The following is a 514,229-nucleotide window of genomic DNA, read 5'->3' on the forward strand; positions in this document are numbered from 1 at the left end:
GCACGATGGTCTGCGTTAGAAGAGTTGAATGTTGGGCCAGTTGGTATTTTTGACACGAGGACCACCTTGAAGTGACGGCACCACAGGAAGGAAGGCGAACACAGGCGTTCGCCTTCCTTCCTGTGGTGCCGTCCCGGTGCGCGTTACTTCAAGGTGGGTCTGCAGGCTGTGGAGACCGCGTACATATGCCGCATGCGTCGCCATTGCAGAGGACGTCCAAGGCTTTCACATTGATATTGCAGCTATGAGTTACAAGCCGGCAACGTCAAAATTGGCGTCTGATGTCTTCTCTAGGACGTGGGTAAACTTGCGCAATAAAGAAAAGTGAGTATAGAGCAAATTGCTGACCGATGCAACCCTTCGTAACAAAAAAAAATTACCGACGATTACGTTACTTCCTAATGCGAAATTTGAGCGCAGCAAATAAGCTGTTTCACCTTTTCGATAGATTGAGGCAAAGAAATCGAGCAACACATGTATGCGCTATCACAGAACTTTTTTTTTCACACGTATTCCTTTAACAAAGACTCCACTAACAGTTCTTGACAGTCATGAAGGAAGCTTTGTGGTCGGAGAAATAGACTGATATATGTTCGACTTGGTACACCAATGCTTGATTCTCAAAGACGAGATCTATACAAGTGTCTCGCGAGGTTGTCACAGCCGTGGGACGCGTTACGAGCGAGAGGAACGGGATGTTCTCCCGCATAAGTGTTAGGAAATTGCTGTTTGTCTTTATGTCAACATTAAAGTCCCCCACTACTAACATCGGTGTGGATCGATGGACGGTTAATGCGAGTTGCAGGAAGTGCACGACGTCTTTCGTGAGTGCGGTAGCGGACTCACGAAAGCGGTATCAGTCGGTCGCTGCTAGCGCTGGGGGGATGAAAGGGGGGCGGAGCTGGTTACGAGGCCGACGATAACGCCGACGACGACGCGAAACCCAGGAACGGACGCCAAAGAGCCATTTGTGTAGCCAGCCCTCCTCCACAGTCTCTCCTCCTCCCTTCCATCATCCTCCCTCGCCCGGAGAGCCGACAGCGCGCATGCGCGGCGGCGGAGCAGCAGATTCGTCGGCGAGCTGGTTACGAGGCCGACGCCGACAACGCCGACGACGACGACGACGCGAAACCCAGGAACGGACGCCAAAGAGCTGCGCTCTAAAATGCCCGACAGGTATCTTAAACTTCGTGCGAAGGCCGAAGAAAATAAACCGCACAAGTGAATCGGCCATCGTATACACCGTGTCCCGATTTGGGAGCAAGGTTCTCCAGTTCAGGTCACACGTCATCAACAAGGTGCCGCTTGCCGCACAGCCGTCTCTGCTGTTTCATCTCGTCCGTCACTAGGCCACGCGTAGTGGCCAGCGGAAGCCAGCTTTCTGAGTACGGTACTGATATATTAAAGCGATTGGCATTCTTACGAATTTCTTATTATTTCAGATGCTGTCAATCCTGTACAGGATTACAGCGCTGTCTTTGTGCTCTGGAGAAGTGGTTAGATGTTAATCATTTTATACTCAATGCCAGCAAATGTGCTACTCTCGTTTTTCCGGTACATGACACAGTGCGCATCTCATTGTCTTACCACCTTCAAGACATACCACAGGTAAAATCTGTTAAATATATACCTCGGAATTATTTATAACGCCTCACTCAACTGGCGCCCACACATAGATCATGTGACTGGAAAAGGTACCCGTGCAATTGGCATACTGCGTAGGCTGAGCAGTTGTGGAATAGCAATGAGAAGAGATACACTCCTAATGATATATCGTATGTACGTTCGCACGGCATTAGAATTTGGTTGCATGCTCCTCTCTGGACCTTCCAGCCTACATGTCCCGTCCTCTAATCCTCTTAGAATGAGAAGCATTACGTCTGTGCTTAGGTCTTCCTAACTTAGTTGCAAATTCTATTGTTTATCTAGAATCTCGTGTTCGTCCTCTTTCGTGCAGGTTACGGCTTTTGACAGTGCAGACGCTCTTAAGGATTTATGAATCACCGCTGCGACCATCCCCAAATAATCTTTATTTCACATTTTTTTCGGTATCAACTGGCCGCGACTACATACTCCGCAAATTACATTCGTGCAAAAATTAGTTTACTCTTTGGGCGTGCGCATATGCGACGTACTTCCTATTCCAGACAGAGCTGTTGCAACGGATATTCAATTCGACGACATTTTCCTTAATAATGGAAAATTACTTCCACGTCGCATTCTAGGCGGTATGTTACAAAATGATCTGAAGAACCTTAAAACAAACATTGTAATTGCGACAGATGCTTCACAATGTCAAGAAAAGTCAGGTGTATGAATATTTTCCCCGATTCTTGACTGGACATTTTCTCTTCGGCTGCCAGACTTCATACCGATCTTTTTAGCCGAATTCATGGCAGTGGTGCTGGCATTAGGCAGCACCACTGCCTAATGCCAGGACCATCAATTACGTCAGCCGTGATAGTCACTGAGTCGTTATCGTTGTGCTCATCCCTTACTGCTTCTCGTGATTATCGCGTGATGAGGACGTTTCCATCGTTGGTACCTGGCTACTTGAGAAGCGTGCGTTTGATTTCGGCGCCTGGCCATAAAGGACTAATTATAAATGAAATTTCAGACTCTCTTCTAGCCAAGGCATCTATAAGTGGCTCGATTCTCCCATATTTCCCTTTGACTGCTCATGTTACTTCTGCTGGATTTCTCAAGTGTCATTATGCAGGCAGTATCAGGCACTGCAATTACCAACTCTGTGGATTACCGACATCTCCTATACATTTGGCATAGAGAATTTTGCCAAACACGGAAAACTGAAGTGTCCATCACGAGGCTGCGCTGCCGTATGCCTGCGTTGAACTTCCATCTCGACAGGTCTGGTCTGGTCCCCTCACCATTATCCTCATTCTGTGGCGAAACAGAGACAATAGACCATTCCTTGTTTTCTTGCAGGCGTTTTTCTGTTATAAGAAAAAGACTACTCGAAATCCCGCTTCGCAAAATTGGCCTAAATTTATCAGTGCCTGTGATCCTTTCTTTTGGAGCCTGTATTATTGGGTTCAGTCACATAAATATTTGTTTGGCAATCCAAAATTACCTCATTGAAACAAAGGTAAGCTAATGTCGAGCTGTAGCGTGAGACACTCTTCACCAGAGGAGGCAGAGATGGCGGCGATTGCCCTGGCAATCACAAACCCATCAACCAGAATAATTATCACCGATTCTAAAACAGCAATCAAAGCCTAGGACACTGGTAAGGTATCCAAAGAAGCCGGCAAAATTCTGCAGGCAGGCAAGGAGAACGTACCCAACGACCTAATTAGAATAATAAGGGCGCCCGCCCATAGTGGACTCACAGGGAACGAGATCGCCAACTAGGTCACCCGAGGACTCACACACCGGTCCCCAGCGCAGGCAGACTACTTCATGTCCAAAATGCGAGCCTTAGCCATATACAGAGAAATTCTAGAACACTATAGAATGGGTAGGAGAACCTTCACCCCCCCCCCCCCCATAGGTCTCTCACAAAGAAGGAAGAAGTATTCTGACCAAAACTGCAGACGGGTACCTTCCCAAACCCGTGTATCCTACACAAATGGCATCCTGAGGTGCACTCTCCCAAAGGCAAAAGCTGTGAAGGCATAGCGACCCTAAATCACATGCTCTGGGCTTGCCCAGCGCTAAACGGTCTACGTGGGAGCAAAGACTCATGGGAATCCTCCCTCCGCAGCCAGGAAGAACGAGCCCAAAAATAAGTCATTGGTCAAGCCCAGGCCGCCGCCGGAAGCCAACTAATTCCGGCCGACGTCAAGGGGGAGCTGCGTCTCACCCCGATCACCCATACTCTCTGACGGGTGCAAATAACGTGCTTTCTCTCTCTCTCTCTAATTGAAACCAATCGATTACCATGTTAGACTGATCGTTCTCCCTCCCCACCATAGCTTTCTTTTATTTCTTATCTATTATTATATTTTTATAACTTCTTTCTCTTCTTTATACCAGTTTTTCTGCTGATTACTTGTTTTCTCCACACTCAAAACGTTTACTTTTTAAGCTCCAATGTTCAAGTTGTTAACTCCCTTATTTGTTTTTTATACACCTAATTGAACCACCCGATTCATGGCCAGTCCCCCACTGTGGGTGCGTGCCACAGCCACTCAGGACAACGACAACAGTTTTTGTTGTGGTTGCCTCAGGTGGCGGCTCGAAGTGCTTGGACTCGGGCGGCACCTCCGGCTTGCCGGACGGCCCAGAGCTGGTCTGCCAACTCTGAACTTTCGAGAGCCGCCTCCCAGCGGCGGCGACGCCAATGGAGAAGGTCTTCGGCGGCTCCGGCAGCCGGGGTGGCGTCGGGAAGAAGCGAGCTCGAGGCTTCCCGTACTCTGGCAACGGACGCGATTATGGACGCGTCGGCGAACGGAGGCACTTTCAGCACCCTTGTTGCCGGCACATTCCCAGAGCATGTGTTGCAGCGTTGCTCTCAGTCCACAAGCTTTACACGCATCAGTTGGGCATAATACCCGGGTAGCTTTGATGTAAGACGGCGGGGCTAGGGTAGGTGTGTGTCTGGAGCAAGTGTAAAGTTACCGCCTCGTTATTGTTTAATTTATCGTGTGGTGGCGGGAATATGTTGTGGTAAATCATTTTTCCGAGACCTAAAAAAAGACCATTTTCTTGCGGCAACGAAAGAAAGAGCTAAGTAAATGCGTGCAGCCTTTAGTGGCGAAGTGCATAAGTGGCCTATGAAGCATAGCATCCATAATTGACTGCTCGTATTTCCTGTGGGCTGTCTGTCCGTATCCTGGCACCTATAAGCACTTTTCTCTCGTGTTGACTTTGCCCATTGACACAGCCGCAACAGATGTCGAGCATCCGCTACAGACGCCAGTGCAGACCACTTAACAGGGTATTCAGGTTCTCGGCCTCAGGCCCAGGTTGTGGAACTGGTAAGGGCCGCTCCAACTCGGTGTCTCCGATGGGAGATTCTCTCCACGGGAGATAAATACGGGGAAGCTGGGTACAGACGTTTAGGCTAGTTGGCTTGACTGGGACTATAGCGGTTAAGTGACGCCGAAGAGTGACCTTCCGTGCCCGCGTCACTTAAGAGCTATAGTTCCAACACGAGGAAGGGGGCAGACATACGAGGAGATTAGAGCACGTGATCACTCTCAAAGGAGAAGATTTTCGGGCTAAGGAGATTGAGCGGTGCCCGGAGGCAAGAAGGTGGGCTGTGAGCTCAATAAGGAGAGTGGCTAATCTCGGCAATTGGGGCTGAGCTCCACCACTGAAGCTGGCGCAGCCGTCGGCGTGACGCGGTGTGAGGGATCACGTGGCCGCGTCGGCTGCTTCGGAAGCGCCGAAGCAAGTCCCACCTGCGCTGCGGTTTTGATCAAGGTGGGGAGGTATGCCTGCTTTGGGTGTCTGCTTGACAACACTTGAAACACTATAACAGGTAGCGGCATGACGACGGGACGCCTTCAAAGGCTTTAGCGGCCTTTGAAGGCGTCCAACATGGTAGGCTATACTGCTCGGTGCCGCAGTGCCGGACGCACGCAACGGAGCCCGGTGCCAGCCTTCACAAGTACCAGCGGGACAAGAAGCTGCTTAAAGCTTAAATCGCGAAATTTAGAACCGGCACGCAGCCGTCGGCTACCACTCGGGTGTGCAGCAAGTACTTTTGCGAGGAAGATTTCTGCTACGGCGTCGGGGCTGCGATGTTCAGCGAGTAGCAGAAAGAGCGCACTGAGACGCTCGCCCGCAGGCGTGGCCCTGTTGTCATGAGGCTGTGATCTATGAACTTGTTGATGCTAGATACTGGCAAGTTCATTAGAATGGAATGGGAACGCCAAGAAGTACATTAAATAAAAGGCATGGCATATGTTCATGTTTGTGTTAGCACCAAACAATGAATGTATACTGGATTAAGAAAAGGCAGCAGGAAATAACTCGCTGAAAGACCGATAAACATGCAGCGCGATGCCACTTCAGAAATAATTACATTGAAACGTCCAAGAATTCAGAGGAAACGAAAGAAAAAAAGACTTAATCATCGCGACGGCACATCACAAGTCCCCGTAGGCGTCTAAGTCTCTAGCTATAGCAAAATTATTTTTGAACAGCTTTGATAGCGTCCACGCAACAATGGTTGCTTGTTTACTGTCAAATGCTCATATGCTGCGGCCTAAAGCTCACGGAACGGTGCGAAAACGCGCTCGCAGGAAAGCGAAACATTGTGCGCGGACGTGCATGCAGACGCGCAGTCGGTCGCTGCGAACCCGTGCGATCGCTGCATTGAGGCTTCATTCTGTTATGCTCCATTTCGTTACACAGACAGCCCACTACAAGAACAAATTTCACCACACTTTGCTCTCAGCGATTGCCTACCTTTCCCGCAAGAAACCGGCTCTGGGAACTCCTTCGCGGCGACTGCGCAGTGTGCATTCACTGTACGTATTCGGTGAAAAGAGAGCGTCTGTAAATCAGTCTGTGCTTACTGTTTGCCCAAGATTAGTATTTTGACGTTAAAGAATTTCTGTCGTTACGAGAGTACTTACAGAAATGTTCAGCAGGGCTCCCACGTGGAATTTTTATTGAGCGCCGACAGTCAAACCGATGAGGAGCGCGTCGCTTTTATCCCTCACATTACGCAAGGGAGGTGCTTCCGACATATGGCGACTCCGTAAGACCTCGCCGCCAATAGTATTACAGTGGCTGTGACCGTTACGCTGCACTCAGCGGACTTTGATGGTGAAATGCGATCACACACGTGAAATCTGTGCATCTCATCACATATAAGCATTGCTTTTATTTACACATTTCAACCGGTTGCACCAACTTCGGCCCAAGCATACAGCGTCCCCTACTCGCTGTCGTGGAGCATTGACGGAGCGAAGCATTATTCGTCTATGTCCAGCATTTTAAGGGTGGCTGCCTGTTTCCCCTTAATTCACAGTGCACCGACTTCGGGATCGGCTACCGCCATGCCGGCGTCGTGGTGCCGTCACCGTCTTTGTCGTCGTCTAGGCGTTTTCACCAGGCCGCCGCCGCCGTCGTCGCCGCCATCATGCCGTCGTTGTCTCTGCATACACAAGCCCACATCACACACTGTTCGCCTTTAGCTGGAACCGCATGGCGCGATTTTTGGTGAGGAGGCGCTCGGGTGTGTCGTTTCGTCGAATGCGCCCACGGAAATCGCGTAGCCGCGTGGTACTGTTCGGAGTAAGAAAGAAAGCGCCGCGTCGCACTGCCGCGCCCGCGTCAACCAACGAGAGCGCAGCGCAAGTGTTACGTCACGCTATACGCCACGCTTTAGTTACCTCAACACCACCAGATGGTGCTGCCGTCCGGGCATCTCTAAAACCGCTTGATGTTTGAAAGTAGCGACACTCTCCTCCTCACGGCGCTTTCCTCCTCGATTCCCCTCGCCCGCCGGCTGCGCACGGCACGCTATTCCTCCTGGGCTCCCGAAGATGGGCCGCAGGATTCTATGGAGGCGTGTTATTTTGGGCCAGTTGCGCGCCCCAGTGGGGTTGAAAATTTTGAGAAACGCTAATAGCAGCATCGATAATGCTAGAGGCAACATTTATGACGAGGTTGCTTTTTTCCTAAAGCCGTATGAATGGGGTATACTGATGTAAAAGGAGCTTTTGAGGCGAGTTCTATACTCCAGACAATTTTTCTGCCGCATGATGAGATGCTTTACTTCGTGCGTCTGATGTAGTATTGCTTGTGACACATCCCTTTGTGTGTGGCTTATTAAGTAAAAGCCTTAGACCTCTGTATCAAGGTCCCGTTGTGGGCTACAGAAAATATCACGTGACCGAAGGAAGGCGGGAAGTGAACCAAAGCATGTGCAGCCGCGCATAAGAGATGATTAATGATTAGGAAAGTAATGATTGATTAGGATTGGATTAAGATGAATTCAGGTGTATTAAGGAGGGTTAAAGGAGTACTGACACAAAAAAAAAATCCATGTGGTTTTTTCTGCTTTAATAAGTAGTTAATGACCCAGTAATCACGGCACGAGACCTCATTTACTTCAGAGCGCGACAGGTAATTATCTGCAGTCTTTTTTGTAGCGACCAGTCCAAGTTTCGGTTTCAGAGAGCAACGAAACGGTCCACCGGGAGTGTAAACAAAGTGGTCACGTGTTCGCAAAAAGCCATGACGTATGCTCTGCCGCGCAGCCAGCGTGCGGCGCGCCGGCACGCGAACTTCGTGTTGCTAGTCGTCTGCTACGCCTGCACGTGGTTTGCCATGTCCTCGCCATCATCGTCGTCGTCCTCGTTTTCGTCGTCCAGCGGCGACGATTTCCTGCATGTGGGAGTCGCCGCCGTATTAGACGTGGCCAATCACTTTCAATTTGACCCACTGGAGAGCAGCGACTCGGATATTGCGGCCGGCGACGGCGAGCACGTGAGACACACGGTACGATTCGGCGTCCGATCCGACGTGCGGCGCCACATGCTCCGGCATGCGGCATACGATGATTCGGGACACACGGTGCGTGCATCCGAAAGATTGAGCGGCGCGTAAGCTCCGCCCAGATCCAGCCCTCCAGCTTGACTTCAAAGCCATGTCGAGAAACGCAATACAAACAACTCTCCACAACACTGCGTCGCTTTACGCGAACACTGCCAATAACGTTATGCCCCTGCGGGTGACAGAACACTTCACGACGGCGCGTCGTCCACTGACGACTCCGCTAACAGCCAGCGATAGGGCCGGTAGGCCTAGCTAGGCAGACGCCGCGGCCGACGGCGCTTACGATCCAACCCGAGCTCGTCGAAGAGCGCTTATGTTTGCCAAAACAATTAACACTGTACACTTAGGTCGCCCGTAATTAAATACAATTGGTTTGCTCGACGCAGTCGTTGCGAAGGGCAAACGTGCAAGCAAAGCGAGCAGCCTCACTCAGACGGTCGGTGTGTGCTGTCTGCCCGCGAAATGCCCTCGCGTCGCGTCTCCTGATCTCGCCAGTAGCTTAGTCCTAGTGTACTAGGCGTTGCTTTGAATAACAGGCACATGTCGAGATAATTTTACTGAACTGGTAACTATTTCGTGTCGGAAACAAACTGCAGCAGGCAAGGAAAAAAAAAAACACTGCGAGAAACCGGCCAGCCAGCGCCGCCTCCGTGGAGGGAACGTCACATGCCAGCCGCGCTGTCATTGGCTGCGGCCAGACGACGGTGCGGTTGTCGGACGCGTCGGACGATGAAAATCTGCCCGGTTTCTCGCACGCCGGACGTCCGATCCGGCGCTTCGGCACGGCAAAACACCTCGATTCCGGCTGCCGTTCCGGCGCGTCGGACGCCGGATCGGACACCAAATCGGACCGTGTGTCTCCCGCTGTAAAGCCGCATGGCAGCCAACGAAAATTCGTGACGTAGCCACATGACGTAGCGTTTTCTTGGCTATTTACAGACCCGGGTGATGTCAATGTCGCGAGGTGCTCTGTTTTACGGTTGGCTGCGCGCACGTACTTTAAAATTGATTTTAAATATGTTCTAAGCGATATTCGCCGCTGATATTTTACACACGATGTGTGTGTAACCCACTAAATCGATGTCACAAGTTATCTCGACTTCAAATTTTTGTGTCAGTACTCCTTTAAGGGGGATTAAAGTTAATGAAAGTGTATTAAGGTGCATAAAGGAGGACAAGGTTGGATTAAGTTCGATGAAGGTGGGTTAGGGTGGATGAAGATGCGTTGAGGTGCATTAAGGACGGTTATAGTGGATTAGGGTGGATTAAAGTGCATGAAGAAGGATGAGAATGCATTAAGAAGGATTAAGGTGCATGAAGGAGGATTATGGTGGGCTAAAGTGAATTGAAGTGAGTGAAGGAGGATAAGGGTGGATTAAGGAGGATTAGGGTGGACTAAGGTAGATGAATGTGGATTAAGGTGAATTAAGGAAGATTATAGCGGATTAGGGTGGATTAATGTGGGTGAGGAAGCAGTAGGGTTGGTTAAGGAGGATTAAAGTGCATTAAGGAGGGTTAAAGTAGATTAAGGTCGATGAAGTTGGATTAGGGTGCATTAAGGAGGACTCTCGTGGATTATGGCGGATTAAAGTGAATCTTGTGGATTATGGTGGATTAAAGTGAATGAAGGAGGTTTAAGGACGATGAATGTGGATTCGGTGGATTACCGTGCATTAGGAGGATTATGGTAGACTAATCGGCCTTAATACTCAATGAACCCTTATTCACCTTAGTCCACCCTAATCCACCTTAGTGCTCCTTCATCCACCTTAATACTCCCAATCCTCCTTAATACAACCTAATCAATCTACATCGCCCCTAATGCACCTTACCTACCACATAGTTCTTAATCCTCCTTTATCAACCGCGATCTATTATAATCCGCCTTAATCCTCTATCATCCACCTTAATCCTGCGTAATACACCCTAATCCACCTCTATCAAACCTAATCCAGCTCTATGGTACCTAATCTGCCTTAATCAGTGTTAATCCTCCTTTAGCAACCCTAATTCATCTTATTCCACATTAATCGGCCTTAATGTCACTTTATCCACCTTAATCCCCCTAATCCTAGTTTATGCACCCTAATCGGTCCTAATACCCTTTCATCAACCCTTCACCTTAGTCCACCATAATCCGCCTTAATCCACCTCCACCCTCCTTAATCTTTATTCATGCATCTTAATCCTTCTTAAGGCACTCAATACACCTTAATCTTCTTTAATACACGCTAATCATTAATCCTCCCTAATCCATTTTTTGTCAATCACTAATGATTCATTAACTAACTTGGGTAATCATTCTCTTAAGCAGGCGTGGACATGATTTGGGTCACCTCCGGCCTTCCTTGGGTCACGTGATACTTCCAGTTTACAACGCAACCTTGAAACAGAGATCTAAAGGCTTTCGCCTTAAAACTTAAAAAAAAACTCAATGTTGACTAGCTAACGCTCATCACCTGCAATAACACGGGTATACTTGCCACTAATTTTTTCAGGGCGCAAAGCAGAATCTATAAGGCTGCACTCCCGACTGAATAACAAGTTAGCGACGTGCGAGGGGAATATTAAGCATACTGAGGACAACCGCAACAAAAACGCTGGTGAGCGTTTATGAGCGTGGTGAGCGGAAGAATGAAAAAAAAATGCAGCATTACGGGATGCTTAGTTACGAGCTATAAAGACGCCTCAGCTCGCAAACAACGCTGTTCTTTGTCGGAACAAAGTTCTTTCGGCCAATGTCATGCAGCCACTGCTTCCTGCGCAAGCCGTCACGCTTTCCTTGTGGTATCATAAAACGGCATAACCATCTTCAGGCTTCTTGCTGCAGTTATATGCGCAACAGTCCGGCATAGCGCTTGCACATAGAGCAGGAAACACGGCGTACAACGTTCGCTACGCCGAGCTAAAGCGCCGAGCCAGCCGTGCTCAGGAGGAAAATGGCGCGAACGAAAAAGAAAAACACAAGCAAAACTCAAGATCCGCGCGTTTCCAAGGGCAACGGCAGGGAGACCAATCGTCGTGCAGAAAAACGGGGGCAAAACTGGTTACCGCGGGGGGAACGCACAAGGGGCGAGGAGGAGGCGAGGAGGTCGCGCGGCGGCGGCGGAGTTCAAAGAGTGTCGCTACTTTCAAATCATCAAGGGACTTTAGGCATCTCGTGGGCGAGCTCCACCACTGCAGAAGCTGGCGCTGCCATCGGCGCGACGTGCTATGAGGGATCACGTGGCCCCGTCGGCTGCTTCGGAGGCGCAGAAGCAAGCTGAAAACTAAAGTTTAATGTCTTACCTGCGCTGCGGCTCTGATTAATAAGGTGGTCAGGTATTCCTGCTTCAGTTGTCTGCTTGACAACACTTGAAACACTATAATAGGTAGCGGCATGACGACGAGACGCCTTCGAGGGGGACGCCAAGCTTTAGAAGAACTTCAGTTTGGCCTTGTTGGTGTTTACTACATATCATATTGACCGCAAATAAAGACGGGGACAGCGGAAGAGAACACGTAAACAAAACGAGCGGTAACTTTCAATTGGTTTATTCACGGCAGCCCGTGAGCATATATAGGCAAATAGAACATGCGCAGAACGCAGCAAACAAGATCACTCATCAACCTAGCGGGGCAACCAATCATAAAAAAAAACTATTTCCGATTGAAACAACCTGATGGAAGTGTCACTAACACGATCTTGGCCTTTCTTTTTTATGTGAAAACTCCATCAGTTCGCGTGCAGTCTGGTCCTGGCTTCTCCCTAGAATATTTATCTCCTTACAAAGAGGTGCACAGTGACAGGCATTGCAGTGCGCAGGCAAATGCGCCAATTCATCTTTCGCTAACTTTTTTCGTGTTCCCTGGCTCGATCATTCAGGCACCGTCCTGTCTGCCCTATATAGGACTTGCCACACGCCAGGGGGATTTGGTACACGACTCCTACATTGCATTTTGCATATGGCTTGGTATGGTTATTGCCACAGCCTTGCCTTCCTTCTTCTTTTGGCCTAGTTGGTGTTTACTGCATATCTTAATGACCGCAAATAAAGACGGCGACAGCGGAAGAGAACACATACACAACACGAGCGGTAACTTTCGACTGGTAAATAGAACATGCGCAGAACGCAGCAAACAATAACGCAGAACCATACCAAGCCGTATGCAAAATGCAATGTAGGAGTCGTGTACGAAATCCCCCTGGCGTATGGCAAATCCTACATAGGGCAGACAGGACGGTGCCTGAATGATCGAGCCAGGTTACACGAACAAAAGTTAACGAAAGATGAATCGGCACACTTGCCTGCGCACTGCAATGCCTGTCGCTGTAGACCTCTTTTTAAGGAGATAAAGATTCTGGAGGGAAGCCATGACCAGACTACACGCGAACTGATGGAGGCTTATCACATAAAAAAGAAAGGCCAAGACTGTGTTAGTGACACTTCCATCAGGTTCTTTCAATCGGAAATATGGTTTTTTTTTATAATTGCTTGCCCCGCTAGGCTGATGAGTGATGGTGTTTGCTGCATTCTGCGCATGTTCTGTTTGTCTATATATGCCCACGGGCTGCCGTGAATAAACCAGTTGAAGGTTACCGCTCGTGTTGTTTATGTGCTCTCTTCCGCTGTCCTCGTCTTTATTTGTGGTCAATATGATATGCCAAGCTTTAAGCACCTACCCTGAGGCCACCACGAAAGCAGGAACGCATGGGTCAATGCCCCTGGTCAAGTTCGAATGACGCGGACAAGGTCGAAGGGAAGCAGGGAGAGGTAGGAGAGAGTGAAATGGTGATTATCGCCGGCGACTCAAACCTGGGTAGGTGCTCAGAAGTAATTGTGGAGAGGGTGAAAGACGATAAAAGAGCGACGGCAGGGACATTTCCGGGGCGGACGCCGAGTTCTCTCGTGGAGTGAGCAAAAGCAAAGCTCACGGAAAATGCCCACGTGCGCAACCTTGTCGTAGTAGCAGGTGGGCTAAATGACGTCTTAAACAGGAAAGGGACAATACTAGCCCAGCGCTTGGCGAAGGATGTGGACGACTTGCGCGAGCTGTCCCCTCAGGTGCAGATCGTGGTCTGCACGGTGCCGGAGGTGCCTGTACGTGACAGTCACGTACAAAGACCCGTAGTGGCTGCTGATAAGGTGATAGGGAAAAAGAGCCGAGAGAAAGGCTTCGAAGTTGTTGAAGTAAACAGGGAAGTGAGAAGGTGTGGTGGTTTTCAACGAGCCGGGATACACTTCAATTACAGGCTTGCACGAGAAGTGGGCTGGCGACTTAGGGGTTGCGCTGTTGCTTTTTTAGGGGGCCCACGGGTGCTCAGGGGGCCAGACTAGGTAGTAATGAAAAAGGTTCTAAGGCAACCTCAGTATAGCATCGCCGTCAATAACAGAAAAAGGATAAAAGCAAGAAAGAGAGCTCGTCATGCAACACGCTACGTAAACATGCAGGGCGGCAGAAGGGAAAGTGGCTAGAGATTGTAGAGCAGTTAAATAGAGAACAAAACAAATAGGGGTGTATGCGGTTACAGAAATACACGTTAGAGACTCGGAAGAGCCACCAGTGATTGAGAATTATGTTTGGGAAGGGTACAACAGAACTAAGTCAGAAAGAAAGGGAGGGGGAGTCGGAAGGCCCATCCTTCAGGGAGCTAAATGGAAGAGAGTAAATTCAAAATGTCAGGAGCATCTTTGGTTATCAGGTACAATGAGTGCGAAAAAAAAAAAACTTGGCTGGGCGTTACGTATTTGTGGACCGCAAATAATTGGACAGAGAAGAATCAAGAGTTAGTGAAATGCATAAGTGCTGATGTTAAGGGTTTCGGGAATGATACTGAAATTATCCTAATAGGTGACATGAATGCCTACATACAGGATTTAGATGGCTACACCGACAACGGGAAGTCAATGCTAGATCTTTGCGAGCAACATGACCTCGTTGAAGTGAATACAGGGCCTAAGTGCGAAGGACAGATCACGTGGGAAGTTGGAAACCGGCAATCGATCATTGATTACTGCCTGATGACAGAATGAATTCATGATAAGTTGAGAGAAATGGTCATTGACGAGGAAGCGTATAGCAGCATAGGGAGTGACTATAAACACATCATTTTGAAAATGGGATATGTAGTTGGGAAATAGAGCAAGGAGTGGATGGCTACACCGACAACGGGAAGTCAATACTAGATCTTTGCGAGCAACATGACCTCGTTGAAGTGAATACAGGGCCTAAGTGTGAAGGCGAGATGACATGGGAAGTGTGAAACCAGCAATCAACCATTGCTTACTGTCTGAAGACAGAAGGAAATTACGATAAGTTGAGAGAAATGGTCATTGACGAGGAAGGGTATAGCAGCATAGGGAGGGACTATAAACACATCATTTTGAAAATGGGATATGTAGTTGGGAAATAGAGCAAGGAGTGCAAAATGGCCAGTCCAAACTTGAACGCTGAACAAATAATAAATATAGTCACTAGAGTCGAGGAAGAACTTGGCAAATCACCAAATAAATAGTGCGAATATACGAGCTTCTAAGTGTAATAACAACAGAAATACGGAAGAGAAACAACATGTTCGTTGGAAAGGAAAAAAAGAAACCGAAAAGCTGGTGGAGCAAGGAGATACGAGAAGCGATCGCCGAACAACAGAAAGCATCCCGAGAGCACAGGCAGGCAAAGAAGGTTCAGTTGCCGCAGGATGAAGTAGCCAGTAAATGGGAAATATACCGGGAGAAAAAGTTTAGTTCGAATACTGGTGCAAGCACACATAAAAGGTGAAAGTGAACGTTGGTTGTCAGAAATACGTGAGAAAAAGAAGACTGCACCTAGAATATTTCGGAACCACATAAAATTATGAGACAGCAAGTCTGCAACAATATAACAACATATCCTAGGCGAAGATGGAAACAAACTGAAAGGGGACGCGGTATTAAATGACGTCCGAAAAATAACAGCCGAATCTTTCCAAGGCAATGACGAGGTTGCATTCGAACAAAAAAAAAACATGAAAGAGAACCAGATGGAAAAGGAGCTGGTGCTGACAAATTTCAACTGGAAGAAAGCCGAAGAGAAAATTCCTAAGCGCACAGCCACTGGGCTAGACGGGGTTCCCGTTAGGCTGATTAATGAACTAGGACCAAGAAGTAAGGAAGCTCTGGTGAAAGCGGTGGAAAAAAATGGCTGTGGCTTAGCTAAGGTTAAACCCAGGATGCGAAGCATACTAGCCTTTATTTTAGTTGTTGAACCACTGTTTAGCCTGGTGAACTGCTGTTGCTTGGCTATATTTGGTTCGGCTAGACGAAGAAACAACTCATGCGTTACTCTGCTTCGCCTTCAAGAGTGGAACGCGACAGCGTTCCTGTCGACCCGCCAAGGGGTGTAAGACAATGGGCTACGGCGCAGCGACTACGCGCCCCGCATTGGACGCGGTGAGCGTCGAGCAACGCAGCGTTCGGCGCGGCAACGAAATGTGCGCCTGAGCAAGCGACGCACGCCTGAACCTTAGAAACAGCTCGTTTCTAAGGCAACACCGCATTCACTAGAGGCGCTTTTGTACCGCTTTGAAGCATCGTACTCGTGGCTCAGTGGTAGCGTCTCCGTCTCACACTCCGGAGACCCTGGTTCGATTCCCACCCAGCCCATCCTGCAAGAGTTGAGCACGGCTTGCAGCTGTTGTGACGTTAGTGCCCTAGCGGGAGGAGCGGGAGTTAGGCCGCAGTACCATCTGTGCGACCGCAGGCGAGCGCACGAGCTGAGACCCGCTATGTAGCTACGCGGCCGCAAGCGAGCGCACGAGTTGAGCCTCCGCTTTTGCAGCTGTTAAATATATGGTAGCTACGCGGCCGCGCGCGGCGCAGCAAGGAAGAGCGTGGTTGTGCGGCTAGTATGCTTGGCATAAAACTTTGAAAGATAGACGAATACACCAGACAGTTGGCGACCAAGTAGAATGAATTTAATTTATAAAGGCAAAGGGGACAAAGATAGATCGCACTCGTATAGACCGCTGACCTTTACATCGTTAATATGTAGGCTAGCAATGCAGGCAATCAAATTAAAGCTGCAAGCATGGGCAGATATTAATGGCATTTTGGGAGAACTTCAGAATGGCTTCAGAATAGGTACGAGGATGGATGATAACTTATTTGTTCCTACTTAGTGTATTGAAATATCGAGAGTAGAAAGCAGACCGTTATATGTGGCCTTTTTAGACATTACAGGAGCCTATGACAACGCAGACCGCAACATTTGGTGGGATATTCTGGAAGGGGAAGGCTTAGGTGATGATTGTCTACAGCTTTTGAGAGAGAGCAGAGTTACCTAAAATTCGGTTTGCGTTGAATGGGAAGGGATGAGGAGCGAGGAGAAATTGGATACCCACAAGGGACTGAGGCAGGGGTGCCCTTTATCCCCGCTGCTGTTTATGATGTACTTGGTAGAGATGGAGAGGGCGCCAGAAGGAAGTAATATCGGGTTTAATGTCTCATACAAACATGCGCTTACAGTAGTAGAGAAGCAACTCCCAAGTTTATTTGATGCGGACGACATCGTGTTGCTAGCTAACCAGCTAAGTGATTTGCAACGTCTGGCTAATATCTGTGGACAGCAAGGCAAGAATTTAGGTTTGACATATTACCCGTCACGGAGAATATTGGTCTATAACCCCTTCAAGAACCAACTACAGTTTGCAAATTACGAAAAATAAATTACCCAGACTGCTTAATACATTACATGACGCTGGCATTGACATCATTAACATAACACGGTCAGAACTGTCGTTACTTATCAGAACCTTCTCCTAAATAATGAATCAAGCGTAATTTCTTTTTCACCTGTATTCACATGTGTGCCTTGTTAATGTTTGTAATGACATAATTTTGCTCGTCCTTTTCTTTCACTTAATTATTGCAATAATAATCGACCATCGTATCTTTTCACCTTTAATTATGCATCGTCAAGTGTACGCGATTTTCACTGTTATTTACGTATTGCCAAGTGTATGTAATGTGGTGGTGCGTACTATCTGCATTGCTTTTATTTGTCCTTATCCCATTTCTTTGTTCCTTGTTTGTTTGTTCCGTCATAGAAAATTCTCTTGATTGATGATTGTAATTATTATCTATATGTAATGTTCTTCGCGTACGGTTGATTGCGCTACTCACTGCCACCATGTAACACGGGGGCTAAGGGCACCTCAGGCTGCCTCATTGCAGCTTTTATCTTAACCCCCGTCATTGTATTTTAGCAATGGAAACAAATAAAGAAAGAAAGAAAGTGTTAGGAAATCAGGTGTTATGGTATTCAATGAAAACAGTGAACAGACAGTGGCGATACAGGGCAAGGGAGAAACCTCTGGTAAGAGAATATAAATACATTAGTATACGGATGAACGAAGGCAATAGATATATGGAAACACTGGAAAAAACCATAACAGTAAAGGGGAAGAGAAATTCAGCCATAATGAAGCACTGAGCACTAAGGGGATACAATAGGTACAAGGTGCTCCGGGGTATGTGGAAAGGTGTGATGGTTCCAGGACTTACTTTTGGAAATGCGGTTGTTTGCGTTAAATCAGGGGTACAATTAGGACTCGACGGCAAGCAAAGCTCAGTGGGTCGCCTCGCTTTGGGCGCTCACGGGAAGAGTATACAAATGAAGCTGTACGAGGTGATTTGGGCTGGACTAGTTTTGAAGTGAGGGAAGCTCGCAGTAAAATTGAGTATGAAGAACGGCTGAGGAATATGGAGGAAAGTAAATGGGCTGGGAGAGTGTTCAGGTATCTGTACAGGCAAAACATTGATTCACAGTGGAGGAAAAGAACTAGGAAGCTTACCAGCAAGTATGCGGCCTGTGGGGTGGGCAACACAGCAACAAAGAAGGTCAAGCGGAAAGTCAGAGAGGTTGAGATAATCTCATTGGTGGCGGCAATGGAAAGGAAACCTGCCACGAGTAGCTACTTGAGAGGTAAAAACGAAATTAGGAAAGAAACATTTAGGATAACTCAAAGGAATGCGCATTACTTTTCGAAGCGAGATCGGGATGCCTTAGAACACGCACCTACAAAGTGAGATATAAGACGGAAGAAGAAGCATGTGCTTGCTGCGCTAAAGCTAGGGAAGCGATAGAGCACGTGTTATTAGAATGTGTAGACATCTAGATGCCGAGCGGTCGATTTAGGCCCCACTGGCCTTCTTGAAATCCTTGGGTTCAGCGGGAGCAGGGGAAAAGTAAACATGTCCTCAATAGGGATTAGTAAGAGGCGATTGGAAGATTGGTGTAAGTATGGAAACAACAAGAAAACTGAAAAGTACAAAAGCAAAGTTCGCAATAGGGGATCTGAAAATTTGGTTGTGGGAGTTCATCACGTTTCTTTCTTTTTTTTTTTTCAATGTAGGTGGGGCATTAGGCAGCATAACAAGCAAGAGCTTGGTGGCGCAACCGACCGCCCCGTTGCAAAGGGGACGCTCGCCACGTCCGTCCATCCATTGGCGCAAGAGCCGGAGCGCCCGCCGTGCTACCCGCTGCCGCGCGGGCGTTCGACGGGCGCCGTGCGGTTCCACGCGGACACGATGCGCCACTGGGTTGCGGAGAACGCGGCTACATGAGCAGCTACCCGCGAGATGGCGCCAAAAAGATTTAAATTCTGGGTTTTTACACGCCAAAAGTACGCTATTCTTACGATGGCACGCCGTGGTGGGGCTACTCCGGATCAATTTTGGCCACTTGCAGTTACTGAACCCAATGCACGGGCGTTCTTGCATTTCGCCACAGGCAAATGTGGCCGCCGGGAACGGGATTTCAACCCGCGACCTCGCGCTTAGCAGCGCAGCGTCAAAAGCGACCACGTCACCAGCACGGGTGAAAAATAGCTTCGCATGTCGTTGATTACCGCAGTGCGCAAGTGTGTAAATTTTTGGCATTCGACATATATTGTAAAGCACCCATTTGCGTGTGTTCATTGCGTTTATTTTTCCCTAGTTTACGCGGCGATACGTTCATGAAGCCCTGAAAAAAAGGAGGGCAAACAAAACTGGACAGCTTAAAGCAGAAAGCACAAGTGCCGGCACTCGTCCCGCGGCAGCAAGGCGCCCCGCTGTCACGGCCCGGGTGCGAGAGCTCGCCCACTGACTGCCGTGGAGCGTGTTCGAGGGCGCGGCTTTCTGGTGCGGACGTACGGTGAGTCGCGCGATACGTCCTCCATTTCTCTTTCTTTATCAGCCGAAAGAAATAAACGGGAAAAAAAGTACCTGCCTTAATACGTGCCAGTTCTAGCTTTCCTTTTTCACCATTTGAGGGTAGTGATTCAAAAATAGCTAATTGCAATTATTTAATAAGTTCAATGGCATGAACAACAAATTACCGTCTGCTCTACCCGACTGCGAACAATGTGCACATCGTTATTTTCCCGTATGGAACAGCCCGTCCCTTCTTTAAAAAAAAAAAAAACGCGATGCATGATAGCTGGGGCACCCTGTATACACGACGTTTCCTAAAATATAAACCTCGTTTAGTCGAAACTAAACCGCACGTGTCGTCTGTTTGCTTGTCCTTCCATCGATCCGTGGGGTTTGGATGTAAAGAATTCCAAATATCTCTTGGTACGCCTAATTTTGAAACGGGAAAGAAAACAGAGTGGCGGCTTTTAGTTCTCCTTTTAAGTACATTGGAAAACCAACACATTTCATTATTATTTTTTTTTGCGGTGTAGTAAGAACGTGTTTATGGCGATGACCTCGTGGTCTGCTAGCGGATGGGGCAACAATATCACCGCACTCGACCATTCACAACAGGGAATCTAGGCCGGCCTCCCACACGGAAAAGACGAGTGTGTGATACGCGGTTCCGGTCAGCCACGTCTGTAAGCCATCTTCGTCTTGCAGGCTGACTATGGCTTGAGCGGCATGACAACGTCTATTATTGGTTTTAGCTGTACAAGTCCACGGCAACTGAGACGTGCCACGGCCTCGTCATTTCTATGGCAGAAGGCGCAGCTGTTGGTCGATTTGCTGACTTCACCAGTACTGCTGTTTCCCTTCCAACTTTCCCGTGTCGTGAGGTGCTAGGGGGACACCCAAACAAAACCTGCGTAGCATCACCTCATCTTCCCTGGTCTGTCCTCGAGGGATGGCCACAGAGCAAGGAGGAATTAAGGCACGTGTCTGTAGACGGAAGTGATCTTTTGCGGGGCTAGGTGTTTGCGGACAGTATATGTACAGGGGCGATGTGGTAGGTTCCGTTTGACTTGTAGGCTGTCTGAGAGTAAGTCTGCGGCATTGTTTCCGGGGATGGCGCTGTGGCCCGGAAACCACTCTATGCTAATTTTTCACTGGCGTTGTCAGCTGAGCTGGTGGACCTCCTGGGCTATACGCAGCGTGGGATGTACGAGCTTTAATTCCGCTATAGTGATTCCGTTGAGCCTGTTTTAAGCACAACTGCTCCTCTGTTGTTTACTATTGCAAGTGAGATCGCTTTTATCAAAGCCGCGGTATGTCCCGTTGTTCTTCCCTGCTGTCGACGTCAGCGTTTCCTGCTGGAAACATTTTCTTAGTTGCAACGCGAATTACCCAGCAAGAACTGAAAGCGAGAGTCGAGCAAGCCAGCGCGGTCACGCACCGTCACCGCAGCAGCCTGCCGGGCTCCGGCTGGCGCGATTCGAGGCGCCCCCAGCGGCTCGGTGGCCAGACCCGGTGCGACGCCCTGGCCACCAGCAGGCCCAGGGCCACGGGGCCGAACCGGTTGCTGTCCAGCGAGTGGGCGTGGTTGTCCCCCTCGAGCCAGCAGTGGCCCCTCGGGACGGTCACCAGCCGCTCGTGGTAGCCCATCGTGCGAACCGTGTCGCCTTCCACGGCCACCACACGCTTGATGAGCCGCTGTGTCGGGTCACGTGGGGACCTGCCAGAACAGACGACCTTCGCTTTACTCCACGTTGCGGTCATTAACTGCAACACTTTCAAAGCAGTACTGCCGACATAATATTTTCAACGTACCATTTTTACCCTTAAATGAAACCCCTCGGCCTCGAAACCCCGAAAAAAAAAATGTACCGCCTATCCTCAGAGCGCCATAAATATTTAATTGCAATAACTTTTATACGAGCCAGTTTCGATTTCATTTCGCAGGCGACGTATGTATAACGCCGTCATGTGGTGCTGAACGAGGGATGTGGTCGTAGTGGCGGACGGACGTGTTTTTCCAGGCCTCGGTAGCGGCGACGAAAACGTAAGTGCTTTGAGCTTGCGTCTGTTATTGATTTGCCGTTCTTTTAGCCGTTAAATAATAATTATCTAGCTTTCTCTTTTATTTTTCATGTGCACGGGTGTGTTTCATGTATATTTGGTTTTGCAGAATAGTCGGAACGTACTTTCGCGCCACGTACTTCAGCACGTGTAACCGTGTGGGACGTTAAACGTTTATAGCCTTTAAATAGTACTTTGGAAGTGGCAAGATTGATAGCTATTAGTGGTTTTACTATTGAGCGTTGGTATCGGGAATATATTGCCGTGGTAGGACGGTGAGAGTGTGGCCGCGTGGTTGTACACGTACGAACACGTGTCTGTGCGGCATTTATTGCTCCTAAAACATTGGTGATATATACTTTGCGGTATTTTAAGGATTTAGATTCTGTGCGTATCGGCTTTTGCTAGAAAGCACGTGCTCTGGAAGCTTCGGCGTTTGCATTAGAAAAAACTAAGTGCAACACATGCCAAGAAAGACGGCAAAGCGTGCAGTGCCCGGGGGGTATCTCAAGGCAGACGAGGTGACGGACGAGAATGGAGAGGAAACCGAGTCAATCGGCAGTCACTGTGATGTCGACGCTAGGCTAAAGAAAATGGAGCATTTCCAGCATGAGCCTTTGAAACAGGTCGAAGAGCTCAAAAATGAGCTAAATATACAGCATGATGCACGAAAGGTGGTGGAAAAAAAGGCTTCAAGCAGCCGACGATAAGCTGAACAGGGCCGCCATCGTAACAATGGAACGCAGTCTCCCGACGTGACAGGACAGGGATTGCCAGCAACGCACGTGGAATGCGTACAACGTGGGGTGGGAGCAGCTGGAAAAAGCTGCACCTACCTTGAGGACGCCACAAAGGAAAAGCAGGAACGCAGGGGCCAATGCGCCTTCTCAAGTCCGAATAAGGAGGAAAAGGAGAACAAAGGGAAGCAGGGAGAGGCCTCAGCAGTAGGAGAGCATGAAGGGGTGATTACTCAAATGATATTGCGCAACAAAAAACGACACGGATTACCAAGTTGCGCGGAATGCTGCTCTCATTAAGGGGTGATTATCGCCGGCGACTCAAACCTGTCTTGGTACCCAGAAGCACTTGTGGAGAAGGTGAAAGGCGATAAAAGAGTGGCGGTAGGGACATTACCTGCACGGATACTGGGTTCTGTCAAGGAGCGATCAAAAGCAAAGCTCGCTGAAAATGCCCATGGACGCTACCTTGTCGTAGTCGCATAAATCAGCGACAACAAACTCCAAGGCATCCCTGCCGGCAAAGGGAACTCAACGTGCCATTATCGGCCGCATTGTTTGCACAACAGCGCACTCGGGCCGTCTCAGCCAACAGTCATCGAGTGCTTCGAAGTGCCCCGGAGAATTAACAATGATTCGCGATCCACGAAACGCTAAACTGACGCGGACTCAACGTAACCGGCGAAAGCCCCGGCCCCCTTCAAAACGTTTCCAGCGGCGTGCGGCAGAGGGCAGCACATGAAATTGAAAAAGGAGGAATCGCGAGAAGCAGCGCGTGTGTGACGCTTGCGTGCGATTCACAGCAGCCGCCACACAAAGACCTCTGCTCATGCAGCGCTTTGTTTCCATAGTGACAACGCGCGTTACTCTGGCGCCACATCGTAGCCATCGTCACAGCCTACCTTGCGCGGCACTAGGCTTTTCTTCGCACGCTGTCGTTCCACCAACGACGAGAGCGGCCCTATGTCGCGGGCACGTCAGCGGCGACAACACCCAATGTCACGTCGAGCCTTACTCTTTCGTAGTCGCTCACCATCGCCACTCGCAGTGATCCCCGTCACACACGCTCGTACCGCGGACGAGCGGCGCTATCCCCACCTTACGGCACCATATTGGTGGCGAGGAGTTACGGAGTCGCCATCTAGCGGAAGCGCCTCGCTGGCGTAGTATGAGGGATCATAGGTTTTGCTGTCAGCGCTCACTGAAAACACCACGCGCGAGCTCTCCCGGACATTTCTGTAAGTACTTTCGAAACGAGAGAAGTTTTTTACTGTCTAAATAATAATCTTGGGCAAACTGAAAGCACACAATCGTTTACAGACGCTATCTCTTTACCGAATACGTACAGTGAACGCCACTGCGCGCGGTCGCCGCGATGGAGTCTCCCGAACCGGCTTCTTGCGTGAAAGGTAGGAAAACGCTGAGAGCAAGCTATGTGAAATATGTTCTTATAGTGTTTGTATAACTAAAGGGAGCGTAATAGAATGAAGCCTCAATGCAGCGATCGCACATTCCCAGCGACCGGCGCGTCTGGATGCTTGTCCGCGCACTGTTTCGCTTTCTCCGCGCACGCGTTTTCGCACCGTGCCATGAGCTTTAGGCCGCAGGATATGAACATTTGACAGTATACAAGCAACCATTGTTGCGTGGGTGTTATCAGAGCTGTTCAAAAATAACTTCATTGTAGAGACTTCGACGCCTACGGGGACTGTGATGTGCCGTCGCGACGATTCAATCTTATTTTTTCTTCTAAATTCTTCGACCTTTCAATATTATTTCTCGAGTTGCGTCGCACTGTATGTTTATCGGTGTTCTCTGCGTGCAGTTTCCCGCTGCTCCTTTTTTGTAATCCAGTGCATGCATTAATTCATAACACAAACATGACCATATGCCATGCTTTTTTAAAATGTGTTTCTTACCGCTGCCTTTCCACTCCACTCAACTTGCCAGTATCCATAGCATCGACAAATTCATAGACCAAACCGTCATGACATTAGTCCGGCAGCGGACTCGGGCGAGCGTCTCAGTGCGCATTTTCAGAGTACCGCAGACCGGGCGCCGTAGCAGAAATCTTCCTCGCGTCTGTGCTTGCTGCATACCCGAGTTGTAGCCGATGTTTGCCGTTTTTATGTTTCACGAGCCAAACTTCACGCAGCTTGTCCTGCGGCTACGTGTGAATAAGGCTGACTGCGGGCTCCGTTGCGTACATCCGGCATTGTGGCACCGAGCAGCAGTCCACCATGTTGCGCGCCTTCAAAGGCAGCCACTACCTATTATAGTGCTTTTAAGCGTTGTAAAGGAGACACTCCAAGCGGGAAGATTTCGCCACTAAATGAGGACCGCAGCGTACGAGGGAATTGAAACTCTCGTTTTCAGCTCGCTTCGGCGCTCCCGAAGCAGCCGACGCGGCCGCTATGTCCACGTGATCCCTCCTAGCACGTCACGCCGACGGTGGCGCCAGCTTTTCCAGTGGTGGAGCTCGAGGCCATATTGGCCTCTGCCCCTCCTCGGAAGCGCAGATGAGATCGCCCATGCGGATGCCCAGGCTGCCGGTAACTCAGCGAATGCGCAGGCCATCTCCCCTTCGCTTCTCCGCCTGATGGTTCCACTGCACCCTTCTCCTGCGCCGCCACCTTCCTTTCATCTCCCGCTGCGCTTGTTCGCTCATAGAGAGAGAGAGGTTCTTGTTGGGGAAGGAAATAATTGGGGTAAAGTGCAGTGCAGTAACTGTCTCTCAGATGAGGACACCTCAACCGCACTGCACAAGAGGGATAGGGAATCGAAAGAAGGGTGAGATAGACGCGGCAGCGGCTGCCCAGACAGCGCGCGTGGGCAGGTTGTTTACATTCGCTTATAAGGCGCGGCGACGCTCCTAGTCGTGGCGAAGCAGAGCTTCCTGTGCGGCGATAGCCGCGTCGCACATCTGGCGGACGTTGCTGTCGATGGCTGGGTACTGGTCCAGCACGGCACGGAGTGCAGCCGCGAGAGCGGCTATGAGCGCGTCCCTGGGGTCGCTGCTCGGTGCGGTTTGTGGGCCGCGTGACGACTCAGGAGCGGCCGTCTGGGTGTTGCGGCCACGCAGGGCGTCACTGTAGGATCGGCCCTGCGGGGTGCGAGCAGGCGTTGAAGGAGAGGCTAAATGCGACTCGTGCGATGTGGTGCCGGCCAGCTCAAGCGCTTTCTTCCTCGAAAGGGGCCGCTCGGACGAAGACAACAACACGGCCGCCCTCCTTTCGCGTTGCCACTCTGGACAGCTCGGCTCTGTCGAAGGGTGTCGGCCGCCGCAATTTACGCAGCGTGCCTTCTCCGCGGGGCAGTCTCCTGTAGGATGCGACTCACCGCAGCGGAGGCAGCGGGCGTCGCGGAAACAGGTGGCGCCGGCGTGTCCGAAAACGCCGCAGCGGTCACACTGTAGCGGTCGAGGAAGGCGGGCACGAACAGCGCGCAGTTGCTTGAAAAGCCGCACGCTTGGAGGCACGACACTCCCGACGAAAGTGACGGTGACGCTGGCGCCACCCCTCGAGCATGACAGCACCGCGACGGGCGCCTCTAGGTTTTCGCGCACTGTGTGGGCGTCGAAAGAAGGGTCGACCCCATGGATGACACCCACACAGGAGTTGTTGTGTAGAGCCTTGGGGCGCACCGTCACGCCGCCGAGGTCGCACACTTCGAGGAGGGGCGCCAAGTCGGCACCGCGCATCACGTCGGCAGCCACCACATTCCGGTGGAAGTTGACGCGAACGCGTCTCACGCCTGGCACAGAGGAGAGCTGGGCAGCGATACCGTCCCGTGAGAGTGCGAGGAAAGTCGCTTTGCGCCCGGTGGGACGGTAGAGGACCGTGACATCGGTATCGCGGGCGACGCCGTCGTCAACGGGTGGGGTGTGCGGCTCGAAGTCGACGAGCCGTCGACGACGGCGTCTCCTTCTTGCGGCTTGTTTTGGCTGCACCGCTGCCGGCTGGCAGGCTTGGGTATCCTCGGCGGCCGCGAGCAGCAGCGGAGAGTTTCGCTGTATGAGCTCCCCTGTTCCCTCAGCAGCTGGAGCAGGGGTGGGCGGCCGGCTCTCGTTGGGCCGTCAGCTTGGTCGTCGTCCTCGACGGTGGCAGGCGCCGAGCGCGAGCCCTCCCCCGCCGCGGTGGGCTCGATGTTGGTGAGTGGGGGCGACGACAGTGATGGGGAATCGGGCCGGACAGGACTTGCCTCGGGCGAGGTCGTCGCGTCCGTACCGGAGGACGAAGTGTCGGCCCCAATCATGCTTGCGGTTGGCAAGAAGAAGCTGCCGGCACTCTCGTCGGTGTCGCCGATCGACGCGCAGCTGGCACCGTCGTCGGTGGAGGCAGCCGAAGTGGGGGCCTCTGCGGTGGTGTCCGTTGAAGCGGACGGTGCGGCGTCGTGGCCGCTGGAAGTCGTCTTCGGCACATCAAATGGAAATGCGCGGAAGGGAGTGTCCGACAGGGGCGTAGCCAGGGGGGGGGGGCTTATGGGGCTTCAGCCCCCCCCCCGAAATTTTTTCGTGTTGTCCATGCACCGCCGACCAATGCGACCCCCGGCGCCGGAAATCACTCTGGATTTTGTCTAGAATGTCTTTTTGACGCTCGAAAAGACATTTAACCGCGAAGATTGCAAACTCGGGCTGGATTTCGTGGCAAGGCCCATAAGCGGGAGTCACATAACGCCAAGCAGTCCCATCCGAGCACAAAGTTTCAAGGGCGCTTTGATGGTGAGCGGGCTCGCCGCGGCATCTCACTGAGGCCACGGAATCTATGGAGCGCATGGATATCAATTGCAAAACTTTATAGGTATAAATCTCATAAGCTCTTGATGTGAAAGGTGCATTGACATTTCCAAAGTTGTGCTTTAGATTTTCAATTGCGGAACTTTGTGGGTTTAATGCTGTTATAAATATTTGACGCCAGAGGTCCATTGACTTTTCTAAAGACTTACATCGGAACATACAACGAGACAAGCCAAATCAACACACCAGCAGACGAGTTGACAAAGAAGGCAGCGAGGTCCAATGAGACGAAACGTTGGGGTGGTTCATTTGTGCCGTCATGTCATATAAAAAAACATCAACATTTTTTTTAACCTACGCCAGAACATCCACGTCAAGACTCTAAAGCCAGCCAAAGTAACTACCTTCTTATTTATTTTTTCTACTTTGACTTTTATTCGCGAGGCCACATTGAGCCTCTTCATTTTTTTTTTGTTCTCGCTATCCTACCCGCGAGCTGCCAGAGACAGCAAGAGCGCATACGTTTTTCTCGTATGGCCCCGACCACCGTGCGGTGCACTTCGGTGCGTGTTCGGTTTGCTCTGGCCGAGTGCATTTTCACCTGACATAGTTTTGGACGCTTTCTGGCTAGCAGACGAGAAAAAAAAAACAATGGTCGCTCGCCGCCATCAGTGTGGGGACTCGAAGGATTGCACCGCATTCCTTGAGCGGAACCTTTCCGGAAAGTCTTGTTTCGCCGCTGTAGGATACTGAGCATTATGCGTATGGTTCTCAGTGGACCAAGCGTCTCATGTTTTCTTCGGTATTCCTTCCGTAGCCCCATTAAGTGCCCGAAGTAGGCATTCGATTCTGGCCAACATACTTTCCTATGCGTTTTTTTTTTTTCATTTCGCTGCCTCCGCCTCATACAAAAAAATACATTGTTGCGGCGCAGCGAATTGTCGCATGGTGAAAGTTCGATTTTGATACTTCTTTTGCGGAAAGTAATGGGCGACGGGACGCTTCAGTTGCCGGATACGTTTATTATATTATTGCGAAAGCAATTACATGGACACTCCAGGCGCATTCCTGCCGTCGCCGTCGCCCTCACGTTTCGTATAAAGTCCAAGGGTGATAACATCGTGACCACGCGCTGCATGCTGTATGTGCGAGTGAAAGCGTAGGAGGGGAGGTAGAATGGGTGAGCCGACGATGGTGGCTCAGACTTGTGTGCGCAAAGGAGAAAAGCGGGGAGCAAGCGCGTCGCCTTCCGTCGCGCGCAATGCATCGGGGGGAGTGGATGGAATGGGGGCGGAATCTAGGATTCTGTGAATCTATGATTGTGCAACATGTTTATTTGCCTTGTTTGACGCAATATATACAGTTACTTCTTCTTACATACATAGACTCATTGGAGACTTAAATGTATACTTAAATATATTGTTGCGAGGTTTCGTGTATACATGCAGTGAACTTTGTTTCCAGTGACACTTTTTTGTCCTTTATCAAGCCGTATTTTCGCATTTCTAATGTACCAGGGCGAGTCAAATGAAAGTGAGCCTACCCTAACCACGCAATAATGGTTCGGCTCATTACCTGCGAGGCATGCGCGTAGGAGAATGGCATGTCCCATTTACAAAAGTGACACGCAGGTGTGAAAAATGTTCTTTAATGCTCTCATACACTGGGCTGAATGTGGTTGCGTCACATTATGGACACTTCAAAAGTTGAACAGCTCGGTGTCGCGAAGTTTTTGACAGATGAAGCTGTTTCCAAAACAGAAATTAATCACCATATGGCTGCCGTGTACGTTGAACACTGCATTTCACTGACCACTGTGAAGCGTTGGAGCAAACGGTTCAAAGGACGTTGCAAAGACATTCTAAGACCGGGCCAAAACCATCGTGCAATCGTCCCCCCCACAATTCCAAAGGTTCATGAGCTGCTGAAACAAGAACGGAGGATAAGCATCGATGAACTGGCAGACCGTCTGAACATCAGTCACGGTTCGGTTCACGCCATAATTCATGAGCTTCTTGGTTATTGGCTCTTTGGTGCGCAATGGATCCCCAAGATTTGGATCCATCGCGAGAAGACGGAGAAGTTTCGCGCTGCCTTGACTCATCTGATCGGGTATCACAATGAGGATGACGACTTCTTGTTTGCAACTGTGATCGGGGACGAACCTTGGTGCCACTACTACGAGCCTGAAACATGACGGCAAAGCTTACAGTGGAAACATTCGAATTTACCCCGCCCAAAGAACGTAAAGGCCATCATTTCCGCTGGAAAGGTGTTGTTGACTTTTTTTTTCGATCGAGAGGGTCCATTACTGATAGAATTCGCTAAATCTTGAGAGGCTATCAATTGTTTCCGATATTGTGAAACGCCAGAACGGCAACGTGTCGCAATCAAGAACGAACAACGTGGAAAATTGACGAATGGGGTCATCTTGTTCCACGACAATGCCTGTCCCCACGTCGCTTATGTAGTTAATAGAAAACTGGCAAAGTTCAAGTGGGAAACGCTGCAACATCCGCCATACAGCTCAGACCTGTCACCTTGCAACTTCTACATTTTGGGGCAACCGAAAGAAACAGCTCAACGGAACCAGATACAGACTTTTTGAAGCAGCAACCCAAGGAGTTTTATAAGACGGGAATCACGCTACTCGTTAGTCAATAGGACAAATGTCTAAATTTTCACGAAGACTACTTTTAAATAAGGTACCCCGTTGTTGGCTCATTCATTTGACTTGCCCTCATATATCTTGCAGAACTCCTGCTTTTTATGCGTGCTCTCTGTCGCGACTATAATTTCGGTGCAATTACTCACGATACACGACAAGGGACAGCTACTCCTGCGTAATACATTAGAACAAACGACAGCGTCATTGAGATTTTTCACTGGCCGTTGCATATATACAAAAATGTAAGAACGGTTCTTGAATGACAAAGTTTCATTAACATATTTGTCCTCAACTTGTTCAGTTCATTGCCTTTTAATTTTTCATATCAGTGGCATGCACTGCTTTCCTGGTTTCGAACTGATATAGTTCTAAAGTTCGTGTGATGTTTTATTTACTTAATAAATAGACAAAAAACATGGAAGCATTGACGTCAGTTATGTTGGGCACAATTTTTGGCACATACGAGCATAATATTTTATGAAAAAATACATATTTTACTTGTATTTACAGTCTGTGTAGCTTTCGAGAATTCGTTTGCAGCATCTTTGGCAATGACAATGCAGTTATTATTCATGTATTTGATCCCTCGATAAATTGTTTAAGAGGAAGCTTTAGCTCGGGCCCAATCCGACGCGGCCTATTCAAATACTTGTAAAACGTAGAAACGCTTTTCTGAGATAATCCTGCTAATCGCTTTTATTGAAATTGGTTGCATTTGAGAGAGAAAGCTATATCTTAGTGTCTGTTGGAAACAGAACTTCGATTTAGGGCCTGAATTTTGTTTAAAACATTTTGAAAAATTGGAAAGTTCGAAAAAATAGAAGCACGACGTTTACAAATTATTAGCTATACATGAAGAACATATATTTTGGTTCTGCAAACGGCATTTATTATAACAGTCAAGGCGGACAAGTTTGCTGTGTCAATTTGTATCTTACGTGAATTGGTTACGTTGTGTACAACGGTTCTGCAAAAGACGTATTTCCACAATACTAAATTTTTTTGAGATTCATCTGTAACATATCTATTTTGTCCACTGTAGATGTACTATTAGATGCAATTCACAGAATCGTGATATAATTTTTTATTGTTGAGTCACTGAGTTTTAAACTTGATAGTTCCGTTTTCTGAAAATGTTCAATTTTGGCCAATATTTAATAAATAATTGACCAGCTAAATGAAAAATTCGAAACCAGTAGTCACTAGATTTTAAGTTTTTCTTTCAAATGCAACAAACCTCATCAAATTTGGTGCAGTGGTTGCCGAGAAAAACGAATTCTTCTTTTATATGTGTTTAGATAGGAGCGCCCGAGCTAAAGCTTCCTCTTAAGGAGGAGGCGGAGCTGCAACGTGCAGCTATACATATATATATATATATATATATATATATATATATATATATATATATATATATATATATATTGGGCCAGTGGCGTAGCCCCCCCCCGAACAAAATTTCTGGCTACGCCACTGGTGTCCGAGGATGATGGGGCGCGCGCGGTCGGCGTCGCACTCTCTTGCGAAGGCGGGCATGACGGCGTGGAGTCCGTCGAATCAGCCGAGAGCGCACGCAGCGTACGTGCCTTCAGCCCGCGCTTCCATCGTAACGCGGGAGGCGATCCGCCGGTGCGTGGTTGTTGTCCACGCGGTGCTCCGAGTCGTTGAAGCCAGGAGCTGACTTCTTCGGCCTCTTCCGATGCTGCTGCTTCGGAGCGTCACCCATGAGATGGGGCCTCCGAGTAGCAGCGTGCCTCAGGGAATCGAGCCAGCTGCCGTGCGAGCCCTGAAAAGGGCTGCGCTCGTAAGCGCGGTCGAAGGCGGAGACGTACGCGCGCAAGAAGTGGCGGGCGAGCCGTAGTCGTCGCAGCGAGGGACGATGCGACCGCTCGCTTCGAGTGTCCGGGAACGTCTCGCTCATAGCGTCCTCGATCACCCGCACCGGTGCGCACCAGGGCGCCTAGGTGCGCACTTTCATCCTCGATCAACCGCACCGGTGCGCACCGACCATCCTCGATCACCGGAAGCGCACCCTGTTGGAGCGCTTTTCCATTGCCCCGTCTCGCACCGAGAAAATCGGCGATGCGCCGGGGTGCAATCCCAGCAAGCACTGCGGGACGCGCGCGCGCACTGCCGACTGCAGAACCGTGGATGCGCTGGCCCGATAGCTGCGGTTGCAACGGAGTTGACGGAGTTAGCCAGTGGAGATGTCGGCAATAAGAAAGGAGGCGCTGCTAATTGCCGCAATCGATGAGCTTTCTTCAAGCTCGTCTGACAGCGAAGATGGCATGCTTATCGACCTCGTCCAAAAACGATGTGGTGAAGAGCGGCCGAAAGTGGACAGGTTCGTTGAAAGGGTCGTCAGGTACGGGTCGTCAGGATTAATTATAAGATCCATTGGTGTTTGCTTGCGACCAGGTATGTCGGAGCACACAGTTTGACAAGGTTCGAGCGCTTGCCTCAGATACTCAGCACCTGCAAACAACAAAATGTGTGCGCGCGCGTGTTCGCGCACGTCTTGCGCGCCAGGGACAAAGTAGCGCTGCATGCAAGCACCCTGCAATGGGTGCAGTTTTGTCCTCGATGTTGACCCTCCGCAGTGCGCCACCACGGCGGTGCAAGGCGCACCATTCCGGTTTCGGGGCAACCCCGGGGCAAGGTGATCGAGGACGCTATCAGTTACACCATCGGACAACGCCGACGCTCGCCGCAAGAACGGGCGCGCCGCGCTCTGAAAATATTGGTAAGCGAGTGTTCACTTATTCTGCTAACGTTTGACTGCCCTGTCCGCTAGTAGCACTATCTTGTCCGTATGCATCAGCCCAGGAACCCTCTGTAGTGCTTCTGTGCGTGCTCGGCCTGCCCAGGCGGTGTGTACCATTACCCCCTGATGCGTGCACCCGCTTGTCGCTTCCCTACTGGCATCCTGCGCTACCGATGGCGGAGCTGCGAACGGCGATCCAGTGACGTCAGAGGGAGGACTCGTCTTCGTCGCCTGCTACGCTCAGGCAGGAACAGCTTCATTTTCATGCCTTTACTCGCACTCTGACTGCGTACTCGCGTATGGCGGCGCTCTCCAATTACTATCTGTATTCTTTCTCAGTGTTAGTTTTATTATTGGAAGCATTATGAGGACGACAAATCTTAAATATTAAATGTATCTTCCATATAACCGCGCGATGTGATCACCCAGTGGCTCTGGCGTTGTGTTGCTTAGCACGAGGCCGCCGATTCGACCTCTTCCGCGGCGGCCGCATTTCGATGGGTGGAAACATGCACGCTCGTGTGCACTTATATTTAGTTGCACGGTTAAAGGGACACTAAAGCGAAACAATAAGTAAGTTTAGACTAATGAAGCATTGTTTGAGAACCCTGCAGGCAGTCATGTAAAAAAAGTTTGATTATTAGATGAGAAAATGAAGGTCCAACCATCAGTATTTGAATTTCGCGCCGAAACCCCATCGCCGGTACGTCAGCATGACGTCAGGGATTCAAACGTATGTTTTCGCATTTGGGCCGCGTTGGCTGAATAAAGGTTCCCGAAACATGCCATGGTTAATATTTGGTTCCTTTAGAAGACAATGTAGTCAATCTGTACCGCTATATTTAATTAGCAGGCCCTAGAAGCTGTCATCAAAATGGTCACAGCCCGCAGGTGCGGGACTTCAGTAGGCATCGCCACCCGTATTTCTTTATTGCGCTTTTTCTGTGCTTACGAAACGTCTTATTGTTGTAAGAGTTGTGGTTTTGGTGTTTTACAACGGTAATTTACTGATGCAGAAGAAATTATGTTTCACTTTAGTGTCCCTTTAAGAACCCCAGGTGGTCAAAATTAATCTACTACATGGCTGATAAATCATAGGGTGGTTCTGGTACGTAAAAGCTTATATATATATATATATATATATTGGTTTTTATGATCCCATCTCTCGCGGGCAGCGACAACATCTCGGGAATAAGTAATAAAACTTCGCACCGAGCGAGCAGATGAGTCTAGTCAGCTTTAGAAATAAAGCACGATCGCAGGGCTCATACGCAAAATTTGACAAAGCGACATTGTAGTTGAATGCGAATTTCACAGTGCGCTCATATATCCAGCCACATGGTGTTGCAAATATTAAACGTTTTCTCACAGCAAAAGTATCACTATTTTACTGAGAAGCGGTTTACCTTGGAGACTAGTGGAGCGCCACGCGCTATCGTTCGCAATGGTCAAGCATGTTTTGCAGGAGTTTCTCAATTCCTCTACTCCCGAGCGCTCCGCAAGGTATGTCATACTAAGCTACTTATGAAACTTGAGACTATATTCAGAAGTACACACGGAAATCAATTGCTTGGCTGGATAAGAGACTACCTGCATCTGCGGTCCAAGTTGGTTTCACTTGATCAAGAGCACTCATCTTCAGTCGGTATTTCCTCCGGCGTCCCACAGGGCTCCGTATTAGGAGCACTTTTATTCATTGTTTACATTATTGATGTCGTGAATTTTCTTACTAACACTGCTGTTAAGCTCCGTTTGTATGCAGACGACTGTGTCTTGTACTCTAAACATTACCAGTGTCAATCACAAGGAGATGCTGAATAATGCGTTCTATACTTTGTGTAACTGGAGTAAGACATGACAAATGGAAATTAACTTCAATAAACGGTATCTGACCTCTTCGAACAAAAACCCCTGAATTTCGCCTACAGTAATGGCGGGAAGATTTTGACTTACGTCAGCGAGTGCAAGTACCTTGGTGTAACTTTTTCTTCCCTCTTAAAATGGCACAGGCACGTCGATTTCCAGAACACTAAAGCGACTTCGACATTTAAAAGGAACACTAAAAACAGCAACCAAGGAATGAGAACTAGCACCTCGTAAATCCCTCAAGCCCAGTCGAGAATACCCACCTATTGTCTCGTCACCTCGCATCCAACGTTTTAAAGCGTGAGGCTGTGCAGAACAAAAAGCAGTTAGATTTATTTCCAACTGATATTGTCACGTGGTAGTGACGGCGAAGAAAGCAAAACGGCGAATGGCGAAACTAGCGTTTTATTGGGCGAACTTGTGCCCACAAGAGCAAGTCACACTCAAAGGAGGGCAATATGGGCGTATTGCGCTGGAGTTTGGGGTATAGCAGCGGCGCCTGGTGGCGGCGCGTGAAACGTTATCTGGGTAGTACCAGCTTGGGTAGCATTGAGCCCAGGCTGTGGCGAAGCACGTTTCTAGCCCGAGTTTTTGCGTCGATTCGCACTTTTTTCTGTCCTGTTGCGAGTGAGAAAAGGCTTGTCACTTCTCACAGACCACGCCGACAGCGCTGCGAACTAGCCGCAGCCTATAGTTTAAAGAAAACGGACTCTCCGTGGGATGTAATGCTGGATGCAGAAGGAATCGGCGACGCCGATCCGGAGAAACCTAGCTCAGCCTCGAAAAAGCGTCACCGCAGTGGCGTAGCTAGGTCGTCTAGCACCCGGGGCCCATAGGTATTCTGTCACCCCCCTCGCCCCCCGGGTGTAGCCGGCGGAAAGACGGGTGTGTTCAGATGTATATGACACCCCCCCCCCCCCCTTACTGGTCCCTGTCAGGATTGGGGGCTCAATCCCGTCGCTCGTGATCCGTTGTCAAGATTGGAGTGCGGCATGAATTAAAAGGTAGCTGGCCCATGCCGTCGTCCAACTTATCCACGCTGAGGACGTTGATGAAGGGAAGGACTGCTTCTCATCGAGAACGAGGAATATGGGTTTATTTAAAATATTTATATCAGTCTAACATGACTGTTTGAGAAAGAGTGCCAGTCCAACATGACTGCTCAAGAGAACGAGTGTTCGTTTCGTCAACGCAAACTAGCCGCCTCCCGCAGGACGGCCTAAGCACACAAAGGCACACACATTCGAATGTCCGGAGCCGACGTCAGAGGGGCCCCGTAGCACTCGGAGCCGTTCCGGGTAGCGCGTTGGGGCGTTTGCGAACTATAGTTGGCCCGCCGAGCTCATTCCGTCACAAAGTCGATTTAGTCACGCTGTGGCTAGAAGTTGGCGGCGAAGCTCCCGATATGTTGCCCTCATAGTCGTAAGCGGGTGGCAATCTTGCACGGCAGCTGGCCATTCTTAACAGCGCCGGAAGGTTGCCTTCATTGTAGTAAGTGGGTGGCAATCCTGCACGGCAGCTGGCCATTCTTAACAGCGCCTCCATGGCCCGAAAAATCTCGACTGTCTAGCGCTGACAACCGCTGGGCAGGAAGAGAATGGCTGGTGGTCAGGGGGTGATTGATGCCTTGGCTCGCAGCGACCACTTGTGCATTGATGTCACCGCCCCAAAACATCCAACAAAGACAGGCAACTGCAAAATGAACCCCACAACACGGCTCTGCGACGAAATGACGTACATTGGCTCTTACTTTAGACTCGCTAGGCTTCAAAAAAAAAACATAAGTGCAGAAACAAAAAAAACGCTGCATTTCGCTATGCCAAGTTCTGAAGCGATTTCGTGCTGACAAATTTAGCAATCATGGGGGGAATCCTGCTAAATGAGAGATCTTCCTGGCTTAAAAAAAATTAACACTAGTAACCCTAAAATTTAGGCGGGACCCCCAAACGCAGAATTCAAATTAGCCTGCTTAAACCATCCGCACTGCTATGCAACTTTCCCTTATATCTATCTAACGGAGAAGTTGTACTCTTGGAGAGTGATGCTCCATCGGAGCAAGCGGCCATTTTTGTGTGACATTTCATTGAGCCACGTCAGAGGACAGTGAGTGGTCTCGAAGATGAATTTCGCTCTGTACAAGTAACACGACAACTTCTGGGCGGCCCAAACTAAACAAGCGCATTCCTCCTCTGAAGCGTTGTAGGCTTCCTCCCTTACATTTAGTTTACAGCTGGCATAGAGGATAGGATGCTCCTCGTTATCGTCGCCGACCTGACTAAGTACCACGCCCATACCTCTGCCGCTTGCGTCGCATTGAACTATGAATTCCTTTGTGCAGTCTGGCGCGCGAAGCACAGGACGAGAAACCAATAGCGTTTTCAAACTTTGGAAAGCGTTCTCTTTGTCCTTATCCCAGTGTACGTTACTCGGTGCTCCCTTTCGGAGGGCATCCGTTATTGGACTTGCCATTTGCGAGTAATTCGGAATGTACCGTTGATAGTACCCCACAAGTCCCCAAAATGAACGAAGGTCTGTTTTCGTGCGCGGCTGAGAAAATTCTCCAATCGTAGCTATTTTCAGCTCGGCCGGCCGTCTCACGCCCTGACCGACAACATGGCCCAGATAAGTAACCTGCGGACAACCAAACCTACACTTTTCCGCTTTCATCGTTAAGCCGGCTTCCCTCAACTGTGAGAATACCTGTTTGAGGTGCGATACGTGTTGTTCCCAGCTGTCCGAAAAAATTCCCAAGACTGGCGTCGCATACAAACCAATTCATACCCGCACCTAAACCTCTTACACAAGCAGCACCCGACATATTACAACGACACCTGCCCGTGGTGCGGCGCGACGCCCACGCTGGCCCACATAACGTGGGAATGTACGGCTCGGCCAAGCAACGTCAATTCACCTTTTCTAAGCGTCACAGACTTCGTACGGCAGTGGGAGGCACTACTCGCAAGCGAGGATCAGGGGAGCCAGTTGGCCCTCCTGGACCAAGCTCAGCGAGTCGCAAGAGCCAGTGGAGCCCTGGACTGAGGGCCCCACCCAGACCTGCCATAACTCCGATTAACTGAGTAATAAAGTTTTTTCTCTCTCTTTTTTTCTCTCCGAAAAAATTGCTACATCATCAAGATATGGCAAGGCGAACTCCTGCAGGTCTTTTAGGACAATATCCATTAACTTAGAGAAGCTAAACGGCGCGTTCTTCAGCCCGAAGCTGAGTGCGAGAGGGCGAAAAGTGCCCACAGGCGAGATGAATGCGGCATAGCGGTTGGCACTTTCTGAAAGGGGGACTTGCCAGTACCCCCGCACGAGATCTATAGTTGAAATGTATTTAGCAGCGCTAACTCTTTCAATTCGTTCCTCAATGTTGGGTATCGAGTACAGCTGATCCCTAGTGATGGCATTTAACTTCCTGTAGTCAACACACGGACGAGGGTCCTTGTTTCTCAGGTATTTGCGGTGACGTGTAGTCACTCTCAGCGGACTCAAATAACTCCCAACTCTAGCATGCGCTGTATCTCTGCCTCCATAATCTCTCTAGTCTTGGAGACACCCTGTAAGGCTTTGATCTTACTGGTTCGGTTGATGTCAGCTCAACTTCATGCGTTATTAGTTCGGTTCTACCCGGCCGATCGCTGAATCTGTCGAGATATTCCCCTGACACCTCTTTTAGCTCATCTAGCTGCTCGGGTCTTCGAGCGTTCGAGCTTACCGAGTGTTCTACTACTTCTTCTAGGCCGATTTCAGAGTTGGAGGTCACCCTATACTCCTTAAACTTGGTACTAGTGCCATCTGTTCTTTGATGGTATAGTTAACGACTCCGCTCCGCTCTATATACGGCTTCCTCAAATTGCAGTGATATATCCTCACCTCCTTCCTGCGACCGGGCATTTTCAGAGCATAGTTAGTATATGAAAGATTGTGCAACACTTTAACGGGCCCGTCCCAGTGAACTTCAAGCTTGTTCTTTCTTGAAGGTTTGAGGATCATTACCTGGTCTCCGGCGTTAAACGTACGAAGCCTCGCATTCTTGTCGTAATAGAATTTGGCGTTCTTTTGAGCTACTCCCATGTTCTTTCCGACTAGTTCTTGGGTTGCGCTTAACCGTTCCAGCAATTTTAGCACGTATTCAACCACTGTTGGACTCTCCCCTCTTTCCTCCCACATCTCTCTTAACATTCTTAGTGGAGAACGGAGTGTCCTCCCATACACTAGTTCTGCTGGCGAGAACACTGTCGCTTCATGTGGAACCGTTCGCAAAGCGAACAAAGTTGCCGGCAGACAGTTCTCCCAGTCCTCTTAGTGCTCGTAACAGAGCGCACGCAAAACTCGCTTATGCACCGAATGCCACCTCTCTACACTGTTTGACTGAGGGTGATATATCAAACTATGTATTAACTTTACTCCGCACTTCTGCAAAAATGTGGAAGTCAGTGCGCTCGTGAATACTGACCCTTGATCTGCCTGAATTTCGGCTGGAAACCCAACTCGTGCAAACACTGTCAAAAGCGCGTCTACTACTTCGGTGGAGCTGAGCTCTTTCAAAGGGATTGCTTCTGGAAACTTGGTAGCCGGACACAGCATGGTAAACAAGTACCTGTAGCCCGATTTTGTTTTTGGAAGAGGCCCTACCGTGTCTATTACAAGTCGTCTGAAAGGCTCTGTTATTAAGGGAACTACCTTCAGTGGAGCTTTCCATATCTCTCCTGGTTTACCAGAACGCTGGCAGGCGTCGCATGATCTTACAAAGTTTTCTACGTCTTTGAAACAGCCAGGCCAGTAGTATTCCATAAGCAATCTTTCCTTTGATTTGTTTATGCCTAGGTGGCCGGACCACCCATTTCCATGACAGAGACTCAAAAGGGCCTCCCTGTACTTAGTAGGTACGACTAACTGATCTAAAATCCTACCCTTTCGATCTCTGTAGTTCCGATACAACAATCCTCCTCTCTCATGTATCGTCACGTTACGCCTAGCAATGCCTTCTTTAGCTGTATCATGTAATTTAGCTAAGCTCTCATCATTCTTTTGCTCGGCTGCCAGTGACTCTCTATCCACACGTAAGAGCTGATCAAAGTTCTTTGAGGCCGGTGATAATAACGACCCTGCCTCGCTTGTGAGTGCGTCAGCTTGCTCTTCCTGCAGGCTAGAACTTTGACACTCTAGTGCTACGCTCTATTGAGCTGGTCAGCTGGCAGGCTCTCCTCAACTGTTCTTTTGTCGCTCGGGCCTTGCTCGGATTCGGGTATTGAAGTTATCCCCTTTTCTGCTTCCGCTGGAGGAGCTTGTGCATTTTCAGCCGAAAGCGCCGCGATCTCACGAGCTTGGCCTCGGGTCAATGCTTGTACTATGCCCTCTCCCAGTTTGAGCCCTTTGTCACGCAGTAACTGATTCGAACGATTCGAAAAGATATAATGATACTGCAGTGACAAAAATTTGGAAACTGCAGCCTCAGTTTCTAGCTCCCCGAATGGTCCATTGATTTTGACTTTGGCCATGGACAGACAGACGCTGTGTTCTTCTACAACCTTTTCATCTACCAAGTCATCTAGCGTAACGTAAGATGGATGGACAATGTCCATCGTGGCGGCACTGTCTCTTAGCACTCGGCATGGTTTTCCATTAACTTGCAGGTCGTGAAGATATGGACTTAAAAGTTCCATATTCTCATCTTTTTCCTCTACGTAGGAGAAAACTACGCTAGGCTTCCCGCAGTTTACAGCTATATGTCCCAGTTTGTGGCATTTGTAACAGCGAATTGGTCTAAAAGATTCGAATTTTCTTTTCTGTTCTTTTTGTGCGGTTTCTCCGTTAAGTTTGTCCTCGCTCTTTTCCGCGGGCTTTTCCGCCATGTCTACAGGCTCCGATCGTCCAGTATGCGCACCCCTTTTGAACGGAAATGGTTTCCGCGGTCCATTTCGACCGTCCAAGTTTCCGTCCTCGGCGTTCAACTTTCTACGGGTTGCGTACTCTTCGGCCCATTCGGCCGCCCTTTCCACAGTGTTTACATTCCCTCTGTCTTGCACCCACAGTTTCACAGCTTGGGGGATGGTTTTGTAAAACTGCTCTAGACACATGCATTCAATGATCATGTCTCTGCTGTCGTACGCTTCCGCGCCTTTAAGCCACTCGACTAGGTTGGCCTTTAAGCTATATGCAAACTCCGGATATCCCTCGCTATCTTTCTTGCCTGTGCTCCTAAACCTTTGCCGAAAAGCTTCGGCTGAAAGGCGGTCTTTCTTCAGGAGACTAGCCTTAACTTTTGCTTGCGTAATCATATGCATCCTATCTGGCGATTACTTCCGCCGCCTCAAGGCGCGCTCACACTAGCGGGAAAGCGCGCGACGCAGAACGTTTCCCGCACGCCGCTTCCCGCACAAACCGGTTTTTCTCCCGCAGACAGGCTGCTCTGCCGTCCCGCAGAGCGATGGGTCCTGTACCTATTTTTGCCGTGCCGCTGACGAGAACAGCCAATGGGGGCCGACCGTGAACCGTGACGTCGGTCCCAGTTCAGTGACCCCGTCGGCGGAGGCTGTGCGCGTGCTGCGGGACACTCGGCGGTTGCTCGGCGCGCTGTCCTGTGTGTTCCTGCCTTCTGTCATCGTCTTTTTGCGCTACCCCTTCAAGATGAACATGCGACTTGAGGATTTTGAGCGGTTCCTGGAGTGTATTCGGTCATATCCTTTTCTTTATGACAAGATGCATTGCGACTATAAGACACGGATGCCAAGATGAACCGATGAGAGTTAATAGAACTGGAGTTCGGCCTGACTGGTAGGTTTATTTCGTTGTGGAGGGTCTAGTATACGGTGTCGACCCCGGTGTCGGTCAGCATGAGGAAAATTTTTTCTGCAGCTTCCGAAGCATCATCAAAATTTAGAAATGCCAGGGATCGCTGGCACAGACGAGCACAGACTTTACGAATGCATCATAAGAAACAACACTTACTCGCGGAAGTAAGCCTCGTCTTCCGCCCGCAGCCGTGGCGCCTGCCCTTCTTGCTCTCGACGGCGAAACATGGGTCGCACCCAAAATCGGCGCTTCCGTGCATTCCGTGCACGACGACGGCGCAGAAGCAGCGAACAAGCAAGTATGAGTACGTTTACCGTAGCCAACAGCTCATCGTTCGAACCAGCCATCCTCGTGACAAAAAGGGCGACGCGAGGAGACCTGGCAGACGGTCAAGACGACCACGTGGGAAATCTGGTGTCACATGACTATCCCCTTCCCCTCTCTGCTCGTTAGGGTCCTCCCTCAACGCCTCCTCTCTCTACATTCCAAGAACCGCAGCGAGAAAACGCGCGCAGTGTGATCGTCATTAGAGAGTTTTAGCTTGAGCGTTTTTACGGCCAGCGGGGCGGAGCGGGCGAGCGGATACACCAGCGGAGAGGCGCGCGAGAAAATAGTGGGCCTCTTCGATTTTCACAGTTCTGGCAGCCCGCTGGTAGCCAGACGGCAGCCAGCTAGTTCCGGTTCTGACAGGAAGTCACGTGGGCTGGGATCCCAAGACAACCCGAACCTGCCCGAAGTTTGCAAAATCGAACGCCGGTACAGCTGGCCAAATGTAAACATGCTACCAGCATGGCAGCGCCCGTCGAGGCCGACGCGCACTCGGCGTAGTCGGCTCATTTATGCGTTGCCACCTTGAAAATGTATAGTTGCATTCAGGAATACGATCGCATTCGCGCGACTCGTCGCAGGACGCGTACTGGGACAACCTCGCCTTGCGCAGCGCAACAGATGGCCTCCGACGCGGCAGATGACAAGACGCGAAATCGTGATTGTATACTCGAAAGCGATAGCTGGAAGATCCCTGTTCGCAGCGATCACGTCGCCCACCGGCGACATTGATGAGTTGGCGCTGTATCATCACAAGACATGAGAAAGCAGGTTATCGGGTACGTCTCATACGCATAAAATTTCGCGCCGACCTGCTTGGGCTTCGGTTTCAGAAAGTTTGTTGTGGTTGATGGTGCTTCTCATTTAAGGAGCTGGACGCGGCTGGCGCGTGAAAATGCACGGCGCCTGTGACCAGCGAAACGTTTTACACGAAAAACAACATTGGTCGCAATCATTAGAGCAATAAGCCAATGTACGTGTGTCTAAATGTACCGAGTGCAATCAGTGTATTCTTAGATCAACGGCCTGCAGTTCGAACACATATCGGTTTCGAGCTGCCACCTAAGCATACGACGGAGAGACGGAAGCATACGACGGAGAGACGGAGCGAACACGGGCTAACTGCAAAGCCTTCGCTAACTGCAGAGAAAGGAGAGATATACATACACGAAATATGTGAAAAGGAACGCCACCAGAGAAAGACGAAACTAAGATGTACCGCAATGTGTGAATGAGCGTCTACAACTTGCGTGGAACACGATGCAGATAACATGCACGCATGAAGCGCGGCGCGCTGTTCACCGCCGCGAAGAAGCAATCAGGGGACACACACACACAAAAGCTTCAAACGGTTCACCACGGCTCGCATCACACCGCTTCGCGATGCGGAACGGAGCGTTAGCATCTAAAAAGATAACGCTAGAAGTAAGGAAATCCGGAGATGACCGTATACAGTTGGCTGAGCGAGATAAATTTAAGTCCCCAAGCGCCCGCGTTGAAATCCGTGAAGTCCCCGTAAAGATGGCGGCGAGCGCCCATCGCCTCTTTTAGTCGTCTGCTAGCCAGAGAACTTCCAGAGAGCAGCCAGACCAAAATCGTCCTGGCAGGTTCTGGCAGCCCGCGGGTAGCCAGAACCGTCCAGCGCGAGCAAAACGAACGCCCGGCGGAAGTGCGTAGCGCGGTGGGCGGAGCAACCCGAGAAAAACGAAGACGCTCTGGCTGGCTCTGGCAGCCCGCGGGTAGCCAGAAGTGGAAAATCGAAGAAGCCGAGTTTTAGCCGGGCGGATCACCCGTCTTTTCGAGCGGAGTAGAGTCACTTAGAGTTACTGTATATGCTACCGCAGGTAGCAGAGTTGCGCGTCTGTTTTATCCCGCCGCTAGCGCCCCTATTGGCAGAGCGTCATCACGTGGTAGTCAAGCAACCGTGCATTGCGGAGAAGCAGATGCCCGGGCCAATTTTTGTATTTCCCGACGCCGCCGCTGCAGCGAACTGGATTGACACAAGTCAAATTCAAAGCGAATCCGGCCGATCTTGGCGTTCGCTGTTCGCGTGCGCGCTAGCTGCGGAGCAACAACACAACGTGCGCAGCGCATCTCACAGTTGGTTCATCGCAGTGTCCGCGCAGTCCCATCGGAATGATATAATGACCGGGTGCTCTGCTCCCGTCTGCACGAATCGCTCTGAAAGCGGAAAAGCTTTTTATTCGATCCCATTCAAACTCATGCACCACACTGCTTTCACAGAACTGTCATAAAAAAGTCAGCTCACATTTTCAGGATAATGCACAGCTTTGGTTGCTGTTTCTGAACATAAAAGAGGTTACACAACTAAGTAAAGATATTTCATCTACTACTGCTTATGTGAAGCAGGATGCAAGAGGAATTAATGTCGTTATTTACCATACGGTAAGGGCCTTTACTGTGTTTTGCAATATTACCCATATTGTAGCTATGTCAATCCTGTGAGAGAAAAACTTTCACTACACTCCCACAGAAGGTTACTTTTCGAATCCCTGCAGTGAAAAGGCACATAATGAAATGGCACTTGAAGGTGTGGCTGATATCCAGTGCCTGCTAGTAGGTGGGTACGTTTCTACAGCAAATTTGATGGGGTACCAGAGTCGAAATACTAATGGTTGGTCATTGATTCACCAGTAATATTTAAGACTACCTACACGTTGAGAGCTTTGGCACATAAGCAGGTATGCCAATTGCAAAACCCAGTATCCAGTGCAGCGCCGGATTATGGGCCCAGTGCCGCGCGCTGAATGCTGGGCAGGTGCGGCGTACTGGGAGGCACTGGGTACTGGTGCGAAAAACAGCTCTAGCACGTTAAATACGCGGTGCCTGGACACCGTATATATATTTTTGAGAACAGAAATAAACAGAGCATTTTGGCGCAATAAAAAAAAACGAAAAAAGAAAGCAAGCTCCGACGAGGATTCGAACGCCGGACCTGCAAATTCCAAGCCCGATACTTTACCACTACGCCACGCCAAAAGCAGAACGTCGGCGCTTGATTTTCTACGTCAAGGACTAAGACGCAGTTTTAGTTTCACAGAGATAAGTCTCGCTCAGCCAAGGTAGATGCGCTATCGCCCAGCAACTAAAGCTCACGCCTGTACCACAAGGAAAATTTTGCTGTTCATATTCAGTAGCTTGCTCGGAAGTGCCACAACACCGATTTTCACTTGCGATTGGCATTTTAAAGTCCTAAATGAACCGCCGACCCGGGACGCTGTATGGGCTGTTACTACCGATTTGGATAGCCGTTTGTTGTTTTTCACGCGAAGGATCTGCAACGTTTTCTTAGTTCAGTGATGCCTTTCAGTCGACACGTCTGTCTATTCATATATCTTCGTCAGAGAAGCGCAGGCTAGGACTGTGATCCTTCGGCGACAGCACATATGTGTTCATGACGCGTCACATCGGCGCTCATCGCTACTTGTGCTGTTTGTGCGCTCATGCTACTTGTGTTTATTTAAGGACACTGATGCGAAAGCTGAAATATTGTGATTTATTCTTCTTAGACTTCTTGATTCCTGAGCCTAAACGCGCCGAGAGCGTGCAGACGGACTCGGCGGATACGCTTGGCATAAGCTTCGGTGGGGACCGATCTCGGCGCCTTTTCTTGACGATCTTATTCAGTCAGCTGTTTCGATGCACTTTGTTTGCGATTAGGCGGAAAATCAGTCCACAAGCGATGCAAAAGCGTCCACGGTCGATCGACGATACGGTAGGCATGTCGCCTGCAAAAACAGAGTGCGGCTTCGCCGCATAGATATGGTTGCTTGCCAGGCAAGATGGCGGACCTACGCGCAACTCTGCTACCTGTGGTAGCATATACAGTAACTCTAGAGTCACTTGCTCTGCTGCTCCACCTATTGGTCACAATTCGAGTTAGAGTGAAAAGAATATCAATTAAACCTGCTAATAATGCGCTGAAACTGTTTAATAAAGGTAGGTTATGTGTTTTTAGTTCGTTATTTGGTTAAACTTCTAAACGGGCCTGAGCAGCGGTCGCCGTCGACAACGCAGCAGCGCCGGCGCCACTGTACCGGCGCTTGTGTTGACGGCTGCCATCTTGAATACCCATACACGCCCGCGCGCTTTTACGCACGCTCGCGCGCTGCCTATCGCTCCGCTGGAGAGGGCTTCCCAGCGGGCGTAAGCTGCGCTCCGTAAAAACGCTGGCCGGCCCAGCGACGTGCGCATGCGCAGTGGCGTCTGCGCTCGTCCGCTCCGCTCCGCTGGCCGTAAAAACGCGCAAGCTAAAACTCTCTATTAGCTGCGACGCAGCGGCGTCGTTTACGCTGTGCCGCTGCGGGAAGTCTCCCGCTAGTGTGAGCGCGCCTTCACACGGCAACGTAGACAGCAACCGCTGTGGCCATGTACTCGGGCCGAAGTTCATCTTTTCGCAAGTCCTTCCAAAATTGCTTAGAAACAAGCCTATGTCGGTCCCGACCTCAAATGGCTTTAATAGCCTGTCCATATGCGGTATAATTCTGCCTCACTTGATCGTCCCAGAGCGCCTTCACTTCCTTGAGACAACTCCAAACGTTTGCTTTCAAGTTCAAGTTGCATTTTTCTTAACTCGCGATCTTTATCGCGTTCCTCTCTCTCTCTCTTTCCCGTTCTTCTCTGTCCCGTTTCTCTCTTTTTTTCAGAAGTTCAAACCCCATTCCAATTTCTTCCTCTCTGGCCTTTTCGGAAATTAGTTCCAATAATTCCGATTTTAGCATTTCCTTGCGCACATCTAGGCCAAGTTCCTCGCCAACAATCAACAATTCGTCTCTCAGCAGTGTCCTTAACTCCATGATTGCTGCTTTACTGCCTTGATCCTGCTCTCTAAATCTAGCTAGGAAAACATAACCTAGCTAACACTCAACAATCTAGCTTCCCTACTGTTCTAAACAGAACAACCACAAAATGAAGCCTAGAGAGTCAAAGCAAGAACCAAGCACTCACCGCAGTCACAGCACCACGTCGCAAAGTCCATCTCACCGCTGTCAGCCAGTTGTCAGGATTGGGGGCTCAATCCCGTCGCTCGTGATCCGTTGTCAAGATTGGAGTGCGGCATGAATTAGAAGGTAGCTGGCCCATGCCGTCGTCCAACTTATCCACGCTGAGGACGTTGATGAAGGGAAGGACTGCTTCTCATCGAGAACGAGGAATATGGGTTTATTTACAATATTTATATCAGTCTAACATGACTGTTTGAGAAAGAGTGTCAGTCCAACATGACTGCTCAAGAGAACGAATGTTCGTTTCGTCAACGCAAACTAGCCGCCTCCCGCAGGACGGCCTAAGCACACAAAGGCACACACATTCGAATGTCCGGAGCCGACGTCAGAGGGGCCCCGTAGCACTCGGAGCCGTTCCGGGTAGCGCGTTGGGGAGTTTGCGAACAATAGTTGGCCCGCCGAGCTCATTCCGTCACAAAGTCGATTTAGTCACGCTGTGGCTAGAAGTTGGCGGCGAAGCTCCCGATATGTTGCCCTCATAGTCGTAAGCGGGTGGCAATCTTGCACGGCAGCTGGACATTCTTAACAGCACCGGGAGGTTGCCTCCATTGTAGTAAGTGGGTGGCAATCCTGCACGGCAGCTGGCCATTCTTAACACCCCTTGCACCCGGGGCCCACGTCTCCTCGCCCCCCTGTTGCTACGCCACTGCGTCACCGTCGTTACTTCTGCGTCGTGGGCTGCCATGAACAAGAAGGCCTTAATCCCAACATCAGATTCTACCGTTTTCTTTAAGTCCTCCCGAAGCAGAGCGTCGGGTGCGCTTGATAGCTGCAGTTCGTCGCGCTGGGTAAGCGAAACTTCGCGCCATGCTGCGTGCTTCGCCTGTGATTCAACTGCGATGGGCTTCGCTCTAACTCATCGCCTTTTTGCCGTGCAGGTAGTCAACCTTGCCCTGGCCTGTTTTTCGTCTACCTACGCCCTAACCGGACCCGAAGTACCAAGAATTCACCGTTCACTCCTCTCGGACTTACCCCCTCTCCTGTCTGATCCGTCACCAGCAGAACGATTGCCCGCGCCCTTGCACAGCAGTCCTGTAGTGTGTTCTTCAGAGCATCCAGTCTGCGCACCGGACGGGCCTCTTGGATCACAAGCCAGCAGATCGCCAACAGCATCAAGCGAAGAGTATAAAAGGCGCGGCGCGCTCTCAAGTTCAACAAATGGCCACAGAGGGCGAAAAATCAATCGAGGCGTGTTTCAGCGTAAGCGCGCAAGTGGAGATACTGTAATTTGGTCGAATACTTTAATTTGTGCTTTTTCTGCTAGGGGCGCTGAGCATGCTGAATTTTTTACTTTACACAAACCATTGACATAAACAATCGAGGTGTCTAAGGATGTTTTGTTACCTCAGGCAAATAAGCAGTTGATTTTTTTAAAATTTGGTTGTTGAAGCTGCTTTTTAGTCATAGCGTCATGGTTTTTGTACTTGATTAACCACCGACAGCCTATTGGCATCGATGTGTTTCCTGGCCGTTGGCGTTCGAATACTACGGCGGTAAAACATTTTCGAAAGCATGCTTTCGTCTGCGAGTCATTACATAGACTTGCTGTAAAGAGGTCTACTCTTGGCAAAAAATAGTGCCTCATTTTGTTTAGGCGTTGATTATCATAATGAGTGCGGCGGAGGTTGAGGGAGTACGCTTGAAGGTACGTTTTTATGCCGTTGATCTCCATAACACCATAAATACGCAAAGCGATGTCACAGAACACCCGATCATTGTGTGTTCTCCGTCATCGCTTGTTTGCTGTACGCCTACTAATTCTTCATTTCTTCAAGTGTTGAATCCTCCTTTTGTCCTTGTTCTCTTGTGCTTCACTTACAGTATGTCGTTCCGTCAGCTGTAATGCACATTTGCAAAACCAATACGTTTGATAAGACGCAGTGGTTGTCATAATTTCACTACACATGTATTAAGCTGGCACATGTATGGTTCAGATACAGATGCCTGTATGCGGACTTGCACGACGTTGATGCGGAGATTAGGATAATTATGACAGAAGCAGCTGACGGCCGTAAGCTGTTGCGTTCTTTCCGCCAAACTACCCGGCCTGGTAGTGCTGTAAAGATGCTGTATAAAAGTGACACGCGGTGACAGGGAAGTTATTATACTTAGCAGCTGACCGTACATTTTGTAGCTTAGGTCTTCTTTCTTGTGCGTTTGTGCTACCCTTATTAATGAGCCATTTCTTGCCTATGTTCTTGACTATGTAACCGCGTTTGTGGGATGCGTAGACGTGTGCTTTTTGTTGTACTTGTAAAATGCAAATAAAATATTTTCAGGCTTACTCAATCTTTGGTGTCGTGTGCGTTTATTCCAGTCGAGGCCATCGTGCCACCTGGAAACCGCATTTTGTCAGTAGCCCTACACGAAATGCAACAGCTGGAGCGCGGCGGCACAACTTGGCGTAACGGCGGCGTAATAAACGAAAAACCGCTCGGGATGCCCTTAAAAGTCAGTTCAGAGTGTGCCTTAACTCGATATGACTCAGCGCTACCTGTATTCTGCGCCTCGATCGTGCTCTCGCCAGTTTGGTTGCTGTGTGGCAAACGTAGCGCCTACATAATATAGGCGCTACGTTTGCTACACAGCAACTAAACTGGCGGGAGCACGATCGAGGCGCAGCAGCCAGAAACCCAGTAAAGCCACAGAATACCTGGTAAAGCCTGTGCAAAACCCCGTTTCCGGATGGATGGATGGATGTTATGAGCGTCCCCTTTGGAACGGGGCGGTGGCTTGCGCCACCAAGCTCTTGCTACTATGCTGCCTAATATCCCACCTAGGTTAACCCATGAGAAAAAAAAAACACACTATGAACTACCACGTCCAAATTTTCTGATACCCTATTGCGAACTGTGCTTTTGTACGTCTCCGTCCTTTGTCGTTTCCCTACTTTTCTTCCACCAATCCTCCAATCGCCTCTTACTGATGTCTATTGCGGACCTGTTTGCTTTACCACTGCTCCCGCTGAACCCAAGGGCTTCAAGGAGGCCAGTGGTGCCTAAATCGACCGCTGGATAGATGTCTTCACATTCTAATGAAATATGCTCAGTCGTTTCCCTAGCTTTACCGCAGCAAGCACATGCTTCTTCTTCCTTCTTATATCTCGCTTTATACGTGCGTGTTCTAAGGCATCCCGATCTCGCTTCGAAAAGTAATGAGCTTCCCTTTGAGTTATCATAAATGGTTTCTTTCCTAATTTCGTTTTTCCCCTTAAGTAGTTACTCATGGCAGGTTTCTTTTCCATTGCCGCCACCCATGAGATTAATTCAGCCTCTCTGACTTTCCGCTTGACCTTCTTTGTTGCTGTGTTGCCCACCCCACAGGCCGCATACTTGCTGGTAAGCTTCCTAGTTCTTTTCCTCCACTGTGAATCAATGTTTTGCCTGTACAGATACCTGAACACTCTCCCAGCCCATTTACTTTCCTCCATATTCCTCAGCCGTTCTTCATACTCAATTTTACTGCGAGCTTCCCTCACTTCAAAACTAGTCCAGCCCATATCCCCTTGCACAGCTTCATTTGTAGTCTTCCCGTGAGCGCCCAATGCGAGGCGACCCACTGACCTTTGGTTCCCGTCGAGTCCTGATTGTACCCCTGATTTAAAGCAAACAACCGCATTTGCAAAAGTAAGTCCTGGAACCATTACCCCTTTCCACATACCTCGGAGGACCTCGTACCTATTGTATCCCCATAGCGCTCTGTGCTTCATTATGGCTGCATTTCTCTTCCCCTTGACTGTTATGGTTTTTTCCTGCGTTTCCATATATCCGTTGCCTTCGTTTATCCATATACCAAGGTATTTATATTCTGTTACCCGAGGTATTTCTTGGCCCTGTATCTCCACTGTCTGTTCACTGTTTTCATTGAATACAATAACACCTGATTTTCTAACACTAAATTTCAAACCTAAATTGTTGCCTTCCTGTCCACAGATATTAGCCAGACGTTGCAAATCACTTTGCTTGTTTGCGAGCAACACAATGTCGTCCGCATAAAATAAACCTGGGAGTTGCTGCTCTATTACTGTACCTGCCTGTATGTATGAGAGATTAAACCCGATATTACTTCCTTCTAGCGCCCTCTCCATCCTCACCATGTACATCATAAACAGCAGCGGGGATAAAGGGCACCCCTGCCTCAGTCCCTTGTTGATATGAACTTTCTCCGCGCTCCTCATCCCTTCCCATTCAACGCAAACAGTATTTTCTAGGTAAATCTCTCTCAAAAGCTGTATACAATCGTTACCTAAGCCTTCCCCTTCCAGAATATCCCACAAAATGCTGCGGTCTACGTTGTCGTATGCTCCTGTAATGTCCAAAAAGGCCACATACAACGGTCTGCTTTCTGCTTTTGATAATACACTGAGTAAGAACAAACAAGTTATCATCCAAACGCCTACCTATTCTAAAGCCATTCTGAAGCTCTCCCAAAATGTCATTATTTTCTGCCCATGCTTGAAGCTTTAATTTGATTGCCTGCATTGCTAGCCTGTATATTACCGATGTAATGGTCAACGGTCTATACGAGTGAATTCTGTCTTTCTCCCCCTTACCTTTATAAATTAAATTCATTCTACTTTGTCGCCAACTGTCTGGTATTCGTCTATCTTTTAAAGTTTTTTCAACTGCTTTCACGAGAGCTTCCTTACTTTTTGGTCCCAGTTCATTTATCAGCCTAACGGGAACCTCGTCTAGCCCTGTGGCTGTGCGCTTAGGAATTTTCTCTTCCGCTTTCTTCCAGTTTAAATTTGTAAGCACTAGCTCCTTTCCCCCTTGGGTCTCTTTCATGCTCTTTTTTTCTTCAAATACAACCTCGTCCTTGCCTTGGAAAGATTCGGCTGTTACTTTTTGGATGTAATTTATTGCTGCTTCTCCTTCCAGTCTGTTTTCATCTTCGTCTAGGATATGTTGTTGTATTGTTGTTGATTTCCTGCCTAATAATTTTATGTGATTCCAAAATATTCTAGGTGCGGCCTTCTTTTTCTCACGTATTTCTGACAACCAACTTTCACTTTCACCTTTTAATTTTGCTTGCACCAGTATTTGAACCATAGACTTTTTCTCCCGGTATATTTCCCATTTACCGGTTACTTCATCCTGTGGCAACTGCGCCTTCTTTGCCTGCCTGTGCTCTCGAGATGCTTTCTGTCTTTCGGCGATCGCTTCTCGTATCTCCTTGTTCCACCAGCTTTTCGGTTTCTTTTTTCCTTTCCAATGAACGTGTTGTTTCTCTTTCCGTATTTCTGTCGTTACTACACTTAGAAGCTCACCATATTCCCACCCCTTACTTGGCGACTTGCCAATTTCTTCCTCCACTCTAGTGACTATATTTGCTATTTGTTCAGCGTTCAAATTTGGGCTGGCCATTTTGCTTTCGTTGCTCTCTTTCCCAACTACATATCCCATTTTCAAAATGATGCGTTTATGGTCACTGCCTATGCTGCTAAACCCTTCCTCATCGATGACCATTTCTCTCAACTTATCATGAATTCCTTCTGTCATCAGACAGTAATCAATGGTCGATTGCCGGTTTCCCACTTCCCACGTGATCTGTCCTTCACACTTAGGCCCTGTATTCACGATCACGAGGTTATGTTGCTCGCAAAGGTCTAGCATTGACTTCCCGTTATTGTCGGTATAGCCATCTAAATCCTGTATGTGGGCATTCATGTCACCTAATAGGACTATCTCAGCACCATTCCCGAAACCCCTAATATCAGCGCTTATGCATTCCACTAACTCTTTATTCTTCTCTGTGCAATTTATTCCGGTCCACAAATACGTAACTCCAAGCCAAGTTTCTTTCCCACTCATTGTACCTGATAACCAAAGATGCTCTTGACATTGTGAATTTACTCTTTTCCATTTGGCTCCCTGATGGATGAGCATTCCGACTCCCCCTCCCTTTCTTTCCGACTTAGTTCTGTTGCACCCTTCCCATACATAATTCTCAATAACTGGCGGCTCTTCTGAGTCTCTAAGGTGCGTTTCTGTAACCGCATACACCCCTATTTGTTCTCTATGTAACTGCTCCTCAATCTCTGCCCACTTTTCCTTTCTTCTGCCGCCCTGCATGTTTATGTAGCCTATTGCATGGCGAGCTCTTGTTCTTGCTTTCCTCCTTTTTCTCTTATCGACGGCGATGCTCTTCTGCTGTTCCCCTAGGGGACCTTCTTTATTACTACCTACTCTGACCTCCCGAGCGCCCGCGGGCCCCCTAAAAAAGCAACAGCGCGACCCCCAAGTCGCCAGCCCACTTCTCGTGCTAGCCTGTAATTGAAGTGGATCCCATCTCGTTTAAAACCACCACAACTTCTCACTTCCCTGTTTACTTCGACAACCTCGAAGCCTTTCTCTCGGCTCATTTTCCATATTGCCTCATTGGCAGCCATTACGGCTCTTTGTACGTGACTGTCACGCACAGGCACCTCCGGCACCGTGCACACCACGATCTGCACCTGAGGGGATAGCTCGCGCAAGTCGTCCACCCCCTTCGCCAAGCGCTGGGCTAGTCCTGGCCCTTTCCTGTTCGGGACGTCATTTAGCCCACCTGCTACTACGACAAGGTTGCGCACGTGGGCATTTTCCGTGAGCTTTTCTTTTGCTCGCTCCATGACAGAACCCAGTGTCTGCCCTGGAAATGTCCCTACCGCCACTCTTTTGTCGCCTTTCACCCTCTCCACAATTGCTTTTGAGCACCCAGCCATGTTTGAGTCGCCAGCGATAATCACCCTTTCACTCTCTCCTACCTCTCCCTGCTTCCCGGCTTCCTGTGGCTGCAGCGTCGCCTCCCGCGGGGCGTGTTGCGCTGCTTCGCTATAACTACGCCGATTCACCGGCGGCGAGCTGACTACCGCTTGCCCTGCCACCCTGCCCCCGACTTCGCATGTAGGGTCTACCTTACTTTCTGTGCTTTTGCCCCCGGCTTGGTGTCCCGACCCATCATTCTCCGCTGCGCGCGTCTCAAGCGCATCGAGACGCCTATGCAGTTCTGCTCTCCTTTCCTTCTCTTCTCCAAGCTCGGCCACGGTTCTTACTAATTGCGCGGCCTGCACCGCTTCCACCTTGACCAACTCGGCGACTTTCGCCTGCAAAGCTAACCGCCTCTCCCGCTCCTCCTTCAGGTCTGCTTTCAGCTCCTCGACCTTGGCTGTCCAATTTCCCTCCAGTTTTTGGACTGCTTCCCTGACCTTTTCGCACAGCCTGCACGCAAAGCTAGACTCTTCCGCGTCTGCTAAGCTCTGGAAACTGGTCTCGTCGAGGGAGCACCAGCGCAGGCACTCGTCGCACTGCACTTGCTCCGCATCCCCCGCGGCCTTCCCTTTGTTTGGTTTCATCGCTAGGCCTACTTCCTCAGGCTCAACGAGCACGTCCGCCAAATCACTTCGAAGAGCTAGCTGAGATAGTTACATAGGCCTATCAAACAGGTCCCGCCTAGCACCCAGGCCCAACGAGGGAAACCGCCAGACCCAGACAAAGCCGGCACGTTTACCACGCTTACCACGAATTCAAAATTTGCGCCCCCGCTCCATGCAAAACAAAACTCTTCAAAAACATCAGCCAACAAGAAGAAAAAAAGACCACCTAGCCACGAACGAAGTCGCTGAAGCCTCGACACAGGAGCGTCCGCACGCCCAATTACTATTTAAATACAAAAAAACAGCTAATAAAAACAGAAGCAAGCTCAAAGCATGCACAAAAACTTATGATTTCGTCGTCGCCACGGAGCCCCGAAAAGCACGTCCATCCGCCACAAAATCCAAGCTCCCACTGTTGTACAGCGCCACCTGTGGTCACATACTTTAGTTCACGACGCCACCGCTACGCTTATTTCCGTAGCACTGTGGAAGGTACAGTTTCCCTTCTCTAAGTTTGTATAGGTGTTCTGTGCTGCTCTTCAGTGGGCTCGGCAACGCAACTGCGATGGGCTTCGCTCTAACTCATCGCCTTTTTGCCGTGCAGGTAACGAATTGCTCTTCTTTATACGCCCCCCGTACTCGCTACCCTGCGCTCTTAGCGTTGCCGAGCCCACGCTTGTTTATCCATTGCATATGACTGTGCCGAGGTTGTTCTATCGCTGTTAGTTCTGTCGGGTGATGTCGAACTGAACCCAGGGCCTACTCTTCGTTCCGCAGCCAGTCAAACAATTGGTAATGAAGCGGTCGGCGAAATAATGACCGCGCTTGAAGAACTGAAGTCAGGACAGTCATCGTTACTTAATGAAATAAAACATATCCACACCAAGTTATCACAAAATGACAAAGCGTTTGAAGAAATTCGGAACCGCCTCCTAAAAATTGAGCAGGATTGTTTATCCGTTCCCGCACTGAAAGAAAAGTTAGATGGCGTTGAAGCTGTCGCAAACGAAAACGCACATAAGCTTTCCCAATTTTCGTCTAAAATGGATGCCTACGAAGATAATGCCCGCAGATCAAACCTTTATTTTATGGCATAACCGACAACCCGGATGAAACTTGGAACAAAGCCGAGGGTTTGGTGATTGAACTCTGCAAAACGAAGCTCAACGTTGATTTGCAGCCAGTTGACATTGAGCGCGCTCACAGGATTGGGTCTTTTGACGTAAACAAAACAAAACCTATAATTGCCAAGTTCGCGCACTTCAAAGTTAAAGAGCGCATTCTAGCAAACTCGGTAAACTGAAAGATACCGATTTCAGTGTATCGCCAGACTACTCACCAAACACGCGGCTCGCACGCAAAAACCTTGTTGCATTTGCAAGACCTCAAGGCAAACATTATAAGCTTCGTCACAACAGGTTAATAATGGACAGCTCCATCTATGTATATGATCATTCTACGGACAAAGTAATCCAACGACCATCATAGCTAAAAAATGATCCTGGTGAACAACAAAAAAAATGCCTTCTTTCGATTTTATATACCAACATTAGAAGCCTTCTGCCTAAACTCGACTCTGTTTCTAACCTTATTTCCACCACAGATAGCAACGTTCTTATTCTAACTGAAACTTGGCTAAACACAACCATTGATAACACCGAAATTCAGATTGCCTTAACCGACTTCGATATATTCCGTTGCGATCGTGATGTGAAGCAACGATCGTGATCGTGATCGTGATGTGATGTGAAGGAGTGTTAATAGCCACTAACCGCAACCTTCATTGTTTCAAAATTGATATCTCCTCTCCATTGGAAATACTGTTTCTGTGCACTAAAAATTCACACCCACCCTTAATATTCGGATCTTGCTACCGTCCTCCTGATGCCAATTCAAGCTTTATTGCATGCTTCCATGAGGCACTTTGCACTCTGGCACATTCTTTTCCTAACGCGCCAATCATTCTGTTCGGCGATTTCAACTTTCCAGCAATAGTATGGTCTGACATAGCACAAACATTATCGAAGCGAAATGCAGAAAGTGAATTTCTCGACACGTGTCTTACGTTTGGCTTATCTCAGCTCATCTTCAATCCAACAAGGCATATAAATCAATCGTCCAGTTTGCTCGACCTCTTGTTTACCACGCATCCTGACAACTTTTCTGAGATAACATTCTTGCCCGGGCTTAGTGATCATGCTGTAATTCACGCTACTTATGAATTTCGTATAACATATCCCCCCAAAATAAGAAAGATCATAACACTCTACGACAGAGGGGATTATGTCGCGTTCAATGAAAAGTTAACTCGATCAGTTCAGTTACTCATTTCTTGAAACGTTCACTTGTCGTTCCGTTGAAGATAACTGGTTCATGTTTAAATCCACAATGCAAGAACTAACGAAAGCCCATATTCCTACCATCACTGTAACTGAACGGCCCTCATCCCCTTGGTTTAATAACACATTAAAACGCCTGAACAATAGAAAGAAAAGGCTTTATCGTATCGCCAAGCAATCTAACATGTCGCGCGCATGGGAAAAGTACCGCTGCATTGACAAAATGTTTCAGTCACAAGCTAACAAAACTAAGCGATCATTCTTTTCAACCTCACTTCCTGATATGCTACGTAATAACCCTCGTCAATTCTGGAAGGTTGTCAATCCATGCCCAAAGAAATCGATAAATATACTTGACCAAAATGGCGTCCCTATACCTTATACCGAACTTGCAACAACACTTAATTCAACATTCTGTACAGTTTTTACAAAAGAAGCTGAAGGCAATCTTCCTTATTTCCCTAATCCTCAATATCCTCCCATGCCTGCCATCACGTTTGAACCTCATGGCATTTTCAGACTAATAGAATCTTTGAAGCTAACTTCATCGGCTGGCATTGACGGAATTAACGCGAAAGTGCTTAAGAATACAAAATATGTCACTAGTGTCATCTTATCACACATTTTTCAACAGTCACTCTCGTCTGGAGTGGTGCCGCAGGACTGGCAGACAGGTAAGATCATTCCAGTCCCCAAAAAAGCTTCTTCAACGTCATGTCTTGACTACCGGCCTATTTCCATTACCAGCGTTTGTTCCAAACTGATGGAGCATGTAATCTTTTCCCACATCATGAGATTTCTAATTTCTAACAACTTTTTTCATCCTAGTCAGCACGGATTTCTTAAGAATTTATCTTGCGATACTCAACTTGCGCTCTTTATAAATGATATCAGTTCCCAATTAGACCTTAATGTACCCGTAGACTCATTGTTTTTAGACTTCGAGAAAGCTTTTGATAAGGTACCCCACAACCGTCTTTTCTTGAAACTTTCAGCCCTGAATCTCAATCCCTTAATTTATAATTGGTTGCGCAGCTTTCTGACCGGCCGACAACAGTTCGTTTTTGCAAATAACTTTTCATCCCCTCTGTCTCCTGTACTTTCTGGGGTTCCTCAAGGTTCTGTTCTTGGCCCCCTCCTCTTTTTAATCTACATTAATGACCTTCCTAATGACATATCTTCTAACATACGCCTATTTGCGGACGACTGTGTTATTTACCGACCCATTAACAATAGCTCAGATATCCTTGCCCTGCAGCGTGACCTACAAACGGTTGAAAAATGGTGTAAGACATGGTTAATGTCATTAAATCTAAATAAAACCTCATTAATCTCTTTCAATCGTCGGCACTCTTATGTAGCACCCTCATATCTCTTAGGTAATTCAATAATATCATCTGTGACCTGTTATAAATACTTGGGGCTTATCTTAACTCAAGATCTTTCATGGTCGTCTCACATTGCTAAAATAACTAACGAGGCTAACCGCACCTTAGGCTTCCTCCGGCGACATCTGAAATTTGCCCCTCCTCCAGTAAAAACTCTTGCCTACAAATCTGTGGTAAGGCCCAAACTTGAATACGCATGCTCAATTTGGGACCCTCATCATGCTAATCTTTCTAACATGCTTGAATCTGTCCAAAACCGCGCAGCCCGATTCATTTTCCATGACTATTCTTCATATACAAGTGTCACAGCACTAAAATCTAATGCGAATCTTCCTAGACTACAAGCGAGACGTCAAGTGTCCAGGCTCATTCTATATCACAAGTTTTATCATGCTCCGATTGGTAACAGCGTCATATCGCCAGCTCACCGCCATTCATCCCGGACTAATCATTCAAAGTCAGTGTACCCCCCACATGCGCGCACATCATCCCATCTTCATTCGTTTTTTCCACGTACAGCGAGAGACTGGAATGATCTGCCTGAAGAAGCAGCGGACCACTCCAGTGTGACTGCATTCAGGACTGCCATCGAACGCATTTTCCTTTGAAGCAGCCCACCCCTCATGTAAAACCCCTCTCCAGGGGCATTTGAGGAATAAATAAATAAATAAAAAAAACTTGCGATTCGCTGATGATGTTGCCTTGCTTAGTAACTCCGGCGACACACTGCAATGCATGCTCAGTGACCTGGAGAGGCAAAGCCGAAGGGTGGGTCTAAAAATTAATCTGCAGAAAACTGAAGTAATGTTTAACAGTCTCGGAAGAGAACAGCAGTTTACGATAAGTAGTGAGGCACTGGAAGTGAAAGTGAAAGTTTATTTTCTTTTCAACGAAAACAGGGCGCCAAGACAAAAGGCAAGAGCCTGACAAGGTCCCGGTCACCCGTAAAACAGCTGGCATTGTGCATAAGCACTTCACAACAAAATACACAATGAATTTCTCAAGCATTGTAAAAGCATGAAGCAGTAAGTTAACACGCACAAAGAATAAATTGAATACACAACTTATCGTATTAGTGGTGTAAAGACACATCTTTTTTTTACAAACAAAAATATCAGTCCTAAAACAAAGAAACAATATCACAAGTAGCAAAAAAATACAACTAAGTAGAACAAAAGGCAGTAAAATAAATACAGATAAATACAAAGTATGTCGACTAAATAAATGTATAATTCCGTTTGTTCTATTAGGTATTTTTTAATTGTAGATGTAAAGCGTTTTTGTGGAAGGTAATACTCAGTTTCAAAGGGAAAGTTATTTATTACCGTGGGAATCTGGTAGCTTAGTGTTTGCTTGCCATAATTGGTGCATGTGATAGGAACAAGCTTAAGTTTCGTCCGAAATACATAACGGCTGTTGGAATTATCTGGGCATGAAAAGAACAATCTATGATGATGGATGTACTTAAGTAGACAGAAGTTGTATACTTCTTTTACTTTAAGGATGCCATATTTCTGAAATAGCGGTAACGTAGGTAAATCTGAAGGTCTGCCATGAAACCCTTCAATGGCACGTATAGCGCGTTTCTGAATTGAAATTAGTTTCAGGTAATTGCTGGACGTCGTAGTTCCCCATACAAGGATACAGTAAGATAACCTTGAGTACAGAAGTGCGTAATACATGGATATCTTTAACCAGGGGGGCAACAAATGAGATATCTTATACAAACACCCGACTGTTTTACTTAAATCAGACATTAATTTGGTGATATGAAAATTCCAAGAAAGATTTTCATTGAACCAAACACCAAGAAATTTCTGGTTTGAAACACGTTTTAATTCAGTATGTTTGTAGCAAATTTTCAGAGTGATACTTTCTACTGTGTTAATAGGCTGAAAAATTATGTAGTTAGTCTTTGATAAATTGAGGCTTAGCCGATTCGTCAATAACCAGTTATGTAACTTTCTTAAATATGAATTTGCCGTAGCCTCCATTTGGGACAAGGAGTGGGATGAAAAAAATATATTCGTATCGTCAGCGCACATGACCAGATTAGGCGATTTGGATATGTTAGCGATATCATTTATGTATACTAAAAACAATAACGGTCCTAATATAGATCCTTGAGGAACACCATGCTGAATTGCCAATTTCTCTGAGGGTATGCCATTAACTTGAGCAGGGTGTTGTGATGAACGCAATCGAATGCCTTTCGGAAATCTAAGAAAAGACCAAGAGTGAACTGTTTCATTTCGATATTCTTGATAATTTTTTTCTTTTACTGTTAAAAGCGCCTGCTCTGTTGATTTGTTTTTCAGAAATCCATACTGCGAGGAAGTAATAACACTGAACTTATGGAAAAAATTCTCAAGACGAGTATCAACGACACCTTCAAAAACTTTTGATAAGACGGGTAGAACAGAAATGGGTCTATAATTCGATATGTCATTCTTTCCCCCACTTGGTAAGGAAATACATCTACTTAGGACAGGTAGTGACTGCGGATCCGGATCATGAGACTGAAATAATCGGAAGAATAAGAATGGGCTGGGGTGCGTTTGGCAGGCATTCTCAGATTACGAACAGCAGGTTGCCATTATCCCTCAAGAGAAAAGTGTACAATAGCTGTGTCTTACCAGTACTCACCTACGGGGCAGAAACCTGGAGGCTTACGAAAAGGGTTCTACTTAAATTGAGGACGACGCAACGAGCCATGGAAAGAATGACAGGTGTAACGTTAAGGGATAAGAAAAAAGCAGATTGGGTGAGGGAACAAACGCGAGTTAATGATATCTTCGTTGAAATCAAGAAATGGACATGGGGAGGACACGTAATGAGGAGGGAAGATAACCGATGGTCATTAAGAGTTACAGAATGGATTCCAAGGGAAGGGAAGCGTAGCAGAGGGCGGCAGAAAGTTATATGGGCGGATGAGATTAAGAAGTTTGCAGGGACAACATGGCCACAATTAGTACATGACCGGGGTAGTTGGAGAAGTATGGGAGAGGTCTTTGCCCTGCAGTGGGCGTAACCAGGCTGATGATGATGAGCGTAACAAAAATATGTTCAAAAGAACACAGAGAAGCCTGTGAACATTTCGCATTTATACGTCCCCCCTCCCCTTCTTTTGCTTGTGTTTAGCGCTCTAGCAAAGCTCAACTTATAAATTTTCTTGTTTTCATTGTAAACAGGCATGACCTGCTTACGGAGCAAAAAATAACGGAAACGGTGATGTAAGAAAATGTAGTCGCCTGTTTTTGTTACGCGATAACGCTAACTATCATCGCTGGACGAATCTAGCCCAGGAAATGCGCACGCTGGCCACGGTCAGAGCAAGGAAACAAAGGGTTAACCTGAGCTGACTAACAAGCAGGGGCGAGCTGTGTCACGGTGGAAGTAATCCATTTTTATTTTAAAAACTTATGCGAATGTCAGTACTGCAGCACGAGACAATGCAATTTTGTTCTGCTCACTGGGTAAACTATTTCTGGCACTACTCTCTAATTGCTGCCGTTATGTTATATGCGTTCCGCGTGTATTACCGATGCACGATCCTAGTGGGAAAGTGCGATGAGGCCACTGCAGTGGAGGAGTCTGCTGTGAGTGTTCAGATAAGGACAGTGGCAGATGGGGTCCAAAATATTATTCATTTTTACTATATTTGTATTAGGCCGAAGAATCCTTATACATAACGAAATTGAGACAACTTTTCTAATACCTGTACCACACGGGCACATGTGGAAGGCCTTCCAGTCAACGGCCTTTGAAACGCCACAACTCTATAGACTCAAAGGAGTTGTCGCGCTGCTACACGGCACTTTTGAAAGGCCGTTGAGTGGTTCAGGCGTTTCTCGCAAAATTGTGTGGCGCTGCGGATCTCAAAAGAGAAATGCAGGAAAGCCAAAAAGAGTATGCAAAATTAAATGACGCGCAAATAGCGGCTGACATAGAGGAAGCAATAAAGAAACATCCCATGGAAAGGTGGGATTATAATCAGTTAGAACTACTCATTAGTACAAAAATAAGAGGTAAAAGGAGTAAACCGCTGAAGAGGAAAGGGGAAGCCACGAAGTTGGTGGAATAAGGAAATTAGAGAGGCCATCGAACAACGACGGTGGGCATCTCGGGAACACAGAGAAGCAAAGAGGGCGCAGTTATCTGAAGAGGAAATAGGCCAAAAATGGGAATATTATCGACAAAAGAAACAACAAGTGCAGGTCCTCGTCCAGGCTAAAATAAAGCAGTCCTCTGATCGCTGGCTGGCTGAAGTTCGCGATGCAACTAAAGGGGGGTCAAGAAACTTCTGGAACCATATAAGCTGGCTGGGTAATGCTAATCACAGAAAAGAGGAACAGATTCACGATGCCGAAGGAAATTGTTTAGAGGGAGATGACGCTGTGAACTACATTGGTTCAGTTAAAGCAGTCATTTAGGAAAGACGATAGGGTAATCGCCCCAAGTGAGGGAGCAACACAGAATAGCATAATAGAAAACAGCTTAGAATTGACCAATCTTAACTGGAAAAAGGCGGAAGCAAATGTTCCAAAATGCACGCCCGCGGGGATAGACGAAATTCCAATCAAGTTAATTAATGAACTTGGCCCAAGAAGCAAGGAAACGCTGATAAAAGCATTGGAGGCAGTCATAACGAATAAGCAAATTCCGCACAGCTGGAAACAGAGTAAAATGAATTTGGTTTATAAAGGGAAAAGTGATAAGAAAAACATAAAATCTTTCCGACCAATTACGATAACATCAGTTATATATAGGCTGGCGATGCAGGCGGTGAAATTAAAGATGCAGTCATGGGTAGAAAGTAATAGAATACTTGGAGAACTTCAGAACGGGTTCAGAAGTGGTAGGCGCTTAGATGATAGCCTGTTCGTGCTTACCCAGTGCATAGAAATAGCTAAGGCGGAAAATAGACCTCTGCATTTAGCCTTCCTGGACATAAGTGGTGCATACGACAATGTGAACAGGGAACTCCTGTGTAACATATTAAAAGCTGAAGGTATCGGTAATGAGGTAATCGATTTTCTACAGGAACTATATCGAGAAAATAATGTTGAAATAACATGGGAAGGAATCAAGAGTACGACAACTGTCGAGGTTCACAAAGGATTAAGGCAAGTTTGTCCTCTATCACCGCTGCTGTTCATGCTTTATATGATAAGCATGGAAAGAAGGTTACAAAGAAGCAATCTAGGGTATAATCTGTCGTACAGATTACGCGAAAAGGTTGTTGGGCAACGACTACCGGGTTTAATGTATGCGGACGATATTGTACTGTTAGCAGATAGCCAGGAAGATTTGCAAACTCTGGTTAATTACTGTGGGGACGAAGGAGACAGTTTAGGTTTCAGTTTTAGTGCAGCTAAGTCCGGTGGGATGTTTTTCAACGATACAACTGATCAGGAGCTTACAATACAAGGCCACGAAATACCCCGAGTGGCCGAATACAAGTATCTCGGGGTATGGATAAACAAAGGGCAGATGTACACGGAAAAGCACGAACAGTCTCTAATAGCAAAAGGGCGAAGAGATGCCGGGATAATGAAACATAAGGCACTGTGGGGTTACAACAGGTATGAGGTACTGAGAGGCATTTGGAAGGGAGTAATGGTGCCGGGGCTTACTTTTGGGAATGCGGTCCTGTGTTTAAGGGCAGAGGTTCAGTCGAGACTAGAAGTAAATCGGAGAGCTGTGGGAAGGTTAGCACTAGGTGCCCACGGGAAAACCACAAACGAAGCAGTACAGGGAGATATGGGCTGGGCATCATTCGAAGCACGGGAAGCTCACAGTAAAATCCTATACGAAAAACGTCTGAGGAAATTGGATGATAACAGGTGGGCAGCTAAGGTGTTTAAATACCTATACAGAAAGAGTGTTTACTCACAATGGCGGAAAAGAACTAGGAAGCTAACCAGTAAGTATGTCAGGCACGAGGACGAAAAAGGACAGAGCATTAAACGACAGGTTAAAAATGCGGAAGGTAAAAATTGGATAAATTCAATGGAAAAGAAGCATAGTGTGGAACTATATCGATACTGGAAACAGCAGATCAGGAAGGAAGCGTTTTATGATAACTCAAGAGGCAGTGCCCTACTTTTTGAAGCTAGATCAGGATGTCCTAGAACGCGGAGCTATAAAAAGAAATTTAACGAAGAAGAAGACACATGTACTGTGTGTGTTAAATATGTAGAAACAATGGAACACCTCATACTAAAATGTGATGGTATCAATCCCGATGTCGATGCGGCCACAGTCACCCTTCCTGAGGCCCTAGGGTTCAGAGATAATGATAGTCATGTAAATAAATGTGCGGTGGAAATTAGCAAAAAGGCGATTGGAGGATTGGTGGCTCAAAAGCAGAGAGGTGACATAAGGTTAAAAGGGTAGGAAGACGTATTTAAAGAAAATCGAGAAATTCAATAACACACAACACAGAAAAAATAAAAGGCAAAATAAAAATCTGAGCATGGTGGCAACTGCCATCGCCCCGTTTCAAAGGGGACGCTCCTACCTTCCATCCATCCATCCATCCATCCTTCGCTTTCATGTCACGAAAAGTTAAACAACATTAAAACTATTTAAAGGCACTAGAATTTCTTTTATTTGTTTATACATTTAAAAAAATTTTATACATTGCAATACATATATGTTTAATGTTTAAGTTGTTGAGTAGCGAAACTGCGGCAACGTTTGCGCCGCTCGATGCGGCTGACGTTTGGGTGTGTGTTCGCACACGTCAAGTGGCAAAAACACTTTATTGAATAATGAATAACACTCATATATTGTATTTTTAGAGCATTTGGTTTGATTTGTTCTTTCTAACCGTGAGTACGAGCACACTGTGAACGAGAGGGCATGTTCGCGCTGTTTCCGCTTCCTTTGCTCAAAGGCCATCGAGATTTCGATAGAGTTGTAGTACAGTGTACTAGAATACTTCTAGTACACTGTAGTTGTAGGGTGCTCCGTTGACTCGATAGACTATTGAATCGGCGGCCTTTGAAACCGCCCGTGTAGCAGCTCGAACTTGTCAACTGACTATCGGTTGGAAGGCCTTCCAAACGCCCGTGTGAAACGGGTATAACATACGTATCTTTTGGCCAAATCTTAACTGAAACAAGGTGCATAAATCTCGTTATCGAGTTGCAAGACGTTGCAACATTAAAAAGCGTGCGATATGGACAGTAGTTTTCCACGCAGTAAACGTGTTACTGTAAATCTATACAAGCTGTTTCAGGGCATATACAGTACCTGTACGCCGGCCTTCGGTTACGGCTTATGCCACCAAAGGTTTGGTTGCATAACGCCAGCCTAACCAATTGGCCCAACCAACAGCGCCGCCGACTGCGACGGTGCCGCCACAAATCTATGCGGATGTCGTCAGAGATCTTGGAGGCCTAGCATCCGTTTTGTAAAGCCCATGACGACGGCAGATCTACCGGCGAGATTGTCCAGAGCACCACACAGGTAGCTACGTCAATTTTTCGAGTCAGACAAGCATCTTGTTGAGAAACTGTGGAAGCCAGAGATCTACGCGCAGAGAAATGCTCTGGGCCGTTGGCGCCACATGCAGCACTCACTTGATGGCGACTACTTCACCACGCTGCACCTCACAGCTTCGCGACGCCCACCGGTTGAGGAGCACGTAGTCGGAGAATGCCTCGGGCTCCGGGTTCAGCTCCGGCTGCATAGAAACGCCTTCGACCTTGGCGACGTACGCGACGCAGTCAAGAAACGCCACGGCCACGGGAAGGCCGAACGCGGCGCGGCGGAATACCAGAAAGAACCGCTGACCCCACATCGCTGCCTCTCGGAGATCTAGCTGGGGGCACGAGGAGCTGTTCGGCTCAGCATCACCGCTGTGCTCTTCGCGGAACGAACGCCTGCTGCAACCCGGTTTTGCTGCATCAGCCGGCGCTGCATCAGCTGGGAGCTGCCATTTTGCTCATGGATGGATGGATGGATGGCGGCTATACCCTTTGTAACGGGCGGCGGCTGGCGCCACCTAGCCTTTTGCTCCCCCCTCCTATTTTATTATTATTCTTTTTTTTCTATCTTTATATCCTCTTTTTTTTCCCAACCTAGTTTTTACTCCCCCCCCCCCCAAGATAACTATCTAAAACAGTAGAGGAAACATTTTGTCCCCGATTTATGTTATTATCTATCCCTTGACTTCCTCCACCAATCCTCTAGCCTCCCCTTCGTTACTGCCACTCTTTTCTCGTCTATTTGCCCTCGTTCCCCGGGAAAACCTAATGCCCCTTCCATATCTGCCTCTGTTCCCTCTGCCAGGGTCGGGCGAAGGGCTGTGCATCTCAGCACTATATGTTCAGTGGTCTCCATTTCGGCTCCGCAAGCTGCGCACCGAAGGTCCACGTCTTCAAATTTATCCCTGTATGTTTTCGTCCTCAAAACCCCCGTCCTAGCCTCGAATAATAGTGAGCTGCCCCGCGAGTTATCAAATAAGAGCTCTCTCTTAATCTCCTGTTTTTGTGACCTATACATTGATAGCGATGGCTTTCCGAGCATTCTTTCTTCCCACATTTTTCTTTCCGTCTCCTTCACCTCCCTTCCCACACTAGAACCACTTTGGATCCCCTCCCTCGGCTGTAGGTATCTATTCCTCAGCTTCCTCGTTCGGAGTGTCCACTTTGTGTTCAAACTTTTCATGTACAGATATTTGTACACTTTTCCTGCCCACCTTTTTTCCTCCAGTGCTGAGAGTCTCTGTTCAAATTTTATTTTACTTATTGCCTCTCTACCTTCAAATGACGTCCATCCCATGTCCCCCTGCACTCCCTCATTAGGGGTGTTCCCGTGTGCTCCTAAGGCCAACCTGCCTACACTTCTCTGTCTCGTTTCCATGCATGCCTGAACTTCCGATTTCATGCACAGTACTGAATTTCCGAATGTGAGTCCAGGTACCATAACCCCTTTCCATACGCCCCTAACCACCTCGTACCTATTATAGTTCCAAAGTGCCTTGTGTTTCATTACAGCCGAGTTCCTTTTCACTTTTTCAATCAAAGTTTTTTCCTGTTCTTCCAAGTACTTCTTGCCCTCGTTTAGCCATATGCCCAAATACTTGTATTTTTGAACATGATAAATCTTAGTGCTTTGTATTTCCAACGGCGCTGCTGCGGTTGACGCCGATCGAGCTTGTGCGTCTCCGAAAACGAAACAGCCGCGTATAACCGCAGCTACCCCACAGACCGCTACCCCGTCTCATGTTGGTGCGCTCCGTGCAGCGCAGTCAACGCTTAAATCAGAGGGAAATCGTGTCAGACAATGCGGGGAATGAACACGTAGCCTATGGACATGGCCGCCTGGTAACCTGCCGTTGAACCCGGTCAAACTTCCGCGCCATCTTAATCGTACGGGCTATCATGAACACTCTTAAAAAATTTTGCACCTTTGGGACTTATACCTTGTCCCGCAACAGTAATAGTTATCTGTCTTGCGCTTCCTTTTGTGAGAAATCTGCGCTCGCTACTTTTCTGTCGAGAATGCTGCGTCACACTGATAAGGCGCATGCCGTTCGTGACTGTGACGTACCGGGCTCGCAGCGTTAAAGAAGGGAAACGCGGGCAAGACTGATGACGATTATCGTTGTGGGACAAGATGAGCCCTAAAGGGTGTAAATTTTTCTAACACTCTTAAAACGGTTGCACCCTTTTGTTGCACCTATTGTGGGAATAGAGTGCAGCACTTTTAAGAGTGAAGGACTTATTTTTCTACAGCGAAGCTGCAATGGGGAGTTCTGCAACGGCTTTCGTGTGGCGTTCTGCAACGGCTTTCGCGTAGTCGATATGGGATGTAAATGAAACTCTTAAAGTGTTGCTTGAAAATGTAATGTTCAGCTATTTCTTTTTAAATAAAGGTTACCTTGCGTACACGACAGCAACTTGAGGCGCATTTTTTTTTAACAAGTAATCCATTGCTCTTTCTCACGTTGTGCTATACGGGCTCCACACTGTACGTCAGCCAAGAGTTCGTGCAGGCAGTTGCAGCTCCAACAGGGCAACTGTTGTGCCGCACTAGTCTACGTGCGAGTTGCTTTTTTTTTTTCGAACAACCAGTCATTATATACACATTTCATAGCATCACCACAAAATTATGTTAAGTGCCTGGGTCACATCATCAATGTATATAACCGTTGTGTACATTGTATATATACTTATCATTTGATATATTATCACGATTAGTTTATGTGCAACAGTGCATTTCCGTTTGTCTACATTGTTATATGTGAGGCCATGTGGACACGGACATTTCTTTGAAGACGTGCCGTGCATAGAATGCTTCGTACTATGCACTTGTTATTGTCCTGGTGGAATTGTGCCGTCACTGTTACTCAATGTTTGTATTTTCCTTTGTTGAAATAAAACTTTTTCCAAACATCAGCCACAACTGCACTCAAACACAGCAGCAATTGCTGCTTCAAGCGAGGTCGTAAGCCAGCAGTGTTAGGATCGGCCTGCAGCTATTTCAGCCCGCTGCAGGTGCGTCGATCAATCCGGGGTGGCGGCGCCCTTCGGAGAACGAGCGAGGACGACGACGCTAACCGGCCATGCGCCGCGTTTGGAGGATCGGTGACGACAGCAGGGCTCGCCACGTTTGGCGCCCCGTGCATTGTTGGTTAATTTGCCGGGTCGTCATGGTGTCTCTGCGGCACGGGGAGCCACCTTGGCAAAAAGATGCTTTGCGGTACGGGGGCCCCAGGATTCGTCACAGTCTGCCGACACACGAGGCGACCACGGAGAAAGGCAGCTCTGGAATGTAGAAGCGCCGAATGAGTTCGGCGGGCCAACTATTGTTACCCAACTCCCCAACGCGGTCCTGATCTGCTACGGGCGGGGGAGTTGCCGCGGGAACGTCGTCGTAGGCTCCTTCTCACGCGCCGACCAAGACGCAAGACAATGTGCTACCCGGGCGGCTCCGAGTTCTACGAAGCCCCTCTGACGTCGGCTCCGGACCATTGCACCTGTGTGTGTGTGTAACCCGTCCCGGGGTGAGGCGGCCTGTTTACAATGACTGGACGAACGTTTCCGTCCCCTTGGAATCAAGGGGGGACCAAGTGCTTATAAGCAGCGATTGTCGGCTGCTAGAGGGTGCTCGTCGTCGTGCGAGCTCTGTGCTCGAAATGTACTCATGAGCTGTGTGCTCGTTTGCTGTATGCTTCGTCTTGCGGGCTCCATTTAGGAGTCACGCTAGACTGTGTAAATGTATCTCATGTTCAACTGTAAACACTGTAAATAAATCCTGCTCGCCTAGTTCCTCCCAAGTCCCTCTCTACGACCTTCCACTCCTTCAAATGGTGGTAGCGGCGAGATCGTCCGACAACTACAGCAGATGATAGCACTTCCAGAGGGGAATGGTACCTCGCTTGTACAACTGACATCAACACTTGCTATACTTTCCCTACATATCATTTGTATAAATCTTGTGCTGCAAGCATAATTAGTATGACCCACCAACTAGACCAAACTTTAATTGCTACAGAATGGTTTACACACATATTTTAAGAAGACGTGCTCGTCTGTGTGTGAATTCAGATGAAGCCGATTGTTTAGAGATTTAATGCTTTGTGTATTGGAACTTGCTCTGCATAAGGCAATCAGTAAAGTGCCTGAAATATGCCTGTCATAACTATTATTCTACACAACCTGTTAACACTAATTGGTTACAGCAATGACATTTCTCTGGAACCTCAACCTTGTTTTAGATGTGTATGTATGAAAAATATCTACTTCATTCGGTGGCCTCCAAAATACATTCGCAGAGGCCACCAACCCTAAAGTTTATGTGGTCCACAAAGCCCCTAAAATTGTACAAGCTGCATGACAGTGCAGTGGTCAGTGTGCCCGGCTTCCAACTGCCCACTGCTGTAGATGCACAAGTTCAGAGACTACACTCGGGTTGAGACATGGTGGATGAGGAGGCCTGATGTACAAGGACAATGGCATAACAGAAATAATGGGCCGACACTCCAAACCCAGTTCAGGCCCGTAGTACAACAGAGAACAGGAGATGCACTGAAATGCATCGAAGGAAATATAGTCAAGCGATTAAAGAACAGTTAAGATGGGCTCCACGAGAGGCAGTGAAGTGAGACTGGTGCTCAATAGAAATTTTTCCCAAAGAACTTCAACTGGAAAATGTCGGAAGAGGAAGCACCAAACGGCAAACAGGAATGGATGGAATGCTGACGAAGCTGGTCAATAAAATGGGGCGAAAAATCCAATTATTCTTGAAATCAAGGGGCAAAAATCATGCAGGACAAGAAAATCTCGGATGGCTAGAAATGTAGAATTAGTTTAATTTACCAAGGAAAGGGAGATATATACAACATCCATTCCTGCAGACTGATAGCAATGCCCGCAGTAGCATACAGGTTAACAATGCACACTGTAAAGCGTAAGCTTCAAACACTGACAGAACAGAATGAGGTACTGAGAGAATGACAGGACAGGTATATAATACAGATATAGAATGGACTGCATGGAGAAGGCTAGATGCAATCTTAGTAGGCAATATTCTCTCATATAAACAAGATGATCTAGTACAGAAGGAACATCTCACAATTTGTTGTACACAAATGACATTCTGTTTGCTGATAGTTGAAAGATATTCGCCTTGTGGTAGATATCTACGGAGAGGAATAAATACAGAGTTTGAGGTTCCGTCACAATAAACCAGGCTTCACAATGTTCAATGAATGATGCAACTGATGAGCTGGTCAAAATAAAGGGAAACAAAAGGCACAGGGTTGAAGAATGCAATCACTTAGGAGTAAGGATTGAAGAGGGAAAGAATGGTAGAATAAATCATGCACAAGTACTCCAAATGAAAGGAAAGAGAAATGCAGCCACGAAAAAAAAGTGTTAAGGAGCCACCACAAATTCATATTTGTGGTGGCTCCTCAGGACTTTTTTTTTAGTACGAGGCATGTGGAAAGGAGTCGTGGTTCCCAGAATTACAAATGGAAACCTGGTGTTGTGCTTAAAACACAAAGTTCAATCTGGACAAGAGATTAATCAAAGGGCTTTAGGTGCACACAAGAAAAAAAAAAGGAATGTCGCACAAACAGCTGGGCATATCCTTTAAAATATGGGAAGCGTGGAGAAAGATCTGCCTAAAAAGGAAACAGAAAAATGTAGAAAAATTAATGGACTCTCTTAAATTTTAAGCACCTATATTTAGAAATCACCAAACCCTGCCTGGAAGCTTACCACTGTAATTGAATAGTCTACAATTATTGCACTCTACTGGTGCTACAACGAGGCAGAAACTTGGAGGATACCTGAAAAATGTTAGGTGTAACATTGAGACTGGAAGAGAGCGGAGTGGATCAGTGAGCAAATGGGCATAGACGATATTCTAGTTGACATTCAAGACAAAAAATGGAGCTTGGCAGGCCATGCAATGCATAGGGTAGATAGCCGGTGCACCATTGGAGCTGCAGACTGGATGCCATGGGAAGTGCAGTTGAGGAAAGCAGAAAACTAGGTGGGGTGACGAAATTAAGAAATTTGGAGGTGCAAGTTGGAATCAGCTAGCGCTAGACAGGTAATTGGTCACAGGGAGAGGCCTTCGTCCTGCAGTAGACATAGAAATAGGCTGATGATGATCCCCAAACTGTTGGTATTCTGGAAGTTGATTCCAATTAGATATGCCTTGAAATCTCACCAGCTACAATTTGTAAATTGCACTATGCGCAGTAAATTAATTGGGAATTAGTGAATTTTTATTTAGTCAAATATGTCTCGATTTCTCATGCAAGGAACGTCTGCTTTCGTTGAATAACCCAGATCAAGAACTACAATTATGTGCAGCAGCCAATTAAAAGTGCAATTCAAAGAGCAGAGCCCTGCGGCTCAAAGCCAGCACAGGACGTGATGGTTCAATGGCACAAGGGCCAGGTTTGGACAACGAGCATCAAGACGTCCGAGAGCATGGTGTTAAAGCAGAAAATGTGCGAAAGATTATTATATGCACAAGGACTGTAGAGCATGCTCTGTTAGTGTATTGCAGCATCCATCAAGCAGTAAATGATGCAGTTCGCCTATCCAAGACCACTGGCTTCAAAAATTCTTATTAGAGGATGAAAGAATGAATCTGGCAGTGAATATTACTACAAGATGGCTGGTGTACTTGTGGCGTAGAAGCAAGGGACACTGTGAAAAGACATCACCAGTCAGGGAAATACATTTCACTAAGATTGCATGGCCTGTTCACAGGAGCCACCAACTCTAAAACAATGCCACCTCAAGAATTCAAAAGTGATGCCTGTAAAATTCACCCAAGTACTTGTAAATTCATCCATTGCCCTTTCTGTAGGCATTTTGGTTTTCTTACCATGCTTTTTTGAAACACTAGACACAGAACAGGACACCGTCAGGAGTGAGAACTAACAACTTTATAAATAGAACAGAATAACCCACCCCCAAATATCATGCATGCGCATTGGTTTCCTTTCCGGTGCCATACATTCAGTCGATTGCAGCATGTGCATGTGTGCGTGTGTGTTGTTAAGGAATGGGTTTTGCCTCATACCTATTTATATTATAAATTGATCTAATGCTAACATGTCCGAAATAAAACGATTAGTTTGCACTCCTACCCATGTCCTGCTCAGCATTCTGTGTTCCAAAACAGTGTGGGTTAGGAAAGCAAGTAATATGTACAAACGTATAGCCTTAGTTACAGCACTTCCATATGCCTTTCCCAGCAATAAACAAGGATTTTCCAAAACTTCCGAATTATGCATTATTTTTTTTTAATTATTAGGTTTTATGTGCCAACATCACGTTCTGATTACGACGCACGCCATAGTGGAGGGGCTCCGGAAATTTGGACCCCCTGGGGTCCAAATGGGCGACTTCAATGTAAAAAAAGCGTGGCAAAATCAGGCTGAGGAACAACCAATTGGCAACTACTGCGTTGATTCTAGGAACGCTAGAGTCAACGCTGATAGAATTCACGGAAAGGAATAAGCTGTGAATAATGAACAGCTTCTTCAGAAAGCATACCGACAAAAAGTGGACCTGAAGAAGCCCTAATGATGAAACAAGGAATGAAATTGATTTCATACTTTCTGCTGATCTCAGTATAGTGTAGGATGTAGAAGTGTTAGGTAGGGTAAAGTGCAGTGATCATAGGTTAGTGAGGTGTAGGATTCACCTCAATTTGAACAGAGAAAGAGTAAAATTGGTCAAGGAGAAACAGGTCAACCTAGAAGCAGTATGGGTAAAAGCGGACCAATTCAGGCAGATACTTGCAAACAAATATGCAGCCTTAGAACAGCGAGACGAAGATGACATAGAGGTAATGAATGAAACTAACTAGGGGTGCGATTGGAGATGGTTGTTCGCTGCGTTCGTTCGGTTAAAGGTGCGCATGAGTGGCCTACTCCAGGCCGACGTCGCCAGCCGCAGGGTGGGGCGACGTTTTTGGCGACGTCAAAATGACGACACGTTCCTGTCAATCATCCTTCCACCGAGCATTCCCTCTGCTAGGCGCCGAACCCGACGGGAGCTGGGAAGTTTGGAGCGATTATACGGCTTCGCATGGCGCTTCTGGTGGGTTGGATTGGATCCAACCGGCGGCTGCAGCATGGCACGTTTGGATCCAATCTATAGTTTAATTCGAGAAAATGGCGCTTCCGTTGGGAACTTAGGTTGTTGCCCTGGCGTTTCTAGAGGGAGTAGGAGAGCGGGTGGCGGTGCGAAACGCATTTGAAGAAATGGCAGAAAGTGAATTCCGGCGTCGTTCTCGTTTCTCGAAACGAATAATTGGTTGGTTGTACAGCAAAATCAATCCCATCATCGGTGCCAGCGAGCCACTGGAATGTTGTCGCTGCCTCTTGAAAAGTGCGTCACTCTTCCCGTCGTTTCATTTTCTTCTCGCTGTGCACGACACCACCTAGGGACGACGCAAAGAAACTAATAGTTATAAATTGCAGTAGTCACACATACTACTATTTGAAAACGTGGTTGGGCTTGAGAAGAAAAAATACATTTTTTTTAGATAAAGATTTCATTCATTTGGAAGACGAGAAACATTTCGTTTTGTAGTATACTGTCTGCAAGCAGACGACAAACAACGGAAGTAAACTTTCGGGGAGGTCACCACTTCCTGTTTGGCTGCTCTCTCCGCCCCGTTGACACAAATTTTGCATACTGCCACACTGTGATGTTGCAGCAACCGAACACAACGCATATCGAACAAAATATCTCCGATCGCGCCCCAGGCTGGCTTCAGAAGCAGCAATTGAAGTGGGAGGCAAAGCACCGAGGCAACCAGTAGGTAAGCTCTCCCTAGTAACAAAGTACTTAATAAAGAAATGACAAAGAATGAAAGTGTCCCACTCGAGAGATAAGATAGAATTCACAGAATGTTCAAAACTAATTAACAAGGTGAAAATAAGTGATATTTAAAACTATAACATGAGAAAGACTGAGGAAGCAGTAAAGAATGGACGCAGCATGAAATTAATAAGAAAGCTTGTCATAGTACAAACCAAAATGCATGCACCGAAAGATAAGCAGGGTAATATCATCAGCAATTTTGAAGATATAGTAAAAGCAGCAGAAGAATTCTATACTGACCTGTACAACACCCAGCAACCAGGGTATCTCCACTGTACGTAGTAATCAACAGGCTACAGTAGCTCCTTTTATAGCTTGTGAAAAAGTTAGAAGGGCCTTGCAAGGCATGGAACGAGGAAAAGGGGCAGGAGAAGATGTAATAACAGCCAATTTAATCAAAGATGGAGGAGACATCATGCTTGAAAGGCTTGCGGCACTTTATAAGAAGTGTCTCACGACTTCAAGCGTCTCGGAGAACTCAAAGAATGCAAACATTATACTAATCCACAAAAAGGGAGACGTTAAAGAATTGAAAAATTATAGGCCCATTAGCTTACTCCCAGTATTATATAAAATATTTACCAAAATAATCTCTAACAGAATAAGGGCTACACTGGACTAGTCAACCAAGGGAACAGGCTCGCTTCAGGAAAGGTTACTCTACAATGGATCGCATCCATGTCATTAATCAGGTTATCGAGAAATCCGTAGAGTATAATGAGCCTCTCTATATGGCTTTCATAGACTACGAAAAAGCATTTTATTCAGAAGAGATACCAGCACTCAAAGGCATTATGTAATCAAGGAGTGCAGAACACTTGCGTAAATACTTTTCAAAATATCTACAGAGGTTCCACAGCTAACTTACTTCTACACAAGAAAAGCAGGAAGATACCAATAAAGAAAGGGGTCAGACAGGGAGACAATCTCTCCAATGCTATGCATTGCACGCTTGGTAGAAGTAGTCAAGCTATTAAACTGGAAACAATTAAGAGTAAAGATCGATGTTGAATATCTCGGCAACCTTCGGTTTGCCAATGAGATTGTTCTATTCAGCAACAATGCAGACAAGTTACAACAAATAATTGAGGACCTTAACAGAGGGATTGTAAGAGTGGGGTTGAAAATTAATATGCAGAACACAAAGATAATGATGAATAGCCAGGCAACGTAACAAGAGTTCAAAATCGCCAGTCAGTCTATAGAGTCTGTGAAGGAGTACATTTACCTAGGTCAATTGATCACAGGGAACCCTGATCATGAGAAGGAAATTTATAGAATAAAAATGGTTTTAATCGCATACAGCAGACATTGACAGCTCCTGACTGGAAGCTTACCATTATTACTGAAAAGAAAGATGTACAATCAATGCATTCAACTGGTGCTAACATATGGGGCAGAAACTCGGAGACTGACAAAGAAGCTTAAAAACACGTTAAGGACCGTGCAAAGAGCGATGGAACAAAGAATGTTAGGTGTAACGTTAAGAGACAGAAGAGAGCAGTGTGGATCAGAGAGCAAACGGGGATAGCGAATATTCTAATTGACAATAAGAGACAAAAATGGAGCTGGGCAGGTCATGTAATCTGCAGGTTAGACAACCGTTGGACTATTAGGGTTACAGAATGGCTACCAAGAGAAGGGAAGCACAGTCAAGGTTGGCAGAAGACTAGGTTGGGCGATGAAATTAAATTCACAGGCGCTAGTTGGAATCGGTCGGTGCAGGACAGGGGTAATTGGAGATCGCAGGGAGAGGCCTTCGTCCTGCAGTGGACATAAAATAGGCTGATGATCATGATGAAATCTAAGCACACAGGTGTTTTCACATTTCGCCCCTTAATAAATGTGGCCGCCGTGGCCGGGATTTGATCCCGCGGCTTTGTGCTTAGCAGCCCAACATCATAGCCACTAAGTAACCACGGCATGCAATTATGCGTAATGTCCTTTGGCTCTCAATAGACATGGCAAGCAGAGAGATCCAGGAAGAAGTATTTAAAAGCAGCCATGGGGAGCTGGACCCCATGCGGCATTTGAAACTTCAGTTGCAGTTATGCTTTAGTTCAATAAAAAGGTGGCAAAAGGAAAAGATTAAGGAGTTTTACTTGTCAAAACCAAGATACGATTATGAGGCACGCTGTTGTGGGGAACTCCATGTTAATTTTGACTACTTGGAGTTCTTTATTGTGTACTGAAGTCTACAAGTAGATGAACGTTTTGGTATTTCACCCCCAACAAAATGTGGCCAGCACGACCTGGAGTTGAACCTGCGACCTTGCACTTAGCAGTGCAATGTCGTAGCCACTAAGCCAGTGCGACGGGTACAGTGCTGCAGGAATATTCGAATTATTAAGCAGGTCCAAAATATCAGTCGGCAGCCATAAACAAATATTGTCTTTGGCTTGCCTTGGTCACGAGCCACCTTAACTTCAGCAAGACTTGCCCACCGAGACTGAAACTGATAATTTTACATTTAAAAATTATTATTCACTTGTTTCTAATTACTCCAAATATCGAGAATACTGAAATTCAAACCAAACGAAATATCAATTAGCATAATACTCTACCGACCATTGGAAAATATTTATTATTCTTACAATTCTGGCAAATAAGTGAAAGGGACTCCATGTCATCTTAATATTCTACTTTCTTTAGAAAGTGGAAATGATCGGTATTCCGATGTGATATTCAAAGCTTTTTTTCCCGAATATTCGTATTCAATTAAAAATTTTGGCATTCCAACACCTCTATTTTTGAGCCAACAGAATAAATGGATATAATCCTGTCCAAAATTTTGTGCCACTAGTAGTGCAGGTAGCAAGCGGCTCTGTTGAACTCTACCCTTGTCACCTGCAATACAAGGTCTTGTTGACCTAAACACGACACACACACAAAATGTTACAGCCAGTGGGCAAGGCAAACCCTTGTGCTCAGGTCACCAAGAAAAGGAGAGGGATCCCAGCCTGCACATACATTTAACTTTCACACAGGTGCTGAAAATCCTGCTTTATAGCACAGACACACGGCCAAGTTTGTCAATGTAATTCAGAGTTCCCATGCAATTTCATTTGTTCTCCATCGTATGAAACAAGCACATCTTCAGTCGGGTCACTTCATAACTTGGCCACCCAAACAGCACTACCGTGTAGCCACGACAGACACGGCAAGCACCTTGGACAAGTCATAGGGCCTACGTGCACTGCTGTTCCTCAGTCTCTGCTGTTATGTTCCACTGAAGATGTGGACTTGATGAGGGGTGAGGGCACAACAGCTAGAGTGCAAAACCAAGGGGAACAGGTGGACACAATATGGGGGAAAAATGCTCTTGCAACACAGTCATTACAGACTTGCACTTCACACACCACATATTTGAACTTATCACGCACATATTGCTTAACAATTTGCAACATGCTCATTTTGTATGCGGTACAACTTGAGTTGCCACGGTTAAGTTTTGCCGCTGCCTTCCGACAATATTAGGTGACAAAGCTAGACTTTCAACTGCCAACAAACACAGAGAACCAGACAAAAGACATGATAACTCTGTGCACTAGCCCAATGCTTTACTTCGTCCCTTAAGCAGTGCTTTTACTTAGACACCAGGCAAAGCCAACAATCACAAACTTCATTGCTGATAAAAATGACAGGACTAGCATCAGTCAACTGTGCTTGCCTTTGGCCTCCACCACATGCACTGTGGGGCTAAATTCTAGCACAAGTTCTATGCCCATTGCTTGCAGCAATTCTTCAACTTATGCATAAGCTCTCAACAACATGCTCTTCAAGAATCTGCTAACTGCTTCTGTAGCTTCTCATGACAGACACATGCATGAATACGAAAGCGCGGATACACAGAATGGCAATGGGGTATCACATCCAGGTACTGCTACAGGATGGCTGAGATTTTTTTTTTAAATGCGAGTATGTGAACACACATGAAACACACATAAAAAAAAGAAAAAAAAAGCTCCCACTGCTCAATCACAGAAGCCTGCCATGAAAACATCAACATTGTGCTGGATGGCTTGTCAAAGGCACACAGCAAGTGTAGGAATCAATGGTAATATCCTTCCAGTTCTAATCACATTTCCGCAAGGCATGCACAAGGTACAAACTCGAACGCACTTTAGTTCTGGCTAACTGCACTGTTTGTGACAGAAAAGCTATGGCATGTCGAAGCTGCGAGGTGCAAGTCCGATGACATGAAGTGTTTGTACATCGCTGTCAAGAGTTCCTGGCAGCCAGAAAAGCCTCAAGGAACTGGCTGCGCGAATCTCTCACTTGGAACCGTGCTTCAAACTGCTGTCCTCCTTCAAAGCTGATCCTCACACCAAAACCACACTTTCTGAACTCGTCTACGGAGGCCACGGAAGCTGGCCAATGCTCGGGAAGCTGTACGTCCACCACAGGCAGAGCGACATTCCACGTTTGCTCCACTCGAAACGGCTGCACTACGCCGAACGTGTCCTCGACCACTACCACTATCTCTTTGCGCACCACAAGCACATAATGTATCATTCCTGCATCAGCATCATTCGAGAGCATGCGTCCACAATACCGAACATCGGCAGCAGACATTGCACCTGCAGCCACACACTCCACGTGCGCTGGCGCAAACTTGTCTCGGCACTCCAGGCCAAACGAGGCAGCAAACTTGCGCATCAGATAATCTGCCTCCTCGGCGGTAGCAGGCAGCAGGAGCGTACCACTAGCCCTAGACTGTAACTCTGTCCTCAGCTCGATGTAGCTCCGGTGCGGGCCCCTAAGAAGACGCTCGATCCGTGAGGGTGCAATGGTTGTGCACTGTCCAAACTGTGGCACCACTGCTCCACTGCTGCCTTGCACTTGCTCCAGCTCGAGCAGATTCAAGCCGGTGCAGTTGGCCACGATGCAGACCACAGTCGTAGCCACAGTTGGTGCCTCAACCCGTGTGCACCAGGCAACCCATTCTGGAGCAAGGCCCTTGGCCTGAGCCTGTAACTGGTCCTGGAAGCTTGGCTGCTGAAGACCAGTCCGTAGAAGCCAGTCGGGAAGGGCGAGTTCACCAATGGGCTTCTCGCAGTCTGAGCCACTCGGCGCTGCTGGCAATGACTGTGCTGGCTGTACAGGGTTCGGCTGCATGAAAAAATCATCTGGCATCACTGGTATTTTTTAAAGGTACAAGCATAATGAGAGTTACTTCAGGCACTTTGCATTACATTTAGGTTCATGACAAAATAACATGTTTGTTTGTTTTCATGCTTCAAACCGCAATGAGCCCAACCACTACGCACCACCACGATTGCTGTGCCTACGGATCTAGCCCCTGTGCACATGCATGCGGTGGGCACCACAGTGGCAATTGGGGATACCAACTGTCGCAAATTTAGCGGGACAGTTGCGACTTTTCAGCAAATGTTCTATGTCCAAACTTGACTCAGTGAAGATGGCCAAATTGTCATCATTGACATTGTCAGCGTTATGTAATGTAACAGTATTGCGGCCACAATCAGGAGAGGTAGCTAGCCAAAACTTTCTAGGGTTAGTGCGTAAAAGTGAGGACAGATCGGAGGAAAAATACTTTTTTCGCTTCAGATATTGCAAGACAATAAGATTTTAAACAATCTTTATATTTAGACCATGACGAGAAACATGATAGCCATTTAGCAGAAGCGTATAACCTTTTTTTTAATTTTTGAGTGATCTAAGCAATCTAGTAAACCATGGGTTATGTTTGTCATTAGATATAGTGGCTAGTGGCACTTATTTATCTAATAGAAGTGACATAATATTTCTAAATGAATTCCAACTTACTTCAACAGACCTGTTTGTAAATTATGGAAGAAATGCTTTCTGAAAGAAAACCTCAAATTCATTGTTCACTTGTTTGTAATTTGCCTTGTTATACAGTAATCTGTGATAACATTATATTCAACACCAGCAAATTAACAGTACACCTCTACCCATATTGGTAGCCATTTTAGATAGGCAACTACCGCAGCTTTCTAGTAAAGTACATGGAAGGTCTAAAAATGTTGTTGCATGTGTAATGAGATTTATTTACAGGTGGCAATTAGTCTAGCAGCAGCCTAGCAGCAGCGAACAGCCTGAACTCTCTTGCAATCACAGCACAAGTCGTTGTCTTCGAGCTAAGCATGTCTGCTTCATTACAGTGGCCGCGGGTGTGAAATGGAGCCACGCTGGTGACTCGGGGAACAGACAAGATGAAGGGGTTGCAATATGGCTTTAGCCGTCTAACATGCACTGTCTCACGACCCCGACAATGAAGTTCCAGCGATGGTGTGATGGGCTGGCATTGGTGATATGGAACAGACTGTAGTACTGAACAACTAGTTTAGAAGAAAGGCCAGGGGTGTGAGGCGGTATCCGTAGCCAAACAAGGGAACCAGCGGGGAAAGTGGGCACAGCCTGATGACTATCATGTCTTCTGCATTCCCTGATCCTCACTGGTCAGTGAACGAGCCAGCTGGCACCAATCTTCAGTATATCGTGCAACTTCTTAAATTGTAGTGCACTCAGAGGCGTCAGGTCTGCAAGGCAAGACAGTATCCAGTGGACACGAAGGCTCACATCCGTACAAGAGAAAAAAAGGTGAAAAACCGGTGATCGCTTGCTTTGCGGTATTATACGCAAACGTATCGAACGGGAGTATGCTGTCCCGATTGGTGCGGTCGGGCGAGACCTACATCCTCAACATGCCTCCGAGTGTTCGGTTGAACCACTCCGTGAGACTGCTCGTTTGCGGGTGACATGTGGTCGATTTCCGGTGTATGATCTTGCACTCGTGATGGAGGGATTGTACTTCTGACAAGAAGACACATCCCCTATTGTTGAGTAGTTGTCGAGGAGCACCGTGGCAAAGGACGATGTTACAAAGAATGAACATTGCAACGTTGCGTGCAGTCACAGCAGGAAGGGTCACGGTCTCGGCCTAGCGAGTCAGGTGGTCAACACCAACAGTAATCCAGCAGCTTCCACATCCGCTGTAAGGGAGCAGACAACAGAGGTTGATGCCGACACAGCCAAACGGTCGAGTAGGACACGGTAGCAGCTGTATGGGCCAGGAGGACACTGTGGAGGGGTCTTTGTTGGCAGGCAGTGCAGGGTCAAACGTACTGCTGGACTAGCCAGAACATTCCATGCCAGTAGTAACATTAACGCAGCCTTGTGAACGTTTTTAGGCGCTTTGAGGGTCGGCTTAGAAGTATGGAAGTATGTGCAGATATTGGAGCACATGTGACGAGGGATAGCCAGATGCCATTTCCAACCGTCAGGCATATAATTGTGGCAGTACAGGGTGTTGTCTCGCATGGCCAGGTAGGCTGCTTAATGGCATAGCATCCAAGTTGAAGGAACGACTGATGGAATGGAAAGGTAGTTGAGCAGCAGGGCAAGTGATGGGTCCTCGCACTACTCGGAGGGCATATCAATGGCAGTCAGTAGTGGAGGGTCTGAGGTTGTAGAGAGGACAAAAAGAGAAGTCACGTAAGGTGTCATCAGAAAGCAGAAAAGCGCATCAGAGCTGGAATGCTTTCGACCAGTGGTATAAGACACTAATGTTATAATCCTGCAGGCGAAGTGCCCAGTAGCTGAGGCGGCCCACCAGGTCTTTCAAGGAGAAGAGCCAACAAAGAGCATGGCCAGTATTTTGTAGCGATGCCTTTTCCGATTCTATGCTTTTTCAGGCATTTTGCGCTTGGCCAGTGGTCAGAGCGACGGTCTGCCCACATTATCAACGGGATCAGGCGGCCATGTGTGGCGGATGATAAGAATAGCATAGCATAAGGCATAAGGCATCGCTACAAAATAGCGGCCCATGATGGTCAGTGATGATGTTGAAAGGACAACCGTAGAAGTAAGGATGAAACTTGCCCAATGCCCAAATACTAAGCATTCTTTCTCTGTAACCGTGTAATTCAAGCCAACTGTCTTAAGAGTACGGCTCGAATCAGCCACAAAGTATTCTACATACTCTTCATTCATGGCTTTCCATTGGGCCAAGACCACACCAAGGCTGACATCACTGGTGTTGGTGTGGACCTCTGTCGGAGCAGTTGGATCGTAATGCCGAACAATGTGCAGTGAAATCAGTAACCCACGTAACTTTTCAAAGGCTTCATCGCATGCTGATGACTATGCGGAAATGCCTTTGCTAACAGCAACAGCAGCTTCGTCAAGGGTGCAATGATTAAGTCGAAGTTCCAGACGATGTGTTGAAAATAAGAGCACAGGCCTACAAGACTTCACAGTGCCTTCGAAACTTGGCGACTGTGCAAAGCTTGTTGGTATTGGGAAGGATGCCATCTTTCAAGACAATGTAACCCAAGACAGTTAATTTTCTTGCAGCGAAATGGCACTTCTTAAGATTGAGCTGCAGGCCAGCTGAAGTGAGACAGGTTAGGATGTCATGCAGATGGACGACATGTGTCTGAAAATCCTTTGAGAAAAGCACTATGTCATCCAGGCAACATAAACAAGTCTTCCACTTTTGTCCGCGAACGACGGTAGCGCTTGAAGGCAGCGGGCGTATTGCAGAGCCTGAATGGCATAATGTTAAACTCGTACAGACCATTGGGAGTGATGAAAGCCATCTTTGGGTGGTCAGCTTCAGCCATGGGGACCTGCCAATAGCCAGAGCAGAGATGTAAAGACGAGAAATGTTCGACACCTTGCAGACAATCAAGAGTGTTGTCAATTCGAGGCAGTGGGTAAACGTCTTTTTGCATAATCCTGTTCAAGCGATAATTGATACAAAATCGGGTGGAGCCATTTTTCTTTGTGCACTAGAGTGATAGGTGACGACCAAGGGCTTTGAGAAGGCTGAATGATGCCACACTGCAGCATGTTGTCCAGTGATAACTTGGTACTATTCTGCGGAAACAGGACATGCACACTGTCACAAGAATTGCAATGTGGGCTTGTTGGTAATGCATCTTCAAGGGGTGTACTGTAACGCAATTAAAAGATGGGACAAAAGAAGACACACAGGGACACACACAGCGCCTTCTTTTGTCCTGTCTTTTAACCGCGCTACTGTACACCCCTTGAAGATGTCACAAGGAAGCAAGGGAACTGGTGTCGATGGTACGAGGGACACTTGTGTGCCCCAAGGATAGCTGGTTGCAGTCGAACGAAGAAACAAACAAACTTGTTAAGGAGAGTAAGAAGTTGGGTGTGATGAGACGGCGAAAGGTCTGCGGCGATGGCGCAGTCAAAAACTGCTGAAGGTGGTGTTCATCAGATGGAAGTTATGGCGTCCAGTAGTAAATGGCTGGCACCACCGTGAACGTCAAGGTCTTCAATACACGTGGCAGCTTGCACAAATCTTAAGGTCTCACCACTGGATACCAGTGCATATTACATGTGGGTATCAAAACAGATTCAGACCTAACAATGAGGACAGCAAACAGGAGAAATAAGTCCTTGCGGTGAGCAGGCATGTCAGGTGGTGTACACGCCACAGCCGAGTCTGGCACAGCAGCACACAACAGGGTCAAAGCACCGATGTTCCCCGAGGTAGATCAGTATGAGCATCAACGAAGATCTTGCAAACACTGCGGTCGGCGCCGAACGATGGCGAGTCACGTAGCAGCGAAAGGGCCACTTGCATGTGAGAGCAATTGATGATGGCGCTATGACGTGACAGGAAGTCCCACCCAACGATGAGATCATGAGAGCAGGATGGCAACGCAAGAAATTTTATGCTCTACAAAACATCTTGGATGACTAGATGGGCAGTGCATACAGCTGTAGGATGAATGCGTTGTGCATCAGCAGTGCAGAGTGCCATGCCAGATAGAGAGGTTGTGACTATTTTCAGCTTGCGACAAAAATTTTCACGGATGACGGAAACGGCGGCCCCTCTATTCACAAGTTCCTGTGCGGATGCTCCCTTGACATAACGTCAAGATATTCTGCGGTGAAAATTATTAGGTCTTGGAAAGTTCAATGAGCTTGCAGTTCTTGCCTCCAGAACTGCACTAATCAGTTTCCCTCGGCAATAGGCCACCAACGACGCATAGGTGACAGCGACCATCGACATGGAGAAGGCGGCGACTGTCTGAACGGCGGTCAAAATCAAAGGGTCTCAGTGGTGAGTCAGTGGCATCTTGGCAAAGAATCTTGGTGGCATGCTGCGGCACCTAGCAAAACTAGTCGAAGGCACCTCCGTTAGCAGACATGTTACGAGGACAGAAGTGCGCAACATGACCAGCAATTCCAAAGGCAATGCAAATAGGCCTGTTGCCTGCCGTCCACCACGTATCGGCTTGACAAAGAAGCTGGGGTGACTGCCGAGGAACAGGAGCAAGGGGAACCCGGTGCATTTGTGGTGGGATGGAATATGACGGTGGGTGTGGCCTTGCTGTTGCGGCACCATAGTTGAATGGCCAAGGTGCAACCCGGAATGGGTAGTTGGCACAGGACAGCGATGCCGTCACAGAATTTACTGGGCGAACGGGGGAAGTGCGCAAGATATCTGGGTACGGATGGCTTGTTGCACTGCTGGAGTTGGTGTTGGGGCAGGCTCCTGGCTATGAGGGAGCGGCGATACCTGGCAGGCCACTTCCTCTTGAATGAAATCCTTCAGCTGAAGTAGGAGAGCAGAAGGATTGGCATGGCCATCGGCAAATGCAATGGCCGAGACGGAGTCAGACTGTGGGATGTTTTGGCAGGTGATGTTACATTGGCAGCGCAATTCGTCAAAACTCTGAACATAGATTGAAGAGAATGACACTGGTTGGTTGGACACTTGACAAGCTGTATTTGAAATGCATCGTCCTCAATACCCTTCAGAATATGTCTGATCTTCTCATCTTTCATCATTGTTGGATTAACATGGCTGCAGAGATCCAATACATCTTCAGTATAGCTGGGAAAAGTCTCGCCCAGCTGTTGCGCTGGCTGGCACAGACGCTGTTCGGAGTGTAGCTTGCAGACAGTGGGTCAGCTGAACACTTCAGTGAAATGCATCTTGAATGCAGACCAACTCGAGTTGTCAGATTCACGATTTTTAAGCCACAGGTTTGCGAAGTCAGCAAGCTAACATATGACGTTATTCAGTTTTTCCTGGTCACCCCACTTACTGTGAGCGCTTACACGTTCATAGGAGGACAGCCAGTCCTCAACATCATGTTCCCCGGTCCCACTTAAGATGGCCAAGTTGTGCTAATGGAGGACACCGGCGCAAATGACAGGGGCAGCCATGGTGCTCACTCATGGTGCACCTGCATCACTTATGGTGCTGGTGGGCAACATATGAGTGCGGAGCTCCAGGGTGACTTCAGGGATTCTAGCAGCCTTCACCAAATGTAAACGTTGTAATTAGTCCAGCAGTAGCCAACAGCCCGAGCTCTCTCGCAATCACAGTATGGGTCGTCGTCAAGCTGCTAGCGAAAACACGAGGCGTGTCTGCTTCATTATGTGTGTACAGACTGGCAGCTCCTGGTACTGACAGTGTTGGTTGTCGGCATGATCGAGTGCAGAGAAGCTGATTGCGCATCTGTCAGCAATGCATTGTGGCATGGCTGGGCCCACAATGAACTGCCAGTCATGATCACAACTGGGCCTTCATCGTGCTTCAAATGCTTCCTATTGACCGAAGACAGGAAATTCCCTTAAAACTTGCATGACAAATTTCGAACAAATTTTCAAAAGTGCAGAATTTTTTTTAGACCTGCATATCTCGTGCTTATGTTTTCTAAAAAGTATGATACCGGGAATGCCCATTGCATTTTTACTGGTCTTGTAAAAAAAAAAAAAATAGTGGCAGTTATTCGGTATGTTTTTAGCAATTACAAAAACTGTGCATGTACACACGTGCAAAATTGTGGAAAGTTCACGAGTTAACTCGTCATCAGCAACACAGCAAGCTCGTTGTGAATGACCTCAAATTCATCTCAAATTGAGTGAGTCAACAATTCGAAGACGAAAGAAGCACCGTGATTGGATCTTTAAGCAGCACCTGCTTGTAAAGCATTTTATTAGCTCAAGCGTGGCTGTTACCCAGCAATCAAGGTGGACATGGCATACTTTGCCCGTACATGTCTCAACCAATCATTGTTATCTATGCATGCCGAAGTCATCCAGCTCAAAGCAAGAAAGCTTGTGGGGTTCTCCTCCGTGCTCTTGGGACAAAGGAACGACAACACAGTAGTGCAAACAATCACAACGGCATTTATTGCACCTTTCATAGATCAATGCCTGCTAGCCGAGTTGCTATCCACAAAACATGCCGATGGGTGCGCGACAAATCTAGAAGTCCGACTCACCGCGACCGCATAGCGAGCGAATATGTTCGCCCCATGCTGGATCCCAACGCCTGGTCGTTCGCACGTACTGTCACGCAAACGGTGGCGCATTCCAAGGCGGCCACGCGAGATGGTCTCGCAGAAGCATGGGTCGGCGCACGCGCGGCACGGCACGTCCGTCCCGCTTGCTGTCTCGAACCCCCAAGAGAGCAAGCGCGTTCCTTTCGGCGCCCAAGTAACCTCGCCTGTTGGCGGCGTTAGCAGCACAACACCCGCGCCATCTCTCGCACTGGGCTTCAACCACTCCGACCGCCGCGGGCGCCAGGCCACGCTGCAGGCAAAGCCGCCCCGCAGGAGACGAGCTATGCAGGAAAACTAGATCTCAGGGGAGGCGTGAGAGTCACGCATCCCAACAAGCTTGCACATGACGCCATTCACTCGTCAGTGCAGAAGTTTATGCATCATGCTACATTCTCACTTTACCATAGCCCATTAGTTTGTCAAAAGCTCCCAGTAGTGTATGAGCAAAACTACAGCAAAATGGTTAATTTGAATTTCATGGGGACGCTCACCAAATTCTGATTAAACGTAATTGGAACTAACAAAAGTGATAAACAGAAAGCTATATTTCATAATGAAAGGTGCAGACGCACCTAACCATCACCTTTTACTTATGAAAGAAATATGTGATAATTTTCTTTTCTTTCTCTGAAAGCAATCACTGTAAGCTTACCTTCAAAAGCCCGAGTGAGTTTGAAAACATCTTCCTCATCCTCTTCAAAACTGAAGAACAACAACATGTGACTCACTCCTTGCATTACCTACAATGACAAAGGCTGCGCCGGTGCTTCCTCTGCCTCATTTGCATCACTGTCATGTTCCACCGTGTGGTCATGGCCAATTACTTGGCCAATGATGTCATCTGCGACAGCATCGCATACTGCAGCGCAGCTGTCGACATTTGTATAGTCTGCGAAGTCCAAGTTACCCAATGCTTCACGTACCTGAAGAGGAACATGACTGTGCTCATCGGACTCAGTTTGTGGGAGGTAAGAATCGGTTATTGTTTCTGCTTGTTTACTTTGTTTCAGGCATGGACAAGCATAGGCAGCGCAGTAAGGAAAGTCACAGCATAAACCTTCTCATTGTCCAGTGCACATAATCATAATCTCCTAACATCTCATCTTCATAACAAACATAATCATCTTCTCCTAAAGGCCCGCACATATTACATTACATTTATAAATAAACTTGCTCACCTGCTGTGTCATCTGTTGCTGCTGGCTCATGCGGTTGAACAGTCGTAGCCAGTCAGTGCCCCCAAGGGTCCGCATTGTGGCCACCTGCTGTCGGAATTCGTCTGCTGCTGCGTCTGGCCGTTTGTCCACGAGTGGCCCACTCAGCTCGGGGGCACCACCTTCTACTTGCGCCAACGCCATGCCACATGTGAGAAAGGCGCTCTTCTAATTGTCACACATATCAGCCCCATAACAGTTCAAGTTCCCACTGGAGGAACTTGTGATGTCCTTCATTTCATTCCTCCTCCTCGTCCTTAAAACAACTACTAGCGCTACTATTTCCCGACAGTGTGCAAAGAACACTGTGGCCCGTAGAACCAGCATTCAATGCAGAATTATTGCACTTTTGCAACCTTGAAATGCTGTGAACTGCTTTAAAAACAACTGCTTATACTTCTTGCATTCCTGCTGTTGCCTGCTAGCCATCAGGGTAGCCAATGAATGCTAAGCTTTGTGCATAATTTAAAATTAAATTCTGGGGTTTCATGTGCCAAAACCATGATATGCTTATGAGACATGGCATAGTGGGGGACTCCGGATAACTTTTGACAACCTGGGGTTCTTTATTGTGCACCCAATACACATTACACAGGTGTTATTGCATTTTGCCCCCATTGAAATGTGGCTGCCACAGTCAGGATTTGGTCCCATGCCCTTGGGCTTAGCAGTGCAAGGCCAGAGCCACTACTCTGCCACGGTGGATCGCTCTGTGGATGAAGAATTCAAGGAATTCAAAGCGTAATTACATAGAACGGACTATGCCGGAACAGGATGCCACTGGCATGCAGTCTACATGTGGAGGCAGATCAATCTGTTGTTTTATGCATGGGGAGGCTAGAAAATTGAGAAAAGGTGCCAATCTAATGTTTCCAACAGCCAGGCCTCCTCAACATATTTGGTGACTGGTGTTCCATCCGACACAACTGCTTAGTCTACACAAGAACAGTATGTAAGGTGGTGTTTAGCTACATCATTATTGTATGTTGTCACATGTACATTGTTTTACAATTTCTCATTGACAAAATTTCACTGGATTAGTATACCTGTTATCAAGTTATTGCTTAGTGCAAACTTATGTCACTGTATCTGAATTTTGTTGCTTATACCATGGTGAAGAAGTCCTGTCTAGTCAGATAGTGACACGAATAGCGTCATTCTCAGATATACACACATAACAGCAAATACTGATGAATGAATGGTGATAGATGTGTAAATACAGCAGGTAGACTTGACCTGCGCGTTCAGATTCGATGACCAATGATTGAACTTGCTGCTTTCATTCTCCTTTGAGTATTGCTTGCCTTCTTGGGCACAAGTCTGGCCAATAAAGAGAACTTCTTTACTCAAGGTCTTGGCAATGTTTTGCTTTTTTACCTTTATTGCAACATGATAAAGAAAATTGGCTACTGAAAGAAATTATTCACAGTAGACTGCACACTTATATTGACTCAACAGCATCAGACAATTGCTAAATTTGGAGGAAAAGGTGAGGCCTGCTAAAATCCTGCGACCCTCACCAGGCTGACTGAGAGAAGTGATGTGTTTGGGGCACCAGGTTCAAATCTAGACTGGCGGCTGAAAAGCCCAAGTGTGTATTGAACTCTGTGCTGCTGTTAAGGATGTTGACTTTGCATTTTGCAAAGCAATTCTTGAGCACTATTTGCCATGACCAGATCTCCTCGCTCCCCTTGCAACTAGGAAAGAGCACACGGCGTCATCTACTAGAGTGAGTGTGATGGTGGGAAGGACTTCCCTGAAGGGCCAAGGAAACCCGAATAATGCAAGCACAGCCAGTGGAGTGCACACACAGCAAAGTAAACCTGTGAGCAAAAGTATACAGACCACAGAATTGCTGAAACAGGGCGTCTACCAAGCTCAGTTTTCCAGGTTTTCCCTGAGCACTTTTGCTAAATTTCCTGAATGAGTCAGAACTTTGTTTTATGTTAAGACAGGCTGACACCATATTGCCCGATGCTGCCACTCTCTAGGAAGCATGCTAAAACAGAAAAATGAGTTAATCCAGTGTGAATAGTAAGGAGTAATATCTATTTTATTTAAAAAGAAAACAGAAGGAAGATGTTAGTAAAATGCACAGCAAAAAAAAATGGTAAAACCCATTCCAAATTGAGTCGAACATTTTCAAATACGAATGAAAAGGAGATGCATACGTAAGTAAATATTCTTCAATATGAGCTATTTCTATTAACTGATAGCAAGCTCATCGGTATGAGGCCTGAACTTTGTCACAACTAAGATTCTCTCTCAGCAGCCAGCAAGTCAATCTCAACTGTCCTGACATACTCTCAGCCCGTACATGACATCTCAGTGTTGGGTTTCACTGCTTTAAAGAGTTTATTTTGGTTTGGATGAGGGACACCTGTATCTCGGCATCAGCCAACACTTCGTTTTTTGAGCTCAAGCTCCTTCAAAAAGGCGGCGGCACGCTTCCTTTCCTGTAAATTCCTCAGTGCGTCGGTCCTTTCTGTTCTCATCCTCCTTCTGCCATGCTTTCACCAAATGGATCATTTGAAGCATCCTCTTGGTCAGTTGTACAGTCAACGTCCGATTTTTTGGACTCTCTAGGGGCCGCAAAAACATTCGAAAAATCGGGCAGTCCAAAAACAATGAACGCATGACTAACTGCCCTTAAGGGCTAAAATTGTCACAGGCACGTCCGAAAAAGCTTTTAAGGCCTTCCAGTACACTTATTAGGCATATCAGTGCTCGTACTGTGACAGGAGATGGGGGAGCACGCGTGTATAATTAAGGAATACATACTGTGCCCCGTGACAATTGCCCCTTCCCACGCTTGTTAAGCTTCACCGCCTAACACTGCTGTACTGAAGCGAAGCTAACTTTCGAAGACGCAACGCGCTGTCCTCCGCGAGCTTCGAAGCCAATGGCGAAGATTACAAACGTGGTGTTGGTGCCATTGCTGACAGCGGCGAATTCTTTCAATAAAAAAAACACGGCACCGCACGGCAAGAAGCTTAACAGCAAACGTAGAAGCAGCTAGGCCTAACGTTGCCGTGGTGGTGGCTACGGCTGCCGGTGGATCTGCGTGATGGATCTGCGTGAGGAGACCTATAGTGCCAGTTCGAGGCGGCGAGATAATCAAAATGGCGGCGATGGCGGCTTTGATTAATGCCATTTCAGACCTGCAGTCAGGGCAATATACATTGACGATATGGAGTACGTGGTGTTGCCGCAAAGCCGTGCAAATTATCGGGCCTGTCCGAAAAAGCGTCTGGAAAATCGGTCGTTAACTACTCTGCCAATACATCTTGCCGACGACATGGCGTCAATGACGATTCATTGCGATTCCTCTTTTACTGGAGCCAGCATTAACACGACTTTCGTTCCCTTTCAATAAAGTTACAGCAAATTTTCCCTGAGTTTTTCCAGACTGTTCAAATTCCCTGAGAATTCCCGGTTGGTAGACGCCCTGCGAAAGTATTTTTTTAAGTGAACAGCTTTCTTTGCTCCTGTTGCCCGTTTTCGTAGTTGGTCAGTGGTCGATGGCCAATGGTTGGTATACGGACTCGGCAAAGAAAATATTTGTTTCTTCGTTTGCTTGCTTGCTTGTTCATTTGGGCTAGTCATTTATGTGCTGACCTAGCAACGCATCGAAAACGACAGTGAGGCACGTTAAAAATATGGAAGCAGCATGTGCACCGTTTCCTACAGGATGACACCTTGCTGCACGTGCGCTCGTGACATAGCGAATAAATAAAGATGAAAACAATGGATCTAGGAACACCGTAGAAGAGCACGCAGTGAATTTGCAAATAACGTGTGGCTAAAGCAGCCTACAAATGGAGCAGAGACCACGTCAGCAGGAGAGATGGACCTGAGAGGCGGAGCAAAGATGCATTGGCTTGGGTCGGACGCCAACGTTCGGGAGGCCAACCGCTGTCAGAGGGACTGGGTCGAGTGCGAACGAATATTTTTTCAGTGGGCTTGGTGGCACTGCCCGGAGCACTATGACCTACTTTGTGCTGTTCTTCGTACAGATCCAACTGGGCTTATGCTGATAAAGCACTGGTTCCTTTTCTATCTCGACAAAGGCGACGGCGTCGATCATGCAACAATCCATTCCTGCTGCACTGGGCACATCGCCAACATTGATACCACGTGCTCACGTCATGTTAATTCCGTACCAGCTGAGTCACACCTGGATCGTTCTTTTGGCTCACCAGCGACCCCTGGAACATTGGTGGACCAGCTCAAAAGAAAGCCCAGCAGTCATCCGCGACTCAGTGGGCTTGGTGGCACCGCCCGAAGCACTACGACTTACTTCGTACGGGTTGGTAACAAATAGCGTTCTTGTGCCAGCGTTCAAAGCAGTGATGTCTGTCTAGTAGTGCTGCCAAGCCCACAGTGCGTACTGCTTTGTACTTTGGAATCAATTCACATTATTCTCAGGCTATTGCCGCTGAGTGGTGACCTATAGCAATATCCTGGCCCCGATAAATTAGATGAAATATTGCACACTGTAACTGAAATTCGAACTTCACACCTGGCCTTAGAATCTGGTTTGCCAAATGTGCAGCAGAGTCTTTCACAAATTGAAACGACCCTCTCGTCACTCGAGCAATGTCACGAGACAGTTGACAAGTGTGGAGCAACTGTGCACGCCATGCACGGCGAAGTTGCCGAAATGACTAGAAAAATGGATGATTTGGAAAATAGAAGCTGACGCAATAACCTTGTCATATATGGCGTGAAAGAGCCCAATAAAGAAAAATTCTGCAGCACTCGAATCACTCATAACAAAAGATATATTGCATGATATTCTAGGCGTACATTTGGTGCACTGTGGAACCTGTGCACCAAATTGGCTTTAGTAAGACAGGTTGAGATCGACCAATCATACCACGCTTGAACGACTTCGCAGAAAAAAATGACAGTTCTTCCCAATTGTTTCAAACTGAAAGGAAAGAAAATTTCAATTTCTGAAGATTTTTCTGCAGACATTCCTGAAAAATGTGGGAAGCTATGGAAAGCCTCAGCAGGTAGTCGGGATAACAGCAATAAAGTCGCACTGCTTTTTGGCGAAGTAAGGACTAATGAGGACCTGCATGTCTGGGATAGCGATTAGAACAATATGGCCGACCCTATTACAACACTCAAAGCTCAATGCTAGCACTTCCAATGAACGACCAATACAAATACTGCACCACTGACAATAAACTTGAAAAATTTGAAGAACTGCTGCTGTTGTGCAGCCCAGATGTAATCATTATTACAGAGACAGAACTCTGATATCCATGATTCTGAGGTGGTTCCTCCGTCCTATGCATTTTTACGCACAGATCGGGACGATCGTGGTTGAGGAATTGCCATTGCTTTTAAGCAGCATTTGTCTTTTCACAGAGAAACTGGCACTGCTGATCATGAGAGCGCATGGTGTACATTAAAGGTCAATGATGTTACTTTATAAATCGACGGTATCTACAGATGTCCATGTGCTCCAGGCAGCTACCTTGTAGAACTGTACAACTTCCTGCATAAGTGCGTCAACCAAAGAACCAAGTTAATTCTAGCTGGAGACTTTAACCTGGGAGGAATCTATTGGGATAACTTGTTAATTGGCAATAAAGAAGTCAAAAGTTGTGACCTTTTTGATATCATGCAGAGTTTCTCGCTAGCTCAACTCGTGCACCAGCCAACATGCGTTCAAGGGCAAGCGTGCTCAGTGCTACTCCTAGTCTTCGCATCTTTAACCCCCGAGGTTGGCATAGAACAGGGTATAGCCAACCATAAAATGATTTTATCGACGGTTGACGATCTTGTCATGGGTGCAGGGCACCGTAGTACAGACACCAGAATTACGGTTAAGGATTACAAAAGAGCAAATAATGAAAGTGTTGATTTTTTAGAAATTATGCAAGATGATTTTAACGAGAACACATCAAATGCCAACAACCTATGGTTGAAATTAAAAGGTGGGATTTCACATTGTGAAAATAATTTTATTCCTACCAAGCAGAAAAGGCTATGGGTTGCAAGAACTATCACATCTGAAAAGAAGGCTACAAAGGTTGGGCAAGAAAAAACATAATTCCACTATGATTAACCAGCTTTCGCGAGACCTAAAAGAAAGTTTAAGAAGCCCGAGAGATAACCTCTTTTCTAACACCTTAACTGAGTTCATGACAAATCAGTCTCAGAAATTTTGGCAGTATCTATCAAAGCCGGTAAGTGTTCCAGGCAAATTGGAAATTGATAGAGTAGGGGTTGAGCATGCGCACACTATAGCCAACTCACTCAATACATATTGTCATTCGGTCTTCTCCCGTGCTCATGTCACTAATATTCCCTTGCCAGAGTATGAATCACCCATGCCCGATATCTTGATAACAGAGCCCAGCATACTTAACTTGCTGCTACAAAAAAAAAAAATGTTAGAAAATCTTCTGGCCCTGATAATTTATCAAGCACTTTCCTCAAGCAATACACAGGTCAGCACCTCCCTGCAAGAAATTTTCAGTGCATCCCTTAAAATGGCCGCGCTTCCCACGGAGTGGCTGTGCCAAGGGTCGTGCCAATTCGCGAAGGTGGAAACAAGCAGCTTCTAGACACATACAGGCCAATATCCCTTACCAGCACATGTTGCAAACTAATGGAACATAGAATAAATAAGGCTATGGTGACTTATCTGGAAGAAAATAACCTATTATACTTCAGACAGCACAGCTTCAGGCAAGGGCTTTAAACTGTTACTCAACTTTTAGAAATTATACATGACTTCGCTACCATAATCGATCCAAGAGTGCAAGCTGACACAATTTTTATCAATTTCTCAAAGGCTTTTGACTGTGTTCTACATATTTTACTAATCTTCAAACTCAAATCAATTGGTATTAACTCCGAGATTATTTCATGGATTTAAGCATATCCCTCGAATCGGGCCCAGCTTGCATAAATAATGCTGAATCAGACCTTCTTGATGTTCTTTCTAATGTGCCACAGGGATCAGTTCTGGGGCCAGCTCTGTTTCTGGTGTATATTAACAACAGATATACATGTGTAGAACCAGGGATTAAGATAAGGCTTTTTGTGGACGACTGCATAATTTACACAACTGTTAAAACGGTCTAACAGACAACATTTCAATGTATTACGTAACATGTCCTTAAATTTCCCATATAAATTAACGAATACATGAATACTTCTGTGGAACAAGTTGATTCAGTCAAGTATTTTCGTGTCACGATAACAAGACCATTGAAATGGGATAGCATATCAATAACATTTGCGCACACGTGTTCAGACAACTCGGCTCTTTATGTAGAAAACTAGCTACAGCCCCCACCCTGGTGAAATGAATTGCTTATAAGATTCAGCTTAGGCCCATGTTAGAGTATGGCAGCATAGTAGAGAACCCGCATCAAAAATATTTAAACTTGGCATTAGAAAAAATTTAAAACAAGGTACTCCGATTCATATACACAAAATATTCAAGGTAGGACAGAGCAGCTGCGCTTTGCACCCAAGCAGGCATACGAACACTCATTGTCCGGAGGAAGTTGGCATGCTTCAAGTTTCTTTACCTTTACCATGACCTCATGAACTTAACAAAATCCCTCTACTTGGTGCCCTCCAGACAACACTCAAGTAGAACTAACCATGCGAAATGTACCAGACAGTTTTTTTCGCATTGTAACACACTAAAATACCCTTTTTTTCTTCAACAGTAGAGCTTTGCAATTCCCTTCCAAGTGACAGTTTGTTCCCAATCTGTGCACTCATTCATGTTGGCACTTGCATAGCACTTTTTTTTTTGCAGTGGATGTTGCGGCAGTCTGAACAGCGTCTAATTCTCCTGCAATCTGTTCCCAGGCTGACTTCTGCATGCTTTTGTGGCTACCTTCACGTGCGCCCATATCGACTGCACAGCACCACCTAGTGTGGGGCACGTCACAACCAGCTGCGTCTGCATAGTCTAGCTCCTGGGACAAACTATAAAGAACCGCTGCAAGGCACCAGTCTTCATTTAGCAGTGGCAGTTGCGGCGGTCTGAACAGTGTCTAATTCTCCTGCAATCAGTTCCCAGGTTGGTTATACAATCTTTGTACACGACTACAACATTTTATTCCAGCCACAACTGGTGCCCAGTTATACTTTCTTGCTGCCCAGTTCTAATGGCTTGTGCTAAAGGATGCCGTCAAACGCAGAACTAGAGAAAAGATTGATATGCTTGAATCATTGTTCAATGCAAAGATGGAGACCTTGGTAAGTGACCTAGCATCGAAAATCAAGGATCCACTGTCCAGCAAGGGCTTGATCCAGCATATTACCCTCAGGGTGAGTGTCGAGCACCTGAGTGACAACTTCAATGAATTGACGACGAAACAGGGCAAGCTGCTTGCAGCGAACAAAGCCCTGACAGCATGCAATAATGAGCTTGAAAAAAAAAAATTGCGCATTTCTAACAGTCTTCTCGAACTAAATATGTAGAGATTAAGGGTGTCCCGTCCACCTATGAAGAGGACTGTGCTGCTATTCTCAAGTTAATGGGCGACGTGATTGAATGTCCTGTTTCGCCCTCTGACCTAGACACCGTGCATCGCGTGGCTACAAAGTCTGGCGAAAAAAAAAAAACATATTGCCCGCTTCTGCTGCCGTGACAAGAAAAACGAATTCCTGCACAAAGCACGAAAGGCCAGCCCACAAACCTACCAAATTGGTTTCTCAGGCTCCGTTCCACCCCAACTTCCAGTCTTTGTATATGACCACTTAACTCCCAACAACATTAGGCTTTTAGCGAAGGCACTCGCCCTAAGGAAAGATAACTGGCAGTTTCTGTGGACAGATAATTGCCTCATTAAAGCTAGTAAGAAGAGCGACAGCAAAGTATTCTGCATTTCATATGAGGCTGACCTGCGCATTTTCATCTAACCATCTTTTATTCATCTTTTCCGTGCGCCTGCGCACGTTAATCTGTCAGGTCTTTGATGTCCCCGGAAAGATCTAAGTATCAACTTTCGAGTAATAATCGTTCACTGATCTATTTTAACACTCAAAGCCTTAGGAGGTATCATGATGACATCAGTAACTTTACCACCATTCTTGATCACTCTCTCGTTTATTTGTATTGCTGAGACCTGGCTTTCTAACAATGATTTTAACTTATACAGTTTTCCATCTTACAATTCAGAATACTGTCATCATTTATCTGATAGTCATGGAGGTGCTGCCATTTTCATTGATCCGGACGCCACTTACACCCGCAGGCATGACCTTTCAATAGATGTTAGTTCCTGTGAGGCTATTCGAATCAGGGCTGAGCAACTTTCTTTGCACATAATCGTAAAAATCTTATTCTTGGTTCCAGCTATCGTTCCCCATCGTCTTCTGTCACCGGATATAACGAACTAATGGAAATAACGAAGAAATCGTGATTCTCGTTGAAATCCCCATAGATGCCCATGTATTGAGAACTTCATTTTAACGAAGCTAAAATTTCCTCACAATGGGTATAATGAATCCTTTTTTAAAGCGCAGCTCTTTGGGGCCCCTTCCCGCATTTCGCAGCACCGTTGTGCCTCGCCATAACCAGCTCCGTAGCCGGGGCCAGCGCACTGCTCTAGCTGCGCGCGCTCCTGGTGCCAACTCTCACACACGTCTCAAGCTTTGCTTTCTTCGCTCCTCCTCCAATGCCACCCCTGTGCGGTGGCAATCAGAGCGCCGGCTCAGTGGCGGCTGATCTCAATGTGCTGCTGCCCAAGCTGAAACACATAGCTGTCGCCGTTTGCCACTGCGTACAGTATAGCCCTTCCCCCCCTCTCCTCTGTGGCAGCGACCGCGCGATGTTCTCCGGTTGCTGAAGCGCCAGTTTGGCATCAGCGGATCACGGTGTGAGCTTCCCCAACCAAAACGCAGAGCCTCCTTCAGCTGACTCGCTAGCAGCATCAGCGGCGTCAGTCAGTCGCTGCCATCTCTTCGCCGCGCAACGTTCCCATGCGCCTACACGCTGTTTCCCGCAACCTCTTGATAAGCGAGGCAGCTGCGTTGAGCTACGCTCCGTTTCTGACGGCTGGTGCGAAACGTTCCCCCACAGATGGATTGTCCGAGGCTCACAGACGGTTTATATTATTATATAATCCGTGTGCCTATATACATAGTTTATTCTCAGCCAGTTCTTTCGGAGCCATGAGCGAGGCAACCAGTGGAAGTCCATCTGCTGCTGCTGCTAAACGAGCAACCTGAGCAGAGGCCAAGTGCCGTCGCCGCCAGAATCTAGAGGTCCGTTACGCCAAACCAGGGATTGGTGCAGCAAGTCTAGCATATATCCATCTATTTCTCTGACCATAAAGCTACCTTCACGACAATCAAGAACTGGGAGTGGAGTGTTTCTTGAAGAGGTGAAGAATAAAAATTTGTAACTGTACATACATGACTTGCTCGAATTATCTGCCTCAGTACATAGAAAAGGGGAAACAGCTGAAGAGCTGTGCTAAAATTTCTCATTAGGAAGTAACGTAATTGTTGGTAATTTTTTTCCCCAATGAGCATTTACCGACTATTTTGGTACCCATCAGGTCGATGTCTTATAGCACACGACGCTCACGTCCCTTGTGCGCATCTCCCGGCCTTCCCCTTTCCTATGAAACTGGTGGACCCACGCACTCTTTCGCTGCGTGCGTCGGACGGCGCCGACTGCGCTTTTTTGTTGCTTGTCGTTGCCTCCGTGCACAACAATATCGGTGTTTATATTGGTTCGTTTGTGCGTGTTCCCGCCTACAGAGAGGAGATGGACGATGGCAAGCAGAAGCGCAAAGCGGCATCAATTGAGCAGAAGGTGGCTATGCTGGAAGCCATCGAGTCCGGCGTGAAGAAGGAAAAAGTTGCCGAAGATGTCGGCGTAGTGTTGGGCACGCTGTTGACGATTTTGTGCAGCAAAGAAGCTGTCACCAGTGCTGCCGCACGTGGTGCAAAAGGCGACGGAAAGAAGCTGCGAGCCTTTGCTTTCGAAGCTGCAGAGAAGGCTGTCTTCCAGTGGTTTTTGGACACAAGAGCAAGCGGTACTGCTGTGAGTGAGGCACTGCTGCAGCGCAAAGCGAGGGACTTTGCGGGTGCGACGATTTTGTGACGAGTGTTGGCTGGCTGCAGCATTTCAAGGAGCAACACAACATCATCGGCAGGGCTGTCAGCGGGGAAGCGTAGTCTGTCAACCACGAAGCTGCAGTGGCGTGGGTGGAAACAAACGGACAGCTGCTAGAAAAATGCAGTGTCAAGGATTTGTTCAACGCAGATGAGACAGCCCTGTTCTACCAGATGCTGCCGCAAAAAACCCTGGCCCTCAAAGGTGAACACAGCCAGGGCGGTAAGTTGAGCAAGGACCGCGTAACTATGTTGCTCTATGCCAACATGGATGGGTCGGAAAAGGTGCCAGCCCTTGTGGTTGGCAAAAGTGCATCACCACAATGCTTCAAAGGCAAATGAAAGCTCCAAGTGAGTTATGTGTCCAACCGTAAGGCTTGGATGACGAGAGTAATTTTTGCAAAATGGCTGCAGGAGTGGGACGAGTGGCTGGGCAAGCTGAACCAGAAGATATGCCTCGTACTGGACAACTGCACGGCCCACCACCCTGCCGCTGTGCTCAAAAACATCGAGCTATGCTTCTTGCCACCAAACTGCACTGCAGTTGTGCAACCCCTCGGCCAAGGAGTTGTCATGAACTTTAAGTTGGGCTACTGCAAGCGTGTGATTGACTGGATTTTGCTCAATATGAGCATGAAGCGAGAGTCCACGATCAGCTTGCACATGGCGATAGAGATGCTACAGGCTGCTTTGATGGCTGTACCGGCAAGCACAATCACCAATTACTTCTGGCATGCCTCATTGGGCGTCAGTAGTGGCGGTTACAACAAAGATCTCGGTGCTACCACCACGGGCCACAGGCGACCAAGCCCCAGCGCCGTAAAATGCTCTCTTTGATGCCGGCGTTGTGCCCGACTGCGACACCTTCTGCACCTATGTCAGCGCCGATGCTGATGCGGTGACGACGGAAGAGCTAACGGAGCGGAAATTGTGCGCGCAGTGATGGGGGTGCCTAATGACGACAGTGACGAATGTGTCGACGACAGCCCAGAGTCTAATATTGGCAAACCCGATGTGCTGACGCCCGCCCAAGTGCTGAATGCAGCAGACCTGCTGCGCCGCTCTTTTGGCGCTCACGATGACGGCGAGGACGCACTCGAAATAGTGGCTGCAGCTGAAAAAGTCATCATTCGCTTGAAGAAGACTCGGCAAAAATCGATCAAGGACTTTCTTTCTGCAAAGTGAGCCGCCAGCTGGTGTGCTGTTGATCGATCATTGATGAGCCGTTTGGTGCAAATAAAGTAGCAGTTCCTTGCTGTCTTTTTTTTTGCTTGTTTTCTTCCGCGCTATGGCCATTTTCTTTTTCGCATGGCAGGCTGCTGTGAGGTTTGATGGTGAGTACATCCTCTCTAGCTTGCTAATTGTGGATCGAAATGGGTAGTGGCTATAATGAACTAATGGCTATAACAAAGTACTTACGACCTCCCCTTCAACTTCATTGTAACGAGGTTTTACTGTACATAACTCCATAAATTGCATTCCACACTTTGGCTAAATGTCTGCTCTGTCCTTTGATGTTCCATATTCTAGTGAATATTCAGTTTAATGAATGTTCAGTTAAGTGAACTATTTCCTTAGTTCACTCAAGCGAGAGCTGTACTTTACAGCCATCAGCACACATCATATACACTGTGCCCGTCTGTTTAAAATGGACAAATCTCGTGATGGGCCCTATAACAGCATGCTCACAGTGAACTCATCATAATGTCTTTCACCTTTACTAGATGATGCACAAGACACTGCTCAGCTAGAAGCAACACTGAGCTCTTTCTCTCATCTTCCATGCACAGCATCAGACAGAAGCAATTTAATCCTGTCACTGAGTGACTAGTATTGTACAATGTTGACTGCTTCTTTGTATGCTTTATTGTTCTGAAACTTGTAAACCGGTAATACCCACCTGCATGATCCAGCATTGAGTAAGTCAATACTCACTGAAGACATGAGAGATGCTCAAGTAGAAGGTGTGGGATTAACACGGACTACCCTCTAGACGAGTACTGACGTTTTCAACGTGGCATTTCTTTCTTTGTTAAAAAACACACAAGCTCATTAAAGGGAAGCTGAAAGGTTTTCCAGAAAAAATGAGTGAAGAGCAGTACGCCGTGGTTTTCAACCCTCTGAATTCGAATATTGCATCGAAATTGAGTGAAAGAAAGCGCAAACATATTTTATTTCGACGAAAAGTGCAGCAGCAGACACGCCCAGCTCGCACGCCTCATTTCCGCCTGTGATTGGTCGGGCGCCTCGTGACGTCAACAATGGTGTTCAACCAGACCGACTGTTGCCGCTACACACGAAGCACGGTACAAGGTAGTTTGGTGGTGTTTTGCCGAGACGGTCATGGAAAATTTCCAGAGCTTGCACTTCTCTGAGGAGTCCGGCGTTAAGTCCAAACTCTACGAGAGCGATTTTGCATGCAACGGTGACGGGCGATGGCTTCGAGCGACAAAACGGGCCGTCGCTTGAACAAATCGCTCGGTATTGTCGCTCGTCGCCCGCAAATGCTATGAGCGATTAGCCAATTGTGTGAAGCCGAGACTGGATGTACATAACTCAAATACTGCTGTTTGTCGCACGGAGCGAGCAAACTATTGAATTTTACACGTGCAAGAATAAGAACCTAGCGCAAGACCTTCAGAAATAGTTTATGCTCCTTATTCAGTAAAATACATCAACTTAAATTGATAAAGCATGCGTCACGCTAGTTTCGATGCGTATATTGCTGCCCCCATACCGGGAAGTCATCGCTCAAAGCTGTCGCTCGCAAGGAGTTCGGCTTGCAGACGACGAGTGAACGCGACAGCCATCGCCTCGCTTGTAGCGCTGCCCCTGTCGCGTGCAAGATCACTTGTAAGGAGTTTATACTTGTACATACTACACGTACGTACATACTTGTACATACTACATGTACGAGGCGATTGCGAAGAGCCGGCCTCTACAAAAAGCAAAAAATGCTGGTGCAAGCACTGCTTTCCACGCGAACGAAGGCGAAGTGTTAGCATTTCCTTGCGTTGGAAATGTTCTTTGGTGAGTATGTTTTTTGCTAAGCTGCATTCAGCATTCCAGTGAGTACGTTTCCGGGCAAACAACTGTAGTGTTATGTTCCTGCATGCCTCCTCGTGGAACGTAAGCGGTGATGCGATCTTCAGCATTTGTGTGCTGCCCCAAAGCTGTCGGCAATCTACACAGACGGTTTAAACGCGGGAAAAGTTTACCGCCTGTTGTAGCACGTGTAGTATAGAACCTTCATCAGCGCGCCATCCACATGCTACTCAAACCGGCGAATTCCTTCGGCTACGTGAGATGGTCGGTTTCTTATGTGTGCGAGAGAAGGGGGAGTGCAGCGTCTTGGCGTGAGTAGGCTTTCCAACACATGCAAACCTTACGCTTGCACTGCGTTATGGTAGCTGCACGCAGGCTGTTTCACAACACACATGCGAATAGAAAATTCGCAGCGATTGGTGATGAAACCTGCGTCAAGGGTGGGCGATAAACATGCACCTTCCATTCAGCGTGCTAACAATTTTTTTTAGGAGAACCCAAAGCACGCATTATTGATAAACTCCGGTAGTAATCGTCACGGAAGTGGTTAGAGCACAACACTTGTTCTTGAGCGCTTGAAGTTGTTTCGCTTCACAGCAGCCTCCCACTTAGCTGAAAGCTTCTTGTCTTGCAGGAACTAATGGAACATCGGAACATTGTCGCGGCCGCTGGTGTTCGTGCAAGCGTAGGCTGGACAGAACGCCGGCATGATCGGCCTACAAGTTCAATTGATGCTGCGCACGTCAACTACCAGTACACACAAATAAAGGAATGTAGGGTCGAGCGAAGCAGATTAGGATGGCACGCACGCAGAAATAAGCCCGGTCAGGCACGGTCGCGAAGACTGCGAAGGAGCGGAACACCAGTGTCGACGTCACCACGCTGCCGTTTCCGGTCTCCGCTCGCATCGTCAGCGTCAGCAGCAGCACGTGGCGCTCGACGGGGGGCGGAGCTACAGCACAATTTTAACCGCCGATTGTGTCGCTCCTAAGTGAAAAATCCCCCCCAAAATTTTACCTTCATGGTTTATAAGGTTCTCACATCCGTATATGAGCGTCTTATTGAATTCGACAGACTCTTCAGCTTCCCTTTAAGCTAAAGGAAAAACAATGGCAAACGTTGGAGCTTGCTTTAGATATTTTACTATCACAGCACTTGTTTTTTTTAGACAGTTTCGGTACACAGGAGAAAGCTCATTCCCTTCCTGTGATCACTGCCACATGCGAGTGCAGCCAGAATTAATGCACAAAGCACTGCAAGTTTATTTATGAGCAATATCATGTTGTCAGGCCTTACTGCTACATGATGTCGGCAGATTTTTCTATGTGTCGTGACATTAGAATGTCAGTGACCACAGTTCGGAATTTCAAGAACATTAGAATCAAATTAAAAATAAGACTGCAATGGTGCAAAATGTGTGCACATATTTTATCACTGTTCCCACGTATCGTATCGACAGGCCAGGATGTCAACGAGCCGTCAAAATGTGCAGGAGACGCTTTGTTGGCACACTTGCGTTTCTTTCACACAGACCAGATGCCAATTTCTTTCTCTCGCTGATATTGTGTGTATTTGTATAATAAATATTTAATGTACTGAGGGTATTTTTCTGGCCTATGCGTCTCTAACTTCGTTACAATGAGGTTCGACCCTGTTTTCTTGTATGGGAGCAGTTCTGACTCCGTAAATGTTCTCGCAAGTTACGAACTTGTCTTTAGGTCCGTTTGAACACAATGTAGTCCATCTTTACCAATGAAAAGTTAACTAGGCATGAGAAGCTGCGCTCAAAATTCATGGCATCATGGAGACCTAGTGTGACACCTCCAGGTGGTGCCACCGCTTGCCTTTGTTTTTGCAAAGTTGTTGGCTAATAAAGCCTCCTCTCATAGTATTTTTATGATACTGTGATGTGTCTAGTTCACTTCAATTCCTTTATCGACAACTGTCTGTTTTCACCAACTGTTCACAATTCCTTTACAAACATACTTTGCATTAGGGAGTTTTATCTTGTCCGGCGTTCCAACAAATGCAGGCAGACTGGGCATATCACCAGATGGGCGGGAGGCATTAAACGTGAGCTGCTTGACAGGTGCCCCTGTCACCTCATGAGGCAGAGCTGAACCAGGCAAACACAGAGCTGACACTGCATCAACCAAGTGTATTCTATTTTGCTGCTGATGTAAACTTTTGGCAGCGGGAAATCGTGACCAAATTGCACCTCTGCAAAAAACTTATACCAGAAACGAAAAAAGAACAGACTTGGTTACTGCAAGACTAGCTCTGTGTTTGTCTGGCTGAGCTCTGCACTACCAGGTGCCTGCACCACTCCGGCCGGTCACGTTTGCTCCTGTGCCCCTCCAGTAAAACAAAAAGTCTGCCTGCACTAACTGCAGTACTGGGCAATCTGAAACTCTATCTTATCTTTCCTACCTCCCATGTAAAACCTCCCGACAAAGGGGCATTTCAGATGTCGAAGTACAGTAATTTACAAACACAGCTCAATCTATATTTGTTTTTGGTCTGTCTCGAATAATCAGAACTGAGAGCTTAGTACACAAGCATTATGCATGGCGCCCCCATGAGGAGAATGCAGCTGGCTGTGTCCGGGAATCGAGCCCATGACCATGCACTGAGCCGCTGTAGGCGCGTAGCAAGAAGGAGGGACCAGTACCTGAGGCACAGGGCTGCAGGTTGGTGCTGGGGTAACCCTTGACGTCGGACCAGGGGGTTCGGAAAGCAGGGAGAGAAGCAGTACAAGCACTACAGTCACACTTAATGCCAACAGCAAGAGCACGAGCGAATACAGGAGGCGCTCATTAAGGCGGACCTGGTTAAATATGAGGAACAATGCGTGAGCTTGGTGGTCCAATAGAGCCAATACAGCATTATCCACCTAGCACGAACCTCGAGTTCAGTTCCTACAACAACCGCTAATGCCTGTTGGCTCGATTAGAGGTCCAGCTAGCAGACTTGGGAGGAAGCATCTCTGGCAGCTATGATATAAGCAAACGGCATTCCTGTGGGCATAAACAGCTATGCCAGCTGGAATGCTGGCTTTTGTGACAGTGCACAGGTATGTACAGTGCCACCAAGCAGGAAATACTCAATAGCTCAAGAGTGCATAAAATGTGCTTTTTGCCAAAGCATCATAAAATGTTACTTTTTTACTTATGTCTTCAGGTTTTAATGATTCACTTGTTCATTTGAATTGTGAATATTTGGGTGTACCAGCAGACATTGACTTTTGTGGAATACTTCGAGTAGGACAAACAATTTCTGTGGTCCCTTGAAGTTTGTCTTTACAGGAGTCTACTGTATTTTGCACACAAGTTCTTCAGAAAAACTGCACATTAGGGTAGCCTGCCTTGTAGCAGGCTTTGCTCAAATTATTTCACGCGCATTGGACATACTTGTTAATCACCAGAAATAGTAACTACAAACAAGTGATATTTCAGCTCGCACACAAACTCATCAGAAAATTAACAGATGCACCATGCAACTGGTTTTACTAGAATGTGTGCCTGAATTGCAAAGGAACTATTACCCCCATTTACTAGCATAATAGATGCACTCAGATAATAAATGCCATCCCCGCTTTACGAATAAAAAAAAATTTAGGAGAGACACTTAAGGCTGCTTATGTGTGCGAATGAGGAAGCGTTATACTGTTGTAGATCGTGGAACGTCATGAGCATGCTCATTTTGTACATGCATGACGTGGTGCCACCTCCTCCCCATTGGCTGCGCCGTCACACGCCCAATTACGCACGCACTAGTCAAATCGACAAAGAAAACATGGGGCCATCAAGGAAAGAAGCACTTGCATGAAGGAATACTGTTTTTTTTTGCAAGTGACGCTAAGTAGCACTAAGAAATATTGGAAAGTGTTCTCCAAGAGTGGCGGTATATAAAATCTCGGAAGGCCATTCTGCGCACAGCAGTTTTACATGGTGCTTGAAAGAGCTGCAGTGGCGGAGCTGCCGTGGCATTGGGGAAGCGTGCTTGCCTCACATCCCGGACGGCCAGTTTCGATTCCCACCCAGACCAAAATGTGCCCATTTTTCTTCCCAAAGCCATTAATTTACTTGCATTAATTTTACAGGAACCTCCCTGCAAAATCTGACGTCAATCCGAGTATTTTTTGCAATATGTTTTTACTGTTTGTGCCATTGGCCATTATTGGTGCCATCTTTTGGTCACGCCAGCTACAACGGATTTCCCCTCAATGCCCCATATACTGCTTTTGCATCAAAGGTACGTCTCTCTTTTTCTAGCATGACTATTGCACCCTGAACTTGCTGCCATGAGGGTTGTTGGCTCGGTCCAGCTGAACATCGGGTGCCATCTTTCAAGCACCATGTAAAACTGCTGTGCGCAGTATGGCCTTCTGAGATTTTATATACCGCCACTCTCGGAGAACACTTTCCAATATTTCATAGAGCTACTTAGCGTCACTTGCAAAAAAAAAAAACAGTATTCCTTCATGCAAGCGCTTCTTTCCTTGACGGCCCCATGTTTTCTTTGTCGATTTGACTGGCCCGTTCATGATGTTTGCACATGTGTAAGGTAATTGAATTGCCAGTGTTTATTGCGTGCTGCAAATGGGGTGATATGCAAGCTATAATGTCTGCTTCAAGCTTAAAGCTGTCAAATATGCTTTGGGGAATGGCTACTGTGCATCGAGAAGGCACTTCAGCACCTATGAAGTACACATCCACGACTGCAGACAGCAATACGAAAAGTTTTTTTATGTGCAGGCGTCCAACCAGACATGCGCTATGCATGCTCCAACATTTACTGTAATGGAATATGGCATGTGACGACTCAGGACACAGGACGTGCATCTCAACGAGCGAGTGGAATGTAATACTGGTGTCACATGGCCATTTCCGATCGCGATCAGAGCTTGATGCGGATCGAAATTCGCGACCACTACTGGCTCCTTCCTGCAGGTTGCACAAGGGAGCCAATCGCGACTGAAAAAATTGCATCCCGATTAGGCTCAATGAAACTGCACCGTGCAACGCCTGCATTAGCTCTAGCCTAACCCAGTGTTCTGGCTTGGACGCTCGGAAGGTTTCATATCCTCGTCGAGAAGTACAAGAGAAACAACTTTGCACAATGCTGCATTACTTTATGTGAACACTGTCAACAAAATCACATCAGCCCGAGCCACAAGCACTTCACAGTGGCGCATTGTCCACACACTGCTCCGATAGGCCTAGCTCGGCAGACACCGTTGCCAACAATGCCTGCGATACAGCCCAAGCTCATCCAAGGGCGCTTATTTTTGCCAACACAATGATAAATTGTACGCTTATGTCACACATAATTAAATACTATTGGTCTACTCAATATTGCGACTGGAAGAGAAAACGTGCAAGCCTAGCAAGCAACCTTGCTGAGTAGAGTCGATGTGTGCTAATGCATTGCGGCTCCCAATCTCACCAATGGCTAAACGCAGCTTTACACAACAGGTGAACTTTCAGGGTAATTTTATTAAATTAGTAACTACTTCGTGCCAGAAACAATTTGTAGCAGATCGTTACGACGGGTTAAACAAGGAAAATCTGTCCAGCTCATCACACTCCAGGCGTCCAATTCGACACTACGGCATGACGAAATGCCTCGAATCTAGCTGCCATTCTGGCGCGACAGAAGCCATATCAAACACCAAAACGCACCGTGTGTCTCCTACTTTAGAGGCAGCAGCAGAAAAAGAATCGATAAAAATTTTACCCTGCATAGTGAATGCACCTCCCAACTTTGCATAAATTTTTCAAGAAAGAAAGTGCCTCCATAATGCGAGTAAATATGTTAATAGGTGGAACAGTCCAACTTAACTTTCCAATACCTAGCAAATGAAGCAAAACTTATTTGCAAAGTTGGAGCTCCCCCCTATCGTTCCATCGACATCCAAACATGCATGACCACATTGCAGACCTTGAAAGCAGTTGGACTGTGTGATTTGCATGAATTGCACTGAACGTTACCGCTTTAGTATGCAATGTGAAAATGAATGGCGAATATGACACTATCAAGCTTAGCGAGTGGCATAACGCATTGAGCATCACTGCCAGGGGAGCCACCTAGACATAAAAAAGTGTGGTATGGTTGAACGTACTTTGTGCACAGTAGTGTACACAAAGTAGCTTATGCGTCCTACTAGGGGTCTACGAACAATAAATAGTAGATTGCATCAAGAAAGAAATACCCAACATCGAATAAAGCATTGACTGCCACACATACTCACGTAATGCACACATCGCATAACAAATGCACCCCCAACTTAGCTCTTGAAAATTTGTATTTTTGTTTTCCCTTGCATAGCAATCACACCCCCAACTTTGCTACTGTGCATTCAAATGATTGAACGGCCGTGCTGTAGTTTTCCATAGAGGCTAGAATCTTTCCCCTTCGCACATGTGTTTGAAGCAAGCAAACTCAAACTCAATGCCGGTTGCTCTGTTGGAAATAATGATGCCACGTGAGAAACGCCGGGATCACATAAATGAAATTCTGCAGCTAACTCACGCAGGCAGCACATCCGCACAAGCGGCAAACGTGCCGTGGTGGCACAAGAGCAGGGGAAGCGTGTTTGAAAAGCCGAGGGAAAATACACACTGGCGGTGAGCGTGCGATGAAAACAGGCTGCACACTAGCACGGTCCTCACTTGGGACCCGACAGAAAGAGGTAACGCTCAGCCTGTCCTTACAGCAACCTCGCCGCCAGTGCCAAGGCAAAGACACCTTGCAGACTCTAGCCAGAAGAAAGAAACGCAAATGGCTCTCTGCAACAGTTATCAATTGATGAAGCACCAATAGTGACGGCACACAGGAAGGAATACAGACAGGACAAGGCGCCTTGTCCGATTACTTTATGCAGTTTACAGATTTTGCACTGACATCATAGGAAAGAGCGCATAATGCATGGCCAGACGTGATGCAAGGGAGAGTCCAAACGTAGAAGAGGCGGCTGGCGCTTGGTCGACATAGTCGGGCACAGTGCCAAATGTGTCAAACAAATACAGTGCCTGCCTGTATTTGTTTTCGGTGTGCACAATGGGCCCCACATCGAGCTGTACACCTCCTGCGGGACAGAGGGTTTATCTGCTCACAGAATGGAAACTCTGATCAGACACCTATAACCTCTGACATGCCGATAAACAGGATGGTTGAGGAAAGAGAACGCACACAGCGTGGTTGTCAAAACAGGTGCCAAAAAGGAGCAGTTCAACATAATGCTTGCGTTAACGGCAGACGGCCAGAAGTGGCTTCAAGGATGAGCTGTTGTGGATGCAAGATGCGAATGAAGCAGCCAGCAACTTGGATGACAGGTCTGGTGGTTTCAATGCAGAGTGAAGTGCAATAAAAGGTTGTCACGGTTTGCACATAGTTTATGTGTATTTTTACAACAAGGATAAGTTATCTAATGCATTTTCAAATCATTACCAGGTTGCTTATCAATTTTGGCTGTTTAGAAAAAATTTCCATAAAATTTACCTCGCATAACAAATGTACCCCCAACTTTGCTTCGGTTCTTTTGCGGAAAAAAGTGCGTTCCTTACACGAGTATGTACAGCATAAGAAAATTTAAAGAGGTCACACACCACACTTTTGAGCTACAATTATGCGTTGCATATGTTCAACACTTCGAATACCACGGCAAGCTGGTAAAATTTGAGTGTATTTGGAGCAATAGAAAATTTACATTTGAATTTTTTTTATATATCACATTTGAAGTGTAAGCAGTGTCGCAACACTGACAGAGTGATAAAATAAAGAGCATTTCATGTTGTTAATAAGTGGTGTCCAAATTACACGTGTCCAAGGGTCCAATATTAAATTTCTGCAAAAGATACTTAGGCCTATTGACCACCCCTACCCTCAGTTATAAACTGAGGTCAGTTGGACAAGCGTGCCATGCTGTGCCACTAAACCACCACACACCAGTGCTCGACATAAGCCACTTAATGCTGCCTGTGAAAACACTCGACCAGCCTATCTGCTTAAGGATGGTAGGCTGTAGTATACTTGAGAAATCGTGAAAGAATGCAGATTAAAACGTCGGTCTATAACTACCGCCTCTGCAACTACAAATTGGGACACCCAGGTTCTGCAAAAGGCTTTGGAGATCGTTTCAGCCGCATATCAATGATCGACGTTGCCCCGGGCCATCTAGTGAATTGGTTTACCTTTGATTGAATGGCCACAATAAAAATGACAAAGACTAGTGGGCTTGTTTACACATTACATCTTTTTGAATTCAACAAAGGCTTCCTCAACCTCCAGAGACCCAAATACAGCTATGGGATGTAATTGCTCTCCAAGCTGCTTTTTCTTGTCTACTGGTATGTTACAAATGTGAAAAACATTTCTCACAGCGAAAGTTGTATATGACTAACCTTCCATAGTTTTTTTGTCATCCGGCAACAGTAACGAAGTTGGCGATTTCTAACAAACCCATATGGGTGCAGTGCGGCGGCACAGATGTCAAAATGCAGAACAAATTAGAACGCTCGCCCATGAACAATAGTGTGACATCAACGTTATTGCAGTGCATAAGCAGGAGAGGTATCAGAACTATAAAAACAGCTGCGTTATCGATGGGGTGGACACACATAATTCATACACCCGAAGTACAACATGCGTATGAGGAGTGCCAGAGAGAACAGCAATGAGAATGTAAACGGCGCCAGCGCGAAACGACCACCGACGAAGAACGCTCCCACAATGCTGAACGAAATTCCACTCTGTGAAGATGGAATGGCAGCGAAAGCACTTTGCTTTTTGTTTGAGACCTTTGATTGTCGTCAGCGTTCACTGCTATTCCATCTACACAGAGTAGAATGATTGTAATATCTTTAATTTAAATACCACGGTTAGATGGCAAAAGCTGCACCTCCATGTGCATGCAAGAGGTAACCATTTCCTCATGTTTGCTACAGTAAAGAGTGCATTTCACTGTTTTAATGGAGACATGAAGACGGAACTACATTGTATTACATTGGATACACTGCTGCTGCATCCTGAATTTTCTTGCAATCTCAAACAATTCGAAACACACTTTAGGGTTGCGCTCCACAGTCTACAACAACACAGAGCTCTAGATCAATTTAACATGAAATTTCTCAAAAGCAGATGACAAGAATATGAGTAAACGACTTCTGTACAGCTAAACATGAACCATAGAATTCATATACAGAATGAATATTTTGTGTAATTTCTACCAAATAATTTGAAAACGAAGTTGAATGCAATGTGCAATAAATTACAAAAGGGGCCTTGGGAGTTAAAGGAGACACTAAAGAGAAAATCTAAATCAGTTTAGACTGATAGAGTATTCTTTCAAGAGCCGTATTTGTTAATTTTATGGTAAGAAGTTGACTGCTAAGATAGAAAATGAAGGTTAAAGTTTTATTCGTTGAACCTCATGCCATATCCACAGCACGTCAGTGTGAAGTAATGGATTTCAAAATATTTTCTTCTGCAGCTCCGTAAAACTCCCCGAAACTTGCCAAGTTCAGTCTTAGGCACTTTTGCAGCACTCTGAAGTCTATATATTAGAAGTTACACTAAGCCCGAGCAGAGGCCATCAGAACCTATGACATGACGGTAAGCTGCTGCAAGAACCTGCAGGTGGCGTCGCCATCTGTACTTAATTTTCTAGCGTTTTCTGGCTTACGTAGCTATATGGCAAGAGTGGCATTTCTGGTACTGTAGCAGCGTAATTCATTATACTTCTCTTTAGTGTCTCTTCAAAGCACAGTACAACAATGCAACTAACACATCACATAAATGAACGCAGCCTGGCCCTTCAATAGGGCTCCACAGCGAGTGCCGCACCCACTAGAAGCCGCACGTGGGCTAGCAGGCAGGTCATGACAGGCATTCAGCTTGTGTCCCGTCACTTTCTTTGTCAGCTGCTTGTCTTCATGGTGCTACCGGTCATGGACGGTTACTAAAATCTGCATTTTCTGCATCAGAAGAGCTGCAACTTTGGCAGCTCCTGTGTTGGAAATAAAGGTTTCTATTGCTGCTGACAGAACCTTTACAAACATTTATCATGATTATATTTCTTTAACTATGCCGAATAGTTCAACCAGAAGTGCCAGCAAACGAATTGAAATTTACCACATTCCATTAAACCACGATATCATAAATTTCAATATAACGAAGTTCTCGGTATAATTAGTTATTTAACTTTTTATAACTTCTTGTGCATACAACACCATGTATTAGAACCTCAATATAACACAGTTTGTTATTACACAAGATTTCAATATAATGCAACTACACTGCTGCCGCAAACAAACAGAGAGACAATAAATGAAAACTTCCACGGATGCAGATGGTCAAATAGTTGAATTACAAGTGATTGCCTTGCGAAATCGTGCGCTCCATGAACAAGAGTGACAGCAAAGTGGAGCAGCATCGCGTTTCCTATAAAGTCCGAGTGCCCTAAGATCACATCTCATCCTCCCCCCAACACTGTATGCTTTGGGTGCGAGTGAAAATGCAAGGATCAGCTGAGACGAAGGGTGGCTCGATGAGCACAGTCTTCCTGTAAGAGCAAAGAGAAAGAGCAAAGGGTGTGTACTCGCAGTAATGCGATTAAGAACTCGTGTGGGTGGGAAGGCTGCTCTTTTTCCAGTTCGGCAATGGCTGCACACGGCTGTCAGTGTGGCAGAGTGCATAGGTAGTGCACGCACCCTGTTCTAGAGACTATCTGCCTTGTGTGCAAAGAAGTGGGCATACCGAGATGGCGAGGCATTATGCGCACCGTCTTCCCTTGCGTTTAGTAGTGGAGGTTGCATAATCTCGAGTTTCAGAGACGCATTAAAGCGAGAGGCAGCTGAAGCATTCGCTCCCCGCTGCCAGCACTTTTCATGATAACATCGTCCCGCTGCAGGCAACACTATGAACCACGGGGAAGGAATAGATGCAAAAGCATGGCTCACTTCACTTTGTACTGTCGATGTGAAGGTACCGTTGACACAGCATGAAACCATATCTTTCAGCGCCAACTCCCAAATTCAACATAATTTTTTTCGCATTGAAATTTGCCTTTTTCAACTGCCTGATAATTTGGGAAGTTTTTTCCGCCCTGTTGTGTAAGAAAACTCTACAGGCAACTGTGCTTATTTGCATCAAACTTCTAATTTCAATATGAAACAGAGTGCTGATATTACAGACTGCATAATATTGTTACGTGAAGCTGAAGCCGAATACTATTTACAATTTATCTATAGGTAAGCTCACGGAGGCCAAAATGGCGATGCTATATCAAACCGGCAAACACGTCGTCTTCATCCTCCGCAGTGCAGCCACACTGTGGCACCCGTTCCGTAACATATCCCCCGGCTATAGAAGCACCGTCCCGGTGCTTAATCTACACATCCGCGGGGAAAGTTGTGTGGTAGGGTTTTAGTCCTGCCACGTGAACGATGTCACTTGCAGCTGATGATGTCGCTGAGAGATCGGCGGGGATGATTTCATACGTGACATCAGTCACTTGGCGTACCACAAGGTAAGGGCCTGTGTAGCACGACAGCAGCTTTTCGGAAAGGCCCACACGGCGAACGGGTGACCAGAGAACCCGGAGAAAAGCGCACGTCATGATGGTGGCAATCATAGAGGCATCTCTAATACTCCTGTGAGGCCTCGAGACGGGAGCGGGCGAGCTGGTGCACGTGGTCGGCATGTGCGATCGCGTCGCGAGCGTATTCAGTGGCATAACGTGTGGCCGAGGGCAGCAAAGTGTCCAAGGGCAACACGGGGTCTCGGCCATATAGGAGATAGAACGGTGAATAGCCGGCAGTGTCGTGACGCGATGAATTATACGTGAACGTCACATATGGTAAGTGAAGATCCGAGTTGTAGTGGTCGGTCGCAACGTACTTGGAAAGCATGTCGGTGACGGTCCGATTGAGGCGCTCCGTGAGGCCGTTGGTCTGGGGGAAGTAGGACGTGCTGAACTTGTGCTTTGTCGAGCAGGAGCGGAGTATGTCCTCGACGACTGCCGACAGAAAGCTGCGGCCACGGTCAGTGAGTAATTGGCGCGGAGCACCGTGCACTAAAATGATGTCATAGAGCAGAAAGTCAGCAACATCAGTAGCACAACTTGTCGGTAGGGCTCTGGTGATTGCGTACCGCTTAGCATAATCGGTAGCGACGGCGACCCATTTATTTCCGGAGCCCGAGAGAGGAAATGGTCCAAGAAGGTCTAGACCAATACGGGAAAAAGGGTTCGGGTGGGATGTCGGTCGGCTGGAGACATCCAGCTGGAAGTGTGGAGGGCTTCTTCCGGCACTGACAGGGCTCACAAGCGGCAACGTAGCGCCGCACGGAGCGGGACCCGGCCAAAAGAATCGATGGTATACACGGTCGTATGTGCGCGAGACGCCCAAGTGTCCAGCCAAGGGAGCCTCGTGAATTTGTTGGAGGACAGTCGAACGCAGGTGTGATGGAATGACGAGCAGAAGGTCAAGGCCGTGTGGATCGAGATTACGGCGGAATAATGTCCCCTCCTTAAGGAGAAACATCCGGAGAGAGGCGTCGCCAGGAGTTGACTCCAGACGGTCGATGAGGGCGTGTAATGAAGGATCGCGCCATTGCTCGTTGCCGATTTGAAGCAACTGGGACACAGAGAAAATGCAAGCGATGGCATCCGCATCAGCCAGTTTGTCGACAGGGTAGCAGGACAAACAATCGGCATGCTGGTGCAAGCATCCCGTCTTATATACCACGGAGAAGGTATATTCTTGCAGGCGTAACGCCCAGCGAGCGAGTCGTCCTGCGGGGTCCTTGAGCGAGGATAGCCAGCAGAGAGCGTGGTGATTAGTGATGACACAGAAGGGGTGTCCGTACAAGTATGGACGAAATTTCGCAACAGCCCACACAAGAGCGAGGCACTCGCACTCTGTGATTGAATAATTGCGCTCGGCGGGTGATAGAAGTCGGCTGGCGTAGGATATAACGCGATCATGTCCACGCTGGCGCTGTGCTAACACTGCTCCTATGCCGTGACCACTGGCATCAGTTCGAACTTCCGTTGAGGCAGACGGGTCAAAGTGGGTCAAAATTGGAGGCGTGGTAAGGAGAGTAGTCAGCTGCGAGAAAGATGTGGCATGGTCAGGACCCCAAGAAAAAGGGGCGTCTTTCTTCAAGAGGTTGGCAAGGGGACATGCGATGGTCGCAAAACCCTTCACAAAGCGTTGGAAATAAGAGCACAGCCCTACGAAACTACGAACATCCTTGGTAGACTTCGGAACAGGAAAATTCGTAACGGCGCGAATTTTGTCCGGATCGGGTCGCACGCCTCTGGCGTCTATGAGGTGTCCAAGGACGGCGATTTGGCGGCGAGCGAAATGACATTTTGACGAGTTCAACTGGAGACTGGCTTGGCGGAACACATCAAGAATCGCTGAAAGACGGTCTAGATGTGTGTCGAATGTGGGCGAATAAACTATGACGTCGTCCAGATAGCACAAACAGGTGGACCACTTAAAACCCTGAAGCAAAGAGTCCATCATTCGTTTGAAGGTGGCGGGCGCGTTACAGAGACCGAAAGGCATCACCATGAACTGATAAAGGCTGTCAGGGGTAACAAATGCAGTCTTCTCTCGGTCCATGTCATCGACGGATATCTGCCAGTAGCCGGACCGTAAGTCGATAGAAGAAAAATAGGTGGCACCGTACAGGCAGTCTACAGCGTCATCAATACGTGGCAAAGGGTACACATCCTTTTTTGCGATTTTGTTCAGGTGGCGATAATCTACACAAAAGCGGCACAAAAGTTCCATCCTTCTTTTTGACAAGTACGACGGGAGATGCACAGGGACTACCGGAAAGCTTGATAAGGTCCTTTGCAAGCATCTTTGTGACTTCCTGTTGGATAACAGCTCGTTCCGACGCAGAAACACGATATGGATGTCGGTGAATAGGGTTCGCATCGCCAGTATTTATGCGATGGGTCACAACGGACGTTTGACCTAACGGTCTATTGTCAAAGTAAAAAATGTTGCGATAGCCTTCAAGAACGCGGCAAAGAGCTTCAGCTTGAGCAGGTGTAAGGTCAGAGTAGACCATCTTCTTACTGTCGACGTCATTACTGTGCGATGACGTCATGGTATGGGCTGAGCAGTAACGATCTTCCACTGTGAATGGCTCGACCTCATCATCCTGCAAAGCGTGAATTATAGCCAAGGAGATCCCCTGAGGCAGAACTTACGTGGTTAGCGCGAAATTGACAATTGGAAGGCAGGTGTGGTTGCCAGTAATTTTCAGCACAGTGTGCGGCACGGCAACACTATGTGTAAGCATAACGGCCGGAATTGGTGCGGCCACGTAATTGCCGTCAGGTACAGCTGGTGAGGACAACAAGTCTACGTGTGTCATAGAGTGAGGTGGTAGGCGAATAAAATCTATGCAGCTCAGATGGCTTGGAGGCGGGTCCACAGGGTCGGCAAGGAGAGGCAAGTCAAGGCGAAGTGAGCCGGCGGAACAGTCAATGAGGGCAGAATGATGGGCAAGAAAATCCAGACCGAGAATGAGTTCGTGAGGGCAATGTTCGATGACAGTGAAGAGAACGACGGTGTGTCTCTCAGCAATGGTGAGTCGGGCAGAACACATGCCAACAATAGCCACAGTCCCTCCGTCGGCGACTTGGCACAACTTGGTTCGGGGCAGGCGTCAGAACTTTCTTGAGCCGACGGCGAAGAGCAGCACTCATAATGGACACATGCGCCCCGGTGACAATCAACGCGCACACAGGAACATTGTCGACGAGAACGTCCAAAAGATTCTTGTGCGTGGGTAAGGTGCAGCGAGGATATTGTGCCAATGTCGTCAATGCAGCTTCACCTCCAGAAGCTGCAGTGTCCAGTTTTCCGGTCGGGGGTGCGGCGAGTAGGTCAGAGAAGGAGCACGGTGTGACGGGGGCGAGCGAGATTGGCGGCGGGAGGGAGAAGGCGAACGGGAGTAGCGGGGTCGTGTCAAAGGTGTCGCAGGCTCAGATGATGGAGCGGGCATAGAAGGGGCGAAGGAAAAGGACGCGCTAGAGGGGCGAGGGTGGTAATCAGGAGAATAGCGCATCGGAGAAGTCCAGCGGCTGCGGCAGTGGCTAGCGACATGTCCAATGCGTCGGCAGTTAAAACAAATCGGCTTGTCGTCCACGGTTCGCCATTCGGAGGGGTTGCGCTGTCCATAAGAGGAGTAAGAAGAGCGCGGTGGGGACGTGCGTGGAGATAAAGGTTCCGAGCGTACGGGACGAATGGATTACACGCCAACGTTGGACAACTCTTGACGGACGACGGCCTGGATCAAGGAGATTGTCACCGGAGAATGTTCAGGTAACAGGAATGAAGGGGCCACCGGTTGTGCCGCTTCGATCTCACGACGAATGATACGGGTCAAGTTGTCACATCGCGACACCTGGTGGAAGAGGTCGTCACAGGATGACATAGCAGCTGTGTTGGGAAGTCGCGCGATGTGCTGGGATACCCGGCGGCTTTTAGCATGCTCAAGACGGCGGCACTCCTTGAGGATGGTATCGATGCTGGTGATGTTCGTAAACACCAGTAAATTGAAGGCGTCGTCAGCAATGCCTTTGAGGATGTGATTAACCTTATCGTCCTCGGTCATGGTCGGGTCAGCCTTGGCACAAAGGGCCAACACGTCGAGAATGTACGACACGTAGGACTCGGTCGACGTCTGTACACGTGTGGCAAGGGCTTTCTTGGCGTTGACTTGTCGACCAAACGGATTACCAAAAAGGTGGCGTAGCTTGTCTTTGAAGAGATCCCAGCTCGAGATCTCCTCTTCGTGAGTCTGGAACCATGCCAATGGAGCTCCGCCGAGGTAGAAAAGTATGTTGGCAAGCATCACAGTCGGATCCCACCTGTGACTGCTGCTGACACGTTTGTATAAGCGGAGCCAGTCGTCAACATCACGACTGCCGACTCCGTTGAAAACACCAGGATCCCGAGGTGGGGAAACGGCGACGTAGGTCGGGGCTGCAGGCGGAGACGCTTGCAGAGATGAAGTGCCGCCAGCAGGAGCCGAAGTTGCATTGTCGCCGTTGCGACCGCTGCGAAGCTCCATGATGGGTACGGGGAACGTCTACCTCCACCAAATTTATGTTACGTGAAGCTGAAGCCGAATACTATTTACAATTTATCTACAGGTAAGCTCACGGAGGCCAAAATGGCAACGCTATATCAAACCGGCACACACGTCGTCTTTGCCTTCCTCAGTGCAGCCTCACCGTGGCGGCTGTTCCGTAGCAATATTGAGGTTTAACTGTTGTTTCAACAACAGTACACAACATGTAATGCATTTTATCAGAGCAATATTATGAAATTCAGTACCCTTACAAATAAAATTGCAAACAACTTTGAACTCTCTAAAATGGTTTTATCTTACAAGAACTGTCTACTTTTTTCCTCTTTGTGCAGTCCTCTAATAGTTCCAGATAAAATATGTGACAGTTTGATGCCATTGTAAACATTAATTTGCGAATAGTTTGCAAATAATTGTCGAGCCTGTCATGCCACCTACGGACCAACGCTGTCGTGGTCGTGAAACCATCCACATACAACGCCTGAAGCCGTATTACGACCCCATGATTCTGTGTTCACCGTGAGTTGCCAGGATGGCTCTTTTTCCTATGGGGGGCGGTTGTAGTGAAGCGGACTGCCCAGTGCTGCAGACACATCGCCAGTCGTCCGGGAGGCGCGAGCTTGAGATTGCCTGAGCTGCTCTGGTTAGGACACGCTGCCTGCTGCTCTCTTGGACCGTATTCATATTAGAGTTGCAATTCCTTTACATCTGATTTAGTCTGCATATGTGAAGTTAATGCGTCCTGATTACTGTGTTGAAGGTAATAGGCAGGAATGAGTTTCCATTAGTTATGGCTATTGGCTCAACTTTTTTGTGCGATCTCTTGTGCCATCTTCCCATTCGACTGGTTCCTACCACCTACTGACTCAGTATCCAGCAACACGGAACCCTCTCGAGGTTGGAGCCTAGCCAAATGTTCAGCTGCTCCTAGAGCAACTGGAGGAGCCACGTGATCGGAATTCTCTCTGATCTCAGTTGCGTTCCATGCTCGAAGCTGACAGCAACTCAATCAGCTGAATGTAAAGCGCACTGCTACAGCACCTTACAGTACTTAAAACTGACCAGTTGAGTGCACCGCATTAGCCACGCACGAAGGAACCCCATCAAAAACAGCCCTCCACAGCTACTTGATGACTTACCGTGGCCGCTGTATTGGTGGGGGGTCGCCTATCCTTGGCTACTTGCAAGGCACGCAACACGTTGACAGTGTCCAGTTCCTTCTGCGTTGCTTTCTGCCCGTCAAGTACAACCTGCATTAAGGAGTGCTTTCAAGTTGGAATGTGCTCAGGCCTGTTTGGAAGAAACTTTCCAGTTTGCGCTGGCAAAAACAACTATCGGAAGAATGCTTTCAGAGAACAGTTGGCACTATTACATTCAATGCGAGCTGCAATGCCCTAGCTGTGGCCACAGCCATGCTCTTGAGGAAAAAAGTGAAGAGGGCTTTTCACCTTCTTGCACGCAATGCGCATACCCTAGTGATTTCCATCTGCTTTGTTTGCGGAACAATAATACGCTGGTCCACCAAGCAGCATAGTTGTCCTTCGCCTTTAGCGCAGAGTGGCGAGTCACGGCACACCGCTGCCCTAGTTTCCTAAGTATTCCTCTTTTTCTTTTTCGTGATAGAGTGATAGCTGCTCGGCGGACAAATGTATTATTGTTCTGCGAACAAAGTAGATAGTAGAATGTCGATACGAACCTTTCGGGATGGCGCACATATTTGTGTCACCCCCCCCCCCCCAAATAAAAAAACAGGCAAATTAAGGGGGAACACGGTTATGAAATGACCAAGTTACTAAAAATTTCCTTAAGATTTTCTTTTATCTCATGGCGAAACATTTGGAAGAAATCTATTGCACAATTCGAGAAAATTTGACTTTCTAGTGTGTTGTCTTTGAAATTGGGGGATTGAACCACTGATCACGTGAGCGTGGCTTTCCATTGATGCAGTGTCACCATCGTGGTATCACCATCTTGGTATCACCACCTTGGTATCACCACCTTGGTATCACCACTTTGGTGTCACCACCTTGGTGTCACCACCTTGGTGTCACCACCTTGGTGTCACCATCTTGGTGTCACCGTAAACATGAGATTAGACATTCAGACAGCCACCGTGCTGCATTTCTCCATGCAGAAATAAATAACAAAAGCGAGCGTGAAAAGAAAAAACTAGCATTGCAACTCCTTGCGGCAGTCATATGGCACACAGGGAACGCTCCTGCTGGCTAACGTGAATTTGAATCACTGGCGTGCTTGCTTCACACACATTTTGGCAGAAGCAAGGTGTGCACTTCGCATGTTCCAAGGCCAACATTTCAAGATCTGCCTCACAATCTCGAGTTTCTTTTCGTTGCTGCGCCCTAGATGCTGAAAAATGGTGATAAGGACATGATTTGCGCAAGGAAATCTCTCTTCTTTCCGGAGATGAAGCTACTTCATATATTGTGATCTGACTGGTGAAAGGTAGAAAAGTTTTGAGTTGTCATCGGATGCGGAAGACAATAGTGTGACATGGAATACAGAGATAATGCTACACATGGCAGCGGATGTCGCCAATCTTGCTTGCGTGCCAAGACTGCATTGCATGTCATCGCTGGCTGCTAATAAAGTATGATAATGAAGAATGGGTGCCAAGAGAAGGAAAGCACAGTCAAGAATGGCAGATGACTAGTTGGGGTGATGAAATTAAGAAATTCGCAGGTGCTAGCTGGCATTGGTTGGCACAGGACAGAAGTAATTGGAGATCGTGGAGAGAGGCCTTCGTCCCGCAGTAGACATAAAATAGGCTGATGATGGTGAATAAAGTTGCAAGGTGTTTGAAAACGGTCGACAAGTTGCATAATGCTGCACAAAGAACAATTTTTTTTTCTTTTTAAATTTTGGTTGAGGGGGGCAGAGGTAGGCCCGCCGATGAAGTCAAGGCTAAGTGGCATAAGTCACCCTGGCGATAGGAACTTGACTGATCTGCTGGCCTGACAACAGCCAGTGCCTGGTGCTACCGGCGCACTGGGTATTGCGCTGCTCATTGGGTATTGCTGCGGCTCAATTGTCCGCATGATCCGCCCTGGTGTGAAAAGTGGTTTACACCTTTAGAAATTTAGCCTATTGTAAGCTAATAGACTTGGGCCGGGACTTTGGAAAATTCACATCATTCTGGAATTCCAGTTTCCAGTTGGAATTCTAGTTCCAGTTTCCCAGATTATAATAAAAAGAACGAAGCAAGGTTTCAACTGCTTTAGGAGATGGGTGAGCAAGCATTGAGTAATGTACTCTATCCGGACAAAGTGCTCTTTTTCATCAGTGACGAGTACTGTAGTGATTTCCGGGAGTGTTAAGGGGGCATTATGCGATCTCTCTGAATTTCCTGTGGTTGGAAGCTTTAGTTTTTCTGCTGATTGCTTATATTTTTAATATGTAGCAGAATAATTCAGTGAGCTTGAAATGTCATGGAAATGCTGTCCTAATACGTCTGCTTGTTCTTCTAGATTTGCTTGCGTGCCTGGGGGTGAAAGTATGGGGATAGTGTAAGAACCGTAGTCGCCTCTAAACTTACAAAGCTGGTTCCACATTCTTTTGGATGTTATCAAGCTATTTATTGACAATACATTGTTTTTCCAAGACTGTTTTTCGGCTTGTCTGCACATGTACCTAGATTTCGCTTCTGCTTTATTGAAAGAGAGTAGATTATCTTGTGTTGGATATTGCTGAAAGATACCCCAAGCTTCGCTTTGTAGTTTTTTTTAGCTTTTTGTACATTCATTCGTCCACCAGGGTTTTAATTTTTTTTCCCTAAGAAGATGGAGGATTGCAGGATCGTCTGTTCTGCTGCAGCAAGTAAAGAGGCAGTAATATCTTCATTCATTATCTATCGTTAGATCAGCGGATATGTCACCCAGACTGGCCTTTTCGCTGAATAGAGGCCCGTCTGCTACATGCAGTTTCCAACAAGGTGATCTCGGCAGTGTTTTCTGGAAAGGGGATTTTCTTAAATAATACCTGGCACATGGTCACTACCAGAGGGATTGTTAACAACACCATTTAAGATCGATGAGGAAGGATGGAGAGCACAGCACCAGATCTAGACAGCTCATAGATCGTGTGCTTGGGGAGCAGTAGGTTGCCGCACCGGTGTTTAAAAGGCATATGTCATTTGTTAGGATAAAATCTTCAAGTGTTTGTCCCCTGGTGTCAGTTTTGCTATCCCATAACGTGTTAGGTGCTTTATGATCACCCGCTATTAAAAAAGGTTCAGCTAGCTGGTTTAAAATTAACTCCAGATCTCTTACAGTAAAATGCAAATGTGGAGGAATGTACATTGAACGAATGGTGATGGTTTTGTATGCTAAAACAGTGACAGCAATGGCTTCTATGCGACTATTAATGGCAACTTCTCTAGGTGCAATACCGCTCTGCAGAACAATGGCTACACCACCTGAAAGCCGGTTCGCCGAGTACGGTTGCACCGTAAACAGTGAAGCCTTTCAGAATATTTTTGTGTTTTTCGCCTAGGTTTGTTTCCTGTAAGCACAAGGTCACAAGAGAGAGTTTACTGAACATGTCTTTGATGTCACCTAAGTTGCACAAGAGACCTCTACAATTCCAGTGGATAAAAGCCATATTGAAACTGAAACGTAAAAAATCACATTAAAAGTGAATGAGAATAAAAAAGATGTTAGGTGACACAGATCTAAAGAATGCTACCATAAAGGAGCCATAACCTTTAGGTTACCGCCTTTTTATTTGACATAATTATCGGGACTTTGTCCCTCTTTCCATGCTCGAGAGAACGCTTGTCCTTCGGCGTTGACGACACTGGGGTTTTTGGGTCGACCTCCATCGCTCTCTCCGAGGTGCTGGAGGACCGAGAATCAGGCGCCGAGACGCATGTTTTGGGCCTAGGGGTTCGTTTGATTTTAGGGCCCTGTGGAAGTGGTGTCTGCAGGCCCTTTGAAGAGGATGGAGCAGCACTGGCTACTTCCACCATGGGGGCGGGAGGGGTCGCTGCGGCACCACTGCGCGTGGGCTCTGAGGACTCCCAAGGCCTCTGTAACGCTGCCCCCACCTGCTTCACATCGGCGTAACTTCTTCGCGAAAGGTACGATAGTCGCTTTCTGGATTCAAAGAACAAGGTTTTTTTTTTTTTTCACAGTTAGTGCAATTACCTTTTTCCAGCATGGGCAAGACCGCGAGTAAGTTGGATGGTCTCCTTTACAACTAATGCAATGTGGGGAAGAAGTGCAGTTGTCAGATTGATGATCATTGGAGCTGCATCCAGCACAGGTTGTTTGGCCTCGGCATGCACGTGAAGCATATCCGAACCTTTGGCACTTGAAACACCGTCTGAGGTTCGGGATATATGGTCTAACCTTTACTTTTATGAACCCTGCACCCAGCAAGGTAGGCATTACACTTGTTCGAAAGGTAAGTATGACATGATTTGTCGGGATTTCTTGGTCATTTCTGCGGATGACAATTCTTTGTACTTTGGTCACGTTTTGTTCCTGGAAACCCTCAAGCAGTTCCTCACTGCTTAGGCCAAGAAAGTCTTCTTATAGCACACCCCTGCTTGTATTTAGTGTTCTGTGTGGTGAAATCGTCACTGTCGCATCGCCAATGCTGGTAAGTTCCGAGAGCTTTTGCGCTTGATCTTTGTCATTTAGTTCTAGGAAGGGGTCCCCACTAGACATTTCTGAGGCTTTATATGTCGATTTGATTTTGTCTTTCAGAAACTTGGCCACTAGAAATGGAGAGAGCTTTCTTACTAGTATGTTGTTTTCACTGTGCACTACATAGCACTCGGGAAATGGAGCACTGCTCCGAAAGGAGAACTGGAATGGCGCTTCGGTGCGGCACCTTTTCAGACGCTGATCATAGACAACAGAAGTTTGCGCTGCCATAAGAAAATGTGTATCTTCGGCAACAGTGCCGACCACCCACCAGGGAGCCTAACTAGGGGATGGAGCAGAGCTTGTGTACAAGTCTGCACAAGACAAAAGTCGTACGCTGTCACTATAACTAAATATGGTGTACCCTAAGGTAGGATAGACACACAGGGTTAACCTTTGCTGCCAAGGAGAAAGGAAGTAAATGGAAGAGAGATGAAAGGAAAGGCCAAAAAGTGAGAGAGAAAGACGAAGATTTGAGGAGAGACAGACAGGAAAAAACGACTGCCAATTTCCCCCGGTTGGGCGAGTCCAGGGGTGCTGTCTATGTGAAGCAGAGACCAAAAAAGTGTGTTGCCTCCGCCGAGGGGTCTTAAAGGTCCAAACACCCAGCATCCCCTTTTCCCCAGACACAGCTAAGCTGCACATGGCTACACGCGGGAGGGTCCAAGCCTCATGCGCTCGGGTACGTGATGTACCCAACCGTATGCACCAAACACCTGCTGACGCAGATGCCCCTTGCAGGGCTGTGCTCGTCGGTGTTTATTTGGCATGGTGATTAGTGTTTTCCATCGAGCCTGGCGGGCCAACAAAGATTATGCCAAGAAGGCGTCCCATGCTCGTCACATCTCTTACCCCCAGTTTGTTTGTTCAACACAAACAAAATACGTCCAGGCTCAATGTATATGGGAGGTCCCCAGTAATAACAGGTGCACGCCTGGTCGACGGCGCCAGTGCCTCAACCACTTCATCTCCCTTTGAAAAATGGCTGGGGCTGAGGCCACGTCAAATGGCAAGCCCCACAGTTGTTAATATCATGACATAGTTCCGGGAGGCATCCTCAAGCATCACCTGCTGGTAAGAGTCTCCGAGGTCGAGCTTCGTGAACTTCTGTCTTCGGGACAATGCTGACCATGAATTTTCAATCCAGGGCAACGGGTACTTCTCGACGGGAGTGATCAGGTTGCTGGTAACCTTGAAATCCCCACAGATCCTGACACTGTCATCTGGCTTGAGGACTCGAACAATCAAAGTGGCCCACTGAGACGTTTTGATAGGCACCAGGATGCTTTCTCACTGTAAACATTGTGGCTCTCGCGTGACCCCGTCCTTCAGGGCTAACGGCAGTGGACGAGGTTTGAAAAAAACGAGGCCGGGCTCCCTCAGATACATAGATGCCGACAGTCGTACCGGCAAATATGCCAACCCTTGGCTGGAACAGGGACTTGAACTCTGTCAGGAGGCTTGGGATGCTTTTCACCACATACAGGTCGTCTTCCTGGTACTCTGGCAGACGAACGCCTAGTGCGTGAGTCCAGTTCCGGCCTAGCAGTGTCGGCGAAGACCCCTTGGACCTGAGAGATGCGTCTGGAGTTGCTGCGCAGCATGACACCTGAAGCCTTGACAGACACGCCAGGAAACGTACGCTTGGTACACTTCAACAGTTTCCCACCCACGACTGACGTGCTGGCCCCTGTGTCCAGCTCGATGGACATGGGGTGCCCGCAGACTTCGACAGTCAGCATGCATGGCGGCACAGACGACGGAACAAGGCCTGTTAGCCACATGTCGAAGATCGGCAGGCTCGGAGGGACCCGAGCCTGCTGCTGCATGTCCCCACCACGTACCCTTGTGTTGTGACGCGAAGCGCCAACTGATAAGACAAGACGATGCATTGACGGGGAACCACGGAACTGCCTTTATTCTGATGGCAATCGCTTATATACACTTGATATAATTGACAGCGCCCCCTATACACAACACATTCCCCCTCATTAACAAAAAAAAGAAAGGAAATAAAATCAATCCACTTTCGCGCACTCACTTCACATCACATGAAACGAACGACGTTCTTACTGTCAGGTAAGCTCGTAGTCTTGATATCGTGCTGGCACTCTTCTTGTTCGTTCCGGCCTGGTGCGAGATGGTGCTGTGGTTGTGGCCAATTGCGATCGAGAATTGTCTTGCTGATCGGGAACCTCTAGAATAGACTCCGTTACTGTGGGCTGTGCACCGTCAGAATGGCTGGCGCTTCCCTTGATGTCTTCTGATGGCACCATTTCAGATTGATTCTCGACGGCAGTAGGGGCATTTTGCTCCGCCATCTTCCCTATGTGAAGATCCAGGTCGCAGGAAAACCCCGAGGCCGCACTGCGTTGCGCTGTAACCGCGTCAGCTAGTGCCTGTCCTGTCCCAACTTTACCAATTACTGTTAGTTTTGATGCGTTCCATTTCGTACTGTTTGCCAGCAAAAACGAATTCGTGCCCACTCGTCTCTTCACCTGTATCGGCAAAGAAAACTTGTGTTTCGTCTTTGGTCCGCCTTGCTTTATATTTACGAAATCTCCTGGCTCAATGGTAGACGCTCTGGCACCTCGTTTTTCATCGGTGTACTTTTTTGTTCGTTGTTGCTGCTCCTTAACGCGCTGTTTCAACTTTTCCATGGCGGCACGCGGCTCCTCGAAAAATTCCCTTTCTGGGAGGCCAACAACATCCAATCTTGTTCTGGGTCTTCTTCCATGCAGTAGGTAAGCCGGTGACGCTCCTGTAATTGCATGTGGGGTGGCCCTGTAAACACCCAGGTAGTCCCAGATTGCCTCCTTCAGTGGTCTTCGTTCCAATGCCGCAACTTGAATATATTCCTTGAGAACGCGGTTGAACCTCTCAATCTGACCATTGCATTGCGGGTAATACAATGTTGCAACACAATGCTGGATTCCCCGATCTCGTAAAAACTGCTCAAAACATGTCGACATAAACTGACGCCCATTGTCAGTCACAATGCTTTTCGGGTACCCTTCTCTCGCAAAAAGTTCCAAAAGCACTTTCACTACTGCCTGTGCAGTGATTGTGGACACAAATGCCACCTCGGGCCACTTGCTGTGGTAATCAATAATAGTGATTGCAAACCTGCACTCAGGAGGGGCTCGCTCCATTGGCCCAACGATGTCGATTCCCAGCTTTTCCCACGGCTTCTCGGGCCACTTTACTGGCTCCAATGGGGCCATTACGGTTTTTACCGATTTATCTGATGCTTTGCAGATAGCACAATTGCTAACCAGCGATTCCACATCCCTGTCCATTCCGGACCACCAGTACTGTTCCCTTAACCGTTGTTTGGTCCTTACAATGCCTGGATGTGATTCATGTGCCATCATGACCAGCCTGGAAGTGAGTGTCGATGGGGGAACGACCCGTTCCGCGCGAAACAGTAGCCCGTCTATCACCGACAGCTCTTCTTTTATACGAAAAAAAGACCTTAAATTTCCAGCTAAACAGCCTTTTTCCGGCCATCTGGACGTAACATGCTGCGCCACCTCATTTAATAATGAATCATCAGCTGTTTCTGCTTGCAACTCGCTCTTAGTGATCATGCTGGAAACCACAGCAACTACTTCCTCCACCGGTTCGTCCTCTGCAGAGGTCAAAGGTAACCTAGAAAGTGCATCCGCAACGACATTGGTGTTCCCCTTTGTGTACTGCACAGTGAAGTTGTATCTCAAAAGTCTAGCACACCAGCGTTCAATACGCAGTGGGCGTCTTCCAATCCCATTTGTGGACAGCAGTGTCACCAAAGCCTGATGATCAGTTCGTAAGACAAACCTGCGGCCCCACAGATAAACGTGCCAATGTTCGCAAGCCCATAAACATGCCAGCGCCTCTCGTTCCCCGGTAGAGTACTTGCGTTCTGTAGGAGTTAGTGTCCTCGAAGCGAATGCCACTGTACATACTTCTCCGTCGACTACCTGCTGGAGCACAGCTCCCAGTCCATATGCCGAGGCGTCAGTGGTCACTTGTACAGGCAAAGACTCATTGAACATAGCCACCACCCCGCATGATGACAGCATCTCCTTGATCCTGCAAAAGCTCTCCTCGGTGCTCTGATCCCACACGAACTTCTGTCCTTTATGAAGAAGTTGTCGCAGCGGCTCCACCACCTCTGCATAATTGGGAAGAAAATGTGAGTAATAGCCTACGAGCCCAAGGAAAGAGCGCAGCGAGACTATATCGGCAGGCGTTTGTGCTTTAATCACAGCATCCACCTTTCACTGGAGTGGGGCAAGACTACTTGCACTCACACGATTACCCAAAAAGGAGAGTTCCTTGACAGCGAACAAGCATTTCTGATTTAGCTGCAGCCCCGCCTCAGCGATCCGATGCAATACCTCGCGAAGGTTATGGTTGTGCTCGTTCTTAGTCTTTCCAAAGACTATGATGTCGTCGATATAAAACAACACGCCCTTGCAGTCTTTCAAGATTTCTTGCATCATTCGCTGCAACGCGGCTGGTGCCGATGCGAGGCCAAAACACACTCTGCGGAACCTAAATAAGCCTTCGTGCGTAATAAACGTCGTTAATTCGCGACTATCTTCGGCTAATTCCACTTGATGGTAGGCTGCAGCAAGATCCAGTTTCGAGAACCATGCTGCTCCGCTCAGCGCATGCAACAGTTCCTCAGTGTGCGGCAAAGGGAATCCATCAATGAGTACCGCTTTGTTCGGCTCGCGTAAATCGACGCATAGACGAATAGTTCGATCCTTCTTCTGCACAACCACTATAGGAGACACCCATTCAGCAGCACTGACCTTTTCTATAATGCCTGCATCCAATAATCTTGCCAGTTCAGCCGCTACCTTCTCTCGCAGCGTCAGGGGCAAACGTCGAACCTTCGCTGCTACTGGTTTTACATCTGTACGCCGCTTCACAGAATGTACGAAGTTTTTCGTTAATCCCAACTTATCAGCGAAAAGAAAGGAAAACTCACATAATTCAGGAGGAAGCGACTTGGGGCTGACCGTGATTTGCAAACACTCCAGTGTAGAACCGATGATGTGCAATTGCAGCTGGTGGACCCCATCCAGTCCTAGTAATGCCATGCCTTGGGGAACAAGGTAAAATCAAAGGCAAGCCGAGTTGTTCCCGCGTACAACTCTGGCTGTGAACCATCCCAAGACCGGAACTTTCTTCTGTGAAAAATCCCGCAGCGTCGCTGAAGCTGCAGTCAAAGGAAAGCTGTTGGCGAACTTGGCTCGATAAACATGGTCTGGCAAAATAGACACCGACGACCCATTATCTACCAGCAACTGAAGTGGCTCGTTCTCAATAACGACGTCAACGACCAAAGTCCTTCGTTCCACTTGTCTGACCGCCAGTACAGTGAGCACGTCCTCCTCACTAGCGCCGTCGTTTCTGACCGTCGGCACGTCCCGCTCTGCCGACCTGCCACATACCGCTCGAAAATGTCCCATTCTGTGGCACTGGGAACAACGTTTCCCCCGTGCTTTGCATTCCTGTGAATTAGCTAAGTGCCTTGTAGAGCCGCACCGGTAACACTTGCGCACCGGCGTCATTGCCACGTCGCTGTCTGGACTTTTGCCTTGAGATACATGCTGCACTATGTCCGTTTGTGACGACCCTTGGTCATAGATCGCAGCCCCCTCCGCTGCCTGCTCGTACGTCTGTAGCATTTCCACTGCCTCTGCGAGCGTAAGTTGTGACCCCTTCACGAGCAATTTCTGTCGCAGCTCAGTGCTCCGTACTCCGTCAACAACCCTGTCTCGTAGAGCCGCTTCCAAGAATTGCCCGAAGTCGCACGTCTTTGCTAACTGTCGGAGAGCACTGACGTACTCTCGTATCGGCTCGTTCGGCAGTTGCCGACGTAACGTGAATCGACGTCGCTCGACCAGTACGTTGACGGTGCTTGAGAACTGCCGCTCCAATAGGCTCAACTCCTCCGTGTAACTATCCCCTTCACTTGCCTCCGTCCTGTCTTTTCCTGCTGGTTTGCTTGTCTCCGGCCCGGCTTTTGTCGTGTCTGACGTTCGTGCCGGCTCTGGGCCCAATGTGCGAAAAACACGGCGTCCCTCGACCCCAAGACATTGCAGCAGAATGGCCTTTTTCCGTAGTGGCGGTTGCGCGTCCATCCCCGTCGCTTCAAGAAAATTTGTGAAATCATCGCGCCACTGCTCCCATGGAATTGTTGCATCTCCAGGAGTCTCCAGGAAAGGCGGTAATGGCGGTAGTCTGTACGCTGCCAGTTCGTAGGTGACGCCCCTTGGAACAGCACGGAGCCAGGTAAGGGAAAACAGTTCGTCGCTAGCTCGCTAGCTTCGCCGACTGCGCCAGATTGTTGCGACGCGAAGCGCCAACTGATAAGACAAGACGATGCATTGACGGGGAACCACGGAACTGCCTTTATTCTGATGGCAATCGCTTATATACACTTGATATAATTGACAGCGCCCCCTATACACAACACCTTGCAATGGCTACCCTGGTTGCAGGCCGTTGTTCGTCGTCCTGCCTCGACATACCCGTGCCAGGTGCCCAGTTTTCCCGCACATGAAGCATTGTGCTTGGGAGAAATGGCACTGTGAGGGGGAGTGGGAACCACCACAGCAACCGCAGGTACCACCCTTTGTCGCCAACTTGTTGACTACCACTTCAGCCGATGGCAAGCCAGCTGCACATGCAATCTTGTTTATGCCGGAGACAAAATGGTCCCAGAGCAGTGAGTATAGCTGGTCCACAATAATGCAGCCCCTGGCTAAGCCTCGTAGCACAGCAACGAACCGCCCAAGGGTTTCCAATTCCCAGTGGCTCCAGTTGTTAAAGCCAAACCGCTCCATTAGTGTAGACGGTTGCAGGCTGAAATGCGAGTGCAGTGTAATGAGCAGCTCACTCGGCATCTTAACATGCGGTGTGACCGGCTTGAGGAGGTCGAGCAGGAGACTGAATATGCGGGCCCCACAGCTGGCCAGGAAACTGTCCCGCTGTTTCACCTCAGGTATGTTGTTTGCTTGGAAGAACACGTGAACTTGCTCCTCGTAGACTGGCAGCCAGACCCAGCTCCCTCAAACGGCTCAAGCGTCCCGTATAGCGGCACGGCGGCAGGAACAGGGGTGGTGTTTCACCAGTCACGGTGGCGTGGGTCAATCCGCGAGTTGTACTCATCGCCAATGTCACGATCCACCTGGGTTCGTGGACGAGTGCGGGGTCAAGGCACCTTCCGTCAGAGAGATGCTCCGGAGCATGGTGGTGGTGAATGACGACTGACTCAGAGCAGCTGTGCTCGTCAGTGTTTATTTGGCGGGGTGATCAATGTTTTCCCGAGCCTGGCAGGCCAACAAAGATTATGCCGAGGGGGTGTCACACACACATCATAATGTGCACACCGTCACGTTCCACAACCACCATATGACTGTTAGAATGACACCAGAAGCACTTGGTTTAGGAAAGTCATGCCTTCACAGTATGCTGGCAGAAGATTTGGAAGTGAAAAAGGTTTGCACTAAGATGGTACCATGACTGCCGGAGCAAAAGCTGAACATTGGTTTCAGTAGAGAATTTGAGACGAAAGTGATGAATTCTTGCAAAGGGTCGGTACCGACATTGAAGCTTTGGTTGACTAATACAGTAAGAACTCACAATAATGATGTTAAAGGTGGAGCCAAAATTACTTTGCATAGTTGTTGCTGGTGACTTAATGCTGGGTGAGGCAAATGAGTTCTGCCCTCAAGATGGAGCAAGTTTTGGGACAGGAACTATTGTCAACCACCGAACAGCAGCACAAAGCTACAAAAGAAACCCACAGGTTTATGAGAAAGCTTCGCAGAAGGTTGGCACAGAGAGAAGGACAATGTTGGCACAGATAACAGGAACTGTCAGTCGTCTAAGATATATCCTTTCAAAGCCTATACAACTACTGCTATATAATTCCCTCTTCTACTCCCACTTAAATTATTGTTACTTAGTATGCAGCACAGCAACACTTGCCAGCACTTAGAAAAAAGAATTATTTGCTTATACGCTAATTAGTATGGCAGTCTTCCACCTCTAATAGTAGTGCCACTCTTCCAAAAATATGAGATGCTATGCTTGGACAGGATATGCTATATAAAAATTTTTCTAGAAATTAAAAAAAAAAAGAACGCTGGCACACAAGGCAATGAACAACAACCTCTCCAGATACTTCCTGCGACACAGCACACAATACACATCAAAAACAAAGACCAATTACGAGAAGCATACGTTTGTCTATCAGTCCACAAAAATAATGGGCAGATCCAGTGAGTCTGTGTCGTTAAATATTACCTTAAGGACTTTTAAAAAGAAGTAAGAGATTAGTTCGATGGAAACGATATACACTTTAACATTGAATAAATGAGCTTCTTAAAAGAACCCTTAAAAGAAACCCTCTTAAAAAAAAATTATATATATCCTCAATTATGTATGGCCACACATGTGCAGGTCATAAATACCAGGTTCTCTAGCCGAGTGCCATCCGTGCGGTATAACCGAGCTCAAATTGGTCCACCTTGACTGATCAAATAGGGCACCACTGCAGGTTAAATGTGGCATACAACTCCTGCGGGACCCGCCATGGTTACTCAGTGGCTATGGTGTTAGGCTGCTGAGCACAAGGTCGCGGGATCGAATCCCGGCCACCGCGGCCGCATTTCGATGGGGGCGAAATGCGAAAACACCCGTGTACTTAAAATGAGGTGCACGTTAAAGAACCCCAGGTGGTCGAAATTTTTGGAGTCCTCCACTACGGCGTGCCTCATAATCAGAAAGTGGTTTTGTCACGTAAAACCCGATAATTTAATTTTTAATTTAACTCCTGCAGGGACGTTAGAGTATCCGTCTCCCGTGCAAGAGGACCGTGATTCAAATCCCGGTGCTGCGCAATTCTCCACCGGAAAATTAAAAAAAAACGTGTGTTGAGAAAATTGCACAAACAGGCCTGGAGTGCGGCCTGATCCCGGTGACCAGAACCGGTAACGCACTTTCTCACCAGAGCAGGACTGGCCACCCTGGTGCAGTACTTGGCCACAACCTCCTATATGAATACAACAATCAAACCCCGGCCCTCAGTCCCCAGCAGCCGCGAAGCAACTGACCACGGCGGCGGTCAGATCTGTGACGCTGCAGAGAGTGCTAAGAATACCTGGCTCCGGACAGGCCACCATTGGAATCTGAACCTGGCAACGTTTAACGTTATAACGCTATCTAGTGAGGCGAGTCTAGCAGTGTTATTGGAGGAATTAGAGGGTAGTAAATGGGATATAATAGGGCTCAGTGAGGTTAGGAGGACGAAAGAAGCATATATACAGTGCTAAAAAGCGGGCATGTACTGTGTTACCGGGGCTTAGCGGAGAGACAAGAACTAGGAGTCGGATTCCTGATTAATAAGGAAATAGCTGGTAACATACAGGAATTCTATAGCATTAACGAGAGGGTGGCAGGTCTTGTTGTGAAACTTAATAAGAGGTACAAATTGAAGGTGGTACAAGTCTATGCCCCTACATGCAGTCATGATGACCAGGAAGTCGAAAGCTTTTATGAAAACGTGGAATCGACGATGGGTAAAGTCAAAACAAAATACACTATACTGATGGGCGACTTCAATGCCAGGGTAGGCAAGAAGCAGGCTGGAGACAAGTCAGTGGGGAAATATGGCATAGGCTCTAGGAATAGCAGAGGAGAGTTATTAGTAGAGTTTCCAGAACAGAATAATATGCGGATAATGAATACCTTTTTCCGCAAGCGGGTTAGTCGAAAGTGGACGTGGAGGAGCCCGAATGGTGAGACTAGAAATGAAATCGACTTCATACTCTGTGCGAACCCTGGCATCATACAAGATGTAGACGTGCTCGGCAAGGTACGCTGCAGTGACCATAGGATGGCAAGAATTCGAATTAGCCTAGACTTGAGGAGGGAACGGAAGAAACTGGTACACAAGAAGCCAATCAATGAGTTAGCGGTAAGAGGGAAACTAGACGAATTCCAGATCAAGCTACAGAACAGGTATTCGGCTTTAACTCGGGAAGAAGACCTTAGTGTTGAAGCAATGAACGACAATCTCATGGGCATCATCAAGGAGTGCGCAATAGAAGTCGGTGCTAACGCCGTTAGACAGGAAACCAGTAAGCTATCGCAGGAGACGAAAGATCTGATCAAGAAACGCCAATGTATGAAAGCCTCTAACCCTACAGCTAGAATAGAATTGGCAGAATTTTCTAAGTTAATCAACAAGCGTAAGACAGCGGACATCAGGAACTATAATATGGATAGAATTGAACAGGCTCTCGGGAACGGAGGAAGCCTAAAAACAGTGACGAAGAAACTAGGAATAGGCAAGAATCAGATGTGTGCGTTAAGAGACAAAGCCGACAATATCGTTACTAATATGGATGAGATAGTTCAAGTGGCTGAGGACTTCTATAGAGATTTATACAGTACCAGCGGCACCCACGACTATAGTGGAAGAGAGAACAGCCTAGAGGAATTCGAAATCCCACAGGTAACACCAGAAGAAGTAAAGAAAGCCTTAGGAGCTATGCAAAGGGGGAAGGCAGCTGGGGAGGATCAGGTAACAGCAGATTTGTTGAAGGATGGTGGCCAGATTGTTCTAGAGAAACTGGCCACCCTGTATACGCAATGCCTCATAACCTCGAGCGTACCGGAATCTTGGAAGAACGCTAACATAATCCTAATCCATAAGAAAGGCGACGCCAAAGACTTGAAAACTTAGACCGATCAGCTTACTGTCCGTTGCCTACAAAGTATTTACTAAGGTCATCGCAAATAGAATCAGGAACACCTTAGACTTCTGTCAACCAAAGGACCAGGCAGGATTCCGTAAAGGCTATTCAACAACAGATCATATTCACACTATCAATCAAGTGATAGAGAAATGTGCGGAATATAACCAACCCCTATATAGCTTTCATTGATTATGAGAAAGCGTTTGATTTTGTCGAAACCTCAGCAGTCAGGGAGGCATGACGGAACCAGGGTGTAGATGAGCCGTATGTAAAAATACTGAAAGATATCTATAGCGGCTCCACAGCCACCGTAGTCCTCCATAAAGAAATTGTAATGAAGAAGAAGAGCACAAGGACAAGGCCAGCCAGATCGTCTGTTCCATGCCTGCAGTCGAACCAGTGAGCCAGCCGGATCACCAGTGCTTAGCGCGAGCGTGAGCCGTTCGGGCAACCAGCTGTTCCTGCTCTGCGTGACCTTCCTTCTCGATTACGAACAGACGCTACCAACTGAACTGTTCAAACACTCCATTGCAATTAGTGGAGGTGCAGGGTATTCAAGGACATCTACACCCTGGAACTCCGGTCTCGGACTCTGCCTCCCATCATGCCTGCCTCTCCCCAGCCGACGTCGCCGCCACCCTCCGTGGCCTGCTCTGGCGCTGTACCGCAACGCCACCCAGCAGTTTTCAGCGGTGCAGATGAGCAGGACGTCAATGACTGGTTGTCTACTTACGAACGGGTGAGCTTGCACAATCGATGGGACGATACCGCCAAGTTAAATGCCGTCATCTTCTACCTTGCAGGAGTGGCTCACCTGTGGTTTAAAAATCACGAAGCCGACTTTCAGTCCTGGTCCGCGTTCAAGACCAGTTTCGCTGCAGTTTTCAGTCGCCCTGCCGTCCACAAGTTGCGCGCCGAACAGCGGTTACGAGAGCGAGCGCAACAACCTGGTGAAACATTCACCTGTTACATCGAAGAGGTTCTCGACCTGTGCAAACGTGTGGATGCTTCTATGTCCGAAATGAGAAATTGAAGCACATTTTGAAGGGCATCACCGATGACATTTTTCAAATGTTGATCGCCAAGAGTCCGCGCACCGTAGCAGAGCTCATAAACTTGTGCCAAAGCTACGACGAGTAGAGAAGGCAGCACGATTTGACCAGGCGCCCCTCCGTGGCTGACGAGGCCCTCTCTTCTATGACTGTCCTCCCTGATCGCTCCCCCCTGCTCACCCAAATCCAAGCTTTCGTGCGGGAGGAAATTGCACGTCAGCTCTTTCTAATGCCCTTTGCTGAGCTACCTCAACAGCAGCCGCTGCCGTCACAGCCTCCTACACAGCTCGCCCCTACGCTCCGGCGGGTTATTGAAGAGCAAGTTGCTGAGGCCCTACCTATGCAGCATCAGCAGTACCCTGTCGCCGCGCCACTTACGCATCCATCGCCGCGCAGCCTCAAGTTGCTGAGGCTCTACCAATTGCAGCATCAGCTGTACCCTGACGCCGCGCCACCTACTTACGCATCCGTCGCCGCGCAGCCTCCTCGTCAACCACTCGTTGCGCTACATTGACGGCCGCTACCACCCGTTCATCATCCCGTTCATCAACCTGCTCCTGCGTTTGCTAATCCTTGGCGCACACAAGACAACAGGCCCATATGTTATGTCTGCGGTATTCCCGGCCATGTGGCACGACTCTGCCGCCGCCGCATGCTGCACTCTGATGGGTTGGTGCAGTCGCCTCCCTACGCCGACGTGCAACCTTTTCGTGACACTTATCTTAGTCGGCAGTTGAACAGGCCACCAGCCGAGCGCCCGGTCCTTACATGTCGTTCACCTTCCCCGCGTCGCCGCTCGTTATCCTCCATGCGTCGGCGCAGTTCAGGAGGCAAGAACTGCGTCGCCATCGATCTCTACAAGTCCTCCATTGTCGCCTTCGAACGTTCTCGACCTTACTGTGGACGACGTCCCCACTGTTGCGCTAATTGATACTGGAGCAGCCATGTCTGTCCTAAACGAACGCCTCTCTCACGCCTTACGAAAAGTTACGACGCCACTTTCTGGGTTTTCTCTTCGCACAGCAAGCGCCCAGCCAGTGCAGCCTTCAGCAGCATGCACAGCTAGAGTTGTTATTCAGGGCGTTCTCTATATTGTGGAGTTTGTGGTTCTTCAGTCCTGCTCTCACGACGTGATACTTGGGTGACACTTTCTTTCGCAAAATAACGCCGTCATCAATTGTGCACGTGCTGAAGTCAAATTCTCCCCTCTGTGTAACGTACCTCTCGTCGGTGCCACATCTCTTCCCGCTAAACTAGTCCTTCGGGAAGACATCGCCATATTGCTGTACTCGTCTGCCGTTGTTCCCGTCTTCTGTGGCGCAGTCTCTGAAGGCACTGTCCTCTTCACTCCTTCGGAACTCTTCATAACCCGCAAAGATGTTCCCCTCCCTTTCGCCACGCTTGACATTTCAGCCGGTCTCAGCGCCATCGCTCTCTGCAATCCGCTTCCTACAGCCCTGACGGCTCTTTGCGGTGAAGCACTTGGCCATGTTCAGCCTCTTGATGACATGTTTATAACCGATGTGCCAGATGCTTCGTATACAGAGCTCACCGACTTCTGTGCACTTTCCCCTTCTGCTCCGCCATCACCTGACTTATTCACACCTTTCATTGCCGATGACCTCACTTCCGAGCAGCGCTCCCAGCTTCTTCACCTGCTTGCCCAGTTCCATTCTTCTTTTGATGTCGCTCAGCCTACTCTGGGTCGCACGTCAACTGTCAGCCACCACATCGACACTGGCTCCAACGCGCCATTGCGGCAGCACCCGTACCGCATATCCGCCAAGGAACGTCAGGTGATCAGTGAGCATGTGGACGACATGCTTCAGCGTGGCGTCATTCGACCTTCCAATAGCCCGTGGACATCACCGGTGGTTCTCGTTACGAAAAAAGATGGTGCTATTCGGTTCTGCGTCGATTATTGCCGTCTTAATAAGATAACGCGAAAAGACGTCTACCCTCTACCACGCATTGACGACGCTCTGGACAGCTTGCAAGGCGCTCAATTCTCTTCATTGGATTTACGCTCGGGCTACTGGCAGGTCCCAATGTCAGCAGTTGATCGCCCTAAAACTGCATTCGTTACGCCGGATGGTTTATACGAATTTAATGTGATGCCATTTGGCTTATGCAATGCGCCTGCTACCTTTGAACGAATGATGGACAATATCTTGCGCGGCCTAAAATGGAGCACGTGTTTGTGCTATCTCGACGACATCGTTGTGTTCGCCCCTGATTTCAGCACGCATCTTCTTCGCCTTAGGCAAGTGTTGACGTGCTTGACCAACGCAGGCCTGCAACTGAACCTGAAAAAGTGCCAGTAAGCCGTGCGCAAGCTCATGATTCTAGGTCACCTCGTATCACACGACGGCATTTGCCCCGACCCATCAAAACTTCGCGCTGTGACAGAGTTTCCGAAACCTAAGACACTCAAAGAACTCCGCACCTTCATCGGCCTCTGTTCTTACTTCAGACGCTTTGTTTGCAATTTTGCCTCAATTATATCACCTTTGACAACTCTTAAGTGGCGCCGACGACCTAGCCTCCTGGTCTCCTGCTTGCGACACCACGTTCGTGACCTCACGCAATCTCCTGACATCTCAGCCTATACTGCGACACTACGACCCCACCGCCCCAACTGAAGTGCATACCGATGCCAGTGGTATTGGCCTTGGCGCTGTCCTTGCGCAGCGCAAGCCTGGCTTCTCCGAGTACGTTGTTGCTTACGCCAGTCGTGCGCTGACCAAAGTGGAACGCAATTACAGCATCACAGAAAAATAATGCTTGGCCATCGTTTGGGCACTCTGGAAGTTTCGCCCTTATTTATATGGCAGGCCTTTCCATGTCGTTACTGACCATCACACCCTTTGTTGGTTATCCTCTTTAAAAGACCTGTCTGGACGCGTTGCCCACTGGGCTATGCGCATTCAAGAATACGATATACACGTCATCTACCGCTCAGGTCGCAAGCACACTGACGCCGACGCTATGTCCCGCTCTCCGCTGCCAGCCGGCACGGCCTCCCTCTCCACCATTGAGGCGGCATCCTCGGTCGACATCGCCACCTGCGCATCAGAACAGCGCAAAGATCCTTGGGTGGCCTCTCTTCTGGATCTCCTTTCTGGCTCGCCTGCATCTCCAATCTCCCGCTCCCTGCGTCGCCAGGCTGCCCACTTTGCTGTCCGGAATAACCTCTTGTATCGACGCAACTACCAGCCCGATGGTCGCAAGTGGCTCTTGGTTATCCCCGAGACTATGCGTTCCGACATGTGCGCGTCTTTCCATACTGGCCCACAATGTGCACAAGCAGGTATTTTGAAGACGTATGACCGCCTGCGGCAACGTTACTACGGGCGAGGAATGTTTACTTTTGTCGAAAAGTTTGTCCACTCGTGCCTGCAATGCCAACGCCGCAAATCTCCGCCTCATCCAGCCCACGGTTCATTACAGCTGTTTCCGTGCCCTGCTCGTGCCTTCGACCGTGTGGGAATTGACCTGTACAGGCCGCTACCGCTAACACCCGTTGGCAAACGATGATTTATTGTCGCAGTTGATCACCTGACACGCTATGCTGAAACCGCTGCTCTACCTGCAGCGACCGCCAGTGACGTTGCATCCTTTCTGCTCCATCGTTTTATTCTTCGTCATTGCCAACCTCGGGAGCTGCTGAGTGATAGAGGCCGTGTGTTTTGTCGCAAGTGGTTGAAGCACTGCTTGCTCGATGCCGCATAGTTCACCGGACCACCATGGCGTACCATCCTCAAACTAACGGGCTAACGGAGCGTTTCAATTGCACCCTAGGTGATATGCTCGCCATGTACGTTTCATCGGAGCATACAAACTGGGACATCATCCTCCCATTTGTCACGTACACATATAATACGGCTACACAAAGTACTACAGGATTTTCTCCATACTTTCTTCTCTACTGTCGCGATCCTTCCCATACTATTGATACGGTTTTGCCTTATACACCAGACACGTCAGAGTGTGCTTCCATTTCCGCCGTCACCCGATACGCCGAGGAATGCCGTCAATTAGCCCGAAAGTTCACCTCCGCCGATCAACAACGACAAAAAGCCAATCGTGATGGTGACGCTACGAATCCGAACTTCGCTCCCGGCATACTTGTGTTGTTGTCCGTGCCTGCTACCATGCCTGGACTTTCGACAAAACTTCTCTCGCAGTATGATGGACCATACCGCATCGTCGAACGCACCTCTCCGGTCAACTGTGTCATAGAGCCGCTTACACTGACATCCGACAAGCGCCGCCGTGGACGGGATCTTGTTCACGTTCGCCGCCTGAAACAATTCTATGACCCGTTCGTCTCCACGTCGTAAGTCGCCAGGATGGCTCTGCTTTTGCACCGGGGGTAATTGTAATGAAGAAGAAGAGCACAAGGACAAGGCCAGCCAGATCGTCTGTTCCATGCCTGCAGTCGAACCAGTGGGCCAGCCGGATCGCCAGTGCTTAGCGCGAGCGTGAGCCGTTCGGGCAACCAGCTGTTCCTGCTCTGCGTGACCTTCCTTCTCGATTACGAACAGACGCTACCAACTGAACTGTTCAAACACTCCATTACAATAGCAACAAAATCCCAATAAAGAAAGGCGTCAGGCAGGGGGATACGATATCTCCAATGCTATTCACAGCGTGTTTACAGGAGGTATTCAGAGACCTGGAGTGGGAAGAATTGGGGATGAGAGTTAATGGAGAATACCTTAGTAACTTGCAATTCGCTGATGATATTACCTTGCTTAGTAACTCAGGGGATCAATTGCAATGCATGCTCACTGACCTGGAGAGGCAAAGCAGAAGTGTGGGTCTAAAAATTAATCTGCAGAAAACTAAAGTAATGTTTAACAGTCTCGGCAGAGAACAGCAATGCACAATAGGTAGCGAGGCACTGGAAGTGGTAAAGGAATACATCTACTTAGGACAGGTAGTGACAGCGGATCCGGATCATGAGACGGAAATAATCAGAAGAATAACAATGGGCTGGTGTGCGTTTGGCAGGCATTCTCAGATCATGAACAGCAGGTTGCCATTATCCCTCAAGAGGAAAGTGTATAATAGCTGTGTCTTACCAGTACTCACCTACAGGGCAGAAACCTGGAGGCTTACGAAAGGGCTCTACTCAAATTGAGGACGATGCAACGAGCTATGGAAAGAAGAATGATAGGTGTAACGTTAAGGGATAAGAAAAGAGCAGATTGGGTGAGGGAACAAATGTGAGTTAATGACATTTTAGTTGAAATCAAGAAAAAGAAATGGGCATGGGCAGGACATGTAATGAGGAGGGAAGATAACCGATGGTCATTAAGGGTTACGGACTGGATCCCAAGGGAAGTAAGCGTAGCAGGGGGCGGCAGTAAGTTAGGCGGGCGGATGAGATTAAGAAGTTTGCAGGGACGGCATGGCCACAATTAGTACATGTCCGGGGTTGTTGAAGAAGTATGGGAGAGGCCTTTGCCCTGCAGTGGGCGTAACCAGGCTGATCAATAATAATAATAATAACAGAGCAAAACAAAGTCTGCACTCCCTCTTACTTTACTGGTTTATCGCTGTCTGCACTATGGCTGTAAAATTTCTCCGAGGCCTCATCGAGCTGCAGGAGCAAGAAGTCACTGAAAGTGCAATTAACCACCTGCAACAACATGCTTACAGGGCAGCACAACCAATATGCTGCTGTGCCTGTACACAACAAGTGCCACGAGCACAAGCAATGCTCTCCGCGGTGACGGTGCGTTGGCGATGCTCTGTGTAGACAGTGTGCACGGACTCTGTGCACAATGTACAGTTCATCCGATTGTGCGTGCAGTTGGGCGAGCCAATGCGATCGCTGAGAAAAGCAGGACTGTAATGGGAGAGCGGGTAATAGCAGTAGACTGCGTGCCATGCCGTACGGACACAAGAAGTATTGTCCACTCTCGTCGATTTGCAACAAACACAACCTTGGGCTGAACCTGTGGTAGAACTGGTCAGAACAGTTCCACCAAAAATTCGATTTCGGGTTCGGTTGCAAAATGCCGGAAAAAATATTGGCTCGGTTCGGTCCCAGTTCAGCTGAAAATAGCAATTCAGATCTGGTTTTCCGTTCAGTTCCTGCTTGATTTGACGCCTTTTACTTGTCACAAGTAGAACTATTTTATCCCCGCCATCTATTCATTACACAATCTTGTGGAGACATTATATAATGTAGTAACTATTCCTGATGCACCGCCTTGTTGGTGCTTCTTTTAATGCAATTGGCATTCCTTGGGAAGTTCTCCCAGTTTGTCTTTTGCGCCACTGGGTATGTGCCACTCCTGCACTATAAACCCTTTGAAATTTATCGGGTGCTACAGGCAGAAACAAACATATATATTCAGACAATCTTGTCTGAATGCATAGTCGCATGTGCACCACGAGCGGACTTTGAAGTGGTGGTGCTAGATGGCGCAGCGTGTCTAGAAGGAAGCACGTTAGAGGCGTCTCGCTGCGATGCACTCCTCATACGTGACCAACTTAGGTGGGGTATCATAAGAAGCCAACAAACACTGACACCAAGGACAACATAGGGGAAATTACTTGTGCTTAATAAATGAAATAAAGAAACGATAAATTAATGGAAATTAAAGTGGATGAAAAAACAACTTGCCGCAGGTGGGAACCGAACCCACAACCAACAATTTCCATTAATTTATCGTTTCTTCATTTCATTTATTAAGCACAAGTAATTTCCCCTATGTTGTCCTTGGTGTCAGTGTTTGTTGGCTTCTTATGATATGACTAATAAAAATCGAGCCCCTCGGTTAACCCCCTTTCTTCTCGTTCAACTTACGTGGGGGCAATACGGTGCGTTGCTACACTGCTTCAACGCTGTAATATAAATGTCGACGGTCACCCAGAGGTGGCTGCAGCTAGATTTTCTTTTTTGCAATTGCAACCACCCAACTCGGCCGACCGCACGTCTTGCCAATCTATTTGGTGACGAGATGTGGCACAAGCACTCACCTCATTTGCGCGACTCCCAAAGAGGAGTAGCGCATGGGCTCGATAGTCGATCAGCTGGTTCACAGGGTTAGCACGCAGATCGAGGCTCTCCAGGCACGGCAGCGCCCCCACGTGACCCACCTCGGAGACGAGTGCGATGGCATTGTGCGACACGTCCAGCTCCACCAAGGAGTACAGCCGCGACAGCCCTGCCATGCAGCAGAGACGACAGCCACAACATTTTCAAGGGCCATGTCACACATTGCGCTGCAGCAGAGCTTTTATTTGAGCAAAGTAGTAGGACACAATGGTATAGTACAGTTGAAGATCCATATGACAAAGTTGGCAAAATCAGTAATTTGCTTCGTTATATCCAAAGTTCATTATATTAAAATTCTATGTTTAATGCGAACAAATACGGTCGCCAACAGATTTTTATTGCACAGAAGGGGCCGCAAAATGTTCGGAATTATCGGACAAGAGGGAGAAGCAAACGGGAAAGAGAAAAAATTTCTGGAATTTGAGAGTTGGCGACAAAAGATTTGGTGTCATGCCACATTGAGATATCTTCATGTCCGCAGTACGAAGCGACACCATCCCAGCTTTCACATTGCCCCCGCTGCCGATATTGTTACCTGCAGTGAGACAACGCTATCATGAAAAGCGTCGGGGGAGCGAATGCTTAGCCTGTCTTTTGCTTCACCGCATCTCAAACTTTAGATTACACAACCTCCAGTACTGAACGTGTGGGAAGACAGCACACATGATGCCACATCATCTTGGCACACCCAATTGGTTAGCCGAGAAGGATGGTGGTTTGACGAGCGCTGTCTTCCTGCATGAGCAAGGGGGGGGGGGGGGTTGCAGGTTGACGTTCGTCTCCGTTTTCTAGCACGGCCGAGCCCTTAGATTGGCTTTAAAATGGGGTGCGTTGGCTGTGTGCTCAGCCGTGCTACAAAAATACCCGCAACAGCCTGCCCCCCACCTCATCCTTTCCACTTGCTTGCGTGAGAAGGCAGCACTCTTCAAACCACCGTGCTTCTTGGCTCACCCTCGCATGCTTTCGTTCGCACCCAAAGCATACAGGGCACTATAGGATATTATCGCACTAGGACTTTATAGGAAACACGATGCTTATCTTATTTAGCAAAGGTGTTCTTATACACAGAATGAATGTATGTCACCACAGAGCCACTATCGTTGAAAACAAGAATACAATGAGAGATATCAAGATATACCGTTTGAGACGCCAAATGACCCCGACTCGTGTTTTTATGCGAAGCATATTACGAGGGCTCAACCCAGCTCCTCAGGCGCGGCGGTGACCATGAAATCACGTGACACCGTGACGTCACGACAGAGGAGAAGTGGCTTTGGCTCAACTCTTGCAAGACGGGCTGGGTGGGAATCGAACCAGGGTCTCCGGAGTGTGGGACAGAGACGCTACCACTGAGCCACGAGTACAACGCTTCAAAGCGGTACAAAAGCGCCTCTAGTGAATGCGGTGTTGCCTTAGAAACGCGCTGTTTCTAAGGCGTGCGTCTCTTGCTCAGGCGCACATTTCGTTGCCGCGCCGAACGCTGCTTTGCTCGACGCTCACCGCGTCCAATGCGGGGCGCGTAGTCGCTGCCCTGTAGCCCATTGTCTTACACCCCTTGGCGGGTCGACGGGAACGCTGTCGCGTTCCACTCTTGAAGGCGAAGAAGTAATGCATGAGTTGTTTCTTCGTCTAGCCGAACCAAATATAGCCAAGCAACAGCAGTTCACCAGGCTAAACAGTGGTTCAACAACTAAAATAAAGGCTAGTATGCTTCGCATCCTGGGCTTAACCTTACCTAAGCCACAGCCATTTTTTTTTCTTTGTTTCTTTTTTTGATAACACTAAATAGACCAAATTTCGATTTTAATACGTCTGAGTGCTTGTTTACACATTTTTCTTTGCATTTTGTTGTCATAAATCTAAAGGTGGCTACGTATTTGTCATAATTCTAATTCACTTTTAGGCCTTAACCTTTACATTACCGTAAGCCTACTTGTATTGGTAGTCACGTTTGTCAGGTAACTGTACGGCACCTTGTTGTAAATCGTGACACGGAAGGTTCAACTTTGTTCACTTTGCATTGTTCGACATTGCTGCACGTACAGACTGGTGGCTCGTGGCACTGATAGTGTTGCTCTTCTAGAGCCATGTTTAATGGTCATGGTAAGAAAAAGAGTTAAACCATGCAGTGCATGTCCTTGTGCTGTTTATTTCCTTAAGGGACACAGACCTAGTCAAGCCGATTTTGTGGCTTTTTGTCTGTGCCTGTAACCTGTATGATGTATAGATACGAAATAAAGTTAAAAGAAAAAAAATCAGCAGATACGACCAACTTCCTTTCGTTTTATTGCCTTAAAACATTTTATTTTTGCAGCACTGTAATCAGCTCAAACACGGCTCTGCTAGGCAACACTGGTAGAAAAGAGGAATGCATGCCAATATTCACTCCTTATTTCTATTTTCTGGCTGATCTCTCTCACCACCATTGCAACTCTGGACATTTTTCAATGCAATGGAAATAAAAGCTCAAAAATTTTGATTACGACAAGAACTGTTCGCATGCTCCAAGTGTTACAAGAAGTATCCCGTATGTAGAGTGTTACACACTGGTCACACGCCCCTTCCGAGACCTCAGCTCCCTCCATTGCGGAGGCCCTCCTCCTCTATGAACTAGGAGCAGACAAAGTATCAAGTTGCGTCTGGCCTGCCTGCTCCTCTTCTGCTCGTCGACCGTCCCGTCTTTAAACCCACTACTCTCTGCACCTCCATATAACCACACCCTTTCCTGTGCACCTCATGTTTAATAAACCCAGTTGACCACCATTAACAAAAGTCCAGTGTTCTATGGTCCACTATACAAGACATAACGAAACACCATGTGCCATTACACCTCAGTGTAACGAACTTCTCGACACAATGAAGTATAACTTTTATAACTTCTTGCCTATAGAACACCATATGGTGTATTTGGAACCTCAATATAACGAAGTGTGTTCATACTGCATTGCAGCCCACTTATAATATCAAGAAGAATGAAAAATCACATCGTTATAACCGATCATTGCTATATCTGGACTGCCCTAAAAAAATTTTTATGAAATGCTGCTGAACATACCTTTGTAGCTTCGAAACCAAATTTTCCACCTAAGATAAAGAAATTGATGTTGTAGAAAGAAGGCTGTGAAAAATGAAACGTTTATTTATACCTCTAAACAGCGTGTCAAGCGTTAGGCACACTGAAATAGTCAGAAATCTGCACTTGCTTTCATGGAAGTTTCAGATTCACAACAGCAGTGTGCATCGCATCCAACAATGGCGCGAACACTGGCGGCTATAATTTAGCACACATGAAATCAATGAGCGACTCTATCGACAACAGTATGCTTTGCATGCAGACTGGAATTGGTGTGACAGACGGGTCACTGTCACTCTCGTCACCTCCGTCGCACAACGCTGCCGTCTGTTGCGACAATGATCGCTCCATCGGATAGTGCTATCTGCACTCAAAAACTCCTCCATTGAAGCACCACCTATTTTATCGTCAGTAGCGACGTGCTCCCAGAGTTCAGCAATGTCAGCGGCTGCCACTGTGTTGGTTTCACACATGGGGGTTTCGGCCGGGCACACAAATCCCGCCGGTTCCGTTTATCGGCATGGTCACTGGTTCTAGTGTCCATGAACATAGCGTTCGCTGTTTTCAGAATCGTTATCATTGACTGCGCGAGCTAGTACTTTTGAGTCTTGCAAAATTTGCAGCTTCACCTCAAGCGACACAGCTCTGCACTTTCTCGAGGCACTTACCGCTGCTTTCACGGTGCATTTCCACACTCGCTGAGGGAGAGAGAAATATCGTAGAAAGAGAGCGCAGGTGCAATTCACCTCTAGGTTTTTTTTTTTTCCTTTTCTCTGGACGCTTGCTGGCGACAAAGACGCGAAGACTGGTGCCATCTTGCGGCATGCTGTGCCAACTTGTGATGCTCTCCATGGCTTTTGTAATCGGCGCGCTATGCAGTAATGGTGGCAGATACGAACTCACATAGGCAAACTTTTCGCCCCATCTCAGCTAAGGGTAACTTAGCAAAGCAAATTTCTCTATTATTCTGCATGGAAAACGCTGCCTAAAAGGCAGAATTTCGACTGTTATATCCAATATGTGGTGAATATCATTATGTATGGACTTTTTTCTCACAGCCCTAATGCATAAGTTGATGCTCTGAACTCAACTCATCGTTAGAACCGATATATCGCTATATGTGGTATCGTTATAAGTGGGCTGCACTGTACATGACTTCAATATTACGAAACTGCACTGCCGCCGCAATGGAATACTGAGACAATAAATCTAAACTTCCACAGATGCAGATTGTCAAATGGTTGAATTACATGTGGCTGCTTGCGAATGCGTCTCTCAAATTGTGTGCCCAGCGACCAAGAGGGACTGCCAAAGCCGAGCCCCTGTAATTCCAAGTACGATAACATCCTATCATGCCCCGCGTGCTATATGTTTTAGGTGATAGTGAAGGGACGTGAGGATGAGATGAGAAAGTATGCTGGCTGGTTGAGCACAGTGTTCTTGTGCTAGCAAGAGGATAGCGGGGAGGGGAAAGAGCTTGCACAGATTTGTGAAAGGGGGGGGGGGGGGTCAAGTTGGCACATGCCTCCTCTTGTAGTGCGGCAGTGGCTGTGTATGGCCTTTAGCATGGCTGAGCACATATGCAGCTCACAGACCCTGTTTTAGAAGTAATCTGCCACGTGAGCCGTGAATGGGCAAACTGAGATGGCGTGGCATAGCGCGCGGCATTCCCACACGTTTAGTGCTGGAGGTTGCGTAATCTTGAGTTTCAGAGAGGTGTTGAAGTGAAAGATAAACGAGGCATTCGCTCCCCACTGCTGGCGCTTTTCACGATAGCGTTGTCCCACTGCAGGTGGTAAGGCTGGTACAGGTTCGTGGCCCTCAAATGTAGGAGTCCGTCACAGTGACAGGTCCAGGGACAGCGGCATTGTGGTCCGCAAGACTGGCGGCACAATGGGATTAGGCATAGCAAGAAGACTCGACGGTGTTGGGGAAAGGACAGCAAAGCCCTCCGGCATAGCCGGCTTGCCAAAAGGTGCCCAGCCAGCCGATTGCCCAAGAAGGGGTGTTTGCCACACTGAGCCTTGGGCAACACATAACGAATACTAGGCCACAAGGGTCTGTCACCACTTCGATGTGTGCTCTCGCACTGTAGCTGCATTTCTCCGTTCACCTGCTTGGTAGGGAATGAAGTCCAGCTACCAGCTGGTGGGAGAAAAGCTGCCTAGGCGCGTTTCCACAGGTTCTATCGGTGGCGTGGCTTGGGGCCAGCCGTGTCACAGTTTGCCTGTGGTTCGTTGACAGCCTACCCCTTTCCCCAGTCGTTGCTTCTGGCAACGAAAGGTTGAAGGTCCGAGACGTGAGCTGGACCCCTGACCGGTCTCCCTTGGTAGTCAGCCAGCTTGTATACCAGAGGGGACATTTTGGTCTCCACTCAGAATGGGCCCGACCATTTGGCCGACAGGGAGGCAGAGATGCCTTTGGCAGCGTCACTCAAGACATGGTTGCGTGTGAGAACAAGGTTGCCGAAAGCATAGTGCCCGTCCCTATGTGACCGGTCGTATTGGGCCTTCTGTCCAGCTCGTACTTTTGCCAGGTTGGAACGGGCCAGGTCAAGGGCTGTGTCCATCCGCGAGCACAGTTCTGCCACGTAGCCGGAAAAGCTGGCTTTCGTGGTGCACGCCCTGCTGCTGGTCCGCAGAACGTTATCCATGTGGTTTGGCAGCTATCTCCCAAAGCTGAGGAAAGCGGGCGTGTACTCAGTCGAACGATTCACCGTGGATCACAAGAAGCCTATCTCTTTAAGACAGACATCCCACTCCTTGTGTTGCTGGGCAAAGGCCGCGAGCAAGGGCTTGAGGTTCCGGTTAATCTGCTCTGTCGGTTTGGCCTGTGGGGGATACATGGTTATCTTGCGGTGCCTAATGCCAAAGGCAGTGCACGCATCCACGAACACCTTGGCCGTGAAGTAGGACGCGTTGTCTGATATCAGCTCCACTGGAAACCCGAAGCGGTTAAAGACCTCGGCCCGCAGGAGGCTTCCCCTGCATTGGCACACGTGGCATGTGTGGGCATAGTGAAGAGCGTCACACTTCGTGCCTGGCCAGGTAGCAGAGCGGCACAACTTTTGGAAAGTCTTAAGGCCACTCGCATGTCTGGCCAACCGCGAGTGATGGAAATAGCTCAAGGTGGCTTTCCTTGGAATGTGGGGTATCACCACCTTAAAAGACTCCTGGGGAGCCTCCTCAGATGGGATATAGCGCAAGAGAACTCCATTGGCATCAAGCAGATACGTATCCAACCTGCCCGCAACAGTACCAGCTGCATCGCACTCGGTGCCAACAGCAATACCAGCTGTCCGTGTGTGCCCAACGGCTTTGCCACCGCTCCTCTTTTGGGAACTCGGCTCTTTAATCGTTGACAAAATGGATCGCTATGCGGTGCCTTAAGTAATTCTTGCCTGCTGAAGAGGATACCCCAGGAAGTGATGGGGTCAACCAGGTCAATGTCCTTTACTGAGGCTGGCAATCTGGGGGTCGCTTTGCCATTGGGGGTTGCGCCATTCAAGCCACTGGAGACACAGGTTCCGGTCTCTACTTGTTCCGAATGCTCATGGGAGTGCGGACGAAAGGGTCAGACGCCGAAATGGGGGCGCGCGACAGGGCGTCAGCCACAACGTTCGATAGCGTACATTCGATAGGTAGCTTTGTTGTACGCTACCTTTCCGGTAGCGTACAACAAAGTTGTACCGCTGCAGTGCAACGCCCAGCGCACGAGGCGGCCTGAGGGCTCACGCAAGCGCTTAAGCCAGGTGAGTGCCATGTGGTCCATCTCCATCACAAATGGCACTTTGTCGACGTAGCAGTCGAACTTCCGGAGAGCAAAAACTATAGTGAGACACTAACTTTCGGTCACGCTGTAGTTGCGATCGGGGGCGGTAAGTGACCGGCTGGCAAAGGAGACTGGTCGGAGATCGCCGTCGTGCTCTTGAAGCAGCACAGCCCCAAGGGCCAGGTCGCGCCAGCTTGGTCAACGAACTCCCGGTTAAGGTCGGGCAGTTTCAGTTCGGCTGTGATGATGATGTGTAGTGTTTTATGGCGCAAGGGCCAGGTTTGGCCAAAGAGCGCCATGACAAATGGTAGTGTTAACGATGTATTATGGAAGATGTGACATGGCTGTAAAGTGGCCTAAAAATAGTCGCTGTAAAGTGCGTAAAATCTACGTGCTATAAAATTATGGCGATGATTAATGACGAAGACTGCGAAGATTAAATTCCATCGTAAAAGAATGATGCATTGTTTAAAATATGCGAGACGTTAAATTGCTTACAGCACTACAGCCTCGCCAGAGCCCTTGAACCACAAGGGCCTAGAGGCATGTGCTTATTCAAAATAATTATCGCAGCGACATCCTCAGAAGAGAGGAAGCGCTACGAACGTGTGGGGCTAATAACATGCAACACAACATCTTTCAAAAAACCTAAGACGGCGTTGGTGTCAAAGAGTGGTTCTGGACCAAGTAACATAACAGGATGAAGGGGAATGTGGTGCCTGTATGCTAAGAGAAAATGTTTTTTTCTTTCGGGTTCGGCTTCCCGACACTCCAGTAGGACGTGGAGGACGGTCAGCCTCTCCCCGCATCTACCACAGGTTGGAGGCTCGTTTCCCGTGAGTAAAAAGTTATGTGTGCCAAAAGTGTGTCCTATTCTTAGGCGGCAGAATAGCACATCTGTCCGGCGGCATTTTGTTACAAGAGGCCAGAAACCTAATTGTGGCTTTATTACATGCAGTTTATTATTGATTTCTTCGTCCCACATGCGTTGCCAGTGGCTTCGTAGTTTCCTTCTTAAGAAAGGCTTCAGGTCTGTGACAGGGACCGAAGCAGTAGGATTAACTGCATGCAAGGAGATTGATGTGGCCATCTGGTCGGCTAGAACGTTTCCCTCGATGCCCCTATGTCCAGGCACCCAGCATATGATCACATGTTGGTTAGATACATATGCTTTGCACAGTGCGGAGTAGAGCTCATTAAATACTGGATTTTTGTGATTACAGAAACACATCAAGGCCTTCACAACACTGAGGGAGTCCGTATATATAATTGATTTCTGGAGTTGTGATTTATTTATATGCTTTACGGCCGACAGCAGTCCGTAGGCCTCAGCCGTAAAGATACTAGTTTCCGGGTGCAGTACGTCGGATTCCGAGAAGGATGGACCGACGGCTGCATAGGATACCCCGTCGCGTGACTTTGATGCGTCTGTGTAGAACTCCGTGCAGGAGTATTTGTGCTGGAGTTCCCGGAAATCCATCTTGATTTCAATCTCTGGAGCATGCTTTGTGACTTCCACGAACGATATATCACATTGTATGAGCTGCCACTCCCAAGGAGGTAGCAGCTTGGCCGGATGCATTAGGCGAAGCTCGAGGAGTGGAACGTGCATTTCTTCGCTAAGCTCCCTCACACGCAGCGAGAAAGGCTGTCTTACGGACGGACGATTGTGAAAGAGTGTAGCACATGTCATGTCATTAATGGTATTATAACAGGGATGTTGGGGGTTTGAGTGGAGTTTCAGAAAATATGTATGGCTGATGTATGTTCTCTGCAGATGAAGTGACCACTCATTTGATTCTACATATAAACTTTGTATGGGACTCGTTCTGAAAGCGCCAGTGACCAGTCGGATTCCTAGATGGTGGACTGGGTCTAGCATCCTTAGTGCGCTTGGGGCGGCAGAGTGGTAAATCACGGCGCCATAGTCTAGTCGTGATCGAATGAAGCTTTTATAGAGATTCATTAAGCACTTCCTGTCACTACCCCACGTAGTCTGGGATAGAAGTTTGATTATGTTCATTGTTTTTAGACACTTTTCTTTGAGATGTTTAATGTGGGGGACGAAGGTGAGTCTGTAGTCAAGTATGACACCTAGAAATTTGTGTTCTTTGTTTACAGGTATCTGTTGTCCACGCAGTTCTATGCAAGGATCTGGGATAAGTCCTCTCTTTCTTGTAAAAAGAACACAAGAGCTTTTGTTAGGATTGATCTTAAACCCATTCTTGTCTGCCCACATTGACACTTTGTTCAGGCCATGCTGTACCTGTCTCTCGCAGACTGCGAGGTTACAAGATTTGAAAGCTATTTGAATGTCGTCCACGTAGACAGAGTAAAAGATGGCAGGTGGTAGTGAAGCACGAAGCGTATTCATCTTCACGATAAATAGCGTGCAGCTGAGCACGCCTCCTTGGGGTACACCCGTTTCTTGCGTAAAAGGACGTGAGAGTGCATTGCTGACTTTTACCCGGAAGGTACGATTTGACAGATAGCTTTTTATTATATTAAACATATTACCGTGGATGCCCATTTCTGACAAGTCTCTTAAGATTCCGTAACGCCACGTCGTATCGTACGCCTTCTCCATATTGAGGAATATGGATAAGAAGAATTGTTTGTGTACAAATGCGTCCCGGATATTTGCTTCTACACGTACAAGGTGGTCAGTTGTGGAGCGTCCTTCTCGGAAGCTGCACTGATAAGGATCAAGAATTTTGCTCTGTTCAAGGAAAAAGATGAGTCGCCGATTTATCATTTTTTCGAACACCTTACAAAGGCAACTTGTGAGGGCTATCGGGCGGTAGCTTGCCACTGAGGAAGGGTCTTTGCCTTGTTTCAAAACAGGGACTACAATGGCTTCCTTCCACGCGGTTGGAAGGTACCCTGCATCCCAGATGGTGTTGAAAAGTGTGAGTAGTGTAAGTTGGGTGTCTTTATGTAAGTTTTTGATCATTTCATACATGATTCTGTCAGATCCCGGGGCAGAGCTCTTGCATGCGCTCAAGGCAGCTCTCAACTCGGCAATGCTAAAAGGACAATTGTATGGTTCATTCTGTTGACATTTTCTCATGAGTGGCTTACATTCTTCTATTTGTTTATATTTCAGAAAGGATTGTGAGTAATGGTTGGCACTTGACACGCTCTCAAAGTGCTCCCCAAGTGAGTCCGCCTGATCTTGTAGGGTATCGCCTTCTGTGTTTACCAAAGGGAGTGCATGTGCTTGTCGCCCTCTTATCCTATTGACCCTGTTCCAGGCTTTCGCCTCATCTCTGAACGAGTTAATACTTGATAGAAACTTCTGCCAACTTTCTCGTCTGGCCTGTCGGCTGGTTCGCCTGCCTTCGGATTTTACTTTTTTAAAGTTGACTACCGTATATACTCGTGTAAGGGCCGCACTTTTTCTTCGAAAATTTTGCTAGGTGCGGCCCTTACACGAATCAGGCCGATTTAGTACAGGCAGTACAGGCCAAAGGTCTGTACTGTTTATGCAACAGTAGCAGAGTGCAAGAGTCACAAATGACATGCCAGAAATGTTTTTATTCGGATTCCATTTCGCTGTCCTCGTTCTCGGAGGAGCTCGCCTCGGCGTCCGCGTCTTCCCAGAGACGGTCATCTTCGGTGCCGTTCATGGAGTTCGAAATTCCCGTTACCTTGAAGCTTTTAGCAACTACTTCTACTGACATGGCACGCCACGCATTCAAAATCCATTCACACACCTGTTGGAGCGACGCCCGCTTCAGCCGTCCTGTAGGGGTCTTCTCGTGGACGCCTCCAGCCATCCATTCAGAGTAACATCGGCGAAATTCCACTTTGAATGGTCTGTTGACGCATACGTCGAGCGGCTGCAGCACACTCGTCAGGCCACCGGGAATGACGGCCAAGTCCGTACGAGTTGCGGCAACTCGGTTCTTGACGCGGTCGGTCAAGTGGCCCCTAAAGCTGTCCAAAACAAGGAGGGCTTTCCGTTGTAACAGCCCTCCAGGTCTGTTTGCCCAGACGGTCTTAATCCAGTCAACGACCAGTTCCTCGGACATCCAGCCCTTCTCTTGCGCACGTACGACGATTCCCTGAGGGAACTTCTCTTTTGGGAGAGTCTTCCTTTTAAATACGACGTACGGCGGAAGCCTCCTGCCGTCTGCCGTGATGCACAACATCACAGTGCACCTTTGGCGTTCTGCACCAGTCGTGCGCACAGACACACTTTTCGCACCTTTTAAATCCACTGTGGTGCTTTCCGGTGCATCGAACCACACAGGTGTCTGGTCCGCATTCCCAATTTGGGACAGGTCGTATTCATGCTCCCTCCTGAGAGCATTCACGAAGCGATGAAACTTAATGACGTGGTCTTCGTACTCGCGCGGCAGTTTTTGGCAAATCGTCGTTCGGCGCCGAATAGAAAGCTGGTTACGGTTCATAAACCGCGTAGCCCAGCCCCGACTTGCCTTGAATTGTGCCGGGGGTATTTCCATGTGGCGAGCGATGCTGAGGGCTTTGACGCGTATCATGTCAGTCGATACGGCGTAGCCGTCCCTTCGTGTGTCGACGACGTAGTTGACGAGCTCGCTTTCGAGTTGCGGGTACTTGCACTTTTTCCCGCGAAACGCCTTTCGGCTCCTGTTAGTAGCGGCGAGGGCATCTTTCTGATTCATCCAGTAACGCACGCGCTTCTCATCGACGTCGTACTTTCGTCCAGCTTCCCGCTTCCCGTGCTCCTCGGCATAGTCAATCACTTGCAGCTTAAATGCTGCAGTGAATGATCTCAGATGCCGGCCCATCGTCCGTCACGTGCGCTGGCTTCTGCAGGGTTCACTACAACCAACAAAGTGACACCGACGACACCGATCTGAAGTCGCGCTGCCAACGTATCGACACGATGCTAGGAACGATGCCAACAAAGAGGCCGCACAAGGCAAATATGGCGGCGCGCTGTCAACAGCGTGGTCGGCGCGTCGGCGGAAGTAGAATAAAAGCGGAAAAGCGTGCAGCGCCATCTGGCTGTAAATGAACTAACTACACTTTTCTGGCGGGACATTTTGAACTTTTGTTTTTTTTTTTTCGAAATATCCGCTTTCAAAGTTGGGGTGCGGCCCTTACACGAGGGCGGCCCTTACACGAGTATATACGGTAGGTTTTCTGCAGTGGGAGAAGCGCGTAGCAACCCCCATGCCCTGTTCTGTTTTTTACGAGCGATCCTACAATCGTCGTTCCACCATGGGACACGCCGTTTGCAGGCCAAGCCTTTTACTTCTGATATGCATTTATATGCGACATCTATTATGAATGCTGTAAAAAACTTGACTGCAGCGTCAATTTCTAATGAAGACAGGTCAGCCCATGAGATACTAGTTAGAGATCGAAATTTCTCCCAATCAGTTGTCTCAATCTTCCACCTAGGAGCGTATGGTGGATATTCGTTTTCTTTATATGATCTTAGCAGTATAGGGAAGTGGTCGCTATCGTAAGGGTTGTCGGTAACTTCCCATTCAAGTTCAGGCAGTACAGACGGGGAGACTATACTGAGATCTATTGACGAAAAGGATCGGTTTGCAAGAGAGTAATATGTGGGCTCTTTTTTATTGAGAAGGCACGCTCCAGAAGAGAAAAGGAACTGTTCAACAAGGCGACCTCGCGCATCTATACGAGAGTCGCCCCACAGGGAGCTGTGCGCATTGAAATCGCTAAGAACAGCATAAGGTTCTGGCAATTCATCGATCAAGGAGTGAAATTCATGTTTGTTCAGTTGGTAATGCGGGGGTATGTAAAGGGAGCAAATGGTGATGAGTTTGTTTAGTAGGACAACTCGAACCGCCACTGCTTCAAGGGGCGTTTGTAGCTGTAAAGGTTGACATGCAATACTTCTATGAGCAAGAATCGCAACACCACCCGATGATGTGACGGCATCATCGCGATCTTTGCAAAACGTAAGATACATACGGAGAAAGTTTGTGTGTTTACATTTTAAGTGAGTTTCCTGTAAACACAGCACTTTTGGATTATGTTTGTGGATGAGTTCTTGCAAATCATCAAGGTTTCTAAGGAGACCTCTGATGTTCCATTGGATGATTTGTGTATCCATGTTTAAGGTGAATTGGTGCTGTGTTTACGGAGACGGAGTGGATGCCTTATATTACAGAGCCCTTTCGAGGCTCTGTAATAGGTGTTTTGTTCTTTCTGAAGCGTTCGAGCGATTCTCGACGCTCCTTAGGCGTTTGGTGCGCCTTGGGGTCAGGTGTAGTGTCCATTGCCTCGTGTGAGGCGCCGGACAAGCGCTCTTGCGAGCGAGAGGTTTTCAGAGGGAGTCCCGCCTTGGAGGGCAAGACCCCTGCGCCCACCAGCCCGGAGGTCGATGGGGTTCCCTGAGGGATTTGGCTGCGCTGGACGTTGCCAGCGCTGGAAGGGGCCTCGGAGGTTGGGGCAGCCTCGGCTGCACCCACCTTTGGTGTGGATGGTCCCTTCTCCTCGGTTGACGGAGCAGCGCTAGCTGCAACCGCCGCGGGGGCAGATGGCGTAACTGCCGACTCACTGCCTGTGGGTCTGACAGCCGCCGGAGGCCGTTGCGACACTGCCCCCTTACGCGCCACATCGGCAAAGCTGCTCTTAGACAGGTATGACACCCGCCTACGTGCCTCCTTGAAAGATATATTTTCTTTGACTTTGATTGTCACAATCTCTTTTTCTCTTTTCCAGGACGGGCAGGCGCGCGAGTATGCGGCGTGCTCGCCATCACAGTTGACACAATGTGGAGTCTTCTGGCATGTTTCGGAGGAATGTTCAGTGTCACTACACTTGGCACATGTCAGCCGGCCTCGACAGTTCTGTGAACTGTGGCCGAACCTTTGGAACTTAAAGCATCTGAGAGGATTTGGCACGTATGGCCTAACACGAAGTTTGATATAACCGGCCTCGATGGACTCGGGGAGGACACTTGAACCGAACGTGAGTATCAGGTGTTTCGTGTTGATCTCTTTACCGTCTCGCCTGATCTTAATTCGCTTAACATTTATTACATTCTGTTCACTGAAGCCCTCCAAGAGTTCAGCTTCAGTGAGCTCTAGCATGTCATCGTCCGAGACAACGCTGCGGGTGGTGTTCATGGTACGGTGCGGAGTTACTGTTATTTGGGTTTCGCCAAATGAGACGAGTTTCGGCAGTTTCTCGTACTGCTTCTTATCGTGGAGCTCCAAGAGAAGATCACCACTTGTCATTCTCGACGCCTTATATCCTGTTCCAAAAACTTCAGTTAAAGACTTCGAAACAAGGAACGGTGAGATGTTACGCACTAGTTTGTCTGGGTTTTCTGAGTGGATCACATGATATCTAGGAAAGTTCTGGACTTGTCGTCCGAAAAACTGAAAGATCTTCGGTGCGCCCTCGTTTGTGAGGGCGATCAGGGAGTTTAGGAAAAACGTTTTCCATGAGTACAGTAGGGTTTTCGGCCGCGATGCCGACCACCCACCATGGAGCCCAACAGGGGGACGTGACAGGAGTTCCTGCTAGAGAAACCCTGCCAACGCCAGCCGTACATCGCTGCTATAACCAAATACAGCATAACCAAGGCTGGCTAGCTACACAAGGTTAACCCTTGCCGCCAGGAAACTAGGAAGTGAGGAGAAGTAATGAGAAGACAGGAAAGATGAAAAAGACGAGAGAGAAAGACGAAGATTGGAGAGGAGGACAGGAAAAGGCGACTGCCGATTTCCCCCGGGTGGGTCAGTCCGGGGGTGCCGTCTACGTGAAGCCGAGGCCAAAGGGGTGTGTTGCCGTCGCCGAGGGGCCGTAAAGGTCCAAACACCCGGCATTGGCTCAACCCCCAGGATCCCCTTTTCCCCAGACACGGCTAAGCCGCGCACGGCTACACGCGGGAGGGTCCAACCCTCGTGTGCTCGGGTCCGTGGTGTCGCAACACACCAAACGCCTGCTTGCGCAGATGCCCCTGCGGGGCAGTTTGGCTGTGTCCACTAGAGCTCGGGATAGTGCATGAAAGGCACCCTCCTGCTCAGGACTCCAGCTCCATCGTGCCGACTTTTTCAACAGTGCAGTCAATGGAGCTTGGAGAGAGGGACAATATTCGGGATGGACTGTCTGTAGTAGTTCACCATTACCAAAAAGCTCCTAAGGCCCTGAATGTTTGCTGGCATTGGGTATTCGAGCATAGCTTGCACCTCCTCATCGCATGGCAGAACATGACCGCTGTCAATGGTAGAGCTGATAGGGAAACGCGAGTCTCAGCTATTTGGACTTTCTTCAGGTTTAGAGTCAACCTGGCGGCACGCAATCTTTCGAGGACATTCTCCAGGTGGCGGAGGTGCTCCTTGAACATTCGAGAGAAGATGACAACGTCATTAAGGTAAGCCAGCGCATAGCACCCCTTAGCATCCCCCAGAATGCAGTCAATCAATCTCTGGAACGCAGCTGCAGCTCCAGAGCAGCCAAATGGCATACGGTTAAATTGGTAAAGGCCTGCAGTGAAATTAGAGGTGAATACACTTTTCTCCGCATCAGTCGGCTCCATCTGAACCTGCAGGTAGCCACGGCTAGCATCCAGGGTGGTGAAGTAGCACACATCGCCTAGATTAGCCACAATAGAGTCCACATTAGGAATAGGATAAGCACCCTTCCTTGTGACCTCGTTCAGCTGGCAGTACACACAGAGTCAATAAGAGCCGTCTCTTTTCGGGACAATTACCACCCTGAACCCCAGGGACTGTTTGAGCGTTGGACAATACTGGTCTCAATAAGCTCATCCAATGCCTGGTCAATTGCCTTCCTCTTGGCCACATTAACGGGGCGAGAATTGCATTTCCATGGCTGTATGTCGCCTGTGTCAATCCGATGTCGCACAATAGAGGTGCAACCTGGTCATTCAGTCAACACTGCGCTGAAATGAGTCAGCAGCAATGACAGGGGTGCCTCCTCTTGCGCCGACAAGCTGTCAGAAAAAGGCAGCAGCGAGCAGTCGGAGCTGCTGCTTAACAGGGTCGTCGCCGGGATAGCCAGCACAGTGACCGTCGTAGCAGCATAATGCTCGTGAGAAAGCAGTTCGCACTAACCGTTTTTTGGCATGCCGGCCAATGGGCCAGTATTGGCAGCGGAGTGAGGGACACGAGCTAAGGGGGCAGTGCTAGACCTCCTCTCCTGCTCTTGTGTCGCTTCCGGCATCTGAGGGGCTGCCGTGGCCAGCGGGAGTGTAGCAAAGAGTTGCAGGGGGTCAGAAGGGCCTGCCCTGCAGCCTATATTTGCGACGTCAATCACGATACCCATGCGTGCGAGGACGTCTCGTCTAAGAATCACGGGCACGGAAAGACCCCGGAGATGCACAAAGTCCTGATGGCACTCGCGATTCTCCCAGTGCACAACCAATTGCACAGAGCAGCGCGAGGTAACCGTGCCGCCCGCAAGGTGAAAGCCGGTGTCGCAGGCTCTAATGCGGACAGTATGCCCACGCAAATGAGCTATAACCTCCTCGCCGAACAGTGAGACCAAAGCCCCGCTATCCAGCAGCGCCACAAACTGTCGACAAGCGCTCGTAAGGGCGATAAAAGGCGCCGGCGTGGGGAAAGAGTCAATTCCAGTGCGACACGCCATTGGAGCCAGAGGTTGCGTTTCACTACCCTGCACTCTTGCTGTTGCTGCCGACGAGGGGGAACTCACTGGCGGCTCACGCTGTTTCCCGACGGGCGAAGAGGCTCTTGCCTCGGGCGGCGCGCTTTGCATTTTCAGGCAATATGACCACGTTCATGACAACGGTAGCAGACAACTCCTCGTTCCGACCAAGGGGGCCTGGGACCGTCTCGAGCGCTAGGTAGCTTCCGTTCGCTAGCCAAAGGGGCACTGCGATCAGATTTCCCCTCGTGCACAAGGACACAGGTTTCACATTCTTATTGGCCGTGCAGGGCAGAATAGCATGCCCAGGCGTGCAAGTAGGAATCAAGAGCACCGTCAGAAAAGCCATGCACCTCTCTGTGTTTTCTCGTGGCCGAGGCCACTTCGTATTTCGGGGAGTTACGGGACGACGTGTCACCACCAGCCCACGCACACCAAGGTTCAGGAGAGGCAGACGGCGGTGGCGACAGGCGGTAGGCTCTTGCTGCCTGTATGTCACCCTGAATCCGCTTCGAATCAGAGGCTAACTCGTTTATGTCACGATAACGGGCACTCTGAAGGTAAGCGGCAAAGGTTGGGTGGGCTTGACGAATGGCCCGCTCCACCTTCTCGGCGTCAGATGCCAAAGGATCAGCAAGAAAATAAAACTCCTGCCTAGCCGTGACCAATGTTACTAGACTAGCTTCAGTTGTAAAACTCTCCGCCCGTGCGCTTACAGCCGCTGTCGCCACTTCTGTGACAGCCGCCAGATGGCAGCGCCGTTCTATCGAGCTCTACTGCAGACGCCTCGCCGCAGCCTTGAGCTCGTGCAGACGGGCAGTTAGCGCGTGTTTCACGTTCACTGGCTTTCTCCCTTGTCCAAATTAGTGACACCATGAGAAAGCGGTATCCACCTATAGCAATAAGATTTATTGGGCCAGTTGGTTTATACTGAAAGGGTAAACTGCATGAAAGGAAGAAATGCACACAGCGAAGCACAGAAGCTGCGTTTCTAAATGTTGTGTGTTTTTTCCTGTCGTCTTAACGTTTTGCTTACGTTTAGGCTTACGAGCCTGAAGATCTGGCCAAATTGCGTGATTGTAGGACGATTTTCATCCCCACCGAAGCTTCTCACCATGCCAAAGAAGCGCTACAAAAAGAAAGATGAGGTCAGTCTTTGAACACGCAAGCCAAAAAAAAAAATAATAATAAAAAATCGTCGGCTCTTCCACTCCGTGAAGATGGTTCATCAGCGAAGCTGAAACGTGCGGCCCATGTGTTTATCCCTGGGTTAATCCCGAGGGTTCATTAAAGTATTTCTCAATTATGAGGTTACACACAATCGGCTGCGATGGAGAGAACGACGTCACTGACGGTATGCCCGCAGTCCGCAGTTGTCGCTTGCGTTCGATGTCTTGAGTTTGCTCGTTCTTCAAAATTAAATCTGTCCGTTACATAAGACAATGAGTGGCTCATACTCCATTAAGCAATGGCTCATACCCTCGTAAACGCGGCCTCCCCACTACGACGACAGAAGAGAAGTGAAATTCTATGATGAAATGACGAACGGCAACGCAGCCAGCTGTGGAAGACGACGACGACGAACGCGGGAGCAGTGGCACGAGCGCGTGCAGTGGATTTTGCAGAGAGTTCCCGGTCGGCACGAGGAATCGCTCTGTTCCATGTTGAGCAAAGTGTCGCATTGCTGGGAGCACAGAAAAAGTGGCGGGCCGAACTGTCGACATCGTTCCGATAGCCGCCTATGCAGCTAGGTACGCAGCACGTCGGCATTGTCTGCCGATATTCTTGACAAACTCGGCGAAGGCTGCAGTTTCGCGGATGACATGCTTGCTGAAATTCGCCATCAACAACGAACCACAGAATACACTAACGCTGCACCGCGTGCTTAGTCCCACCCGCGTAGCCGGCTAGTGAGGAAGTGAAGGAGGGCGCGACTGCAGCGCCACGAAGGCGCGGGCGGGTGGCGGTTACGCGCAATGGCGCCGAGTTTGAAAACTGAAGCTAGTCTAATAACGTTGGCCCTGACATAATCGAGCAGAGATTGTCGGGGTGTTGGGTGCAAAGCTCTAGCTCACGACGCATGCAGCGTTCATAGTCAGGAGGGAGGAATTTGCTGTGGAAAAGTGTCCTAAACTCCTCCATAAAACGAGCTTGGTGGCCGACAAGTCAGTAGTACCGTGCCGCGTGTTCTGTTAGCTAGACGGGCAATACAGTGCCTAGCATCACGCTGTCGTCTAGCCACATCGCCTGTTGATAGCGGTGCAGCGCCTCGAGGTACTCTGTAGCACTCATGCGGTTTGAATAACCGCCGTACTCCTGGAGAGGTACCCGTAGGCCACTTGGCATGCCTGGCTGAGAAGACTAGAGGTCTCCCTTCAGAGCACTAGGCTGCGAGAGCGCCGCTTCCATCAGAATTTGGAGAAGCTGTGCGGCTGCGGTGTGCAGCGGTGCTGTGTGGGCCAGGCGCGGCGGTCTGAGAATGGCCAACCTGCGTCTGATCTCCCAAATGCACGGCCTACCCTGAGGGGCTGGGTTGCCACTCCGACAGATGCATGAAGCCTCACACAACCGGCAAACAGATCCACAGTGGAGCGGGGATGCTCACGCACGTCGAAAATGTTGCCTAGCTGCGCATCAGGCAAGTGGTAGTCGGTAACCGCAGCGACATTGTCGGCTAAGCGGGGTGGCTCGCGTTCGACATTGCCTACCAGCTGCGCTCGGGACAAGGAGAGGCCAGCAAGTGGGTTTGCACCGACAGCGAGGCAGGGAGGCTTCGCTGTGGCATACCGGGCATCAAACTGCACTCGGTGCAAAGATGGTCCAGCGAGCAAGCTAGCGCCTACGGCAGAACGGGGAGTCTGCTCTGCAGCAAATTCATCCAAGAAAGGCGCACAGAACAAAGAGACGCCCGCGAGCAAGTTTACGCCAGCACCTAAGCAGGGTGGCTCCGATACAGCGCATAGGGTACTCAGCTTGCTTCGGGACGAAAAGGGGCCAGTGAATGGGAACAGCACGTCGGAGGGGCCAGTAGGCAGCTGCCTCGTGTGCATCTCAAACAGTAGAGAAAAGCCCAAAACAGGCATGGCTAGGACTAGGGTACACATTCGAGTGGTTGACATCACCGAAGGGCTGGCCAAAGAATGGATCACTCCCGGTGGCCGAAAGCAGAGGGTCGCCGAGGCGAACGTACCTCATGCTTTCGGTGTCGTCCGTGTCGAAGGACATTAAAGTCTGTAGCCATAGAATCAAGCAGGAACAAGGGCCGTGAAGGGGCCTGCTCTGATGCCATGCCGAAACCGAGTTGGGCGCCAGTTATGTAGAGATGGGTTTGCACAAGGCTCACTCTATAAGCGACAGTCAGGAAAGGGCCCGACACTCCTCCACTCTGCAACGCACAAAGGTGCTACGGCAGGGTTCATCGACTCTCGGACATGGCACAGAGAAGGCTCCAAAGTCGGATTGCCAACAAACGCGGGTTTATTCACCCAAGATACAGCACAGTGCAACAGTCACAGCGCTTACCGGAAAAGGCTCACCGCAAGACTGATCAAGTATGCGTGCCCGCTGCGCTAAGGCTAACTGGTAAGCAGTCCACCAAGTGAAAGAAAGAGGAGTCGCGAGAAAAAAATCCCATGTAGCGAACTTGTTGCGGGCCTGTGAGCATCTGCTGCGGCGATGAAGCACTCAGCGGAAGAGAGCTCGGGTAAAGAGGACACCCGGGGACCACCACGCGAGTGGTCAATCAGGGCACGTCCCGGTGACACATGCTCACGGGGTGATTCGAGCTGGTGAGAGAAAAGCACGTTTGTGCGGGAAATTAGTTCCGGCGCAATAGCCGCATCCAACATGTTGCCGTTGCGGCGGTGGTTCCTGGAGATCGAGCTAAGCACAATGCGCGAGCTGGGGGATGAGGCGCAGGAAGACACCTCAATCCCCACAACTGTCAATAGCTCTCATTGAAGAGCTCAAATTTTTGCGCATGGCTTGAGATATCACTTATAAAAATGTTTAACTGTGAATGTTTATCTGTTGACGTGGCTGTGACTTAGCTCCGGCGCAATAGCCGCATCCACCATGTTGCCGTTACGGCGGTGGTTCATGGAGATCGAGCTAAGCACAATGCGCGAGCTGGGGGATGAGGCGCAGGAAGACACTTCAATCCCCACAACTGTCCACAGCTCTCATTGAAGAGCTCAAATTTTTGCGCATGGCTTGAGATATCACTTATAAAAATGTTTAACTGTGAATGTTTATCTGTTGACGTGGCTGTGACTTATGTTGGGTGAGCTTATCAGTACAACCTGGTTTTCGATAATAAATGTTGTTGGAAGTTAGCGCTGTGTGTGTCCCTGTGTGTCTTCTTTTGTCTTGTCTTTTAATCGCGCTACCATACACCTATTCACAATGCGTTACCAACAAGTCCACATTTAAACACTCGCAGACGGCCAGGCCTCAGCAAGGAACTCCTCTGCAACTACTTTGGACTATACAAAGCACAAAGCACTAAGGTGTGTAAGCGACATGAACTATGAAGGAATCCCAGATGGAGACGTGCCATCACCCAAGCACCTATACCACACACAGAGATTGTACATGTTGTCCGCATAAAGCCGTATTTTACATGGTGATGCAGTCGCGTCCCCCAATGAATTGTGAAAAGTGCTTTTTTTTTCTTTTGTTTCCAACCAGAAGACGAATTTTTTTGTCTCGTGTGCATGACCATATAGCGTTTTTTTTTCTTACCTAATTTGTGTACCTTCCGTGTATGTCTTGTGTTTTAGCATCAAGTCGATGCTTCATAGGGAGGAGGAATAATGCCATCTGGTGTTTTGAGCCCGCAAACGGTCTGCATAGTGTACCCAGCAAAAATGGCGAAGAAGAAGACAACATAGAAAAAAAGATCCCGCACCAGCTGGAGAACCATTCCTTCATGTCTGGCATTCGCGTCTGGCTGCTGTCTGGCTGAAGCCAAGGCAAGACCAAGCAACGGTGCTTGGTCTTGGCGTGTAAGGCGTGTAACTAAGGCGTGTAACTTCGAAGCTTCTGTGCACAAGCTGAAGGCAGAATTAAAGAAGAGTGTTTTTAAAACAAAGGTTAATGAGGCCTTGCTTAACTGAATGATAAAATGGCCTTCTTTCCTCAGGGCTTGTAGCAACAACACACATCACTACGAAGCGAAAGACCTAAAAAATTATGCAGATCCCATGCACTGTGGGAATTTATGCAAGCTAAGCTTTCCGTGCTGGATGCTTTGATAGACGATAATTAGCGGAGATGTTGACGGCAAAAGCTTAATTTCTTCAACGTTTAGGCTAACACGAGAGTGGTGAGTTGATGTTAAACGTTACCTTGCGTGCACCACTGCTGTTTGTCTGCGTAGTACACAGAAAACACAGGGAGAGGTGTTTGCTTGAGGCATTGTTGCGCGCCATGTTTTATAACCTCTGAGAGGGTTGAGCATTGTCATTGCCTCACGTGGCACATCGCATTGTGGCAGAAGTATTACACTTGAATTGGATCACGGGGCTGTATGTGCCAAAACCACACTCGGATTATGAGGCACGCCGCAGTGGCGGACTCCAGATCAATTTTGGCACCGTGATGTTCTTTAATGTGTCCCAAATCGAAGTCCACGTGTGTTTTCTATTTTGCCCCTGTCAAAATGCAGCTGCCGGGATTGGGATCATATCCATGACCTCTAGCAATACCATAGCAGCAAAGCTAATGCGGCAGGCACAGAAGTGTTGATTTGACGGTCGACCGCTTCCGTGGGGCCTCCTGGACCCTGCGGTGCACTAATCCGGCTCTGCTTCTGCAGGCCCTACGTAAGTTGTCCGCTTGACATACTTGCATGGCGTTCATTTTTCAGAAATAGCAGCAACGTACTGTACCGCACCTTGAACTTAAGCTTATCCTGTTTCCCCTAAACTGCTGTCGTACAGTAGTTGGGTTTCCTTGCCTTCTCATTTCACCTCACCACCCCTCGTGTATGGGAACTGCCTTCTCCCTTTCCTTCTCTTCTCTGTACAGTTCTATTTGCGTCCCCTCTGGCCTCACACGTTGGTAGAAAGGGAAGCGGTGTAGCTTCTGCAATGCTTCTGAGTGGAGTCACGGATAATTACAGCTGTCAAGCGGCTAATGTGGCGACAGCCAGGGAGCTCCAGAGGGCATTGTACACATTCGACGCGGTGGGTTGAAAACAAGCTTCTCCTGTTGCCTTTCCTTTCTGACTTGTGCTTGTCATCTATATACACGCTCTGAACCACCCCCCGACGCCATGTGCGTGACAGCAGCAGCCACAGCAGCAGCAGTGAGAAAGTTGAAGGAAGAGGCAAAGAAAGCTTTGCTTTAAAACCTAATGGACATGTTAACAGGCTCTTCACATGTCAAGAAAAGAGGTTGGAGATGCACATTGGAGGAAAATTGAGCTAACTGCAGATGTGGGAGAAGCCAAGCACTTATTGTCACACTTTTATTTTGCACAAAAACACTTTTCACACATTCTTTTGCACTTTAGCTCAAGTTACGCAGTACCAACTAGCCAACCAGTCTGTTCTTTTGGCTAGTTGTGACATTCGATAGACTTTTTTGTACCGGCAAGCACGTACGAAAGGCCTCTAGACTGATGCCAGGCCTTATAACAACAGTGCAACAGACATAAGTTTCACAGGAATCATAAATTCTGCTGAAAAACGGCACATGATGACTGGGTTAGTTGGTGACTGCAGATCACCAACTAGGCCAGTTGCATACTTTGCTACACAGTGACAGTGAGATTCATAAAAAGAATAGTTCTGACCAGCCAAAGAGTCGATCTGGTTTCCCGCCAGGATGAGTTGTCGCACATTTCCTAGGCGGGTGTGCAGCGGAGGCAACTGCCGCAGGCTGTTCTCAGCCATGTTGAGTGTCGACAGGTGTGACAGGCACTCCAGGTTCTCCACCTTCGACAGCTCGTTGCCCAGCAGCTCGAGATGCTCCACTGATGTCAGCAGACGCTGCAGTCAAGCATGCACACTGAGCAAGGCGTCACTGTCGACCAACACTAAAACATCACGGACGTTTGGTGGTTTCACAGTCGGCTACTATACTTAAATTTGCAGAGTGTGTTTACCTAACCCAATGGTATTCCACTGAATGTTTGACGAGTTTTACTGTTCTGCAGCAGAGGGTACATCAACCAGATAAGGCAGCACCTTAATGATAATGAAAAAACATACCAACTTGCCTTACTGAATAAATTACTCATGCAAACTGAAATTAGTTCAATCTTCAATCATATGTTGTAGCAAGGACACATGTCCAAAGCCACGTCGCCATGGCTTTGGTGTCCAAAGCCACGGTGATTAGACCGTGACTGTGCTAGTATGCATTCAATACCTCTACTGGCGAAAGAAGTTGCTTTCCTCAAACAATCTGCACATGGAAGCATTTGCCTTTTTTGCAATACGAATTTTAAATTATACTCTGTGTGCTGTGTGTAATTTTTCAAGTAATGTGGTCTGTCTATCACTGCTAAAACCTTTCCGAACATTTCTATCAGCACAGCAGGTAGAAACTAGCCAACCAGCCCAGCCTAAGAACAGGATAACTTTTCTGCTGTGGCAAACCAGCACCAATGCCAAGCATCTCAAGACTAGGAGCTGTGCAGTGGCCTTCACTTCAGCACATACCATAGCAATTCACAAGCAAAATTAAGTTTCTTGAGATGTACAAGCAAATGAAAGTAAAAACTGAAACATAAAACTAAACCCACAAAGCAGCAGCTGCAGCAATAGGAGCACACACTGAACAACCTTCTTTGCATTTGCAGGCAAGTGGCATCTCCAGCTCGTCATGATCAGCATCCAATTATCAGCTTCCAGATAGTACTGCTGAACGTGTGTTTAATTGTACTGCCAAGCGTGTGTAATTTCGCTGGGCCTTCCAGGTCTGATCAAGCAACAATGTCTGCAAATGCAGAACTTGCAAAAAAAATCAAGGAAATTGAATTCAAGCTTGCTTGGAAACGTGCTTGGATGCTTGGAAACACCCTTTGGAAATTGCTGCTGAAAGCCAGCAATTAGGCATAAATGTCACTGAAACGAAGAACTAACAGCTTGGAAACTAGTGTGGAATTCCTGAACAAACTTGTCAAAAAGCTGAGGCCAAAAACAAAGGTCTACAATCTAATAACCACACTCTCACAAACAAAATTATCCAACTCAAACAATACTTGAGACTGAACAACATCAAGGTTAAGGGCACTCCTTGCACACAAGTTGAGGACTGAGTGTCAGTTTTCCAAACTATTGGTAACAAAGCTGCTTGCCCAGTAATGGTCACCAACCTCATCATAGTTCATTGGGTTCCTAACAAAACAGAACATAAAAAAATCATCGTCGGCTTCTGCTTGAGAACAAAGAAAGCTTAGTTTGTGGTGAAAGCATGAAAAACAAGACATTGCCTGGATATTATCCGCCTTGCAAACAATAAAAGAGAACCCTGTTTTTGTGAAGAAGCATTCAGCACTTGAAAATAAGGCTCCTTTACAAACCTTTGGGCCTGAAGAAAATGAAAGACTGGAGATTCCCGTGAACAGACAAATCAAGGCGCGGAAAACAACCAAAAGGCGCATTTTTTGCATCGTAACTGAATCCGACCTTTAAGTGGTAAGTATAATACAACCATGCACCATACCTGTCACCTAGGCAACCAGTTAACCACCTAACCAGTTAATTGATCTTTCACATCATCAACAATCTCTTGTATTCAAATGCGTGCACACTGCGTAAACACTTCAAAAAATTTTTCTAATCTCCTTTCTACATTCACCTTCCCATTTTCAGTCACTGGAGTATTTGAAAATTGGTTAAGTGACCCCGATAAACCATTTTCTGCTTTTCTAATTTTGTTGCTAAATACTGCAATCATCCGTTGAGCAACCATGGCAGCACAGCACTATATATCTATGCTGACATTACATGCAAAAGAAGGCGTGATTTTGTGCTTAATGCAATTATGAAGATGTTTGGATTAAACAAAAAATGACTTCCTTAACATAGACAACAAAAACCTAATAATTGGTTGCATATATCTTTCAATTTCTTCATGAGCAATGGATTTCTGTGCTGCTCTCCATAATGTTATGGGAATCCTAGCAAATCAATATGAAATACTTGTAGGTGACATCAACATTAACCTCGCTGACAGTACGCTTTCTAGTGCTTTACATTATTCCGATTCTTTTAAAAGCTTTGGTTATGAATGTTTAATTAGGATACCGGCACGATGTGTTAACCACTCCGTAGGTACATTAATTGACCATGCTCTATCAAATTTGGAATATACACCAGATGCAGGTGTTCTAATGAATGATAAAACAGTTTAGTATCCTATATTGTTAAATTTTCACTACACTCACGGCTCCAAAAATCGCATACTCGAAATTTATACTAGACAAACAATTTTTTGAAGCAGTGTCAAATCTTGGCTGCACCCACCCCGCCCCCCTTCTCTTGTCTACAAAGGATCTACAAAGGGCATTTTCACTCTTCGTCTCAACACCTAAATCCTGTTTTGATTGCCATCCCCATGAAGTTTATTGCAAAAAGAAATTCGCATCACCTCAGAATCCATGGATAATGGATAAGCTCTTAGCTTTAATGTGAAAAAAGGATATTTTTTACATAAAGACCAAATGATAACCATTTAACAAGAATTTGGCCATTCGGTACGAAAAGTTTTCCAACCAGCTTTCTGCCACACTGAAAAAAAAAACTAAAATATGGCATGGAAGGAAAATTTGGAATGCGCAGAGGTGGGACTGCCCAAAGTCATTTTGGAACAATTTTTGGAGCTAGTAAAATTGCATTTTGTAGTAGCTTGGAGCAGACTAAATTTCGTTTTGTAGCAATTTAGGGCACATAAAATTGGAATATATGGCAGTGCACTTTGAAACCACGACGGAACATAATAAACTAACACAAGCATTGCACTGCAACTATCTTAAGCAATGTCTTAAGCTGAATTATGAACCAGATTACTCATATTTACTTATACAGTTTACCCTACAGGCTCGGAGGAGCATTGGGTGGGGGGGGGGGGAGGGTTACAGAAAAAATGACAAATATTTTAGGAAAAAATAGGAACTACACAGTAGGAGAAACAAATAAATTTGTAACATTGGAAAAAAAAAAAAAGAATGCTGGTAAACACTGAAAAAAAATATATACGAAGTCAAGGGAATACAATGGCAAACAAAGTCAAAAACGATACAAAGGCAAATACAATACAAAGTCGTACAACATAGTGAAGCCAGCCATGCTGATACGATCTAGTGCAAGCAAATTTTGGTAATAGTGCCTGTAGATTCTATGTAGTGAGAGCAATTACAAGAGCAAGCATTCTGCAATAGTGAGTCCAATATTTCGAAAAGTAGCTGAAGACATTTTTTATCAACACATTTTTTTAATGTCCTGACAGTATGGGTGAAGAGCCTGGAAATGTGCTTAACCAACAGACTGCATGGAGAAGCCCGAGTTATGAACTATGGTGGCTTATTATTGCAAGAGTAACTATATGGACACTCCAGGCGCACTTATGCCAACGTTGTCAGTGCCGCTGTGATGTTCCCTAGTTCATGCTGAAGCGAGAGGCAGCATGAAAGTCAATTCACCCACTGTTGCTGCCACACTTCCTTACTCCAGTGAGTGCTTGCGGTGATCGAGCAAGATGTGTTCACATTTGTTTGTGTGCGCGTTACACCACGCTTGTTAATTTAGTTAGCAAGTGAACGATTACAAATTTACGCGACCAATAAAACTACTATTTTTACTTGGTATAGCTGTCTACTAATTTGACATCGCAATCGATTCTTTGCCTTTTGGGCGAAAATACAACTTTTTTTGAAAGCCATTTTTGCATAATAGACCTGGGTGATTCCAAAGCACCTAATGCTCAGCTTTCTGGTACAACATAAATCTATTCCAATCCGTTTTTATTCCAAATCCGCTATTAGCCTTCCACGAAGGCTCAAAATGGCTCAGGCCTCACCCATATGGGTATAAAGAAAGACTGGGATTGTTTTTCATTACACAAGCCCTCGACACAGAGATGCCCGCCTACTGACCCTGCTGTGGTGCGCACCTCCCTAATATCTAGTTTGCTCGCAGCACCCTTCGCCTAATTTTTTTTGTTTTGCATGCGAGCTACGAAGCGTCGCGCTGCTTGGCCCGCTCAACTGCATTTTGGCGCACTCTAAGATGCAGCCACCCCGTTCTGATGACACATTATGATGATGGTGATGATACGATACATTGTATGCAGGAGGCGCCTTCGCATGGTGTGCGGAATGTGAATGACTGCACTCTTTTTCGGAGAGCGAATTCACTGGCTGATCGCGACCACTGCTGGAGCATGCATGCCGAAGCCGTTCTGGTGCAGCGTGGCACAATTTTGGCAATTCTGTGTTTGGCACAGTTTGCCGCGGGAATTTGCATTTGTATCAAAATGCTGCAATTGCCATAAGATTCCCAACCCTAAATGCGTACAAAACTTAAAGAAATTAGAAATTGTCAACTCCTTCTTAAATGGGACAAATAATTGTCCTACAATACCAGAAATTGCTCATCAAGGCATGGTATTTAATAACACCAAGGAAACTACCGATTCATTCGCTGGCTTATATTTCAGCAGTGAACTTGAGAAACCTGCGCTTGATAATCCCATGCCCCACCGCATGCCAATCTCTTTTTTCTTTTTATTTCCAAACACATCCCAGGATGTCCAAATGTTATAAACATCAAGATAACTGGCATTGGCATTGATAAATTACACTCTTCTAATATAAAATTATTGCATCCTTTATAACTGATATCCTTGTGGACATAGCGAACATCATGTTTAAATGGGGCAATTTCCCGCAGGAACTTGTGGGGAGCACACGCGCCCATTTTCCCCCACGCCGTCGCATCGAGCGCCGGCATAGACAGGGGAGAGGCGCATTATGCCCTCTCCCGATTCTCCCTCGCTCTCGCAACGCGCGCGCGCGCCCTTCCTTCCCCACTTGCAGGCGGGCGGGTAGCTTACGGGCGAGGAGGACATTCCCCTCGCCCAGGTAAAAAGGTACAAAACAGCGCGACCTGGAGAGACGCTCTCTCTCTGAGGCCGGACCCCTAGCCTGCCGGACTGGAGTACCTGCCGCAACCCGTGAGTGACCACGTTGCCTGACTATCCCGGGTAACGAGGCCAGCCTATTTATTACTATTACAGAGAGAACGTCCCCCTGCCAGTGTTCTTTATTGCCGGTAGCAATAAACATTCTTACAGTTGACGCCGCTGGTTGCCTTATTCGTTCGAACCCGACGTAGCCACGATTCCCGCGCTACGGGTTGGGGAGGAATAACACAAAGCGACTGCGTGGGGCTAGATTCGGAGCTCGCCTTCAGCCCTAGCCGCACGCGGAGTGGCACTTCCACAAACTTAAACAAGGCAGGATCACTCGAATTATTAAGGTGACTGCTCTAAAATTTCTAATTATCACCCTGTCTGTGTACTACTTTTCTTTAGCAAAGTAATTGCTAAGCTTATTGAAAACACTTAGCTAATTACCTTACAAACTTTAACATTCTCTCACATTCCAATACAGCTTTTGTCCTAGTTACTTGACTAAGCTTGTTGTTGCGCTAACCGATCAACTAAAACTCACTATCGATGAAGATAATTGTGCAGCATCTGTATTTGTGGACTTAACGAAAGTGTTTGAGAAAATAAATCATCATAAGCTTGAATCATTAGGAATTACCGTCCCAGCACTACTGTTACTAAAAATTTACTTAACAGACAGAATGCAGGTACAGTCGAACCCGGGTATATCAAACTCGCAAAAGAATGCACTTCGATATAGAGCATAATTTGGTATAAGCCTGCTAAAGAACTGAATGTCATAAAAGCACATAAAATTTATAAAATCGCTTTATTGATGAAACTAGCTTAGTTTCGCCATGAAATAGTCCTGTATTTTTTTTTTGCTTGGGCAATTTCACTGCCTGCGACTCCACATTGTCCAAGGAGTCGGAGCAGCTGAGGCCGCAACCTCCCACATTCGCGCAAAAGCACCAGACAGGTGCACCAATCATCTTGGAGGATATGGATAGAGGACTGTCGTTGCCTTCCTCATTGTGTCCGCTTTCACTTGTGCTCGGTATGATGTCGGCAATGTAGTCTTCGTTTTCGGGCCCACCCATGGTCGTGACACCATCATTTGCACTCACAAACTCGTCGACCACTGATTCGTCAACAGTTTCCAGAAATTCTGACAGCTCGCTCCAACCTTTCGCAACCCTGGCAACGGCTTCGTCTTATTCATCAGAATTTACAGTCATCAGCGAACACGCGCAAGCCAGCATGTCTGAAGCAATTTCGGATGAACCACTAGTAACACGGCCATGCATACGCGTTGGGCGCCACAGGCACCAGATCACGAGTTTAGCCACTTTAGCCCTAATCTTACCCCTTCTTCTGCAAGCTTATGTTGAGAGTGCTCATCGGAATCTTGCACACTGCGGGGACATACGACTTTTCAACGTGTTCGACCCGATTTATGATTTCGAACTTCACGAAGCAAGGCGAATTCTACTGCTTCATCACGGCAACACTTCATCACAAGCAAGCGAGACAGCCCGCACTTGCGCCATTTTGCACGATGAAGGCACAAGAGCCTTTGATTGGCTGTCTGAGCAAGTGCTGTGGGGGCCGGGCCAGGATCATATTTTGCAGGGGGTGTCGACGGTTCGCCTGAGGCAGCGCGGTCACGGTAGGGAGAGCGGTTGGATGGAGCTGCGCCACCGGGTTTCCTCGCCACTACGAGGGAAAGCCAACTTCTGGGGGTACTTTTCCACTGCTTGACGTTCATTATATCGGGAGTCACTGCTATTTTTTTTCGATGTAAGCATAAGTTTTGCTATATATACTCATTGTAACTATACCGTGCCCAGAAATTGTTCGATATATACAATAATTCTATGTAAACGGGTTCGATATAGTCGGGTTCGCCTGCAGTAACTATTTCAGGCATTTATTCTAAAACCATGTTTACTAATACTGGCATGCCTCAGGATTGCATACTGGGGCCGCTTTTATTTTTTAATATGTCAATGATCTGCCTAACTGCCTTTCTTCCTCGAAATGTATCGTATATATTCGAATCCAGGCCGATAGTTCTTTTTTTCAGATAATCATATAGCAAACTCTAGGGTCAGCTTAGATTTGAAGATTTTAAGAAGTGCGCCAGTTTGTAATTGAAAATGATAAATATGGTGCATAGCTAGCGCCATCTAGAAGATTCCTTATCACAGCCGCTACTAGCCGTGCCAGTAGCCAACTTAAGTACACGAGCAATATCACCACTTTGACCTGTGGCGTATCGACGTGTGGTGTGACATTATCGTAATGGCACTAAACAGGTGATGCCCCAAACGAAAAGTTTTGCTGGCCACAGAGGCATCATCAAACGTTCATGCCAGGTGGAACTTCAGTATCGATGAGTAAAATGTCCGTCGGTGGTGGGGGCAACGGGAGACGCTTTTTGCATGTGCTGCAACAAGGAGATGATAGCAATAAGGAAGATAAGCAAATGAGAACAGTTCACCAAGATCCCACCGCACTGTTTACGCATGCATGGGCGTGCGTCTGCAAGTGTACGGGGCTAGCAGCAATGATTACATAGTGAGTTTGGCATGTTCATATTAAATACCGTATTTACACGCACAATTATCGCACTCACGTAATGATCGCACCACTGAATTTTGTCATCAAAATTTGATTTTTTTAATTTCCCGTGTAATGGTCACACCCCGAACATGCCACAGCGATATGTCCTGTGCCAAGTCTAGCTAATAATGCTCATGCTTACCATCTGTCGAATGCTATGCAGACGACTCTTCAAGACAAACCAAGCAGTCTGCACGCCTCAAACATTCTTAGGCAGATGCTCATTTTATTCCTTTCATCACTTTCCACACTTCCATGACAAAAAGAGGCACAACTAAACTTGCCTTTATTATGTGTAGGCTTTATAATGGTTGTGGTCCACAACAACAACAACAAAAAAGGCATCTTTCGATTCTTCTCGTCTGCACTCGTGGGCACGCAACAAATCGCGAGCGGCAACGGAGTAGCCACGTTTACACTGATACGTTAGAAGTGTACCCTATCTATACACCGACACTTGTAACACAGCTAAGATATTTGCCCACCTTTAGCGGAAACGTACCATATTAGGATAGTAGTGAAGACAAATGCCACAGTTTCCGCAGCATGCTCGCCATGTGTTTCTATGTCACAGGCAGCTAAGCGCGCCCATCTGTTTCTGTTCCCTCAAAGTGGACATGGCAATGTCATTGCCACAAACTTGCCGATATCGATATTCTTCATTACTGATATGGAAGAAACCGTTTCAATGTACGTAATGTACTCGTGAGAAGAAAAAAATCGCATTCAGTGTTATTGGCTTCCTCCACCAGCCGCCATTCTTGTTTTGGTGTTCCGCACTACATACAGTGGCAGCTGCCTATTTGTTGACCTATTGTTATCCCGCAGCAAACGCAGGATAAAAAATTTTTTTTTTTTCAGGAAATTTAACCTGCGTAATGATTGCACCCCTGAATTTGAGTCAATTTTTTCTGACAAAAACGTGCAATCATTATGCGAGTAAATACAGTAAATTCTGTTTTCATTTTGTGTATACTGCCCTTTCTTTTTTGTTCGGCTTACATTCGAGGTAAGTTTTTTATTTTTTCTGGATTCGGACATTTGGGGGTCGGCGTAGAATAGGGGCCAGCCTAGATTCTAGTAATTATGGCACACTTTACGCAGACAATGCTACTGTCATCAACTGATAAATGTCTTACAACTCTCATGTCTAACCTTAATGATGATTTGTACAGCCTGCTGGAGTGGTACCATACTAACTAGCTGCAAATAAACCTGTTGACAACAAAAATTGTTGTAATCACTTCACACCAACAAGCACTTCACTCCATTTCTCCTATATTTCTTGGCACCAGTCCTATCCCTACAAGTTCTTCCTGTATTTATACGCAAACCTCATTACAATAAAATAATGAAAAAAACGATGTAAATGAAATTCCCCTTGAAACCCCTTTAGAGATGTGTATTTAAAGCCTTGTTTTAACGAAGTGAAATTGTCTTCGCAATGGGTATACCGAAACAGATTCTTCTCCAAAGCCAAAAATTAACTGACCGTTGCGCCCCAAGTGCATCGCTTTGCGCGTGGTTCGACATTCTTTCACCGTGGCAGTTCAAAGCTCCCACTTGCCCACGTTGAATGAAGAGCCGAGCAACATTGGTCTTTCTCACCACCTCACATAGCTGCACACCTCGGCACAAACAGCATCTCACTATAGACGTCCGCACGCCAAGTTTGTTTCTGTGGAACGATTTCCCCTCTCGTAGGTGTACGTTCCTGCTGCTTCACTTCAAGGTCGCGCTCACGCTTAGTTCACGCTGAGCGCGAACCGTCTCTGGTTTGTGACTGCGCCTCTTCGGATGACTGGAAATTATTATTGTGTTAACTGTCACGACAGCTATGTAAACATGAAAGCATTGATGCCACCAGTGAAATTCTGCCGATTCACAAAACAACGGTACAAAAAAAGCAGACGACATGGATTACTGTAGTGCGTCGAACAAAATAAACAACTGGCAAACGAAGCGATCTCGTTCATTGATCACTCGTGAGTGCATGACTGTTTTTACATGTAATGCACATGAATTTCATGATTACTGGTTATATAATCCTTTTATTCATATAAGATCTTTCAGTTGTTCGACCAGCGCTTGTCCTGTCTTCTTAAGTTTCGTTTGTGCACTGCCCAAGAATGGAAACCACTTTTGTCACATGCGCTAGCAGTGGCCGGAGCTCACGTGTACCGAGAAATTGAATATGTGCACAATGTACTGAACATGACCGGAGTAACGATAGATCAAGTTACTGGACGATACACGGCCACGTCTCAGTCGTGTCGCGCCAGCATTACCGAAGCAGAAATGATTACTAATACAGTGAAACCTCGTTAAACCGTAGTTGGCCGGAGCTTGGAAAAAGTATGTGCTAAACAGTAGTACTGTTTAACCGAAATAGCACGAGATCGCCAACTTACCTGTCAAAAACGGAACTCTGGGAGAGTGTGATGAAAGGGTAAAAAACAGGCAGTATTTATTCCCTTTGTGCGACAAAAGTGTTATTTTCGTTTGATGTCGCAGCGTCCTAGCAGCGACGACAGCAGCCTCAAACTTACTGAAGCTGCGAGCTACCAGCCCCCTCTTCTCGGCAAACACTCGCATGGCAGATTCCTCAATGGCATTACGTATTCTCTGTGCACGCGCGCGGTAACGCTGCAGAAGTCGCAGGGGCAACTTTTTCATTGAGGGGTGCTGTTCTCGTTGCGCCAATTGCATTCATGAGGCTGACGTAATGCGCAGCTTCTACCCCTGTCGGGCCTGAATCGCCCGTGCAGACGCTTTCCGTGTCGTCCTCATCACTGTCACTAGTTAACACTTCGGCAACAACAGAGGCAACGATGGTGAAAAGTTGAACCTTGTAGCCGACATCTCTTCGCGGTCGCAGCAGCACCGCCGAGCAACTTCTTCACATTCCAAATGCCACACACAGTAGTCAACGGCAGATCCCTGTCGCATGCTAGCGCCGACTTCTTCGTGTCATGTTCGAGAGCACGAACTATGTCTAATTTTTCTTCTATGCTGAGCACCCGGCGTCTTTTTTTTTTTATTCGAGCATCGGCATGATGCGAGTCCTTGGTTGCACGACATCCCAACGCTCTCTAGTATGGCGCTGAAATGATGATGTGGCTTCACACGCAAACATGCAGGGCGCTTGGAGGCTGTTCTGATCTCTGAGGCTTGTTCTGCCGGGCCGCCCGAGGCAGACGATGCACCGCCGTGTTTGCATGTCAAAATGTGGAAGCACTACGCGTTAACCGATATGTATGCAATAAGCTGGTATGGTTTATGCGGATACAAAACACATTATGTTCAATGGCCGCTGAGTCGGGGATTTGACTTTACTACTTTATACACGGGTACGGTTTGAGCGGGTACAGTTTAACGAAGTTTTACGGTACTTTCAACTTCCATCTATTGAGCCCTGTTTAAAAATGGCCCAGCTTTTTACATTGCTGCCTCCATTATACATTGTTGGGGACGTACTAGTTAAAGTTGCATGCGCATGCCGTATTTGTACTATGCGGCGTTATATTTTGTATATTTCCACACAGTGTCGATGGAAGTTGGTTGTTGCCAACAGAGAGAACACGGATAGGTAGCAAACATTTTGCGGAGAACTGCAAAAATGACTTTAGCTAACAGGCATCATATGTGTCGACAATTCTTCCGGCGGCACATACAATGTCGTTTCCAATTACCTGCTCAGTGTCACTTACATAGCTAAGCAGACGCTGCCCTTTCACTGCATTGCAGCCATGAAAATGATCATCAAACGTACCGATCTTCTTAATGGCAAATAGAAGTGCATACATCGTCCTTCGAATAAAACGTCCACACACACACACACGTAGGCATACACCATGCGAGGTACGAAACGTGCCCAGACACGTGCAGTGCAAGAGGCAGTCAAGGCGGTGTGAACGAGAGATGGGAGACGTGTACACCCACTAGTTGAATTTTCACCACTGTTGATATTTCTGGCTTGTTGTACAAACTCATTCTTGATCATTTAATGGTAGCATGACTGATATTTTGATGACGCTTCTCGGGGAGTCCACTTTCTTTTTCTGGGATGTCAAAGATACTGGAGGCTGAAGAAAGGTGCATGGATTAGCCTCTGGATTCTTTCGAATGGTCCAGGATTACCCCTCCTCTAAGCTCACCGTACCCGGTCTTATTATGTCGCCCGTGAAATGCTTCTCGCAGACGTAATCTCTCCATGCGAGCTCATGGCTGTCCCCATGCTTGCAATCGTTCAGGATCATTCAGAGCCTTGAACATGCTCACCTTTTCCCTCTAAGACTTGCACCCGCTTTTTTAGTTTTCAACGAAACACCTGTGTCCCATCTTAGGCTAGCAAATTGCGAAGAAAGGCATTTGCACGTAGCAACTGTTAGTACTGCGGCCCTATAACAGACACCGACAAGAACTGTTGCTGTTTGAGTTAAGGGCACACAAACAACGTTACGGCACACCCATTGAAGTGAATGTTCGTGTCTTCTGCTTGTCACCTGCATTGAGCGGAAGACATGGGTGCCGCCTAAGAGAGCACGCTTAGGCTGTCTGTTCGAGTGTCTGTTTCCCACCTCCTGCCGCTGTGGCTTGCATGATGCACCGCAAGGCGTCGCCACCGACTGCGCCTCCATCAGTGTATGCTATTTTTGTGACGTTATCTGGTCGCCCACATGCGCCTGCACTGACGGGAGTTTCAACTAAATATTCTTCGTCCCTGCCCTGCAGCAAGCCAGGCAGGCTGGCAGCTGGGTGCGGCCTTCAAGATTTCATTGGCATCAGTGCACTCTCAGAGGTCACGAGCCGGCCGAGCAAAGCCAGTTCAGCGACTCCTCGATCAAACAGCGCCAGGCTGTGTTGTGTGCCACGTGCTGCTAGACCACGACGAGCCAAATGAAAAGCAGGCATGAGAGATCACCACACTGGCACAGAAGGCACCTATCTAAAGACTGTCACGTATGGTGCTAAGTCACGTGTTGCACACAACGAAGAGTCTTTTGTTGTTTTCTTCAAATGTCATTGCATGTGTGGCTGTGTAGCAATTCCACAGGCCACTAAGCCACCTTCTTATTTCCATGTTTACAATTGTGCACACCATTGGACATATATTGCATTAAATGGCAATGATGACTATAACGAAGTAACGGATATAACAAAGTAATTTAAGCTCCCCCTTCAACTTCGTCATAACGAGGTTCGAGTGTCTCTTGGTGTATGTTATGTTGTGTGCGGTACTGAAATGTGGTGAGCGGTGTCCGTGGAGCTGTGCAGTGCTTAGATGAAATGACGTGAGGACGATAAAGAAGACGAAGCAATGAGGCTGCCACATGGCAAACGGAAGGAAAAAAGAAGAAGAACGAACAAATTCGACCAATAGCAAACTAACGCACGAAGAACGAGACAAAGGAAAAGGAAGTGCTGGGAGAACCTCATGGAGCAGCACAGGAGCACGCAGTGCCAGGCTGCAAGAGCTCATCTGGTCCCAAAACCCAGCTGCTGCCTGGCTACTCCATTTACCTGGCAATCCCTTAGCCGGCCCCGGTGTGCTGCTCTCGGACCAGGATGAATTCCAGCCCTGGGCCTTCCATTGGTTGTCCGGGACCAGACAGTGCCAGGCCTGCCCTGTCATTCATTCCTAGGCCTCCTGTGACCCGTCCGCCTATGCCACACTTATCCCTGCCGTCATTGTGAAGCGGAATCTGCCAACAGTACACCGATGTCCACCTGGTAAATGCTCACAAACATTATTTATCGCGGCGTGAGATTATATACCTAGTTCTGTGGGACTTTAGTGGTTGATTCTGAGTGATATTAGGCAAGTGTGTAGTACTTGCATGTTTTTCTAGTGCCTCTCTCGCTCATTCTTGTATTAAAATAGTCACTAAAAATGCAAATGGGTCCCTTTCTGGAACACACTAGCATTGATATAAAAACAAAATTGGCAAAACTAAGAAACAGTTACTAAAAGAGTATATTCTTTCACAGCTGATGCTTAGTTCACACTCAGAACCATTCTTTCATGTGCCTTCATTTTGTTTTCATTGTGATACCATTATGTTGTTGTTTTATGTCCTTGTTATGCATATATATTGTAGTCTGCCAATGATGCACATCATGTCACTGGTACTGTTAATTGGTTCGTGTATAACGAGATTATGTTAGTGTTCTTTTGTGTGCTTATTATTTATGCACATTAACTTCTTTAATTACACTGTTTATGCTAAAAAACCTGTCATTGTTCCTTGCTCACAACTTGTTGCAACTGCTGTAATCTGTGCCTTATTATGTTTAGTTTGGAAAGGAGGTCGCATTGCAGTCTGATTTTGGAAACTTCTTCGGTATATTAAAGGGACACTAAAGGCAAATACACAGTCAAGCTAAAGTGATAGATTAGAACTTGAGAAACTCCAAGGTGTCAATATTATAGCGAACATAGCTTTAAGGAGGGATGCGGGGCTAAAATACTGATTTCGGTAAAAAAACATGTTTTTTATTCTGAGTTGTTCTGAATTGCTTGTTTAATAAAGAATCTTCTCACCAAGTTTCGTAGTTATACTGTATCTGAGCCTGAGCTTTCAGTTCGTCTCATAGTTGCAAGCCGTAACTGTGGCATGAACTACAGAAGCATGGCAAACTTTTTTGCGGGCATGGTTCCTATGCACCACAAGACATACCAAACAGTAGCAGAGAAGGTGCACAGAGCTGCTATGGAAGCAGCAGGCGATGTGATGCGTGAAACCGGGGCTGCTGTGAAGGCAATCAACTCCATTGCTGGCCCCACTGATCTTTTGGATGTGTGTGTGAGCTATCACGGAACTTGGCATAAACGTGGCCATACCTCGAATTTTGGTCTCGGCATAGCTATTGAGCTAGAAACTGGCTTGGTACTGGATTTTTTTGTGCAGTGCAACTATTGTCATGGCTGCAACTACGGTCCAAAAGAAGGCGAGGATGGATGTGAAGGTTGGAAAAAAGTTCACAGTGAGGTTTGCCAGAAGAATTTCACTGGCTCATCCAATGCCATGGAGGTTCAAGCTGCAGGCACAATATTCAGTCACTCTAAGGAGCGTCACAACATGCAATATACCACAGTGCTCTGTGATGGCGATAGCAAATCATTCCTGCATGTCTCCAGCCACAAGCTATATGATAAAGAGATTGTGAAAGAGGACTGTATAAACCATGTTGCGAAACGAGTGTACGCTGGAATTGAGAAACTAAAGAAAACGACGAAAGGTCTAGGAGGCAAGGGGAAGCTGACACAAAGTGTTGTAAAAAAACTCGCTGCTTGCTGTGCATGCGCCCTGAAAGAAAATGCTCCAGATGTAAAAAAAAATGCAACGAGGAGTATTTGCGACACTTTTTCACTCCTACTCAACAGTCCCACGACATAACGCTTGCCCAGTTGGTGAGCACTCGGTGTCCCTACAATCGGCACAGAGCCCTAGTTGCAGCGGACAAGCCATCAGGGCCAAGATCCCATCGTCCAGCTTTCAGCAGAGATGTTGCCAAAGAGCTGGTGCCTCTTTACAACAGGCTTAGTAAGCCAGAGCTTCTTGCACTATGTTTAAGGATGCAGACACAGAATGCAAACGAGTACTTCAATGCTCTTGTATGGAAAAGGCGCCCAAAGACAGAATTTGCATCACTGAGAACAGCGGAGACTGCAGCAGCCCTGGTTGTGCTAGAATTCAATGAAGGAGCACGTGGCATCAAGAGAGTTCTTGACAAGCTGGAACTTGAACATGGAGTCCAGACGAATAAGTATGTTCGGGAAGCAACAAAGCAAGCCATTTCACGAGCGCAGGCAACAGCGATGGATAGCTCTAAAGCTGAAAAAAAGATGCCTTGAAGCGATCGGCACAGAGCAGCGTTGTCTTGAAGAGGAGTGCCCGACATATGCAGCAGGGCACTTTGATTAATTTTTTCTGATCATAAGAATAAATGCCATGCTCTGAAATAAAATCTCTGAACTGATTTTTCTCAGTTCGCACTTTTTGCAATAAAAAAAGCTTTAGGAAAAGTATCATTTCTGAACTGCTTCACCAAATGCTGCTTCCAACGTTTTTTCTTGACTGAAATATTGTGAGGAACAAGATAAAGTACTTTTTCAGATGCCTAAATTTTTTCCAGCATATAATATTTAGCAGATCTTTGATATGTAATGACAGCGAAAAAATAAACTTCATTTTCAGAGTGATGGCATTTTTACAGAAATAACAAAAAATGTGCAACTGACCTTATCCTGTACTATAAACCACCTATGAGGTATCTAATCACAAATAATTTGCATATTTTCATTACATTGTAAACGATAGTTTTTCTAATTTTACACGCAAGATTGCTCAATTTCAGTTATAACTTTTTTTCTCGTTGCGCTAGGGTGCTGATATTTGGAAGATATTCTAATGACAACAAGATCAACTACCCCTGAAAATTTCATGAAAATTGGTTGAGCGCTTCAAAAGTTGACCCTTCAGCCTAGCATCCCCCCTTAATAATAGAGAAATTGAGGTAAATGCAGGACATCATTAGAGACTCCCCCGGGGCATTCAAGCATTTGCCCAATGACGAAAGCATTCCTCAGTTAAATTCTGTCACTAGTACTCAACTACTCATTGCAAAAAACATCCTCGTATTGTATCGTATTGTATAAGAAGATGAAATAAAATGCTACTTCTCCAGTTCCATTTCATGCTCAGAAAAATGAACTCATTGAAATTAACCTTGCAACGGCGTGGGCGGTTGAAAGGTTTCGTTTTCACTTGACTCTGTGCTGCCCATGCTATTGCGTTTCAGTACTTTCCTGATTGCGTAGTACTGCGCTGGTTTTGCTGGCTCGCGAAACTTGCACAAACTGCAAGTAGCAGAGAATTCAACTTCCATGTGATGTCGTGGGATGCCCGAACAGTCTACACCACTTGAACAAGAAGCAGCTGCAGCGGCGAATCTGCCACTCTCTCTGTCTTGGCTCAGTGCCGCTGTCTGTCGGGCGCCATTTTACTTACCGACGGCAGCAAAGGGCGGTAATGGCTTATGAAACGTCCCCACTCCACCGGTTGAGTGCCGGGATATTTGAATTTTGGAAAAGGTATTCAGAACCTTCAGATACAACTTTCTCGTAAACTAAGTCTCTTCTGGGCACTAAACAAGTGTTTTGAGGTTTCTGGAATGGTATTTAAACAGTCCAAGTCGACTTAGTATTTGCCTTGTGTCCCTTTACCGTCCTGTAATCTTTCTAACCACCACAATAAAAACGATTCTTATTGTGGCTGCAGGAAACGAAAATGATGCACAGCCTCACAGGTGGTGGCTCCAGATACCACACCATTCGAAGCTAAGCAGTAGGGGCTCATTCATAGAGTGGTGCATATGACAGAGGAACAACATGCACAGGGAGACATCACTAACAGATGGCTAATTGTGTCATGAACAGAGCACACACAATTTCATCAAGTGTTCAGTTCTCCCTTTGTGAACGCAGCAAGGAGTAAGAAGGGTAAATGAAACTGCTCATGAAGCATGGGTAGCACGAGCCGGGTGAGCTCTCTGAGCCAGTCTTATGGAAGGTACAACAATGGAGATTTTTTTTTCACTAGAGCAGGAGCTCCAGCTTTGAATGAAGCACCTTAAGGAGCACCACAAGACATCTGCCCACACATGATCCCTGCTTATCCCAATTGGACTGGCTTGCCAGGCCTGGAATCTGATAAGTTCAACCTTATGTTCCATCAGATATAGACACAGCTCAGGGTCTTAGTGGAGGGCAACCAGTTTGCCAACCCAACATAGTTGGCCAAGGCAGCAGATGGCCTCATGGAGTGTGCTTGGAGCTGGTTGCAGTACAGGCCAGCAAAAACTGACGAAGCGAGTACCGACTACTGGCTAGTTGATTTATGACGCAGCAAGTGCGCTGTGTGTCCGTTTGTGCCTCACTTTGTCCCATTGTGCGCGGCAAGTTATTTATCAGCCCCAGGCTTAGCCTCGCTCCTCTGAGATGGCAGCCACAAATATTCATGACTTGCTCTGGTCAAGGCAGAAAGCTGGGCTAGTTGGTGTGTCATCATTATTCAAAAGACTAGCGCAAAATAGCAGGGACAAAGACGTCCTGTTGTCTTCTCTGTCTTTGTCCCTGCTATTTTGCGCTAGTCTTTTGAATAATGATTGCTCCGGCCATCTGTGCTGGCGGTGTACTGCTGGCCACTGCTTCCCGCAGCAATGCAGTCCTCGTGCCGCCGAGACGAACGGCACAGTCTGGCCGTCCAGCCGTCGACATCTTGCCCCAAGGACAGCCACGCACTGCCAGAGAAATACCTGCCGACCTCTGAACATCACTATTTATAAAAATCTTGCACACTGGACAATAGGGGGAGAAGGCAAGAAATAGCAAATGCAGTTAAACCTCAATATAACAAAGCCGGTGAAATTGGCAATTTGCTTCGTTATGCTGAAATTTCGTTGTATTGAAATTCGACCTTTTATGCAAATAAGTATGGTCACTGAACAATTTTTCTTACATGGAAAGGGGCTGCAGAATTCTAATTATCGGGCAATCAGAAAAAGCAAATTTGAATTAGAAAATCACTCATTTTGATAAATTAGGGAGTTGGCGACGAATGATATGGTTTCATGCCACGCCTGTCGACGATATCTTTGCATTGGTGGTACGAACTAAGCGAAGCCAGCCACACTTTTGTGTGCACTCTGCTCCCACGACTGATAGCGTCGCCCGCACTGGGACGGCACCATCAGAAAAAGCACCGGGAGTGGAAAGTGAATGCTTCGTCTGCCTCTCATTCTAACGGGTCACCGAAACTCCAGATTATGCAACCTCCAATACTAAACGCACGGGAAGACCACTTACATGGTGCCATACCATCTCAGCATGCTCAAGTAAAACTCTTGCTTGGGCTAGTTGGTTCATGCTTGAAGTAGTAAAGGCAAGGCGCATAAGACCAGGACTCAGGAAGAAGAACACAAGGCGCTGGTCCTGTCGTTTGTGTTCTTCTTTCTGAGTCCTGGTCTTATGCGCCTTGCCTTTACTACCATCTCAGCATGATGCCCACACTTAACACATGTGGCAGATTACCTCTAAAGCAGGGTGTGCGGCTGCGTATGCGCTCAGCCATGCTTAAGCCATGCGCAGACATGACCGAAATGCGTGCCAGCAATCGAGACGCGCACCAACTTACCTCCCACTTAACCCACTCCGCCGCATCATTGAATGCGCTTGATACACTACCGCAAGCTTGCTTCCCTCCCTCTCTTTACCTCTGCTTGCACAGGAAGGAGTCATCTTTCTTTTCTCCCCCTCGCACACTTTCACTTGCACCTAAAGCCCTCAGTGCGTGGAGCGTGATAGGGTCTTGTCGCACTTGGACTATATATGGAATATGATGTGGGTCCCCTTCAGCGGTTGCTCTTGTCGCGCGGCACACCATTTGAGAGGTGCACTTGCAAGAAGCTGCTTGTAATTAAATCATTTGACCATCTGTGTCCACGGAAGTTTCCATTTATTGTCTTGGCATTCCTTTGTGGCAGCAGTGAAATATCGTTATATTGACAATAAATTGCATACAAACACACTTCATTATATTGAGATACCAAATATGTGACGTTATATGGACAAGATGTTATGAAAAGTGAAATACTTTGTATATTGAGAATTTCGTAATATGGAGGTTTGACTGCACTTTTAAAAGGTTTGTAATGAGACCACTACATGCATACTTTAATGACAAGGATTAATTTTTAGACAAAGACAACAGCGGCAGCAAACTTGAAACTGACATGCAACACACTGCTTTTAGATTAGTGACTTTTTTCAGCAACTTTACTGTCACCATGGTCTGAATAAACTTTTTCAAAGCTAGTTACCCTGTGGCATATGACGCCTTGTGCTGCCACAAGAGGGTGACACAGGTATCATAACCATTTCATTTCTTGTAGGTACACTTGGCAACCTTGAGCCACCCAATCTTTCAACCCTTTTAAAAGATTTTTTGAACAGAATAAATTTTTTTTAACTTGACAACATTTGTAAATTCATAGAATGAGTTGCAATTTGTAAACGATAAAAAATTCGAGAGTGTTGGTGCATATGAATAAATTGCCACTGTAGCAGAGCAGAGGGCAGCTGGCTCACCACCGTGCTACAAGTCAATGCACCAGTTAGCCTCGACGTCTGTGATGTCAGCAGCATGGCCATTCTCCACTACAATGCCAGAGAAATGGCAGATGCTTGAAAAGTTGGCATTTGGTGAGAGAGCTTGTGCCCTTGCCCACTTCTACAGCAGTAAGACATGCCCTGTCGACCAGCCTCACTGGCCATTTGCTTGAGCAAAGCCCCTTGAACTCACCACGCTGAGGTCAATCGTGTGGAGGCCATTGCGGTTGAAGCGCGCCCTCTGTACCTGGGGCCATGCTGCTGCTTGCCAGATGTCTCCGGCGACCAGCATACACGACAAGTCCGCCATAGGCGATAGTGCACTTTCGACAGCCAACTCCCGCAAATGTGGCCGCAACACCTCCAGCCCCGACAGCTGGCCACGCACCTCGCAACCTTGTAGCTGCAGCATTCAAGCACATCCCTTTACAATCAAGACGCAGCCATGGGACTTCCTTACACTGCAACAATCTTGCCACACCTGCAGCACGCCTGGTTTTCACTGCCACGACCGTCACTGGTGGTTCTGAACACCTCGCCACTATTTCGGGTAATTCTGAATGCCAGTGGTGTTTGTTGGTACTGTGGCTCTCAACACAACGTGCAATAATGATGCAATAAAACCATATTCTTTCGGATTTCACAGGACCAAAACGCAAACAAAAAATATCTGATCTGGACTCCTGAGTAATTGCATGAAAGTTCCATGTGTAAATGCTAAGCAGCTGGTTTCCAAGCAAACAGTACTGCACAGTGTATGTTTTGGAGTCTGAATGGAGCCACTGTCATGAATTCAATCAGACATGGAAACGCAACAACGCATTTAAGCCATTTTCGTTTTGTTATTGTTTGAAATTATGTTGACAGCGCATGGCATGCCACCAGGGTCTTCGCTGCCATCACATGCGAACAACACCGAGGAATTGCACCTCTCTCGCCTAGCAACACAAACATTGTGCTTTCTGGTTCGTGTCCTGCTGCGCCAGCTATAAAAGGGATGCCATTTCGGAAGCTCACTCGGAGTGTACGGAGGCTCCGAAAAGGGGACAGGTCGAATGGCAGGCAGCTGGGGCACACATTGCTGGCGCCCAGGCAGCCTGGCTCGGCCACTACATCGAGGTGCCGCAGCTGGGACACAAAGTCCAGCACATGGGCCAGGTCTCGCCGCTTGTCCTCTGAACCTGCACCAGAAACACCCTTACCTCAAACATACAGTTCTAAAGGGATAAGGAGAATAAAATTATTGCAGTTGCGTTAGTAAATTATGCTTCTGCAATACCAAGACCTGTGAAAAGAAACTTGGCGAGCCAGAAAAGAAAAAAAAAAGAATGCCGGTGTTGAGGGCACCTTCCCGCGCCAGCTCGTGCCTCTTTAATTAATCGATAAAAGACTGACTGCATTGCACTGAAAAAGAGCCAAAGATCAAACTTAACAAGTACAAAGAACTTTTACGGAACAAGAGCCAAACTGCAAAGAAATACTTACCACTCTTTTATGTCACGTTGACATACAAGTGCCCGGGTTTCGGAGAGAAATTCAAGAAATGAAACTCTCACCTTAGGCTACGTTCACACTTGGGAAACCGCAAGCGGACGAAAAAGCCAAAGCGGCCGGATAATCTTTTTCGCGCATGTACAAAACGTTCACATTTGTTTCGTCACTGCAGCGGAAATCACTTCCGCTTTCGCCCACATCTATCTAGTTTGCGTACGTTTGTCCGCGTGGTGACACTGTTCATCACACTATTTCAAGACACACGTTCATTCATTGACCCATCAGTTACTAAAAGCTACCATTTCGCGCAACTGCGCGTGTTGTTTTTAACTTTCGTCTACCATGGAAGATAAACAAGACATAGTTTCGATAGCTTTAGCTAGTTGCTTTTCCTAAATATAGACAATGAGCAACGGAAAATGTTGAATTTTACGACCGGATGTTTACATGCGATTGCACCTTCCGGTAAAGCGGAAAGTCTTTCCGCTTTGCCTGGGCGAAAAAATCGGTCCGAGACCGATTTTTTCGCCGCCTGGTTTTCCGCTCATTTCTCCGCCTAGGCGGGCGGATTTTGTCAAGTTTTTTCCTCTTCAGCCTGCTCCGAGACCAAGTGTGAACGCAGCCTTAATTGGAGAGAAGAAGAAGAAGAGCCGACCAGTGCGGACGGCTGAATATCGGCTCTCGCTTTGTTGAATGTTTTTGGCAGGTTCTTTGATCTGCCACGTTACACAATTGCATTATTCGACGCGGTTGGTCGCAAGGAACCGGAGGACACCGAACTTTCACCGGTGGGTGCTTTTGTGACTTTTCTCCTAGCAGTTTTCTGGTGGACCATGTTGGTGTGCCACTAAACCTAACGCACTCAGCCTAACGGCAGAGCGGTGGCCGCTCGGCAAGACGCTCGCTCGAGACACTCGGCAAGTCGCGGCGAGACGCAGTGCTATAGCCTCCAATACAAGCGTGGTTATTGTTGAAGGCATGTATATTAGTCCAGACGATGCGGAGTGCTCAGGCTGGGTAACAGCGCTGGGCAAAAAGAAGAAGACCGGGCCGGGCGAGCTGAGAATGCCGGGGCCCGAAGTGACGAAAAAAGGTGAGAAATGCGGCAGCCGCACTGCCGCACCACGGAGCGCGTTGAAGCATATCGTGGATACCTCGAGGCTCCCCAGATTACCGAGGGAGCAATTCTAGATCATCGTCTGGACCCCGAGATCAGCGATGCCGATCTAAAGGCGTTTATTGTCAACCACCGAAACCCCGAGGCATTAAAAGTACGAAGAATCAAGAAGACCCCCCTGATAGTTGTGCTCTTTGAAGGACAAAGGGTGCCGAATCACGTGGTCTGCGGGACAGTCATGTTGCCTTGCACCCTGTATTGCAGGCAAGTAGACGTTTGCTACACGTGTGGAGAGCTCGGCCATAGAGCAGACGTCTGCCCTAACAGCGAGGACAAAAGGAAATTCCGTGGTTGTGGCATGGTTTTCCCACCAGAAGATCATCAGTGCGACCCAAAGTGTGCCATCTGTGGAGGCGCGCACCCAACGGCCGACCGCAGGTGCAGCCAGCGCTTCCAGGTGCCGTACACATCGTGCATCGGAGGCGGCGGCGCACCTGGGAGGCGCAAGTGGCTGCAGGATCACGTGATGCCAGCATGGCAGGCGTGGGCGCGGCCCCTTCCCGGGGCCTGTTAGTAACGAGAGGGCGCTCCCAATCCAGGGAGCGCGCTGACAGCAGAGCGCGCTCCTGATCCAGCGGGCGCCCTGTCAGCAGAGCGTGCTCCCGTTTCAGGGGACGCTCATGCTCCAGTGTTCGCATCCAGGATAGGCCTACCTGGATGGACAAGGTCACGGAGACAACGACTCGAAAGAAGGTAACGCATGGTACACTGCCAAAACAGATAGAGGATCCGCGTCTTGCAGCTTTAAATCAGGAGAACGCACAGCTCAAGGTGGAAATGCGTAAGTTGAGGGCAGACCGTGAATCGATTCGTAAAGCACAGAACGGTCATGGCAGCACGTCGCTTGCACCATCACTAAAACCAGTGCTGGGTCAGGCAAAGCGTAAGGCGCCCCCTGCCGAGTCGACCGAGGCTGCGGTGGAGCTGATGGAGGAGGCGTCTGTGTTGGCTTCCATGCCCACCACGACCATCGCGAAAGAATCGCTTGCGGAACTCCTCGATCGATTAGCGGAGGCGATTAAGACAAAGTCCGGAGCTATCGAGCAGCAATCCGAGACCATCAAGAAACAGTCTGAGGCCATTGCTACCCTCAACTGCAGAATGGGGATAATAGAGGCTAAACTTGTTGATGTAAGCAGACTGAAGGTGGCCGGTAAGGTTAAGAAAGCACATCAGGATTCCGAGGCGTCGGGCAAGTGCACCGCACTCAAAGGGATGCTAACTAAATAGAGACACGATGGCAGACAACACAGACAAATTATTTGTGTGGCAATGGAACTGCGCCAGCTTCAAGAGGCGCAAGGCCTCGCTACAACAGTTTGTGAAAGCACAAGCGGACAAGCCGCATGTCCTGCTCCTACAAGAGACCCTTTGTGAGGAGGCAACCTTCTCGGGTTACCGCGTTGTCTCGACGAGAGAAGACCGTAGGAGAGGGGTAATCACTATGGTTAAAAAGGCAATTTTCTTCCAGGAGCACGAGATCACAATAGGAAGAGCTGATGCTAGCACTAGATTGGAGGCGCAAGCTGGTTGAGATCATCCGTAGTGGCAGGATCAAACAGAGCATATTCGTCCTCAATGTGTACAGCCCTCCGACAGATCAGAGGCAGAGTTTTCACGCACTCCTAGGCAGGGCAGTTGCCATACCGGGTGACAGCTCTCCGATAGTGGCAGGGGACTTCAATGCCCCGCACATGGCCTGGGGTTATAATAGACAAACGGCGAAGGGAGTGAACTCAGTGAGCACGGCAGAAGACTTTGCGTTGACCCTAGTGGCAGACCTTCGCTTTCCCTCGAGGATAGGCACCTCGGTCTTGTGGGACACGATGCCAGATCTGGCTTTTGTTAGAAACACAGACGCAGCCTGGACTAACTTGCAAGAAAATTTAGGGAGCGACTATCACATTGTAGCGTTATCAATCAGGATCATAGCAGCCCCACTTAGGATATATAAGTACGTTGATTGGGATCTCTTCCAAAAGATACGGGACGAAGATGAGTCGGAGTATGGTGCACTGGAGGATCTACTCGCGCAGGTCAAGAGAGACGTTGAAAGGGCCACCAAGGAAATATCCACGGACTTTAAGACCCCCGGGATGGATGCGCGCCTGGCGCATCTCCTAGAGGCCAAGAGGTCTGCGCTGGAGAGGTGGAAAACGCAAAGGCTAAACTACAGGCTGAGGAAGAAGATCGTGGAGTTTAATCGCAGCATAGAGGCACACTGTCTGGAGCTCAACAGACAACAACGGAACGAAGCCTGCTTGGCAGCAGACGGGTGAATGCGCACGGGGGGAAAATGGAACCTTCTTAAGCACCTGCTCGATGATAAACAGACCAAGGGTAATCAGAGACTCGTAGTAGATAGACTTGTGCATAAGCAAAACAGGGGGGTCATTCCGATACGTCCCTTCTCCGAGACCTGGCAAGGAAGTATCTTCCGGTAGGGAAAGATGAACTACGGGAATGCCCTCAATACGCAGGGGAGGACGTCCCAAAGCTCGATGTGGGACGGGCGCACCTCCTAAAGCAGGGAGGTGCGCCACAATCTTAATGGCAGGTCGGCCCCTGGGCCGGATGGCATAACCAACAGGGTTTTGAGGAACCTGGACGACCGGTCCATTAGCACCATTGCAAAGGAAATCAACAAGGTATGGGAGGAAGGTAGTTGTTGTGTCGGCAGCGGCAGGCAAGTGGGGGCCCCTGGCCAGCGAATGCGCGGCGAGCGCCAACGCAGAGAGGGAGACACGGAGCTAACTGCTCCTGATGAAAACCAGAACGAAGACTGAGCCGGCTTGCGGCCGTTTATTCTAAAAAGGACTTCACATGCCAGATGACACCTCCTGATTGGTCCCAGCTCGTCACATGACAGTAGGGGGGTGCGCCATCTAGCTAAACTACTATGAAACATGAATGTATGATAACACAGAGATCTGGCAGGGGGCGACACTGTACTACATCATCCCCCCCTGGAAACAAAGCAAGCATACAGTGAAACGCGCACACAAGACGCGCACTCAGGTCCAAAGGCAATTTCAGTTCGTTACCCCCCACGTTCACACACGCGCACCAGTCGCACACAAAGCACGCACTTAAGTCCACAACAAATTCAGTCCGTCCCCGCCCAAGTTCACATACACGCACACCAGTCTTGGGCACCAAAACACAGGCAGTCAGTCAAAACAAAATCCGACAAGGAACACGGCACAAGACTCACTGCACCACAACAAGGAACACATTTTATACCTGTGTTAACGAAACATGTGAACTGTCACAGCGAGGCCCCTAGTCGTGGCATTTCAAAGACGGCAATACGCTCTACACTCAAGAAACATAATCATCGAGCCACGGAGGCCGTTTTTTGTCACGATGAGGACGTGTGCGTACCTCAGAAGAACTTTGGGGGTTGCGACGCATATCCGTCGACTTCGAAGACCCAGTCGTCGCACTACTATTTCCCTCCCCCTGGTTGGAAAACTGAATGTGGTTGTCGCTCAAAGCTGGAGAGGGTTGCCCAGCAAGCTCCTCTCGACGCCCCAACAAGTCCTGGGAGGCTACCGATTCTCCCATGGAATCAGAAACGACTGTTGACTGTGTAGACTCAGAAGTGATACAGTCAGACAAGCTACTTAACTGATGCTTACGAGAAGACTATGTCACTACAGACGAGTCATCGGAATGACTATCCAGGTTTGAATATGAGTACAAAAAATCTTTATCACTTGTACACAATGCTTCATCACTAGGGTTAACTTAGACACATGCCACGTCTTCCCATCACTGAGTAGAAAAGTAGATGGTCCTATCTGGGCCTTGACTTTACGAGGTTTGCTGTACTTAAAAAATCGTTTCCTGTTAAATCTTATTCTGACGGTGTCTCCCACCTTGACACGAGTTGCCTGAGCACCTCTACGTTTGTCTACGTACTGTTTAGTCTGCTACTGTTTCTGCAAGACCCTTTCTTGAACTTGAGGCACAAGACTGTCCTGTTCCCGTAGATCTACACAGAGCCGCATGGCTCCATCCTTCTTGCACACCACCACGAGTGGAGACACCCACTCAAAAGCCTCGACGTGCTCGATGACGTCGCAATTCATTTGTTGCCTGGTCACAGAGAGCCAGGGGTAGTCGGCGCAACTTTGAAGATACTGGTTTCGCATCTTGCTGCCAATGAATTCGGTGCACAAAGTTGTTGACGAGACCCAACTCGTCACTGAAGAGGTGATCAAAACGCGAAGGCACACCTGTGGGGCTCTGTACTGAAGGAAGCGTCGGTAGACATGTCAGCGACGTACCGTCGATCTGTATGCCGAAGCGTTGGATGGCGTCTAAACCCAGCAGTGATGTTCCTGTAGTCGTTACGTGGAACTTGACGGAGCATGACCTTTGGAAAAACTGGACAGTGGCTTGAAACAGGCCTTGAATGTCGATAGGTTGCTTGGAGAAATTTTTCAAGTCCACTGTTGTTTGCGACAGCCTGTGCTGTCGACCAAAGTGATTTCGAAAATCTTCGGCCGTCATGAATGACACAGATGCTCCCGTATCCACCAACAGTCGCATGGAGACGCCGTTAACTACGACCGGAACTTCCAAATCTTTATTAGTTTCAAAAGCGCTTACCGTCAAGACAGATGCGGACGGCTGCCCTGCGGAAGTTGAAGACAGCATCTCTGCGGAAGAGACGTGTTGAACAATACGGGTTTTTCGGCATACTGATGCAAAATGGCCCAACATGTGGCAGGCATTGCACCGCCGGTTCCTTGCTGGACAATTCCTGTACGTTGCAATATGTTTCGTGCTGCCACACTGATCACATGCACCACGGTTCCCGGAGGAGCCATGTGCGAAATGTCGGCCCTCTTGGCAGCTTCTCGGAAGAAGTCTGTCATCTTGGCGGCTTCTCGGAAGAAATCGGACATCTTGGCGGCTCCTCGGAAGAAGTCGGCCATCTTCATGGCCTACCGGACTATGTTGGCCATCTTGGCGGCTCCCGGAAGAAGTCTGCCATCTTCATGGCCTCCCGGACTACGTCGGCCATCTTGGCGGCTCCCCGGAAGAAGTCGGCCATCTTGGCCCGTCGAAGGAATGCCAAGTTGAGATGCCTCGATTCTTCATACATTTTCGGAGCCGAACGCGCGGTTCGCTCGATGCAGGGCTCCTAACGAGCGTCCGATTTCTTCTGCCTTGTCCAGGGACAGGGTTTCACCATGAGCCACTAACTTTTCGCGAACGCTGACGTTCGCTACCCCATGTATTATTTGGTCTCGGACGCGCTCGTTGTAGCTTGTGCCGAAGTTGCACTGTACCGCCTTCTCCTTCAATGCGGTCACGAATTCCAGGAATCCTTCACCCTCGAACTGCCTTCGACTGGTGAATTCGTGCCTCTCCGCCAGAACATTTGTTGATGCAGCGAACAGCCGGTCAAGCCGCTGCAAGAGTTTCTGGAACTCTGATGCTGGCGGGACCGCATTACTTGACGTTGACGCTGCGCCGGTCGACTGCCTTGCTGCTTCGCTTCACGCTGCGCCGGTTAACTGCCTTGCTGCTTCCTGCTCCTCGTCTGCAAAGTACTTTCGTTGTCCCTCACGCCCGAGAGCGCTGACGAGCGCGGACGCTCGTCGCGCGTCCGTCCAGTCGCCACCGCTGGCTGCTTCGAGGTGGGCCTGAAAAATTTTTTTACATCAATACCATGGAATTAACGGTGGCCCGGGCAATTCCAGAAAAACGGGAAGGTTCGCCGTAAAAGAAGCCATGTCAGGTAGCGTGCAGGAGACAGTGCAGGAGACAAGCCGGAGCTCGCAGTAGGAATGGGGCAAGGAAGAACAAAGGGGTCGGGAAGGCCTAGGCTCGGAAGCCTTGCGACGCCAAGGGCGTCGGCGGCGTTTGCCTGCCGTGCAGACACAGGAAGGGACGCTTCACTTACGAAGCTCGGTTTCCCGGGGCTTCGGTCGGAACCGCTGCGGTAATCCCATCCTCGTCGCCAAAAGATGTTGTGTCGGCAGCGGCAGGCAAGTGGGGGCCCCCGGCCAGCGAACGCGCGGCGAGCGCCGACGCAGAGAGGGAGACACGGAGCTAACTGCTCCTGATGAAAACCGGAACGAAGACTGAGCCGGCTTGCGGCCGTTCACTCTAAAAAGGACTTCACATGCCAGATGACACCTCCTGATTGGTCCCAGCTCGTCACATGACAGAAGGGGGGTGCGCCATCTAGCTAAACTACTATGAAACAAATGTATGATAACACAGAGATCTGACAGGGGGCGACACTATACTACAGTAGTGTACCGGACTCGTAGAAGCAGGCGATGGTGGTACTGATTCCTAAGCCTCGAAAGCCCCCAAGCCTGCACAACCTCCGGCCCATTTTGCTCACATCATGTTTAGGTAAGGTTGCCGAGCACGTTATACATAACAGGATCTCAAAACGCATAGAGTGCGAGGGGTTATTCATGTACAATATGGTAGGGTTTAGACCATCTCTTTCCACACAGGACGTCATGCTACTGCTAAAGAGACAGGTTATTGACAACAGGACTAGAGACGTCTGGGGCATTTTTACACTAGACTTGTTCAAAGCCTTCGACACCGTGTCGCACGACTTCATCTTACATAAGATTTTGGCATTGAACTTGGGAGGTAGATTTTTCGCGTTTGTGGAGTCCTCCCCCCTTCCTGTTTAGCATTGCAATGCATGGACTCTCGAAGCGGCTGGCCACCGTACCAAACGTGGGACACACGCTGTATGCCGACGACATTACGATCTGGTGTCCGGGAGGCTCGGAGGCGGCCGTGGAACAGGTGCTCCAGGAGGCCTTGGACGTGACCCAGTCCTTCCTGGAGGGCACGGATCTCCAACTCTCCCTGACCAAGTCAGAGCTCATGTTATACAGACCGGCAAGGCAGGGGGTTCGGGGGCTCGTGCCGCTCGAGCAGATCCCCATAGATGCATACACGCGGGACGGCCAGAAGATCCCCAGGGTGAATTCGATTAGAGTTCTAGGATTGTTGCTCGATGCCAGGGGCTGTAATGCCAAAACCATTGTGCATCTGACCGCCAAAACCGAGAATATTTGCAGATTAATCATGAGAGTCCAATAAGAAGGGGGGCCTAGGCGATGACAACCTACTTAGGGTGCATCACGCTTTTCTTAAGAGCCACATCAACTATGTGGGCTCGGCCCTGCAGTGGACTAAGACAAAGGGACAAGCTTGACACGTTGATGCGGAAAAGCGTCAAGAAGGTACTGGGTATTCCGATCACGGCGAGCACGGACAGGCTAATGCAGCTCGGCATTCATAACACCACCCTCAAACTCAGAGGCGCAACGAGTGGCGCAGATCATGAGGCTTTCGGGCTCCAGCGCCGGTAGGCGCCTCTTGGAGGCGGCGGGCTTGCAGCCGTGTTACAGTCACAGCGAGGCGGTTCAGCTGGACGATAACTCCAGAGGGACCTACGTCGTCGGTCCCTTCCCTAGAAACATTCACCCACAGCATAATGCGGGCAGGCGAGCAGCTCGTGCCAGGGCGATAATGAAGAAAACAGTCGGCATGGAAGCCTTCGTGGACGCAGCTCAATATGGGCGCTCCGATAAATTCGCAATCACGGCGGTCAGCGAAAAGGGCGAGCTCCTATCTGCGGCCTCAGTAGGCGCTGTGACGGCCAACGTGGCAGAACAGGTGGCGGTTGCGCTGGCGATGCAGGATTCAAAAAGGCCGTATATCTACACTGACTCACGTGCGGCCGCCAGGGCTTTCGCTTCGGGAATGGTTGCGAGACAGGTGGAGGCGATTCTGAAAAGCAAGTCCAGAACTAATTGTGACCCCGTGCATTATATTATATGGTTCCCCGCTCACATGGGCAACAACGTGCTGCCGGGCCACCCAAACCCCAATGAGATTGCTCAGTGCCGTGCGCGAGAATTAACGTGCCGCAACGGCGGTGGGGCTACATTGGATCCGCAGGAGCTCGGCCACAGCGACCCCTTATTAACCTTTCATGAGATCGTCTCCCATTATAAAGAGGAACGCAGGCGCTTCCCGCCTCCACACTCGAATCTATGCAGATCTCAATCGATCACGCTTAAGATGCTTCAGACGAGGTCATATCCCTCGCGAGGTTTCTTGAGCAGGATTTACCCCGAAACTGACCCACAGTGCCCGGATTGTGGGCAGGAGGTTAGCACTATTTCATATGCTCTGGCAGTGTCCTGCGTTACAGGATACGTCCTTGACCAGTGAAAGGGGCTGGGACGAGGCCACATCGAGTAATGAACTCAAGCTCCAGTCCATGGCCGTCCAGAGGGCCCGTGAAAGAGCGGAGAGGCTTGGCCTCCCGATTCCGACATGGGAGCAGCCAGCGGTGCGCCGGGGGCCCCAACGGGTCTCCGCCGGCTAGTCCCTCAGGACCTCAATAAAAGTTCATTGTCTGTCTCACCTTAATTTTCTCTTCTTATAATCAATGTATTGTTACCATGAATGAACAGAAATACAGTTCAGTTCTTAAAAATTACTTTATCCGTCCAAACTGACTTCATGTTAGCCATTAGTGGCCTTTTCCCCAATTAACTTTTTTCTTACCACTAGAAATATGCTTATTTTCGGTGATAGCATGCACTCGTTGGAATCAGTTGGTGCAGGACAGGGGTAATGGGAGATTGCAGGGAGAGGCCTTTGTCCTGCAGTGAACATAAAATTGGCTGATGAATGAATGATGGTGATGGCGCTTTAACATTTTATTCCAGGATGTAGTAGTCGCAACGTATACCGTGACACCATATTTTCTATACTACAGGTCACACCTCTGTTATTCGAGGGGGAAGAGAGGCTCACCCAGAAAACTGTCTTTCTTTGATGTCTATCGCTGTGGAGTCGGCTCGGCTACTTCTATGCAACCATGCCCTGCTTTAGTACCACCTTACAATAGAGCCCTTTACTTAACCTTGACCTTACTTTGTAGGCTGTACTACCCTCTGCAATGGCCCACATTTTTAGACTGCACTATCTCCAGGATCAGCCCACACATTTTGTTGAGTATAGCCACAATTTTGGTTCCGGTTTTAGGTGCGCGCAGTCTGAACAAGCGCATCCGAGTGTCATTTTAGTCTTTTTTCGCTAATTGTACAATGTTACTGTTTCGTGCATAGTTCTTGGTGCATGTCTATTTCATTCCAAACTTCATTTTGATAACTTTTTCGTTGTCAAAGGCCTTATATAGACTAATTTGATGGCACAAAAGTGGTTGATCTCAACACACCTTATCTTCAAAAAAGACATTGTCTTCAAAAAAGGCCTTGTCTTCAAAAACTTGGGTAGACACACTGGAGGTATTTGAGTACTGTACTGTTATCTATAGAAGTATAGAAAGCACATCAAGCAATAGAATGAACAAAGCAACAGCCAACTTTCTTCATTTGTTTTGCCGACTCAGGCCCAGCAAACATTAACAGACGTCTCTTTGTAGCTCCAAGCAACCCATCACACGACTAGCTTTCGATTTAAATGGCGGGCATGACAGTGTCATGTCCTGGTTGCATGTGTTGGAGATTCATACAAATGAAGACAAAGAATACTTGCTAACACTCCTGGCACATGCCCTTATTCTTCACTTTATGCTACAATAAACACCGAACGAGGAGTAGAAGGGTCTGCGACTTCTGTCATTTCTAAAAGTATGGTGCTGAAAACATCGGGAGATGGGAGATGGTGACACAGGCTGAACCGCGTAATTAACAGGTGATGGTTGCGCAACCACGCGGGTAGGGCCCGTGGTACTTCGGAAGGAGCTTGGATGAAAGGCCAGGGGCAGCAACAGGCGGGACCCAAAGCCACACGAGTGAGCCTATAGGGAAGGGGTGAGGGGGTGGGCTTAGGTCATGGCGCTCTTTTTGGTGGCACTGTTGAGCAGACATCAAAGAACGGGCCAGTTGTCGGCATTTCTCGGCGTACTGAGCGACTGTAGAAAAAGGTGAGCACTCAGCAGGGTCCAGCCAGTATGGGAGAACCGTATCAATGGTGCTGGGGGGATGGCGGCCGTAAAGCAAAAAGAATGGTGAGAATCCGGTAGTGGCTTGGGAGGCAGTGTTATAGGCGTATGTGACAAATGGAAGTACAAGATCCTAGTTGGAGTGGTCAGATGCAACCTACATTGATAGCATGTCACCAAGAGTTCTGTTGAATCGTTCTGTTAAGCCATTGGTTTGTAGATGATAAGCAGTAGTAGTGCGGTGAATAATTTGGCAATCAGATAGGAGTGACTGCAGGACGTCCGAGAGGGATACGCGACCCCGATCGCTCAGCAGTTCACGGGGTGTGCCATGGCGGAGAACAAAGTTGTTCAGAATGAATGAGGCGACGTCTTTTGCTGATGTGGCAGGCAAGGCGGCGGTTTCGGCATATCGTGTCAAATGATCTACGGTGACAACAATCCATCGGTTGCCGGAGCCAGTAGATGGAAGAGGCCCGTAAAAATCAATGCTGACACGGTCGAATGGCTGAGCTGGGCAGGGAAGCGGCTGGAGAGGTGCGGTGGAGAAATGCGGGACACATTTGCGGCGTTGGCAGGCAATGCAGGAGCATATGTATTTGTGGACGAAGTTGTACATCCCTCGCCAAAAATATCATAGGCGAAGCAGTGTGTAGGTTTTTGACACTCCGCCATGACCACACTGCGGATCAGAGTGAAAAGCGGAGCATAAATCTTGTCGAAGGTGGCGGGGCACTACTAAGAGCCATGTGCGGCCGTCATTGTGGTAGTTGCGGCGGTACAAAAGTCCGTCGCGGATGGTGAAATGCTGCGCCTGTCGGCGAAGCTGCCGGAGGATTTGACAAAAAGTCGAATATCATGGCAATCCATGGGTCTTTACGTTGCTCTAAGGCCATGTCCAGGATGTCAAGCGGTGAGATATCAGGTCTGTAGGTAGAAGTACTGCTGTCGGAAGTTACTGGGAAGTGCGTGAGGGCATCGGCGTCAGAGTGTCTGCGTCCAGAGCGATAGACGACACGCATATCATAGTCCTGAATTCGGAGGGCCCACCGAGCGAGGCGGCCTGACGGGTCTTTCAGGTTAGACAACCAGCAAAGAGCATGATGATCCGTCACCACGTCAGAGGGTCGACCAAAGAGATATGGGCGAAATTTTTGAAGAGCCCATATGATAGCCAGGCACTCTTTTTCTGTTACTGAGTAATTGGCCTCAGTTTTTGTGAGTGTACGACTGGCATAAGTGACCATGTATTCGGCATTAGGGTTCTGACGCTGTGCGAGCACGGCACCAAGGCCAACACCACTGGCGTCAGTGTAAAGTTCTGTAGGTGCGCTTGGATCAAAATGGCGCAAGATTGGCGGAGACGTGAGTAGGCGACAAAGAGTCGTAAAGGCATCATCAGAGGCTTCCGACCAAGCAGAAAGTTCATTTTCGCCTCGTAGGAGTTGGTTTAGTGGTGCGATCACAGTAGCGAAATTGCGAACAAAACGTCGAAAATAGGAACATAGGCCAATAAAGCTGCGTAGTGCTTTTAAGTTAGTGGGCTTCGGGAATTCGGATACGGCGCGAAGTTTAGCCGGATCAGGAAGGATGCCTTCTTTGGAGACAACATGGCCTGGTATAGTCAATTTTCGAGCTGCCAATAAGCACTTTTTTAAGTTAAGCTGGAGCCCAGCATTCCGGGGACAGGTCAAAACTTCATGTAAACGGCGAAGATGGGTAGGAAAATCAGGGGAAAAGACTACAACATCGTAGAGGTAGCAGAGACAAGTGTGCCACTTCAGGCCGCACAGAATGCCATCCATCATGCGTTCAAAAGTGGCGGGCGCATTGCACAGACCGAACGGCATTACAGTGAATTCATACAAGCCGTCTAATGTTACAAACGCAGTTTTAGAACAGTCAGCGTCAGCCATGGGCACCTGCCAGTAGCCAGAGCGGAGATCTAAAGAGTAAAAAAACTCTGCACCTTGCAAACAGTCAAGGGCATCGTCGACACGTGGCAACGGGTATACATCCTTTCGGGTAATTTTGTTAAGCCTTCGATAATCCAAGCAAAATCGTATGGTGCCGTCTTTTTTTTAAACTAGGACGACTGGTGATGCCCAGGGACTACTAGAAGGCTGGATGACACCGCGTTTCAGCGTATCGTTCACCTGGTCATTGATAACGCGTCTTTCAGTCGCCGATACTAGGTAGGGACGCTGCCGAATGGGCGCATGGCTCCCAGTGTCGATGGTGTGCGAGACAGTCTTTGGGCGGCCGAGGGATGTTGCTTGGCAGTCAAAGGAAGAAAGAAGCCTTCGAGCAAGTGAAGAAGTTCATCGCACTGCGTCGACGTAAGGTCACTGGCAATAGCTGGCGTAAAAGAACGTAGCAGTGACTGAGGAGGCGATGCCTCGAGAGCGGCAAGATAAGTGGAGTCGTCCGTCGTGTCAAATATTGAAGATGAGGCCAGGGGTTCTGCTCTGCCAAGGCTTTCATGGCGGCGTAAAGTAACTGGTTCGGCCGATGGGTTTGACACACACATCAGAGAAGCGCCAGTTTTGAACTAGAGGACGGCGAACGGCAGTGGTAGTGAACGGCGGCGAACTAAAAGTTCAGACGGAGCGAAGAGTACTGTTCTGTCATCTACAGAGTCACAAGAGATACCGATAAAGGCGGAAGACCAGGCAGGTATAATGGTGTCTTCAGAAACGGTGATTTTGCGACAAGGGTCCCTCTGGCCAGTGATAATATCGCCCGAAAACTGAAACAGCTCGATTTCAGCGCGGGCGCAGTCAATGATCGCATGATGTGTGGAGAGAAGGTCCCAACCTAATATGACGTCATGTGAACAAGATGGCAACACGATGAATTCCATGATATAGAGGACCTCCTGGATGACGACACGAGCGGTGCAGGCGCCGGATGGCTCGCCGTGCTGTGCGTTGGCAGTGCTAAGAGACAGTCCAGAAAGCGGCGTCGTCACTTTTCCTATCTTGCGGCAAATACGGGCATCTATCGCTGAAAGTGCAGCGCCGGTGTCGACAAGTGCTAGCGTCAATGTTCCTTCTATTGCGACTTCAATAACGTTTTTCAGGGAAGTGTGAGGCCTTATACATTTTGCAGACACCGCAGTTCTCGCCTCCTGAACTGCGATCTTTAGTTTTCCTGGCACAGAGGGCTCCGCCGACGGTGCATGGAGGAAAGGGAGCGGCGGCGAGGAGAAGGTGAACGGCGACCGGAGAATGCAGTCTCAACGGCAGGAGATTCAAAGGTGTCAGAATAATTGCAGTGTTGTTGGAAACGTGGCGCATATGGACGCACATTGTTGGATACGTTCGGTGTAATCAGGCGACAGTGACGTGCTACGTGTCCAGCACGGCCACAATAAAAACAAATCGGACGATTGTCTTCCGTGTGCCAACGATCTTGTGGTCATGCAAACTGCACCAGTGGCCAGACTTGAGCAGATATGGGCGGGCGCAAAGGTGGGCGAAGGGGACCGTAGGTCTGTGGTGCAGGCCTCGAAGCGACTTCGGCGTACATCAGGGGAGCGGCAACTGGAGCCTGCTGGAGAGAAGGTGGAATGTGGTCGGCTACCTGCTCGTTGACAGATTGGAGAGCGGGTGCCAACGGAGGATTCAACTGGCCGTGTGTAAGGAGAATCAGAGAAAGCTGACGAGCCACCTCTTCACGGACGAACTCATTGATCTGCAGCAGCAGCGACGTGTTTTCCGGGGAAACAGCCAAGCTCGACATTGAAGTCGCCTGAGGAGGAGATTGGCAGGTGGCTATGCGTTGTTTGCGGAGTTCGTCGAAGCTTTGGTAGGGACTCACGAGTTCAGAGACTGTCACCGGATTTTTCACCAACAGCATCTGGAAGGCGTCGTCTTCAATGCCTTTTAAGATATGGCGGATCTTCTCGGCATCAGCCATTGTGACATCGACGCGGTTGCAGAGGTCGACAACATCTTCTATATAACTTGTAAATGTCTCCTCGCACTGTTGCGCACGACTGCGCAAACGTTGCTCGGCGCGAAGCTTGCGAATGGCGGGGCGCCCGAATACTTCCGTCACGTTAGTTTTGAAGGCTGTCCACATCGTGAGATCATGTTCATGGTTGCGGTGCCACACGCTGGCGACACCGCTCAAATAAAACGATACGCAATTCAGTTTTTGGTGTTGTCCCAGTGGTTGTGGATGCTCAGCCGGTTGTAGTCAGCGAGCCAGTCTTCTACGTCATGGTCTTCGGTACCGCTGCAGATGGGTGGGTCGCGTTGACGCAACGGGCCGGGGCAGACCACGGTAGTCACTGGGGCAGCGGGTTGTGGTAGCGGTGGTCCTTCTTCCGGCATAATGAAGACAGGCTGCAGTGTCCGGTTGCGATGTTCCAGAATTACTGTTGTACCCAGCACCTCCACCAATTGTAAAGGGGGTTTATTCAGGTTCTAGAAAAGCAGCGACCAATGCGGCAGCAGCAGCTAGGGCGCAGCCAGTGAACGAGCTGGGTATGAGCCACGCGATGGCAACGGGGCTTTTTAGCCTGCCGATCTTCTTCGTCACACTTCCAACAACGACGACCTGACTGAAGGGGACCTCTGAAGAAGTTGCCCTCACGAAGATTGACTCGGCTACGTCCACTAATGTCCACACCCGGCACCTTTTACCACTACTATCCGACCCTGGAACAGCAACTAGGCCTACAATCTGCGCTCACTGCAAATACCGCCAGTGCCTATGCAGGAATGGATCGCCGTAAGGGGAAGCGGAGTGCACTGCAGGCCAGCGTGACAAAAGTCAACAACGACCTCACCTTGCTAATCTCATCTGCTCAACGACTGTTGGCAAGCTGCAAGAGAACTTGAACATTCTACTAATAAAAGAGGGAGCTCTATGAGAATTAGATAGCACAATTGAACAATTGGTAGAGGACGAGCAATTTGAATCGGAACTCGAAAGCGTGGGCCTCTACTAATCTATATGTTTGGCGAAGTCTAAATTTATCAGACACATAGAAGAAATGCAAAAATCAATAAGCGATACTCAAGCACTTGGGCTACGCAGTGAATGCAAAATTTGTGGACAGAACAGAGAATTTTGAGCTACTATGAAGCTTCAAAAACTGGAGATCAACAAATTCAATGATAGTGTTCAAAGCTGGTGCTCTTCTGGGATCAGTACGAGTGTTCTGTACACAAAAACTGAGCATATGTCCAGTGTTGATGTATTTAAGTACAGTGAACTCTTGTTAAGACGAACTCGGTCTAGCTGAATTCTCACATATAACGAACAAGATGGGAACATTTGTTTTGTTTACCATAGACTCAAAAAAAAATCCGCTTAAGACGAACCGACTCAAATGTGCTCTTTGGTTAAGACGAGCATTCGGAGTGATCACCACCGCTACTGATCCTGGAGGCTAGGGTGCCTCGATGCGCTGCACCCAAGGGCACGCAAGTGGAGGCACCATACTGGAGGCCTGCAATTCACATCGCCCATAGACAGAGGCAAAAACAAGAGGAGGAAACATAGTGACGTTTCACTTCATCAATGCGAGTGACGCGCAAGCGTAAAGGTGCTATAGCAGATACAAAGCATTCGGCCCTTGGTGCCTAGATTGTCCGCATCGCAGATTGTATGCAAGACAGGGATCATGCGGCCGTGCCATACAGAGCAGCCGCCAGAGTAGAACGTCCCCTTGTAAACATTCGCTTACTAACAAAACGACAAGCATGGTGTAAGCGCGTACATGCAAACATGAACACATCGCTCGATGACCACAGACGCTCGCTGTCAAAATGCTGGCATGAGGAATCGCAGCAGCAGCAGTGAGCGAAGTTACCTTAGCACTGTCTATCACTTCAATACAAACTGAGCGGTGAGGACACAGTGCACGCAAAGCTATGAGCCATCGGCCCACCTAGACTGTGCCCCTAAAGCAGATCACGTTTGAAATATAAAGCCCGCAAGACCGCACGTGGCCAATGTACAAGGCCCTCCACAGATGCCATGCGCATGACGGAAGACAAAGCGCTTCCTCCCTTCCCCCTTTTGCTCCTTTGCGCATGCGAGATTGAGCAGTCATCGTCGGCTCACTGTCACGCTTTCACTCATACACACAGCGTATCCCGTGCGAGGACGATGTTATCACGAGACGAACCCGGTACATCCATATCACAAACGAAACCTCTAGCAACTGCCAGAAGAGGTCAACGCAGCGCACCTCCGCCTACCTTTCTCTTCCGCGATGCTTGGCGCTGGGAAAATGTACGTAACGCAAACATCACAACGAGGTTCTGTATTTGAAGGGCTACCGTGGTGGCAAGGCAGAAGACAACGTAACTGGCCGATCACTGACAGAGAGCAATTATGAAATTGCTGTAGACATGCTCAAAGAATGTTTTGGAAGCAAAGAAGTTGCCGTGAATGATTACACAAGTGAACTGCTTCAGTTAAAGCCTGTGGTTTCAGCTGACAGCGTGATTTCTTTCAGACTTCTTTATGATGAAATATTCAAGAATGTTTGAGGTCCCAAGGCCCTACGTGTAAAACAGGAAGAGTACAGCACCCTTTTGAAGGTTGCTGTAGAAAGGTGTCTACTACCACCGGAGACTGTGCTTCGCTATTGCCAAAACAAGTCCAACAACGTAGGTGGAAGTAGCAGTTTTCCTGAGCTTATGTTTTTTGAAGAGGGAAGTGACTAGCAGACAAGAAGCTTTCCAAATCGCTACGAGATTTTCAGGCCAGAAATTCAAGGCAAACAAGATGGAACTTACTCCACGCCGTGGAGCCTCAGCTGCTGTGTTAATAACCCCATTTGCACGTCCTAAGGAAGCTTGCCTTTTCTGAGTAACACCAACATCCCTTTATAAAGTGTGACAAAGAGATGTCCCTACAAGAGAAGAAATAAAAACTTAAACGAAGCGGATGTTGCTCTCGGTGCTGCAAGAAATATCACCTCGCAAGAGAGTGCAAAAACGCAAGGTTCTTACATTGTGACTTTTGTCAAGGGAGATATTTCGTGTTTCTTTGCAAGCCTTACTCCAAAAAGTCTCAGAGTAGTTAGAATTCTGAGAAAGTCTCAGAATAGAGCAGAAAGCAGTGAAAGATGTGCAAGTTGCAAGCGCACTTCTCAAAATTGATAAGGCGATCTTGCTGCAAACAGCCAAAATTTGGGCTGGAAGCTCATGTAGTCAGTGCCAGGTTTGTCTTACGGATGCAGGAAGTCAACATATCTTCGTCACTGAAAACATGGTAAGAACACTTTAATGCCAAATTTCAGGAGAAGAGAGCACGACCTTGTCTTCATTTGGCGAAGTTTTGTCCTCTCCCAAGTTACTGCGACATGTGGAACATTATTTAAAGAGCCAATGTGATGGAAAGCAGATCCGAGTAGAGGCCCTAGAAGTCCCTAATAGTATTTGTAAACAGCACATCATTCCACCTTCCCGACTCAATGTTTCATGAAATAGGCACCAGTCTTCAACTCGTAGATGATGCCCACATGAACGACAGCAATGACAAGATGGATGTTCTTATTGCACCCGACTACTATTGGCAGGTTGCTACTGGAAAGATCAGAAGGACTAAATAATAGACTGACTGTCATATAAATACTGTTTGGTTGGACTTTGCAGGGTCCTGTCGAAAGCTTTGAAAGTGAAAGAAAAACTAACACCACCACCATAATGAAGGTTGTCGTGCGAACCTGCTGTCTTGGTGAAGACATTTCAAAACACCTCGAAGCGTTTTGGGATGTAGAGCACATGGGAATACTACCTGAAAAGGATACTACCACATCAGATATAGTTATCCAAGAATTTAAAAGAATTGTGAAGAAAACCGACGGGAGTTATGAAGTTCACTTTCCTTGGAAGGATAATGCTGATCAACTAGACAGCAATATAAAGAAAGCGAAGGACGAATTTGTTAAGCTGACACGAAGACTTCTCAAGAAGAAATTTGTTTACACGATATGACAAAGCATTACGAGAATATGAAGAAAATGACTGTGGTACAAGTAACCATTAATTAAGGTACCAGACCTGTTTACTACTTATCACACAGGGCAGTTATCAACAACAAAAGAGAAACAACAAAGTCGCGGACTGTGCTTGACACCTCTTCGAGCAGCCCTGACAGACAGTCTTCAAATTATGTTTTTGCATGCGGGGACCAAGTTTGAATACATCGGTCATCAAGCTTCCTTTAAAGTTCTGAACCTGCAACATTGCAGTTACAGCTGACATTGAGAAGGCTTTTTTGCAAATTCATCTTGCTGAAGTTGACTGCAACGCACTTTGGTATTTTTGGTACGAAAGTCCCTTGAAGCAGAATTGCCATGTCGTTTATTTGGAGGATGAATCGGGTACCACTCGGAGCTGCATCAAGCCCGTTTCATCTTAGTGCCACACTTCATTCCCACTTTGAGAATACAAAGGGAGAAGATCAAGAGATGACGAGACTAGAGCACTAGTTTTATGTGGACAACCTTGTGTCAAGAGCAGGAACGATGAAGACAGCTTCACTGGTCTGCAATAATGCATCAAAGTCATCAATGAAGCGAGAATGTGTCTGCGTAAATGGACAACAAATTCCACAAGTAGGCAGAATCTCAGCGAAGAAAGAGAAACAAACATTAATGATGATATTTGGTTAACAGTTCCTAAAACCAAGAAAATAGTAGGAATTCTATGGTTCCCTGAAGACGATCTGTACAGGTTTCACACTTCCAAAATTATGCAACTCGTGGCACCCATGGCAACCACAAAAAGGAATGTCTTAAAGACAGAAGCTCAGTATGACCCACACAGCTTTCTTTTTCCATTCACAGTGAAAGCCAAATTAATTTTCCAACAGTTGTGGAAGAAAAACCTGCATTCGGATGACCACCTTCCAGTTGAAATTTGTGGCTCTTGGGGAAGATGGTGCAAAGATCTTCGTCTTTTGAACATGATATGTGTCGCAAGTATAATCAATGCTGCAGAACTGTCGTCCAAGCCCATCTTCCATGTTTTTTCAGATGCCAGCACATTAGTATATAGAGCTAGCCGCAGTTTATGCATGAACAGAGGCAGAAAATTCAGAAGTAACGACTGGTGATCGTGAAATCAAGAGTGGCACCACTGAAAAGGTTAACGCTTCGGCAATTAGAACCATTGGGAGCTCCTATGGCAGCACGACTCATGCATACTGTGCAAAGAGGCACATCGACAGACTATGAAACGCACTTGTGGTCTGACCCAATGGCCGTACTTGGATGGATAAACCTACTCTGATAAATGGAAGCTTTTCGTATCGAGCAGGGTAAAGGAAATACTAGCCGAGAGTTTACTAGGTCAATGGTGATATTCTCCACCAGAACACATCCCAGCAGACCGACAAGAGTCTTCAAGAAAGCACACTTTGGTGGAATGGACCTGAGTGGCTGATTAAGAAAGCCAATGCTCACAATGATATTGTGAGCATTGATTCAACCGTAAAATTTATCATATATGCGGACGACAGCAGCATATTAATTTCGGGTCCTCATGCAGACGATCTAATTATCAAATGTAATCAAATACTTGACAAATTACACCTCTGGTCCAATTTGAATTGCATTAGAATAAATCCAAAGAAGACGAAAGTAGTAATATTTAGAGCTAAAAATAAGATAGTCCAAACATGCCATGCTGTCAAATGCCAAGGCCAAGAAGTTAAAGTAGTGAACGAACACAAAATTCTCAGGGTTACGTTTTCTTCAAACTTAAGTTGGGATAAACACACAGAAGATGTTTGTAGTAAACTAGCCGCAGTGACAGGAATCTTATCTCGTTGCCGACATCTTCTTCCAACACAGGCTAAAATCCAAATTTATCATGCACTGTTTGCTTCATATATTAACTACTGTGGTCTTGTATGGGCTACAACGACAAAAAGAAACGTTGCAAAGATAGGTGCACTTCAAAAGAGGATCGTGCGACATATTGCAAACCTTGATCACCAGTCTCCCATGCGAAGTGCTTTTATAAGCTACAATATAATTAGGGCGGAATATATGTATCCGTATCGCTTGCTCCGCTCCTTTTACTTTTCCACTGTAGCTTCCAAAGATTTTCTAATGAATCTAGCATCGCTAAGAAAAAGACATTACACTATCCACACGTAATGATGACGTTTGGCTTCAACCGAAATTTCGAAATAATTATAAAGTTCAGTCATTACAGCATAATCTTCCATTTATTCTAAATGAGCATAAATGTGTGATCAGTTACGGCGTAAAAGGACTGAGAATGTATTTTGTATCTAAAGAATGAATGGCTATGTATGTTTGCCTTTTGTTTTGCAAGTACTGTTTCACATGAACATGTATGTACTCTGGTGTTTTAAACTTCTTTTTGTTTGTACTGTCATATGTTCACAACTATAAAGTTATTACACACATTTTGAAATCATATGCTGTAGATTTATTAATTAATTACCCTTATGCTACTGTATAATTCATTGTTCTTCGCATTTCTTGATGTCATGGACACTACCTGTTGCTGTACATCAATACTGCCTTGTAGAGGGGGTCATGGGCCTAGTCAAGCTGTCGAGACAGCTTTTAGCTCTTGACCCTTTACAGGACGTATTATTTCTGGAAAAATAAAAATTGAATTGAATTGAAATTGAAATTGTTTTGGCCAATTGAAATTTTCAAGGCTCCTGAGAAAACTGGAGAAGAAACAAGAATATTACAGGTGACAACCATGAATACATCTCCTTTGCTCGACCTCTCCCGCATTATCAATCTTACCAAAAGTATGAACATCACTGCTCAGATTTTGGAAGCAAGGATAACAGGGCCACTGCTAACGATTGAAACAGAAAGAGCAAAGAAATTTTGGATCTCTAAGATACAAGAAATTGCGTTTGGCAAAGGTTATTCATCTAATACAATTGCAACGAAAGTTGCTCTTTACAAAGATGAAAACAATTTGATCAGAGTGGGCAGAAGAGTTCAGAATTCACGAATGACAAGAAGCATCCTATCGTTCTTCTGGTAGAGCAAGAATTCACGAAACAAGTCAGAAAAAGAGAACACCGACGCCTTCTACATACTGGAATTCTTGACCACTAACTCAATTAAGACAGAACTACTGGATCATTAGATGTTGACAAATGGTGAAAAAAATTATTGGTCATTGCAGCGTATGCAGAAGACTTGCAGTTGAACCAATGAGTGAACAGTTTGCACCTCTACCCAAAGATAGACTGACAGAATGCAAACCATTTTCCACTGCAGGCATAGACTTTGCAAGTCCAATGCGCTACCATGCAACTACTTCCAGCCCAATGCCAGAATATATTGTTATCTTTACTTGTGCTGTTGTATAGGCAATTCACCTCGAACTTGTATCCCGCCTCAGTACGGCAGACTGTTTAGTTGCATTCAGACGGTTCACAGCAAGACAAGGTCTCTCTGCAGGACAGTATTCCGACAACTGTCTCGCATTCAAAAGAGCATCAAAAGAACTAAAAGAAATCAGGGAGCCAGTTCGAGACGAACGTGTGCTGCAATACTTCAGAGAACAAAGGATTAAGTGGAAGAAGGGTTGAAATCTGGGCCAGTTGGTACATACTTGAACGAAAAAACCTGTCAAAAACACAAAGGACAAGAGAAGAAGTTCACGACACAACGACTGGACTATCAACTGTGGTTTATTAGAATCGGTGTAGTCCCAGCAAGGGCAGCAGAGCATGCGCAACCGCATCATCACTTATCACATAGCATGAAAAGACAGCACCGTTTCTATCGGGACCGACTTAGAAATTCAAATTCTTTTTCTTGTAAGCGCACCGAGGTTGTACTAACGCAGTCATCACCTAATAAACTGATGAAGTACGCTTCCAAGATTTCACGCTCTTCTTTGCCCTTGCCCCTCCCAAGAATCGTCACATTGCTAAACAAAGGATAACAACCACACTCATTGCAATGGCGAGGCAAGTTTGCACCGTTATCTGACCCCAGGGAGGAGTGGTGCTCACGCAGGCGGTCATTAATACATCGACCGGTTTGGCCTATGTAAAATCTTTCGCACGTGAGAGGGAACTTATAAACAACCCCTGCAGCACATGCCGTGAAACGATTTTCATGCTGCGTTGTGCAAACATGGTTCCTTGCCCTGCCTCGAGAAATGCGTGAACACAGACCCGAAAGCTTACAAGGGGCAGAAAAAACAACACTTACTCCCTGCTTGGCGGCAACTTTCTTAATACTGTGGCTCACTTTATGCACGTACGGCATAACTTCAAGTTTCTTACGTTCAAAAGCCCCACCATCTACCAGCTCCGTACGTTCCTTCTTTAGTTTCTGAAGCAGCGATTCAGCCACCGCTTTCAAAAGAGGCGGAGGGAACCCTGCGGCTTCTAGACGTTGGGATTGTGCGTCAAAGCTACTTTTAATGGCGTGGTGACAGCTTCTTTCAAGTGCATTGCGGAAACAATTCATTGCAATCCCTCTTTTTACAATCTTTGAATGTGCAGATCCAAATGGTAAATGAGCTTTCTTGCCCCTAGGTGAAAACATCCAGCACAAATGCCCGTCGTCAAAGAAAGTTAGTTGCAGTTCTAGGAACCTGATGGAATGATTGCTAGGAAGTTCATGAGTGAAATTAAGAGTGCGTGAAGAAGCTTTAAAAGCAGTCAATACATCGTCTACTGCTGCGGGCAGAGTGTCATTTGGTAAAAGCTCTAAAAGTACTAAAAAATCGTCCACATACCTAAAAACTTTGCACACACGCTTGTTTAGAAGGAAGCCTTGAAGTTTCCTGTCAAATTTTGCTAAAAATAACGAAAAATAAAGAGCTACCACTTACACCAGCTCATTTTCTGATCAACCGAAGGCTAATCTCCATTCCTGACAACAGTAGAACTTGAGACTGACTCCAACCAAATAACTGAATTTTATTAGCCCGACGTTTCGGAGCCCATTCGGCTCCTTCTTCAGGGGGTTGTTCTTCGGGGGGTGGCGGTGTGCCGCTTTTAAAGTGTCTTTTTTGAAGAAAGGAGGGGGGGGGGAACACGGGAGGTGGGGAGACACTCCACAGAAGGAAAGGTGGGGGGGGAACAAAAGGAAAGGGGGGGGTTGTGTTGTTGACCGCTTCCAAGGTGCTGCGATGACCGGTGCTGGGTGGAGTGCTCACGAGGGTGCCCTTGATGGGCCGCGGGGGGGGGTGGGGGGGGGGAGGTTACAGGGTCGCGCCGACGTTCTGTGTTGGTGAAACGAGCGAGAACGTCGGCGCGACCCTGTAACCTCCCCCCCCCCCCCCCCCCGCGGCCCATCAAGGGCACCCTCGTGAGCACTCCACCCAGCACCGGTCATCGCAGCACCTTGGAAGCGGTCAACAACACAACCCCCCCTTTCCTTTTGTTCCCCCCCCACCTTTCCGTCTGTGGAGTGTCTCCCCACCTCCCGTGTTCCCCCCCCCCTCCTTTCTTCAAAAAAGACGCTTTAAAAGCGGCACACCGCCACCCCCCGAAGAACAACCCCCTGAAGAAGGAGCCGAATGGGCTCCGAAACGTCGGGCTAATAAAATTCAGTTATTTGGTTGGAGTCAGTCTCAAGTTCTAATCAATTTCCCAACCAGACAGGCAATTCTGTCGAAATGTTTAGCTGACAACAGTACTATGGAGAAGGAGCCAAATTCTACAAAAGAATGGAGAGATGGAGACAAAAAAAAAAGAAGCTTGTCTCAATGCCTTCTGGAAGAGATGGCGCATAGAATATTGTTACGTTGCAGAAGTCGCATATAAAGATATATTTACAATGTTTACAAGAGAGATAACGACAACATGGCTGTCGTGTCATCTAACCATCTATCAGCTATGTTTGCCATTTTCCAACGTGCCGGCCTGCAGTTGAACTCATCCAAGTGCCAGTTTGGACATCGCAAAATTACCCTTCTTGGACATCTCATCAGTGCCGCTGGCGTTCAACCCAACCCTGACGAGGTTCACACTGTCCTGAACTTTCCAGTTCAGTCTTCTGCCGCAGACGTAGAAGCTTTGTTGGGCTGCGCTCATATTTCGTCATTTTATCGAAAATTTCGCCCAAACCGCATGCCTACTCATCGACTTAAGAAGGATGTTGCTTTCACATGGGGCCTTGCAAACAGCTCCCCCATTGCAGCTCCCTCACTTGCAACAGCTCCCTCACTTGCAAACAGCTCCCCCATTGCTGGCACATTGTGATCCATCTGACGTCACTGAACTTCCCACGGATGCCAGTGGCCATAGAATTGCGGCTGTACTTGTTCAATGGCAGCATAACACAGAGCACGTAATTGCATACGCCAGCTGCCTCCTGTCACCCGCCAAGAGGAATTTTTCAGTTCCCGAACAGGAGTGCCTGGCTTTAGTTTGGGCAGTCGCCAAATTCTGCCCCTACTTGTACGGCTGCACATTTTTCGTGGTTACCGTTCACCACGCCTTGTGTTGGCTCTCCTCGCTTAAAGACCCCACTGGACAATTGGGTAGATGGGCGCTATGGCTCCAAGAATATTAATTTGCTGTTTTATACAAGTTGGGCTGTTTGCACAAGGATGCCGACTGTCGACTGTCCTGTCGACTGCCCTGAATATGATGCGCATGACCCCAACTCTTGTGTCCGGGTCATCTGCACGACATCCGCACTGAACAATGGCATGATGACTGCTTACGTGTTATCATCGATCGTCTCGATTCTGGAGATTCGGAGCCCATGCTGCGCATGTTAGTGCTCCACGGCAACATTTTCCATCGTTACAGCTTACACCATGAAATACCAAAACTTTTACTCGTACAATGCGAGCTACAGACATCAGTTTTTGAGCAGTTGCATGACGCCCCTACTGCAGGCCATGTCGGCATTTCGCAAACTTATGAATGTGTACGGTGCCGCTTCTACTGGCCAGGCCTTTAACGCTCTGAATTGCTACGCTGCAGCCTGTGTGCTCTGTCAGCGCCACAAAAAAACCTGCTGCTCTGGCCGCTGCATGCCTTCACCCCATCGATGTGCTCTCAGAACCATTCTTTCGCATCAGCCTTGATCCTCTCGGCCCTCTTCCAACATCGAAATCTGGCAATAAGTGGGTCATTGTCGCAACTGATTACATGACCCAGTACGCAATTATGCGAGCTCTGCGCACAAGCTGTGACACTGAGGTGACAGACTTCCTTTTACAGGCATCCTCCTCCATCACGGTGCACCCTGGAAGCTCTTCACTGAGCGCAGCTGCACTTTCTTGTCCTGAGTAGTTGAAGACCTACTTCGCTCCTGTTCTGCCAAACAAAAACTTTCCCCTGACTACCACCCACAGACAAACGAACTGATGGAGCGGCTCAATAGCACGTGACAGGAATGCCGTCTATGTAAATTTCCGACAACCACAGTGATTGGGACAGCATGTTACCCTTTGTGACCTTCACCTATAATTCGTCCCGCCACGAGATCACTGGCTTTTCAACCTTTTACCTTCTGTTCAGCTGCCACCCATTTTTGCCCTTTGACGCGCTGCTTCATTTGTCGGTGAACACTCCCACTGAATATGCTCAAGACATCTTCACCCGAGCTCATACAGCATGCCAGATAGCTGGCTCACAGCTCACTGAGTCTAAGGTGGCGCAGAAGACCCGGTACGACAGGCGACATTTCCTCCTGGCTCCGTTGTCTTCCTATGGACTGGACGCCCTGTCGCTGCGTCAACTTGTCTGAAAAGCTGCTGCCTCGCTACACAGGCCCCTACACAATACTGCATCAGCTTGGTGATGTGAACGACGAGATCACTCCGCTGGACTAACATGTCCCCATGGATGTTGTGCATGTATCACAGCTGAAGCATTACTTTGCCGCGAGTTCACCTCTCTTATAGTAAGCATCGCGACGGCGGCTCTACAGGCGGGGTTATGTTACAGCGCCAGTCAGAAGAAGACGATTAGACGTGTAGAGGTGGAACCAGTCTCGACAGCCATCTTGCTTATGCATCATTGTCTCTCTTGTAAATATTGTAAATACATAATCGCATGTGACTTCTGCAACGTAACAATATATTTTGCAGCTACTATCAACTCAATACGTCAACGGCTCTTCTTGCAGTGGAGCAAAAGTAGGCAATGTCATTCTTATTATGGACGAAAAAATTCCACAACTTTTGTGGGACCTGGCTGTAATTAAAGAAATTTCCTGGTCATAATAATTATGTTAGTCAATGTCTCTTGAAGAAGTCTGACGGAAAAAAAGATATGTCGGACTGTGCAGCGTCTCTACCACTTGCAGGCTTCAAACTAACCAGTGTGCCGGTGAGAAGATGTTTGAGATTCACATAAAAGAAGACGAAGAATACTTTTTAACTCTCCTGGCACATGTCCTTCACTTTACTGTTACAATAAACACCGAACATGGAGTGGAAGAGTTTGCGATTTCTGTTATTTTTAAAAGCATGCATTTGCACAGATGGTGGATGAACAAGGAGATGGAAGGCGGGGAGGTGTTGTGCGAGCTTGCCGCAACCCACCATATTTCAGAATCGTTTACAGGTGACAAATCACGCTGAACCTGACAATGAAATGTCGCGCATGGCATCTGCTCTTTACCAGCACTCCTGGCTATGCCTGGAGTGGTGATGGAGTCACATGATGCGTGGTCCTTTCGTCTGCCACAAAGGTTGGACTTGTGATAACCACCTGACGTAAAGTTGGCATAGCTCTGCTGAATTTTGGAGCGAAACTGGAAAGCAAAACTTTCTATGCAATAAAAGATTGCTGAAATACACAGGTCCACTATTTCACTGAGAATTTCATTGGTGTTCAGTACAATAGAACATCACTAATTCATTAGCTTCAGAGGGGGAAAAAAAAGACGTCAATAGACATCCTATTGATAAAAAATTATTTTCCAGAATTTCACATACTAGAACTGAGCTGGCTGTAATCGGCATTGGCATACTCATCAGGAGTTCCCCTTAATAAGAGTAGACTGAACTCTATACATATCTTGATTTCTGTGTGCCTAAGTTACCGATAGCTTGCTAGATTCTTGTTACACAATGCTAGGAGACTTGAGCATGTGAAGCAGCACATTTCTTGCTCAAAATTTGCAAGCATTAGATTAGGAGAAAAATTTTCTGATACTCAATTCGATATTTGGATTCTTTTTTCTTGATTCGATTCTGTATCTGATTTGAAATTTACTATTCCGTATCTGCACACCACTGGTTATGTCAGACTGCATATTATTTGCGCCACTGTGTCCTGCCCATAGGCGATGCACAATGTTTCGGTCATGATCGCAAGCAGTGCACTGCGTCACTCCGTTCCTTAGGTAGCAAACAAGTTCAGACATGTGCCTTCCATGTAATAATTAAATCACATTGTGTGACAAATTTACATTTCACATATAATTACACGATGCATTCCAATCTCTTTCATAACTGACACTACTTTTTGGTTCGCAAATGTGAGAAGTCTCTCTAGCTTTCCAGTTGAAACGGAGCGTAGCCTTGAGGAGGTGTGACAGCACTCACTGCAGGTGGGCTCAGCCAACTTGAGCCTCTCGGTGAGGCAGTGCAGCTGCAGTGGGGTGGTGCAGAAGCGGGAGTCACCAGCCAGGGTCTGCTCGCCCGTCTCAAACAGCTGCTCAGCCAAGTCGGCTACAACAGTGCGCACCTCCTGGACCACACACACAACACAGCCACCACTGTGACACAAGGCAGTCAAAATAATCTGAACGGTTCAAAACTGCAAGGAAAAGCCTAGATGGGAGACAAGGAACAGCAGCATTCTTGTGCTATCTCCCTAAGGTCCTCTGGCTGCAGTGCAGATGCTAAACAGTGTACTAACATCTTTGATGTCATTATTTTGCGTTAAATGAAAGTCTGAGCCCTCTAAGCATTAGAAAAAAATGCTGGCAAGCTCTGACACTAATTCTAAACAACTCAACAATATTTGTTTGTATGACTCACTTTCGGTTTTGATAACTAGCCGATGCATGTGTCATGACATGACTCAATGGTAGGCTTTGTTCCTGTGATTGCTGTGGCTGCCCTACATAAGCACAGGCATGAGACATGCATGTAGCACTTGTGTGTTTATTAAAGGGACACTAAAGGTTACCAGAAACTCAAGTTAAAGTGGTAGAGCAATGTTCTAGAACGTCTAAGGTGTCAATTTAATCGCGAACAGAGCTTTAGTAACCGAGAAATTGAGGTAAATGCATGACACGATTTGAGACCCCCCAGCGACATTCCGGTACTAGCACGATGACGAAAGGACTCCTCATAATTTGTGTTGCTAATACTCAACTACTCGTATTAAAAATATCATGTCATTCGATTATAAGACGGAAAAAAATGCTACTTGTCTACATATATTCGATTCTAAGAAAAAATAACATTTTAATAATAATAATAATAATATTTGGGGTTTTACGTGCCAAAACCACTTTCTGATTATGAGGCACGCCGTAGTGGAGGACTCCGGAAATTTTGACCACCTGGGGTTCTTTAACGTGCACCTAAATCTAAGCACACGGGTGTTTTCGCATTTCGCCCCCATCGAAATGCGGCCGCCGTGGCCGGGATTCGATCCCGCGACCTCGTGCTCAGCAGCCCAACACCATAGCCACTGAGCAACCACGGCGGGTGAAATAACATTTTGACGTTACCCTTCAGTAATATGGGTGTTCGAAAGGTTTCGTTTTCGCTCGACTCTGCGCGCTCGACTCTGTGCCGCGCACGCTTTGGAGTTTCAGTACTTTCGTTATCGCGTCGTGCTGTGAGGGTTCTGCTGGCTCGCGAAACTTTCATTTGGAACAAGCAGCAAGAATGCCACGTCCATGTGATGTCGTGGGAAGCTCTCATTGCTTTCCCGCTCCGGAGAGCCGGTGTCGAGGCCGCCGTCGTAGTACGCAACGACGCCGGCAGTGCGAGCCCTCAGCAGCAGGTCGCGCTCGTCGGTGCTCAAATCACTGAAGTTGAGCCCACCATCGCGAGCCAATCTGTCGGTGTCAGGGTCCATTGCGACGAGCGTCGAAGTTTGCGTCATAGAATGAAGTACCAGCTTATGGGCGTCTTGCGCTGGAGTTTGAGGTATAGTAGCGGCGCCTGGTGGCGGTGCGGGAAACGACAACTGGGTCATGCCAGCTTGGGTCTGGCTGTGGCGAAGCCCGTTTCTAGGCCAAGTTTTGCGTCGATTCGCACTTTTTCATGCCCTGTTGCGAGTGCGAAAAGGCTTACAGACCACGCCGACCACGCTGCGAGCTCGCCGCAGCTTATAGTTTAACGAAAACGGACTCTCCGTGTGCCGTGGGACGTAATGTGGGACGTAATTCGTTTCTCCTTCCGCTAGCCACCATACTCCCGCTTTCGCTCTGCTGTCGGCTCCGTCTTCGCTCTGTTTCTGGCCGCGCGTTTGCGTTTTGCGCAGAAAAGCCGTAGCGCCGTCTGCAGACGCCGTTCTACTCACCAATGGCCCAACGTCACTATGAGACCATGATGTCAGTACTCCTCGATCGGAGAGCGGGCGATTTGAACTGCGCTAGAGGTACGCGGACGCTTCAGAACGCATTTTCTCTTAAAATAAGTCTCTCCTTGGCACGAAACAAGCATTTCGAGGTTTCTGTGATGACATTTCAACAGTCCACGTTGACTTAATAGTAACCTTTAGTGTCCCTTTAAGGTGAAAGCCTTAAGTGTCTATGTTGGCTCTGACATTGGCAAAACTGCACCGCGATAGAAAATGGCCGACATTGACAGGGAGTTTCCTGTCAACAAAGCAAATTAGTGGCTTTGAGAAGAAAATTTGGTACATTTCAAAGTCTGGGTTGGATTCGACGCCGGGCCTTCAGGGTGCAAGAGCAGCACACTTCTCTGGAGGCACGGCTGCCCCCCGGTTCTGACTTACTAAAGGTGTGCCTAGTGTGTGCATGATTGCACAAGTCACAGGGACACGCTCAAGCCACTGCTCGCACGTTCGTCATCGTCGTCTTCTATTTCTTCCCCACATCATGCCAGCGTTTGTGAGGACATGTAATGCGTAGGGTGGATAATCAGTGGTCTATTATGGTATTATAGTCACAGAATGGGTGCCAAGAGAAGGAAAGCGCAGTCAATGACGGTAATCGGAGATCACTGGGAGAGGCCTTTGTCCTACAGTCAGCCAATGACTGCAGGACAAATTTTCTAACAGCAAGGCTGGCTGTTAATCACTCATTTCACGACTGCATCAGTTCTACCCATTCTCTGCCTCCCCTCCCTCCCTCTACCATTCTATTTAGCTTCTCTCTGGACTTGGGTATAGTAGAAAGGTAAGCTCTGCAATTTCTAGTGGTTTTGCGGGGGGGTCACGGATAATTACAGCTGCCAAGAACCCAATGTGGCGATCAATGCCCAGGGAGCTCCAGAGCGCATTTTGCATATTCGACGCGGCGCAAAGGTTCAAACAAGTTTCCCTAGTCTTCTTTTCTCTCTGCCACGCTCATTCCATGTACATACACGCTCTGAACCACCCCTGTGGTGGCCAAACTTTCGAGAGAAAAAAAGCTTCGCTTTAAAAGAACGCCGATTTGTGCACGGCAAAATATATCAGTGAGAGGGGTGCTGGGCCAGGGAAGCTAAGAAACCGCAACAAAAATAGGTGGGAAGGCAGGTAGGAGAATGGCCTCGAAATGCACGCAGAAACAGAAATATATAGAAATGTTAGCGGCCGCCGCGCTGCTCACCAAACCGGTGAATGTTACAGAGTGTGAAAGTGACTAACCGAAAAAAATGTTAAGGGGAGTCGAGTGATGGATCTGAGGAAAGGGGACACGCATAAAAGGCATTAAGAACAAAGTTGGCAGAGAATTATGGACATAGGGAGAGCGTCTCATAACTGCTCGATCGCTCAACACCAGGCAGCCATGGCCAGTCACCTAGCTGAAGCTCACCTAGCACGTGCTGCTTGCTGCAGAGAACCCATCAACCTAACTAAACCCATCGGCCGGGTCTCAGGGGACATGATGCTTTCAAATCTTTCGGAGCTATTGGCCCTTATGTTACTGCAAACAACGGCTGCCGTAATTTCCACAAAGGCCTCTAAACAGGACGCAGCCCTGCTTCGGACTATCTCCCTCATCAGTCTCTTAGTGTGACCAAATAACAATATGCGTCGTGTAATGACTGCAATACCATGATCGCATGTTACTTCCAAACATCTCTTATAACAAGTCAGACAGCAGGTCACCAAAAGTGAGTGAAACTTGGATCACATGATATTGAAACGTGCAAGCAGAGTTTGGATGAACAGGAGAACGAGGCTGCATTGCTGGCTTGTGTGCAGCACTGTGAACTGCTTTTGCTGAGCGATACCTTTGCATAAAAAAATTATGGGGTTTTGCATGCTAAAACCACAATTTTATTATGAAGCATGCCGTAGTGGGGGACTCTGAAAATTTTGACCACCTGAGGTTCTTTAATGTGCACCCAAATCTAAGCACACGGGTGTTTTCACATTTCGCCCCCATCGAAATGCAGCCACCATGACCGGGATTCGATCCCGCAACCTCGTGTTAAGCAGCCCAACACCATAGCCACTGAGCAACCACAGCAGGCGATACTTTTGCCTTCTTCATCTTGTAAATAAACAAGATCCATTGTCACAATTGTGGTGGCAGGTGCGGGGTAAGCCAGCTACTACCTAGTGCTACCTGAGGGACACCGTCTGCCAACAACGAAAGCCCAACAGTACGAGCTTCGCCACAGCCCTTCACTTGCAGGCTTGGCACTACTACCTCAAGAATTGAGCTCAAATGGAGACACCCAGCAACCATCCATGAGGGCATCTCCTTACCACTAAAGGGAGCCACGGACCTTCACAGGAAAACCTGCCACCAACGTGGATGATTGGCTCAGCCACTATCAGCGGGTGAGCCGTCCCAACGGTTGGAATGCCGCTAGTCAGTTGTCTAACATGGGTGTAACGGTTGTAAGTCATGTATGTCTGTGCACAGTCAAGCGGTAATGAACGTCAGAGACGCGTGTACAGACGTAAATCAACATTTATAGAAGATGTTAGGATTAAAGCAAAACAAGCAAAAAACACAGTACGGAACAAAAGCTACTAAAACAAAGACATGCCTACATTAAGTCCTACACACAGTGTTCAAGAAAGGAGTGAAAACGTCTCACAGGTTCAGTTCCAATGGTGACGACAATCGGCGGTAGAACTGTCGTGATCATTCTAGTTGGAGGCGAGCCAAGGCACGATGACCCTCGTGGGTGTTGAGCCAACGCACAAACTATCGTGGAAGGCGAGCCAAGACACGATAACGGCACTGATCAGATGAAGCAGGCGATGGGCTCTGGCTGCATTACCGTGGCCAGTGCACTTGAACGGGTGTCAGGTGGATGGCTTTCACTGTAGCAACTCCACGTGCCACCTCGAGCAAGAGGCAACCTCAAAGTAAAGGCCTCTGTTAGGCCTTAATTAGGCCTCGTCCTAGACACAGCCTTGAGCTGCTCCGACAGGCGGCTACGAGCAGGCAATAGCCAGGCCTGCTCCAATGGGCACCACACCAGGCACCACTTCATGTCTGCACTAACAGGCAGGCGCATCCTCAGGGCCGCCTCCAGTACTGCAGCAGGAGCTCCTGGAACAGCGCATTGGTCCTGCATCTTCTAAATCGCGAGCCCCTTGCCTGCACGTTCGGCACCCGCCTCTCTTCTTCCTTTTCTCTTCAATTTTCTTGATGCTGCCAAGCGTGCAAGCTGTCCTTGGCTCACCTTCTGCTTCTTTCTTTACCCTTTTTAAAACAAAATTCAAAACCCTCAAAAGTTCTCACAAAGCCTTGGTTCACATAAATCAAGTCAAATTAGGTCCTTGCACTACAGTGGGGTTGTTCCTTTATTTCACTGTGTTGGTATGGTTTGAGAACCATGAAGACACTGACAACCTGGAAACTATTTGTGGAGGAGATTAAGAAATGCTTTGTAGAGACAGCAACAAAGAAGAAACATGTAGAGCAGACATCGCAGAGGGCTTAAGTCACTGGGGAGACTTGCAGAACGTACATTTCAGACATAATGAAGTTGTGCAAGTCGGTGGATGCCAACATGGCGGAAGAAGACAAGGTGGGCCATATTCTCAAAGGTATTGTTAAGGATGTTAATCACTTTTTCATCGGAAAGGAGAGTCTGGAATCAGTGGCTGACATGAATAATCACTGTCGAACCTTCGAGGCCCCTAAAACACGTCGCATCACTTCGAAGTTTGGAAGTCTGGCCAATGTCCTGACGGTCACTACTGTCGACGTATGCCGTGATTCACTACCTGCCGATCTTTCCTCCACCATTTGTCTCACTGTATGCGAGGAACTACATCGGCATGCTTCTATTCCTGTGCAAGCTAGAGACACGCAGTGTGATATACCATCCATGATCCACAACTATCAATGCTGCAAGTTTCAACGAGTGCAGCTACTCCAACCGTGGGCCTCGGCCGAGGGCTCCGCTACCAATGGCCTACCAATGACGTCGAGCCGCCTTATGCACCTCATGACCATTACAACTACTACAGCCGACAGTCTCCATTCGTTTCAGAGTGGGAACAGCGTGCCGAGTACACTCAGAATAATGTGACTTGGTATCTCCACAGCCCCGGCCGCGGCTTTCACCTCTGCCACCAGGAAACTAGCCTGCGTGGCCGATAGAGGTGAGGTCGCTGAACGTACCGCATTGCACACCAGTTTCAATGCTTCAAAACAAGGTTTATATGCTTGTTGACGATGTTCCCACACTGGCTTTGATAGAAACTGGAGGAACTGTTTCTGTAACGAGTTTAGTTTTCAGGGAATGACTTGGCTGTAAAGTTTTTTTATTGGGACAAACCTACTACTTTTTGCGCAGTGAGCGGTGCGTGTGTCCAGTCCGTGTATGCACCATGTCTGTCACTGGCAAGGCGTTCAAGGCAGAATTTGCAGTACTTGCTCATTCTACGCACAACATTATCCTTGGCATCAACTTTTTGCAAGTGTCATGCAATTGTGGAATGCAAAGCAGGCGAAGTTCTGTTGTACGCTCTCGCTCAGCAGCCTCCCTGTCGAAGCGACCCCCTTGCTGTAGTAAGAGATTCTGTTCTTCCGGCTTGGTTGATGTCCAGCATGCTAGCTAATACTTCGACAACCGACCCGAGTACAGGTTCATTTGACATTGTGTTTGAGCCGTTGCCCTGGCCTTGTGAGAAGAAAAACATGTTTGTGCCTCACTGCCTTGTATTGCTTACTGGCAGAAAAACACAGTTATGGGTGGTGAACTGTACAGCCGAGTCAGTTATGCTCCCGGGGGGTACGCACCTTGCCCTGTTTGAAAAGGACTGTGGCAGCTGCATTGGAGCCCTACGAGACCACTCAGTCTGACCCTACTGATGTCTCTGTTACAGAATTAGAGTACTTAAAAATGATTAGCAAGTCTCTTCCCTAGAAGAAGCACAGAGCCTTAGTTACATTATTGGCCAGACATGCTAAAGTATTTGATTTTTCACAGAAGGCACACGGAACTCAGGAACCAAGCTCACACACTCGTCACAAGATTGACACTGGATCTGCGTATCCTCTTCGATGGAAGCCTTACAAAGTTTCTGTGTCGAAGCACAGTCATTTCAAAGCAAGTCAGCGAGATACTAACCACCGGCATTATTCATAAATCGTCAAGTCCCTGGGCTGCGCCTATAATCGTGGTTAAGAAAAAGGTCGGTTCACGGAAGCTATGTGTCGACTATCAATGTCTTAACTACATAACCAAGAAGGACATCTATCTACTTCCTCGCGTTGACAACGTTATAAATTGCTTACATTCGGCATCTTATTTTTCATCGGTAGACTTGCGATCCGGGTATCAGCAAATTCCTATGCATCCGACTGACAAAGAAAATACAGCTTTTGTAACGCCAGTTGGTTTGTTTGAATTTAGTGTTATGCTGTTCGGGTTGTGTAATGTCTCCGCAACGTCTGAAAGATATATGGACAAAATTTTGCCGGGCTTCAAATTGGAAATCAGTTTATGTTACCTGGACGATGTTGTGATGTTTGGCCGAACATTAGAGGAATATAACCATCGCCTTGATCTTGTTCTAACTTGTCTGGAGAAGGCTGTACTGACATTGAACTCCAAGAAATGTCATTTTGGAGAATGTGAAACACCTGGGACACCTTGTGGGCAAAAATGGCATTAGACAGGATCCGCAGAAAGTCACCACTGTCAGCAACTTCAAGAAGCCTCAATCTCTCAGGCTGACATTTTCCGAGCCTATGCTCACATTTCCGCCGCTTTGTTCCAAATTTTGCCAATAGGGTGCAACGATTGACTGACTTGCTGCAAAATGATGTGCTTTTCCACTGAACACTGGATTGTGACTCTGCACTTACGCAGCTAAAGTTCATGCTGACACTGGGGCTGGTGTTTAGCCACTGTAATTTTTCTGCTCTTACAGAAATTCATACCAATGCCAGCGGAATCGGCCTCAGCGCTCGTCCATCGCCATGACAATGCTGAACACGTTGTTGCCTGTGCAAGCCGTTCATTGAGCAAGGCAGAGCGCAACTACACAGTAACAGAACAGAAGTGCCTGGCAGTCATTTTCGCCATTCATAGGTTTCGCCCCATATGTCTATGGCCATCGTTTCTCAGCCATCACCGACCACTATTCCCTTGGTTGGTTGGTGGGCCTATGTGACCCCCCTAGCCGACTTGCGCAATGGGCCCAATGCTTAGAGTTTGACTTTGTAGTACACTACAAAAGCGGTAACCACCACGTAGATGCTGACTGCCTATCGTGCCTAACTCTACCTACGACTGAGTGCGACGCCGACAACTTTGATCAGTATGTCGGCACTATCGGTGCCACATTCCTTGATCTTGCAACATTCTGGAAAGCTCAACATGACAACCGTGGCTCAGGTCCCCTGTCAAGGCCAAGGAGCCCGCCTGCTTCTCGTCATCCCACCCTCTACGTTCCCATGTTCTTTGCTTCACACACCATGACGCAACCTGTGACAACATGCACTTTGCCCAGACATTTAACTGCCTCCAGCAAAGTTTCTACTGGCTCAAGATGCAACACAACACAGAAGAATGTGTGAGGTTGCAAACAACGCCAATGTCACAAGCGTCTCACGACTACAATAAAACCTCAATAAACCCGCTTAAACAGTAGTTTCACTTTAAAGGTAGTAAAGTCAAATCCCCGACTCAGCGGCTATTGAACATAATGTGTTTTGTATCTGCATAAACCGTACAAGCTTATTGATTACGTATCGGTTAACACGTAGTGCTTCCATTTTTCATTGCGCAAACACGGCAGTGCGTTTCTTCCAATGGGCGGCCCGGCAGAACAACAAGCCTCAGAGATCAGAACAACGGCCTCCAAGTGCCCTGTGCGTTTGCGTGTGAAGCCACATCAACATTTCGGCGGCATGCCAGAGCTCCCGGATGTTCAGCATAGAAAAAAAATTAGACATTGTTCGTGCTATCAAACGTGACACGAAGAAGTCAGTGCTGGCACGCAACAGGAATTTGCTGTTGACATCAGTGTGTGGCATTCGGAATGCGAAGAAATTGCTCGGCAGCGCTGCTGCGACCACGAAGAGACGTCGGCTACGAGGTTTGACTTTTCGCCATCTTTGTCTCTGTCTCTGTTGTTGCCAAAGTGTCGGATAGCTACAGTGATGAGGATGACGACACGGAAAGCGACAGCATGGGCGATTCAGGCCTGACAGTGGCAGAAGCTGCGCGTTACGTCAGCCTCATGAATGCAATCGTCGCAACGAGAACAGCACCCCACAATGAAAAAGGCGTCCCGCAACTTCTGCAGCGCTGCCACACACGTGCATGGAGAATACGCAACACCAACGAAGAATCTGCCATGCGAGTACTTGCCGAGAAGAGGGGGGATGGCTGAAAAGCTGCCTCGCAGCTTCAGTAAATTTGAGGCCGCTGTCGTCGCTGCTAGGCCGCTGCAGCATCAAATGAAAATAACACTTTTGTGAATAAATACTGCATGTTTTTTACGCTTTCATCGCACTCTCCCAGAGCTCCGTTTTTGACAGGTAAGTGGGCGATCTCATGCTATTTCGGTTAAACAGTACTACCGTTTAGTAAGTACTTTTTCCGAGCTCCGGCCAACTACGGTTTAACGAGCTTTCACCCTATGCCGACCGGACTTCTTCATCCTGTATCGCTCCCTAACTCTCCCTTTGAGGCTGTTAGTGTTGATCTCCTCAGCCCATTATGCAGTAAAAGTATGCCAGAATGCCAATCGATGGGTCGTCCATATGTGTCGACCATCCAACGCGCTATGCAGAAACTGCGGCAATACCTGCAGTAACGGCCTTCCCCGTATCACAGTTTATGCTTCGCTTTGTAATTCTATGTCACGGTCCTCTAGGGGTCATATTCATCTAGCGCGAGCATCCACTCATTGCAGTCATTGCGACGATCCTGCATCTGTCTGCCTGTCAGTTCCACCATGCCACTCCGTATCACTCGCAGATCAATAGACTGTTGTAGCTTGACACCAGGCACAAGTTCAAAGATACCTTATTATACAGGTGCACATTGGCAGTCTCAACTCGACAACAAGAAGAGAACACGTAATGATACCTGGGCTCGTATATAAGCACACGCTATCTCTCGGCACATGTGGAGCCAGCAGTAGCTTGCGAGCACACAAATATGCCACGCAAATGACTGATGATAAAATAACACTTTCTTCACGCACAATTTTAGAAATGATCATAGGTTAGGCTATCACACTATCAACCAGGTGATAGAAAAATGGGTGGAATATTTATATATAGCTTTCATTGATTACGAGAAAGCGTTTGATTAAGTCGAAACCTCGGCAGTCATGGAGGCATAGTGGAATCAGGGTGTAGACAAGCCATATGTAAGAATACTGAAAGATATCTATAGCGCCTCCACAGCCAGCGTAGTCCTCCATAAAGAAAGCAACAAAATCCCAATAAAGAAAGGCGTCGGGCAGGGAGATACGATCTCTCCGACGCTATTCACAGCGTGCTTACAGGAGGTATTCAGAGACCTGGATTGGGAAGAACTGGGGATAAGAGTTAATGGAGAATACCTTAGTAACTTGCGATTCGCTGATGATATTGCCTTGCTTAGTAACTCAGGGGACACACTGCAATGCATGCTCACTGACCTGGAGAGGCAAAGCCGAATGGTGGGTCTAAAAATTTTTCTGCAGAAAACTAAAGTAATGGTTAACAGTCTCAGAAGAGAACAGCAGTTTATGATAGGTAGTGAGGCACTGGAAGAAGTAAGGAAATACATCTACTTAGGACAGGTAGTGACTGCGGATCCGGATCATGAGACTGAAATAATCAGAAGAATGAGAATGGGCTTGGGTGCGTTTGGCAGGCATTCTCAGATCGTGAACAGCAGGTTGCCATTATCCCTCAAGAGAAAAGTTTATAACAGCTGTGTCTTATCAGTACTCACAAACGGGGCAGAAACCTGGAAGCTTACAAAAATGGTTCTACTTAAATGGAGGACGACGCAACGAGCTATGGAAAGAAGAATGATGGGTGCAACGTTAAGGGATAAGAAAAGAGCAGATTGGGTAAGGGAGCAAACGCGAGTTTATGACATCTTAGTTAAAATCAAGAAAAAGAAATGGGCATGTGCAGGACATGTAATGAGAAGGGAAGATAACCGATGGTCATTAAGAGTTACGGAATGGATTCCAAGGGAAGGGAAGCGTGGCAGAGGGCAGCAGCAAGTTAGGTGGGCGGATGAGATTAAGAAGTTTGCAGGTACAACATGGCCACAATTAGTATATGACCGGGGTAATTGGAGAAGTATGGGAGAGGCCTTTGGCCTGCAGTGGGCGTAACCAGGCTGCTGCTGATGATGATAGGTTAGGCGATCAGGTGGGTGCCGATCCCTTGTGCTCCTTTGTAAGGGTACTGGCTGCCCATGATTGTCAGAACGCATTGGAGTCATTGCTGGCGACTCAGTGATTTGGTATGTCGTCTGTGTAGTATTGGTGTCGTGAGGAGCATGTGGCAGTTCCACTTCAACTAGTGGGTCACGTCGTATTGTTGGCTCAATGTTTGATGGTCGCAGGTGGTCCGCGTGCATGAACCGCACTCTGTTTCGCACACTCACTAGATATGTTGAAAACGACTTTACAACGTGCCACTTCTCCAGGCCAGCAGTTCACCACTTCTCCATGCAGAGAATACAGTAGTACATGATCACCCATAGCGAACACTCGCGACAGACCTCTATGCACATCAGCGAATGTTTTTATTTTGGCAGTCTTAGCGCTCATCGCATCTTTTACGTCTGGGCGCAGCAGTGACAATGAGGTCTGCAACTTCCTTCGTACAAGTAATTCAGCAGGTGTTGTTGATGATGTATGGGGTTTTATGGCGCAAGGGCCAGATATGACCAAAGAGCGCCATACACATGGTGATCGGTTTTCAATGAATTGTTCGTGAAGTGAAGAAATGTACTTCGAATGGTGGATGTGGCATGACTGTAAATAGGCCTAAAATCAGTCGCTCTGGATTGCGTAAAATATATAAGTGTTAAAACAATGACAATGACCAGAGATGTGCACTATAGAACTGTCATGTTACGCGCGGATGTTGAAACAGAACATGTAGTGAACGCAGCACTGATGTCTCAACAGGGCCCTTGAATGCAAGGGCCTGGAGACACGTGCTATGCTAATGTAACAAACGCAGCAGCAGCCTCTGGTAAGAAGCCGTTCTACGTAACATTTGGTCAGATAATGTTCAATGTTTGAATGTCATTTAAATAATTTAAAACTGATGTGGTGTCGAATAACGGGTTCGAGCCGAGAAACTGTGCTGGATGTAATAGGATATGGTGTTGATAGGCCAAGGGAAAGTGCTTTTTCTTCTCGCATTCTGTTTCCCTAAATTCCACGAGAACGTGGATGACCGTCAGTCTATACCACATCTACCACATGTAAGAGGTTCCTCACCAGTCAGCAAGAAGTTGTGTGTACTGTATGCGTGCCCTATTCTTAGCCGACAGAATGCGACATCACTCTCTCGTAATTTTACTATAGATGGGGAGGTGCCTAAATGTGGCCTCAGTAAGTGAAGTTTATTCGAGGTTTGAGAGTCCCACAAGCGTTGCCAATAATCTCCTAATTTTTTCCAAGTAAAAGGTCTCAAATCTATGGCGGGGACAGCTATGTAGCAGTTCATATCTTTTCTTACTGTGGATGTGGCGATTTCGTCAGCGAGCACGTTACCCTCAATGCCTCTGTGCCCTGGCACCCAGCATATAATGACATGTTGATTACATGCATAAACAGCAAACAAGAGCGTATAACGATTATTATTTACAGGGTTTTGTGCTTTTTAGGCGATGCTAACGCCTTAACAACGCTCAGAAAGTCGGTATATATAATTGACTTTCCTAGTTTTAATTGTATGTGTTTCACAGCCGATAATATTGCATAGGCCTAAGCCGTAAAGATAGTTGTCTGCGCATGCAGCATGCCAGAGTCGGAGAAGGACAGACCAACTGCTGCATAAGAGACGCCGGCCTGCGACTTAGATGCATCGCTGCAATACTCCGGGCAGCAGTATTTCAATCGAAGTTCAAGGAAGTGCATTGGAATGTGCATCTCAGAAGCATGCTTACTGACTTTAACAAACGACACGTCACATTCTGGGAGCTGCTACTGTCACGGCGGTGACAGCTTCGCTGGAAGCATTAGATGGTGTTATACAAGTGGGACAAACATTTCTCCACTAAGATTCTTTACACGGAACAAGAAGGGCTGCCTGGCTGTAGGCCGATTATTAAAAAGTGTGGCACAGGATACATCATTTACAGTTGTGTAACAAGGATGTTCAGGATTCGAGTTTACTTTCAGATAATATGTAAAGCTGGAATATGATCTCTGTAGATGGAATGACCACTCGTTTGATTCCACATAGACTTTCTACAGGGCTTGTCCTGAAAGCACCGGTCGCTAGGCGGATACCTAGGTGGTGCACAGGTCTAGGATTCTTGGTGCGCTCGGTGTTGCAGAATGATAGATTATAGCACCATAGTCAAGACGAGAACGGACAAGACTCCTGTACCAGTTCAGGAGACATTTTCAATCACTGCCCCATGGTGTTCGACACAGAATTTTTTTAATATTCACCGTTTTCAAATATTTTGCTTTCAGATATTTGAGTTGGGGAATGAAATTCCTGGGAATAATTCTAGATTCCAAGCTTACTTTGTGTTCATCGCTCACATATAGTTGCTCTCGACTGATGGCGAGTTTCGGCACTAGTGTTATGTCTCTTCAGTTTGAAAAGAGTATACACATACTTTTGCAGCAATTGATTTTAAAGCCACCTGCATCAACCCATTTAGATCATTTGTTTAATGTGAGCTGTATCTGTCGCTCGCAGATCCCAATGTTACACGGTTCAAAACCTATCTGTATGTCATCGACATATAAAGAATAAAACATTGTGTGTGGTATGACTCTATACAGGGAGTTCATCTTTACAATAAACAGTGTGCAACTAAGCACACCCCCTTGCAGCACCCCAGTCTCCTGGGTGAATGTTCTAGATAAAGCATTGCCCACTCTCACACGAAACGCGAGGTTGGATAAGTAGCTTTTCACTGTGTTTAACATATTTCCTCAGACCCCCATCGCGGAAAGATCTCGCAAAATCCCAAAGCGCCATGTCGTATTGTATGCTTTCTCTAAATGTAAAGATACCGATAGAAAAACTGCTTATGTATAAATGCATCTCTGATGTTCTCCACGATGTGGACGAGGTGGTCTATTGTCGATCTACCTTCTTGGAACCAACACTGGAAGGGGTCTAGTGTTTTGTTATTTTCTAGGAAAGAGATTAGGCGCCGGTTAATCATTTTTTCATACAGCTTGCACAGACAGCTTGTTAGTGCTATTGGTCTGTAGCTGCTGGCTAAGGATGGGTCTTTGCCTTGTTTAAGTATCGGGATGACTATGGCTTCTTTCCATGAGGACAGAATATACCCAGCCACCCACATGGCATTGAAAAGAGATAGGAGCGTTTTCAGTGCTTCAGGGTGTAGGTATCTAATCATTTCATACATAATGCGGTCAGTCACCGCCTGGCACCGAGTTTTTGCAACAAGCGAGAGAAGCTTTTAGTTCAGCTAAGCTAAATGGACAACTGTAAGCTCCATTCGAAGAGTCTTTGTGATTAAGGGGCTGTCTTTCTTCATCACCATCATCAGCCTGGTTATGCCCACTGCAGGGCAAAGGTCTCTCCCATACTTCTCCAATTACCCCGGTCATGTACTAATTGTGGCCATGTTGTCCCTGCAAACTTCTTAATCTCATCCGCCCACCTAACTTGCTGCTGCCCTCTGCTACGCTTCCCATCCCTTGGAATCCATTCCATACCTCTTAATGACCATCGGTTATCTTCCCTTCTCATTACGTGTCCTGCACATGCCCATTTCTTTTTCTTGATTTTAACTAAGATATCATTACCTCGCGTTTGTTCCCTCACCCAATCTGCTCTTTTCTTATCCCTTAACGCTACATCTATCATTCTTCTTTCCATAGCTCGTTGCGTCGTCCTCAATTTAACCCTTTTCGTAAGCCTCCAGGTTTCTGCCCCGTAGGTGAGTACTGGTAAGATACAGCTATTGTACACTTTTCTCTTGAGGGATAACGGCAACCTGCTGTTCATGATCTGAGAATGCCTGCCAAAGGCATCCCAGCCCATTCTTATTCTTCTGATTATTTCCGTCTCATGATCCGGATCCGCCATCACTACCTGCCCTAAGTAGATCTATTCCCTTACCACTCCCAGTGCCTCGCTACCTATTTTAAATTGCCGTTCTTTTCCGAGACTGTTAAACATTACTTTAGTTTTCTGCAGATTAATTTTTAGACCCACTCTTCTGCTTTGCGTCTCCAGGTCAGTGAGCATGCATTGCAATTGGTCCCCTGAGTTACTAAGCAAGGCAATATCATCAGCAAATAGCAAGTTACTAAGGTAGTCTCCATTAACTTTTATCCCTAATTCTTCCCAATCCAGGTCTCTGAATACCTCCTGTAAACACGCTGTGAATAGCATTGGAGAGATCGTATCTCCCTGCCTGACGCCTTTCTTTATTGGGATTTTGTTGCTTTCTTTATGGATTACTATGGTGGCTGTGGAGCTGCTGTAGATATCTTTCAGTATTTTTACATACGGCTCGTCTACACCCTGATTCCGTAATGCCTCCATGATTGCTGAGGTTTCGACAGAATCAAACGCTTTCTCGTAATCAATGAAAGCTATATAGAAAGGTTGGTTATATTCCGCACATTTCTCTATCACCTGATTGATAGTGTGAATATGATCTATAGATTGTTGAGTAGTCTTTACGGAATCCTGCCTGGTCCTTTGCTTGACAGAAGTCTGAGGTGTTCCTGGTTCTGTTTGCGATTACCTTAGTAGATAGTTTGTAGGCAACTGACAGTAAGCTGATCAGTCAATATTTTTCAAGTCTTTGGCGTCCCCTTTCTTATGGATTAGGATTATGTTAGCGTTCTTCCAAGATTCCGGTACGCTCGAAGTCATGAGGCATTGCGTATACAGGGTGGCCAGTTTCTCTAGAACAAACTGCCCACCATCCTTCAACAGATCTGCTGTTACCTGATCCTCCCCAGCTGCCTTCCCCCTTTGCATAGCCCCCAGGCTTTCTTTACTTCTTCTGGTGTTACCTGTGGGATTTCGAATTCCTCTAGACTATTCTCTCTTCCGTTATCCTCGTGGGTGCCACTGGTACTGTATAAATCTCTATAGAACTCCTCAGCCACTTCAACTATTTCATCCATATTAGTAATGATATTGCCGGCTTTGTCTCTTAACGCATACATCTGATTCTTGCCAATTCCTAGTTTCTTCTTCACTGCTTTTAGGCTTCCTCCGTTCCTGAGAGCATGTTCAATTCTATCCATATTATACTTCTTTATGTCAGCTGTCTTACACTTGTTGATTAACTTCGAAAGTTCTGCCAGTTCTATTCTAGCTGTAGGGTTAGAGGCTTTCATACATTGGCGTTTCTTGATCAAATCTTTCGTCTCCTGCGATAGCTTACTGGTACCCTGTCTAACGGAGTCACCACCGACTTCCATTGCACACTCCTTAATGACGCCCACAAGATCGTCTTTCATTGCTTCAACACTAAGGTAATCTTCCCGAGTCAAAGCCGAATACCTGTTCTGTAGCTTGATCTGGAATTCCTCTATTTTCCCTGTTACCGCTAACTCATTGATCGACTTCTTACGTACCAGTTTCTTCCGTTCACTCCTCAGGTCTAGGCTAATTCGAGTTCTTACCATCATATGGTCACTGCAGCGCACCTTGCTGAGCACGTCCACATCTTGTATGATGCCAGCGTTAGCGCAGAGTGTGAAGTCTATTTCATTTCTAGTCTCGCCATTCAGGCTCCTCCACGTCCACTTTCGGCTATCCCTCTTGCGGAAGAAGGTATTCATTATCCGCATACTATTCTGTTCCGCAAGCTCTCAATAACTCTCCCCTGCTACTCCTAGTGCCTATGCCATATTCCCCCGCTGCCTTGTCTCCAGCCTGCTTCTTGCCTACCGTGGCATTGAAGTCGTCCATCAGTACAATGTATTTTGTTTTGACTTTACCCATCGGCGATTCCATGCCTTCATAGAAGCTTTCGACTTGCTGGTCATCGTGACTGGATGTAGGGGCGTAGACCTGTACAAGCTTCATTTTGTACCTCTTAAGTTTCACCACAAGACCTGCCACCCTCTCGTTAATGCTATAGAATTCCTGTATGTTACTAGCTATGTTCTTATTAATCAGGAATCCGACTCCTAGTTCTCGTCTCTCCGCTAAGCCCTGGGTAGCACAAGACGTGCCCGCTTTTTAGCACTGTATATGCTTCTTTTGGCCTCCCAACTTCACTGAGCCCGATTATATCCTATTTACTGCCCTCTAATTCATCCAATAGCACTGCTAGACTCGCCTCACTAGATAACGTTCTAGCGTTAAACGTTGCCAGGTTCATATTCCAATGGCAGCCTGTCCGGAGCCAGGGATTCTTAGCACCCTCTGCAGCGTCACAGGTCTGACCGCCGCCGTGGTCAGTTGCTTCGCAGCTGCTGGGGACTGAGGGTCTGGGTTTGATTGTTGTGTTCATATAGGAGGTTGTGGCCAAGTACTGCACCAGGGTGGCCAATCCTGCTCTGGTGAGGGAGTGCCTTACTGGTTCTGGTCACCGGGATCAGGCCACACTCCAGGCCTGTTTGTGCAATTTTATCAACACGCGGATTTTTTTTTTTAATCCAGTGGAAAATTGCGCGGCACCGGGATTCGAACCACGGACCTCTTGCACACGAGGCGGGTGTTCTACCTCTACGCTACCGCTGCACTTTACTTACTGCACTTTACTTACTGCACTTTACTTCACTTTATTTTAACCTCGGGAAAGATTCTGCATAGTGCGATGCACTTGAAACATATTCAAAGTGTTCACTTAGACAATCTGCCTGAGCCTCCAGGCTATCACCGTGGGTCCTTACCAAGGGTAGAAGGATGAGTCTGCCGGGCTACTAATTTATTCACTCTAGTCCAGACTTTCGTCTCGTCCGTGTAGGAGTTTATACAAGAGATGTACTTCTCCCAGATCTCCCTCTTAGCACATTGACGTGTTTTTCTACCCTCAGCCTTTATTTGTTTAAAATTAATCAACTTTTCGGCGGTTGGAGAGTCACGAAGTCGTCCCCAAGCTTTCTTTTGGTTTTTCCGGGCTTTTTTACACTCTTCATTCCACCATGGGATACGACACTTATTTGACATTCCATTAGTTTCACGAATGCATTTTCTCGCAGACTCAATTATAAGGCATGTAATATATGCCACAGCATCGTCTATATTGAAAGAATCGACTTCATCCCTGTCACGATCCACCCGAGTTCGTGAACAAGGGAGGGCTCGAGGCACCCTCCGTTAGACGGACGCTCCGCAGCGTGGTGGTGCTGAACGATGACTGACCGGCGAGCAGCCATACTCGGTGTTTATTGCGGTGCGGTGACCAATGTTGCCTGCCGAGCTTTAGCAAGCCACCGAGCCTGGCGGCGAACGAACATTATGCCTGGGGGGTGTCACATGCTTGCTACACCCCCTTACCCCCAGTTTGTTTGTTAAAGAAAAAACAAACGTCCATGTTTTAAAATACGAGGCTCTGCCTCCACCCTAGCTGGGTCGACGGTGCCTGCTATCCAGGCGAGTAACGGTCCGGTGGCCTCTGCCATCGAGTACTCTGCCTGGGCACCGGTGTAGATGGGTCGGGTGTGGCAACGCCGGGTGCTGCCTGGGCCAGCCCCGCTCCATCCGGAGGGTTCGTAGTGGTCGGCCTCGTGAGTGGTGCTGGGCTCGACACCGGTCCAACAGGTGCCGCATCACTGGCTACGGTTGCCGCCTTCGAGGTAGATGGTGCTCCACTGGAAGCGACTGGTGCTGCCATTAGTCCTCCTGCGGGCTGGAACTCAGTGGCAGTTGAGGGTGCTGGCCAGGTACCGAGGCGAGGCCTGACATGGTCGGCGTGTCTGTGCTACATGGCCCCGTCGGGCATGCGGACGAGCAGCAATGAGGCCCTGGCAGGAGACACCACCTGTCTGGCAGACCAGGGTGGGCCAGGACGGAAGTTCCTGGCGAAAACTGGAGCTCCCGACTCTGGCAAAGGCCCGGGATGGCATCCTTGGTCAGCAGCCAGCTTCTGCTTCAGCTGCTTCAAGAGCACCGTGGATCGGAGGCCCGGATGCAAGACGTCCAAGGGTGTCTTGACCATCCATCCGACCCAGCAGGAGCTCACAGGGGGCACAGCTAGTGACATTGTGGGGCGTGGACCTGTACTGAAACAGTATCCGGGCAATCTGCGTCCAGAAATCCCCAGTCTGGCTCTTCTTGAGCTTGTCTTTGATAGTTTCAAACGGTCCCGAAGCACTGAGTCCAGTTGGTCTCCGAAGGCGCAGGCACTCGCTAACCCTCGTAGCGCAGATACGAATTGCCCGAGAGTCTCTCCTTCCCAGCGGCTCCGTTTGTTGAAGCGGAAACGCTCCATTAGTGTGGACGGTGCTGGGCTAAAATGAGAGCGCAGTATGGCAAGCAGCTCACCCAGCGTCTTAACATGCGGCGTGGCTGGCTTGAGAAGGTTGAGCAAGAGGCTGAAGACATGGGTGCCGCAGCTGGCCAGGAAAATGTCCCGCCGTTTGGCCTCGGGTGGGCAGGTCCCCGTTTGCCCGGAAGAACACGTGGACTTGCCCCTCATAAATTTGCCAGGCTCCCTCGAACGGCTCGAGCCTTTCATACAGCAGCATGGCGACAGAAACGGGGGGCGGCGTTTCGCCGCTTGCGGTGGCGTGGGACGATCCGTGGGTACTCGTCGCCAGGGTCACGAGGATCCCATCCTAGTCACCAGTGTCACGATCCACCGCGGGTTCATGAACAAGGGAGGCCTCGAGGCACCCTCCGTTAGACGGACGCTCCGCAGCGTGGTGGTGCTGAACAATGACTGACCGCCGTCTTAACGTGCGACGTGGCTGGCTTGAGAAGGTCGGGCAAGGGGCTGAAGACGCGGGTCCCGCGGCTGGCCAGGAAAAACGGTTGGGTGGATGCCGCGGACGCTCCTGTGTCGAGGCTTCAGCAACTTCGTTCGTAGCTAAGTACTCTTTTTTTCTTTCTATTAGCTGATGTTCTTGAAGTGTTTTCTTTCGCATGGAGCAGGAGCGCAAATTTTGAATTTGTGGTAAGAGCGGTAAACATACCGGCTTTGTCTAGGTCTGGCGGTTTCCCTCGTTAGGCCTAGGTGCTAGGCGGGACCTATTTGATAGGCTTATTTAACTGTCTCAGCTAGTTCTTCGAAGTTATTTGGCGGACTTGCTCGTTGAGCCTAAGGACATAGGCCTAGCGATGAAACCACAGAAAGGGAAGGCCGCGGGGGACGCGAAGCAAGTGCAGTGCGACGAGTGCCTGCGCTGGTGCTCCCTTGACGAGACCAGTTTCCAGAGCTTAGCAGACGCGGGGGGGTCTAGCTTTACGTGCAGGCTGTGCGAACGGGTCAGGGAAGCAGTCCAAAAACTGGAAGAATATTGGACGGCCAAGTTCGAAGAGCTGAAAGCAGACCTGAGGGAGGAGCGGGAGAAGCGGGTAGCACTGCAGGCGAAAGTCGCCGAGTTGGTCAAGGTGGAAGCGGTCCAGGCCACGCAATTAGTAAGGACCATGGCCAAGCTTGGAGAAGAGAGGGAAAGGAGAGCAGAACTGCATAGGCGGCTCAATGTGCTTGAGACGCGGGCAGCGGAGAATGATGGGTCGGGACACCAAGCCGGTGGCAAAGGCACAGAAAGTAGGGTAGACCCTACAGGCGAAGTGGGAGGCAGGGAGCCAGACCAAGTGGTAGTCGGCTCGCCGCCGGTGAATCGGCATAGTTATAGTGAAGCAGCGCAACATGCCCCGAGTGAGGCGACGCTGCAGCAACAGGGGCGCCAGCGAGCGCGAGGAGAGGAGGGGAACAAGCTAACCCCAAGGAATGAGCTCATAGCCAATGATAAGAGGCAGCATAACCTAGAAGTTAGGAGGGAGGGCAAGAATGCCCTAGTACTTATCGGTGGTGTTTCAAATATGAGGAGGTGCAAAAGAGCTATAATGGAGCGTGCAAAGGGTGATAAGCGGGTAGCAGTCGGGACGTTCCCAGGCAGGACAATGGACGCAGTCTCGAGAGAAACAAAAAGCGAGCTTTCGGAGAATGTCCCAGAGCGCAATTTGGTAGTGGTAGCGGCGGGGCTAAATGATGCGTTGAATGGTGAAGCTGCGAAAGTAGTGGAACGATTAGCGGAGGGAGTTGACGATTTAAGGGTGATAACACAGCAAGTCCAGATCGTGGTATGCACAGTGCCAGAGGTACAAGGATGGAACGGAGAAATTTCCAAGGACGTTGTGGCTGTTAATCGTGAGGTAAGAAAGCTAAGCCAGGAGAAAGGATTTGAAGTGGCAGACATAAACAGAGAAGTGCATAGAGCAGGCTTTGGCGGAGGCTTTACACGAGATGGCATCCACTTTAATGGAAGGCTAGGAGCCGAGATCAGCTGGCGCCTGGCAGGTCGGGCAGTAGCTTTTTTTAGGGGGTCCACTGCGCCTCAGGGTGTAGGGGTAGGTAGAAACAGTGTAGAAAGTGCAACAATAGAGGCTGACGCCAATAAAATGGCCACTAGGAGGTCCAGGAAGAAAACTACAAAGAAATTTAACACTAGGATCAGGTACATAAACATGCAAGGCGGTAGAAAGAGGTTGTTAGAAATAGAACAACAGTTAAAGGACGAAGAAGTAGGTGTATACGCGCTATGCGAAACACATCTCAGGGATCTAGAAGACCCACCGCTTATTGAAGGCTACGTCTGGGAAGGGAGCAATAGAGCAACAATGGAGAGGAAGGGAGGAGGAGTAGGTATGCTTATACACGAAGGAACAAATTGGCAAAGAATAAAGTTAACTTGCAAAGAACATGTCTGGGTATCAGGTACAATTGCCAGTAAAAAGGCATGGGCTAGGAGAAGTTTATTTAAAGACAGGGGACAAATGCAGGCAAGAGAACAAAGATCTAGTGAAGTGTCTCGATGACGATATAAAGCAGTTTGGAGAGGGTGCCGATATTTGACTGATGGGTGACATGAATGGCCACATCGAGGATCTGAATGGCACACAGATTGTAATGGGAAGCTGATGCTAGAGTTCTGTGAGCGACACACCCTAGATATAGTAAAAAGAGAAACTAAGTGTGAGGCACAAATCATGTGGGAGTCCCGTAACAGATAAACGACCATTGACTACAGCTTAATGTTGCAGGGGTTGTATAGCAAGCTAGCAATAATGGAAATAGACGAAGAGGGGAAGTACAGCCTCAGAAGTGATCATAAGCGTATTAGTCTATAGTTGGCAGCCCTGCTCAAAAGAGAAATGCAGGGAAGTCAAAAAGAGTACACAAAATTAAAGGACGAACAAATAGCACAAATAGCGGCCGGCATAGAGGAAGCAATAGAGAAACATCCCATGGAAAGGTGGGATTATAATCAGTTAGAACTACTCATTAGTACAAAAATAAAAGAAGTAAAAGGAGTAAACCGCTGGAGAAGAAAGAGGAAGCCATGAAGTTGGTGGAATAAGGAAATTAGAGAGGCCATCGAACAACGACAGTGGGCATCTCGGGAATACAGAGAAGCAAAGAGGGCGCAGTTATCTGAAGAGGAAATAGGCCAAAAATGGGAATATTATCGACAAAAGAAACAACAAGTGCAGGTCCTCGTCCAGGCTAAAATAAAGCCCTCCTCTGATCGCTGGTTGGCTGAAGTTTGCGATGCAACTAAAGGGGGGTCAAGAAAATTCTGGAACCATATAAGTTGGCTGGGTAAAGCTAATCACAGAAAGCAGGAACAGATTCACGATGCCGAAAGAAATTGTTTAGAGGGAGATGACACTGAACTACATTGGTTCAGTTATAGCAGAGTCATTTAGGAAAGACGATACGGTAATCGCCCCAAATGAGGGAGCAACACAGGATAGCATAATAGAAAACAGCTTACAACTGACCAATCTTAACTGGAAAAAGGCGGAAGCAAATGTTCCAAAATGCACGTCCGTGGGTATAGACAAAATTCCAATCAAGTTAATTAGTGAACTTGGCCCAAGAAGCAAGGAAACACTGATAAAAGCACTGGAGGCAGTCATAACAAATAAGCAAATTCCGCATCGCTGGAAACAGAGTAAAATGAATTTGATTTATAAAGGGAAAGGCCATAAGAAGAACATAAAATCCTTCCGACCAATTACGATAACATCAGTTATATATAGGCTGGCGATGCAGGCGGTGAAATTAAAGATGCAGTCATGGGTAGAGAGTAATAGAATACTCGGAGAACTTCAGAACGGGTTCAGAAGTGGTAGGCGCTTAGATGATAGCCTGTTCGTGCTTACCCAGTGCATAGAAACAGCTAAGGCGGAAAATAGACCTCTGTATTTAGCCTTCCTGGACATAAGTGGTGCATAAGACAACGTGAACAGGCAACTCCTGTGGAACATATTAAAAGCTGAAGGTATCGGTCATGAGGTAATTGATTTTCTACAGGAAATATATCAAGAAAATAATTTTGAAATAACATGGGAAGGAATTAAGAGTATGACAACTGTCAAGGTTCACAAAGGATTAAGGCAAAGTTGTCCTCTATCACCACTGCCGTTCATGCTTTATAAGATAAGCATGGAAAGAAGGTTACAACGAAGCAATCTAGGGTATAATCTGTCGTACAGATTAGGCGAAAGGGTTGTTAAGCAATGACTACCGAGTTTAATTTATGTGGACACTATTGTACTGTTAGCAGATAGCCAGGAAGATTTGCACACTCTGGTTAATTACAGTGGAAACGAAGGAGACAGTTTAGGTTTCAGTTTTAGTGCAACTAAGTCCGGTGGGATGTTTTTCAACTATACAACTGATCAGGAGCTTAGAATTCAAGGCCATCAAATACCCCGAGTGGCCTAATACAAATATCTCGGGGTATGGATAAACAAAGGGCAAATGTACACGGACAAGCACGAACAGTCTCTCATAGCAAAAGGGCAAAGAGATGCTGGGATAATGAAACATAGGGCATTGTGGGGGTACAACAGGTATGAGGTACTGAAAGGTATTTGTAAGGGAGTAATCGTGCCGGGGCTTACTTGCAGAAATACGGTCCTGTGCTTTAGGGCAGAAGTTCAGTCGAGACTAGAAGTAAATCGGACTGCTGTGGGAAGGTCAGCACTAGGTGCCCACGGGAAAACCACAAACGAAGCAGTACAGGGAGATATGGGCTGGGCATCGTTCGAAGCACGGGAAGCTCAGAGTAAAATCCTATATGAAAAACGCCTGAGGAAATTGGACGATAACAGGTGGGCAGCTAAGGTATTTAAATACCTATACAGAAAGAGCGTGGACTCACAATGGCAGAAAAGAACTAGGAAGCTAACCACTAGGTTGCCAGACATGAGGACGAAGAAAGACAGAGCATTAAATGACAGGTTAAAAATGCGGAAGGTAAAAATTGGATGAATTCAATGGAAAAGAAGCATAGTGTGGAACTATATTGCCGCGACGCCATCTGTGCCCAACCACGCTGACGACGAGGACGACGACCTCGTGTGTGCAAGCGAGCGTGCTAGAGAAGAAGAAGCGAAGACTGAACGCTTGTTCAAATTGTCAAGATTAAAATAACGCTCTCCGCTCTTGTCTCAAGTGAGCCGTGACACTGGTGGACGTGCTCGGTATCGCATCATCGCCTAATGATAGGGACGACTCCTGCGAGTAGCCCTGCGTCCAGCCCTTCAAGACATCATCCACGCGTCGAGACTCCTGTGCACCGTGCAAGCCGCCGCCTGCAAGGTCTGTGCCCGGAATTCGGTCTCTTGCAACGAACTTCGTCAGCGACCTCAATGACTCAGGAAATGGCGATTGCAAGTCCAACACAGGTGACTATCCAAAACAATCTAGTCCCCTCAAGCTTCCACGGTGACACGTACGAAGACTGGCTGGACCAGTACGAACGCGTAGCTAAGGTCAATCAGTGGCGTCCGGACCAGAAGCTTTCTAATGTGTACTTCGCGCTTGAAGGTAGCGCAAGGACGTGGTTCCAAAACTGCGAGGCACATTTGACAACGTGGGACGAATTTTGCCGTCGGCTACTTGACACCTTCGGAAGCACTGATCGCCGAGATAATGCACGACTTCTCGAGTTGCGCATTCAGAAGCCCAATAAAAGTGTCTCCATGTTTGCCGAGGACATGTCTCGTTTGTTTCGTCGCGCGGATCCCAACATGCCGGATTCGAAGAAGCTGAGCCATCTCATGCGCGGCATCAAAGAACAGCTATTCGCTGGTCTCGTGCGTAACCCGCCAAGCATCGGGACGATGCTCCTTCTGAAGGGGGGCAAATGCCGCGACGCCATCTGTGCCCAACCACGCTGACGACGAGGACGACGACCTCGTGTGTGCAAGCGAGCGTGCTAGAGAAGAAGCGAAGACTGAACGCTTGTTCTAATTGTCAAGATTAAAATAACGCTCTCCGCTCTTGTCTCAAGTGAGCCGTGACAATATCGATACTGGAAACAGCAGATCAGGAAGGAAGCGTTTTATGATAACTCAAGAGGCAGTGCCCTACTCTTTGAAGCTAGATCAGGATGTCTTAGAACACGGAGCTATAATAAGAAATTTAACGAAGAAGAAGACACATGTACTGTGTGTGGTAAATATGTAGAAACAATGGAACACGCCATACTAAAATGTGATGGTATCAAGCTCGATGTCAATGCGGCCACAGTCACCCTTCCTGAGGCCCTAGGGTTCAGAGATAATAGTCATGTAAATAAATATGCGGTGGAAATTAGCAAAAGGCGATTGGAGGATTGGTGGCTCAAAAGGAGAGAGGTGACATAAGGCTAAAGGGTAGGAAGACATATTTAAAGAAAATAGAGAAATTCAATAACACACAACACAGATGAAAATAAAAAGGCAAAATAAAAATCTGAGCATGGTGGCAACTGCCATCACCCCATTTCAAAGGGGACGCTCCTACCTTCCATCCATCCATCCAGCGAGCAGCCATGCTCGTCGGTGTCTATTGCGGTGCAGTGACCAATGTTGCCTGCCGAGCTTCAGCAGGCCACCGAGCCTGGCGGCAAACGAACATTATGCCCGGGGGGCGTCACATGCTTGCTACAATCCCAAATTGTATATGTTAGTTCACGGAAAAGTTCCCAGTTAGCCGATTCGATCTTTCACCGGGGAGCATGTGGCAAGCTTTCATTTTGTTTGGTTAAGTTTAATATTAAACTGGGAAGTGTTCGCTCCCAAAATTGTTCTTCAAAACGGACCACTCAAGGTACAGCATTAGTGTACTCGACACTATGCTTAAAGCTATCGAGGAGTATGTATTATGTGCCATGCTGTGGTACGTCGGCTCCTTTTTATTAAGTATACATGCTACTGAGGAAAAAACAGTTTTCAATTAGGCGACCTCTCGCATCGCAACGAGAGTCTCCCCACAAAGTGTTGTGTGCGCTAAAATCTCCGACAACTATGTACGGCGCGGGAAGTTCATCTATGTAGTTTTCAAATTTGCTTTTAGCAAGTTGATAATTTGGAGGGATGTATAGTACACAGCTGATAGTGACCAGCTTATCAAACAGCACCCCTCGGATAGCAACTGCCTCTAGGGGCATACGAAGTTATAATTCCCGGCAAGCAACACCTCTTGCTACAATGATTGCAACACCACCGGATGAGACGAGATTGTCATCGCGGTCTTTACAAAACATGGCATATTGTCGAAAGAAATTTGTTTGCGTTTGTTTGAGGTGTGTTCCTATAACACACGGCACTTTTGGAGCATACCTGTGTAGGAGTTCCTTGATATCATCAAGATTGTGCAGGAGACCTCTGACATTCCAGTGTATTAGTTGCATATGCATGTTGAATGTGGTTTATGTGCTGTGTGTTTAAGAAGGACGAGTTACCTCACAGAGCACTCTGAGGGCGCCATGATGGGGTGCTTTTCTTTTTGGGAGCCATTGCGAGAATCTCGCTGCTCCTTAGGCACTAGCGGCACCGTCTGGCTGGTTGTGTCCATCGCCTCGGAAGAGGCGCTGGACAGGCGCTCTTGCGAGCGCTGCGCTTGAGAAGAAGGCCTCATCCCCGTAGATGAGACCGTTGAGGCCACCTGCCCGGAGGTAGATGGTCCCTTCTGCTGGGTTGGCGTAGCAGCGCTAGCTGCAGCCGCCGGGGGGGGGGTGGGGGGTGGGGAGGTGTCACTGCCGCCTCACAGGATGTGGGTCGGACAGTCGTCGGAGGCCATTGTGGCGCTGCCCCCTGAGGCGCCACATCGGCAAAGCTGCTCTTGGGCAGGTAGTAAACCTACCTGCGCGTTTCTTTAAGTAAAATATTCTCTTTGGCTTTTATCATCACAATTTCTTTTTCTTTTTTCCATGACGGGCACGAGCGTAAGTATGCGGCGTGCTCGCCATCACAGTTGACACAGTGTGCAGCGCTTTCGAAATTTTCAGACGTATAATCTCCGCCACTACATTTAGCACATGTCTGTCGGCCTCGGCAGTTCTGGGAACTGTGGCCGAAACGCTGGCATTTAAAGCTTTGAAGAGGATTTGGGACATAGGGTCTGACACGTAGCTTTACATAGCCTGCCTCGATTGTCTCAAGCAGGTTGCTTGACCCATAATTTAGTATAAGATGCTTTGTCTTGATTTCCTTAGCATCACGCCTTAGCATAATTTGCTTGACAATGATAACATTCTGTTCGGTCCAGCCTTCCATCAGTTCGGCTTCTGTCAGTTCCATTAGATCGTCATCAGAGACAACACTACAGCTGGTGTTCATAGTTCGCTGCGGGGATATAGTGACTGGAATTTCTCCAAATTAAACTAGGTTAGGAAGGCTTTCATGTTGTTTCGCATTGCGGAGTTCCAGAAGGAGATCTCCACTAGCCATCTTTGAAGCCTTGTAACCTGCAAGTGCTTCGGTAAGACACTGACACTAGGAAAGGTTAAATCATTCTCATCGTCTTTTCAGGTTTGTCAGAATGGATGACGTGGAATCGGGGAAAGCTTTGTAATCTGTTGCCAAAAATTTTGAAAACATCTTCGGTGCGCCCTCTTTTCTGAGGGCAATTAGAGAGTGGGGGAAAGAGCTAGCCATGCATAACATGTTTCGGCAGCGATGCCAGCCACCCACCATGGAGCCCAACAAGGGGACGTGACAGGATTTGTGTTTAAACAAGGCCTGTCAACGCCAGCTGTACACAGCCACCATAACCAAATATGACATAACCTAGGTTGGCTACTCACACAAGGTTAACCCTTGCTGCCGGGAAGATCGGAAGAAATACGAAATGAGTAGGAGACAAGAAAGTTGGAAAGTGAGGGAAAGGCGAAGGTTCGAAGGAGAGAGAGACAGGAAAAGGCAACTACCGATTTCCCCCGGGTGGGTTAGTTCGGGGGTGCCGCCTACGTGAAGCAGAGGCCAAAGAGGTGTGTCGCCTCCGCTGGGGGGCCTTAAACGTCCGAACACCCGGCATCGGCTCAACCCCCAGGATCCCCTTTCCCCGGACACGGCTAAGCCACGCACGGCTACACGCAGGAGGGTCCAACCCTCGTGTGCTCGGGTATGTGGTGTTGCAACACACCAAACGCCTGCAGCAGACGGCCCTGCGGGGATTCAGCAGGTGTTCTTCCTGTGAAGGTGTGAGGCGTTCGATAATAGAATGTGAAGTTATCTATTCTGCGTTGAAGTGTTCTATTAGTGCCCTTTTTTATATCTTCTAGCACTTGTTTGAGCAGTGCTTTTTAGTTGTCTGAACTGTGTGCTATGGCGGCTTAAAGGACCGTGAAACGCTTTTGACAATTTTCTACAAACGTACTGAGTCGTTAGAGTAGGTCCTTCTGATCATTAATTGACACATCTAAGTGCTCTGCGTAAAGCGTGTAATTTATTATAAGGTTTTAAAAATGCACATCGCTGCCGATCACAGCGCACTGCTCGGCGGAATTTTAAGCCGCCCCTACCCATATGACCGAAATCACCCATATGATGTCAGTGGGGCGAGCTATCCGATTGGCTGACCAGGGCGCGTGATCGATAATTTTTCCAACTTTATGGTAAACAAATGATCTTCGTAATAGTTGGAATGTTAGTTAATTTGTTTGTGTAAAAAGAAAGTAGCATAAAGAGAATGCACAAGAACAATTTTTCAGTACACTTAAGCACTTCCGGCACACAGCAAGTGTCGTCTGCTTGTGTTACAACGTACTCCATTTTGACGAGAGCTCTGCGGTCAGAGTTGGTCTCAGTCTTTTCGCGAGCACTATGATTCGACTTTGTTGCCTTGTAGACTGCAAACGTAGCGACTGGCAATATGTCAAGCTGCGACATCGTGTCCCTCTGCAAGGCAGCGTATGAGCGAACTGGCTGCTGCGCATCGGACTGCCGCTATCCGATCGGCGCCAGGATTTGCGCGTTTGTGGCCATCACTTTACACCGGAAGATTACTAACGCAACAGCGTTTCGCGAGTCCCGTATTAGGGCAAACGTAAGCTCAAGGGGACAGGGTCTGGCCGCTTGACTGTGCCGTAACGGGACGAGCCGAGATGAGCAGAAGGGCAAATGTGAATCGTCTGCACGGTGCAGCCACCTGGTGGCATAGAGCTCAACCATACACAGTAGCAGCAACGAAGCGTATTCTTCTTTGCTGCTGGTGCGTATTTTTCGCAGGAGTGTAATCATCAACACGTTGTTTTTATAAATGTTTAAAATGTTTTAGACTTGGTTAAAGCAATATTAGCGCTTTGTTTGGCTGGTTAAGCGCTGCGCCAACAAGTGTCTGGACTGTGCAGACCGATCAGGCCGCTCACGCCAAAGTTCCTTCATCAGCTTGAGTTTATGCCTCCAGTCATTTGCCGAAATGACCAGCTTGCCTGTGGTTAACGGAATACCAGACACGTTCGGCACTACGACAGAATGCTCGCAACGCACGCTGCTTTGATAGCTCTCGCTTGGGGTCAACAGCCAAGCGGCTAGCGGAGAGGCTTCGCGCGGGCGGGGGCGGGCTCCAAAACCACCGGAAGTGGACGATGTGACGTCGCATCGTGACGCAGGACCAGTGAAGGCGGAGCTTAGCGCCGCTCGCTCGGCGAACGAGTTGAGGAGGAAAACCATGGCTGGGGAGGAGGGTAACTTCTAATCACTTGTAGCTCCATTAATACGTAACGCTTCACTTAAATTGTGGTGCGAATGTTCTACTTAAGCTGTACCCTACGCGTCTACAAAATTTGTCCGAACCGTTTCAGGGGCCCTTTAAGTGTGTGCCTCGCACCATTAGCTTCCAGGAAGTCTTCGACCTCAACGGCTCGAAACTGCGGCCTGTTGTGCATCACTACCTCCTTAGGAAGACATGTGCCGCGAACTAAGAATGCATGACTTCAACTGTCTTCGAGACGGTTCTTCGGTTCATGGTCTTAATTTCCAACCATTAGGAATATGTGTCGATAGCCATAAAAAACATCTTCCCTTTTGCTTCGGCAAAATTTAAATGCAGTCGTTCCCACGGATTTTGACATACTTACCATGGTGACAAAGGTACGGGTGGTGCTGCAGGAAGAACAGTCTGGCATATTTCACATTTGCACACAATGTTTTCGAGGGCCTTGTCCATTCCAGGCCACCATACTACTGACCTCGCTAATGCTTTCATTTGGGTTATTCCCGAGTGCTGTTCATGCAGCAATTGCAGAAACCATTTTGCAATGGCTCCAGTGCTGCAACTCTGTTTGCCTATATAATGCAACCGTCGTCTGCACTGAGGTCCAACCAACGCATCCAGAATGGATTTAGCTCCTCGGACACTACTTTGGGCCCTCCACGTCAGATCATGTCACGCACAGCCCTCAGCACTTCATTGTGCCCCGTTTCGCAGGTGACAACCTTTCATGTTAACGACAAGTCCTTTAGGGCCGAAAAGTAGAAGATTATCTCAGAGTTGCTGCCTGTCGGGTAGGGTACAATGCGTCAGCATGCTGGATAGCCGATCCTGGCTTGTGTTTCATCCTATAGCTGTAGTCAGCGAAAAATGTCAACCAGCGATGCACTCTTGCAGTGGCCACTGCGCTGCCTGGCCATTTAGGATCAAACAAAGTTATCAAGGGCTGGTGATCAGTAATTATATCAAAGGCACATTTATGTAGTTACATTCGGACCCAGACAATGACCGTAAAGCAAAAGCAAATGGCTTTTCCTTCCCATTCACTACATGCAATAGCACAGCACCTAACCCATAATCAAATGCATCACTTATGATCGAAATTTATTTTTTAACATCATTGAGTTGCAGCACACTCTTATCAGTGAACATTTGTTTGCATCTGCCTAATGTTTCATCACATTCGCATGACCAGTACCATTAGGTTTCTTTTCGAAGCAAGTAGTGCAGTGGTTCCAAGACCGAGACCGAATTTGATGATGATGATTGATGTTTAATGGCGCAAGGGTATCTAAGGCCACAGAGCCCCAGGACATGTGTTATGGTTTAGTAAAATTGTGAGTTTAGGACCAGTGCCATTTGGTTTCTTTTCGAAGCAAGTAGTGCAGTGGTTCCAAGACCGAGACCGAATTTGATGATGATGATTGATGTTTAATGGCGCAAGGGTATCTAAGGCCACAGAGCCCCAGGACATGTGTTATGGTTTAGTAAAATTGTGAGTTTAGGACTATGATTTAAAATAAAGGCTGTATAGAGGCCTACACGTAAGATATATTTTTAAATACTAGTGGATGAATTCTAAAATAATTACTAAGATAAATATAGGGCTTTAAATGCATTTGCTACAGGCACACATGTTAAATTATTCTGGATTGTCCAAGTCCCTTGGTCTACAATTCTTGCTTACGCAAGAAGCGCAAGAGCTCAGACATACTTTTATGCATCAGACTGTGCCTCACCTGTGAGGCGCAATCTGAAGGCGAGGATGGTATGAGATGATGTCGAGAAAGTTAACTTGCACAAGATAATTAAGCACTCTTTTAAAGTTAAAAAGTGCGTCCTCTGATAAGAACATCGAGGGATGGGGTGGTATATGGTGCGAGTAGAGTTCTCTAAAATGAGCCAATCGGTCTCGGTGAAGTTCCGGACATTGAATAAGGACATGTAGGATGGTTAGGTTCTCACCGCAGCGTGTGCACGTCGGTGGGTCAGTTGCTGTCAAGAGGTATTTCTGTGCGCCATAAGTGTGTTCTATTCTGAGTCATGCCAGGGTGACTTCGGTGTGTCTATCAAGCTTCAGTGGAAAAGATTTGGTTAAGTGCGATTTAAGCAGGTGCAGCTTATTTTCAACTTCCTTGTCCCATTCAGCTTGCCAATGATTACGGAGCGCCTTTCATACCACAGGTTTCATGTCCGCGCCAGGTATCCAGCTTACATCAATGGTATCCCGATGAGCCGCTTGTCCAGCATTTTTGTCCGCCATTTCATTGCCTGCGATCCCAGAATGGCCTGGCACCCAGCATACAAGAGCAAGGTTTTGTTTATACGCTACGTGAATGTGTTTAAGGAGCATGTTTAATACAGGGTTTTGGCTTGCTTTGCCACATGACAGGGCTGTGACAACACTTAAAGAATCTGTGTATATTGTAGACATTTGTATTTTGTGCTGTACTATGTACTCAACAGTTATCAGAATACCGTACACTTCTGCTGTAAAGATGCTGCTATGGTTATGCAAGGTTTTAGAGTTGGAGAAGTTTGCGCCATGGGCTGCACATGATACTGAAGTTGCAGACTTTGAAGCATCAGTAAAAAATGTTATAGATCTATACTTGTCTTCAAGGGCCAAAAAATGTTGCTGGATGAGGGCATCTGGACTGTTTTTGTTAAGTTCTGTAAAGCACAAGTCACAGGAGACTGTACATTGCTCCCAAGGTGGGATGGGTTCAACGTAGTCACTTTCCTGTAGATCTGTGAAAACTACTGAGTTTTTCCACAACAGATTTTACTGCTAACAGGAACGGCGTGGCGTGCGACGGCCTGTTTAAATATAACTGATTTGTGTAGTGATCACTTATGGGTGCTTTGCATGGATGTTGTTTTAGCGATATGGTTCTTATTGCATAGGTGACTCCGAGATATGTACATGGATAATCCAGTGGCCACTGATCCGATTCTGCATATAGACATTGGACAGGGCTCGTATGAAAGGCACAAAGTGCTAGGCGGATACCCAAGTGATAGACAGGATCGAGTACTTTAAGCGTTGTCTTTGAAGCCGACTGGTAAACAATACATCCATAGTCTATGCGTGACAACACAAGGCTTTTAAAAAGAGATAGGAGGCAATACCTATGTTCCCCACGACTGGTGAGAAAAAATCTTTAAAAGGCTCATAGTTTTAAGACATTTCAGCTTTAACTGTTTTATATGCTGCATGAAGGTTAGCTTACTATCGAAGATTACACCCATAAATTTTTGTTCTTTTCTATTTACCAGGCTTTGTCACATATAAGAGGGAGACTAAAATAAAATTATAAACAAAGAAAGGTTTCAAAAAGATGACGAGGATGGCGTTAAGGATGAGGTGGATTAACCGAAGACTGAAGAGGATAAAGAAGTACTCAGTGAGGTGACAAGAGATGATTGGTGGCGAAAAGAAGAAGTATTCGGTGAGATGGAAAGTGATGATTAGTGGAGAAGAGAAGAAGACAAAGAGAAGGATTATGTGGACTAACGTCAAGGCTATAAAAGGGTGAGGAAGGGCGAGGCACGGGGGAAGAGGAGCAGCGGAGGCTCGGCAGGTCAGGGACGGTTTTGCCGGAAGAGAGCGACGCCGGCTACTACAGCTTCGCACCACAGATTTCCTGCCATTCCTGAGCCAGTTCCGGGGAGTCCACCGAGGACGCTGCCACCTGCTATGGCCAGGGGTATCTCCAGTGCTGTTGCCACTCTTCCGGCTGGTGTCTTAACGCCAACATCATCGGGAACACCTCCACGGGCAGTTAAACCGGGAGTGTGTACGACGCAGCCAACGATGCCGCCAGCGACACCAGCCCTAGAACGTCGTACGACACCGGCTATGGGACCCATACCCCGCCACATCCGCACCGAACCAAACGCGAGCACAAATGCCAACCATTAACAGGAGAACGTTAGTAGCAGTGTTACTGAGTGGTGTGTACTGATAGCCTTTGTATTTTGTGTTAGTTTTGTTTGGTTTGTGTTCCGTAGGTTGTATTAAACGTGCGTCTGTGTGGGTACACCTGTTGCCTAGTCCATTCTTACGGTCAGAGTGTTCTCTGGAGGATATCCGTGACAGGCTTCTCCCATGCATCATAATGCAAGGGTCAGGACATAGCCCTCTCCGTCTAGAAAACAGCACACAGGAAGTCTTTTCTGCACTGAATCTGAACCCATTTTCGTCTGCCCATTTCGTGAGCCGATTAACACTCAACTGTATCTGGCGTTCACATATTGATAAGTTGCAAGATTTAAAGCTGATTTGGATATCGTCCACACACACAGAATAAGACATGATGGTATAGCAGAGCGAAGAGAGTTCATTTTAAATTTAAAAAGTGGGCAACTTAGCACTCCTCCCTGTGGTACACCGTTTTCTTGAATAAAAGTGCGTGATAGTACATTGCCAATTCTTACGCGGAACTTTCTTTCAGATTAGTCATTTTGCGAAATGTTCAGCATACTACCACAAATTCCATAGGACGATAGGTCTTGCAGAATACCGTATCGCCAGGCAGTATCATATGCCTTCTCAAGGTCAAAGAATACAGATAGACAGTATTGGCTGTGTACAAATGCATCAGGTATATATGATTCAAGGAGAACAAGATTACCAATTGTAGACCTCACTCTTCGGAAGCCAGATTGGCCAGGGTCCAATATACCATTATATTCCAAAAAGAACAAGGAATTGGTTAATAATTTTTTCAAGTACCCTAACCCTTTGAGGGTTGAATTATTTTGAAAAAAACTTTCCCAGGTGGTCAAATTACTTTATTGTGGATCTTGTGGGGTCTGATGTGGGATTCTCACACCGTACTCTTGGGACAAAGGAACGACAACACAGTAGTGCAAACAATCACAAGGGCATTTATTGCACCTTTCATACATCAATGCCTGCTAGCCGAGTTGCTATCCACAAAACATGCCGATGGGCGCGCGACAAATCTAGAAGTCCGACTCACCGCGACCTCGCGAGCGAATATGTTCGCCTCATGCCGGATCCCAACGCCTGGTCGTTCGCGTGTATGGTCACGTGAATCGTGGCGCGTTCGAAGGCGGCCACGCGAGGCGGTCTCGCAGAAGCATGGGTCGCCGCGCGCACGCGGGAGACGTCCCCCGCCGTGCGCAGACCCACCGGGAAAGAGGGTCGCTGCACACGCGGCACGTCCGTGCTGCTTGCTGTCTCGAACCCAAGAGAGAGCGCCTTGTCTCTCCCGCACCCAAGTAACCCCGCAGCAGCGCAACACTAGCGCCATCTCTCGGACTGCGCTTCAACCACATCGACCACGCGGACGTCACGCAGGCCACGCGGCGAAGCGGGATTACAGGAGACGCGCTATGCAGGAAAAACATCAGGGGAGGCGCGAGGGTCACGCATCCCCACAATCTTCAATGTACAAAATGTATAAAGTCGGGAATAAATACTAAAAAATAATTAGAAACAGTATTTTGGTGTCGGCATCACTCAGAACTGCAAAATGTTCAATAGTATTTCCGAGCCTGGTACTCCTTGAAACACGGGTCTACGCACAGCGCCTTATCGCAGTCCGCCCACCCAAAATGCGTGCCTGTTCTCTTGGGGCGAGGAGTTGTGTTGGCGCACACATGACACCTCTGCATGCGGCTGCCTTGGGCAGAGGTCTGATGCACCATCTCGCGTAAGCGCGTTGCCGCAGACAGCGAGAATACCTCGTGAGCGGAGGTGATAAACAAGCTAAGACGTTGGTGATAAACAAGCTAAGAGCAGTGCCAATCAAGATAGAAATCAACTTCCGCCGCTCCTGCGAGAGCGTGCCGAGAAAGAGAAAAACCATGTTTCGCGTGCCTCCGTTGCGATCACGCGGCGGAACCGAAACCGCGAAAGCGCGTTGCCACTGAGAGTGAGAATACCACGCGAACGGCACTGATAAACAAGCTAAGAGCAGCACCAATCAAAATAGAAATCAACTTCCACCGCCCTGCAAGAGAGTGCCGACAAAGAAAATGACGTTTCGTGCACCTCCGTTGCGATCACGCAGGGAAACCGAAACCGCCAAAGGGGCGTTGCCGCAGTCTAGGCGACGCACTGAAGCTAGCAATCAGTTCTGTTATCTCCCCAAGAAGGTAGCACAAATTTCAAACACTTCTTGTAAGTGCTGAGAGGTGTCAGCACCTCTCAGTGAGCACGCATCGTCATTATGGTGCGAAATTTCAAATGAAGGGTCGGGAGCATACCCGTACGGCAAAGATCTCACTGGACAGAAAACCGCTGCCGTACATGTACGGCACGGCAAAAACCTTCAAAGGGTTAAGTAAGCAGCTAGTGAGTGCAATTGGTCTGTAACTGTTAACTAAGGAAGGGTCTTTGCCGTGTTTGAGTATTGGTAGGACTATTGCCTCTTTCCAAGATGAAGGTATATAACCAGTTGCAAAAATCTTATTGTAAAGACCTAAGATGCAGTTTAGGGTCTCATAAGGCAGATTGTTGATTATTTCATAAGTTATTGTGTCAGAGCCTGGAGCCGAGCTGCCACAAGAGCCTAGGACAAACTTAAGTTCATGGAATGTTAGCGGTTTATTGTATCCTTCTGATGACAACTTGTTTGGACGCAGAGGAATATTTTCAGCTATTCTTTTATGGTGTAAGAACTTTACGGAATAATTTTCGGAGCTTGATACCCTCTGAAAGCACTCACCATGAGTGTTTGCTTGATCTTCTATTGTATTGCCAGAGCCAGGGATGAGAGGAAAAGGATTTGGACGTTGTCCTTTTAGTTCACGTACCCTATTATATACTTTGCCAACATCCGTGTATGAGTTTATGGAGGATACGTAGCGTGTCCAGCTTTCTCTTTTGGATATATGGATACGGCGGCCATTTGCTTTGCACCGTTTAAATTCTGTTAGATTTTCTGTTGTTGGGTAGCATGAAAATCTACTCCATGCCTTGTTCTGGCGTTTCTTTGCGGTTTCATAGTCTTTGTTCCACCACGGTTTCGGATTGACTATCTGTGCAGGACTGAGGTATGCAGTTTTTAGCAGAACAGAGGATATGTTCAGTGATGTAGATGGCCAGTTCCTCTACACCTAAGTGGTCAATCATCCAGGCACAGTTTACATATGTTTCAAAATGTCGACCAGTCTGCACTACGAAGTTTCCACTTTTGGGGGTAAGCTGGTCCACCGTGCGACTTTGTTGTTTCTAGGAGTGTTGGGAAGTGATCGCTCCCATATGGATTACTAATAACTCTCCATTCCAGGTATGGAAGAAGTGATGCTGACCCTATGGCTAAGTCTATACACGAATACGTGTTGTGTGTAGGACTGTAAAAAGTTGGCTCTGTCTCGTTAAATACACAGGCTCCAGATGAAAGAAGGAACTTTTCAATTGCCCGTCCTCTCGCATCACATCTTGGGTCACCCCAGAATGTGCTGCGAGCATTGAAGTCTCCGATTACTATATAGGGTTCGGGAAGATGGTCAATCAGCTTTTCAAATTCTGCTGTGTAAAACCGTTCATCAGGCGATATATATATGGAGCAAAAAGTTATAAGTTGGTTGAACAATATAGCCCGAACAGCCACTACTGCAAATGAACTCTGGAGTGATACATGCTGGCATGCTACTGACTTTTGGGCTATGATTGCCACACCACCTGAAGAAGAATTACCATTATTTCTATCTTTATGGAAAATTATGTACTGTCTTAAGAAGTTCTTGTGTGCAGACTTCAAATGAGTTTCTCGAACACAGAACAGTCGTGGCTGAAATTCTCCTAGTAGATCTTTGACCTCATCTAGATTATTAAATAGGCCCCCGGCATTCCACTGAATTATTTGTGTAGCCATATCAAGGAAAATTTTTGTCGTCTTTGTTCAAGAGCACATGTTAGACAAATAGCTATGTATACAAGGACGGTAACCGTTTAGGTTACCGGTCCCTTTCTTTGAGCAGTTACAGGTATTTTATTTCTTCTAGCGCGCTCGTGAGGGCGCTGATCTTTCAGCGTCGATGACGCCGGGTATTTTCGATCGACCTCCATAACGTTCTCGGAGGCGCTGGAGGATCGTGAACTAGGCCCCGAGACTTGCGTCCCAGGCCGTGGAGTTCAGTTTAGCTTTGGAACCTGCGGAACCGAAGTCTGCAGGCCCACCTTCGATGATGGAGCAGCGCTTGCTGCTGCCACCAGGGGGGCAGGCGGAGTGATTACTGGACCACTATGAGTGATTGCAGTAGACTCCTGAGGCATTTGTGATGCTGGCACCCGTCGCGCCACCTCGGAAAAGCTTGTGTGATCTAAGTATGAAAGACGTTTCCTTGCTTCGTGAAATGTTATATTTTCTTTGACTTTTAGTACAATTACTTCTTTGTCTTTCTTCCATTTAGGGCATGTCCTAGAGTAAGCTGGATGGCTTCCATCACAGTTCACGCAATGTGGAGATAAGTAACAAGTGTCTGATGGATGATCGTTCGAGCTGCATTTCACGCAAGTCTGCCTTCCTCGGCATGTCTGAGATCCATGCCCACACCTCTGGCACTTAAAGCACCGTCGAGGATTTAGGGATGTACGGCTTAACACGTACTTTGATATAGCCTGCATCCAATGTACTAGGCAGCACACTAGTACCAAAGGTTAGTACAATGTGCTTTGTTGGAAGTTGTTCATTGCTCCTGCGGATTAGGATTCTTTCTACCTTGATCACATTTTGGTCCTGGAAACCTTCAAGCAGCTATTCGATACTAAGGTCCATGAAGTCGTCTTCAGAGATTACTCCACGGCTCGTGTTCATGGTTTGATGTACCAACACAGTTACCGCTACATCGCCAATGCAATTCATGTCATTCATTTTATCATGTTGAGTTTTATCCTTCAATTCAAGGAGCAGATTTCCATTGAACATCTTTGTGGCATTGTAGCCAGGTCCTATAGTGTTTGCGAGGCATTTTGCCACCAAGAAGGGGGAGAATTTACGCACGCTCTTGTTGCCTTCACTGTGGATTACTTGTACTTAGGGAAGTGTTCTTGATTGTTCTTCAAAAATAATTGAAACGTCGCATCGGTGCACCCTCTTTTTAGAGGGCGATCAAGGGAAAGTTGTTTCCTTGAAGCCATATAGGAGTCTTGAGTTCGGCAGCAGCGCTACTGACCACCACCGAGCCCAACATGGGGATGGAGCAAGTCTTATGAGTAAGACAAGCCCTCACCAGGTGTACGGTGCTACTATAACCCAATCTGGAGTACCCAAGGTTGGCCACCCACACAAGGTTAACCCTCGCTGCCAGGAAAGTCGGAAGTAAATAGAAGAGAAGAGAAGACAGGAAAAATTGAAAGGAAGAGAGAAAGACGAAAAATGGAGAGGGGGACAGGAAAAGGCAACTACCAATTTCTCCCAGATGGGTCAGTCCGGGGGTGCCGTCCTTGTGAAGCAGAGGCCAAAGAAGTGTGTTGCCTTGGCCGAGGGGCCTTAAAGGTCCAAACAACCGGCATTGGCTCAACCCCCAGGATTCCCCTTTCCCCAGACACGGCTAAGCCGCACACGGCTACATGCGGGAGGGTCCAACCCTCGTGTGCTCGGGTATGTGGTGTCGCAACACACCAAACGCCTGCTGACGCAGACGCCCCTGCGAGGGCGGACAGACAACGTTACAAACAGAAGGACCAGTTGTACAGCCGTGCGCACTCAGAAGCAGGAGACCGGAAATACCATGTTGCCAACAGCAACCGTTAATTTACAGGGAAAGTAGCAGCGAAAGAAGAAACACAACATTGAAGCCTGGTGACATAACGCCATAGGTGGGGCATCACCATAGGCTCTGCCTCCCTCCATCGAAACGGTGGACGTTGAGGACAAATGAGGACAAATGAGAGATATAAATATTCCTCTCGTCATATCTATGCTCCTGCTAGGTCTTCTTAAAAAATTATTTCGATCATATATTCCTGGGAGGTACAAAACTCGTCCGAAGGTGCTTTTGAGGCTTCAGAGAAAGGTGGTTCAGGGCCCCTTTAAAAGAATGTTTCCTGTGGGAATGCTGCCTCGAACAACAATAGCGATACTTCCGATACGGTCCTTGTTTAGGACAGTAAAACCTATAAGAAAATGTGTATTTTTGGGGCCTAAATTTGATTCCTGAAGGCAGAATGCCACTGGCAAAAACTTATCTATAACGTCTTTGATGTCACCTAGATTGTAGATTAGGCCTCTGCAATTCCAATGAACGATGAAAGCTATATTAATAGAATTGAAAAAATTTACTTATGTGTATGAGCTTATATGCTGTAGGCGACATAAAAAAGTTGATTAATCTCATTAAGGCTGGTAACCCTTCAGGTTACTTGTCTTTTTTTTTCGACGCAGTTACAAGAAGCTTGTTTTTCTTGGCATGCTCCAAGGAGCGTGCATCTTTCGACATCAATGACGCCGGAGTTTTCGGGTCGACCTCCATCACCTCCTCCGAGGCGCTGAATGATCAAGAGGCGCCAAGATGTGTGTCTCATGCCACGGAGTTCGATTCAACTTTGGGCCCTGCAGCACTCCAGTCTGCCGGCCCGTCTTTGATGATGATGGAGCAGCACTGGCTGCAGCCACCAAAGGGGCGGATGGAGTTCCTACAAGGATGCCAGACGTGGACCCTGTAGACTCCTGAAACTGGTGTGGCGCTGCCCCCTGCCACGTCACACTGGCATAGCTCACTTGAGGTAAGTGCCCTATCCTTTTTCTCGCTTCATAGAATGAAATATTTTCCTTTACAGTGATTGCGATGATTTCTTTTTCTCGTTTCCAGCAAGGGCAGCTCTGCGAATAAGCTGGATGATCACCCTTGCAATTGACACAATGTGCGGGAGCATTGCAGTTTGGTCATTGGCACTACACTTCACGCATGTTTCTTTGCCTCTGCATGACTGTGATGCATGCCCGAACCTCTGGAACTTGAAACAACGTCTCGGGTTCGGTATGTATGGTCCGACGTTAATTTTCAAGTATCCTGCGTCAAGTGAACTGGGTACAGTGCTCGTTCCAAATGTCAGTATCGTATGTTTCGTGGGGATCCGTTGGTTATTTCGTAGAACTGTTATTTTTTGCACTTTAATTACGTTTTGCTCCTGAAATCCTTCAAGGAGCTCTTCATCACTGAGGTTCAGGAAGTCTTCTGAAATAACTCCCCTGCTTATGTTGAGCAAGCTATGTGGAGAGATTGTCACTTCAATGTCACCTATACTGGCAAGTTCAGCAAGCTTATCAAGTTGATCTTTCTTGGTCAGTTCGAGGAGGAGGTCTCTGCTGGCCATCTTTGAGGCTTTGTAGTTGGGTCCAGTCTTGTTTACTAGGCATTTGGATACTAGAAAAGGTGAATTTTCTTACAGTTGTGTTGCCTTCACTATGAAGAACATGGTATTTTGGAAATTGTCTTTGTTTGGTTTCATTTCATTTCATTTTCATTTTATTACCTTAAAGACCCCTTGCGGGGTATTACATAAGGGGTGGGTGGTACAAAAATACAGGAGGTTGCCCACTATCTTATTTTAAAGACAGAATACTCGTTACTTCTTCCACGAAGGCAGATGAGGTGGTGATGGCAGCGACATGGTGGGGAAGGCCGTTCCAGTCTTTGACTGTACGATGAAAAAATGACGAGCAGGTGACAGTGCGCGCGCTAGGGCAAGCAACATTTAGTGGGTGGCCTGTGCACAGCGATATGCGTGAAGGTAAGGTGTGTGGCAAAGCGAGCTGGTGAAGAATTTATGGAATAATGATAAGCTCGCGATACGGCAACGGTGCGCTAGTGTGTCCAAACCAGACTACTTTTAATGGCGATACGCTGATATCATATGAGTATGTCGAGTGAATGTATCTTACGGCGCGGTTCTGTATGGATTCTAATGCATTGCTGAGGTAAATCTGGTGAGGATGCCATACGGGTGATGCGTATTCGAGTTTTGGCCTAAACTGTGTTTTATATGCTAGTAGTTTTACTTGTTGAGGAGCGCAGCGGAGATTGCGTTTCAGAAATCCCAAGGTTTTGTTAGCAGATGATATGAGGTTAGTTATATGCGAGCACCAGTTTAAATCATGCGTGATCGTAAAGGTACTTAATAGAGTTTACAGTGTCGATTGGGATGTCATTAATTGTGTAGATAAAGTCATGCTGATTACGGCTGCGGGAAATTGACAGATTTACATTTATTATTCTTTAGTACCGTTAACCATTGATCACACCAGGCTGTAATGTTGTTCAGGTCAGATTGAAGATAAATGCAGTCATTACTACTAGTGATAGTTCGATAGACAACGCAATGATCAGCAAACATACGAATCTGAGAGGCAACATGCAATGGAAGATCGTTAATGTATATTAGGAACAGGAGGGGACCTAAGACTGAACCTTGGGGTACGCCTGATGTTACGGGAAGAAATTCTGAGGTAGTATTGTTAACACTGACGGACTGTGATCGGTTACTAAAAAATTCTTTTATCCATGCTAGGACATTGGGGTGGAAGTTCAAGCGAGAAAGTTTTAATAATAAACGTTGATGAGCTACTTTATCAAACGCCTTTGCAAAGTTAAGAAAAATTATATCGGTCACAGTGTTAGTATCGAGATTTCAGTGTAGGTCATGAAGAAATGTAGCTAATTGAGTGTCACATGACAGCCCTTTACGGAAGCCATGTTGCGACGGATGAAAAAAGCTATTACTGTCTAGGAAATTCATTACGTGTGAGTATATGACGTGTTCCATTATTTTGCAAGGGATACTAGTTATGGATATTGGACGATAATTTAAGGGTGAATTACGGTTACCTGATTTGTAGACTGGAACGACCTTGCTCTTTTTCCACTCGTTAGGAAGCGTGTCTGATGATAGTGATTGGGAATACAGCAGGGCAGAGATGCGCTTCGTTTTTTTTAAAAGCTTTGACGTGATATCGTCAACACCAGCTGATGAAGATCATTTATGATTATCAATTAGTGCGGATATTCCATCTGGCGAAAAAATAATATCCGGCATTGGAGCCATGACAGCAACAGTGAAAACAGGAAGAGGCACGTGTGGTTCGGTAGTGAACACAGATGAAAATGCATTGTTAGACAGTTTCGCACAGTCAATATCAGGTAAGATTTCACCATCTTTCAAAATTCTGACACCAGGGGATAAGTGGGGATTGATAACCTGCCAAAATTTTGGGGGGTTACTGCTGAGCATGCGGGGTAGGTCTGAATGAAAAAATGAGTGCTTCTGTTGCCGGATAGCTATCAGGTAGGCACGTTAAGATACATAGTATTTTTCCCAGGCCTCAGTTTAGCGACGCGAAATTGATGTTTCTTTTTGTTTTCCAGTTTTTTTAGTGCGTTAGTGAACCATGGTTTATTACGATTAGAGCGAAGTAAGATGGTTGGTATAAACTGCGCAACGAGGTTAGTCATGTTATTTTGGAAGAGCAACCAGTTTTCTTGTATTGAGCGATTTTCAAAACCTAATTCAAATGATTGATAGAATGTGATTAGTTCGCTGTTTATGGTGGTATAATTCCCTTTTTCATACAGGCGGATTGTTTTCTGATCTGAACGACGTACTGAAGGTGAAAATGAGAAAACAGCGTGGATTACTTTGTGATCACTTATTTCGCGTAGGTAGCTAATGGAAGACATGCTTTCAGGATGAGTGGTTAGTACGAGGTCTAGTATGTTAGCCGAGCCATGAGTTGCATGCATTGGCTCTGTTATTATCTGGGAGAGGTTAAAATTAAGGCAGATATCTATGAATTCTCTAGCTCCTGTCGTGCTAGTAACTGCGCTAGAATAATTTGACCAATTGATATGTGGGTAATTGAAATCCCCAAAGAGCAAGATGTAAGCATTCGGGAATTTTTTTTGTTAATTGGCTCAAGGTGTTATTCAGATGGTGGGGGAAGTCAGGATTAGTGCTGGGGGGACGATAACAGACGCCAAGAAGTAGTAGCTGCGGATTAGCGCGAATGATAAGCCATACAACTTCTAGGTCAGTGGCCACATTAACTGTGGAGCACATTAGATGTTTTCTTACTACAATAAGAATGCCACCGCCCCGAGTACCCTGCCTATCTTTACGAAAAACATCAAAATTCGGTAGTTCACTCAGAACTTCACCGTCAGCTATATCATTGGTAAGCCATGTTTCAGTTAGTATAAGTAGGTCACTGCCAGACGAAGATACTAGATCTGATACTTGTTGTCTTTTCGGAAGAAAGCTGCTTATGTTAGTAAAAATAACAGAGATTGAAAAAGATTCTCGGGGGGGACAGGCAGAGCACGTCGGGACGAATGCTGGTGACAACGCGATAGCTATAGTTCTTTCACGGATTCCAGAAAGAACTGGAAAGTTGCTTTGGTGCGCCCTCTTTTTGGAAAAGCGTTTGCCATCTAATCCTTGGGAAGTTCAGCGGCAATGGTGGCCACCCACCACTGAGCCCAACAAAGAGATGCTACAAGGTTGAGAGAATACTTGCAGATGCCAGCCATGTATGCGACAGTGTGCTATCTTGTTTTTGTACAGCCCCATTTTTAGCGCCGTTTGTTTTTTGTAAGTCATGTACCAGCTAGGCCATCGACATACATTATATAAATGCATAAATTCGTAAACAAGATTCAAGTTTTTTTTTATTATTAATATTGTAATATTTAAATATAGCATAAGGAAAGTGGCTGCACAACGTGCATCCTCGTTGTTAAAGCATTCTTATCCGGGGAGAGCTAGGAATGTGTTGGCGTGGTGTACAACCTCCACTGTATATTATATATATGGGCATGTTCAGATAAGAACGGTAATCGAGGTCCCATGACCATTTTTTGTTTTCAATGAAATTTTTATATCTGATGGGCAAATGTGTCCACACAAAGGAATGGACCTTAGTTTTGCAAGATACTTCGCAGTTTTCTCGGAAAAAAATCGTATGTCACAAGAGGTGGAGAACGTCGTTTTTGCCACTTCGCAAAGTTGCAAGTTTGGAGCCTCACTGCACGCACAATAAATATTTTCCACACATAAGAATTTTTTATTACTTCTTTGCAACATGTACTATACGAAAAAATAAAAAAATATTTTTTAGCAGTGTTAATCTTCCAAATAAAAATCGCAAACTTCGCTTCCGGAGCTATGCAGTTCAAAAAAGGCACTTTTCAGGGCAGCCTCAGGGCAAGATGCATAAAGATTTCCACACTGAATCTTTTTCTCAGCATTTTCCGGCTACTTTACCTCACTTTAGGCAAGTTTTGTAGTTCTACACTTGACAGATATTTTTCAATTAGGCCTCAAGTTTGGCCGAAGTTCAAAAACGTCAGAAAAGTGACAATTTTGACTTTGATCTTAAAAAAAAACAACATCATCGAATTGCATTAAAATTTGCCTGAACAATCCTCAATACTCGATAATATTAGGGTACCAAAAAAGTGTTGCACTATATTGTTTTAAAGTATGAAAATGAATACAAAACTGAGTTCATGTTTTTGTTATCTAGAGTTGCTTATTACTGCCTCTTAGAAATAGTAACTGTCAGGAATTTGTTTTAGCACTCACTGAACTTCGTTACATTTTATTTACCACAATATCCGAACCATCCCTCACTGTTTGTAGAGCTTCTACTCGCTTGTTAGTGGCGTTCTTGTTGCGTCAAAATGGGAATAAATTCGCGATTTCACCTGATGCCTCAAGAACTCGCTGGCGGCGGTCAAACGTTTTTTGTATTACCTAATTTATCATGCTAAGTTACATTGGTATGTAATCGATTCTTTAAAAATATTAGATCATTTATCGGTGCTTAGAAAAGTTTTTATATGTAAAAATGAATATTAATGTGTTTCTGAAGCCGACGTTCCCGCACCTGCATCTGTTTACCTCTGTGTTCAATGGTTCTACAGGGCACTGTCAGGAGACAAAACGTCGTCTTCTGAGGGGGACAATTTATCTGCAAGGTTTTTAATCAGTAGGTGTTTTATTCAGGACACAATTTGCAAATGGTATGCCGCTTTATGTGCAGACTGCAATTCAGAAAATCGTAACAAGAAATAAACGGCAGCCGTTGACTTCGGTATGCGCACAGTATATTGTCCAGCCCGAAGCACAAACCAGATCACAGTCTCTTCCATTCCGAAGCAGCGGTGGAGGCCACGTAGGATGCACTGCCTCCATTTGATTGAACGTACTTCCACATGTGGAGTGTCTGAACTCCAGGCACTTTCTTTGCCGTTTTCCATTCTTCCTTCTTCATTTCGCGAAAGACTGCAAGCTCCCTCTGTGGGAGCTCCAGAATGGTGATGTTCTTTAGCATTCCTTGAATTGCGTCCACGAAGCCGCTGGCTGTTTGTATGGCCTCACTTGCAGGCTTCCGCAAGTTGTGGTGTGATGCTCGATATTTCACAAGCCCACCAAGGCCGTTGCAAGCATTTTTGCCGTGTCCAGTGGCCGAAAACATCGATTTCGTCTCTTGACATTCACTGCGTTGTACCTCATGAAACTGATATTTATTCTTGAAGTGAGCGGGAGCCCCGTCGCTCACATGTGTTACCTTAGTGTAGATCAGCGCGTTGTCTTCGAGGTGTGCTTTGATTTTCGACAGAGCTAAACATGCATGAGCTGAATCATGAGACATATTTTCGGAAATAACGGCGTAGTTCCGAGTCAATTTTCTTGACGTGACAACGCAGGTAAACACGGTGACCTGCTTTTTCTGCCAATGGTACGCTTGTACTGCGTCTGGAAGCACAACTGTCCAGTTTTCGGCGAAATCAAAATGCAAAACAATTGCACCTCTCTCGCAGCTCTGTTTTTCTTCATGTATTGCTTTTGCTTGCACAGATCTGATATAGTTGTAGGGAATCCATTTCATGGTCATTCTTAGAAATTCTCTCATAAATGATGAAGCGGTCAGTTTTTTTTAACTAGCTCACCGTATTCCCATGAAGCAATCAACAACTCGTCCTCGCTGCTCATATCAAAATTTTCCAAAGTGAAAATGCCATCTTGTGGACAGTGCTCACAATTCCTGAGGAAACATGACGCAGTAGGTTCCTGGCATACGCAGAGACTCTGCATATCATCGGGAGAAAGCGACCTCCCGGAGGCGTTCTGCAGTCCCACGAGGCACAACCCACTTAAGTCGCAAGGATATGAATCTTGTGAGGCCAACCTGGGAGGCAGGGTGAGCTTGCTTGTAGAGGCGGAATGCTTCTCGCAAGGAACGCGTCATGAACCGTTTAGGTACCCATTCCTTCTCTCCCTCCTTTTCAATTTTCACAACATCCTTTTTGTTCGGTGTCTGTCTAGAGCAATCGAGTTCATCCATGGTGTAATATTCTAAAACGGTGGTAATGTCTTCGTGTTGTAGCTTACATCTTGTATATCGCTCCTGTGTTGACCATACGCCTTCTTCATCCACCATCTTCTTCGATTTTTGAATAACGTACCTCGTTGCCTCTGGAATAACTTCCTGCACATATTTCACGGTTAGGTTGCGCGGTAGCAGTGTCAGCAGCTGGCAACGCTCTTGAAAGGACGTACACCTATTGTAGGCAGCATGTAGGTTGTCTTCCCAGCTGCTGCATTGCGCACACTTTTCTTGTGACGCACGCAAAGTCTCTGGGATATAATATGCTGCCTGTATCCCTGATCGTATTTTCGTCACCATAGCTCTTGCCACCTCTTCCTGCTTTCGCTTTGCATAGGAAAGTCTGAGGCGTTTTTTTTTAGAGCGCTCGGTGGCTTTAGTGGCGAGATTTCCGAGGTAAGGCTGACACTGGAGTTTAAATTTTCTACGATTTCTTCTCCAGGGCGGAATTCTTCGAATGTTTCGGTTGACTCTGCCTGCATATTATCCAATTCTTCCTTGAACCGATGGTAACAATTCTGACAGATGAAGTCACTTTCTCGTACTCGGAGAGCTTCTTCGGGAAGTAGGACTTTTTTGAGAGCAGCGACATTGAGTGTCTTTACACTGCGAAAATTACATCCTTTTTCAATTCTCTGTTTGTGCCTTTTTGAGTAGTCGGCACAAAACGTTCGCCGCGGAAATCTCTTTATGAATGCAAAAGCTCACCGCTTCCGAAAATTATCGTGGGACAGAAGAGCAGGTGACGGATGCAGGGCCCAGGGCTGCTTTTCCAAAAGAAGATGGACAGATGGATGAATTTTTAACACAGGCTGCCCGCCGTCGACACTGGTTCGGTCTGGCATACGAGCCGAGACAGATACCAAGTATGCTTGTCGTGGGAGCCCTCGAGCGCAGAGAAACCACGTGAGTACAGAAAAGGACCCCACCTTCTACCAGGCCTGCAAAACGACACGCGAAACTCGAGATCCGAACAACGTCCGCTCATCGGGCCTGTCTCGGTCGAAGGTCCAAGGCTGAGGCATAACTGCCAGGCGTTCGGTGCGTTGTGATGGAAAGATGATAGCGGCGGCTAAAGCCTCAGTGCGGTGGCGGCACACGTGGCGCTATGAAATTCAGGGTCGCGCCGGGCGTTATATAGCTATAGGAGCGGCTGCCAAGCGCGGTTCATCCATGGAGCGGCGGCAGCTCGTTAAAGGCATCTTGAGAGTAGCGACGGGTCCATTAAATGTTTGCATAAACGACCACTAACCACACGTCACTCCAAGATAAGGTTCTCAAATATGCTTAAAGTAAGTAAGGTCCCACTGTTAGAAGAGTACAAAAGCGAATAGGAGCTTTAGACCTTTGATTGTAAGAGAAAAAAAACACTTAACAATTACACTTATGAACTCGGCAACTGTAGCGTTTGAAATTTGCCCACAAAAAGACAATACTAAATCCAGCTTCTCACGATAGCGCATCTAAGAGAAAATACTGAGCAATCGTAGGGATTAAAATCATGAACTCAGTTTTGTATTCATTTTCATACTTTAAAACAATATAATGCAACACTTTTTTGGTAACCTAATATTATCGAGTATTGAGGATTATTTAGGCAAATTTTAATGCAATTCGATGATGTTTTTTTTTTTAAATCCAAGTCCAAATTGTCACTTTTTTGACGTTTTTGAACTTCGGCCAAATTTGAGGCCATATTGAAAAATATCTGTCAAGTGAACTACAAAACTTGCCTAAAGTGAGTAAAAGTAGCTGTAAAATACTGAGAAAAAAATTCAGTGTGGAAATCTTTAAGCATCTTGCCCTGAGGGTGCCCTGAAAAGTGCCTTTCTTGCACCGCATAGCTCCGGAAGCGAAGTTTGCGATTTTTTATTTAGAAGATTGACACAGCAAAAAAAGGTTTTTTTATTCGTTCGTATAGTACACGTTGCAAAGAGGTAACGAAAAGGTACTTATGCGCGGAAAAAAATTATTGTGCATGCAGTGAGGCTCCAAACTTGCAACTTTGCGAAGTGACAAAAACGACGTTCTCCACCTCTTGTGACATACGATTTTTTTCCGAGAAAACTGCGAAGTATCTTGCAAAACTAAGGTCCATTCCTTTGTGTGGACACATTTGCCCATCAGATATAAAAATTTCATTGAAAACAAAAAATGGTCATGGGACCTCGATTACCGTTCTTATCTGAACATGCCCATATATATATATATATATATATATATATATATATATATATTCGAGAGCTACAGAGAGGGTGGAGGAGGGGAAGGAGTGGTAGTTGTGAAAACACCCCCCACTTCTCAGCCACTCTGAAAATAATTTCTGGTTTTACCACTGCAACATAAATAGGATGATGATGATTTCAGACATAGGCCACTCACAAACTGGTCAAAGTGGAGGAAGCGTGCCAGGGGCAGTGGCAGGCCGTCCGCAAAGTGGTGCACCAGCGTGACGAGGTAGTGCTCGAGCTCGGCCTGACGCTGCTGCACAAAGCTGGCCGCCTGGCGCCCTAGGACCTTGCCGGGCGGCAGAAGACTCCGCTCCACGTGGTAGTTGCGCCGAAGCTGCACAGAGGAACACCTCTGTACTGAGACATCAGGTAGTAACATAGAAGCCTGTGTGGCAGAGACAGAAAGATACCTTTATTTTGCCCAAAATGTGGTTAGAGGAGGGGGGCAATGATAGAACTCTCCCCCTCCCGCTTTCAGACAGCAGACAGCAGCCCCTGGGCGGCGGCAGTGTCTTCAGCCATTTGGACTAGTCTTGCTTGAACATCCGGGTCCGAGCTGAGCAGCACAGTCTCCCAAGGAATTGAATCTCTTACTATTAAAGTTGGTTGCTGTGTTTTTGACCTGTTATTGTTATTATATTGTTTCTTTGCGCATGTGCAGATTATTTGTTGAAGGCCTTGCTCTGTTGTTACAGTGCTTACACATGTCTGTGTATGCACCTGGGTGATAGTCACTAAAGGCAATGAGGTTGGAGAATGTGCTGGTTTGTATTAACCACCAATTTCCACTTGTTTAACAAGCAATGCACTGCTGGGTATCTAGCCTTGGCTAGCCTGTAATGATTTATGATTTCCCTATAGGACACCAGCCTATCTCTGCCTGACCAGTGGATTGCAAATGCGCCAATGTTGACGTTGGTGACGCCGTCTCAGTCTGCGAAACGTAGAGCCAAATCGTGCGCATTCGCATTGTTACAGTGCAGTGAGAAAGGCCAGAAGTGAACGCGTTGGATGCGGAAGAGCCACCACAAGAACAACAACAGGTGACAACGGAGTACTACCCCTAACTAGTTCTAATGGTGCTTGGTCAGTGGCAATATATGTAATAAACCAAGGGCTGAACAATAAACAAGCTTACTTCTCGAAAGACCTAGCAGGCAGCTGATGGTTCAGGTTGCGAGCTGCTGTGCGACGTCCCACGGCATTTTTATGCAGTTAAACCTCTCTAACAAAGTGTGTAAAATCAACAATTCGCTTCATTATGTCGAATTTTCTTTGTATTAAAATTCAATCTTATATGCAAATAAGAATGGTCACTAATGAATTTTTCTTACACAGAAGGGGCTGCAACCTTTTCCAAATTATCGGGCAATAAAACAAAGCAAGTCTGAATGAGAATAAATTTCGTTGAATTTGAACGTTGGCAGCAAAAGATAGTTTCATGCCATGCCAGCGACATCTTCAAATCAGCGGTACGATGCGAAGCCAGCCACGCTTTTGCATGCACTCTGCCTCTATGGCTGGTAGTGTTGCCCACAGTGGGACGACACCATAATGAAAGGTGCAAGCAACGGGAAGTAAACGCTTTGTCAACTTTTTGCTTCAACGTCTCTTCAAAGCCTGGATTACGCAACTTCCAGTACTAAACGCAGAGCAAGGCAGGGCACGATGCCATACCATCTCACTTCTGAAACAGAAAGCACGGGCTGCATACGTGCTCAGTCCCACTGACAGCCACGCGCAGACATACGGTGCTAGAAAAGCAGACGTGCCAACGCCCACTCTCGCACGCGCTTGATTGCCTTAGAGCAAGCGAGCTCCCTGCACTCCCTTAAGAAGATGGCACTCATCCAGCAACCACCCTTCGCAGCTCAACCTGCTTTCACCTGCACCCAAAGCATGCAACATGCAGGGCACGATAGGATCTTGTCGCACTTGGACTTTATAGGGAACATGACGCTGCTCCACTTCGGCAGCCGCTCTGAGTCGCACGATTTAAGAGGTGTGTTTGCAAGCTGCCACATGTAATTTAAACACTTGACCATCTGCATACGCGAAAGTTTCCATATATTGTCTCGGTATTCCTTCACACCGGCAGTGGAATTTTGTTATATTGAAATGGTTTATAAGCACACTTCACTATATTGAGTTTCAAAATAAAGGTTGTTCTATGAAAAATAAATTTTCCATAGAAAAGTTCATTATATTGAGGTTTAACTGTACAGCCCATGCCTCTCTGCCACTGGTGTTGCTTGGACACTGTCACGTCTGACAACACAGACATCATAATGCCACGTGCGTTTATTTCAGCTTCTAGCGACGCGAGGTACGCAGCTCGCGTCGCTGCGACGCGACCGGCGTCGCTGCGCCGCAGGCGGCGTCGCTTGACGCGTTTCGATCATGCACGCGAAACGTATAAATGCGGGACCACCGCCTGCGCTGGCTCAGTCCGACGAGCGCCCCAGACGCGCTTGCTGCTTTCGCCGTCACCGCGTTGTTCAGTTGATTTCGGGCACAAGTTCGCCCATTAAACTCTTTTTACATCTAACCTCGACGCAGTGTTCCTTTCTGTCTGCCTGCGTGCCAGGTAGCTCACCGTGACCTACGTGACATTTTGGTGGAGGTGCTTATGCCCCGGACACCCCCTCAAAGCCGTGACACCAGCCCAAGTGCATCTGGAGCTGGCGACGCGGAAGACAGCTCCAGAGAAGACAAGAAGGAAGAAACCCGGAGCAGCCGCCGCCTTCAAGGACTGCCGGCTGAATTGGGACCACTACCTGCCCCTGGTCGCCGTGTGAACCACCGCTGTGGTTCACACGGTGGTTTGTTTGTTTTCACTGTGGTGAAGCCGGCCACCTCCTTCGAGAATGCCCCTACCGTCAGATGGGCCTCCGCGGGTACAACATCGACGCCCCACGACCTCTTCCTGGCCAACGGCCTCGAGAAATTGAAGCCTATCTTCGAGCGACCGAAGATGCCGCCCCACGTCCTTTCAGGTCCCCGTCACCCTACCCACGCCGTTCGTCTTCGCCGTACCCAGGGCACGCGAGGGAGAGGTCACTGAGCCCTCGTAGGGGAAACTAAAGCCAGCGACGTCAGGAGGTGACGCCGCTCTCGAGCGAAGACCGAAAAACCCTCCTACAACCACGACGCATTCCGCCGCCTCGACGCATTCCGACGCCTCGTTGCATTCCGACAACAAGACGCGACCCGACGCACCGACGCCACAAAACACGAAGCCGCAACCCGACACCACAAATTCGATGACGCGGCTGAAGGCCACAACAGCACCTTGCCACGAGGCTTCCACCCGACGCAGCCGCGACCGTGCGAAGCGACAGACCGCACAGTCGGTGACCGATCGACATCGAACGCGAACACCAAGTGCCGACTTACAAGTTACCCTAGATGGACATTCAGTGGTTGCACTCGTCGACACCGGGGCTGACTACTCCGTCGTTAGTGGACGATTTTTGTCACAACTCAAGAAAGTCAAAACCGCATGGGAAGGTCCTCAAATACGCACAGCAGGAGGCCACCTCATAACCCCGACGGGACGATGCACTGCGCGAGTGGCTGTTCACGGTCACACCTACCCTGTGAACTTCATCATCCTACAGCACTGCTCTCGCGACGTGATCCTCGGGATGGACTTCCTGAACGAAAACGGTGCGGTGATCGACCTGCAGACGAAAACCATAACACTGACGACAAAACGGTCGGAAAGAATGCAAAGCAATCATCATCGCGCCGCGTTCACCATCCTGGACGATCAAGTGAGCCTCCCGCCAAATGCTGGCGTCATCGCACTCGTCGAAACAGACGCGTCCTCAAGCGGCGATGCGATTGTCGAAGCGAACTTGCAGCTGCTTCTGGATCGCCAAATTTGCGTCGCACGCGGTGTCGTCCACCTGCGTGAAGGCAGAGCGGCTGTGCTAATAACCAATTTCAGCACGGAACACAAGCACCTCAACAGGGGTACGACGGTCGCTTTCTTGGAAGAGTTCGCCGAAATAAGCGACGCATTAGCGCTCTCCGAGTCGTCCCATGAGGCGTCGTCGACGGTGGCTGATGAGGTGAACTTCGACATTAATGCCTCCCTGCCTCAACAAAAGCAAGAAAAGCTACGTCGCCTTCTTCTGCGATATTCCGAATGTTTTTCTAAGTCGTCGAGGATCCGGCAAACGCACATAGCGAAGCATCGCATTATAACCGATGAATCGACTCGTCCCGTCCGCCGAAGTCCCTACCGCGTTTCAACGCGAGAACGTGAAACAATCAAGACGCAAGTTGAAGAAATGCTTCGCGACGACGTCATTCAGCCGTCCAAGAGCCCGTGGTCTTCACCGGTGGTGCTTGTAAGGAAGAAAGACGGTACCCTACGATTTTGCGTCGATTATAGGCGTCTCAACAGCGTCACAAAAAAGGACGTCTACCCGCTTCCGAGAATCGACGACACGTTAGATCGACTGTGCGGTGCCAAGTATTTTTCGTCGATGGACCTCCGCAGCGGCTACTGGCAGATTGAGATCGATGAAAGGGACCGTGAGAAGACTGCCTTCATCACGCCGGACGGTCTTTACGAATTTAAAGTCATGCCATTCGGACTATGCTCAGCGCCGGCGACATTTCAGCGTGTCATGGACACCGTGTTGTCTGGGCTGAAATGGCAGATATGCCTCGTATATCTCGACGACGTAGTCGTTTTCGCATCCACCTTCGACGAGCACCTTAATAGGCTGGAGACCGTGCTAGAGGCAATTAGGGTGTCGGGACTCACTCTGAAACCAGAGAAATGTCGTTTCGCCTACGAAGAGCTCCTGTTCCTCGGTCACGTAGTTAATCGCGAAGGTGTGCGTCCGGACCCCAAAAAGACGGCAGCCATCGAAAGTTTCCCGATACCTAGTGACAAGAAAGCTGTCCGTAGATTTTTGGGGCTCTGTGCGTATTACAGGCGTTTTGTCCGAGATTTCTCTCGAATTGCAGAGCCTCTCACTCGCCTTACGAAAGCCGACGCGCAGTTCACATGGAAGAAGCCCCAAGAAAACGCTTTTCGCGAACTTCAACGACGCTTGCAGTCACCGCCCGTACTCGGCCATTTCGACGAGAGCGCTGACACCGAGATCCACACGGATGCAAGCGGCATAGGACTCGGTGCTGTGTTGATTCAAAAGAAGAACGGCCTGGAGCGAGCCATCGCCTACGCGAGCAGATCACTGTCGAAAGCCGAATTGAACTATTCGACTACCGAAAAGGAATGCCTCGCTGTCATCTGGGCGGTCACAAAATTTCGGCCGTACCTTTACGGGAAGCACTTCAAGGTCGTCAGTGACCACCACGCTCTGTGCTGGCTCGCTAACCTGAAGGACCCGTCAGGTCGCCTCGCTCGTTGGAGCCTGCGACTACAGGAGTTCGACGTCACCGTCGTGTATAAGTCAGGCCGAAAGCACACAGACGCCGACTGCCTTTCGAGAGCCCCTGTTGAATCCGCCCCGACCTCTGACGATGACGACGATGCCTTCCTTGGGCCCATAAGCTCTAACACCTTCGCACAAGATCAACGTGCCGATCCTGATCTACGCTGTGTGGTTCAATATCTCGAAGGGAAGACCGATTCAGTGCCAAAGGCATTCAGACGCGCGCTTTCATCGCTATGCCTGCGCGACAATGTGCTTGTGAAAAAGAACTTCACGCCGTACAAAGCGGCATATCTACTCGTCGTGCCAGTCAAGCTAAGGCAAGACATTTTAGAAGCGTCTCACGATGAGCCGACAGCGGGGCATCTGGGATTCACTCGAACTCTCAGAAGAATTCAAGAGAAATACTACTGGCCGGCCCTGAACGCAGACGTCGCACGCTACGTGAAAACCTGCCGAGATTGCCAACGTCGGAAAACACCGCCTACAAGGCCAGCCGGCCTCCTGCAACCAATCGAGCCACCATGGAAACCATTCCAGCAGATAGGCATGGATCTGCTTGGCCCCTTCCCGACGTCTACTTGCGGGAACAGGTGGATAGTGGTAGCAACGGACTATCTGACGCGCTATGCCGAGACAGCGGCGTTAGCATCGGGAAATGCAATCGAGGTCGGCAGATTCTTCTTAAAGAACATCGTTCTCCGTCATGGTGCACCCGAGGTCCTTATTACAGACAGAGATACGGCATTCACAGCTGAACTTACGCAACAGATTCTGCACTTGAGCCACACGAGCCATCGGCGCACTACAGCGTACCACCCGCAGACAAACGGCCTTACGGAGCGTTTAAATAAAACACTCGCCGACATGCTCGCCATGTATGTGGACGCCGGGCACAAGACTTGGGACGAAATCCTTCCGTACGTGACGTTTGCCTACAACACCGCGCCACAGGAGACAACGCAGATGACGCCATTCGAGCTTGTCTTCGGTCGCCAAGTCGCCACGATGCTTGATGCGATGTTGCCTCACGTTGAAGACGACAGCATCCATGCAGACGTTGCCGGCTTCCTTCAACGTGCCGAGGAAGCTCGTCAGCTAGCCCGAATGCGTATTAAAGAGCAGCAAAACGTCGACGCCCGACTCTACAACCTACGACGACGAGACCAAGAGTATGCACTTGGTGACCGCGTTATGGTGTGGACACCGATTCGTCGCCGCGGCCTTAGTGAGAAGCTCCTGCGCCGTTACTTCGGGCCCTACAAGATAACTCGACGACTTGGACCGCTGGTGTACGAGGTTGTGCCCGACGGAGTGACGCAGTCACAGCGACGTCGCGCACGACCTGAGATGGTGCACGTCGCGCGCCTCAAGAAGTTTTTTGAACGTTAGCGGACTAACAGACATTCTTTTTTTTTCCGTTATCCTTGGTTGATTGCATGCTTACAGGTTTCTTGTTTTCTTTAGCATCGGGGCGATGCTTTTTCACGGGGGGGTAATGCCACGTGCGTTTATTTCAGCTTCTAGCGACGCGAGGTACGCAGCTCGCGTCGCTGCGACGCGACCGGCGTCGCTGCGCCGCAGGCGGCGTCGCTTGACGCGTTTCGATCATGCACGCGAAACGTATAAATGCGGGACCACCGCCTGCGCTGGCTCAGTCCGACGAGCGCCCCAGACGCGCTTGCTGCTTTCGCCGTCACCGCGTTGTTCAGTTGATTTCGGGCACAAGTTCGCCCATTAAACTCTTTTTACATCTAACCTCGACGCAGTGTTCCTTTCTGTCTGCCTGCGTGCCAGGTAGCTCACCGTGACCTACGTGACAATATACTATGTCACAATATATATTGGTGCTGCAAATAGAGCGGCTTATGTCTTATACATATTTGCCAACTTTCCGTTTGTCTGATAGACTCCAGAATTCTGAAAAATCCTTCCAATTGCAAGAACACGGACCTAAATGTTCCGCAAATTTGGCCCAACTTGACCGTAGAAAAAAAAAAAGACATCATGCAACACGGACACTTTGTAATTGTATTATGTGCTACGTAGCTACTTGAAGTCAGATTTAAATCCAAGTTATTTGTGTGTAGGCAGCGTAGGCTTAACTCAGTTTACTTCAGATCAAGACATGCGTTGAGGAGTGTGCACGAGGCAAATGTCCAATCTGCATTGCATCCATTCCTGGGCAGCACACATAAAAATGAAACACGAGAAAGAATGCAGGGCAAGTGCACGTACTGTATTCTTTCTAGTGTTTCGTTTTTATGTGCGCTCGTCCGCTTTGCAATCCTTATGCGCTGCAAAATGGCCAGTCTCTAAAGTTGGGCTTTGTCACTTTACATCCATGTCTTGCAGTGAGGCACATCAAGAGAGGAGAGTGGCCACTGTCATAGAACATACGGTACGTATTCCTTAACTATACATGCATGCACGTGCTGTCCAGGACCACAGTACGAGCGCCGAGATGTCTAATAACTGTACAGGCAACCACTGAGAGTTGTTTCCGATGTTACTCTGGTAACTGGAATCCTTACTTCGGCCATTTTTCATGCCTCATAAATGAGACTGATGGGGCCTAGTACACATTTCTGAATTATACATGCATGCATGCTGTCTCTGGTCACAGCACGAGCATTGAGACATCTAATAACTATACTGACAGCCATTCAGAGCTGTTTCCGACATTGCTGCGACCCAGTAAATTTTTTTTTTTTTTACTTTTGCACAATGCGGCACGCATCAATAAATTTACAGACGTATCCCTAGTGCACCTGTTTCACTCAACAAGTAAATCTAAAATGATTGTATGACCAAAACATTCCCAATTTCGTTTAGTATTGCAATATAATAGCCTTGTCTTGATTGCTTTGCCTAGTCCTTAGTCCTGGCTGACATACACAAGATTCACAGTGTGATCACAGATGCAACCTATGTGCTTGTTTACCCACCTTTCACGTGTGACAGCGCTTTCAATTCTGCTACAGCCAGATTGCCCTACATAAACTTCAGCACATATCAGCAGAATTTGGTACATCACTCCGATGCAGTGTTTCGCATGGAGCTTCAAGTGTTTCACGCCACGTTCATCTCCAATGATCACCAAGTAGCCCAACGGCATATTGTTTTGGAAAGAAATGCCAGAACAACTCTTAACTGATTAGCCCTAGGCAGAAAAGGCAAGAGCCAATGTGCAGTCAACATTTCGATAAATGGAATTGTTCTCATGGCAACAGCTGTCCTTTAGCGTCTGGGCAACAGCAACTGTTGCCCTCATGGAGAGGTCCCCTTGCAAAACGTTTGCTCCACTCTGGCACACGTTCACTGCTGACCAATATTTATCTTCCTGTGGCACTTGTGTTGTTTCGATTTCAACACGGCTGAGATGGTGCAGTCCTATTGGTTGTAGCACTCGCAAAAGACAAGAATAAAGACTCGGCACACATGAAGTAATACTTTCAACCGGTTTATTTCAAGAAAAAATAGATGCTTCTGTATATGCATAACATACGCACATAGCAGAAAAAACAGGGGGAAGGCGGGAGATGGAAATTCAAGATGAGGAAAGCATATGTTGCCTTGAAAAATACGAGTCCACTTGTCGAAATGTTTGCTCCCGCTTTATATATACTGTCCCGAGGAAAGCATATGTAGCGTTGAAAAAGACAAGTCAACTTGTCGAAACGTTGGCTCCTGCTTTCACCTTTTTCTCGTTTTGCTCACACATAGCAGAAGAAAGACAGGAAGACTACAAGTGCTTCAAGACAAAACGCGACACCCTCTGCTGCGACTGTGATTTTTCGCTCACATCTGCCACAGCCAGAGCTGTTCTGGCACACGACCATGATGCAATTTTGGTCGTTTTTCCGCTTTCCGTGCAACCTGGTGCAGCTATCCACACGAGTATCAAAATGGCACAATTGGCGCAGGATTCGCACACATGTTAGAGGGAGCGATTTTCAAATACAAATTTCAAATTAAAATGAGCACTGACAGCCCAATTAATTTTTGTGTGTATACTACTATAATGGGCCCTCAACTCTCCGTTACAATGAAACCTCAACTCTCCGTTACAATGATAAACTGAGAATATTCGGACAACCAAAATGTGGTTCCTTTCAGAACGAAAAATTAATGTGATCCAATACTTCGAATAAACAGATGACGGGTTATGATAGATGCGGATATTGGGGGCTCCAGAATATTTTCGACTATCTCTGATTATTTAATGAACACCCAAAATGGACATTACACGAGCACTTTTGCCATCTAACCCCACCAGAATGCGGCTGCTGGAACTGGGAATTGAACCTGCGACGGGGCGCTCAGTAGCACCATATGCAATAGCTAACCTTGGCAAATGCCCTCAGGATGCAGCACCAGACGAGCACTAGAAAAATCATGCCCAATGCAAGTAATTTGCGATTTTTCACATGTCACTGTCTTCCAGCAGAAGTTACATAAGCCAAACATGGCCGACATATTCTGAATGAAAGGCTCAGGGAGCACCCCCACTATGTGTGGAGAGAAAATGAACAATGTTCAGATGGCCATTCAGCGTAAGGATTGCTCATGTGAACCAAAATTAGACGTGTTCATTCATAGACTGGAGTGAAGACGTGTGTAAAACTGGGCCCCTCTATTAACCCCCTTTCTTTTCGATCATTACATAACGACGGTCTCAAATCCGGCAACATTGATGCCTTCAGGTAGCATGTGTGGGTTTACTGACCAGTTGACTTCACCCAAAAAGGTCACATATTCGTGACGCCTGTGGCAGAAAGGATGTTCCACATCACCGCTGAGGCTTGCGAGTGGTGGTATTGGCTAACACTTTCAGGGTTGGTTCTAGTAGTAATACATAAATACCCCAGAAAGTGGTTGGGAGGACATCATCATCATCATCATCATCATCAGCCTGGTTATGCCCACTGCAGGGCAAAGGCCTCTCCCATATTTCTCCAACAACCCAGGTCATGTACTAATTGTGGCCATGCCATCCCTGCAAACTTCTTAATCTCATCCGCCCACCTAACTTTCTGCCGCCCCCTGCTACGCTTCCCTTCCCTTAGAATCCAGTCCGTAACCCTTAATGACCATCGGTTATCTTCCCTCCTCATTATATGTCCTGCCCATGCCCATTTCTTTTTCTTGATTTCAACTAAGATGTCATTAACTCGCGTTTGTTCCCTCACCCAATCTGCTCTTTTCTTATCCCTTAACGTTACACCTATCATTCTTCTTTCCATAGCTCGTTGCATCGTCCTCAATTTTAGTAGAACCCTTTTCGTAAGCCTCCAGGTTTCGGCCCCGTAGGTGAGTACTGGTAAGACACAGCTATTATACACTTTTCTCTTGAGGGATAATGGCAACCTGCTGTTCATGATCTGAGAATGCCTGCCAAACGCACCCCAGCCCATTCTTATTCTTCCGATTATTTTCGTCTCATGATCCGGATCCGCAGTCACTACCTGCCCTAAGTAGATGTATTCCCTTATGACTTCCAGTGCCTCGCTGCCTACTGTAAATCCCTGTTCTCTTCCGAGACTGTTAAACATTACTTTAGTTTTCTGCAGATTAATTTTTAGACCCACTCTTCTGCTTTGCCTCTCGAGGTCAGTGAGCATGCATTGCATTTGGTCCCCTGAGTTACTAAGCAAGGCAATATCATCAGCGAATCGCAAGTTACTAAGGTATTCTCCATTAACTTTTATCCCCATTTCTTCCCAATCCAGGTCTCTGAATACCTCCGGTAAACACGCTGTGAGCAGCATAGGACAGATCGTATCTCCCTGCCTGACGCCCTTCTTTATTGGGACTTTGTTGCTTTCTTTATGGAGGACAGAGGTGCCTGTGGAGCAGCTATAGATATCTTTCAGTATTTTTACATACGGATGGGAGGACAGCACCACGGTAGCTCAATTTGTAGAGCATTGCACGTGTAATGCAAAGACGTGGGATCATTTCCGACCTGCGGCAAGTTGTTTTTCCATCCACTTTCATTTCCATTAATTTATCATTTTTTTTATTCAATTAGTACAAGTACTTTCCCCTGTGTTCTCCTTGGTGTCTGTTTGTTGGCTTTTTATGCTATTTTAGCTGTATGGCACACACTTCCACTGCGGTTTTGCACATTCTGCATTGGATGATTTACTGAAGTTGTGTGCCATAATCATTGACATTTCAGGCAGCACGTTTGACGCAGAGACATTTGTGCATGTGACCTTACTCCTCCGGCAGGAGTTCCCATGAGAGAATGGATGCAGAGGCTTTGAGTCAACGTTTCAGCTGTTTTCTCACCATGCAGCAGTACGATACTTTGCAGACATAATTGTCAGCATGTGATTCCTGCACTATGCTTGTGTGTTTGCAATGCGCAATTGTGGAAAGTGGCCACTTAACCATGAGCTCAGCTGTTCCTATGGCACCCACCTTGTTATGGAGCTCCTTGAAATCACTGTACCGGTGCTTGGCCACCCAGCAGTAAGGGGGGATTGTCACTTGAACCCGGTACACCTGCACCAGCCCCCAAAAAGGAAAGCATTTATGTGATTCAAGCCTGTATTTCCCCACCCCCCCAACCAAATATGGGGGGGGGGATATTAATATTTATTTTTGTATTATTATATTATATTTATATTTATTTAGCAGGGGAGAGTTATTAGTAGAGTTTGCAGAACAGAATAATATGCGGATAATGCATACCTTCTTCCGCAAGCGGGATAGCCGAAAGCGGATGTGGAGGAGCTCGAATGGCGAGACTAGAAATGAAACAGACTTTATACTCTGCGCTAACCCTGGCATCATACAATATGTCACACCACAGTCCTATTCCATGGTTATTGGAATGGCAGTAAAGAACGCGCCGAAAGAGGCCATTAAACTTAGGATTTACCCCGAATCACTGACATTTGTATAACTGAGGAAGGCGTGTTAGCTCTTCTGCTCAACTTAGACACCAAGGAGTCGCCAGGTATTGATGAAGTACCCAACACCTTTCTAGTCTGGTATGCTGAGTGGTGTGCGGAGTACTTAGGTAACCTTAGTATTTAAGAAATCGCTAAAACGCTCAGAGTTGCCGTCAGATTGGAAATTCGTAAAAATCACTCCGATTCCTAAAGAACGAAACCCGTCAGCACCTTCTTCCTACAGGCCGATTTCTCTTCTGTGTACTTCCGTAAATTGCTAGAACACATCATGTGTAAACACATAACCAATTTTCTCGAGGAGAATCGTGTTATTGATAAACGACAGCATGGGTTCCTTCGTGGTCTTTCCACTATTAGGCAACTGAATGCAACCGTCCACGACCTGGCAGCAGTATTAGATAGGCAAAGTCAAGTCGATATCATTTTTCTTGATTTCGAGAAGGCGTTCGACCACGTATCGCATCACAAATTATTGCTAAAATTAAAACCCATATTAAAACACGATTGCCTTCTCTCGTAGATTGAAGTCTATCTTTCGCACAGACGTCAAAGTGTAGTTGTCGATGGTGTCCTTTCTGGTGCAGTCCCAGTGGATTCCGGTATTCCGCAGGGTTCTTGTCCTAGGTCCCCTTTTCTTTCTAGTGTTCATCAACGACATTGCTGAAAACATACATGTTAAACTGCGACTGTTTGAAGATGATTGTATAATTTTTCAAGAAATTTCTAGTCCTGACGATCAACTTTTTTTAAGCGATTCCCTATCTACAATATAAAATAGGCGCTTGATGTGGCAAATGACTGAATTCGAAAAAGACCATAGCAATGGCTGTCACACGTAAAAAGAATCCCTTAAGTTTTACATATTCCATAGCCAACAAACCTCTCTTAGTTGTAAATACCTTTAAATACTTATGAATTCACATAACCTCTGACCTTCGATGGAATGCGCATATCTTGTATATATAAAAAAAAGCCCTTAGACAACTGCACTATTTGAGGGGACTACTAGCACAATCTACTCAAGAAATAAAGCTTTTAGCCTATAAAACCTGTGTACGACCACTATTAGAATATGCTGCGGCAGTATGGGATCTCTGGATCGAAAGTAACAAAGTGAAACTAGAAAATGTCCAACGCAAGACAGTCAGGCTTATATTTAATTGCTACAGCTGGAATATAAGCTCAACAGCCCTGCTGCACATCGCAGAACTCAAAACGTTGGACATCCGACGTCACTGTGAACGACTAAAATTATTTTACTTATATTATCATAATAAAATAAAACTAGAGGAACGCATTCTAGTTGAGCACCTTACCCATTGCCCTACGCGTTCCTATCATTCTAAAAAAGTGTGCACATTTTGTGTAAAACAAATGTTTTTAAATACTCATTTTTTCCCTACACCATTGTTCAATGGAATGATGTGCCTGGAAACGTGGTCAGTTCCGAAACGGTGAAGTTGTTTTTACAAGCCATGAGTGAACATAGGGCACACATGTAATTTGTTTTGAGTCGAGTGTTTTGTTTCTTTAGTCTACTGTGTTTTGGACTCTCATCGAGTCTCGTTGTTCACTTCTTTTGCTGCAATGTACGTTTCCTCTGTTCCTATTATTTCTGTACCCCACTCCTGCCTAAGGCTTGTAATACAGGCCACAGTACTTGCTAAATAAATAAATAAAATGTGGGCATGCTCGGCTATGTGCGCTGCAGTGACCATAGAATGGTAAGAACTCGAATTACTCTACACTTCAGGAGGGAACAGAAGAAATTGGTACATAAGAAGCCGATCAAAGAGTTAGCTGTAAGAGGGAAAATACAGGAATTCCGGATCAAGCTACAGAACAGGTATTCGGCTTCAACTCAGGAAGAGCACCTTAGTGTTGAACCAATGAACGACAATCTTGTGGGCATCATTAAGGAGTGTGCAATAGAAGTCGGCGGTAACTCCATTAGACAGGATACCAGTAAGCTATCGCAGAAGACGAAAGATCTGATCAAGAAACGCCAATGTATGAAAGCCTCTAACTCTACAGTGTTAGATATGGCGCCGTTTCCTGAGGCTACTTCGAGTTCCCCAGACCACTTCGAATCGCAGCACAGCTAATTGAGGAATGCAGAAGCAGGGGTGCCACATTCCTGAGGCAGGACACGTGCAAACAAGTTCGTACGCCGCCGGGATTACAAGGGGTCCTCGGACAATAGAGCCCAATCGTCACCCCTCTTCGCCTTTGAAGAAGGCATTTGCCACCACTGCGGAGCCGTACCACCGAGAGCAGGTGGGCCCTCGTTCAATGGAGCATGAGCGCCCCCCCCCCCCTTCTCCACCTTAGAAGTGCATTGCAAGTCTGCGAGGAAAGACCGCAGAGAGCCGCCAGGTGTGACAACGCGATACGGGCGCCAACCATTGGCTGAAAGTGGCGTCATCTGAGCGGACTCTCCCATTGGTCAAACATGACGCGACTTCCAGTGCTCGAAGGGCTTAAAAGAAGCGTTCCAGAGAGACCAGAGCAATTCCTTGATTCCCTGATTGACCTCTCTCGAACTTCTTGCCGCGGGCCGCAGCGTCCGAGTTGCTGCCGGCCCGTAATGACTGTACAACTGTTACGTGTCTCTCACCTCTCTGTATATAATGTAAAATAAACCCTCCCAAGTTTGTTTTCATCTCGAAGCCCGTCCCTCAACCCCTACATCTGGTTGGCAGCGGTGAGATCGCCTCCGAATGCAACAGCTGGTGGCAGCGCTACGGAACAACCTTCGTCGAGAGAGATCCTAAGGAACCGGGAAGAGCGAAGAAGAGAGAGCCTTCATCGAAAGAGGTCCGAAGAAACTGGCAGTAGCGAAGAAAGAGCGAGCCTTCGACCCAGGGAGTCCGGAGGAACCGGGAACAGCGGACGAATGAACCGGATAGCAGGGTGCTGCAACCGTAAGTGAGCGCGTGGCTTTTTTCCTTATGATTCGCCAGACTCAAATGTTGTGTGCTCATTTTGATAGTTCTGGGAATCGGGAGTTTGATGCGTTGTGTGTTTGCACAAATTAATTAAGGAAAAGTTTTAACCACCTGTCGGGGCAGCTGCCACGGATCTTAGAAGGTTGATGAGGTTAGACTTGTTGGTGTGCGACGATTTGGGAGTTGAGGCGGACGAACGGATGAAAACGCCAGCTATCATAAAGGCGATTAACGATAGTGGCAATGATGGCAAAAGCATTGAGCTTGCTTGGGAGGTGATACAGGAGCCACGGGAGCGTGAGCGTCGTGAACGTTTGCGAGAGCGTCGTGAACTTAGGAGTGAGCGTAAGCGTGAAGAACGCGAGAATGAACGGAAGCATGAGCTTCAAGAACTTACTCTTAGGTGTGAGCGTCACGAACGTGAGAATGAACACGAACGTGAGCATCAGGAACGTAAGCTTGAGCGTGAGCAAAAGTATGAGAGAGAGAAGGCAGCACTGATCAAAGAGATACAGCATTGTGATCAGTTATTGGCACAGAGACAACGGCTGTCTGAGAATTCTGTAGGTAGTACAGAGCGAAAGAATGAGGAAGTGTCTAGCGGACTTTCGCCAAAAGCCGACGAGAAGAGTAGTGCCTGTGAGATTGGCTGCCGATTCATAAGTGAAGGGAAAAGGCTAGCTGCTAACAATGCCTTAGTAGCAACAGAGGCCGTTAAAGGCCGCAAGGAGAGCGACGAGGTGCTGTGCCAACAGATGACTGTAGAGACAGCTAGGCCAGCTGCGAACAAATTGGCCCAGTTACCGCGCGTGTGCGTCGCTGGTAATGTTAGCGAGGTTGCTAGCAAAGAAAAGGGTACTGTTGACGCGACAGACGCGAGCACCCATGTCAGGTCAGATCTGCGTGCAGAAGTGAAGTGCGAACTGGACGATGCAGTTGAGAAAAGTTCTTGGGATGGCGAGCTCCGTAGTCCACGAGAGAACAACTGCATTGTTCAGGGATCGGTGCGGCTCTCCGCCAGTCTAGATAGCCTAGACAGGGATGGTTCAGTTATTAATCATTCGGACTGTGCGCGTGAGAGAGCGATCTATACTGACGGGCTGTGTGCCGATGCACAGCGTGAGCTGGGCAATGTAGTAGAGGGCAGTTCGCAAGAGTGCGAGTTGTCTAACTCGAGTAAAGCCTGCTGCATTGTTCCAGAGTCGGTTGAGCTGTCCGCCAGTCGAGGCAGAGAAAGTGTTGATTTAAGTGAGAATCACTCAGACTGTGCGGGTAAGAGACCGATCCGGGCCGACGAAATGTGTACCGGCCAGCACGAGGCACGAGGCGACATGAAAGCGAGTGCAAAGAGAAAGCGCCGTAAAAAGAAGCGCGGTAAAGACCGAAAGTCGGTAATTAATGTAGCGCCGCCAAAGATGGCGAGAAATCCAAATGGGCAGGGCGCAAGGAAAAAGGTGCGGTCGTCACTGACGATGTTGACGCATCCTAAACGTTCGAACCACAGGTCAAGGGGGACCACGAAGCATGTTTTGCACGGACGCGGACAAAGGGCACGGGGCAGTTAATCTCCTCGTCGTTCCGTAGTTCTTTTCAAAGCTCAGCGTGCAGTTCGAAGAAACGCAAGGTGGCAGGACGAGACCAGGTGGGGAGTAGCGACGCGGTCAATCAAGTTTGTGAGGAAAGCGGGGCGCCAGGGCGCAAATTGGCAGGAGACCGTAACGTCTTGGGGGAGCTGATAGTGAATCAGCCCTTTTGTTGTTTCTCGGCAGCCAGAGTAGCTTTCAAACCTCGCCCACCTCGAGTCCGGCTGAAAGTATGAGTCAGTCGAAAACGTTTGGAAAGGGAGGCCAAGAGCCCTTCCAAAGAAATGAAGTGTGTTGTTTTTTATTTTGAGCATCAGAAAGTTTTCGCGATTTGAGACTAGGATTTCTTTCAATATGTAAACGTATGAGCTTTGTTTGTGTTTTTGTTCGAGAAGCTCGAGATTTGAAAGATGCGTTTTATATAAACCTGTAGTCTCGCGAGATGTTCATTAATAAGTATATAGGCTTTCTTTTTTTGTGTATGTGTGAGTAACCTAAAGGTCAAGGTTATCGTTGAGAGGCCTATCGTAACGCGTGTGTGTGTTATTTAACCTTTCTTTTTAAGTGTTTTGAATTTTCTAAGGTTAAGCGCGTAGATTTTCAGTGAGTGCATGATTTGCACTGAGAAGCGTTCTTAGTTCCATTAGCGCATGTCCTGTGTGGACGGAAGGAAGCAGATTTATGACTGCGTTGCTGGTGTGTGTTGAGGGCAGACCATATTCTGACTTCTTTAGTGAGCGTGCGTGGAAAGAGTTAGTAGAAGACGCATCATTTTGAAAGTTCTGCGGTGTGTGTAAATCCCGCAAGTTTAATTGTTCGTTTAAGTCACGTGTCGTGTAGGACTTTCAGGGAGAAACGTGAGTAAGCCTAAATGAAAAGTTTGCCTACAACGCAAGTCCGCGTTCTGTTTAGTGACCACAAGGCTAGTGCGCTTGTGATTACGTACTTGTGAGGTTGACCAGATTGTTCAGTGGCACCAATACGTGCAATAAGTACGCCACTGCGATAGATTGGAACCATGCTGTTCGTGTAGTTAGGCCACTGAAGTTATGTTCGGCTGTTTTCATTTGTTGTTTGCATCGTCAACGACACTTCTCTTGAGCAGTCATGCTAGACTGATACACTTCTCTTGAGCAGTCATGTTAGACGATACACTTCTCTCATGCAGTAATGTTAGACTGACACTCTTCTTTTTCAAGCAGTCATGTTAGACTGATTTAATTTCCGTAAATAAACCCATATTCCTCGTTCTCGATGAGAAGCAGTTCTTCACTTCATCGACGTCCTCAGCGTAAATAAGTTGGACGACGGCATGGGCCAGCTACCTTCGAATTCATGTCGTACTCCAATCTTGGCAAAGGACCACGAGCGATGGGATTGAGCCCCCAATCCTGACAACAGCTAGAATAGAACTGGCAGAACTTTCCAAGTTAACCAACAAGCGTAAGACAGCTGATATAAGGAAGTATAATATTGACACGTGTACTTGTCTTTATCGGGCGACAAGTTTTGTCGCCTAACAAATGTTATCGCACAGCGCGGGACGCGCCTGCATGTATCCGAAGTCTCTGGAAAGTTATCGATGCTTCTACCCGCATGCCTTCTAAAATGTTCTACACCATTCGTGTCAAGCGATAACACAACGTTTGGCGACAACAGACAGCGGATAGAAGCATCGATAACTTTCCAGAGACTTCGGATACATGCAGGCGCGTCCCGCACTGTGCGATAACATTTGTTAGGCGACAAAACTTGTCGCCCGATAAAGACAAGTACACGTGTCGACCGTGTATTGACACGTGTACTTGTCTTTATCGGGCGACAAGTTTTGTCGCCTAACAAATGTTATCGCACAGCGCGGGACGCGCCTGCATGTATCCGAAGTCTCTGGAAAGTTATCGATGCTTCTATCCGCTGTCTGTTGTCGCCAAACGTTGTATTATCGCTTGACACGAATGGTGTAGAACATTTTAGAAGGCATGCGGGTCCCAACGTTTAATCTGGAACATTCGATGATAGCTGTATAAAAGCCGACGCGCTTGACCCGCTGATCAGATTTTCGACGATCGCCGACCGTGTTCGCCGCTATCGTTGTGCTATAAGTGTAGCCTGTTTTGTGGGCACAGGTTCGCCCAATAAAAGTTAGTTTTGTCTACCACAGTATTGCTACTGTGTTCTTAACGTCACCACCACGTGACATCTGGTGGAGGTGCTTTTGGTCCATGTACCGGACGCCCCCGACAAGCCGTGATCCAAGCCCGGAACGCAAAGACAACACCAACGCAGTCCCGGACCATCGAGCAAGCCGCCGTCTTCAACGACTGCCCCCGGAGCACGGACTTTTGCCTGAGACGACCAGAAAGGTTGCCACCAAGTCCACCCCAATGGCAGCCCCGGCATCGCCCATCGTGCTACAGCAGCCCAGGGAGCCTCCGACGTTCCGTGATTCAACTTTCGAGGACCCGGAAGGCTGGCTTGAGACGTACAAGAGAGTCGCTACGTTTAACAACTGGAACAGCGACGACAAACTGCGATATGTCTTCTTCGCATTGGAAGACGCGGCCAGGACGTGGTTCGAGAACTGAGAAGCCACCCTAACGACCTGGGAACTTTTCCGAAGCGGCTTCCTGAAGACATTCGCAAGCGTCGTACGCCGAGAACGAGCCCAAGCGCTATTGGAAACCCGGGTGCAGCTACCTAACGAGACGACCGCGATCTACACGAAAGAAATGAGCCGTCTCTTCCGCCACGCCGACCCTGAAATGCCCGAGGAGAAGAAAGTCCGCCTGCTGATGCGTGGTGTGAAGGAGGAACTTTTTGCCGGAATGGTACGAAGCCCACCGAAGACCGTCGACGAGTTTCTTCATGAGGCCACCAGCATCGAGAAGACACTCGAGATGCGAAACCGGCAATTCGACCGCCGCACGACCTCGACAAACTACGCCGGAGTTCAGTCACTGGCCGCCGACGACCTACGCGAGACTATCCGAGCTGTCGTGCGGGAGGAGCTACAAAAGCTGTTCCCATCATCACAGCCTGAAGTGGCTTCGATTGCCGACGCCGTGCGTGAGGAACTCCAACAACAACTTGGAGTAGCCCCTGAATCGCCGCAGCGTCAGCCGCAAGCGATGACCTACGCCGCCGTCGCACGCCGTCAAGGACCCCCTCCGCGACCGCGCCAGGGCCCTGTCACGCCACAGTTTCGTCGTCCGCCGCCACCGCCGCCAGCACGACCACCCGTCGCCCAGCGCACCTACGCGAGGAAGACGGACATCTGGCGTGCTCCTGACCACCGCCCGCTCTGCTACCACTGCGGAGAAGCGGGTCACGTCTACCGACGATGTCCGTACCGGGAGATGGGACTGCGAGGTTTCGCCGTCAACGTGCCGCGTCCACAGCTTGGCGAGCGCCCATGTGACATCGCCGATTACCTCGCTGCTACTCAGTGGAGCCCTCGACGGCCGTCCCGTTCGCCATCACCAGGCCGCTACCTGTCGCCGCAGCGCCGACCATACACTGGCCCAGCCCGGGGCCGGTCAGCGAGCCCATATCCGGAAAACTAAAAGCAGCAACCGATGGAGGTGCGGTTGCTGTTCGTCGAACTGACGAAGATCCTCCGCCGCCGACGAAGACGACGACGAAACGAACTCGGCGACATAACAACGACACGCTGCCGTCCCAACGAAGTCAGGAAGGCAAGACTACACCGAAGAACGACGACTTGACGACGCGACGTTCCAACTTCAGTTCAACACGACGCAGCCGTGATCCGACGCCACGACCTAACTGCAACGCCAGACAAAGAACCACCGACCTCGACGTGCTTCTCGACGGCCACGCAGTCACTGCCTTAGTCGACACAGGGGCTGATTACTCCGTCATGAGTGGACACATCGCCGCCCAGTTGAAGAAAGTTAAGACTACGTGGGAAGGCCCTCAAATTCGAACCGCTGGAGGACACCTCATCACGCCGTCTGGAGTCTGCACGGCAAGAATTACCGTTCATGACCGGACTTACCCTGCCACCTTCGTTATCCTCCAACAGTGTTCACGAGACGTCATTCTCGGCATGGACTTCCTGAACCAACACGGCGCAATCATCGACCTGAAGTCGAAGTCAATAATGCTGTCGGAAGATCAAGCGATACCGTCGGAGAGCCCTCGTAGTCACCACGCCTTGAGGGTGCTCGAAGATCAAGTGAGCATCCCGCCTCGCTCCAGCATTGTCATTTCGGTCGGCCCCGAAACACCCGTTGACGTAGAAGGCTTCATCGAAGGCGACCAACGTCTACTGCTCAACCGTGAAATTTGCGTCGCAAGAGGGATCGCTCGACTGCACGGAGGAAACACGAAGGTGTTGCTGACAAACTTCAGCCAGGAGTTCAAGCACATCAACAAGGGCACGACGATCGCATACATCGAGGAATTTCAGGAAACCAGCGATGCGTTTGTCCTCTCGGATTCTGTTGCATCTACCCCGACGACCGTAGTTCCCGAGCCAGACTTCGACATAAATCCAAGTCTCCCCGTGATTAAGAAGCAACAGCTCAGAAGTCTGCTTCGACGATACAAAGACTGCTTTTCGACGTCATCGAGGATTCGACAAACCCCAGTAGCAAAGCATCGCATAATAACCGAAGAGTGCGCTCGACCACTCCGCCAGAGCCCTTACCGAGTTTCGACGCGAGAACGCGAAGCTATAAGACACCAAGTCGACGAAATGCTGCGGGACGACATTATCCAGCCGTCGAAAAGCCCGTGGGCATCTCCAGTTGTATTAGTGAAGAAAAAGGACGGAACCCTACGTTTCTGCGTCGATTATCGTCGATTGAACAAAATCACGAAGAAAGACGTATACCCCCTCCCACGGATAGACGACGCATTGGATCGGCTCTGCAATGCTAAATACTTCTCATCAATGGACCTCAAGTCTGGCTACTGGCAAATAGAGGTCGACGAAAGGGATCGCGAAAAGACCGCCTTCATCACGCCAGACGGCCTCTACGAGTTCAAGGTTATGCCATTCGGACTGTGTTCGGCGCCTGCGACGTTCCAGCGCGTCATGGACACAGTATTAGCAGGACTGAAGTGGCAGACCTGTCTCGTTTACTTGGATGACGTCGTCGTCTTCGCCGGAAATTTCGACGATCATCTCAAAAGGCTTGCGACAGTACTAGAAGCCATCAAGTCGTCAGGGCTTACTCTGAAGCCGGAAAAATGCCGCTTCGCTTACGATGAGCTTCTGTTCCTAGGCCACGTAATCAGCAAATCCGGTGTCCGTCCAGACCCTCAAAAGACGGCTGCAATCGCACAGTTCCCGCAACCCATCAACAAGAAGGCAGTGCGTAGGTTCCTTGGCATGTGTGCCTACTATAGGCGCTTTGTCAAGGACTTTTCACGCATCGCGGAGCCGCTAACACGTCTAACCAAATGTGATGTCGAGTTCAAGTGGGAAACACCGCAGGCCGACGCATTTGAAGAACTCAAACGACGCATGCAGTCGCCGCCGGTACTTGCGCACTTTGACGAGTACGCCGATACAGAAATCCATACTGACGCCAATAGCCTAGGCCTCGGTGCCATTCTAGTCCAGAGGAGAAACGGAGTCGAACAGGTGATAGCTTACGCTAGCCGGTTGCTGTCAAAAGCGGAAGGCAACTATTCTACGACCGAAAAGGAATGCCTCGCCATCGTTTGGGCTACAGCTAAATTTCGCCCTTATCTTTATGGCAGGCCATTCAGAGTCGTCAGTGACCATCACGCGTTGTGTTGGCTAGCGAATATAAAGGATCCTTCAGGACGACTCGCGCGGTGGAGCCTCAGACTACAAGAATACGACATCACTGTCACCTACAAGTCCGGACGAAAACACTCCGACGCCGATTGCCTATCTCGCGCCCCCATTGACCCGCCGCCGCAAGACGACGAGAATGACGACGCCTTCCTCGGAATGATAAGCGCGGAAGACTTCGCTGCACAGCAACGGGCAGACGCGGAGCTAAAATTCCTCGTCGAATATTTGGAAGGGCACACCGACGTTGTCCCTAGGGCGTTTAAGCGCGGATTATCTTCCTTCACGCTTCAAAACAATCTACTCGTGAAGAAGAACTTCTCCCCAGTCCGCGCCAACTACCTTCTTGTTGTCCCGTCAGGACTTCGTCCAGAAGTATTGCACGCCCTACATGACGATCCCACCGCTGGACACCTAGGATTTTCCCGGACACTATCAAGGATACAAGAAAAGTATTATTGGCCGCACCTGACCGCCGACGTCGCCCGTTATGTCAGAACATGCCGAGACTGTCAGCGACGCAAGACACCGCCGACAAGGCCAGCCGGATTACTACAGCCAATCGAGCCTCCTTGCCGACCATTCCAGCAGATCGGGATGGACTTGTTGGGACCCTTTCCGACGTCAACAACCGGAAATAAGTGGATCGTCGTGGCGACGGACTACCTCACCCGCTTCGCTGAAACTAAAGCACTGCCGAAAGGTAGCGCAGCCGAAGTGGCGAAATTCTTTGTCGAAAACATCCTGCTGCGACATGGTGCCCCAGAAGTCCTCATCACCGACAGAGGAACGGCCTTTACAGCGGAGCTCACCCAAGCCATTCTGAACTACAGTCAGACAAGGCACAGGAGGACAACGGCCTACCACCCGCAGACGAATGGTCTTACGGAGCGGCTGAATAAGACCCTCGCCGACATGCTAGCGATGTACGTGGACGTCGAACACAAGACGTGGGATGCCGTCCTGCCGTACGTAACATTCGCTTACAACACGGCGGTGCAAGAAACAACACAGATCACGCCGTTCAAGTTGGTTCACGGCAGGAACCCGACGACGACGCTCGACGCCATGCTGCCGCACGTAACGGACGAAGAGAATGTTGACGTCGCTAGCTATCTCCAGCGCGCCGAAGAAGCCCGACAGCTCGCCCGCCTACGGATCAAGAACCAACAGAGGACCGACAGCCGACACTACAACCTCCGACGACGCTTTGTTGAGTACCAGCCCGGCGACCGTGTTTGGGTTTGGACACCGATACGCCGACGAGGACTCAGTGAGAAACTACTCCGACGCTATTTCGGACCCTACAAGGTCATCCGACGTATTTGCGCTCTGGACTATGAGGTCGTGCCAGACGGCGTTTCGCATTCACAGCGACGTCGCGCACGACCTGAAGTGGTCCACGTGGTGCGTCTTAAACCATTTTACGGACACTAACGAACTTACCTTATTTTGTTTTTTTTTCTCTGCTATGAGTGCTTACTTATTACTTTCGTTTGTTTGCAGCATCGGGTCGATGCTTTTTAAGAGGGGGGTATTGACACGTGTACTTGTCTTTATCGGGCGACAAGTTTTGTCGCCTAACAAATGTTATCGCACAGCGCGGGACGCGCCTGCATGTATCCGAAGTCTCTGGAAAGTTATCGATGCTTCTATCCGCTGTCTGTTGTCGCCAAACGTTGTGTTATCGCTTGACACGAATGGTGTAGAACATTTTAGAAGGCATGCGGGTCCCAACGTTTAATCTGGAACATTCGATGATAGCTGTATAAAAGCCGACGCGCTTGACCCGCTGATCAGATTTTCGACGATCGCCGACCGTGTTCGCCGCTATCGTTGTGCTATAAGTGTAGCCTGTTTTGTGGGCACAGGTTCGCCCAATAAAAGTTAGTTTTGTCTACCACAGTATTGCTACTGTGTTCTTAACGTCACCACCACGTGACAATATGGATAGAATTGAACATGCTCTCAGGAACGGAGAAAGCCTAAAAGCTGTGAAGAAGAAACTAGGAAGAGGCAAGAATCAGATGTATGCGTTAAGAGACAAAGCCGGCAATACGATTACTAATATGGATAAGAGAGTTCAAGTGGCTGAGGAGTTCTATATTGATTTATACAGTACCAGTGGCACCCCCAACGATAATGGAAGAGAATAGCCTAGAGGAATTCGAAATCCCAAAAGTAACGCCGGAAAAAGTAAAGAAAGCCTTGGGAGCTATGCAAAGGGGAAAAGCAGCTGGGAAGGATCAGGTAACAGCAGATTTGTTGAAGGACGGTGGGCAGATTGTTCTAGAAAAACTGGCCACCCTGTATACGCAATGCCTCATGACCTCGAGAGTACAGAAATCTTGGAAAAATGCTAACATTACCTTAATCCATAAGAAAGGGGATGCCAAAGACTTGAAAAATTATAGACCGATCAGCTTACTGTCCGTTGCCTACAAAGTATTTACTAAGGTAATCGCAAATAGAATCAGAAACACCTTAGACTTCTGCCAACCAAAGGATCAGGCAGGATTCCGTGAAGGCTACTGAACAATAGACCACATTCACACTATCAATCAGGTGATAGAAAAATGTGCGGAATATAACCAACCCTTATATATAGCTTTCATTGATTACGAGAAAGTGTTTCATTACGAGAGAGTGTTTGAACCTCAGCAGTCATGGAGGCATTACGGAATCAGGGTGTAGACGAGCTGTATGTAAAAATACTGAAAGATATCTTTAGCAGCTCCACAGCCATTGTAGTCCTACATAAAGAAAGCAACAAAATCCCAATAAAGAAGGGCGACAAGGCAGGAAGATACGATCTCTCCAATGCTATTCACAGCATGTTTACAGGAGGTATTCAGAGACCTGGATTGGGAAGAATTGGGGATAAGAGTTAATGGAGAATACCTTAGTAACTTGCGATTCGCTGATGATATTACCTTGCTTAGTAACTCAGGGGACCAACTGCAATGCATGCTCACTGACCTGGACAGGCAAAGCAGAAGGGTGGGTCTAAAAGATAATCTACAGAAAACTAAAGTAATGTTTAACAGCCTTAGAATCACTTCCAGAATGTCAGGCTTACGTCCGTTGCCTTTTCAGGTCACGTTCACCTGGGTCATGTGCTTCAGACTGCTTGGTTCGTGCCATGTTGCTGCAGAGGATTCGCTTCCAGCACGGCCGCCATGGTTGCGCAGGACGCCAAGCTTGGATACAGCCAGCCAGCTCATCTGGCAACATGGAGCCAGCACAACTACGATGGACACAACCGGTGTCAAGCCGCTTCACTTGGGCACGCCACCACTTCCAGAATGGCAGTCTTACATCCATTGCCTTTTCAGGTTAGTTACCTGGAAAATGCTGCTTGTGTTAAATCCAGTAATTATTGCTTGTTGGTGGTGTCGTGCCCACGAGACCTGAATGACGTGTTGAAACAGTTTATGGCTCTTGCATTTGAAATGTGCTATGCCTCATCTGCAATAACACTGATGCTGTCGGGAGACGTTGAAACAAATCCTGGACCAATGACTAAGGCTCAAGAAGAAGCTTTTGTTGCTGCACTAGAGGCTGCACTAGAGGCTGCACTAGAGACTTGCTTTCTCAACTAACTAGTGTCAAAGCCAGAAGTACAGCAGTTATAAACAAGTTTCAAAAGCTAGAAAACGAACAGGTAACACTACTTGCTGAACTAAAAATTTCCAAACAAAAACAGGAGGCCAACATCGCCACGCTGGTAGATACTCCCGCATCCGGAAGCTCACCAGTTACAGCAGGTGCTGATATCCTTCATGGTGTGTCTGATCGATTGGCCACAATTTCTTCACAGTGCAATGACATTGAGAATAGAATGTGACGTTCAAACCTGTTCTTTAACATAGCGGACGACGAAAAAGAGGACTGGGCTGCGTCCAAGCAGAAAATTGTTGATTTCTGTGCTGAAAAGCTTGACTTAAGCATATTAGGCACGCAGTTCGAAAGGGTGCATAGATTAGGCAAGCACACCGATAAAAAGAGACCCATCATAGTGAAGTTGACCTTTTATAAGGATAAAGAACGCATCTTGTCAGCTGCGCGAAAGCTTAAGGGCTCCAGGTTTTCGGTAAGAGAAGACTTCTCCCCAGCTACACGAGAAGCAAGCAGAAAACTGATTGAATTTGCGAAGGCGAAAAAAAAGTATTTCGAGCTCAGCATCGACAGAATGCGCATAGATGACACAACCTACGTGTACGATGGCATCACTAGCACAGTAGTGCAGCTGAGCAGACAGCTGAAGCATAGCACTCATACCGATGACTGCCAGGAGGCACCAGAACTTCGGATCATACTGTCACTATCAATATCATTTACTAATATTCGAAGCCTTGTGCGCAAGCTCGATCAAGTCTCTTCTTTCCTAGATGATACAGGTTCTGACATTATCATTTCCACGGAAACATGGCTCCATCCTGATATTCCAGACAATGAAATAAGTCCCATACATACCACGTATAATATTTACCGATGTGATCACACTAGTAAACGAGGCGGAGGCGTACTTATAGCCGTTAGGAAGACTGTAACATCTTATTTAATTGATTCCGACACTAACCTAGAAATTGTCTGGGTTGCGTGCATGACTCGTTTTGAAAAATTATTGTTAGGTTGCTGTTATCATTCTCCTGACTCAAGTGCGTTGTTTGTTAGTGACCTGCGAAACAGCATAACTCACGCCGTTAGGGCTTGTCCGGCTGAAAGTATTTTTCGCTTCCACGACTTTAATCTTCCCTCCATAAACTGGAAGCAGTTGTCATCGACCTGCCGCCTTTCTTCAGACTTCATTGCCTTAACATTGGATTTCAACCTGTCACAGATCGTAAGTCAGCCCACTCGTGATTCCAATATACTGGTTCTACTAGTGACAACAGTCCCTAATACCACGGTGGAAGAATAAACTAGGTGTCTGAAGGGCGCCGCCTTTCCAGCGGGCGACGTTGACGACCGCCGGTTTATGTTTTCTAGGAGTGTCGTGAGATGGCGTTAGCGGTTTAGAGGATTACCAGGAAGCGCGCAGGAGTGCGGGTGGCACGGGCGACCGCAGTTGGCCGTTGCGCTTGTTGTATGCTACGTGTCTTCTTTTGCCGATTGTATTTTTTGTCGTACACTCGTATAAACTGTAGTGATGGGCAAAAGCTGTTTTGTTCCCTGCTGCTTTACGGGATACAAGTCCTGCTGTGAAAAGTTCTCTCTTCTCGGCACCAAAGGACGAAGAGCGACTAAACGTGTGGCGACGCACCATCCCAAGAAAGGACCGTCTTCTGCAGGCTACGGACTTGGTGTGTGAGCGGCATTTCGAGCCTCATCTGATTTCGAATACTTGGACAGCAGAGCATAATGGACACGTCCTGGTAAGCACGCCTCGTCGCGCGTTATTGGCAAAAGACGCTCTGCCCACGAGGTTCCCCGATTGTCCTGCTCATTTGTCTAAAACAATGAAAACTAGGAAGCGGCCAGCCGAGAGACAGCTTCTCACCCCACTGAAAAAGAAAAACAGCTCATCGTGTGTCAGCTCCAGTTGCGACAGTTTCGATAAGATCCAGGACTCTTGCATGCCGTCAGCACCAGTGCATGGGGATGAACGCACGGACGAAAGTGAAGTGCAAGAGGAAGCCGGGCCTTCAACTTTTGATATGCTGTTCCACGACCCGTCGCTCGTATGCCTGCCCTCCAAATCGTGGGGATATCATCGCATTGAAATGGGTGACACGAAGAGCATCGTTTTCCTAGAGCTGATGCGACCTAGAACCCCTGAGAACCACTCTTCCAAGTCAGCCCTTGCGGTTGCAGCATTAAGCACAGCGAAAACATGTCCTCCCGGGAATATCGGTGCCCGCGGTTCGTTCACCGCTCCGCGGCTTGTCGAAATCGACGAGAGAATGGAGGCCCGCACATTTTTGACGTGCAAGTCTGTTCCTAAAGAAGAGCTGCAACATTCAAACAGTTTGTTAACAGTTGAGGACGTGAACTATTTTCTACAGCACATGCACAATATCAAACTTTGCACTGGTGGACTAAGCACTGCTGAATACCCTCAAGCAGAAACAAAGTGTGCCTTCATCGACATTAGCAGCGAGTGGCGCCACAAGAAATGTGAATTCTTCCTGAGTGCAGATGTGTCAGTTTGCTAAAAATGCATCAGCCTGTCGGGCACTCTGCGGATCCACCAAACACGAGCGCTGAAGAAGAAGAGCACCTTAAGGACAGCTAGCGTTCATGTTTTGCGTTCCCAACAAAACCGTGAAAGACTTGCTGCTCTGCAGCGTGCGAATTGTGCCCTGAAGAGATAAAAGAATTGCCTCCTTAATCGTTTTAAGGATCTTTCCTCGGAGCTAAAGGAAGCCTGTGAATGCTTGCAAAAAGTTTCCGAGGGAGAGCTCAAGACCAAACTTTGCAAGCTTAAACTTCTGAATGTACAGCTAACTGCTATCAAGGAATGCTCAGCTGCAGCAAGGCTCGCCAACAAGAAAAATCATCGCTACACTGAAGAATGGCTGCTTATGTGCCTATTGTTGCATATAAGAAGCCCATCATGGTACGCATTCTTACAAGAGAACAATGTGCTCCCTCTTCCATGTGTGACGACAGTGCAGAAATATTTAAGCATGATCAGGGTGAAATGTGGATTTTACAGCAGATTTTTTGCTGCATTTAAAAGGAAGATGGCAACCAAAGACGAGTATCAGCGCCACGGTATCTTGGTTTTCGACGAAATGCGTGTCAGAAAGGAAATGCGTGTGTATTCGAAATCAATGACTCATGTAGGGTTCAGTGACTTTGGTGATGGTGCAGGGACCAGTGATGACCTTTCTGACCACGGACTCGTGTTTGCCTTCCGCGCATTTGGAGACCAGTCTTCTCAGCCCATTGCAATGTTTGACAGTAAAAGGCCAATAAAAGGAACAGTGCTTGCATAGCTTGTTTTGAAAGCTATCTTTATGCTGGAGGAGGCTGGGGCTTGAGTTCATGCAGTGGTGTGTCACGGAGCAGCCACAAACCGCTATATGTGGAAAGAGTTTGGTGTAAGTGGCAGTCTAAACTGCACCAACAGCTCCTTCACGCACCCTGCTGATGAGAAGCACAGCATTTTTGTTTTCAGACGCTCCGCATCTTATGAAGTGCATTCGGAACCGTTTGCATGCCCAGAAAGTTTTGAACTTCCATGGTGGTCGTGTCCAGTTGGCACACTATGATAAGCTGTTTGTTGAGGACAAGAAGCAGCCTGGACACTTGTGTGTTTGCCACAAGCTCAAGTATGCTCATCTGAATCCAACGAATACTGAGAAAATGCGAGTAAAGCTCGCTACCCAGCTCTTCAGTCAAAGTGTTGCCAATGGGTTGGAGTTTTACAGAGAAAACCAACTGGACTGGAGAACGTTAAAGGGACAGTGGAATTTACATTGAAATTTAACGATTTGTTCAATGCACTGAATCACAGCCATCCTAAAGAAGGCATCACAGCGGGAAGCAAGGACTTAAGGGTTTTTGCCTCTTTTTTGCATGGTTGAACAAGTGGGAGGGAGAAGTGGTGGCTGGAAGCACGTCCCGCCCACATTTTCTTAGAGAGCAGGCTGCAGAAGGTCTGCGAGTCACAGTTTTGTCGGCTTTGGAGCTAACAAGATATTTGCTCAAAGACTGGTTTTAAGTATGTCTTGAGTGGAAAATTTAACCAAGATGTACTGGAGCATTTTTTGGGGACAATCTGCCAAGCAGGAGGTCAAAATGACCATCCCTCCTTGCCTACTTTTCTACAGCTGTACAATATGCCGTCAGTGCACAGTTTAATTAAGCCACCAAAGTTTGGAAATTGCGAGGTAGAGCGAGCTCGAGAAGCACATGTGCTCACTTTGGCAGATTTGGAGCTTGCCTTTCAGGCAGGTGAAAAACAAGAGACTCATCTTCAGGAGCTGAAAGCCAAAATGGATGGTTTGGTTGACACTGACGTTGAGTGTGATGAGGAGTTTGTTGAGATCTGCACAGAGCTAGAAGCAGTTGATTGCATTGTGTATTATCTTGCTGGGTTTATGTGCAGGAAATTGCTCAAGTACTCAACATGCTCAGTGTGCCAGCAGAGCCTCGTAGAAGAGACTGAGGTTCACGCTCAGCCTGTGAGCACACCTGTGGATTGTAAAACGAGAGGTGGGCTGCTGCACCCAAAGATAAGCATTTTTTCTTTGCTGCAGGTGGCTGAAAAAGAGTTTCAGCAATATGCTACGCACAGGAATGCGTATGAGCTGACGGCAGAGGCTATGCTAGAAAAACATACCTTCTCCTTCTCATGCAAGGACCACAAAGATGACATCATGGCGAATCTGCTGCACTATTATATAGCCATGAGGATGACGCAGGTTTGTAAACAAACAATGATAGACCACAAAACAAACATGCAACACCTTAGGAAGCTTTCAAAGCTTGCCTAGGATGGGAAACAACCTTCAGGGATTGTAGAGCTACTACCACATTTGTTACTGCGTTAATGAGATGTGCACTGGTGTGAAGTAATAAAAGTTCCTTTTGTGTATCCCCAGCTGTCTTGCGTGAAATTTCAGAAGCACTGGCCGCAGAGTTTACCTGGCGTGCATGTGTGCTTGCAGTAAACACACAGAATCTGCAACGCAGAGTAATTTAGAAAGATACAGCTACCCGGAGTTCGTCAGGGACCATAATTTTCGCTTATATATGAAGTTGCAAAGCAAGATATCTACTTCTGATGAATAATGCCGAAGAAAAAACTTGTACCAAGAAAGATTACCTTCAGTCAGCGGGATCTCGTTTATGTGACATGCGTGGCCAGAGACAGTCCAGACATCCAAATCTCTCAGTTAGGCACCGATTTGTAAAGGTTTTGCATCCCAAAATAGCCATAATGTTTTACATTTGCACCGAAGTTGAGCACTAGTAAGCGCGCCGTCTCTGTACTTGACTTTTATGAGCTCGAATCACATTTAGGTCTGGATAGCGCTACTAAGCTCAGATATTTAAGAGGATATAACAATGCTTGCTTCCCAAAGGCTCGCCAGACACTTAAATTGGTACACAGGCATTTACGGGGCAATTTACTAGCGATTCTTCTACGCGCGCGCATGTTTGAGGAGCGCTGCACGCCTTGCCAGCTGTTGCTGTTGAACCCCCAATGATCCGCACCATCTGCTGAGAGATATGCAAACCACGAACGAAAAAGTCGTCGGCGCGGCAGCCTCATTCAGACACCTAGTTATTCTTCCACCGTGCCTAATACTGTTGAAAAAATAACATATTTAGATGGTTTCAGTGACCATAAATTAATGCAAGTAAACCTTAAAGTCCTATCCTGTTTTTCTGGTGCCACATCTAAGATAATTCGCGACTATAACAGAGGAAATTAGTGTTATTAATGCTGAACTTGAAACAATTCTTATTAGTGTATTCCTTCCTTGTTTCAGCAACCGAACAGTTCAAGATAACTGGGATTTGTTCAAAAACAAATTAATAACACTGGTTAGTCAACATGTTTCGTTAATTAAAATAAATTATACGCGCAACCCGTGGTTCACTAAGTCACTTAACAAACTGAGAAATAAAAAGAAGCGATTGTACACGGCCGCAAAACGCGCGTGCACTCCAATATCTTGGAAAAAATACAGCAACTTCGTGAAAAGCTACTGCTCTAGAGTATGCGCTGCCCGAGATAAGTACTTTTCACATGGTTTGTCATCCCTGCTCACAACTAACAAAAAAATTTGGGGAATCAGTGCGTCTGGAACGACAAGACAGCAACATCATCTTGCATGATAACGACCACATTCCAATTCCAGACCATGACTGTCCAAACGCATTAATTTTTTTTCGTAAGTGTACACCATAGAAGACAATTTAAATGTGCCTGAAGTAGCTGATCTTGACTACCCTTTCTTACAGCCTGACATTACTGTCGACAGCATCGCATCCATTATAATCTGAAAGTGTCCACCTCAGCAAGCGTTGACGACATAAACTCAAAGATACTAAAAAACACGATATCAGTCTCGGGTAAGATATTATCTCTTACATTCCGGCAATCACTATTGACAGGGATGCTTCCCCAAGACTGGAAAATCGTGAAGGTCATTCCCACCTTCAAGTGTGTCAATAGAAGTTCACCACTAAACTACAGACCCATTTCACTTACTTCCATCTGCTGTAAGATGCTATGGCATATAGTCACCTCCCATATTTACAATCATTTAGAGAATAATTACTTTTTCTTCGCGAACCAACATGGATTTAGGAAGGGTTTATCATGTGACATGCAACTATTTGAGTTCACGGCTGAATTGCATTTTAATCTGGACAAAAACCTGCAAACTGACTGCACGTCTTTAGATTTTTCAAAAGCCTTTGATCGCGTAGCTCCCTGCCGACTAATTTCTAAACTGTCTTCTTCGACCTTAGATTCACTAACGCTATCTTGGATTCGGAACTTTCTTGCCAATGGGCAGCAGTTCACCATGGCTAACAATTTTTCCTCCCCACTCTCTTACGTTTCCTTTGGTGTGCCACAGGGCAGTGTCCTCGGTCCACCACTTTTCCCGATATATATTAACGACTTACCGAATAACATATCTTCTCATGTGCGGATTTTTGCTAACGACTGTATAATTTACAGAGAAATTGCTAGTACTGATGACCTCGTAAAAATTCAAAATGATCTTGACCTTATTAGCAGTCGGTGTAGCACGTGGCTAATGTCGCTTAATCCAGATAAATAGTGAGTTAAATGGGGTTTAATGGCGCAAAAGCAGCTAAGGCTATGCTGCGCCAAACACGAGGTGTTTTAAAATCCAGTTTGTGAAGGAAAAGGCTGGGTTAGTAATCTATATTTTATGTAAAAATCCAGTGTCGTGTAGAAATTTACGGACGTCACATAATGGGACTAGTGGATCATCACCTAAAATCAGAGCAGGGTGTAAAGGTATGTGTAGTTGATATAATTTGTGCAAAAGTGTTCGTCTGTGTGTTTCAGTCTGCGTACATGTGAGTAATATGTGCATAACTGTTAGTGGCTGTTGACATTTCTCGCATGTTGGTGTGTCTTCTTTCGTAAGTAATTGTGTGTGAGGTGTGTGTGCCCAATGCGTAGCCGGCATAAAACTACTTTGATGAACCGCTCTTGATGATAACACGACTTCCACTCGCCAACTATGGGTTTCGTGAGATGTAGCTTGTTGTCAGCACAACGGTCCCATTCGCGTTGCCATTTTACCGTGAAGGCTTTTCTAATTGCACGGATGATATCATTATATGGGAGTGTCGTGTTCATAATATCTTTGTGTGCTGCCATCAATGCACATCTATCAGCTGCTTCGTTACCTGGTATCCCAACATGGCTTGGGACCCAGCAGAAACGAATTGACCGCCCGTATTCATTAAGCACCAACATGTTTAAAATGTCTCCTATCAGGGGTTCACACTCAGATTACAGATGTAGAGCCTTCAGTGTACTTAAGGAATCAGTGTATGTGACTGTGTTTTTGTGCTTGCCAGTGATAATCTTTTTAACTGCAACCCATACAGCATAAACTTCAGCAGTGAAAACAGAAGCATGTATTGGCAGACGGACACTTGTTTCCCAATTTTCTGTTACGGCCCCTACACCCACGTGTTCTTTTGTTTTGGAGCCGTCCGTGTAGAATTCCATGTGATTTTGATACTTGTCTTGAAGAGCACGGAATTCTTGCATGATGTGTTCGTGTGGAGTGTTTCTTTTCTTTAAATGTGTTAATGTCCAGTGGCACAACTGCGTGAAATTGTACCATGGGGCCAACCATTGTGGTTTCTTGGCGACCTGGAGGACTTCGTGGGGAATGTCATAATCCTGACAGTATTTCTCATACCGCAGGAGAAGTGGCCTAATCATGTTCGGTTTATTTGTGTAGTGTAAGCATGAGTTGCACTGTGTGAGGATGTTGTAGCATATGTGTTGCGGTGATGACTGAATTCTGAGTAGGTAAGAGAATGTTAATAATGCTCTGCACTGCTGTAATGAGGGTTCATTACACTCAACATATAAACTTTGAATGGGTGACGTTCTGTAGGCACCACTTGCCAGTCACAATCCAAGGTTATGTACTGGATCAAGGAGTTGGACGTAGGACTGCCTGGCTGAGCCGTAAACCACGGAGCCGTAGTCTAAAAGGCTACGCACAAGAGACCGGTAAATATGTAAAAGACAGGTTCGGTCGGAACCCCAGTGCTTATGAGACAGAACTTTTAGGATATTCAATGCTTTATTTGCCTTAATTTTTAGTGTTTTAATGTGGGCTAGGAAGTTTAGTTTTTTATCAAAGATTACTCCCAAGAATTTACATTTCTGTTTTACCGGCAGTGCGACATCATTCAATTTTAGAAGCGGGTCTAAGTACAATCCTCGTTTTTGCGAGAAGCACTGCGACGGTTTTTTGAGTATAGAAGCGGAAGCCATTTTTCTCAGCCCACTCGGTTAGTTTATTAATTGTTATCTGGAGCTGGCTTTCACATGTTTGCAAGTTTGAGGCGCGGCACGCTATTTGCAGATCATCCACATATATGGAGTGCATAACAGAGGGGGAAATAACTTTGTTAACAGAGTTCATTTTTACTATAAAGAGTGTTGTACTTAGTACGAATCCTTGTGGCACTCCATTTTCCTGGATGAATATACGTGACAGCGCCGTTCCTAAACGTACCTGGAATGTTCGGTCCGACATGAAATCGGCTAGACATTTGAGCATTCTACCTCGGATTCCTAAATCTGCTAAGTCCCTTAAGATACCAAACCTCCATGTTGTGTCGTAGGCCTTTTCTAAATCAAAGAAAACAGTGAGACATGTTGTGTCGTAGGCCTTTTCTAAATCAAAGAAAACAGTGAGACAATATTGTTTGTGTAGAAAGGCCGCACGTATCTCGTCTTCTAGCCGGACTGGGTGATCTGTTGTGGAGCAACCTTTCTTGTATCCACATTGATGGTTATCTAGCATGTTCTCTGTTTCAAGGATGTATGTCAGTCTTATGTTGATGATGGCTTCATAGGACTTTGCAAGACAACTTGTAAGTGCTATGGGTCTATAACTGGTTGCTGTTGTGGGAGGTTTTCCAGCTTTCAAGAACGGGATTATGATAGCTTTCTTCCACTCTTTCGGCGTTTTTCCCGTTTCCCAGATTTTATTAAAAAAACGAAGCAAGGTTTCAACTGCATTAGGAGATAGATGAGCGAGCATTGCGTTATGTACTCTGTCCGGACCAGGTGCTGTTTTTTTGTCAGTTGTTAGTACTCTATTGATTTCTGGTAGTGTTAAAGCGGCATTATACGGTCTTTCTGAACTTCCTGTGGTCGGAAGCTTCAGTTTTTCTGCTAATTGCTTATGTTTTAGAAATGCAGCTGAATAGTTTAAGCTTGATATAGTATGGAAGTGTTGTCCTAATATGTCTGCTTGTTCGTCTATATTTGTTTGCGTGCCCGGAGGTGATAGTATGGGGATAGTGTAAGAAGCGTAGTCACCTCTGAACATACAAACCTGATCCCACATTCGTTTGGATGTTATTGAACTATTTATAGATGAGACATAATTTTTCCAGGACTGTCTTTCGGCTTGTCTGCATGTGTACCTGGCTTTCGCTTTTGCTTTTTTGAAGGAGAGTAGATTGTTTTGTGTTGGGTATCGCCGAAAGATACCCCACGCTTTGTTTTGTAGTTTTTTTGTTTGTGTACATTCCTTCGTCCACCAGGGTTTCAGGTTTTTTCTTAATAAGCCAGAGGATTGTGGGATTGTTTCTGCTGCTGCAGCAAGTATACAGGCGGTGATCTTATCATTCATTTCATCTATGGTTAGCTCATCTGATATGTTATCCAGACTGGCCTTTTCAGTAAAGAGAGGCCAGTCTGGTAGGTGGAGTTTCGAACGGGGTGGTCTTAATGGTATGGCAGGAGAAGGAGATTTTCTTTTAATAATAGCAGGCATATGGTCACTACCATAGGGGTTGTCAATAACACTCCATTGAAAATCGTCAAAGAGAGATGGAGAGCACAGTGCCAGATCTAACTAACTCATAGCTCCTGTGCTTGGGGAGTAGTAAGTTGCCGCACCGGTGTTTAAAAGGCATATGTCATTTGTTAGGATAAAATCTTCAAGCGCTTCACCTCTGGTGTCAGTTGTTTGACTACCCCACAACGTGTTATGTGACTTAAAATCACCGGCTAATAATAATGGTTCTGGTAGCTGGTTTAAAATTAACTCCAGGTCTCTTACGGTAAAATGTAAATGCGGCGGAATGTATACTGAACAAATGGTGATGGTTTTGTGAGCTAAAACGGTGACAGTAACGGCTTCTATGTGAGTGTTAATGGGAACTTCTCTGGCTGCTATACCACCTGGCAGGACAATGGCTACACCACCTGACAGCCGGTTCGCCTGAGTACGGTCGCGCCGTACAACAGTGAAACCTTTCAAAATGTTTTTGTGTTTTTCGCCTAGGTTTGTTTCCTGTAAACACAGGGCTACAGGAGAAAAGTTTATTAATATGTCTTTAATGTCACCTAAGTTGTGTAAAAGCCCTCTACAATTCCAGTGGATAATAAAAGCCATTTTAAAATGGAAAGATAAGAAATGGCATTACAGAAAAATTAAGAGGTGTGGTATAGGTGACATGGATTTAAAAAGGCTAATACAAATGAGCGATAACCTTTAGGTTAACGCTTTCTTATTTTGAGTTGTTATTGAGATTTTGTCCCTCTTACCGCGCTCGAGAGAGCGCTTATCTTTCGGTGTGAATGACACCGGAGTTTTTGTGTCGACCTTCATCGCTCTTTCTGAGGCGCTGGAGGACCGAGAGTTAGGCGCCGAGACACGTGCCTCGGGCCTTGGGGTTCGTTTGATTTTAGCGCCCTGCGGGGCTGGTGTCTGCAGGGCCGTCGAAGAGAGTGGAGCAGTACTGACTGCTTCCACCACGAGGGCGGGAGGAGTCACTGCGGCACCACTGCGCGTGGGCTCTGAGGACTCCGGAGGCCTCTGTGACGCTGCCCCCGCCTGTGTCACTTCGGCATAACTTCTTCGGGGAAGGTACGACAGTCTTTTTCTGGCTTCGAAGAACGATATTTTTTCTTTAACAGTTAGTGCAATGACTTCTTTTTCTTTTTTCCAGCAAGGGCAGGACCGCGAATAAGCTGGGTGATCTCCCTTGCAGTTAACACAATGTGGCGAAGAAGTGCAATTCTCTGATTGGTGGTTGTTGGAGCTGCATCTAGCACAAGTTGTTTGTCCTCGGCATGCATGTGAAGCATGTCCAAATCTTTGGCACTTAAAACACCGTCTGGGATTCGGGATATACGGTCTCACATTGACTTTGACATAACCTGCATCAAGTGAAGTAGGCATTACGCTTGTTCCGAAGGTGAGTATAACATGTTTGGTGGGGATTTCTTGATCGTTTCTTCGGATTACTATTCTTTGTACTTTGGTGACATTTTGTTCCTGGAAACCTTCCAGCAGTTCCTCGTCGCTTAAACCAATGAAGTCTTCTTCAGATATTGCTCCCCTGCTTGTATTAAGTGTTCTGTGGGCTGAAACAGTCACTGTCACTTCACCAATACTGGTAAGTTCAAGAGCTTATCTGCTTGATCTTTGTTATTCAGTTCTAGGAGGAGGTCCCCGCTAGACATTTTGGATGCTTTGTATGTTGGTCCAATTTTGTCTTTCAGACACTTTGCTACCAGGAAAGGAGAGAGTTTACTTACCGGAGTGTTGCTTTCACTATGCACTACATGGTACTTTGGAAATGTTGGGGCGTTGCTTTGAAAGGAAAATTTAAATGGTACTTCAGTGCGGCATCTTTTCAGACGCAGATCATAAACAACAGAGGCTTGCGCTGCCACGGGAAAATGTGTATGTTCGGCAACAGCGCCGACCGCCCACCACGGAGCCCAATGAGGGGACGCGGAACATCTTGTGTACAAGCCTGCACGACGCCAGCCGTACGCCATCACTATAACCCAATATGGTGTACCCAAGGTAGGATATCCACACAAGGTTAACCCTTGCCGCCGTGGAGAAAGGAAGTAAATGGAAGAGAGAAGAAGACAGGAAAGATGTAAAGTGAGAGATAAAGACGAAGGTTTGAGAAGAGAGAGACAGGAAAAGGCGAATACCGATTTCCCCCGGGTGGGTCAGTCCGGGGGTGCCGTCTACGTGAAGCAGAGGCCAAAGAGGCGTGTTGCCTCCGCCGGGGGGCCTTAAAGGTCCGTACACCCGGCATCGGCTCAACCCCCAGGATCCCCCTTTCTCCGGACACGGCTAAGCCGCGCACGGCTACACGCGGGAGGGTCCAACCCTCGTGTGCTCGGGTCCGTGGTGTCGCAACACACCAAACGCCTGCTTGCGCAGACGCCCCTGCGGGGTAATCCAGATAAATGTAACATAATGTCTTTCACTCGCAAACATTCCCTTTCCAACTTTTCATACTATATTAATAACAATCCTGTGTCTGTAGTTACTTCGGTAACCCCAGATCTAGGCGTTCAAATACCTAGGTGTAACCCTGACATCAAACCTTTCCTGGACTACACATCTGCAGAAATGCCTCTCGATCCTTGGGATATTTACGCCGGAATTTATGCCCTAAACGGATATTTACGCCCTAAACTTGAATTTGCTTCTTCAATATGGCCTCCCGTTACATTTATTTAACCACTATGCTAGAATCAGTTATGAATAGAGCCGCTCTATTCATCTAAAAAATTACAACTGCAACAAAAGTATAACAAATTAAAAACGATTTATCGAATCCTTCTTTGAACACTCGTGATCTAGCACTTTTATTGCTGTTTGACAAGTACGTTCACGGACGAAGGCCATCACCAATAGCTCTGCAAGTTTCTCCATTCACCTCACAAAGATTGCATAATCATCTTTCTTTCACGCGCATCTATGGTAAAACAGACGCTTTTAACTAATCTGCACTTCCATGTGTCATCCGCTTGTGGAACGACCTTCCCGATATCCTGATAGCTGACGCTAACAAAGAAAAATTCCGTCACAACATAAACATTTATTTCTTACTTAAAAAAAAAATCTTGTCTGCATTGTTTCTTGTATGCCTTTTTTTTCTTTTTCAGATCTGAGAATTTTAGAGCGTGTAAACTTGACTCTTCGTTGTATTATTGTATTATTAAGCATTTATTTTGCAAGACTCCGTCTTCAATCTACGTCATATTTTTCTAGTGGAGGTGCGAGGTACATGCGACCACGCCCAGATCGAACACTGTTGACAAGCCCAGTATGAAGTCCGGTCGAGCCGACTCCTGTTCACGTACGGACAAACTGTCGACTTCAAGGACTGCCACTTGAGCACGAGCCTCTACCCAATCGAGTCAGAAGGATGAGTACATCGGTTCCATCTTCTTCCTCAACCGCACTGACCTAGGTCGTCCTTAACCAGCCGCGAATCCCCATGTCCTTCCATGCAGACACCTTCGAGGATGTTGAGGTCTGGCTCGATCACTTTGAGCGTGTCGCAGAATTCAACGGCTGGACTCCAGAGCGCAAGCTTACACAATGCCTACTTTGGCCTCGAGGACTATGTGCGGACATGGTTAGAGAACCGTGAGGCGGCCCTATCAATATGGGACGAATTCCGACGGGAGGTACTCAGCACATACTCCAGCTCAGATCGCAAGGAACAAGCTGAACCTGCAAATCAGGCGAGAGTACAGCGGCCGAACAAAAGCGTCGCAATGTTTGTCAAAGATATAAGCCAACTTTTCCGACGCGCTGATCCATCCATGCCGTGGTCAAGCAAGAATTATTCAGTGGCCTAATATGCAACCCACCAAAGACTGTTGCAAAGTTTCTTGCAGAAGCCATATCAATGGAAAAGGCACTGCAGCAGCGAACAAGGCAGTACAACCACGACGTGCCGACCCTATCATGCGACCCTCTCGCTATACCCTTGGACAATACTGACGCCTTGCAGGAGCTCATCAGGCTTTTTGTTTGAGGAGAGCTCCAAAAACTTCAGGTGGCTCCGGCATCAGTACAGCGACTCACTCTGGCTGAGGCCGTCCGGGAGGAAATCAGGCAGGCAGTCCAAGTCCCAGAGCGAAGCTAGACACCACAGCACGAGGTCCGGTAGCCACAGCCTCGCATGTCATATGCAGAAGCTGTGCGAAGTTCATTGTCCCTGATTTTTCACATGTGAGCGACGTCCCAGACTTTCATGGTGTGCGCGCCGTTGAACAAGCAACTGACGACTTCAGGACTCGCCGCACGCCATTCATGGTTGAAACACAACCACCCCGCAAACGCAACGTATGGCGCACTGCAGACCGGAGGCCCTTGTGTTTTCATTGCGGTGAAGCCAATCACCTCTACAGGGCATGTCCTTACCGCCGAGCTGGGCTCCGTAGATTTTCACTGAATGTGTCGTGCCCGCAAAATGACGAATGCCCCCTGGAGATTTAAGCCTACCTCGTGGAGGCCAGGACCTCGTTTTCCCCACAATTCCGTGATCCCCGATCACCATCACCCCCGACCGAAACAGGTCTTCCAGCCCCGTCTTCACGCCAAGTGCCACATGGTGTCGCTCACCCAGCCCTGCCTTACGGGAATACCGATTCCAGCAACCTGCGGAGGTGAGATCAAACGAACACTGAGTTCCGAACGCTGAACATCCTCCCTTACGACGACCACGATATGACATAATTGAGAGGCATGGAAAGCAGTGTAGTTCAGTGTCAGTATCTTATGACGTACCAGTTACCATAGATGACCACGAAGTCGTGGCGTTAATCGACACGGGTACGGACATGTCTGTTATGAGCCAGAATCTCGCGCGTATACTGAACAAGGTTTCAACGCGATGGACCGGAACTCAGATTCGTGCTGCTGGAGGGCACCTCATAACTCCAATGAGCCGGTGCACGGCACAAGTCAACATTCAGGGCTTCACGTACATTGGAGACTGTCATTCTTCCTTAATATTCAAAGGACCTTATACTCAGCATGGATTTCCTTAAGGCGAACAGTGCCATCATCGACCTGCAAGAGTCTAGAGCCAGCTTCGCTACTGCACAAACCATAGCGATAAGTAATGACAACCGTGACATCGCGCTTCGCATAGCTGACGATCACGCCACGTTGCCACACAAGAGCAGCATGCTTACCCTTGTCCAATGCGACATGGAGGATGATGCCGAAGGAATTGCTGAGGCAAACATCCCCCTGCTTCTTGAGCACCACATTTGTATAGCCAGAGGGCTTCAGGTGCAAAACAAATGTTCAGTCATTTTGCTAACACACTTCAGCAACGAATATCGGCATGTATCGTGAGGAACGACAATTGCATTTCTTCGCAAGATCATTGATATTACTGACATTGCCACATTGGAAATTGCATCGTCTCAGCAATCTGAGTCACCCAGCTTAAAAGAACGGATTCACGTTAACGCTGCTCTGCCAGACCATCAGAACGATCGTCTACTGAGTCTCGTGAATGAATTTGCAGACTATTTTTGAACTTCATCGAAAGTACGGCACATGTCTATCACAAAGCACCGCATTATTACGGACGAGTGCGCACGTCCTATTCGTCAGCATCCTAACAGGGTGTCTCCAGTGGAAAGGGAAGCGATCAAGGCGATCAAGGTCAAGCGACCCCATGAGCGCGATTTTGTGCGCGACAGCGACGAGCGACGGCTTCGAGCGATGAATCGGGCCGTCGCGTGAACAGATCGCTCAGTCTTGTCGTGCGATCGCTCTTTTCTGCAAATCCAGAATTCGTCGCTCGTCGCCCAGAAGTGCTATGAGCGACTAGCCAATAGCGCGAAGCCGGAACTGGATGTACAGAACTCAAGTACTTACGATTGTCGCATGGAACGAGCAAACGATTGAATTTTTATACGTGCAAGGATAAGAACCTACTGCATGACCTTCAGAAATATCTTATGCTGCTTTTTACAGTAAAACACATCCAATTAAGTTAATAAAGCATGCGTCACGCTAGTTTCGGTGCCTATATTGCTGCCCTCATACCAGCAACACTGGGGAGACGTCGCTCGAAGTCATCGCTCGCATGGGGTACAACTTGTAGGCGACCAGCGAACACGACAGCCACCTCAATCGCCTCGCTTGTCACTGTCGCGTGCAAGATCACTTGCATCGGCTTTATACTTCAAGCATCAGGTGAAAGAGATGCTCCAAGACGACGTGATCCAGCCGTCCACAAGCCCGTGGGCCTCCCCTGTAGTGTTAGTCAGAAAGAAAGACAACACACTACGCTTCTGTGTAGATTACAGAAAGTTGAACCGTGTCACCAAGTGCGATGTTTATCCATTGACACGTATTGACAATGCATTGAATCGTCTACAACATGCCAAGTTTTTTTCTTCGTTGGATCTTAAATTTGGGTATTGGCAAATCGAAGTTGATGAACAGGATCATGAAAAAACAGCGTTTGTGACACCTGACGGGCTTTATGAGTTCAAAGTTCTCCTCTTCAATCTCTGTTCCACACCTGCCACCTTTCAGCGGATGATGGATGCCGTGCTTGCTGAACTCAAATGGCAAACATGCATCATATACTTGAACGACATCGTCGCGTTCTTGAGCACGTTTGACGAACATCTCGCACGACTCGAGAGTGTCCCCGCTGCGATCCGTTCTGCCGGCCTCACCATCAAGCCTGAAAAATGCTACAAGTTCCAAGAGCACAAATTTCGTAGCCATGTCGTTGGTCCTATACGCGTCCGATCAGACCCCGACAAGTTAGCTGCCATCGCCGAGTTTTCACCACCCAAAGACAAGAAGGCTGTCAACGTTTCCTTGGTTTGTGCACATATTACAGGCGCTTCGTCGAGGGATTCTCGAGAATTGCTGAACCTCTGACACGGCTTACACGCGACAATGTGCATTTCATTTGGGCGGACGAGCAGCAGCAGTTGTTCAACGAATTGCAAGTGTCTGCAAATGGCCCCAATACTTGCTCATTTCAACAAAGACGCTGTCACTGAAATTCATACTGACGCCAGCAATGCGGGTCCCGGCGCAGTTCTTGCGTAGTAGTAAGCTGGTGCGGAACGCGCCATTACTTATGCAATCAGCAGTCTCACCAAGGCTGAGAAAAACTACTCAACCACTGAAAAAGAATGCTTAGCGATTGTGTGGGCAATTAGTCAATTCAGGCTCTACTTGCACGGTAGACCCTTTAAGGCTGTCAGCGATCACAACGCCCTGTGCTGGCTTGCCAACCTCAAGGATCTTTCAGGCAGACTAGCCCGTTGGAGCCTGCGCTTACAGGAGTATGACATTACAGTTGCCTACCAATCTGGAAGGAAGCACAGTGACACTGACTGTCACACGAACCACTCCCTACAACGTCATCGGACCCTGCCCATGACTTGCCATTTGTTAGCATTATCGACGCCGCAAAGATGGCTGAGCACCAGTGTGCTGACCCTGAGCTGCTGCCGCTGATCAAGCACCTTCAAGGAGTTGAAGGCGTCTCGCCCTGCTCGCTCGTCTGCGGCTTATCATCGTACTATCTTTAATTTTATTTATTTATTTGATACTGTCAACCCCGTTTTTGGGGTCAATACAGGGAGGGTGATGTGTCAAGAATACATGATACATAATTTTCTATGTAATATACAAATTCACTGGCACTCTTGGTAGTTAACAACAGCAACAACAAGAAAAAAAAGGAGCAAAGAACAGTAGTTATACAAAGAAAAGTCAACAAAAATCTTTGTAGCAAAAATTTAGTATACATCCTCGCAAAAGAAAGTATAACACATTTCCAAATTCGGCAGAGCCCTCATTGCTCACAACTGCATTAGGCAATCTGTTCCACATTTCAATAGTGTCAGGAAAAAAGGAGAAACATAAAGCATCAGTATGCGTTCAATAAGGTTGAATAGCTCTGCTATTGTTTATACGATCGCATCCTTCCTCTACATCTACACCCTCCGTCCTGGAGGGTGTAGATGTAGATCCTTGTTTATTTTTGTTCGCCCACTCATGATTTTAAAAAGAAACTTTAGCCTATGCTTACGTCTGCGTTCCTCCAGAGGCGCTAGTTCGCAAGATTTTAACAAGGCTGTAACAGACTCCATGCGTCGGTATTTACCGCATATGAAACGGACTGCCAGTCTTTGTATTCTTTCCATTTTTGCTTCAGGACTATCTGATGAGGGGACCACACAACACAAACGTACTCCAACACTGGTCGTACAAAAGTTTTGTAGGGTGTTAATTTCACATCCTGTGTAGTGCATTCCAGTTTTTTCTTTAAAAAGTATAGTTTTTCGTTTGCCTTGGAACATATATTATCAATGTGTGTGTGCCATCGCAATGTGTGCATAATACCGACTCCTAAGTATTTCAAAGAAGCTGCATTATTCAGAGGATGGTTTCCGATGTGGTATATGAAGGAAAGTTTGCTCCTAGTTGAGCAAATATGCGTAAATGTTGTTTTGCTATAGTTTATTTCCATGTCCCATTTTAAACACCACTCATCTAATGCCTGTAAACGTCTATTCAGATTAATTTGGTCACCTTTGCAACCTATTGGGGAATAAATCAAATAATCATCGGCAAAAAGCTTCATTTTAACAGGCGTCCTGTACAGGAAAAACTGCGGAAGTGGTCCAAATACCAACCTCTTTGTCGTGCCGTCGGCACTGCATCAAGACATATTGCAAGCCTGCCATGATGAGCCATGCGCAGGACACCTGGAATTCGCTAAGACATTAGCAAGGATACGATAGAAGTATTACTGGCCCCAGCTTTTTCTTCTGTGCAATGGTACATGAAAACCTGTCGTGATTGTTAGCACCGCAAGAAACCACCAGTTAAACTAGCTGCCTTTCTGCACCCTGTGGACCCTCTTCATGGCACCGTTCCAACAAATAGGAATGGATCTACTTGGGCCATTCCCAGTGACCTCTCCGCGCAACAGATGGATAGTCGTCGCTACCGACTACGTAACCTGGTACACCGAAACCGAACCTACTCCCACAAGCAAACTCGTATAAAGTGCCCAAGTTCTTTGTACGCCATATCGTCCTACCACATGGTGCACTGTCTGTTCTCATCACCGACTGCGGTACAGCATTTATACCCGAACTTATGCAGGACATTCTCCAGCTGACGCCTAGCTCTCATCGCAAGAGCACTGCATATCGCCCTCAAACCAATGGATTGGCGGAATGTCTGAACAGAACACTGGCTGATATGCTCTCCATGTATGTCGACACAGAGCACAAGACGTGGGACGAGATTTTACCCAATGTGACTTTCGCATATAACACTGCTGTAAAGGAGACTACACATTTTCCCCCTTCGAACTTGTATATGGGCACATCACGTCAACACTTGATGCCAGGCTACCTCTGGCTGATAATAGCCCGACCAGCAAACACATGGAAGAGTTCGTACAAAGAACTGAAGAGGCCTGCCAGCTTGCTCGGCATCGTATCCGGAGCCAACAGCATACAGACACCCTTCGCTACAACCAGGGTCGACATGACGTCCATTACAATACCGGCGCCTGCGTGTGGGTCTGGACGCCCATCCATCGCCGTGTACTCTCAGAAAAGTTGCTCCGCCGGTATTTTGGTCCCTACAAGGTTACAGGCCGCCTCAGTGACGTGACCTATGAAGTCGTCCCCTGCAGTTCTGACTCAGGTTCGCTCCGTCGTCGTCCTCGTGCTAAAGTTGTTTATGAAAATATGCTACGAAGGGTTGAAAGGCTAAAACGTGTCAGTGGCAGTAGCTCTACAGCCTCACGAAGCTATTGGAATGTAAAGGCCTAGGCATGCACTATACAAAACGCTACCAATGCAGCAGCGACCTGTCAAGAGAGACTGTGCTACAAATTTCTTGGGCTGATACCCTATTTATTCGATTATAAGGCGGTCATGGTGATAAGGCAAGGGTGCCAGTTGGAGCACCCAAGGAAAGAAAATATTGTCGTATAGTGTGGCTTCATGGCATCGCGTGCACACTGCCGTAAAGCCATGCTATATGATGAAGTTTATACTGCCATGAAGTCGCACCTAAAGGCAAAATTTATGTATACAGCGGTAGGCAACTTCAAGACTAAAGATTCTGGGAAAAAACCTCGCCTGATATTCGAATAAATATGACATGTAGTGTGGTGACATCATATAAAAAACTTAAACTGACTTTGTATTAAATAATGTTTTTTTACCAAGAAACATTGCTGGATGTAGAGGGTAAGCTGTCCGTAAGCTGCTGCAAAGTGCTTTTTCCTTTCAGCATCTGCCTCGCGACACTCTCGTAACATGTGGAGGATGGTCAGCCCTGATAAAAGAATGAAAACATACATAGGCTTGACGTGAGAGCGCCGACATGGCCTAGGACGAACACATAGGCTATAGTCACAATCACTGTGGTGTGCGATATAGTCACAAGGCGCTGAGGGACGAGCAACAACAAAAACTAACCTAAGCAGCTGAAAACGTCGAATTTTAGGGGGCTATAGTACGGTTTCAACCGCACAACATGCACAATCTCAGATTTCGGTTGTCAACGTCGGGGAGGCTGGCTTCCGTCAGGAAGGACTTCGTAATTCACGTCACTAATCCGCTGCAACACTTTGTAAGGTCCGAAGTAGCGACTCAAAAGCTTCTCGGATAGTCCTTTTCGGCACACGGGAGTCCAGACCAAAACTTGATCGCCAGGTTGGAACTCGACTTGTCGATGGCGGTGATTGTAATGTTGTGCATCGATGCTCTGTTGTTTCTTTATGTGCACTCGGGAAAGCTGACGGGCTTCTTCCACTCGCTGCACGAAGAGTTCGGCATCTTGGGCGAGATCGAGGTGATCGATGTTGTCGCATGGCAGCATTGCTTCTAACATAGTCTGCACTTCACGGCAGTAAACGAGGTAAAACGGCATGAAGCGTGTTGTTTCTTGCGTAGCAGTATTATAGGTAAACGTTACGTATGGGAGTATCTCGTCCCACGTCTTGTGCTGTACATCTACGTACATAGACAGCATGTCAGCCATCGTTTTGTTCAGTCGTTCGGTCAAGCCGTTTGTCTACGGATGATAGGCAGTTGTCCATCGATGGTTTGTGCAGCTGAATTTAAAAACGTCTTCAATGAGCTGCGCTGTAAAGGCTTTGCCTCGGTCTGTGATGACGTGCGATGGGGCGCCATGCCGTAGGATGATGTTCTGTATGAAAAACTGGGCAACCTCGGAAGCTGTGCTTCGAGGCAACGCCTTTGTCTCAGCATACCGCGTTAAATAGTCTGTGGCGACGATTATCCACCTGTTGCCAGAAGATGACAGTGGAAACGGGCCCAGAAGATCCATGCCGACCTGGTCGAAAGGTTTGCCAGGTGGGTCAATCGGATTCAGCAATCCCGCAGGCTTCACAGCTGGCGACTTTCGGCGCTGGCATTCACAGCAGGCTTGGACGTACCGCTTAACACACTCTGCAAGTTTCGGCCAGTATTAGGATTTCCGCACTCTATCAAGCGTTTGCGTAAAACCCAAATGGCCAGACGGAGGCTTGTCATGACAGGCGAATAAAACTTCAGCACGGTGGTCTGCTGAAACGACCAAAAGGTATGTCTTGTTGGTGGCAGCAGAGTTCTTCTTATACAAGACGCCATGTCGTAAACAAAAAGACGACAATCCTCGAGCGATGTGCCGGGGTATTGATGGGTTTCGTCCTTCCAGATGTTCGAATATAGGTCGTAGTGAGTCGTCTGCGCTCTGCCGTGTGGACAAATCAGTAACGCTTACGGCCCCAAGGAAAACACCGTCGTCCTCAATGTCTTGGTCGGTAGCGTCGATAGGGGTGCGCTAGAGTGCGTCAGCGTCTTCGTGTATGCGGCCCGACTTGTACACGATGGTCACGTCGTACTCCTGCAGACGTAGACTCCACCGTGCCAGTCGTCTGGAAGGGTCCCGCAGATTTGCAAGCCAACATAACGAGTGATGATTGGTTACAACTTTGAATGGGCGGCCGTAGAGGTAAGGTCGAAATTTGGTCAGCGCCCATACGACGGCAAGACACTCTTTCTCCGTAGTGGTGTAGTTCGTCTCTGCACGCGATAGTGTGCGACTTGCGTAGGTGATCACTCTTTCAATACCTTCCTGCCACTGTACAAGTACCGCGCCAAGACCAACGTTACTCGCGTCTGTATGAACTTCCGTGTCCGCCTCCTCGTCAAAGTGGGCCAGAACTGGTGCTGACGCCAGACGCTGTCGAAGTTCGGTGAAAGCAGTCTCTTGCTCTGACGCCCAGACGAACGATACATCATCCCTCGTGAGTCGAGCCAGCGGCTCCGCCATCTTCAAAAAATTTTCGATGAAACGCTGGTAGTATGCGCAAAGGCCCAGGAAGCGTTGGACACCTTTCTTGTCGGTCGGTGTTGGAAATGTGGCTACAGCGGCAGTTTTCGCAGGATCGGTGCTAACACCTTCCGCGCTAACCACATGTCCCAGAAACATAAGCTCCTTGTAGCCGAAGTGACACTTCTGAGGCTTAAGGGTGAGGTTAGCCAATCGGATGGCTTCGAGAACTTGCCGCAGTCGTTTCAGGTGGTTGTCAAATGTCGCCGAAAAAACAATCACGTCATCGAGCTGGACGAGGCAGGTTTGCCACTTCAGACCAGCGAGAACGGTGTCCATCATTCGCTGGAAAGTTGCTGGTGCCGAACAGAGCCTGAAGGGAAGTACCCTGAATTTGTAAAGGCCATCTGGAGTGACGAAAGCAGTTTTTTCGCGGTCTCGTTCATCTACCTCAATTTGCCAGTAACCGCTCTTTAGATAGAGAGATGAAAAATACTTAGCTCGCCGCAACCTGTCTAAAGAGTCATCGATACGTGGTAGTGGGTACACGTCCTTCTTGGTGACATCGTTGAGGCGTCGATAATCAACACAGAAACGAAGTGTTCCGTCTTTTTTCTTGACCAGAACGACCGGAGACGACCACGGACTGTGCGAAGGCTGAATGACACCATCATCTAGCACCTCCTTGACTTGGGCTTGAATTGCCTCACGTTCTTTCGGCGAGACACGATAAGGCTGTTGTTTGAAGGAGCGTGCGTCGGCAGATGTCGTGATTCGGTGCTTCGTGATTAGCGTTTGGCCAACCTTAGTAGACCGAGCGAAGCACGCGCGGAATTCGTTTAAGAGTTCCTGCAGTGCGCTCTTTTGGTCGTCCGTAAGCTCGGAGTCTACATCGATGTCTCTGAGCGAACCGTCGTATGTGTCCACTTTAGAAGCAAAGCACTCGACGATGTCCGTTGATGGTTCGGCGTAGGCGACGGCAGTGCCACAAAAGATGTGCCGATGCTGCAAGGTAAAGTTCGTAACGAGGACCGCTGTCTGGCTATCATGAAGTTCCACAAGGCTTCGCGCTACACAAATACCTTGGGCCAGCAACATAGAAATGTTGCCTTCCACAATGGCTTCAGCGTCTCGTAGCTCGTCGGACATGACCGGGACCATAACACACTCACGCGGCGGTATCGTGATGCTGTCGTCCGAAACGCGAAGTGCAGATCTGTGTCCAACGGCGTCGGTCTGTGTTGTTGCCCTTTGCGTCGAAAGTGATGCAGCGCTCGTGAAGGTCAATAATGGCACCATATTCCCGGAGAAAGTCCATCCCAAGAATTAAATTGCGGGAACACTCGCGTAGAACCAGACAAGCGGCGAGAAAAGCAGCACCGCGAATTTCTACTCTCGCCGTGCATAAGCCAAGCGGTGCGACAACGTGGCCACCTGCTGTACGAACTGGTGCCCCATTCCAGGGCAACGTAACTTTTTTCAGAACGCTCGCCAGTTTGCCACTAAGAATGGAGTAATTGGCACCGGTATCTACAAGTGCACTCATTTTTCTGCCGTCAATCAACACAGGTATGTCCAGTGAAATCTTGTTGGCGAGAACTGGTTCTGGCGTCGTCGTGTTCTTGTCGTTCTGCAGTCGGCACGATACGAGGTTTTCAGCGCGTTGAGTATTAGCGGCCCCGCCTCAGAAGGTCGCTGACGTCAGTTTTCCCGGCGTGGACTTGTTGATCTCCCTTGCGTCGTCCTCGAAGTGGTATCACGAGCAGGGAAATATCGCCGCAGTAAAGGTGAGCGTGACTGCCGCTGCGATGTACCCGGCCTGCGCTGCTGTTCGATGAATTCTGCGATCTCGGGAGGCCTCTGGCCAAACCTAGGTCGAGGCGAATCGATGGAAAAACCCGCAGGCCGAGTCGTCGACCGGGGCACTCCTGATACACATGACCAGCTTCACCGCAGTGGTAGCACAGCGGTCGTGTGCTCACCAAACCTCCGATTTCCTCGCGGGTGTTTGGCAGTGGTCGAAGTACGGTAGCGGAGTTGTCGGAGCGGCTTGCGCCGATTGCAAAGCGACTGGCGATGCAACATAAGTAGATGCGAAAGCTTGGGCGGGGCTCAGTAACGTTTCTGCGTAAGTCTTGCGCTGGGACTCACTTGGCAGAGGTGGCGCTTCACTGCTGGAAAGAGATGCCTGCAGTGCCTGCTGTACTTCGTTGCGTACGACACTGACGAGGGAGCTGACTGGCGGCAGCGACGTACCGTGGTGCTTCTGCACCTCGTCGCAAACCACTGCGCGAATCAGCTCGCAAAGCAAGGCGACGTCGCACCCGAAGCCTACGGGCGTATCCGAAGTGCAGGCGGAATTTACTTGTCGGTTGTACATGTTCGACCGTTCCTGAAGAGTCTTCTCCATTGTGGTGGCTTCGGTGAGGAACTCCGCGACAGTCTTGGGCGTATTCCGAACAAGACCGCCAAAGAGCTGTTCCTTTACACCTCTCATCAGGTGACGCACCTTCTCTACCGACATGCTCGGATCGGCACGCTGAAAGAGATGCGTCATGTTCTCCACGTACATCGTGACGCTCTCGTTGGGCTTTTGGACGCGTGACTGAAGGGCTCGCTCCGCTTTTTCCCGGCGATCGGGGCTGGAGTAAGTCTCCAGTAGCTTGCGCTGGAATTTAGGCCAGGATGACGGGGCACATTTGCGGTTCACAAACCACGTGCGAGCACCACCCTGAAGGCTGAAGTAGACGTTCCCGAGCTTAGCGTTGTTGTCCCACTCATTAAACGCAGCCACGCGCTCGAACTCCGCCAGACAGTCCTCCACGTCTTCTAATATGTCGCCATGAAAAGCCGTCGGCACTTGGGGGTTCAGCAGCATTAGGTAAGCTGGTGTCACCCTTTCCGTAGAAGTCGCAGTGGTTGTAGTCATCACTTTTCCCGGAGGTTTCCAAATTCTGGGGCGAGGCCTCGGCTTCACTGGCTTGTGTGGTGAACTGGAGTCAACTCCAATTGTGCGAGGTTCTTGCTGCCCAGTGGGGTCTCCTGCATAAGTTAGGTGTACCCAGCAAGCTCCACCAAATTGTCGCGTATACTCTGCTGAAGTATAGACGCTGTATGAGGATCCAGGCGTTTGTCCTTCACGAAACGTAACCGTTGATGCACGATGCCAAGACGAACCTCGTTTTCTTCTTTAGTCCCCTTGCTGTGCCACTGCATGTGGCAATAGGATTCGTTCTGTCTGCATTTACTTTAGATTGCCTTACATTCTATTTTTTTGTTCTTTAGAAATGTCTCGGAATAATGATTGGAACTAGATACACGCTCGAAGTGTTCGTCAAGAACGTGATCTTCGTCTTCCAAGCTATTCGCTTCGTCATTCGCTAGGGGCAGCCAGGATAAGGGGTGGGGGGGGGGCTTATGGGGCTGCAGCCCTGCCACCCCACCCCCGAAATTTTTTCGTGCTGTCATGCAACGCCGATCACAACAAGCCCAGGCGCTGGAAATCACTATTTTGTCTAGAACGCATTTTTCACGCTCGAATCGGCACGAAGATTGAACTCTGACTGGATTTCGTGCCAATGCCCATGCACCTGGAGTCGCATAACGCAGAGAGCCCCATCCGAGCACAAAGTTTCAAGGGCGTTTTGATGGCGAGCGGACTCGTTGTGGCATCTTGCGGAGGCCGTGGAATCTACGGAGCATATGGATTTCAATTCCTAAACCTAGTGGGTATAAAGATCACAAACTTTTGATGCGAAAGGTGCACTGACATTTCCAAAGTCGTGTTTTAGATTTCCAATTCCGGATCCTTGTGGGTTTATTGTGCTCATAAAACATTTGATGCCGAAGGTGCATTGACTTTTCTGAAGTCGTACATTGGACCATACAACGAGACAAGCCAAATCAACACACTATCAGGTAAGTTGACAAAGCACGTGGCGAGGTTCAATTTGACGAAGCGTTGTGATGGCTCATTTGTGCTGTCATATCACAGAAAATAACATTTTTTATCACCTGCGCCAAAGCCTCCATGTCAAGACACTAAAGCCAGCAAAGGTTACTAAGTTCTTATTTATTTTTTCTACTTTTAATTTTATTCGTGAGGACACATTGAGCCTCTTCAATTTTCTTGTTCTCACTACCCGCGGGCTGCCAGAGCCAGCCAGAGGTCATGCGTTTTTCATGTGTTGCCCTAACAACTGCGCGGCGCACTTCAGTGCGTGTTCGTTTTTTTCTCGCCAAGTGGATTTTTGTCTCAGAGTTTTGGACGCTTTCTGGCTAGCAGATGAGAAAAAGAAGCAATGGTCACTTGCCATCACCACTGTGGGGACTCGACGGATTGCAACGCGTTTGCTTGACGGCATCCCCTTCATTTCGATGTTATCGCAACCTCTCCGAAAAGTATTTCGTCTCGCCAGTGTCTCGCAAGCAACATGCATGCGGTTCTCTGTGGACCAAGCATCTAACGTTTTCTTCAACATTCCTTCGGTAGCCACATAAGGTGCCCAAAGTAGGCATTCGATTGTGGCCAACATGCTTTCCTTTGCGTTTTTTCATTTCCGTGTCGCCGCCCCACACACACAAAAAAAAGACATTGTTGTGGCGTAGCAAACTGTCACGTGATGAAAAATTTTGTTACTCCATTTACGGAAAGTAATGGGCCACGGGACTTCAGTTGCCAGATACTCACTCCTATTATATTATTGTGATAGCAATTATATGGACACTCAAGGCGCATTCCTGGCATCATGTTCCGTACGAAGTCCAAGAGCGATAACACCGTCACCACTCGCTGCATACTGTATGTGTGAGTGAAAATGGAAAGGGGGGGGGGGGGGTGAGCCGACCATGGTGGGTCAGCCTTGTGTGCGCAACGGAGAAAAGTGGAGGGAGGAACTGCACCGCCTTCCATCACACGCAATGCATCGGAGGAAGTGGAGGGAGGTGCGTGGGCCTTAGGGTTCTGTGATCTGTCGATCTGTGGTTGCGCAACATGTTTATTGACCTTGTTTTCTGCATTATACAGGGTGTTCCAGCTAACTTTAGCCCGAGTTTAAAAATGTGCCGATACACTCTGAGAGGACGCAACCAAATGCATGTTGCTCACTTTTGTATGCAGTGTGTCACGCTATTTTTTGTATTTTGTTTACTTAGATAATTAGTCAAGATTAATCGACCAAGTTCTGAAGCAGCAAAGCTAGGAAAAATATTCCAATTACAAAGTTGCAGAGCGGTTTGCAAAATGTATAAATAAAAAGTTTCTGTCTTTCTATTTAATAAGTATTAGTGTTTTTCAGCTTACTGCAGATGCCCGCCAAATAAAAAATAAAACAACATGAAACGAACTTCTTCAATGAAACGAACTCTTAACTTACCTGATCTTTTCTCACGCCGCAAATGTTCCCGTCTCTCCCTTTTTCACAAAGTTTTCCCTTGAACCCCCTTTTAAGAGAAACCCTTCTTGCCCCTCCGTTTTATACTTTGGCCCGCACTCACCACAGCCTTAAAATCGGGGTGCCATTGTGCCGTACAAACCGGTACAGTAACTCATTCATCCCCAGGACAAGCACAGACTGGAATCGCCTTCCCGCATCAATCACACTCATCACCGACCCTACTAACTCTAAGACCGCCGTTCAGAATGCCTTTTGTTAATATTTTTTGTTAATACTTTTTTGTTTGTATTTTTACTGCATTACTTCTTGTTTGGCTCCGCTCCTTTCTGTAACGCCTTCGGGCCTTGAAAGTATGTGAAATAAATAAATAAATAAATAAATAAATAAATAGACATACCCGCTTGCGCGTCGTGATTGCACTGCTCCCAAGCGTTCCGTGCATAAACAGCCTTAGGTTCGCTGCCGCTTAAAAAGCGACAGGGCAGCGACACAAGCGCTGGCTGTTCAATTTAAGCTAGCAACCGTTATTGCTCGCGCTGCATAAAGAGACTGACGGATGCGGTGGTGGTGGTAGTTTCAGACAGCGATAAACAGATTATCATGCATCGGCTGTTAAAGCGGCAGCAATTTCGTGATGCCTTTTTCCAACGAGGAAAAAAAAGCAGACAAAAAAGCAGCAGGAGCTGCATGCAGACAGAGACGGCAGGCTGCAAGAATATTTCGAAGTTGGCACCCGGGTACGCGACCGAGCCCGATGACAATGTTCGACACCTACAAGTCGCTGAAGCAAACCGGCAGCTTCACAAAAAAGAGGCAGAGAGCTTCAGTCATAAGTAATGAGGTTTGCTCCACTGTTTTCTCTTTCATGATGGCTAATCCACATGCTAGCACGCACAGCGTGCGTGCACAGCTCTGTGTCCAATTGAAGTGCCTGTACGATTTTGAAAACAGCTGGACTGCACCCCTATCATCTGCAGTTGCATCAATGCCTGGAGTCAAGGGATCTGCAAAAGAGAGTCGACCTTGCGAATTCGATTTTGATTCATGAAGAGCAGGATTCTGATTTTCTCACCAAGGTACTCTGGACCAATGAGGCGAACTTTTCCCGAAATTGCCAAGTAAATATTCACAACGCACACTATTGGAGTGATCAAAATCCCCACTGGCTGGGAAGATCCCGCCACCAATATCAGGTCTTTTAACGTTCGGTGCGGAATATATGACAGCACAGTCATTGGTCCGGTGTTTTTTAACACTGACCAGCAAGAGGTATGTAGGAGAGTTCCTCAGAAGGCCGGTGGAAGACTTCTGCTGCAACATGCCATTAGCCCGGCTTGACGCAATGTGGTATCAACACGATGGGGCCCCAGCCCACAGCTGCAGTCAAGTGCGAGCATGGCTTGATGTTACCTTCCCAGGGCAATGTATAGGGAGAAACGGCCCTGTCCTGTGGCTGACAAGGTGACCCGACCTCAACCCTCTTGACTTTTTCTTGTGGGGCTATATTAAGGATCATGTATACATGACGGAAACGACAACTCCAGAAGCCTTACAGGAGAAGATAACTGAAGTCTGCCACAGCATTTCACCAACAGTGCTCAAAACAATGACAGCAAGCCTTCTCAGAAGATACCAGTGTTGCATCACTGAAGGTGGCCTCTTCGAGCACTTGCTGTGAAAGTGCATGAAAAATAAACGTAAATTCAGTGAAAGACTGCATCTGGCCATTTAGGATACTCTTATTCTACTATTTGCAGCCTTCTGAAAACTAAGTTTTTTTTATTTAGGGATGTTCCATTTGCTTACAGCTATCGTGAAATGACGGACCTGATGCTCCAGCAGCACAAGCGATAACCACTGCGTCTCCTTATCGCTATAATGAATTTTCGCAAGCGGAGCACATTGCTGGCGTAAATGGCACAGCCAACGCCTACATCACTGCCCCATCAATTTTTAAGCGGCAGCGCGTCTATGGCTGTTTGTGCGCGGAACGTTTCGGAGCAGGGCAATCACGACGCGCAAGCGGGCATGTCACAGGGTGTTTTGTATTTCGCGGGCATCATAAGTAAGGTGAAATACACTAATACTTAATAAATAGAAAGTCAGGAACTGTTTATTCGGACATCTTGCAAACCACTCCGTAACCTTCTAATTTGACTTTTTTCCCCAGCTCTGTTACTTCTGAAGTTGGTTAATTAATTTGATTAAAAATCTAATTGGGCAAAATACAAATAGCATGACACACTACATACAAAAGTGAGCAACCTGCATTTGGTCGCGTCGTCTTAAAGTGCATTGGCATATTTTTAAACTCTGGCTAATGTTAGCTGAAACACCCTGTATACAGTTACTTTTGCTTAAATACGTAGATTTATTGGAGACTTATACGCATATTTAAATATCTTGTTGCGAGGTTTTGTGGATGCATGCAGTGAACTTTGTTTTCAGTAACACTTTTTTGCTTTGCATTTGCATATTTCATTGTATCTTCGCATTTCTAATGTATATTTGCAGAACTCCTGCTTTTTATATGTAATCTCTGTTGGAACATAATTTCAGTGCAATTACAATACATAACCGGTGAAAGCTGCTTCTGCGCGATACATTGGAACGAAGGACAGCGTCATTGAGATTTTTTCCCTGGTCGTTGCATATGTACAAAAATGTAAACAAGGTTCTTGAATGACAAAGTTTCATTAAAATATTTGTCCTTAACTTGCTCATTTCATGGCCTTTACATTTCTCATATCAGTGGCATGCATTGCTTTGCTGGTTTCAAACTGATATAGTTCTAAGGTTTGTGTAGTTTTTCTTTACTTATTAATAGGCAAAAAAAAACATGGAAGCATGGATATAAGTTATTCCTGGCAGAAATTTTGGGACATACAAATATATTCTTTTATGAAAAAATACATATTTTACTTGTCTTGACAGTGCACAGCGTCCAAGAATTGGTTTGCAGCATCTATGGCAATGACAATGCAGTTATTTACGTATTTGATCCCTCGACAAATACTGTAAGGAGGAGGCCGAGCTCAAACATCTTGGCAGCCTTGACACAAGCTAGACTTGGCACACGACATATTGCTGCGGCAAGTTTGGGGTGCGATCATTACATGGGAAAGAAAAAACAATTAATTTTGACAACCAAATTCAGGGGTGCGATCATTATGCGAATGCGATCATTATGCAAGTAAATACGGTAGGTCTTTCTTTTTTTCCATGTGAGGCAAGTTCGAGAGTATGCTGCGTGTCCACCGCTATAGTTGGGACCGGGGAGCATGCCACTACAGTTGTCGGATGCATATTCTTGTTCACCACAATTTCCACGTGGCAGTCAGCCTCGGCATATCTCTGACACTTCCAAACACCTTCGGGGATTCGGAATGCAAAATCTGACTTAATTTTGGTGCATCCAGTTTGTAGGGCTTCCGGTAGCATTGCCGACGCAAAAGCGAGGATCAGATGCTTCGAAGGAATAACTTGGTTGTCCCACCTGGTCTGTATCCTTTGTAGTTGAATCACATGGTGTTCTTTCGAGCCCTCCAGGAGCTCTTCCTTGCTCAGGCTCAAGAGATCGACATCGGAGATTACTCCTTTACTTGTGTTGAGTGGTCAATGTGGGGTCATAGTTATTGGCACATTACCAAATGCTACAAGCTTCAATAGTTTACTGTGTTGTTCAGTATCGCACACCTCAAGGAGGAGGTCGCCGCTGCTCATTTTCAACACTTCGTAGCCAGTACCTAGTGTTTCAGTTAGACCTTAGCCATAGTGAAACGTGAAGTAGTTCTGACAGTCTTTTAAGGATCTTCACTATGTATAACATGATAGCATGGGAACATTCCTTTGCACTGGCTTACCAGTTGGAAGGCTGCTTCGGTGCTTTCTCTTTTGGAAAGAGGACGATCAGGAATTGGGGGAATGACCTTTCAGCCATAGAGAATTTATTGATTTCGACAGCTATGCCCATCACGAAGCCCAACAAGGGGACGCTACGAAATCCAAAGGAAATGCTGACGCCAGCTGTACATAGCTACTATAATCCAATATAAGATATCCAAGGTTCAACGCATTACACCAGGTTAACCCTCACTGACTAGAAAACCGGAAGTAAAAGGAAGAGAGGAGAATACATGAAAGATTGGAAGTGAGAGGAAGATGACGTAATAGTTTTGTGGAAACCCGCAAGGTCTTGAGAGAAGTAATTAATAAAGGGAAAATCAGACATCCACCTGTTTGTAGCAAGTGCTACAAAGGAAACCCTGGCTTTCCTTTGTAGGAATTGCTACGAACAGGTGGATGTCTGATTTTCTCTTTATTAATCATGGAGATGAAGATCGGAAAGGAGAGGAAAAGACAACTAATGTTTAGGCTCTACAGCTACATCTAAACGGCAACTATCAATTTCTCCTGGATGGGTCAGCCCGGGGGTGCCATCTACGTGAAGACGAGGACAAAGGGGTGTGTTGCCTCCACCGAGGGGTCATAAAGACCCAAGCACTCAGCACTGTCACAACTCCACTGGATCCCCTTTTCACCAGATACGGCTAAGCCGCGCATGGCTACATGTGATGTGGGAGGGTTCAACCCTCATGTGCTCGGCTCCATGGTGTCAAAACACACCAAACACCTGCCGATGCAGACACCCCTGCGGGGGAAGTACCAGTTGATGCTGCCTGTGGTTGTTCAAGGCCGCTGAGAATAAGATGAAGCTTTACAAACAGAACATGCAAGACTATAGAAAGGACAGTGACCCATCAATACTAGTCTTCTTGCATGTTCTAGATGTGCAATAGCGTAAAATATTTATACCAACTAGCTCATCAGTCCATCCCATTAGACAAAATGTTGTGCTCTCCTATACTTACAGCCAAACTGCATTGATAAAAATCTTGACACTTCTTGTGTTGGTGTTTTCCGTTCGAATTGTTTAAACATTACAGGGCGCAGTTGTACTGCTTCTACAATGCCTGCTTCAGTTTCCTATTGAGGTAGCAGACATGCTTATTAATGTAGGTACACGTGGTTATTCCTTCGTGACATCTGCATTAAACACCAAATTATGTTGAACTCAGTTGAGTTCCGATAGGATTATCACGCAATTGCCTGGGACTGAACGGCAACCTCTAAGGTTGCAGCCAGAACCAGTTTCGCTCACAGCTAAATGAAAAACTGGACGTCTTCAAATTTCTTTCACTGGCAGCGGCTCCCCGACATTAAGCATGACGGGAAATAAATAAGAGTAAGAAAAGAACGTATCCCCGCCGACAGTTTGTCACGTGCTTTCGAGCAGCCTATGAAAAGAGCGCGCCGGGAGAAATTCTGAAAAACTCTCACGGCACATTTGTATTCCACATGCACCAAGTTTAGTCGGCGAGGCGCTCTCTTTACGTGTGCGACTGGGCCTTGTCCTCCAGAATGATGCCCTCCGCCCCTCGACGCCTGGCGGACTGCGCGCACTACGACCGGGAGGCAGCGTTCGCACGCTTTCGGCTTGTTGAGCACGCACCCGCCGTCACTCGGGCAATATTTGGCGTACTTCGAAAAATGTACCTACGAGGGAGACCGGGTTCATCGCTGGCGGGCGGTTTCGTTTTCCACCCACAACGTTGCAATTCGGTCTGAACTCACCGTGAACCCATCGCCTTGTTCGGTGCCAATGATTTTGACAGCTTCAGATGCCTTCATCCAGGACTGGACAGGTTGGTACAGCGCCATGCTTTGCACACAGACGTCTGCTGACTCGCCGGCGTGCGGATTGTTTGCGCCCGGTGGGCAGCGGATGACAATCGGCAGACAGCGCTGCACAAGGCTTTAGACGAAAACAGTAGCACGTGAGCACAACCACCAATGGCACGTCATCTAAACCATGCAAATGTTTGGTCCTCCAATGCTGTTCATGGCTATTACCGGCCCTGACAAACAGCTGTGCTGGCGCCGTGCTGAATGCCAGGCTTGGACCTGTGAAAACAGCGGTTTTGGATTGCTCCAAGCTCCTGCGCATGCGCGAACAAGAAAAAAAGAACGTTCGTTTTTTTAGCCAACGCCTCCTCTAGAACCGTGTCTAGAACGATGCCTGCGGCGTCGCTCGCTTACCCATTGTAGCTGTCGCGCCTTGAGTTGCGGTCGGGTGGATGGATGTTATGAGCGTCCCCTTTGGAACGGGGCGGTGGCGTGCGCCACCAAGCTCTTGCTACTATGCTGCCTAATATCCTACCTAGGTTAACCAATGAAAAAAAAAAGAAAAACACTATGAACTACCACGTCCAAATTTTCTGATACCATATTGCGAACTGTGCTTTTGTACGTCTCCGTCCTTCGTCGTTTCCCTACTTTTCTTCCACCAATCCTCCAATCGCCTCTTACTGATGACATGTTTGCTTTACCACTGCTCCCGCTGAACCCAAGGGCTTCAAGGAGGCCAGTGGTGCCTAAATCGACCGCTGGGTAGACGTCTTCACATTCTAATAAAATATGCTCCATCGTTTCCCTAGCTTTACCGCAGCAAGCACATGCTTCTTCTTCCTTCTTATATCTCGCTTTATAGGTGCGTGTTCTAAGGCATCCCGATCTCGCTTCGAAAAGTAATGAGCTTCCCTTTGAGTTATCATAAATGGTTTCTTTCCTAATTTCATTTTTTCCCCTTAAGTAGTTACTCATGGCAGGTTTCTTTTCCATTGCCGCCACCCATGAGATTAATTCAGCCTCTCTGACTTTCCGCTTGACCTTCTTTGTTGCTGTGTTGCCCACCCCACAGGCCGCATACTTGCTGGTAAGCTTCCTAGTTCTTTTCCTCCACTGTGAATCAATGTTTTGCCTGTACAGATACCTGAACACTCTCCCAGCCCATTTACTTTCCTCCATATTCCTCAGCCGTTCTTCATACTCAATTTTACTGCGAGCTTCCCTCACTTCAAAACTAGTCCAGCCCATATCCCCTTGCACAGCTTCATTTGTAGTCTTCCCGTGAGCGCCCAATGCGAGGCGACCCACTGACCTTTGGTTCCCGTCGAGTCCTGATTGTACCCCTGATTTAAAGCAAACAACCGCATTTCCAAAAGTAAGTCCTGGAACCATTACCCCTTTCCACATACCTCGGAGGACCTCGTACCTATTGTATCCCCATGGCTGCATTTCTCTTCCCCTTGACTGTTATGGTTTTTTCCTGTGTTTCCATATATCCGTTGCCTTCGTTTATCCATATACCAAGGTATTTATATTATGTTACCCGAGGTATTTCTTGGCCCTGTATCTCCACTGTCTCCACTGACTGTTTTCATTGAATACAATAACACCTGATTTTCTAACACTAAATTTCAAACCTAAATTGTTGCCTTCCTGTCCACAGATATTAGCCAGATTGCAAATCACTTTGCTTGTTTGCGAGCAACACAATGTCGTCCGCATAAAATAAACCTGGGAGTTGCTGCTCTATTACTGTACCTGCCTGTTTGTATGAGAGATTAAACCCGATATTACTTCCTTCTAGCGCCCTCTCCATCCTCACCATGTACATCATAAACAGCAGCGGGGATAAAGGGCACCCCTGCCTCAGTCCCTTGTTGATATAAACTTTCTCCGCGCTCCTCATCCCTTCCCATTCAACGCAAACAGTATTTTCTAGGTAAATCTCTTTGAAAAGCTGTATACAATCGTTACCTAAGCCTTCCCCTTCCAGAATATCCCACAAAATGCTGCGGTCTACGTTGTCGTATGCTCCTGTAATGTCCAAAAAGGCCACATACAACGGTCTGCTTTCTGCTTTTGATATTTCAATACACTGAGTAAGAACAAACAAGTTATCATCCAAACGCCTACCTATTCTAAAGCCATTCTGAAGCTCTCCCAAAATGCCATTATTTTCTGCCCATGCTTGAAGCTTTAATTTGATTGCCTGCATTGCTAGCCTGTATATTACCGATGTAATGGTCAACGGTCTATACGAGTGAATTCTGTCTTTCTCCCCCTTACCTTTATAAATTAAATTCATTCTACTTTGTCGCCAACTGTCTGGTATTCGTCTATCTTCTAAAGTTTTTTCAACTGCTTTCACGAGAGCTTCCTTACTTTTTGGTCCCAGTTCATTTATCAGCCTAACGGGAACCTCGTCTAGCCCTGTGGCTGTGCGCTTAGGAATTTTCTCTTCCGCTTTCTTCCAGTTTAAATTTGTAAGCACTAGCTCCTTTCCCCCTTGGGTCTCTTTCATGCTCTTTTTTTCTTCAAATACAACCTCGTCCTTGCCTTGGAAAGATTCGGCTGTTACTTTTTGGATGTAATTTATTGCTGCTTCTCCTTCCAGTCTGTTTTCATCTTCGTCTAGGATATGTTGTTGTATTGTTGTTGACTTCCTGCCTAATAATTTTATGTGATTCCAAAATATTCTAGGTGCGGTCTTCTTTTTCTCACGTATTTCTGACAACCAACTTTCACTTTCACCTTTTAATTTTGCTTGCACCAGTATTTGAACCATAGACTTTTTCTCCCGGTATATTTCCCGTTTACTGGTTACTTCATCCTGTGGCAACTGCGCCTTCTTTGCCTGCCTGTGCTCTCGAGATGCTTTCTGTCGTTCGGCGATCGCTTCTCGTATCTGCTTGTTCCACCAGCTTTTCGGTTTCTTTTTTCCTTTCCAATGAACATGTTGTTTCTCTTTCCGTATTTATGTCGTTACTACACTTAGAAGCTCACCATATTCCCACCCCTTGCTTGGCGACTTGCCAATTTCTTCCTCCACTCTAGTGACTATATTTGCTATTTGTTCAGCGTTCAAATTTGGACTGGCCATTTTGCTTTCGTTGCTCTCTTTCCCAACTACATATCCCATTTTCAAAATGATGCGTTTATGGTCACTCCCTATGCTGCTAAACCCTTCCTCATCGATGACCATTTCTCTCAACTTATCATGAATTCCTTCTGTCATCAGACAGTAATCAATGGTCGATTGCCGGTTTCCCACTTCCCACGTGATCTGTCCTTCACACTTAGGCCCTGTATTCACGATCACGAGGTTATGTTGCTCGCAAAGGTCTAGCATTGACTTCCCGTTATTGTCGGTATAGCCATCTAAATCCTGTATGTGGGCATTCATGTCACCTAATAGGACTATCTCAGCACCATTCCCGAAACCCCTAATATCAGCGCTTATGCATTCCACTAACTCTTTATTCTTCTCTGTGCAATTTATTCCGGTCCACAAATACGTAACTCCAAGCCAAGTTTCCTTCCCACTCATTGTACCTGATAACCAAAGATGCTCTTGACATTGTGAATTTACTCTTTTCCCATTGGCTCCCTGATGGATGAGCATTCCGACTCCCCCTCCCTTTCTTTCCGACTTAGTTCTGTTGCACCCTTCCCATACATAATTCTCAATAACTGGCGGCTCTTCTGAGTCTCTAAGGTGCGTTTCTGTAACCGCATATACCCCTATTTGTTCTCTATGTAACTGCTCCTCAATCTCTGCCCACTTTTCCTTTCTTCTGCCGCCCTGCATGTTTATGTAGCCTATTGCATGGCGAGCTCTTGTTCTTGCTTTCCTCCTTTTTCTCTTATCGACGGCGATGCTCTTCTGATGTTCCCCTAGGGGACCTTCTTTATTACTACCTACTCTGACCTCCTGAGCGCCCGCGGGCCCCCTAAAAAAGCAACAGCGCGACCCCCAAGTCGCCAGCCCACTTCTCGTGCTAGCCTGTAATTGAAGTGGATCCCATGTCGTTTAAAACCACCACAACTTCTCACTTCCCTGTTTACTTCGACAACCTCGAAGCCTTTCTCTCGGCTCATTTTCCATATTGCCTCATTGACAGCCATTACGGCTCTTTGTAAGTGACTGTCACGCACAGGCACCTCCGGCACCGTGCACACCTCGATCTGCACCTGAGGGGATAGCTCGCGCAAGTCGTCCACCCCCTTCGCCAAGCGCTGGGCTAGTCCTGGCCCTTTCCTGTTCAGGACGTCATTTAGCCCACCTGCTACTACGACAAGGTTGCGCACGTGGGCATTTTCCGTGAGCTTTTCTTTTGCTCGCTCCATGACAGAACCCAGTGTCTGCCCTGGAAATGTCCCTACTGCCACTCTTTTGTCGCCTTTCACCCTTTCCACAATTGCTTTTGAGCACCCAGCCATGTTTGAGTCGCCAGCGATAATCACCCTTTCACTCTCTCCTACCTCTCCCTGCTTCCCGGCTTCCTGTGGCTGCAGCGTCGCCTCACTCGGGGCGTGTTGCGCTGCTTCGCTATAGCTACGCCGATTCACCGGCGGCGAGCTGGCGACCGCTTGCTTAGGCTCCCAGCCTCCCACTTCGCCCTCGCTTTGGTGTCCTGACCCGACATTATCCGCTGCCCGAGTCTCAAGAGCGTCGAGCCGCCTTTGCAGTTCGGCGCTCCTTTCTTTCGCCTCCCCAAGCTCGGCCACAGTCCTCACCAACTGCGCGGCCTGGGCCGCCTCCACCTTGACGAAATTTTCAACCTTCGCCTGCAGTGCTACCCGCTTCTCCTGCTCCTCCCTCAGGTTTGCCTTAAGCTCGTCGAACTTAGCCGCCCAATTCCCTTCCAGTTTTTGGACGGCTTCCCTGACGCCCTCGCACGACCTGCACGTGAAGCTAGACCCCACCGCTTCTGCTAAATTCTGGAATTCAGTCTCGTCGAGGAAGCACCAGCGCAGGCACTCGTCGCACTGCACTTGCTCCCCGTCCCCCGCGGCCTTCACGTTTTTCGATTTCATCGCTAGGCCTACGTCCCTAGGCCCAACGAGCAAGTTCGCCAAATCACTCACGCAAACCCGACCTCGACCGCTATCCCAAACAAAAACAAGGAATTATCACTCCCTACTCCATGTAAGAATCCGAAGAGCTTGCTGAAAGAACTACCCCCTAGGCCTAACGGGGGAGCCGCCAGACCTAGACAAAGCCGGTACGTTTCCTACTCCTACCAAAAAATTCAATATTTGCGCCCCTACTCCATGCAAAAGAAAACACTTCAAAACACTAGCTAATAAAGATAAAGGAGTACTTAGCTACGAGCGAAGTCGCTGAAGCCTCGTCCACAGGAGCGTCCGCGAGCCACGACCCGGTCGGTTGTCAAGAGATGGCGCCACCTACATCCCTATCTCCGCCAAGGGGGGCTGGATGGATGGATGGAAGGTAGGAGCGTCCCCTTTGAAACGGGGCGATGGCAGTTGCCACCATGCTCAGATTTTTATTTTGCCTTTTATTTTTATCTGTGTTGTGTGTTATTGAATTTCTCGATTTTCTTTAAATACGTCTTCCTACCCTTTTAACCTTATGTCACCTCTCTGCTTTTGAGCCACCAATCCTCCAATCGCCTTTTGCTAATTTCCACCGCACATTTATTTACATGACTATCATTATCTCTGAACCCTAGGGCCTCAGGAAGGGTGACTGTGGCCGCATCGACATCGGGATTGATACCATCACATTTTAGTATGAGGTGTTCCATTGTTTCTACATATTTACCACACACAGTACATGTGTCTTCTTCTTCGTTAAATTTCTTTTATGCGAAGCATATTACGAGAGCTCAACCCAGCTCCTCAGGCGCGGCGGTGTCGCCTTGAAACCACGTGACACCGTGACGTCACGACAGAGGAGAAGTGGCTTTGGCTCAACTCTTGCAAGACGGGCTGGGTGGGAATCGAACCAGGGTCTCCGGAGTGTGGGACGGAGACGCTACCACTGAGCCACGAGTACGATGCTTCAAAGCGGTACAAAAGCGCCTCTAGTGAACGCGGTGTTGCCTTAGAAACGAGCTGTTTCTAAGGCGTGCGTCTCTTGCTCAGGCGCACATTTCGTTGCCGCGCCGAACGCTGCTTTGCTCGACGCTCACCGCGTCCAATGCGGGGCGCGTAGTCGCTGCCCTGTAGCCCATTGTCTTACACCCCTTGGCGGGTCGACGGGAACGCTGTCGCGTTCCACTCTTGAAGGCGAAGCAGCAATGCATGAGTTGTTTCTTCGTCTAGCCGAACCAAATATAGCCAAGCAACAGCAGTTCACCAGGCTAAACAGTGGTTCAACAACTAAAATAAAGGCTAGTATGCTTCGCATCCTGGGCTTAACATTACCTAAGCCACAGCCATTTTTTTTATAGCTCCGTGTTCTAAGACATCCTGATCTAGCTTCAAAGAGTAGGGCACTGCCTCTTGAGTTATCATAAAACGCTTCCTTCCTGATCTGCTGTTTCCAGTATCGATATAGTTCTACGCTATGCTTCTTTTCCATTGAATTTATCCAATTTTTACCTTCCGCATTTTTAACCTGTCGTTTAATGCTCTGTCCTTTTTCGTCCTCGTGTCTGGCATAAATACTGGTTAGCTTCCTAGTTCTTTTCCGCCATTGTGAGTCAACGCTCTTTCTGTATACCTGCCCACCTGTTATCATCCAATTTCCTCAGCCGTTTTTCGTATAGGATTTTACTCTGAGCTTCCCTTGCTTCGAATGATGCCCAGCCCATATCTCCCAGTACTGCTTCGTTTGTGGTTTTCCAGTGGGCACCTAGTGCTAACCTTCCCACAGCTCTCTGATTTACTTCTAGTCTCGACTGAACCTCTGCCCTTAAACACAGGACCGCATTCCCGAAAGTAAGCCCCGGCACCATTACTCCCTTCCAAATGCCTCTCAGTACCTCATACCTGTTGTAACCCCACAATGCCTTATGTTTCATTATCCCGGCATCTCTTCGCGCTTTTGCTATTAGAGACTGTTCGTGCTTTTCCGTGTACATCTGCCCTTTGTTTATCCATACCCCGAGATACTTGTATTCGGCCACTTGGGGTATTTCGTGGCCTTGTATTGTAAGCTCCTGATCAGTTGTATCGTTGAAAAACATCCCACCGGACTTAGCTGCACTAAAACTTAAACCTAAACTGTCTCCTTCGTCCCCACAGTAATTAACCAGAGTTTGCAAATCTTCCTGGCTACCTGCTAACAGTACAATATCGTCCGCATACATTAAACCCGGTAGTCGTTGCTCAACAACCTTTTCGCATAATCTGTACGACAGATTATACCCTAGATTGCTTCGTTGTAACCTTCTTTCCATGCTTATCATATATAGCATGAACAGCAGCGGTGATAGAGGACAACCTTGCCTTAATCCTTTGTGAACCTCGACAGTTGTCGTACTCTTGATTCCTTCCCATGTTATTTGAACATTATTTTCTCGATATAGTTCCTGTAGAAAATCAATTACCTCATTACCGATACCTTCAGCTTTTAATATGTTCCACAGGAGTTCCCTGTTCACATTGTCATACGCACCACTTATGTCCAGGAAGGCTAAATACAGAGGTCTATTTTCCGCCTTAGCTATTTCTATGCATTGGGTAAGCACGAACAGGCTATCATCTAAGCGCCTACCACTTCTGAACCCGTTCTGAAGTTCTCCAAGTATTCTATTACTTTCTACTCATGACTGCATTTTTAATTTCACCGCCTGCATCGCCAGCCTATATATAACTGATGTTATCGTAATTGGTCGGAAAGATTTTATGTTCTTCTTATCACCTCTCCCTTTATAAATCAAATTCATTTTACTCTGTTTCCAGCTGTGCGGAATTTGCTTATTCGTTATGACTGCCTCCAATGCTTTTATCATCGTTTCCTTGCTTCTTGGGCCAAGTTCATTAATTAACTTGATTGGAATTTCGTCTGTCCCCGCGGACGTGCATTTTGGAACATTTGCTTCCGCCTTTTTCCAGTTAAGATTGGTCAGTTCTAAGCTGTTTTCTATTATGCTATCCTGTGTTGCTCCCTCATTTGGGGCGATTACCCTATCGTCTTTCCTAAATGACTCTGCAATAACTGAACCAATGTAGTTCACAGCGTCATCTCCCTCTAAACAATTTCCTTCGGTATCGTGAATCTGTTCCTCTTTTCTGTGGTTAGCTTTAGCCAGCCAGCTTATATGGTTCCAGAATTTTCTTGACCCCCCTTTAGTTGCATCACGAACTTCAGCCAGCCAGCGATCAGAGGACTGCTTTATTTTTGCCTGGACGAGGACCTGCACTTGTTGTTTCTTTTGTCGATAATATTCCCATTTTTGGCCTATTTCCTCTTCAGATAACTGCGCCCTCTTTGCTTCTCTGTGTTCCCGAGATGCCCACCGTCGTTGTTCGATGGCCTCTCTAATTTCCTTATTCCACCAACTTCGTGGCTTCCCCTTCCCTCTCCAGCGGTTTACTCCTTTTACCTCTTTTATTTTTGTACTAATGAGTAGTTCTAACTGATTATAATCCCACCTCTCCATGGGATTTTTCTTTATTGCTTCCTCTATGCCAGCCGCTATTTGCGCTATTTGCGCGTCATTTAATTTTGCGTACTCTTTTTGGCTTCCCCGTATTTCTCTTTTGAGTATGGCTCCCAACTTTAGCCTAATACGTTTATGATCACTTCCGAGGCTGTACTTCCCCTCTTCGTCTATTTCCATTATTGATAGCTTGCTATACAATCCCTGCGACATTAAGCAGTAGTCAATGGTCGTTTGTCTGTTACGGGACTCCCACGTGATCTGTCCCTCACACTTAGCTTCTCTATTTGCTATAACTAGGTTGTGTCGTTCACAGAAGTCTAGCATCAACTTCCCATTACAATCTGTGTATCCATCCAGATCCTCGATGTGGCCATTCATGTCACCCAGCAGACAAATATCGGCACCTTCTCCAAAGTACTTTATATCGTCATCGAGACACTTCACTAGAGCTTTGTTCTCTTGCCTGTATTTGTCCCCTGTCCCTAAATAAACTACTCCTAGCCATGCCTTTTTACCGGCAATTGTACCTGATACCCAGACATGTTCTTTGCAAGTTAACTTTATTCTTTGCCAATTTGTTCCTTGGTGTATGAGCATACCTACTCCTCCTCCCTTCCTCTCCATTGTTGTTCTATTGCTCCCTTCCCAGACGTAGCCTTCAATCAGCGGTGGGTCTTCTAGATCCCCGAGGTGTGTTTCGCATAGCGCGTATACACCTACTTCTTCGTCCTTTAACTGCTGTTCTATTTCTAACCACCTCTTTCTACCGCCTTGCATGTTTATGTACCTGATCCTAGTGTTAAATTTCTTTGTAGTTTTCTTCCTGGACCTCCTAGTGGCCATTTTATTGGCGTCAGCCTCTATTGTTGAACTTTCTACACTGTTTCTACCTACCCCTACGCCCTGAGGCGCAGTGGACCTCCTAAAAAAGCTACTGCCCGACCTGCCAGGCGCCAGCCGATCTCGGCTCCTAGCCTTCCATTAAAGTGGATGCCATCTCGTGTAAAGCCTCCGCCAAAGCCTGCTCTATGCACTTCTCTGTTTATGTCTGCCACTTCAAATCCTTTCTCCTGGCTTAGCTTTCTTATCTCACGATTTACAGCCACAACGTCCTTGGCAATTGCTCCGTTCCTTCCTTGCACCTCCGGCACTGTGCATACCACGATCTGGACCTGCTGTGCTATCGCCCTTAAATCGTCAACTCCCTCCGCTAATCTTTCCACTACTTTTGCAGCTTCACCATTCAACGCATCATTTAGCCCCGCCGCTACCACTACCAAATTGCGCTCTGCAACATTCTCAGAAAGCTCGCTTTTTGTTTCTCTCAGCACTGCGTCCATTGTCCTGCCTGGGAACGTCCCGACTGCTACCCGCTTATCACCCTTTGCACGCTCCATTATAGCTATTTTGCACCTCCTCATATTTGAAACACCACCGATAAGTACTAGGGCATTCTTGCCCTCCCTCCTAACTTCCAGGTTGTGCTTATCATTGGCTATGAGCTCAGTCCTTGGGGTTAGCTTGTTCCCCTCCTCTCCTCGCGCTCGCTGGCGCCCCTGTGGCTGCAGCGTCGCCTCCCGCGGGGCGTGTTGCGCTGCTTCGCTATAACTACGCCGATTCACCGGCGGCGAGCTGACTACCGCTTGCTCTGCCACCCTGCCCCCTACTTCGCATGTAGGGTCTACCCTACTTTCTGTGCTTTTGCCACCGGCTTGGTGTCCCGACCCATCATTCTCCGCTGCGCGCGTCTCAAGCGCATCGAGACGCCTATGCAGTTCTGCTCTCCTTTCCTTCTCTTCTCCAAGCTCAGCCACGGTTCTTACTAATTGCGCGGCCTGCACCGCTTCCACCTTGACCAAATCGGCGACTTTCGCCTGCAAAGCTAACCGCCTCTCCCGCTCCTCCTTCAGGTCTGCTTTCAGCTCCTCGAACTTGGCTGTCCAATTTCCTTCCAGTTTTTGGACTGCTTCCCTGACCTTTTCGCACAGCCTGCACGTAAAGCTAGACTCCTCCGCGTCTGCTAAGCTCTGGAAACTGGTCTCGTCGACGGAGCACCAGCACAGGCACTCGTCGCACTGCACTTGCTCCGCATCCCCCGCGACCTTCCCTTTGTTTGGTTTCATCGCTAGGCCTACTTCCTCAGGCTCAACGAGCACGTCCGCCAAATCACTTCGAAGAGCTAGCTGAGATAGTTACATAGGCCTATCAAACAGGTCCCGCCTAGTACCCAGGCCCAACGAGGGAAACCGCCAGACCCAGACAAAGCCGGCACGTTTACCACGCTTACCACGAATTCAAAATTTGCGCCCCCGCTCCATGCAAAACAAAACTCTTCAAAAACATCAGCCAACAAGAAGAAAAAAAGACCACCTAGCCACGAACGAAGTCGCTGAAGCCTCGACACAGGAGCGTCCGCACGCCCAATTACTATTTAAATACAAAAAAACAGCAAATAAAAACAGAAGCAAGCTCAAAGCATGCACAAAAACTTATGATTTCGTCGTCGCCACGGAGCCCCGAAACGCACGTCCATCCGCCACAAAATCCAAGACCGATGTCTTGGATTTTGGCTGGGGCGGTGTGGTGTCGCGGCGCGCGGCGGTAGCGGCTGCGGCTGCTTGGAAAGCGCGGCGACACAGGGAGACATCGCAACACATCCGTTCACTTGCACTTGAATAAACTGGTTGTGCTCTGGCGACTTTCGACGAAATTGTAGTTTCTTGCAGTTATGGCAATTGGTTCACTAAGTAGCGTTCACGAGTAACGTAACAAGAAGCCCACAGCAGTTCGTTTTACACGTACACGCTCTCATCCTTGCATGTCGCTTCGCGCAGCATTACTAGTCTCGCGTAATTCTGCTGAAAATTGTGGTGTACTCAAAGCAGGTTCAACGACAACATGAAAGCTATTCACTTGAACTTGGTGTGTGCGTAATGTAGGGTCCATCTTCTTTCTGGGGTTTTACGTGCCGAAACCAGTTCTGATTATGAGGCACGCCGTAGCTAGTGGAGGGCTCCAGATTAGTTTTGACCACCTAGGGTTCTTTAACGTGCACTACAACGCAAGCACACGCGCCTTTTACATATCGTCTCCATTGAAATGAGGCCGCCGTGGTCACATTCCCTTAATTACAGTTTAGGCACCTTGCAGGACAGAGGTTTGCGGTCAAGGAACATAACAACCGCATTCCTGTCGCAAGCGCTGAAGGCATAGTTGGTGAACAGCGGCTTCATAAACTTCTTAGTGATGAGCTGCAGGAGAACCTTGCGATGGTCGCTGTCTGTGTTGCCACAGCTGAGAACATTAAGTTCCATGAGCGCTGCGACAATTCTCTCAACGCAAACCTCCAAGGCCTTTGTGAAATGTTTTCTGTGGGGAAGCACGTGGTCTACAAGCTTCCGAAGACTAATCAACAGTTCTGCGAGTTCCTGGCTCGGGTAGAAGAGCCCGCCCCGATCTTGGTGGGCAATGAGGCCAAGGAGAGGTGTGTTGCCTTTCTGACCCTGCAATAGGGCGATGCAGTTCGAGCAGACAATGCTTTCACTTGCAGCTCTCACTATGAAGCCTCCAACCATGGCGACGCTGGCTTCGTCCGGACCTGTTATGCACGGTGTCAACGTTGTGAGGTGGTTCTTTAAGTCATTCACTGCCTGGTCGAGAAACTTGTTACCGGTGGCAGGCATGGTGGGGCTGTGTTGAATGGGAAGCAGCTGCCTTGCGACGAATGATGTCGAGCTCTGAACGTTGCTCTGGTCGGAGGCAGCAACGATGCCTGTCTTCAGCATTTTTTTCCAGCCCGCATATCGCGCTCTTCACGTCAAGTATATCATTGCTACCGCAACTTCGGCGCAGAAAGCCAAACATGTATTCTATCGGGTCACTCGACATTTTTCGTGTGAGCACAAACCGGAACTTTTTCACAGTCAGCAAGTGACGAATGCACTGCACATTTGACGTGGTCGCAAAGACAAGAGCGTGGTATGTTTCCTTGCTTAAAAAGCTGCCAGCTGCACTTATTTCCTTCCTGAGGTCTTCGATGCAAGCAAGAAAAACATTCTCGAGCCACTCTAATCTAGGATCATCAGCATCCGTAAACTGGCGGGCGTCGGCGTTGTTGCAATGGATGTGTTGTTGGCAGCTAGTTGCTGATGTCCATTACTGTAAACCACCTCTGTATCATTTGCATGAATTCAATTGTGGGTCCTGCTGAAGCGAAGTCCAGATCACATGTGTGGCCGGCCTGATCTTTGAGGTAGCAAAGTGCGGCAGTTACGGGAACTGAAAACAACTGAACCGCTGACCTGACGTTCATTTTTTCGATGTTTGTTGGATACAGGTGTTTTCTGGTCAGGAACCTTACTGGCCTCACTGTCGAGTTTTTCTGCATTTTATACAGACTTTTCACATACCTTGATGTGATCTGCTTTTCTTTACCGAAGTCCTTTGCCAGAAACTGTGACCTCACATTTTTGATGATATGGCTTTGGTCGAAAGAAAGAAAAATCTCCTTAGAGGGATCGGCAGGGTGCGAAGCCTGTATGCTCGCCTTGCCTCCGCACAGAATATCCATCGCTGCCACATTCACCTTGTGGTTGTCGGTCACCAGCCGGACGATGTCGAACCCTGTATCGGTCGTCTTCTTGAGCACGTGGCGTACAACTACTGCCAGCTGTTCTCCCGTGCAGCCTTTGGTAAAAAAATACCCTACAAGTATCTTAAACCTCGCGTGCAGACCGCACAGTAGAAAGCACAAAAGAGAGTTGGCTAGGACTTCGTCTTCTGAGCTGGGAACAATATCTTGGAGTTCAGGGCCCATGTCAACATCACCTACAAATGCATCTCTTTGCTTGTTGTAAATCAGCTTCTCCCGAATCCTCATCTCGTCTACCACGAGACCGCACACCTTGGACTGAGGTGTTTGCAGATTTTGAAGTTCTGCTTCCAGGCGGCAACGTACCAGGTCGTTAAACCCGACTTCTCCGGCGACTGTTCCAATATATTTCTGTAGAGTGCTTCGACATGGTAGTCGGAGGAGCCCCTCAGATCTGATGGGCTCGTAGGCCTTTGTCGACGATGCAATAACGATAACGAATAACGATGCAATGTCTGATGGTGATTTCAGACCAATGTGGTTTCTTCGTCTTGTAATTCTTAACTTGGTCTCGAAGCAGCACTGCTTTCGCACTTCCGTCTTCTGCATCGACCGCAACTGCTAAAAATGCACTCACTAAGCAGCTTTCCTTAAGCTTCTGCAGCTCTTGCTAATACACGTCCACTGTTCTGCTTAGTCTATCAATTTTCACTCTCAGCTTGGGCGCGTTCTTTTTGTCGCCATCGCTTTCGCTGGACGGAAAAAGTTGAAGAATGCGGTGTTGGCGCTGTCTGTGTGGCGAATGACCGTTTAACATTGGCTTTGGTTTTTCGTTTCTTGTTCCTCAAAGCTGTGGCAACAATTGTGACCTGTTCGCTATTTTCTGCAGGCTCATGCGATGCGCCGATCGGTGCAATCGCGCCATGTTCAAAGCCGAGTGCGCTGCTTCTACCATCTGGGAATTGCCCGCTGGTTTGTCCAGCAGCACTTCGTGATGTCGCCAGCTCGGCAGGTTGTTCAGTTGAAGGTGCTCCCTTGCTTTCTGCGACCACATCTTCGTGTTGCTCATCTCCACTCACTGACACGCAAGGCACACTTGGCGAAGGCTCGCGCTTGCGTTTTCCGGTTCCTCGATCTTCGGGTTTCGCCGGAGCACCGCATTTCTCCGTGCGCGGCATCCGGGCACTGGGCACTGCGCCTGGCTTCAGTAGACGTCGTTTGCAGTCGTCTCGGAAATCAGATGGTTTGAAGTGCAGGCTGCACACAACAGTGTAATAAGATGTTGTGTTAGGTGCCCAAACCTGTCGCGCTATTGCAGTCATCCATCGCCTCCGCGTAGCGCTGTCGGATGGCAGCTCATGGAAGGACACTCCGGGCTCCTTTCGTCGTTCGCTTGAGGTGCAGCGTGGGACGCAGCAATAGCGCATCGCGCTTTACGAAATACACAGAACAAATAAAACTAGTGCTGAAGTGCGAAAAGAACGAAGCAATTGCAATTTGCAAGCAGTGAGCGGCGGCAGTCATGCAGATATACGTTATAAGCAGTTCTTCGACTAGTAAATCTGCCAACACAATTTTAATAAAATATTTAAACTTCATAGATAAGTACTTTTGAGAGACTCAAATCACTTTATTTGGGACTTTTTACTTTAAGCATTGTGCGCTTTTGTTTTCGTCTGCGTAAATTGTTGAAAACATGTGGAAGGCGTCGTCTGCTGTAGACACGTCGTCTGCTACGGCGCGCGCTCACAGCCGCGCCGGCCGCGCTTCCATGGGATGATGTGCGCATGCGCGCATGTGTTGCAAGCGACCACCGCAAGGATCGCTCGCTACCGCCTCAAGCGGTGGGGTCTAGCTTCACGTGCAGGTCGTGCGAGGGCGTCAAGGAAGCCGTCCAAAAACTGAAAGTGAATTGGGCGGCTAAGTTTGAAGAGCTTAAGGCAAACCTGAGGGAGGAGCAGGAGAAGCGGCTAGCACTGCAGGCGAAGGCTGAAAATTTCGTCAAGGTGGAGGCGGCCCAGGCCGCGCAGTTAGTGAGGACTGTGGCCGAGCTTGGGGAGGCGAAAGAAAGGAGCGCCGAACTGCAAAGGCGGCTCGACGCTCTTGAGACTCGGGCAGCAAATAATGTCGGGTCAGGACACCAAAGCGAGGGCGAAGTGGGAGGCACGGAGCCAAAGCAAGCGGTCGCCAGCTCGCCGCCGGTGAATCGGCGTAGCTATAGCGAAGCAGCGCAACACGCCCCGAGTGAGGCGACGCTGCAGCCACAGGAAGCCGGGAAGCAGGGAGAGGTAGGAGAGAGTGAAAGAGTGATTATCGCTGGCGACTCAAACATGGCTGGGTGCTCAAAAGCAATTGTGGAGAGGGTGAAAGGCGACAAAAGAGTGGCGGTAGGGACATTTCCAGGGCAGACACTGGGTTCTGTCATGGAGCTGCTGTTCCCCTAGGGGAACAGCAGAAGAGCATCGCCGTCGATAAGAGAAAAAGGAGGAAAGCAAGAACAAGAGCTCGCCATGCAATAGGCTACATAAACATGCAGGGCGGCAGAAGAAAGGAAAAGTGGGCAGAGATTGAGGAGCAGTTACATAGAGAACAAATAGGGGTGTATGCGGTTACAGAAACGCACCTTAGAGACTCAGAAGAGCCGCCAGTTATTGAGAATTATGTATGGGAAGGGTGCAACAGAACTAAGTCGGAAAGAAAGGGAGGGGGAGTCGGAATGCTCATCCATCAGGGAGCCAAATGGAAAAGAGTGAATTCACAATGTCAAGAGCATCTTTGGTTATCAGGTACAATGAGTGGGAAAGAAACTTGGCTTGGAGTTACGTATTTGTGGACCGGAATAAATTGCACAGAGAATAATAAAGAGTTAGTGGAATGCATAAGCGCTGATATTAGGGATTTCGGGAATGGTGCTGAGATAGTCCTATTAGGTGACATGAATGCCCAGATACAGGATTTAGATGGCTATACCGACAATAACGGGAAGTCAATGCTAGACCTTTGCGAGCAACATAACCTCGTGATCGTGAATACAGGGTCTAAGTGTGAAGGACAGATCGCGTGGGAAGTGGGAAACCGGCAATCAACCATTGATTACTGTCTGATGACAGAAGGAATTCATGATAAGTTGAGAGAAATGGTCATCGATGAGGAAGGGTTTAGCAGCATAGGGAGTGACCATAAACGCATCATTTTGAAAATGGGATATGTAGTTGGGAAAGAGAGCAACGAAAGCAAAATGGCCAGTCCAAATTTGAACGCTGAACAAATAGCAAATATAGTCACTAGAGTGGAGGAAGAAATTGGCAAGTCGCCAAGCAAGGGGTGGGAATATGGTGAGCTTCTAAGTGTAGTAACGACAGAAATACGGAAAGAGAAACAACATGTTCATTGGAAAGGAAAAAAGAAACCGAAAAGCTGGTGGAACAAGCAGATGCGAGAAGTGATCGCCGAACGACAGAAAGCATCTCGAGAGCACAGGCAGGCAAAGAAGGCGCAGTTGCCACAGGATGAAGTAACCAGTAAATGGGAAATATACCGGGAGAAAAAGTCTATGGTTCAAATACTGGTGCAAGCAAAATTAAAAGGTGAAAGTGAAAGTTGGTTGTCAGAAATACATGAGAAAAAGAAGGCCGCACCTAGAATATTTTGGAATCACATAAAATTATTAGGCAGGAAGTCAGCAACAATACAACAACATATCCTAGACGAAGATGAAAACAGACTGGAAGGAGAAGCAGCAATAAATTACATCCAAAAAGTAACAGCCGAATCTTTCCAAGGCAAGGACGAGGTTGTATTTGAAGAAAAAAAGAGCATGAAAGAGACCCAAGGGGGAAAGGAGCTAGTGCTTACAAATTTAAACTGGAAGAAAGCGGAAGAGAAAATTCCTAAGCGCACAGCCACAGGGCTAGACGAGGTTCCCGTTAGGCTGATAAATGAACTGGGACCAAAAAGTAAGGAAGCTCTCGTGAAAGCAGTTGAAAAAACTTTAAAAGATAGACGAATACCAGACAGTTGGCGACAAAGTAGAATGAATTTAATTTATAAAGGTAAGGGGGAGAAAGACAGAATTCACTCGTATAGACCGTTGACCATTACATCGGTAATATACAGGCTAGCAATGCAGGCAATCAAATTAAAGCTTCAAGCATGGGCAGAAAATAATGGCATTTTGGGAGAGCTTCAGAATGGCTTTAGAATAGGTAGGCGTTTGGATGATAACTTGTTTGTTCTTACTCAGTGTATTGAAATATCAAAAGCAGAAAGCAGACCGTTATATGTGGCCTTTTTGGACATTACAGGAGCATACGACAACGTAGACCGCAGCATTTTGTGGGATATTCTGGAAGGGGAAGGCTTTGGTAACGATTGTATACAGCTTTTCAAAGAGATTTACCTAGAAAATACTGTTTGCGTTGAATGGGAAGGGATGAGGAGCGCGGAGAAAGTTTATATCAACAAGGGACTGAGGCAGGGGTGCCCTTTATCCCCGCTGCTGTTTATGATGTACATGGTGAGGATGGAGAGGGCGCTAGAAGGAAGTAATATCGGGTTTAATCTCTCATACAAACAGGCAGGTACAGTAATAGAGCAGCAACTCCCAGGTTTATTTTATGCGGACGACATTGTGTTGCTCGCAAACAAGCAAAGCGATTTGCAACGTCTGGCTAATATCTGTGGACAGGAAGGCAACAATTTAGGTTTGAAATTTAGTGTTAGAAAATCAGGTGTTATTGTATTCAATGAAAACAGTCAGTGGAGACAGTGGAGATACAGGGCCAAGAAATACCTCGGGTAACATAATATAAATACCTTGGTATATGGATAAACGAAGGCAACGGATATATGGAAACACAGGAAAAAACCATAACAGTCAAGGGGAAGAGAAATGCAGCCATGGGGATACAATAGGTACGAGGTCCTCCGAGGTATGTGGAAAGGGGTAATGGTTCCAGGACTTACTTTTGGAAATGCGGTTGTTTGCTTTAAATCAGGGGTACAATCAGGACTCGACGGGAACCAAAGGTCAGTGGGTCGCCTCGCATTGGGCGCTCACGGGAAGACTACAAATGAAGCTGTGCAAGGGGATATGGGCTGGACTAGTTTTGAAGTGAGGGAAGCTCGCAGTAAAATTGAGTATGAAGAACGGCTGAGGAATATGGAGGAAAGTAAATGGGCTGGGAGAGTGTTCAGGTATCTGTACAGGCAAAACATTGATTCACAGTGGAGGAAAAGAACTAGGAAGCTTACCAGCAAGTATGCGGCCTGTGGGGTGGGCAACACAGCAACAAAGAAGGTCAAGCGGAAAGTCAGAGAGGCTGAATTAATCTCATGGCCGCGGGTGGCGGCAATGGAAAAGAAACCTGCCATGAGTAACTACTTAAGGGGAAAAAACGAAATTAGGAAAGAAACCATTTATGATAACTCAAAGGGAAGCTCATTACTTTTCGAAGCGAGATCGGGATGCCTTAGAACACGCACCTATAAAGCGAGATATAAGAAGGAAGAAGAAGCATGTGCTTGCTGCGGTAAAGCTAGGGAAACGACGGAGCATATTTTATTAGAATGTGAAGACGTGTATCCAGCGGTCGATTTAGGCACCACTGGCCTCCTTGAAGCCCTTGGGTTCAGCGGGAGCAGTGGTAAAGCAAACAGGTCCGCAATAGACATCAGTAAGAGGCGATTGGAGGATTGGGGGAAGAAAAGTAGGGAAACGACAAAGGACGGAGACGTACAAAAGCACAGTTCGCAATAGGGTATCAGAAAATTTGGACGTGGTAGTTCATAATGTTTTTTTTTTCATTGGTTAACCTAGGTAGGATATTAGACAGCATAGTAGCAAGGGCTTGGTGGCGCAAGCCACCACCCCGTTCCAAAGGGGACGCTCATAACATCCATCCATCCAGCGGAACGGAAGTAGGAGGGAAAGGTAAGGGCAGCAGGTTTTCGGTACAGTGTACTAGAATACTTTAGTTCACTGTATTTTCGGCGCACGCGGCAGGCATCTTTTTAAAGGAGGCGTTGCTTCAAGGTGTCGTGTCTCTCCGAGAACGATGCCAATCCGAAGTCACAACATACCGGCATTCCCATGCATACCACAGCGCAGCAGCGCCAGATTTCCCTCTAGGTAATGTAGTGAGAAATTCCTACTATGTGGTGGACATAGAGCAACTCTCAGGAAACCCCGTAGACACTAGCGCCACATTTCGCTCTAGGGTATTTATTTAGAAACTCTATTAGGGTGGCTAGAAGGGAAGGCGTGTATACCGGCGGCGCTTTCCTTCGGGCGCGCGTGACCCCCTTGCGCGCCGATGCCACTAGGGGGAATGTGGCGCTGCCGCTCGCGGCGGGGACTCGTAGCCATGCTGGACTGCGCCTCCGCAGTCAGTTGGTCTCGTCGCCTGTTTTGGAGTGTTCCTCCCGACATTCCGTCATTCGAGGGCGAGATGCTGTGGACCGCCAAAGTTATGTTGAGCACCGCAGCGACGCACGGCTAGTTTATTACATTGCAGGTTATGTGGCGAGAAGGCCTGTTTTGCCCACCATTGTGAAGACTGCGAAGCACCATAAAGGCGATATCCCCAGAGAGCTTCCACCAGAGGCATCCAAAGAGTGGGACCTTGAAGGCCTTTTATATCCCTCAGAATCGTTCTATAAGCTGGACAATGCCCTTGAAAACAAACTCACTCGTTTATTCAGTGTAACACCCGCCGTGGTTGCTCAGTGGCTGTGATGTTGGGCTGCTGAGCACGAGGTCGTGGGATCGAATCCCGGCCATGGCGGCCGTATTTCGATGGGGGCGAAATGTGAAAACACCCGTGTACTTAGATCTACGTGCACGTTACAGAACCCCAGGTGGTCAAAATTTCCGGAGCCCTCCACTACGGCGTGCCTCATAATCAGAAAGTGGTTTTAGCACGTAGAACCCCATAATATTTAATTCAGTGTAACACGCTAGCATGCCAAAGCTGTGGCCGAGATTTTGCAGTCAATTGGTTGAATGTCAAAGATTGGTTGCCTAGACCATTCTGCTACCCTGACAGCCTCAGTTATACGTTTTTATTGCCTCACAAGGATTCATTTTTTTGCTTAAAGGTGTCAATCAGCAGAGCAGTGAGAAGAAACGGAAAACACTGAAACCTTGTGTGTTGTAAATTTTGTTCCTCACTTGTAAATAAACCGAAAACCGAAATAAGTCGAAACCTCAGCAGTCATGGAGGCATTACGGAATCAGGGTGTAGATGAGCCATATGTAAAAATACTGGAAGATATCTATAGCGGCTCCACAGCCACCGTAGTCCTCCATAAAGCAAGCAACAAAATCCCAATAAAGAAAGGCGTCAGGCAGGGAGATACGATATCTCCAATGCTATTCACAGCATGTTTATACAGGAGGTATTCAGAGACCTGGATTGGGAAGAATCGGGATAAAAGTTAATGGAGAATACCTTAGTAACTTGCGATTCGCTGATGATATTGCCTTGCTTAGTAACTCAGGGGACCAATTGCAATGCATGCTCACTGACCTGGAGAGGCAAAGCCGAAGAGTGGGTCTAAAAATTAATCTGCAGAAAACTAAAGTAATGCTTAACAGTCTCGGGAGAGAAGAGCAATTTACAATAGGCAGCGAGGCACTGGAAGTCGTAAGGGAATACATCTACTTAGGGCAGGTAGTGACGGCGGATCAGACGGAAATAATCAGAAGAATAAGAATGGGCTGGGGTGCGTTTGGCAGGCATTCCCAAATCATGAACAGCAGGTTGCCATTATCCCTCAAGAGAAAAGTATATAATAGCTGTGTCTTACCAGTACTCACCTACGGGGCAGAAACCTGGAGACTTACGAAAAGGGTTCTACTCAAATTGAGGACGACACAACGAGCTATGGAAAGAAGAATGATAGGTGTAACGTTAAGGGAATAAGAAAAGAGCAGATTGGGTGAGGGAACAAACGCGAGTTAATGACATCTTAGTTGAAATCAAGAAAAAGAAATGGGCATGGGCAGGACATGTAATGAGGAGGGATGATAACCGATGGTCATTAAGGGTTACGGACTGGATCCCAAGGGAAGGGAAGCGTAGCAGGGGGCGGCAGAAAGTTAGGTGGGCGGATGAGATTAAGAAGTTTGCAGGCACGGCATGGCCGCAATTAGTACATGACCGGGGTTGTTGGAGAAGCATGGGAGAGGCCTTTGCCCTGCAGTGGGCGCAACCAGGCTGATGATGATGAAATAAACGATTTCATGACCAGATCTGTGCTTCACTGTCTGCAATCATAGTAAATTCCTTATATGAGCGTCAAAATGGCATGCTACAGGTCTGCAAGCGCAGACTAAAAGTGGTTTGTAAATATGTCCAGACTTTATCAGGTAACGTCTGCAGTTTACAGGTCTTACGGCACGCGCATAGGGTGATTGACTGCTGATCCCGAGGACGACGGTCGCATATTTTCGGGGAGGCGATATGCAAGGCGCCCGTGTGCCGTATGATGTCAGTGCGCGTTAAAGAACCCGAAGTGGTCGAAATTATTTCGAAGCCCCCACTAGCTCCTAACACCGGCCAGCCAGCTCACAAAATGCGCACAGACAAAACGCGTTTGAATCTCGATGCAGTGCGAACTGGGCCCGTAAAATTTCGCAGGAGTATTGATTTGGGCTGACATAACATTGTTCATGATAAAGATTCATTCTTTGACGCTTGCAGAAAGCGCGGGATACCCGAAACGGGCTCACTTTCACTTCGGTGGTAGAGATGCAGCCGACGCGAGGCTGGCGAGGCGCTCATTTCGGCTGCGTGCTTACCCGGATGGATGGATGGATGGATGTTATGAGCGTCCCCTTTGGAACGGGGCGGTGGCTTGCGCCACCAAGCTCTTGCTACTATGCTGCCAAATATCCTACCTAGGTTAACCAATGAAAAAAAAAAAACATTATAAACTACCACGTCCAAATTTTCTGATACCCTATTGCGAACTGTGCTTTTGTTCGTCTCCGTCCTTTGTCGTTTCCCTACTTTTCTTCCACCAATCCTCCAATCGCCTCTTACTGATGTCTATTGCGGACCCGTTTGCTTTACCACTGCTCCCGCTGAACCCAAGGGCTTCAAGGAGGCCAGTGGTGCCTAAATCGACCGCTGGATACACCTTCACATTCTAATAAAATATGCTCCATCGTTTCCCTAGCTTTACCGCAGCAAGCACATGCTTCTTCTTCCTTCTTATATCTCGCTTTATAGGTGCGTGTTCTAAGGCATCCCGATCTCGCTTCGAAAAGTAATGAGCTTCCCTTTGAGTTATCATAAATGGTTTCTTTCCTAATTTCGTTTTTTCCCCTGAAGTAGTTACTCATGGCAGGTTTCTTTTCCATTGCCGCCACCCATGAGATTAATTCAGCCTCTCTGACTTTCCGCTTGACCTTCTTTGTTGCTGTGTTGCCCACCCCACAGGCCGCATGCTTGCTGGTAAGCTTCCTAGTTCTTTTCCTCCACTGTGAATCAATGTTTTGCCTGTACAGATACCTGAACACTCTCCCAGCCCATTTACTTTCCTCCATATTCCTCAGCCGTTCTTCATACTCAATTTTACTGCGAGCTTCCCTCACTTCAAAACTAGTCCAGCCCATATCCCCTTGCACAGCTTCATTTGTAGTCTTCCCGTGAGCGCCCAATGCGAGGCGACCCACTGACCTTTGGTTCCCGTCGAGTCCTGATTGTACCCCTGATTTAAAGCAAACAACCGCATTTCCAAAAGTAAGTCCTGGAACCATTACCCCTTTCAACATACCGATCGGAGGACCTCGTACCTATTGTATCCCCATAGCGCTCTGTGATGGCTGCATTTCTCTTCCCCTTGACTATTATGGTTTTTTCCTGTGTTTCCACATATCCGTTGCCTTCGTTTATCCATATACCAAGGTATTTATATTATGTTACCCGAGGTATTTCTTGGCCCTGTATCTCCATTGTCTCCACTGACTGTTTTCATTGAATACAATAACACCTGATTTTCTAACACTAAATTTCAAACCTAAATTGTTGCCTTCCTGTCCACAGATATTAGCCAGACGTTGCAAATCACTTTGCTTGTTTGCGAGCAACACATGTCGTCCGCATAAAATAAACCTGGGAGTTGCTGCTCTATTACTGTACCTGCCTGTTTGTATGAGAGATTAAACCCGATATTACTTCCTTCTAGCGCCCTCTCCATCCTCACCATGTACATCATAAACAGCAGCGGGGATAAAGGGCACCCCTGCCTCAGTCCCTTGTTGATATGAACTTTCTCCGCGCTCCTCATCCATTCCCATTCAACGCAAACAGTATTTTCTAGGTAAATCTCTCTCAAAAGCTGTATACAATCGTTACCTAAGCCTTCCCCTTCCAGAATATCCCACAAAATGCTGCGATCTACGTTGTCGTATGCTCCTGTAATGTCCAAAAAGGCCACATACAACGGTCTGCTTTCTGCTTTTGATATTTCAATACACTGAGTAAGAACAAACAAGTTATCATCCAAACGCCTACCTATTCTAAAGCCATTCTGAAGCTCTCCCAAAATGCCATTATTTTCTGCCCATGCTTGAAGCTTTAATTTGATTGCCTGCATTGCTAGCCTGTATATCACCGATGTAATGGTCAACGGTAATTCTGTCTTTCTCCCCCTTACCTTTATAAATTAAATTCATTCTACTTTGTCGCCAACTGTATGGTATTCGTCTATATTTTAAAGTTTTTTCAACTTCAAAAGTTGAAAAAACTACCCCGCCTTAGGGTGCCTCGATGCCTGCCCGCCGCGCCGCCGTTCAGGGTGGTGACAGCCTTTGTACCGCTCCGCGCCGCCGTTCGGCAGACGCGCCGCCATATTGGTTCGACGTTGCTGCCCGCTGCTCGTGTCTCCCGTGCGGTCGACGAGTTGGTGAGGCGGCATTTTCGTGCTCTAGTGAGCAACCGACATTGAAAACATTTTCGCACACGCTCTTGCAGTGTAACAGTATTCTTATCGTCCAAAAACAAGAAAGGGGCTGGCAGATGGAATGGCACACTGTGGTATAAAATTTTTTAAACAGGGTTGAAGTACCTCAGACAGGCTGGCCAACGTTTCGATAGGTGGACCTTTCTTCGTCAAAGGCGGCCTCGTCATCCTCGGCGTGTTAGTTTTAAAGGGTTAGTGCAGTGACGTCACGTGCGGGTGTTGTCGCTGGCGGCTGGTTTTAAAGAGAGAGATTACAAGAGGGAACAGGCGCTGTCGTCCGACGTCTGTGAGCCTCATTCTCAAGACGAAGGGACAAGAGCGTGAGAGTGGGCACGCGGAGAGGAAAGAAAAGAAATAGAAGCAGAAAAAAGGGGAAAAAGGAAAAAAAAAGGAGCGGGGAGCCAGGGCCGTACCAAGACACAACAAAGGGGGGGGGTGAAAGAAAAAGAAAGAGAAAAATGAAATCTTTAAGCAATACGGGGGCTTGGGAGCGTGTTGGGGATGCGAAAGGTTAGGAGTAATTCAGGGGGAGTCGTTGGCGGCATGTTTTTGAGGCATTAGAACGGCCGGTCAAGCAATAGGTCGAGTAATTTTGAAATAGTTAAGGTGGCGACGAGGAGTCTGCGGTGCAATGTGTGGGGAGACTGAAAGGCAGCGGCATGGTCTTTCAAGGGGCACTGCCCCACGCGCTTAACGTAGGTGTCGTTACGGCGGCATCCAGAAGGCGATACTCTGGGTTGAGGCGCCGAAAAAGGCATATTGACTTCGGAATGTGTTGTCGAGGGGGTTTCAAAAAAAAGGACTAAAAAAGGGGGGCAGGGGGAAGGGGGGGGCGAAATCGGTATAGCAAATAGGAGGGTGACGCGTGCAGAGGCGGGCACGGGCACGTGTACATGGAAGGAGGGGATCGTACACTTGGTATAGACGTAAAATCCTGAAAGAGTACATTAAATTGAGTAGTAGGCAGGAAATTTTTTTCCTTTTTTTTCTTTTCCCTCCTCCCTCCCCTTTTTTCCTCCGAAATGAAAGAGTAGGTGAGGTTAAGAATTAAAGTTGGCTGGTGGCCTAATGTGTTTTGTGTATTGGTTGATGATATGAGAGTTTCAGATTTAAGTTACAGCTTTTAAAGATTCTAAGTTGCCGCGTGCCAAATTAATTCCTGTCGGGTGTAGGCAATTAAACTTGTGTATGAGGTATGATTCCGTGTACTTCCTTTCGCGAGGGGAACGGAAATTTGTTTGTAGTATATAGAGCCTTGCTTTGTCAAACATATGTCCATGTTCATTAAAGTGGCTGGCTACTGCTTTGGGTAAATTGTGTTTTGTGTCCGCGCGGTGACCATTGAGTCTTGTATTGATTTGTTGTCCGGTCTCACCTATGTATTGTTTGCTACAAGCGGCGCATTCTAGACAGTAGACTACATTGCTTGATGTGCAGGTGAAAGCCGAAGTTACCTTGTGTGTGTAATTCGACGCTGTACTTTTTACTGTAGTAGTGGATTGAATGTGTTTGCATGTAGAGCACCTGGGGCGACCACAGGGATTGGTTCCCAACTTCTTCTTTTTCTGTAGTTTGGCGTGCACAAGAACATCTTTAAAATTAGTGTTGCGTCTGTGTTACGGCTGGGACTCTGTGATATAAGGCCGTGAACTGCTGTTAAACGCAGCAAACGAAACATGTGCTTCAAAGTTTCGAGGGAGCCTACCAACACGCGAACAGATAAGCGTTGTGTAATTTCTCAAACGGTTTTGTCAAAAAATTTTCCACCGTCCAAACGAAATAATATTGCGACAGTGAAAACTCAATTAACATTCCGACTCGCCAATCGCCTCTCCTTGTAACACCGCAGCGCTCTGCCAACATGACTACTGTGCTTTTTTACAACAGAATATGAGCTCTGTATTTCAGCCCGAAAGCATAATTCCACACATGCCAGAAATTTTCAGCTTCCGATGCGATTGGTGAGAATCCTGCCCTCTGCAACGATAGCTCGGCGGGCGCGCGAGGCGCTTCTTCAAACCAATATGGCGGCGCCGCGGGGCTGTCACCACCCTGAACGGCGGCGCGGCGGGCAGGCATCGAGGCACCCTACCCCGCCTTGGTCAACAGCGCCGCCCCGCGACATCGGTGCGCTGTGGGGTCACGTTTGTGCCGCCGGTATTCACACCTCCCACGTGACACCGGCCCCGTACACTCTCAAGTTCAACTAATGGCCACAGAGGGCGAAAAAATCGACCGCGCGCCGCTGCTAACAAAGCCGACCTAGTAGCATCACCTCGGGATTCGTTCGTTAGTTCCAACATTTCCCGGTAGAGGCGTCGTAATAAGCGCAATTTTATCTTACAAACTTTCTCTTACAATTACCGAAGCATTTTCTTTTACATAAAAACAGGGCAAAATTATCATTGCTAATTAGATATTGTACTCTTTGTTAGTAAGTTTATTGTTTCTTCGCCATTATGAACGCAAATAGCGTTCAGCATCATCGATCTTTCACGTGACCTCTGGCCTGGATTTAAAATTTTTACCGGTATTTCCGAGTGCACGGCGGCACGGATTCATTCGTTCGTACACTCAAGACTGGTTGCTTCTTTGTTTCTAAAACTAGTTTCTTGCGCTTCTATGTAACTTGGGGTGAAGTTACGTGTTTGCAAGCGGACATGTAAGCCCGGCAGTTGGGTTTCGGTCGTGAGCCATTCGGAACAGGTCTGCATCGAAACGGGAGCTGGATTTTGCTGCGGCTGACAACGGCAATAACGGTGAGTCGTTTAACACCGCTGCTTCAATCGTTATATAATATCTGTCTCATTACCTTCCAGGCGGGCACAAGTTAACGAACTAGATCCTGCATTACATATGGGCAGTGAGGATCTCAGTTGCTGTTTCCTAAATAAACCTTTACTTGCGAGGCTGTCGTTTGGTTTACACACACAACCAGGAAAGAAAGAGCGATATCGGAACGCGCGTCTCATTTTTCATGTTATTGTAGCCGTGGTTGTAGGTGACTGAGTAGCCTTATCAATATACAGATTAAACTTTTTTTCGAGTCGGCCGGCAACGTCTGTCGTCCACAAAACCGAATAATCCTTTGGTAAAATGAAGTGAAAGTACAGAATTTAATGTATTAAACAGTTGCAAGCATGATACCCATATTTCGTACTTGTTGGTTCCAAATGTTCTTGCTGTTCAGATTGGTTTACCGTAGGGCATTTATTTTTGCAGTAGTGAAGCGGTGCGTCACGTTCGTGGAGAAAAATAATGCATCAGTTCTAATAGCTTCATGACTTTCATGCATTTGCTTGAGTAACTAGCAGTGTGATCACTTCTAGAGCATAAATGAACCCACAAATGTTCTCATTTGTGATCTTAATAGTACTTGCGCTGTTGACATGCATTGTAGTTAGGCAGACATCAATTTTATGGGCAATAGCAATATTTATTTAACATGCTGCTTAAGCACCCTAGAATAGACAGTGTACATTTGCATGTGTTCTGTAGTCGCAAATCATTACAACATATATGTCACACCTTTTTGCATTTCATATTGCAAAACTTTGCTTTTTCAATTTCTGATTCAGTCAAAATTTCTGTTCCAGACATGCAGTAATGAGGACGGCACCAGTATAAAGCAACACACTCCACGCACTAAACAGAAGCTGCTGCCTGCTACGACAAGGTCATTGTGTAGACATTGGCTACTACTACAAGGTAAACAACATATGGTTCAGAAATAAATATGTTTGATCTATGCTGTATTGGCTTGCCGTTTGCAGCAGATATGAATGTTTGTTCATATATATGGTTCAGTATAATTGGTTCGAACATATAAAACCCACATAAATTTGGCTAATCTGTGCTATATCTCACGTGTCACCGTTTTGCCCCAACAGAGTCTATGCCAAGCACATCTTGGTCATCACAGGAGCTCCTATCTGCACCAACAGGAAGGGGCTGGAGCCGAATTTGCAAGGGTTTTACACCAAGAACAAAGAAGCACATGCACAAGAATATGGATGAGATATCAAGTCTGCAAAGGACTGTGTTAAGACTGCAAAGAGCTTCAGCCACCATTCCACCAGCACGGACATTTGGCTGAGTCATCCAAGTAACTCAAAAAGGACTTTCTAGAAATTCTTCGTCTTCAGATGCACCTGCAACATCTGACCAAGCACGGACGACGCTGACCAAAAGATTGAGTTTCATCAGTTCGTCCTTAATCAGCTTCCAAGCCATGTTAATTCCGTTTGTGCGAAGTGTAATTTTTCTTCTATAAATGCAAGCTTTCTCATTGCCCATTTTTGTTAGAGGTTATTCATCCTCATCCAAATATAAAGGTCAACCTTTATATTTGGATATTTCGCTGATACTTAATACCAGTCACTGTCTAGCAGCCTAACATATCTGTAGCAGTATCTTCTAGTGTATGTTGTCATGCGCAATTACTCTCCTGAAATAGCTGATGCAGCATCGGCATGCGTCTTGTATTAACCTATGCACATGTGCTATGCACCATTTTACTTTTCTTGGTGTTTTTAGCCTTCAATGCTTGCAGAGCAGAGTGGCTTCTCTCTTGAATGCAAGCTTTCTCATTTTCCATATTCCTAGTCTCGTTGATGATTGCTCCTCTTCCTTGATAGCCTGGGTCTTTGTGCAAGCTACAGTGAAGTGATTGATTGCAGAATCTGGTTTTGCTGCCACACTTGGTTGTGGTAACTGTGTTACAGATGTGGGGGCCTGGTCAGTTGCATTGGTAAGCAGTCCCTCGAGGTAAGCATTTGCTCCTGCAGTCCGCAAAGCGACATAGACTCCCAGTATACACACACCGTAACTGGTGCGCCCCGTTCGTTCTGGCCTGCTGCAGCCATGGGCAAATTGTGCTTGTGGCCTACCTCGGCCATGATTTGCTCAAAACGGAGACCAGCATATGTGCTTACATGGATCGAAGTGTATGAAGTTGATAGCCGTATGGGTGGAAAGGCCCGCAAGAATGGCTGCCGAAGGTGATGCCCACAAAAGCGACTTGTCCACATTGCGACAAAGTGGGACACAAAGTGTGAGCCACACATAGCGGCCCCCGAAAGAAAATAAATGTGCAGGTTGGAAAGGAATTAACGCTAAAATGCCGGGTAGTCCATGTCGCTGTGTTGGTTGCGGCAGCAGATGCCTGCGTCACCTGATTGCTTCGCAATGGAAGTTGCTCATCTTCAACGGCAACTGTTGGTTCAAACAGGTGCAAGGCTCTGTCCAATCTGTTTGTACCGCAGGTTGTCGCTCGTTACCAGACCACCACATGTGACAAAGGCAAGCATTATGCCTGTAAGATGGTTCGTAGCCAATGTATAATGTATTGTCAACCTCAAGCGGTGACTGATTGCCGTTTAATTTTGCTGTTATGTCACTTGGTTACGGTCGCAGTTTTATGTTTTTCGAATATTGCTGCCTGGTCGGTTGCACTGGGAAGCAGCCTCTCGAAGTAAGAATTTGATCCTGCAGTCTGCACAGCGACATAGACTCCCAATTTACGCACACCGTGATTCGTGCTCCCCGTTCACCCTTTCCTGCTGCAGCCATGGGCAAATTGTGCCTCTGGCCTTTCTCGGCCGCGATTAGGCATGAACGGAGACCAGCATAAGTGCTTACATGGTCGGACGTGTATGAAGTTGGGTGGAAAGGCCCGCAAAAGTGGCCGATGAAGGTGATGCCCACGAAAGCGACTTGTCCATATTGAGACAATGTGGGACACCAAGTGTGAGCCACACATTAGCGGCCTCCAAAAGAAAAGAAACATGCAGGCTGGAAAGGAGTCAATGCTAAAATGATGGGTAGTCCATGTCGCTGTGTAGGCTGCGGCAGCAGATGCCTGCGTCACCCGACTGCTTTGCACTGCAAGTTGCTCATCTTTAACAGCGACTGTCGCCGCAAACAGGTGGGACACTCTGTCCAATCTGTTTCTGCTGCTGGTTGTTGCTCGTTAGTAGACCACCACGTGCGACGAAGTCGGGCACTACGCCTGTAGGTAGGCAGCTCAATGTACCCTAAGAGACCCGTGTATGTGAATGCTCACTGTTGCCATATGGTTCGTCGCCAATGTATGATGTATTGTCTGAACCTCATGCGGTGACTGATTGCTGTTTAATTTTGCTGTTATGTCACTTGATTATGGTCGCAGTGTTATGTTTTTCGAATATTGCGGCCTGGTCGGTTGAACTGGGAAGCAGCCTCTCGAAGTAAGAATTTGATCCTGCAGTCTGCACAGCGACATAGACTCCCAATTTACGCACACCGTGATTCGTGCTCCCCATTCACCCTTTCCTGCTGCAGCCATGGGCAAATTGTGCCTCTGGCCTTTCTCGGCCGCGATAAGGCATGAACGGAGACCAGCATAAGTGCTTACATGGTCGGACCTGTATGAAGTTGGGTGGAAAGGCCCGCAAAAGTGGCTGATGAAGGTGATGCCCACGAAAGCGACTTGTCCATATTGAGACAATGTGGGACACCAAGTGTGAGCCACACATTAGCGGCCTCCAAAAGAAAGAAACATGCAGGCTGGAAAGGTGTCAATGCTAAAATGATGGGTAGTCCATGTCACTGTGTAGGCTGCGGCAGCAGATGCCTGCGTCACCCGACTGCTTTGCACTGCAAATTGCTCATCTTTAACAGCGACTGTCGCCGCAAACAGGTGGGACACTCTGTCCAATCTGTTTCTGCTGCTGGTTGTTGCTCGTTAGTAGACCACCACGTGCGACGAAGTCGGGCACTACGCCTGTAGGTAGGCAGCTCAATGTACCCTAAGAGACCCGTGTATGTGAATGCTCACTGTTGCCATATAGTTCGTCGCCAATGTATAACGTATTGTCTGAACCTCATGCGGTGACTGATTGCTGTTTAATTTTGCTGTTATGTCACTTGGTTATGGTCGCAGTGTTATGTTTTTAGAATATTGCGGCCTGGTCGGTTGCACTGGGAAGCAGTCTCTCGAAGTAAGCATTCGCTCCTGCAGCCTGCACAGCGACATAGACTCCCAATTTTCATGCACCGTGATTCGTGCTCCCCGTTCGCGCTTTCCTGCTGCAGCAATGGGCATATTGTGCCTCTGGCCTTTCTCGGCCGCGATTAGGCATGAACGGAGACCAGCATACGTGCTTACATAGTCCGATGCGTATGAAGTTGATAGCTACATAGGTGGAAAGGCCCGCAAAAGTAGCTGATGGAGGCGATGCCCACGAAAGCGACTTGTCCATAGCGAGACAATGTGAGACACCAAGTGTGAGCCACACATTAGCGGCCCCCGAAAGAAAAGAAACGTGCAGGTTGGAAAGGAGTGAACGGCTAAAATCTGGGGTAGCCCATGTCGCTGTGTAGGCTGCGGCAGCAGATGCCTGCGTCTCCCGATTGCTTCGCAATGCAATTTGGGCATTTTTAACGGCGACTGTCGCTGCAAATAAGTGGCACACTCTGTCCAATATGTTTCCGCTGCTGGTTCTTGCTCGTTAACCTGACCACCACGTGCGACGACGACGGTGAGCCGTTTACGAGCTCGCGTCAATGATTCCAGCGTATCTCGACATGCAAATTTTATTTCTGCTATTGCACGAGGATGTACACTGCTTGTCTTCTGCCAATAAAGTCGCGCGTTCTGTTCACTCACTTGTGGCTTGTTTGTATGGGCGTCAGTAGAGGCTCTTGGCAACTAGAACGCACCAGCTAAGCGGCAGCGAAGGCATTGAGGCATGCCGCATAGCCTGCAGGGCAAGCACGGCACGTACCAGCGTACGCGACCGGCAAAAAACGGCCAAATTGAATTTTGCGCTAAAAAAAAAAAGTTTGCACTTCCGCTTCCGGATTGAGCAACGTCATCTGGCGTCCCCGAAAGTTAGTTCCATGCGCTGCCGCTGCTTATTTTCGAACCACTGCCAAAGGTACAGTTTCCCTTCTCTAAAGTTGTTCTTTATTCTATGGTGACACCTCCCCTTCTAGCCACCCTAACTCTATGTCATAATGTTACTCTATGCGTTTACTATGTTACTCTATGGCGTCTGTGCGTTTAGTCAATGAGGCGTTGGTCAATGGTTCAGTCGTCCGGTGCTGTTCTGTCCGTGCCTTTACCGCTGCTAACGCATCATTTGCCGTAATTGCTTTTGTTTCTACGAGCTGAAGTTCATTTACTAACTGGTACGAACCGAAAGTTATGGCCGAGTTGGTGGACGAGTTGCTTCGCTACGGCCTTTTCCTGGGAGCAATCTTTCAGCTTGTGTGCATCGCCGCTGTTGTGTTTGTACCACCGAAAGAAGAAGGCAAGGTTCGTCTACGCGCATGTTTGTTGAGCGAAAGCTGTATTCCTTAGCATGCTGGGGTTTGCTGTTGAGGTGTGTTTGCGCGCAATTAAGGCCATGCAGAAAAACCGCCGGTGTTCGTTGTGCTCGCTAACGTCGCGTTAGTCTCGCGTTTGTATTTGCAATCACTCTATTGATACGATGTTTGTTATGTTTATGTCTACGTTTATTTGCGCTCTGAACATGTGTGACAGCGGTTGCTCATACGTAATCAGTGGGTACGTATTCAAACCGCTGCGTCTACTTTCACTCTACCACAAGGCTTGGCGGTATGTCACTACACAGTCAAGGCGTTTGCCGGCTATCATTGACTTCCTTGCCCAGTCTTCCCGGCTTGTTAGGTTCGGTAAACACCACCTTAACACCAGCCTGGCCAACCAAGCTTGTAGATTGCAAAACAACGTAGTTTATGCCATTTCCACCTCATGCAGCTGCACTTACATAGGGCAAACGGGACGCTGCCTTCATGAGCGTTTGCGTGCGCACAGTGTCAAGATTAAGAATCGTAGTAATCTAGCTGTTCATTGTGCAAAGTGTGGCTGTTAATCCTGCCTAGAAGACACACATGTGCTGAGAAGGTACAGCGATCAGATGGCCAGGGAAACCTTGAGGCTTTTTCAATTTGTCAGTTAGGAGCCACTTGTGTAAGTGCCCCTTATATAGCTCTTTGTGACAAGGAATTTAAGTTCCTTGAATGTTCATCAGTTTTGATTGTGTCAATATTGTGTACAGTTTTATGTTTGTGACACACACACAGCAACAGTTGATTGACGATGACTCACCTTCCCATTCTTCCTTTCTCTCTTTCAGCCCGTTGCGAATATATATATATATATATATATATATATATATATATATATATATATATATATATATATATATATATATATATATATATATATATATATATAATTTATTTATTTATTTATTTATTTATTTACATATACTGCAGCCCCTGCTGGGGCTATAGCAGGAGTGGATAATACAATACATGAAAGAAATACAATAGGCAACAAAGAAAGTTTAGGTGCAGTGTTGAGGGAGTACAGACAAGAATTCATTTAATGGGAGAGAATGGTTGGTTCCTGGTAGCGAATTCCAGGCTTCAATTGTTTTAGGGAAAAAGCTATACTTAAAAGTATTGGTGCGTGCAAAAAATGGTGTAATGTTAAGCACGTGATGTCTCCTACTAGAACAGATTTTTGCAAAGGTGATATATTCATTACTGGAGAAGCGACAAGATGAGTGAATAATGCCATGAAAAAATTTTAAGGAATGAACGTGTCGCTGTTCGGCGAGAGATGTCAGGTTGAGTGAAGACATGACTGACGATGGTGAGAACTGGTGGTCATAACGTCGGTAGACAAATCTGATGGCTTTCCTTTGTATGGCCTCAACTCTGTCTATTTCGTACTGCTTGTAGGGATTCCAAACGATACTACCATACTCAAGTATAGGGCGAACAATAGTTTGATATAACAGTAATTTAGTGTCGCGCGGAGAATTATACAGAGTACGACATAAATAACCGAGTTTTTGTAGAGCTTTAGTCGTAATGGAATCAATGTGCTTTGTCCAGGACAGGTTAGTGGTGAACGTGAGACCAAGATATTTATATTCAGAAACACGTTGAATTAAATTATCATTAAATCCGTAGCTGAAAAGGAACGGGTTAGCTTTATTAGAGAAGGACATAACGGCAGTCTTACGGAAGTTAATATTCATTTGCCATGTTTCACACCATTTAGCAAATCTGAGGAATGATTCACTAAGGCGAACATGCTCAGAGGGAGATGAAATGATGTCATACAATACGCAGTCATCTGCATACATTCGTACCCGCCGCGGTTGCTCAGTGGCTATGGTTTAGGCTGCTGAGCACGAGGTCGCGGGATCGAATCCCGGCCACGGCGGCCGCATTTCGATGGGGGCAAAATGTGAAAACACCCGTGTACTTAGATTTAGGTGCACGTTAAAGAACCCCAGGTGGTCGAAATTTCCGGAGTCCTCCACTACGGCGTGCCTCATAATCAGAAAGTGGTTTTGGCACGTAAAACCCCATAATTTTTTTTTGCATACATTCAAATTTTAGATGATATCTCGTGTGGCAAATCATTAATATATAGTAAGAAAAGTAGAGGTCCTAGGACCGAGCCTTGAGGGACGCCCGATGACACATCCACCACCGAAGAATTGATGGAGTTAAAGCTTACGAATTGAGTACGGTGAGACAAAAAACTTTGTATCCAGTTCACTAATTGAGGGTTGTTAAGAATGGCATTTAGTTTGGACAGTAGTTTTGAGTGAAGTACGGTATCGAAAGCTTTGGAAAAATCTATGAATATAGCGTCAATTTGAAATCCCTTATCCAGGTTAGAAGCTATGTCATGCGTGAACTCGACAAGTTGTGTTATGGTGCTAAAACCGCATCTGAATCCATGTTGCACATTAGAGAAAATGTTATTTGATTCAAGGAATTCCATAATGTGTTTGTATATTATATGCTCTAGTATTTTGCATGAATATGGTGTTAAAGATATTGGCCGGTAGTTAGAAAGATGCTGCTTACTACCTGACTTATGTAACAGAAGCACCTTAGCCATCTTCCATGATGAAGGTACTATGCCGGAAGTTAGTGATTTATTGAAGATAAGAGTAAGGTATCGTGAAGTCCATAAGGCATACCGAACGAGAAACAAATTCGGGATTCTATCAGGCCCTTCACTTTTCTTTGTATCGAGATTTAGTATGAGGTTTAAGACACCTTCTGCGCTAACTAAGACATCATTAATGGGGCAAGTCGGATGAATGCTTGGAAAAGGAGGAACAATATGATTATCGCAAGTAAAAACGGACTTAAAGTATGCGTTGAAGGCGTTCGAGATTAATAGTGAATCACTAGTCATTTTGTTCTTCACACATAAGGATGTACAAGAGCTGTCACGAGGAAGAATGGATCCCCAGAATTTACGCGGGTTACTTTTCAACAGAAGCGGTAGCTGCACGCTATAAAAAAATCTTTGGCTGATTTGGTTTTTGTACAAAGATCCTCCTTCGCCTTAGCTAACCTAGCAGTGTGCACAGGGTTATGGGAGTCCTTCAAGCGTCTAAGCCTGCGAACATGACGTGAAAGATGTAGTATATCTCTGTTCATCCAAGGGATTTTAGTATTTTTCTTTTTTGTTTTGATGGGAATGAAGTGTTCGATACATGACATGACAATATTTTCAATATACGTCACGAGAACATTCACGTCACTTGATATGCTGAATGTTTCAAAGGTGTCAAAGGCATCAGCCAATGTATCTAAAATAGAGGTGTCGTCAGCATGATTGAAATCGCGAAATGTAGTAAGAACGAAGGATGGTTTAGGGACAATGCACCGAAGGGAAACAAAAACAGCCTTATGATCAGAAATGCCTTCTACCACTTCACAAGTGTAATCATACGTGGTGAGGTTCGAGCTAAGAAAGACCAAGTCCAAAAGAGCATTCTGTCTGATAGGCTTGCAAACGATCTGACTAAGCCCCAAATTCAGGCTAAAATTTAAAAGTTCTTTATCGAAAGAGCCATCATGACCGCATGTCGATAGAGAGGGCCAATGAATGCCCGGTGCATTGAAATCGCCCAGACAAATAAAGTTGGAAGGACCTAGGTTGTGCATGTGCATGAACGTTTCGATTGCTTGAAGCGAGTCCACTGTTGTTCCCGGGGGGCGATAGAAAGCGCCGATTACAAAATGCGTTTTTTCCAAGTGAAGTTTGCACCAGGCCGACTCCGTATATAGAGGAGCTGGAAGAACGGAAAACCTGAGATCAGACCGAACTAAAAGGGCGACGCCGCCCCCCTTACTGTTCTGTCTGTCTGTCCGAATTGCGATATAGTCCGGTGGAGTGAATTCCGAGTCAAAAATCCCATTGTGTAGCCACGTTTCCGTGATAGCAACAACGTGAGGACAGTACGAGTGAATAAGAGATAAGAAGGCAGGAAATTTATTGGTGATACTTCATGCATTAAGATTGAGTAAACGAAGGCAATCAAGCGATGTGGGAGCTGGTCAAAGATGTGATGACGGTGATGCCGTATGGCTGCTGGCATCGGCACCGTTGCTAACTAAAGGCACAGATGAGGAGCGAAAGGAATTACTGTAAGATTTCACCATTGAGTTAGACAAGTGATCCCAGTGATAGCGAATCTTGTTAATAAAGACATGATCATAGCGCATTTTTACAACAAAACCTTTGTTGTGAAATGAACCAGAGGCCTCCCAGAGCTTTTTGCGAACAGATCTCACATTTGAAGACAGGTCATCGGTGAAGCGCAGATCGGAATTTACGAGTTTAGTGGCATTTTTGAAGATCTGAAGCTTTTCCTGGAAACTCAAGATCTTCATTATTACGGGGCGCCGGTGGCCTTCCCGTGGCCGACCAATCCTGTGACACCGTTCAATGGACGGACATTGCATCATTAATGTCTCAGAAAATAGCCGTGAAACATTAGCTAATAATGTTTCGCGAGTTTCGCCAGCCGGTTCATCAAGACCGTGTAGAATTATATTGTTGCGACGGGACCTGTTTTGTAGTTCATCATTCTTCGAAAGTAGCCGTGTCACAGTTGTCGAAAGCAAAGTCACCTCTGCCTGTAGTTTGGTGCACAGGTCGCTGACCGCAGGGGCGTTAACTGCTGTGGTCATGCGATTGTCTAAGTCCTCGAGAAGTGAAGAAACAGCCTTGAAGTTGTTTTGACTGAGACATGCTTCCAATTCATCATTCTGCGTGACAAGCCTGTTCACTGTGGCTGTTAATGCCAGAATTTTATTTTGCACGTCATCAGACACAGAGCCAGAGGCCGAGAATGAAGATTCAAGTGAAGCTAGATGGCTTTCAAAGGCCTTGAAACGGGAGTCAACGGAAGTTTTAAGGTTAGCAATATCTTGCGCAATTCGGTTCTGGCCAGCGAGGAGCTGAGCAAACATATCACCAACGTTGTGAGTATCAGCAACCGCTGCTGGCGACCTATCGAGGGTAGGGGCGCATCCGGATTGAGAGTTAGCTCAGTGTTGGCTTGAGGGTTCCTTCTAGGAGGCCCTGGGTTCGTCTCAACATCACTCAACAAAAGGCTATTAACAAGATGCACAAGCTCATTCGAAATGTACGCAAAACAGGAATTGCAGCATCGTGGGCAAGGCAGCAGCAACAAGAAGGGGTCGTCAGATCGAATGCAGTAAGCATTATTGAAGTGACATACCTGCACAAAGAGCAGAATTCGTCTAAGCATGGTTGCGGCGTTGCTGTCACCTTGCCCACTGAAGAAAGCGGCCAGTGGTGCTGCTCTTATAATCGCAGGCGCTGACGTCACAGCGTTGGCTACCAGTAGGATTGGACAGTCCGTGATTACGTAGTCGAACGGAGATAAGTTGAAACCAGCGGCGGTCGGGCCCAGGCTATCTTCACCAAAAAAGACAGGGCAGGTCAGGTACAGGCGAGATGAATCCTGTATGCGTTGTTCCGGAATCGACGACACATCCTGGACCACCGGAGGGGGGCCCGCAGTAGCAAGGAACCCGAAGAGAAACTGCACAAAGAGCAGAATTCGTCTAAGCATGGTTGCGGCGTTGCTGTCACCTTGTAACATTGTAACAAAGAAGAGTAGCCTGCCTGCGCCACAGCACCATCGCTACCAGCATAAGCTCGTGGTTGCTGTCCTTCGCCAAACACTTGTGACTGCAACCCATTTGCGCCCATTGCTAATAAATCTCTTAGCAAGTGGTGGAAGTGCGGGGTATCACGAGAAGCCACTTGCAACCGTCAGAGAGGTAATTACGACGATAAAGAAGGCCATTGCGAATGCAGAAGTGGGTAGCCTGGCGGCGAAGTGCGTGAGATGGTGAAGAGATGGATGGATAAAAGGATGCTGATGAGAGCGCTGATCCAGGGATCCTTGCGCTGCTCCGACGGCATGTTGCACAGTGCATGAGATGTGAGTGGGTTCAAGGACGGATAGGCAAGTGCAGTCAGCGGAGACTTGTGAGCGAGAAAGGGCGTCAGTGGTCAAAACGGTAGAGAATGCAGATGTTGTATTCCTGTAGCTTAAGGGCCCAGCGAGCAAGTCGGCCAGGTGGGTCCTTAAGGGTAGACAGCCAACAAAGGGCGGGATGGTCAGTGACGACATCGAAAGGGTGACCATACAAATAAGGACGGAATTTCCCAAGGGCCCAAATAATGACTAAACACTCTTCCTCTGTAACAGAGTAATTAGCCTCGGCCTTTGTCAGAATTTGGCTCGCGTAGGCAACGACATATTCATCAAACCCCGCTTTTCCTTGCGTGAGTACGGCGTCAAGTCGTCGCCGCTGGCATCGGTGTGGACCTCTGTGGGGGTTGCAGGATCGAAGTGGCGGAGGATAGGTGGCAAGGTTAGCAGGCGGTGTAATTTCGTGAAGGCGTCATCACACGCGGGCGACCAAGCGGAAAGTTCTTTGTCGCCACTTAGAAGGGCTGTCAGGGGTGCACTTATGGAAGCGAAATTTCAAATGAAACGTCGGAAGTAAGAGCATAAACCAAGGAAACTTTGAAGCTCCTTTAACTTCTTTGGTTGCGGAAAGTCGGTGACAGCGCGGAGCTTGGCTGGATCTGGAAGGACGCCGTCTTGGATACAACATGGGCAAGAATAGTGAGCTTTCGGGCGCCGAAACGACATTTTTTAAAGTTAAGTTGAAGTCCCGTGTCAGTAAGGCATTTCAGAACTTGCTCGAGACGACTGAGATGTGTTCGGAAATCAGCAGAAAAGACAACTACGTCATCCAGGTAGCATAAACATGTGTTCCATTTGAGGCCGCGTGAAATATTATCCATCATTCTCTCAAAAGTGGCTGGGGCATTACACAGGCCGAAAGGCATCACGAATTCGTATAATCCATCAGGTGTTACAAATGCTGTTTTAGGTCGATCAGATGGTGCCAAAGGGACTTGCCAGTATCCGGAACCTAAATCCAGCGAAGAAAAGAACTCAGCTCCCAGAAAACAGTTGAGGGCGTCGTCGATGCGCGGTAACGGGTAAACGTCCTTGCGCGTTATCTTGTTCAGACGTCGGTAGTCAACACAGAATCGAATAGAGCCATCCTTTTCCATAACGGGAATGACCGCTGATTCCCAGGGACTGTTGGAAGGCTGCACAATGCCACGCTTGAGCATGTCAGCAACCTGGTGGTCAATGACACGGCGTTTAGAGGCGTATACTCGGTAAGGGCGCTGCCGTAAAGGTGCATGACTGCCAGTATCTATCTGGTGAAAAACGGTCGATGTGCGGCCCAAACCGGAAGCATGGCTGTTGAAAGAAGTGCTGAACCTCTGCAGGAGAGCAATAAGCTGGCTTCGTTCTGAAGATGACGTGCGATCGTCGATGGAGCAGTGGAAAGTGTCGAGGAGAGACTGATCAACCGCAGGGTCACAAGTAAGTGCGCCAAGGTCCGCAGAAGTAGAAAGAGCAGGAGCGTCAAAGATTCAAAAGGTGTCGACCGGTTGAACAAGGCCTAGGCATTCACCATGAAATAAAGCTAAAGGGCAGGCCGTGGGATTGTCGACGACCATTTTCGTGATGCCACTGCGAAGAGTAAGGAGAGCAAAGGGCAGCGGAGAACATCGGCGGAGAATGAACACCTCAGAGGGCGTAAAGAGAACAATGCCATCACAAATAGCGGCGCACGACACAGGTACCAGCAGGGAAGAGCGTGGAGGGACAGCATTGTCTTTGAACACAAACAGTTTAACGCTAGAAGGGCCGTTTTAATAGTCTCAAGGTCGGGAAAAACAGAAAGTTCGAGTTTGGCGTGACAACAGTCAATAACGGCGTTATTATTTGCAAGGAAGTCCCAGCCTAATATAATATCATGGGATGAATTTGATGAATATGTCATTGCCTATGCGAGCAGAACTCTGACAAAGTCCGAGGCTAATTACTCTGTTACAGAGAAAGAGTGTTTAGCCATTATTTGGGCCCTTGGAAAATTCTGTCCTTATTGGTATGGTCACCCTTTCGATGTCGTCACTGACCATCACGCCCTTTGTTGGCTGTCTACCCTTAAGGACCCATCTGGCCGACTTGCTTGCTGGGCCCTTAAGCTACAGGAGTACGACATCCGCGTTCTCTACCATTCCGACCACAAACACACAGATGCTGACGCCCTTTCTCGCTCACCGGTCTCCGCTGACTGCACTTGCCTATCCGCCCCTGAGCCCACACTCCCATCTCATGCACTGCGCAACATGCCATCGGTGCAGTGCAAGGATCCCTGGATCAGTGCTCTCATCAGCATCTTTCTGATACATCCACCTCTTCACCATCTCGCGCTCTTCGCCGCCAGGCTACCCACTTCTGCATTCGTGACGGCCTTCTTTATCGTCGTAATTACCTCTCTGACGGTCGCAAGTGGCTTCTCGTGATACCCCACACCTCCACCACTTGCTAAGAGATTTATTAGCAATGGACGCAAACGGGTAGCAGTCACAAGTGTTTGGCGAAGGACAGTAACCACGAGCTCATGCCGGTAGTGACGGTGCTGTGGCACAGGCAGGCTACTCTTCTTCGTTACAATATATTGCTCGTGTGTTTTTTGGTGCTGTTTAACATGAATGATTCATACTAATTAGCTCATGCCCAAATCCTTCTAAGCCTTCTCGTACCAGCAGCACTACTTACTGCAATGTTTCTATTCCTTCAACCCTAAGACTTCATAGTATTGTTGCGAGCACAGGGAAAAGGTTTATTGAGGCCTTGAAGTCGGCTACGAACAGCAGAGACGGCCACTGCAGAGTCGTCATTCTGCTCTTCCTTTCTTTCATGTCTCCATGTCTTTTTTTCACACTTGGCCACAACAGTATATTCTTTGGGCTGCAGTTCAAAACAGTGACACAGAAACAAAAAACACTCTAAGAAAAATTTTGATCCTTTGGGGTTCATCCTGTCTCAAAACAATGATAGTCATCTATCTTGTATACTTTATCTTCTTAATGTTGCATTCCTGGTACTTTGAGGTTGCATATGATGTGCAACCTCAATCATGTGTCATGTGGACACATGACACATGATTCTTGACAGGAAAAGAGCGAGTGCAGGATTTTAAAGAATGAAAATGCAAGACTGATGATGATTATTCTTCAGCAGCAAGATGGGCACCTCCGAAGGGGTGAACTTTTTTTTGGAGTGCAGCCCGCTTTCTGGTTTGATTATTTGTTCTGCACTACAGCTCAAGGAATGTCCTATCAACAAGCTTCCCAACTTGGGCAATGTCAAAGGCTCAGCAATTCTTGTGATTGTGGACTGCAGGATGTAGGTGACTCAAGTGATGAGGATGGCCCAGTGGGAGAAGGAACCGTGGTGCCCCATCGGCCACCCCAACACACAGCTGGAGGCGGACGCCGCAGCCGTCAAGATCGCAAGAAGAGGCGCTGATTTGTGGCCACTGCTAACCCTTGGATGAGGAGGTCAGTATTACAGTCTGCACATGGGGAACACTGGCTGGCTCTTTAATGCCGTTGTTAGGAGGCAAAATTTTGTGCCACACTGTCGTTGGTGTCATTTGCAGGCTGTTACACAAAGAGAATTTGTGACATTAGCCGCAAAATGTACTTGCCTGCAAGTGCACTTGTCAAACTCGCATCACTGCATCAAAGTGTCAAGCATTGATAGCAGTGCTTCAAGCATTAATAAAACAATAATCACTACTCTGTCGGAGCTAATTCTGAAACCAGTTTTTAAGTGCCCCTGTGTATGGAAATCACCATTCTACCTCTGGCGATAAAAGGCTTCTCAATTTTGTAGTCGCACTCTCAGCACTTCCAAATGCACAGTGCGTCACACAAGCTTTTGATGTGATGCCGTTTTGTCTTACGTTGATTTATCACATTAGTACTGTCATTTGGCAAACATTGCTTAAATGATCAAATATATGATTTCTGATCGATATTGTCATCAATTCTGGTTCTAAATAAAGTTTACTTGCTCAAAGTGTCACCATATTAGCCTTTCTGACTGAGGTATAACTTGGAAGAATAAAAGGTTTTAGTGTGTGGGAGTTCCTTTGCAATGAACCAGTGCACAACAACACAGAGACAGGGAAACAGATGCAGACATCTGTAACAGCATTGGAAAAGAGTATAGTAAGCATGCTGACATAATTGATGCTGGCCTTGGCATACGTTTCATATAGATATACAAGATGTAAATCTGGCACACTGCTGCCGCATTGTGGGAATGACGGGTACCATTGTGAGCAACATGAAAAGGGACGCGGGAGCACGTCAGGGCAAATTAGATGTAATTTTATTGAAAAGGTCGAAAGTCATGGTAATGCTGACTTGAGTAACAGACAGGAATCATAATGAATCGTCTTTGACGCCCTGTCGTCGGCTGGCACAGTTGCCAGTGTACAGTCAATTACCGACTTTCCGCATTCCTGATAGTTTGTATGGCTTCGTGGCACCACCACATACCCCATAGAGTCAATGTATCAGAACGTATGAAGTTTCGGACGCAAGAACTCTTAGCCGTCCGATTTTCTGGACGTTTTGCCGTGTCTGCAGGTCCGAAACGGCATTAATCAAAGCCACCACCGCTGCCATTTTGATTGCCCCTCTGCCTCGAACTGGCGCTCTTGCACGCAGATCTGCTGGCAGCCGTAGCTACCACTGCGGCGATGCTAACTATGAAGCTTCTTGCCGTTGATTGCTGTGTTTTTTATTGAAAGAATTCGCTGCTGTCAGCAATGTAACGGACTCCGCCTTTGTGGTCCTCGCGATTGGCGTAAAAAAAGACTTGGAACACAGTGCGTTGCGCAATGCCGGTTCCCGAAAGTCAGCTTTGCCTCTGTACAGAAAGGTTACTTGGTGAAACATGCGCAAAAATATTGCAGTGAAGCATAACAAGCGTCAACAATTGTTTTATTCCACGAAGGGGCAATTGTTTTATTCCACGAAGGGGTACACATATATGTAGGTAACACACACCACCGTGCGCATGCGCATATGTACTGATTTTTAGTCAAATGAGACAGCAACGAGACATGTGTAATGGAAAGTTAAGATGATATCAAAGATGAAAGAATGACCATGCATAGCCAAAAAAATTTCTTTTTGTAATTGCAAGATTAAAATGTAATCTCCATCATGCCACCCTCTGTGTCACGTTTATAAAATCGAATTCTTTTTTTGAAAGATCTAATGAAGGCGCGCTAACACAAGCGCTCCCTAAACTAGCAATCTAGTCGCTTCAATAATCTCACGTGTTGTTTGTTCTGGGCTTCTTCCTATCACCGTGCACTGTTTATAAATGGGACTGCATCCATGCTTTCTGCAGTGAAAAGACAGATGCCCCACTCCTCGCACATTATTTGCGTGTTCACGCAATCTGTCATTTACGCACCTTCCCGTTTGGCCGATGTATTTTTTGCCGCATGACAGGGGCAGTTCATACACGATGTTGTTCTCACAATGAACGTAGCGTTCCTTGTGATTTGTCCGGCAACTGGGCTTCTCAGAACCACAGTAGCTGGCCTTGCACAAGTTGGACAGCTTGATTGGCGCTGTAAAGATGACGCTTACATTTGTGTTATTGCCAATCTTCTTCAGTCCGTGCGAGATATCGTGGATGTACGGTATGATTGCGCGTTTCTGCGTGACTCTCGCGTTTTCCAGTGAAGTAGACTGCTCATCCTGTCGCCCGCGTTTTGCGGTCTTAAGACCTTCGGCCACAGCTGTGATGATATGCTGCGGGAAACTGGCCTGTTTCAGGTGATCCACTTGCGCCATAAAACTTTTTTTATTTTTTAAACGTGACACAGAGGGTGGCCTGATGGAGATTACATTTTAATCTTGCAATTACAAAAAAATTTTTTTTGACTATGCAGAAGCTAGTGCCCTCTTTGTCGATGCTGCCAGATATGACAGTGGGGATAAGTTCGCTGTCTCGGTGGTAGACGCGGGGGGCAACCTGGTCAATGCAGCCTCTGTTTATACTACGTTTGCCCATGTGGCGGAGGAAGCGGCGATCGCTCTGGCTTTTCAGAGCTCAAAAGTTCCCGCTATCATCTTCTCGGACTCGCGCACCGCGGTTAGATCCTTCTCGTCCGCCCTCATATCTGAACAGGCGTACAATATTGTGATCAAAGCACTACAAAGGACTAGGGAGAGTACCGAAGGAGGATACCAAATCTCGTGGTTCCCAGCCCATCTAGACAGCTCAATTAACCCGCTTGGATGTAATCCTAACGAGCAGGCCCACCCGAGAGCGCGCGATTTCACGCACTGTGCTGTCGCGGTAGCCAGGCTTGGAACGAGGTCAACATCCACAAAGATCCATTAAGTACATTCCACGAAATTGTTTCTCATTATCGACTAGGCAGGAGGACATTTCCACCCCCTCACCCCAAATTGAACAAACCTCAGGCTACCACTGCAAACCCGTACATATCCCACTCCTTGGTCTCTTCACAGAATAGATCCTGAACACTCACAGTCGTGCCCCAAATGTGGTCATGACTCATGCTCCTTTGACCACATGCTCTGGCTATGCCCAGCTCTTAACGCCTCTCCACCCATCACGAAAGAACAATGGCAGCACTCTCTCAAGAGCAGCAATCTCAACATTCAACTCCAGGCTGTCCAGAGGGCCCACGATATTGGCGCGGGACTTGATCTCCTGGTTCCATCGTGCGCGGAGCCACCGACTTGATCTTCAGGAGCCTTCGGTTTGGCTCCCCGAGGTCTCAGTCCCTCAGGACTCAAATAAAGTTCTTGTCATGTCATGGCTATGCATGGTCGTTCTTTCATCTTTGATATCATCTTAACTTTCCATTACACGTCTCTTTGCTGTCTCATTTGACTAGAAATCGGTACATATGCGCATGCGTATGGTGGTTTGTGTTACCTATATATATGTGCACCGCTTCGTGGAGTAAAACAATTGTTGGAAGTTAGCACTGTGTCCGCATCCTGCCACTGTCTTTCGTCCCTTTTCGTGCGCTAAAAAACCTCAGTTATGTAATATTGTTTAAGCAATGGTGTATTTGAAGCAAATTTCTAAAATGTTTGCATGTTTTGTTTGTATGTAGGCCACGAATTTGCACTGTACTTGTTCTCTTTTTGTTATTTTATTCTCACTTCTTCCGAAGTAATGTTGGAATCAGAGCTGTGCTTAAATAAATAAATATGAATTCGACTACGTTGGCACAATTTCATGCTCTGTCATGTGGACTGGTAACTGCGTTATAATTTTAAAAAGCTGACATAGAGAATAATTAACCCGCATTTCCTAAGCACTGACAATGCAGGGTCGTAAATTTTCTTTACGCATGCGCAAGGTGCGCTGGATACTTTAGTGGTTAATAATGTACTGTATGGCAGCTGACGCTGTCGCTTTATGTTGTGAGATGGCATTAATTTCAATCATTCTGCAAACAAAGCTTCCATTACTATAAAAAAGAGCAGAGCAGTATTGCTGCACCTCAGTGCCTAAGAAGTCTTAAGTGGCATGGCATCTTGTCACGCACTCTACTAGCAATTGGTCAAAGAAACAGGGCTCGTCCCACGTCGCCCGCACAGTCATTCTTTGGTTTCACTGGCCAAGAATGGAAATGCTGACAGAGAGCGAAAAGTAATCACCGTCACCAATCGCCCCACATTCTTGTTGGAAGGAGCGCTGTACGCAACAGCTGCGTCACACTAGGGAGGGGCCTCGCATGCATAATTAGACAGCTTGGGCTGAAATTTCAGACGTGCATATCTCGGAACACAGGTGCGTTACTAAAGTTGTACAAAATGGAATCGTCACCAAATCGCACCGCCTCTGAATTTTCAATGTAAACATATATGCTAACTGCTGTAAATAAAGAGTTAATTATCGAATTTAATTGAATACTGACAATACGATGACACTTATCCTCACAGTTTGCGACCGCTCAGCCGCATAACCAAGGTAGACAAATGGCTTCTCTGTACTCCTCTTCGCATTTTTTTTAAAACCCCGGAAAGTCTAACTTTGAACACCCTGTATAAATATTGATAGATGTACAATGGTTATCTTTCTTCAGTGACTGCTTTTCACCGTCTAATTACTGTTAAATATCTCGTGCTTGTTAACTGCTATGGGTTACCAGTGTCACAAGTAACCATGTTCTGTGGCAGTTGTTCTATGCATTACTGTTGCCATAAATGTTCGTAGTGGTTGTTTGGGCTCACTCAAGCTGCAGTCGCAGCTTTTAGCCCGCTGATCATCCAGCCTCTGCCTGATCAATAAACTGAATCATTTGATTGTACAGGCAAGAGTCACCATAACTTTAAAATCTATTCCACTCTGAGTTTATTCGAAATCCACTGTTAGCCCTTTGTGATTGGTATAAATTTTTCAGGCCACGGCCAGTTTGCCTGTCTCTCAAGTAACTTAGACTCGGTTTGGGCTAGTTGGTTTTCCATTTTAGATTGTGTGGTACAGTGCGAAGCAGGGACGAGGGGCGCAAGAAACAGAAAGGGACAAAGGTGCTTGTCCTCGTTTTCCTTGTGTCTCTTGTCCCTGCCTCGCGCTGTACAACAGAATCTCGAGGAACAACAGGCAGGGTGCGACTCAAAAATGTTTTACCAATCACTGAGTGCTAATGGTACATTTCGAATAAACTAAGAGGTCAACAGTTTTGCATTATTGTGATCCAGGTGACCTAAATGTTTAGCTGACATGTCAGTAGAGCGTGTAAACATGTGCTTTTCTTTGTAGCTGCTGTCTTCATGTACGCTGACCATGGATGTGATCAGCAAAGAAAGGAAACCACGAAGACTGGGACCAGCATACCGTGAATGATGTCGCTGCACTCAAAGCGATTGGAGTGACGGCGAGATACAAAGAGGTTGCTGCTACGAAGAGGGCTGCCAGTCAAAAACAGAGTTGCAGACCAGCGAAGTGCATGAATGTGCACTTATCAAAATCATTGCTTGTCTTCATAGGTAAGAGTCAGTACTTGTTTTCTGCACATCGCTGGTCTGCCCTCTTATATTGAAGAAATGCCCAGCTTAGCTGTCTGCCTTGCCTGCATGAAGGCTCTCTCTCCCAATTGCACAAATTGCAATAGGCCTCTTTTCTCTAGTAGAATTGTGAACCATCTAGCCAGCTCCAGGTTCTCGTAATGCTTTTCACTTGTGAAAGTGTTCTGTACTTCAAAATAGCCATTTAAAAGTATGGCTAGGATCAGAATTAACATGCATGCATGACACACATGCATGCATGACCTGCTCATGCTGTGGAAAGTGGTTTTAATGTCTGTGAGGTGACAGCCAGTGTAGGAAAATGTCTGACCAGCTACTGCTTTGATATCGCAGGAGACTGGGCACAAGTTTCCTTGCCCACACATCAAACATGCAAAGGTACTTGTTTCTCTTTGTGTGCATTTAGCGTGCGTGTATAATTTCTTGCCCGATCCATTGTGGCAGTCAAGAGCCTACCTGTTGTAGACGGCATAATCCTTGGAGAGCAGCTTTTACTGAAAGAAAGAAGTGGGTATCTATGACTACCGCAGTGCTGGCAAACTTTAAAAATGTGCTAGACTAATTGGACCTTCTTGAAGAATCCATAAAAACCTAGAGCACCGAATCCCAGTGAAATTGTGCTTAAGTTCGATAACAGCCAAAGAAGATTCATCGGAATGACAAGCCTGAGCGCACATGTCAAACCTGGGGAGGTATCCTGCAAGTGCCCACTTGGTGGACATGACCATTTCGTCTGCTGTTGGACATCTGATTGGCTGCGCATCCACAGCAGCCAGGTGCCACAGCCAGTCAGCACTTCAGCAGCAGACGAAATGGACATGTCCACTAGGTGGCAGGTGGTATATGGGGCAGAAACTTGGAGACTGACAAAGAAGCTCGAAAAGAAGTTAAGGACCGCACAAAGAGCAATGGAGTGAAGAATGTTAGGCATAACATTAAGAGATGGAAAGAGAGCGGTGTGGATCAGAGAGCACACAGGGATAGCCAGTATCCAAATTGACATTAAGAGAAAGAAATGGAGCTGGGCAGGTCACGCAATGCGTAGGTTAGATAGATAACCGGTGGACAATTAGGGTTACCGAATGGGTGCCAAGAGCAGGGAAACGCAGTCAAGGATGGCAGAAGACTAGGTGGGGTGATAAAATTAAGAAATTTTCAGGCACTAGCTAGAATTGGTTGGCGCAGGACAGGGGTAATTGGAGATCACGGGAAGAGGCCTTCGTCCTGCAGTGGACATAAAATACGCTGATGATGATGATAATGATGACTAGGTGAACTCTTACAGAATACCTCCCCAGCACAGCACAATGCAGCAGGTAGATGCAGAAAGATCACAAGCAGCTTGAGCTCTAGTTCTGGTGACTGCTTTCTAGCACTAAAAGTATGCGTTGGTCGTACAAAAGTTGTGTTCAAAACCTGGAAGCCTACTCTCACATAATTCCATAGCTTTTGGGATGTGCTTCGTGAAAATTTATAAACCATGTCACTGTTTGTTGTGAGTAAGCTGCATCGGTGGGAGCTAGCAGCTGAGCTTGTGGAAGCTGTCACTTAGAATGCCGTTGTTGCATAAATATAATGCAAAGTTCTTTTTTTGAAATTTCCATATTTAGAATGCGCTTTGCATTATATTTGGGTTCGTGACATGAATACAATAATTTTTAATGAAAAGTAAATCTTCTGGCGCTTCCAGCTGTAGTGAGTTAACCACTAGGCACCACAGCGATTGCTACCACTGACGTCATGTAATGCGTAGGTTAGGTAACCAGTGAACCATTAGGGTTACAGAATGGGTGCCAAGAGCACGGAAGTGCAATCAAGGATGGCAGAAGACTAGGTGGAGTGATGAAATTAAGAAATTTGCAGGTTCAAGTTGGAATCGGTTGGCACAGGACAGGGGTAATTGGAGATAGCTGGGAGAGGCGTTCGTCTTACAGTGGACATAAAGTAGGCTGGTGATGATGGATCCATATTTGAACATGTTTTCGCTGTGTTCGACTGTGCTGTAAGCACTTCTGAAGTGCTGGCTGCCCAGTAACCTTGGGGCCATGGAGGACGACGTCATTCTCACCATTGGTGACGAGTAAATTGTGCATGCATTCGTTCTTTCACTACATTTTGCAACAGCACTTCACAATAACGATAAATAAAGCACCCTGCGGTTGTCCGCTCTTGCGACACCACTTTGCATTATAATCGTAACACATACTTTTTTTTTTTTTCTGAGAGGCCAAAAGTCCCACATGGCGTTATATTCGTGGTTGCGTTAAGTGCCAAAGCAGGAACCCCATCTCTCCTTGCAAGTGATGCCTTTCAGTACTCAATTCAGGGCTGCAGGGTGCGATAAGGTATAACATGTTATGTTAATGAGATTTATATTTATAAGTGCCCGCTTTAGGAAACTACTACTACCAGCCGCTGTGACCATGGCGTTCTGCTGCTGATCACAGGAATGATGGCTAGGATACATGGATTTTTCTTATAGGTGTTCAAGTAGCAAATTTTCAATTTACAGGTTGACTATATGAGGGAAAACCTTAGACTATAATCTATTTCCAAATATTTTCTCATTTCTGAACAAAGTGAAGTAAGTGGAAAAGTTGAGTCTATTTGATGAAGAAAAATAAATCTTGAGCAAGTTATTTGAGAACTAGAATAATGCTATTCGCAACTAGACATTTGGTCAAATGAGCAGCTTGAATATGAGAAACCACTAGAAGGTGATGATATGTGGTGCACCATGATAATGACAGTAACGAAAGAAAAGAATAGTGCATTGCAAGGTGTACGGAGAGTATTGTGTTCATTGAAGAGTTAAATATGAAATGACAGGCTTGCACATCGGTTTAAAAGAATGCAAAACATGCTGAAATCAGCAAAATAAAATTTTGCCAAAATCAACACAACGAATTCTTGGGATGCCTAAAAAAAGGGGTGAGGCACCCTTATTGATTGACCAAAATTTATTGTGCAAAAGTTTGCTTTCATGCATTCACTTGGCAAATGGTGCATCTGTGTGGAAACTGCTCCTCCTCTGCAGCAGAATAATTCAGAACAGTCTCAACTTGCATTGGTCTTTCTCCCTGTAGTGAGTGCTCAATGAGTGTTATTTCTTATTCAAACAGAAAAGAATATTATACAATTTTTAGCAGAAAATTCTTGAATTGAACACAAATCAAATACATAGCAGACTATTCAATTCGTATTCAAAATTTTTAATAATTGCACCCACCTATTTTCTTTATTCGACATGGTTTCATTTAATAGGGAATTGTGGCTTCATTATAGCTTGTAGTTTGATTTTTGTGTACACTAACTATGCAATATTTCTTCAGAGAAATATGAACTAAACCTTGCAAAATAAATCTTGGAAGCCTTCAAGTATGCACATTGCTGGACCTAAATTTTTTGTAACAAGCACTTGTCATCGGTGATGGTGTCCTATATTCTAAGCAACATTTCTGTTTGTAACGAATGAAAATCCACATGGCAGTAAAAATTGTCTGTTGGATGAGACAAATTATTGTCATGCAACAAATTTGAAGCAGAAAATTGGCTTTGGGAAGGTTAACATAAGAATGAAGTTTGGAATGGCGTTAAAGCAAATTCGTGTTTGTATTTACCATCATTTCCATTCTGGATGAGTAGCCATACTGTGGGAAGTTAAGGATACATGAGCGGCTCCTACCTACACCACCCCCCTCCATTATGGTGCACCCGCCTATAGTCTATCTGCACTTACAGATGCCAGTGGTGTTAAGACGAGTCGTGATCATAAAATACATGCATGAAGAGCCTAAATTGACAGATGTGAGAACAAAGAAGGCTGCTAACAGCACAAATGCATGATTAAAAAAAATTAAGAGATATGCTTCAGTGATTTCCAGTAAAACGTACTTCCTTACCATTGCCCCCTCGCCCCATTGTGTGAGTTTACTATAGAACATACACCATCAAAGGGAAGACTGCGTGGTTTTATCAATTCCTTGCATTTGATAAGAGAAAGAGGCCCAGTAGGCTGAGAAGTTTCATTTTGAGGGAGCTCTTCAGCAGTGCAAAGGTGTGGACTTGGATACAGAGGCTAACCCTTGTATTCTAGACTCCCTTCACTCATAATACCATCTTGACTCAAGAAAGTTTATGGCAATGCTGCCCCTTGACAGAACTGGTCGCTGCACTTCATGCTCCGGGGCACATTACGAAAAGTGTACTGTAGCGCCTTCAGTTATGGGCTGGCACTGTATCAACTCAATGGAGAGCTTTGACTTGATCAATTGAGAATATGAGGCTAAGACAATCTGCTTCACTGGTTCTTGTGCACAAGTTGCCTTTAAAGGACACTTACTGCTGCATTCTGGACTGTCTCTGGCTGTCATTCTTAGTATGGAATTATATGCGTGTTATGCGAGGGGGATCTTGACTATGTAATTAGTGAACAGTTGTACGTTCGCTTCACATTTAGAAGTCTACTTAGGTTACTCACCTGAATGAGAAGTGACTTTGCTTTGGCAAATAATTCTGTGGCTCTATTTGTGCATTTTGTTTTGCATTTGCTTGACCCTGACTATAAGATCAATTGTGCAAGGAGGATTGTATGCATTTTTCCATGTGCTCTCTTTTTGCAATAAAATAAAGGAAATGGGCTGTCTTGTCATGGTCAGTTTTCTCAGAAGTTGAGTGCTTTGAAAAAAATTTGGAGGACACTTAAGCTTCGCCTGAAATGCAGTAGCATTCAAAGATCCCTGACTGCTTCTCATGTAACCGTAATGTTTACCAGAAAATGCTGGCAGTGAATGCTATGCATGAAGGTGAGCTTTGTGGTTCTCTTTTTGATGGTGTTGCAAGGAACTGAGAGGGCTGCGCTGCTCCTGCTAAGACAGTCCTCAAACAGCAGCTGGGAAGCAAAGGGGCTTGTGTTTGAGTTTCCGCGTAACAGAATTATGTATTACAGTTCTCATATATTAAAATTGCAGTCCGATGCTACCATGGGTGTAGGTTGTGTGTAAGCCGTACTTTAAGAATTTTCTGTCGCATTTTACTTTGAGAAATTCAATTAGTTCAGTAATGCTTATGCCCATGCGGAGGGTCTGCATGGATCGGGATGCATGGTTCGAGATGATTTTCTTCGCTGGAGATGCTGGCGCTAAAACTGGATTTTCTGCGACACGGGGCCCTTAACGCTATCACTTTAAAATTACTTTTAATCGATGACTGAGTTGTGGATATTTTGCTTTTCTGACTCTAGGAAGAAGCATCCCAGCTTGTTTGGCATTGTATTTGCAGCCACAGCATACCACAAACCTTCGATACAACCAGGGTCGATGGGTCCATTACAATCGCGGAGGCTGCGTGTGGGTCTGGACGCCTATCCATCACTGCGGACTGTTGGAAAAGTTGTGGCACTGGTGTTGTGGTCCCTACAAGGTTACGCGCCGCCTCAGTAACGAAACGTACGAAGTCGTCCTCCACAGTTCTGACCCCGGTTGCTTCATCATCGTCCTCGCACTCAAATTGTAGTCTGCATAAAGCCGTACTATGCATGTACGTGAACATCCGGACGACACCTCAGGAGCTCCATTTTGTGCCGTCAATTCTGCTTAAGGAACTTTTTGACGTGACTGAGTGTCACTTTTCCCAGGGAGGGAGGGTGGAGGGAGGATTTCTTATTTATATTGTTACACATATGAAACTGTTTACAATATATTTACAAAGAGCGAACATTCGCGGAAACGAAAGAGAGCCCAGCGAGGATGTGTCTATTTTTTGTCGTCTTCAGCGCCATCGTTCTCTTCTTCGCCTCATCGTAACATGGCCCCCGACGGAAAATGCACCATCCTGGTGCATCAAACAGGACTGCCAGAGTGGTAAGGTTTTAGTCGTGCGACATGAACAACATCAGGTGAGTTGAGGCCAGACAACATGGTACAGCTGACGGGGATGATCTCGTAGGTGACATTGGTCACTTGACATAGGATGCGGTAAGGGCCCTTGTAGCAAGGAAGGAGTTTTTCCGGAGCCCCACTCGACAGGAAGGGGACCAAAGGAGCACAAGGGAACCTGGTGAAAAGTGTGCACCATGGTGCTGCTGATTGTAAATGCCCTTTTCATTTTCTTGTGATGCCAACTGACGTGTACAGGCAAGCTACCTCACGTGGTCAGCATGGGCAATGGCGTCACGGGCTTACTCACGTCTCGAGGCATTAGCAGAGCGAAGCGAAGCGCCCAAGGGCAATGCAGGGTCACGACTAAACAATAGGTAAAATGGTGATTAACCGGCAGTTTTGTGCCTGAAGAATTGTAAGCGAACGTGACATAGGGTACCGCAATGTCCCAGTCACGGTCGGGCAAAACGTACTTAGCACGTCGATGATGGTCGGCTTCAGTCGCTCAGTCAGGCCATTGCTCTGAGGATGGTATTACATAGTGAGCTTGTGCTTGGTTGAGCAAGACTGCAAAATGTTAGCAATGACTTGGGAAAGGAAGGTATGACCACGGTCCATGAGTAGCTGTTGTGGGGAAACATGCACTAAAATGATGTTGCGGGGGTCGAAATCCGCGACGTCACTTGCACAGCTGGTTGGAAGTGCTCGAGTTATAGCGTAGTGCGTTGTGTAACCTGTAGCCACAGCGATCCAACTGTTGCCAGAGTTTGACTTGGGAAAAGGACCAAGAAGGTCTAAGTCCACTTGAAAGAATGGCTAAGTTGGGCTGTCAAGATGGTGAAGATACCTGACAGGAAGCATCTCGGGTTTTTTTCAATGCTGACTGTGCTCGCATGCTGCAACATATTGCCGTACAGAGCAAGCAAGGCCGGGCCAGCAGAAGTGACGGCGGGCACGGTCGTAGGTGCGAGGTACACCGAGATGGCCAACAACTGGTTCATCGTGAAGCTCGTGGAATACGGCCGAGCGAAGGACCATTGTCGTTCACTTCCTTGCCTAATTGTAACAGTATTAATGACACACCTGTTGGTATTAACTATAGCATTAAACCCTTTGCAGATGATTGCGTACTTTATTGTGTAGTTAATAATCCGCAGGACCATTCTATTTCGCAATCCCAACACTGACGCTGTTTCTAACTGGAGTAACAAGTGGCTTATGAAACTAAGTACTTCATAATGTAAGGTTATGAGTAGTCCATCACAATAAAGCTAATGACAACTTTGCTTATACCCTTAATAACTGCTTTAACCCCTGTTACTAGTTACCACTATCTTGGCTTACACTAGCCACTATCTTGGCTTACATGTAACTCGCAAGTTCTCATGGAATATGCATGTTGAACATGTAATTAACAATGCTAAATGCATGCTTGGATTTCTATGCTGAAATTTTTCATCCGTTCCCTGCTATTTAAACATTAAATTGTACACAACTCTAGTTAGATCAAAATTAGAATATGCTTGCTCATTTAAGATCTATCTAGCTATCACCACCCTTGAATCTATTCAGAACCGCACTGCCCGATATGTGCTCTCTAATTACTCTTGCTATGCCAGCATTTCTTCAGTGAAGGCTAATTTAAATCTACCGACACTTGTGTCATGCCACAAGTGTTTCCGCTTAACCTCCTATCACAAAATTTTTTTACACTAACTCGACACTTAAAAACTATCTTTTCTTTCCCCCAGATTACGTGTCCTCACGGATCGATCATAAACTCAAGGCTGAAATTTCATTATGCTGCACTAACATTTTTTGCTGCAAACAAGCAGGGACTGGAACAACTTTCCTGCCTCCGTCGCTGCAGACAAAGACCCTGTCGCCTTCAAGGTTACTATTGAAATATCACTATCGAGCTGACGCTTTATTCCAAGAAGGAAAAATGGCGCTGACGCAAAAACGAACACAAGCCGATGATTGATGATGACTTTATACAGATGCAGGTGAAGTCCGCATAAATGCTTACACTAATTTCCCCCATGTATGGAAGTGGCCAGCCTGGCTGCACATTAGACAGTGGAATGGATATGAAAGGGCTTCAGGCAGGAAATGTGCACAATCCCTGTTCCACGGCACCATCGGTCAGTTGGGGCATCAACAGGCGTAACACGATAGTTCACCGGCGAAGTCTCCTCTATGACTTTGTAGGGGCCAATATATCGATACTCAAGCTTCTCATATAAACTGGGTGTTTGTGCAGGTGTCTATAGCACATCATTACCAGGGCGGTAGGAAATGACGTGGTGAGAGGCATCGTACCAATGTTTGCGATCATCTTGGCTTGTTTCAGCGTTCATACGAGTGCGACGACGACATGGGGCAAGACGAGACACAAACTGGTCGCAAATAAATGGTGAAGCGTTGACGGGGCCAGAGAAGAAAGAAACGTCGAGTGATGTTGGGTGGCTGCTGTATACTAAGAAAAATGGAGAGTATCCGGTGGTCCGTTGAACAGATGTATGCAAATGTTACAAATCAGAGAATCGCATCCCAGTTACGATGGTCAGGTTGAATATACATGGTTAACATGTCGCACAGCGTGTGATGAAATTGCTCTGTTAGGCCATTGGTTTGAGGATGGTAGCTAGACGTCTTGTGCACGGTTATGGATGCTTGCAAAACTTGAATAAGAGTGCTTGAAAGAAACGCCTTGCCTCGGTCGCTCAAAAGAACGTGAGGCGCCCCATGACTTAAGTAGATAGCCTGCAAGAAGAAGGCCGCTACTAAAGAAGGCAGCTCCTAAACGTACTGAGGCTGTTTCAGCGTACCGGGTCAAGTGGTCAACAGCAGTGACGATCCATATGTTGTCGTTAAGAGTAGGTGGGAGTGGCCCGAAAAAATCAATGCCGACAACAGTAAAGGGTTCTGCTGGACAAGGAAGTGGTTGTAGTGTCCCAACCGGAGCAGTAGTAGGTCGCTTATTGTGTTGGCAAAGCGTGCGCGAGGCAACATATCTAGCTATGCTCGTGGAAAGACCTGGCCAAAAGAATCGGCTGCGTATGCGCTCATGTGTTTTGTGGTAACCCAAGTAGCCTGGCGTACGGTCATCGTGTGAAGCCTGCAGAACTGCAACGCGAAGAGAGCATGGTAGAACGGGAACCCATCGATGGCCTTCCGGGTGAAAAATGTAACGGCAGAGCCCGTCATCTTCGAACTTGAACAGTTTGAGCTGTTTTCGTAGCCTGGCATTGGGTGGAGATGCAACACCACTAAGGCGATTGATGATACCATGGCAATAAGAATTGGCGCACTGGTGAGTGGAAAGTACTGAAGGGTGGTTTGATGGAGTCAAGGAGGAATTCGGTGTAATAGACGACGCTTCCTCCGTGCGGAGAATTTGACAAGGTGATGTGATGTGCTCCGATGATGGTGGTAATAGGCATCGGGAAAGAGCATCGGTGTGTTGGTGCTTCCTTCCGGACTTGTATATAATATCGAAATGATACGCTTGTAATGGGAGTATCCAGCGGCTAAGGCATCCAGACAAGTTTTTGACTGTCGACAACCAACACAAACCATGGTGGTTAGTCAGAACCGTGTCGACCGTGGATGTATGGACGAAATTTGTGAATGGACCAGACAACAGCCAAACAAACACTCTTGCTCGGTTATCGAGTACTTCTTTTCCGCGGAAGTCGGAACGCGGCTTGCATATGCAACAACCTTTTCGCGAAAGTCATGGTCACGCTACCGCAGTACGGCACCAATTCCTTGACCACTAGCATCAGTATGCAGTAATGTGGGCGCCTTGTCATCAAAATGACAAAGAACAGGTGGGGATATTAGTGCATGCCTGAGTTCTTGGAACGCGGCTTCACACTGATCACTCCAATTGAAGGAACTGGAACTAGCGAGGAGCTTGTGGAGAGGCGAGTCAATGCTGGTGAAGTTCCGGATAAAACATCAAGAGTATGAGGCGAGTCCAAGGAAGCTGTGCAGTCCTTTTGCACGAATTATGCGTGGAAAGTTGAGCACTGCGGAAATTTTGTCCGGATCGGGCTGGATGGCGTCTTTGCTAGCAAGATGAACCAGGACTTTAATTGTGCTAGCAAAACGGCACTTTCTCGTGTTTAGTTGAAGTCTGGCATTAGAAAAGCATGTGGGCACTTGATCTAAGCGTTGCAGATGGTCAGTGAAAGTCAAGGAAAATACGATAATGTTGTGGTAACATAGACAAGCTTTCCACTTTAGGCTGTGAAGAACAGAGTCGATCATCCTTTCAAATGTGGCAGGAGCATTATATAGGCCAAAAGGCATTACGTTAAACTCGTACAGACCGTCCCGAGTACAGTACGGTCCTCTGTTATAGGGAACCTCGCGCAGCGTGGCCGGATGGATGGATGGATGTTATGAGCGTCCCCTTTGGAACGGGGCGGTGGCTTGCGCCACCAAGCTCTTGCTACTATGCTGCCTAATATCCTACCTAGGTTAACCCATGAGAACAAAAAAACACACTATGAACTACCACGTCCAAATTTTCTGATACCCTATTGCGAACTGTGCTTTTGTACGTCTCCGTCCTTTGTCGTTTCCCTACTTTTCTTCCACCAATCCTCCAATCGCCTCTTACTGATGTCTATTGCGGACCTGTTTGCTTTTCCACTGCTCCCGCTGAACCCAAGGGCTTCAAGGAGGCCAGTGGTGCCTAAATCGACCGCTGGATAGATGTCTTCACATTCTAATAAAATATGCTCCGTCGTTTCCCTAGCTTTACCGCAGCAAGCACATGCTTCTTCTTCCTTCTTATATCTCGCTTTATACGTGCGTGTTCTAAGGCATCCCGATCTCGCTTCGAAAAGTAATGAGCTTCCCTTTGAGTTATCATAAATGGTTTCTTTCCTAATTTCGTTTTTTCCCCTTAAGTAGTTACTCATGGCAGGTTTCTTTTCCATTGCCGCCACCCGCGGCCATGAGATTAATTCAGCCTCTCTGACTTTCCGCTTGACCTTCTTTGTTGCTGTGTTGCCCACCCCACAGGCCGCATACTTGCTGGTAAGCTTCCTAGTTCTTTTCCTCCACTGTGAATCAATGTTTTGCCTGTACAGATACCTGAACACTCTCCCAGCCCATTTACTTTCCTCCATATTCCTCAGCCGTTCTTCATACTCAATTTTACTGCGAGCTTCCCTCACTTCAAAACTAGTCCAGCCCATATCCCCTTGCACAGCTTCATTTGTAGTCTTCCCGTGAGCGCCCAATGCGAGGCGACCCACTGACCTTTGGTTCCCGTCGAGTCCTGATTGTACCCCTGATTTAAAGCAAACAACCGCATTTGCAAAAGTAAGTCCTGGAACCATTACCCCTTTCCACATACCTCGGAGGACCTCGTACCTATTGTATCCCCATAGCGCTCTGTGCTTCATTATGGCTGCATTTCTCTTCCCCTTGACTGTTATGGTTTTTTCCTGTGTTTCCATATATCCGTTGCCTTCGTTTATCCATATACCAAGGTATTTATATTCTGTTACCCGAGGTATTTCTTGGCCGCCGCGCTCCGCGAAGCGCCCCTTTTGAGAAGCGGCGAGAATCGGCGACACCAGGCGCATGCGCAGTAACCGCGGCAGGTGGAGCCAGCTCCGCGTCGTCTGCTACGGCGCTCTTCTGGCGCTTGGCTTGCTCAGGCAGAAACTCTGGAACGTGACTGTAGAACTAAACATAAAAACCAGATTTTCCTCGCAGCTACATAATGGGCTGGCGTTTCTGCAATATATTTGTTTAATTTGCGATTCTTGTGAGCCACTTTTTCCGCGATGCAATAGTTCTGCAGGAGAGACATCTCTAGTTCTCGTCCACTCTCTGTTTTGAACCCACGCAATAAAGCCACATCCTCTAGCTGCGGCGGGGCTATTACTGCATTTGATCTGTCGTCCAACATCAATGGCCGACATGGTTACGGTATTCATACTCCAGAACGACAAACGGTGCAGCTGCAGGTGACGAGACAGGTTAATGAGGCAGAAATACACGAAAACCTTGGTAATCTGACCACCTTTTATTCGGATAATTCCTACTGCTTTCGAGGTCCTGCCAAACGCCTATAGAAGTGTACGGCATCGAAAACTCGTTTATTCGGACGCGCCGCGGCTGGATTCTCTTTATTAGACGGACTCCCGATGTGGTACGGGCCGAGGTATTAACCTGGTGGGCTGAAATATTCGTTCTCTGCTGTGAACTGCATGATGCATCGTTTCCTGCGTCCCTATCACTTTGCGTGGTTGCAGGTGTGTTGGCAAATTTTCAGACCACCGTTGATAGGCCGAGAAAGAATTCTGCCGCATGGTTTCGGAGCATCGCTATCATGCAGCACGCGGCGGCGGCGACTACCGCCCGCGCATATCGGACACCAAGCGAAGCGTGTAGCTGCAAGCCGTTTAGAACAATTATTGCCTGGTCACTGATTCTTCTTCATCAAGTTTTTCGAAGGCGTCTTGTCCCTTCACAGCCCCATGCGCGCCTCCCTTCCTTCGGCCAGCGCGCCTTTCAGTTCCGACGAGTCGAAACTCCAGGCTTTCTACGTGCTTTTTGCCGTTTGAGCGGTAAAGCTGCCTCCAGTGCGAAACCACTTGCAAAAAAGCTCCTGCTGGAGCACCTACCATATACTGAAAGTAGCCGCAGAAACCTTTACCACGGTGGATCAGTTCTGCTTCCGGCACTGTGGATAGTGTGCACAAATTGAAGAATTCGAAGAAATTGAAAGAAACTGTCATTGTCGCGCAGTTTTTGTCCTCAGAGGAAATGGCCATTGCGCAGTTTTTCACGAAATAAATTTATCTTTCACGCGAACAGTTTTCGGCAATGTTTCAGAACCTTTCGATAATCCTACATTCGGATAATTCGGACGTTTTTTCCCACTCCCTTACATTTCGAATTAATGAGATTTTACTTTAATCACTACTGTGTGCAAGAAATATTTTTCTATTTTTCCGCCTTAAACAGGGGTAGTAATTTCGAAAACGAGAGGCCTTCGAAAGTGAAGTGCGTGTATCGAGAATATTGCGATGCGTTTTGAGTATAACACTACTTCGCAAATCGTGGTTGTGAGGGACTTTCCTCTGATTTATTCACAACAAATAAGGCGACTTAACGAGCTCTTCGTCCACTTAGTAGCGTGTAACGTCGCCTTCAGATTCGATGACTGCGCTCATACGTGCGGCCAATGATCAGTACAACGCCTCGGTTAATGTTGTGTCTCCGTTCAGCCGCTCCCATTCGGACTCCACTGCAGTCCACAAGGCGTCTGCAGACAGTCCGTGTAGACGCTGGCGTGCCAGGGCAACCTTCATCATCCCCCAAATGTTTTCAATCGCATTAAGGTCGGGTGACTGAGGTGGCCAGGGGAGGACAACCACGCCGTGTTGCTGTAGTAGCGCTTCCACTCTCTTGGCAGTATGCACAGGCGAGCGGTCGTGCTGAAACACGTAGTCTTCGTCGGGAAACGGGCCACGTGCGAGGTAGGGCAAAGCTACGTCTTTCAAAATGTCGCAGTACCTCTCGGCCCTGAATTTTCCCTGAATCCGTACGAGGGGGCCGAGGCCTTCCTTCGTAACAACGCCCCACACGCTAACGACGGTCCGGCCACTGGCCGCAACTCTTTGCACGAACTGGGGTCGGAACCTAGAAAAGAAAAAAAAAATGCGTTGTCAACATTGCTCTGATAGATATTGCGCAAAAAGATTGCACGTTGGCCTTGGCGCTGAGGCGGGGGGAAGCCTTCTCTTTTGCACAATAAAAGTTTTTTCGCTCACTTATTTCAGTTTAGGCTTTCGTACCAAGAAGGGGTTGGTCGTGCCCATTACGCATGTCCCTTACTATGCGTAGTAAAACTAAGTTATGACGGTTAAAATTTTGTTCACGTTCTTTATATGCGAGAGAGAACATGTCATCATATCAGGCAGTGGTCTTGTCCGCAAACACACCAAACCTAGTTTTTCTAGCAATAGAAAAGGAATTCCAAGTAAAAAAAAAAAGAAAAGATATTTGGCAAATGGCACAAAATGAGACAGATTCTTCACGAAGTCCATTAGAGTTGGAAAACTCACCGGGTGTTTATGGGTCGCCAAACACGAGCCTTGTGGTCCCATTTGTTTGTAAAACTGCACTCATCTGTAAAAACAACTTTTTTCCAATCCTGAGCAGTCCAGGACTCGGCAAACGCCAAGCGCTTCGTTTTGTTGCACACACGCAGCAATGGTTTTTGAACTGCACATCTGCTTCTCTAGGCCTGCGTCACGAAGGCGCCGCTTGATCGTTGTTTTGGAAGCGTGAAGACCAACCGCTTTTTGTATTTCTTGGACGGATGAACGTGGATTCGCGGCTGCGACAGCGACGATATGAAGGTTTTCTTCGTGACTTGTTGCTCGAGACCGCGGCTTGCGAGGTGCATCCTTGATTCGGTTTTCCTTCTTGTAAGCTTGTGTGATCCGGTTCACAGTTTTGAGTGGCCTTTGTGACAACTGTGAAATCACACGTTGCGAGTATCCTCGCAGGCATAGCCGCACGATATTCCATCTCTCGCGCTCTGGTACTCTAGCCATCTCGAACTGACTGCTGCCAGAGAACTGAAGCTGTTGGGAACCCAACAGCGTCTTATCACCACCGCCCGCTCCCTGGGAAACACGAAATGCCGCATCACCCCTTTTGCTACCGGGCTACTTTCGAAATCAACGGCTTTCTGGTTATCTCCAGCTCAGTTTGTATGTTCTGCCTTTATTTCAGCCTTTGAAGCGAAAGTAGTTCGGCGTCTGGCGGCGGGGCTGCGCCGCGCTGTTGCACACCACACGCGGCCGGCTGCCGCCGATCGTGGACTCGGACCTTGCATTACGAGCCATTCCCAATTTCGAAAATTTGTACTACCATTGCTAACAGCAGAATGAACCGGAAACATATTTTGCATCAAATTGTGGGTATTTCTGCATCATTAACCTGTCTCGTTGACTACAGCTGCACCGTTTGTCGTTCTGGAGTATGAATACCGCAACCATGTTAGCCATTGATGTTGGGCGACGCACCAAATGCACTAATAGCCCAGCCGCAGCTAGAGGAGGTGGTTTGCGTGGGTTCAGAACAGAAAGTGGACGAGAACTAGAGATGTTTCTCCTTCAGCACTATTGCATCGCGTAAAAAGTGCCCCACTAGAACAGGAAATTAAAAAATATATTGCAGAAGCGCAAGCCCATTATGTAGCTGCGAGGAAAATCAGGTTTTTATGTTTAGTTCTCCAGTCACGTTCCAGAGTTTCTGCCTCGGCAAGCCAAGCGCCAGAAGAGCGCCGTAGCAGACGACGCGGGGCTGGCTCCACCTTCCGCGGTTACTGCGCATACGCCTGGTGTCGCCGATTCTTGACGCTTCTCAAAAGGGGCGCTTCGCGGAGCGCGGCGGCCATGCTGTGCGAGGTTCCCTTTAACAGTGGACCGTACTGTACAAAAGGCGGTCTTTCTTTGTCCGCTTCGTCCATTGGAATCTGCCAATATCCGGAGCGAAGATCAAGGCTGGAAAAGTGTTGCATGCCTTGCAAAGAATCAAGGGCGTCATCGATACAGGGCATCGCATATACATCCTTACCGGTGATCTTGTTTAGCTCGCGGTAGTCAACACAAAATCGTACTGATCCATGCTTCTGCACTAAAACGACGGGTGATGACCAAGAACTGATGGAGTGACGTATGATGTCTCTTTTCAGCATATCGGCGACGTTCTCCTGTATGATTTTGCGTTCGGCCAAAGAGACTCGGTAGGGATGACGGCGTACAAAAGTGTGGCCATCGGTGTCAATACGATGGGAGGCAACGGAGGCCGGTCCGAGTGACAAAGTATTTATACCAAAGGAGGCCTGATGCATCGTGAGCAATTTTAGCAGCGCTTCACTCTGAGCAGCAGTAAGGTCAGGTCTTATCACGGAAACAGGGGCAGATGAAGCAGATTTGCCCTGTTGAGGAAGAGCTTGCGAGGCGGCAAGAGGAAGCAGGGAGATTGGTTGGGTATCCACATAACAGGTCACTGCAGAGCCTTGAGGTAGGAGGATTGTCTCAGTGGTCGCGTTTAACGCAATGACTAATGCAGAACTTTCTTTGAATCGCACCAGGCAGGAAGCGAAGGCAATCCCACGGGCAAGACAGCGGCCGTAAGGAGTGATGAACACGTCGCCATTGGGGATGTCCATAGAAAAGAGAGTTATGATTTTTTCTTGACCGGGAGGCAGTACAGAATCGGCAGCAGCGAGAAAACGCAGTCGTGGCTCATCGGCACTCCCGCCGCGATGAAGTGTCTCGGTCATATGGACTGCACGTTGGCGGCAAGAGATTAAAGTGGACGCTAACGAGAGGAAGTCCCAACCTCAAGTGAGTTCATGAGCGCACGGAAATAGAATCGCGAACCTAATGTGATGACGGATGCCATCGATGTAAACGCGTGCTGTACATTGGGCTGATCGCCGAGTGATTGTTCCATTAGCCCCCAATAAAGGATACGGCGTCTTCATTTCCGCAGACGAGAGCACAGGTCCGCACTCATAACAGATATACTATAGCTCCCGTGTCAATCAGAGCTAAAAAGTGCACACCCACCACAGACACCAATAACATGTTCGATGGACGTTCAGTAGGACTTGGAGCACTTCGCAGCAATGCAATTTCCCCTCCAAAAACTGCACTGGTTAGTTTTCCGGTCGCTGGACATGGAGTTGAGAGTGGCGAAACAGAACGTCGGAGCAGCGATGGGGATGGCGCCTTGAGGCACGTGTGTTGTGGGCGGTGTTGGAGAAGTCAGCCGGAGATGGAGATCGGCGAGCAGGAGGATTATTATCATAAGTGTGGTAGACGCGAAGAGGTGACTCATCGCGTTCAACGGCAGCGTAACCACGACGTTCGTCTTGCTGGCAGCGTCGGCAAAAATCGGGAGATTTGTCCTCGAAAGCCGCAGTAATAGCAGATAAGCCTCGACGAACGCCAGGCAGAGTAGTAAGGCGGGTTCGGAGCTCGGGCGACTAAAGGGGCCAGGTGACCATGAACAGGCGGTGTGCTTGGAGATGGTGCGGCTGGCATTGCAGCAACCTGGGCATAACAAGCCGGTTGTGCGCAAGCAGAAGCGTTGGCATGGTGGGCGTTCTGCAGGGAGGCCGATTCGTCCTTGATAATGCCGCACAGGTCAGAAGCAGGTTGGACGTGAGCGCTGCTGCATGGGGGTGAGCCGTGTACTTGCAATTCCTCACGAATTATGGCTCAAATGGTAGACGGGAGCTGAATACTATTTGCCAGGGCGTCGTCGCAAAAGTTTGGTTGCAAGAATACTATTGCAGGGCGTCAAGGCGCTGACAGACGGAAACGACGTGCGACACCGTCGAAGTGTTTTGAGCGGTGAGTGCGTTAAAGGCAGTAAAGCCCCTTGATAATTTGAAAGTAGCGCCATTCTGTGAACTTTGCCGCCGTGCCGCCAACCCTCGCACATCCTCCTTTCCCGCCTCTCCACTCGGCGCTTTTCTGACCGATGATTGGCCGCTGCGGCCGGCCCCAGCCGTCGCCTTGGAAACGCGCGCGAAAGCGTCGCTTTGCTTGTGTTGTTGTTTTTCTTCAGCGCCATGGGCAGGCCGTGTTCCTCTGTCGCGGGTCGAGCTTTATTCATCTAATTCGAACTCTGCATTTCGCACCGCGTTAGGCCGGGTTGCTGCGCATTTCAGTGCACAAGCAGGCGTGAAAATGGCTTCATGCTTTTCACGATTCCTCGAGGGAAGAACGACATCAGTCGCAGAAAAAAGTGTAATCACAACATCGGACGTAAGGAGTTCACTCCGACGAATCACACCGTCCTCTGCGAGGTACTGTGCATTGATTGGTACATAAACTAGTCTGTATACTTGAAACTTCTTGCGAGCTCGTCAAGAGGCTGACAATCTTGCTTAATTCGCTCATCATTGTTTTTCCAGCTCTTACGAAACATCTTTATTGGCAAATTGCAAAAGGAATGACATCTGGAAGAGTCATTAATGCCACAGATTGGAAGAATAATGTGCAAAGGAGGACCAAAACTTCGCGCAAATAAGCTTTGAGCATCTTCTTGCCTGCTATGGATCTTTAGAGCGTTGAAGGCCTTCGTGTGACCGCCGCGACTGTGAAAGTCTACCGCGATACCGAGGTCTAGCGGCACGTGAGGAGCGAGTCAGCAGATATGCCTTTTAAGGCTGACTTTCATTCGCCATAGGTGCAATCTTTACAATTTATAATTAGTTATGCTATCAAAATAACGTCAGATTCTTAAGCTCTGTGTTTCTAAAATAGTACGAATTGTTTCCTTGAAACCAACCCAGCCACAGAATGGCTAAATCCTTTCTTATCGTCCTTTACAGCGCTGAATATTGCATCACCACGGGCGTCTGAATGCATTCGATGGGCTACACTGAACAAGTCACAAAGACAGCATCACCTTCCCATCTCTTAATCTAGCCGCCCGTTGCCGTCAGCAATCATTCATAAATTTCAAGCCAACCCTTGGCTACGCTCACTTCTACAGTAGTCAATAAAAATGTATCTCTTTTGAGAGCACGAAAAACTAGAAAAAAATTGTTCTCTTTCAAGCAGGAATGAAATTTCTATAGCCCAGGTATTAAATGCGCGGCATATGCATTACACCGAGGCCCCAAGCCTTTTAGGACTGAACCCCTCCCCCCATGCCTCCCCCCCTAAAAAAATCCATAATCACGTTAAAGCAAATTTCGCATCATTTTTGCGGCCACTGCCCTGCTTCTGAAGCTTCACGCTCGCAATGACGTCCAACTAAATTACGCAATCTCTGCCTGGCTCGACTGCAGAAAGATAGTGTCATAAAAAGTACTTCCGCGAAAATGTAGCGCTAGTTGAAAATGGATTTAACGGAGCGTCACTGCGTCAAAAAATATTAAAGAATGTACAAATTTAAATTAAATACTGTGCTAATTAAAGCTCTGCCCTGTTGAAGTGACCAGTATAAAGATATCAAAGCCAATGTGGGCTATATACAGTACGCTGCGATTGTTAATTCATGCCGCAAACGCGCACGTTTAGCGCTCTCATTGTTCAAACGAGAAGGTGATAAATGTGGGTCATGGTAGAGTGAAGCACACTGCATCCCTTTCTAGTGCTTTCGTTTAATAATAGAGCGAGAAACAAATCCCGAATTTAGGTGCGATCACGGGTGCCAGCTAATGCATCGGGCCGGCGAGCGCGCGATGGCCTGCGAAGCGTGCCGTGCGCAGCGCGCACAGCCGGCGGGCGAGGAGAATCGAGGAGGAAAGCGCGGGAGTGGAGGAGAGTGTCGCTACTTTCAAATTATCAAGGGGCTTTAAAAGGCAGTGGCCTCGAGCTCCACCACTGGAAAAGCTGGCGCCACCGTCGGCGTGACGTGCTATTAAGGATCACGTGGACATAGCGGCCGCGTCGGCTGCTTCGGAGCGCCGAAGCGAGCTGAAAACGAGTTTAAATTCCCTCGTACGCTGCTGTCCTCATTTAGTGGCGAGATTTTCCCGCTTCGAGTATCTTCTTTGCAACGTTTGAACGCACTAGAATAGGTAGTGGCTGCCTTTGAAGGCGCGCAAAATGGTAGGCTACTGCTCGGTGCCGCAGTGCCGGAAGTACGCAATGGAACCCGGTGTCAGCCTTATTCACACGTAGCCGCAGGACAAGAAGCTGCGTGAAGCGTGGCTCGCGAAACATAAAACCAGCAAACAGTCATCGGCTACATCTCGGGTATGCAGCAAGCACAGACGCGAGGAACATTTCTGCTACGGCGCCGGGTCTGCGATGTTCGAAAACACGCAGTGACGCTCGCCCGAGTCCGCTGCCCGACTAATGTCATGACGGTTTGGTCTATGAACTTGTCGATGCTATAGATACTGGCAAGTTCACTGGAATGGAAAGGGAGCGGTAAGACGCACATTAAAGAAAGGCATGGCATAGCGTCATGTTTGTACGTGTTATGAATTAATGCACTGGATTACAAAAAAGAAGCAGCGGGAATCGCACGCTGAGAACAGCGATAAACATACAATGCCACGCAACTCGAGAAATAATATGGAAACATCCAAGAATTTAGAAGAAAAAAAAAAAGATTGAATCGTCGCGACGGCACATCACAGTCCCCGTAGGCGTCGAAGTCTCTATCAATGAAATTATTTTTGAAGAGCTCTGATAGCGCCCACGCAACAATGGTTGCTTGTACACTGTCAAATGCTCATATTCTGCGGCCTAAAGCTCATGGCACGGTGGGAAAAGGCGCACGCGGCGAAAGCGAAACTGCGCGGACAAGCATGCAGACGTGCAGTCGGTCGCTGCGAATCTGTGCGATCGCTGCATTGAGGCTTCATTCTATTACGCTCCATTTAGTTATACAAACACTATAAGAACATATTTCGCATAGTTTGCTCTCAGCGTTTACGGACCTTTCACGCAAAAAGCCGGTTCGGGAGACTCCATCGCGGCCACCGCGCGCAGTGGCGTTCATTGTACGTATTCGGTAAAGAGATAGCGTCTGTAAACGATTCTGTGCTTTCAGTTTGACCAAGATTATTATTTAGACAGTAAAAAACTTCTCTAGTTTCGAAAGTACTCACAGAGATGTCCGGGAGAGCTCGCGCGTGGTGTTTTCAGTGAGCGCTGACAGCAAAACCTATGAGGAGCGCGCCACGTGATCCCTCATACTACGCCAGCGAGGCGCTTCCGATAGATGGCGACTCCGTAACTCCTCGCCGCCAATACCTTTAAGAAGGTGTCGCATGCGGTCAGTTTCTGGCATGGCACTCTCGACGCGGCTGCAAGGCGCTAGGGTGTCCTCACTGTACGAGGAATACCACTTGCCATAATGCTGGACACGCTCAGACAGCCTCTTTTTCGCAACTTCTGAACGAACTGTGGGTGTGCCGAAAACCCGCCGTAGCTGCTCCCTGACAGGCGACCGGTCACGGAAGTCTCTCTCGTGATTCAGGAACCATGTCTTGGCTACTTGAGAGACGTAAAATGGTACGTTGTTTAACCTCGATGTCTCCTCGTTCTAGTTGTACTCGCTGGCATGATTGTATACTTGCCGAGCCAGGCTTCAGGCAAGCCAGAGAAGATTTCAGGATCGCGATACCGGTTGTTGGCAGGGCTGGGAGTGAGGGTGGCTGGCTCTTGAACCGAGCTGGTGGACGCTGCGGGCTGGTCTTGCGACATGGCAGCCTCCTGGCATAAGCGGCGTCCCGAACCTGGCTCCGGGAAAGATATCGAAGAGCATAGAGGTTGATGGGATCTTAAAGCGCCTCCACCACTTGAAATACCATGGTCGAGGCGACGCTTTATTCCAAGAAGGATGATGATGAAAACGTTTTATTTAAAGAAAAAAAAAGGAGAGGTAGTTAGGAAAATGGCACCGATGCAAAAATGAACACGAGTCGATGATTTATGATGACTTTGTACAGGTGCAGATGAAGTCAGCATAAATGCTTACACTATTAACAATTTATTGTTAGAACACTCTTCTTTGTAAGATCTTCTAGTCCTGAGAGTATGAAAATAAATAAAATAAATGATGTGGGGCTTCCAGACCACAAGAAGGTGTGCGCAAAGGTCGGCTCCATGAAAAACGACGCGCGTTGGCTTCACTCTTTTCGTCTGGCCACCAATAAAGGGACGGCAGCTATTTCGCCAGCCTCTGTCTTCAACCTGCGGTAGAATATTGTTAGCTTCAGAACAGTCAATAATATGTTTGTAGATTACATGGTCTAAAAGTTACCTGCAATTAGAGTAAAGAAATTGGTCTGTGTTTGGCTAGGTCATGCTTGTGTCCCAGACTTGTGTAATTGAATTACTTTCGCTACTTTGTGTGCTGACGGAAAGGAGCTTGTTTGCAAGTATCTAATGTCACTGCTGGGCCAAAACGCATTATCAGCATTTTATGTCCACTGCAGGATGAAGGCTTCTCCCTGCAATCTCCGATTACCCCTGTCCTGCGCCAACCGATTCCAGCTGGCACCCACAAATTTCCTCATTTCATCGCACCACCTAGTCTTCTGCCATCGCTTAAATGATATTGCGCGACAAAAAAAAAAACGACACGGACGTGAGAGAAGACGACACACAAGCGCTTCGTGTGTCGTCTTCTCTCACGTCCGTGTCGTTTTTTGGTCGCGCAAAATCATTTAAGCAATGGATTACCAACTTTCCCGGAATGCTGCTCTCATTAACTTCTGCCATCCTCTACTGCACTTCCCTTCTCTTGGTACCCATTCTGTAACTCTAATGGTCCAACAGTTATCTAGCCTGCGCATTACATGACCTGTCCAGCACCATTTTTTTCTCTGAATTTCAGTTAAAATATCGGCTATACCCGTTTGCTCTGTGATCCAACCCGCTCTCTTTCTGTCTCTCAAGGTTATGCGTAACATTCTTCGTTCCATCGTTCTTTGTGCAATCCTTGACTTATTCTCAAGCTTCTTTGTCAGTTTCGAAGTCTCTGCCCCATATGCCAGCACCAGTAAAATGCACCGTTTATATTCCTTCCTTTTCAATGATAATGGTAAGCTTCCAGTCAGGTTCTGACAATATATGCTGTATGTGGTCCAACCCATTTTTATTCTATGAATTTCTTTCTCATGATCAGGGTTCCCTGTGAATAATTGACCTGGGTAACACCCGCCGTGGTTGCTCAGTGGCTATGGTGTTAGGCTGCTGAGCACTAGGTCGCGGGATCTAATCCCGCCCTGCGGGAGACACATGGTGCGATTTCCCGTGCGATCGGTCGTACGACCATTCGCATCGGCTGCCGCACTCAACGGTTTCCCAACAGAATCCGCCGCATGCGGCGTCGGATCGCACGCCGCGCATGCGACCGACCGGCTGAATATTGTCGTGCGACTGCCGCGTCGGTCGGACGGCCGCAGCCAATGACAGCGCCGGTAGCGAGAACGTCACGGCCGCGTCGTAGACCCGACGGGGCGGAGCCGGCGAGCGAGCGCCTCGCCGCTCCGATCATGTCTGTTTTTTTTCTCCCTGGTCGAAACGAAGGCTTCTTTTGCCGCTGACGGCGGCACATAAGTAAGCTGCAATTTGTTTTTGACACGAAATAACTTATAGAATAAAGTGGCCTCAAAAGAGTGCATGTTATAAAACGTCGTCCGATATAGTAAACGGACGCCGTCTGCGCAGATGTGCCAGCAATCGTCTATACGAAGCGGCTCGCCTGACTGGCGTGTTTACTCATCGCTACTAACGGCACCGAGAAAACTAACCGTATTTTCACTTAAGAAAAACATAAATGTTCAGGCATTGATTGTGCTGATGAATTTAGGCGCTTAATTACGAGCTGCGGACGCATCGGCATGGGCCCTCGGCCTCGGATAGACGGCCGGCGAGCTAGGCCTACACGGTCTCCCAGCGATCGCAAGCTCGCCTGGCATGCTCGTTCGCTTCTGTCGGCGCCAATGAAATCAAATGTGCTGCAATATAAGCGTAGGATAACTGTGTACACGTTGTGCCGACTAACATAGACGCTTCGTTTTACGAGCTGCAAGCGATCGGCGATCGTGTCACAAGCGCCACCGGATTCGATGGCCGAGCGAGCTGTGCCTGCCGGCTCCACATAGCCATCGGCGGCTGTCAAAGGAGCCGTTACTGCTAACGCGGCCTTGTGGAAACACGTCTACAGTGCTTCCATAGGCGTGTTTATATTGTCATCGTTTGTTCCAAACAAGAAAGCTGTGCAAATACGTTTGCTTTCACTTTCTGTTCGAAGTTATGCAGCATTCCGAACTTCCACGCAGGGGCGCCGGTTCTGGGCGGAGCTAGCCGCCGCTCGGTCATTCGTACCATGTGTCCCGAATCGCCGCATGCGGCAAGTCGCACACGACGCGCCGTACGACTGATCGCACGGAAAATCGCACCATGTGATACGGTGGGGGCGAAATGAGCAAACACCCGTGTACTTAGATTTTGGTGCACGTTGAAGAACCCCAGGTGGTCGAAATTTCCGGAGTCCTCCATTACGGTGTGCCTCATAATCGGAAAGTGGTTTTGGCACGTAAAACCCCACAATTTTTAATTTTTTGACCTAGGTAAACGTACTCCTTCACATACTCTAGAGGCTGACTGGCAATCCAGAACTCTTGTTCTCTTGCCCGATTATTCATCATTTTATTTGTCTTCTGCATATAAATCTTCAACCCTACTCTTACACTCTCTCTGTTAAGGTCCTCAACCATTTGTTGTAAGTCGTCTGCAGTGTTGCTGAATAGAACAATGTTATGGACAAACTGAAGGTTGCCGAGGTATTCGCCGTCGATCCTCACTCCTAAGCCTGTTTGATAGCTTGCATATTTCTTCCAAGCACGCAGTGAATAATAGCATTGAAGAAATTGTGTCTCCTCTTCTGACCACTTTCTTTATAGGTATCTTCCTACTTGTGGAATCTCTGTAGATATTTTCGAAGATATTCACGTAAGCGGTCTGTACTCCTTGATTACGCTATATCTCTGTGACTGCTGGTATCTTTACTGAAAAAAATGCCTTTTCATAATCTATGAAAGCCATATATAGAGAGGCTGATTGTGCTCTTGGGATTTCTCGATTACCTGATTGATGACATGGATGTGATCCATTGTAGAGTATCCCTTCCTGAAACCTGCCTGTTCCCTTGCCTAACTAAAGTCCAATGTTCCTCTTATTCTATTGGAGATTATCTTGGTGAATGTTTTATATAATACTGGGGAGTAAGCTAATAGGTCTATAATTTTTCAATTCTTTAACGTCTCTGCTAAGAGATTTATTAGCAACGGGCGCGAACGGGTAGCTGTCACAAGCGTTCGGCGAAAGACAGCAACCACGAGCTCATGCCGGTAGCGATCACACTAAGAAAAAAAAGAGTACCTCTTACTCTTTTTGGAGAGTCTGGATTCGCCACGTATACGACACACTTTGTGGGAGACACCCGAACTCTCTTTCGACAGAGAGTCCCGAGACTATCTGTGCTCAATACAAGGTGTTTGCGTGACTCCGCACACAATAGTCATGCACACTCTGTTGTAATAGTTGCCTATACCCTCTCAAATGGGTTACAAGACTAGTGCTGAGGGAGTCCGTTAACAATTCTAAATGAGTCGAACGACTCAAGATAAAGGGTGACATGACCACTGCTGAAGGATTCGGGTAACTATTCTTGATGAGTCTGATGACTCCAGCAGTGTGTCAAGTTACCCTTTGTGCATGGTGCAGGACTCTTGTAAATGGAGTAAAATAACTAATCCGTGTAAGTCGTTTGACTCTCGGATGGCAGTGTCGAGCCGCTTTTCAAAATGTGTCACCAACTTTTGCTGTAAGTACACACGACTACGGCTAGCTCTCAAGATGGCTACTGTGAAAAGACAACATATAAGAAAGAACCCATAGCAAACTTGCCAAAAAGGACGTGGCAGGTTAGCAACAAAATGCTAACATTTCATCACCCTTTGTTGTCTTGTGGAAAATTCAAATGTATTAGTGAGCACAGAATCACCATGAAAGCAAGACAGTTCTCATTACTATTAAACTGGAATCAATAGCCAACCAAGCAAAACAGTCTTAAATAAACATCCAATATGTAGCCTGCAGGTGCATATGCATGACACTGCAATGCAACTCAGAACCATAATGAGACCCCAAAATATTATGTAACTCATGCAGAAGTTCAATTCAGCACTCCACAGGTCTCTAATGTCAAAACATTTATAAGTTAAACCTATTTCACCGTTCTTCGAGACGTGTTTTTATTTAGAACTTACGATTTAACATTTTAAGCAAGTAAGCTACACATAACAAATAAAGAAGGCCGCACTTATGTACAAAGGAGATCCAGATAATCAAGTGCAATAAAAACAATATTCCAACTTAGATTACATAATGTATGCGTTATACTATGCTTGCTGAAAACAACTGGTTGGCAATTGATAATCCAATCTAACAGTAAGAACAGCTGTCTTACCTTATGGTACTCTTGTTGGCACTTTTCCCCCACAACTTGTGCGTGTTAGCGTCAGTTGAAAATTGATCTGAAAAATACCACATTAAAAAGTTGTGCATCAATTTTATTGTCATACAACATGCAACAGTGTGTAAAAGCTTCACAACAGATAATATTACAAAAATAAATAGAGCAAAATTTATACTAATTGTTTATTTATGTTGACAAACGTACTTTTCAAGACGAAGTATAACAGCTGACAGACAATTTCGCAGATTGCAATAACCACTAATACAAAACTTGCCATAATGCAAACACGCTGACAAAATATGTAGCACAGGTAGCTGTATTTTGTTACGGCAAAGATAGCACATGAGTAATGAGGACAAGGGAGGTAGCAGAACACATAATAAACTATACCCAGCTGCATGCATGCAGCTGTAACAATACAAATGGTGCACCAAGCTGCAAAAGAAACAAAGAGGAAGATGTGAGGAAGGCTTCTTTTACTCATCACAAGCTATCCTGTAAGAGCAGACAGATTATGCACTGGCTGTAATGTACCCTCAGCACATACGTAAATAAGTTCCATTAGGTGCCACATTTACAAATCACTCATACAATGTTCTTGTGATTGTCCTTATTCAGATTTTTAACTTGGAAAGCATGACTGAGTTATGTAATGCTTCCCTACGGCTTCGCACATATGCAGAAAGAAGTGTTTCTATAAACATGGGAGATCATGGAAGGATGACTGACACATACTTCTTTTAATTCTTTTGTCTTGGTCTTTATGATTATCTACCACAGTAGTCTTTTGTAGAGTGAAACACATTCAGATAATACACTGCGGGCAACAAAGTGTGAATACCTGTTCTTGATTTCTACCTTTCTCAAGTGTCCCGCTAAGGTAAGATTGGTGCAAAAAATTGTCTTCCCAATGTATGCGTTCCCACAAAACAGGAGCAGATGATAAGCCACATTAATGGTGCGTGAAATAAAACATCTGTTCTTAACTTACCACTGCCATTCCAATCTGGTGCGATTTTCTGCTTTGTTGTGTACTCTAGCACAGGTGCTACGCAGTTCACTTGGTGCTCAAAGCAACTCTCACACTATAGCAGAATGTCAATTTTGTTTTTCAAATTCTAAGCGAAACTCAGGTTATGGGGGACAATTGTAAACTTATAGTTTTGCTTTGTATCTTCATAATGTTGTAGAGCAGGGTAGAAAGCAAGAACAGATATTTATAATTTGGGTTCCTATTGTGCATTGCATGGATATGTTTCAATGAATGATAAAACTACTTGGTAGATAAGAGAATTAACTTCGAAGTCTACCATATCAGTAACTGGAAATTTTATGTGTAATTGAAATTTTGTGATTCCCAGTGATGAAGAAACAGTTTTGACAAAATGTGCCAAGGCAACTAAGTCACTCATGCTCACAAAGGAAACAAAATAAAAAGAACCAAGATTGCAATAAGTTCCAACTTGCAACCTAAAGTGAGACACCTCACATGACTGACTTATGTATTTACTGAGCATAATTTACATCTAGCACATAATCTGCTTGTACAAGATGACGAACAATTAGTTACTGTTGCTTTCTCTCTGGGGCATTTGGCTCTTCTGAACACATACACATTGTGTGGCAAAGCTGCGTGTATGTAGCTGGGCACAGCTGTTATTCAGCATCAGTCTGTTTTTATGTCCTGTACTATTATCATTGTAATTTATAATTAGCAAATAGCCTAACTATTGGGTTGATCAGCTCCATTTTAAACAAAACATACTGACAGATTTCCCTGTTTATCGCTAACAAAGTGATGGGTACATCATTTCAGATTTCAAGAAACAGCTGTGGAACAGAACAAATGCTGAAGACAGAAAATCTACAATGACCAGTACCTTCTTTATTAAATGCCATGTACTAGCTCTTTCTGCAATGAATACGATTATTACCAAAAATGGTAGCCTGAAAAAATAATTGGGAAATATTTACAAAAGTGACAGAGATTAGAACTGCATGTTAATTACAAATGTCTTCTTAAACAAGATCACAATAATTGAAGTTTCATTAATTTTAGCAAAACACTGACATCCCATTATTGAAGCTAGTCAGTGCTGAAGGTATTGTTAGTTTGTAGGAGTCCTCAGACTGGCAGCTCTAAAATATTTGTCACCATACTTGGTGGAACATGCTTTGCTCTTTCGGATATTACTTTGCCAAAAAGCCTTCTGTAAGCCTTGTAGGATGATCATTACTTTTTGGGTATATGTATATCAGAACTGGTGCTAGTCTGAGTTCTTACAAAGTAGACGTTATTGAGTACTGTAATTCTAATGCCTGCCACAGCTAAAATTTATGTTAGGGAAAATTGTCGCACTGTCATGAAGCAGTTATGTTCAATAATTAGAGGCAGTCACCGTTGAAACACTCAGTACAAAACACAAATATATGGAGTCAAAATTTAAATGTCCAACAAAGTCACGTCTCAAGTCTACATTTCACAGAACTGTCTTTTTTTCTGTTAGTGTGCCAATACCAATTGCACATTCACAAACATTTTAGTATTGCACTTCTGGTAAATGCAGGAAAATTCACCGTCTTTAACAGAAGCCCTTGGGAAGACAGCCCATATTCGCTTCGACAAGAGGACTTGCCTTAAGCTTTGTGTCGCTATGTTGTAGGTCACTGTAGCAAGGGGAACGTTTTGCTGATTGAATATTACTCGAAATATTTTTATTATTTGTACTAGAGGTTTCAAAAGAGAGCCAATTGTAGAGTTCTTCATGCAGATTTCATATATTCCATTAGTTTTTGTTTAGCTGCTTCTTGAGTTATGTCCTATACAACGGCAAAATACATAGTGATATTTGCGGGCACTTTCTTGTGTATTAAATTTTCACAAAAAAGCAGTGTGCTGCAGCTAACTCAGCTCCCTGTAGACTGCAAGGTGCCGATATCTATTCAAACAGCACGTAAAGTTACTAGAAGTATGCAAGATTAGTAGGCAGGCAGGCAGGCCTGCTACTAAAATTATTGAGAATACTTCAATAATTTTTTCTCACAATAGCATGAGAATAACCTTGTGCTTTATAATTGTCCTATACAAATTAAATTTGGCATACATACTCTTCAAGATAAGCAGAATACCAGTATCTAATTGAAATTGCAATCTAAAAATTATTTAAAGTGGCCTAATATTTTTTGCATAATTCCAGTAATTGTACATGCTGTTTGGATAGGTATCGCCACTTTGCGGTATACACCTAGCTAAATAAGATACAGCATGAAACCATTTGCGAAACTTTTGCATACAAGTGCCCATAAAAATATATTGCCACTATGTAGGACATAACTAAACACCAGCTACACAAAAACCAATGACAATTCAAATCTACATAAAACTCCCTATGAATAGCAGTACATTCAAATTTCTAGTACAAACTAAAAAAGTTGTTTCGAGGAGCATTTCCCCTTAATAGGTGGGTGTCAGTGTTTCTACCAAAGGGTTACAAAATGCCTTGAGGCATACCATAGGGAGTTTTATAAATAGCACACGCATGCATCTGTCTAAAAAGTCCCATGCCCTGCTTGCATTCCTTAGACATTTTTCTGCATTCTGTTGTATGTCACCGTTTGCATCCCTTAACACTGAGGGTGCAAAACCGAAAACCAGCCTATTATACACTTAATTTTTAGCCTGTAAAGGGGTTGTATACGAATGGGGGCAGCCAACTCTAGCATGAAAATAAACAAATATTTGTTCTCGCATTAATGAAACCAGTCAAAATATAATCTCGCAAATCTGGAAATGAATGCACAAAGAACCTTGCTGATTGTTACATTAGTGTCCCGAACAAGATCTTCTGATGTTTATAATTCCTAGTTTTATTCACTTTCCTCTAGTAACTGGGCTTTGACCTGGAATACTCAGCGTAGGAGACTAACCCAGGCCTGGAAGCCAATATTTAAATCTGAAATAGACATTCATCCCCCGACCACATGGCACTGCTACGTCATCAGAAGAAACATGCATCCATGGACATATAGTCTGTAAAATTATTTTTACATGATCTGTAGCGTTACTCTTGCACTAACAAATTCTGAAAATTAGGAAATACATCTGCTATTTAAAGCACTGCTACAAACCCGTGTGTTTGAGAAATGCAATACTCAAAAGGTGTAATACAAGCAATGTGTGCATGAAACCTATGCTGCCTTTGACATTCATCAGTGTGGCAAATAAGCACTGAGAAATGCCAAGGGTATCATAGCTTTCATGTCTCAAGCCTTGTATGCGAGTACCAGTATCTTTGCAGTGAAAGAAGTCACGCTATTACCAGACTTATGAGGGGAACCAATGTTTCTCTAGTTCAATAGTTTCTTTCTTGTGCTCCTATATCCTTGAGTTTTTAAAAAAATAATGGGTGCTTGAAATAAGTACTCTATATTGCTCTTAAATTTATCCTACACCAGAGCCCGCGTTATGTTACATTTCTTGAACACATTGCAGTGCTGTAGATTATCACAGGAAGAAAAAATGCCGTAAGTTCGTATTTTAGCCTTCCATACAACAAGAATTATTAACCTATCAATTACATCCACAAATTGTACGAAAGAACTATGAGAAACGGGGCTTAAAGGCAGGTATACATTAGAATAGCAGGGGCTGATGGTGAGAATTATAAGAGAAAGGAACTATTAAAAACTAGATACTAAAGACACATATGAATTATAACAGAAATATTTACAAAGAATTTGAAGAGACAAATAGAATGTCTGTTCAAATCACTCCACCCCAACATTCATCCATGGTTCGATAAGTGATCACAGCCGGTGATGCTGTTTGGATAGATGGTAGGTGAGGCACAGCTGTGAAATAGGTAGCACATGTAGAGGGGTCACCAAAGGTTGCACAGCAGGTTGCCTTGATCTCCGGACTCCCTCGACCCTGATGCGTTGAGCCTGGTTATACGTCGTTCACAAGAGGCCTGGCCCGAGTGTGCGGCATGGCTTGGGTAAAATTTCGAGGCAACCTGAAAAACACAGATTCATATATTTAGCACCAAAATATTCTGTACCATAGGGCAAATCTGAAGTTTACCATCTGCACATAGCAGATGATGAAAACAGACACAAGTCACCAGACTCAAGGTATATAAATGTGCAAAAGTGGAAATGAATGTGAAGAGCTGCAGGATGGAATCCATCAATTTGTCTTTTGTGGATCAATAATAGTATCTTAACATAAAGTCAAGTGTACATGACCCTCCCTATTTGTGTAAGTAGGCTATTCCATACCAGCTGTTCCAACCTGGCACACAACTTGGAATTTCTTCTTGAAAACTGAGGGCCTTTCAATATAAAACAAATCTCAATTTCACGCAATACTTAAAGCAAAAAAAAATTTTTACTGCCATAAACATTATGTCAAATTTCGTGTAATGCACCAAAGTATGCATCATAAAATGGCAGCCAAAAATTTGGTTCTTTCATTAAGAGGGCCAAATTTTTAACAATGAAGAGAGGCCTTACACCAAAAACTTGACTGCTTATTATCCACTGCTCAGTTTATTATTGCTGATTAAAAATGGACAAAATGGCTTATTAACTTTATTTTCACAGAAGTGACCTACAGCAAAAGCTGCAAATTTATGCAATCCATGTGTTTAGGACTTGTGCTGTGTGCAAGTATGGTATCAGAAAGATACATTAAGCAGCAGTGCACAGAGGAGGATGAACTGGGAAAAGAAGACAGTTTTGGTGTACGTTTATCGGCCTACTTACCACTGAGGCAGCCCTAGTAAATTTATGCCAAATACCATGTATGAGAGTACATTGTATTCTTTTTAAATTGGTAAAGCTTTATCAAAGTAGTTTTTGTGTTAAGCAAAAAAAAATTGTGCAAGTGGTCTCTTGCAGTTTGAAAATTTGCATCGCATTTCGTCTAATACACATAGCCTCTTGGCGGCTAAGACAAAATGCATGGACTTGAGCATCCCTGCACAGATAGCAGAGAGTCTAATCTGCTTCGAAGTTACGTCTTTCATTGCTGAGTGACTACAAGCCATTTCACTCAAAAAGACGTCGCTTAATTGCAGGTATTTACCTGAATCTTTCTGTCGGCTGTCAGCCTGCTGGCATCATCACTAAGGCTGCCAACTCCCTAGTGGACATAGTCGGGACATGGTGGCGGCAGGATGCAGTGGCAGAAGCCACCAAAGGCTCCTAACTACCTAGTGGACGTAGTCAGGACAGGGTGGTGGGAGGACACAGGGGTAGGAGCCGCCAGAGTGTACCTGCAACAAATTTGCACAAATGTTCTTAGTCCTACCATGACATGATTTACAATAAAACTGAGCTGTCTGTGTAACATGGCTACCAATATAAATAAAGGTAAACAGTTAGGTCCTACGACACAACTAGAAGGCCGACAAAAAAGAAACGGTACTTATGTTTATGAAAATCCAAACAATGAAACAAAAAAATGTGTAACCGGTTTGTGCATGGAAGCTCGGTTGAAACCTGAGCTCATACCATCAAGTGATCTGCTAGACAACTGCAAGCCTGCCACCTAAATATGTCATTGTAAATTATTTTTACGTGCGTTATGTTAAGCTGCTTTATTACAAGCTCAAAATCTCTTAATATAAGTAAATCACCAAGCTAATTCAAATAACAAATTCCAGTGGTCGTTAATGCAACAAAGTGCAAGCTCGGAATAAAGCTGGCTAAACTGGGCAATGAAAAATAACAATGTGGTTCTCTACATCTTGTTTTCCTGGCTTTCGCTTTAGCACTGGAATATACAAGAATTTTGACATTCCTCATATTTCACTCTGCTAATTTTTATGCCATAATGCATAATACTTCAGCAAGAGGAATAATGCTTTCTTTCAACCGTAAATAGTGATAGAACAAGAAAATTCATTGGAGCCAACGTTTTGAGAAGAAAAATCTCCTTCTCTTTGTCGAAATATTGGCTCCAGCGGTCCTTGTTCTATGGCTCTTCATCAGTTCAAGTCTCTTGTCTTCCAGTGTACCTCTGTACTTTCAATGTTATGTCAATGAAACTGTAATAACGGATCATTAGTAAATGTAGCTGATGAGGAACTTGGGTTTGTTGGTAGATAATGACAGAGTAACTGCGCAACATAGATACGGACAAAGGAGGCTTGTGTGTGTTGTCTCCTCCAGCCATGTCTCCCCTTTGGGTGATTACTCTGTCTCAATGTAAAACTGTTAGCCTTTGCACAATAATAGTACAGTGCATAAAGACAGGAAAGTGGACACAAAAATTACAACAAATAGCATCATATGCTAATGAGATATGCAAAAGTGCCTGCTACGATTTGTCTCACCCATAACGTGCTGGTAAGATGGTGACTTCTGGCTGTTGCCATTTCTTGAATACCTAAAATAAAATACATTTCAAAATTATAAAAATACACAGGACAACAGCAGTAGCCGAGGACATAATGCATTGTTTAGTACAAAAAGGTAAACTAATCTCCGATACACGGCAGACGAAATTTCCTTTATTATGTTAGTAGAAAAATACAACACTTCATTTCATTCAATACTGTCAGCGTTTCTTGCTACAAGAAAAAAGGTATTTCTGCATGGAAGCAGCAAAATAATAAATGGCCTTCTACTTTTACAAAATATGTTGCAGCGACTAAGCCAACTACAGCTGTATATACTTAAAATTGTTGTATGCACATTACAATAGCCAAGACAGGATAAACTTGGGTTCATATGCAGCTCACTGGAAGGTACAACTTTGCAATCAACTCATTTCTGCTGGGCAAATATACGAACTAACATGAAACTACACATAAAAGGACCTTTTTTTTTTCATAAACCACCGGACTCAATATAAAAAATCCAGTAGCAATAGTACAATTTCACCACATAACACAGCCAGGTTTTGTAAGCGTAGTAGGATTTACTATATAAATGTTGCAGCATATTCATGCTTTTAAATTTTTACAACCGTGAAAATAAAGATTACGTAAAAATAATACATTATATATAGGCTTAGATTGTGAGCTAATGTGTTTTCTACTTACAGCCAAATGCACAAAAAATTTGTTCTCTTTTAGCGCTTTGATAGCGCTGTCTGTTCGCTTGTGCATGCAGCCGCTTAACCGCTCTTAAAATATCTCTGCTGCCACATCGCCTGACACTACCATACAGCGTTGTAGCGCTTTTATTATTCGCGGCAATATACCTAAAGCACTAATAAATCTTCAGAATGCACAAGCTGCCCTTTCGATTACCTGTCTTCGCCATGCGAAAGTCACACTGGTGCTAGTATTGTATCTACACTTCAAGTTACGCAGTACTTGATATTCTACGGATTTTTCGATGCGACAGGCCACTCGTCACTAGAGTCGTTAAGAACGGTGTTTCTCCTGAGGCTTCCGTCTGCCAGTAGTATTTCCGCCCACATGCGCACGCATGCCTAAGAAACGTCTGTGAACTGCCAAGAGAAACATGGCGCAAAATGTAGCCGTACCGGAAGGGCCGAGTACGCGCCGTTTGTAAACTCGGAACAAAAGCTGATATGCTTACCTGAGACGTTAAGAGAAATATGGCACAGGTCACCCCCCGCTGGTAGTCGGTCGTATGCATCTGGTCGTCTCTGTCCGTTGCGATCTCCCATATCACAATGAAAGATGCAGTGCAAACCGCAGCACTTGGGCGCTTGTGACGGTCCGGCGATGTCGGCAAAGACGAAATCGGCGATACGCTGCTGCTCGCGGCGGTCCCCTCGTCGCAATCGCACAGCACGGAAAGAAGCTCCCACCGTAACTTGCCACAACGCTTGGTTGCAGTCGCCCTTAACGCAGCGATTTCAGTACCACTCAACGACAACGTACTCGCGCGTGATGAAGCACAAGTTCAAAATGGCGTCATGCTATTGACGGCTTCGGCTTTGGATCATTTTGTATCTGCACAACTGGGCAAAACAGTTGCGCTAGTTTCGGTTTTGTTTCCTTGCGTTGAAATAAAAACTGTTTTGCTCACTGATAATTTTATGTCACTTAAGTAATGTTTACGAATGAAACAGCCATGAATTTAACACGCGTCTTGAAATACCCGCTACATTTACTTGGCAGAAGCAAAATTTTCTTGTCCGAGTGTGGTTGTGTTTTAAATATCTATCACTGGGCTGTCGGAGCGTGCTCGAAGTGTGAAGACGCGGCGTAATTGTCCTTAATTTGCTTAGCTATAACGATCCAGCTGCCCTTGATTTCTGTCGAGTGCAGTTTGCTCTGATGTAAGGTAGAACTACAAAGCTGCCCATGTTACTGAATGATCTAGTGCACCTGAAGCTACCAGAACTCCGGTATTTCCTCCACAAGTTCTTGCGACTGTGTGCCGCTGTCACCAAATGCGCGCGTATAGTCATTTGGCGGAGATTTAGCAACACATTTTCTAGAACTATCGTTCACCGCTCTATCACGACATGGCGAAGCAGCGTGGTTCGTCCTTAGTAAAATTTTCTATGTATTGCGAATTTTGCGATAGCAATTATATGGACACAACCGCCGAAATATATATGTCGGTGTTGCCGTGAGCTTACGTATAAAGTGCGATAAGATCCTATCCTGCTCCGTTAGCTGTGCGCATTAAAGGGAGTGTACGAGGGCGAGCCGAGATGTATAGTGCCTGGATGGGTGCCCCAAGTATCTATAGGTGGTCACGTGATAAAACGCGCGCAAGCCGGGGAAAGGAGGCGCTGCTTTAGCACGCTTCTCCTCTGGCCGTTGCTCTAGCCCGGTCTGGCGCCACTCTCTCTCTCTGTCTTGGAGATAATTTCCGATGGGGCAAAGCGGGGAGGGGGGGGGGGAGGGGAAAGGCGCTTCTATATCGCCATTGCAAGTTTCGGAGACGCTTTGAAGGACGAGGCAGCAGAAGCGTTCTGTCCGCTCTGTTCGCGCCCTTCATCACGCCGACGCTGTGGCAGCGAGTGTTCGCGGTCATTGAGTGAAATCTGTTTATGTTTGCACGTGCGCGCGTGACCCCGTGCTTGCTAATTTACGGAGTAAGCGATTGTTTACTGCAGTTTATTCAGGCGATGAAGCTACGAACCTTGGTTCGTGCAGTGGTTCATGCAGCATTGGGGGGAAACTGCTATATTTTTGTTTTTAAATTTCTGGGGGGTTCAAAAGCAGTGCTGCGTACGCTAATGTTTGTTTCTGGTCGCGGAACGCAACGCACTGCGGTAGCCCAGTGGCTTTGGTGTTGCGCTGCTGAGCTCGAGGTCACGGGTCCAATCACAACCGCGGCAGTCGCATTCCAATGGGGGCACAATGCGAAAACGCGCGTATATTTCGCATTCTGTGCACGTTAAATAACCCGAGCTGCTGAAAATAAATCTGCAGTTTTCCATTACCGTGCGCCTCACAACAAGATCTTGATTTTGGAACCTAAATCCTCAAAATTTAACTTTACGTAGCGCAATTACATTTACAATCGACACTGTTGAGTGCGCCTACTGAACTTGTTATCTCGTTGCTGTGCTCTCTTTAGTAGCCAATGCTATATTTTTTAGATTTACTTATGGTCAGAATCCATTGTGACAAATCCGGGTCTTCCTTAGCATAGGAAGCCAGCTATCGCTTAAGCGTGTCAGATATTAACAAACATGTTCAAGGAAAATCGATATTTAGAGTTCGATGTAATTGCAGAACATGACAAGCTTGACGAAAGAATGATACACCGCATGTCCGTAACATGTCGGTAACATCATTTCAGCATCAAACAAAACACTCGGTTTTCTAAAACGACACCTTCGTCTTGCCCCACCACATGTTAAATTGCTCGCGTATAAATCACTTATAAGACCCAAATTAGAATATGCATCCCCCATCTGGAGCCCACATCAAGCATATCTAATCACCGCATTGGAAGCTGTGCAGAATCGTGCTGCCCGATTTATTCATTCCTCATACTCATATGACGTCAGTGTTTCATTTTTGAAAGCTACATCCGGACTGTCACCCCTCTCCTTTCGTCGTCGCATTGCTAGCCTCACCTTTTATCACAAATTCTTTTATTCTTCTCTCGATCAAGCACCGTATATCGCCGCCGCATCACGCATATCTCACCGCACCAGTCATCCCCTTCAAGTTGCCCGCCCACTATCACGTACTACTACGTTTTCAGCTTCGTTATTTCTTCGAGCAGCCATGGACTGGAACGGCCTACCCCATGACATCGTCGCCATCGCTTCAACACCTGCTTTTCAAGAACGCGTTACAGATCACTTTCAATGTTAAATCACCATCGCTGTTTGTTTTCCTCACTACAAATGTAATCCCACCCCTTATGCAACTCCCCCTAAAATGGGGGCCTTTAAGGAATAAAACTGAACTGAACTGATTACAACCAGGACTACGAACCCGAGGGCCTGCCTAAAACAGAAGACGTTATCTGGTATTTCTTCTCCTGCATTTTAATCTTTCTCTCGCCAGACTCATCTCGAATATCAGAGGAGTCGCAATCTTGCACGACGACTCTTCGCGTCCTATTAAGAGTCAAACGACCCACACACAAATGTTGACTCTTGTTTTGTGACTCTACCCGCGCGAAAATGGGTCTTCGCAAGAAAAAAGAGAGTCAAGTTGCTGTGACTCACTTTTTACTCTCTTTTTTCTTAGAGTGATGGTGCTGTGGCGAAGGCGGCTACTCTTCTTCGTTACAATCGCCCTCCGCAGAAAAAGGCGCCATCCTGGCGGCTTAAGGCGAAGAGACTACTATTGGGTCGTAGTACGGCTTAAGGCGAGAGACGTGGACAAGTTCGCGGCCGCGATGGCGTAGGTCCGTCGATGGCGTGAGGGGCTCTACGATGTAATTGACGGAGGACGTTTGCTCGAGAACGCGGTAGGGTCCTAGGTACTTTGCGACAAGTTTTGAGGAGAGGCCGGGTGTAGTAGCGGGTACCCGAAGCCATACGAGAGAGCCAGGCAAAAAAATTACCGACGATTACGTTACTTCCTAATGCGAAATTTGAGCGCAGCAAATAAGCTGTTTCACCTTTTCGATAGATTGAGGCAAAGAAATCGAACAACACATGTATGCGCTATCACAGAATTTTTTTTTATTTTTCACGCGTATTCCTTTAACAAAGACTCCACTAACAGTTCTTGACAGTCATGAAGGAAGCTTTGTGGTCGGAGAAATAGACTGATATATGTTCGACTTGGCACACCAATGCTTGATTCTCAAAGACGAGATCTATACAAGTGCCTCGCGAGGTTGTCACAGCCGTGGGACGCGTTACGAGCGAGAGGAACGGGATGTTCTCCCGCATAAGTGTTAGGAAATTGCTGTTTGTCTTTATGTCAACATTAAAGTCCCCCACTACTAACATCGGTGTGGATCGATGGACGGTTAATGCGAGTTGCAGGAAGTGCACGACGTCTTTCGTGAGTGCGGTAGCGGACTCACGAAAGCGGTATCAGTCAGTCGCTGCTAGCGCTGGGGGGATGAAAGGGGGCGGAGCTGGTTAGGAGGCCGACGATAACGCCGACGACGACGCGAAACCCAGGAACGGACGCCAAAGAGCCATTTGTGTAGCCAGCCCTCCTCCACAGTCTCTCCTCCTCCCTTCCATCATACTCCCTCGCCCGGAGAGCCGACAGCGCGCATGCGCGGCGGCGGAGCAGCAGATTCGTCGGCGAGCTGGTTACGAGGCCGACGACAACGCCGACAACGCCAACGCCGACGACGACGACGACGCGAAACCCAGGAACGGACGCCAAAGAGCTGCGCTCTAAAAAGTTGGTGCAGAACGGCCGGCAGGTTGACGGGATTGCTGCTGCCACTGGTCCTCGGTGGAAAAAGAGCGGGCAAGCTGGCGGCATTCCTCAGCATGACGAGCAGCTTCAGATAGCGGAGTACTTTCGGACGCGTCAGGTGTATATGACAGAATAGTATCGAGAGTAGTAGAAGGTTCTCGTCCGTATAGGAGAAAGTAAGGGGAAAAACCAGTAGTTGCTTGGGTCGCAGTATTGTACGCATACGTCACGAAAGGGAGAACTTGGTCCCAGTTTGAATGATCAGAGGCGACGTACATGGAGAGCATATCGCCAAGAGTACGGTTGAAGCGCTCGGTCATGCCGTTAGTTTGCGGATGGTACGCTGTACTGGTGCGGTGAACGATTCGGCATTCGTCGAGTAGTGCCTTCAAAGCATCGGAAAGAAAGGCGCGGCCTCTATCGCTCAGAAGTTCGCGAGGGGCACCGTGGCGAAGAACGAAATGTCGTAACAGAAACGAGGCAACGTCGCGGGCGGTGGCAGTCGGCAGAGCAGCTGTTTCAGCATAGCGGGTTAAGTGATCCACTGCAACAATAATCCAGCGGTTGCCTGCTGGTGTGGAGGGTAGCGGTCCGTAGATGTCTATGCCAACACGATCAAAAGGCCGACGAGGGCAGGGACGGGTTGTGACGGGTAGACTTGTCCGGGAGGTAATTTTCGGCGTTGGCACGGAGCGCAGGAGCGAATGAACTTTCTGACGTAGTTATACATGCCTCGCCAATAAAATCGGATGCGTAGTCGAGCATAGGTCTTGAAGAGGCCGGCATGTGCGCACTAAGGGTCTGCGTGGAAAGCGTCGCAGATAAGGTCACGGAGATGGCGGGGTATCACGAGAAGCCACTTGCGACCGTCAGAGAGGTAATTACGACGATAAAGAAGGCCGTCGCGAATGCAGAAGTGGGTAGCCTGGCGGCGAAGAGCGCGCGATGGTGATGAGGTGGATGGATCAGAAAGGATGCTGATGAGAGCACTGATCCAGGGATCCTTGTGCTGCTCCGACGGCATGTTGCGCAGTGCATGAGATGGAACTGTGGGCTCAAGGGCGGATAGGCAAGCGCAGTCAGCGGAAACCGGTGAGCGAGAAAGGGCGTCAGCGTCCGTGTGTTTGCGGCCGGAACGGTAGAGGACGCGGATGTCGTACTCCTGTAGCTTAAGGGCCCAGCGAGCAAGTCGGCCAGATGGGTCCTTAAGGGTAGACAGCCAACAAAGGGCGTGATGGTCAGTGATGACATCGAAAGGGTGACCATACAAATAAGGACGGAATTTTCCAAGGGCCCAAATAATGGCTAAACACTCTTTCTCTGTAACAGAGTAATTAGCCTCGGCCTTTGTCAGAGTTCGGCTCGCGTAGGCAACGACATATTCATCAAAGCCCGCTTTTCGTTGTGCGAGTACGGCGCCAAGTCCGATGCCGCTGGCATCGGTGTGGACCTCTGTGGGCGCTGCAGGATCGAAGTGGCGGAGGATAGGTGGCGAGGTTAGCAGGCGGCGTAATTTCGTGAAGGCGTCATCACAGGCGGGCGACCAAGCGGAAAGTTCTTTGTCGCCACTTAGAAGGGCTGTCAGGGGTGCACTTATGGAAGCGAAATTTCGAATGAAACGTCGGAAGTATGAGCATAAACCAAGAAAACTTTGAAGCTCTTTTAACTTCTTTGGTTGCGGAAAGTCGGTGACAGCGCGGAGCTTGGCTGGATCCGGAAGGACGCCGTCTCGTGATACAACATGGCCAAGAATAGGGAGCTTTCGGGCACCAAAACGACATTTTTTTAAGTTAAGTTGAAGTCCCGCGACAGTAAGGCATTTGAGAACTTGCTCGAGACGGCTGATATGGGTTCGGAAATCAGCGGAAAAGACAACTACGTCATCCAGGTAGCATAAACATGTGTTCCATTTGAGGCCGCGTAAAATATTATCCATCATTCTCTCAAAAGTGGCGGGAGCATTGCACAGGCCGAAAGGCATTACGATGAATTCGTACAATCCGTCAGGTGTCACAAATGCTGTTTTAGGTCGATCAGATGGTGCCAAGGGGACTTGCCAGTATCCGGAACGTAAATCCAGCGAAGAAAAGAATTCAGCTCCCTGCAAACAGTCGAGGGCGTCGTCGATGCGCGGTAACGGGTAAACGTCCTTGCGCGTTATCTTGTTCAGACGTCGGTAGTCGACGCAGAATCGAATAGAGCCATCCTTTTCTTAACGAGGACGACCGGTGATGCCCAGGGACTGTTGGAAGGCTGCACAACGCCACGCTTGAGCATGTCAGCAACCTGGTGGTCAATGACACGGCGCTCAGAGGCGGAAACTCGGTAAGGGCGCTGCCGTAAAGGTGCGTGACTGCCGGTATCTATTTGGTGAAAAACGGTCGATGTGCGGCCCAAACCGGAAGCATGGCTGTCGAAAGAAGCGCGGAACCTCTGCAGGAGAGCAATAAGCTGGCTTCGTTCTGAAGATGACGTGCCATCGTCGATGGAGCAGTGGAAAGCGTCGAGGAGTGACTGATCAACCGCAGAGTCACAAGTAAGTGCGCCAAGGCCCGCAGAAGTAGAAACGGCAGGAGTGTCAAAGATGCAAAAGGTGTCGACTGGTTGAACAAGGCCTAGGCATTCACCATGAGATAAAGCTAAAGGGCAGGCCGTGGGATTGTCGACGACCATTTTCGTGACGCCATTGCGAAGAGTAAGGAGAGCAAAGGGCAGCGGAGAACATCGGCGGCGAATGAACACCTCAGAGGGCGTAAAGAAAACAGTGGCATCAGAAATAGCGGCGCACGACACAGGCACAAGCAGGGAAGAGCGTGGAGGGACGGAATTGTCTTCGGAAACAAACAGTTTAACACTGGAAGGGTCGTTGTCGATAGGCTCGACGTCTGGAAGTGCAGAAAGTTCGAGTTCGGCGTGACAACAGTCAATAACGGCGTTATTATTTGCAAGTAAGTCCCAGCCTAATATGATGTCATGGGAACAAGTGGGCAGCACGACGAATTCGACGGTATACATCATCATCATCATCATCATCAGCCTGGTTACGCCCACTGCAGGGCAAAGGCCTCTCCCATATTTCTCCAACAACCCCGGTCATGTACTAATTGTGGCCATGCCGTCCCTGCAAACTTCTTAATCTCATCCGCCCACCTAACTTTCTGCCGTCCCCTGCTACGCTTCCCTTCCCTTGGAATCCAGTCCGTAACCCTTAATGACCATCGGTTATCTTCCCTCCTCATTACATGTCCTGCCCATGCCCATTTCTTTTTCTTGATTTCAACTAAGATATCATTAACTCGCGTTTGTTCCCTCACCCAATCTGCTCTTTTCTTATCCCTTAACGTCACACCTATCATTCTTCTTTCCATAGCTCGTTGCGTCGTCCTCAATTTGAGTAGAACCCTTTTCGTAAGCCTCCAGGTTTCTGCCCCGTAGGTGAGCACTGGTAAGACACAGCTATTATACACTTTTCTCTTGAGGGATAACGGCAACCTGCTGTTCATGATCTGAGAATGCCTGCCAAACGCACCCCAGCCCATTCTTATTCTTCTGATTATTTCCGTCTCATGATCCGGATCCGTAGTCACTACCTGCCCTAAGTAGATCTATTCCCTTACCACTTCCAGTGCCTCGCTACCTATTTTAAATTGCCGTTCTTTTCCGAGACTGTTAAACATTACTTTAGTTTTCTGCAGATTAATTTTTAGACCCACTCTTCTGCTTTGCGTCTCCAGGTCAGTGAGCATGCATTGCAATTGGTCCCCTGAGTTACTAAGCAAGGCAATATCATCAGCAAATAGCAAGTTACTAAGGTAGTCTCCATTAACTTTTATCCCTAATTCTTCCCAATCCAGGTCTCTGAATACCTCCTGTAAACACGCTGTGAATAGCATTGGAGAGATCGTATCTCCCTGCCTGACGCCTTTCTTTATTGGGATTTTGTTGCTTTCTTTATGGAGTACTACGGTGGCTGTGGAGCCGCTGTAGATATCTTTCAGTATTTTTACATACGGCTCGTCTACACCCTGATTCCGTAATGCCTCCATGATTGCTGAGGTTTCGACAGAATCAAACGCTTTCTCGTAATCAATGAAAGCTATATAGAAAGGTTGGTTATATTCCGCACATTTCTCTATCACCTGATTGATAGTGTGAATATGATCTATAGATTGTTGAGTAGCCTTTACGGAATCCTGCCTGGTCCTTTGCTTGACAGAAGTCTGAGGTGTTCCTGGTTCTGTTTGCGATTACCTTAGTAAATAGTTTGTAGGCAACTGACAGTAAGCTGATCAGTGAGTGAGTGAGTGAGTGAGTGAGTGAAACAACTTTATTTTGTCCACTATAGGCGTAAGTAAACTCCACGCCACCTGGCTAGGCCCACTCGGGGACCATCAGGTGGAACCTGACGGCCCTGTCGCGAGCCCTCTGGACTGCCAGGATTTGAGAGGTCGGATCCTGGGCCCTAATTAGCTTCATCATTTCCTCGTGAGTGAAAGGGGGACCGGCAGAGGCACAGCCCCACAGGACATGTTCGAAGTCCGCATAATCACCACACAGAGGGCAGTCCGGGCTTGGGAACCGTTCGGGGTACATTGCGTGCAGCGCCGCGGGGCTCGGGTAAGTTCTTGTTTGAAGAAGTCTGAGAGTGACTGCCTGGGCCCTGCACAGCGAGGAGTGCGGCGAAGGTAGGACTCTTCTTGACAGATAATTGTATTTGCAGATTTCATTGTACGAGCAGAGAGGCTCGGGTCGCCCAGGAGAGGACGCGTTGCCCGGCGCACGGTCAGTCAAACCTCGTGCAGCCGAGTGCGCCTCCTCGTTGGGGTTGATCGAGGCACCCTCAATGGTTCCAAGGTGCGAAGGGAACCAGGCCAAAGAGTGATGTTTCATGTCTTTGGTACTTCGGATGATACGTAGGGCTTGGGGAGCCACCATTCCCATCTGAAAGGCCCTGACAGTGGCCTTGGAATCCGAATAAATCGTGTCATGTACACTTTCCGTCAATGCAAGAGCAATAGCAACTTGCTCTGCAACGCTGGAATTAGAAGTGCGGACGGTAGCGCAGCTAAGGATTTTAGAATCACAGTCGATGACCACTGAGGAGAAGGCCTCTTCTTGAACGTACGAAGCAGCGTCTACGAAGCATGTTCGGTCCTTGTTCAAGCGGGCGCCGGCGAGCAGAGCTTTACCCCTGGCTCGTCTTCGTCCTTCGTTGTAGGTGGGATGCATATTTCGTGGCATCCGGTGTATGTAAATCTTGGACCTGACGTCGCTGGGCAGCTTCACAGCGTCGAGACTGACGACCATGGGGTTACGTCCCAGCTTGCCAAGTATGGCTCGGCCCGCTGGGGTACCGGAGAGTCTGACAAACTGGGAAAATTCTTGGGCTTCAACGATTTCTTCGAACGTGTTGTGAATTCCCAAATTGAGGAGGTCTTTTGTGTGCGTTCGGATGGGAAGGCCGAGGGCAAGCTTGAAGACTCTTCTGATTAGGGCATTGATCTTGTTGCGCTCCGATACGAGCCAGTTGTGCATAGCCCCTGAATAAGCGAGGTGGCATAGCACGAAGGCGTGGATAATCCGGATCAGATTGTCCTACTTGATTCCGCGGTACCGGTTGGCGATTCTTCGGATCAGGCCTAGGGCGCTTTCGGTCTTGGAACAAATGCGTTTGAGGGCGGCTCCATTGGCCCCGTTCGACTCGATAAACATTCCTAGGACCCTGATAGTGTCTACCCGCGGTACTGGGGAGCCCTTGCCGGTGAATAATGTAATGTGGCTCTCTGTTGCTGGCTTCCAGGACCGGTGTGAACCGCCTCTGGGCCTCTTCTTGTAGAGAAAGAGCTCGGATTTAGCGGGCGAGCGCCTTAGCCCGGTTGGGATAAGATACCGCTCCGTCACATCGATGGCCTCTTGCAAAGCACCCTCGACCTGCCCTTCACATCCACTGGAGCACCAGATGGTGATGTCATCCGCGTAGATCGTGTGGTTAATGTTGGGGATTTTGTTCAAGGCCCTCGATAGGTTGATCAGGGAGATGTTGAACAGCGTCGGGGAGATCACCGCCCCCTGAGGTGTTCCCGTTGGCCCCAGCTGGATTTCGTGGGTCAAAAACTCGTCAATCTTGAGTCTAGTGGACCTTGAGGAAAGGAAGGATCGTACGAAATTGTACGCCCGTTTGCCGACGTTACACTCTGTCAGGCTCTTGAGAATAAAGGCGTGCGATATGTTGTCAAAAGCCTTTTCCAGATCCAAGCCGAGAATTGCCTTAGTGTCGGCGGAGGTAGAGTCAATGATCTGGTGCTTGATCAGTCTCATGGCGTCCTGAGTCGAAAGCCCCGACCGAAAGCCAATCATGTTGTGTGTATAGCATTCGTTAGACTCGAGATGGTCAGTGAGGCGGTTAAGCATGGCGTGCTCGGCCATCTTTCCAACACACGACGTCAGGGAGATGGGCCTTAGATTGTCGATGCTCGGCGCCTTACCTGGCTTCGGTATGAGTACTGTGTAGGCTGCTTTCCAGCTCTTGGGAATGAGGCCGCTGCACCAGATATCATTCATCTTGCGCGTAAGAAACTCGATTGAGGCGTCGTCGAGATGCTTGAGCATTTTGTTGGTGATCCCGTCGGGCCCAGGGGCAGATCTGCCGTTGAGGGATGCGAGAACTCGCTTGACCTCAGCCACGGTGAAATCCTCGTCCATAGATGGTACGCCACGCCCTTCGTACTCGGGAAATTGGGGGGGCACCGGATCGTCCGTGGCTGCCAGGTACTTGTCTATGAGGTGCTCCATGACTGCCTCATCTGGAGTCGAGTCGGTGGCCAAATGGACAGCTTTCGCCAAAGCTCTCTTCTGGTTGAACTTGGTGTTGCCATCGTGCAGTAGGTGCTTAAGGAGACCCCAGCTTTTACCGTTCTTGAGCTGGCCCTCCACCGAGTCGCACAGCTCGTCCCATTGCTGCTTGCATAGCACCTTGCAATGAGCCTCTATCATCTTGTTTATATCGGAGATTTTCTTGCGTAGTCTTCTATTATGGCGCTGAGTCTTCCATCTCGCGAGCAGTGCCTGCTTGGCTTCCAAAAGATGCGCCAGCCTACTGTCCATCCTGTCCACCTCCAGATCGGTTGTCACCTCCTTGGTGGCTCTAGCCGCATCCTTCTTTATCTCGTCGCACCAAGAGTCTAGGTCCATATCATCGTTAAGGACGCGTTCGGAGCGGTTGGCTCGGAACAAGTCCCAGTCAGTGAACCTAAAGGTCCTCGTTTTGTTGCGGGCAGTCTTGATCACAGCTTCGATGATGCAATGATCGCTACCGAGGTCCATGGCTGTGTTGGTCCACTTGACGTTTTCCAGGTTCTTGACAAAGGTAAGATCCGGAGTCGTATCTCGGCATACCGAGTTCCCTCTCCTGGTTGGAAAGTATTTATCGGTTATCAGCGTAAGATCTTCCTCCGTTGCCGCATCCCATATGTCTCTACCCTTTTTCGTATTGGTACAATAGCCCCACGCCTGATGCTGGGCATTAAAATCCCCCATGACGACTAGAGGCTGACAGCCGGCCAAATGCACGGCCTTCTTGAGAATACCACTAGGCCTGGCTCTGTGAACGCTGGGTCTGCAGTAAACATTCAGTATGAAGATACTGTTTCTTCTTAAGCGCTGCGTAGGGGGGTTGACAAGGAGTTCGGCCATGACGTACTCAATCCCATTGTCCGCGGGACCAAGGTCTCGCTGAAGGCACGTGAACTTTTTACTCACCAGGATAGCGACCCCCCTTCCTCCTTCAGTGGAAGCCACCGTAAGAAAACCGGGGAGCTTGATAGGTGATGATGTGATCGTTTCTTGCAAGGCGATTACTTGGGGTTTGTCCTTTACGCTTTTTAGGTATTGTCGCAGGGTCGCCCGTTTGCTGGCGAACCCTGCGCAATTCCACTGCCACATTGTTATGACGTTAGTTACGTTATCCATGTTTGGGCTTGGGAATGAATTGCGAAAGTGCCGCATTCATAATGGCACCCTCCGTCGGTGAGGCAATGACGCTGGGAAACTTTGGGACTTGTGCAGTAAGCTGATCAGTCAATATTTTTCAAGTCTTTGGCGTCCCCTTTCTTATGGATTAGGATTATGTTAGCGTTTTTCCAAGATTCCGGTACGCTCGAAGTCATGAGGCATTGCGTATACAGGGTGGCCAGTTTCTCTAGAACAATCTGCCCACCATCCTTCAACAAATCTGCTGTTACCTGATCATCCCCAGCTGCCTTCCCCCTTTGCATAGCTCCCAAGGCTTTCTTTACTTATTCCGGCGTTACCTGTGGGATTTCGAATTCCTCTAGACTATTTTCTCTTCCATTATCGTCGTGGGTGCCACTGGTACTGTATAAATCTTGAGCCACTTGAACTATCTCATCCATATTAGTAATGATATTTCAGGCTTTGTCTCTTGCTATGTTCTTGCTATGCTACGTAGAAATGCGGAAGTCAGAATGCGCCTGCCAGAAGTGTACCTGTACACGTCTGGCAGGCGCGATCACCCACTTAAGATTAAAGAGTATAGATGCAGAACGGAGCTTTTTAAGATGTCATTTTTTCCTAAGACGGTCAGTGAGTGGAACAGGTTGCCCAGCGATGTTGTATCGCTATCTTCAAATGATGCCTTAGAAACAAGGAACCTGCTTTACAAGACTAACATAAGACCATTACTGGAATATGCTTGTACTTTAGGGACCCGTGCACTGCGACAGACATAAAGAAACTAGAAAGAGTACAAAGCTTAGCAGCCCGTTTCGTGGTACAAAATTATACTCGGTATTTTAGCGCATCCAAAACAAAGGAAACATTAGGCTGGAATACACTTCAAAATCGTAGAAAAACATTCAGATTAAAATTTTTGTACAATATATATCATTCTAAAACCGGCCTCAATCGTGATAGCTACATAAGGCCACCGGAGTACACTTCTGGCAGGCGCGATCACCCACTTAAGATTAAAGAGTATAGATGCAGAACGGAGCTTTTTAAGATGTCATTTTTTCCTAAGACGGTCAGTGAGTGGAACAGGTTGCCCAGCGATGTTGTATCGCTATCTTCAAATGATGCCTTTGCTTCAGCCGTATGACTTGCAATTTTTTTTTTCTCTGTACTTAGTGCTTGCGTCAACAGAACCGCTTTGTTTCACTTCGCACATGTACGGTTATGCTCTGCTTCTTTGTTGCTTCTTTTTGTTGTGACGGCGATTTGCCCTGATCTGTATCTTTTTTTTTCATGTATTCTATATCAACTGCTGTTTGTCAATGATGTATGTACTTCTCCCCCCCCCCCCACTGTAATGCCAAACTGGCGCTGTGGGTACTGTGATAAATAAATAAATAAATAAATAAATAAATAAATAAATAAATAAATAAATAAATAAATAAATAAATAAATACATCTGATTCTTGCCTATTCCTAGTTTCTTCTTCACTGCTTTTAGGCTTCCTCGATTCCTGAGAGCATGTTCAATTCTATCCACAATATACTTCCTTATGGCAGCTGTCTTACGCTTGTTGATTAACTTCGAAAGTTCTGCCAGTTCTATTCTAGCTGTAGGGTTAGAGGCTTTCATACATTGGCGTTTCTTGATCAGATCTTTCGTCTCCTGCGATAGTTTAATGGTATCCTGCCTAACGGAGTTACCACCGACTTCCATTGCACACTCCTTAATGATGCCCACAAGATTGTCGTTCATTGCTTCAACACTAAGGTCCTCTTCCTGAGTTAAAGCCGAATACCTGTTCTGTAACTTGACCTGGAATTCCTCTATTTTCCCTCTTACCGCTAACTCATTCATCGGCTTCTTATGCACCAGTTTGTTCCGTATCCGGTGTTTCGAATCCCGGTGCCGCGCAATTTTTCACCGGATTAAAAAAAAATCCGCGTGTTGATAAAATTGCATAAACAGGCCTGGAGTGTGGCCTCATCCCAGTGACCAGAACCGGTAACCCACTCCCTCACCAGAGCAGGATTGGCCACTATTGTGCAGTACTTGGCCACAACCTCCTATATGAACACAATAATCAAACCCCGGCCCTCAGTCCCAGCAGCTGCGAAGCAACTGACAACGGCGGCGGTCAGACCTGCGTCGCAGCAGAGGGTGCTAAGAACCCCTGGCTCTGGACAGGCCGCCATTGGAATATGAACCTGGCAACGCTTAAAGCTAGAACAATATCTAGCGAGGCGAGTCTAGCAGTGCTAGTGGAGGAATTAGAGGGCAGTAAATGGCATATAATAGGGCTCAGTGAAGTTAGGAGGCCAAAAGAAAGAAGCATATACAGTGGTAGAAAGTGGGCACGTCCTGTGCTACCGGGGCTTAGCGGAGAGACGTGAACTAGGGGTCGGATTCCTGATTAATGAGAATATAGCTCGTAACATACAGGAATTCTATAGCATTAATGAGAGGGTGGCAGGTCTTGTTGTGAAACTTGATAAGAGGTACAAAATGAAGGTTGTACAGGTCTACGCCCCTACATCCAGTCATGATGACCAGGAAGTCGAAAGCTTCTATGAAGACGTGGAATCGGCGATGGGTAGAGTGAAAACAAAATACACTATACTGACGGGCGACTTCAGTGCCAAGGTAGGCGAGAAGCAGGCTCGAGACAAGGCAGGTATGGCATAGGCACTAGGAATAGCAGGGGAGAGTTATTAGTAGAGTTTGCGGAACAGAATAATATGCGGATAATGAATACCTTCTTCCGCAAGCGGGATAGCTGAAAGTGGACGTGGAGGAGCCCGAACGGCGAGACTAGAAATGAAATAGGCTTCATACTCTGCGCTAACCCTGGCATCATACAAGATGTGGACGTGCTCAGCAAGGTGTGCTGGAGTGACCATATGATGGTAAGAACTCGAATTAGCCTAGACCTGAGGAGTGAACGGAAGAAACTGGTACGTACGTTTCTGCTGGGTCCCAATCAATGTTGGGATCTCCGGTAATGAAAAGGCGGATGAATATGCAGTAGAGGCAAGAAATGTGAATGGAGAGTTTTAGAATAGGGGTCCCAAAAATAGTGCCGAAGTCACTGTGCATGCGCGAGACGCAAACTGCGTTTGGGTTTTGCGCTGGGAACGCTATTTCACTGATTTAGCAGGAGTCCCAAAAGCTGCCCCAAAAGCTTTGAGTCAACAAACATGGCGGCACCCATCAAAGCCGCGGCTCTAACCTAGCGCCAAACTGGGCTCGAATTGTGGTAACGTGTGAAGTTTGCAAGCTAGAAGTGACTGTGGTTATCACTTTGTCTCAACTAGCATGTGTTATGAAGATTGATTCATAGACGCTGTTTATTCCGAATTCGATTGTCGATTTCATGGTTCGTAGGCCTAACATGGCTTATCTTGGCTGGTGAAGGCACGTAAAGTTGGTTACTCAAAACTAAGCGCAACTAATTGCTTTCTACTGCTAGAATAACCCCTAAATTGTAATTAACGTACAAACAGAAAAGTCAAAATTAACCTTTTCATAAAATAGCATATTTTATTTAATAATTTTTATTAGCTTTTCTTTGACTCCATGGTGGCACTGCCAATGCAAGACGCTATCCGCAAAAGCCCTATTCTAAAACTCTTCACTCCTGCGTGCCCCAACGCTAACACCCGCAAAACTCTTTGGGGCCCCAAAAGTTCTAAAACTGTAATATTTTAAAACTTGATATACCTGTTGGCGATGGGATTCAAGCTGTTTGCAAGGCACTGCTCTCTAACTGGTAACGCAAATAGAAATTTAAAGGCAACAACAAACTTCAGCTCATCAAGCCTGTCCTTGGGGTGTGGAAGACATGCTGTCATCAAGAGTGTTTCATCGAAGTAATGCTTTGTGGACTTTCACACGTGCATCGCACATAATTATTGACACAGGAGGAACAACCAACATGTGATAAATGATATGAATCGTTAAACTAATACGCTTATTAATTGCGTGTCCACATCTCAAAATGCATAGACAAAAATGCTTCTGTGTATTGTTTAAGTCACACCGCCCACTTTACCCAATGCTGATGTTAGGAGAAAATGCACTGGTACCTCTGACCAACGTGATGATTTTTATAGACGAAAGAGATTTTTTAAGTAAGCTTTAATTAGTGCAGTGTATGCTGCATTTACTAACGAAATTTAACACCTTGTGTCTGGTGCAGCATAACCTTAGCTGCTTTTGCTCCAGTAAACCTAATTTAATTAACTTATATATTTAATTACACATGCGAACCTGAACTGAAAGGATGAATTTTGAAGTTATCTGTAGGTAAAACTGATTGTGAATATGTATTGAAAGCAGCTGTGATGACTTAAGGATCATTAGTGGATACATCGTTTATTATGAAGGATTGGAATGCTGATTTTAAAAGTGAAATTAGGCTGGAAATTTTGGCAAACTAGGTAAAGTGTGGGCGTAGAAGGAATCTGGCTGCTTTAGTTCTTTGTCGAAGTTTCTCCTTAACGGTCGGCAATTGGGTGACTGCAGGAGAGTCAAGGGTGTATCTTTGGCATCTTTGTCTAGCAAGGCGGCAACAAAGACGAAGGATATCTCTTGTCATCCATAAAAAATCTATGTTTTCTTTATTTTAAGTGGCACAAAACATGTAATGCATGATTTTACAGTAGCATTAAATAACTGTACCAAACTATTCACATGATTAGAAATACTGCAGTGCCTAAAAACCGCAAAAAGTCTGCAAGAAAAATAGCAGTTGACCAGTCAGCTTGCGTGAAGTTGTGAAGAGTACGATAAACAGTTATAGTTTTAGGCACAGGAATACTATATTTATTTATTTCAGTACTGCTGGTCTAGGTTCAGACCTTAGGCAGGAGTTTGTTACAATTGTTTTCATACATACAACAGATGTACAGTAAACACATATGAAGAGATACACCAAGAAACGTTGAGAATTGGAAGATTGTAACAAGAAGCTTAGTTAGTGAGAACACTGTACGGCAAAGTGAAAAAAAAAGATATATATATATATATATATATATATATATATATATATATATATATATATATATATATAAGGCTCATATAGTGCATCAGAGTTGTGTGTTATGGAATCGGAAGCATGTAAATAAGATGATACTGTCGAGCTTTCGACTACAACTGCTAGAAGTGAATTCCAATTGGTTATGCTTGGGAAAAAGGAATATCAGAAAAAGTTGGTGTTACATGAAAGGTTAGGTACTTTTTTAGTGTGGTAGGAGCGAGTGGGCCGTTGGTTCACGTCGCTAAAATATGTACCCATCATAAACCTGATTTCCGTGGTAAAGATAAAAAAGTTTAATTCTCTCACGATGTCACCTAATTTCTAGTTTTTCAAGTTTAGAGTTTTCTAAGAAAGCTGTAGGTGGTGCTTGCCAACTGTTTTTGTTATATACAAATGCAGTCAATTTTTCCTCTGTATTTTTTCCAGCATTGAAATGTTTCTTTTTGTGTATGGCTCCCATACAGCTGTGGAGTATTCTAGTAGTGGCCAAATAAAGGTTTTGTACGCGAGAAGCTTAATTTCTTGTATTGACTTACCCAAACACCTCCCTAAGTATTCAGAGTTTTTTATCGCCTTCTTTTGGATATAGTCAATGTGGTCGTTCCATCTAAGATCATTAGAACTGACGACTCCCAAATACTTATAGTTAGTTACTACTGCTAAAGGTTAATTATCAAAGCTGTATGGGAAATTTATGGGATACCTGTTGCGAGTAATAGTCATTGCTATGGTGTTCTTCATGTTAATGGTCATCTGCCACTCTGAACCCCATGTACGTATTCGATCCAGAGATGAGTTTAGTAAAACCGGGTCATTAGGTGAAGTAATTTCCTGATATGTAACGTAATCATCGGCAAAGAGCCGCATTTTGACAGGAATGTTTTGAAGAATGTCATTATTATATTCAAGAAAAAAGAGAGGACCAAGGACGGATGCTTGTGGAATTCCTGGAGGTACTGAGAAAACGCGGGGAGTGCGGGAGATGGAAATTCAAGATGATGAGCAAAACGAGAACAAGGGGAAAGCAGGAGCCACCGTTTCGACAAGTGGACTTGTCTTCTTCAAGGCTATATATATATATATATATATATATATATATATATATATATATATATATATATATATATATATATATATATATATATATATATATATATATATATATATATATATATACACTCTGAGAAGAAGGCAAGGCCACTTTGAAAAAGACAAGTCCACTTGTCGAAATGTTGGCTCCTGCCTTCACCTTGTTCTCATTTTGCTCATCGTTTGGAAGTACTGAAATGGCACGCGAATTTACGCCGTCCATGAACATGACTTAATGTCTAGATAATATAGGTAGGCTTCTATCCAAGCTAGTAAGGTGGTGTTTTTTAGTATTAGTTTGAGCTTCAATAATTGTTTTCGATGGGAAGCACGGTTGAATGCATTCTCAAAGTCTAGAAATATAATGTCAATCTGCTTATGTCTGTTTAGGGCAGTGGCTATATCGTGGATACTCTCGATCAGCTGAGTTGTTATTGAATAACCATGGCGAAAACCATGCTGGAAGGAACCCATTAGGCTTTCATTTTCAAGAAAAGTAGATATATGTTTAAAAACTATGTGCTCTAAAAGTTTTCCACACGTGCATGACAAGGAAATCGGTGTATACGATGACGCATCTAAAGGCGCACTTGTATTAGGAATTGGGGTGATTTTCGCATATTTCCAGTCGCTTGGAAGCTCCGTATTGAACAGTGATTCCGCATAGCATGTTAGAAAGGTAATAGGTGTACCATCTATACCTGGCGATTTCTTGATGTCTAATTTTAACAACAGCAAGTATGCTTTCTTCTAGGATACACAAATCAGTAATAGCTTCTACGTTATCAAACTTCTGAAATTCTGGGGTCTGGAATCGGTCTTGGCTTGCTTATGTTCATACGGGTAGGACGACGACATTGGGAAAGACGAGACACAAACTGGTCGCAAATAAATGGTGAAGCGTTGACGGGGCCAGAGAAGAAAAATGTCGAGTGGTGAGGTTGGGTGGCGGCCATATACTAAGAAAAACGGGGAGTATACAGTGGTTCGTCGAACGGATGTATGTGTGCAAATGTTACAAATGGGAGAATCGCATCCCAGTTACGATGGTCAGGTTGAATATACATGGTTAACATGTCGCACAGCGTGCGATAAAATCGCTCTGTTAGGCCATTGGTTTGAGGATGATAGCTAGACGTTGTCTTGTGCACGGTGTTGGACGCTTGCAAAACTTGAATAAGAGTGCTTGAAAGAAACGCCTTGCCTCGGTCGCTCAAAAGAACGTGAGGCGCCCCATGACTTAAGTAGATAGCCTGCAAGAAGAAGGCCGCTACTAAAGAAGGCAGCTCCTAAACGTACTGAGGCTGTTTCAGCGTACCGGGTCAAGTGGTCAACAGCAGTGACGATCCATATGTTGTCGTTAAGAGTAGGTGGGAGTGGCCCGAAAAAATCAATGCCGACAACAGTAAAGGGTTCTGCTGGACAAGGAAGTGGTTGTAGCGTCCCAGCCGGAGCAGTAGTAGGTTGCCTATTGTGTTGGCAAAGCGTGCGTGAGGCAACATATCTAGCTATGCTCGTGGAAAGACCTGGCCGAAAGAATCGGCTGCGTATGCGCTCATGTGTTTTGTGGTAACCCAAGTAGCCTGGCGTAGGGTCATCGTGTGAAGCCTGCAGAACTGCAACGCGAAGAGAGCATGGTAGAACGGGAACCCATCGATGGCCTTCCGGGTGAAAAATGTAACGGCGGAGCCCGTCATCTTCGAACTTGAACAGTTTGAGCTGTTTTCGTAGCCTGGCATTGGGTGGAGATGCAACACCACTAAGGCGATTGATGATACCATGGCAATAAGAATTGGCGCACTGGTGAGTGGAAAACACTGAAGGGTGGTTTGATGGAGTCAAGGAGGAATTCGGTGTAATAGACGACGCGTCCTCCGTACGGCCAATTTGACAAGTTGATGTGATGTGCTCCGATGTGATGTGCTCCGGTAATAGGCACCGGGAAAGAGCATCGACGTGTTGGTGCTTCCTTCCGGACTTGTATATAGCATCGAAATCATATGCTTATGATTTCCAGCGGCCAAGGCGTCCAGCGGCCAAGGCGTCGAGACAAGTTTTTGATTGTCGACAACCAACATAAACTATGGTGGTTGGTCAGAACCGTGTCGACCGTGGATGTATGGACGAAATTTCGGAATCGACCAGACAACAGCCAAACACTCTTGTTCGGTTATCGAGTACTTTTCCGCGTAAGCAAGAACGCGGCTTGCATATGGAACAACATTTTCGCAGAAGTCGTGGTCGCGCTACAGCAGTACGGCACCAATTCCTTGACCACTAGCGTCCGTATGCAGTAATGTGGGCGCCTTGTCATCAAAATGACAACAGGTGGGGATATTAGCGCCTGTTTGAGTTGTTGGAACGCGGCTCCACACTGATCGTTCCAATCCAAGGAACTGGAACTAGCAAGGAGCTTGTGGAGGGCGCAGGCAATGCTGGCGAAGTTCCGGATTAAATGTCGAAAGTATGAGGCGAGTCCAAGGAAGCTGCCCAGTTCTTTTGCACGAAATGGGCGTGGAAAGTTGAGCACTGCTGAAATTTTGTCAGGATCGGGCTGGATGCCGTCTTTGCTAACGAGATGACCCATGACTTCAATCATTGTGCTAGGGAAACGGCACTTCCTCGTGTTGAAGTCCCGCAGTAGAAAGGCATGTGAGTACTTCATCTGAGCATTGCAGATGATCAGGTACAGTCGAGGAAAACGCGGCGATGTCGTCGAGGTAACATAGAGAAGTTTTCCAATTGAGGCCGCGAAGAACAGCGTCGATCACTCTTTCAAGTGTGGCGGGGGCAGTGCATAGGCCGAAAGGCATTACATTAAACTCGTTAAGACCGCCCAGAGTAGAAAAGGCGGTCTTTTCTTTGTCCGCTTCGTCCATTGGAATCTGCCAATATCCGGAGCGAAGATCAAGGCTGGAAAAGTGTTGGATGCCTTGCAAAGAATCAAGGGCGTCATCGATACAGGGCATCGCATATACATCCTTACCGGTGATCTTGTTTAGCTCGCGGTAGTCAACACAAAATCGTACTGATCCATGCTTCTGCACTAAAACGACGGGTGATGACCAAGAACTGATGGAGTGACGTATGATGTCTCTTTTCAGCATATCGGCGACGTTCTCCTGTATGATTTTGCGTTCGGCCAAAGAGACTCGGTAGGGATGACGGCGTACAAAAGTGTGGCCATCGGTGTCAATACGATGGGAGGCAACGGAGGCCGGTCCGAGTGACAAAGTATTTATACCAAAGGAGGCCTGATGCATCGTGAGCAATTTTAGCAGCGCTTCACTCTGAGCAGCAGTAAGGTCAGGTCTTATCACGGAAACAGGGGCAGATGAAGCAGATTTGCCCTGTTGAGGAAGAGCTTGCGAGGCGGCAAGAGGAAGCAGGGAGATTGGTTGGGTATCCACATAACAGGTCACTGCAGAGCCTTGAGGTAGGAGGATTGTCTCAGTGGTCGCGTTTAACGCAATGACTAATGCAGAACTTTCTTTGAATCGCACCAGGCAGGAAGCGAAGGCAATCCCACGGGCAAGACAGCGGCCGTAAGGAGTGATGAACACGTCGCCATTGGGGATGTCCATAGAAAAGAGAGTTATGATTTTTTCTTGACCGGGAGGCAGTACAGAATCGGCTGCAGCGAGAAAACGCAGTCGTGGCTCATCGGCACTCCCGCCGCGATGAAGTGTCTCGGTCATATGGACTGCACGTTGGCGGCAAGAGATTAAAGTGGACGCTAACGAGAGGAAGTCCCAACCTCAAGTGAGTTCATGAGCGCACGGAAATAGAATCGCGAACCTAATGTGATGACGGATGCCATCGATGTAAACGCGTGCTGTACATTGGGCTGATCGCCGAGTGATTGTTCCATTAGCCCCCAATAAAGGATACGGCGTCTTCATTTCCGCAGACGAGAGCACAGGTCCGCACTCATAACAGATATAGTATAGCTCCCGTGTCAATCAGAGCTAAAAAGTGCACACCCACCACAGACACCAATAACATGTTCGATGGACGTTCAGTAGGACTTGGAGCACTTCGCAGCAATGCAGTTTGCATTTAGAAATGGTATTTGGAAATCGCAATGCATTTAAAAATTGCAAGCATTCATGCAGACAAGGATGTTTCTTTATATTTTTGGCTACCACTTCAAATGCTTCAACCAGGTGTTACAATGCTGCACGCAGCCATACTCAGGATCTTGCAGCAACACCTGCAGGTAAAAAGCAAAAGCAGTCAAAGTGCTGTTGCATTCTGGATACTATCTTTGAAAACTTTTAGGCAAGAACAGTGCAAGAAGCAGACATAAGAACTGCATTCATTTCCATATTTCCCCATTTGAATGGCATTTTCTTTTTGCTTAGACAATGCCTACGCCTAGCCACAGCAGCTCCCTCGTGCAGGCTCCGCAAGCCAAGTGGTCGTGGAGGCAAATGCAGGTAAGAGGCAAGAAGCAATAGCACTGGTAGTATTGACATTCATCCAATGTCTTTCATTTTCTTATTTTTAGGCAGCCAGCACACCTCAAACAACCACCTTGACTGTGGGTGCGCCACCCTAGTCACCAAGGAAGCATTTGAGGGAAAGCGACAGGCAATGTGAACAGCCACTTCTCCATGTAAACAATACTCTTCCTCTCAGATGACTCCTATGCCTCGCCATGCCAGCTCACCTGTGCAGACTCCACCAACAAAGATGCCGCGGAGGCACGCGCAGGTCAGAGGAAAGAAGCAGTAGCACTGGTGTTGACATTTACCCAATTTCTTTCTTTTCTTACGCTGAGGCAGCCAGCACACCTCAAACAGCCACCTTGAGTGCGGGTGTGTCAGCAGATTCCCGTTGCAGATATGCTCATAATAAACTTCAGTAAACTTGAACTTGATAATAAACTTGAAGGCAAATGGTACATGGATGCATTGCTTTTTTTAACACTTACTGTACACATACAATATATGTTATACTTCGCAGTGCTACAGAGTGTATTTTGAAGCTTCCCTCTATAATATTCACTTTTATTACCTATATGTTGTGTGGCCCTTAATGCTGCTGTTGATGTTGTAGCAGCTGCTTTGTCTGTGTATTGCACACTGGATTAAGCTTGTGATATCTACGTGTTCAAAATGCCTATAGTTGTCTCACATATACAAAATAATGTTCTGTGCAGTTTTGTGTTACAATAAAAAATAAAAGTAAACAATCCCAACGTGGAATGGTGTTTATTACAGTAACTCCCATGACAGTTCTTGACAAGTTGACGACTTGAACTGTTCAGTCTTTCATGGGAAGGAATTGTATGTATATAAAAAAGGGGGTATGTGTGTGTGTTTGTCGGGGGGTATAGGATTACGGCGGTACGAGAAAACTTACCAACACCGTCCTCTAGACCCATTCCTTTAAGGTACCGTAACAAATTAAGCAAATATTATGCATAAGGTTCATACAACCAACTCTGATATTACTACATACGCCTGGCGACGCGAGCTACACATGCCATGACGCACATTCGTGACTGCACCGGATGCCCTCCATATTATCCTGGTTAATCGTGCTCACTGCACCGGCGCAAAGGAAAAAATCATGGGCGCAGGTGCCTTTAAAGTATCTCGACCTTGCGAGGCACCGCTGCGCGTGCCAGGGGAGCCGTCCGTGTGAACACTCCCTGGCACACACCTGCCTCGGTAGCCCCAACCTACGGACTGCCCTGATTTGAGCTTTGATCCCCCCACTGCCCCCACTTCCCCTTGGGTGCCCCGGAGATTCTGCGCTGCCTGCTTTATTAAATTTCAGGTGCTCTCCTGAGATCTCCGCTTGTCGGTTACATGTGCCCTCCTGCTGGATCAGTACTTGTATAAAAAATATTTAAAAAAAAGCTATCGTCGCGATGAGAGAAGACCACCTCGCAACGAAAAAAGCGCCCCGCGGCTTCCGCAACATACCCCGCCCGTGGGAGGAAAATAACGGAACGCCAACGAGGAATCTGCCGACCACAGCTTCAAGCTCTTAACTCATAACCTGGTCGAGTGAGACCTGCAACCCTGGCAGAACGATTTCACCTCCCACAGTTGTACGGTTCCACCGCTCCCTTTCAAGGTCGCGCCCGCGCGTAGATCGCGCTGCGCGCGAAACGTCTCTTGTTTGCGACGGCGCCTCTTTGGATGACTGGAATGTATTATTGTTTTGTTAACTGTCACAACAGCAATGTAAACACGAAAGGGTTGATGTCACCAGTGAAATACTGTCGATTCACAAGAAAATGCTACGAAAAAACCACACGACAGACATGGATTACTGCGGTGCGCCGAACAAAGTAAGTAAGCAACCAGCAAACGAAGCGATCTGGTTCATTGATCACTCGCAAGTGTATGATGGTTTTCGCATGAAATCCACATGGATTTCATGATTACTGGGCATGTAATCCTTTTATTCAAATAAAAACTTTCAGTTGTTCGACCAGCGCTTCTCCTGTCTTCTTTCTCGTGTTTCGTTTGTGTGTGCGCTGCCCAAGAATGGAAACCACTTCTGTTGCTTGAGCTAGCAGTGGCCGGAGTTCACGCGTGCAGAGAAATTGAATATGTGCACGATGCATTGAACATCACCGGAGTTCATTCCTGCATCACCACTGCACCGATCGATCGAGTTACTGGACGATACACGCCCGCGTCTTCGTCGCGACGGCATTGCTCAAGCACATATGATTACTAATACTTCCGTCTCTTGACCACTGTTGAAAAATGGCGAAGCTATTCACGCTGTTGCCTCTATTCTATATTGTAGGGGACGTACTAGTTAAAGTTGTGTGCGCATGTCGTACTTGTGCCTCTAGAGTCTGTGAAGGAGTATGTTTACCTAGGTCAATAATCACAGGGAACCCCGATTTTTAGAAGGAAATTCACAGAAGAATAAAAATGGGTTGAATCGCATACGGCAGACATTGCCAGCTCCTGACTGGACGCTTACCATTATAATTGAAAAGGAAGGTGCACAATCAGTGCATTTTGCCAGTGGTGACATATGGGGCAGAGATTTGGAGACTGACAAAGAAGCTTGAGAACAAGTTAAGGAACGCGCAAAGAGCGATGAAAAGAAGACTGCTAGGCATAACGTTAAGAGACAGAAAGAGAGCAGTTTGGATCAAAGAGCAAACGGGTATAGACAATGTTCTAATTGACATCAAGAGAAAAAAATGCAGCTGGGCATGTCATGTAATGCGCAGGTTAGATAACCGTAGGACCATTAGGGTTACAGAATAGGTACCAAGAGAAGGGAAATGCAATCGAGGACGACAGAAAACTAGGTGGAGCGATGCAATTCGCGGGCGCTAGTTGGAATCAGTTGGCGCAGGACAGGGTTAATTGGAGATTGCAGGGAGAGGACATAAAACAGGCTGATGATGATGATGATGATGGTGATGAAAGAAAAGTAGGGAAACGCCAAAAACAAACGGAGACGTACAAAAGCAAAGTCTGCAATAGGGGATAAGAAAATTTGGTTGTGGGAGGTCATGGTGTTTTTTTTTGTTTTTTAACCTAGGTAGGACATTAAGCAGTATAATAGCAAGCGCTTGGTGGCGCAACACGCCCCCCCTCCCCCTCCCCGTTCCAAAGGGGACGCTCATAACATCCATCCATCCGCAGCGCCGCTCGCGGCCGGGAACTCCTCCGCTCGAGCAGACGGTTCTAGCAGACGACATTTGCAGCAGACGACGGCCCCTGCCAATTTTCAATGTCTCGCCCGGTCTTCAGCGAGCTGCTCATCACTCAAGTTGTGCAGTGTCCACTTGTTTGAAGGATTTTCGCAAGAAAGATAAACTGAACTTGAACTAGAAGAGGAGGATTCTTTGGGAAAAAATGGCGAACTGAAGCCGAAGGTATTCGTCGTCGCAAGTGACGCGTACTTCCATGAAGTAAATGTCGGCGTCGCTCGAATCGGCCATATCCGTTGGTACCTCAGAATTGCCGCTTGTTTCCATGTGTCGTATTCAGCTCCATTCATCGGAGCCAAATTGTCCGCACGTGCTATTTACTTCTTGCGTCCTTTCTCCCCCGATGGTGACACCAATGGATCGCACATACGGGACGAAACGGCAGTCTATACGTTTTGTTCGCAGCGCATTTATAGGCGCTTTTTTTCCCCTTGTTTTTCGAGCTAGCGTGTTCGTAGTTTTGTTTGGTCATGTTCCTTCAGTTAAAAGGGGAAGTACCCCGAGCTCTACAAGGACCGCCGCCTTCTAGTCGAATGCCTAGAGACGAGAAGGGACGCGACCTTCTTTGAAAGCCGTCCATGGGTGTCTTGCATCCGGGTGGCCGAGATGGCGCCTGAACGCCTTGCGGCATTCGAAAACAGGAGCCGTTGGCAGACGTGCACGTGCTTGAAGCCTAGATGGCGCAAATACGAACGAAACCATTCGTTTGCTTCCAGCAAGACTTTTAAGCTGTCGCCTATAACGAGCTAAAAGAGACATAAATGGGCATAAAAAAATTGGAGGACGCTTAAGCTTCGCCTTCAAGAGTGGAACGCGACAGCGTTCCCGTCGACCCGCCAAGGGGTGCAAGACAATGGGCTACAAGGCAGCCATCACTTACGAGGCGCCCCGCATCGGACGCGGTGAGCGTCGAGCCATGTGGTCGAGCAACGCGGCGTTCGGCGCAGCAACGAAACGTGCGCCTGAGCAAGTGGAACGAACCAAAGAACTCGGTATCTCGGAGGGGGAAATGATGCACGCCAGCCAAACGTCGTGATCGGCACGGGCAGAGAGATAGACAGATAGTGATCTCAAGAGAGGAAGGACGCTTGATTCTGCAGAGGGAGCAAGGCGAAACGTTGTCAGGGGAGAGAGAGTCCGGGCCACGACCCGCCTCGCACCGATCCTCGAATAGCCCCAATGCGCGCGTGGCGCGCCATCTGTCGGGGCGGCGCCGTACATGGAGAGGAGGGGGTCTTCTGTGTTTGCCGCAAGATGGCTCTGCGTGTGCGGAATGCGGGAAAGATATGCAGCGGAAACGCACTTCGCTACTCGTGTAATTGCGACTTCTGTAAGTTACATGTTCATAATTACCAATATACACCGCAGTATAACTTTCCACGGCTCGTTTCGAAGGCAACACCGCATTCACTAGAGGCGCGTTTGTACCGCTTGGAAGCATCGAACTCGTGGCTGAGCGGTAGCGTCTCCGTCTCACACTCTGGAGACCCTGGTTCGATTCCCACCCAGCCCATCTTGGAAGTTGCTTTTTATTTATGAAGTGCCTGCCGTAATTTATCGCTCACGGCCAACGCCGCGGACGCCGACGCCGACACCGACGACACCGGCTTTTCTGCGACATGAGCTCCTTAACGCTATCGCGTTAAAAGTTGTATTCTCCGTTCTTTATAGAGTGTTTTTGTTGCAAGGTTTAAAAGCACGAAAGCAGAGCACCAACTTCATACCTGCAGCTCAGGAGCGCCAACATATGAAAATATGGAGCAAGGCGCAGCTGTTGGAGACCGCTGAAACCCGCGGCTCATGGGGGCTTTCCGCAAGCAACACTGAGCACCACAGCGGCACGCGTCAAACCGGTGCGCATGAAACGAAGCTGCGCCTGCGCGCCGCGTTGCCGCTCAGCCGCCGCGACCGCCGCAGCGCTGTCGCTTGCATGTGAAGGCAAGCTAAGTTTCAATCTATTTCCCACTCGTGTCTGGGGTCACAGGTTGTTGAAATCTTATGGTTCAAAAATTTGGAATGCACGTTAAAGCCGCTAGAAATTATGTACGTGCAGTGAAATACTTCTTGTTAGCAAGGATATAACTTAACACACGTACTACATTTTTTATCGTTCAAGTTTCTATTATTTCTTATTCTTTATAATTTCTAAATAAAGCTGCCAATGTATGGAAGCAGGGGCCACCGCCAGCTTAAGCTACTGGCTCAACAGTTTTGTGATGTGCTGCTTTCTTGAAATCAATCAGTAATGGAATCAATCATCCAAACAAATCAATCCGTGATTTTCCTGTGGGGTCAATACGATTCAGACGGTAAACGCAGACCTTAATGTTTTACACTTGAAGTGCGGTTCTGGACCAAGGAAAACTAAAAAAAAAAGCGACAGAGAGAGCGCCAAAATTCGGTGCTCTTTTTGTCCATTCTTTCCGTTTAGTTTTCCTTGCCCCAGAATAACATTTTCGACATGAACCAACTAGCCCAATATCGCATTCTGCTTAAGGTTTCATTTTGTTTCCACCAAGGTGTGGTCGAGCACATGTATTTTTGCTTTCATGTATACCTTCATATTGTTAACATTGTCTACAATGTGTCCGTTAATTCTACTCCACTTATTCTAAAATTTTGGTTGAATTCCTTTACATGTTTCAATTTGTTTTAAGCCACATGGTTCTTGATCAATGCCTCGGAGTGGATATGCGCCGCTAATTGTTAGGCCGTTCACTTACATTATTGGTATTTCGCAAAGTTGCAAAGCAAAATGGAATTCAATTTACTACCATCACATTTATTATCCTTTCCCGAAGCACACGTTTTCCTCTGAAAGAAAAAAAAACAAACTAAAGTTGGTTAAAATACTTCAATTTTTTTTTGCAATTTCCATTTTACCACGAGTTATGCATAATATCACGATTTTTCTCCCCTCCTCTGTTTAGCAGCCGGCTTCTTGGCCAATCTTCCGCAGTTGGTAATCGCCATGGCGTTGGGAGCAAACAAAAAGGCAATCTACATGGTGTTGTGCAGTCGGGGGTCCGAGCGGCCGCGAAGGTTGCATGGATGGTGCCGTGCGTCCCAGGTGCCGGGAGAAGGAAAGGCCCCGAGCGACGTCCAAAAGATGAGAAAAAGGTTTATATATAAATTTACGTGATCGTAGTTTACAGAAACGGTTTCATGACTCTCGGACATGGTTTAATAATCTCGGAGCACACTGCACGCTAAAGTCTTTGCAAATCCGAGCATACCCCCACAATATGATTATTGACTGTGATTATAAAAAGGAGAAAAGACGCAATATTCTGCAGCCCATTAGGCAGCACGGCGCAGCGTCGTAGGGAGAGGGGGTTATAGATGGAGGAGAGATGCAGCAGTTGGAGCTCGTCCGCAGAAGGAGGGGCCGCAGAGAGGCATGAGCCGGCAAGGGCAGGCCGGTGGTGCTCAGTTGTATGTTGTAATCCCGCTCATCTCCACAAACTCCAGCAGGCTGCGGGAAGGTGCGGAAAGGTGGGGGCGGGACGGGAACAGCAGGTCCGTGAGCTGGGCAGTAGGGAGGCACTGGTGTCTATATGCTGCGGTGACCCTCAAATGATCCTGTGCAAGGGCTGGGCGGGTGCAGAGATGTTCGAGGGTCTCAGGATCCCCGCATCGTCTGCAAGCAGGTGAAGCGATGACGCCTTTGGCGTGGCGCCTGGCTGCTACGCTGCCAGTTCGCACGGGAAGTAGCGTGGCCCGATCCCGCCTCGAGAGGCCCGTTTCCGGCAGCAGCTTTGGGGCCCTGCCGTTCGCCACAGTTAAATCGGGGTGGATTGCGACGAGGAGCTGCTTCAATCTCGCTCTGATGTAGTCAGATGGCGCTACTGTTTGGGTGTAGGGAACGCACGCATGGTGAGCGCCTTTAGCAGGACTGTCCGCCTCCTCATTGCCAGCTATACCCACGTGAGAGGGCAGCCAGTGGAAGGAGACGGACACCCCGGAGGCGGCGAGTGCTGATAGCTTGGAGGTCAGCAGGAACCCCGCCAGTCCTGCCTGGTGGTGGTTCGTCAGTAACTGGAGTGCAGACTTGCTGTCGCACACCACGGCGACCAGCTGGTCAGGAGGGTCCTAGGCCAATAGGTCAGCCGCCAAGTGCAGCTCGGCCAGCTCTGCTGCAGTAGAACTTGCCGGAAACGACAAGCGGCACTGCCTGCTGCAGGCTTTTGCTTGGATGGAGCATGCTGCTGCTACTGATACGTTTGGCATAACAGAACCATCTGTGTACACCTGCAGCAGCCCTTCCAGTTGCTTCTGGAGTTTGCAAACGGCTGCCTGCTTTACATAGTCCAAACCGGTCGATGTATTAATGACCGCCTGCGTGAGCACCACTCCTCCCAGGGGTCAGAAAACGGTGCAAACTTGCCTCGCCATTGCAATCAATCTGGTTGTTATACTTGGTTCAGCAATGCGACGATTCTTGGTAGGGGCAAGGGCAAATAAGAGCGAGAAATCCTGGAAGCGTACTACATCAGTTTATTAGGTGACGACTGCGTTAGTACAACGTCGGTGTGCTTACTTGAAAAAGAATTTGCATATCTAGGTCGGTCACGATAGAAGCGATTCTTCTCTTTTCATGCTCGGTGATTAGCGTTGATGCAATTGCGCATGCTCTGCTGGCCTTGCTGGGACTTGTTACGTTTCGCCTACGACGCGCGCTATAGCCGGCGCGGATGCAACGGACGCCAGGGCTTCATTCAAAGCGGCGGACATTTTGGCCCGTTCAGCGCTGCCGTAACGCCTCCTCCCATGCGTGTCCAGGCATGTTTCAATGCCACGTGTCTTCGCGTGTGTGTGTGCATGTTGGTGCCCACGCTTGTCAAAGCGCGGCAGCCGGGGAGACGAGCTCCCCCAACTGTGAAGCGAGGAGGTCTGACCGGCGCCAACCCGGCGGATGCGTCACCTACTCGTCTCAACGTGTCTCTCAGCGTGTCCGTGCCCCGCATCACGTGCGCCTCTGACGAGGCGTTCCTTCTTGCCCTCGACTCCGAGAGCATAAAAGCAGCTGCCCCCGGACGCCAAGAGAGAGGCTCCGAATTCTTCCGTCGAGTAGCGTGCTCTCCCGTCTCTCCACTTCGGTCGACCTGACCGGCCGCTCTATTGCGATGCCAGAATAAACAAGTTGCTCTGTTAGCAGTCGACTCATGCTTTGCCAGGACCTTCGGATGCTTCCAGTTGTGCCCCAGGCCGCCAGGCCAACGCTACCCTTGGGGCTTGCGACCCATTTGCAACAGACTACACCGATGCTAATAAAGCTCAGTTGATAGTCCAGTCATTGTGGTGTGAACCTCTCCTCTTGTCCTTTGTGTTTTTGACTGTTTTTTTCCTTCAAGTATGTACTAACTGGCCCAGATTTCAAGCCTTCTGCAAAGCATTTCTTCTTCCCTCGGCGTCTTACTAAATATTCGTTCCCCGGCAGTCAGGCTACGCTTTGTATTAGCGCAATTGCTTCCATCACTTGTCGAGCACGCGCCCTTTCCCATTGCCTCAAGGTCAACCTCGCTCCACCAGAGCTTGTCGCCTTCTTCGGTTTGCTGGAGCCTTCGACAGGCCATTAGAAACGCATGGTCAAGATTTGGAAATCGGAGTGCTGGAGGTAGGTGAGGCTTCTGCACTATTGGTTGCGAGTGTTGTGCCTCGCGGGACGTGATAAACTGTCAGGAGTTCGCTGTTTCCGGGCTCATCGCCGACTGGCAGGCCAGGCGACGGAAGTGTTCTGGAATTAGCTGAGGGTTTATCTGCCAAAAAAGGAAAGGCTAAAGGTGAACAGAGGCTCAGTTACATACTTGGAAGGTGCGACAGTGCCTAACGTTGCTGATGATCTGCTTCAATATGGCCCTAAGTACAGCCTCACTCCAAGCTTAAGGAGCCATGAAATGCTCGCCACCGTACATCGGCTGGCTGATAAAGTACACAAGGATGAAAAACAGCGATGTCTGTCTGAAGGGGTTGACGTTCTTCTGATGGTTGATGGCAAGCAGTCAGGAAACAGCAACCGAGTGCTCAACGGGGTTGTCGACCACTTCATCGAAAATGATATGACCCTCCTCCAAGCGGACGAGGATGGTGGCTTCGTGGTCCTTACGACAAGGTCTTTTGGAGAGAAGGCAATGGCTGCTGTAGCGAAGAACTTCGAGTCTACAAATCGGAAGCCCTCAAGGTTGAAGACGGCTGTGGTGAAGCTCCTGAAAGAAAACAACTTGGAAAAACTTTCGCGAAGTGTCATGAATTGCAAGGGGAACCGCCTGCAAGTGTTCTTTCAGCAAAGACACACAAGGTGGATTGCCCTGTGAGAGCCATCATCACGGAGACAGGTTCATGGCAGAAGTTAGTGAGTCAGTTTCCTCAGCGACAGTTGACGGCCCTCCCAGTGCAGGATCCATTCAGCGTGGCTAGCTCGGCAGCGTTGGTAGAGGCCCTTAATAGTGGGATCCCTGGTGCCAATTACTAATTACCCTTTCAGACAACCCGAACAATGGATGGTGCCAACAGCACGCCTAAACTCCGGGCAAGAACGTTTGCAATTCACACTCCCTTCCCTTCTGAACGCTTATACATCTGCACATTTTGACTTATTCACCTGTACTCATAAGGTATTGCGTAGGATGTATATAGAAGGTAGCTCCGAACAATTTTCATCTTCAACTGTGCCAAAATAAGTATTTGCTTCTGTATCTAATATTTCATGTATGAGAGTGTGATAAGTAATAACAATCTTTTTATCCCTGTGTTTACTCAGTACGCTTGAAGTGCTCTTGCGATGTATAGCATTACATTTTTGTTCTTTTGTTTCGTTTATACGACACCTGAAATTGAGTCGTTGTTTGTCTTCTGCTGCTGCCTGTAAAATGGGGGCTGCGGCTTTGTCAAGCTGTATTTTTTACAGCTTTTTCTGCAGCTCCTCTGTCCATGTATCTTTGAGGCAGAAATAAACTTTATTTTTATTATTTTTATTATTTATTAACATGGCCTTTTCAGTTGACATTGAAGACCTCTTTTACAGCATTCCCCACGATGAACTCTTTGTAGCTGTGCATGAACTTATTGATCACTGCAGTGCTGTAAACTTACAGAATGCATGTGGTATGTCGGTGGATGCCTTTCTAGAGCTTTTATCCTTTTATCTGTCATCCACTGTTGTTGAATTCAAAGGCTCCTTGTTCCTTCAGAAAAAAGGAATATGTATTGGCTCTAGTGTTGCCCCAGTGCTTTCCCAGATATTTTTAGCAAAATTTGACAGGGAACTTCAAGGCTTCCTTCTAAACAGGCGTGTATGTAAAGTTTTTAGGCATGTGGACGATATTTAGTACTTTTAGAGCTTTTACCAAATGACACGCTGCCCGCAGCAGTAGACGATGTATTGACTGCTTTTAAAGCTTCCTCACGCACTCTTAATTTCACTCATGAACTTCCTAGCAATCATTCCATCAGGTTCCTAGAACTGCAACTAACATTCTTTGATGACGGGCATTTGTGCTGGATGTTTTCACCTAGGGGCAAGAAAGCTCTTTTACTATTTGGACCTGCACATTCAAAGATTGTAAAAAGAGGGATTGCAATGAACTGTTTCCGCAATGGACTGGAAAGAAGCTGTCACCACGCTATTAAAAGTAGTTTTGACGCACAATTGCAACGTTTACAAGCCGCAGGGTTCCCTCCGCCTCTTTTGAAAGCGGTGGCTGAATCGCTGCTTCAGAGGCTAAAGAAGGAACGTACGAAGCTGGTAGATGGTTGGGCAACTGAACGTAGGACAATTGAAGTTATGCCGTATGTGCATAAAGTAGCCACAACATCAAGAAAGTTGCCGCCAAGCAGGGAGTAAGTGTCGTGTTTTCTGCCCTTGTAAGCTTTCGGGTCTGCGCTCGTGCATTTCTCAAAGCAGGGCAAGGAACCGCGTTTGCACAACGCAGCATGCAAACCGTTTTACGGCATGTGCTGCAGCGGTTGTCTATAAGTTCCCTCTCACGTTCGAAAGATTTTACGTAGGCCAAACCGGTCGATGTATTAATGACCGCCTGCGTGAGCACCACTCCTCCCTGGGGTCAGATGACGGTGCAAACTTGCCTCGCCATTGCAATGAATGTGGTTGTTACCCTTTGTTCAGCAATGTGGCGATTCTTGCTAGGCGCAAGGGCAAAGAAGAGCGAGAAATCCTGGAAGCGTACTAAATAAGTTTATTAGGTGACGACTGCGTTAGTACAACCTCGGTGCGCTTACTTGAAAAAGAATTTGCATTTCTAGGTAGGTCACGATAGAAGCGATTCTTGTCTTTTCATGCTCTGTGATTAGCGTTGATGCAGTTGCGCATGCTCTGCTGTCCTTGCTGGGACTACACCGATTCTAATAAAGCTCACTTGATAGCCCAGTCGTTGTGGTGTGAACCTCTCCTCTTGTCCTTTGTGTTTTTGACTGGTTCTTTTCTTCAAGTGTGTACCAACTGGCCCAGATTTCAACCCTTCTGCCTGCTTCAGAGCAGCTGCAGGTATTCGGTGTTTCGATGTCCCATCCAGCGAAAGATGGACTTCTGGTGGCCGATGATGAAGTGGTGGTGGGACAACCGCGACTGGAGGACCCGAAATCACTTCGTACAGCTTGGCAGAGCCTTCCCATCCGCGAAGATGGCTGCTTCCGAAGACGCTCCATGAGGGCCTGGCCATAGGGGGTCCGATGTAGTCTGTCGACATTCCCCAGTGCCCGTTGGATCATACGAAGAGACAGCGGCAACTCTGCAGCCTTGGTGAGTGTTGCTGCCACAGGGGAGTACTTAGGGAGATCCAGGATGGCCCGCTTCACTCCCGTGTGCAGTCCCTCCTGGTGTACCATCCTGGCTGGAGAGAGGTACAGGCGTACAGAAGTACGGAAGCCGCTGCAACCTGGTTGAGATGCAGTGCCCACTTGGTGGTACAGCCACGGCCACGCTGCTACAGCTTGCTGATGGCCCCCTGGACTCATCGTACCTTAGCCCTGGCGGCTTTGACAGCTGGGATCCATGTGAGCCGATGGTGAATAGTGAGCCCCACGTATGTAACCACCGGCTTCCATGGCACGAACTTTGCCCCAACCTTGAGTCTCCTGATGTTTAGGCGGGCCGAGGCTTGCGGGTGGATCAGCAGGGCCTCCGTCTTTCTTGCCGAGACTTTGATCCCAATCCCTCCAAGGTAGGTGACGACTGCATCCAAGGCTTTTTACAGCCACCTCCTGATGGCTGGAAACAACCACCTCGGTCCGCTAGTCCATAGTGCCACGTCATCGGCGTAGATGAAGCAGCTGGCTGGGAACCGTGTGTCGGGCGGGAGTGAAGCTCGTAATCCTGCCAGCGCCATGTTGAAAAAGAAGGAGCTGACCACTGAGTCTTGTGATACACCGGCTGTGATGTCCCTATGGTCACTTCATCATCATCATCATCATCATCATCATCATCATCATCATCATCATCATCATCATCATCATCATCATCATCAGCCTGGTTACGCCCACTGCAGGGCAAAGGCCTCTCCCATACCTCTTGTGGCCTTGCCGTCCCTGCAAACTTCATAATCTCATCCGTCCACCTAACTTTCTGCCGCCCCCTGCTACGCTTCCCTTCCCTTGGGATCAAGTCCGTTACCCTTAATGACCATCGGTTATCCTCCCTCCTCATTACATGTCCTGCCCATGCCCATTTCTTTTCCTTGATTTCAACTAAGATGTCATTAACTCGCGTTTGTTCCCTCACCCAATCTGCTCTTTCCTTATCCCTTAACGTTACACCTATCATTCTTTCCATAGCTCGTTGCGTCATCCTCAATTTGAGTAGAACCCTTTTCGTAAGCCTCCAGGTTTCTGCCCCGAAGGTGAGTACTGGTAAGACACAGCTATTATACACTTTTCTCTTGAGGGATAATGGCAACCTGCTGTTCATGATCTGAGAATGCCTGCCAAACGCACCCCAGCCCATTCCTATTCTTCTGATTATTTCCGTCTCATGATCCGGATCCGCCGTCACTACCTGCCCTAAGTAAGCGTATTCCCTTACGACTTCCAGTGCCTCGCTGCCTATTGTAAATTGCTGTTCTCTTCCAAGACTGTTAAATATTACTTTAGTTTTCTGCAGAATAATTTTTAGACCCACTCTTCTGCTTTGCCTCTCCAGGTCAGTAAGCATGCATTACAATTGGTCCCCTGAGTTACTAAGCAAGGCAATATCATCAGCGAATCTCAAGTTACTAAGGTATTCTCCATTAACTTTTATCCCCAATTCTTCCCAATCCAGGTCTCTGAATACGTCCTGTAAACACGCAGTGAATAGCATTGGAGAGATCGTATCTCCCTGTCTGACGCCTTTCTTTATTGGGATTTTGTTGCTTTCTTTATGGAGGACCACGGTGGCTGTGGAGCCGCTATAGATATTGTCACAGTCGGTAATGTGGAAAGAAGACGACGCTGATGGTGGTCTTGGAGACAATGAAGAAGTGTTTTTGCAAGATCGATGCTCTACGCTTGTTGGCTCAGCCATTAAAAGCTACCTGTAAATAGACGAACGCTTCTTCCTTCCCGTCACATCATTGGTGGACGTGCGGGGTAATCGAGCAAGACGGAGCTCCGCAGCGGAGCTCCGCAGCGATGCCCCGGCGACCTTTGAACGGATGATGGGCATGCTCTTGCGTGGTTTGAAATGGTCCATCTGTTTGTGCTACTTGGATGACGTCATCGTCTTCTGTTCAACTTTTGCGACTCATCTTGAAAGACTTTCATCTGTTCTTTCTGTTTTTCGCACCGCTGGCTTACAGCTCAACTCGTCCAAGTGCCACTTCGGTCACCGCCAAATAACTATGCTCGGACACCTTGTCGATTCGTCAGGCATTCGCCCCGACCCCGCTAAAGTTCATGCTGTGCAGCATTTCCCTGTACCAACTTGTGCCAAAGATGTTCGCAGCTTTATGGGCCTTTGCTCTTACTTCCGCAGGTTTGTGGAAAATTTCGCCCATGTTGCCCGTCCCCTGACTGACCTCCTGAAGAAAGACGTTCCTGTCTATTGGGACTCTGAACAAGCGTCTGCTTTGTCGAAGCTCATCACGCTGCTTACTACACCTCCTGTTCTCGCCCATTTTGACCCCTCCGCTCCGACAGAAATCCGCACTGACGCCAGTGGCCACGGAATCGGCGCAGTTTTAGCTCAACGCCAATGTGGGCACGACCGCGTTATCGCCTACGCCAGTCGCCTCCTCTCTCCCGCCGAGCGCAATTACTCGATTACTGAGCGCGAGTGCCTCGCCCTCATTTGGGTGGTGGGCAAGTTCCGACCCTACATATATGGACGACCATTTACAGTTACAACCGACCACCACGCCCTTTGTTGGCTTTCCTCCCTCAAGGATCCCACCGGCCGCCTCGGTTGCTGGGCCCTACGGCTGCAAGAATACACCTACACTGTGGTCTACAAGTCGGGTCATCTACATCAGGACGCCGACTGCCTGTCTCGTCATCCCGTTGACGTACCGGACGGTTTAGTGGATGTCGCACCGATCTGCGTTCTTTCCCTCTCAGCCTTGCAAGACATTGGCGCTGAACAACAACGCGACGAGTCGTTACGCCCCATTATCGAACGCCTGCTCTCTGCTCCGTCTGACCCATCCCTTCACATGTTCGTACTACAAAATGGCATCCTGTATCGCCGCAACATGCACCCCGATGGGCCCGAGCTCCTAACCGTCATTCCGTCTCATCTGCAAACGATTGTACTGCAGCAACTGCACGACGTTGCCACCGCTGGACGCCTTGGCGTCACGCGGACCTATGCCCGAATTCGGCGACGGTTTTTCTGGCCGCGTCTCAACCGCTCCGTCCGGCGCTATGTTGCCGCGTGTGAGTCGTGTCAACGCCGAAAAAGACCAGCTGTGCCTCCTGCCGGACTGCTGCAGCCTTTGGATATACCGGCCGACCCTTTTTTTCGCGTTGGCCTTGATCTCCTTGGACCATTCCCTATATCCAAGGACGGAAATAGGTGGATTGCCGTCGCTACGGACTATACAACTCGCTATGCCATTACTAGAGCCCTACCGACCAGCTGCGCTACAGACGTCGCTGATTTCTTGCTTCACGATGTTATCTTGCACCATGGTGCACCTCGTCAACTTCTCACCGATCGTGGCAGATACTTTCTTGCCAAAGTCATAGACGACCTACTTCGATCATGTGCTACTAAACATAAACTTACTACCGCTTACCATCCTCAAACTAACGGTCTTACCGAACGCCTGAACCGCACATTAACGGACATGCTCGCAATGTATGTTTCCTCCGATCATCGCGACTGGGACATTGCTTTACCATTTGTCACGTTCGCCTACAATTCCTCGCGCCACGACACAGCTGGCTATTCACCCTTCTATCTCCTCTTCGGCCGTGAGCCGACTTTGCCTTTCGAGACACTCCTCTCGACCACGCTCGACTCGCCGACAGAGTACACTCGGGATGTAATAGCCACAGCGACCCAAGCACGCCAGATTGCCCGCATTCGTCTGTCTGCTTCCCAGACACGCCAGAAGTACCGTTACGACAAGCGCCATCACGACGTGAACTACGAACCAGGCGCTCTTGTGCTAGTATGGTATCCAGCTCGGCATGTTGGTCTTTCCGAGAAATTCCTCTCGCGATACTATGGCCCTTACCGCATCCTTCGCCAGGTGACTCCTGTCACATATGAAGTGTCTCCGCTGAATGCCATGGTGCCTTCACCCCTCTCTGACATCATCCACGTCAGCCGTCTCAAACCTTACCTTTCTTCGACCGATGAGCCGCACCAATCAGGTGCTTTTTCCGGCGGGGGTGATGTCACAGTCGGTAATGTGGAAAGAAGACGACGCTGATGGTGGTCTTGGAGACGACGAAGAAGTGTTTTAGCAAGATCGATGCTCTACGCTTGTTGGCTCAGCCATTACAAGCTACCTGTGAATAGACGAACGCTCCTTCCTTCCCGTAACATCATCTTTCAGTATTTTTACATACGGCTCGTCTACACCCTGATTCCGTAATGCCTCCATGACTGCTGAGGTTTCGATTGAATCAAACGCTTTCTCGTAATCAATGAAAGCTATATATAAGGGTTGGTTATATTCTGCACATTTCTCTATCACTTGATTGATAGTGTGAATATGATCTATTGTTGAGTAGCCTTTACGGAATCCTGCCTGGTTCTTTGCTTGACAGAAGTCTAAGGTGTTCCTGATTCTATTTGCGATTACCTTAGTAAATAGTTTGTAGGCAACGGACAGTAAGCTGACCGGTCTATAATTTTGCAAGTCTTTGGCGTCCCCTTTCTTATGGATTAGGATTATGTTAGCGTTCTTCCAAGATTCCGGTACGCTCGAGGTCATGAGGCATTGCGTATACAGGGTGGCCAGTTTCTCTAGAACAATCTGCCCACCATCCTTGAACAGATCTGCTGTTACCTGATCCTCCCCAGCTGCCTTCCCCCTTTGCATATCTCCCAAGGCTTTCTTTACTTCTTCCGGCGTTACCTTTGGGATTTCGAATTCCTCTAGACTATTTTCTCTTCCATTATCATCGTGGGTGCCACTGGTACTGTATAAATCTCTATAGAACTCCTCAGCCACTTGAACTATCTCATCCATATTAGTAATGATATTGCCGGCTTTGTCTCTTAACGCATACATCTGATTCTTGCCAATTCCTAGTTTCTTCTTCACTGCTTTTAGGCTTCCTCCGTTCCTGAGAGCATGTTCAATTCTATCCATATTATACTTCCTTATGCCAGCTGTCTTACGCTTGTTGATTAACTTCGAAAGTTCTCCCAGTTCCATTCTAGCTGTAGGGTTAGAGGCTTTCATATGTTGGCGTTTCTTGATCAGATCTTTCGTCTCCTGCGATAGTTTACTGGCATCCTGCCTAACGGAGTTACCACCCACTTCCATTGCACACTCCTTAATGATGTCCACAAGATTGTCGTTCATTGCTTCAACACTAAGGTCCTCTTCCTGAGTTAAAGCCGAATACCTGTTCTGTAGCTTGATCTGGAATTCCTCTATTTTCCCTCTTACCGCTAACTCATTGATCGGCTTCTTATGTACCAGTTTCTTCCGTTCCCTCCTCAGGTCTAGGCTAATTCGAGTTCGTACCATCCTGTGGTCACTGCAGCGCACCTTGCTGAGCACGTCCTCATCTTGTATGATGCCAGGGTTAGCGCTTAACTCCCCTGCAACACGGACGCGGAAGGTTCTCCCGGTCAGGAAGGCAGTCACGAACCCTCGGAGGCACCCGCTGATGCCATGTCTGTCCAGCGCAGCCACCACGACAGCATAAGGGAGGCCGTCAAATGCGCTCTCCACACCAAGCAGAATCAGCATGGCCATGTCCGCGCAGCTCTGGCCATCTTCAAGAGTGGCGACAACGCCTGATGGAATCTGCTGCCTAGCAATGACGCCTGAACCTCGTCTGGTATTCGCAGAAGAACCGCAGCTGGACAGCAACCCACTCCAATCGCGCCAGTGCCACCCTCTTCATCACCTTGCAAGCTGCAGAGGTGAGGGAGACTGGCCTATACGACGAGAGTGCCTTCGCAGGCTTCCGGAGCTTCAGGACTGGAGCCACACGGCAGTGCGCCAGCTCTCTGGGAAGATGCCTGGGCACCAGATGTCGTTCAAGGATTCTAGTAGCCGTTCTCTGCCGGCATCCTCTAGGTTGCGGATCATTTAGAAGGTGATGCCATCGGTCCCTGGCGCACTCCGTCGCCTGGTCCTCTGGAGCGCTGCTTCCAGCTCGTGCATACGGATAGGCTCGCTGCACAGCTCCTTCTTCTGTGCAGTCACCCATCCTGGATGGTAGAAGGATGGAGGGCACTGCAGTGCAGTGGATGGTGGTGGTGCGGCCAGCAGGACAGGTACTCTGGCAACAAACCGGTCCGCCAGCAGCTCCACCAGGTCACGGTGTCACGGTCTCCAGTGGTGTTCCACTGGAACACACTTGGGTGGCGGCGGTCCTTCCTTGTAGCAGAGAGATCAGCCATGTTGGGTGATCTGGTTGGGTGATCTGGTTCTGGATTGCCACTGCCTGCAGGCAGATGGCGTGGAGTAGGTGGTCAGCAGGAAGCACGGTGCTGACTGCCTGCATGGTCAGCAGCAGGTTTCCAACCAGCGGTTCCACGGTTGCCTGCACCAGGGGCCGGCAGGGGATGTGGTCGGGGAGACAGCAGTGATCTGAGGCATCTGACGACTGGAGCTGCGTGGGGCTGGTACCGGACGCCTTGGAAAATCAGCGATGCCCTTGACTGCGTTTGCGTAGGAGCGCGACGAGGGTGTAGTGGCCTGCTCCAGATGGCTCTCCTCGCGAGCCGCTGCCTGCACAGCAAGCCTGGACAGTGCAGTGGTGTAGGGCGACATGATGGTGGCCACCCGTCGTTCTTCCTGCCACTTGGGACAGGCGAGCGTGTCTGCGGTGTGGGCGCCACAGTATTTCACAGAGGGAACTGTCTGGCAGGGGGAGCGTTCAGGGTGGCTCCTGCCACAGGAAAAGCAGCCTGTCGGCAATTAGCAGCTCTCCACCACGTGACCGAAACGACCACACTGCCGCCACTGCAGTGGACGAGGCCATGCCGCCCTTACCCTGAACCAGAGCTTGAAGATGCTCGCTTGTTCAGGGGGACCAGCCTCGCTAACCGTATGGTCACCGTGCTGCCGCCCTTCGTTGCTGTTAGGACAGGAACGGAAGACTCGATGGCCTCCAGCAGGTCCTTGACTGCAGGCATTCCGTCCATCCCGTGTATAAAGCCGGAGCTCTTCCCACGCTCTGCAGGCAGGCAGGCAGTCACTGAAATGCCGTGGAGGTCGGTGACTGCCAGCAGCTCCTCAAGGCACGCCCGAGTGGTCGTATAGGCGGCCACGATGTTGCGCTTGTGGTTGACACGAACTGCAGCAACCCCTGGTCGCGCAGAAAGTGCCGCCGTGAGTGAGAGGCGCGGGACAGCTCGGAAGGCTGCACCCGGTGCAGATGGGCGGAAGAGCACCGAGCCGGTGACCGCAGGGTTGGCTGGGAGTGCTGTATTCTCCAAAGCTTTTGCAGAGCGCCGATCTCCTTTCGACGGGACCAGCTGGTGACAGGATCCGCAGGTGGCTCACGAGCTGGGAGGTCCTTACGCTCCCCTGCCTTTGTAGTGGCTGCTATCTTAAGAGTGCGATGCGAGGAGTCGGCCACCCGGGAAGTAGAAGCTTCTTAAGCGGTAGAAGTGTTCTTCGCCTTCTTCTTCTTCTGCTTCCACAGGTTCTGATGTGCAGGTATGTGACCTGACGGGCACTTCAAGCACTTTGACGCGAGGGTCTCGTCCGGAAGCACCAACGGGGCTGAAACCGTCGGGTTGGGAGTGTGTGCTGCAGCAGTCGTGGTAACAGACAGCATACCCACAATGCTAGCAGATGACGTGGTGTCTGTGGCGGCAGGCGCGCCCTTGATTCGAGGGAGCGCGAGGGAAGTGGCCGACACCTTGTCGATAGACCGAGAGATGGCGTCCGTACTCTCCATCAGGATAGCAGCCGCAGCAGACGACACCGTTTCGGCGGTAGGAGCGTCACTTTATGAGTCAGGCAGGGAGAAGGTGGTGACCGTCTCTCCCGCGTGACAGGAGATGTTGCCGCCGTTTTCCGCCCTTTCCGCTTGATCTTCGGGAGATGCGCGCATCACCAAGTGGGGAAGAACGCTCGGTGCCTGCTTGCGAGGGCCGGTTGCCCCCTCGTCGTCGCTCTCGATTTCGCTGGCGCGTTTTCGTGAGCTCGATTGGTCCATCTTTTCACCGTCTGAAGAGCGGGACTGCGACCCTTTCTGCTAGGGATCCGTCCTGCGTCAGAGACAGGGTCGGGTGTTCCTACGGGTGGCCTTCCTCTTCGTACGACGGATTCACTACGTCCATTGTGGCTGCCAAGACGCGAAGCACTCTACACGGTTTGCCGTTTACCACGAGGTCTCGAATGTATGGTTCTAGCAAGTTCAGATTTTCCACGTTACTATTTAGTGACATCAACACTAGTTTGGGATCTCTGCACCCCACGGAGATATGCCCCGTTTCTGGCAGTTGTAACAAACTACTGGTTTCTTTGCCTCGCAAGTTTTTCCCTTCTGGCTTTCTGCACTCCGTTCGGGTGGTTCCTTCTCTCCCTCGCTATCCTCGTCACTAGTTTTCACCGAATCTGACCTTTCCATTGTTTTATACCGAATCGACGTTGACCATCGATTTGGCTTGTCGGGTCTGTATTTATTCGTCTCCTTCTTAGGAGCTTCGTTGCCTTCGTCCGAACGGCGAGTTACATACTCCTCAGCGAGATCGGCCGCTCTCGTAACAGTGTCTACGCATGGCCTATCCTGAACCCAATATTTTATGTTTACTGGCAGCCGGCGGTAGAATTGTTCTAAAGCAACGCACTGCATTGTCTTCTCAGCGTCGCCAAGTGCACCCTCTTCTCTTAGCCATTCCTTCAGATTTACCTCCAAGGTGCATGCAAGATCTGAGTATGACTCACTTTTGTTTTTCTCGACTTCCCTGAATTTCCGCCTGAAAGCTTCCGCTGATAATCTGTACTTTCTAAGCGGATTTGCTTTGACTTCATCGAAGTCCTCTGCTCCTTCTTTCCCCATGCGGGCGATTATATCAGCTACCTCACGTAGCAGTAACATAAGCAAGCGTTGCGGCCACGTGTTTCTCGCGAATTTTGCCTTCTCACACGTTCGCTCAAACTGTACCAGAAAAAGACCCATGTCCCCTCCTGCTGCGTAGAGTGCCATCAAGTCTGTCATTCTGCGCTCGCTTTCACGTGCCTCTGGGCTAGGTGTTTCAGAATTTTGAGCTTTCAAGAGCTCAATCTCTAGGTGCTTCATTTCGAGGTCGCGCTCTTCTTTGGCCTCACGTGCTGCCCACTCACGCTCTGCTTTTTCCTCTAGGCGCTTACGCTCTTCTTTTTTCTCTTTCTCTAGGCGCTTACGCTCTTCTTTTTCCTCTTTCTCTAGGCGCTTACGCTCTTCTTTTTCATCTTTCTCTAGGCGCTTACGCTCTTCCTCTAGGCGCTTACGCTCCTCATCTTTCTCTGCGATGCTCTCTAGGCATTCCTTCAGTTCATCGTCGTCTGGCCCGATCGTTTCGATCGCCTCAATGACCTCCGGCTTTCTCTTTCATTCGGCAATTTCGAGGCCCAACTATTTGGCCAAGCTCAACAATTCCGGCTTCTTTAGTGCCTTCAAGTTCATGGCTGCCCTTAGTGCTGCTAACTCTTCACTCTATAAAACCTTGACGTACTCAAAACTTCCGTCAACGGTTAAAGAAAAATCACTGCACTGTACTTTCCAAAAATACGTCAAAGCCAAGTGATATCTCAGTGAAAAAAAGCCGTGCACTCACCATATTGTCGCGTGGTGGTGACGTTGAAGAACACAGTAGCAATACTGTGAAAGACAAAACTAACTTTTATTGCACCCGCCGTGGTTGCTCAGTGGCTATGGTGTTGGGCTGCTGAGCATGAGGTCGCGGGATCGAATCCCGGCCACGGCGGCCGCATATCGATGGGGGCGAAATGCGAAAACACCCGTGTGCTTAGATTTAGGTGCACGTTAAAGAACCCCAGGTGGTCAAAATTTCCGGAGTCCTCCACTACGGCGTGCCTCATAATCAGAAAGTGGTTTTGGCACGTAAAACCCCAAATATTATTGACTTTTATTGGGCGAACCTGTGCCCACAAAAACAGGCTACATTTATAGCACAACGATAGCGGCGAACACGGTCGGCGATCGTCGAAAATCTGATCAACGGGTCAAGCGCGTCGGCTTTTATACATCAATCATCGAACGTTGCAGACTAATCGTGAGGACCCGCGTACCTTCCACAATGTTCTACACCATTCGCGTCAGGCGATGAAATCAGATAACAAGGTTCGAAGAAGCATCGATAACTTTCCAGAAACTTCGGATAGATGCAGGCGCGTCCCACGCTGTGCGATAACATTTCTTAGGCGGCGAAACGTGGTCGCCCGATAATGATAAGTACACGTGTCCCTACCCCCTCTTAAAAAAGCATCGACCCGATGCTACAAACAAACGAAATAAAGAAAAGCACTCGTGGCAAAAAAAAAAAAATAAGGAAGTTCGTCAGCGTCCGTAAAAGGGTTTAAGGCGCACCACGTGGACTACAGATCGTGCGCGGCGCCGCTGTGAATGCGAAATGCCGTCTGGCACGACCTCATAGTCCAGTGCGCCAATACGTCGGAAGACCTTGTAGGGTCCGAAATAGCGTCGCAGTAGTTTCTTACTGAGTCCTTGTCCGCGTATCGGGGTCCATACCCAAACACGGTTGCCGGTCTGGTTGTAGCGTCGTCGGAAGTTGTAGTGTCGGCAGTCGGTCCTCTGCTGGTTCTTGATCCGCAGGCGGGCGAACTGTCGGGCTTCTTCGGCGCGCTGGAGATAAGTAGCGACGTCAAGATTGCCCTCGTCAGTGCCGTGCGGCAGCATCGCGTCGAGAGTCGTCGTCGGGTTCCTGCCGTAAACCAGCTTAAATGGCGTGATCTGTGTTGTTTCTTGCACCGCCGTGTTGTAAGCGAATGTTACGTACGGCAGGACCGCATCCCACGTCTTGTGCTCGTTGTCGACGTACATTGCTAGCATGTCGGCGAGGGTCTTGTTCAGGCGCTCCGTGAGACCATTCGTCTGCGGATGGTAGGCAGTTGTCCTCCTGTGACTAGTCTGGCTGTATCGCTGAATGGTTTGCGTGAGCGCTGCTGTAAAAGCCGTTCCTCTGTAGGTGATGAGGACTTCTGGAGCACCATGTCGCAGCAGGATGTTCTCGACGAAAAATTTCGCCACTTCGGCTGCGGTTGAGGGTCTGACACCCCTCAACCAGCTACCCGTGGCATTATACGCGAATAATGGGCAGAAAATTCCCAGAGTCGACTCAGTTAAGATCCTAGGCCTGCTCATAGACGCGAGGGGCTGTAATGCCAGAACAATTACCCACGTTACAGCTAAAACAGAGAATATGTTGCGGCTAATTTTTAGGGTGTCCAACCGAAAGAAGGGGTTAGGTGAAGACAACCTCCTTCGGATGTACAACGCGTTCCTCATGAGTCATATTAACTATGTGGCGTCAGCTCTAGTGTGGACAAAAACGGAAAAGACCAAATTAAATACACTCATGCGCAAGAGCATCGAGAAAGTGCTAGGCTTGCCTATTGCCACGAGCTCCGACAGGCTAGATCAACTCGGTATGCACAATAGCATAGACGAGATCATAGAGGCACAGGTCACTGCCCAGGTGGTTAGGCTATCGTCGACCCAAGCTGGCAGGCGAATTCTCGACGAGGTTGGCATGGCTCCTAGGATAATGGAGGACCGGCGTATAACATTGACACGAGAAACGCGGGCGACATACCTGGTGAGGCCCTACCCGCGGAACGTACATCCGCAGCATAACGAGGGCAGACGTAAAGCCCGTGCACGAGCCATATTGAAGAAAGTTAGGGATGACAGTGACTCCGCGGTCTTTGTCGATGCGGCGCAGTACGGGAACAGGAGAGTGTTCGCGCTGTCGGTTGTAGACGAGCGGGGGGTGCTTCGGTCCTCGGCCTCGGTCAGAGCGGCCACCGCGAATATAGCAGAGCAAATTGCGGTTGCGCTGGCCTTGTGTGATCCAGAGCGTTCCTACATTTACACCGACTCGAGAGACGCAATCAGAGCTTTCGAGTCGGGTAACCTTGCACGAGAAGCGGCCTCCATTTTAGAGAAAAGGGCTTGCCCCGGTTTTCATTATATCACGTGGTTCCCCGCACACATGGGGACGATCGTTCTCGAGGGATTCCCAAACCTCAACGAGCTTGCCCACAACCGTGCGCGAGAACTAACGCGCCGCGACGGTCTGGAGGCTCCGGAGGGGCAGGAAGGGCCTCAGCAGAACGATCCACTCCTCACATTTAATGAAATCACTAAACATTACCAACTTGGTCGGAGAATTTATCCTCTGCCTCACCCGAAGCTCAGTAGAGGTCAGTCAGCTACACTTAGAATGCTGCAGACGGGATCTTTCCCGTCGCGGGGATTCCTCAGTAGGATGTACTCGGATGTGGACCCTAGTTGTCCTGACTGCACTGAAACCTTTTGCTCAATGGCTCACATGCTCTGGCGATGTCCCGCGTTGCCTAACGACTTCCTCTCCAGCGAAGCCGAATGGGAGGAGGCCATCAGAAGCACGGTACTCCGAAAGCAAGCCCAGGCTATCCAGAGGGCCCAGGAAAGAGCGGAGCGTCACGGCGTTCTGTCTTTTACGTGGGCGCGGCCAGCGGCTACAATGGCCTCCCGTTAGGAGGTCCTGACAGTAGCTCCTCAGGATTAAATAAAGTTCGTTGTCTGTCTGTCTGTCTGTCTGTCTGTCTGTCTGTCTGTCTGTCTGTCTGTCTGTCTGTCTGTCTGTCTGTCTGTCTGTCTGTCTGTCTGTCTGTCTGTCTGTCTGTCTGTCTGTCTGTCTGTCTGTCTGTCTGTCTGTCTGTCTGTCTGTCTGTCTGTCTGTCTGTCTGTCTGTCTGTCTGTCGGCTGCGCTGCCTTTCGGTAGAGCTTTAGTTTCAGCGAAGCGGGTGAGATAGTCCGTCCCCACGACGATCCAATTATTTCCGGAAGTTGATGTCGGAAACGGTCCCAACAAGTCCATCCCGATCTGCTGAAAAGGTCGGTAAGGAGGCTTGATCGGCTGTAGTAATCCCGCTGGCCTTGTCGGTGGTGTCTTGCGTCGCTGACAGTCTGGGTATGTCTTGACGTAACGGGCGACATCGGCGGTTAGGTGCGGCCAGTAATTCCTTTCTTGTATCCTCGATAGCGTCCAGGAGAAACCGAGGTGCCCAGCGGTCGGATCGCCATGTAGGGCATGCAGTACTTGTGGACGCAGCGCTGACGAACAACAAGAAGGTAGTTGTCGCAGACTGGTGAGAAGTTCTTCACGAGTAGGTTGTTTTGAAGCGTGAACGAAGACAATCCACGCTCAAATGCCCTAGAGACAACATCGGTGTGCCCTTCCACATACTCGACTAGGGATTTTAGCTCCGAGCCTCCTCGTTGCTGATCCGCGAAGTCTTCCGCGCTTATTATTCCTACGAAGGCGTCGTCATCCTCGTCATCTTGAGGCGGGGGGTCAATGGGGGCGCGTGATAGGCAATCGGCATCTGAGTGTTTTCGTCCGGACTTGTATATTACAGTGATGTCGTATTCTTGAAGTCTGAGGCTCCACCGTGCCAGCCGTCCTGAAGGGTCCTTTAAGTTAGCTAGCCAACACAACACGTGATGGTCGCTCACCACTTTTAATGGCCTGCCATATAGGTAGAGGCGAAATTTCGCTGTAGCCCAAACGATGGCGAGGCATTCCTCTTCGGTTGTAGAATAATTGCCTTCCGCTTTTGACAACGACCGGCTAGCGTAAGCTATCACGTGTTCATGTCCATCTTCTCTCTGGACTAGGACAGCACCGAGGCCTAGGCTACTGGCGTCAGTGTGTATTTCGGTATCGGCGTGCTTGTCGAAGTGCGCAAGTACGGGCGGCAACTGCATGCGTCATTTGAGTTCTTGAAATGCGTCGGCCTGCGGCGTTTCCCACTTGAACTCGACGTCACATTTTGTTAGCTTTGTCAGCGGTTCAGCGAGGCGTGAAAAGTCCTTGACAAATTGCCTGTAGTAGGCACACATGTCAAGAAATCTGCCCACTGCCTTCTTGTCAATAGGCTGCGGGAACTTCGCAATGGCAGCTGTCTTCTGCCGGTCGCGGTGGACTCCAGACTTGCTGATGACGTGGCCTCAGAAGATCATCGTAAGCGGATCGGCACTTTTCTGGCTTCAGAGTGAACGCTGATGACTTGATGGCCTCTAGTAATGTTGTAAGCCGCCTAGGGTGATCGTCGAAATTTCCGGCGAAGACAACGACGTCATCCGAGTAAACGAGACAGGTCTGCCACTTTATAGCACAACGATAGCGGCGAACACGGTCGGCGATTGTCAAAAATCTGATCAACGGGTCAAGCGCGTCGGCTTTTATACATCAATCATCGAATGTTCCAGACTAATCGTTGGGACCCGCGTACTTTCCACAATGTTCTACACAATTCGCGTCAGACGATGAAATCAGATAACATAAGATTCGGCGACAACAGACAGCGGATAGAAGCATCGATAACATTCCAGAAACTTCGCACACATGCAGGCGCGTCCCGCGCTGTGCGATAACATTTGTTAGGCGGCGAAACGTGGTCGCCCGATAAAGATAAGTACACGTGTCAATATGCAGTCATGAATGCAGACACGTTCCTTCCGAACGTTGTCACCAGGACGAAGACGCTATGATCTCGTAGTTGTCGTCCAAGTTGGGGTCTCCAGGGTTCCGTATCCCAATCGCTGCCGATCAGTTTGTTGCGTACCCCAGGGTAGCGTATCGTACTGCTGCCGAGAAGTAGCGGCGCCTGCCTATCGAAGCTCGACCGACGTTACTTATTGGGTAACGTGGCGTTGTCGGCGGGTTGCAGGCATCCGGTAGACCATGGCGACCAAGCAAGGGCGAGACAATTTCTAGTGTGAAACTTGCACGGTTCATTCAAAGGTAGATGAAAGGAAATGAGAAGAGCGTGAAGTTTTGAAAAGTACATTTCGGAGCCCCTTAAATAGGTTCTCTAGAATCGTGGGCGGGATCTTGCTTCCGTCGATGTTACGTGACCGGCACAGAAAGAGGGCCCTTCCTCCTCTGGTTATACCGAGCCTGCTGAAAGGAAGAAGTCGTCCCGCCTCCTGGAATTGTAGACGCCTGTCCGCCTCTTCTGTGCGTTGCGGGTTCGTGGAAGTTGTCTTCTAGGTCCAATTCGAGAAAAGGGCCTCTCTAAACTCGCACACACACACACAAACAAAAGAGGCCTGTACACTGCGGGGCTTCTGGCAGACAGGTAGACACTGGAAATGGTCATGGCGAATTAGGAAGTCACGCTTCATTTCGGCGAGGCCTGGTGGAAGAAGGTCGGATGAGCGAAAGTTCTTTGTGCACGAGGTGCGGGACGCCAACCATCGCCGAAGAAGTCACGCCTCATTTCGACGAAGATGGTCGGATGAAATTCCTTTAGCGACGTGGTGTCAGACGCCAGCCCTAACAACGGGCGAGGACAGGCAGGCAGGTGACAACATCGGTTCGTTATTAGACAGCAGCCCATCTCTGGCATCCTGTTGGCTCGGGAATGATATCGGTGCGCGCGGCCGGTTTTGCGTACGCTCATAGCGCAGATAGACTATGGCTTTTCGTGTTTATTTATTTATTCGGTATACCTACATCGCCTGCAGGGCATTATCGTAGGGGGTTAAATACTGGTGGTCGCAATGGAAACGTATTCAGCAACATCAAAAGAATACATCGGTCAATACAACATTGTTTAAACACTGAACTTCGCAAAAGTGCCAAAGAAAGTAAGTAACAAAGTAACTAACAAAGTAACTAACAAAAAAGGAAGTAGCGTATGTGTCGAGATGAATAACAGAACAATGAAGAATATGGCTCTCAATAGCATTTTCAAGACTAGACGCTGCTCATTCCAATCGTTAATTGTGTGAGGAAAAAATGAATACTTAAACACATTGGTACGGCACTGATAAGCTCTAATTTTTTTAGCGTGGTCTTTCCTAGATGAAACGTAATGCGGCTCCTTGATGAACAGTGTTTTGTCGATACCAGTTTTACTTTTATATATATTGTAGAGGAATTTTATTCTTAGGATTTTCCTGCATGAAGAAAGAGTTTTCCAACCCAACCCTTCCCGTATTGCGGATCCTCTGATAGTAAAATTATAATTTCCTGTTACGAAGCGTGCTGCTTGCTTCTGGGCGCGTTCTATTTTGTCTGTGAGGCTTTTAGTGTATGGATTCCAGGTAACGCATGCATATTCTAGAATAGGCCTGACGTTTGTTAAATACAAGGTTGCCTTCAGTGATGAAGGAGAATGCTTAAAATTTCGTCGGAAAAAATGAAGCGCTAATTGAGTTAATATGATTAGTCCAGTCAAGCGTTTCAGAAAACGTAACTCCGAGGTACTTAACATCCTTAGCGGAACTGAGTGCAATGTACTGAAGGCACTGGGCATGGTGCTGGTGAGCTGGTGCATGAGAAGACGACGTGAAGTGCTTGCTTCCCCGTTACGATATAGCGCCGACCTGTTTAAGCCTAGCGCTACAACCTATAACTAGTGACCCTTCTGCTAGGCGAACACCCCCGTTGCATTTGGTGGAGCTGCTGGGTTTCCCTTCGACATCCTGGAACTCCGTAGCCGAACGCTACCACCAGCTGTTGCAATGGATGAACCAGGACCATCCCAGGCTGCTGCTCCCGTGCCCCCCGCCATCGTCTGTTCTGGCGTCATCCGGCAGCGCGATTCGGCTATATTTAGCGGCACAGACGACCACGACGTGGAAGACTGGCTCACCGAATATGACCGTGTAATGGCCTATAATAGGTGGGACGACCGCGCCAAGCTGACAAATGTCATCTTTTACTTGACTGACGTGGCAAACCTATGGTTGCGCAATCATGAAGCCGATTTTACCAGCTGGTCGGCTTTCACGGCAACTTTGGCAGAGGTCTTCGGCCGTCCCGCCGTTCGCCGGCTTCGCGCTGAGCAGCGCTTGCGTGGTCGAACTCAACGCCAGGAGGAGACCTTCACTAGTTATATTGAAGACGTGCTCTTGCTATGCAAGCGCGTCAACTCATCTATGGACGAAGCTGACAAGATCAAGCACGTCATGAAAGGCATCGATGACCAAGCCTTCCAGATGCTCGTCGCGAAGAGTCTGCGGACGATTGCCGAGGTCGTACAGGTCTGTTAGCAGTACGACGAGCTGCGCAAGCAGCGTGCATCAACTCGCGCTGCTCAGCAGGACACCACGGATCTATCTCCGTTGGATTTCGGCCGCGACGCTGCCGACATCTCTGCTTTAATGCCGGAGATAAAGCAGTTCATCCGTCCGGAAAAAGGCACGCCAACTCTGTCTGGCGAACAGCACACCCGAGCCGTCGACAACCTTGGCTCCCTCGCTTCGCCACGTCATTCAGACCCAAGTTGCCGCGGCGCTGCCATCTGCCCCTCCTCCGCAGCCTGCAGCTGGACCGCTAACTTACACTGACGTTGCCGCCCGGCCTTGCGCTCCTCCGGCTCCTGATGCCTACCGGGCCACTGGCACCTTCCATGTGCCGCCGCCACCTGCACGCCCGATGGTCGTCCCTTACTCGGCCGCTGGAGCCTCTGTCGTCAACCCGTGGCGTACATCTGACAACCGGCCAATATGCTATTTCTGCCATTTTCCGGGCCACGTAGCACGATTCTGCCGCCGTCGCAGCCCCCGTTTACCTGACAGTGGGGGTGCCTCAAGCTACAGGCCTGCTCGACTTCCGCGTCAGGACCACTCTAACCTTCCTCCGGAAACCTCTTACAGTCGCCTCCCCTTCGATTCACGCCGGTCGCCTTCCCCACGTCGCCGATCCACTTCCCCGATGGTTCGCCGACCCAGCCCAGCCCGAGAGGAAAACTAGCAGTCGCAGTTCCAGAGGCAAGAACTGCGTTTCCGTGGAACATTTCAAGGCCTCATTCTGCGCCGGCGAACGAAATTGAACTGTCCGTAGACGGCGTCACCGTACACGCACTTATCGACACCGGAGCCGCCGTTTCTATTATTAGTGAGATGCTTTGCCGCAATTTGAACAAAGTGACCGTTCCCCTTACCTCTCTTTCTCTGCGTACGGCAACCTCGCATCGCATTCAGCCTTCAGCATCGTGCACAGCCCGGGTTGTCATTCAAAGCGTTATGTATGTTATAGAATTTGTCGTGCTACATCGTTCCTCACACGGCGTTATTCTTGGATGGAATTTCCTATTTGTCAATCAAACTCTTATCGACCGCGCTCGTGCCGAACTTACGTTATCAGTGACGTGCTTCGACCCTGACGACCATTCTTCTCCTAAAGTTGTTGCCGCCTCTAACATCGATATCGCACCTTTCTCCGCCGCTCTGGTTCCTGTGTCATGTAACTCTGCTGTGAACTCATCTGTTCTGTTTACACCGTCGGCCACTTGTGCGCGCCGCCAGAACTTTCTGCTTCCGTTTGCTGTCGTCACTTTTTGCGACGGTTCTGCTGCCCTTTACGTCTGCAATCCGTCCGCCTGCCCATCGTCCCTACTCCGCGGCGAGTGCCTGGGTACAGCTGAAGCTTTCGATAGCGTTCTCCCGGCCACCATGTTTGGTGATACGGCATCACTTCCGATTTGTTCCGTCACTAATCCCGCCGCGACTGATGCAACTGCAGACGTCTTCGCTCGTGCCGTCGACGCAAAACTCACACCTGCGCTGCAAACAGAAGTCGTCAAACTTCCTCCAACGTCTTCGTTCCTCATTTGACATTGACCAACCACCCTTGGGTCGAGCGTCCGCAGTCGTTCACCGTATCGACACCGGTCAACAAACACCATTGCGCCAGCGTCCCTATCGTGTGTCGGCTGCTGAACGCCGTATCATCGACCAGCACGTTGACGACATGCTGGAGCGTGGCATCATCCGGCTCTCTAACAGTCCCTGGGCATCTCCGGTTGTCCTCGTTAAAAAAAGGATGGCTCCGTTCGGTTCTGCGTAGACTATCGCCGTCTTAACCGAATAACGCGCAAAGATGTCTATCCTCTGCCGCGCATCGATGATGCCTTGGACTGTCTGCAGGGAGCGGAATTCTTTTCGTCGCTGGATTTGCGGTCCGGGTACTGGAAAGTGCCAATGGCAGAGGCCGATCGTCAAAAGGCAGCCTTCGTAACGCCTGATGGGCTATATGAATTTACTGTCATGCCGTTCGGCCTCTGCAACGCGCCTGCCACTTTCGAGCGAATGATGGACACCATTCTTCGAAGGCTGAAGTGGGAAACGTGCCTCTGTGTTTTAGATGATGTTGTGGTTTTTTCCTCCGACATTGCGTCGCACCTCAACCGCCTCGAGCAAGTACTTGCATGCCTCTCCACTGCAGGACTGCAACTAAATTTGAAGAAATGCCACTTCGGCGCTCGTACGCTTACTATTCTCGGCCATGTACTTTCAAAAGACGGTATCCTTCCGGACCCCACTAAACTTAGCGCCGTATCCGAGTTCCCTAAACCAACCACCATGAAAGAGCTTCGCAGCTTCATCGGCCTGTGCTCATATTTCCGACGCTTTGTCCATAACTTTGCCTCTGTCATTGCCCCCTTGACGCAGCTTCTCACCGGCAGGTCTGACCTATCAGCCTGGTCCTCGGCGTGCGACGACGCATTCCAAGAACTACGACGCGTTCTCAACTCGCCTCCAGTACTGCGACACTTCGATCCCTCTGCTCCAACTGAGATCCATACGGACGCTAGTGGTGTCGGGCTCGGCGCTGTCCTCGCACAACGCAAGGATGGCTTTGAAGAGTACGTCGTCGCGTATGCCAGCCGCACCCTTACCAAAGCCGAGGCGAACTACTCGGTTACTGAGAAGGAATGTCTTGCCATCATTTGGGCTATCGGCAAATTTTGTCCTTATGTGTACGGGCGTCCATTTGACATCGTGACCGACCATCATGCCCTATGCTGGTTATCTTCACTAAAAGATCCAACTGGTCGGCTTGCCCGTTGGGCATTGCGCCTACAAGAGTACGACATCCGCGTTGTTTACCGCTCAGGCCGCAAGCATTCAGACGCAGACGCTCTATCCCAGTCACCCCTGCCCTATGGTCCTGTCCATTCGTCTATCTCTACCTGCGGTGCCTTCGCCCTCAACATTTCCGACATGCCATCAGAGCAGCCCAAAGACCCATGGATCTCTTCGCTTATTGACTTCCCGTCCACCCAGTCGCCAGCACCGATGTCTCGGACGCTTCGTTGCCAAGCCACGCACTTCATCATTCGGGATAAAGTGCTGTACCGCCGCAACTACAATTCCAGCGGCCGTAAGTGTTTGCTTGTTATACGCCGACACCTCCGCTCTGACATCTGCGCCACGTTCGACGACGACCCACAATGCGGCCACGCTGGTGTATTAAAGACATACTCTGGCCTCCAGCTTCGGTACTACTGGCGCGGTATGTACCGTTTCGTCCGCCAGTATGTCCGGTCATGCCACCTATGCCAACGATGCAAGACGCCACCTCAACATGCCACCGGCCCCTTGCAACCTTTACAATGCCCCGCGCGCGCGTTCGACCGCGTCGGCATTGACCTATACGGTCCGCTTCCCAACACTCCAAGCGGCAACCGCTGGGTTATTGTTGCTATCGACTACCTCACGCGGTACGCTGAAACTTCAGCCCTCGCATCTGCCACAGCAAAAGACGTCGCCAGTTTTATCCTTCAAAATCTGATTTTATGCCATGGAGCACCTCGAGATTTACTGAGCGACCGCGGTCGCGTTTTTCTCGCAGACGTCATTGCAGCTTTGCTAAAGGAGTGTCGCATCATTCACCGCACTACCACAGCGTATCATCCTCAAACTAATGGGATGACAGAACGTTTCAACCGCACCCTTGGTGACATGATGGCCATGTATGCTTCATCTGACCACTCGAATTGGGATCGCATTCTACCTTTCGTCACCTACGCTTACAATACCGCCACGCAAAGCACCACTGGGTTCTCACCTTTCTTTCTCCTTTACGGACACAAACCTTCATGCACTATGGACACGATTCTACCTTACCGGCCAGATGCTTCGGAGTGGACGACTGTTTCTAGAGCGGCTGCTTATGCCGAAGAATGTCGCCAGCTCGCTCGTTCGTTCACATCCCAGGACCTGTGGCGCCAAAAGCTTCGCCACGATTCATCCACTACGGCTACGTGCTTTGCGCCTGGCTGGCTGGTCTGGTTGTGGGTGCCCTCTACTCCTCCAGGCCTTTCCTCCAAGCTGCTCTCCAAGTACCACGGTCCTTATCGGGTACTGAAACAAACATCTGCGGTGAACTACCTCATCGAACCACTCGAAACGCCTTCCGACCAGCGTTCTCGGGGCCAGGAAATTGTCCACGTTTCCCGGCTCAAGCAGTGCCATGACCCACCTGTGTTCCCCTGTCCTTAAGTCTCCAGGATGGCTACTCTTTCGGTAGGGAGTGATTGTACTGAAGGCACTGGGCAGTGGGCATGGTGCTGGTGGGCTGGTGCATGAGAAGACGACGTGAAGTGCTTGCTTCCCCGTTACGATATAGCGCCGACCTGTTTAAGCCTAGCGCTACAACCTATAAATAGTGACCCTTCTTCTAGGCGAACACCCCCGTTGCAGCAATATTATTTACGAAATAGGAACTGGGGACTTCTTTTTCTTTGTAAACTGCACATGGTAGCATTTACCAGTATTTAGTGTCATCTGCCACCGCTTGCACCAGATAGACACTTTTTCAAGGTCGTCCTGTAAGACAGACGTATCGGCATGACCTTTCACTGTACGATACATTACGCAGTCGTCGGCATACGGTCTAATGGTTGATTTAAGGCCTAATACTAATTAATTATTATAAACAAGGAACAAAAGTGGTCCAAGCACAAAGCCCTGAGGCACTCCCGATAGCACGTGCATTGGAGCCGATGTCACCCCATAAGAACAACTTGCTGCTTGCGCAGGTGTAAATAATCCTTTATCCAGCCGATATTATGTTTAGGAATGCCTAGGAATGATCATTTTAAGCAAAGTAGATTGTGCGAGACGACATCAAATGCGTTCCGCATATCAAGAAAGAGTGCATCTATTTGTTCACCATGGTCCAGGCCGAGTGCAATGTCGTGAGTGAATTCGGCTAGTTGTGTTACGCACGAAAAACCAGAACGGAACCCATGCTGAGCTGTTTACATAGTTTACATTGTCAGTCTCACTTTTTTCTTTTCGATTACTTTTTTTACTTCGTTGCACATTATGCAAATAGTTTCCTTTCTCCGATTGTACCATTCCTCTTTCTGTTCCTTAGAAACGATAGGTAGTTTAGATTTTTCGCACCCAAACGTGCTTTGGGTACCCAAATCGTCCTTTGTGCGCCCAAAGCGCTACGCGCTGATTGCGTTCTTTAGTACTCCTTTTGCTTTATTTTGTATACCTTTTTTGCATTCTTTTCGTAAATCCGGTGGTTTGTGTCCCTAAACTATGAGTGCGAAAAACCTGAGACTCCCTAGTAGCCGGAAAAAGTGAAGAAGACTCTTTTCAACCCCACCTTCAGTGCTGACAGAGTGCAGTGCTAGTAGCCCCGAGAACGAACGCGAGCGGCGCTGCGAGCGCCGCTAGCGTGACGTCAGGGCACGGACTCGCGCCTGTCGTCTGCTACAGTTCGGGCGTTGTCCGGGTGCTTTCTGCGGTGTTTTCGTTTGTTCGCCCTCGTTCTCTCTGCTTGTATACTTATGGTGGTCGTCTCAAATATATTTTTACGACGTCTTCCTTTGCGAACATTTATTCAAAGAGCTAATTTCTTAGACAACAATGCAGCTCTCGAAGGCAACGCTACAGTGCCAGCCGAAGCGACGCAGACCAGCCCATTGCGGGTTTTTCATACGTGGATAGACAATCGCAAAAGCATAGCCAATAGGAATCCAGTTATGATACCATACCTGCCGCGGTGCAACAAGTATGTCACAAAGCTGGCTATATATGACTTCTACAGCAGTTACGTTGATTTTATTCCGCTAAAACAGGTTTGCTCACGACGAGTAGTTCATGGTATAATATGGAATTTTGCATTTCCTCACAGTAACGCTCGGCGCTAGCACGATGACTTAACTAATACTGGAGCTTAGATTCTACACGCCTCACTTGCTTCTTTAACTGCTTGTCAACATTAGGCGGTTCTTCACGTGTTTATTTTTTTAAGCGGCGGACATTTGAAGTAACGTTAATGAAGGCTTACAGCTATTTACAGAGTACAAATAGGAATGTACCAATATATATTCCCTTTTCCGTGCTACACGTTCAACTCACCTCTTTGGAGCGCGTTTGTTAATGATTAATAATGCATGTTATGTCCCTCTTTTTTTGTCTATGTTACCAAGTGTATATCATTTATTTATTTCAATGCCGCAGTGTGTTTTGCATTGTTATCGTGGAAATATTTCACTGTGCTTTCATATATTGTATAACTGCAATGTTTTATGGCCACTATATAAATGTAATTTGTATGGCGCTTGATGTGTTACTCCATGCAGCCATATTGTACCTAAGAGGGTGAGGTTACCTCAAGCCGCGTCTGTGCGGCTTTTTTCCCTCATCCACCTCCATTCACCACTCCTCTGTACATGTGTGTGTGTAAATGGAAATTAATAAATCAAATCAAATCAAACTCACTTGAGAAATTTACTGGTGCTTGTTGCTTGAGGAATATACATGACGAATCTGTTTGGCAAACTGACACAGGCTGCTCGGCCCAATTTTTTTAGTGAAGTATGCCTGCTGGACCGCATAGCTGCAGCCAGAAAGCAGTCGAAGCGTCAATGACTAGTAGTATGGGACATATTGAAGATATCGAAATTCCCCCGGTGGAGGGTCAGAAATCAAGTGAAAGTATATGCAAGGCTTGTGGTGCTTTCCTTATGAATGTTTGCGATTGGATTGGAGCAAACTTAAATTAGCCTGCAAGGCTCTCTTTTATGTACCGACAAAGCGAATAGTTATCCGTTTGTATAATTAAATAACGCTGGATCGAGACATGGTGAGACAAAAGGTGCTTGAATTTTCCTTTTGTAGGCAATCTAAGCTGCGTAGTAGTAGCTCGAGAATACTTTTGCCATTCCAATCGGCGCTGTAAAAAAATGCTTTATGGTTTTAATTCGAAGTTGAAGTGCACTGATGGGTTTCGCGAACATAGCGTGCCTCGCCATACGGACAGTCGATTGCTACCGTTACGTGATCAGGGGTGTGCCATATTGTCGATAAAGGCTACTGAGGGCCACTATGATACATTTCATCACTTTCAATTGAGTGGCTCTCGATCTAAACAACGAAACTTTTCTCTCAGGTGATTGCTACTATGGTGTTTGTGAATTAACTATGTAAATACTCTACATGACGCGCCATCGTGTTAGCAGCCATGAGCAATTCGTTTTTTGGAGGCCTGTTTCAGAGGGGGATGAAAGTAGCAGCAAACATTTTCATAAGAAATGCGCGCCTAACTATTTTTTTACGCAATAATGAATGGCCATATTTGAATAGAACAGCACACCAGAGTAATAGGAATCATGATGACAGCGGCGCTGGGCAGTGTCTTTCTAACATCGGATAACACGTTGACGCCAATTACCAAATTTTTCTTCCACGTAAAATGCAATACCTCTCATAGCTAAATACTAAAGGAATGTTAAGTGTTTAGCGAAGCATCATACACAACTTCGCGCGTTGAATTTGCAGATATTCTTTTTTTAGTCAAAATTTACCGATAGACACGGCGCATATATGCATTGCAAAAACCTAGTAGAACCCTTTCACGCTACTTAGCTTGCGATATCCAAGCCGCAGAGTTTCTCGACTCACACGCTTTTGAAGAAGAAACTGTGGCTAAGGTATGGCAGCTGAAAGAAGCCGACGAATTCTTCAATACGTACGGCTCGAGCCACCCATACCCCAAGCATACACGAAGGGAACGAGCGCGCGCGGCAGCCGAGCGAGCCGGAGCGAGCGGTGTCCTGGTCGTGACGTCACTCGCGAGAGGGCGCCACTCCTAATTCTCGCCGCTAATAGACAGAGTGCGGTCAGCAGTAACTCCCCTGCTTTCGTTCTCTTCATTATGGTGAAGGCAAAAAGATCACGTACTCGTGACGCCTCCAGTATGTACTCATGGCGCCTCACGAGTACGTCAAGAGTACGTCATGTACTAGTGCTGCCAAGGTTTACGAGTGGTGGCACTGGCTAACACTCCCAGGCGATCGGAGGATTGGTGGAAGAAAAGTAGGGAAACGACAAAAAACGGAGACGTACAAAAGCACAGTTTGCAATAGGGAATCAGAAAATTTGGGTGTGGTAGTTCATAGTTGTTTTCTTTTTTTATTGTATAACCTAGGTAGGACATTAGGCAGTATAATAGCAAGAGCTTCGTGGCGAGACCCACCGCCCCGTTCCAAAGGGGACGCTCATAACATCCATCCATCCATCCATCCATCCATCCGTCCGTCCGTCCGTCCGTCCGTCCGTCCGTCCGTCCGTCCGTCCGTCCAACCATCCATCCATCCATCCATCCATCCATCCATCCATCCATCCATCCATCCGTCCGTCCGTCCGTCCGTCCGTCCATTGTCCTTAGCATTTACGTGTGCGACAAAGGTATGGCGATGCGAAAGGCAAACGTCGGGCACTCACCCTTCCAAAGTAGCTGACGCCGGTCGACCTCATGGCTGCCGTTAGCGGTGTAGCGGGCGTTATCTGGCTTCGAATCTCACAACGGCCCATCCATTGTTGTGACTTCAGGTTGGAGGACGAGAGACGGACTCTTTCCGCAGACGAAGAAGAAACGAAAAACTTTTTACCACATTTACAGATAGCGATGATAGCGTACATGTTGCTACAAGAGCGCATCAGACCGACTGGGTGGCAGGAGGCGACTCTCTCCCTTCACAATGGGCCGGTTCTCGCTTAAGTCCCTTTGGCGACTCTGTTGTGTCGCCAACGGCAGGCGGCGGAGGCCCGGCGTCCGGAGAGCGCGCGGCGAGAGCCGCCAACGCCGACACGAGAGAGGGAGGCGGAGAGACGACCGCTCTTAATCAAATCACATGGACTGGACCGGCAAGTGGCCATTTAATGCACTGCAACGGGGGTGTTCGCCTAGCAGAAGGGTCACTAGTTATAGGTTGTAGCGCTAGGCTTAAACAGGTTGGCGCTATATCGTAACGGGGATGCAAGCACTTCACGTCGTCTTCTCATGCACCAGCACACCAGCACCATGCCCACTGCCCAGTGTCTTCAGTACAATCACTCCCCACCGAAAGACTAGCCATCCTGGCGACTTAAGGACAGGAGAACACACGTGGGTCATGGCACTGCTTGAGCCGGGAGACGTGGACAATTTCCTGGCCCCGACGACGCTGGTCGGAAGGCGTTTCGAGTGGATCGAGGAGGTAGTTGACCGCGGATGTTTGTTTCAGTACCCGATAAGGACCGTGGTACTTGGAGAGCAGCTTGGAGGAAAGGCCTGGAGGAGTGGAGGGCACCCACAACCAGACCAGCGAGCCAGGCGCAAAGCACGTAGCCGTAGTGGATGAATCGTGGCGAAGCTTTTGGCGCCACTGGTCCTGGGATGTGAACGAACGAGCGAGCTGGCGACATTCTTCGGCGTAAGCAGCCGCTCTAGAAACAGTCGTCCACTCCGAAGCATCTGGGCGGTAAGGTAGAATCGTGTCCATAGTGCATGAAGGTTTGTGTCCGTAAAGGAGAAAGAAAGGGAAGAACCCAGTGGTGCTTTGCGTGGCGGTATTGTAAGCGTAGGTGACGAAAGGTAGAATGCAATCCCAATTCGAGTGGTCAGATGAAGCATACATGGCCATCATGTCACCAAGGGTGCGGTTGAAACGTTCTGTCATCCCATTTGTTTGAGGATGATATGCTGTGGTAGTGCGGTGAATGATGCGACACTCCTTTAGCAAAGCTGCAATGATGTCTGAGAGAAAAACGCGACCGCGGTCGCTCAGTAATTCTCGAGGTGCTCCATGGCGTAAAATCAGATTTTGAAGGATAAAACTGGCGACGGCTTTTGCTGTAACTGATGCTAGGGCTGAAAATTCAACGTACCGCGTGAGGTAGTCGATAGCAACAATAACCCAGCGGTTGCCGCTTGGAGTGTTGGGAAGCGGACCGTATAGGTCAATGCCGACGCGGTCGAACGCGCGCGCGGGGCATTGTAAAGGTTGGAAGGGGCCGGTGGCATGTTGAGGTGGCGTCTTGCGTCGTTGGCATATGTGGCATGACCGGACATACTGGCGGACGAAACGGTACATACCGCGCCAGTAGTACCGAAGCTGAAGGCGAGAGTATGTCTTTAATACACCAGCGTGGCCGCATTGTGGGTCGTCGTGGAACGTGGCGCAGATGTCGGAGCGGAGGTGTCGGGGTATAACAAGCAACCACCTACGGCGGCTGGAATTGTAGTGGCGGCGGTACAGCAGGTTATCCCGAATGATGAAGTGCGTGGCTTGGCGACGAAGCGTCCGAGAGATCGGTGCTGGCGACTGGCTGGACAGGAAGGCAATAAGCGAAGAGATCCATGGGTCTTTGCGCTGCTCTGATGGCATGTCGGAAATGTTGAGGGCGAAGGCACCGCAGGTAGAGATAGACGAATGGACAGGACCATAGGGCAGGGGTGACCGGGATAGAGCGTCTGCGTCTGAATGCTTGCGGCCTGATCGGTAAACAAAGCGGATGTCGTACTCTTGTAGGCGCAATGCCCAACGGGCAAGCCGACGAGTTGGATCTTTGAGTGAAGATAACCAGCATAGGGCATGATGGTCGGTCACGATGTCAAATGGACGCCCGTACACATAAGGACGAAATTTGCCGATAGCCCAAATGAAGGCCAGACATTCCTTCTCAGTAACCGAGTAGTTCGCCTCGGCTTTGGTAAGGGTGCGGCTGGCATACGCGACGACGTACTCTTCGAAGCCATCCTTGCGTTGTGCGAGGACAGCGCCGAGCCCGACACCACTAGCGTCCGTATGGATCTCAGTTGGAGCAGAGGGATCGAAGTGTCGCAGTACTGGAGGCGAGTTGAGAACGCGTCGTAGTTCTTGGAATGCGTCGTCGCACGCCGAGGACCAGGCTGATAGGTCAGAACTGCCGGTGAGAAGCTGCGTCAAGGGGGCAATGACAGAGGCAAAGTTACGGACAAAGCGTCGGAAATATGAGCACAGGCCGATGAAGCTGCGAAGCTCTTTCATGGTGGTTGGTTTAGGGAACTCGGATACGGCGCTAAGTTTAGTGGGGTCCGGAAGGATACCGTCTTTTGAAACTACATGGCCGATAATAGTAAGCGTACGAGCGCCGAAGTGGCATTTCTTCAAATTTAGTTGCAGTCCTGCAGTGGAGAGACATGCAAGTACTTGCTCGAGGCGGTTGAGGTGCGACGCAAAGTCGGTGGAAAAAACCACATCATCATCTAAATAACAGAGGCACGTTTTCCACTTCAGCCCTCGAAGAATGGTGTCCATCATTCGCTCGAAAGTGGCAGGCGCGTTGCAGAGGCCGAACGGCATGACAGTAAATTCATATAGCCCATCAGGCGTTACGAAGGCTGTCGTTTGACGATCGGCCTCTGCCATTGGCACTTGCCAGTACCCGGACCGCAAATCCAGCGACGAAAAGAATTCCGCTCCCTGCAGACAGTCCAAGGCATCATCGATGCGCGGCAGAGGATAGACATCTTTGCGCGTTATTCGGTTAAGACGGCGATAGTCTACGCAGAACCGAACGGAGCCATCCTTTTTTTTAACGAGGACAACCGGAGATGCCCAGGGACTGTCAGAGGGCTGGATGATGCCACGCTCCAGCATGTCGTCAACGTGCTGGTCGATGATACGGCGTTCAGCAGCCGACACACGATAGGGACGCTGGCGCAATGGTGTTTGTTGACCGGTGTCGATACGGTGAACGACTGCGGACGCTCGACCCAAGGATGGTTGGTCAATGTCAAATGAGGAACGAAAACGTTGGAGGAGTTTGATGATTTCTGTTTGCTGTGCAGGTGTGAGTTTTGCGTCGACGGCACGAGCGAAGACGTCTGCAGGGGCATCAGTCGCGGCGGGATTAGTGACGGAACAAATCGGAAGTGATGCCGTATCAGCAAACATGGTGGCCGGGAGAACGCTATCGAAAGCTTCAGCTGTACCCAGGCACTCGCAGCGGAGTAGGGATGATGGGCAGGCGGACGGATTGCAGACGTAAAGGGCAGCAGAACCGTCGCAAAAAGTGACGACAGCAAACGGAAGCAGAAAGTTCCGGCGGCGCGCACAAGTGGCCGACGGTGTAAACAGAACAGATGAGTTCGCAGCAGAGTTACATGACACAGGAACCAGAGCGGCGGAGAAAGGTGCGATACCGATGTCAGAGGCGGCAACAACTTTAGGAGAAGTATGGTCATCAGGGTCGAAGCACGTCACTGATAACGTAAGTTCGGCACGAGCGCAGTCGATAAGAGCTTGATTGACAAATAGGAAATTCCATCCAAGAATAACGCCGTGTGAGGAACGATGTAGGACGACAAATTCTATAACATACATAACGCTTTGAATGACAACCCGGGCTGTGCACGATGCTGAAGGCTGAATGCGATGCGAGGTTGCCGTACGCAGAGAAAGAGAGGTAAGGGGAACGGTCACTTTGTTCAAATGGCGGCAAAGCTTCTCACTAATAAAAGAAACGGCGGCTCCGGTGTCGATAAGTGCGTGTACGGTGACGCCGTCTACGGAGAGTTCAATTTCGTTCGCCGGGTTAGAATGAGGCCTTGAAATGTTCGACGTAAACGCAGTCCTTGCCTCTGGAACTGCGACTGTTAGTTTTCCTCTCGGGCTGGGCTGGGTCGGCGAACCATCGGGGAAATGGATCGGCGACGTGGGGAAGGTGACCGGCGTGAGTCGAAAGGGAGGCGGCTGTAAGATGAGTCCGGAGGAAGGCTAGATGGGTCCTGACGCGGAAGTAGAGCAGGCCTGTAGCTTGAGGCGCCCGCACTGTCAGGTAAACGGGGGCTGCGACGGCGGCAGAATCGTGCTACGTGTCCCGGAAAATGGCAGAAATAGCATATTGGCCGGTTGTCAGATGTACGCCACGGGTTGACGACAGAGGCTCCAGCGGCCGAGTAAGGGACGACCATCGGGCGTGAAGGTGGCGGCGGCACATGGAAGGTGCCAGTGGCCCGGTAGGCATCAGGAGCCGGAGGAGCGTAAGGCCGGGCGACAACGTCAGCGTAAGTGAGCGGTCCAGCTGCAGGCTGCGGAGGAGGGGCAGATGGCAGCGCCGCGGCAACTTGGGTCTGAATGACGTGGCGAAGCGAGGGAGCCAAGGTTGTCGACGGCTCGGGTGTGCTGTTTGCCAGAGAGAGTTGGCGTGCCACTTCCTGACGGATGAACTGCTTTATCTCCGGCATTAAAGCAGAGATGTCGGTAGCGTCGCGGCCGAAATCCAACGGAGATAGATCCGTGGTGTCCTGCTGAGCAGCGCGAGTTGATGCACGCTGCTTGCGCAGCTCGTCGCACTGCTGACAGAGCTGTACGACCTCGGCAATCGTCCGCGGACTCATCGCGACAAGCATCTGGAAGGCTTGGTCATCGATGTTTTTCATGACGTGCTTGATCTTGTCAGCTTCGTCCATAGATGAGTTGACGCGCTTGCATAGCGAGAGCACGTCTTCAATATAACTAGTGAAGGTCTCCTCCTGGCGTTAAGCTCGACCACGCAAGCGCTGCTCAGCGCGAAGCCGCCGAACGGCGGGACGGCCGAAGTCCTCTGCCAAAGTTGCCGTGAAAGCCGACCAGGTGGTAAAATCGGCTTCATGATTGCGGAACCATAGGTTGGCCACGTCAGTCAAGTAAAAGATGACGTTTGTCAGCTTGGCGCGGTCGTCCCACCTATTATAGGCCATTACACGGTCATATTCGGCGAGCCAGTCTTTCACGTCGTGGTCGTCTGTGCCGTTAAATATAGCCGGATCGCGCTGCCGGATGACGCCAGAACAGACGATGGCGGGGGGACGGGAGCAGCAGCCTGGGATGGTCCCTGTTCATCCATTGCAACAGCTGGTGGTAGCGTTCGGCTGCGGAGTTCCAGGATGTCGAAGGGAAACCCAGCAGCTCCACCAAATGCAACGGGGGTGTTCGCCTAGCAGAAGGGTCCCTAGTTATAGGTTGTAGCGCTAGGCTTAAACAGGTCGGCGCTATATCGTAACGGGGAAGCAAGCACTTCACGTCGTCTTCTCATGCACCAGCTCACCAGCACCATGCCCACTGCCCAGTGCCTTCAGTACAGCACGAAGACTTCCCTGCCAGACGTCGCCACCTCATTGGTCGAAGCCAAACACGTGACCGAAAGGGGTGCGTCATCTAGCCAAACTAGACCACAACATGATTTAGCAGTTAACGTGAGATGACTCAGAGACCCTATACCACATCATCCTCCTCGTGAAAAGAGTAACTATTTAGTGAAACGCACACTCGAAGCACACAAGAATAATTTTTGTCCGTCCCCCCAAGTTCACACACAAGCACACCAGTCTTTGGAGGCACATGAATGCAGACAGTCGTTGACGCACCAGTGTCCAGGCGCTTCCAGTGCGTGAGCCCGTCACAAAGAAATATTCATTTGTCACACTGCGCTGCACACAATTCAATACACAACTCGATCAGCAACACAGCGTACAAGTTTCACTGCACTACACCTTAAGAGAAATACATTGTGCATCTGTATTAAACAAGGGCACATATGACACTATCTCTGTAATGCCATGGCGAGGCCCTTAGCCGTGGCACCTTAGGGAAGACACTACGCCTTACATTTAAGAAAGAAAATCACCAAGCCATGGAGGCAGCTTCTTGCTGCGGTGAGGACGTATGCGTACCTCAGACGAACTTTGGTGGTTGCGACGCGTATCGGTCGACTTTAAAGGCCCAGTCGTTCCACTATTGTTTCCCTACCCCTTGTTTGACATATGAATGTTGGTGTCGCACAAAACTGAAGAGGCTTGCCCAGGAAGCTCCTCTCGACGTCCCAACAAGTACTGGGAGGCTACCGATTCCCCCATGGAATCAGAGACGACTGCTGACTGTGTAAACTCGGAAGTGATACAGTAAGACGAACTACGCAGCTGCTGCTTATTACTATAAAGAGACGATGTAGCTGTAGACAAGTCATCGGGATGACTATCCAAGTTTAAATATGCGTACAAATATCTTTATCACTTCTACAGAATGTTCTATCTTCTGCATCCTTTACTTCTAAGGTTAACTTAGACGCATTCCATGTCTTCCCGTCACTGAGTTTAAAAGTAGATGGTTCTATCTTGGCTTTAACTGTACGAGGTTTACTGTACTTAAAAACATCCTTTCCTATTAAGCCTTATTTTGACGGTGTCTCCCACCTTAATACGAGTTGCCTGAGCACTTCTACGCTTAACTACACCCTGTTTAGTTTGCCACTGTTTCTGCGAGACCTTTTCGCGAACTTGAGGCAGAAAACTGTGCCGTTCTGCTACATGATTGCGGAACCTAAAGTTACTAATATCCATATTTGAACGAGGTTGACTGCCATGAAGTAGGAAAGCTGGGGAGAGACCCGTTGTAGCATATGTGGGGTAATCCTGTAGGAGCCTAAGAATTCTGTAATGCTTTTCGAAGCATCTCGACCTTCAAGCCTGGCTACCTGCATATGAAACTTGCCAAGGTTGACGACTGGGCGTGTTGGTATAGCATATTGGAGGTTGGAATGCGCAACATTTTGACGAGACACACAACACAAAGCGCTCTGTGGTGTGTGTTTCTTTTGTGTGTATCGTCAAAATGTTGCGCATTCCAACCTCCAATATACCTGCAAATGTTCCTTAATGACTCGGTTGAACCTTTCTATTTGACCGTTTCCCTGAGGATAATAGTTCGAGGAGAAAAAATGAGCAGTTCCCTTTTCCTTTAGGTAATCCTGGAATTATTTTGAGACAAACTGCGAACCATTGTGCGTAAATATAGAATCTGGTAACCCTTCACGGCTGAAAGCCTAGTCAAGACGGTTGCAATGACAGCATCAGTCAGTGACCTCCTCAAAAAAAGTGGTTTACCCTCTATTCCTAACAGAAATCGCATATTTCGCTTAAAGTTTTTCTATCAATTAATTCATAATAATTTCAAAGTTGACACCTCCAATATCCTTATCTATTCCTCGGAGTACCAAACTAGAAATCGCCATTATCTTTCTATAACACCATTAAATCCGCGAGTTCATTGTTTTAAATATTCCTTTTTTCCAAGGACCATCACTGATTGGAATAACCTCATGGATGATGTTGTCAGACAGACATCATTACATTCATTTCAAGAGCATTTGAATTGATTGTTGTTAATTGACCTTGTCGCTGTATTCGCTTGTTGAATTTCTATGTGCAATATTGTTGTCTTTGTGTCTGTGATTCTGTATCTTAACACAATGTTTCCCACCTGCTATGATCTTGTGTACAAGATCGCAGCATTCATAAATAAATAAAATAAAAATCTGTAGAGATGGAATTAGAACCATGTGCTTCTGGCCACTTTGAGAAATAACGAACTAAAGTGACTGGATACCTAGGGTAGGACATGTTTAATGGACCATGTTTAATGGTCTCTGCATGCGACGCCGAGACCCCGCATGCAGAGAATCCGCGAGAGCAAGGCCGAAAGGCCAGCTTCCTTTGTGTGCATTCCGTATGTCCGCGGTGTATCAGACGCAGTGCGCAGGGCTTTACGGCCTTTGGGTGTTCGAAATGTGTTCAAACCCTCGTACACAATGGCAAACGTGTTCCCGAAGCCAAAGGACCGTACACCTCCGGACGAACTAAGTGGTGTCGTCTACAAGGTCGACTGCTCGAACTGTGGTGCCAGCTACAATGGCCAGACGGGGCGGCGACGTCGCACTCGACTCAAGGAACACTTAAGGGATGCTACGAAAGCCACCCATGCCACACGTGCCAAGACGGAATTGGTGGATTCTTGTTTAACAAAGGGACACATGTTCGATTTTGACAATGTAACCACGTTAGCGCGTGAACACCGATGGGGCCCAAGAAAATTTTTGAAATCATGGTTCATCCGTCGTAAGCAATCTTCATGCAATTCTAACCGTGGCCCCATTAGGACATTAGAGAGCCAGGGCACTCCCCAAGGCTCCGTCATCTCACCCATGCTATTTAACTTTGTTATGATTCAAATTGCCAAAACACTATGCTAGCTTGAAGGACTGAAGCACACGATATACGCGGACGACATTACGCTGCGGGTGGGCGGGGGCAGTGATGCCCGCATGAGATCCACACTACGGACGGCCGTCGACACGATCGAAGAAAACCTGGAAGGTACGGGACTGCGTTGCTCCCCAAGTAAGTCGGAGCTCCTGCTTTACGAACCGATCAAAACGCACAGAATCAAGAAGCAAAGGGAACACGAAAAGATCATGATCCGCACCAGGGATGGTAACACAATACCGACGGTCAGCAAGATCGGAGTCCTGGGCATGCAGGTCGAAGCGCTCGGCAGGAGCGGAGACACCGTCACCCGCATCATGGGTAATGCGGCCAACACCACCAGACTGCTCAAGCGCGTTACCATCAAGAAGGGTGTCATGAAGGAGGAAAACTTGATCAGACTTATACACTCCTTCGTACTCTGCCACATAGTGTACGTGGCCGCCTTCCACAAGTGGATGAAAAGCGAAAAGAACACGCTAGGCATCCTAATCAGAAGGGCTTACAAGACACCACTCGGTCTACCCGAAACTACCAACACGAAACGTCTCCTCCAGCTGGGCATACACAACACGCTCGACGAGATTGCCGAAGCGCAAAGAGCCCCTCAGTTGAAAAGACTGTCATGAACAAAGGCCGGCAAAAAGATCCTGTGCAGTCTAGTCATCGGTTATCACGAACAGCAGGGACCAAAATGCCCCGTCCCCGACCACGTACGACGGAACGTGCGGGTTGACCCTTTGCTGAGGAACATGCACCCTGAATTCAACGAAGGCAAAAGACGCGCTAGAGCCAAAGCTTTGACGGACCTGCACGCGGAAGGCACCGGCGCCAGATACGTGGATGCAGCCGAATATGCCGGCCGCAACGGCTTCGCGATCGCGGTGGTCGACTCCGGAGGCAACGTGCGGCCGACCGCCAGCACATCGAGCAAGCAAGTGGAGGATGCAGAAGAAATAGCCATCGCCCTGGCTATCGTACACTGTAAACGAAAATAAACCCAGCTGAGAGTTTTTAAAAGGTGATGTGCCCTAAAACCTCCCCTCCTCAAATATTTACTCCGATGTATGGGAGCAAAACAGCGCCATTCCCTCGTTTCACTCCGCTGGCTAGCTGCCGGAGTATTAAGGCGACATGACGCGATTTTACTCCGCTTAAAAATTTTGTTCTCCCGTGAAACTCCGACAGGGAGTTTTGAAAAACTCCCCTCCGCCGATACAGGTTAGTCACGTGGCGCTTCCCATGAGGCTGTGCGCCTCGCCAGCGACCGGGCGCGTTCGGCGGAGCGGGCAGTGCTCATGGCTGACGGTTTGTTTACGTCTGTGAAGTGTCGTTCCGTGACAGCGTTTCGTCAATTTGTTTCCCGTATCTCCTTCCAGAAAGTGTTATAGGCATGCCTGAAGCTCACTGTATCTCAGCTTCAAGTACATTAGCTGTGATCACTTTGCTGACAACGATGATGGCAAGAACCACGTTTTCAAGTGCGGAAAAAGGCTTAGGTATACCTCGAAGCAGCTCACTGGCTCGTGATGTCGGCTCATGTTCTGGCTGTGTTTCCGTGCTGCGTCACCCTGTCTTGTGTTCTTCAGTACGTGAAATGCCACTTCTATGTCCTTTTGAGTACATGCTGACAACGTCCGGTGTAATGTTTGTAAGGACCGCGTAGCAATGGCAACAGCAGCCACTGTTCGAGCGACGACATCCGTGCTAGTCGCGCATGAATGGCGTAACCCAAGTTCGTTGCGGTGCTGTGTTGCCAGTGAGAAAGACCGGAGTGCAAGCAACTGTTTCTATTTATCTGTGAACGGATATCCTCGCCCGAAGAAAAACGGTAGGACATAAGTATATATGTGTGCTTAAAATAAAACTTCTTATTGAGCGATGTGAATCGAATTGTTATCGCGCATATAGGTTTTGGTCACGTCGTTGCTTCCGATATTGCATTAACATTACGCTCTATCCGAGACACTGATTTAGACGCATGCCTGCTGGCTACGAGTTTAGGGGTTCACTCGACAGATCAGCGATGTAGCTCCTTTTCGTAACCGAGACAGATTGCTTGTACTCAGAGCAAGTAGTGCGGTGTATAAAATGTATGTCTGCGCATTTTTCGGTGTTACGTCGGCTGCTGCGGGTCATGCTCACACGTAATAATTTCTTGCTACACTACCACTATATAGAAAAAATGTAATTTTGCTATGCAGCACATGCACTTACATTTTTCTAGCTTACTGTAACTAACGCACTACTTTTTGGCCGCGAACGCCGGCAGCGTGCGAAGTCGCTTCAGCACTCACAGAATGGCATAGTATTGAAAAATAACGCCATTAACTTTTTTTATCTCACTATTTTGAATTAACAGTTTTGTGTTGATTAAGGTATTCTGTTAGTTTCAAAGAGGCAGATCTCGTATGAACGAGCATGTGAATCGTAATTCTGAAAACAGCACAGCTGCTCCCTTGGCGGTTTCGAGGCACACAGTATCGTGGCTATATATACTGGCACCGTTGCATCTTGAGTATCGCGTGTACGTGGGATGTCTTTCAAATTTCTGCATTGGGCGTTTCTGGAATGTTTATGTATGTCATGATATATGTGCTTTCATTGACTTGTTTCATCGAATTTGACGCGGTCTCCTGTGCATATTTCGAAATTTGACCAGCAGCCTCTGCATGTAAACATGTTCGCGCAAACTGACGCGATGCCTCTTTTTATACTCCCGTTGCACCTCGAAAAAACTCCGTCAATTGCAAAGCAAAAAATAAAAAAAGGCAGCAAAAAACCTCCCATAATTCCACGCAAAAATTCCGCTCGTGCGGAGTAAAAATTCTACTCCGATCATACGGAGCAAAATAAACTCCGAACCGGGGGGTCGCTAGAGGACAAGCAGTATACTCCCACTTCGGAGTTATTTCCGTTTACAGTGTAGACCGAGAATGCCACATGATCCGCAGCGACTCCAGACAGGCGGTGAGGAACTACGCCAAAGAAAGAATCGCCCCAATGGCGGCACGCGTCCTGCTCCGACAGGCAGACCGCGACAAGAGGACTCGAATGAAGTGGTTCCCGGCGAACTCAGGACAAGCGTCGGAGAAGCATGCCAATCGCAACGAAACGGCACACGCCCGAGCGCGAGGACTAACCTACTGCGCCCAACGCAACGGCTGCCCGCTGTGGTTCAGCGCCAAAGACCGGATGACCAGCTATAACGAACTCACCAAGGCTTTCTGCTGGCTCGCAGACTTCTCGCGCCGCCCTGCAAAGGGCTGAGCAGATCGCAGGCCGTGCTGTTCAGGCAACTACAAGCGAGAACGCTTCCAAGCCCGGCGCTATTGCCTAGAATGTACCCTTAATCGCACCCCTATGACAAGTGCAGAGCGTGCTGCAGGGAGACGTCCACATTCGAGCACATGCTATGGGCTTGCTCCAAACATCCAAGCGAAGCAAACTCAGGACGTATGCCGCCGCAGCTTGAGGAAGCAATGCGGAGCGACGACTAATAAAACAACTCCAGGCCGTCCAGCAAGTCATCGAGGCGCTGGCTAGGCAGTAGCCTGGCGAGCCGGCAACGGCGAGCGGGGATCCTCGCAAAGCACCTGCCACAATGACGACGTAGGCCACGTCCGAAGAGCGCCTTCGCGCTTTACTGCAGGCTCAATAAACGTTTTCGCAATCCAATCCAATTACTTATCGGCGTTTCTCCTGCATGCGTCTGCGATGAAAAAAAGAAGCAGGCATGCATAGAAATTAAGACGGCGAGTTGGGCGAGTTGGTGGTTGAACATATTCCTGTGGGTGGGCAGCGCAACCCGGACAAGGACGAAAGGAAGAACACAACACGAGCGCAGACTAACAACTGGTTTATTATTTCAAGCAACGGACTATATTATACAGAAAACGTAAACACGTGTAAAATGACGTTTACAAGGGTGTTATCCTATCTTGCCATTCAAAAACTCAATACCGACGGCAGGCGCATGCGTCAGCCAGCCTTCTATCACTCTACAGGATAAAGAAGCTGAGTTTTTGAATGGCAAGATAGGATAACACCCTTGTAAACGTCATTTTACACGTGTTTACGTTTTCTGTATAATATAGTCCGTTGCTTGAAATAATAAACCAGTTGTTAGTCTGCGCTCGTGTTGTGTTCTTCCTTTCGTCCTTGTCCGGGTTGCGCTGCCCACCCACAGGAATATGCATAGAAAATCTGAGGTGGCGGCGGCATGTGGTAGCACAGAAGTTAGCATGCCCAGCTCCTGCACGTGCTTATATCTGCATTGACATGTGTTCGTGGTAGCGATAGCGACCAAACCGCCACATTTTCTGCGCGCTCTAGCCATTGTGAAACTAAGGATGTAGTTAGCCTGCCCAGCCACTGAATGCAAATTGCAGCAGTTACGAGTGGTGGAATCCCGCTGGGGCTGATTGTGAAGAAAGCTTCCTTTCTCTGTCCACTCTCCCGATGGTGAAGCTAAAATGAGGAGGAGGCCTGACGGACACAACGTTGATCGTCACCAAACAGAATGGGTGGACGACCTGCGGAAAGGACAAAGCACATCAACCTTTTAGCACTTGTCCTAAAGTAAAGCGCTACAATGGCTAGTATGCCCTCATGGGGATGTTAGACCGAACTGCTTGTCACTGCTAACACTGGACTGATACTAAGAAAATACTCCATTCGCAGAAACCACGCTACACTGAAATTAGCAAAACAATATCAGTTTATAAATTGATAGTGTCAATTATCTGGTGTCCTTCTTGTGTGTGCGGAGGGCACAAAGGTCCTGGCAATGAAATGGTAGTATCTTTGTTTTTGCTGCAGTTGCACACAAACAAAATTCGTTGAAGTGATCTGACAACGATCTACCAGCGGAGAAGACCAACCCGCAAATTAAACATAATTGCTGGTTTCAGATCTTTCCATGTACTTTGCGCTTAGCTACTATCTGTAATATTTTTTTTCTTTTGGTGCTCTTATGAATAGGAAAACTCCACATTACTACTATATCAACAACAGTGCACAAAATAGACTGGCTTTGAAGCTGTGACCATGCACCGCACTTTTGTACATTCAGCACATGTAGTAATGGGGCAACACGTTTGAGCAAAATGATTAGGTTTTCGGTCAAAGTACTGTGACAGGCGGGAAGAAGTCGTTGTCATGCCCAGTCGAAACAATACCATCTGAAATCTTATTTACTGATATATATTTATTGATAAAGCACTATAACCTTTCATACATTTGCTTCGTATGAGTTATATACTAGTTTGCCTCGTCAATCTCAAAAATGTATTCTCTTTGCGGGAGAAGGATTTCGTGAAAAACGACGGAACATAACAGTAAAACATCCAGCAAGGTTCCTATCCAGATGATTGACGAAATTGTGCACTGAGAACGTGTCGACTAGCGTGCGATTGAAACTTGAACTATCATCGTTGTAAGCTTGTGTTGCGTCTAGCACGAGCGAGTAGTGTTAGCGATGACATTGGTGTGAAAATGGTCAGCTTGGTCTGCGATTTGTTCTTGTGGTTCTCCACATTGAATGTCGCAGTCGTCACGATGAGAGCACTCCTGTGACATTAGCTCAGTGGGCTGGGAAGGCTCGAGTGGTAGCTCACCTTGAGGGGTATTGGGTAACAATTATTAATATACGTACTTTGCGATGATGAAAAAGATGCAGAAACACTACTGGTGTTGTCTAGCTATTCGTAAACAGGCCCCCAAATTTCAATTGGCCCACCCCAAACATTAAGTAGGCCCACCCCCAAATTTCAAGTTGGCGCACCCTCAAATTTAAATTGGCCCACCCCCAAATTTAAAGTAGGCCACGCCCGATTTTTTTTTGCCCAGCCTTAAACTTCAAGTTGGCCCAATCCCAAATTTCAGTTGGGCCGCCCCTAATTTTCAAGTTGGTCCACGCACGAATTTCCATCAATCGTCCTCCAAATTTCGAGTCGACGAACCCCAAAATTTAGGTTGGCGGACCAATAAATTAGATTGGTGGACCCCAAGATTGCCCCCACATTTAGGTAGGACCAACCCCATATCACCCCCAAATACAGATTGGCCCGCCTCCACAACACCACCAAATTTAGATCGGCCCACTTCAATATCACCTGCAAATCGAGGTTGACCCACCCCATATCGCCCCAAACTAACGCTGGCCCACCCCTCGGTCACCTCAAATTTAGGATGGCCCACCGCAAATCACCCACCAATTAAGGTTAGTCCGCCCATATATCATCCCCCCAATTCAGCTGTGCTCACGTAAAACTCTTGCTTGGGCTAGTTGGTTCATGCTTGAAGTGGAATGTAAAGGCAAGGCGCAGAAGACCAGGACTTAGGAAGAAGAACAGGAAGAAGAAGGCGCCCGTCTTGTCGTTTGTGTTCTTCTTCCTAAGTCCTGGTCTTCTGCGCCTTGCCTTTACATTCCACTTCAGCTTGGCCCAGCCGCACATGGTTAGGTTAGCCCGTCACCATGTCACCCCCAAATTTAGGTTGGCCCTCCCCCATACCATCCCCAAATCCGGGTTGGCCCAATACCCATATCAGCCCCAAACTTAGCCTGGTCCACCTTTCTATCACCTCAAATTTAGGATGGCTCACCGCTAATCACTCCCACATTTAGTTTAGCCCATCCCCATATTACCCCCGAACCAGCTTCGCCCAGCCCCATATCGCCCCCATGGTTAGGGTGGCCCACCCCCCATATCCCCCCGCAAATTTAGGTTCTGGCACCCCCGTATTATCCCCAAATTCAGGCTGGCCCACCCCCCATATTCCCATAAACTTAGGCTTACTCACCGCTATATCACCTCAAATTTAGGTTGGGCCACGCCTACATCCGCCTCAAATTCAGCTTGGCTCATTACCATTTCACCCCAAATTTAGGTTGGGCCACTCCCATATTACTCCCAAATACAACTTGGCCCATCCCTGTATCACGCCCAAATTTATGCTGATGCCACTTCCAATTTCAAGTTGGCCACTCCAACCCTTTTTATGAAGACCTATGTATTCATATGGGAAATGCGTCAAGTTCTTTGGCGTTAGAGACGCGATTTTGCTACCAAATTGCAGGGGTACTCGCCAAAGAATGCTGCGCATTAAAAGCAACTGCACCGAACGAGCGACGCCATATGTTAGTCCTAAACAATGACGGCTAGCCAAGCTAGCTTCTCTGTAGAGCGACCGGGGCGCACACAGCGCGGGACATTTATTCAAATGATTTTTTTACAGCCACACCTACGGATTCATACCACTTGGCTGTAGGGAACACATTAACAGTAGCTATTAATCCACACGCTGTACATCTTCTCCTAGTTGGTGCATTTCTTATTTGGATGAATATTTAGAAATAATTAACGTTTGGGTAGCGACTCTACTTTGCATACCCTTTGTTCCGCACGAATGTTGCATAGGAATGGCACTGGCCACCGGGTGGCATTGTGGCCCAGGTGGACCTGATTCGCTCGGAGTATGTGCCATTAAGGACAGGCGAAAGTCGAAGAAAACGGACATTCCAGAAAAACGCTATAAGAATAGCCATTTTGTCCCCCCAGGTTCCAGGCTACAAATCACGAAAGTTTTTTTTTTTTGCCTAACACAAAGCTATGCGCAAGCTTCTAGTTATGATGTCCAATGAATAAAATCTTCACAAATGCGATGACTTAACAAATGAACACAACACTGCTATGTTTTAGGAAAGAAAAAAAAACCCCTAATATTTCAATAGAACCACTGGAATACCAGAACCGAAAGCAAATCACGAGTTTTGTGTTTCTGCCATCTGTTTGGAGACTATAAAACTAAGTCCTATGCGGCTTTAAAAAAAACTGCGCCGCTGAAAAACCAGAGCCGAAAGCAATTGTTCGGTTTTATGTTTCTGCCATTTAGTGAGAGACTACAAAACTAGGTCCTGTGCGGCTTAAACAAATGCGCGAAGCGGGTATCGAACCATGGCCACCGCGAAGCGGGACCAAAGGTGCGCGTGATTCTACCACTCGGCCACGGCTTCCGAGGGTTCGCCCAGCGGTAAGCTCATGTTTTAATAGATAGCACGTGAATTTTCATGACAGTGTTACAAAAATGCTTTTGGGAACAGTGTTACGCCATGTGTGGAGAGTCGATAGGCATCAATAGGCATCAATCGAAAGCTGAGTCTCCGGACTACATACGCTGCACTGAGTATTACGATAGAAGCCGTGGTTTAATCACAGACACCGTTCCTGCCTCGGACATCGAGTACAAATTTTAGTCGTTTCCATAGGCTTCCATTGCTAAATCTTTAACCGCTGTGGGAACCAAATTCTTAAGTCCCATAGCGTGATCACTGCATTTGGCTCGTGTAGATTGTCTTCCAGAACACGTCTGTCACCTGCCTTTTTCGATAATCGACCTGCAGCTTTTTTTATTCGCGAAAAACCCGCTCGTTCCATTGAAAACGCGCTAGCTTCGTGCCGGGGCCGCTTGGGGCGCTAGTTGGTACGTGTCCACTAAAACGAAATTACGTGTCCACAAAAAAACGAAATTAGGAAAGAAACCATTTATGATAACTCAAAGGGAAGCTCATTACTTTTCGAAGCGAGATCGGGATGCCTTAGAACACGCACGTATAAAGCGAGATATAAGAAGGAAGAAGAAGCATGTGCTTGCTGCGGTAAAGCTAGGGAAACGACGGAGCATATTTTATTAGAATGTGAAGACATCTATCCAGCGGTCGATTTAGGCACCACTGGCCTCCTTGAAGCCCTTGGGTTCAGCGGGAGCAGTGGTAAAGCAAACAGGTCCGCAATAGACATCAGTAAGAGGCGATTGGAGGATTGGTGGAAGAAAAGTAGGGAAACGACAAAGGACGGAGACGTACAAAACCACAGTTCGCAATAGGGTATCAGAAAATTTGGACGTGGTAGTTCATAGCGTGTTTTTTTTTCTCATGGGTTAACCTAGGTAGGATATTAGGCAGCATAGTAGCAAGAGCTTGGTGGCGCAAGCCACCGCCCCGTTCCAAAGGGGACGCTCATAACATCCATCCATCCATCCATCCACTAAAGCTGGATATGCGCACCAGACGACGGAAGCGAGAAGCGTTTTCGACGGAATAATCCTCCTGTGTCCTCCTGTGTCCCTGTATGTCCTCCTGTGTCCTCCTGTGACTTGTCTGGCTGTATCGCTGAATGGTTTGCGTGAGCTCTGCTGTAAAAGCCCTTCCTCTGTAGGTGACGAGGACTTCTGGAGCACCATGCCGCAGCAGGATGTTCTCGACGAAAAATTTTGCCACTTCGGCTGCGCTGCCTTTCGGTAGAGCTTTAGTTTCAGCGAAGCGGGTGAGATAGTCCGTCCCCACGACGATCCACTTATTTCCGGAAGTTGATGTCGGAAACGGTCCCAACAGGTCTATCCCGATCTGCTGAAAAGGTCGGTAAGGAGGCTTGATCAGCTGTAGTAATTCCGCTGGCCTTGTCGGTGGTGTCTTGCATCGCTGACAGTCTGGGCATGTCTTGACGTAACGGGCGACCTCGGCGGTTAGGTGCGGCCAGTAATACCTTTCTTGTATACTCGATAGCGTCCAGGAGAAACTGAGGTTCCCGGTGGTCGGATCGTCATGTAGGGCATGCAGTACTTCTGGACGCAGCGCCGACGAACAACAAGAAGGTAGTCGTTGCAGACTGGTGAGAAGTTCTTCACGAGTAGGTTGTTTTGAAGCGTGAACGAAGACAATCCACGCTCAAATGCCCCAGGGACAACGTCGGTGTGCCCTTCCAAATACTCGACTAGGGATTTTAGCTCCGAGTCTCCTCGTTGCTGATCCGCGAAGTCTTCCGCGCTTATTATTCCAAGGAAGGCGTCGTCATTCTCGTCATCTTGAGGCGGCGGGTCAACGGGGGCGCGTGATAGGCAATCGGCATCTGAGTGTTTTCGTCCGGACTTGTATATTACAGTGATGTCGTATTCTTGAAGTCTGAGGCTCCACCGTGCCAGCCGTCCTAAAGGGTCCGTGAAGTTAGCTAGCCAACACAACACGTGATGGTCGCTGACCACTTTGAATGGCCTGCCATATAGGTAAGGGCGAAATTTCGCTGTAGCCCAAACGATGGCGAGGCATACCTCTTCGGTTGTAGAATAATTGCCTTCCGCTTTTGACAACGACCGGCTAGCGTAAGCTATCACGTGTTCATGTCCATCTTCTCTCTGGACTAGGACAGCACCGAGGCCTAGGCTACTGGCGTCAGTGTGTATTTCGGTATCGGCGTGCTTGTCGAAGTGCGCAAGTACGGGCAGCAACTGCATGCGTCGTTTGAGTTCTTGAAATGCGTCGGCCTGCGGCGTTTCCCAATTGAACTCGACGTCACATTTTGTTAGCTTTGTCAGTGGTTCAGCGATGCGTGAAAAGTCCTTGACAAATTGCCTGTAGTAGGCACACATGCCAAGAAATCTGCGCACTGCCTTCTTGTCGATGGGCTGCGGGAGCTTCGCAATGGAAGCTGTCCTCTGCGGGTCGCGGTGGACTCCAGACTTGCTGATGACGTGGCCTCGGAAGCTCATCGTAAGCGAAGCGGCACTTTTCTGGCTTCAGAGCGAACCCTGAGGACTTGATGGCCTCTAGTACTGTTGTAAGCCGCCTAAGGTGATCGTCGAAATTTCCGGCGAACACAACGACGTCATCCAAGTAAACGAGACAGGTCTGCCAGTTTATAGCACAATGATAGCGGCAACACGGTCGGCGATCGTCAAAAATCTGATCAACGGGTCAAGCGCGTCGGCTTTTACACATCAATCATCGAATGTTCCAGACTAATCGTTGGGACCCACGTACTTTCCACAATGTTCTACACCATTCGCGTCAGACGATGAAATCAGATAACATAAGGTTCGGCGACAACAGACAGCGGATAGAAGCATCGATAACATTCCAGAAACTTCGGACACATGCAGGCGCGTCCCGCGCTGTGCGATAACATTTGTTAGGTGGCGAAACGTGGTCGCCCGATAAAGATAAGTACACGTGTCAATATGCAGTCATGAATCCAGACACGTTCCTTCCGAACGTTGTCACCAGGACGAAGACGCTATGATCTCGTAGTTGTCGTCCAAGTTGTGGTCTCCAGGGCTCCGTATCCCAATCGCTGCCAATCAGTTTGTTGCGTACCCCAGGGTAGCGTATCGTACTGCTGCCGAGAAGTAGCGGCGCCTGCCTATCGAAGCTCGACGACGTTACTTATTGGGTAGCATGGCGTTGTCGGCGGGCTGCAGGCATCCGGTAGACCATGGCGACCAAGCAAGGGCGAGACGATTTCTAGTGTGAAACTTGCACGGTTCATTCAAAGGTAGATGAAAGAAAATGAGAAGAGCGTGAAGTTTTGAAAAGTACATTTCGGAGCCTAGGCTCTCTAGAATCGTGGGCGGGATCTTGCTTCCATCGATGTCACGTGACCGGCACAGAAAGAGGGCACTTCCTCCTCTGGTTATACCGAGCCTGCTGAAAGGAAGAAGTCGTCCCGCCTCCTGGAATTGTAGACGCCTGTGCACCTCTTCTGCGCGCTGCGGGTTCGTGGAAGTTCTCTTCTAGGTGCAATTCGAGAAAAGGGCCTCTCAAACTCGCACACACACACACAAAGAAAAGAGGCCTGTACACTGCGGAGCTTCTGGCAGACAGGTAGACACTTGAAACGGTCACGGCGAATTAGGAAGTCACGCTTCATTTCGACGAGGCCTGGTGGAAGAAGGTCGGGTGAGCGAAAGTTCTTTGTGCACGAGGTGCGGGACGCCAACCATCGCAGAACAAGTCACGCCTCATTTCGACGAAGATGGTCGGATGAAATTCCTTTAGCCACGTGGTGTCAGACGCCAGCCCTAACAACGGGCGAGGACAGGCAGCCAGGTGACAACAACGGCTCGTTATTAGACAGCAGCCCATCTCTCGCATCCCGTAGCGCAGACGGACTATGGCTTTTCGTGTTTATTTATTTATTCGGTATACCTACATCGCCTGCAGGGCATTATCGTAGGGGGTTAAATACTGGTGGTCACAATGGAAATGTATTCGGCAACATCAAAAGAATGCATCAGTAAATACAACATTGTTTAAGCACTGAACTTCGCAAAAGGGGAAGACAAACTAACAAAGTACCACAGAATAAGTAACAAAGTAACTAACAAAGTAACTAACAAAAAAAGAAGTAGCATATGTGTAGAGATGAATAACAGAACAATCAAGAATATGGCTCTCAATAGCATTTTCAATACTAGACGCTGCCATCACTTCATTAGGGAGCTCATTCTAATCGTTAATCGTGTGAGGAAAAAATGAATACTTAAACACATTGGTACGGCACTGATAAGCTCTAATTTTGTTAGCGTGGTCTTGCCAAGATGAAACGTAATGCGGCCCCTTGATGAACAGTGTTTTATCGATACCAGTTTTATTTTTATATATATTGTAGAGGAATTCTAATCTTAGGATTTTCCTGCGTGAGGAAAGAGTTTTCCAACCCAACCCTTCCCGTATTGCGGATCCTCTGATAGTAAAATTATAATTTCCTGTTACGAAGCGTGCTGCTTGCTTCTGGGCGCGTTCTATTTTGTCTGTGAGGCTTTTAGTGTATGGATTCCAGGTAACTCATGCATATTCTAGAATAGGCCTGACGTTTGTTAAATACAAGGTTGCCTTCAGTGATGAAGGAGAATGCTTAAAATTTCGTCGGAAAAAATGAAGCGCTAATTCAGTTAATATGATTAGTCCAGTCAAGCGTTTCAGAAAACGTAACTCCGAGGTACTTGACATCCTTAGCGGAACTGAGTGCAATATTATTTACGAAATAGGAACTGGGGATTCCTTTCTTTTTCTTTGTAAACTGCACATGGTAGCATTTACCAGTATTCAGTGTCATCTGCCACCGCTTGCACCAGATAGACACTTTTTCAAGGTCGTCCTGTAAGACAGACGTATCGGCATGACCTTTCACTGTACGATACATTACGCAGTCGTCGGCATACGGTCTAATGGTTGATTTAAGGCCTAATACTAATTCATTAATATAAACAAGGAACAAAAGTGGTCCAAGCACAAAGCCCTGAGGCACTCCCTATAGCACGTGCATTGGAGCCGATGTCACCCCATAAGAACAACTTGCTGTTTGCGCAGGTGTAAATAATCTTTTATCCAGCCGATATTATGTTTTGGAATGCCTAGGAATGATCATTTTCAGCAAAGTAGATTGTGCGAGACGACATCAAATGCTTTCCGCATATCAAGAAAGAGTGCATCTATTTGTTCACCATGGTCCAGGCCGAGTGCAATGTCGTGAGTGAATTCGGCTAGTTGTGTTACGCACGAAAAACCAGAACGGAACCCATGCTGAGCTGTTTACATAGTTTACATTGTCAGTCTCACTTTTTTCTTTTCGATTACTTTTTTTACTTCGTTGCACATTATGCAAATAGTTTCCTTTCTCCGATTGTACCATTCCTCTTTCTGTTCCTTAGAAACGATAGGTAGTTTAGATTTTTCGCACCCAAACGTGCTTTGGGTACCCAAATCGTCCTTTGTGCGCCCAAAGCGCTACGCGCTGATTGGGTTCTTTAGTACCCCTTTTGCTTTATTTTGCATACCTTTTTTGCATTCTTTTCGTAAATCCGGTGGTTTGCGTCCCTAAACTATGAGTGCGAAAAACCTGAGACTCCCTTGTAGTCGGAAAAAGTGAAGAAGACTCTTTTCAACCCCACCTTCAGTGCTGACAGCCGTTCACATATACCTAGCTATAGACAGAGTGCGGTCAGCAGTAACTCCCCTGCTTTCGTTCTCTTCATTATGGTGAAGGTAAAAAGATCACGTACTCGTGACGCCTCCAGTATGTACTCATGACGCCTCACGAGTACGTCAAGAGTACGTCATGTACTAGTGCTGCCAAGGTTTACGAGCGGCGGCGCTGGCTAACACTCCCAGGCGATCGGAGGATTGGTAGAAGAAAAGTAGGGAAACGACAAAAAAAGGAGACGTACAAAAGCACAGTTTGCAATAGGGGATCAGAAAATTTGGGTGTGGTAGTTCATAGTGTTTTTTCTTTTTTTATTGTTTAACCTGGGTAGGACATTAGGCAGTATAATAGGAAGAGCTTCGTGGCGAAACCCACCGCCCCGTTCCAAAGGGGACGCTCATAACATCCATCCATCCATCCATCCATCCATCCGTCCGTCCGTCCGTCCGTCCGTCCGTCCGTCCGTCCGTCCATCCATCCATCCATCCATCCATCCATCCATCCATCCATCCATCCATCCATCCATCCATCCATCCATCCATCCATCCATCCATCCATCCATCCATCCATCCATCCATCCATCCACCGTCCATTGTCCTTAGCATTTACGTGTGCGACAAAGGTATGGCGATGCGAAAGGCAAACGTCGGGCACTCACCCTTCCAAAGTAGCTGACGCCGGTCGACCTCGTGGCTGCCGTTAGCGGTGTAGCGGGCGTTATATGGCTTCGAATCTTACAACGTCCCATCCATTGTTGTGACTTCAGGTTGGAGGACGAGAGACGGACTCTTTCCGCAGACGAAGAAGAAACGAAAAACTTTTTACAACATTTACAGATAGGCGATGATAGCGTACATGTTGCTGCAAGAGCGCATCAGACCGACTGGGTGGCAGGAGGCGACTCTCTCCCTTCACAATGGGCCGGTTCTCGCTTAAGTCCCTTTGGCGACTCTGTTGTATCGCCAACGGCAGGCGGCGGAGGCCCGGCGTCCGGAGAGCGCGCGGCGAGAGCCGCCAACGCCGACACGAGAGAGGGAGGCGGAGAGACGACCGCTCTTGATCAAATCACACGGACTGGACCGGCAAGTGGCCATTTAATGCACGAAGACTTCCCTGCCAGACGTCGCCACCTCATTGGTCGAAGCCAAACACGTGACCGAAAGGGGTGCGTCATCTAGCCAAACTAGACCACAACATGATTTAGCAGTTAACGTGAGATGACTCAGAGACCCTATACCACATCATCCTCCTCGTGAAAAGAGTAACTATTTAGTGAAACGCACACTCGAAGCACACAAGAATAATTTTTGTCCGTCCCCCCAAGTTCACACACAAGCACACCAGTCTTTGGAGGCACATGAATGCAGAGAGTCGTTGACGCACCAGTGTTCAGGCGCTTCCAGTGCGTGAGCCCGTCACAAAGAAATATTCATTTGTCATACTGCGCTGCACACAATTAAATACACAACTCGATCAGCAACACAGCGTACAAGTTTCACTGCACTACACCTTAAGACAAATACATTGTACATCTGTATTAAACAAGGGCACATATGACACTATCTCTGTAATGCCATGGCGAGGCCCTTAGCCGTGGCACCTTAGGGAAGACACTACGCCCTACACTTAAGAAACAAAATCACCAAGCCATGGAGGCAGCTTCTTGCTGCGGTGAGGACGTATGCGTACCTCAGACGAACTTTGGTGGTTGCGACGCGTATCGGTCGACTTGGAAGGCCCAGTCGTTCCACTATTGTTTCCCTACCCCTTGTTTGACATATCAATGTTGGTGTCGCACAAAACTGAAGAGGCTTGCCCAGGAAGCTCCTCTCGACGTCCCAACAAATACTGGGAGGCTACCGATTCCCCCATGGAATCAGAGACGACTGCTGACTGTGTAAACTCGGAAGTGATACAGTAAGACGAACTGCGCAGCTGCTGCTTATTACTATAAAGAGACGATGTAGCTGTAGACAAGTCATCGGGATGTCTATCCATGTTTAAATATGCGTACAAAAGTCTTTATCACTTCTACAGAATGTTCTATCTTCTGCATCCTTTACTTCTAAGGTTAACTTAGACACATTGCATGTCTTCCCATCACTGAGTATAAAAGTAGATGGTTCTATCTTGGCTTTAACTTGTGGGGTCCGATGATGTGGGGATTCTCCCACCGTACTCTTGGGACAAAGGAACGACAACACAGTAGTGCAAACAATCACAAGGGCATTTATTGCACCTTTCATACATCAATGCCTGCTAGCCGAGTTGCTATCCACAAAACATGCCAATGGGCGCGCGACAAATCTAGAAGTCCGACTCACCGCGTCCTCGCGAGCGAATATGTTCGCTCCATGCTGGATCCCAACGCCTGGTCGTTCGCGTGTACAGTCACGCGAATCGTGGCGCGTTCGAAGGCGGCCACGCGAGGCGGTCTCGCCGAAGCATCGGCCGGCTCGCACGCGGGAGACGTCCCCCGCCGTGCGCCGACCCGCCGGGAAAGAGGGGCGCTGCACGCGCGGCAGGTCCGTGCGGCCTGCTGGCTGTCTCGAACCCAAGAGAGCAAGCGCCTTCCTTTCGGCGCCCAAGTAACCTCGCGGCGTTAGCCGCGCAACACTCGCGCCATCTCTCGGACTGCGCCTGTACCATTCCGACCGCCGCACTACAGGAGACGCGCTATGCGGGAAAAACATCAGGGGAGGCGCGAGGATCGCGCATCCTCACAAACTGTACGAGGTTTACTGTACTTAAATACATCCTTTCCTGTTAAGCCTTATTTTGACGGTGTCTCCCACCTTAATACGAGTTGCCTGAGCACTTCTACGTTTACCTACACCCTGTTTACTTTGCCACTGTTTCTGCGAGACCTTTTCGCGAACTTGAGGCAGAAAACTGTGCCGTTCTGCTACATGATTACGGAACCTAAAGTTACTAATATCATATTTGAACGAGCTTGACTGCCATGAAGTAGGAAAACTGGGGAGAGACCCGTTGTAGTATATGTGGGGTAATCCTGTAGGAGCCTAAGAATTCTGTAATGCTTTTCGAAGCATCTCGACCTTGAAGCCTGGCTACCTGCAAATGTTGCTTAATGACTCGGTCGAACCTTTCTATTTGACCGTTTCCCTGAGGATAATAGTTCGAGGAGAAAAAATGAGCAGTTCCCTTTTCCTTTAGGTAATCCTGGAATTATTTTGAGACAAACTGCGAACCATTGTGCGTAAATATAGAATCTGGTAACCCTTCACGGCTGAAAGCCTAGTCAAGACGGTTGCAATGAGAGCATCAGTCAGTGACCTCCTCAAAAAAAGTGGTTTACCCTCTATTCCTAACAGAAATCGCATATTTCGCTTAAAGTTTTTCTATCAATTAATTCATAATAATTTCAAAGTTGACACCTCCAATATCCTTATCTATTCCTCGGAGTACCAAACTAGAAATCGCCATTATCTTTCTATAACACCATTAAATCCGCGAGTTCATTGTTTTAAATATTCCTTTTTTCCAAGGACCATCACTGATTGGAATAACCTCATGGATGATGTTGTCAGACAGACATCATTACATTCATTTCAAGAGCATTTGAATTGATTGTTGTTAATTGACCTTGTCGCTGTATTCGCTTGTTGAATTTCTATGTGCAATATTGTTGTCTTTGTGTCTGTAATTCTGTATCTTAACACAATGTTTCCCACCTGCTATGATCTTGTGTACAAGATCGCAGTATTCATAAATAAATAAGATAAAAATCTGTAGAGATGGAATTAGAACCATGTGCTTCTGGCCACTTTGAGAAATAACGAACTAAAGTGACTGGATACCTAGGGTAGGACATGTTTAATGGACCATGTTTAATGGTCTCTGCATGCGGCGCCGAGACCCCGCATGCAGAGACTCCGCGAGAGCAAGGCCGAAAGGCCAGCTTCCTTTGTGTGCATTCCGTATGTCCGCGGTGTATCAGACGCAGTGCGCAGGGCTTTACGGCCTTTGGGTGTTCGAAATGTGTTCAAACCCTCGTACACAATGGCAAACGTGTTCCCGAAGCCAAAGGACCGTACACCTCCGGACGAACTAAGTGGTGTCGTCTACAAGGTCGACTGCTCGAACTGTGGTGCCAGCTACATTGGCCAGACGGGGCGGCGACGTCGCACTCGACTCAAGGAACACTTAAGGGATGCTACGAAAGCCACCCATGCCACACGTGCCAAGACGGAATTGGTGGATTCTTGTTTAACAAAGGGACACATGCTCGATTTTGACAATGTAACCACGTTAGCACGGGAACACCGATGGGGCCCAAGAAAATTTGTGAAATCATGGTTCATCCGTCGTAATCAATCTTCATGCAATTCTAACCGTGGCCGCCTGCCGGCTGTTTACTGCAGTATCATACATAAATAGGATGTATTTCTCATTTGTTGCCATTTGTGTACTGACGATGGCACCCGTATAGGTGGCGAAACATCTATGTTTTTGTTATCCTATTGTTGAGTAAAGCCAGTGAAAACAACACGTTGAATTATGAGTTCCCCTGGCTTTTGGAACATTTTTTCACGACTTCTCTCAAGTTAGCATCATGCTCAGATTGTGACTGACCCCATACCAAAATGTCATCAAGGCAACAGACAACATTCTTAGAACTCTTCAAAATTTGTGACATCATTTCCTAAAATACTGCTAGCGCGGATGCCAACCCATAACAGCCACGTTTGAATCTAAATAAACCTTCATGGGTTATGAATGTAGTGACATCTCTACTATCTTCTTTCAGTAACAGCTGATGATAAGCAGATGGTAGATTTAGCTTACAAAAGTAAGTGGCACCATGAAACATCTGTAATAATTCCTCTACATGCGGCAAAAGTTACCCATCAATGACAATTACTTTATTTGGTTCCCGTAGGTTCACACAGATCCGGATGGCTCCATCCTTCTTGCGCACCACAGCGAGTGGAGACACCCACTCAGAAGCCTCGAGGCGCTCGATGACGTCGCAGCCCTCTAGACGTCGCAGTTCATTTGTGACCTAGTCACGCAGAGCCAGGGGTAGTCTGCGCAACTTTGAAGATACACACCTTGCCGCCGATGAACTTGGTGCACAAAGTTTTTGACGAGACCCAACTCGCCACTGAAGAGGTGATCGAAGCCCGGAGGTACACCTGCAAGGCTGTGTACTGAAGGAAGCGATGCCAGACGACATGTCAGCGATGTACCGTCGATCGGTATAGACAAGAACGGCACCGAGAGCGGCGCTGCTGCGCCGGCTTTGAGAGCGCGGCATGCGGAGCAAAATTCTATTAGCGGTGGTACCCCTCTCCCATCTCTCGTTCGCGCCGCCTTGATTGCCTCCTGCACTGCGCGTGTTTGGGCACGTTTCGCGCCGCGCGCGGTGTGTGCGCGTGGACATTTCCTTCGAAGGGCGGTGTACAGTCTCTCTCACATTTAGGGGAAAACTCGAAGCGCAGCAGCTCGCGCAGATGCTCGAGGGGCGGGATCTTGAACGGCGTCGTCTGCTACGGCGGCGCACGCTGACCGCATTGTCGAGAAACGTTCTACTGTCAGGTGCAGGGCGCTGATCACATCGTTACTGCGTGAAAGGAGCCGGTATTCTTTGCTAAGCGTTGCGCGACGCCCACTGATACGCCTCGAATGTAAGTTCATCGCTGCATGGCAGTCATAGACGACGTACTGATTCCATACATTCTTGACGGCCCGTTTCTGGAAGGCGACTGTATATTCTAACGCGATAGGACGCCGATCCACACTGCTCGTGCTGTGCAAGAACTGCTAGAAGAGCGCGCAGTCACTCTCTTGGAGCGGCCGCCTCAATCCCCGGGTGCCAACATCATTTAAAATGTCTGGGGCTCGTTGAAAGTATCGCTGGCGCAACATCCCCTCTATCAGTCGCCCGAGGATAGGCTTCGATCCACCATCGTCAGTGACTGAGACGTGCAGCGAATGAACACATCCCTGATCAAGTCATTCTACACTTCACTGCCTTCCAGGATGAGCGCTGTCATCGCTGCCGCTGGGGACATGACGAGATACTAACTGAAGTTCCGAGCGTGACGTGTCCAATTCCCCACCGGCGGGCAGGGTCTGTCTGGTGTAGCGAATGATTATCGAGAAAAATCACTTCCAGCTCATTGTCTGAACCTAAAACGTTCATTTAATCGTGTCCGTTTGTTTCACCGTGTTCGACTCCCATTGTTGAGTGCTTTGTTTTCCTTTCGAGTCAAACAAAGACTGAGCACGTTGCGCGCACATCTTGGTGCGTTTTGTCGCTGCTCATTACGGTAGCACACACAGTGAAGAAATATACGTGCACACGCTCAGTACTCCGGCCCTTCGAAAGAACAAATGAACCATGTTGTCAAAAGAAGTTTGTGGAACTCCATTAGCGCCAATGAAGGATCAGAGTGTGGCGACGCACAACGTTTAGTAAAGAATATCAGCTCAGTTCCCGCAGTACCGATGAAATCGGTGCACTGCCCCTGACAGTACCACGCTTCCCGAAAATGCGGCCAGCGCGCGCCGCCGTAGCAGACGACGCAGATCACGACACCGCCCCTCAAGCGTGTGCGCCTGCTCGAGCTGCTGCCGCCGCACGACTCCATTGCTTGCCGCATCGCGATGCAATACATTCCGAGTTTTCCCCTTAGTGTGAAACAAACTGCACACGCTACATTTGCCTCTAAGAAGATCGGTACGCTTGACGATTATTTTTATATGGCTGCAATGCGGCGAAAGGGCAGCGTCTGCTTAACCATGTAAGGGACGCTGAGCAGGTAATTGGAAACGACATCGTATGTGCCGCCGGAAAAATCGTCAGCACATACGATGCGGCACATACATACGGCACCTACGAGCTAAAGTCATTTTTGCAGTTTCTCACATTATGTTTGCTACAAATCCGTGTTGTCTCTGATGGCGACAACGGACTTCTATCGACACTGTGCGGAAATAAACAAGATATATCGCTGCATAGCACAAGTACGACATGCGCACACAACTTTAACTAGTACGTCCCCTACAATATGGAATAGAGGCAGCAATGTAGACAGCTTGGTCATTTTTTAACAGTACTCAAGAGACGGAACTTGAAAGTATTATTAATCATTCCTGCTTCAGCAATGCCGGCGCGACCAAGACGCGGGTGTGTATCGTCCAGTAACCCGATCGATCGGTGCGATGGTGAAGCGGGAATGAACTCCGGTCATGTTCAGTGCATCATGCACATATTCAATTTCTCGGCACGCGTGAACTTCGGCCACTGCTAGCGCATACAACAGACGTGGTTTCCATTCTTAGAGAGCGCACACACAAACGAAACACGAGAAAGAAGACAGGACAAGCACTCGTTGAACTTAAATTTTTTGTATGAATAAAATGATTGTGTACCGAGTAATTATTAATTTCACGTGGGTTAGATATAGAAACCGTCATACACTCAGGAGTGATCAATAAACGATCTCGCTTCGTTTGCCAGATGTTTACTTCGCTCGGCGCACCGCAGTAATCCATGTCTGTCGTCTGCTTCTTTCGTACCATTTTCTTGTGAATCGGTATAATTTCACTGGTGGCATCAACCTTTTCATGTTTACATTGCTGTCGTGACAGTTAACAACACAATAATAATTTCCGGTCATCCGAAGAGGCGCCGTCGCAAACAAGAGACGTTTCGCGCGCAGCGCGAACTGAACGCGGGCGCGACCGCGAAGGGAAGCGGCGACGGAAACCTACACCTTCTCGTGTGCAGCGCGCGCGAGAAAGCTTTCTCATAGAATAAAGAACAACTTTAGAGAAGGGAAACTGTACCTTTGGCAGTGGTTCGAAAATAAGCAGCGGCAGCGCATGGAACTAACTTTCGGGGACGCCAGATGACGTTGCTCAATCCGGAAGCGGAAGTGCAAACTTTTTTTTTTTAGCGCAAAATTCAATTTGGCCGTTTTTTGCCGGTCGCGTACGCTGGTACGTGCCGTGCTTGCCCTGCAGGCTATGCGGCATGCCTCAATGCCTTCGCTGCCGCTTAGCTGGTGCGTTCTAGTTGCCAAGAGCCTCTACTGACGCCCATACAAACAAGCCACAAGTGAGTGAACAGAACGCGCGACTTTATTGGCAGAAGACAAGCAGTGTACATCCTCGTGCAATAGCAGAAATAAAATTTGCATGTCGAGATACGCTGGAATCATTGACGCGAGCTCGTAAACGGCTCACCGTCGTCGTCGCACGTGGTGGTCAGGTTAACGAGCAAGAACCAGCAGCGGAAACATATTGGACAGAGTGTGCCACTTATTTGCAGCGACAGTCGCCGTTAAAAATGCCCAAATTGCATTGCGAAGCAATCGGGAGACGCAGGCATCTGCTGCCGCAGCCTACACAGCGACATGGGCTACCCCAGATTTTAGCCGTTCACTCCTTTCCAACCTGCACGTTTCTTTTCTTTCGGGGGCCGCTAATGTGTGGCTCACACTTGGTGTCTCACATTGTCTCGCTATGGACAAGTCGCTTTCGTGGGCATCGCCTCCATCAGCTACTTTTGCGGGCCTTTCCACCTATGTAGCTATCAACTTCATACGCATCGGACTATGTAAGCACGTATGCTGGTCTCCGTTCATGCCTAATCGCGGCCGAGAAAGGCCAGAGGCACAATATGCCCATTGCTGCAGCAGGAAAGCGCGAACGGGGAGCACGAATCACGGTGCATGAAAATTGGGAGTCTATGTCGCTGTGCAGGCTGCAGGAGCGAATGCTTACTTCGAGAGACTGCTTCCCAGTGCAACCGACCAGGCCGCAATATTCTAAAAACATAACACTGCGACCATAACCAAGTGACATAACAGCAAAATTAAACAGCAATCAGTCACCGCATGAGGTTCAGACAATACGTTATACATTGGCGACGAACTATATGGCAACAGTGAGCATTCACATACACGGGTCTCTTAGGGTACATTGAGCTGCCTACCTACAGGCGTAGTGCCCGACTTCGTCGCACGTGGTGGTCTACTAACGAGCAACAACCAGCAGCAGAAACAGATTGGACAGAGTGTCCCACCTGTTTGCGGCGACAGTCGCTGTTAAAGATGAGCAATTTGCAGTGCAAAGCAGTCGGGTGACGCAGGCATCTGCTGCCGCAGCCTACACAGTGACATGGACTACCCATCATTTTAGCATTGACACCTTTCCAGCCTGCATGTTTCTTTCTTTTGGAGGCCGCTAATGTGTGGCTCACACTTGGTGTCCCACATTGTCTCAATATGGACAAGTCGCTTTCGTGGGCATCACCTTCATCAGCCACTTTTGCGGGCCTTTCCACCCAACTTCATACAGGTCCGACCATGTAAGCACTTATGCTGGTCTCCGTTCATGCCTTATCGCGGCCGAGAAAGGCCAGAGGCACAATTTGCCCATGGCTGCAGCAGGAAAGGGTGAATGGGGAGCACGAATCACGGTGTGCGTAAATTGGGAGTCTATGTCGCTGTGCAGACTGCAGGATCAAATTCTTACTTCGAGAGGCTGCTTCCCAGTTCAACCGACCAGGCCGCAATATTCGAAAAACATAACACTGCGACCATAATCAAGTGACATAACAGCAAAATTAAACAGCAATCAGTCACCGCATGAGGTTCAGACAATACATCATACATTGGCGACGAACCATATGGCAACAGTGAGCATTCACATACACGGGTCACTTAGGGTACATTGAGCTGCCTACCTACAGGCGTAGTGCCCGACTTCGTCGCACGTGGTGGTCTACTAACGAGCAACAACCAGCAGCAGAAACAGATTGGACAGAGTGTCCCACCTGTTTGCGGCGACAGTCGCTGTTAAAGATGAGCAACTTGCAGTGCAAAGCAGTCGGGTGACGCAGGCATCTGCTGCCGCAGCCTACACAGCGACATGGACTACCCATCATTTTAGCATTGACTCCTTTCCAGCCTGCATGTTTCTTTTCTTTTGGAGGCCGCTAATGTGTGGCTCACACTTGGTGTCCCACATTGTCTCAATATGGACAAGTCGCTTTCGTGGGCATCACCTTCATCGGCCACTTTTGCGGGCCTTTCCACCCAACTTCATACACGTCCGACCATGTAAGCACTTATGCTGGTCTCCGTTCATGCCTAATCGCGGCCGAGAAAGGCCAGAGGCACAATTTGCCCATGGCTGCAGCAGGAAAGGGTGAACGGGGAGCACGAATCACGGTGTGCGTAAATTGGGAGTCTATGTCGCTGTGCAGACTGCAGGATCAAATTCTTACTTCGAGAGGCTGCTTCCCAGTGCAACCGACCAGGCAGCAATATTCGAAAAACATAAAACTGCGACCGTAACCAAGTGACATAACAGCAAAATTAAACGGCAATCAGTCACCGCTTGAGGTTGACAATACATTATACATTGGCTACGAACCATCTTACAGGCATAATGCTTGCCTTTGTCACATGTGGTGGTCTGGTAACGAGCGACAACCTGCGGTACAAACAGATTGGACAGAGCCTTGCACCTGTTTGAACCAACAGTTGCCGTTGAAGATGAGCAACTTCCATTGCGAAGCAATCAGGTGACGCAGGCATCTGCTGCCGCAACCAACACAGCGACATGGACTACCCGGCATTTTAGCGTTAATTCCTTTCCAACCTGCACATTTATTTTCTTTCGGGGGCCGCTATGTGTGGCTCACACTTTGTGTCCCACTTTGTCGCAATGTGGACAAGTCGCTTTTGTGGGCATCACCTTCGGCAGCCATTCTTGCGGGCCTTTCCACCCATACGGCTATCAACTTCATACACTTCGATCCATGTAAGCACATATGCTGGTCTCCGTTTTGAGCAAATCATGGCCGAGGTAGGCCACAAGCACAATTTGCCCATGGCTGCAGCAGGCCAGAACGAACGGGGCGCACCAGTTACGGTGTGTGTATACTGGGAGTCTATGTCGCTTTGCGGACTGCAGGAGCAAATGCTTACCTCGAGGGACTGCTTACCAATGCAACTGACCAGGCCCCCACATCTGTAACACAGTTACCACAACCAAGTGTGGCAGCAAAACCAGATTCTGCAATCAATCACTTCACTGTAGCTTGCACAAAGACCCAGGCTATCAAGGAAGAGGAGCAATCATCAACGAGACTAGGAATATGGAAAATGAGAAAGCTTGCATTCAAGAGAGAAGCCACTCTGCTCTGCAAGCATTGAAGGCTAAAAACACCAAGAAAAGTAAAATGGTGCATAGCACATGTGCATAGGTTAATACAAGACGCATGCCGATGCTGCATCAGCTATTTCAGGAGAGTAATTGCGCATGACAACATACACTAGAAGATACTGCTACAGATATGTTAGGCTGCTAGACAGTGACTGGTATTAAGTATCAGCGAAATATCCAAATATAAAGGTTGACCTTTATATTTGGATGAGGATGAATAACCTCTAACAAAAATGGGCAATGAGAAAGCTTGCATTTATAGAAGAAAAATTACACTTCGCACAAACGGAATTAACATGGCTTGGAAGCTGATTAAGGACGAACTGATGAAACTCAATCTTTTGGTCAGCGTCGTCCGTGCTTGGTCAGATGTTGCAGGTGCATCTGAAGACGAAGAATTTCTAGAAAGTCCTTTTTGAGTTACTTGGATGACTCAGCCAAATGTCCGTGCTGGTGGAATGGTGGCTGAAGCTCTTTGCAGTCTTAACACAGTCCTTTGCAGACTTGATATCTCATCCATATTCTTGTGCATGTGCTTCTTTGTTCTTGGTGTAAAACCCTTGCAAATTCGGCTCCAGCCCCTTCCTGTTGGTGCAGATAGGAGCTCCTGTGATGACCAAGATGTGCTTGGCATAGACTCTGTTGGGGCAAAACGGTGACACGTGAGATATAGCACAGATTAGCCAAATTTATGTGGGTTTTATATGTTCGAACCAATTATACTGAACCATATATATGAACAAACATTCATATCTGCTGCAAACGGCAAGCCAATACAGCATAGATCAAACATATTTATTTCTGAACCATATGTTGTTTACCTTGTAGTAGTAGCCAATGTCCACACAATGACCTTGTCGTAGCAGGCAGCAGCTTCTGTTTAGTGCGTGGAGTGTGTTGCTTTATACTGGTGCCGTCCTCATTACTGCATGTCTGGAACAGAAATTTTGACTGAATCAGAAATTGAAAAAGCAAAGTTTTGCAATATGAAATGCAAAAAGGTGTGACATATATGTTGTAATGATTTGCGACTACAGAACACATGCAAATGTACACTGTCTATTCTAGGGTGCTTAAGCAGCATGTTAAATAAATATTGCTATTGCCCATAAAATTGATGTCTGCCTAACTACAATGCATGTCAACAGCGCAAGTACTATTAAGATCACAAATGAGAACATTTGTGGGTTCATTTATGCTCTAGAAGTGATCACACTGCTAGTTACTCAAGCAAATGCATGAAAGTCATGAAGCTATTAGAACTGATGCATTATTTTTCTCCACGAACGTGACGCACCGCTTCACTACTGCAAAAATAAATGCCCTACGGTAAACCAATCTGAACAGCAAGAACATTTGGAACCAACAAGTACGAAATATGGGTATCATGCTTGCAACTGTTTAATACATTAAATTCTGTACTTTCACTTCATTTTACCAAAGGATTATTCGGTTTTGTGGACGACAGACGTTGCCGGCCGACTCGAAAAAAAGTTTAATCTGTATATTGATAAGGCTACTCAGTCACCTACAACCACGGCTACAATAACATGAAAAATGAGACGCGCGTTCCGATATCGCTCTTTCTTTCCTGGTTGTGTGTGTAAACCAAACGACAGCCTCGCAAGTAAAGGTTTATTTAGGAAACAGCAACTGAGATCCTCACTGCCCATATGTAATGCAGGATCTAGTTCGTTAACTTGTGCCCGCCTGGAAGGTAATGAGACAGATATTATATAACGATTGAAGCAGCGGTGTTAAACGACTCACCGTTATTGCCGTTGTCAGCCGCAGCAAAATCCAGCTCCCGTTTCGATGCAGACCTGTTCCGAATGGCTCACGACCGAAACCCAACTGCCGGGCTTACATGTCCGCTTGCAAACACGTAACTTCACCCCAAGTTACATAGAAGCGCAAGAAACTAGTTTTAGAAACAAAGAAGCAACCAGTCTTGAGTGTACGAACGAATGAATCCGTGCCGCCGTGCACTCGGAAATACCGGTAAAAATTTTAAATCCAGGCCAGAGGTCACGTGAAAGATCGATGATGCTGAACGCTATTTGCGTTCATAATGGCGAAGAAACAATAAACTTACTAACAAAGAGTACAATATCTAATTAGCAATGATAATTTTGCCCTGTTTTTATGTAAAAGAAAATGCTTCGGTAATTGTAAGAGAAAGTTTGTAAGATAAAATTGCGCTTATTACGACGCCTCTACCGGGAAATGTTGGAACTAACGAACGAATCCCGAGGTGATGCTACTAGGTCGGCTTTGTTAGCAGCGGCGCGCGGTCGATTTTTTCGCCCTCTGTGGCCATTAGTTGAACTTGAGAGTGTACGGGGCCTGGCTTTCTCGCGTGCAGCGCGCGCTCAGCCTGGCCTCCTCTCAGGCTCTCCTCTCCTCTCCGCTCAGCGCGAGCAAAGGGAACCGGCGGAAGCAAACCCCCGGGGGATTGGAAACCGTGCCGCCAGGGGAGAAACGAGCGCTGGCGTCTCGGGCGAAATAAAGCCCCTCAATTTTCCAAAAGTAGCGCCATTCTTAGATCTTTCCGCCACCCCGCTCACCCAGGCGCTTCCTCCTCCACTCCTCCTGTCGCCCCAGCCTCCTCCGCTCCCCCATTGGCCAATCTGTGTCACGTGAAAGCGGGCCCCGCGCTTTTGTATATTTTTTTCTTTCCGGCGCAGAGCAGGCGCCGCGCTTTTGTATATCTTTTCTTTCCAGCGCGCTGCGACCCCCAATCTTGGGCCTGCGACCCCCATTCTTGGGCCAGCGCGACGAAGTACGGCAGGCGGTTTGAAGGAGCGCGGTAGTTTTATACAATGTGTTAGGGCCGAGTGCTTAATTGCGATGCCGTGCTGCTGCGCCTACGGTTGCCACAACAGACCCAGTGACGGCAAAAAGCTTTTTGTTTTACCATCCGCCGGGCGCAACGCAAAACGAAGTGTGGATTCACAAGATCGCGCGGGCTGACTTCGAGCAAGTGGCAAAGAACGCGCGGCTTTGTGAAGTGACACGGCTCCTCCAACCTCTTCTTTTGACGCCCGTGTCAAAACGGGCCCGTGTCCAGTGCATTGGGGTTGCGTTAAAGAACCCTAGCTGCAAAAAAAAATTAATCCAGAGCCCCCATTATGGCGTGCCTTATGAGATCGTGGTGTTGGGATGTAAAACCCAAGAATCAACTTTTCTTCTGTCTTGTGTGCCTTGACTGTTCCAGTTAACGCAACACTGCTTCCTTGTGAAAACTTACAACGCAAAAGAATACAGACGCACGTAGTATACAGAGATAAAATTAGCACTTCAACAAAAGTGTTGCTGGTGCCAATGAGGGAGGGGGATAATTATTTTCTGAACCTCTTTCCAGTTGTCCCATCAAGTTCCTTCTTTCCTTTCTATCAAATTCTAACCATTTGCACTGTAATAAATAAATGACGATTTCATATGCTGGTACGTTGTTAAAATTATCTATACCGCCTATGTGTGAAAACGTTGCTCATGTCCACCACAACCTGTGCATGAGCTACGTACATCTGTAAAAGGCGCGGAACAGAAACGGCCCTGCTGCCAGGCATTGCTGACCGCAGACAGTCGGAATCTCTCACGCGCCGGCCGAACAAAAGCATCCTGCAGGTACGTAAATTAACCTACGAAACCACGTGCACATACTTTCGCGCTGTCAAAACCTGAAACTCTGGTAATTACTCGCGTGTCTGAGCACACCGCGTGCTTGTGTCGTGTTTCAGCAACACGAACTTTCAATGTGCGCGCGCTTTACGCCTTAAATACGCCTTGAATAATGGTGCTTTTCTCTATTTCTTCCGCAAATCCGACACGACATTCTTAAGGCCAGTTACCGACTGACAAAGCAAGATCTAGATTGAAAAAACTGCTCCGCAGGACTCGAACGAACTTTTCCGCGGATTTCCTCCCGTAGCGTGTTAGCCGTCGTCTGCTACGGCAGGCCCACCACCAGCGGCGCCACCGTCGAGGCCGCGCCGAGCGGAGGAGGAGGGAAGTGAATGGCGCTACTTTGGGAGATTGAGGGGTTTTAGGGCGAAACTTGGCGTGCGCTCGTCTATACCCAGGCGTTGGGTGGCGTCTAGTCTAAGCAGCGGTGTTCCTTTAGTCGTTACGTGGAACGTGATGGAGCGTGACCTTTGGAAAAACTGGACAGTGGCTTGAAACAGAGCTTGAATGCCGATGCGTTGCTTGGATAAATTTCTCAAGTCCACTGCTGTTTTTGCCAGCGTGTGCTGTCCACGAAAATCTTGGCAGTGCGGACGTTCGTCGCATGGGCTTCGTAGATTCCGACCCTCACGGACTATCTCGACCCACCGGGCCGCCAACTTTTGGGTTGGATCTGAGAGAGCTCACAAGCTGGATCACCCGGACACCAATTTCAAGACGGTAGGATCATTTTTGGCAAATTACCGGACTTTGACGGGAAACGCTCGCCGCTAAGCCTACCGAGGTTAAGGCTACTACTACGGGCGTTTGCGGGCAGCCAGGCCCGCTGAGCGATAGCGATGCAGCCTGGGCCCGACTCCCGCTCCACGAAATATCCTAATGTTGAGCCATCGACGAGTAGACTAGCCCAGAACTTGCTAGAAGCACAAGAGATGGACGACGACCACCTCGGCGCCTCCGACTCCGAGAATTCGGCGGAAGGGGAGATCGAGGACTCCGCCATGCAGGAGCAGCAAGACACTCACAAAGAAGACGAAGCAAATTGGGAATTGGTTATGACCAAACGCCAAAAGAATCGACAGAGGAAGAACGGACGGAACGCCGGCAGCGCCGGGAATTCCCCGGCCCCACCGCCGACAGCTGGCGCGCCAGCTTCCGGCGCGCTGAAAAAAGACGGAAAAGGAGCGCAGCGGCAGTCTAGGCAGAGGCTGCCCCCGCTCCCCAGAGACGATTTCAAGATTATTTTGCGACCGAAGGGACTCGTGGTCAAGTCGCTCCAGCAATGTCAAGTGGCCCGGGCCGTAGCCGCGGCATGCAGCAACAAGTTCGAAGGAAGAGACCTGATCACGAGGCTCCGCACAGGGTCCAACATAATAATCGTGAGCACGCCGAACGAGGAGGCCGCCCAGCTCGCGAGGCGCATCACTAGCCTCACGATCGAGGGACGCTCATATGACGTGAACGCTTACGTGGCCGCACCGGAAAACACCCGGCGTGGCGTGATACACGGAGTGGACCCCGGCGCGACGCCGGAGGAACTGAAAACCGACTTGTGGGCGCGCACACAGGGTGTCACGATCCACAGCGCCCGAAGACTAGGCAAGACCAAGACGGCCGTCATCACCTTTGACGGACCGATCACACCGAAACACATTATCTACTGCGGAGCTGAGTACAAGTGCTACCCGTACCGGCCCACAAGACAAATCTGCTACGTTTGCTGCCAACAAGGTCACCGCTCCGACGTGTGCCCCACACCGGACGCCAAGGCTTGCAAACAGTGCGGGATGCAGAACCCGCCAAAGGATCACCAGTGTACACAGAGATGCCTGATCTGCGGAGGCAACCACACTACCGGATCGCGGGAGTGCCAAGACCGACTAAAGAAAGCCAGGGACCTGCGAGGCAAGGCCAACGGCGACAACAACGGCGGCGGACGCGAGAGCAGACGTCGCAGCCGGGACGACCGCGGCAAGAAGCCGAGATGGTTCAGCTCGCAGGGGGAGACTTCGCGGAGCCGTTCGAGATCCCGGGCGTCGCGGAGCCGTTCACGGAGCCGGTCACGGTCCTTCCCGCCCCTGCCACCCCTGGCCATTAAGGGAGAAGGCCAGCTGCAGCAGTAACAGCAGAAGAAGAAGACGAAGAAGGAGCCTACCCGAAAGAGCGGCGGCGTCAAGGTGAGCTGGGGAGCCGAAAACCCTTGGTTTGCTCAGCACTCGGGTGGGGTAGCTAACGAAAAGAACAACACAAACAGCAACCGCGAACAGCCTAGACAGGAGGACGCGGAGAAAATAGCGCTGAGACGTGAATTAGAGCTATCACGCGCCAAGCAGAAAGAGCTAGAACGCCAAATAGCAGAGCTAACGAAGGCAGTGCGAGACCTTAGGTCGAACAGCCCTGCGCAGCCACAGACCGTACAAACCCAAGCCCCATGGCAAGCAGGCAACGAGGATTTCGCCACGTTTAAAGCAGAGATTCAGCAAATGATGCAGCAGATGATGCAGCAACAGCAACAACAAATGCAGCAAGTGCAATCGCAAGTCACAGAACTCCGGAGCAGCATCCGCAAGCAGAAGTTTACCGAGAATATTAGAGAGAAGGCCTACCACCGCCCCGCGCTGGCATCCCTCGCCGACACGTCCGCAAACAACACCGAGGCTTAAACATGGCCAGTACAACTTTAAGCAAGCAAGAAAGCTTAGATATATGGCAATGGAACTGCAGAGGCTACCGTAAGAAGCAAGGCCTCCTCCAACAATACATTCACACACGACAAACACCGCCCGACATCATATCGCTTCAAGAGACGGGCACGATCCCAACACTCGCAGGTTACATGTGTTACGAGACTCAAGAGAAAGGAAGAACGGCATCCCTAGTCAGCAAGGCACACATCGCCATAAGCCACGACAGGATAGCCGACATCGACGTAGAGCACGTGATTGTAGAAAGTATACCCAAGAAGAAAAGAAAGAGGGGCAGTATATTTATTGTAAATGCATACAGCCCTCCGAAACAGAGGAAGGCAAAATTCTACGAGCTTTTCCATGGCGCACGCAAACTAGCGAAAGACAGCACGCTAATCATCCTAGGAGACTTTAACGCCATGGACAAAAGCTGGTGATACCAAACAGCAAACCCAAAAGGCAAAACGCTAGCGGAGGCAGCAGAGAACACCGACTGCAACCTCCTCAAAGACCCAGACACTCCAACCAGAATCGGAAACAGCGTTAGTACCGACACCTGCCCCGACCTCACGTTCATACGAGGAGCGGAGCAAGCAGTGTGGGAGAACCTGTTAGAGAACCTAGGTAGTGACCACTACATACTCAAGACACAAGTAACTTCGGACAGGCTAAGGCGTCAGCTGGGATCGGCAAAAATTACGGACTGGAGCGCTTTTCGAGAGGCATGCGATAGGAATCTCGCCGAGAACGGGATCCAGTCGATAGAAGAGTGGGGGAAAATTCTCATTGAAAAACAGCGCAAGCACACCAAAGAAATCGCGCGAACGACGCAGACGCCCGAGGTAGACGCCAGACTGCTCAAGCTGTGGGAAGCTAGACGCGGGCTCACCTAGAGATGGAAGAAACAAAAATACAACAGGAAGCTAAAGATAAAGATCGCGGAAGTCACAGCGAAAGCAGAGGAGTACGCGGCGCAATTGGCAAGGCAAAATTGGCAGCAATTCAGCGACTCCCTCAACGGAACTTTGAACACAGCGAGGACGTGGCGTATCCTCAAGGCTCTCATAGATCCGACCAAGACCAAGGCAGAAAACAACAAAACCATCTACCGGTTCATCCACCAGTTCGAGGGACCAGACTCGGAACTCCTGGAGAAGGTACGCGTTAAATGCTTCGGGGACACGAACCCAGCAGCTTACGCAGAGCGCTACCGAGGAAGAGAAAACGTTAACCTGGACAGACCCATCACGCGAGAAGAGGTTTACGCAGCGATTCGAAACACAAACAGAAACACGGCCGCGGGTGCAGACAAGATCAATAACGCACTCATGCGCAACCTCAGTGAAGAGTTAGTCGCAGAATTAACCGACTTTCTCAACAAACACTGGGAAGCTGAGACCATCCCCGAGGAGTGGAAGCATGCGGAGGTAGTGATGATTCCTAAACCGGGCAAGAAACTGCAAATTGAGAACCTCAGACTGATCTCGCTCACATCTTGCCTGGGAAAACTGTACGAACGAGTGGTGACGCTGAGACTACAACAGTACATGGAGGACAACGAACTGTAACCCCACAGCATGTTTGGATTCAGAGCAAAATTATCGACCCAAGACGTACTGCTTCAAATCAAAGAAGAAGTACTAGGGAACGTCCCCAGGAGCGGGGAGAATATAATAATGGCATTGGATATCAAGGGGGCTTTTGACAATGTAAGCCACGAAGCTATCCTCACGGGCATGAACGACCTGAACTGCGGGAGGAGAGTCTACGGCTACGTCAAAGCCTTCCTTTCAAACAGAACGGCAACGATTGGCCTCGGAGGGCTCCGATCAGAGAAGTTCCTGACTCCAAACAAAGGGACGCCTCAAGGGTCGGTCATCTCCCTCACGCTTTTCAACATAGCAATGATTGGCTTGGCAAAACAGTTAAAAGAAATCGACGGCATACAACATGCCATGTATGCCGACAACATCACCATCTGGGTTAACACAGGCTCGCTCAGACAGAAAGAAGAGAAGTTACAAGAGGCAGCCACCTGCGTAGAGGACTACGTCAGAGCAAGAGGGCTAGCCTGCTCCATTGAGTAGTCCGAGCTCCTGAGAGTTTGGAGAGGAAAGCAAAACCGCACAGTCCCCACCAGCGACGAGTTAAAGCTCAACGTCTACCTCGAGGGGAAGCCGATACCAGAAAAGACGCTCATCAGAATCCTGGGGATGTGGATACAGTCAAACCAACGCTGCACCCACACCCTCGCCCTACTCAAGGCATCCACCCTACAAGTGGCCCGCATGATCACGTGCATCTCACACAGACGCCACGGCATGCGAGAGGAGGACACACTCAAGCTGGTCACTAGCTTGGTTGTCAGCCGAGTGGCACACAGCCTCCCATACTACAATCCCATCAAGAGTGACATACAACAGGCGGACGCGATTCTACGCAAAGCCTACAAAACCGCACTCCACCTTCCCCAGAACACCTCGACCGAAAAGCTCCTAGCCTTAGGACTACACAACACCTTCGACGAATTGAAAGAGGCGCAACTAGTCTCCCAACAACGCAGACTACAGCAGACCCCATCTGGCAGGGAGCTCCTGAAGAAACTAGGCTGCGCCGATCAACTTCAAGAGATACAGAGGACCGAAACAATTCCGGACGAGTATCGCAACACTCTAAAAGTAGCACCCATACCCCGGAACATGGATCCCAACCTACACAAAGCACGCAGAGAAGCGAGGGCTGAATACCTACAAAAGACAATAGCACCCCAAGAAACGACGGTATATGTGGACGCAGCCACATACGCCAGAGCAGCGGGGCAGAGCAACAGCAACGCGGTAGCAACGGTGATTGATTCGAACCTACGCGAGATCACCAGCGCATCACTACAAGGCTGTACGATAGTCGAGGCTGAAGAAGCGGCCGTCGCTCTAGCGGCAGCGGAGGGATATCGTTCTAAACGGTCTCTAACAATCCTTACAGACTCGCAAACAGCATGCCGCAACTACCTACGCGGAAGAATAGGGCACGGAGCGCTCCGCATACTCCGCTCCGGAGACCACATAACACAACGACAAACAAAAGAAGAACCAATTAGGCATATAATAGTATGGACGCCGGGACACACGGGAGTGGCAGGGAACCAAGAGGTGGACAGGATAGTTCGAGGGCACACTAATTACCGAGCATCCAACGTAGGCGACCTCGAGGAGACCGAACCTGTACCCCAAGACTATTCGGCGATACTAAATTACTACAAGGGCTGCAGGAAGCGGTGTCCACCACCGCACAACTCCCTTAGCAGAGAGGACTCTGTCGCGTGGAGGCAGCTACAAACGGGCTCGTACCCGAACCTAAACGTACTCGGCAAAACTTATCCCATGCAATACAATGACAAATGCCCCTGGTGCCACGAAACACCCACGCTGTATCACATAACGTGGGCATGCCAGTAGATAGACGTGGCACCCGTTATACCAAACCCGAGTGCGGAACAATGGGAGGGAGTGCTCTCCAGCGATCACCAGGTCGACCAAGAAGGTCTGATTCGGCGAGCACAACTGGCAGCAGCATCCAGCGGAGCCCTGGACTAAGGGCAACCGACCGTTGTGCTAGAAGATGGACGATTCCATCTGAAGACCGCAGAAGACCAGCGAATCTAGAGCTGATAAAGTTTTTCACTCACTCACTCGCTCTAAAATCTTCGGCAGTCATCAATGACAAAGATGCTCCCGTGTCCACCAGCAGTGGCATGGAGACGCCGCGACCTGCGACCTGAACTTCCAAATCTTGTTTAGTTTCAAATGCGCTTACCATCAAGACAGGCGTGGATGGCTGCCCTGCGGAAGTTGACGAAGACGGTGTCTCTGCGGGAGAGACACGCTGCACAGCTGTTCGGGTCATTCGGCATACTGACGCGAAATGGCCCAACGTGTGGCAGGCGTTGTAGCGCCGATTCCTTGCTGGACAATTCTCGTAAGACGTGATATGCTTCGTGCTGCGGCACTGATGGCATGCACAACGTTCGAAATTAAAGCAACACTAAAGTCAAACAATAAATCAATTTAGATTAATGAAGCATTCTTTGAGAACCCTGCAAGCAGTCATATAAAAAAACTGTTTGATTATTAGATGAGAAAATGAAGGTCCAAGTATCAGTATTTGAATTTCGCGCCGACACCCCAGCGCCGATACGTCAGCGTGACGTCAGGGATACCAAAGTATGTTTTCGCATTTGGGCCACGTCGGCCGAATAAAAGTTCCCGAAACTTGCCATGGTTAATATTTGGTATCTTTAGAACATAATGTAGTCAATCTGTACCGCTATATATAATTAGTAGGCCCTGGAAGATGCCATCAAAATTCAAGACGTCACAGCCCCCAGCTGCGGGAACTTAAAGGGACACTAAAGGTTACTATTAAGTGAACGTGGACTGTTGAAATACCATCACAGAAACCTCGAAACGCATGTTTCGTGGCAAGGAGAGACTCATTTTATGAGAAAATGCGTTCTGAAGCGTCCGCGTACCTCTAGCGCAGTTCAAATCGCCCGCCTCCGATCGAGGAGAACTGACATCATGGTCTCATAGTGACGTTGCGCCATCGGTGAGTAGAACGGCGTCCGCAGACGGCGCTACGGCTTTTCTGCGCAAAACGCGAACGCGCGGCCAGAAACAGAGCCAAGACAGAGCCAAGCGTCGTAAGAGTGGTGTTTTTGGTGTTGTAGAACAGTAATTTACTGATGCAGAATAAATCATTTTTTACTTTAGTGTCCCTTTAAAGGGCCCCTGAAACGGTTCGGACAAATTTCGTAGACGCGTAGGGTACAGCTTAAGTAGGACATTCGCACCACAATTTAAGTGAAGCGTTACGTATTAATAGAGCTACAAGCGAATAGAAGTTACCCTCCTCCCTAGCCATGCTTTTCCTCCTCAACTCGTTCGCCGAGCGAGCTGGGCTAAGCTCCGCGTTCACTGGTTCGAAGTCACGATGCGACGTCACATCGTCCACTTCCGGTTGTTTTGGAGCCCGCCCCCGCCCGCGCGAGACCTCTCCGCTAACCGGTTGGCCGTCGACCCCAAGCGGAGCTATCGAAGCAGCGTGCGTTGCGAGCAATCTGTCGTAGCGTCGAACGTGTCTGGTATTCCGGTAACCACAGGCAAGCTGATCATATCGGCAAATGACTGGAGGCATAAACTCAAGCTGATGAAGGAACTTTAGCGTAGACGTACGTGAGCGGCCTGATCGGTCTGCACGGTCCATACATTTGTTGGCGCAGCGCTTAACCAGCCAAACGAAGCGCTAATATTGCTCTAACCAAGTGTAAAACATTTTAAACATTTATAAAAACAACGTGTTGATGATTACACTCCTGCGAAAAATACACACCAGCAGCAAAAAAGAATACACTTCGTTGCTGCTACTGTGTATGGTTGAGCTCTATGCCACCAGGTGGCTGCACCATGCAGACCATTCACATTTGCCCTTCTGCTCATCTCATGGCTCATCCCGTTACGGCACAGTCAAGCGGCCAGGCCCTGTCCCCTTGCGCTTGCGTTTGCCCTAATACCGGACTCGTGAAACGCTATTGCGTTAGTAATCTTCCGGTGTAAAGTGACGGCCACAAACGCGCAAATCCTGGCGCCGATCGGATAGGGGCAGTCCGATGCGCAGCAGCCAGTTCGCTCGTACGCTGCCTTGCAGAGGGACACGATGTCACAGCTTGACATATTGCCAGTCGCTACGTTTGCAGTCCACAAGGCAACAAAGTCGAATCATAGTGCTCGCGAAAAGACTGAGACCGACTCTGACCGCGGAGCTCTCGTCAAAATGGAGTACGTTGTACACAAGCAGACGACCATTGCTGTTTGCCGGAAGTGCTTAAGTGCACTGAAAAATTGTTCTTGAGCATTCTCGTTATGTTATTTTCTTTTCATAAAAACAAATTAACTAAC

At 47.8% G+C, this 514,229-nt stretch overlaps 3 protein-coding genes, 5 long non-coding RNA genes and 1 pseudogene across 11 annotated transcripts; 2 read left to right on the forward strand and 7 right to left on the reverse strand.

The window, feature by feature from the left end:
* Positions 1-6,765: 6,765 nt before the first annotated feature.
* LOC135899640 (mitochondrial inner membrane protease subunit 2) lies at positions 6,766-65,668 on the reverse strand. 2 transcript variants are annotated; one of them, XM_065428946.1, is made up of 3 exons: positions 65,282-65,668; positions 21,076-21,348; positions 6,766-7,072 (listed from the first exon to the last, which is right to left on the reverse strand). In XM_065428946.1, exons 1-3 carry the CDS (start codon positions 65,500-65,502, stop codon positions 7,024-7,026), a joined length of 543 nt encoding a protein of 180 aa, XP_065285018.1. In that variant the 5' UTR covers positions 65,503-65,668; the 3' UTR covers positions 6,766-7,023. The 2 variants fall into 2 exon arrangements, with proteins under 2 accessions (XP_065285018.1, XP_065285020.1); XM_065428948.1 differs by having other exon boundaries at positions 21,070-21,348; positions 65,282-65,667.
* LOC135899641 (uncharacterized) lies at positions 32,520-47,622 on the forward strand. The gene is made up of 3 exons (XR_010563663.1): positions 32,520-32,572; positions 32,651-32,837; positions 47,487-47,622. It is a non-coding gene; the product is annotated as an uncharacterized lncRNA (long non-coding RNA).
* A 10,968-nt stretch (positions 65,669-76,636) lies between the features above and the next one.
* Positions 76,637-326,279, reverse strand: LOC135899642 (nischarin-like). Of its 3 annotated transcripts, XM_065428949.1 has the most exons (12): positions 325,938-326,274; positions 277,750-277,833; positions 266,055-266,237; positions 215,977-216,121; positions 186,834-186,997; positions 186,010-186,219; positions 165,696-165,891; positions 142,371-142,558; positions 119,030-119,140; positions 104,440-104,476; positions 87,576-87,736; positions 76,637-79,183 (listed from the first exon to the last, which is right to left on the reverse strand). In XM_065428949.1, the coding sequence occupies exons 1-12, from the start codon at positions 326,022-326,024 to the stop codon at positions 78,293-78,295; spliced, it is 2,457 nt and encodes an 818-aa protein (XP_065285021.1). In that variant the 5' UTR covers positions 326,025-326,274; the 3' UTR covers positions 76,637-78,292. The 3 variants fall into 3 exon arrangements, with proteins under 3 accessions (XP_065285021.1, XP_065285022.1, XP_065285023.1); XM_065428950.1 differs by lacking the exon at positions 277,750-277,833 and having other exon boundaries at positions 325,938-326,279; XM_065428951.1 differs by lacking the exons at positions 87,576-87,736; positions 104,440-104,476 and having other exon boundaries at positions 325,938-326,279.
* LOC135899689 (uncharacterized) lies at positions 262,419-263,380 on the reverse strand (annotated as a pseudogene).
* Positions 277,840-325,926, reverse strand: LOC135899644 (uncharacterized). Its single transcript, XR_010563664.1, has 3 exons — positions 325,644-325,926; positions 312,791-312,903; positions 277,840-278,078 (listed from the first exon to the last, which is right to left on the reverse strand). It is a non-coding gene; the product is annotated as an uncharacterized lncRNA (long non-coding RNA).
* Positions 326,164-331,751, reverse strand: LOC135899643 (uncharacterized). The gene is made up of 2 exons (XM_065428952.2): positions 326,403-331,751; positions 326,164-326,302 (listed from the first exon to the last, which is right to left on the reverse strand). Exon 1 carries the CDS (start codon positions 331,026-331,028, stop codon positions 329,910-329,912), a length of 1,119 nt encoding a protein of 372 aa, XP_065285024.1. The 5' UTR covers positions 331,029-331,751; the 3' UTR covers positions 326,164-326,302; positions 326,403-329,909.
* Positions 331,752-352,752: 21,001 nt separating this feature from the next.
* Positions 352,753-354,425, forward strand: LOC135899645 (uncharacterized). The gene is made up of 3 exons (XR_010563665.2): positions 352,753-352,891; positions 353,729-353,840; positions 354,023-354,425. It is a non-coding gene; the product is annotated as an uncharacterized lncRNA (long non-coding RNA).
* Positions 354,426-399,469: 45,044 nt separating this feature from the next.
* LOC135899646 (uncharacterized) lies at positions 399,470-408,414 on the reverse strand. The gene is made up of 4 exons (XR_010563666.2): positions 407,949-408,414; positions 406,733-406,785; positions 405,481-405,670; positions 399,470-404,407 (listed from the first exon to the last, which is right to left on the reverse strand). It is a non-coding gene; the product is annotated as an uncharacterized lncRNA (long non-coding RNA).
* Positions 408,415-502,137: 93,723 nt separating this feature from the next.
* LOC139051935 (uncharacterized) lies at positions 502,138-502,817 on the reverse strand. Its single transcript, XR_011509623.1, has 2 exons — positions 502,723-502,817; positions 502,138-502,540 (listed from the first exon to the last, which is right to left on the reverse strand). It is a non-coding gene; the product is annotated as an uncharacterized lncRNA (long non-coding RNA).
* Between the last annotated feature and the right edge of the window lie 11,412 nt (positions 502,818-514,229).

This window comes from Dermacentor albipictus, unplaced genomic scaffold, assembly GCF_038994185.2.
Source record: "Dermacentor albipictus isolate Rhodes 1998 colony unplaced genomic scaffold, USDA_Dalb.pri_finalv2 scaffold_16, whole genome shotgun sequence".
Taxonomy (NCBI): domain Eukaryota; kingdom Metazoa; phylum Arthropoda; class Arachnida; order Ixodida; family Ixodidae; genus Dermacentor; species Dermacentor albipictus.

Excerpts from the sequence above, each read along its gene's own strand:
- LOC135899640 (XM_065428946.1), bottom strand. The coding sequence starts at position 65,502 with ATGTGGGGTCAGCGGTTCTTTCTGGTATTCCGCCGCGCCGCGTTCGGC. Across the intron at positions 21,349-65,281 it reads GGTGAAGTAGTCGCCATCAA|GTCCCCACGTGACCCGACAC; the intron begins GTGAGTGCTGCA and ends CTGTTCTGGCAG. Across the intron at positions 7,073-21,075 it reads GAGCCCGGCAGGCTGCTGCG|AGACAACGACGGCATGATGG; the intron begins GTGACGGTGCGT and ends TTGTGTATGCAG.
- LOC135899643 (XM_065428952.2), bottom strand. The coding sequence starts at position 331,028 with ATGAAATCGAAAAACGTGAAGGCCGCGGGGGACGGGGAGCAAGTGCAG.
- LOC135899642 (XM_065428949.1), bottom strand. The coding sequence starts at position 326,024 with ATGGCGCTGTACCAACCTGTCCAGTCCTGGATGAAGGCATCTGAAGCT. Across the intron at positions 186,998-215,976 it reads GTTGGCTGAGCCCACCTGCA|GTTCAGAGGACAAGCGGCGA; the intron begins GTGAGTGCTGTC and ends TTTCTGGTGCAG. Across the intron at positions 186,220-186,833 it reads GGAGCCTCCGTACACTCCGA|CTACAAGGTTGCGAGGTGCG; the intron begins GTGAGCTTCCGA and ends TGAATGCTGCAG.